The 576,716-nt window shown below is 46.7% G+C and overlaps 1 protein-coding gene and 1 pseudogene across 1 annotated transcript; one reads left to right on the top strand and one right to left on the bottom strand.

The window, feature by feature from the left end:
* Positions 1-241,806: 241,806 nt before the first annotated feature.
* LOC138566647 (zinc finger protein 684-like) lies at positions 241,807-501,891 on the top strand. The gene is made up of 7 exons (XM_069644196.1): positions 241,807-242,106; positions 292,878-292,998; positions 422,486-422,596; positions 423,870-423,986; positions 424,471-424,563; positions 425,214-425,309; positions 500,310-501,891. Exons 1-7 carry the CDS (start codon positions 242,083-242,085, stop codon positions 501,080-501,082), a joined length of 1,335 nt encoding a protein of 444 aa, XP_069500297.1. The 5' UTR covers positions 241,807-242,082; the 3' UTR covers positions 501,083-501,891.
* On the bottom strand, positions 449,681-451,945 carry LOC138566092 (dnaJ homolog subfamily C member 27-A-like; annotated as a pseudogene).
* Positions 501,892-576,716: the final 74,825 nt, after the last annotated feature.

The following is a 576,716-nucleotide window of genomic DNA, read 5'->3' as shown; positions in this document are numbered from 1 at the left end:
GGCTGTGGAGTCTTCCTGTGGACGGCTGCCTTTGGTGGCGTGCCGTCGGTCGTGGGACGTGGTGTATCAGGTGGCCAGTGGTAGCGTGGTGATTATTTAGGGTGGCGCACAGTGTCCCTTGCTGCTCTGCGTGGTCGTTGGTCCGTGGCACCTCTGTACTGGCTGGTGCAGTTGGCCACACGTGTCAAGTGTCCTGCTTGCCTTTGACGCTGGGGTGCGTGGACATTTCTTGGTTCGTATTTTATCAGTAAGAAAAAAAATGTTTTTTTGTACTCAGGCTTCTTGCGCTTGGGAGCACCTCACTGTGTCCCCTGGCCTGGGTTAGTCTTTGGCCCGTATGAGCGTTCGCTTGTGGCAGTGAGCGTTGGTGTTTGTGCCGTTGCTACTTGTGGCAGCACTTTTTATAGTGGGTCGACCACATCTACCAACTCGAGCCCCCAAAAAGCCACTTAGCAACGACTGCATCAATACCTCTACTCTTTGACAATTTGCTCATGGAACACCCGAGGTCACCTTCATTTGCACCAATCGATGAGACCTGAACTAACACATTCTGAGATTATATGTGTGCAAGAAACATGGCTACATAAAAAACAAGTATGTGACGGGTACACTGCCTACATGAACCCGGCGATTTGCCAGCAAAAAGGACGCCCCTCCGCCGGTTTCCTAATGTTTATCAAAATGGGAACTCACTTAAATGTAATAGAAGTACAAGACATCACCCCGTGGATCCAGAGACTCATTATACAACAAGATCGGATTCTTCAGAAGAATCCCATGCAAGATCCTCTGATACCCACCACACCCAATACAAGGGTCTTTTCAATCTACATTGGAATCCCAACAAAATACCTGACAACCTCTTCTTAGACTCCTTTTTTACAACAATGGACGAAGACACCTTGAAATATCCTGGAATTACATTTATCACATGCGGCAACTTGAACATACACCTTTTTTCCTCCAATGGTGAAGAGCTTGCAGATCATCTGCTCGAACCCCGTGCCCGGCGATGGTCTAAAGAAATGACAGATAGAAACATGATGCGGCTTGATGCCCTTAATGCAACCTCCAACCCCCCTACACCAGCATGGTCACGTGGAACTAGTATTGGGATTATTGACTATATATACCGTTCAGGGAACATTAAAGATCCCATACGCCGGATGGAAAATATTGCCACATAGGATAACGATCATACATCTTGATCAGATCATGGTCCAACAGCAGAGAACCACCACTGCGACTACAACTACCAGAGTTGGAAGCCAATTCTAGGGCAACAAGATTGAAATGATCACAACCTGAAACAAAGTCCCTGCCAGATCTATTCAAGAACACAACGCTGATAGATGAATCCAAACTAAACTATGAATGGATACTACAAAATTTTCACCAACGTCCAACTGCCGGACACACACAGAGAAACAAACACCACCACGCCTACAGCCGCATGATAGTTCTAAGGAAAAAAGCTCTAAGAACTCAGATCAAGCAATTAATGAAACAACCTAATCCATCTAAGTATAAACGGATCAAACAGCTCAAACAAAGACATAAGAACTGGCTGAAAAACGCTAAGATGACCCTCAAACAAAACGACGCAGAGACCATGCTATGAGCCATGGGGACGAGAAATTCATGAGATCTCTGGAAACTGCTGAATGAAACAACAAATACATCTGACCATATGTCAAGCTGATTGGCCCGAGAGGACCGCGTACCTGTAGTCTTGGTGGTTGGTCTCGCAGAGGTCGCCAGTCTGGAGTCCGGGAACTGATGAAATAGCGGCACTAGGAATCAGCCTCTCCACCACCCAAAAGAGAAACTGGGTGAAGGATGGACCAACTCCCAATGTCACGAAAGGCACTCTCCAGATATGCGTGACAAGAGGATTGTAGGCTCAGATGGATGGAACCATAGTCCAGGTGGAGCTTGTTGTCAAGACCATGAATCTTCCAAGAACCTCAGTGCAGCGACAGTTGGTAGATAGACCAGTGTAGCAGAAAAGGTATTCGCAGTAGGCAAAAGGAGCTTGGCTGGTGCTGATGGTTCCAATGGTACACAGGATAAAGTTCGGAGTCAGGCAAGACAGGAAAGAGTGAGGTCAGTTGGAGCTTGCTGTCTGGCCAAATAAAGAACTGTATAAACGTGTCCAGGATGGAACAGGAGGATGCAGGCTAGCATAGGGTATGACCCATATACACAATAGGTGGTAGATGACTCAGGACAGGACTCAGGAAGTAGCTGGAGGCTGGCTGGCCCAGAACAGGACCCAAGTAAGGACTGGAGGCAGACAGGCCCAGGACAGGACCCAGGTAAAGACTGGAGGCAGGCTGGCCCAGGGCAGGCCACAGGTAAGGACTGGAGGCAGGCTGGCCCAGGACAGGACCCAGGTAAGGACTGGAGGCAGGCTGGCCAGGGCAGGACCCTGGTAAGGACTGGAGGCAGGCAGACCCAGGACAGGCCACAGGTAAGGACTGGAGGCAGGCTGGTCAGGGCAGGACCCTGGTAAGGACTGGAGGCAGGCAGACCCAGGACAGGCCACAGGTAAGGACTGGAGGCAGGCTGGCCAGGGCAGGCCACAGGTAAGTATAGAGGCAGGAACAACGAGGCGAGCGAAGCGAACCGCGTTGAGACGCGACCCGCTTTGACTCGCGGCCTCTTTTATGGGCCGCTGGCGCCCGAGAGGCCTGGAACGCAAGCCGTTCCATTTCCGGGCGCCGGCGAACCCACAACGAGGCTTGGCAGGCAAGCCCCTCCACGGAGGCGAGCCCAGTCCACGGCGCATGCGCGGAACCGAGAGAGAGGTCCTCCGCGCATGCGCCGAAGGCCGCAGGCCCCGTAACCCGTCGCTCCCCTCCCGGCGAGTCCCCAGACGCGAACGCGCGGGTAGACTCACCAGGAGGAAATGGGAGCGGCAGACCCCAGTCTCCCGCGTGACATGACACCATATGATTTCCGAGGTCCCTGAAACAAGCTGGATAACTCATCACCACCATCTATATCAAAAACGACTACCTGTCGACAGCGATGAACCAACAACACCGCAACCAAACTAGTCGTTTGAGTGGGATCTTGCGGACATAAATGATGCAATACGCCAACTAAATGTATCTCGGCTCCTGGTCCGGATGGCCTACCAAATGCCATTATAAAAAATAACCCTGACACATGAGCAGCATTTTGTAGCCATTTATTTGACTTGATAAATCGCACTAAACATATTCCTGCCTCATGGCAAAGAACGATAATAATCCCTATTTACAAGCAAGGACCAACTGAAAATCCATCTAATTACAGGCCTATTGCGCTATTGGACCCATTGGGAAAAGTTTTTGCAAACATACTTCTCCTGAAACTGAACCAATGGGCCACCACAGCGAACAGACATGCCCTCCGTCAAACTGGCTTTGTAAAAAACGTTGGGACCAACAACAATTTACTCATCTTAGACCTGCTTAAACACGAAACCATCAGATCCAGCACTCCGACATATGCGGCCTTCATTGACCTGCACCTCGCCTTTGACAAAATCAACAGAAACATCTTATGGGAGAAATTGTCAAAATGGGGCTGCCCAAATAACATACTGGAACCAATAAAGTTGCTATATTCAAATACACAAGTGCAGATACGTTTAAGCAAGAGTGGCCTAGTCACGCAACCAATAAAAACATGGCATGGGCTTAAACAAGGCTGCCCACTGGCTGCAGCCCTGTACAACCTGTTTACCTCAGACTTTGAAAAGACTATAGTTATCCCTCAAATGAACCCACCAAAATTAAACTCAACAGCAATTCCAATGATTCTCTATGATGATGATATTGCAATCTTTGCCAAAACACCATGAGGCCTGCAGACCGCCCAGAATATTATTCAAGAATACATGGACAAAAATCAGCTGGAAATAAACACCAGAACGACTAAGATCATGACATTATCTAGTCTAAAGGGCCCTACTCAGAAAATACCATCATTCTTTCTACCGAAGGAAAACATTGCGCAAGTTCAAACAATTAAATATTTAGGGGTTTGGCTCAATAAATCCTCTGTCGTGCAACCATGGATTGATCATATGAAAGGCAAAGCACACTCTCTAGCGCGTCAAGGCCTAGTACTTCATTTAAAATTTGGGAAATATTCCACAAAACCAATCGTAATTTTCTACAAACAAAAAGTTGTACCTATCTTGACATACGGCGGAGAGTCAACGATAAACTTACCAACAATCATATGGGATCAACTAGAGCGAATCTTTTGGAAAAAGGTCTTAGCAATTCCAAAATCCATTCCTTCATCAAGAATTGGATTTGAACTTGGTCTGCAATCACTGCAATCAATCATACGGTGGAAACAACTTGATCTTCTCAGAAAAATAAATAATAACGAGAAGATTCCCGCCCTGAACATTCTTCGTCCAATTGCTGGAAACATCAACGCAATGGCACTGAATAAATGGAAGGACTTCCTCAATCAAGAAAGGATAAGATATGACATATCAATCGAAACATTAGTTTGCAGACCCCAAAGAGCCAAAATCCAAATTGAAAAATTCGACTAGATATCAACAATAAAAGAAAAAGATGTATACAAACTTACGTTAAACTGTATCACCGAAGTTAGAGCCTTAAATGTGATCCCTCGTTATCTCAACCTCTTTCCTGACCGCTTTATCCGAGACACCTTCATGCGGTGTCGCCTTAATGCTCTTCCAACACAGCGAATTCTTGGGATACGAGCACAAAAAACTCTTCGAAATAAGACATGCAGGTACTGCAGGGAAGAAGACACTATTGAAAGTCTGTATCATCTATTAATGCAATGTCCGGCCTTAGCAGATGAACGCATTGCAGTTGCTAGGCTCTACATGAAATCCAAAAAATCCATGGACCCTGAGGAACGATGGGCACATATCTTATCTGGCAACAACAAATCAATGACGACTGAGGGTATTCGTTTCTGGAAAGCAATCCAGACACAATTAATGCCAGGTCATGGTCAATTATCTCTCCTTGGATAATTCATGTAAAAATTTCAAAATATTTCTGTACAAACTTATGTAATGAGACTAAGACAAATGTAAGGTTTAAAGCTATAAACCATAGGCATTAAAAAAAGAAAAAAAAAGAAATGGGTCGCGGCATTGACAATCAGTTGGTTTCACTTGTATGGGGATGGCAGTGAGTTCGGGTTATTCTCCCCCACCGCGGCATGCGCTGCATTGGCTGGCAGAGCATGTCGACACTCATGTCCTTTGTAGGCTGGGGGTGGGTGGGCAGGTCCTCCTAGGCCTTACCTCCTTGCCGTGAGTGTCCTTGGCCTGTGCATAGTCACAGCCTTCCGGGCTGTGCGCAGGAGCTGCTCCTCTACATCGGTTCGTACTCCGTCTGCTCTTTCTACCGGGTCGGTCCTCTTCCTCCTCACCGGACCTCGCTGCAGCTAGGCATGGGGCACGGTTGTGGCTCGTGCTGCTGGGCTCCTCACACCCGCCTCTCTGTACTTTGCGGGCCACTCCTCTGTTGTGGCTCATGCTGCTGGGCTCCTCATGCCCGCTTCTCCCCCTGTGGGTGCCTCTCTTCCGTCACGCTGCAGTTGTGCTGCAGGGTAGTCCTCCTCTTCTGTGCTGCAGGCCCAGCGAGGCCGTCACTTCCACACAATGCTGGGCTCCTTTCACCCTCCTCATAGCTGGGCACGCTTGCTCGTCGTTCTGCCAGGCTCTCCTTGCCCACCCTCTTCACGGCCCGCCACGTATCGGTCTCCTCGTCGCCAGTTTAACACCCTTAGCTGGGCCTCCACATGTGCCCCGTACAAACAACGCAGGAGCCGTATATCTGCATGACCTTCTCTTTATTCCTCTGTACACGTACTACCTACCGTTCCTCCCTGTCCCTCCCCTTCCTCCTGCTTCCCGTTCCCTCCCCTAGGCCCGGGTCCTTCCTTCTTAAAGGGGCTCATCCTGTTTCCCTGGTAACAGCACCAATTGGTGGCATAGCACTTTGATCTCCTGTGTGTGCTGGTAGCACTGCACAACACTGTTCCTTGTTATGAGCCAGTCGTATAGGTAGTGGCAGATGCATATGTCCATCTGGTGCAAATGCACACTGACTATGGCTGTCAACTGAATACATGTGGTGCTGACATTATCCCAAAAGGAAGAACCTTGAACTCATAATGGCCATCCAGGACCTTGAAACTTAGATATTTGCAGCGTTGGTGGAACATAGAAATGTGAAAGTATGCATCTTTCATGTTCAGAGTTGGCATGTAATCTCCATTGTCTAGCAATCAAATTACCTTGTGCAAAATTGTCATTCGAGATTTTCTCTGCTTTGACAAACAAGGACTGGCTATATTGTAAGGTCTTTTTAGGGAATAGGAAGTAGACTGAGAATATCCCTGTGTTCCATTCATGTGGAGGGATTTCTGTGGTAGCTCCGTTTTCAAAAAGAGTCACCACTTCAGCTTCTAAAAGCAGGTGTTGTACAAGTGAGGTTGTTGCCCTTCTTGGTGGGCGTTGTGTGGAATTCGACACAATATCCATTTTTGGGAGCAACATGATATCTTTGAGGCAACCTTATGTGGAGAGCCATGGCTTGGGTGCTGCTCAGCCCCCTCTGGGGCACCTCTGGAACGACTGTGCCCTTTGGGAGGTTCAGCCTTGTCTGTAATGTCCTTCATAGGTTCAACCCTGTTGATAATGTTGGGACTGGGCCCGGGATCACTGGATGAATTGAAAGCCCTGGTGAGGTTGTAACCCCTGTAACTGCAATGTTCTATAAGCACTCCTGGAAGTGTTGATTCCACTTTGTGGGTATCCAGTTCCGGAGAATTGCTGCAATTCTATAAGTGTGCATTTTTCTTTTTTCGCTTTCTTTAGGGTTTCCTCCAGTTTTTTGCAAAAGTAGAGTTCCCTGCCAATAGGCTTATTGATAAGAGGAGCCTGTGCGCGACATCTGAAATCTGTGAACTGGAGCCAGGAATACTGCTTTAGTGTGGCAACGTGGGTGGTCTAGCGACCTACAGGCTCATTCCAAACTGATTGTTTCCAATTGATCGTATGGTAAATCTGGCCAAAAAGCAGACCCTGCAGCGTCAGATCGACCCTTGTAGGAGGGATGGATCTGCCGCTGCAGGGTCAGAAGATGAGCAGATTCAAAAAAGGTAAGTAGGGTTAGTGTATGGGGGGTTATGAGGGTTTAGGTTTTGGCCAGATTTGGCTGCAGCAAAATTGTCATTGCAGCCGAATTGACCACGGTCAATTCGGCCGCGAACAATTGTGCACGGCCAAATCGTATACATCCGACTCATTCCTTCTTGGGCGTTCTTGATGCCTGCATTAGACGCTAGTTGGCATTCTTTGATGGTCTGAGCTTTTGCCCGACTCCTTCGTGCATGTCTTTGAGCAGATTACATAGCACCCCAATAGTATTGATCATACCTGCTTATTGGAGCTATTGCATTTGAGATCCGCAAATTGTAGGCTGCATAAGTCACCATTCTTTTGCATATGTGAAAGAACCTTTTAATCTTCTTGTCTGGAGGAATGTCCATGGTTGAGCCATGACAAACTAACCTCGAATGAGAGTGGCGGCACTAGGTAACAGCTTGTATTTCTTTTCAATCTGCATGTTTACAGATTAACAGATAGCTGGTGCACCATGGGATCTGTAAAGGTGTGCAGAAGGAGGAGACTGACCCACAGGTGGCATAGTGCTTGCTATAGACCTTTATTCACCAAGAAAATAAAGGGAAACCTAGCTTTCCCTCCTATTTGGGGTTTCCCTGCCTCAACTAAAATGCTAATGGCTTTGTCAGAATGTCCTTGTAAACTAAAGAGTCCACCATCCTCTGACAATCACTCTCTGTCCCTTACACTTACAACAAAACTAGAAGGTTGCATCAATGTTCTTGGTCCAAGAGAATGTCTCCCTTCCCCTGAACTGGCTAGCGCAGTTCTGGTTGCAATTTTGCTCCCACTACTTCGCAAACAAAGGACTGTAACACTCTGTATCAGAAAGCTCTCAGTTTCCTCACTCCTGGGGAAATTACTCCCTTCCCATGGATCTCAATGTTCTGTGGTTTGATCCTTTTTGCAAATACCAGGAGAATGACTTCTGTAAGGAACTCATGGTGGCAACAGTAAAGACAGATACAAGTGATCACAATTCAAGGGTGTTAAACAATATGCAGGTTGGAAAAATGTAAAATCTAACATAAATCTAAGATGGGAGCCAACTTTGACCCTCAACTGACAAATTAAGCAGTGCTTGTGGCGTCTGGTCATAGTAAAAGGTCCTATGCTAAAAATAACTATTGACAGTCCTTACAACTATTATAGAAAGAGTGTGGGATGGAAGAAGTGTTCTCAAATTATAAGTCAGGATGGGCATTAGCCAAGGGTCTCCCCTCCCCACGTTTTGAGCACGGGATAAGGTGGCAGTCCTGTGCACAGCACACGCTCGAGCTTTCCCAGCATGAGCTGACAGTTCCTTGGCAAGTATTAGGTTCTTCCTTGGGCTAGTCTCTTTTCTATAAAAAGTCTCTTGCCTCCAGGGACCACATGAGTTTCAAAATAACAAAACAAAAGTTAATCTTTAATGTTCGGTGGGTGATACCTTCACCCCTGGGTCCCCCTCTTCCAAGCGCAAACCCCCAACAAGTTTCTAACAGTGTCAGGACCTTCGAGGTTTACGTACTTGTGGTTCAGACGGTCTGATACAACAAAACAAAATATCCTTGGGTCCCCCTCTTCTGGGCTTAGACCCGTCTTGGAAGTCAGCCTCCTTCCGCCGGGTTGACTCTGGCTTGTATTCCAAGATAGCTCTGTAACCAATCTTCTCCATTACATTCACGATTTTAAATGGCCTTTTAACCAGTCCATGGTCAGCCTCCCTTTCTTGAGTTCACCTTTGTCAGCACTACTGTTCATTGAGGCATCAGACTCTGCCCCTTTTATACACAATTTTAGGGTGTGGTTCTTCACCCTTGTGTCCCCCTCTTCCGGGCGCAGACCTCTCTCGAATCTCAGCCTCCCTCCGCTGGGTTCACTATGGCTCTTCACACAATTTTAGGGTGGTTGTTCTTCACCCCTGGGTCCCCCTCTTGATGGCATCCCTGTGCCGGGTTCACTTTTGGCAATCTTCTCTCTCGCCATGCAGGATTTGTTTCTTTTATCTTTCATTTACTTGCCGGTCAAAGACTTTCGACTGTACAGTGGATGTTGTTCATCCTCTGTAGGACCACCTTGACATTCTTCTTGCAGCTCTCACACAGCCTTCTGGTTCTTGTAGTTTCAATGCAAAACAAAGGGGGATCAGCCAGAGTCTTTCACACGAGCATTCATGTGGCGCCGGAACACTCTGCAGCTGGTCTTGGAGATTTTATTTGCGTCTTGTAGTTTCACCACTGGGTCTCCCTCTGCCAGGCTCAGACCCTGCATCCCAAAAGTCACAATTTTGACAAAAAAGGTTTTTGGGGCTACTAGTCCCAGAATGCATTGGGCCGATTTTGCTCCCACTTTGTTGCTCCCCGAAATTGCACTGTCTGTCTCTGGGAGCTGTAGGAGCCAAAAGGGGATGTTGTAGGTTGTCAGGGTCCCTCCCTCTGCCCCTCAGAGACTTGGGTTTGCCTGCCTTGCTCAGGGAAGGAGTATAACTGTCGGTATCGCCAGTAAACCCCAGCTGCCCCTTGCCTTCTGGAGGGACAATTTCCTCCTCCACCCTGCAATCTCCTCTCTTGTAGCAGGGCCAGTGTTTGTACAGTTTTCTTCACCTCCTCTAGGTCTCCCAGGCTCTCTCCTTCTCTCTGGTACCTTTCAGCATCCCTGACTCGCTCACCATGCTGTTCCTGGCTACTGCTTTTATACTCCCAGCTAGAGTTAATTGGAATGAGGTGTGAATAGTTGCCACTCCCTGCCTGACTCTGCTTGACCTCGTTTTCGGGACAACATAGAGACTGCCCATAGGAATCTATTGCCCATTGATTCCTATGGGTAATCCTCAAGACTCCTATCTGCCTATTCCTCGTCCCAGTCCTTGTCTATTTCAATAGGGGAATGGGATTATGGGAGTTATAGGGTTGTGGAGAGGTAAAATTCGTATTGGTTTTTATAGATAAGTTTGAGTTCCTCTGCTTTCTCCGTCTTTTCCATAAGGAAAAGTGATGGGGGTGGGATTTTGGTGACAACATCCCATAAAGACTGCTGGTATATCGGGTAGGGCTGCATTGTAAAAAATGGGATACTGCATTTCGCCCAAAGATGCTACTCTCGCAGTCTCCAAGGACCCCCTGCCCAGGTGATCCTCCCCCGTTCGTCCACCACCAGGGTTGGGATCCAAGAGCGATGGCCCTCCCCTGGCCACCTGAAGAAAGGATCCCCGGGAATAAGCTAGGAGAAACACCTCAGGTTTCAGACACTCCCTTCTCCTGGTCTCTGGCTTCACTGTTTCTCCCACAACCAGGGCAAATGACTCCCTTCCCCTGGCCTCTTGGCTAGATTGTCCCTTTTCCTGTAGATATATCACTACCAGGAGAATTACTTCCTTCTCCTGGAATCTTGATTTCACAGTCACTTTACACTCAGCGATACTCCGGGGGGAGGGGAATGACTCCCTTCCCCTGATGATCCTTGTTTCATTGTTTTCCTTCTTTCTCAATAGTTCATGTACAAGTATGGTTCTTGACCAAGGTTTCCCCAGTATATCCCACTGGGAATCCTGGTTTGCCAAGCACAGCCACAAGGGAGAGGGTCACTTTCTCTGGTCTTTTCAGATCGTGGGTTCCAGGGCCAGGCTTCCTCGTCTCTGGAATTGGGCAGACTTGGTTCACTCTCCTGCCATGTACTGCCACGAGGAAGATGGCTTATTCTTCTCTTCTCTTGTTGGTGCAGGTCCCTGACCTGTATCTCTCTACTGCTTGGCTCTAGCAGACCTCTCCTGCCAGGTACTGCCACGAAGAAAAATACTTACACTTCTCCCTTCTTGTGGGTGTAGGTCCCAGACCCGTATTTCTCCTGATAGTTATTTAAGGTTCTTCTTTATGCCAGGGGTTTCCTTCTTGCTCCTACTCTGTGGGTCTTGCTCTAGTAACGTCTTTGGAGGCTTCCCTGATTCCGTTGTGCCCACACCAACTATCCCGGCAGCCCAAGTACCTTTAGGGGTTTCTGCTGGCATTCTCTGGTCGGTCCTGGGCTCTTGCTTCTCTATTCTAGTGGCTTCCTTTCGTCTTCTGATGTACTGCGGCAGCTCTGCAGTTTCTGGTCCCTCGCAGACTGTGTGTCTGTACCTAACTGCACGGTCCAGCTTCTATGTGGGTCTGAACCTCTGCTTCACCAGCTTCCAGTTAGGCTCTTCAATGCTGGATGTGTGGGGATGTCTCTGCTTTCTTCTTGCCAGCGTCCTGGTCAGCAACTTGCTTCCAAGCCAAACCACTTCCTCGCATGTGGCTCCTCAAGGGGGGGCTTGACAAACTCCCTAATCCATCTTCTATTTTTATGTTGGTGTTGGTAGTGGTGTTTCTCCACTAATGGAGAAATAGAATGCTGTGAGACAGGCATGGTATCAAGAGATGACCCAGACAACACAGTGTGAATTCAACAATGGAATCTTTATTAAGTATCCGGATGGGTGTAATGCCTAACTTGCCCTATAGCCATGGTGGAGATTGCCCCACCTAAAGAAACTAAGGAAAGTCTATATCTATAAGTCCAGATCAAACGTCTGTCTGTTAAAACCTATGCTTGCCCTCACTTCCACGTCTAATACCAAAATGTAGTGTAGGGTTATTCTAACTCAAATAGTGTTCAAAAGAAAGTGTTTAGCCGCCTCTAGTTCCTTTCACAGGTTCAGGATACAGTTTCAACAAGTTTGGGTTTCAAATGTTCCTTCAGGACTTTGGGTTCCCTTCCCCAAGCTTCAAGCACAGATTCAGAAAATCAATGTTCCAAAAGAGTTCAGGGTTCCCCTCCCCAAGCTTCAAGCACTGGTTCACAATAACAAATCCACACTCTTCAGCTTTATCTTACTTAGGGTGGTTTTCACACTTCTCTTAGATTTGTTGGGGCTTCCTGGTCTAGGAGCAGATCACTGGCTGCACAGCCCACCCATCACAGGTCATGCAATCAGTTGCCCTTGTCCAGCTTTCTGCCACCTTTGTGGTTTACAAAGACTCACAAGTTGATAGATTGATGATGTGCCTTCTTGCTACTTCTTTAGCTCTCTTTTCCAAAAATGTACTTTGTTTGCTTTTATTTGCAGCCTTCACTTTTGTTCAGCTTATTTTTGACCATTTGGTATTTTGCCCACACTTCACTGGCTCCCCTCAGCTGCTCATCCATATATTTAATTCACTTATTCACAGTATTCCACTTCGTGTTACTTTCCCAATGTTCTTGGTTAATCAGAGACTTTTAAACACATATCACTCCAACGTGTCCATGCTGATATCGGGCCTCATTACGAGTCCGGTGGTAGCCGTGCCGGAAAAACCAGCAGGCTGCCGCTGGACCCAAAATACCATTCTGCCTCTGTGATTCCCGGAATCACTGGGGCATTACAACCCTGGTGACCCGGTAATTCTGGAGGCGGAATTCCGTAAATCCCCATTCCCATGGAGTCCAAGAGGACTCCATGGGGATGGGGACAATGGAAACACTGGTACCGTCTATGACGGAGCCAGTGTTTCCATTTCTGCATGCAGGCGGGTGGCGTTACTCCCTCCAGGTCAGACCTGGCGGGAGTGACACCTCCCGCCTGCAGAACTCGGAATCAGTAGGTCCTGAAACAACGGCGGCGGTGGATTTACCGCCGCTGTTGTTTCCGGACCGGCAGGGTCATAATGAAACCCATTGGCCCTCATTACGACCCTGGCGGAAAGCAACTGACCTGACCGCCATAGCGTAAATAGCGTTTCCGCCATTGCACGACGGAGTAAAGTGCGGCTAATTCTGACCCATCGGGCACGAGCACTACGCCATGGCGGAAGTGCAAAGTCCGCGATGGCGGAAATGTCCCCAAAACGCCCCTCACCGCCGTCGTACGGCGACCTAGGTGCAATTCCGCCACCGATCATAGCGGTCACCGTAATGAGCGGCAATCGGAAAATACGGTGACCGTAAATATACGGAAACGGAAGCAAAAACATGGTCCCGGAACGGGAAACAGCACGCCGTACACCTATAAAATCAGAATTTCCACACAACCATTAAAAATACTACCCTGAGACACATCCCAACCCGTCATCCACCCTAGTGAAACCAAAAACAATGGGAAAAGTAGCGAAAAAAGCGTGCGACCGCAAGCGGCAGGTCCACTTCTCCCGTGAGGAACTCACGGTGCTCACAGAGACCCTCCAGGAGAATGCTGCCGTCGTCTTCTCGACGCAAATGACCAGGACGGCACTTGCGAACAAGAAGGCCATATGGGCCCTGGTGGCACAGCGGGTAAGTGCGGTGGGGACCGCACCCCGCAACCCACAGCAATGCCGAAAGTGATGGGACGACTTGCGGATACGCATACGGAGCATACTATCCGCCAACCGTAACATTGCCACAGCTACCGGGGGACGATCGGAATCACCCATCAAGTTGACCCCCTGGGAAGAAATCTGTGCCTCCACCATTGGAATGGAGACCATAGAGGGAGTCGGAGGGATGGAGAAAGGAGTGCAGACATCCGAAGAATCAGGTAGGTGTCCCAAATAAAACAATGCTAAAACCACAATGTCCAATCATGTGAAGTACCATGTGTCCACATAGTGCAACAGAAACACATGTCCAGGAGAACGTCCACATACATTGGCCTGATAGTGCACATTAAAAGTCACATTAAATAAATAAATAATTAAAATTCCTAAAAACACCCTCTACACGTGCAGCAGGCACCCCCTAACTGCAGGCTGCAAAACAACTGCATCCTCAATCCACACAAAAATGTAAACACCTCCAAGGCCCTGACCCAAATCACCCTCAGGTACCACCCCAATGCATGTGATACATTGCCATTCCAATTTCCACAGACCCATTAATAACGCTCGCCCTCCTTTACTCCACCACAGGGTCCGATTCAAACGACGAGCTCCAGGACACCCCTACCAGCACACCTGCAAAGAGGGCCAAGACCAACGGCCAAAGACCCTCCACCTCAGATGCACGGATCAAGACACTGCAGCAGCACAAATCAAGTGGCAGCACACAGGAGGGGACTTCAACAGGCACCCCAGCAGCCAGCATGGCCACAACAGCACCACCACAGGCCCCCCCAATGGATGCCACAGAAGGCACTGCTTCTGGTGGCAGCAGCACCATAGGTGACACTGCATTAATGGCAGCATGCTCCGACACAGAAAACAGTGATGTCGATGTAGGATCCATCCATGACCTGTCTCAATCCCCCTGTTTGTTTCATCCCGTACACCATGAGGATACCACGCAGGGGCACCCACAAGACGACGACTGGCCATCCCCCACAAGCCCTGTGTCAAGGCAACATGAGGTGATCAGCCCCTCTGTGACACCACCGCAAATGTCCATGGCCCAGCAGAGGCAACAGTCCCTCGACCAGGTGATCGTGCAACAGCAGCAACTGGCCACGCTCCTCAAGGACCATTTGATGAATGTGGGGGTACTAAGGCAGCCATAGAAACATGTACAGAGACACTAAGGGCACAAATGGAGAGAAGCACCGAGAGCCTGAGAGTACAAATGGAGAGAAGCACCGAGAGCCTGAGAGTACAAATGGAGAGAAGCACCGAGAGCCTGAGGGGGGAACTGCATGCGACGTCCAAAGACGTATGTGCTGAACTTGCCGCTGTGCGCCGTGTGCTCACTGAGCTCTCACAAACCCTTAGGGACATGCATGGACGTGAGCAGGCAGAGACATCATCCGTTGCAAGTTCCGTCCAGGGCAGCCCCCAACGTAGATCTGGGAGGAACCTGCGCTCCACAGGCAGGGGTGCCCCTGATACCCAGAGAGGGGGCTTGCAATAGCGTCTGCCCACTGACAATGAGCATCTTTGGACACTGGTGTTCGGGGGGGAGGTAGGAGGGTGGAGGGGGTGTGTTGGGCTTACTTGGGTGGCGGGCCGATGGGGTGTGTAACATAATTTCACATATGCGATAAACATTTCACTATCATCCAATGAGATGTGTGGACATTGATCTTTGTGTACGAGGCCATTATAGGCGTACAGTCCATATTGTGCATGTTCCAGACACACACAGTGCCACAAGTCCCGTGTCCATGTATCAGCCACCAGGCGTGAGTGCTAGAAGCATGAATCTATGATAATCTGACGAATTTCACGGCCCTCCTGTGCCTCGCGGACTCCTTGAGGTGCTGCCACATCCCCACCCTCATCATGACCATATTCAGGTGCTTGCAGTTCTGCGTCAGGTGGCATGGGCACATTTCTACGTACGCACATGTTGTGTAGCATGACACATGCCATGACCATCTTTGCAACCTTCTCATGGCGGTACAGGAGTGCCCCGCCAGACCTGCTGAGGCAGCGGAAACGACCCTTCAGTAGGCCGAATGCCTGTTCTATGACTACACGGGTACATGAGTGGGCATGGTTGTAGTCCTCCTCATGCTGGTTCTGTGGGTTCCGGAGTGGTGTAAGGAGCCATCTCTTCAGTGGATACCCGGCATCACCTGTATGTGGACAATAAAGGATGTTTGAGGAATGCCATTGCTACGTAAGAACCCCCCCCCTTCCTGCCAGGTCATTGCCGCATCACATACCCCACATTATCATGCATGAAATGAGACTCACCGAGTAGCCAGGATCTGTTCCCTGCGTGTCGCTCCATGTAGCGTGGTATTGTAGAGTTCCGTAAGACCATGGAATCATGGGTTGATCCAGGAAATCGGGCACAACAATGTGTAATGATCCTGTTGGAGTCACACACCATTTGTACATTAAGAGAATGATATTGTTTTCGGTTGCGGTACTGGGCCTCCATGGCATGTGGGACAACCAATTCCACATGGGTGCAGTCGATGGCACCAATGCAACCCGGTATGCCGCCAAGTGCATGGAATCCCACTTTTGTGTTTGTAATCTCCTGCTCCGAGCGTGGTAAAGAGATGTAGTCGTCTGCGTGCTTCAGGAGGGCATCGAGCACTTGCAATAGTGTCCGTGACAACAGTGGCTGTGAAATGCCATGCAACTGTCCGACTGTGTGCTGGTAGGTGCCTGTGGCCAGGAAGTGGAGTACAGACACCACCTTCAGTAGGGGTGGGATGGCGGTTGGGCTATCTATCATGCTGACAAGGTCAGCGTGTGTCATGTCCACAATGGCGGTTATGGTGTCCCGGTCCAAACGGTAGAGGGTGTGGATCTGCTCATCAGTGAGGTTGAACGGATGTGCTCGGAGGCGTGGGATTGCGGGCTGCCTGCGTGGTGGTAGTGGCTGTGCTGGTGGGCCTTGCTGGCCCTGCCTTGCCCTCCTCCTCCTCCTGCGTCTCCTCTGTGCGGCCGGTTGTTGTAGTAGTTGGTGTTCGTCTTCTTCTTGAAGTTGGAGTACTTGCAGTGCTATCAGGTCCCCCAGGGCCAACATCGCTAGTCCTGCCGGTAGCATTTTGGAGTGGGTGTGGTTGTGGGAGGGGGTTGGGTGTGCAATTTATGTGCTTTCAAGCTGTATAGCCTCCACCTGTGGTGATTCATTCCACCTGTGCAAGCTGCAATCCCCTTTGGCCGAGCACGTCCCGCACACAACGCTGCAATTCGACGCATGGCATCTTGCTATTACAATCATGTATTTCATCCCGATGGAAGTGAGATATTGGTTCATATGTTCATTATGCTATGGTCCCATTGTTTCACATACTATTTTTGCAGTCGCGAACAAACTTGTGAAGGGTCAGTGGAATGTAGTACTCGATTAACGGTGGACCCTCATGCAGCACTGTACCGCGGTTCACCGACGGGCGGGGCGTCCCATTTGTGAGTGAAGCCAGTTGCCATTTTCACACACTGCCGCACTACATGGATGAATTTGTGATTTCATGCGGTCACAGATGCATTTTCGACGTGATGTTGCAAATGAGGAATTCGAAGGACAGCGCTTTCGGTTTCCAGCTAGCGGCGAGGAGACGCCCACAGGTTTGACTGCAGATATAAAGTTCTATTGTTTAATGTCCTTGGGACAGGGGCCATGGCGAGAATGCAATGATTGATATGAATAGTATGGGATGCGCAATAGCGTAGTGGAGGATAAGGCAGGACGTTCCCAAATACATGTTACTTCACAACACTAGAATTCCGGCCTGGAGCACAGAGGATTTTGCAGACTGCATTACGCACAGACTCAATGGAAGTTTCACATGTTATGTGAGTAAATAATCAGGCGTTTTCATACAGGGATGAGGGAATGATGTATGGATGCATGGACAGATGATTTAATAGAGAGTCTGCCATGTACATGGCTTTTTGGAATCTATCCACTTCCCCTGCGCTATGTGATGCAGGGCTGCCATAGTGGGACCATCGTCTATCTGCCCTTGTTGAACCCTCCCTGTCTCGACGCGCCTTCGGACACTTGTGTCTATGCACGTTACTAATCCCATCTAATGGATTCTGTTTTAACAGACGCATGCACACAAACACTCGTTTGTAATAGTGTTTTCACCTCGATTTATATAGTTATGATTTGCAAGTGATTTTTGGGTGCGATTGATCCTTTTGAGTGGGCTAGCATGCATATGGCTGTGGATTTAGTGTGATCATTGAAGTGAGTAATTCAAATGGAGTTCTGATGCCCATACTATTCTTTTTCATTTCATTTGGGTGACAGGTATCTCCTCCCCTTTTGCCGCTGCCATCTGTATGCCACTCCTGCAGATGGCTTTTACTCCCGACACCTGCTGCTTCGTGTTAATCAGTGGAGCACCATTACGATCTTGTGGGACGATCGCCAATGGCCCACATGCCCTTACGCCACACATGCCAGTACTAGTGGCTAGGAGCAACATTTCGACCTTTCAGCTGGACTAGTGCCTACCTAATGGGACGGCCCTGCGGTTCTAGGCGCTTCCATGTTGCCTTTTTGAACGTGAATGTAGCCCCTGTGTACCATGAAGGAACAGGGCGTCACACAAGAAGAAGCTGGTCATTTATTGCGGATGCAGCCCACAATAATGAAATATATTTTGGAGTTCATGACCTAATGGCTGTATGGGCCTGGTGATTTTGTTGTGCATTACATTTTGATTGTGATATTGACCGTGTAGCGTTATTCTTTGCAAGTAATGTAGCATATTCCTATTTGTGGAGCGATGTATTGTGAGAAGATCTGCTTTGGGTTCCGGCTTCTGAGTATAGTTGCGTGGTACTGTACTGGGCGCGTTTGCCTACGAAGCCCAGTGAGGTCAGGGATAGGGCCTGCCATTATGACTATTTTAATGATGTCATGCTCATGGGAGGGGGATTAGCTTTTGTGTAACAGATGCCGGTCAGCCAGGTGGATTGGTGGAATGATGTGATTATCAGAAAATGGCTGGTCACAGGTGCCTGTGTTTGCGTGCGTTTCTTGGAGGGAGACTGAGGTCATGTCCATTGGAATAGCTTCTGTATTCGTGCCATCTGTGCCCTGCAGCTCCCATTGGCCCCTCTTGAGATGAGCCTGGCTGCTCAGTCACTCTGCCAACTTGTGTGGTACATGCTTATGCTGATGGTTGGTTTGTTTACTGGCAAGAGTACAGGGCTGGTGCAGTCTCACTCAGGATACTGCTTTGAATGTTGCCTTACACTGGTGTCAAGCGATGGGGGGCCTGTTTTTGTTTGTCTCAGTTTTCAGTTCATGTTGCTGTACTTGAAGCTTCACATGCCTGTGCTGCATCAGTACGGCAATGGTGCCATGGCTAATATGGATGGCCACTCACATGGCACTTGGAGCCCCTACATTCATTTGTTCGTTGGCATGCATGGGTGACTTGTACATTTCACTGGTTGCATTGTGTGACTTCATTAAACCTACGAGGAGTTGTGCAATGTGGCCAGGGAGTGGTGTACAAGCACTCTGTAGGGCCTTTTACGGTTGGTTCACGATGCCGTACTTCTCACCATGGCGGAATGGTACTTTCCGCCATGCTTGATGGCGTTAGGTACATGTCCGCTAGGGTCAGAATTCCCGTACCGTTGCGCCATGGTGGTAATTACGGTTTCGCTTGGCGCGCGTGCGCGTACTTGGTGCAGTTAGCGTTGGCGTTCACTACGGTGTCGCTAATGGCATCGTACTTTACGGTGACGGGTCATAATCGCACCGAGCGCTATTCGATGGCGGTATTGCACTTCCGCCATCGTTTTTCGATTTCCGCCAGGGTCGTAATGAGGGCCATTGTGTTTCTACAAAAAACCCTTTCAAACATTTCATCCTTTTCATTTCGTTCATCTGCTTCGATCGGAGGCTTTCGAGAATGTGCCGACTGCATGCGACCACTCCGGTACAGTGCAATTCAGTCTTTCTCATACGTGCACCAGGTTTCTCGCATTCTTTTGAAACTCACTGGTCGCAGAATTCTCCTCTGTTTCCTCGTTACGATGATTTCTGGGGCTTGATGTCAGGGTTGCACCTCCTGCCCTTTGGACACCTGTATTGAACACTTGGTGACAACAGTAAAGACAGACACAAGTGATCACAGTTCAAGGGTGTTTATTGAACTATAAATGCAGGATGGAAAAACACCTAAACTAAACCTAAATCTAAGATGGGAGCAAGCGTTGATCATCAAATGAAAATAAAGCAGTCCTAGTCAAAATAAAGGGCCTATACCAAGAAAAACCTATTGCCAATTCCTTACACTAAATACTAAAGAGTGTGGGATAGTTTTTAATAAAGAAATGAAGTGTTCACAAAAATAATATGTCAGGATGTGATTGCCTCGAGGTCTTCCCTTCCCCACGTTTCGGCACGTGACAAGGTGGGACTTTGGAGCACAGCACACACTTGAGCCTTTTCAGCACGAGTTGACAGTTCTGTTTCAGCCAACAGGTCCTCAAGGGTCAAGTCTCTTTACTCTCAAAAGTCTCTTGCCTTCCAGGGCAGGATGTCTCAGTAACACAAAATAAAGGTTTGTTCCAAAATATACATTGGGTGATGGCTTCACCCATGGGTCCCCCTCTTCCCGGTGCAGACCCCTCGCAAGTCGAGTTCAACAACTTTATCGAAAAACATTCTTTCTCAATGAGCTTTGGGTGGTAACTTTCCACCCCCGTATCCCTCTTGGTCGGGCTCGGTGCAATACTTCTTGCTTGCATAAATCTTCATCAACAGTTCCTCATGTGACTTTTAGACTTTGCCCCTTTTCATTAGCATCCTTTGGCCGGGTTCTCTCTTGCTAATCTACATGAAACACAGTTCATGTGCTATTCTTTTAACATGCAGGATTAACTTCCCTTAGCTTTCACTACAGTTCTTAGGTCAAAGGATTTCGACTGTATGGGGATTCTGCTTGACCTCCTGTATGACCACTTTGACCTATCTTGGCGGCTCTCCTATGACCTTCTGGTAGTTTTACTCAATATGGGATTGACCAGAGTCTCTCGAGTTAACATCCACGTGGTGCCGGTTCCCTCTGCAGTTGGCTTTCCCCTTTACAATTTACAGTTCTTTGAACTTTCTTCAGATGACCATTTTGCGACTTTCATTCAACACAGATTGGTTCTTATCAGCTTTCCCTTCGACTCACCGGCTGTGGTGAACCGCTCGGCTTTCCTGATATCTAGAGTCAAGGCCGGTACCACTGTAGCAGGAGTTTTCTTTGCTCCGGTTTATCAGCGTAAGCACGCTCAGTCTACCGTCGGCATCTGCTGCAACACACTTGGGCTATTGTCCTCGGTCTCCCCTCTGCGGAGGTTTCGCAGGTCTGCGTCGAAAAGGGCATGGTCGTGTCTCTCCTTGTTAGCCTCTCGATATTCTCTACGTTTTTTCCTCCTCTTGAACTGCCGGGCCTGTATAGCTATCTCGTTGTGCGGTCTGCCTTGCTCATACTGTGCTCTGTTGGTCCACTTTTCCTCCCTGTGGGGAAAGGAAAGGGCCGTCCAGTGTGTGTGATTTTGGTCAATTACCTGACTTTGCCTGATCCTGGTATTGGGACACATCGGGTAGACGGCTCTGGTGTTAGTCCGTTGTCTTTCGTGTTGTGCAAAAGTGTTTGTGTAAGAAACGGGGGAGGAGGGTCAGTGGTTTTGAATGTCCTACAGAAGAGGATGGGGAAAAGGTGTGCAAAGAAGGGGATACCGCATCTGACCTGTCGGTGTCCCACTCCCACTCCCCAAGGACCACCCATCCAGGTGATCCTCCTGCACTGGTACATCCCATGAACTGGATCCAAAAGCAATGGACGTGCCCTGGCCACCTGGATGACAGATCCCTGGGGACTAGACATAAAGAAACCCATTCAGGTTTCTCACACACCCCTTATTGATACTTCAATTCAGGGGAACAAACGTTTCTTGCACATAGCAAGGGATCGCCACTTTCCACGGCTCCCTTCTCCCGCCTTCTGGGGCTCCCCAGAGACACGGCTTCCTCGCCACACAATGACATTCTTATAGGATCTGCAGTCCTTCAGCTCCTCGGCATCCCATTCTCCTCTGGCTTCCCACAGGCTGGGCTGGTCTTCCTGCTGCTCTCTTCCACTCTGCTCGTCACCTTTTTATAATCCTGTAACCCATCAATGGTGTTCAGGTGTGCTTCTCTTACCGGTTTTGCCTGACTCCAATTAAGCCAATTACTGTGACATGCCTGACCTTCAGCTCTTTAGTCTTCATACCAGTACTATAGGTCTGTTTCAAATAGAAAGTGTGCATTCCTCTTAGTTGTCTCTACTTCGTCTCAGTACTTGAAGTAAGATTACAGGGAAAAGCTGGAAAGGACTGACAGTATCCCATAAAGACTGAGGGAGGGTCTTATACGTCAGTGTTAGTGAAGGGGGGATACCATGTCTCGCCTTCTGGGACCCTCTCTCCAATCCCCAAGGACCTTCCACCCAGGTGATCCTCCCTCGCTAGTCTACCACCAGGGTCAGGATCCAAAGCGATGGCCCTTCTCTGGCCACCTGAACAGAAGATCCCTGTGGAGTAGATGTGAGTACTTTCATGTTTCTCACAATGCTCACACCTACTTCTGGTAGTGCTATTCATAGTTCTGCACCTCCTCCTCGTCCCAGTCTTTGTGATGTAAGTCATACTTGGGTAGTCTGGGCTCTTCTTCGTCTCAGTGGATTTTATGTCTCTGGCCCTACACAGGTACATGAGGTGGTTGTGTACATCACCTGGGTGTACCATAGGTGCAGGGGGACTATCGGGTAGTGGTCTCACCTCTCTGGCCTCATGGGAAGGGCCCCCCTTTGGGGGAAAAGTGATGACATCTAGAGATTCATCACATATACTTCCCCTAATTCTGCCGGCTTCACCATCTGAATCACTATGTTGTTGACCACCTTGGATGGTATTGGTTCATTGCCAAGTGGGCTCTACCACCTTAAATCCTTCCTCCTCCCAGGTGTCAAAAGGGGAATGCCTAATGGGAGTACAATTGATTTCTTTTTTTTTCTTTTTTTGTAACTAATTTATTCAGAATAATTACATATGACAAAGGTAAACAAAAAGAACAATATGTATATACAAAATCCACAACCTGAAAGATTAAACAGCAGTTTTGAAATTAAACCCCCAACCAATAAGAACAACATACTAAGTATTTTAGTGATGGGTTAGTTGGAAAAAAAAAGAAAAAAAAAGAGGGTGGGAAAAACAAAACCAGAGTTCAAGATACACGAAAATCAACAGTCACAAATCATATGAATCAATGTAGCAATATCATTTATCTTTGGTATTGTTGATTTCATTTAACAATGTGGTTAAGTTGGTGCCTATAATTGTCTTTTCTGGTTGCCCCGGTATAACGGCCGTGTTGATGATGGTATCCTTCCCCCTAATGTTAAAAGTGACTGAAGTCCTGGGGTAGACTTCTTGCTCCCCATGCACACATGTAATTTTGATGGGTCTGCTGCTGTTTGTTTACCACTAAGCCTAATAGATTTGTGCATTTGAAAGGGATTAGACACAGAGATAGTTACCTACTTCTTCCACATCTGTTTCTTCAGGTTGTATTAGCTCTTCCCAATCTTCTCTTCCCATCCAGCCTATCCCCATGGGTTCTTCCTTTTGATTCTGGGGGCATTGCCTAGCCATATGCCTTCTAGCTCCAGAAGAAAAGCAGGTGGGGGACAGGGTTATTGGACCTTTCCCTACTTCTGTCTTCAAGAAACTTTTCTCTCGAAGGGGGAAAGGCTTCTTTTCTTCCTTTTTTTCTAGTTTTCGGGTCCCCATTTTGTTGGTTTTAATGATGGGGTTTCTTTTTATATCTCTTTTTGCATCCTCCATTTTATGCATGGATCGTAATTGTTTGGCGGCCTCGGCATGGGCTTGGGCAGTTTCAATGGCCATATTTAAGGTAGATTTTGTTAACTGCAAGATTGTTCATTGTAAGGAGCCAAACTATTAATTAGTTGTTCCAGGACTAGGGCTTCCATTACCCAGCCATTAGGATACAGTATTCTGAATTCGGGCTCCCATATCGGGGTGTTTCGTTCGGGCTTAATTTAATTTCCCCACAATCTGTCTATAGAAGCTTTCAGCCTGGCCCACCCTATGCAGTAACCCCTGTATAATCTCATTGAATGGGGTAGTTCTAAGTGGATTCAAACTTTGGTATAACGACGCTTGAAGCTCCCCTTTTAACAAAAGAGCAAGATAACAGGTCTTAATCTCCTCACTCCATTGAAACTGTTTGGCTAATCTTTCAAAAAGTAGAAAAAAAATCCTAAATCATCTCCGTCGTTGTAGGGCTGTACAATTCGATGGGATAGGATGCGGCAGCATTGACTTGCAGATATACGATCCAGCCCCTCCTGGAATCTTGTATCAGCCTGGATTTGGTGGGTCACCAGGCGATCTAACAGTGTCTCTATAGCTGTCATTTTATATATTGGAGGAAGAGCGCCTGGTTTATCCTAACTTTTCTCTTCCTGATCTGACTTTGACTCACGGGAGGATTCAGAGGTTACTCCCTCTTAGTCTTAAGATTCCCCGTCTTCTGGGTCTTTGGTAGGCTCGCCTTATGGATTGTTAGGGATTCTAGGGCACTGGCAGGGGGATTTCAACCTGATTACTCCTTTCTCACCCTCCTCTTTGTCCCAGAGTATCTATCTCATGGGTATGGAGTTCGGGAAAGAATCTAGACACTGATGTAGGTTGCCTCCACTTCCTGAACAGTCCGATAGGCAAGAGAAGAAAGAGGTCTTAACAGTTGAGCAGGTAAAGGTCTCTTAAGACTGTGTTTTATACCTAATGACCCCATCATAGGTAATTCTCTCCTTGCCAAATACTTTGTGGGGATGCTCCACTATTCATCTGGTAGATCAGCATTCCACGCCTGAAAACATATGTTAGGGTGCAGGAGGAGGAGACTGACACATAGGTGGCATAGTGGTTGCTATAGATTTTTATTCACTATGCAAATAAAGGGAAATCCTAACTTTCCCTAATTCTATGAGGGGTTTCACGGCCTCAACTAAAAGGCTAATGAGTTTGTCAGAATGTCCTTGTAAACTAAAGAGCCCACCATCATGTGACAAAACTCTAACTCTGTCCCTTACACTTACAACTAAACTAGAAGGTAGCATTAATGTGCTTGAGCCAGGAGAATGACTCCCTTCTCCTGGACTGGGTAGCACAGTTCTTGGTCCTCCTCTCCTCCCGCCTCCCTGCCCGCCCACCCCCCCCTCTGATTGGCTGCCTGACTGTCCCCTTCTGGCCTACTCGACGGCCGTTCCCCCCCGCCCGCTTTCTTAGCTCCACGGTGCGTGGGAGAGCGGTCGCCGGTGGCCCGGAGGGAACAGCAGGCTAGGTAGCCCTGCCTGGGCCCTGTGAGTTGATTTGCTGAAATTTTTTTTTATTGTTGGTTTGATTTCGCGCTCCGAGCGCGTTGTGTGCCTGCTCCTGCTGCCCCCCCTCCCACTTCCTGGTCCTCCTCTCCTCCCGCCTCCCTGCCCGCCCACCCCCCCCTCTGATTGGCTGCCTGACTGTCCCCTTCTGGCCTACTCGACGGCCGTTCCCCCCCGCCCGCTTTCTTAGCTCTGCGGTGCGTGGGAGAGCGGTCGCCGGTGGCCCGGAGGGAACAGCAGGCTAGGTAGCCCTGCCTGGGCCCTGTGAGTTGATTTGCTGAAATTTTTTTATTGTTGGTTTGATTTCGCGCTCCGAGCGCATTGTGTGCCTGCTCCTGCTGCCCCCCTCCCACTTCCTGGTCCTCCTCTCCTCCCGCCTCCCTGCCCGCCCACCCCCCCCTCTGATTGGCTGCCTGACTGTCCCCTTCTGGCCTACTCGACGGCCGTTCCCCCCGCCCGCTTTCTTAGCTCTGCGGTGCGTGGGAGAGCGGTCGCCGGTGGCCCGGAGGGAACAGCAGGCTAGGTAGCCCTGCCTGGGCCCTGTGAGTTGATTTGCTGAAATTTTTTTTATTGTTGGTTTGATTTTGCGCTCCGAGCGCGTTGTGTGCCTGCTCCTGCTGCCCCCCCTCCCACTTCCTGGTCCTCCTCTCCTCCCGCCTCCCTGCCCGCCCACACCCCCCCCTCCCCTTCCTCTCCCTCTGCCTATAACCTCCCCCCTCCTGGGCAGCCCTCTGCCCGGCAGCCCCCTGCGGCTAAGGGCCCTAGGCCAAGGGCGACTCCTCAGCTGCAGCTCCCTGTGTTTCTGCAGGTGTCCGCAGGGGACGCCAGGCGCCAGCTCCTCTGCTCTCCGGCCCACCCCTCCTCACCTTGCTCACCGCATCCGCATGATGCCCCCCCCTTTCCAATTTACTGTTAAACTAGGGTGCTTTTTTCTCCCCTCGCAGGATTCTCAAACTTAGGTGGCCCTGACCTACTACGCATTACTGTTTGCTCTGCATTGTGTTATACTAGGGTGCTTTTTCTCCCCTCGCAGGATTCTCAAACTTAGGTGGCCCTGACCTATCACGCATTACTGTTTGCTCTGTATCGTGTTAAACTAGTGCCCTCCACTCAATTCCTGTCTGCATACTCGTGTCGTCCGCCTCCCCTCCTACTCCATGGTGCTCTCTATTTCGCCTATCTACTCTAACTGCTTCTCTATTGACTATCCTGCTCTCCTCACTAAATCTGGTAGGAAAAAGTTTAAAAAGGACATCCTGGTCTCCAACCCAGGCCTCCCTATTGCTGACACCTACACGAGCGCCTGCTCCAAGGAAACTCTCACTGACATTCTCTTTTTCGTGCCTTCACCTGACCTATGGACCCTTCACATGCTCTCTGTGCTCTCTCCTTTCTCCTCCTCTCCCATTAATGGTGGCACCCGCTGGGATGTCCTCTTGGCCCCTTTCCACTCCTCTAAGGCCATCATTAATGTCTATGCTAACGGGACCGTCTTGGTCCAAGGCCCTCAGGCCAACCTTCACCTCTTTGATAGACGCCTCCCACGCCTCATCAACTTCCTCTCCTCTCCCACTGTCCCCCTTCTTCTGTCCTCGGCTACCTTGCCTCTCCCCTCCCTCCCTGCCCCTTCTCTTGCTCCCTCTTCAACTCCTTCTCTAACACCTCCGCAGGACATACCTCTGATCTGCACCCCTCCCCGGAAGTTTTTCAAAGGTGGCAACCTTCTCCACATTGCCACTCTAAATGCTCGCTCTGCCATCAAGCACTCCTCTGATATCTGTCGCCTTCTTGAGGAACTGGACCTGGACGTCCTCGGTCTCACTGAGACATGGTTCACAGCCAGCTCTGCCACCAGCTTCGACACACTCCTACCTGACGGTTATAAGATCCTCTCCGTGCCCAGGCCCAACCGTTCAGGGGGTGGTGTTGCCCTTATCTTCCCTGAGTGGATTCCTGCCACTGTCATTCCCACGCAGACCTACTCCTCTTTTGAATGCCTTGTCTGCCGACTCTCTCTCTCTCCTAGCCATTCCCTTACCGTGGCTACCATCTATCGGCCACCTGGTCAAATTTCCTCCTTCCTCTCTGAATGGGCTGACCTCTCCTCCTCACTCCTGTCCTCAACCACCCAACTCCTCTTTCTCGGTGACTTCAACATCCACCTCGATGCCTCCTGTCCCCCCACTGGTCTCTTTCGCGAACTCTGTAACTCTCTCTCACTCTCTATTCTCCCGTCTGGGCCTACTCACTCTGCAGGGCACACTCTTGATGCTCTGATCTCTTCTGACCTTCCCCTCTCCCTTCCTCTCTCCACTCCTCTCTCCTGGAGTGATCACTTTCTCCTATCCTCCCACCTCTCCCTCCCTACCCCACAGGCAAAGCCACCCTCTTCACTGCCACCCACCTTCTCGGTCATCCGACCCATGAAGCGCGTGTCAGTTGAGGCTTTCGCTGCTACCTTCTCGCCCCCTCCTCCCCCCTCGGCTGACTCCCACCCTGACACAGCCCTCTCCGTGCTCTATTCCTCTATATCTGATACTCTCGATATCCTTGCCCCTGTCATGAGAATCCGCCTGAAGCCCAAAGCCAAATGTAACTCCTGGTATGACTCGGATCTCGTCACCCTAAAACGCAAGTGTAGGGTGGCAGAGAGGAAATGGCGTGCTTCATGTTCATCCTCTGACAAACTGGCCTGTCGCCTGCTCCGAAGGCAATACCGGCTCTCCGTTCTCACCAAGAAGAGAGCCCTTATCCAAGCCCGCATCTCTGAGGCATCAAACAACTCGGCCGAACTCTTTAAAATCTGCAAGGAGCTGGCCAACCCTGCTGCAGTCTCTACCTCTCCTGTCCCCTCCCAGGCCCTCTGCACTGCACTGGCCTCGCACTTCATCTCAAAAACTCAGGACATCCTGTCCTCGCTCTCCTCCTCTCTCCTCCCTCCCTCTCTTCCCGGCTCTTCCTCTTGCTCTCTTGCAGCCGCCCCTCCACCCTCCTTCTCTGCTTTTCCACCTTTTTCTGCTGATGAGGTTTCCAGACAAGTCCGATCTATGAAAGCCTCGTCTAAACAGGTTCACCCCTGTTCCTCCAAAACCATCAAGGACCACATCGACTCCCTGGCTCCTGTCCTGGCTGACTTCTGCAACCACTCATTCGCCTCTGGAGTCTTCCCATCCCCCCTCAAGCACTCCCTTGTGCACCCCCTCCTCAAGAAACCCTCTGCCGACCCCTCCTGCCCGGCCAATTATCGCCCTATCTCCATTACTCCCTTCCTGGGTAAGCTCCTGGAGAAACTGGCCATCTCCCAGCTTAACCTCCATGCTGACTCTGTTGGTAATCTTCATGACCATCAATCCGGCTTCAGAGCGGCCAGAAGCACGGAAACTGCTCTCCTGAACATCCGTGAGGACCTGCTCCTGAACCTCGATTCCAACACTCCCTGTGTTCTCATTCTGCTCGATCTCTCCTCTGCCTTTGACACTGTCAACCACGCCATCCTGCTCAACTGTCTCCGTGATAACCTGGGTATCACTGGTCAGGCTCTGGCCTGGCTGACTTCTTTCCTCTCCGATCGACCCTCCCAGGTCCAAATGGGCTCCTTCCTCTCTGACATCTTTTTCTCCACCTGTGGTGTCCCCCAGGGATCCAACCTCTCCCCCTGGCTTTTCAACCAGTATCTGGCACTCCTTGCCCACCGCATCGCCGCTCTCTGCCCCTACTTCCAGTGCTATGCAGACGATACCCAGCTCATTTTCAGGCTACCCTCAGCCTCCTCCTCTCCTTCCCTCATCTCCGACTGTCTGTCTGCTATCCAGGAATGGTGTGCTGCCAATGACCTCTGCCTCAACGCCAGTAAGACTGAGATTCTACTCATCGGCACACCCACTCCCTCCTTCCCTGCAGCTCTCTGGCCGGCCTCCCTTGGCCCCCTTCCTGCCCCTACCTGCAAGGCTAAAAACCTCGGGGTCATCTTCGACTCCACACTCTCCTTCTCTCCTCATATATCTGACGTCTCTAAGAAGTCACACTACCAGCTGCACCTCCTCAGAGGTATTCTTCCCTTCCTCTCCTTCCCCCAGAAGCTCACTGTCTCTCGAGCCCTGGTTCTCTCAAGGCTGGACTACTGTAACAGCCTCTATCTTAATCTGCCTGCCTCCACTCTCCGCCCTCTGCAACTTATCCAGAACAGAACTGCGAGACTTGTCCTTGGCCTCAAGCCCAGGGACCGTATCTCTCCAGGACTGAAATCTCTTCACTGGCTCCCAGTGGCTGCGAGGATTAAGTTCAAAACCCTCTGCATTGTCCACAAGGCCTTCTGGGGCCTGGGACCTAAATACCTCCAACTCTCTCTTCCTAAATATCTTCCTTCACGAGCCCTTCGCTCATCCGTCTCCAACTCCCTCATGGTCAGCCGCTTCTCGAAGCAACGAGCTGGGGGTAGATCTCTCTCCGCAGCAGGGGCCTCCCTCTGGAACAGCCTTCCTGCCTCCCTGAAACTTGAGGAGAACCATCTCCGGTTCCGGAAGCACCTCAAAACCTTCCTCTTCGCTTCTGCCTTCTCTCTCCCTCTCCCCTGCTAATCCTGCTTAACTCCCCACTGAATTCAGCACTAAACCTGCATCTGGGCCACTCTCAGCAACCTCGGTCCAGGGCCCAGCCACTCTCCACTTGCACTGCCTCCCTGGCTCCCCCTGCACTGTGGGACTGTCACTGTATCCCTACAGCCCCTTTCCCAGCACTTGCTCTGCACTTACCTCGCACTTGCCACCAGCTGGCCCTTTTTATTTATTATTTATTATTTTTTACGCTACTTACCTTGTACTGCACTTCCCCCCCACCTCCTCCCCCCTGCACTTCCTCCTTTTCCCCTTACCTCTGCACTTGCGCGATCTGAATGACACCTGGCCTAGTAGGATCGTTTGTCTGTTTTCCCCTTGTTTCCCTCCCTCCCTGCCTCGTCGCGCCTTGAAACACTTGTGTATAGGCGCGTTACAAATACCATATCATATCATATCATATCAAGTTCTTAACCAGGGGGAATGGCTTAACCAATGGAGATTGGGGGGGTGGTCTCCCTGATAATTGTTACCCTTTTCCTTTCCTCATGATCCCACCTAACAGTATTTGTTGGGGCCTTTTGTCCCCTGTGTGGGGCTTTTGATAGAGCTTGCTTCTCTGGATCTGATTAGGGGGGGGTGGATCCTGACCTTCCCCCGCGTGGCTTCGTGGTGCCGTGCTGCTTATTGCTTAGGTTTTTGTTGTTGCTGTTGCCTCCTTCACAAGTTTCTGGGGGTTATGGGTTTGGGCGTGTTTGGCTTTCTTTTCTTATATCCCTGGGGGTTTTTTCAATTGCCCCAGTGTCTGATGATGCGCGGGGGGGGCTCCTTGTGAGTCCCTGGGGTGCAGGCTGTGTTTGTACGGCTCCTCCTCACCTCTCCTGTCCCTCGTGGTGGGCTCTGTGTGCCAATGGGCGGGCGCTCACTCCCTCCAATGCCACCTTGGAGGAATTGACTGCCGGGCTGCTCCCGGTTCCCTGCCAGCGTCTGCTCCAGGCTGCTCCGATGTAGCTGGAGGGGCGTCGGGGGAGAGGGTCCTGCGATGGCGCTGCCCGGGTTCTCTCACCCTCCTGGACCCTCCTCCGCCTCGTCTGGTGTGCGGTAGGTGAAGCAATCTCCTTTTCTCCTGTGGCCGTTTGGGGTTTCTGTTGGGCTCTCTGCTTGCCGGGTAGCCGCGCCTTCTCTGAGCCTTTGGGTGTTGGAGCTCCCGGCCGGATCGTTGGGCGACTCTCCCTCTGCGCTGTTTCTCGTTTTGCCTAGTCCGGCGTTGGGGGGGGGGGTCAGCTCCTGTGCAATGCATTCGTAATGCGAGGGGAGAGATCCGTCCTTTTCCCGCCTCTCTGTCCGGGCGCAGTGTTGCTTGCTGGTGCTTGCTCCGGCTGACTATGGGCGCGGGTTGGGAGTGTGTTTGATGTCTGGTCGACTTATCTTCTTCGGTTGTGGCCACCAGAATCCGTTCTCCATTGTAGGGCCGCAGCATGCATTATTGTCTATCTTGATGTCGCGGCCCGAGCTGGCAGATGGAGCTCTACTCACGCACGTCTGTTCAGCTCGGCCGCCATCTTGGAATCCCAGTCATTCACTTTTTAAAACCTGTTTCAGCATCAATGTTTTTAACATAGGATGGTCAGCACTATCTTTAGGCGGGTGTTTTTTGGCACCGTATTTGGGTTCTATTTGGTGGATGTCTTTTCTGCGTAATGTTGAGGTCTTTTGGTGCAAACCTATTTATGGTTTTTGGTAACTGTTTGTGTGCCTGGTTGGCCATGACCATAGGCCCTTCCCCTTCTGCAGGTGAGTCTGGCAGCAACGTAGTACCCTTTGTTTTGGGGCCGAAGTTGACCTTTTAATACTCACAGTCTTGTGGACACCATGTTGAGGCTCATGACAGTGCCTTGCGGCAGACTCTGAGGGGAGATGGATGCCGGTTGATTTGGAACTCTTTGGTCCGCCTCCAGTCTGGAAGCCTGAGATGACTCATCTCCACGGTGTTGGAAGCGACACCCTCCCTAGGCAATTCCACCTTGATAATGTCTTCCTGTGCCACAGCTGTGCTTGCCTTTGCAGATTCTATGGCATCTGTTGCCCATTTCTTCCTACCCTTGAGTGTTTTGGGCTTAATCTTTTTACATGAGGCACACTAACCTTTGGCTTGGCGTTTAGGGAAGCATTGAGTACAAACCCTGTGGGGATTGACCATGGGGAATCCAGAGTTGCCCTCCAGACATGAAGGCTATTGGCAGTATAGATCTTGGGGTTATCACTCAGAGAAATGTCCCCCTCCTCCTCACTTTTACGCTCACCTGGTATCCACGAGGGTGCCACACAATACTGGATGGAGCTATCCCGGACCCCTCTCTGCTTGGTTATGTGCCAGACGTTGGGTAGCGCCTTTAACAGGAGAGTGGAGGGTTAAGATACTGGTTCTGTGATGGGTGGACTCCCACCTCCCTCTGGTCCAAATCCTCTCCCTGGGGTTATTGCCCACTTTAGGTTTTCGTGCGTTGAACTCTCCGTCCTGTGTCATGTGCAGGGGCGCGTGGTGGGGCGGGTGTTCCATGGACCTAGTTGCTTCACTGGTCTGTGTGCTCTTATGTCGGGTCCAGAACAGCTGTGACTCTGACTCTGCTTGCTGTCTTCCAGGTGAGTTATAATGTCTTTTCTGTCTTTACTCAGTCTCTTTCTTTCCCTCCGTTTTCTCTGTCTTCTCTACGTCTTGCTCCACTATGCTGTTCCCTAACAATGGGCCTCATTACGAGTCCGGCGGTAACCGTGCCTGAAATTCCGGCAGGTTACCACTGGACTCGTATTACCATTCCGCCTCTGTGATTCCCAGAATTACCGAGGCATTACGACCCCGGTGACCCAGGAATTCCGGAGGCGGATTTCGGTAAATCCCCATTCCCATTAAGTCCCATAGGACTCAATGGGAATGGGGAAGTGGAAACACTGGCACCATCTCGTGATGGTGCTGGTGTTTCCACGTCTGCCTGCAGGTAGGTGGTTTTAAACCCGCCAGGTCAGACCTGGCGGGAATGACACCTCTGCCTGCAGGACCCGAGATCACCCAGTACGGAAACAACGGTGGCGGCGGGTTTACCGCCACCGTTACTTCCATACCGGGTGATTCGTAATGAGGCCCAAATGTCTCTTTTGTTTTCACAGGGATGGTTGTGATCTCGGAGTTGCCGCGCCGATGACGAAGACCACGGTGAGTTATTGATGCGCAGACTGCTGCGCTATTTATTGGTGTTAATTGCTAACATGTGTTCTCTTCTATTCTTTGTACAGGTTGCAGTGATGTTCCAGAGTGATGAGCGATTGAAGCGCTGCTTGCCCAGGTAAGTGCTTTTTTAATGCTGACATAGTTCCTTCTCCCTTGCAGGTTGCGGCGAAACCCGGAGATGGGCGAGGTAAGAGAAGCGCAGGGTGCTGCCAGGACTCGCTGCTTGCCCATGAAAGAATTGTTATTAATGCTGTCCTTGTTTATTTACCTTTGCAGGTTGTGGCGGACTCCGGAGATGGGCGAGGTAAGCGAAGCGCAGGATGGATTCAAGACCAGTTACTTCACAGGTAAGTGTTCTTGCTTGCTAATGCTGTTCTTGTTCTTCCAGGTTATTAATGGAATTCGGATCTAGGGCTTCGGGATCGGGCTGCCGGAGAAGCAGATGAGCAGGAGCTGGACACGGCGAGCGTTACGCTGCAAGAGTGCAGAATAATCCAAACCGTGTTCTGCTGTTTGGGTGTGGTTTAAATAGCCCAGGTAGAGTAGTTCCAGGCCAAGTAGTTCCAGGCCCAGCCACACCCAAAACACTAGACCGCATGGCTTGGCTCTAAAGAACTGAGCTGTGTAATAGGCCTCCATGTTGGATTAAGGGCCAAAACTGGTATTGCTTTATTCCCGAAAATGAGCCTGGCGCCAAAGGCGCCAGGACTGACTCCATGCATGTTTCTGATGGAGTTTTAAGGCCCTTGGGGCCAGTGTGAAGGGCTTTAGCCCCACTGCTGCCAGGGGGCTGTTATACCTGAGGAGGTCAGGGGCATGGATCGTGACACTCGCCTGTTTCCTTAAATGAAATCTCTGGTCCTTTACCCTTCCTCTTTCGATCCTTGTGCTTATTTTCGTAGAGATAGGGTCTCCCTCGAGAAGAAGCCACTCTGCAGCCTTTCTGGTGAAGGTGAGCAAAGGACCTCCTTTCGAGAGAGCCCAAGAGAGGAAAAAGCAGAATGTGGAAAAAACCTCTTGTAGAATCTGGCAGTTTGATGGCAGTAAACTGTAATCAGGAATCTTCGAATGGAGCTCCCCAAAATCCACTGGACCAGGAAGGTTAATCACAGCAGAGCGAAATAGTAAGGTACCTCCGTTGTCAAGAAGACGGTCTGAGGGCAACAACTGTAGCATAGGAAGAGCACAAGCAAGAGAAATAATAAAAGTGGACAGAAAGAAAAGTAGAGAGTTCCCCGAAAGGAATAGACAGAAAAGAAAGACTAAGGACAAAAATAGTTAACGAAGTATAACCGAACACCGGTTGGGAAGCAGGAAACAAAAGCAAGCGGACATACCAAACAGTACGCCGGACTAGAGGGAATATCCCGGAAGGAAGGTACGTTTTTGGGAGATAGAAAAAGACCGAACGGGGCCGGCTAAGAAAATAGGAATAAGTCGGAACCGGTACGGTAAAGAGGTTCGTACCAGCAGAAAGGAAGAAAAGCAGGATAACAGAGGGAAAGAGAGAATAATAGGGAGAAACTGCAGAAGGAGGAGAGAGAGAAAACGCAGCTAGCAAGCAAGGATACAAACAGCGTCCAAGCACAGTAGCGGAGCACACGCAAAAGGGGTTGCAATGCAAAGCAGAGAAAGAGAGGTGGAGCTATAAAGGGGAAGTAAACAAAGGGACAGAAAGACTAGACCTGTGCTCCCGGAAGTACGGGAGCGTGGTGGAACATATCAATGGCGGATGAGTCGCCAAGGAGACCATAAGCGCCACAGGGTATGGCGCGTGACAGTATACCCCCTTCCCAGGCGTGAACCACCCGGTTTGCCGGGGTGGCACCGGTGGGATCTTTTGACCATATCTTGGGCATGTAGATGAGAGGATGGTTCCCAAGAGTCCTCTGAGTGTGAATAGCCTTTCCAATGTACGAGGTAGTCAAACCCGCCACCTTGTATTCTTCGGGTGTTTCTCTTGCAGGAATAGATGTCTTCGGAACTGGAGGGGAATAAGCATCTGTCAGATGTTCTTTGAGCAAGGATGAATGAAACACAGGATGAATGTGTTTCATATGAAAAGGTAGTTTCAATCTATAAGCCACTGGGTTGATGCGTTCTAATAATGGGTATGACCCAAATACCTAGAAGACAGCTTGGACTGACGTAACCATTGAGGAAGGAACTTAGTAGAAGGTCAGACCTTGGTTCCTCTTTGCCATTCGGGAGTGGAACGGCGATGAGGATTCACCTGGGCATCATACTGCCTGCAAGCCTCCTGACGGCTTTTGGAGGCTCTTTTATGTGCTTCTGAGAGGTCGGCCAAGAGAGCATCCACTGAAGGTATGGTAGTGGCTTGGAGGTCTCCGGATACAAAGGTCCGAGGGTGAAACCCATAGGTACAAAAAAAAGGGCTAAGACCGGTAGCACTATGTTTAGAATTGTTATAGGAATACTCTGCGGTGGATAATAGAGACACCCAATTGTCCTGCTGATTGTTAACAAAGCACCTGAGGTACTGTTCCAATGAGGCATTTAACCTCTGTCATGAAAAGCCTCTAGGTGCTTGCAGTAACCTGTACTTGCAGTAACCTACTGGGCTATCTTGCGTGTATTTAGAGCTTATTTGAAGCGTGGAGGAAAATGCTGAACCAGCCAGGCCTCTCGAAATGGGTGAGCCTGCATGCTTGTAAGGGGTTAACTGCAAAGGCCCTTCTTGAAGACAAAAACATCTAGTTTGCAAGAGGCACTGCACAGCCTTTAGAAGCCAGGCACAGCCTTGCTCTTCTTCGCTCTGCGAGTCAGGTGCACTGATAACACAGTAATGTAAGTCCTTCCCAAAACAATGTACACGGAGCCTGGGAGCCAAGACTGGCTGTTCCTAGTTGTAACTTTCCAGGCGAAAACATGTTGTGCTGCATAAAGGTTCGGGCCCAGAAGATTCATGAATTCAGTGATTGGCATGCAGCCCCTAATAAGAGAACCTTACCTGGGCCAGCTAGGGAGGGACTCTTCCTGGGCTCTTCATGAGACACGCGCACAGAGAGAAAACAGCACTTGGACTACCAGCCGTGCACTAGAGGGCCGAGACTCCTAGCATCACACCCCCGCTCTGGTGCAGGCCTTTGGGGGCTAGGTCAGTTCCCCCCCTTCCGAGGGGTTGCAGGCACACTGAGTGGCGTTGGTCCTGGGTGTGATTCAATCATATCTTCATCCACAATTTCTAGGAGCGTAAGATATTATTACATATTCATCTGTGACTGATAATTGGTATTATTCAGCTTGCACTTTCATTCCCATATTATTGTAAAATGCTGCTTAATTCTCATTAGACACTGTAGTAATAAATGCAAGCATCAAAGTTTCTGTGTGATTGGCTTTCTTCCAGACTGAGTTCACTGTGCTTCGCATAGATTCTTACTTGTGTGGGAAGGTGATTAGGAGTGATTTTATTGCACTAAGGGCTTGCCCCAGGGAAGTGCGGGTTCCCCTTTTCACTACATTTGGCGCTGTGAGCAGACTTTGCGAGCACAATGCCATTCTGGAAGAAACAGGCGATGGATGAATGCAATGAGGGGGATAGTGCACTCTGTCACATTCCAGGATGGCCGGCAACAAATGCCTGGTCGGGTGTGGCAGACATTTTGCATCGGTATTCGGCACCGAGGGCATGGGACAATGATGTTTCCCTGGCGGTAATTAGTGAGTGTTTGGAGAGTTTGCCGCTTGGGAAATGCAGACAGGAGCAAAAAGCAGCAGGAAATGTGGGCTGGTTATTCCTTCAGGCGCTCAGGAGGTTGCATGAGAATTAATCGCTTAGAGACGCGCAGATTTGCAAACTGAACAATGAGATTTCCCTGCTCCAGGAGCAACAAATCATTATGAGAGAGACCCTTGAATCGTCCGTTAAGCAGGCCGATCAGATGGAGGACAGGTGTGCCTCTTTAGCTGTGCGTGTAGCCACGCACAAGTGCAGACAGCGGCGGGGCAATCTGTCAAAGATAAGGATTTGTGCATTAATTAGGAAAGATAATTGGGACCCAAATTTATGGTCTGGTGAGGTTAGTGATAGGGAGACCGAACAAACATTTGACTGGAATGAATCCGTTGAAGTCAGACTTGCGGAGCTAGACAGCTCTGAGGAAGAGGAGCTGGAATGTACTCCAAAGAAATGTGTTTATCCAGCGCGGCCATTAATCACTAACAAGTCAAAAGGCCAAGCTGGTGGTAGAAACATTCAGAATACTAGGATTGTCCGCGATTATACACAGACAGAGCTTTTAGACATTGCCAAGTTGTTTAGAAGGCGAGCAGGTGAAGCACTTTTGAAGTGGTATCTTAGATTGTGGGATACAGGTGCCGATGGGATCTTCTTAACCCCGGTAGAATTGTTAAAAATGGGTTCAATCACTACTAATGTAATGTTGGGGCAGATGGTACGCGGTGCGCTGGGGCAGCAAGGCTTGCATTCCTTGTTTAATTGGCTTCAGACTGCCCTAATAAATCTGTATGCAAGTCCAATGGACATGGAAGAAGCTTGGGGTCCCTGGGGGTCACTAACTGAAGCGACAGATCAGCTTAGAGAGATGGGTTTACAGTGCGCAATGTACAGGGCTAATTTTGCAGGGCCTGACATGGAGATGTTTACAGCTGGAATGCGTGTGCGCTTGTTGAAGAATGCCCCAGGCCATATGAAGGGAGCATTGCTTTCATTGCTGGGTCCAGCGCAAGGTAAAGCCATTGGTGAGGTTGCACTGCTGCTAGGGCGATTAGAAGGGCTGGATGTGCGCAAAGCAGCGCGCCTAGTGACGGCGAGTAATGATTCAGAGAAAAAGCTTGGCAAGAATGCAAAGTCTAAAGTGAAAACTGACACAATTGAAATCACGCACAGGCAAATGTGGGTGGACATGCTAAAAGCGGGAATTCCAAAGGAAGAGATAGACGGTAAACCTACATCTGTGCTGCTTGAGAAATGGAAAAAATTGCAGAAACAGAGGTCAGGCAAAACCAGGCCTTCTGCACCCTCTGAAGAAGAGGTGCTGAAGCCCAAAGAGCGAGCAAAAGGTTACCCTGATTTGGCAAAGGACAAGTGGGAGGTCCCAGACCCCATTTTTGATTCAAGGGCTGGTTCTGTCTTTGAGGTACAGTTAATAAAGAGAACCAGTCCCAGAGACAGACGCACTTTTGTGCCACTGACATTGTATTTGGATGAGAAAGTAAAACACGTATTAGCTCTATTAGACACGGGAGCTGAGGTAACCATTTTGAATGGCAATCCCAGTAAATTATCTGGTCCCAGAGTTTTGGTCAATGGGTATGGGGGAGCAGAAACTGTTGCAAAAGCCTTTAATGTAAAGATGTCAATTGGCAAGGGATTGCCTTTCACAACAAATGTCTTGATTGCAGACATACCGGAGTATATAGTGGGCATGGATGTGTTGTTGGGCAAAAGTGTGACTACAGATATAGGTGAATTTGTTTTTGGCAATCGGAAAATCCATGTGAGAGTTGTTAACCTTGTGGTGGTTGGGCATGCAAAATGGTCCCCCTTGCATTTACCTCCTCCTGCTGAGCCAGTGTGCGTGCAACAGTACAGGTTGCCAGGAGATTGGTGAAACTATTGAGTCATTAGTGAAAGCTGGCATAATGCGGCCGGCAGTCAGTCCATTCAACTCGCTGATCTGGCCTGTTTGCCACCCAGATGGGGCATAGAGTCTGACAATTGATTTTCGCGCTTTGAACAAGAAGGTGCCACCCTTAGCTGTGGCGGTGCCAGACATCATTACTCTGATTGAAAACCTTCCGAAAGAAGTGGGTGAATGGTATGTGGTCCTTGATTTGGCCAATGCATTTTTCTCCATTGATATTGACACTGAATCACAAGACCAATTTGCTATCACTTGGGAAGACAGACAATTTACCTTTACTAAATTGCCCCAGGGGTATTTGCATAGTCCTACTCTGTGTCATGGATTGATTGCCAGAGACTTGAAGATGGTACAGTTGGATGATGTGTATGTTGCTCACTATATTAATGACATCATGCTGACCAGTGCTGAGAAAGAACATGTAGAAAAAGCTGCTGAAAAGTTGATTACACACATGCAAAACCGGGGGTGGGCCATAAATCCTAAAAATGTACAGGGGCCCACTCAAGAGGTGACATTTTTAAGTGCAATCTGGTCTGGGTCAGTTAAGAAAATTACTGACCCTGTAATTGACATGGTTCATCAGATGACTCCACCAGCAAATAAAAAAGAGGCACAAAGGTTCATTGGGTTAATGGGTTTTTGGAGAAATCACATACTTCATTTAAACCTGATACTGAAACCCATCTACAAAGTCACCAGAAAAAAACATGATTTTATATGGGGCCAAGAGCAACAGTCTGTCTTTCAGCAGGCTAAGGACACTTTGCAGAATTACATCACTCTGGGCCCCATGACGAAAACTGATCTGTTTGAACTGGAAATTCGTGTCTACAATGATGTTGCTGTGTGGAGCTTGTGGCAAAAGCAAGGACAGAAAAGAGTGCTGCAAGGTTTCTGGTCTAGAAAACTCACAGATCCTATAACAAGATACACTCTGTTTAAGAAACAAGTCGCTGTAGTGTACTGGGCTCTAGTTGAGACTGAAAGAATCACAGGCGAGCAACCAGTGACAATTTGCACAGAAATTCCGATCACGGGCTGGGTGCGCGATACTGCTGCAAGCGGAAAAAGTGGCAGAGTGCAAGACGCTACTCATGTCAAATGGAAATGGCATTTACAGCAACGTGTGAAAGCTGGCCGCACAGGGGTTTCCAGACTGCAAGAACAAATGCTGGAGACAGTGGACATGGAAGTGATGCCTGAACCGAGCACCCCCGTGGCGTTGCCAGAATCTCCCTTCAAAGTCGCACCCGCCTATGATATATTGACAGAGGAAGAGCAAAAGTTATGCCTGAACCGAGCACCCCCGTGGCGTTGCCAAAATCTCCCTTCAAAGTTGCACGCGCCTATGATATATTGACAGAGGAAGAGCAAAAGTTTGCATGGTTCATAGACGGCATAGCAAAGTATGATAAAGGGCAAAGACACTGGCAAGCTGTTGCATTCCAGCCCCACCGAGAAACACTGCTGATGAGAGAAGATGTGGGAGGATCCAGTCAATATGCTGAACTGCAGGCGGTGGCCTCCATGATTGAACAGGTGAAAGAGACAGAGACTGCATACATATACACCGACAGTTGGGCCACATATCAAGGCCTGACGCGTTGGGCACTGGCATGGAGAAGAGACGGCTGGCAGATCAAGAACACTCAGATCTGGGGAGGGCCGGACATCTGGGAAGAGATGTGGTGCAAAGGCGAGAGGTGCAAAATCTGCATTTGGCATGTCGATGCACACATACCCCCTGACACCTCACTGGCTGCCCTGTTCAACAATGAAGTGGATCAAATGGCAAAGATTTGCCCAGTGACAACACCCGAAGAAGCTGAGGTATTGCAAGGCATGGCGGACTGGGCACACCAAACCTCAGGGCATCTAGGGCAAACAGGAAACTATGAATGGGCTAAGAGGAGACAATTGCCCATTACCATGGATCATGCCAAACAAGCTGCCTCCCAATGTTCCGTGTGCTGCGACGTGAAGCACTACCCGCTAGAGAGGAAGCCTCAAGGCCCTTTGAGAAGGGGTGAAAGAGCTGCTAGCGTATGGCAAGTTGACTACATTGGCCCTTTACTGCCCAAGAATGGAAAGCATTATGTGTTGACCATGGTAGACACATATTCTGGACTGCTGTTAGCCTATCCAGTTTCCCATGCAGATGAACGGGCTACCTTGCAAGGTATGGAATACCTCATCAGGCACTATGGCATTCCGGATCAAATCCAATCAGATCAAGGCAGCCATTTTGCTGGACATAACGTGCAGAACTGGGCACTAGAACAAGGCATCAAATGGACACTGCACATCAGTCGATACCCAGAATCCTCTGCTCTGGTGGAGTGCAGCAATGGGCTGCTCAATCAACAAATAAAGAAACTGACTAAGACTCACACTCTCAAGGGGTGGTCCAAACACCTGGCACAAGCACTGTTTGAACTGAACAATCATCCATTGGGAAACTGGCAGACACCCTTTGTGTGACTGACAAGTGAGAAAGTGGAGATTGGTTATATGATAGGAAAAGATTGGGAGGAAAATGAATTACCTGAAGTAGATGTGGAGACCACCAGCAATTACTTTTGTGCAATTGCTCCGTTCCAAACTCATAATTCTACTATAGTAAATTAGTCCTGGTTTAGGCCCTAATTGATTCTGGGAGTAAACAGACATCAATAATATCTAATACCAGAGACCTTAGAAGGTGAACACCAATAAAGGCCACCTGTGTTCATGGAGACAAAGATATTTACCATGGGACCCCTGTTACCATCCGAGTTCGAGGAGAATCCACTGAGATGGATGCTGCAGTTATTCCAGGGTTACCGGAAGAAACAATTATTGCCACAGACTTTCCTAACTTTGAAATAATCCCAAAAAATGGCAATATAACACCTTATTCTTATTACCGATTGGGAACCCCAGACTACGGGTCCTCTTCCTCACATAAAGGAGGTTGCTGATTATTATCCAAGTAGTAGCCCTAGAGTGGGAAGCCAGGTGTTTAGGGGAAGGGTATGTGATGAATCCAGTGGAGTCATCACAGATTCTCTGGCAGTGACCTCCTCCCATGTGGCCAGTGGATGGCAGCTGCATCCTGGTTCTGACCCTATTGCTGGATATCTGAGGGAGGATCACATGGGAGGAGACAATTACCAAGGGTATTTCATGACTTCACTGGACGAGACACAGTACCCCCCCTCTTGCCATGAGGAAGACTCTCATATGCCCAAAACCTTGATGGCCTATTGTCAACTGTTAGTTCCCCCTTGTAGAGGAAGTAAAGAAACCTCTTCCCCATATTCTTTAGGTCAAAAATGCATTTATGACCTAAACAAACACAGCTCCAACAAAACCCTTTTCGCTTCTGATATGCCTTTAGGTGAAAGTGCTCTCTCATGTAAAAACACTCAAAGAAATGACCAAAAAGCTATATGTCCAATGACATTTATGGACTCCAACGCCCATAATCACTGCAGTACTGAGACAAGGAAGATGGAGTTGGTCCAAGATAATAGGTGCTCAATGTTTAAGGTGCAGACTAGTTGTTTTTCCAAATCACCTGTGTGGAGGACATTTAAAATTGGCAACCGCACTACTGAGTGTGGCAGTGCAGGAAAAGACATTGGCTCCCATGCAGAGGCTCCTGAGCACAAGAGACACATACCGGTGTGGCGGATAAGAGTCAGTTGAGGCAGAAGGAGAAACAGTGCGCAAGCAGGAAGAGCCATGGAGACACCAGGATCAGCGAGAGAGTTTGTGGGCACGCGGCAGCTCAAAGAGGCAGCGTTCTCCAGACCGGGTCCTGAAGGGAAGCAGGTGTGTGACCGCAGAGTCGCAAAGGAGGGCAGAAGGACGTCTGCATGATCCAGAGTGGGAAGCGAGCGGCAGAGCCACCCTGCTGAAGTGCAAGCAGGCCCGGACACACTGGAGAGAACCGGTGTGTCAACCAGAAGATAGTGAGGCCCGGTGCATTCCAGCAACCACGCCAACGACAATTTAAATGTAATGAGATTGATCATACAGAAAATACAAGAAGTTTGTTTGAATGCAGAAAAGGCAAAGTACAGATTCAAACCCCAATGAGATATGGATGCATGAGATGCATGTCTGGGGCAAAGGTTGAACAAACATCACTGCAGAAAGATATACCAAGCCATAAGCGGCAGTTTTGGTGATACAGAGGAACTGTGAAATGCATGAAAAGTCCTGGCAAAGGAAAGATGCCAGGCAATTGAAACACATAAGAAGACCTGGCAGGGGAGTTTACCAGGCAACGGAAACCACAAGAGAAGTTCTGGCAGGAGAGTACACCAGGCAATTGGAGTTGCACAAAGAGTCTTGCTAGGGGAGTATGCCAGGAGAGTTGCAAAGCAACAAGAAATACTAAAATAAGGACATTGTTTGCTAGACAAGTGATACATGTGTGTTAAAGACTGTTGCAGAGCTTGTTGCCTAACAGGAACATTGTGAATCCAGGGCAAGGGAATCACCCTCTGGGTCCAAGGGCTTTCACCTTGAAGAGCATTTTTGTTGGAGTTATTCTAATCTTCAGTTGTGAAAACCTTTGTGCCAATATCAGGTTGAAGACATTTGCTTGCACACTTCATTGTTTTGTTTTTAGTGTGAGGGTCTTATTAGGACGTTTTGGACACAAGGACGGCTTTTCAGTTATTGACATCCTGACACAGACAGATCCTTAGTTTTGGGATTTTAGTTAGGGAAACTCCTCTTTAGCATAGGCTAAGAGGAATATTCCCAACCCATTTTCCTTTATATAAGTCTTTAACCAAAAACATGACAACTTTGTGTCTGACTTTCATTTCTACCCCTCACACTTGACACTCCTATTTTTACTGTTGCAGGTAGTCAGAATTTGGATGTCTATTACTTTTTACTTTTTGACACCTTGCCCAACTCTACCCATGAGACTTTCGACAATGCTGAGGCATATCGATCATAACATTCCTGACACACACAAGCCCGTTTTACAGGAGATAAATCAGATCCTATGCTCCTTGCTCTTTTTATATGAGAGCATTAAAACAGAAATGAAAATGCACTCTGTCATGTTGGAACCCATCTCTTCTAAACTGGATACATCGGTGGTGTATCTGAAGTTGAAGGAGTTTTTTCAGGGGCCTCTGAATTGTGATGCAAAGAGGGGGATAGTTTTGAGCCTAAGGGGTTATGATTGAGCTGGCTCATAATGGGGTTGGTTTGGTTCCACCACCAGCCTCACTTTCTTGTAATCCATCGATATCCCTGAGAGATGGTCACATTTGTTCCCCAGTTGCCTTAGCTGTGATAGCAGATGATCTGAGGTCAGAGGAATTGGTGACTAAGTGCACAGTCCTGGGTGGGATGGCGGATAAAGCAAAGTCTTTGAGATCCAAAAAGAGCCCCACGGTCCAGGAAACAAAATCAAAAAACAAGAAATCCAAAAGGGGGAATCGCAAATCTTCTAGGAAGTGTTTGAGGTCTCTAAATATGCATGACTGTTTGGATACTATTAAGAGGGTATCATCTGAACAAGGTGCAGATAAGCTGTCATCTGCTAACCATGTACAGGATGTGGGCACTTCTATGGGTGAGGTAGCAATAATCCCCCCCTCAGTTTCTTAAAGCTGCGACTCTGAGGAAAGTGTTTGCTTTGAGTTCTATGCAAACAGACCTTCATCCTTTTATTTCACATCCTAGACTTTTATTGGACGCAGATCGTCCTTTAAATTCTGTTGCCCGCCAAGGGCCTATCGTGGTGGGTGATAGGGACACAAGGGTCTGTCTGCAACTGGCTTGATGGTTTATAGATCCTTCTGCTATCCCCCAGTTGTCTTAAAGTTGGATCCTTGTGGCAGTAGAGGAGTGAATGGCAGGAGAGCATCTACACAGGGAAATACTGTTTATATAGTGTACTAAAAGGAACTTCTGGATCTATAGGCCAGTTTTTATCTCAGGACAGGCAATTCCCCAAAGGGTCTTTACCAGGGTCCAGTCAACACCCGGGGTTTTATCCGGGTATGAGTAATAAGCTTCCTGCTTTTGCCATGAAGAACAAGTTGTTGGTCGAGAGCCTCCTTCTGAAAATAGTTGCTTCGTGTTGAATAGGTCTTGCATTTTGGCACTCATGGCCGAAGTACATAACCTTGAGCTATTTCCATGAAGGATATTGATAGGGTCTGTGACGAATTGTCACTGCTCCCATAGGGGGAGCACCTTCCCATGAGGCCAGGGAGGTGAGGTCGCTACCTGATAGTCCCCCTAGGGGTGGTACTCAGCAGGTGGATCTCATGGAGAGGGAAACCCTCCATAGGACTGGTGATGATAGCCTTGGGACAACACAGTATTCACCCCCTCCATAATTGTCCACAGTCTGCTTTTATCCCACTCAGTCCCCTCTGGTCCCCCACACCTCTATGTATTTCAGTAGAGGAGAGGACTTCAGTAATCATACTGGGACAAGGAAGAGTGAGGCTTACTCAGGTAGAATACAAATCATCACTGACACAAAGAAAATTAGGCCAGGAGGCAAAGGCCTACTGCGGCACAGCTTACTAGAACCAGCCTCAATGATAAAAACCAAGAAAGAACTGCATACACTGTCAAGCCAGCCCTGGAGGAGCGAGGAACTGTATGCCGGTTCCATGGCGAGGGAACCAAAGGAAAGAAGCTGAGATGCTGTCAAGAAAGGACGAGTCTCTCCTGGAGGTCCATGTAACAGGGACCAGGCCAGTGGCAGAGAAAAGGGAAATTCGACCAGTGAAAGCGAAGCGAGAAGGAGAACGCTCGCAGCCGAGGATGTAAGGGAGAGCCTAATGCTGCGGAGCCTCTAAGGACAGAATTCTGAATGCGGCAGCAACACAGAAGCCCTGCTCTGTGCCCAGGACAGACTGGAGACTGCACACAAACTTCCAAAAGGTAGGGAAAGGGTTGAGCCGGCTACTGGGACATGGAGGGAGCTAAGTGAATTAAAAAGCCCCATTTAATACGTCGCCAGAAGTGAAAAGGGATAACAGAAAGGTTATACAGTTTCAGACAAACTTTGTGAATAAACCTATGTGGAATAGTACCTGGCAGGACAGTATACCAGGTCTGTTAAATTGGGCATTAGGTGACACAGGGACAGAGGTCCCACAGCAAGAGAATACCAGAGTCTGGGACCCATATGAAAACTGGGAAGCCAGCCAGTGCACATCAGGTTCTGGGATCAATATGGAAGCGGGCAAAGCCCGCAAGAGAAGTCTACAGTGGTCAAGGATGCACACAAGCATGAGAAGTACATACCCAATGGGCTGGGGCCCAATCTAAGTCAGGGAGACGTTGAGAGAATATAGAAGGGTCTGGAACCCAGAGAAACAAGCGGCAGAACAAATCAGGGAGACCCCGAAACAGCCTAGTGGGATCTGAGGCCAAAGCAAGCACAAGAAAGTACACAACCAATGGGTTGGGGCCCAAACTAAGTCAGGGAGACCCAGAGAGAATAAAGAGGGGTCCGAAACCCAGAGAAAAGAGAAACAAGCAACAATCGGTCACGTCCAATTGTGGCTAAAGCCCAACAGGGACCAAAGACCCCGGCCCCCATAACAGGATTGGACCCTATATAAAAGGAACTTTAACAAACCAACAAGGATTACAAATGCCACAATTCTATGAAGAAAAAATAGCCCTGATTTGAGAAAGGCTTTCAATAGCCGAAACATGTGTCATCATTAAGGGCATAGCATTAAAACCCAAGTTTATGGAGTATAAAAAACTGAAGCAACAGAACAAATCATGGAGATCCTGAAACAACCCAGAGGGATCTGGAGTCAAAGCAGAAGAGGAAAAGAGGTGTAAGAAAACAGAATAAGGGGTTGGGGACCCTTTGCCAAAGAGAGAGAGACACTTTTTGGAATTCTAAAATATACAATCAAGTCTAGCAGGATAGTGCACCAGCACTGATACCACATTGGTGACCTGGAGATATCTAAAAATGGTGTTCTGTGAATAGAAAGACCAGTCATGTCTGGCGGAATAGTGAACCAGGCTTGATGTTAAATTGGTGACCTGCAGGTATCTGTCAAAATCCCATTCCTGATCCTCACCTGAGTCGTCAGAAGAGGTGTGCTCAGAAGAGTCTGTCGGAATTGCTTTCCTTGTACAGGTATGGCCGGCCACGAGGAGTAGCCACTATGCCTGCCTGACAACTGCTCCCCGGAACACTCAAACAAGGGGAAAAAGCGCAAGGCGCAAAAAATACCTGAAGATTCTTCCCTGATGGTAAGGCAAATAGTTTGGGGAGCTCAGACAAGTCCAAAAGGAAGGTTGCACAGGTAACCTTAGTAAGTAATTCAAACCTATATGGGTTATAGGCATAGACCTGAGAGTATGACCAAAAGGAGGGTAATGAGTAGTCAGATAAGCAGGTAGTTAGGCAAAGCATGTGAAGAAAACAAGGCAAGCAAGAGGTTGCAGAGTCCTGATAGAAGCGGAAGAAAGGAAGGAGGAGTCTGAGGCCAGCGAGGTGCCAATGCAAGGATCTTGGAGGAGGCTGAAGGAAAAAGCCAGCAACAGACAAAAAGAAAATGCAAAGCAAAAATGCAAAGCAAGCTCGAGAGCGTGGCAACGGGGGAGCGTCTTACCCAGATAGGTAGAAAGCGGGTTGCAACGCACCACCGAAGAAACAAAACACCAACTTATACTCTAGCACCAGCCATAATGGAAAAGACTAGTGCGATCCATGCATTCTTGGAACAAACGTGATGGCACAACAATGGCGGCCAGTTCCGACTCCTCCATCTCCGCAGTGACAGTATCTGAAAATTGTGTTTTGTGAACAAGAAGCCCACAGTTAAGTGTGGCAGGATAGTGAACCAGACTTGATGCTACATTGGTGACCTGGGGATATTTTGGACATTGGCCCTCATTACAACACCGACGCTAAACCATGGCGCTATTAGCACCATGGTTGGTGCCGGTGTTGTAACTGGTCCGCCATGGTTCAATGGGGAATTACCACCCCATTCCAAGGTTGGCGGGGCGGTAATTCCCCATTGAACCATGGCCCTTCCCCATTCCCATTTTCGCCCCATAGGGCTCTATGGGAATGGGGAAGGGGCTAAGTACGGTACCGCAAATTGCGGTACCGTACTTAGCACCAAGGTACCTTTGCGGGTCCCTACTTTAACGGCTGGTGTAGACCAGCCGTTAAGGTCGGGTCCCGCAAAGGGACCTCGTAATCAGGCGCTAATGGGTTAACGGCGCTGCAGCCTTTTAAGGCGCCGTTAATCCATTAGCGCCAGGGTCGTAATGAGGCCCATTGTGTTTTGTGAACAGAAAGTCTTCATTCAGTTCTATCAGGATAGTGAACTAGACCTGATACTACGCTTATGAGTTGAAGAAAAGACAGTGGACGAGGTTTCCCCTGATGTCTGGAAACTGTTTTGTATATGATTGAAGGAACATTTAAGATAGAACTTTTAAGTTAAAGATTCATTCACAAGATTTCCTCATCAAGAATTGAACCTTTAAGCATGTTTCCAGAACGAGGGACCTCCTTCTGGATCAAGAAGACACCCAGCTTTTCTTAGTTAGTCTAGAGTGTAAGGGACGGAAATGGGTTTGCACACAGGACGGTGGACATTTTACTTTACTGGACATTCCTGACAGAGTGCTTAGTAATTTTGTGAGGTAGGGCAACCCCTCATAGAAATAGGGCAAGATATGTTTTTCCTTTTATTTTACTTTTGTAAATAAAAGTCTTTGCCCACAAACATACTACCACTATGTCTGCGCCCTTACAGGTAGATTTTATTGAATCTGTTAGAATTGATTGAGCTGTTATGGACATAAGTTGTAAAATCGTCTCATAAAATTCTCAGGGAGGCCTTGCCTCTTAGGCAATTGGAATATGATATATTGCCCGCTGCACAAGCAGCAAATCCTAGGAATTTGCTTCGTAATTGTGTCCAGGTAATTAATGAGTTAAAAGATATTGTGATCTCATTAAAGGGTGGGAATCACAGTTCTAGGGATGTACACATGGTCCAGAGTGGGTCCATCCTTAATGTTGATCACTTCGATTGGTCCTGGGTAGCGGGGGCTTTGAAATCTAATGTATGGAACAGGTCCAGGGCTTTACACCCTTGTCTTTAGTAGTTTGGAATCCTTGAGTCTGATGTCATGGAATTCTTGTGGCAATTCTCAATTTTTTAGCAATCCTGACGCATGGTTGATATTGAGAGGTCATAAGGTCATTCTTCTGCAAGAAACATGGCTGACCTCTTGTCCTGCCTTAGATGGTTCCGCTTCCGCTTTTCAAATGGCTTCAAAGGGCAAAGGTGGTCGGCCAGCAGGTAGCCTCATATTTCTTACCCAATCATGTTTGGGACTTGAGTTAGTCAAGGTTTTTAATATTGTAAACGGGGTGTTAGCTGTGAAAATCAACTTGGATTACCTCGTGTGGAACTAGAAGTATGCTGATTATTAATTTATACTGTCATAAAGGTGTCTGCCATTTGGAATGTTTGTTGGATACTCTTACTATTTTCATCACTGAGTCGATGGATAAGACTGAGGGTGGTTTTCTGTTGGTTGCAGGGGACCTTAATGCCACATGTGTTAATGTGAATAACTCAGGCACTGACTCATGTGTTGATGTCAATAACTCAGGCACTGACTCTGCAATCCTTCCTTCTTTTAGGATCATGAATAACAAATGTTATTATGACATAAGCTGGTCGGTTTGTTTCTCTGGTCAAGCCTGCAGATGCTAAATGGTGCTGTTGATGGGGATATCCCCAGCCAATTTACATGGCATAGCGGTCAATCTGAATCAGTTCTTGATTATATTTAGGTTGATGACTTTTTTTTCATTGTTGCAAATTCTTGAGGATCTCTCATTCCCCTTGGAGCAACCACCATATGTTATCAAGTTTGGGGTTGATATTGGTTCAGGACTAGCCTATGGCTTCAGGAAGTTGCATGTTACTCCCGGAAGGAACAGGATATCTTGAGATATCAACACGGTAGCGCACGATAACATGAACCTTGCCCAAACTGAGTGTTTCTTCCCTAGATTGGAAATGTAATACTTTTAATTTAGATAATTATGAACATTTTGTGGAGTCAAGGTTTTTGGAAGTTCATTGTAAAGTGAAAACCAGTATTGGTCTTCAGAGACTCCCTACAAAACATCTTCATGCCAATGATTCAGTCATAGCTGGGAAAAAAAGGGACTTAAAATCTAGGATTAAAGTAATTAAGAGGCAGGTTGGGGTTGATTTAGTCTCCCATATAGCTTTAATTAAAAATGCCAAACAAAGGTGCAAGAATTGGGTAAGACTTCAACGTGCCCGCATGGTTCAAAGAGATTCTGAATTTGTGTTGCAAATCCTTAGTACGTATGCCACATGTTTCTGGAGAGTCATTAATGAGTTAGGGTCATGTCAAGTGGAGAAGCAAATTACTGCTGTTCCCGAGAAACCGTGGGTTGATCAGTTGGTAGCTTTGTATTCATCTGAAACTTCTGTTGACCAGCTCGTTTCCGGTAACTTGTCTTCCTTGGGGCATTCTTGGTCATTGGAGTTCGACCAGGAATGCATTCATGAAATTATCACTAATCTTAGCAACTCTAAGGTTCAGGGACCTAATAAACTATGTAACGTTTGTTTAAGGGAGATCCGGCAGCTAGGCCAACCACTCTGACAATCTTATTTAAACAGATAGTTGCTTCTGAAAACTTTCCTATCTTACGGAGGACTTTTCATATAGGCCGTATTTATAAAGGAGGATCTAGATCGGACCCCAAAAACGATCGTCCCATTTCCATTCTGGATGGTGATAGCAAGGTATTCTCCTCACTGCTTTTGGATTCATTTAGAACACTGGACTGATGATGTGGGCAGAATAAAAAAATGGCAAACAGGATTTAGGATACATCATGCTACAAATTTAAATGACTTTGCCCTCAGATTTTTGCAAGAGATGGCGCTATCTAAAAATGATGCTTCTGTCTGTGGCCTCAATTGATTTATCCACTGCTTTTGATGCGGTAAATAGGAAACATTTCTGGGCAAAACTTGCTAAGTGGGGGATCCCAGACGGCCTACTTAGGTTACTTATCAGCCTACATAAGCATTCTTCTATTCAGAAAACAAATGAAGGTGCATAACTATGTTAATATTTCTACTTAAAAGTCTCCAAAGTTCGATATTTAAACAATACTTCAGGTACAACTGGGTCAAATCCTAAGCCTATAGGATAAGAACATCATAACAAAACATGTCACCTGTTAGTCTAACTGGTAACCCGGATGCACTCCTCTGGAGAATCCTCCCTCTTACCTGGTCAATGTGTCACCACTCTTCCATACCAGGTTTAGCAAATACTCACACAAAATACAATTCCGAAAAATGTAGTAAAAATAAAATTTCGTTCAAAGAAATTTAAATTATGATTTAAAAGTACATAAACAATCATTCACTAGAAATTGCTAGTATGTTGCAATGTTGTTTCCTTGACTAGAAGTTCAAATTGAACATAGACAAATATTCCATAAAGGTAAACAGTTTATATTTTAACAGAAAATCTATTCTTAATATGATTCCCCATCTTCTCGAAGCGTTTCGTATAACACAAAATATCCTTCTTCGGGGGCTTTAAAGCCATCACGTTCAAAATGCAATTCTTATTTAATGAAAACCTACAAGAGAAGAAATTGTTTTTCTTATAGCTACTCCTATTTTAACAAATGTACAATAACCTTGCTTGCTAACCTCAAACACAATTCTAAACCATGTACAAGTATCTACAACAAAGACGACATTGCTCGTCCACACTTGCTATCTCCTGACTGTTTAATGTTCTTAAAACATCAAAGCACACATGCTTAGCACATACCACTGATGTGACCCCCAGCTGGTTGATTACACCATAAGGTAACGAACAACAATACTCAATTGAGATGCAAACTTCATAAACAGGGATCCCTACCCGGCCTGTAGAAATCACTCTTATGTGCAGTTATGAAAACTGTTATTTTGGAAGGCCATATAAAGATATATAAAAGAGTCCTTGCTTACCCCACTGCCACGAGGTAAACCCAAACACAACACTTCGATCATTTCGCCAACAGGCTGTAACCTGCATAAACAACAGGGACCCCTATCAGGCCAAGACACACTCTCACATTTACAGTTGTAAATACTTGTGTTTTGTAAAGATACATAAAAGGGTCCTTGCTTAAAGCTCTTGCTTATCAGCGAAATAGACTTAATGAAATGTTGGTGTTTTACTTTGTGATAGTGGGATATGTCACCTACACTTGCAACAACATTCCTGTCCGAACAAACAAAACAAGTGATGTTCACATAACTCCTAAGACACATCCACTATGATTGGACTCACTGTGACTGGGGTTCAGACAGACACCAAGGCACAAGACTGGAAGGGACCAGTTGAGTGCCCCGAGCCTGTTATCATTCAGCAAGGCGTCTCGTGATACCAACGGGACGCCATGCTGTGTTTGACAGAAGCCGGACACAGCGGCCATTTTAAAATCACAGCGGCCATTTTAAAATGAAAGATTCCTTCTCAATAAATAGCTCTCAAGTATTTAAAGTGCAAAATTGCTCACAATGTTCCAGCATTGTAAACAATGCTTCCCATAAGACCTGGCTCCTTGTAGAAGCGATCGTCGTCCCCGCTCACAATCTACAATGATATAAAAAAACATTCATGATGCATTGGTAATATTATTCCCATTGAGCTCTCAACACTGCGTCATACTCAGTACTCATTGCACATTTCACAAACTAAATCCCTTATTATATTGGTGATCAAATATACCACCGGACCGGTAGAACTCAAGCCGACATATTGGAATGTAAATTAAATTAGGAATTATAAATATCAGTCGCTTCACCTGTCTGGTGATATCACCTTGCATTTGCCAAAAAACAATAACCTAATGATCCACTCAGGGGGCGTGTTACACTGGCCATGTGAGAGGCTGGAAGTTCCTGGAGCTCCCACAGATCCGTCCAAAAACTGATCATGCCCGCCAGCAAAACGCACCTCAAATACTCTAAAAAGCAGGTCCAGGGATGAGAAAGCAAGCGGCACCTGGCACACCGAGCCCGCTTTAAAATCGGACACTCAAGGCTGCAATATCCGTAAATAAGAGCCGCGGATCCCTCGCGGACAGTAATCCAAAATGGCCACCTGATACAACAAAGGACACGGTGGACCGAAGTCCTGACGTGCGGAGAAACAAAAGGACAAAATCTGGAGGCTACCGAAATCGGGAAGAGGGCGCCCGTAATGAGGATCGGAAGCACCTGCGAGAGGAAGATACGCCAATGATGCACAGAAATACACGGGACACCAACTGACTGCGCAATAAGGACCCAAAGGCAGCTGACGTACCCACGCCACAAGGCAAGTTAAAGACACCCCCAAACTAGCACAAAACACTACCGCCACAGTGCACGAAGCACAACGGTAGGCGCTCAAGGTGACACTCTGGCCTGCGCCTGCGTTGCAGAGAGCACTTGAAACACTCCCCAACACCCCGAGAGAGCAGGGGCACATAAAACGGGAACTCAAACCCTAGAGACTGGGGTGGACCGCACTGAAAGGCCCGGAGATGGCATCCAAGACCCTCAAATCGAAAGGGAAACAACCTACAATGGAGGAATACACCAGAACACCTCAACTAAGGGATGGAGCCAGGAACAAAGAAAGGAGCTTACAGACAGACACGGCCGCAGGGACCAGTGAACAACAGATCCTGGAGGCGATAGCAGATCTAAAGGCGACCTGCGAAACTAAATTGGAAGCGGCCATGGCAAACCTCAAAACGTCCCTAGAATTCAAGATTGACGTGGTACAAGTGGATGTTAATTTATTGCGACAAGATGTCAGAGCTATCGCAGAGCGCACCGGTGAGCTGGAGAAAGAAGTTCAATCAAACACTGCTATCTGCGCAGCTAACGCCTCCCAGATCCATACACTGCGTCAACAAGTAGAAAACCCGGAAAAAAGGGCCGAGGAGGCCGAAGGAAGGGCCTGGAGGAATAACATATGTATAATAGGCCTCCCGGAGGGGGAAGAGGGACAGAACCCCACAGATTATATCGAAAACATGTTACTGCAAGAAATTGAAGGAGGAACACTCTCTCAAGGATTTGCAGTGGAGAGGGCTCACAGGGCACTGACACGGAGACCAGCACCTGGAGCCCCCCCAAGACCAATTAGCGCCAAGATAGTAAACTACGGAGACCGGGAGAAGATCTTGGAACACTTCCGCAAAGGGCGCACGATACAGAGAGGATCAGCGGAGATAATGGCATACCCGGACTACACCCTGCAGTTACAAAGACACCGACTGAACTTTGGGGCAATCAAAAGGAGGCTACGACGAAAGACCAACAAGAGGGCGGAAACGACAAGTGATGCAGTGACTAAAGAAACCGAGGTGCCGTATAAACTATGACGTTGGAACTGGAATATAAACTTGCATAGAGTAGCGAGTATAAAAGATATGAATACGGCGGGCAGAATGAAAAGTAGACCTAAAGTGGGAAACACTGAGAACCCAACTCGCACCCCATCAGATAGATCAACTCAGTTGCCAGTAGACCGGCAACCCCTCCGCGGAGTTCCTAGTACTGGAGAAACCAGGGCAGGACTAGATGCGGGATAGCCTGAGATCCAGGGTTGGAGCTGGGCAACAGTTGGGGTGGGGCAGGGTGGGGGGAGGACTGGAAGATGGGAAGTTTGTAGAGGGAAGGGGGGAGTTATATTTAGTAGTATGCGGGGAGGGAGGGAGGCAAGTTGGGGGATTTGTAGAGGTTTTTGTTGGGAAACGAGCTTACACACAGGTGCGCTGGAGCTTGAAGCAGCAGGAAAAGAAGGAAAATGGGAGACCTTAGAATAGTGACTTGGAATGTCAGAGGACTCAATAGTTATTTGAAGAGGAACAAGGTAATGGTGTACCTTAGACGGCAAAATGTTGACATAGCCTTATTGCAAGAAACCCACCTCACCAAAGAGAAACAAGAGGTAGTGAAGAAAAAGTGGAGCGGGACCACCATTGGAGCAACGTACTTAGTAATCACTTGGGCGGCGCCACACGTGCCCTTTAAGATGCTACAGGCCACAGTGGAACCCGATGGGGGGATGGTAGCGATTCAGGGGATGCTAGAGAATAGAGAACTGTGTATATGTATGTCCCAACCCAAAATATAGTGGCCTACCTTAAGTCACTATACAGCAAAGTTAGCCCCCACATAGGAGGCGCAGTAACATGGGGCAGGGACTTCAACTGTACACCAAACCCCAAAATGGATAGGTCAGACACCAAACTCGATAAACCCGGCCCCGCAGCGAAAACCCTACAAGTCCTGCTAAGAGACTTTGGGCTGGAGGACATATGGAGAAAACAGCACCCGGTAGATAGACACTACCCACACTACGCCGCCCCACATAACCTGTACACAAGACTTGATTATATGTTTGTCACACCAGAATTGGTTGGGGAAATAACGGGCTCAGAATATAAGGCAAGAATATTATCGGACCACTCCCCGCTGATCCTAACGTGGCGACACCAGCCCCTTAGAGCTAGGATCCCAATATGGAGGCTCAGAGCCGAGGCACTGAAGGATACCGCATTAAGAGAGGACCTAAGGGATGAGATAATTGGGTACTTTGAAAATAACACAGGAAGTGTAGAGTCAGAGGGTACCCTTTGGGAGGCCTTTAAGGTGGTAGTGGAGGCCTTTAAGGAGGTAGTAAGGGGGCGGCCATATCCAAATCTAGAGGGCTCCAGGGGGGCATAGAGAGAGAGTTACAAGAGACAGAATGGAAACTGGAAGCAATAATGAAAAGAGGGGGCACTTTGCAGGAAGAAGTCAAACGGGTGGGCCAATTACAACAGGTTTGTGGGGGTCTCTTGGACAATAGGTTTCTTTCCTCCTGGCCTTCTCCCTTGTCCTCTTTGTGGGGTCCCCCGATTGATCTGGGCAGGAAAGGGTTCCGGAAAACGCAGTTCTGGTCGGTCCAAGGGTTGGAGAGGGCGGCGCAATTGTTCAGGGATGGGTCCTTTTTGGAATATGATCAGCTGTTGGAAGGGTTCGAGGCCAAGCCACCTACAGTGTTTGAGTATTTGAGGCTAAAGGGAATCCTAACACAAGCGCGCTGGGGGGCTGACCTGTCAGAATGAGGCCCATAGTGTGCAAAACAGACAAATCTCTAAAGAAAAAAACTCTTCACAATATTGTATGTTCCTCTCAAGATTGCTTAATGCCGCTCACATCCCAATACCATAAATTAATCCACATACACTTATACATTCCAAAATGCATCACACCCAATGTGTACATCCACTCTTAAGGACACCACTTCATTTTTCAAAACACAACTCCTGCTGATAATGAGTCCCTAATCATAAATAACTGGAGAGAGATCCCACCCACTAACCATACCTCTGGGTGACATGGAATCCAGTGTTTCAATCCACACAACTTCCTCTGTAAATCACACCCTCTCTTGGGAGTTGTTACCTGTTCCAAAACCACACACTGTAACTGAGCTGCATTTTGTCTAGCTTCAGCAAAATGTGAAGTGACTGGGGATTTCAAGTTCTTCAACCGAATATTAGACTTGTGCTCCGTCCACCTTGTTTTAGCTTTGCGCGTCGTAATCCCAACGTAAAAGTAACCACATGGGCCCTTCAAGCCATACACTACATTGACTGAGTCACACGTACATGAGTGTTTCCGTGCAATCTTCTTGCCTGAGTATGGATGTGTAATTATCTTGCCCTTAATAATATTGCTGCAATGTTGGCAATTGTTGCAAGGCGTTGTCTCTGTATAGGAAATGACAGGTTGTACCTTCGAATCAAACTCAGCAATTACCAGAGAGTTCCTCAGTGCTCTTCCTGTAGGCAAACACAGGAGGAACACAGAATAAACTTTCAAGGGTAGGGTCAAGGTGCTTCACCTGCCAATTCTTCTTCAGTATTTGTTTGATTTTTGGACTTTGTAGTGAATATGTGGTAACATATACTAATGGCGGATTAGCCTTCATCAATTTAGGTGCCAATAATGAGTCACGTGAAGTCTGCTCATCCCTTTGAGTCACTCTTTCAATCGATTCTAGCACCTATTGCGTTTCCAAAAATTAATTCTTTAGCCTACCAGCCTTAACTTTATACTCATCTGTACTTGAAATATTACGCCAATATCTCAGAAAATAGACTAAGAAGCACACTTTTGATTGTATGTCTCAGGGAGAACTGGTAGCTAAAGTTAGATTGTTACGGTCAGTATGTTTTGTAAAGATAGTTGTTTTCAATTCTCACAGTATACCTCCACATCTAAAAAGTAAAAACTGGTGTAACTAAAAATAGTAGTGAATTTGATACGTGGCTGTACATGGTTCATGCATTCGAAGAAATGTTCAAATTCACGGAGGGGACCTCTCCATATCCTGAAAATGTCATCAAAGTAACGTGCATACATAGATAGATGTTGCATCCATCTAACAGAGTTGAAAACATGTTCAGTGTCTAGATAACGCAGAAATGTGTTAGTATAACTTGGGGCCATTGCGGTGCCCATAGATGTCACTGAGACCTGTAAAAAGAATCGATCACCACATCTAAAAAAAATGTTATGCAATACAATCTGCTGGAGTGTTAAAACAAAAACTTTATCAGTCTTACGAGTTTACGTGGTTAACAAAAGCCGCTACAACGCTTTCAATCCTGCATCACGGACAATATTTGTATAAAGGCTTGTGACATCCATCATAAAGAGGATGTCACGGCCCTGTACAAAGCCAACCTCTCTAAGTCTACTTAAGAAGTGACTTGCATCTTTAATGTAAATACGGACTGTCCTGGATTAATGGTTGTATTGCCTTGCCCAAGTATTGAGCCAGAGGTTCTAAAATGCTCCCCATGGCTGCAATTATGGGTCTCTTTGGGGTATCAGATAGGCTCTTATGTACTTTAGGTAGTATATACATAACCGGCATAACCAGATGTGCAAAAAAGCGTTTGTATTGTGTGAAAAAACACCATAACCTTCTGCTTCTCTATATGGTAGAGGAGAGGCATGGAGGACCCCAGCCAAGATTCTCTATTACGGTGCGAAGGGACAAGCAATCAAGGCCTCGCTTCTCAGGAGGTGATGCGGGCGGTTTCTTAAGTACAGTGTAGTCCCCAAGCACCAACAAAGGAATGTCTGCATACTGTATTAGTTAAAACACAGTCTTTATATAATTTATAGTCAAGGTTATGTACAATATCACGATAACTCACTTTGTACTCGGTTATTTATAATGGCAAATCTATACAGTTCTACGTGGTACCACAATTACTATTCGATCTCTTTAAAGTGCATCAACTGTACGGTTAAATGTCACACAAATCAGTTTGTGAAGGAAACCAACAATAGATAGAAGAGCAAAGCAGTTGGTTAGAACAATTGGCAGAATACTGGCCCTGTTACCTAGACACAGTTCTGTGTGGAGATCCCCTCACCTGGGCAACCTGTAGAATAAAGATCTATCACAAGCCCAGTCCATATATTGTTCACAAGAGTCTTTCCAATAGTTCAGCAACCCCAAAGTACTTGGCGTTGTAGCGTTCCTCGTCGGGGAATCAACGGCCCTTCTTGAGTGCCCTCCCTTTAAGGCAGGAGCCACGGGTCGTCGAACGTCCAGCAAAGAACAGGGTGAACTACGGCGGTGAAGTGGCAGCTTCTTTCCTAGCGGTGCTCGTCGATGGGGAAGCATAAACGTCCCGCAAGGAAGAGGCGGGCAGGGCACCTCTGTAACGCTTACCTCAGAAACTCTGCGGGAGCACTTCTCTGGAAATCTGTTTGGTGCTATTCTTTGTGTGCGTAGTTAATCTATGCAGTCTGGTGATCTACAAGAAACATTCAGTAATCCTTAGTATACTAGTCTAATGCACCCGTTCAGGAATTATCTCTCATACCCTTCGGAAGGCGTTACCTGTAGTTTGTTTTTTGGGAGCTCTCCATCCTGCTTCTACGCAGGGGCGCTTGTTCTGAAGAAGGGAAATGAAATGCGATTTTCTGAGGGAAGGAAGGATGGCAGGTGTGCGTGACATGAAAAGAATGGGGTGATAGGAATAGATAAGGAGTTAGATACTATTGATAAGCTGTTCCATTATATTGACGTGCATGAACACCTAGTCTCATCCAACCCAACTATTAGGAGCAACTAATATGCGTGTGAACAATTGGCCAAAAAAAGGTTAACTGCAGAGATAAAGTATAATTCTTTTTCACATTAAACGTGTGGTGTATGCTAACTCGTGAAGAAGACTTTCCACAACCAATAACATGACTCTAGTAGTTTTACTGACTGGAAGCAACTGTAACATTCCCCAGAATTGACGACTCACAACCTTGTCACCGAATTGTAATACTACCTAGCATGTGTGGAAGGGCTGACTGACAGGGGAACAACGTATTACTGTTGTTAAAAAAACCATGAAACTCCGCTGACTGAAAAGGCACGCTAAAAACAAGGGCGCAACAACATAAACAGCCAATACTTGCGGTAACTGCCGCTTGACGAAGCAACAGGCTTCAAACTGCTGAGGGAAATTGCAAATGTTCCGCTGACAGGAATGAGCGTGGCAATTGTATTGAGGTAACCGTGAAGGCAACTTGCGAGAATGCTGCCTAAAATCAGACACCAGGGAAATACTGTGGAAGTGACGGGAAATGTACACTAACTACAGAGGGAAAAAACTATGGAACCATGACAGGATATCATAAGAGTGGGCTGAGGAAAACTGTGACGAGAACTGGAGCCGCGGTAAGCGTACACTGCAAAGCAGACGACGCGAAGCGCGGAGCAGGTGAGAGGAGGGGCTTATATATGCTGTGAGTGTGAAGCACTAGACCATGACGGTTACTTTCCATAGAACCCCTTAAGCCGCCATCTTAGGTGATGAGGAATTGTCTTTCCCCCCGTAGCCTAAACATGGTTCTTTCCGTGTTACGGACCAAGCATGATAAGCCATGGTCCACAAATTCTTAGAGGCTAATCTAGGGGCATGACCCAAGCTCATGACAGTACTCCCCCCCAAAACCCATCCTAAGCCAGCATTCCCCTTGGTGGGCTTGCACAGGTTATTTCTATGAAAGGCTCTCAACAATCTAGGCGCATGTAGATTCTCTTGGGGTTCCCATGTTCTATCCTGAGGACCATACCCCTTCCTGTCCACCAAATAGAACAACTTCTTGCGCACCACCTTGGAATCCAGAATAGCCTTGACTTCATACTCTGGCTGGTCAGTCTCAACTTCCATTGGGGCTGGAACTTCATGAATTCTGGTATTCGGGCTGACTGGCTTCAATAGGGAAACATGAAACACTGGATGGATTTTCAAGTTTTTGGGAAGGGTCAACTTCAAGGCCACAGGATTAATCACTTTTTCGATTGCAAATGGTCCCAGAAATCTTGGAAGGAATTTTCGTGACCCCTTCAATGTTAAGTTTTTGGTAGACAACCACACTAAATCTCCAACCTTGTAATCGGGAGGGTCTTTTCTTTTGAGATCAGCAAATTTCTTCTGGGCCTCTTTGGCAACTAACAAATGCTCTCGTGCCTTGACCAGTGCGGTGGCAATTTTTTCATGCAGAGTTTTCACAGCTGGCATTTCTAAGGCTTCAGGAGGATCATAGGCAGATGTCCGAGGGTGCCGGCCATGTAAGGTAAAAAATGGACTTAAACCTGTAGAGGCGTGCACAGAGTTGTTGTAAGCGTATTCAGCTACCCACAAGATATTAAACCAGGTGTCTTCAGACTGATGCAACATACATCGGAGGTATTGTTCCAAGGTTTGATTAGTTCTCTCGGTTTGTCCGTCCGTTTGGGGATGATGACTGGTGGACAAGCGAATCTCCACCTTGGCCAGTTTGCAGCATTTTTTCCAGAATTTAGAAACAAACTGGCTTCCTCGATCAGACACTACTATTGACGGAAAACCATGGAGTCTTACTACATTCTCCAAGAAGGTTTTAGCCAGAACCGATGCTGTAGGTAACCCTTTCAAGGCTACAAAATGTGCCATTTTTGAAAAAAGGTCTACCACCACCAAAATGGTATCATACCCCTCGCACATGGGTAGATCTGTGATGAAGTCCATAGAGATAGTATGCCAGGGAGCAGGTGGCACACTCAGCGGTTGAAGAAGACCAGCAGGTTTACTCTTTTGATTCTTGTTTTGAGCACAATTTCCGCAAGTGTTCAAGAATTGAACTACATCTTTTCGCCATGTGGGCCACCAATAAGATCTTTTCACTTTCTCCAGGGTTTTGGCAATTCCAGGATGACCCTCCAGCAAGGCTCCATGATAATCGGAAATTACTTGAACTTGCAGCCTGTGCGTGGGCAAATACAGGCGATTCCGATAGAATGGCAAACCATCCAGAACACTGAAATTTTCACCCTTTGCCTCCCATTTCTGCAGTTCGTCACTGTTCATGCTGATTTTGATTTCCTCTCTCAGTTTCTCCCAAGACAAATCTGTTGTACCCACAACTCCAAGCACCTTTTCCCCAGGAATAATTTCCACAGGAGTGGGAGGCACATAAGCTTCTTCACCTTTTCCAATACGAGATAGGGCATCCGCCTTTCCATTTCGTACCCCCGGCCTGAATGTGATGACGAAGTCGTATTGGGCAAAAAAGAGGGCCCAACGTAGTTGACGGGAGGATTGTGCCTTAGCCGAACGGAGGTACTGCAGGTTGCGGTGATCCGTAAAAATGGTAACGGTATGTCTTGCCCCAAGTAGGTGATGTCTCCATTCCTTAAGGGCACACTTGATGGCCAACAATTCCTTATCAGTAATTGTATAGTTGAGCTCTGTAGAGGAGAATTTTTTAGACCAAAAGGCCACAGGATGCAATTCGTGGGAGTCCGGATTTCGCTGTGATAACACTGCTCCCATGGCCACATTTGAAGCGTCTGTTTCCACGACAAACGGAAGGTCCGGCCGTGGATGCTGGAGAAAAGGGGCTGCGGTAAATCTTTCCTTTAATTTTTTAAAGGCCTCATCTGCCTCTGTAGTCCAATCAAATTTTTTGTTCTTCTTGAGTAAGGACGTAATGGGATGAACCAATCGTGAGAAATCGGACACAAACCGTCGATAAACATTTGCAAACCCTAGAAAACTTTGAATTCCTTTAACTGACGTGGGTGCAGGCCAGATGAGAATTGCATCAACTTTTCGGTTGTCCATCTTGACTCCTAGCGCCGACAAAATGAACCCCAAGAACTCAACTTCTGGAACGTGGAAGTGACATTTTTCCAGTTTAACATATAGAGAGTTCTCCTTGAGTCGTTGGAGAACAGCAATCACATGCTTGACATGTTCAAGAGGTTCATCAGAAAAAATTAGAATGTCGTCCACATAAACCACCACAAAAATATCCAACATATCTCTGTAAATGTCATTCATAAAGGATTTAAAGGCTGCTGGAGCGTTGCACAGCCCGAAAGGCATCACCATGTATTCAAAAAGCCCGTATCTGGTTCGAAAAGCAGTTTTCCACTCATCTCCCTCCTTTATGCGATTAGATGATATGCCCCTCGGAGGTCTAGCTTGGTGAAGATTCGTGCCTGTTTTACTCGGTCCAACAATGTAGAAATGAGTGGAAGAGGGTAGCGATTCTTTACAGTGATTTGATTTAGAGCTCGGTAGTCTATACACGTTCTCAATTCTCCTTCTTTTTTGGGGACAAAAAATAGGGGCGATGCTGCCGGGGACTTAGATGGTCTGATAAATCCATTAGCCAGATATTGATCCAAATAGGTTTTCAAATGGGCATTTTCCTTTTCTGTCAAAGCATAAATTCGACTGCACGGAAGCTGGGATCCTGGAATTAAATCAATTTGACAGTCGCAAGGTCTGTGAGGGGGCAATACTTCGGCTTGTTTTTCCTCTTGGAATACATCTTGAAATTTCCGGTATTCATGGGGCAAGGAGCCTATAAGACCTAAGGTAATTTCTGTGGATCCCTCCTGTGGCATCATCTTCACTGAACTTTCCATGGAATTGCAAGAGTTTTGGCAGTCAAGAGCAAAGGTCAAGGTTCGTGTTCGCCAATTGATCAATGGGTTATGCTTTTCTAACCACGGCATTCCCAAGATAATCTGGAACTGGGGAGCTCGAATCAGGTCAAAAGAGATCCTCTCTCTGTGTTCCCCCTGGCAGAGCATAATAAGATTGTTAATGCATTGTGTAACCAGACCTGACACTAAGGGAGTGCCGTCGACCCCGGATACATTTTCTGCCTTTAACTTATCCGTTAAGGGAAATCCCAATTTGCTAGCCAGGTGAAGATCCATATAATTGCCCACAGCTCCACAGTCAATATATGCAGTCAACTCATGTCTGATTGTGGGAAACTCAGGACTGAATAGGATGATTGGAAACACAAAGTGGGAGGTCATTGAAACCTTATTCACGCTCGACAAGCTGACCTCTAAACTTGCCGGGCACTGGAGTTTTCCGAATTCTGGTCCTTCTGATCTTGCCCCACACCTCCCAAAGGTTTTCGTGCCGGTTTTACTGGGCAGTCCTTTAAAAAGTGACCCGCCTTACCACAATATAGACATAACTTCTGTTGACGTCTTCTCTCTCTCTCCGTCTGGGAAATTGGGCCTCGAATTCTCCCCAACTGCATGGGTTCGGAGTGAGTTTCTGGGCCTGATCTTGCAATTGATTCTCTAGGGCGAACCACATACGCTCGACTGTCTAGGCGAGCGCGATCAGTTCTACGATCTTGTAGCCTGTGGTCTAACTGAATAGTCAGATCAATGAAGTCATTGACATCCTCTGGAGGGTTCACCACTTGTGCCAAAATGTCCTTTAATTCACTGCGCAGACCTCGATAAAATAAAGTTGTTCTTTTTTCCGTAGGCCAATTGGTTTCTGCCACTAACCTATTAAATGTGGCCACATAGGCCAGCAATTCTTGATTGCCTTGCTTCAATGACAACAACTCACCATCCAATGCATGCCCTTGAGTGTGTCGAGCAAAAAGTCTTTCCAATTCTTTCTGAAAATCCTGGAAGTTTTGCAACACCGGATCATCCCTATTCACCAGGGGTATGGACCAGTCGGCCGCATAGCCGCCCAAATAAGATAACACGAAGGCCACCTTTGATTGGTGTGTGGGGAACACACCCGGTCTGCACAAAAAATGTAGTCTGCATTGATTTAAGAACACAGCAAATTTCTTTGGATCTCTGGTGAAGCGCTCAGGAGGAGCTAACGGAACATTTCCAGGAATGACCACTTGGACTGGAGCCTGGGGCACCGTAGATGCAGAAGCCTGGGAATTATTTAATGGTAGCGGTACCTGACCTGCTTGAGTCTGTAACAGCTGACGAGCCAATTCTTCTATTCGATCCTTGTTCACCACCAGCTCTCTTCTCAGGGCATTGGTTTCTGACCGAGCTGCGTGGACTTCAGCTCGTAATTCCCCCAGAAGTTGAGTTAACTGATCCATTTCTGTATTTTCCATGAATGCTCAGACAGAGTATAATTTCAGCACGGCTTCGCGTTCTGTAACGCTTACCTCAGAAACTCTGCGGGAGCGCTTCTCTGGAAATCTGTTTGGTGCTATTCTTTGTGTGCATAGTTAATCTATGCAGTCTGGTGATCTACAAGAAACATTCAGTAATCCTTAGTATACTAGTCTAATGCACCCGTTCAGGAATTATCTCTCATACCCTTCGGAAGGCGTTACCTGTAGTTTGTTTTTTGGGAGCTCTCCATCCTGCTTCTACGCAGGGGCGCTTGTTCTGAAGAAGGGAAATGAAATGCGATTTTCTGAGGGAAGGAAGGATGGCAGGTGTGCGTGACATGAAAAGAATGGGGTGATAGGAATAGATAAGGAGTTAGATACTATTGATAAGCTGTTCCATTATATTGACGTGCATGAACACCTAGTCTCATCCAACCCAACTATGAGGAGCAACTCAATATGCGTGTGAACAATTGGCCAAAAAAAAAGGTTAACTGCAGAGATAAAGTATAATTCTTTTTCACATTAAACGTGTGGTGTATGCTAACTCGTGAAGAAGACTTTCCACAACCAATAACATGACTCTAGTAGTTTTACTGACTGGAAGCAACTGTAACATTCCCCAGAATTGACGACTCACAACCTTGTCACCGAATTGTAATACTACCTAGCATGTGTGGAAGGGCTGACTGACAGGGGAACAACATATTACTGTTGTTACAAAAACCATGAAACTCCACTGACTGAAAAGGCACGCTAAAAACAAGGGCGCAACAACATAAACAGCCAATACTTGCAGTAACTGCCGCTTGACAAAGCAACAGGCTTCAAACTGCTGAGGGAAAATGCAAATGTTCCGCTGACAGGAATGAGCGCGGCAATTGTATTGAGGTAACCGTGAAGGCAACTTGCGAGAATGCTGCCTAAAATCAGACACCAGGGAAATACTGTGGAAGTGACGGGAAATGTACACTAACTACAGAGGGAAAAAACTATGGAACCATGACAGGATATCATAAGAGTGGGCTGAGGAAAACTGTGACGAGAACTGGAGCCGCGGTAAGCGTACACTGCAAAGCAGACGACGCGAAGCGCGGAGCAGGTGAGAGGAGGGGCTTATTTATGCTGTGAGTGTGAAGCACTAGACCATGACGGTTACTTTCCATAGAACCCCTTAAACCGCCATCTTAGGTGATGAGGAAGTGTCTTTCCCCCCGTAGCCTAAACATGGTTCTTTCCGTATTACGGACCAAGCATGATAAGCCATGGTCCACGAATTCTTAGAGGCTAATCGAGGGGCATGACCCAAGCTCATGACAACCTCCTTGTTGATAGTTCTGGACCGCAAAGAGTTTGAAGAACTGTGGCCCAGCAAGGGCATCGAGTCGTCGGCGTCTCGGTGGTCTTTGGGTGGCGGGAAACCTACCGGCAGATGCTCCTTGGCACTTCGATGGCCTGGTCTTCCCTGGCGTGATAAGGCTGGTGGCGGTGCGAACGAGCGCGTCCGTGAATCAAAGGTTCTTAGGTAACTGGAGCACGGCGACTCCGGTCGGCCACGGCGGTCGTCGCCGGTGGCGGACAACAGTCCGGTGCTTCTCTTTGGGATTCTGCGGCAGTCCCCGTCTCCGGTCGGCAGCCTTTCGTAGGTCTGTCTACCAGGGAGCTTTGGCAAAGATCAGCTGGTGCACGATGGTCCCTCGTAGCTTGGGAAGAGGGCGTCTTACCAGGTCCTTTCCGGGTCAGTCCTAGGAGACACAGCTGCTTTCAGATTGGTGAAGAAGAGCAACATCAATTCTTCTCTTCCAGCAGGGCTTCAAGGTCAAGCTTCAGTTTCACTCCAGTTACTCTTTGTAGTTTGGACTTCAGCTTCTGAACATGATTCATAGCAGTGAGAGGTCCCCAGATATACTGTTGATCTCCCATTCATTCTGCTGGGTCACACTCAGGCAGCCAATCACTTTGAAGGGCATTCAGCAGTCAGTCAGCCAATCAGGCACATGGTGCATTCAGGCCATTCTTCTCCATCCAGACACTCAAAACACAGAATGTTTCATACCACGCCACTCAACACTACACACTGCATTCATTCCAGTTTCGGGCAGGGCTGTCTCAGTCATTGTGTCAAGCACCAGATACCAGACATCCACAACAAGAAGTGTAGATTTGTCACACACTCCATTCACCCAGGTCCCACCCAGAGGTGTACCCACAACATACGGTCGTTGAGAAGGCTATCTTGTCTTCATCAGGAATCTACTGATTCCAATGACAGGGCCTGGGCATCCCAAAATGGAGGACGCTCAGGGCACTAGTCAATTCAGCACAGAGCTGCCACCAGCCCGTTCCCTGCTCTGTGGGTGTTGCAATATGTATCTGATCCGTCCGACCCACATACCTCCTCCGACTCCTCACCTGTGGAACTGGAATCCGTGGCATATCTTGTGGCCTCCCGGTATTGATAAGTGGTAGATGCTGTGATCCCTCCTCGGTGTGAAGCCACAGCGGCCACCTGTATGCGGCCCCATCACCGAAGACAGGCAAACAGGGGAAGAAGCCACTGGCATAAAAAAAACCTCTGCGCAGATTAAGGCTTGCTTGTGGAGGCATCTGTGGACTCCGGGATGCGATGTAGCACTTGACAAAATACTCAGAGTCTCTGGAACCCCCAGCAAAGGATGTAGACTTGCTGGTTGATGCGTTGGTGTTGTCCAGGATGATCTAGAAACCCAGCGGAGGATCCAGGTACAGGTAAGCAGGGAAACCAGAGAGAAAGGTTAGAAGAGAAGGAAAAAGAGGAAACTGGACGCCTGGGGGGAGACTGCTGAGAGCAACAGGATACCATTGGACGTCACGGGGAAGGTACAAAAAACCCACAATGAGAATGGTCAAAGCCGCCGAATGGAGGAGAGAAGGAGGACACGAGAGAGAGAGAGAGAGAGAGAGAGGAAACACAACCGAAGGAAGGGAATAACCAGCGTTGAGGCAACAAGGTAAGCAAAAGCAGTAGTTTAGACATTGCAACGCACCGATAGCCGGGAAAGACCGGAAGTAAATACTTTCCGGCTATCCGCAATGCCGCAACGTAGAAAATGTAAAGAAAAGACTAGATCGTCACCCGTGCAAGAGTAAGGAAGCGTGCTGGAACTCTAATGGCTGCTCCATCGAAACCGCTGCCACATCCTCCATGCGCCCGCGCGCATGACAGTATGCCCCCGTCTGAAGACTACCCTCCCGGTTTACCAGGATGGAAGGTATGAAACCTTCTGAGTAACTTGGGGGTGTGAACAGGAGTCCTCCGATCTGGGATACCCTTTACATCCAATCAGATACTCCAGTCTCCCTTTGTGGTATCTGTAATCGTAAATTTGGGAAACCTTGTATTCTTCTTCCTCAGTGTTTGCTCTAAGATGTGCATGGTTCGAAGTGGAGCGTCCATGGGATTGAAAGAATGGTTTGAGTAAGGAAGCATGAAACACCGGATGAATGCGTTTAAGATTAGGAGGAAGATGGAGTTTATACGATACAGGGTTGATCTTAGCAAGAATAGGAAAAGGGCCTAAGTATCGGGGAGATAGTTTGGACGGATGGACCCACCGAGGAAGGTATTTGGTGGATAACCATACCTTTGATCCCGACTTCCAATGAGGGCATTGTTGATGGTGTGAATCAGCCTGCCTTTTGTTGTAATGGGCCGTATCTTTGAGACTGGAAGAAGCATTTGAATGGGCCTCTTTAATTGCAGTAAGAATAGTTTTGATGGCTGGTATTTGAGATTGACTCACGGATACTGGATGGATGCTCTTTGGGTGAAGTCGTAAGTGCAGTAGAATGGGGACATCTTGATGGCAGAGTGTCTGGCATTATTATAAGCAAATTCTGCTGTAGGAAGAAGCGTCACCCAATTTTCCTGTTGCAGATTACAGAAGCAATGGAGGTATTGTTCTAAGGTGGCGTTCACTCTCTCCGTCTGACCGTTGGTCTAGGGGTGGAATCCGGAAGAGAGTGCCCTTTCAATGCCTAGATGCTGACACATTGCTTTCCAAAACTTTGAAGTGTATTGTGTCCCTCAATCCGAGATAATCTTTTTTTTTTTTGAAAATTTGGTTTTATTAAGTTTTTATAATCATGTCATGAATACATTATTTGAAAAAAAAAAAAAGATTCATGTTCACAACTTTTCATCCCCCTCCCATCATTCCCACCCCCCACCCTCTCCCACACCATGATACATTAAATAGCGATATCAGCAGGGTTCAGCACGTCATTTCACGAAGTTCAAACTCTCAAGTACAAGGTGGCCCCCCCCTTGGGGGTGGGGGGAGGCTCAAGCCGCCATGGCCAGGCTGAAGGAGGAATGTCCCACATTTTAACAGGGCCCTATTGGGCATAGCGGAGGTGTCGAGAGGACAGTGTCCAGATCTAAAAGACTGTCCAGGGCTCGTTATAGTCTATCAGGCCGTTCTCCCATATCTGTCGAAGAATGGAAGCCACAGGCCTTTGATATTGGACTTGGATTCGTCTATCAAGTGGGTCAAGAATTCCATATCATAAATCACCCGTACTTTAGAAATCCATTCCCCCTCCCCCGGAGCTCGAGGTGACTTCCATTTTTGGGCCCAACAACATCTAGCCGCCACTAGCATGTCGTGTAGCATGTGGTCATGTTTCACCTTGGACCCCCCTCAACTTCAATGCCGAACAGTATTAGCCTGGGGGATAGGGTCCTATCCATTCCATCTACCTCTTTTATCCAAGAGAGGACTTCTCTCCAATAGGTTTGTGCAGCGTGACATTTCCACCACATGTGTACATAGTCCCCCATTTCTGTGTGGCATTTCCAACAATGAGGATCATAACCCACTCTCATTCTGGCTATTCTTTGCGGGGGGTAGTGCCATCTATGGATCAGCTTTAGAGCCTGGTGACCGTATTTGGGGGCGGCTGTGGAGAGGCTGGCCTGTCTACATATCTTGGTCCATCTTTTCTCCGTTATGGGAGTGCCTAGATCCTTCTCCCACTGTGTCTGGGAGGATGGGGGGTCTCGCGGGGTGGAGAACAGCAAAAAGCCGTAGAGCTGTTATATAACCCCCTACATCCCCGTGTGTGTAATAATAAATTTCTCAAAGTCTGTTAGCTCCCTCCTGAGAGTGTCTCCCCATCTACCTTCGGTAAGGGCACCCTTTAGTTGTACGTATCGAAAGGGGGAGAGATTGGGAAGGCTGAGGGCATCCTTCAGATCCCCCAAGGATATGAACACCCCATCCGTCCAGAGCTGACCGGCTCTACAAAGACCTGCCTCGTACCACTGCTGGAAGGCCAGTGGCTCATTGATACCCTCCCAGAGTGGGGGAGCCCAGATGCAACTCAGGGGTGAAGGCCACGTTGTGAGCCACCTAAGATAGCCCCCTTCCTTCCATATAGTCCATATCACCCCTAGGACTTGGTGTCTCAAAACCCTTTTTGGAATCCTAACTTTCGGGACCCAGAGCCATTCATCTAGCGTGACCGAGGAAAGGAGCAGATTGTCCAGCTCTACTCACTGTTTCTTAGGGCCAGTTGTCAAGTGATCTACTAGGACCCGCAACTGGGAGGCTTTATAGTACGTGTCCAGGTCGGGGAAGTTAACTCCGCCCTCGTCTTTGGGCCTTATCAGAGTGTCGTATGCAATTCTGTGGGATTTTCCCGCCCAAAGGTAGCGGAGGAGAGTACGCTTGATCTCTAGGAGGAACGGCTTTGGTATCTGAGTCGGCAGCATTTGGAATAAGTATACAAATTTGGGGAGGATGACCATCTTCATGGAGTTAAGGCGCGCCATCCACGAGAGGCCAGATTTCGTCCAGCGTTCCAGATCTCGCTTAACCGCCAACCAGAGGGGAGGGTAGTTTGCATTAAAAAGGTTGGTCAGGTCCGAGGGTATTTGGATCCCCAGGTGGCAGAATCCCTCAGGTTGCCAACAGAACGGAAGGCCCTCAATATATTGTTTCTCTTCGTCGTTAAGTTGGCCCACTGGAAACGCCACTGATTTATCTAGGTTTATCTTGTAACCTGCGAGGGTCCCATATTGTTCTAAGCTATTTAGTACCTCGGGAATTGATTGGGAGGGGTTGGAGAGATAGAGCAGGACATCGTCCGCGAAGAGGGTTATTTTACAGTTGGCTTTACCCATATTAACGCCCTGGATTTTGTCGTTTCCCCTGATAGGTATGGCTCAAGGCTCCATTACTAGGGGGTATATAAGGGGGGAGAGTGGACACCCCGTCTTGTGCCCCTTTCCAATGGGATGGCTTCGGATTCACATCCATTCACTGTGATTTTTGCTGAGGGGTGCGAGTAAAGGGCTCTCATCCATCCTAGCCATTTGGGTCCCATTCCCAGAGATGATAGGGCATTTTCCATGAAGGTCCAGCTTACCCTATCGAACGCCTTTTCTGCGTCTAGTGAGAGAAGAAGTGCGCCCTTCACCCTAACTTCCTTTGAGCTTAATATGTGTAGGGTTTTGCGCATGCTATCGGCCCCCTGTCTATGCATCACAAAACCGACTTGATTTGGGTGGATCAATCGAGGAAGATATTTTTCTAAGCGGGTTGCAAGGATCCTAGTGAAGATCTTTGCGTCCGTATTTAGTAGCGAGATGGGCCTATATGAGCCGCACTCAGCTGGGTCCTTACCGGGCTTAGGGATCACCGTGATTATGGCCTGTAGGAATGTCGGCGGGATAGTGTCTGAAGATTTAATGTGGTTAAAGAGTTTGGTAAGCGGCTGTATCAACACTGATTGGTACTGTTTATAGAAATTGGCCGTGTAGCCATCACCCCCTGGGGTTTTGCCTACCTTCAGTTTCTTAATGGCCTCTTCCACCTCTTCCCCGGTTATCTCTTTTTCCAGTGTTTCCCGCTCTAGATCCGTGAGTCTTGGGAGGGGGTGGTCCTTTAGGTAGCTTGTTATACTATCCAAAGATTTGCCTTCCTGTTTGGTGTAGAGAGCCTTATAGAAGTTCGCGAAGGCTTCGGCTATAGGCCCTGTTTTTGTTTGGGTATTACCAGTGTCGTCTCTAATCTTCTCTATTCTCCTACCCGCTCTGTTTCCCCTCAACCTGTGCGCCAAGAGGGTACCGACCCTATCCCCATTTTCGTAGTATCTCTATTTCGTGTATCTATTTTTTTTTACCACCTCCCCAATTAGGATCGTATGCAGGGCTTGCCTCTTGTCCCTCATTTCACTCAGAAGGTTTTCGCGGTCTGTGCTACCTTTCGTGAGCTGGGCCCTCAGGGCCTGCAGGTCATCACTGAGTTTGGACTCTATTAGTGCTCTCTCTCGTTTTTTGGCTGAACCCTCAGCAATTAGGAGGCCCCTGAAGGTGGCCTTTGCCGCCTCCCAGACGGTGGCCATTTGGATTTCCCCGGTGTCATTTATCATGAAGTAGTTTTCCATCTCTTTCCTTAGGAACTCTTTAAAGACCTGATCTCTCATGAGGGTATCGTTACAGCACCATCTATATGTTTTCGAGGTGTACTGTAGTCGCCACTCCATGACAAGGAGTTCATGATCCGACCAGGTCACCAATTCGACCATAGAGTTTCCAACCTCCCCCCCTCCTTCTTCTGAGATCAATATTAAGTCAATTCTGGTGTATGTTTGATGGGGAGGGGAGAAGAATGTGTAACCCCCCGGGGCAGGATTACATTTCTGCCAAACATCAACCCAGTAATATTCCTGGAAGAGGTCCCTCAATGCTAGATTGTCCCTGGTGGGGGCTTTTGGCACGGCCCCTCTGACCGACCACCAATCAAGGTGTGGGTCTGAAATAAGGTTGAAGTCCCCCCCAGGATCATGGCTCCCTCTGCCCAATTATCCATGACTTCAAGGATTTTGTGGAGAAATTTGATTTGGCCAGTATTTTGTGCGTACAAGGTGGCTAACGTAACCCTCATGCCCTGGGACAGGCCCTTAATCCCCAGGAATCTACCCCCAAAGCCCCTTTTCGTCTCTACATCGGTGAGATGGAATGATTTACCCAAGAGAATACCCACCCCCTCCTTCTTAGAAGACTTGTGTGAGGCCCAGAAGTTCCTACCAATATCCTTCCCCCTTATCTCCGATTCAGCCCCCCTCCTATAGTGTGTTTCCTGCAAGAAGAGGACCAGCAGCTTCTGTTTACGAAACATTTTATTTGTAAGAGACCTCTTGTTTTGTGAGTTTAGCCCCTTGACGTTGAGCGTACCAATCCTTCCCTCAGCCATGATAGTCGCTGTCTTTGCCCTGTGGAGCTTCAGTGAGTTCCCCCCGCTTCATCAATTGGATTGAGTCCCCTTGCCATGGTGTGGTGTCCTTGTATCCTATATCCCTCCCCAACCCCTTCCCTTCTACCCCATCCCCCTTACCCACTGTGTAAGGCGTTCGTCTCCCTTGCCCGACAAGCATCAGGGTTGGTTAACGAACCACCAGGGCTGCTACCCAGACCCCGGGAGATTAGATGATACGGAACACGCCCTTCAACTTTTGTATTAAGAATATCCTTCCTGAACTTGGTCGGGATTATGATCCCCTTGTGGTGACCCACTCAGCTATCCCCGCCCCTGTGTCGCTCACAGGGTGTCACCTGTGTCTCGCTTTGACTCAGAGCGGGTGCCGGGGAGCGGACACCAACATCAGAGGCCCCTGACCTGCCACCCCCACGGAAGGACGGTGAGCTGTCGACTCTCACATAGAGGTGCCTCCAATGTTCAAATACATCAGTTAAACATAAACCTTGCCAACAGTGGCATTAACCAAAAGACAACACTCGGCATTTGCCGGCACCGGAGGACCATCGAGAAGACCCTGCGTGCTCAGGGATCCCCCACATCTCTTCTCTCCCCCGGATTTCCCCCCCCCCAAACCGAGCCCAGACAACAAGATATGTGAATGAAGCAGACATTCCGCCAACCGTGGCGACTTCAACAGATAGTGTGTGGTTCCCTCGGAACTGAGGAGACCCCCATCGACCGTGTTAGCCAATGCATTTATGCAGACAACCCTGTGACCCTCCTGGTGGGATCAAACAGGGTCCCCGTAATCGGCCGGCGGGTGCCTCGTTTTCTGGAACTTCCGTGTGCCCTTCACCTTATGTTTCCCCTGCTTTGAGGAGGGACCCCGGGGAGCCCGGGCAGAGTCTCTGTCTGTCTCATCCCTCTCCCCAGAGGGGCCAGGAGAGTCTCCCATCAGTTCATCTGCGGCTCTCTGGATATCCTCCTTGGTGATGAGGCGGTGTCGCTCCCCTTGCCATTCAAATTCCAGGTAGAACGGGTGGCCCCAGCGATATCGGACCCCCTTCTCCTGTAGCCACCTGGTGATTGCTGAGCATTTTTTCCTCATCTGCAAAGTGAGGGCAGACAAGTCCTGGTAAATCGCCACCCTGGAATTGTCGTATTGTATGTCTCTCAAGGTCCTTGCCCTCTCGAGTATCCGCGCTTTGTCCCTGTAGCAGTGAAATTTGGCGAGGACCGAGCGTGGACCCCTTCCGCCTCCTCCAGCTCGGTGGACTCTGTCAATTAGGACGGACTCTCCCGAATCGGAACCCAGGACGATCCTAATGATGTCTTGAACCTTTGCCTCTAGGCCCAGCGGGGTCTCTCCCTCGGGCTCTGCTAGACCGAAAATCCTGAGATTAGTCCTCCGTTCCCGATTTTCCATGTCGTCCACCTTGCAACGGAGTTCCTCCTCCCGTTGCTGTAGTTCCTTAAATCTTACGTCCATTTGTGTTTCCAAGATGGCGGTGGATACCTGATTGTTCTCAACCCCCTCTATTCTGTCCTCAAGGGTAGAGACTTTAGAAGTGAGGTCTGCCAGTTTAGCCCCCATGTCAGTTCTCATTCCTCTAATTTCCTCGAGGATTGTTTGGATGTTGTTTTGCATAACGTTCATGTCAGGGGCTTGGGCGGAGGGGGGTCCGGCCTCCATCGCTGGGCTCGCCGCTGAGAATTGATATTTCACCAAGGTTTCCCTCCAGCTCATGGCTTGCTTCCCCCTTTTAACGTCCCCGTGATCGTTCGGTGGCCTCAGTGGTCTTACTCCTGATCAAGAGTTCACCTCCAGTCTCACTCCCGCCAGACTTGAAGTCTGATCCGGCCTGCAGGAACCTAAACTTGTTAGGACTTATTGGAGGATCGATCTGTCCCTTGGAGCGGGCTCCGCCACCCCTGCACTGGTTTACTCCTCGGTGCCCTAGGAGCAGGTTCCCAGGTGGTGTTCCGGTACTGGCAGTTGGGCTATGCAGGGGCTTTCCCATGGTCCACTGAACTCTCCCCCAGGATTGGAGCTCCGGGGCTCCCCCTGTCTCTGTAGTATCCCAGCTGCAGTCCCCTGGCCAACCCCGAGAGGATCGGCTGCCCTATGGGGGGGAATGCGTCTCGCCCGCGCTGAGGGCAAGCTGTGGGCCCACCAGGGTCTTCTCCCACACACTGGAGTTGTCTCGGGGGTGTTGGGGCACCGCTGGGCTTAGACACTCACCCCTGCCTTGTTGGCTCCTGCTGGTGGGTCAGAGGGGTCCCCGGGCGCGCTCCCGCGTCGGCCCAAGCCTTGAAGGGCGCAGGTGACAGTAGTGGTTGTGAGGTCCAGGAGACGGCATGCTCCGCGGTGCTCCGCCGGCGCACATCGTGTCCCTGGGTCTGCGGTGCTTCACTGTGAGGAGGAGCCAGGCGCGCTCCCACGACGGCCCGGAATCTCCAGCCTCTCCGGTAGTACAGGTGCGGATGGGGCCGGAGCGTGTCACGCAGCCCGATGTCTTGGAGTGGGGGGTGCCGCGACTCCCCCCACTGGGCACTCGCGACGGAAGAGGGACAGCTGGCCGGAATGGGCGCCAAGCCGCGTAGGTCACTTCTCTCACGCCGAGGGCAGTGCGGCGAGAGGGCCTCCTCCCGCGTATGCCTCGGGACCTGATGGGGGAGGGGAGGGTGCGAAAGTACTCCAATGAAGAACTCGGCGACGGGGGCAGCATCAGTCTTCAGGAAGGTGTCTCCAGGATCACAGCAGTCTCATACAGCGGTTTTTCCACTTTAGTGCTGCGGGCGTTTTGTTATTTCTTCAGTCTCCGCGAGTTTCCCAGGGCCATCAAGGGAGCTCACGAATCAGGCAGCCATCTTGCCTGCGCCCCCTGGTGGCCTCGATCCGAGATAATCTTATCCGGAATTCCATGCAAACGAAAAATGTCGCAAAGAAAAATCTGTGACATTTCCTCAGCTGATGGTATCTTTGGTAACGGGAGAAGTGCGCCATCTTGGAGAAAGTGTCTATTGTTACCATGATACAAGTGCAAGAACCGGTAGAAGGTAAATCCACTATGAAGTCTGTGGTAACTGTAACCCAGGGACGAGTTGGAAGGGTCGACTGCTCTATTAAACCTATGGGTTTGCCGGAGTAGTACTTGGCTTTAGCACATACTGAACACCTCCGAACATATTTGTTCACATCTTTGCGCATCTGAGACCAGAAGTACGAATGCTGGACAAAATCCAGGGTTCCAGCTACTCCCCGATGGCCAGCAGTGAGATTGTCATGACATAAATGGATCATCCTAAGTTCTTCAGTTCGTAGGTAGAGCTGCTGATCCCTGAACCAGAGTCCGTCCTTTTTGGTGAGACCGATAGACGGGAGTGGTTGTTCTTGTTCCGTGGCTTGTTTGACTTGCTGTGGAATATATTTACTGCTGCAATGTGTAGGTGATTGGGAAACATTTGTTCTGGACCAGGGGAAGGAGTATTTCCGAGATTCTTCCTGGATAGAGCATCTGCCAGTACGTTTTGACTTCCAGGGTGGTAAGTAATGTGGAAGTCATACTGGGCAAAGAAGTGGGCCCAACGGGCTTGACGCGAGTTGACACATTCCATAGATTCTAGGACCTTAAGGTTTTTGTGATCTGTCCGAATCGTAAAAGGTTGAGCCCCGCCCTGGAGTAAATGTCTCCATGTCTCGCATGCCTGTTTCATTGCCAGTAATTCTCTCTCCAACCGAATCATTGTTTTGACTAGGTGTTAATGTCTTCGAGAGATAGGCAATGGGATGTTCTATCCCCTCAAACGATTGGAGTAGCACCAAGGGTGGCCGCCGAGGCATCTGTCTCGATGATAAAGGGCAGAGATTGATCAGGATGGCGGAGTATCGGAGTAGAGCAAAAGAGAGTTTTGAGATGTTGAAAGCTCTTTTCGGCCTCGCTGGTCCATTGAAATGGAAGCAGACTCTTCTGTAAGAGAGAAGTGATGGGAAGGACTTCATTCGAGAAATTTTGAATGAACCAGCGCTAGTAATTTGCTAGACCCAAGAATCTTTGAATCTCCTTTACAGAGTTGGGAGAAAGCCAATCCAAAATAGCCGTTACCTTCCTTTCATCCATGGATACACCTTCTGGGGATAAAATGAATCCTAAATAGGGTATTGAGGTTACCCCAAAGATACATTTTTCAAGTTAGGCGAGAAGATGATTGTCTTAGAGTCGATTAAGTACTTCAGTACATGAAGAATATGTTGCCTTGGATCTTTGGAAAATATCAATATGTCATCTAAATAGATGATGACGGAGACAAACATCAGATCTGATAACAGGCGGTCCATAAATCTTTGGAATACTGCTGGAGCATTCACCAACCCAAAGTGCTTTACCCGGTATTCATAGAGACCAAAAGGGGTGCGAAAAGCTGTTTTCCATTCCTCCCCTTAGCGAATACGGAGGAGATGATAGGCGCTGCACAGGTCGAGTTTAGTGAATATCCTGGCCCCTTGTACTGCTTCCAGAATGTCCGATATAAGTGGCATTGGGTATCTGTCTCTAATGGCAACCTTGTTCAACCCCCAGAAATCAATACAGGGTCTCAGTTCGGTTGAGTCCCTCTTGGGAATGAAGAAGAGAGGAGCCCCTGTGGGGGACTTAGAAGGCTGTACCAGGCCGTTTTGTAGGTTATTATCCAAATAGGACCGGAGAGCCTGTTTCTCGGCTTGTGATAGCGAGAACATGCACCCAAACGGCACCAAAGCTCAAGGAACCAGTTCTATGGTGCAATCTTCAGGTCTGTGAGGGGGTAATTCCAATGTAGCCTGGTCAGTGAATACTTGTTTAAATTGGACATACTCTGCCGGTAAGGAATGGATACCTATGGAAAGACCTGATGTCGAGTTGGTAGACTGGATCTGGACTGAACAAGGCTGCAGACTACAATGCTTTTTGCAATATTTAGATTCGAAGGCCAACTGATTTTGGGTCCAATCGATACAGGGATTATGCCGATGGAGCCAGGAGATCCCAAGGATGATAGGGAAATGAGCGGCTCTTATAATTTCGAAAGATATTGGGCCTCATTACACGGACGGCGGTGGACCAAGGTGCTATTAGCACCTTGGTCCATGCCGGTAAAATACCGGCACCGCCTTGGAGGAAAGGGGAATTACCGCCCTATTCCAAGGTTGGTGGGGCGGTAATTCCCTCTTCCCCCATTGCTCTTCCCCATTCCCATTTTTGCCCCATAGGGCATAATGGGAATGGGGAAGGTGCTAATTACGGCACCGCAAATTGCGGTACCGTAATTAGCTCCCTGGTCCCTTTGCGGGTTGGTTTTTAATGCCTGCAAAAAGCAGGCGTAAAGTCTCCAACCCGCAATGGGACCTCGTAGTAAGGCGGTAAGGGTTAACGGTCACTGGTACCATTAACGGTGACCGTTAACCCTTACCGCCGTCCATGTAATGAGGCCCATTGTCTCCGAGTGTTGGAAAATCTTGAGATGGAGTTCTTCAGTCGAATGCGTGATCGGCCCCTACTAATTCTTGGATTTGTTCCGGGGTAGCCATGGATGGTAGGCGTTGGAAACTGTTGCAATATGTATCTGATCCGTCCGACCCGCTTCCCTCCTCTGACTCCTCACCTGTGGAACTGGAATCCGTGGCGTATCTTGCGGTCTCCCGGTATTGATAAGCGGTAGATGCTGTGATCCCTTCTCAGTGTGAAGCCACAGCGGCCACCTGTATGCTGTGGTCACTGCGGCCCCATCACCGAAGACAGGCAAACAGGGGTAAAAGCCACTAGCGTAAAAAAAAACTCTGTGCAGATGAAGGCTTGCTTGTGGAGGCATCTGTGGACTCCGGGATGCGATGTAGCCCTTGACAAAATACTTGGAGGCTCTGGAACCCCCAGCAAAGGATGTAGACTTGCTGGTGGATGCGTCGATTGAGTCCGGGATGATGTAGAAACCCAGCGAAGGATCCAGATACAGGCAAGCAGGGAAACCAGAGAGAAAGGTTAGAAGAGAAGGAAAAAGAGGAAACTGGATGCCTGGGGGGAGACTGCTGAGAGCAACAGGATACCGTTGGACGTCACAGGGAAGGTACGAAAAACCCACAATGAGAATGGTCAAAGCCGCCGAATGGCGGAGAGAAGGCACACACGAGAGAGAGAGAGAGGAAACACAGCCAAAGGAAGGGAATAACCAGCGCTGAGGCAACAAGGTAAGCAAAAGCAGTAGCTTAGACGTTGCAACGCACCGATAGCCGGGAAAGACCAGAAGTAAATACTTTCTGGCTATCCGCGACGCTGCAACGTAGAAAACGTTAAAAAAAAAGAATAAACCGTCAACCGTGCAAGAGTAAGGAAACGTGCTGGAACTCTGATGGCCGTTCCATCGAAACCGCTGCCACATCCTCCATGCGCCCACGCGCATGACAGTCGGCCAGGAGTCCCACATGAACTCCTACGCAGAAAACATGACAGAACACACGATAAAAAGCAGTAAAGGACAAGGATATGGAGGCCATGTCCCTCCGATGCATTTCCAGCATCACAGACAACCCCACCCGAGCCCCCATCACCCATGCCCCCACCCTGCAGGCAGCCCTCTCCACATGGCACACAGCCACCCCAGGCCCCACCACCGTGCTTTTGAGTCCAAATTTGCATATTTGAGTCTACTGGTTGCTTTTGCCATGGGGCAGGATTTGCCTACACACATACATGTGTGTTGGCAATGTGTGCAGTGTTTACATGGTCAGGGACATGGGATGTAGTGGCAAGTCTGCATACGGCATGATCTGTGGACTTTTTGTAAACAGTGTGTGTATTCAACTAATGGCATGGTAACATGCATGGCAATGTGTTGCAGGACAGCATTGTGATGACAATTAATGTAGTAGATGCAAATAACATGGATCTTTATGTGTCCATGTGTGTAACGCTCACCTGATTCCCACGGAGGCGCGGGTCTTGGCAGGAAGGTGCCTGTGACTCGAAAAGTGATGTGCAGGACTCGATTGGCTTCTGGGTTCGAACCTCTTCGCACTGTGTGTCGAACTCGAAGGGTGAGGTTTCTGCAGGTGAAAGAATATGGGATTAAAGGTCTGGGTTGTTGAATGTCCCTATCTCTCTCTCTCTCTCTCTCTTCCCAGCTTGTATGTAGAGCCCCCCTCCCAGGTCAACGTGCTCACCTTAGATAGGTAAATGCTGGGCTCTCCATCTGCGTCTAGTGCAGGGTGCCGTTGCCAGTTCCTTCACTGGTGAAACATTGGCCTCTTGACTTCAGAGGATGGTTAACGTTGTTGTCTACACGACCGGTAAGTTTCTGGACACCTTTTGTCTTTATAGTCTTTTAATGCGTGGCAGTGAAGCGCCTGGAAATTCGTAAGTATGGCAAGCGCTCTAACTGTCTCTTTCCTTGCAGATTAGTTTGTGTTTAAGAGACGCCAGAGTATTCGCAGGCGTTTGATTGCGACGAGCGTGATGGGCGTGAGTAGTACCTGCTTAATGTCTTTTTCTTTGTCTTTACAGGCGACGATGCAGAATGAAGAAATCCGGAATTCGCCGCGTGCCGGTAAGTGTAACAATGCTGTTGTCTTTGCAGGTGAAGATGCAGCGTGAAGAATCCGGAATGCACAGCGTTCGGGTAAGTATAACAATGCTGTTGGTCTTTGCAGGCGAAGGTGCAGCGTGAGACACGGCAGCTGCCGATGGATCAGGTGAGTAAGCACTGCGTGTAAAGTTCGTCTTGCTAACCTGTTGTTTCTGGTCTTTTGCAGGTGCTGATGTTGATCGGGTACAGGAATGGTAAGTATAATTCTTGCAGGTTCAGGATCAAAAGAAGAAAGGCTGGAACAGACTCGGTGAGCGTTCTGCTGCAGATGCAGAATAACGCGAAGCACGTTTCATCAATCGGGTGTGGTTTAAATAGCCTTGGAGTAATGAGGCGTCTTCTTCCATGGCCCCGCCTAGGTAAGAAAAGAGTTCCCGCTTCCAGAAGAGTTCCAGTGCTGTATCCAGGGAGTGGAGCTGCCCCACCCAGGTAAGAAAGTAGTCCCTGTTCACAGAGGGTTTCTAAGAGGCTGGTAAGTAAGCAGCATGGTCTGCCGCAGGTAAGTCCACCCAAGCACTTTCACACCAATTATGAGCCCGGCGCTTCTAGTGCCGGGACCGATGATTCTGATGAGCCTGGTGCCACCGGCGCCAGGACAAGGTCCAAAAGGCCCCTGTGGGGACCGGCTGGTGCCTAGGATTAGGGTTAGGGGCCTGCTTCCAAGGACGTTGGGCTGGTCCTGGCTCCTTGGAAGCAGTGATCATGACAGTACCCCCCTCAAGGCCCCTCCTAAGCGTGTCTTCTCCGGGGGCTTTGGCTTGTCGGGGTGATTCAGATGGAATCTCTTGACCAGACGAGGTGCGTGGACATGTTCTGAGGGTTCCCAAGACCTTTCCTGGGGACCGTATCCTTTCCAATCAACCAGATAGTATAATTTAGATCTGGAGATTTTGGAGTCTAAGATGTTCTTTACTTCGAATTTTAGTTCTCCGTCTACCAAAACGGGTTCTGGGAGTTCAGTCAATCGGGTTTCTGGTTGTTCTGGTTTTAATAAGGAGACATGGAATACTGGATGTATTTTCATATGCGTAGGTAATTCCAATTTGACAGCCACCGGATTAATTATGGCAGATATGAGGTAGGGTCCAAGGTATCTCGGGATGAAGGTGCGGGGTCCTCTTAAAGGCAGGTGCTTAGTGGATAACCAGACCTGATCTCCTACAGCGTAGTGAGGGGCCTCTTTACAGTGCCGATCGGCTGCCTTTTTGAATTGAGCTTTAGCTCTTTGCAGATGGGCAGTGGCTTCCTTAAAAGCACAGGTGATTTCTGAATGCAAGTGATCCACAGCAGGTGCTTCAATTTCTTGGGGAGGATCCAGGTTGGAGGTTCTAGGATGGTGTCCGTATGATTGGAAAAAAGGAGTCTTCCCGGTTCCAGAATGAGTCGAATTGTTGTAAGCGTATTCAGCGATCCAAAGAATGTCCTTCCAGGGGTTTTCTGTTTGTTGGAGCATGCAAGGTAGATATTGTTCTAGTGTCTGATTTGTCCTTTCGGTTTGTCCGTCAGTTTGGGGATGGTGACTGGTCGAAAGTCTTACATCAACTTGGGCTAGACGACAGCAACTGCGCCAGAAGTGGGAGATGAATTGACTTCCCCTATCGGAGACTAAAACCGAAGGAAAACCGTGTAAGCGAACGATGTTTGCCAAGAATTCTCGGGCCAATACTGAGGCTGAAGGTAGACCCTTCAGGGGTATGAAGTGAGCCATCTTGGAGAATAGATCCACGACTACTAAGATGGTAGTATACCCCAAGCATAGAGGTAAGTCCGTGATAAAATCCATGGACAGGGTATGCCATGGACAGGGAGGGATGTCAAGTGGCTGTAATAGGCCGGCTGGTTTCTGCTTTTGACTTTTATTCTGGGCACACACACCGCAGGAGATTACAAAGTCTCTAATATCCTTTTTCCACAATGGCCACCAGAAATGTCTTTTAATCTTTTCCAAGATTTTGGTAATGCCAGGGTGCCCCTCCATTAGAGAATCGTGATAACAGGAGATTACTTGTTTTTGTAGTTTCTCACAGGGCAAGTGCAATCGTCCTCGGAAATATGGTAGGTCTTGATCTACTGAGAATTCTTTTCCCTTTAATTGCCAGTCCTGCAAATCGGCCGGAGTTAGGAGTGATTTAACCGTGGTCCTGATGTCTTCGAAAGATTGAGTGCTGACCAAACCCAAAATCCTTTGTTCTGGGATTATGGGTATTGGATCTGGATTGATAAAATGTTCATCTACTCCCATCTGGGAGAGGGCATCCGCTTTTCCGTTCTTACTGCCTGGTCGATAAGTAATTATAAAGTCAAATTGTGCTAGAAACAGAGCCCAGCGAAGCTGTCTGGAAGACTGAGCTTTGGCTGTCTTTAGATATTGTAAATTGCGGTGGTCAGTCATTACGGTGACTGTGTGTCTGGCTCCTAGAAGATAATGCCGCCAGGCTTTAAAGGCCGATCTGATGGCCAAAAGTTCCTTGTCTGTAATTGAATAGTTGATCTTGGGAGGCGAAAACTTGCGGGACCAAAAGGCAACAGGATGTATTTGGTGTGTGACCGGATCTCTTTGTGATAACACTGCCCCCATAGCAAGACTAGAAGCATCCGTTTCCATGATGTAAGGAAGTTCTGGGCGAGGATGTTTTAAAACAGGTGCAGAAATGAATTTAGCTTTTAAGTCCTGAAAAGCTTGTTCTGCTTCAGAAGACCACTCAAAACGTTTGTTCTTTTTCAACAGAGCGGTGATGGGCTGGACTATCCGAGAAAATTCAGGAATGAATTTGCGGTAAAAGTTAGCGAATCCTAACATGCTTTGAACTCCTTTTACAGAGGTTGGTGATGGCCACTTGATAATTGCATCAACTTTCTTTGAATCCATATGGACTCCGTTAGGTGACAATATGAATCCCAGGAACTCGACTTCTGTTACGTTGAAAACGCATTTCTCAAGCTTAGCAAAAAGATTATGTTGACGCAATCTCTCGAGAACCTTTTTAACGTGTCTCTGATGTTCTTCTTCAGATGATGAATAGACGAGGATGTTGTCAATGTAGACAACAACACACACGTCTATGAGTTCTCTAAGTACATTGTTCATAAAATATTGGAAAGCAGCAGGAGCATTACACAGTCCAAAGGGCATCACTTGATATTCGAATAGCCCGTACTTGGTACGGAAGGCCGTTTTCCATTCATCGCACTCTTTTATCCGTACCAAGTGGTAGGCTCCTCTGAGATCCAGCTTTGTGTATATACATGCATCTTTGACTTGGTCCAGGAGTTCAGGGATCAAAGGTAACGGGTATCTGTTTTTAACAGTGATCTGATTCAGGGCGCGGTAATCTATGCAAGTCCTAAGGTCTCCTTCCTTTTTCGGAACGAAGAACAAAGCCGATGAAACTGGAGATTTTGAAGGACGGATAAACCCGTTAGCTAAGTATTGGTCCAGGTACTGTCTGAGGTGAAGGTTCTCTGGCTCAGTGAGGGCATAGAGCCTGCTGCAAGGAGGAGTTGTTCCGGGTATCAGATCTATTTGACAGTCGTAAGACCTATGAGGAGGCAGGGTGTTAGCTTGATCCTTCCGGAAGACGTCTTGGAATTCCTGGTATTCGGGAGGTAATTTGGGAACCTCCTCAGAAGAGATCGCCGCCAGTGAAACATCAGGCCGAGGATAACAAGTGGTAAAACACTCTGGAAACTGAACCGTCTTTGCTCGCCAATCGATCTGAGGATTGTGCTTCTCTAACCAAGGGATTCCCAGAATGATCTGGAACTGAGGGGCCTTGATTACATCGAACACGATTCTCTCCCGGTTTCCATCTTGACTCACTAGCGTCACTTCTTGGGTGGCATGCGTTACCGGTCCGGAGGCTATCTCCGTGCCATCCACAGTAGTGATGACGTCTTTTACTGCCTTAGGGACAAGGGGTAGATTCATCCTTGATACCATTTCACAGTCCACATAGTTACCGATTGCTCCGCTGTCAATGTAAGCTTCAATTGCATGCAAACGATCCGGACGTTCAGGACTAATGAGGACCATGGGTATCATGAAATGCGAGGTCATGGGACAGATCTTAACGCTCGGCAAGAGGACCTCTACTCTTGTCGGGCGAGGTCGTTTCCCTGCTCAGAATTTGTGGTACAGTTATCCGCGGCTCCTACAGTCTTCTTAGCTGGTTTCACTGGACAGTCCCGAAGAAAGTGTCCTGAGTTTCCGCAATAGAGGCATAATTGCAGCTGCTTTCTTCTTTCCCGCTCTTTCTGGGTTAAAGGTCCTTTCATGCCCCCTATTTGCATGGGTTCTGGGGTGGAACCTCTTCGCACTGTGTGTCGAACTCGAAGGGCGAGGTTTCTGCAGGTGAAAGAATATGGGGATTAAAGGTCTGGGTTGTTGAATGTCCCTATCTCTCTTTCTCTCTCTCTCTTCCCAGCTTGTCTGTAGAGCCCCCCTCCCAGGTCAACGTGCTCACCTTAGATAGGTGAATGCTGGGCTCTCCATCTGCGTCTAGTGCAGGGTGCCGTTGCCAGTTCCTTCACTGGTGAAACATTGGCCTCTTGACTTCAGAGGATGGTTACCGTCGTTGTCTACACGACCGGTAAATTTCTGGACACCTTTTGTCTTTATAGTCTTTTAATGCGTGGCAGTGAAGCGCCTGGAAATTCGTAAGTATGGCAAGCGCTCTAACTGTCTCTTTCCTTGCAGATTAGTTCATGTTTAAGAGACGCCGGAGTATTCGCAGGCGTTTGATTGCGACGAGCGTGATGGGCGTGAGTAGTACCTGCTTAATGTCTTTTTCTTTGTCTTTACAGGCGACGATGCAGAATGAAGAAATCCGGAATTCGCCGCGTGCCGGTAAGTGTAACAATGCTGTTGTCTTTGCAGGTGAAGATGCAGCGTCAAGAATCCGGAATGCACAGCGTGCCGGTAAGTATAACAATGCTGTTGGTCTTTGCAGGCGAAGGTGCAGCGTGAGACACGGCAGCTGCCGATGGATCAGGTGAGTAAGCACTGCGTGTAAAGTTCGTCTTGCTAACCTGTTGTTTCTGGTCTTTTGCAGGTGCTGATGTTGATCGGGTACAGGAATGGTAAGTATAATTCTTGCAGGTTCAGGATCAAAAGAAGAAAGGCTGGAACAGACTCGGTGAGCGTTCTGCTGCAGATGCAGAATAACGCGAAGCACGTTTCATCAATCGGGTGTGGTTTAAATAGCCTTGGAGTGATGAGGCATCTTCTTCCACGGCCCCGCCTAGGTAAGAAAAGAGTTCCCGCTTCCAGAAGAGTTCCAGTGCTGTATCCAGGGAGTGGAGCTGCCCCACCCAGGTAAGAAAGTAGTCCCTGTTCACAGAGGGTTTCTAAGAGGCTGGTAAGTAAGCAGCATGGTCTGCCGCAGGTAAGTCCACCCAAGCACTTTCACACCAATGATGAGCCCGGCGCTTCCAGTGCCGGGACCGATGATTCTGATGAGCCTGGTGCCACCGGCGCCAGGACAAGGTCCAACAGGCCCCTGTGGGGACCGGCTGGTGCCTAGGATTAGGGGCCTGCTTCCAAGGACGTTGGGCTGGTCCTGGCTCCTTGGAAGCAGTGATCATGACAATGTGCAGGTGATGAGCCACCAGATTCAGGGGAGGAGGTAGAGGAGGAACGGGAGCCTGAGCAGGAACATAGCACCAGTGGAGGACGTGTTGTGGCAGCCCATGAGAATCCACTGGTGCAACAGTCTATCCAGGGCATGACTCAGTATGAGTCAGACTCCAATGATACCAGTAGCTCTGGTGGTGAACTGGATGTCCATTCCTCTATGCTGTCGGAGGTGAGTGCATCAAGTGTTGGATCTGTTGTAACCTGTGCGTCTGCAGGGCGTCATGTCCCCTCACAGGGCCAGTCAGTGTTGCCACTTCTGTCTGTGGTGGTTACGGCGGCAAGGCCACACTCCACTGTATTGGCTTCCGGTCCTGGGACGGATGACCACGGAGGGATGTAGTCCTGAAGCCACAGACAGCGGCTTTACATCAAGCGTCATGCTCCCTTGGGTCTGTCAGGCGTGGGGCATGCACACGTGGTGGACATGTCACGGCTGAGGAGACAGTGTGGGAGCAGTCAATGTTGCGTGTTGCACAGCAACAGGGTGCTTCCTATGAGATGTTGGCTCAGGGCATGGATTGGGTGGCCAATTCCACATTCCCCCGACAAACACAGGTAGTGCACCAGCTTCAGGCATTGCAGTCCACATGCCTCTCACACAGGCTGCACATGGAGGCCAGCAACAGGAGCCAATGGGCCGAACTGAGGTCTCTGCAGCCATCTCTGTGCAGCCCTGAGGCAAGAGTTTCTGGCCTTCAGAGCTTCAATGAAAGTGTGAGAGGCAGCCCGCAGTACACAGTTCCAACAGCAGATGCAACTATTGAGTCATACCATCTCGGAGGAACTCTGTGCATCCCGTGAGGAGTTGTATGCGGACCTCCGATGCTTCATGTTGCAGATGCATTCATCTGGGTCCCACCTGGCCACTGCCATGGAGGACCAGGCCAGGGCTCAGCGTGGTCAACCTCCCTTACCACTACCACCTTCACATTCTACACAGGAAGGTGGCGACATCAGCGACAGCCCTCCCTATCCATGATAGCTGTGCGGTCCATGAACCCATGGAGGGAATGTTTTTTTTTCAGCATCCACACATGTGGGTGTTGGCCTGTACCCTGCTCCTCCCCCCGCCTGGGTAGATCCCTCCACCCCCGGTCCCGATGGACATTTCTTTATTTCTTTATCACCCCCCCGGCCAGATGCTGGCATGTCATATTTTGTTTTGCCCTTTCCTGGTTGTGGTTTTTGTTATTTTTTGTATTGATTGCCCTTGAGGTGTGCCATTAACTCCTAAGAGACTCAAGGAATAAATTTGTTTTCAAAAATTGATTAGCAGAGTTTGCTAATTAAATGTTTCTTGATTAGCAAACAAACCCATTTGATTAGCAATTTTGAAGATACTTGTACCCAAGATATAAAATGAGCAACAGTACAGCAGTTTTTTATACCGCTGAAGTAAGACATTAGTGAGGTAAGTCGTGCCTTGCAAATTCTTTCTGTAAAATGGTGCATGTCACTACAAACCCATTTTAGTTTGGCACGCTGGTGTCACCCAAAGGGCAGCCATGTACAGTGAAACTTCTATTTGACATTTACTTCAAACAAAGTAAAGGTTAAATAAAGGTTTCCAACATCCCCTGCAAATGGTACTGGCCCTTCTTAAAATCTACTTGACTATGCGAGTGGGCGAAAATGCTTTGCAAGCCCTGAATGAGTGTCTGTAAAAAGGTTAGCTGCATGAATGGACACAAATAAATAGATATCATAAAAAAAGGCTCTTAAAACAGCTTGGCAAGCTCTCTCTACTGCAGGTGCTAATATATAGTGCAATCATAATCATAGAGCAAAGTGAGCTCTTTAGGCCAACGACAGTGTAGAGTTTTGCAGTAGTTCTGTAGATGTACTGACTGGATCAAATTATTGATCGCTACTTTAAGTACATATTAAGTTAACTTTCTGTATTCATTATGTAAAAGAATCAGCAGAGTGGATGACATAGCAGGCAGAGAACTGGGCAAACTACACAGAATAGTGTAGTTTGCAGCTATCTCACTTTCAGGGTAGCAGGCAGAAACCAACACAGTAAGAAAGAATGTCAAGGCATATGGGATTAGCTCATGGGTTGAGCACCAGTTGCAAGCTGTATCTAACCAGCAGGTCACAGGACTAGGTTTGCCATCAAAGCATTTGGCCGCATTGTCATGTACATTTTCAAAAGTATCCACTTGTCAACATGATGCACCTTCCCCAACAAAATTTCATCTAGTTGACACTGAGATTTAGATACATTTCACTGTAAAGCATAGTACAATGCAGTGTTTTACAGTAGCAATACTGTAACTATGCATAACCGATTACATTTTTTGAAAAGGAATTTAAAGCCTTTTAAAAAAAAATAACTAAAACATACTGGTCTTTGGCAGACGGGATACAGTTAGCTTATTAACATTATTATCCTGATTATTTCTGGTTTGCAATTATTTGAAAAATAAAAATAAAATGTGCGTAGCACTCCCACACAGACCTTTTGGCCCATGAGTGAAGGGGGTGATTACTGTTGTACTCTCTCTCCAGTAGCCACTTTGAACTTGCAGTGAACCGAGATAAGAGGGTGGAAAAAGTTCTGAATGCAAGAGAGGAATGCAGGGTGAGCTATGCTTTCATTGAACAGGGTAACTTAAATAGCTAACTTTGCTACACAATACCAATCTAATTAGCAAACTTACAGAATTGCATAGCAAATTGCTCCGCGACACTGCTTATTTTATGCCTTGGGGACTATACATGTGCAGTGTTGTACGTGCAGGCATGCCTAGTGAAGTTATCTAGCATGTTTGCATGGGGTGCACAGGATGGCATGTGCAGGTAATCATAGCTTTGTTTTTCCATGGCACGTGTGTGCTGTGTCAATTATACTGCACAATGTGTGTTTTAATATGTTGACCCATGTTGTTCCAGTAATCCGTGATGTGGCGGTGACTGCTGTCCCGGGTATGACATCCTGCACTATACGAAGTCCACACTCGTCGTGCCCTCCACCAGACAATGTCCTCCTTTAACAAATTAGGAAACACACTTACTGGTGAAGGTCATGTAGGATTTACAACATACATACACAGTTATTTGGTAAGCATTTGCACTGTCTTGCATGTTGGGCATGCTTCATTGTTGGTCATCTTTGCTGCATGTGTCGGTTCTCTTATATGACCTTTGCATGCTTACATGGCGTTGTGGTGATTTGATTATAGCTCATGTCACTGTATAAGATACCTATGTGGATACCTCAATGGGAGCACCGACTGTGCTGTGCAGCATGTCATTGTACATCGGTAACCCAGGCCATGGACTCCTTGATCTGTCAATTCCTTGTTATTCACTCTCTGTGCCACTCTTTCTCTCCCTCTCTCTGGTGTGTTACACTGTACTCCTGTACAAATGTCAATGGACATTCACCCTGTGTTGCTCATTCACTCTGTGTTGTATGTATATTTTCTTTCTGGTGTGAACTGTGATCATGTATGTGCATGTATTTTGTGCTGTTACTATGCATTACATTCCATGTAGGTAGAGCGTCTCCCGATGGTGTACATCATATGCAAGGCAGGTGAGTTAAACAGACAGGTGAATGCATGGCATTTGCTGACAAATCAGTGGTGTTTGCATGGGAGCGGGGCACTGTGTGTGTTCACTCTGGCTTTACTAACCTTTAGCTCTGTCACTATTGCTTGAGGGTTGTATTACTCACCCAGAGGTGATGCCAATGATGGTTATGGTTTTGTTAATCTGATGGATTGCTGGGGACACTGTTTACTAATAAATGTGCTTTCTGTGTGTCCGGCTTTCATGGTTGGTTGTGAGTGTGTAGCATGGTCAGCTGTTTGTGGACTGTGGCAGGGGCAGATGTTTGAATGGAGGCATGCCTCATTCAACATTTATCAGGTCTAATGAGTGGCACATCTGATCCCTGTCAGGGTTTGTGGGATTAGGAATGTTTCTCAGATTTTCTGGGTCGAATTTATGTTACAACTATTAGTGTGTGCTTACTCCCTATCTGCTAATGTTCATTCCTCAATACTATTCCTCCAGAGCCATTTCATCATTTTACTCTGACCTTCTTCAGGTGAGCCGGGTATTGATGGAGATTTTTTGCAGGGGATCTTTATCATCAGCAGGGGCCAACCCCTGGGATACACATCCTGCAGCCCTCGGTTTGGGGACTCATTTCGTAGCTTTCCATGGCCTATCCATGTGTTTCATCTTCTACTCTTTCTTCTCTCTCCCTCTTCCCTGCTAAGCAATCCCTCTGCTCTCTCACTCTCTCCATTCCTTTTGTCCTGGCTGCTTGATGACTGTCTGCTTGATGTGCCTCAAAGTCTCACACGCCCCTGTCAACCCCAGCAATTTGTGGGGCAGTTGCCTCTGTGACATGGACTAGTGTCATCATCACTGCACTTGGGGAATGACCCGAGAGAGTTGCATCTCTCTGCACTTACCCAAGCATCCACTGACTGGTTGCACTTGAACCACCCCTGAACTTGTTACCACCCTCCAAATACCACACCTCTCTGAACATCTGTGCACTTGCTCCTTCTGATTCCACCAAACAGGTCCAGTGTCTGTCTGTTCCACCCTGTCCTTGGTCTCTGCATGATGACATATTCATGCACTTGTGAAAATATGATGAATCACTGTCGGACAGATTCACTGTTACATGCACTGTTGATAGTGTAGTATAGTTTAGTATGCAATTACTGTTACTGTCCAGAATATCATGGATCTCTATGAGGGGGTGTTATTTTTGTACTTGTTCCATACATCTTTGAAAGCATTGAGACACCTGTATGATGTACTGGCCATTTATCTGTCTCCTTTGACATTACATACCATAAATAGTCTGGTGATAATTTTACATGAGATATGGGCCGCGAGGTAGGCCCTCCGGACCTGGCCTCTTCCTACATTTTACCGCTTTTGTGTACCCTGATGGTCCTCCTGCTGCCTCGTTGCCTGGAGGCCCTGGAATCCCCCCCACCCACCACCCGCAAAGAAGGTAAGCCCTCTGGGCTGTTTCATTGGGGATACGACGATGTGTGGAAACGCTGTCCAGTATTGGGTGCACTCACACAGCATTATGAATGAATGCACTATTTCTTACTTTTGCCACAGCGACCTGCAGCACCAGACTTCCATGGTGCTAACCACCACGCTGTTGGGCCCACGCCGGCCTGGCTGCCTCTGATTGGTGCTTGCCTGTTTCTTTTGCACCAATCGGGTGAGCAGTCAGGCGAATACCGGCCCGTCTCTAAGGCCCGCAAGGTAGGCCCCTGTCTGCCTCTCTGTCCGCTGTGATGTCCGTTGTTGAACCTCCCCATGGTCGCCTCTGATGTTGTGTGTGCCTCCCCATGGTTGCCTGTGATGGTGCGTGTGCCCCCCACCCCGCCATTGTCACCTGTGATGTTGTTTATGCCCGCCACCCCAACCCCATGGTTGCCTGTGATGATGTGTGTGCCCCCCCACACCCTCCATTTTTGCCTGTGATGTTGTGGTTGCCCCCTGGTTGCCTGTGATGTTGTGTGTGCCCCCCACACCCCCCATGGTCACCTGTGATGTTGTGTGTGCCCCCAGCCCCCCCCATGGTCACCAATGATGTTTTGTGTGCCCCCCACACTGCCCCCATGGTTGCCTGTGATGTTGTGTATGCCCCCCACCCCCCCTGGTCGCCTGTGATGTTGTATGTGCCCCCACCCCCTATGGTCACCTGTGATGTTGTGTGTGCCCACCACAGCCCCCCTTGGTCGCCTGTGATGTTTTGTGTGCTCCCCACGCCCCCATGGTCGCATGTAATGTTGTGTATGCCCCCCCATGGTCACATGTGATGTTGTGTGTGCCCCCACCCCCTCATGGTCACTTGTGATGTTGTGTATGCCCCCCGGTCACCTGTGATGTTGTGTGTGACCCCCCATGGTCGCCTATGATGTTGTCTATGCCCCCATGGTCGCCTGTGATGTTGTGTGCGCCCCTCATGGTTGCCTGTGATGTTGTGTGTGCCCCTCACCGCCCCCATGGTCGCCTGTGATGATGTGTGTGCCCCCCCGGGTCATCTGTGATGTTGTGTATGCCCCCCCGCTCCCTCGTGCTCACCTGTGATGTTGTGTGTGCCCCCCACCCCCACGGTTGCTAGGCAATAAAGACAGCATATGGAAACTAAGGCACAATAACCATATACTAAAGTGACACGTCAGACGCGAGGTTCGTTTTCCAAACAAGTCTGGTTTCTTTCAAAGAATTCTCAGTCGGCCAACTGGGTCTCACCGCCTCACGACGTGTATTCCCAAACACTGTGAGATGCGAGAGAGAGTGTCATTCAGGCTAGGGTTCAGTGATTGACAATTATGACACGTTATGACAAGTCTTCATTCAGCCTAAACATAGTTGTTTTAGCAAGGGCAGCAGAGACAGCTTTCTGTTATGGAGACCATGGAGCTTCTGGCTCAGCAAGGATATTGTGTTCTTAGCAGGGAAACATTCCTTACTACGTTATCTGTGTGTCTTGGTTCATGAGCTAAGGGGCAGATAGTCCTAAAGCAGAAAATACCATTCTCCACGAAGGAGCACCGCTAGAAGAATATAATTCATGTTTTACTGCCTTTTACAACAGCGTTTGCAAGACAAACCGGCTCCTGGTCTGCTGATTAGATGTGGCTTCTGCTCGACTTCAAGGACTTAGTGAGAGAGAAAAACAATGTATTTCTGCACAGTTTGACATTCCTGTCTGTGTTAGTGTTTCAGCGTTCAAGCCGTGGCCTCGCACGATGTGCGAGTCTAAAGCATAGAATACATTTTACAAAGCGTTTTGACAGAAAGGAAAAAAGCAAATGGCCGACATTTCACAAAATGGACGACCTTTGGTTACATTGACGATTCTCTGATCGCGATGTTTGTCACATGATGCGATTGGTTTCAGGCCACCATATTATACATATCATTCGTACTAGGGTTACGTTTCTGGTCTAACAAACCCTCCTTTTAGCTGTAAGCCAATAGCATCATCCATACATTGCGTCTTCATCAGACCACATGTCCGATTCCGAACTACCCATGCTGCTATAATCATCATCAGAAATATTAATTCCCATGAATTCTTTAATTATTTCATTTTCGTGTTGTGCACCTTCACTTAACCTGCAAGGATGTTTCGTTCTAATTGCATGTACACACTCATTTGTAATTTGGGAGCAGAGGACTGGCAGGTATGAATTTCAGAACTTAGGACATGCAATTTTTTAATTGCTTCGAATATCGTGGGGGTGGCGTCACTTACGAATACATAGCACGCTGACCCCACCAATTTGCATACTCCTCCACGATCAGCCAACATTATATCAAGAACCATTCTATTTTGAAGTGCAATTAATCTGATTGCTTTTTGTTCCAATGTCATATTATAGAGTATATCTGTTGTCCCATTTATCGTATTTTCTAACACCCAGGACAGTTTTCTTATATTCCATGAATTTATAGCTTGTCCCCAAAATGGTATAAATGATTTCGCTATATCCCCTACGATTTGTCCTGCAGTATTATCTCGTTGTGGCCGAGATCTAGATAATTTTGCTATCTCAGAAGTTTTGGACAGAAATACACCAGGTAAAAGTATACCTAAATAACAGGTCCCTCCCGAAGATCTAGGTAACCATGGGTAGGCTTGATCTCCACATATAAAATAGACAGAACCTCCTATATAGAAAGGTTTTTCTTCTTGTTCAAGCACAGCAATGTTCATGCATCTAGTAAATGTTCCCACTAGGTGGGAACCCTTTTTCCGTTAGCAGAATGGGACAGAACGTGGACTATGGTTAATAGTATAAGAGGGAGGCAGAGCATTGTTATTTCCTACCGGAGCCATTTTAAAAGTGATTAGGGATTTGTAAGGCCTAGATAGTCTATCTACTGGACTCCTTGTTACCGGGTTTACTTTGCTTCTGCTTGTAAAAACGGAACAACCTAGCGGTTCTAACACCAATCTTTCAAATTCATTTGTTTGTTCCATCAAACTGATCAGTGAGACTATCATTCCATTTACGAAAAATAGCGCTCTTAATGATGCATAACAGGCGGTGTTAAGTGGCAAAGGATGAACATACCTACCCATTCCTCTTTCCCCGTGCTGGAGCAAATGGGAACAGACCCAACAATTGGACCTATTCAAGATAGCATGGGTCATATTCATAATCAATAGCAATGTATTATTGTCATACCCTTTTCTAAGTTTCACTTCTTGTGGGGGGAGAGTATAAGAGAGCATATGTACTGGGCTGCTCATAGTAGGAGCAGTGGTAGCAGTCAAGAGAGAGTTCAAAGGATGCACAGTTTCTAGATACCAGAATATTGGGACTGGTGTAATCAAAATGCAAAGCGGTATCATAATCGTAAGCATATTATTCTTTCTGAACCAAGTCTTTCTTGCAGTACAAGGCATAAATTAGTCTTGCAAAATGTATTAGTCGAGACTGCTAAATAAAAATATTTTGATTAGCAATTCAAAGTATATGATTAGCAAATTTGTATGTCTTTACTTTCAATCAGGGCCAACTCAAGACATGTTTCACCTGTACGGCAGCAGAGGGCCTAGGGACCTTGCAGGCTTGTTTCACCACTGTTGCTATAATTAGGATGCCTCCAAACTACAGTCACGTTTACTGAATAAAACTATTACACTGTGCTTATCCCAATGTCTGTACATTTCTGAGTAACTAGTCATGCAACAGTGCCTTGATGCTCTTTGGCTTAGTGCGCTATACAAATGTAAAAATAAATAAACAAACAGATATCTGTCGGCAGAGTCTTTAAATGGCACGCTTCTTATTAGTGGTGGTTCATTGATGTTCACTTTCCCATCACATGATATGCAGTAGCAAGCTTGATTCTGTCAAACAATGACTACAAGAAGGTGACCTTATCATACAATACCTTTTATGTGTGTCTAAGTCTTAAACTCATATGATGTTTTTTTAGCTTAAAATTACTATGCCTTCTTGTAATTTCCCATTCAAGATTTAGTAACTAAAGCTACGACCATAGTGTTTGTTCTCAACATGGATTTATATATTTTTCAGCTTGGATGATGATTTTGTTGTAAGTTTCAAAGCATCTCTACAAAACAGAGTGTACTATTTCTACCAACTAAAGCTGGGAAGATATTTGGTTAAGGGCCTTATGTTGCAGACTGGTCTCAAATCATGGCTTCACAATTAACTAACGTGTGTGATCCTTGGCAAATCATTAGATCTCACAGAAGGGCCCACAAGCCATTCAGTTGATGTGTATGCTACACAAAAAGCTCACTCAAGGTACTGCTTCATATATAATAATAATGCTACTTAATCTGCACCTTAAAAAACGTTTTGTAATGCATTTTACCATCATCACATTTAGTATCCAATGCTATATATGTGCTCATTTTCTGTGGTATCGCTTCCGTCGATGTCAATACATATGCAAATATGGGGAGGTTTCATGTATTGCACAGCCACTTAAATTATAAACCTGGCAACTTTCAATGGAAAGTTCATGTTTATCATGAGTTTAATGCCAGCATGCATATCAAGTTCCCATCACATGGCATCTGCATTAATTAAAAAAAGACTAGTCTACGCTTTGCATGCTTGGTTCGGACAATAGAACCTGGTAATGGATGGGTTAACCATAATCTTAGCTTTTGGTGCAGTCATTGAATTAAGGTGGTGTCCAAATGGTAGCATGTACAATACACACTGCAACACATAACATGGCACTGCAACTTCGCACGAGCAATGCAGACTTTCACATGCACACAGACCTCAGCCTTACGTGTGCACACCTAGCCTTTCATATGCAGCATAGCTTTTCAGGAACAAACAACTGTAGCCTTTCACATGCATGCACGTGAAAAATGCGCAAGTGCCCACTCAGCCATTCACATCAGATGCATGACAAAATAGCCTTTTGCATTCGCACATGAATGCCTATCATGTTTAAGGCCATTGCAGTCTGAGTGGAATATAGAGCTCAGCAAAGGTGGACAGCAAAGAGAAGGGAATTAAACAATTGATTTAGGCAGCAAGAGGTGTGAGAAAGAAATAGATGAAAGAAGAGCCTCTCAGAAGTGATGACGGGAGATGAGCAAGAGAGAAAGTTATAGGGTCGGTGGATACATGAGAGCAAAGTGAACATAAAGAAAATGGGTAGACCCTTTAAGGGTGCAAAAGTGAGCAAACAAATTATGAAATAGAAAAATGCTGGGGTACAGAGGTGGAAGCAATGACAGATATCCTGGTCCCTCCCAATATTTACAGTGGAAGACAGACAAGCTTCCACACAGTCACCCTTATCTGCAGTTTCCATCAGGCAAAGTGCTCATTAAAAATGGACTTTGGGGTCAGCCTGCAGCCTGGATCTCTGCTTTTCTTTATATAGGCCCTGTACTGTCCTGGAGCTTGGTACAAAGAATAATAAACATGTTCACCTTCTCTGAAATTACATCGCAGTTATTGCAACATGATTCATAAAGTCAAAAGCAATTAATCATTCTTGTCTAGTGAATTTCGATGCGATACCGGTTATTTTATGCCTTGCAGTAGGCTTAATCTCTATCTCTATATCATCAACATCATCGGTGCAGGAGGGAATATAGGCATTGTCTGTAATGTCTAGCTCAGGAAAGGTTTTCAGTGTCCGTCGGGGAAAGTTCTCCACAGCAACACACGTTAGCAACAAACATTCAGGCCAGTCCAGGCTAGTCTGCTTATTGATGACAGCAAGCTGATGTAAATTTGCAGAGAGCTCCAAAAAGGCAGGAGCAAGTATCAATTTGATTGTGTCGGTATCATATACCACTGTTTGTCCATGCCAGGTTGTAATGGTCCTTCAATTTTTAATGGTAGCACCGGGAAACCGCTTGCCAGAGCTTTCAATTTGATCCAGCTTGATACAGCTCATACGCTCCTTTTCCCTAGGCCTCCGTTCCCAAACTCATCCTTGAGCTAGGACCAAAGGCGAAACAAAAGCTAATGATTTCCGATTTTGTGAACGTATATTGTACCTCACAGCTCCAGGTACAGTATGATAGATGAACAATGCACTCTCATTTCCAGATGCAGGATCAGTGCCAGTTGGAGATGCACTACGTGATGATGATGAGGCAGGAGTTGGACAAAGTTGAGGCACCTTTGGCCTTTCGATCTTCGTTGCAATCTCCCCAGGCCCTTTCTCGGGCTTAGGAAGCACTTCTGACAGAGGACTGGCGATGCGATGATATCTTTGTGATCAAGTGCAGCTGTCTTTCTTTCGATGTCAGGATCATCAAGCTCCTATGTGGCAAAGGAAACGGAACTCTTTTTGTGTGTGTTGCGTGGATCCAATGCTTGCGTCCATTGACTCGGACTGCAGTCTGCGTAGCCAGCAGCACCTGGAAGGGTCTCGTCCAGCGTGGAGCAAGTGAAGATTTCCTTTTAAAATGTTTGATAAGCGTCCAGTCCCCAGGCTGTAGACAATGTCCTGGGCTGGTATTCCTGACGGGAAGAGCCTCCTGCTCCTGCTGATGAATCAAACGTAAGTTTTGAGTTAATTGTTTACAGTAATCAATAAGTAATGGGTACTCTATATCCCTCAGCCTTTTCGGCTGAGGCGCATTCCATACATTTGCTGGTCTCCCCATCATGATTTGGTAAGGGGAGAGAGCAGTCCTTGCCTGTACAGTTGTGCGCATACAGAGCAAAGCTAGCGGTAGTGCATCGGGCCATTTCAAATTGCTCCCTGCACATAATTTGCTCAACTTGTTTTTCAAAATACCGTCTGGCGTTCTACTAAACCGGCACTCATCGGGTGTCTGGCTGAATGAAATTGCTTATCAATTTGGAGACCTGCGTAAATTTGTAATATCACAGCCGCAATAACGTGCGGGCCGTTATCTGACCATATCACACAGGGCAGGCCAAAACGGGGAAAGTATTCCTTTAGCATGGCTTTAAGCTGTGGACATAGCTGTACAATCCTTCAGGGGATAGGCCTCTATTCATTTGCTAAATGCACAGACCACCACGAGAACATACTTATAGTTTTGGCATCTCTCCATTCCTATGAAATCAAAATGGATGACTTCAAATGGTATAGACGGTGGGCCAAAACTTCCTACTGGCTTCACGGTTCCTTTTCCAATGTTATGTTGTAAACATGTAATTTTGGACCAATCTTTCAGCAGTTTTTCTAATGTGTGGATTCTGCCATACAGAATCCAGGTTTTGTATCATTTTTCTAGCACATATATGTGTCGGACTCTGGGCCATAGTGACCATCGCCATCACATAGCCATTTGGTTACATCCAACGTTTATTCTCCTTGCCCACACAACAACCCTCAGAATCTAATTCTGCTCGGCCCTCAGACCAGTTTTTTATTTAATCTACAGTAGCTTCTGCTTGCATTTCTTTAACTGTTGCAATTCCATTTTCTATCATGCAGGGTACTTCCTCCATTTTCTCAACATACATTTTTGTGTGTAAATCAGTGGCAGTTTGTTTCGCAATTTTGTCTGCAAATGCGTTTCCCTTTCCAACATTACATGTTACTTTTTTATGTGCTTCACATTTCATTATCGCTAATCGCTTGGGAAGCGCAAGTGCTGACAACAGTTTCACTATCAAAGTGCCATGTTGGATTTTGATTCCGTGTGATGTCAGGAAACCCCCTTCAGCCCATACTCTACCAAAGTTGTGTACCACCCCAAAGGCGTACTGACAGTCAGTATATATGTTTACATTGAGATTTTCAGAGATTTCACATGCTCTTGTCAACGCTATTATTTCTGCAACTTGTGCTGAGTTATATGGGATTCTTTTGCTTTCTATAATACTTTTCAGTGTAGTGATGGCATAAGCAGCAGTTGATGTGCCATCTGGTAATTTAAAACAACAATCGTCACAAAACAGTTCTCCATCTGGCTCTTTCTGTGGTGTGTCAGTTAGGTCAATTCTTCCTTTTGTCTCTTGTTCAGTAACCATTAAGCAATCATGGGGGAATTGTTTTTCACCCCCTTTCTCATTTGGGGGGGGCATTAACTCAGCCGGATTTAAAGCGCAACACCTTTTAATTTGGACATGCGGTGCAAATAGAACTATTTCATACCTTGTTAATCTGGCTGATGTAAGGTATTGCGTCTGTGTTCTATTTAAAAGAACGTCCACTGATTGAGGTACCATTATGGTTAAAACGTGACCTAAAACCATTGCCTCGGTTTGTTTCACTGACGCATCAGCTGCAGCAACAGTTCGCAAGCAACACGGCAAAGCACATGCAACAGGATCCAACGTGGAGGAGAAGTAACTGCATGGTCTATTTCTTCCCCCGTGGGTCAAAACAGCCAAAGCACATCCATTGTTTTCATGCACAAATAACTTAAAACTCTTGTCGTAATTTGGCATGCCCAAAACTAGAGCTGAACATAATGCAGCTTTGAGCAGGTCAAATGCTTCTTGACATTCCATGTTCAAAGGCAGAGGTAAGGTAACATCCTTCCTTGTCAATGCCACTATTGGTTTCACAATCATCGAAAAATTAGCGATCCACTGCCTACAATATGAAGCCATGCCAATGAAAGCCCTGACTTCTTTCTGTGTATTTGGAATAGGCGTATCAGAGATGCTTTCTATTCTTTCTGGTGTCAATCTCCTTCCATCCTTCGAAAGGAAGTAGCCCAAGAAGGCCACTTCCTTTCGACAATACTGGAATTTTTTAAGCAAAGCTTTGTGTCCATGTGCTGCTAAATGGGTCAATAATGCAACTGTACTTTCTTTACAAATATCTTCTGCGTGTGCTGCTATCAACAGATCGTCTATGTAATCAAAAAATATGCAGCCTGCCGGTAATTCAAGCATATCTAGTTGTTTCTTCAATGCTCTACTGTAAATACTTGGACTCTCAGTGTAGCCATGTGGAATTTGTGTGAATGTAAATGAACGTCCTTCTAAAGTAAAAGCAAACAAATATCTGCTATCTGGATATACTGGGATACTAAAAAAGGCATTCAATTATAAAACGGTAAGGTGATTCTAGAACTGTCAACTCCAGGGATGGCAGCTTAACTGCTGTGCTCCTGTGCCTATGCTGTATCCTTGATTTTATATAAAAATATATTCTGAAAATGTCAACTCAGAATACCCCAGATGCTAAAAGACAGAAAGGAGGGGAGAAATGGAGAGAGCAGAGAGGACAAACTCTTTGATATGCTGAGTAAAATGATGTTAGATATTGTAGAAATTAAGGCAGCTCTTTTGAAATCAGAAGAAAAGTTTACCACAGTTGTCAAAAGGGTGGATTCTGTTGAGGAACATCTAAATGTGGTGGATGAAAAGACTTTAAAGCTGATGGACCAGATCAGAGAACTGAAGATGGTTAATGAGAAGATGTCCCTGAGGTTATCAGAACAAGAACATTTTTCACAGAGAAATAATCTTCACTTTGTTGGTTTTCCAGAAAATGCTGAGAAAGCTAATGCCATTGACTTTCTAAACAAGAACTTGCCAAAAATATTGAATCTAGATGCGGCTATTTCATTGGAAATAGAGAGAGCACATCAGTCACTTGGACCTAAACCAGCCCTGGGTGAGAGGCCAAGACATTTTATTGTTAAATTCCTGAGATTTCCTGTAAAGGAGTTGGTGTTGAGGAAGGCTTGGGAGTTGAAAGATCTTGCCTGGGGGGGGGGCAATAAAATAATGGTGTTTGTGGACTTGAGTAAGGATATAATGGACAAGAGGAAGGCTTTTGTTGGGGCAAAAATAAAAGCTCGAGAAAAAACCCTAAAGTACTACATGATATACCCTGGAATTTTTAAGGATAGTGGTGGACTTTCGCTTACACTCCTTCACTGACAGTAAAATGGCAGAGGCTTTTCTGTCAGATCTGGATCTGGACCCAATGGAAGGAACATCATCATCAGGTTTGGAGTCTAATACTAGACTGAGGAGTAAGAAAGGAAGACCTGACTCATATTAGACTGTGATCCTGTAAAGTTATCCTTTCTACAAATGTTTTTTTTTTGTTGGGATTCATTCGACGTTTATTTTACATTAGTGTTGTTGCGTGAAAGAAAATGGCCACCGCCTGTACACCGTTAATGTCAACGGAATTGGAAGGTTTTTCATCCTCGTAGATATATGAGGATGGTCTTGGACTTGCTGTTTGTAAATCGAAAAGAAAAGCACCTTTGAAGTTAGTCACGTTACGTGGTGCGTAACGGGGAAGATACAGCCTTCTTGTTTACTTCCTTGTAGTAAGCCACGCCCCTTGTCAGCCGTGATCGAAACCGAAGACTCTTATACTGGGATTCATCTAAGCCCGGATGTTCCGTGTGTCTGTGCGCCCTCATTGGCGGTAATTGTGTGCCCGGCTCGGCTCTTGCGACATTGCCATTAAAGCAGCTCTGTCGCTCTGCAGTGGCTGCTGCTTCATCTATTCGTGCAGCACAAGCTGCTCACGGCTTCTCCTCCAGCGTTCCTGTTCCTGGATACAGGTGAGCTTGATGTAGCCAGGGGACACTACTTCGAGTCACGTTACACTCAGGGCTTTACTCCTCATGCTTGCACTCCACGTTGCTGTCCATTGCAGCTCATTTATTGCCGTTTGTGACCTCCGTAGCTCCAGACCCTTGTTCATTGTTTAGCTTGACCGCATGTTGCTGGAAACACTGCCTCATCCTAATCCAGATGTCTTTCCTTGTGGATTGTACCGGGGTCCGTTGCATGACTGGCAACTAGCTGCTTCTGTGTATAGGGGCAAGAACACGTGTTAGAGGCTGGGGGTTTACTCTTATGGAGCTGAAATAGTAATGGGGCTGGAGATGCGCGCTAAAGTGGTCAAAAGGCAGTCATGAACTTAGAAATCACGACCACGCTCATCAAAGTCTCTTGCCGTGACTTGGTCACACAACTTGTGGTGCCAACTCCCTCTCAATGGTATCACCTGACACTACATGTGCCCCTTTATTCCACTCATAAAGACATATCTGCAGAATACCGCATTAACTTGGATCGGGTGAATATGGAAGACTCTGCAGCATACTTGATTTAGTGACAGTTCGTGGGACCATTGAAATGTCAAGTGACATGTGTAGTAGCAATGGGTTCATAAAGGAGTTCATACACAAAGAACATAGACGGAACATTAATTGATTAGTCCTGACAGCCGCAGCAAATTTCAATGTGGAATGTCCTCACATTACATATAGGGGTGACTCCTGTTCTTGTCTGGAAGAGAAATATTTGCAGGCAGATCTTGAGCACATGAGTCTGCAATACAACACAAGCCCCATTGTCTCTGCTACCATGGGGGACAGCTCCTACGTGCCACCTGGTGTTCTTCATTGGGCTCCCCCCTTTTTTTTAACTTCTGCTTTCTACAATATGGTTAAAATGGCAGAAATATGGGAAAACTTGGCATCACAATTTCAGACTCTGATGCTGCAGTGGGACATGGATCACCTCTTCCTCATGTGCCTGGCAATGGAATCGTTGCTGCGGTTTCGGACAGCTTTGCAAGGGTGATGGAGTTATACACTGCCAGTTCATTATCTTGATTTCTCTTTCACTTTTGTTGGGTTTATACTTGCCATCGTGAAGGTCATGTGTTGGAATACATATTGTGAAGTGCTAGCTAATTTAGTGAAGCCGTTTTTCTGCCTTCATAGTTCTCACGAAATCTTATTCATGCATTGCTGGCGTTCATTAGATTAATAATTTGACCTCAACATTTAACATTTTTGTATACATTTGACTCATTATGTCACTTTATGTTGTATTTCAAAGGTATATTAGTCAAAAGCATGACCACTTTTATTTATGTATCTGAGACATTGTCTGTCAATACGTTTGGTATATCAGGAGATTCTTTTCATGATTGGCTGATAGGAGAAGACATGTTTTTCCTGTTTAAAATGGAATGTGTTGGTTTAACATGAGTTGGCTTATGGTTCCTATTTCCCTAGGGGGGGTGGTTGTAACAAACATGAAAAGGAGGCACTTAATCAGTCCTGTACCTGGTACCTGTAATAAAAATGTCTTTAGGGGTTATAAGCCTGGCATGGCCAAGGGTATTATAGAATGTTTCAACACACTCAAGATGGAGCTCTGAAATTTGTAATATGTTGTGGCAATAATCTGAACATGTATGTGAATAACGATGATCATTTTCTAATAGGGTAATTTGTAGGTTAATGAAAAGATGAGCTGTTGCGTATAAGCGAGTGGTAAAGTTTAAGGTACATGAGGAGGGGGGAAAGGATAAGGGGGTTAGTATTGTAGATAGTTAATTTATTCTGGGGTTTGGTGTTGGGTCGCTTGGTGGTTGCTATGCTGATCAGAAGCTGTTATTATTTATATGAGATGTTTACTTGTAGGAATTTGTCAAGAACTGTCCCTTAGATGCTTGTGACAGCTTGCTTTACTGAGAATATGGGCTGTCTTATGTAAAATGGATTAGTATATATTGGTGACTGTAGTGGTGGATGCATTGGATATAGATGATTGTAGAGATTTGTTTGTATATGTTGAAAATGGGAGGGAAGAGGGTATCTGGATAGATAGTAGAGACGTCAATATCCACTTTTTATAAATGTTAGACACTTTCAGGGTAGTTAGAGGTGAGAGTATAGAGTTTGTGATTAGTGAGATGCATTGCAATAGATGAGCAATACAATGAGTATTTATTTATTGGGCATTGGCGTATAGGGCTGGAAATAATAAAGGAGTTAACATGGTCTTTGATGTAATAGGGAAAATATTCACTGTCATATTCATATTAGTTCGGCATAGACCTTTGTTTCTGGTGGGTATAGTTCGGAATAGTGTATTTGATGTACATACTTATGCTTATTCTATGTCTGATGTTTATCGGACTGGAAATGTTCTGCAAAGCTTCTTCTTTATGTTTGTTTGTCCATATATGTATCTTTTGTCGTTGTGTCTACCCTTTCCTTACTTGTTATTTTTAATTTGTCGAACCCTACCTTTTGAGATGAGTGGATACTGCATAACTATACTTAAATGGAGTAGAGAGACATGGTTCCATTGACTTTTGTGTCATGGAATGTTAAAAGGATTGGTAATGCTGTGAAAAGACGTAAGGTCTTGGCAAGATTATGGAGGAGTAGAGCTGATGTGATTTTCCTTCAGGAAACTCCCTTAGATGAGCAGAGTGAAAGGTATTTGTCCAATTCCAAATACTCAAGGGTAGTTTCGAATTGTTAGGATTCTAGGTCTAGAGGGGTGAGTATATTGTTTAGGAAAGGCCTACAGATTAAGGTTGAAAAGACGGTTGCAGATGAGGAGGGCAGAATTTTATTGCTTGACATACTTAATGATGGCAGGAAAATGACAATTGGAACTGTATATGCGCCATGCTCACCGGCAGTGTCCTTTAGTCAATTGGGTTTCTTGCTGGATGGTATGGAGGGTGAATCATTAGTGTAGGGTGGTGATTTTAATATAGTGATAAATAGTAAGATGGATCGGAAGACAGACTGCAGATATTACAATGAGAAGATTAGTGAAGAATTGAGGGTGTTTATATTTAAATATGGACTCATAGATGTTTGGAGAGAACTTCACCATGGTGAAGAGGAATACTCATTTTATTCACCTGTTCATGATTCGTACTAAGAATTGATTACTTCTTTATTAGTAATACCTTAAGTAGCCAGACTGTGACCACAAATATACTGGAAAGGGGCATCTCTGAATATACTTTATCGATTTGCAGTTACTTTTGAATAATGTAGGTGACAAAACAAAAAGATGGAGAATGCAGGCCAGCACACTAAAGGATAGTTTGGTTACAGAGGGCTTAGATGAACTTATTGAACGTTACTTTGAAGAGAATATGGATTTGGCTGTTATTAAATCTGTTTGGGATTGTTTTAAGGCAGTATTACGGGGGGAACTGATAAGTAGGACTGCTTATGCAAAGAAGAAGAACCAGGAAATAATTAGGAATCTCGAGGTGGAAGTCAAAGAATTACAAAGCGTTTGTGCTAGTGATGACTTAGGTCAAAACAAAATGAAGTTAAAAAAATTGGAGGCAGAGTTGATGACTCGTTTACAAAACGTTGCGAGTAAAAGTATGTTTTATTCTAAACAGCGGTTTTGGGAATTTGGTGATAGGAATGGCAAATTATTGGCTAATAAGCTTAGGGTACTGGTAACTGATACCTGTGTTTCTTCTATTCAAACTGATGAGGGTAATACTTTACATAAAAATAGTGATATCTGCGAATATGTGCAGATTTTTTTTTATGAAAGGCTGTATACGGAGGAACTTGATCCTACTACTAATAGCTTGGGAGCATTCTTTGAAAACATTTCTCTCTCCAAACTGGCTTTAGAAAAACAAGCTTTACTTGATTCTGTGATTGAAATTGCAGAAGTTCGTACTGCCATATCACAAATTAAAGATGGGAAATCACCAGGTCTTGATGGTATAGTTTCGGAATTTTATAGGAAATATGATGTTCAATTGGCACCAATTTTGTGTGAGCTTTATAATGAATTTATAGCATCAGGAGTAATGTGTGAATCAATGAAAGAGGCATTGATTATTGTGATCCCGAAACCTAATAAGGATCACAAAAAGTGTGGAAACTACAAGCCTATTTCTTTGCTGAATGTGGATCTGAAAATTTTCACAACAATTTGGGCCAATAGGTTAAAGTTATGTATGGGAGATCTGATTGATGAGTCTCAGGTGGGTTTCATTCCATGGCGGTATGGTTATGACAATATTAGAACTGTGTTAAATGTGATTGGTTAACATTTTGGCAAGGACTCGAATAAGGTTATTGTTTTTTTTTATGCTGAAAAAGTCTTCGATAGGGTTAATTGGAAATGTATGGAGTACACATTGATGAAAATGGGATCTGGCCCAATATTTATGAAGATGGTGGAGTGTAGTCACATGGATGTTATGGCTCAAGTATTGGTTAATGGAGTAATTTCGAAATCATTTCCATTGTTGAGGGGCACACGACAAAGCTGTCCGTTATCACCTTTTTTGTTTGATTTGGCGTTAGAGCCACCTGCTACATACATTAGACAATGTGAGAAGATAAAGGGAATTGTGGTTTGGAAAGTTGAAGTTAAAATGTTATCATATGCCGATGAAATGCTTCTATTGTTGTGAAATCCTGAAGTATGTGGGATGTTTCAGGAAGTGGGTGAACTATCGGGGCATAAAGTGAATTGGGAAAAAACTGAGATCTTTCCATTGTCTAGTCAATGTGAAAGTAATATTTTGTACTCGTGGAATTGTAAATGGTCACCAGGGGGCATCAAGTATTCGGGAATACATGTTATTGGAGAATTGGGTAAAATATTACAATATAATTTGGACTTGGTAACCGCGAATATATCGTTACTGATTAAGAGGTGGGAAAGATTGACATTGAATTTATGGGCAAAAATTTATGCGATTAAAATGGTCCTCTTGCCTAAACTCTTGTTTTTCAATCCATCCGTTTATTGTTATATAAAAAACAACTAATCAAAGTTGAAAACTCTTTCAATCTTTTTTGTGGGGGCCTGGGAAAAGGCCTCGTGTTCCAAAATACATACTGATGCAAAAGGTTGAGGATGGGGGATTTGGATACCCTGATTTAATAAAGTGATTTAAGTGTAAAAAGCCTTTACACTTAAAAAAGGTTCATATTACTTTAGAGAAAGGAATGCAAAAGAACCGATTTGGTTGCGTATGGAAAGAGAAGTTTGTGCACCATTTGACTTAGGGAATCTCTATAGTATGGATAAATTACCAAATAAACGATTGAAACTAATCCCGGTGGTGGCAACTAGACAGGTGATGGGGGCATGGTTTAGAGAAAATGGGCAGGGCTATGGCTTCATCCCTGATGCTTCTCTATGGCATAATGAAACATTGCAGATAGATAATAAATGTTTGAGTTGTATAAGTTGGATAAATAAGGGAATTCTGAGGCTAGCAGATGTGTTGGATGGAGTCCGGCTATTGAGTTTTGTGGAATTACAGTGTAATTACGGTTTGCGGTGGAATGAAAAGAATAGATACTTGGCTTTAGCTTCTATGATCAATATGAGAATAGATATGGCTGATGGTTTTATTGGAAAAAAAACAGAGATTAGTAAATTATTAGAAGGTCAAGAATATAGTGTACGTACTTACATACAATTCATGCCTTTCGATGTGAAACTCCAGTTAGCGTGGTCTAGATTGAGAGACACTTGGTCAAATGATGTTCAAGAAGTTATTTCTGAGGTGGATTGGAGAGATATTCTGAAGGTTAATTTGAATCTGGGAGCAGATATGGGTTTGCGTTTATTTGACAGAAGGTTTTTGGGAGATTGTATTGGACACCAGTCAAGATGTTTAAATTGGGGCTCCGATTGAATGATTTATGCTGGTGTTGTGATGTTGTTAGGGGTACTATATTGCATTTACTGTGGGAATGCCCGAGAGTGCAGGCGTTTTGGAAGGAGGTAATTGATAGGATTGATTTGATTTTTGGTATACTTTTGAAAAGATCCTCAGCAAATATAAATTTACTCTCCCATAAAGATAGATGTGGGCGTGCTAGAAAACATACTTGCTGGATTGACAGGGCCATAATGATAGCAATTAAGCTAATACTCAGGATCTGGAAAACGAAGAAGAAGCCTAAGGTTGAGGAATGGTTGACGGAGTTGCATATTTTGGCACAATATGATAAGGTTTTTTTGCAAAATAAGGATAAGGAAGAGGACTATATGAAGCTGTGGGGTCCGTTTGTGATTCTTTATGATTGATGTGATGGTTGGGTTGTTTCAATGGAAATTGCATTCATGGTAGTGGTTGGAGTACGGTGGATGGAGGATCCCCCTCCTTTTTTTTTTCTCTCCCGTTTGTGTTGTCTTTTGTGTATTCCTGTCAGTATGTTTACTGTGTTTCACGGGGTGTGGCCATTTTGTTGGTATGACCTATTTATGATGCTTATATTCTGTAAATTTGGTTCTATCTGATTAATGTGAGACATTGTTGCTTTTACTGATGTTATCTATGTTTATTACAAAATTAATAAAATGTTTTTTTTTTAAAACGGTAAGGTATATCATTACCTCTTTTCTTGTAAACCGGAAGTTTCAGACTATTGCAAGTACTACCAGAAATTTCTTCAATTACGTGTCTTTTAATCAAATTTGATACAATGAATTTCAACACTTTTTCTCCTTTGGCAGAAATTTTTTACTGCGGAAAATGCGTCAATGTAATACCTTCTTTCAGAACAATTTTCACTGTCTCTACTTTCAAACAACCAACATCATTGTCGGTCACTGCCCATATACAAGCCGGTACTTTACTCAATTAAGTCGGTAGTGGTTTGGATACAAATTGTGATACAGGAGTCTTTTGTGACAAATACACTCCATCAGGGGAACAATAAATGACCGCATTCAATTTCTTCAATAAATTTAATCCCAAAAAATTTTCGCCGCAATTTTTCGTCAAAAGAAATGGGCAAGACTCTGTGAATGGACATAATGTTATAAGTACTGGTTGTGATACTGGACTGATTACTGGCGTACCTGAGAACCCTACTGAGACATTCTTATGCTCTGACAGTGGTATTTATGGAACCCGCTAATGGTGAATTGAACATTTTTGTGCACCTGGGTTCACTAAAAAATGTGCTCCCTATTCCCAACCTTCATTTCTACGTAGGGCCCTTTCTGGTCTACGGGAATAGATACTGGTTCCAACCCCTGTCTCAGGCTGTCCTAGTAGAACAGTACATCGTTAGATGTAAAGTCGCCAGAGTAATATGCATTGATCTGATTGTCAAAAACTTTCCCACCATTTGTATTGTTTCGTTGTTGATTCTGATTCTGATTCTGGGTCTGATTCCCCTGATTTTCCTGAAATTGTGGCGCTCTTTGGTTTCTATTCTGTCCTTGTATTCCCGGTCGACCTCTATTCTGTCTTCTCGGAAAAGTCCCATTTCTACTCTGTACATGCGGGCACTGTGTTCACCAATGGCCTTCTTGTCTACAATAGGCACATTGATTAATCCCTACTGGACCCCCTTGCATATTGGACGTTAATGCAAATTGGACTCGAGACGGTGCGTTCCCACCACCTCTATTATTGTTCGCTATTTGCTGTAACAGTACTCTTGTTTTCAAATTCCCTTTGTCCCTTAGTTCCTTATCCTTTTCTGAATTTACTCTGTTCTCATACAACTGGGCCATATGTAGTACTTTCCTGTGTGTTTTTGCTTGCCATGCACTTTCAGATGTCATTATAAAACTTTGAATTTTCGGCAATAACCCTCGCACAAACTTATCAACAAACAATCTATTCCCGGGTTCAGTACTTAGATCTTGACCACTAAAATCTGCAAATACTTCTTCAAATTGATTAAAATAATCCGTCGCTCCTTCCTGTTTGCCCTGTAAAGTCAATTTATCCCAAACTATTCTCTTCTCAGGCACCAAAGTTTTAAATTGTTCTACTATTTGCGATGGTAAAGCCAACATTACCTGCGGTGGCTTCTCTCCAGCCTTTCTCTCACTATCAATTCTAGTCAAATTCTCCCATGCATCGCCTAACATCGGCGTGTCACTTATGTTTCTAACCTGTTTCCATATTTCTACAGGAAGAATCAAGGGAAACAATAAAACAATGTCACTCAATGTAAAAACAGATGAATTCAAAACAGATTCTATTTCCTTATAGAATCCTGACAGGTTTTTCCTAATATCAGGAATCGTCTGCTTTATAATATTTACCTATTGCCTAGAAAAAGGGACATGTACAAACTGTGCAATATAATGAGCTTCTATCGTTTGCGCTGGAGCTGCTCCATCGGCAGCAACCTCTACTTTCGGGACAAGCGTGGGAGGCACCTCCCTCATGGGTAATTGCAAACTAGGCGATTCTACATTTGTCTATTAAGCAACAAAGCTAAATCAAGTGAAAAAACAGCCATTCCAGTTTCAGGCGAAAATGCTCTTTTATAAATTGTCATTAAATCAGCAGGACAACATATCTTATTCTTCATACATTCATCTTGTAGGTACTCTACCATAACCTGTAATACCTTTCTCTGCATTTCTGGTGTATACTGACTAAACGTATCATGCACTTCAATTGGGGAAATGGCGGCATCTGTAATCCATCTAAGCGCGTCTCTCGTACAAATGCGCATTTCTTCACTCACAGGTTTCAACAGTGGCAAAAACCGTTGCTGGACATACGACATATGCGGTTTATCTTTTTTCAATAGCTCTTTATGCAATCGATCAAGTTCTCGCCTTACACAAATATTCGGCTTACGTGGTCTCGTACTTTCGTCGCATTATCTTGTAAATTTGAAAGGACAACCAAATCGCGCAACTATTGCGGTACCACTGGATCGCTCAAATCACCCCATATTTTCACAAGATAATTCCCCATGCATTCTAACAATACCTGCTGTTCACGAAGGCCTCTATGATCAGATATGGAACTCTGTACAGCCACTTCATTGTCATCATTCATATACGTTTCGGCCCACTCTTTCAGTTCTTCTTTCCTTCCTTTGCTAATCGTGCTACAAGTCTGTCTAATGCTTCCTTGCACAGGCCCCATCTCTGTAAAACTGCCTGCTAAAGTGGCTAACTCATGCTCTGGCGGCGGTGGAGGGAATGGTGTCACAGGCATAGGGGGAGAGGAACTGCTTACTACAGGTGCAGATGGAATAACGGGAATGGGAGGTACATAAGGAGGAGGTGCAACTGGGTCAGTATTTTGATGTTCATTTCTTCGCTCATTTAATATTTTGTTTATTAGTTCATCTGATGTTCGCAAATCTTGCTGAGGATACATTTCCTGTACATTTAATTGGAAGGCCCTGTCCATGTTCGTAATGGCTTCTGTCTGCTGATGTTGGTCATGCTCAAGCGCTTTCTCTACTTTCGTTTTATGTCTGCGCGTGTGTTTCTCCCTACTTCTCAAACAGAGATTAGCTTCCTTCCTCCAGTCTCTTACAACGTTGAACGCTGCTGGTCGGGCCTTTTTGCATAGCAATACTGATACTAGGTGTTCTATACATGCTAATTAAAAGCTTCCATTATTAGGCACTGAAGGTCTGATACACGTCTGGTCTGCCTATGCCAAATCGCATTAAACACTATTGCCCCTATACCGTATTTGATATACATTTCGTGTGCCAGCGACCCTTCAGGTGGCGTGACCTGGCCAGTTTCCAAAGATTGTCTACCGCAGAGAAAAAAACTCACTAAACAGGAAGACAATTTCCCAGGCATGGTTAATTCTCACCCTTTTCATACCCTGGGCGTTTGATCTTACAAGAGCAACACTCAACCAATATCAGGACGTTGAAGAATCGGGGCACGACTCACCTGATCGACCAATTTGTCACTCAGGACTCAATCTGCCTCGTTCTAGGACCCTCGTCTTGATGCTCTCTGGGCGCTGCTCGTCGATCAGGGATCGGCTGTGTACAGATCTGCAGAGGAGTCTCTCAACACTTCTACAGGGGCGCCCCGAACACCTTAAAATCGTGGCTCGACGGCTTTCGTCCTCAACTGGTTTTTGCCTTCTTCAACTTCAACATATACAATGGAGCATTAGTGGGAGGGTCCCTATTTGGGCACCATATTTGCTAGGCCATAAAGACCACATATGGAAACTAAGGCACAATAACCATATACTAAAGCGACACGTCAGACACGAGGTTCGTTTTCCAAACAAGTCTGGTTTATTTCAAAGTATTCTCAGTCAGCCGACTGGGTCTCACCGCCTCACGACGTGTGTTCCCTAACACCGTGAGATGCGAGAGAGAGCGAACAGCGCTCAAGCAGCAATATATATACATTATACATAATCTTTGAAGGCAATTCGATCCGCCCACATACATGTCATTCAGGCTAGGGTTCAGTGATTGACAATTAGGACACGTTATGACAAGTCTTCATTCAGCCTAAACATAGTTATTTTAGCAAGGGCAGCAGAGACAGCTTTCTGTTATGGGGAACATGGAGCTTCTGGCTCACCAAGGATATCGTGTTCTTAGCAGGGAAACATTCCTTACTACGTTATCTGTTATCTGTGTGTCTTGGTTCATGAGCTAAGGGTCAGATAGTCCTGAAGCAGAAAATACCATTCTCCGCGAAGGAGCACGGTTAGAGGAATATAATTCATGTTTTACTGCCTTTTACAACAGCGTTTGCAAGACAAACCGGCACCTGGTCTGCTGATTAGATGCGGCTTCTGCTCGACTTCAAGGACTTAGTGAGAGAGAAAAACAATGTATTTCTGCACATTTTGAGATTCCTGTCTGTTAGTCTTTCAGCGTTCAAGCCGTGGCCTCGCACGATGTGCGAGTCTAAAGCATAGAATACATTTTGCAAAGCATTTTGACAGAAAGGAAAAAAGCAAATGGCCAACATTTCACAAAATGGATGCCCTGTGGTTACATTGACGATTCTCTGATTGCGATGTTTGTCAAATGATCCGATTGGTTTCAGGCCAACATATTATACATATCATTTGACTATAGGGTTATGTTTCTGGTCTAACACGGTCACCTGTGATGTTGTGTGTGCGTCCCACCCCACATGGTCGCCTGTGATCTTGTGTATGCCCCACACCCCCCCTCTCCTTGTCCTCCCCTGTTCCCTCTCCTCCTAGCCACACCTGCCTAAACTGACTTTCTGCATTTGTATGCTGCTGCCACCCTGCAACATGGGGTTGGGCAACATGTATGTTTTTACAAGCACTCATGTAACTAAGTAAGCCTTCTGTAACAGCGCTGTGATGCCCAAGGGCTGTTGTGCGCTTTATAAATGCAAATAAATAAAATAGATAATATGCGACGGTTTATGTGACACACAGGCGATTGGATGTCTAGTTTGACATGGTGGTAGTGCCATATTCCCTCTTCTATGTGTTTCTTTTGGAAACCCAAAATGAAATTAGTTTTAGTTCTAAGGGATGCACCCAATGTTGCACTTCCAAGGACACATTATCAGGGTGGTTTGGTGGGCACAGATGATCGTCCCTTTGTCATCATTGAATGGCACCTGGAATGTGTATGGGCTGTGTGCACTCCACAGGGGTTGGATTTTAGGTGAAAAATGTAGCCACAAGCTAAGTACAGGCAGCCTCCCCACGTGGCCTTTGACCTGCCTTGCGCAAGCGGCGTGCATGTGGTTATGGGGGCACCACCATGTCCACCGGTACGCAATGCCATATTGCAACATTGTGCATGACACATGCTGCCGCAATGATCCTCCACACCAGTGGTTGTGCATATAGCAACTCACCACCAGAGTGGTCAAGGGAGCGGAAACGTGACTTGAGCACTCCGAATGTGCACTCCACTATGCCCCAAGTTGCAATATGGGCAGTGTTGTATCTTAACTGGGGTGGTGTGGCAGGGTTCCGCATTGGCGTCATCATGTAGGTGCTCAGAAGGTAGACACTGCCCCCTTTAGAGGCAAAAATGATTGTCATTGGTGTGTATTTGTGTGTGTGTGACATGCATGCATGCGCATGGGCATTTATACTCACCAATGAGCCATGTGTTGCCATGCCTCCCAGCTTCCAGGGCCCGGTGTAGGGGTGACATTCTGAATATGAAACTATCATGGGTGGACCCTGGATAGTTTGCATATACAGAAGTAATAATACCCTTGGCATCACATTCAACCTGCACGTTGATGGAATGCCAGTGCTTGGGATATATGTGCTCTGTCGCCCTAGGAGGACGTAGAGCCACATGTGTGCAATCGATGGCACCAGCACTCCAGGGAAGTGCGCCACCCAATAAAAATCCTGGACCACGGCCTGCCTTTCTGCAGGTGTTCCTGGCATGTAGATGTGCCTGCCGACTGAGGGGCGTGCAGTCATTATTGCCAACACCTGGTGAAATGCCCCCAACTACAGCAGTTGCCTGCTGAAATGACCCAGTGGCCAATAAATGCAGCACATTGAGCACCTTTTCCAAGGGGCTCAGTGCTTGGTAGCACAGGGTCGGTGATGTAAGGTCATCCTCCCACTGCGTGACCAGGTCTAATATGATATGAGGTGGAAACCTATACCTGCCATAGACCTGGTCATCAGGCATCCCAAAAAGGCTCGTCCTAGGTAGACAAATCCAGGCCCTGGCCATCCTCCTCATCCTGCCGTGTCCCAACATCACTGCTGCGACAAATGGTACATTCATCGTAGCTGTATACGTGCGTTTGTTGATTATGCAGGCTTGGTATGCATTCATTTTTGTGCGCTTTGACGTATCCACCAGCTATCGCGTGGGGTACGTGTTTCAGGATTTGCACGTATTTTACAGCGCAGTGGCGAGTCCTGTTCAATTCCATGAATACAGGTTTTTAGCGTGTATATGTGCGTTGCAAGGATTTTACTTTGGTACATCCCTCGTTACGCCCATATTTGCGCTTGTTCCCCATTCCACGCGTTCCGTCCCCTTTTTAGGTGACTGCGCAGAACCCAATGCCCCTTCGCTACGACTCTCGTGCAAGGTGTTCGTGGTGTCGCAGCGACGTGTTGGACCGGCGCGGATTCCTCGCAAGTCCCTCGTAAGCCCCGCGCATTGTGTTCCATGAATACACAAACTGGCACTTGCGCATGATTTCGCGGGAAAGCCCCCCATTTTCCACGCAAATCATTCCATGAATTGGGGCCTAATATAGAATGTTGTACTGGTGGGTAGGAAGTACTTTTAGGTTTTATTTCAAAATACTCTAGCTCCTCTGCTTCACCTATATCCTCAACTTGGGTCCTTCCTTTCATCCATCTTCCTCTCTACCTGTGGTGTTCCCCACGGGTCTAACCTCTCGCCCTGGCTTTTCAACCAATACCTGGCAACTCTCGCCCACTGCATAGCCATTTTCTGCTCACATTTCCAGTGCTACGCTGACGACACTCAACTCATTTTCAGGCTGCCCTCTGCCACCTCCTCTCCCTCTCTCATCTCTGATTGCCGAACTGCCATTCAAGATTGGTGTGCCGCCAATGATCTTTGTCTGAATGCCAGCAAGACGGAGATCCTCACCATCCTTTCCCCGCACTCTCTGGCCGGCCTCCCTTGGCCCTCTTCCTACCCTCACCTGCGATGCTAAGAACCTCAGGGTCACCTTTGACTCCACCCTTTCCTTCTCCGCCCACATCTCTGAGGTCTCTAAAAAGTCAAATTTCCGACTGCACCTCCTCAGAGGTACTCTGCCTTTCCTCTCCTTCCCCCAGAAGCTCATGGTATCTCAAGCTCTGGTTCTCTCTAGCTTGGACTATTGTAACAGCCTCTATCTAAATCTACCTGCCTCTACTCTCCGCCCTCTGCAACTAATCCAGAACAGGACTGTGAGACTTGTCCTTGGCCTCAAGCCCTGTGATCGTATCTCTCCAGCTCTGAAATCTCTCCACTGGCTCCCAGTGGATGCAAGGATTACATTCAAAACCCTCTGCATTGTCCACAAGGCTTTCTAGGGACTGGGTCCAAAATACCTTCAGCTATCCCTCCGCAAATACCTCCCCTCTTGAGCTCTTCGCTCCTCTACCTCCAACTCACTCAGGGTCAGTCGTTTTTCTAAGAAACGAGCTGGGGTAGATCTCTGTCTTCGGCTGGGGCCTCCCTCTGGAACAGCCTCCCTGCCACTCTAAAACTTGAGGAGAACCATCACCAGTTCCAGAACCACCTCAAGACCTTCCTCTTTTCTTCTGCCTTCGCTCCCCCTCTCCCCTGCTGATCTGTTCTCTCTTGGCCCCGTGCACCTGGCCACCCTCTGTCTTTTGGGCCCAGGTACCTGCTCATCCTGCCACCCTCCCGCACTGCCTCCGGGCCACCCCTTGCACTGGGGTCTGTATCTGTACCCATACAGCCCCCCCTTTTTATTCCTGCACTTATCAGACCTACCCTGTCTGCTGCCTTAAACCTAGCAGTTGCAAATTGCTGGCTGCATTACCACTGTTTGTTGCTTTTATTATTTGTTATTTATCTGTTTCTCCTCTGCTTCGCACTTTCCACCTCTCCCCTCTTCCATGCACTTTTCCCCTCCCCCCTCTCCCATGCACTTGCGCTTTCTCAATGTCACTGGGCCTAGTAAGATCGCTGTTTTGTTCTCCCCTGCTTCCCTCCCTTGCCTTGTCGCGCTCTGAAACACTTGTGTACGAGCGCGCTAGAAATAAAATATCAATCAATATCAATCAAAAACAGAGTCAAAAAAACACTTGAGTTTCCTCATCAGTCTATAACAATCTATCTTTTCTTATAACAGAGTACTTGTATATTGGGCTACAAAAGATAAGCCCTTTTGCAGTACTCCTTGTTCAAATTTATATAGCTAATAGCTATCACTAGTTCTTCAAAGATGGGGTTTTTCTTGGAGGGTTTTTTCTTTTTACTTTGTCGCACTTGCTTTGCTCTAAAAAAGAAAGCGGTCTTGTTGATGTTGAAGCCATTCCACTCAATTCCATTCTTTCATCAAGTAATATGTAAGTATCAGACTGGACCCTCATCTGATTCGGCACTAGATACTTCAGAAGACACAATATCAGATGTATTGTCTCACCTCTTACTAAAATGTTCTGTTTTGACCCTGAATCTTTCTGTCTCTAATAGTCCTGCCAACTGTAAACAATATCCAGCTCATAATGGAGTCTATCAATTCGCAAATTTTAGAGTAAACTCCCTCAATACACAGGCTTAACGTTACAATTAGTAAACAAATCGGGGTGCATAACTATGTTAATGCTTCCACTTAACTCTCCAAAGTACGACATTTAAACAATACTTCCTGGTCAAATCATAAGGAGCAGAGTTTTCATAACTGCATACAAGAGTTGTAGGGATCTTTATTGTTTATTAAGTTCACATCTCAATTGAGTATTGTTATTCGTTACATCATGGTGTAATTAAACAAGAGTTAGCAAGTGTAGACGAGCAATGTCCTCTTTGTTGTAGATACTTGTACATGGTTTAGACTAATGTGTGAGGTTAGAAAGCAAGGTTATTGTACATTTGTTAACATATGACTAGTTATAAGCAAAACTATTTCTTATCTCTTGTAGGTTTTCATTAAATAAGAATTGTATTTTGAACGTGACCGCTTTAAAGCCCCTAAAGAAGGATATTTTGTGTTATCCGAAACACGTGTGGAACATGGAGATTTTCTGTTAGAATATAAGCTGTTAACCTTTATGGACTATTTGTCTATGTTCAATTTGACCTTCTGGTCAAGGAAACAGCATTGTAATATACTAGCAAATGTCTAGTGAATGATTGTGTATGTACTTTTGAATTAAATATATTTTGTAACTACATTTTTCTAAATTGAATTGTGTGTGTGTTTTCTAAACATGGTGTGAAAGAGTGGTGACACACTCACCAGGTAAGAGGCAGTATTCCCCACAGGGGTGCATCCGGGTTTCCCATTAGACTAACGGGTCACATGTTTGCTTTATTTAATTCCAATATTCAGGTCAGGTTAGATAAGGAGGGCACTATTTCACGTATTATTCCAACACATACAGGAGTGAGACAGGGCTGTATTTTGGCGCCCTGCCTCTTTAATATTTACGTTTCTAATTTAGAATAGTTTGTTCACCAAGCTGCCTCTGCCTCTCTGAAATTGGATGTTTTAAAATGTGTCTGGCTTGCATACGCAGATTTTTTAATTGTTCGGCTGCACCCTACCCGGTTGCAGCGATTGATAAATGCACATGCTGAGTTGGCCAAAGCACATTTTCTAAGAATTAATTCTGAGAAAACAAAAAGAATTCAATGTTTGGCAAAGACTAACATGACACATTTTATATGGTGGAATGGGTCAGACAAACTGGAGAGGGGTCATCATTTTTATGTACCTAGGCTTTCCTATAGTGTGTAAATCATATGAGTCTCAAATTAAGGATTACTTGAGGTCTAGGGAAGAGGCTCCTACAAACCAATTATATATAATTGATGCTAGATAGGGGACATTTTATGTTATAACTCTTTTAATGTTTTATGAGGGCAACATTGTTCCAGTTATTATACAGAATCGAAAATCTGCACCCTTGGGTTGCAGATTTTCTTTCTAAATTGGAAGTATTGATCTGACGAAGGGTGCTTCGGACTCCTAATTCTATGCCCTTGGCTGCTATCAGATTTGAACTGATGGTTAGGGCAAAGTGGACACTTTTGTCGTTTTATTTGAAAATGTATGCGGACGTGAATACTATCTTATTAGAGAAAAGAGAAAGCTGTATGAAGGCTTTTCCGAGTGCTGTAATAACATTTTTTTTGTTTATAGTTAAAATTCACATAATTCTTTCACAACATTGGTACCCAATTATTAAGCCTTAAATACACAATAAATACACACATAATTTCATTTATATAAGTCCATACAGTTAGCCACTATGCTCTAAAAAACATTTAAAACCGCAAGATCATCCTCTTTTGAATGTCAAAGCCCAATGTTTGAAAGTAGCAGCTTATCCATATTGGTACACAATTCTGGATTTCATTTGCCTTCAAACCTTTTTCCACTCGTTTGCAAACCCAGTAAAGTGCCAAGTGCATTTCATTGGATTATGAGTTAATGTAATACATCCAGAAGTCCTCATTTTTAAGTGCTTTGTAATTGTTAACTCTGTCCCCCATCAAGCACATGTAAACAGACCGAAGGCCACGACACTCTGTCATAACGTGTTGCGCTTTTTCTAGACGGCCAGGGGATTGACACAATCGACAATCCCTTGAGTCCCTCAGGATCCCCCATTGCGTGCCTCTGATAGTCAACAGCGGTAGCTCGTTAGTCCTAAGTCTCAACATAAAATAACCAACGGCAGGATTGAGACAGAGCATTAAATACATTTGGGGCTTCATGAACCTTTGCGTGACCCTGGATACCACCACAAAGTTATTCAATGTTGATAAGTGAGAATAGTTTTTGGCCCAATCCCATACGTCCACCTCATAGAAAAGGGAGGTCCTTATCACCTCAAAATTGTGCCAGGAATGTTGCTGTGGGGACCAATCAATATCCTGGAAGAAGTTCAAGTTAAGTGTTTCAAAGCTCTTCGGCCACCCGCTCATATTCATAGTTGTCCCCCAGTTTCTTTAAAAGAGGGCATTGATGATTTGTTTTGGACTTTATGTATAACGCTACCCTTTTTTCCGTAGTTGGTTACTCAATGAGACAATCCCAATTTCGAGCCTCAAATATTCCATGGATACTGAGGATGCCAAGTTTAATGCAGTGCACCAAAAGTGACTCTCCAAACGGTCGAGCCAGGCAAGTTCCTTAATAGTCAATGCCTCCAGACCGTATAATAGCATCGGGCTGAAACACTGCTTGTAAAATATTAGGGTTAATGGTATAGCCTGCTGTTGTCTTAATGAACTTATGTAGGAGCAAAGTCAGTTGTCCCGCCTTTCTTGTCTTGGTCTCAATTATGTCAGTATAGCCATTCTTAATGTTCATCTCAAGACCATGGTAGACATAGCTCTCCACATAATCAAGCGTGCCCATTTGCTTCGCCATGGCTACCTTATTTACCGTTTTCCCCACCACGAGCACACATTTGGTTTTAGTGATATTAATTACTATACTCATTCAGTTCGTTTAGCATGTTTCTCATGCCTCTTTGTGTATGGTCGAATATCACAAGATCGTCAGCATATAACATGCTACCCATGTGGTCTGTGCCAACTTTTGGCAGGCAATTTGACTCAGCAGACAGGCAGGTAGATCAGTCAGGTAGGGATAAAATATCAGGGGAACCAGCACACACCCTTGCTTGACTCCCCTGCTAGTGCCAATCAATCCTGACATTCTCCTATGGTTATCCAATCATACTCTAACTTGGGTGTTTGTGTGGATTATCTGAATTGCATAGACCAGCCAGGCTGGGCAACCCATTTTTTGTGACTTGTGCCACAGACTGACATGATCAACATAATCAAAGGCAGCTTTGAAATCCACATAAGCGATATATAGTGGAGGCTGGTTTTTTCCCTCTAGCCTTCCTAACCAGCATGTCCAACATTCTTATGTTATGAGTAGTTGCAGATCCTGGCCGAAAGACAGACTGGTGAACTGGGTTCTTCCAGCACTTTAAGATGAGTAGCAATACGCTGGAGATGTATGGCTGCAAAGACTGGTAGGGGGTGTCTGTACTTCCGCTCTCTATATGGTAGAGGAGAGGCACAGAAGACTCCAGCAAAGATTCTCTATTACGGTCGCAATGGACGAGCAAGGCCTAGCTTCTCAGGAGGTGATGAAGGCTAGTTCTTAAGTACAGTGTAGTCCCCGAACCCCCACAAAGGAGTGTCCACACACTGTATTACTGAAAACACAGTCTTTATATAATTAATATTCAAAGGTATGTACACGATCACAATAACGCACTTTGTGCTCGGAAGTCAACAATGATAAATATATACAATTCTAAAGTGGTACCACCAATGTTATCGAATCTTATTAAAGTGCATCAACTGTACGGTTAAAATGTCACACCGATCAATAACGAGGAAACCAGCAATAGAGATAGGCAGGAACATAAGATGGTTGAAATGGTAGTCTTATTTCCTCCTATTAAGGTTTCACCCCCCCAATGTACCTGGTGGAGTAGAGTTCTCTGAAGATGTGTCGACCGATCCCTCTTGAGTGACTCCCTTTAATGCAGGAGCCACGGATCGTCGAGAGGCGTCGAGGAACTCGGCGTTCGGTGTCGGGGAGTCGACGGCCCTTCTTGAGTGCCCTCCCTTTAAGGCAGGAGTCACGGGTCATCGAATGTCTGACGGAGAACAGGTTGAACTACGCCAGTGAAGTGGCCGCTTCGTTCCTAGCGGTGCTCGTCAACGACAGAGCGTTGGAGCCCTGCAAGGAAGAGGGGTGCGGGGCACCTCGGTGACAATAGTTCTGGTCCGCAAAGAGATGATGAAGAACTGTGGCCCAGCAAGGGCGTCGAGTCGTCGGCGTCTCTGTGGTCTTTAGGTGGCGGGAAACCCACCGGCGGATGCTCCTCGGTGAGTCGACGGTCGGGCCTTCTTCAGCGGGATAAAAGCAGGCGACGATGCAGACGAGAGCGTCCGATGATCAATTGAAGTTCTTAGGCAAACGGGAGCACGGCAGCTCCGGTCGGCGAAGGCGGTCGTCGACAGTGGCGGACAACAGTCCAAGTGCTTCTCTTTGAGATTCTGCGGCAGTCCCCGTCTCGGGTCGGCAGCCTGTCGAAGGTCTGTCTACCAGGGAGCTTTGGCAAAGATCAGCTGTGCACGATGGTCCCTCGTAGCTCGGGAAGAGGGCGCCTTACCAAGTCCTCTCTGGGTCAGTCCTTGGAGGCACAGCAGCTTTCAGATTGGGAAGGAGAGCAACATCACTTCTTCTCGTCCAGCGGGGCTTCAAGGTCTAGCCTCAGATACGCCAGTTACTCGTCGTAGTGGACTTCAGCTTCTGAACACGATTCCTAGCAGTGAGAGGTCCCCAGATATACTGTTGATCTCCCATTCATTCCGCTGGGTCACACTGAAGCATCCAATCACGACTAAGGGCATTCATGCAGGCAGGCAGCCAATCAGGCACACGAGGTATTCAGGCCATTAACTTCTCTCCAGACACTCACAACAAGTTATGTGTATTGGGACAAGTACCGAGCCATTCAACACTCCAAGCTGCATTCATAGCGATTTCGTGCAGGGCTGTCTCAGTCATTGTGTCAACCACCAGATACTAGACATCCACAACACAGAATGCATATTCGTCACACACTCTATTCACCCAGTTCCACCCACAGGAGGTACCCACAACATACATCACCGTAGTACCGAGCCATTCAACACTCCAAGCTGCATTCATACCGGTTTCGGGCAGGGCTGTCTCAGTCATTGTGTCAACCACCAGATACTAGACATCCACAACACAGAATGCATATTCGTCACACACTCTATTCACCCAGTTCCACCCACAGGAGGTACCCACAACATACATCACCGGGAAGGCTCCAGCTAGTCTGGCCGGGCCTTCACAACAACACCATATATGGCATTTCCACCCAACAGCCAGTCAGGGGGAAGGGACAGAGTCAGGGCTTCCCAGGACTTTGGGAAAACAAGGTAATGGGTAATAGAAAGCAAGAGGCCACAGGGGCCATCTTGTTTTCCATCAGGTATCAACTGATCCCAATGGCAGGGCCGGGGTATCCCAAAATGGAGGATACTCCGCGCACATGTCAATTTCAGCATGAAGCTGCCACCAGCCCATACCCTGCTCTGTGGGCCAACCACAGGTGCCCAAAAACATACACTAGGGGCACAGGGTTGTACCCCCACCCATGGGTGCCATAAGGGTATCCCACGGGTCCGTTCACCAAACCAAAAGAGAGAGAGCTGCACCGCCAGGAGTCCGACATGAACTCCTGCGCGGAAAACACGACAGAACACACAATAAAAAGCAGTAAAGGACAAGGATACGGAGGCCCTGTCCCTCTGATGCATTTCCAGCATCACAGTCGCCACCCCCCCAGACTGAGGTGGAGGTTGCCTAATCTCCCACGGGATAGACACCCTCATCCAGACAGTCAACATACCTTCTGGAAAAGCCATCTGCATTATCGTGACTCTTCCCTGGTCTGTGCTCTATGGTGAAGTCTAGCCCTTGCAGGCTAATGGACCACCTGAGCAGTTTCGGGTTCTCACCCTTCATCTGCATAAGCCACTTCAGGGGCTTATGATCTGGTTGGACCTTGAAGGTAGACCCCGTAAGGTAGGGCCTAAAACGCCTAAGGCTCCAAACTATACTAAAACACTCCTTTTCAACAGTAGCCCACCTAAGTTCTCTACCCTTGAGTTGTCTACTGATGAATATGACAGGATGTTCTCTCCCTTTGTCATCTAACTAGGACAAGACTGCTCCAATTCCGGTGTCGCAGGCATCCGTCTGGACGATAAAGGGTCAGCTGTAGTCAGGCGCACACAACACGGGTGCCCTACACAGACTTTCTTTCAAGCCATCAAAGGCCCTCTGACAGTCTTCAGTCCAATTAACCTTCCTAGGCTGCTTGGGTGAAGTCAGAGCTGTCAGTGGTGCAACTATGGTTCCATAGTCCATCATGAAATTGCGATAATACCCGGTGAGGCCCAAAAAGGCACTCACCTGGGTTTGAGTAGTGGGAGTCTCCCAGTCTGTACATCCTGTACCTTACGGGGGAGAGGTTGGATTTGACCCCCTCCTACCTCATGACCAAGATACGTGACTTTCCCCTGAGCTCTCTGGCACTTAGTGGCCTTGATAGTGAGGTTAGCCCTTTTTAAGGCCTGCAACACTCTACCCAGATGTGTCAAGTGCTCTTCCCAAGTGAAACTGTAGAAGGCAATGTCGTCTAAATAAGCCACACAAAAGGCTTCCAGCCCACTGAGAGCATGATTGACCAATCTCTGGAAGGTGGCAGGGGCATTCTTCAACCCAAAAGGCATGACTCTAAACTAGTAGAGTCCCTCTGGTGTTGAGAGCGCCGTCTTTTCCTTGGCATGGTCCGTCAGAGCTATTTGCCAATAGCCTGAGGTGAGGTCAAAGGTGCTAGCAAATTTGCCAGCAACTATGGTGTCCACAAGCTCATCAGCCCTGGGCAATGGGTACCGTCAGTTTTGGTGACGGCATTGACTCCTCGGTAGTCCACACAGAACCTCCAATCCTTGGTACCTGCCTGGGAACTTGCCTTGGGGACAAGGACCACGGGACTGGACCAGGGCTGGTTGAGGGTTCAATAACACCCAGATCCAACATCTTGGCAACCTCAGCCTGGATGTGGTTCTTAACTGTATCTGACATTCGGTAGCTCCTGCTTTTGACTGCACGCTGTCACCAGTGTCAATCTCGTGCTTACACCACGGTGTAAGGCCTGGCGTCAGCGAAAACAGAGAGGCATACTGCTGGAGCAAAGTCCTGCAGGCCCTCTGCTACTCGGTTGTCAAATCTGGAGAGAGCTGCACTCCCTCCACTGAGCCATCCTGAGGGTTGCTACGCAGCAAATCAGGAAGGGGCTCACTCTCATCCTCTTCTCGCTCTGAAGCCAGCAAGAGACATGAGACTTCGGCTCGCCTGTGGAAAGGCTTTAGCCTATTGACATGGAATACCTGAGGGGCTACCTCTGGGATTCCCATGTCAACCAGATAGTTGACCTCGCCCATCTTGGAGATTATCCGGAAGGGTCCAGTCCATTTATCTGCCAATGCCCGAGGCTTGGTAGGCTCCATCACGAGGACCTCCTGTCCCGGAGTCCAATTCACTTGCGATGCTTTAAGGTCATGCCAGTATTTGTTCAATTCCTGGCTGGCCTTGAGATTCGCTGTTGCCTGACCCATCATCTGTGTCATCCTCTGTCTGAGGCCTAACACATAGTCCCCCACTTGCTTGGCCGGACCGGGAGGGGTGGCTTCCAAACCTTCTCTGATCAAGGCAAGGGGCCCCCTCAAGGGATGTCCAAAGAGTAACTCAAAGGGGCTGAAACCAACACCCTCTTGAGGTACTTCTCTGTAAGCAAACAGCAGGCATGGCAGGAGGAGATCCCATTTCCTCCTTAGGGGCTCTTCCAAAGCACCTAGCATGCCCTTGAGAGTTTTATTAAATCTCTAAACCAGACCATTGGTCTGGGGGTGGTAAGAGGTGGAGAACTTGTAGGTTACCCCGCACTCTTTCCACATGGTTTTCATGTAACTAGACATGAAGTGGGATCCTCTGTCAGAGACAACCTCCTTGGGGAATCCAACACGGGTGAAAATGCCCAGGAGAGCCCTGGCAACCATCTTGGCAGTAACAGTCCGAAGGGGTATAGCCTCAGGGTACCTGGTGGCATGATCTACCAAAACCAGGATGAACCGATGTCCACCTGACGTGGGAGGGTCAAGGGGACCGACAATGTCGATGCCCACCCTCTCAAATGGTGTGCCAATCACTGGCAATGGCTGCAGTGGGGCAATGACACTGCCTCCAGTCTTGCCAGACAACTGACAAGTTGGGCAGGTCCTGCAGTGGGACTCCACTTCTACTCCCATCCGAGGCCAGTAGAAATGGGCAGAGAGCCTCTGCTTAGTCTTCTTGGTACCAAGATGACCAGCCAAGGGCACCTCATGCGCCAACTGCAGTAGGAAGGGCCTGTAAAACTGGGGTACCACCAACCTCTTGAGGGCACCAGGTTCAGGCTTAGTGGGCTCACTAACAAGCAGCTCACCCTCCCAATAAATCCGGAATGTCCTAGGCACTTCTCCTTGTGCCTGGGACAGGGCCTGTTTCCTCAGACCCTCGAGAGAGGGACACTCTGTCTGTCCTTTACAGAAGTCTGCACGGGAGGGTCCCCCTTCAGCTAATAAGCATTGAAGATCGGGATGATCCTCCGGGTTGAGAACCTCTCCCACAGGAGAGTCTTCTTGCTCTTCTCCCACAGGAGTTGAGACGGGGTTTACCACTGGACCCAGCCCGTCCGGAGCATAGATCCCAATGGGTGCTGTAAGAACAGCAGGAAGTTAAGGAGCTCCCTCCACAGAAGTGGCCTTCTTGCTCTTCCTTCGTCTTGCCTTAGGCCGTGCCTTCGGCTCGGGTACCTGACTCACAGCCAGACCCGGTGTCACCTGTGATCTAGTGACCGCAGCAGCAGTCATGGGAAGATCATCCGCGATCAATCCCAACTCTACTAGATCGTTACCTAACAGAATGTTAGCAGGGACATTGTCCTGAACCAGGACAGGAAGCTTTGCTGTCTTGTCTCCAATTACGAGTGTGACTCGGGCTAAAGGCGATAATTTGGGAGGACCACCAGCTAACCTGGTGGTTCTCAGAGGAGCACCTACATAGTGCTCTGGCTTGAGCAGGGTCCTGTCCACCACTGTCATGCTTGCCCCGGTGTCTCTCAAACCGGTAGAAGGCTGGCCATTCAGGAGGACACTTCTCAAAAATCTACGGGTGTTCTGTGGGATAGTCGCCAGTACTTCTGCGTACCGGTCCCAGGCCCCAAGGGACACTAAGGAAATCTCTACAGGAGCACCAAATGTGATCCCTGTAGAGGAGGGGAGGACAGTGGCCTCCACCTCAGACATGGGGTAAGGGTAGGTCAGGCTGACAGCATGTACTCCGAGTGCCTTACCCTTACACTTGGAGTCACCCCTTTTGTGATCCAGAGCCCCACAGTCCCAACAAGTGCCGGGAGTGCGGGGTACGGTACTGGAACGACCGGGAGCCTGCTTTGCAGCAGGTGGACCACTACTCTTATTCCCACCCACAGATGACTTATCCCCACGAGATGTTTGGGTCTTAGGAGAGGAGGGTTTAGGTTTATTCGACTGTGACTACTTTTGGGACTCCTGAGCTTTCTGAGAGGCCCCCTTTTCTTTGTCTTTGTCCTTCCCACTGGAGTCCTTAGGGGACACCCGGTGGGAGACCCACTTGTCAGCCAACCTAGCCAGCTTAAAGGGATCCAAAATGTTCTGGTGAGCAACATACTGATGCAGCTCAGGTGAACAGGCTTCAGAAAAATGCTCAAAAAACAACAGGTGGGACAATTCCACAAAAGTTTTCACCTTGTAACCATCAATCCACCCCATCATATTCATGTGCGCAGCACTCACCCAGTCAACCCAAGACACATTCTCTCTTTTCTTAAAATCCCTGAACCTTTTAAGGTATTGGGTAGGTGTCTTGCCAAAGTTGGCAATAAAAGCAGATTTCATACACTCATACTGACACCTTTCTTCCACACTCAGCTTCAGAATACAGTCATATCCAGTTTGAGGCACTCTGCTAAGCAAACACTTAGCCCAATCTCTTTTGTCAACATCATGAATTGCACAAGTCATTTCAAACGCCTCAATCCATTGGAGGATATCAGAACCCTCCACAAACACACCAACCAAATCCTTCATAAATTTAGCTGCTGGTAACCTGACACTCTCACTGGGTTTCGCTGAAGTCTCCACTCAAGCTTTCTCTAGCTGGATTCTCTGACATTCAGTGTCCTTGTCTTTGAGTTCAAGATCCCTATTCTTGAGTTCAACTTGTTGAGCCAGCTCCTCCTTCTTAAGCTCAGCATCTATTTCCAACTTGCGATATTCAAAGGCCAATTTCATCCTTAATAACTCAAGCTCCAAGGAATTGCTGGGGTTCGGAACAGAGGCAGCAGGAATGGCGGCATTCCCAAAAACAGATTCAGTAGAAACCCCAGGGGCAGAGTCTTCATTGGTTGCATTCCCCCCCTCATCAAGAGTTTCACCATCGGTCTGGTAGTCCACCAGGGCAGCTATCAGCTCAGCCCTAGACCTATCCACAAAGTCCAACTCCCTGGCTTCACAAGCACTCTGGAGAGCCTCTAAGCTCATCCGAGTCAATTTACCATTCGCAATAGACTCTATTGCTTGTAATGCAGTTATTTTGTACACACCCAAACCTTAATCTAATAAAGTGCAGATATTTTGTAAGTGGCACAGTTATACACTGATTCTTAAAACCATAAGCATCCCACCGCTGCCACCAGTGTAAAGACTGGTACGTGGTGTCTGTACTTCCGCTCTCTATATGGTAGAGGAGAGGCACAGAAGACCCCAGCCAAGATTCTCTATTACGGTAGCAATGGACGAGCAATCAAGGCCTAGCTTCTCAGGAGGTGATGCAGGCTGGTTCTTAAGTACAGTGTAGTCCCCAAAACCCCACAAAGGAATGTCCACACAATGTATTACTGAAAACACAGTCTTTATATAATTAATATTCAAAGGTATGTACACAATCACAATAACGCACTTTGTACTCGGAAGTCAACAATGATAAATATATACAATTCTAAAGTGGTACCACCAATGTTATCGAATCTCATTAAAGCGCATCAACTGTATGGTTAAAATGTCACACAGATCAATAACGAGGAAACCAGCAATAGAGATAGGCAGGAACGTAAGATGGTTGAAATGGTAGTCTTATTTCCTCCTATTAAGGTTTTACCCCCCCCCAATGTACCTGGTGGAGTAGAGTTCTCCGAAGATGCGTCGACCGATCCCTCTTGAGTGACTCCCTTTAAGGTAGGAGCCACGGATCGTCGAGAGGCGTCGAGGAACTCGGCGTTCGGTGTCGGGGAATCGACGGCCCTTCTTGAGTGCCCTCCCTTCAAGGCAGGAGTCACGGGTCGTCGAACGTCCGACGGAGAACAGGTTGAACTACGGCAGTGAAGTGGCTGCTTCGTTCCTAGCAGTGCTCGTCAACGACAGAGCGTTGGCGTCCTGCAAGGAAGAGGCGTGCGGGCACCTCGGCGACGATAGTTCTGGACCGCAAAGAGATGATGAAGAACTGTGGCCCAGCAAGGGCGTCGAGTCGTCGGCGTCTCTGTGGTCTTTAGCTGGCGGGAAACCCACTGGCGGATGCTCCTCGGTGAGTCGACGGTCGGGCCTTCTCCAGCAGGAGAAAAGCGGGCAACGATGCAGACGAGAGCGTCCGATGATCAATTGAATTACTTAGGCAAACGGGAGCACGGCGGGTCCGGTTGGCGACAGCGGTCGTCGACAGTGGCGGTCAACAGTCTGAGTGCTTCTCTTTGAGATTCCGCGGCAGTCCCCGTCTCGGGTCGGCAGCCTGTCGAAGGTCTGTCTACCAGGGAGCTTTGGCAAAGATCAGCTGTGCACGATGGTCCCTCGTAGCTCGGGAAGAGGGCGCCTTACCAAGTCCTCTCTGGGACAGTCCTTGGAGGCACAGCAGCTTTCAGATTGGGAAGGAGAGCAACAGCACTTCTTCTCGTCCAGCGGGGCTTCAAGGTCAAGCTTCAGTTACTCCAGTTACTCGTCGTAGTGGACTTCAGCTTCTGAACACGATTCCTAGCAGTGAGAGGTCCCCAGATATACTGTTGATCTCCCATTCATTCCTCTGGGTCACTCTCAAGCATCCAATCACGACTAAGGGCATTCATGCAGGCAGGCAGCCAATCAGGCACACGAGGTATTCAGGCCATTCACTTCTCTCCAGACACTCACAACAAGTTATGTGTACTGGGACAAGTACCGAGCCATTCAACACTCCAAGCTGCATTCATACCGTTTTCGGGCAGGGCTGTCTCAGTCATTGTGTCAACCACCAGATACTAAATATCCACAACACAGAATGCATATTCGCCACACACTCTATTCACCCAGATCCCACCCACAGGAGGTACCCACAGCATTCATCACCGGGAAGGCTCCAGCTAGTCTGGCCGGGCCTTCACAACAACACCATATATGGCATTTCCACCCAACAGCCAGTCAGGGGGAAGGTACAGAGTCTGGGCTTCCCAGGACTTTGGGAAAACAAGGTAATGGGTAATAGAAAGCAAGAGGCCACAGGGGCCATCTTGTTTTCCATCAGGACTCAACTGATCCCAATGGTAGGGCCGGGGTATCCCAGAATGGAGGATACTCTGCGCACCTGTCAATTTCAGCATGGAGCTGCCACCAGCCCATACCCTGCTCTGTGGGCCACCCACAGGTGCCCAAAAACATACACTAGGGGTACAGGGTTGTACTCCCACCCATGGGTGCCATAAGGGTATCCCACGGGTCCGTTCACCAAACCAAAAGAGAGAGAGCTGCACCGCCAGGAGTCCCACATGAACTCCTGCGCAGAAAACACGACAACACACGATAAAAAGCAGTAAAGGACAAGGATACGGAGGCCCTGTCCCTCCGATGCATTTCCAGCATCGCAATGGGGATGCAGATTTTTATTCATACATCAATACTCAAAATGACTCAGGTAGTTTGGCAAAAGAGGAGTCCGTTTTAATAACAAATATATAAACCAGGGAGTACAACGAACATCAGCAGTCGTTCGATCCTCTTACTCAATGCAGCCTAGTAGAAACTGAGGTTATATTGCATAAAATCGTCATCATTGACGTTGACCTGCGTCACTACCTATGTGTCAAACTACAAAAACCATCAGAGGGAGTGATTGGTTCTAAGTGAATGTCTAATATGAAGAAAAGTGATAGGGTGTTTAACATCAGGTGGGGCAACAAAGCCCTTCCTAAAACATGGCCAATATGAACGTCACTAAATACATGATGTTGTTACAACCTACTATAAACGTTGGTCTTTGTGGCATCGCGGTAGGATTTGTGAATCCCCCCAGCATGGTGGCGTATCTTTCTTGCTAATCTTTGAGTGCCGGTCTAGTTGTTTCACATACTTCTCAGACGTCGCCAGCAGGTCATGTGACCGGATATAAGGAACCAATTGCTTTGCCTCTGCGCGTCGCTACTCCTTTAGCCCAGACACTTCATAAGTGATCGCCTTCTAGGGATCTTTACTCTCTGACTTGTGTTCGAATGCTAACTCTTTCCCTCTTGTGTGCTTTAGCATTGAATCTTCCAGAATTCAGAGATTCTTTGATTCCACCTGCCGAGACCCCCTGCAGTGTATCTCCGGACCTCCATCCGAATCTAGTACAAGCGCTTTCATTCTATGGTACTTACTTTAAGGTCCTTTCCTCTTCTCTCTTCCTAGCCCCGCCATTCTGCTACTATTCTACTAACCATCCTCCTCTTCCATACCTTCCAGGAGTGTTCCTTCCATCCCTTCAGCCTTCCGAGTTCCTTGATACACGGAGTGCAATTTGTCTGCATTAGAACATCCAAGGCAGATATAGGTAGGCGCAGGGTTTCTGTGGGACTGTCCTCTTCCGACCTTTACCTCTCTCATCAGCTCTTTCTCATTTCTACAGAACTCTTCCCAACCGAACTCGTACTTCAGCACCACAGTTCCCGCAAGATTCCAGGACATTGAATCCAGCCCAGAACCAGTGTCTTCAGTGCCGCGCAGGTTTTTTTTCCCATAGAGGGTTTCCCTGGGGGCACAGTCCTCCCTTCTCCTGGTTGTTCAATCGGGTGGGGAGTGATTGGGCTTATAGGGAAGCCTTCGCAGTCGTCAGTACATTTGCCCTTCCTGGTTACCGCTGGATGTGCAGGTTAGTGCGTTCTTCTTTATATCTCTAACTGAGCTAATCGCTATTCAGATAACAGATGTTCCAGTAGTTACACAAACTATAGGACCCTTGATTACACGGTCCACTACAATTGGTTGGCTTCTAACCCCCATCAGTACTTTTCCACCTATGTTTAGCAGCACACAGACTGAATATCCAGGTGTTAGTGGGCTCATATAGAAACTAACTTCCCACCAATTATTATATCAAACCATCATCGCCTCAATGGTACAGTGTCAATTAGTGCTTTGAAGTTTGGCCTCGAGTTTGTACTGCGCTCTGAGAATTTTGAAGAGTGTAGGCAGCCTGCCCTTATGCGTAGGTGTGACCACCTCGTCCTTCCAATTTCTTCCTTCCGCGTGACTGGACACCATGAAATCGAGCTTTTCGTGTATTTAATATTCTTTTTAATAGTCCTCGGACGTATTTTGCTTTGCTCAAGCTTCCTGACCAGGAGCCTCTTGTTCCTTCACACAATTTGTATCCAATGTCAGCCAAGTTCTCTTTGATAAGGCTTTTGGCTTCCTGGCTTGTCCTATCTCTGTCTGCTGAGATTCATTTTTGTAATTAAAACTTGCTTTTAACTGTAACACACTGAAGTGAGGCCTTCTTATTCATGTTCAGCATTGCTTTATAACGTACAATGGAAACATCCATCTTTTTCTTGTTCATATGCATCTGTAGAGGTATATATATATATATATATATATATATATATTGGCGCTTGCCGCGGGCTATCGTATTATAAGCTTAGAGCTAGCTTCACAATCATTTTGCTGCTTGCGTTTCAATTGCATCTGTACACGTGTAAACTGTCTTTATATCTTCATCTGTCTCTGCAGCAGAAGCTTATTCACCCTGAGCCGAAGATGTCACTTATCCTTGTTGCTTTCTTGATGCCTTATAGAATATCTGCATTCTCTGATCTCTGCATCTCTTCTGTGTTTGTCATCTCTTTCTGTGTTATGTCACCATTCATCTGCTCTGCTTCTTCTGAATCTCATTCAGATGCCCATTATATTGTCTTGAATGCAGGTACGGTTCCCTCAATGGGTACCTTGCCTCCCAGATTGCCTTAGGCACTGGGACTCTAATGGGTAATTCACAGAGTCCACGCTCTGCTCTTTGCTGATTCAATTGTTCCGCATACGTCACATACTTTGGTTCCCATTCTAGAGGTAACATAGGTGGGGCAGTTGGACGGGGAGTACTTGGCTCCTCCTCTACACTGGTATTTGTACAGGACTCCAGATTCCTCTCCCCAGTTCTGCAGCTTCTTCAGCAGGAAAGTTCCAACCAGTTTACTGGTTACGCCCAACAGGGACAGCAGCCTGTAGGTGCCCAGAACAGTTCTGTCCCCTTTCTTATACACTGGTAACAACACAGACTGCTGCCATGAGGACGGTATTTGGTGTCCCACACAGATCGTGTTGTACAACAACAGCAGGATGGAGGCCCAGGCATCCTTGGAGTTTTTTAACACCAAGTTAGACAACCCATTTGGACCAGGTGCTCGTGAGGTTTGCTATTAAATCAATCATACAATTTAGCATAATATTCAACGACAATGCCTGCATAGGGGTCGGGTCTGTTGGGTACACTAGGGGCTTGGGCATTCCCCCAGTTTTTATGTTTTTCCCAAGTTTCCTTTTTAATTGGGTTGAGGATCATTTTGGTGTTACTACTCTTAGCTTGCGTTAGGATCTGCCATATGGAGTGAGAGTTTCTAGATATAAGGGCCCCCAGTATTTGCTGCCACTGAGCATTCCTAGTGGAGTTTTTCCAGTATCTAAGCCAATTTCGCTAACCGTTTTTCTCCTTTTTGACTACTACTGTTAGTTCCTGTTGATTCAAATTGGCCCTTTTGATAGCTCTTAGATCTCTGCATAGTTTTCGCTTAGCATCCCGAATAGCAATCTCAAACGTTTTAAAAGATTTGCCATTTACAGTTGCCAAGCGACTACCTTTAATCGCACCCGCTCCTTCTGCAACTCCCTTTGGCCAGTCCTCAAATTCATCTGAGGTTAGGCCTACAAGCGCCTCAATTTCACTAATGGAAACCGTGATAGCTATTTGGGAAGCCTTCTGCAAGTTAGCAACTGTCCAGTGGATGCAACTTCCAGCATGATTACAGTCTAACCCTCCATTTGTCACCAACAGGTCTACATCCCCCTGGAGTTCTATTGACAATGAGAGTATGGCATGGTCATTGTTTACCCCAGTGATCACCAAGTTTAAATACTCTCCATGAGAATGTTACTACCAAAAAGATAATCAAGCGCGGCTTTAGTTTTTCCATTATCTCAAGTAAATTGACCAGGAACATCTGCCCTCACTTTGCCATTTATGAGTGTGAGTTCCCAGTCTTCTAGTCTTCCAGGAAGGCAACCACCTTTTCCCATTTGCATTACCCTTGTCCTGCAACATTTCACTTTTCAGGAAGACATTCTTATATACCGGTCCTTCTGAGGTATCCCGGCCTCTGGCGTTAAAGTCCCCACCCACTAAAATGGTCCTTTGGCTTTGGATGCGGTCTCAGTGTGCTAGGGCTTCTTCTAGTGCTTCACAAATTAATTCCCCATTCCCTTGTCCCGGCGGGTAGTACACATTAATGATCAGTATTTCATCAATGGCAGTTTCCTTCAGACATTTTACCTCTACTGCCATTACATTTCCAGTTTCCATAGACACAGGGTACCTCTTAGAGCTGAAAACATTTGGAACACCTATTTTGCTGACTCCTCATAAACCTGGAACCCATCAACCAACGTCTCAAAAGTCAGCAAAGTTTCGTGGAGCATGTCATATTTCATTAGTGCTTCCAGGGAGCATGACTGGTTGAATAAATGTGTGTGGCCCCTTGTGTTCCAACTTGAAATCTTTAGTTAATTTAGTTTCTATACCTTGCATGCATAGTAAACCCTCGAGCCAAGACCACCCATTTTCGTTATCATTTACGGATGAAGAGGCCTCTTTCCCCTTTTGTTCCCCCGGCTTATCCATCACAATCTGGGCCTGGCATTTATCAAAGCAACCATTCCATGCCATTGTGTCAATTTCTTTATCCAATTCATAACCCAAGCTGAGTAATGTACTCTTATGGGTATGAATAAGTTCTGCTATTTCAGACAGCCCACAGTGTATACGAGCTACATTCCCCCTTTTGTTCATTAACGGTTCGACCAAGTTAAAGCCAGACAATTTCAACATTTGTAAGTAAGGAATTCTACGCAGAATGCTTATAGGTTCACCACAATTGATTCTCTTGTCTCTTCCATCATGCTGTACTTTGTTGATCGTGAATGTTTTTGGGTCAAGGGTTGGTGAAATCATCACAGGAGAGATCAGTGACTCCCCTGTCTTACTAGTGGGATTAAACTTTTGTATATGTCCATTCACCCTGGCCTCTGCTACTGTGGCACCAAAAGGCTTACTCACCACGCTCAGCGAGGGGTCAGTAAGGTTACAAGTTTCGTCAGACGCTATCTCCTCGATAAAATCTGTTCTTTTGTCACACATCCTCCAGCTGGTCAGCGTTTATGCAAACTACACTGGCTTCCTATCCAGGCAAGGAAACTATTCAATACTGCATGTATCATGTGCAAAGCAGTCATGAGTGACACGCTAGTGCACTTAGTGGATAAGCTCCACATATCTGGTAACACGCGCTCCTCACACAGCACATCACCCACCTGCTCGAATCACAACTCGGCCATAAAGAGAGGAACTGTAAACAATCCTTCTTTTCTCAGGCACCCACCCTCTGGAACTCGATCCCTATATCAGCTCAGAAAGCGCCCACATTTCTCCAATTACGCAAGGCTGCCAAAACGGGGCAGTTTCAATAATACTGCAGCAAGGACTAATCCCAATTGAAGCAGAATTACACTACTTTTAAAATGCACCAGCCCAAACGCTGGCTACCCACACCCTGTACAGCGCTTCACTGCTCTCAAGGTAGTGTGATGACTCCAATTGAGTTATCAAGGATTCCCTGGTGGGGACCTCCTCCCATGTGGCCAGGGAATGACAGCTGCTACCTGATCCTGACCCTAGGGGCGGTTACATGAAGGAGGATCACACGGGAGAAGACCGCTACCGGGGAGATGTTATGGCGCCATTGCAGGAGTCACACTGTGCCCCCCCTTTCCCATGAGAAAGACCCCCTAAACCGCAAGACCTTAATGGCCTATTGTCAGATAATGATTCCCCCTGTAGAGGAATTCAAGAAACCTTTCCTTTACATCATTCTAGTCAGGCCCACACTTTCCAACCCAACGCCCACAACTTACACATAACACTGTTTGTTCTTGATGTGCCTTTATGTAAAGTACAGGAGAAAAACTATTTAAGGGTTAAGAGTCCAAAGGTAACTATGACCTCTAATCTTGATGTGCCTTTTTGTGGAAACCATGAGTAAAATCATGCAGGAATTAAACGCCCAAAGAAAGTTATCAACTTCAACTCCCATAACCACTTAGGTACTGTTAGGGAGAATTCTCATCTTATGGCTAATTTCCCTTACCTATAGAGTCCTCCAGCAGCTTTGCTGGATTTGAAGGGTTTGTTTGTTTCTCCTGCTAAGAGTGAGACTCTTTTTCCCACTCTTAAGTATTTTTTGCTATGTGTGTTCTAGGCTATTGTTGTGTTTCATGCCTATGGAGATTCTCTCCCCTCCATAGGAACCATCTTTATTCACATGTGTTACACAGCACCCTCCGTGCAGTGACACAGGGGTGTTGTAGCGACCCCCAAACATAGACCCCATACCCTGGGACTGACTACTGTCTCCCAGGGCATGTAAAGTCCCCATTGACTTTACTAGTCAATTTTTGCGAACTAAACCAGTACAACCCATCTTACTATGGAGGTACTGGGAAGGGTTAATAGTTTTTCCCTTATGTTCATTTTCGAGAGGGTACCATACAGTCTCCCTCTCAAAGGTTTCTGGCTCATGGCAGTGGTTACTATCGTAAATATTCGACCGCAAATATTTTCCTATGGGATTTTCCCATTGTTCGAGGCTACCACATGTGACAGCCTCTAACATTCCGCCGGTGTATTTTAATATTAACTTTACCCCGGTAGGTTTTATTTGCCAGAACTTTAATATAACTTCTTTCTCGTGTCTTTCTCTAAATTCCTAACCCAGGTCGGGGATCCTTTGTTCGTCCTTTTGGCGGGCTTCTGCCGAGAAGCCCTCCTTTTGGCGCCACTGAGTCTGGGGTGGGTCCATTGTGTGGGAGAGGGAGTAGGACCCCTGGACAGGGTTGCCTCAGCAACCCATGTCGCACTCTATCCTGATAGGCTGAGGGTCTCCCGCCAAGATGACCACTCCACTGTGGGAGTGACAGCTAGGCTGTATGAATGGGGATCTTTTTGCATAAAAGCAGGGTCATGAGGACTGGAAGAGCAAGACGTTGCCACTGGAACTAAGAAGCCGAAGAGGAGAGAAGCCAAAGATATCTGCAACGACTGAACCACCTGTGAAGCCCTGCTGCAGTGTCTCACCACTTTTCTCCACACGACGAGAGAAGATATTCACCTGCAAGAGCCTTCTTCCCTTGAGCTGGTGGGGCCAACCAGTTTGCCAATCACCTTCCCGGACCTGCCTTGGTCTAATCGCCAGTACCCTGTACTTGGAGACCAGATAGCCAGACACCCGTACACCCGGACCGCGATTTAAAGGAGCGTACCTTTTATTCGTCGGGCAGCACCGCGGCTGGTTTCATCCCTGGGTAGTGCAGTAACTCAAACCTTCCTCCACGATGAGAGCCTCTCTTCCTCTGCTGGATCCCCTGAACTGCAGGAACTACCAGGAACAACCGCCACCGCAGGAGCCACTTCTTCATTTTAAAGGTACATTGTTCCGCCAGGCCGCCCTTTCTGCGTGGTAGTGCTAAAGGTGTTTTAAATCCTTTACCTAACTGTTGGGTTGGCCGCCCCTCTCTCTTAACATTGTCTTTCAACTTCTGCATCCACCTTTTCAAATCGTTAACCAAAGACTTGATAGCAGCTACAAGAACATTTTGCTCCTGGGCCCTTGCCCTGTAACACTGACTCTGGCACAGGCCTACTGAATCTGGCTAAATTTGTTAGAACTGCCTTCTCTAGATTGCTTCTCAACTAAAAATGTGTTGGTGCACCTACTTCTTATAACCACCCTTTCCTTCCCACTTTTAAACCTTGTGAAATGCCATTTTGCTCAGTTTAAGTATTTTCCATGCGGATGCACTGCCTTGCTTAATCTAGTTCACAAACGTATGAAAAGTGTTGCTAGGGTGTGTAAGAAGATATTTCGGTATAACTTGTGCTTTCCCTCCCTTGTGAGAAATTGCTAGTGTGCCATTTGTGTTTGGTTTACCCTGTGCTGTTTTGCTCAGTTTTCACTCTTGCTCAAACTTGTCTACAATTTAACTAGGGAGTTGTGTATACTTTCTTTGACTGAATTTAACTTGCTTTAAGAACTATGATAGATGTGTTTAACTAGAAGTGTATAAAATAAATATATATCTACTTTTTAATACAAAGCTTTGGTCAGTGTTTCCTTGTGCCATAGTACTGTAGGCTTATTGTGTAAACCCTGAATACTGCTCATCTCCCTCTTGAGATAAGTCTGACTGCTCAGCCACAGATACCAACTAAATCTTTGTGGTACAGACTGATACCAAAGGGGATTTATTGCTCTCACCTGTAGTCCTAATCTTGTGTAGTGCTCCCTAAGGGAACTGCACAGGATTCTGCCTAACAGGTACTGAGGCCAGGAGGAGGACAAGCATGTTGGTGCAGAGAGACTGGAGCTCAAAGAACAACATGCACATTAGTTGTTTTTCCAAACATGCAACGAGCGGGACATTTAAAAATGGCAACTATACTATGGAGAAGTGAGGTGCAGTGAGCAGTGTAGCAGAGGAGGACGTTGCCATTCACACTGGGCTCCTGAACGCAAAGCAAACTGACGGAGCCAGCAGAGCAGAAGAGGCCATTGGGAAAGGAAGAGGAATGCAGCGTGGAAGCAATAAGGGCCATGGAGATGCCAGGAGCAGGAAGTAAAGTCTTTAGGGGAAGGGTATGTGATGAATCCAATGGAGTCATCACAGATTCCCCAGTGGGGACCTCCTCCCATGTGGCCAGGGGCGGCAGCCACTACCTAATCCTGACCCTGGGGCGGTTACACGAGGAAGGTTCAGATGGGAGGAGACAGCTACCGGGCAGATGTTATCACTTCATAGGAGGATTCACAGTGTCCCCCCCTTCCCATGAGAAAGACCCCTAAACTCCAAGCCCCTAATGGTCTATTGCCAGATAACGATTACTCCGTGTAGAGGAAGTCAAGAAACCCTTTCTCTATCCGGCAAATTTGGGACAGATGGGAAGTGGAGTATTCGGGGTGTAAGAAACCTGAGGGCGCCCTCACATTTTCTCCCCTCAGTTCCTTTGCTCAGGTGGCCAGGGAAGGGCCATCGCTGTTGAATCCTGACACTGGGGGTGGACAAGCGAGGGAGAATCACCTGAGTAGGGGGTCCTTGGGGAGCGGGAAGGGAATGCCTGAGGATGATACACGGTATCCCCCCTTTCCCAATTATCCATCACCCCACTCTCCCTCAGCCTTTATGGGCTATTATAAGTCCTATTATGTTCCCCCAACCCCAATTCCAACACATACTGAGACAAGCAAGAGGAGTCCGAGAGTAAGAAAGATTACCTATGGGAAAGGTCCCTACAGTACTGTGAGGAGGAAGATGAATGAGAGGCCCACCACACCACACTACCAACATGTCCCTCCAACAAGGTCAGGCAGAGTCAGGCAATTGACAACAGCTAAACACAACTGCCCTCTGTTACCTACCACTCTAGTACTAGGATGAAGAAAAAGAAACCTAAGAGTCAGGCATGTCCCATTAATTGGCCTAAATGGAGTCAGGTAATGGAGGCCAAGGACTCGCACCTGAAACCCCTTGACAGGGCTCAGGTTTATAAAAGGTGGAGCACTCAGCAGATAAGAGAGCAACAGTTAGGGGAGCAGAAGGGAGGCTGTGTGGCTGAATCCAGCAGGGAATCCCTTCTTGTTCCTAAACCACTTTTTACCAGAGAAATAGAGCGAGTTGTGAATGCTGAGTGAGCCGTGGAAGCCAAAAAACAGGAAGCTGCAGCTGGACACCCCCGAAAATATCAGAAGAACTGGGCGCCGAGACGCTGACCCGGTACTGTGTGAGGGTTGTAGTGTGGCAAGGGAGCTGTGTCTCCAAGGAGCTGGATTTTGACGTGCAGAGTCCTGTGGACCATGGCCAAGCAGATGCTTCCCCTGGGAGGATTTCAGGTCCCAGGGGTATCTGAGGGGCATGTGGTGAGACCCAGACCTCAGCGCCGAAGCCGGCGAGCCTTCCCGACAGCATCACGTCAACCGGTGAGTTTTTGAATGCCAGAAAACCTGGTGCGCGTGTGAGGCTAAAAGGCAAATTTAATTTAAAACCATGCAAATGGCCCGAAAGAAAAGGAGAGAAACTGAAACGTGCGAGCGGCACAAATGGAAGGAAAGAGAAGATACTGAAGTATCAGAGTGGTTGCACATAGGGGAAAGCAAAGCTGTGCATTCTCGAAAGTCTCCCATACTAACCCAGTGTTAAAAGGAAGATACAAACAACACTACTTGAGAGAAGTTGAAAAAAGGGGGAGCTACATTGAAAGTGAATTGGGAGCAAAATCCCCAAAATATTGTGAAAGGCTGTTTGAACTAAAGAGGAAAAAATGTGTTTTGAAAGTGAATTTTGAGAAGCAGACCTTTTGTTGTTTTGTGATCTTTGTGGTGAATCTTGAAACCAGAGGGGCCTAAGCTTGGGGAAGGGAATCCTGAAAGACCTAAAGGAAACTGTTTCATGAAGCTTGGGGAAGGGAGCCCAAGCGAGCATAGGAACTTGTGTGAACTAAATTGATTTGAAGTTACAGTATCCTTTCCTTGATGACTCCAAGGGCATTTCTAAGTTGAACTATTTTTGTACTGGCAACACTAAACCTGACGATAAGGCGACCTGAATCCAGCCTTAGTTTATACTTCTTTTTGGAACACCATTTTTCTGTTAAGAAGACCTAGCACACCATTTGTTTTTAAGAGTGAGGACAAGCATAGGTTTGACATAGAAAGATTTTGTTTTGGGACTTACAGACCTCGACTACCCTTAGAGACATCACTTAAGGGAATACTCAAAGAGAGATAAGGCAAGATAGGCATTAGGCTTTCAAACTGCTATCTTTTGTGTCTGTCTCTCTTGTCACCATGCCTACCTCACAGGGGGGAATTGTGAATTGTTTTGGTTTATATTCTGGCCCCTTATATCAGTGCAATATCACCCACAGAGAACCTTTGTTATACATTTATCATGTCAACAGCTTGGATATTATCTTGTGGCAATTGTTATGGTTTACTTTTTTTTTCAAAACGAATAAAAGGTTATGATTAAAAAAGAAACCTTTTCTCTACATCATTCTAGTCAGGCCCCCACTTTCCACGCAAACACCCACAACTCACACATAACACCTTTTGTTCTTGATGTGCGTTTATGTCCAGGAAAAAATCTATTCAAGGGATAAGAGTCCAAAGGTAAACAGGAGTTCTAATCTTCATGTGCCTTTTTGTGGAAACCATGAGAAAAATCATCCAGGAGTTAAAAGCCCCAACAAAGTAATGCACTTCAACACCCATAACCACTCAGGTACTGAGACGAGGAAGAAGACAAAGGAGTTTGTGCAGAGTGGCAGGAGTTCAAAATGCAGCAAGAGGACTAGTTGTTTTTCCAAACCTGCAATGAGCGGTACATTTAAAAATTGCAGCCACACTGGAGAAGAGAGGTGCAGCGAGCAGTGCAGCAGAGGAGGACGTTGCCATTCACGGAGGCGCTCTTAAATGCAAAGCACACCGACGGAGCCAGCTGAGCAGAGGAGGCCGTTGGGAAAGGAAGAGGAACGCTGTGTGCGAGCAAGAAGGGTTATGGAGATGCCAGGAGCAGTTCAGAAGCTCCTGGAGATGTGGTCGCTCTGTGAGGCAGCAGACTTCACCCTGGGCCGAGAAGGAGAGCTGATGTGTAACTAAGGAGTCGCACCAGGTGCTGGAAAAGCGCCCACACACTCCAACCTGAAAGGCAGAGGAAGAGGCCATAACGCAGAGGCACGAGCAACGTTGGGAATGCTGGGGAAGACCGGTGAGTCAGCCCAAAGCAGCTGGGGATGCCAGGACATTCCGACAACCACACCAACAAGTGATTGAACGGTACAAGATTGCTAATGCAGATAATATACAAAGGCAAACTTTGTTTGAATGCGGTCAAGGCAAAGTACAGATTCAACACCCAATAAGAAGAATGTTTGATGCAGAAAATAAACAAAGGCAACATTTGTTTGAATGCGACCAAGGCAAAGTACAAAGGCAAAGCTTGTTTGAATACGGCCAAGGCAAAGTACAATGGCAAGGTGCCATAAGAAGTATGTTTATGCAGACAAGACAGAGTATAAAGGAAAACCCCAATCAAATACTGAAGTATGAGATGCCAATGTGGGGGAGAAGTTTCAGCAAGTACATTTGAGCAAAATATTACCACAAATAGATATATCAAGCAGCAGACAGTACATGCTATTGTGGTGCATCTAAGAACTGTGGGAACACATAGGCAGTCATGCAGGCGAGTACACCAGGCAGTTGAGATTCTACAAAAGATTCCTGGCAGGAGAGTACACCAGAAGATTTGAGGATCCTAAAGAGAAGTCCTGGCAGGTGAATACATCAGACAGTTGGACATTGTATAAAGATTCCAGTCAGGGGTGTATACCAGGTAACCTACAAAGATACAAGAACTTTTACAGAAAGGTTGTTACAGAACCTTTTGCTTGAACAGAACATTTTGGTTAAACAAGAGTCCAGTAATCCAGGGGAAGGGGACCATCCTCTGGATCCAAGGGTCTTTGCCTGTGGGAGTATTTTTGTTAGAGTCATTCTTACACTTTTTGTTTTGAACACTTTTTCTAACATCAAGTTAAAGACATTTCTTTGCACCTTTTGTTGTTTGTTTATGAGTGCGAGGGCCAGGATAGGTTGTTTTGGACACAAGGACGGCTTTTCAGTTACTGACATCCTGACACAGACAGAGCCTTAGTTTTAGTTTCCAGGTAGGGAAGCTCCTCTTTAGAATAGGGCTAGAGAGGCGTTTTTCCAACCCTTTTTATTTAATAAAACATTTCTATACTTTAGAATACAACACCCTCGTGTCTGTCTCTCATTTCGGATCCCTTACAGTAGGTCAACGTTTTAAGCAATAACATAAATATAATGTATTTGTTCTATGTTAAGAGGACAGAGTTAGTCTGGCACTTCTTAGCTACATGGACATAAAATAATCTGGCACTGTTATGCTAACTATATGCGATGGAACATTGGCACTGCTCTGTTAACTACCCAAATATTTAAAAATACTTTACCCTAGAAATGGATGGCAATGGTGCAAATACTTGATGGCAATTATTGGCAATGTGGTGAGTCCTCAGGATTTTCCCACCAAAATATAGAAAATGACTTAATATCTGAGACTTTGATGGCATTACCTTGCATACAATAGCAATATCTGGCAAACGAATAAAAGACGAAATTATGTCACTACCTGACAAATGATGGCACTTCTGGGCACATGTTGGCAAAAGCAAGGAAATGGAGTGTGGGCATACATACATGATACCAATGCCTCTATAGTGCCCATATCTACTGGCTGTGTCAATGCTTTTTAGTTTGGGCTATTAGGTGGAGCTGAAATCAATGCCTATAAACCAAAACTATTTTCATATGAAGTGTACAAAAGAGATGATATGTAAAAAGGGACACTGAACCTTTAGGTGTTGTTTGGTTATTTACCCACCCATTCATCCCACCCCTTGCCCTCCACATGGCTATGCTAGCCCTTATGGCCATACCCACCTACTACCTGCCATCCCTTAGCCAAAACAGACCATGTGGGATTATCTGGACTCTAGCTATGTGGTTTCTGAGCAGCCTTTTGAGCAATCTTCATTACTCCAAGTTCAGGTCTTCATACGTTTACAATTGTGAAAAAATGCTGATCAATTCAAACATCTTTGAAAAATGTTTGCTGGCTAATACCATGTAGTTAAATGTTTGGAATTTATGCTGAAAAAAACGTCACCCCTTATAATCGCTTGGATCGTGAATTGCATAGGAACAAGTGAAGTTCTCTTGATTGGGAGAAAATTAGTTAAAAAGCCACTTCTGAGAGATTGAACCATTCTTCATTTGGGAAAATAGGTTTCTTTTCTTTACTTTACCATTTAGACTGCAACCTTCATAATGGGGCGTAGTCCCCTCTATCTGCCTGTGTCAAATACCCCCACCCACTCCTCTGACCTGAGTCTGATGAGTCAGACCCTCTTCAGGAAGTCTTGGGTCTTTCCTTCTTAGTCTTTGCCTTGTCGCAAAGCGGTTCTTGGTACAGATAGGGCCCATCATTACCCGCCGCCGCTATGACCTTCTGTAGGTGACAAAATGTAGGGCAGAGTGGCAGACTGATAGGATTTGTCCAGGAGCTTGAGGGAAAAGCCCAAAGGCATAAACACCCTAAGCTAGTTGGTAGCAGAAGAAGGAATCACTTGAACAGTAAATCCAATATAGTTGGCAGTGAATAGACCTCTCAGAGAGTTAAAGCAAGTTTGTGGCAGAGAGTAGGAAAACATTCTCTGAATGGAAGCCAGGGAACTCAGGAAGGAAGTAGATGAATGTCTGGAGTACCAGAAAAATAGAGCTGCATTACCGAGTAAGGACAGTAACAGTGGCTGCAAGCCAGGGGCAAGTGGGAGGGGGATCTAGGGAAAGCACAAGGCAGAGAAGCAAATATCAACAGGAGGACCCGAGCGGAGCAAAGATGGACAGAGGGACTAACGAGTCAAGAAAGGAAAACACAGCGTCTTACATTACAGCAGAAGCCAACAGGGTTGCAATGCAATGTGCGTTGTATGTCTGCCGGTATAAGACGAAGAAACGCGATGCGAGTAGCCATCTTTGAAATGAACTAGACCGCTGAAGCTGCTCGTAATACAGCGTGATGGCACCAGTGCTGCCCTTGGTCGTAACACAGCGTGATTAACTGTTTATGTACCTTTACACCATCGGTGCCGCAGTGACCAACGGGTTGCTGTGACACCTCCTTCTGGAAACGACAATGGATTTTTTGGCATTTTTCAACATATTTTCTGAGACAGTGTTTTATTTACTGATTATATTACTGGTGACTCTGTGTCTCTGCATCTGTTGCTGACAAACCAGTGGCAACGCCAACAGTTTGACTCTTGTATGAGCATTAGAGGAGTATTTACGCCATAATATGTACAGGTACTACAAACATTTCCCAGCTTTTGACATCTTAGGGCTAGGTAGTCTGTTATGGCAGTGCCTGGAAAATGTGGATTTGATGCTATTTTTATCGCTGTGGAAAAATACTTTAATGAACACCAGTTCTTTCTTTACAAAAAATGTCACACAACAGTTTTCGCCGGTCCACGAACAGTAGTCCAAATGACTTCTGTGTGTGTTAAGTTACAGGCAAGTTACAGGCTAGGAAATATCTTGAAGTCAAAATAGCACGCACAAATGCCAGCAGGTGTTGATCTTTCCCCCGGGCTTAGGCTCAGGATAGAGAAAAACACATGTCAAGACTTCCCCTGCATGGCTATTTGTATTTCTCTATATTTACTCACCAAACACTCTGTTCACCCTGTCAGTGAAGTTACCTTTCAAGGACCCTGTGTTTTTTTCGTGATGTGCTAGCACAGCTGAATAATAGTATTTAAGTATAGCCCATTGTAAGTAAAAGCAGAGAGAGCCCTAGCAACACATGTCACCTCTCTCTCAAATTGTGTGTTTGGTTTTGATGCCAATAAATATTTGCATGACTGTCATTTTGTGAAGGCGTCTCAATTTGTGTTTATCTTTCAGGTGAGAGAACTCATGGGAGGGGTTCACAACCATATTCATAAGTGAACCTTTTTACAGATGTCCTTGCAAAATTTCCTGATTCAATGATTTACTCGACCGAGGTCCTTGCCCGGAAATAGCATTTTTGCTTTAGAGACACTGGTGCAGACTGGATTGAGCGGAAGGACGAAAGAATCACCAATGAGATTGGTGCTGATTGAAAACATTGCATGAGTACATATTTTTCTTTAGTATTGCAATATTTGGGGACCACTGTTTTAAGTGAACCTAGGCATATTGCAACCCTGTGATCACAGGCAAATTGATGCTCTTGAAATATGGGGAATGCGAGCACCAAATGTTGTGGGTGCTTAAATAAACTTGAACAGCATGTTCCGACTCCCCTAGAAGGGTCCCCTGGATGGGAATTAATGGTAAAAAGAGGAAGAGCACTTGGGTGGTATTATTTTTGAAGGAAAGGCACTGATATAATGCTGACAATCCCAATTTAGAAATCCCAAAGCATGGGAACTTTGATTTAGATAAATTAGGGTACCTTAGGGACAGGTTGTCAGCAAAGGAACCAACAGAAATTAGATCACTTCAGTGGGAAACATACAATAAACGGGAAGATTAAGCTAGGCAGAAAAAATGAGGGAAGCACAGCAACAAAAAAAAGGAAGCCATAGTCAGAAAAAGTTATGGCTAGGGTATATGATCAAAAGTTAAGGCTAGTGTATATGATCAACAGAAGTTAAAAAAGGATTGGGAACAGGATGACAGAGAAATACTCATGCAAGAGAAAAAAGCTTATGTTTTTCATAGGCCTCAGACAGAGGCTTCTGCACCCTCTGAGTATTCGAGGCAGACCCCTCGTTGGAACATTTATTGACTAAACAATCTCTTCCGTCTCCGTACAATATGGATGATAAAATAGACACAATTGGCGAAGATGGCAAGGGAGCCTCTATTCCGGGTTCCATACTCCCAGAAACTCAGGCACGCATTAAATCATGGTTGGAAGAATGGATTAAGGCAGGAATGAAGGGTCCAGCCCTCGCCTCTAAAGATATAAAAACTCAGTACCTATAGGCAAATAATATCATTGTGCATAAGCTATCTGGACAAGTGTTTGAAAAATATAAAGAACATAATGGCAGTCAGAAGGGGTCTCTTGAGGAGTGGCCTTTGCCTGACCAGTATGATGATATAGACTGTAAGAGCTTTAACTTAAATGAATTGGTGTGTGAACAGGGAATTCAAATCTTACTTGAGTGGCTTACAAAAACCCCCGTCTCTACACATCAGGCGCCTATGAGAGTAGTTCTGGGGTTTAGCCAAGACCATCCAACTCACCATGTACATGTACCATGGAATAGGATGGAGTTGTTGTCCTTTACCAAAGATTTTCCTGACATCAGGCAGAACCCTGAACAGTGGTATAATCATACTAACAGAATTATACGCACAGGCCCATTAACATTAGAGGATATTGACCAACTTTTTTCATACATATTACCTCCGGACATATGGGGGACAGTATAGGAAACAGAATGGTGAGAACCAATCAATCAAGTGGGAGGCTTTGGAGAAAAAGGAAGTAGTGAATTTTAGAGCGGAAGCAGGGCAATTGCATGAGGACATATTGGCCCTATACGGGGACATTATCAAAAGAATTGAACAAACAGTGCCCGTAAACCAATGAACTGGGATAAATTAACAACCTGTAGACAGGACGAAGATGAGTCAGTAGAAAAATGTCACAATCCCATTACGGAGCCAGCATGGTCGGGCCCAAGGGAGAAGAGTATTCCCCCGTGATAGAGTAGGGAGATGGTGGACAAGTATGGTGGCTGGCTGGCATACGCGGGTAGAATGGAGCAAGGCCACAATCTGCACCAGCGCACCTACCAAAAGAGAGAGAACGCCCGCCACGTGCAAAGGAGCGCCAAGCACGTGCAAAGAACCAACGCCCCTGGCAGTCTAACGCTGAAAGGGCGTGACCCTAGGCTATTAAACCACGCCCCGGACCGCACCCTGTGCTTAGCGTTTTTTCTGCTCTTTGCAAGAACAGTGGCTCGCTTACCGCTCCTGCTTTCAGTGCATCTATTGACAACTTTACATGGATGGGAAGCAGTGGAAACTCACCTGAGAAAACTCACCTGAAACGAGGATCCACGTGCTTGCGTAAAGCCTTCGTATCTGTGTTCATTTTTGTTTCTTCTGAACAGCACCTGGAGTCTACCGGTGGGGCTGCTCATCTTGGACATTGGTTCTTCATCTCCTGCTCATTTTGGACATTGGTGCTTCATCGCCGCTCATCTTGGTTCTTCCTCGTTTTCCGACTAGGGTCTTCCCGCAGCATCCAAGGACCTGGAAGGCAAAGCAATAGCCTGAGAGATCCAATTCCGTTCTTCGACCACCGCCCGTCCCAGTGCCTAGTGTGCTCACATACGCATTGAGTCCAGCTCTGTTCCGCAGTGTCGGGCTTCAGTCGCTCAGCTCCTGTGAAGAAGAAAGACAAAGAGATTGTGAAAGAAAGCTCAGACCAAGTTTGCAAGCACAGTAAGTTGGACACTCATGTTTAAAGAAATAGTGCGCTAAAAAATATTATTGTCCCGAGGGTTCGGGCATGTGTTTTTAAGCATACGTTGATCGGTCGTACATATTTCCTATGCACCTTACCGTAGTTTTCCTCTTTTTTACACATGCGAAATCAGGCAGCAGGGTGCGGCCATCTTGTGATAATCTTATCCGTTGCTGCATCGCCCAAGGTGGACTGCCGGGCGGCACTAATTCATATGCCCCGCCCCTGAGGCTGACATCACTAGACGCGTACCACCGATTTCACAACGCCAATGCACGTCTCGTGTCAACATTCTCTGTGCTTCAGCTAATTACGTGTCTCCATGGAAATGGCAGGACGCCTCTTTTCTCAATACGTACAAACAGACCGCTTCTCTTCTGATTCGCTTTTCCAATCGTTTCACTGTATTTTTTTTAGTTTTCTGTGCCTCATTTCGGTGCTCGGGTCAGCTACCTTCGTTGCTCGTAGCCCGTGCGAACAGATACTATTACTATCATTATTATCGATTTTTATTTTGCCCCATAATGGCAACAATACAGCCCTACCCGTACAAGCCGGAGTGTTCTGAGGCGGAATTACTCGAAAGAGAAAGATGCGGAAATGATGGGGCTTCGGACAACAGTTGGGAGGACGATTTAACAGATCAAGAGCCCGAGCCTAGTTGCATGGACAGCGTTTCCACCTGGTGTACCTGCAATCGGTGCGCGCTAATGCCAACCAAGGAGGAGAACTGCTGCTGCTGAGAAAACTGGATGCTTGTCCTACATATTGGAAGGGGAGACACGGCCGCAATGCGTTACCGAGCTGCCAGACTTCAGGGCAGCATGCCTCACACAGTCCATGTTGAGGATTATGATGGTGCTTATGCACGAACTTCGAGCAACAGTTTTCCCTCGCAATCCAAGTAACGAGTAAATGTACTCTAGTTGTGATGTCACTTACGCCACTACCATCTCATGGTTGTCTCCTATATTGTCGTAACTTTGATCTATCAATGACAAACAAATGGAGTCTTGCAATTCTATACATCACTCGCAATTTGTGGAAATCATAGTGGTCTCCTTATGTTTATTTCATGTACACCATTAAGCAAGATTTCTTTGTGTCCCAAATGTAATGGAATGCATAGTGGTTCAATATTGTACAGTGTCGAAGTAACATTTGTACTTGCAACAATACCATTGGATACAATATTTATCATTGTCAACTAAGGTTTAATACACTTATCCTGTTCATTTAAAAACAGTTTGTATCTTTCTCTTTCACAGGTGGTACAGGCTGGTGGCCTATCGTTCGTTTACATGGTGGCTTCATGGGAGGCTTGGACACCGTGTTCGACGAGTAATACCGCCTGTGTCGTTGGTGCCATTAGAGAAACTTTCCCCAGTGACAGCGGTCAGTACAGGGGATTTTCCCACACTGTGCTGCAACCAGAAGTTTATAATGTGTAGTATATTTGTGCCATCAAAATAAAGCAACAAAATAAAACACAACAGAACTTTTATCAATGGTTGTTTCAATGTTTCAGTGAATCAAGTGTGTTTCCATTCAGCAGTGTTCCGGCCTTGTCTGCACGCCTCATGCCCATCCATACCCCCTCCATTATCAAAGGCAGTTGGCACCAGTGGATGTGCGCTGCGAAAGGGGGCTGGCAGGTGTTGGAACGGCCAAGGTGCCAAACACCATGTACACTTCAAAGGTATCTTACGCGCAGGGGTCATTGTTCACATGCCCTCCTCAGACCCTGTGTCTCCAGCCAGGCTCCCCTTGAAGCAGGCCGCGCCCCTGCTATCCACATAAGACCACGCCACATACACATCATTCATTCACATACACACCCACTTTTCTAATTCTTTTCTAATTCTTTATAAACCACTTGATATTTATCATGAGAACATCTTTGAGCACTGCAAGTCAACTCATGAACGTACTACCTGAGAACTTCTGTGACCACTGCGAGTCAGCTCGTCATCGTACTACCTGTGAACATCTCCCTGTTCTCCTGCTACTAACTACCCTGCTTGCTGAATCTAACTGTTTGTTGGTCAAGGTAAGGGCAGGTCACCTAATCAGATCTCCTTATCTTTAAATTTCTATCTATTTTGAACGAACGTACCCAGTAGTGTAATGTTCATTCATCTCATTGCCATTTTAATTTGTTATGTTATCAATATATAGCAATTGTCATTAGTGTCAATTGGGATCGAATTGCATCCTTCGCGGACCGTGTCTATAATCATGTTTACTTTTGATGCACGATAGTACATACAAGGGACGAGTAACATGTTACGATTTGAGTCATATCAATGAATTGTGTAGGAAAGTTATCCTATAATACAGCCGGCCACGCTACACAGGTTTTGTTTCGGTGACCAAAACATAGATTGCATAAAAAAATGTATGATATAATTCCATCTTTCACACGTTTTTATGCAAAGTAATTTTCTAATAATGTTGCCCTTTTTTTGTACAGAATTTTCAACAATGCCTGCATGTACGGTTTACGGTTGCCGCTCTAAGACCCATAACAGACCTAAAGGCAGTACAATGCATGTATTCCAGAGGAATATAGATCTAATAAGAGAATGGGTCAGATATTGCGGATTTGCGCCGGAAGAGCTTGAAAGTAGAGCCCATGAAGTCTTGGGGGACTCGAGGGGTAATCAATTCTGCATCTGCAGCCTGCACTTCGCCACGAATATATTTGTTTGTTTGTTTTATTATTTATAATGCGCAATTATACCCACGGGTATCAGGGCGCAGCAGTTACAAGAATATGCAAAGCTTAGTTACAGGTATAGAGGTACACATTGACAGTAAGGTTATATACAAAGTGGTATGGAGGGCAAACAATGCAAGCAGTAACAACATAATTACAAGGGTGGGCACACATGTTACACGGTGTGCGGAAGGCTTGAAAGAAGCCATAGCATTAGATATCTGAGTGGTCATTCAGTTTCAACCATGATGTTACCTTTGCGCGGAGGTGCAAATAAGGCATGTCTATTCTCAGGTTAGGAGGCAGGGAGTTCCATAGTTTCGCTGCTTTTACCATGAAGCTGTTGCCTCCTATAGTGGCAAGTTTGAAATGTGGGATGGAAAGGCAGTCTTTGTACGCAGTTCTGAGGGGCCTCGAGGAGGCTTGTCTATGGAATCTGTTGATCAGGTAGATCGGAGCAGCATTGTTGAGAGATTTATAGGTAAGTGATGCCGTTTTTAGGGGTATTTTGTTTCTAGTTGATAGCCAGTTGTTCTGTTGGCTGAGTCCTGAAATGTGTTCTCTTCTAGGGATGCCTAGGGCTGCTCTCAGGGCATTGTTTTGAAGGGTTTGTAACTTGTTGGTAGTAGCCTTGGAGGTTCCCAGGTAAAGGGCGTTACAGTAGTCAAGGCGGGAGAGTATAAAGGCTCTGGCGAGTGTGACGCAGCTAGTGTCTGAAAGGAATGGTTTAGCTGAACGGATAAATTTGCATGTGTATGCCGATGATGATGCCAGGGAACTCAGTTGTCTTTTGAAGGAAAGGTTGGAATCTAAGTAGAATCCCAGAGTTTTGACCTCCTGTCCAACTTTGATATTGTTCCCATCTATCATGAAGGAGATGTAGGCCGGGCTAAGTTTCTTTAGGCTAGACGTGGTACCCAAGATGATAAGCTCCGTTTTCTCATAATTCAGGCATAGTCCATGAGTGGCCATCCATGCCTGGATGATGGTGTACACCCTATTTAGCAAGGCCAAATCCTTTTCATAATCTCCTGAAAGCGGAAGGAGGATCTGGGTATCATCTGCGTAGTTTGTGTAGGTGATACCGAGATGATCCAAATCATCCAAAAGGGGCTTGGTAAATATGTTGTAAAGTGTCGGGGAGACACAAGAGCCCTGTGGGACACCGTAGGTAATGGGTATCGGGTCTGCTGCTGCAGTGGGAGAGAAGACCCTCATAGTTCTTCCGTTAAGAAAAGAGGTAATCCATGTGATGGCCTCGGAGAAGTGTGCTGCTGTATGGAGGTGTGAGCATAGGACAGAGTGGTCAACCAGGTCGAAAGCTGCAGATAGGTCGAGGAGGAGGAGTAGGGCAACTTGCCCTTTGTCCCTGAGTGAATCTATTTGAGCTTTCAAATCAATAAGTGCAGTTTCAGTCCCCTGTTGCGGGCAGAACCCTGATTGTCTGGATCCTAAAAGGTGGTGTTCTTCCAAGTGCTTCTGTATTTGTACATAAGCAACCTTGTCTAGGATTTTTAGTGAGAAAGGAACGGTCGTTATAGGTCGGTAATTTGTAGGTGTGGCTGGATCAAGGGTAGGTTTTTGTAATAAAGGCAGTACCCAGGATTGTTTTAGATTTGTGGGGATGGAGCCGGTGGTAAAGGAAGCATTGATTAGTTTAGTGATGAAAGGTGACAGATCACGGGCGGCATCTTTGATAAGTTGAGCTGGGCACAGATCTCCCTGGCAGTTGGAAGGTTTCAGAGACAGGATGATTTTTTCCACTTCAAGAGTGTTGACTTTAGAGAACTTGAAGCAGGAGGGATCTATGGTCGTGTTCTTATCTGGACTTTTCGATGGGAGCATGTCTTTTAGGGCCGCTTTTTTACTGGAAATTTTATTTTGAAGGGTCTTGATCTTATTGGCCAAGGCGTTTTGAATTTCTGAACACCAATTTTTATCTTTAGTGCAGGTATCAGGGGGTAGTATAGGTGTTTCGACTTCTTTAAGAATAGAGAAGAGTTCTTTCATGTTGGATTTAGCTAAGGATATGCGGGTGTCAAAGGAGGTTCGTTTGGTCATGTAGATTTCTTTTTTATAGAGTGCGTCTATTTTGGATAGTTTGAGTTTATTTTCAGCAGAGGGAGATTTTTTCCAGGTAGCTTTGCAGTTTCTCTTTTGTTGCCTTTAGTTTTTGAGGAATGGTGTGTACCATTTGTTGAGGTGCGTTTTCGGTTTACTCGGTCTAATTTTGAGTGGGGCGATGAGGTCCAATGCTGTGGCCATAGCCTTGTTATATTCTTCAACTAGGATCTCTGGATCCAGGTTGTCTGAGAGTGTGTCGAGTTTGGGGAGTAAATTCGGGATGAGTCTTTCTAGTGTAATGTTCTTCTTGTTTCTGGTAAGAGTAGGGGGGGGCATTGAGATGGGCTGAGGTGTGGGTCTGTCGATGGATAACCAGAACGAAACTAGGTGATGGTCAGTCCAGATTAGAGGTGAGATATTGGTGATGTTCGCTAGGCAATTGTGGTCGGCCACCCAATCAAGTATTCTGCTCTTTGAGTAGGTGGTACCATGCTTCTTTGTGCAAAGCCTAGTTCGGCAAGAGTGGTGACAATGGTACTAGCTGTTGGGTTGAAGGGTCGTTATATCCTATGTTAAAGTCTCACAAGGTGAGGATTTGAGACGAGCTTTTGAGATTGCTGGCTAGAATGGCGTTAAGGTCTGCATCGAAGGTGCCGATGGGGCCTGGCAAGCGGTAGATCAGGTGAATAGTAAGGGTTTGGGTATTGGTGAGTGGGACTTTGGCTGACAGAATTTCACAGGATCGGACATTGGCGGGAGTTACTAATCTCATGGATAGACTACATTTGTGTATAATGGCGACACCCCCTCCTCTGGAGTTGGGGCGATCTTGCCTCAGGATAGAGTAGTTGTCTGGGACTGCTAGCATGAGCATGGGGCCTGCTGCAGGGTGTAGCCAAGTCTCAGTAATAGCGAGGAAGTCAAGATCGTCTTTGAGGATCAAGTCTGCAATTTCTATGGCATGCGCTACTAAGGATCTGTCATTGATCAGGGCTCCCTTGATTTTAGGGCTAGCTGTGTTTTTGATGGTAGTTGTGTTTTTAGTGGAGGTTGTGTGACGTTTATCTTGAGTTAGATCAAGAATGCTCTGACTGGGGAGTTTGTGCAAGGGTCTGGAGGTGATGTTGTAGGGTAGATTAGAGGTTTTAGTGGTAGGGCTTAGTTGAGGCGACAACTCTATGGACTTCTGTGGAGTGGACAATGAGCGGGCGAGAGGCTCGTAGATTTTAGCTAGTCTAGCTCTGAGTCCTAGGTTCCTATCTGAGGTGGTACGAGGAAGACTGGGTAATAACTGTAGGTTGACTGTGTCTGGGTAGGAAGGTGCCTGGTTGTTAAGCAGGGTAGGAGGAGGCATGTTGGGTAAATGTGGTGCCATCTTAAAATGAATGGCAGTGTTCAGGAAGGAGAGGACAAAGGCAAATACACAGGTAGTAGATAGACACATTCTAAGTGGAGGTGAGAGTATAGGTAATGTGAATAGAAGCACTGGGTTGCTATCTCAATTTAGACAAGGCAGCAGACCAAATGCATCTAAATTTGAAACAAGGCAGCAAGGCTAAATGCATCTAAATTTGATACAAGGCAGCAGGCCAAATGCATCTACATTTGAAACAAGGCAGCAAGGCTAAATGCATTTAAATTTGAAACAAAGCAGCAAGGCTAAATGCAACTAAATTTGAAACAAGACAGCAAGGCTAAATGCATCTAAATTTGATACAAGGCAGCAGGCCAAGTGCATCAAATTTGAAACAAGGCAGCAAGGCTAAATGCAACTAAATTTGAAACAAGGCAGCAAGGCTAAATGTATCTAAATCTGAAACAAGGCAGGAAGGCTAAATGCAACTAAATTTGAAACAAGACAGCAAGGCTAAATGCATCTAAATTTGAAACAAGGTAGCAAGGCTAAATGCATCTAAATTTAATACAAGGCAGCAGGGTTAAACAGGGCTAAATGCATCTAGAATTTGAAAAAGACAGAAAGGCTAAATGCATAGTGCGACAATTAGTTTAAATGTGGCAAGAAAATACGGCTAGGGAGCATAGTGCGCCTCTAATGCAGAGTAGTAGTCAGGATTAGATACAACCCAGCCGGCAAGTCTTAGTCTAGAGAGCATGTGAAACACGTGAGATAGGCTGAGTAAATAATATACAAAGGTTCAAAGCGTGCTTAGGCAGGGTCTTAGTGTTCATAGACAATAATGGTCGCCAGGGGTGTGGGAGTAGCGTTAGTGATCAAAGTTACCTTATTGGTACTGGAGCGTGGCACTAACAGGCTCGTAGGCAGGAAGGCAGAGGTGCCCGTAACAAACGAGGTGAGCTCCTAGTCTGCTCCATGGTGCGAACAGGGGGCAAACAGGGGCCTTTGTATGGGCCCTCGTGAGCGGCCGCCGGTGTTTCCGCCTGCCGGCGGATATGGCCACTGCTGAATGCCGCTAGTAACTTAGCAACGAGGCACCAGCCTCGTTATGGTGCCGCGCAGCGCCTGACATCAGGCAAAGAAGGTCAGGCGGGACGATTTCGACGATGCCTGCTCTGTGGGGAGTGCAGGATCAGGTGCCTTTGTGTGGGCCGAAGTGGATGAGGGCAATATATGTACGACCAATCGCAGTACACAAAGAAGCATCAACTCAGAACGTCTCGTAAATTGCTTCCAAATGCAATTCCGACTCTATTCATGCACACGCTGCCTCAGGTAAGTCACAGTTCCTGATTTAGCTGTAGGCCTTGGGGTACTGAACAGGTAACTACATGGACATATTGGTGTTTTCGGTGTAAATGTCCTCTATAATAATTTTCATATTTACGAGATTGTATTGCTTTATAAATGAACACCATTTTTCTAAACGTCTGTCCTTGGTTTTAGGAGCCTCATAGAAAACGATTTGTGGGCACAGATAACTATGCAATAGTGCCCTTGGAAATAAGCATAACCTTTTCGTAATGTCAATTTTTTTAGGTTATCATTTCTAAATCAAATCTAATTTTCCCTTTACAACTCCATCACAATGCACTGAATGTGAAGGAGCAAGGTTCTTCATCCATGTCTTCCCTGGAGTCAACAACAACTTCGAGCGTGCATCAGGTAGTTTTATTTAGCTATTCAGTTCCGGAAATGTTTTATGCATGGAATTTGAGATAATATGATCAAATGTACGTATCCTGTCGTTTGTTTACATAATGTTTCATTTATGGGTTTCTATTGATTTGTACCATTGTCTGCATCACAATGTGTGTTTTCAATTTCACTTGTTTCATCCATACTAAAACAAGTACTGTGTTACAGGGTGATTCTGGTACTTTGACTACAATTACATCATCCTTCGGAGCTGATACAGAGCCATAGGTATGCGTACTGACAGTTCCCTCCAATGAAAAAAAGAAGGTCCTAGATCTGATACCATTAGACAGTGACATTATTATAAACAAGCATCTTTTCCAAATTGCTTCAGTGCAACATTTCAATCAGTGGGTTACGCACAGTCATCTTTGATCGAGTAAACTAGCCATCAATCAGGTAAAATTCGAAATGCATATTTTGACTAAGTGACGTACACAGTGTACAAGGGTATCTGTGTAAGCCATGTGTGCGATGGAATAATTTGATTTAAAATAAGAATGACTTATTTTTAATGAATACTCTTTTCTAGGGATATATACAAGATCGGGATATAGAAGAGGAGCCACGTGGTGCAGTCGTTACAGTGAAGAAGAAGGTTTCACAGAAAACCAGGAATACAAAAGGTAACTAACAAACAATTTCATTTCCAAACAGTGTTTTGTGCTGTTACCTTCATAACATGCTTTTAAAAAAAGCTAAAGTGCCACATACTGTATGTTGGATTTACATTGAACATGTTTTTCCAACCTGTCTTCTAGTTGCCCGATGGTGTATGAACTATGCAGACACAGACAGCTACAGAAATCAGAGATGCTGCTTGCCAAACTGATTTCACCATGGAGCAACTATTATTTGAGGCGCAGCGTGTTCAAATCAATAAGCGGACTCGAGATGCTTTTGCCTAATGGCCAGAAAATGAATTGAATGTGAGTGGCGAAGACAGCAAAGTATTGTTGGACCATTGCTATAATGCGAGTACTCCACCAGAGGTTAAGGAATTCAATGAAGATGATTTTGAATTAGTCGCAGACCACTTGACACAATCGACACCTGCCAAAAAAGGGCCAATCGACATTGATGTTTTCTCAGATTTGTGTTCAAGAAACAGAAGCTAAAATAACAGAGACTGAAGCATCAACACAATTGACAGAGGAACTAGCCAAAGATCTCGACTACAGTTTGTCCATTTGGGCTGATTTGTCAACCACAGTTGAGTCAGAAACAACATTCATGCAGGATGATAGTCTGATAAAGGAGCCCAAATACATTGTATTCGACAGCTGCTTGATGGAGATTATAATGATGCTGAAATGTGTGCATCCAGTGATAGGGGAAGTATGTGCGAAACCATTGGTGAATGTGACTCGTGTATCACAATCTCAAAATACAAGCCACCTGTGAAATGCTCCATGCAAATTTTTCATTGTCCGCTCAACCGATCCTGGGGAAACTGCCAGCTGAAAATCCACTGAGTGCAGCTGCTTTACTTTACAGTGGCTCTAGTTTCAGTAAGTTGTCCAGTTTCTGTCAATTTGTGGGACTCCAGTTTCTGTCTAAAACACAGTACTACAAATATCAATGTCAAGATCTATTCCCTGATATTAGTGAAGCTTAGAAAATTTAACAAATGTCGATTCAAAGTAAATTCTCTGAAAAACGGTTCAGGCTAGCTGGCGATGGACAGTATGACGACCCCGGATTTTCTGCAAAGTACTGCACATACCACTTTCAGGACATGGAAACTAATACAATTGTGAATTCGGTGGTCGTGCAGGTGTCCAAATGTAAATCCTCAGTGGCCATGGAGAAACTTGGTTTTATAAAATCCCTGGAAGATCTCCAATGGAGGGGAATGCAAATCGACCTCATAGCCACGGACAGACACGTTTCAATAGCCAAGACAATGAGAGAGCAGTTTCCAAATATTCGCCATGTTGCCAAATCTATCAATAAAAATATCTCAGCTGCAGGAAAAAAAAGGTTCTGGAAATATTTTACAGTGGTCCCAGTCTTTCACAACCATCTTTGGTGGAGCGCCAAAACTTGTGATGGGTCTGTGGAAATTCTACTAGAGAAATGGCAGTCACTAATGCACCACTGTTCCAACATTCACTCTTGGACAGAAAACCAACTTTTCCACCAATGTGCAGATGGTCCTTTGTTGCCGGAGCAGGAACGGAAGAAGAAGTGGTTGATTCCATCTTCACCTCCACACAAAGCTCTTGAGAAGATTGTGTTTGATAAAACTCTATCAAGAGATCTGAAGGGACTCACAGAATTCTGTCACACAGGAGATTTAGAGGTGTTCCACAATATGTGCCTAAAGTACAGGCCAAAGAGATTGCATTTCGGCAATAGACGGGATGCAATATAGTACATTACTAGAGGTATTAGCGCATAATGAGAATGTAGGGCGTGAACAATCGAGGACTGTGGGAAACTTTGGGATGCTTCGCTACACAATGGCCTTGTCATGATGCCTACCCCCAGTCATCCAGACCAAGCCCATCAAGCCCATCAGCCCCGGGAGCAGGCATCTAGACATTTAGTAAAACCTCAGCAGCTCAGGCTAGGGGCTATCTGGGTTCAGTACTGGCGCCTTAGGCGCCAGGCTCATAGTAGAAATCAGTCCTGGCGCCTAAGGCGCCAGGCTCATAGTCATTACTTACATCAGGCAGACCATGCTGCAAATGACTCCAATCCAACATGAAGCATGAAAGGGACTATTTTTTACTCGGGTGTGGTTCTAGGGACTTCTTACCTGGGACTACTTTTGAGGCTATTTAAACCACGCCCGACCAGCAACACACGCTTCGCGTTATTCTGCATCCAGCAGCGTAACGCTCACCGTGCCTGCAGCCTACATCCAGTCTTTTGCCACGACCGCCTCGAATCCGGAGCTCCTAAAACAAAGAGGAAAGAAAGGGACAAGGTTAGAAAACAAACTTATTTCTATTCCACACCTGATTCTGGATCCATCTCGTCTCCGGACCTGTAAAGAACATCATTTCTGCATGCGACCGCACCTCCAGCTGCAGCGCCGCGCCATACTCACCAGTCTTCACAGCATCCTTCGGGTCGGCGCTGCCTCCATCATTTTTTCACCGAACTTCGGCACCTAGGAGACAAAAGAAAACCACAAGGTGAGCCGAGGGAACCAACAAATATAATTCTTACCACCATAGACTTACCTGATTTACCACCAGAAGCATACTTTTGTGACTCTCCATATTTTCACGTGCTGCATCTGTAAAGAGAGACAAACACGTTTTTCACGTGCAACATTTACCGGACAGCGCCGGGTAATACAGACTCTTACCTGAGTGCCACCAGCTGCCACAAGAGCATCTTTTCACGAGCCAGCTGCAAGACAAGAAATGAAGGGGGGAACAAGAGTGAACATCGGACATATTGAACTCTATGAACTTAATACTTACTAGTCCTCACCAGGAAACTCAGAGTCAATAATCTCCGGAACTCTCCCGAGCCTTCAAACCAGTGAAGTAACTGGAATCGACGCGCCCCTGCAAATCCACGCAGGATGGAGAGCTCATCTTTCAGGAATATAAGGTGAGATAGCTGTGAGGGCATTTCGGAGGTGATTAGTTGGGGAGGACTGTGGGGGTGCCATCACTTGAATCCACAAGTGGCTAAATCCATCTCTCCACTTGCAGGAGAATATTTCTAGGGGTTAAGCAGACAAGATTAGGAGGGCAGATCCAGTCAGTCATCGCTGCACTACACATCACGTGGGTGGAGACCGCAGCTGTCCCGGTCCGACCGACGCCCCTGTGGGAGCCCGGTGAGCGTAACAGGCCTTTACGAAAAGAAGCAAAACGTGGGTGGTCAAGCCAATATACGAGGAAATGGAATTCGATTTTATGAAAGATCTTATTATGACTGTCTTGGACATACATACTCACGGTATCGCGCGCGATTTTGTTCCGAGGACACATACATTGCCACAAAACATTGCAAACGTGCCCTGTCCACCTAAAGCAGAGCTCGTGGCACAGTTCTCTTCCAGTTTTAAATGATTACCATCTATTTCTTTGTTCAACAATGTTTATATAAAGTGTCCAAATAAAGCATCCAATTTGTCTTTTGAAATCTATCCACTTTGTCAATTTGTTTTACAACAAGTACCATTTTTACGAATGCCATACAATATAACGTTGAGCTTTCACACTTCCCAGTTTCGTCGAGCTACTGTGAAACTTTCACTGATCATGGGAGGGCCAGTTGGATTAATAGCTGAATAACTATTTGTCCCACAAAAGGAATGTGACCTAGGCTAGATAAGATACTCGGCACACAAGAACTACTGACTGTGATCAAAGCAGCGCATCAAAGTGGGTTGTTGGTGAGAAATAGCTGCACTCTGATCAATGTATTCATGGGGGCATGTTTTGGGGGTCGATGCTAATGTAAGGAAGGAGTGGGTCGGTTCAGCACCCAGACCCCATACCTTATACGCAAAAGTGATACCCTGCTCTTGAACTTGTGGGGGCCGCCTCCTTTGCCCTTCTGCAGCCATGGGGAAGAAGGCCCGGACATAAGCAGAGGTGGGGCTATTGCTAGACACACTTGGACTCCATTTTGTGTACCTTCGACTCCAACTTTGGACTAGGCCGCATTCTGTGATTGGGTCTCTGACTCTGTCATTCTGTCAAACTAAGAATGTATTAATTTAAATCTTCCTCTGAGATCACTGTCCTGTGGGTGTCAGGGCCAAACCATGACTTTTAGTTGTTCAACCATCTCAACAAATGTTCCCCGCTGCTGGAAAATTACTGCTTGTTCAACCTTGTGCCCCTCCAAAGCTATTCTCTTCATGTACCAGAAGTGTGACCCTTCCTTGCTGACCACCCCAGAGTGCCTCCCAATAAAACAAGACCCCAGTCACAATATATTCTGTCCTAAACTAACATGTGTCACTCCACCCCCTTTCTAGATCTGATGTGCCAGACCTGTCAGCTATCAATCCCGACCCCCGCCGGTTGCCTAAAGGGCAAGACCCCCACACCATTCACCTCGCTAGTGACCCAAAGTGGGATAGTACAAACACACATGTGCAATTTATAGGCCTCTAATATATAACTGCAGTCATGGGTTCAGGGGACCATGGCTTGGGAGGAGGGGGTTGCAGCAGGGCTTGCTCGGACATTCTCGTACAAGCACATTTTGTCAGGGCTCGAGACTTGCTCCTTGCGAAAAATGTTTACATGATTTGCCGTGTGAACAGGAGACGGGCTGAGCTTACAGGTGGTGTGGGCTGGCTGTGGGAGTTGCTGGGAGAGTGCGACGTTCTCAAGAGGAACAAAGTAAATCACTAGAAATTTTGCGTGCCATTGGTGGATGGCAGCAAACAATTTATATGTTTTTCAAAAATATTTCTAATGCCACTATGGTCTGAAGGGCTATTGGCTCCCATTCTGAGTGAAGGTCAGCGGCTTTGAATTTTTGCTTGTGAGCTGAGCAAACCCACGCATCGTACACAGTATAAGGTTCAATTGTTTTTCGACCTTGAAAGAAAGGGAGGATTCCGAAAGGAATGAATGAAGGGAGGGGTGTAAAACCGTCAAATATGATAAGGGTCACCATTCCAAAACTGGACAAAGGAACATGTAATTTCATTTTAGGAAAATGCGTTCACCTGAACGGAGTCCCTGCGTTACGCCGAGAGAAGGAAAATGCTGAATATTATGTAAGTTTTACTTTCGACGATTTTATAGACCAACGAGTTAACTTATCATTAGCCGACCGTTATTGCTGGCTTACATTGTACTGTGCTGTTCTTTGTGGCATATTGCAACGACACGCAAATACAAGTGTGTGTACTTGTCTTTGTCCCGGGCACATGGGCAGTCCAGCATGGAGATGCATGTAGTCCACCACTGGGTTCCCCCAGGATTCACAAAAGCCTAATTCAACGCTAATATTTAATTAAAATGCTATCTATGTGTTCTGCGAATTGTAGCGTCAGCTTCCGCATCCCATTTCAAGCTGAACATACTCAATAGCACTTAACTCTGAAGCAAATTGTAGACTACTTTCCACGTTGTTTTCTCTGTGTTCCCATTGTTTCATGTCTGTGTTCATCATTAGTTTTAACACAGGGCCGCATTAATGGGTAAAATGATAAATTGTAATAAAGATCGGCTACTCAGACACATTTCTGTTATGTTTTTCAAACAGCTACAACCTGCCTTTTTGTAATTGTCATCGATTCCAGATACCAACTGACAGGTTTTTTAACCGGCAGCTGCAGATACACTTGAATGGCTGGATCACAATGATGCTTTTTGGGACGATCGACACAGGCCGATATGCCCTTACGTGGTACCAGCGATAAGGAGCAACTTGACATCGTTTACGGTGGCCTAGCACCAAGCTGATGCCTAAGCCTTGCGATTCACGGTGTGTCCACTGTGCTTCTTATACCCAAAAGGAACACAGCGTGACTCACGATAAACATTTGTGGATCGAGAACAAAGAAAAAAATTACCCATTTGTTTGATTATGGTAATCGCCGGATGTTCTCAAAGCGTTTATTGTGAAATAAAAGTACTTTACAAATTGTACAGTTTTGCTATTTCCTTTAAAAGTATAGTTTTATATTCAAAATTGGGACGTGCTGTATTATGAGATGATGTGTGTTGATATTCCGGGTTCTGCGTCAACTAATGTTAACACTTAGGTGATGACTGGGCGCGTTTGGCTATACTGCCCAGTAACGTCATGGAGATAGGCAGAGAATAACACTAGGTTTGTTGATGTCAGCCTCAGGGGCGGGACATATGAATTAGTGCCGCCAGGGCAGTTCACCTTGGGCGATCCAGTAACGGATAAGATTATCACAAGATGGCCGCTCCCTGCTGCCTGATTTTGCATGTGTATAAAAGAGGAAAACTACTGTAAGGTGCATAGCAAATGTTTGTACGATCGATCAATGTATGCTTAAAAACACTTCCAATAATAATATATAATATAATAATATTTTTGAGCGCACTATTCCTTTAACCAAGACTTACCTGTTCCCACGTTTAAATCAAGACTTACCTGTTCACCTTCGTACCCTGTGTGTCACAGCCGGCCCGGACCCCGTGCCTTTAGAGAAGTAACTGGAGGATGATACGGACCTGAGGACTGTGACCGTAGTCGCAAACAATGCAGTGAGCAGCGCTCGCTTCGTGCCAGCCAGCCAACCCAGGGTCTGGAGGGGAGGGGGTAGATGGGAAGGTACTGCGCTTATACTTACCCTGTACTTACTTTTAGGTCACCCTGACCCCCAGAACGATACAGACCCATAGTCCCGAAACCACCCAGGTCCCTCCCAACCTCACGGTCCCCTGGGAGTTAATCCCCAGTCGACCAGTGGTGGAAGGAGTGGCTGGGGTGAGCGTCAGGGTGAAGGCAGCCAGCGAGGGGGCTACGCATTGGTACAGAATAGACCAGGCACTGGTTTTCTCCTCTTACAGGGGTTTGATTTAGGTACCTTAGAAGGGCAAAAAGCCTTTTGTTCACACTTTGTGGAAGGACTGCTTCCACATTAGAAAAATGATATGTGAGGCCGCCAGAGGGCGTGGGCAATATGGCTGCTTAGGTGCAGAGCTCCGTCCTCTGCCCTGGAGACTTGTGGAGTTTTGGTGGAGCAGTGGCCCTCAGGACCCAGAGAAAGAGGTTCCCTGAGCGTCTGATGCGGCGCTGCAGATCCGGGAAAGAGGTGAAGTGTTGATATCCCCACCAACGGGAAAGCCATGCATCCTATGGCTGTGGCCAGCATCGCAAGGGCTACTAGAGATCTGGCGGGAGGAGAGGAAGAGCTGCTGTTTGCCGGTTGCGGGTCGTGGCGGCAGTGGCAGCCTAGCACAGGAAGCTAGGGGGAGACCCCCCCAACTGAAACAAAGCCTGTTATAGCAGAGGATGAGTGAGTAGTGAGAGCAGAATCCCCCCGGCGCAGTATCCGATGACCGGGGGCTGGTGGCTCAGGCCGTGAGGAGGAGAGCCAACAGTGACAGTGAGGTGGTGGTCAGAGCCCGCCTGGGGGTAGAATGCATGGTGAAGGAGGTGTTTCCACAAGGAGGGCTCCAGGAATACCCTGGGGTGCTGTGCAGAGTCCGGCCCGCTAAATTGCTTAAAAGTGGGACACCGGGCTAAACAAAAGTTGAGCCCGGGGTGAGCAGAGCCGTTCCTGCACGGACGGATGAAGCAACATCAATGAGGGGGCTCCTGCAAGTGACTGGAAGCAGCAACATCCAAGGAAGGTGGCCGGACCTAGAGGGTGCCGCTGGCCCCTGAGCACATGATGGAGGAGGCCAGAGGCATGGCAGCACATGGGACGCAGCAAGTGGTTTAAGCCTATACGAGGAGCTGCATGTGAGGCAGTTGCAGGAGCGGCAGTGTGAGGAGCAGCGCCCCATTGACAGGCCTGAAGGCAATAGGGCCCAATTGTCAGCGTTCAAGCGGTGGTGCACACCCCCTGCGGGCCAAGAAGGGGAGATAATGAGTCTGCAGGCTTCCGGGATTGGTGAATGACCCCCTTAAAACAGAATATCTCCTTGAGACTGGTGGTCATCGTAGCAGATGCTAAGTGGCCCAATAGACGCGCTCCAGGTAGTGAAGAAAGATCTGCGGGACTGCTGGGGGGATGGCCACGGGTGCTGACAGGAGATGGAAGTGGCAGAAGGGTGTAGAGCCGTGGAGCCCCAATGGTGCAGAGAGCGGAGCGAGGCCCCAGGACCAGTGGTAGAGGCAGGGGTAGTGTAGGGGGACCAGACTTTGGAGGAAGTCAGGAAGAGGGACTGACTTTGAAGGCCCCACTGAGCGATTTTCTCAACAGAGGCGTGCCGGTGAGAAGGCGGTCTTCCTGGGCCAACGCCCCATGCTGGGTACGCAGAGACAGTGAGGTTGGAAGAGGGCTATGAAGACAGCTACTTGGCCTGAGTGGGTTTCAAATCTGCGCGTGAACAAGAGAGGGCACAAGTGGATGAGCTGGAGTGTTGCCCTTGCACAGTACCATCCTGCTCAAATGTCTCTGTGATAACCTGGGTATCACCGGTCAGGCCCTGACGTGGTTGACTTCTTTCCTCTCTGACTGACCCTTCCAGGTCCAACATGGGTCCTTCCTCAGCGCTATCTTTTTCTCTACCTGTGGTGTCCCCCAGGGGCTAACCTCTCTCCCTGGCTAATCAACCAATACCTGCCACTTCTTGGCCACCGCAGCGCCGCTCTCCGCCCAAATTTTCAGTGCTACGCGGATGACACTCAGCTCATTTACAGGCTAACTTTGGCCAACTCTTCTCCGTCTCTCATCACTGACTATCTATCTGCTATCCAAGAGTGGTGTGCCGCCAATGACCTCTGCCTTAATGCCAGTAAGACTGAGATTCCTCTCATCGGCACACCCACTCCCTCCTTTCCTGTCTCTCTCTGGCCAGCCTCTCTTGGCCCTCTTCCTGCTCCCACCTGCGAGGCTAAAAACCTCAGGGTCATCTTCGACTCCACACTCTCCTTCTCTCCTCACATCTCTGATGTCTCTAAGAAGTCACACTACTAGCTGCACCTCCTAAGAGGTATTTTTCCTTTCCTCTCCTTCCCCCAGAAGCTCACTGTCTCCAGAGCTCTGGTTCTCTCTAGGCTGGACTACTGCAACAGCCTCTTTCTAAATCTGCCTGCCTCTACTCTCCGCCCTCTGCAACTTATCCAGAACGGGACTGCGAGACTTGTCCTTGGCCTCAATCCCAGGGATCGTATACCTCTTGGTTTGAAATCTCTGCATTGGCTCCCAGTGGCTGCGAGGATTAAGTTCAAAACCCTCTGCATTGTCCACAAGGCCTTCTCGGGCTTGGGCCCTCCAATACCTTAACTATCTCTTCCTAAATATTTCCCTTCTCGAGCTCTGCGCTCATCTACCTCCAACTCCCTCAAGGTCAGTCGCTTCTCCAACCAACAAGTTGGTGGTAGATCTCTTTCCTCGGCCCGGGCCTCCCTCTGGAACAACCTCCCTGCCTCCCTGAAACTTGAGGAGAACCATCTCCTGATCCGGAAGCACCTCAAAACCTTTCTCTTTGCTTCTGCCTTTTTTCCTCCTCTCCCCTGCTGACCTCCTAGCTGAAACTGCACTGGTTATCTGACCACCCTCTGATCTTGAGCCCAGGTCCCTCCCCCGTCAGTCACACACCTGCACTGCCTTCCTGGCAACCCCGCACTTGGGACTGTCTCTGCATCCCTACAGTCCCACCACCAGCACTTGACACCTGATTTCTGCACTTACTTTTGCACTTGCCACCTGCTGCTGTTACTTTTGTGATTACTTCATTCCCTTGTACTGCTCTACCCTGCACTATCCCTTCCCCCATCCCATGCGCTTGCGCGATCTGAATGACACCTGGCCTAGTAGGATTGTTGTCTGTCCTCCCTTTGTCCCCCCTCCCTTGCCTCGTCGCACCTTGAAACACTTGTGTAAAGGCGCGTTATAAATGCCATATCATAGCATACCATTACCAGGACGGTGAGGTGATGGCGAAGGCCAATGGAGAAGGAGGACCACATCCCTGTTCTGTGGAGATCGGTACAATTTATTGTGATATCCAGGCCATCCTGGAGGAGATAAGGGGGATGCAGACAGACATAGGAGCGAAGGTGGCAGATCTCTGGAAGATAGAGTGGAGGGGATGGGGGCTAACCAGGCCTTGATGGGGTTCTCAGAAGTGCAAAAAGAGGCATGCTTTTTGGAAGTAGAGACCGGAGGAGGAACTACACCTTAAGGTAGATGACATCGAAAACCTTTGACATACAAAATAACCTCTGATTTTTTGGGCTGCAGGAGGCGGAATGGTAATCCCGTGGGCCTGGAACGCAAGATACAGGATATAATAGGAATGCTATTGGGCTCCAAGGCGGGGGAGACGGTAACCCTGGATAGAGTGCATCATGCTGGAGGAGGGAGCAGAGGACCACACTCTGTTCTGGCGCGGTTGCACTATTACGGTGATAAGGCGAAAAGGTGAGACGCATGGGTGAAGTCGAGTATGGAGACTCCAGTGTGGCTGTCTTTCAAGATTTGACAGCTCACACACTATTGCGGCGTAGGAAATGTGGAACCTTTACCAAGTGGCTCCAGGAGCAGGGGGTGAGATACAGATGGGGCTACCCCTTTACGCCGGTGTTCGAGTGGGAGGGGGAGAGATACCACTTGGTCATGAAGAGGCCAAGTGTACCACGAAGGAACTGGTGGGACCCTGGAATGGAACTCCCCAAGAGGGAGGCGGGAGCCGAATAGACCCCTGCCATGAGCCTCGGAGCCCAAAGTCGGCATTTGGAAGGCGCAAAGTATAGGGGGCCAGAAGCTTAACACCCCATCGCCCTGGAGAGATGATACATGAACATATGAAAGGGGCTAAGAGGACTGCTCTGTGAGTGGGGTGTACTGTTTTGCAGTGCTGGGTTTAAATATCGTCTACCTAGGTTGAATTGGGGAATGTGGGGGGAAGGGGGCCAAAGGGAGTTTGAGTTGGGAATTGGGTGTTAAGGGGAGGGACCAAGGTGTTGTGGGGTTCTGTGGGAACGTTGACTGGATGGTGTTACGGGTGGCACTGTGGGAATTAGGGAGACTGTGGGAGGCGGCGGGGGAGCTGAGTAGTGCGACCAGAGCAGGGGTTGCTTCCCTGGTGGTTCGGCTGGTGTGACCAGAATGGTAGGGACGCACAGGCGAATGCCTCAGTGGGGGACATGGAGGGGGAGGGAATGGAGGAGGTAGTGAGGGAGGGGGGCAAGGGGAGGAAGGGGGATCTCATGCAGAGGTGCACACAGAAGAGGAAGATAAGATTTCTATTAAAGGAAGAGGAGGGTAAGGGGAGGAAGGGGGATCTCATGCAGAGGTGCTCACAGAAGGGGAAGATAAGATTTCTATTGAAGGAAGAGGAGGGTAAGAGGAGGGAGGGGGAAAAAGGTTATGGCTGAGGAGAGGATAGCCACATCAAATGTTAAGGGGCTCAACTCACAAAATAAGAGATTGCTAACTAGCAATATGTTTTGCAAGCAGCGACTGGTGGTTCTCTTCTTGCAGGGGGATCTCATGCAGAGGTGCAGAATCCACAATAAAGGGTAAGGATATTGGTTTGACAAACTGGGCCTCCCACAGGGATCGTAAGAAGGAGAGAGTAGATATCTTGCTAGGGAAAACATTTAGGATGAGATGACGGAAGTCCAGATCAAGATGGGATTCGGGTGGTGGTTTCCCGGCATAAAGGGTTTCCATGAGGGAGTGCTGATCACATTGGCCACGTTGTATGCGCCCAATTCGGGGCAAGTGAGATTTTTGCGCCAGGTATTTGGAGGGTTGGAAAGCTTGGCAGAAGGAGCCACGATCCTGGGGGTCGGGGGGACTTCAAGCTGGTGGCTGACCCGGCACTACACTGGTGGTCAGCAAAGGGCGGAGGGCTGAGGATGGCGGGTAAGGAGAACACTGAATTCCAGACCCTTCTGCAAGATCATTATTGGGTCGACATCTGGGAGGTCCACTTTCCGGGACTGCTGGGTTACACATTCTTCTCTCCCCCACATCAGACATATACCAGGTTAGACCTGTTGTTAGTTGCAGGGGAACAGGAGGTGGATGTAAGGGGGCCTAAAGTTGAGCCGAGGCGATAACCTGGCCAGACCATGAACTGGTGATGGCTGAGTGGACAGTGATGAAGCCGCCCCAGCGCCAGAGGCACTTCCGCTGGACGTGCAATGATAACCTGGCGAGGGATCGGCATTTAGGGAATTCTTAGGGAACGAGGTAAGGGCATATTTTGAGACCAATGATGATGGAGAGACACACATGGTAGCAGTGTTGGAGGCAGCTAAGGCCACGTTCATGGGATTGCTTATCGCAGAGGGTTCGTGAAAGAAGAGTAGAGTGGGTTGGTCGAGGCCAGGCTCTGGGAGGAAATGAATGCTTTGAGGACCCAACTGGTCCAGAAGGGTGCAGATAGGGAGAGACTCCTGGGTGAAATGAGAGATAAGAGGCAAGAGCTTCACACGGTATCAATAGGGGAAGTGGTAAAGAGGTTGAGGTTCACACAACAAAAATACTATGAGCGAGGTGACGCAGTAGGATCGTTTTAGCGAATAGAGTGAAGGGGTGCAGGGTGTGGAGAGGAGAGTAAGCAGGGTACAGAGGGCTGATGGGAGTATGGTGGATAGAGGGTAGGATATCTTCTCTCAGTTGTGTCTTACTACCGGGAGCTTTAAACCAGACTGTTAGAGGTGGGGGAGAAGGAGATGAGTGACTTTCTTGTCGGCCTACAGATCCCCATGCTCACAGAGGTGGAGTGTGCAGAGCTAAATGAGGAGATAACCCGGGATGAGGTGTTACGGGCAATTCAAAGACTGAACGCTGTTATAGGCCCCGGGAGAAGACGGGTTCACCGAATATTATAAACAGTTCCTGTCCTTATTGGTGGCACGCTTGGCCAAGTAGTTTAACTCTATAGTGGGGGGGGTGGCACAATGCCACCAATGTTTCTTTGATAGCAGTTAGTCCGAAACCAGGGAAAGACCTGGCCATCTGTGCCTTGTACTGTCCCATCGCCCAACTAAATGTAGACACAAACATGTTTACCAGGGTGCTAGCATCTCGTTTGGAGTTCTGCCTTTTCGGTTGATCCATGCAGTTCAAGCAGGCTTCATAATGCATAGACCGGGGGCAGACAATATGCGTAAGACTCTTCACATTCTCAACACGCCGGTGGTGGCAGGAGAGGGGCGCTGCTGTTGGCTTTAGATGCTGAGAAGGCCTTCGACCGAGTGAGCTATGCCTTCATGTGGGAGGGCCTGTCGACCATAGGGATGGGCTCGAGATGGAAGGGATGGATTGCGGCTCTATACTCCAATCCGACAGCCAGGGAGGTAGTAAATGGGAGCGAGTCACAGGGCTTCTCATTACAGTGGGGTACGAGACAGGGTACGAGACAGGGATGTCTACTCTCACCGCTGCTCTATCCATTGGTTATGGAACTGTGAGCCATTGAGTGAGGAAAGACGAGGGAATAAGAGGGGTTCTGGTGGGAGGATTAACATGCAGAGTCAGCCTCTTCTCAGGCGATGCCTTGCTTTACATCACTAAGCCGACACAGTCGATGCCACCCTTGCTGGAGTGTCTAGCGTGATACAGGGAATTATCTGGCTTCAAAGTGAATCTGGAGAAATCGGTGGCCTACATGTTATGGGGATCAGTGTGGAAAGAAGGAGTACGGTAGACAGTCTTTTCACCGAAATAATTTATTCAGGAGCTTATAGACATTTTCGATTAATTTCTTGATGAAACAGGCTTTCAGTAAATATTTGCAGATGAAAAAGCTATCAAATGTTTGGGGGGTTTTAAGGGCATAAAACATGGATTTTGGGGGGTCCCAATAAAAAAATAAAACAAAAATCATCTGGAGCTGCCCAGTGTTGAACTTGATTGATGACTGTATGCAAGTCATCGGACGCTGTCCAGTTCTGAAATTACTCGCTGACACTGACTTGTCTAGTGTCAGCGAGTAATTTCAGAAATGGACAGCGCCCGGTATGCAAGTCATCAGATAGAGATTTTTCAGGATTCCAATACATGCGGACAGCCAGTACCTTTTTTCCTTTAGCATCGACGATTGCTCTTGCACATTTTGTAGAGCACCGCAAGGATACACAGAGAGCTCAATTATTTGCAGCCAGGCATTAAAAACACAATTGGACTCTTTATCCCCATCTCCTGGGGAAATTACCTACTTATAACGGCAGATAGGAAGGAAGGTCGTGTGGACTGCATGTAACGCTCACCTGATTCCCGTAGAGGCGCTGGTCTTGACTGGGCGTATACCGTATCTTCAAAGATGATGTGTAACACACGGCTGGCTCTTTGGGCTGGACCTCTGTGCACTGTATGTTTGACTCGAAGGGTAAGATGTCTGCAGATAGAAAATATGGGATTAAGGAACTGGTTTATTGAATGTCTCTCTCTTCTTCCCTTTCTCTTCTCATGTAGAACCCCAAAGGTTAACGCTCTCACCTTAGGTAAGTGAACGCCGTGCTCTCCATCTGCATCGGGGCAGGGTGCTGTAACCAGTTTCTTCACTGGATAAGGGGAGCAGGCCTCTTGACTTCAGAGGACTGCTGTCCGTCGTTTACTGCACGAACGGTAAGTTTCGAGTAATTCTAATGTCTTTAAAGTCTTTAGTAATGATGTTTCTTGTTTTGCAGGGTTCCGGCGATGTAGGATGACGGGCTGAAGTGAGTTGAAGATGGAGCCCGTGTGATGAATAGAAGCGCCTGGAAGCACGTAAGTAAGCGCTAGTTGCCTGCTTCACGATGTGCTCTAACTGTCTTTTTATTTTGCAGGTACAAGTTTGGAGCGGCTGCAGGGTGCCGGAATACCCACTGGGTTAGATGTGGAAAGGAGTAATGGCACGTGAGTATTAAAGTTCCCCAATGTCTTTAAACGCACCTTGTTTTGTCTTTCAGATGTGGGATGCAGCGCCGAAGGCCTCCGGAGCGTGCGAAGAGTTGGTAAGCTTTTGTCTTTCAGATGCCGGAATGCAGCGCGAGGCGTTGGTGACAGCCGATGGACCAGGTAAGTGAAGAGCTGTCACTGAAGACCGTAATGCTAACCTGTTCTTTCTTGTCTTTATAGGTGTTGCTGAAGACTGGATTCAGGATGGTAAGCCTTTTTCCTTAGGCCCGGGATCAGATGCAGAAGACACGATGAGCGTTCTGCTGCAGAGGATGCAGAATAAAGCAAAGCAAGATTCATCCATCTGGTGTGGTTTAAATAGCCTCCTGTAGTGCTTAGGTGTCTCCTTCCGTAGCCACGCCTAGGTAAGAAAAGAGTTCCTGCTTTCCAGAAGAGTTCCAGTGTTCTGAATCTAGGGAGTGGCTCCTGCCCCACCCAACAGGAAAAGTAGTTCCAAACAGAAGAGGATCAGAGGCTCAACTGGCAGGCAAGTAAGCAGCATGGTCTGCTGCAGGTAAGTCCACCCAAGCATTATGAGCCCGGCGCTTCCAGCGCTGGGACTGGGCATATTTATGAGCCTGGTACCACTGGCGCCAGGACTGGGTCCAAAAGGTCCCAATTGGAACTGGTTGGCACTCGGAACCTGGGTTATGGATCTGCTTCCAAGGGAGTTGGGAAAACCCTGACCTTTTGGAAGCAGAGATCATGACAGTACCCCCCCTCAAGGCCCCTCCCAAACCAGGCTTCTCCAGGGGTTTTGGCTTGTCAGGAAATGTTCGGTGAAATCTTTTGATTAGGCGAGGAGCGTGGACATATTCAGCAGGTTCCCAGGATCTCTCTTGGGGGCCGTAGACTTTCCAGTCAATTAGGTAAAATAGTTTAGATTTAGAGATCTTGGAGTCCAGAATGATTTTGACTTCAAACTCGAGTTCTCCATCAACTAGGATAGGTTGTGGAGATTTAGTTAGTCGGGTTTGAGGTTGCACGGGTTTTAATAGAGAGACGTGGAAGACCGGATGTATCTTCATGTGCGGGGGCAAGTCCAACTTGACCGCTACTGGGTTTACTATGTGTCGTGACTTGCCGCGTAGTGAAGAGTAATGGACCTCTGTCCACAAATCACCCACAGGGATGAGTGAATAAACTCCCTGTGCGAGCTTTGAGGCCACAGGTGGTTTGTTGGTTCGCCGGATCTGATGACGCCCAGGACCCCGGAGGCTGTTAAAGGGAAGGTAAGGTTAGCACAGGCAAACACAGTACTGTGAGATGAAGGAGTGTGTAAGTATCTCTTACCTAAACCCAACAGGGATGATACTGGGGTGTCGGGGATCTGGTGCGAGGGAGCGCCGTAGATCCGGACAACCGTGTCAGCCGTGTCCCAGATGGTAGTAGCCGGTTGTACCTGTAGCCTGACGGTAACGTAATGGGCACTTGAGTTAACCACGTAGCGCCAGTGGCCGAAATTCGTAGAGTCAAGAAAGGGCAATCCGAAAACAATCCGTTAAGCAAAGCCGAGTGTCCAATGTGCCAATATCCGAGCGACAAGATCCGAGGAGTAAGCAAAGCCAGTCCGTGATTCGTAAGCCAAGGTCCAAAATCTGAAGTATCAAGGTAACGTGAATGCTGCAATTGCCGAACAGAGTAGTGAAACAGCTGTGAAGCGGTGAGTAAACTCGAACTTCCCGGTTTTATGTGCGCCGGCTCCCGATCACGTGAGCGGAACTCTGGGCACGTGATCGGGAGAGCACCGCGGAACCAGGAAGTGACCGCAATCGGGTGTTCCAACCCGAACGCAGTCTCCATGGGAGTTGCCAATGGAAACGAGGCAACAGACCGGGTCGGACTTTCCGCACTGACCGCCCTGGTTGACGATGGCGACTCCCTCGCACCCTAGGTAAGGAGATGTCTCGGGAGGTGGGCTGCAACCCGGGGACAGTAACCGTGTGTGCTGGTGTATCTGAAAAGGTGCATGGTGGCGGGACTGGTCTGTTGTGTATGACAGAGCCCCCCCTCAATGGCCCACGACCACGTGGGTAGGAAGGGTGATCCCGGTGGAAACGTGAAACAAGTCTCGGGGCATGGACGTCCCCAGCAGGGACCCAACAACGCTCCTCGGGGCCAAAACCCACCCAGTCAACAAGGTACTGGAGCCCACCTCTGATAAAGCGAGAACCCAAGATAGCAGAAACCTCATATTCCACGGAGTCACCCACCGCCACAGGGCCAGGCGTAGACCGGAGACGAGTAGGGGACGGACAAGGTTTCAACAAAGAGGTGTGGAATACGGGGTGTATGCGCCAGGAAGCAGGGACTGAGAGGCGATAGGCTACAGGGTTGATCACAGCAGTGATTCCATACGGGCCCACAAAACGGGGCAAAAGCTTGCGACAACCAGGTAGCCTGAGGTGACGAGAAGAGAGCCAAACCTTGTCCCCCACAACATAGGAAGGTGCCACTGCCCTCTTTCGGTCCGCTGCGGCTTTCATGGATTCCCGGGCCTCCTGAAGATGAGTAAGGGTCCGAGCCTGAACAGCCGTCAAGTCGCGGGCACAGGCGACAGCAGCTGGGTTGTCAGAGGGTGCCAGGTCCGGGATAGGTAAGGTGCGGGGATGCTGACCATATAAAACATAAAAGGGAGAAGAGCCAGTGGAGGAATGTGTGGAGTTATTGTACGAAAACTCAGCAAGATGCAGCAAGCCCAGCCAGGACTGCTGTTGTTGCAAAATCAAACAACGTAAGTATTGTTCCATGGCCTGGTTCACCCTCTCAGTCTGGCCGTCCGTCTCCGGGTGGTAAGCGGAGGAAAAGCGTGAATCTATACCCAGGAGAGCCGTGAGAGCACGCCAGAACCGAGATGTGAATTGGGGCCCCCTATCCGAAACAATAATTGTGGGCAACCCAAAGAAACAAAAGACTGATTTAAAGAAGAGATCGGCCAAAGCCGGGGCAGAAGGGATGCCAGAACAAGGTATGAAGCGAGCCATTTTGGAAAACGAATCGACCACCACCCATATGGTGTCGAATCCCTTGGTCCGGGGTAGGTCAGTTACAAAATCCATGGAAACCGTGTGCCAGGGTCTGGGGGGTACAGGTAACGGAAGCAGGAGCCCCACCGGACGCCCCCTACGGTGTTTACACTGGGCACATATAGCACAGGTGTTAACATACCCTTCTACGTCGCGTTTCATGGAGGGCCACCAACACCAACGTCTGAGAATGTCCAATGTGCGTTTCTGTCCCGGATGGCCATTGATGGCGCTATCGTGGGACCATTCCAGAGCAAGATTGCGAGTGTCGGTCGAAGGTAACCACAACCTGTTTTGGATATAGGGCAACCCTTCATGAAACACCGGATCCCACTCGGTGACCTGATCGGGATGTAGCGAAACCCATATGCGAATTGAGTCTAACAAAGACAAAGGAGGGGTGCAAAGGCAAATAACATGTTGGTTTAACAGGTTTTCTGGGAACACAGGTAAGGATACCCCACCCGGAGAGCGAGATAAAGCGTCCGCCTTCCCGTGGGACAAACCGGAACGATGTTTGATCAGGAAATCAAAAGCCGCAAAAAATAAATGCCACCGCACCTGCCGACTGTTAATGCATTTGAGCGAGGCCAGATCCTGGAGGTTGCGGTGGTCGGTGAACACCGTGACCGTGTGCCTTGCCCCCAACAGATGATGCCGCCAGACTAAGAAAGCATCTTTGATGGCGAGCAGTTCTTTCTCCGTGACGGTGTAATGTATTTCTGTAACAGAGAATTTCCGGGAGTGAAACGCCACTGGATGCAACTGACCTGAATGAGGGCAACGTTGGGACAAGACCGCCCCGAGAGCGAAAGAGGACGCATCGGCCTCCACAATAAACGGGAGTTCTGGGTCGGGATGTTTCAGGACAGGAGCAGTAGTGAATACAGACTTCAGGGCGTCAAAAGCCGCCTGGTGTTCTTCCAACCAGACAAAAGGCGATTTGGGGCTGGTTAGAGCGGTAAGGGGAGCTACCAGAGATGAGAAGTCCTGGATGAAGCGCCTATAGAAATTCGAGAACCCAAGGAATGATTGCAAGGACTTGAGATTGTTGGGTTTTGGCCAGTCCAAAACCGCACGGACCTTGGACTGGTTCATGGCCAAACATCCAGGTGTAATGTGGAATCCCAGGAAATCAACGCTTTCGGTGTGAAACTGGCACTTCTCGGGTTTGGCGTAGAGTGAGTGATGGCGGAGGCGGGACAGTACTTTGCGGACGTGCACTATATGTTCTTTTATATCCTGCGAGTATATGAGGATGTCGTCAAGGTATACTGCCACGCATACGTCCAACAAATCATGAAATACTTCGTTCATGAAACGTTGGAAGGTAGCAGGGGCATTACAAAGCCCGAAGGGCATGACCACGTATTCGAATAATCCGTAACGTGTACAGAAAGCCGTCTTCCACTCGTCTCCGGAGCGGATTCTGACCAGGTTATAGGCCCCGCGGAGATCGAGTTTTGTGAAAACGGTAGCATGGCTTAACCTGTCTAGTAAGGGGGTGATCAATGGTATTGGGTATCGATTCTTGATGGTGATGGAATTAAGTCGGCGGTAGTCCACACAAGGACGCAGATCGCCCTCCTTTTTCGGGACAAAGAATATGGGGCTAGCAGCCGGAGAGGTGGAGGGACGTATGTGACCGACTTTTAATGCTACCTGGATATAATCCTTTAATGCCTGTTCTTCTGATGGAGATAAGGAGTAGATGCGGCCCGAGGGAATCACGGAATCAGGGATTAGGTCAATGGGGCAATCATAGGATCGGTGTGGTGGGAGCACCTCCGAGGAACCCTTGTCAAATACCTCATGGAAATCACTGTAATCAGTAGGAACACCAACGGCAACAGCCCCCACTACATGAGGCTCGAGAGCCATAGGGATATCCTCGTGCAGTGTGAGCTGCGCTATGCCCCCTAGGGCCCGTGGGGGTGATTCTGCATCGTCAGGTGCGGTGAGACAAAAATTCTGGCATGTCTCAGATTCGAAATGGACCTGCCCTGACTTCCAGTCAATCAAGGGGTTATGTAGATGTAACCAAGGAAGACCCAGGATGATTCCGAACTGTGGCATCGTAATCAGGTCGAATGTGATGATCTCTTGATGCGTGTTCTGTATAGTGAGGGTGATGGGGGCGGTTTGCTGCTTGATAGGGCCTGATATCAGTGCTGTACCATCTACTGCTTGTACTGGCTCAGGATGTTGCTTGGTGATCAGAGGTAGGTTTAAGGATCTGGCCAAAGTGATATCGATATAGTTGCCTGTGGCGCCTGAATCGATGTAAATCGAGACGACATGGGACATGTCGGGTGTAGGGTTAAGCGTGGCCTGTACCAACACTGGCCTGATCCTGCCGAAAGCGGGGTTCCTCTCCGGGGAAATGGTAGTATTGCTCGATCCAGTCCCCGGATCTAGGGTCGAGCATTCGGAAAAACCGGATTCTTGAGCTTAGGGCGTCTGGGACATGATTTTACAAAATGATCATTTAGACCACAGTAAAAACAGGCATGGTCAGTTCTTCTGCGTTCCCTTTCTGATTGCGTGATGGGGCTGCGAATGCCACCTATTTGCATGGGTTCGATGCCTGTACCAGAGGAAGAGGAGGATGAAGTGGCAATTGGGATTCCTGTTTCAAACCGACGTTCGGAACGTCTTGCGTCGATTTGTAATGCGAGGTCCACTAACTCAGTGTGGGTCGTGGGCAAAGACGGAACCACAGCCATAGCATCCTTCATGGTGTTATTAAGCCCCCTATAGAAAACGACCGCCCTCTTTGGTTCAGGCCAGGATGTCTCAGCGGCTAGCTGATTAAAACGAGCAATGTATTCAAGGAGAGTACTCTTCCCTTGAGTCAGATCTAACAGCTCGAGGTCCCGAGATTGGGCTTTGTGACGCGTGTCGAACACACGGGACAATTCTGTGACCAGTAGATCAAAGTCGTACAGGACGGGGTTGTTGTTCTCTAATAAAGGGTTAGCCCATTCCGCCGCGGTGCCGGCCAGGTGGGACAAGGTAAACGCCGCTTTAGTGGTGGCGTCAGGAAAAGCCTGAGGTCTACAGAGGAAATGCAGTTTACACTGATTTACAAATGTGCGAAACTTTCTAGGGTCACCGTGGAACCTTTCCGGAGCAGCCAATGGAAAAGGCGTGGGCATGAGTATTGGAACCTGAGGTGCTGCAGGGGCAGGAGGAGGCTGGGGTATAATCGGCTGAGCAGTTGGGAGTTGCGCTGCGGCAGCAGCCTCCCCGAACTCAGCGTCAGCGGGCAAGGGATGTTGTGTGCTCTGAATCAAGTCTAACCTCTGGTGTATAGTAGCAGTAGCGGCAGCCATGTCTGCTCTTAGCAATGTGAGTGCCTGTACCAAGGCAGCCACGGGGTCCTCAGGTTCCATACTCTCCACGACGCAACGGCTTCACAGTCTGTCGTGACTTGCCGCGTAGTGAAGAGTAATGGACCTCTGTCCACAAATCACCCACAGGGATGAGTGAATAAACTCCCTGTGCGAGCTTTGAGGCCACAGGTGGTTTGTTGGTTCGCCGGATCTGATGACGCCCAGGACCCCGGAGGCTGTTAAAGGGAAGGTAAGGTTAGCACAGGCAAACACAGTACTGTGAGATGAAGGAGTGTGCAAGTATCTCTTACCTAAACCCAACAGGGATGATACTGGGGTGTCGGGGATCTGGTGCGAGGGAGCGCCGTAGATCCGGACAACCGTGTCAGCCGTGTCCCAGATGGTAGTAGCCGGTTGTACCTGTAGCCTGACGGTAACGTAATGGGCACTTGAGTTAACCACGTAGCGCCAGTGGCCGAAATTCGTAGAGTCGAGAAAGGGCAATCCGAAAACAATCCGTTAAGCAAAGCCGAGTGTCCAATGTGCCAATATCCGAGCGACAAGATCCGAGGAGTAAGCAAAGCCAGTCCGTGATTCGTAAGCCAAGGTCCAAAATCCGAAGTATCAAGGTAACGTGAATGCTGCAATTGCCGAACAGAGTAGTGAAACAGCTGTGAAGCGTTGAGTAAACTCGAACTTCCCGGTTTTATGTGCGCCGGCTCCCGATCACGTGAGCGGAACTCTGGGCACGTGATCGGGAGAGCACCGCGGAACCAGGAAGTGACCGCAATCGGGTGTTCCAACCCGAACGCAGTCTCCATGGGAGTTGCCAATGGAAACGAGGCAACAGACCGGGTCGGACTTTCCGCACTGACCGCCCTGGTTGACGATGGCGACTCCCTCGCACCCTAGGTAAGGAGATGTCTCGGGAGGTGGGCTGCAACCCGGGGACAGTAACCGTGTGTGCTGGTGTATCTGAAAAGGTGCATGGTGGCGGGACTGGTCTGTTGTGTATGACACTATGGTAGTGATGGAATAGGGACCAAGGTATCTTGGGTTGAATGTGCGTGGCCCTTTTAGAGGTAGATATTTGGTGGATAACCAGACTTGATCCCCTACTTGATATTGAGGGGCTTCCTTCCGATGTTGATCTGCTCCTTTCTTGTATTGTTCTTTAGCCCTTTGAAGGTGAGAAACAGCTTCCTTAAAGGCTTGGGTGATTGTAGAATGCAGGTAGTCTACTGCTGGTGTTTCAAGATCTTGGAGGGGATCCAACTCCGAGGTTCGAGGGTGACTGCCGTACAAAAGAAAAAACGGGGTTTTCCCAGTTCCCGAATGGACAGAGTTATTGTAGGCATATTCAGCTATCCAAAGGATGTCTTTCCAAGTTTTTTCAGTTTGTTGCAGCATGCAGCGTAAATACTGTTCCAGAGTTTGATTGGTCCTCTCGGTTTGTCCGTCGGTCTGAGGGTGGTGACTGGTCGATAGTCTCACATCAATTTGAGTCGATCGACAGCAACTTCATCAAAAATGAGAATTAAATTGACTACCTCGATCCGAAATTAGAACCGAAGGAAAACCGTGCAGTCGGTCGATGTTTTCGAGAAATTCTCGGGCCAGAGTTGCTGCTGTTGGCAAGCCTTTGAGCGGAATGAAATGCGCCATCTTGGAGAATAAGTCCACGATTACTAGAATCGTATTGTATCCGGAGCATGGAGGTAGATCGGTGATGAAGTCCATAGAAAGCGTATGCCAAGGGCGAGGTGGGATGTCAATAGGGCGTAAGAGGCCTGCTGGTTTTTCCTTTTGACTCTTGTTTTGGACATTATAAAGTCTCTGATATCTTTTTTCCAAGACGGCCACCAGAAGTAACGCTTGATCTTTTCTGAGGTCTTGGCCATAGCGGGATGTCCTTCCATTAAAGAATCGTGATAACAAGAGATTCCTTTTTTCTGTAAATCTGTGCTGGGTAGGTATAATCGTTCTTGGAAATACAATAAGTTGTCCTTTACTGCAAAGTCCTTTCCCTGCAGATGCCAATTCTGTATGTCTGCTGAAGTTACAAGTTGCCTGGCTTTATCCTTAACTTCCTCTATGGATTCTGTGGTGTTTTCACAAAGAATTCTATGTTCGGGAATGATTGGTACAGGTGTAGGGTTGATCAAGTGTTCTTCCACTCCCATCCGAGAAAGGGCATCAGCTTTACCGTTCTTTGTACCAGGTCGATAGGTAATTATGAAGTCAAACTCGGCAAAGAATAATGCCCAACGGAGTTGTCTAGAGGATTGGGCTTTTGCGGTTTTCAAATATTGCAGGTTTCGGTGATCCGTAATCACAGTAACGGTTTGTCGGGCCCCCATCAGATAATGCCGCCAAGCCTTAAAGGCAGACTTGATAGCCAGAAGTTTCTTGTCAGTAATCGTGTAATTGATTTCAGGAGGCGAGAATTTGCGGGACCAAAATGCCACGGGATGCAACTGATTGGTTACCGGGTCCTTTTGTGATAGAACTGCCCCCATGGCAAGGCTTGAAGCATCAGTTTCCACGATGTAGGGGAGTTCGGGGCGAGGGTGTTTTAAGATTGGTGCAGAGATAAATTTAGTCTTCAAATCCTGGAAAGCTTGTTCCGCCTCGGTAGACCATTCAAAACGTTTGTTTTTCTTTAACAAGGCAGTGATGGGCTGGACTATTCGAGAGAATTCGGGGATAAACCTGCGGTAAAAGTTAGCGAAGCCTAACATGCTTTGCACACCTTTTACGGAGGATGGTGATGGCCATTTGAGAACTGCATCGACCTTCTTTGAATCCATACGCACTCCGCCAGGTGATAATATGAATCCCAAGAATTCAACTTCAGTCACGTTGAAAACACATTTTTCCAAGTTAGCGAAAAGTTTGTGTTGACGCAATCTTTCGAGGACCATTTTCACGTGTTTCCGATGTTCAGATTCCGATGAAGAATGAACGAGGATGTCGTCAATGTAAACAACAACACACACATCTATGAGCTCTCTGAGGACATCGTTCATAAAATATTGAAAGGCGGCCGGGGCATTGCAAAGTCCGAAGGGCATGACCTGATATTCAAATAGCCCATACTTAGTGCGGAAGGCCGTCTTCCATTCATCGCCCTCTTTTACTCGTACCAAGTGGTAAGCTCCTCTAAGATCCAGCTTTGTATATATGCATGCTTTTCTGACTTGGTCCAGGAGTTCAGGGATCAAAGGTAACGGATATCTATTCTTAACGGTGATCTGGTTCAGGGAGCGATAATCTATACAAGTTCTAAGGTCTCCTTCCTTTTTTGAACGAAGAACAAAGCTGAAGAAGCAGGGGACTTGGAAGGACGAATAAACCCATTTGGCAGGTATTGATCCAGGTATTGTCGAAGGTGAAGGTTCTCAGGCTCGGTGAGGGCATAAATTCTACTACAAGGAGGAGTAGATCCAGGTATCAGGTCTATCTGGCAGTCATAAGACCTATGAGGAGGTAGAGAGTTAGCCTGATCCTTCCGGAAAACATCTTGGTATTCTAGGTATTCGGGAGGTAACTGGGGAGTCTCTGAAGAAATTGCTGCCAGTGCAACACCAGGTGGAGGGTGACAAGTAGAGACACATTCTGGAAACTGGACCGTTCTTGCTCGCCAATCGATCAGAGGATTGTGTTTCTCTAATCAAGGTATTCATAGAATAATCTGAAACTGAGGGCCATTGATCACATCGAACACGATCTTCTCATGGTGTCCATCTTGACTTACTAGCGTCACCTCTTGAGTGGTATGCGTTACTGGCCCGGAGGCTATCTCCGTACCATCCACCGTAGTAATGACGTCCTTTACAGCCTTGGGACAAAGAGTTAGATTCATCCTCAAAACCATTTCATGATCCACATAATTGCCGATGGCACCGCTGTCGACGTAAGCTTCAATTGCATGTAATCGATCTGGATTATCAGGGCTAATGAGGACCATAGGTATCACGAAATGCGAGGTCACGGAACTGGTTTTCACGCTCGGCACGAGGACCTCTATTCTTGTCGGGCGAGGTCGTTTCCCTGCTCAGAGTTTGTAACTTTGGTAACTGCAGCTCCTACTGCCTTCTTGGCAGGTTTCACCGGACAGTCTCGAAGAAAGTGCCCTGAGTTTCCGCAATAGAGGCATAATTGCAACTGTTTTCTCCTTTCCCGCTCCTTTTGTGTTAGAGGACCTTTCAGACCCCCTATTTGCATGGGTTCCCCGGAGTCTACTCCTTTGGAAGGAGTTGGCAGTTTGGAAAATACTCGAGCATCAAACTTGGAATGATCGGCCTTCCTGTTCTGCAGTCTGTGATCTATTTGAACGATTAAGTCTATATAGTCCGAACAATCTTGTGGGGGATTCACTACTTGGGCTAACACATCTTTGAGCTCTCCACGTAGACCTCTATAAAACAGCGTAATCCTTTTGTCCTCAGGCCATTCAGTTTCCACTATCAGTCTGTTGAAAGACGCAATATAAGCCAAAAGGTCTTGATTACCTTGTCGCAACGAAAGAAGCTCATTGTCCAAGGCCTGCCCCTGTGAATGTCTTGCGAACAGTTTTTCCATACTGAGCTGAAAAGCTTGAAAATCATGGAGGACCGGATCATCTTGATTTACTAGAGGGATCGACCAGTCTACCGCATTGCCACTAAGGTACGAAAGCACGAAAGCTACTTTAGCTTGATCAGTTGGAAAGGCTGCTGGCCGGCATAAGAAATGCAACCGGCACTGATTGATAAATACTGCAAACCTCTTTGGGTCACCAGAAAATCGTTCGGGTGGAGCCAGAGGTACATTCCCAGGTAGGTTGATCTGCACTGGATTCATAGAGGATGTAGAAGGAAGATTTCCCCCAGATGCGGGTAACGGGGTCTGTCCGGCTTGTGACTGTAGCAATTGTCTAGCGAGATCATCTGTTCGCTCCTTGGAAATAATCAGTTCCCTTCTTAGAGCGTTCGTTTCCTGATGGGCTGCATGCACTTCTGCCCTTAGTTCCCCAAGTAACTGGGCTAGCTGGTCGGTATCCGAGGTTTCCATAGCGCCTGGACGGGAGTTTTGTGGTAGGCTTTGCGTTCTGTAACGCTCACCTGATTCCCGTAGAGGCGCCGGTCTTGACTGGGCGTATACCGTATCTTCAAAGGTATGTGTAACACACGGCTGGCTCTTTGGGCTGGACCTCTGTGCACTGTATGTTTGACTCGAAGGGTAAGATGTCTGCAGATAGAAAATATGGGATTAAGGAACTGGGTTATTGAATGTCTCTCTCTTCTTCCCTTTCTCTTCTCCTGTAGAACCCCAAAGGTTAACGCTCTCACCTTAGGTAAGTGAACGCCGTGCTCTCCATCTGCCTCGGGGCAGGGTGCTGTAACCAGTTTCTTCACTGGATAAGGGGAGCAGGCCTCTTGACTTCAGAGGACTGCTGTCCGTCGTTTACTGCACGAACGGTAAGTTTCGAGTAATTCTAATGTCTTTAAAGTCTTTAGTAATGATGTTTCTTGTTTTGCAGGGTTCCGGCGATGGCGGATGACGGACTGAAGTGAGTTGAAGATGGAGCCCGTGTGATGAATAGAAGCTGGAAGCACGTAAGTAAGCGCTAGTAAGCGCTAGTTGCCTGCTTCACGATGCTTCACGATGCGCTCTAACTGTCTTTTTATTTTGCAGGTACAAGTTCGGAGCGGCTGCAGGGTGCCGGAATACCCACTGGGTTAGATGTGGAAAGGAGTAATGGCACGTGAGTATTAAAGTTCCCCAATGTCTTTAAACGCACCTTGTTTTGTCTTTCAGATGTGGGATGCAGCGCCGAAGGCCTCCGGAAGGCCTCCGGAGCGTGCGAAGAGTAGGTAAGCCTTTGTCTTTCAGATGCCGGAATGCAGCGCGAGGCGTTGGTGGCAGCCGATGGACCAGGTAAGTGAAGAGCTGTCAGTGAAGACCGTAATGCTAACCTGTTCTTTCTTGTCTTTATAGGTGTTGCTGAAGACTGGATTCAGGATGGTAAGCCTTTTTCCTTAGGCCCAGGATCAGATGCAGAAGACACGATGAGCGTTCTGCTGCAGAGGATGCAGAATAACGCAAAGCAAGATTCATCCATCGGGTGTGGTTTAAATAGCCTCCTGTAGTGCTTAGGTGTCTCCTTCCACAGCCACGCCTAGGTAAGAAAAGAGTTCCTGCTTTCCAGAAGAGTTCCAGTGTTCTGAATCTAGGGAGTGGCTCCTGCCCCACCCAACAGGAAAAGTAGTTCCAAACAGAAGAGGATCAGAGGCTCAACTGGCAGGCAAGTAAGCAGCATGGTCTGCTGCAGGTAAGTCCACCCAAGCATTATGAGCCCGGCGCTTCCAGCGCTGGGACTGGGTCCAAAAGGTCCCAATTGGGACTGGTTGGCACTCGGAACCTGGGTTATGGATCTGCTTCCAAGGGAGTTGGGAAAACCCTGACCTTTTGGAAGCAGAGATCATGACACTGCACCACACGCCTGCTACAGTTTTTAGCTCCCTTAGGACATAAGAGTTACCCAAATAAGCTACAATTTTGTCAGCAGCTGGACAATTATCTAGGTCATTTAGTTAATAAAGGAGAGAAAAGATTGCATTTGCAAAGAATAAAAATGATACTTAACATGCCAGTATCGCGCACACAGCAAGAGGTTAAGGATTTGTGGGGATTTCATTTTATAGTCAATGGATTCCAAAGTTTTCCTTGTTAGCTAAGCCCTTACTGGAACTTACTACTAACACTACTCCTGTACCTCTCCCCTGGACTCTGTCTCATCAGGAAAGCGTTGAGGCACTCAAGTCGGCGGTATTTAACTCTCCTGCATTGGGAACACCAGATTATACTAAACCCTTTTTTCTAAATGGGTGTGCTTTGTCGGTCCTAACTCAACTAGAAGTGGAGAAAAATAGGCCATGCACCTATTTTTTCAACAACCATAGACCCAGTAGCTGAAGGGTTGCCAAATTGCTTAAAGGGGGTAGCGGATGCTGCCCTTTCTGTGAAACAAGCAGAAACCATAGTATTGGGTCATTCTTTAACTGTTATTGTCAACCGCCCCCTTTCATCCACTTTCCCCTTCCAATCTCCCCATCTCTACTCATGCTTGCAATCTAGGTCTCCAATTTCTCCTCCCTCTCCTTTTCCCACCATATTTATCTCACCTCTCGTCCCTGTCGCCACCATCTCTTAAATATTCATAAGATCTGCTCCTCCCTTACCTTCCATGCCTCTAAACTCTTACAGGCCGATTCATGGAATTAATGTGTGCTGAAAAATCCCGCACAAGCGTGCAAAACTGTGCGAATCGCAGTGCAAGTGCGAAAATCGCAGAAAAACCCGCGCACATCGATTCATGGAAGTCCGTGAGCGAGTAAAATCTGGGATGCGCGCTGAAAATCTGCGTGGTGCACAGGTCATCTAACGGCGTGCGCTACGGCCACAGCGAAAGGGCATATAGCGCGGCGCACATAACAAAAGTAGGCGTAACACGGGGCGTGACACGCAGAATGGGGAACAACGTGTGAAAATGTGGGCGTCACAGGGGAAGTACAGGAGGCAAGTGCACGGAACGCCCACAAGCTCGCCTACAACACGCATTCATGGAATTGAATAGGGCAAACCAGCGCACGGGAGAAGACGCGCACAGGCCTAAACACGTACGCCACACGAAGGCAGGCGGTAGCGTCCCTGCGCATGAAAAAAATGTGCACCAAAATGTGCGCTAACAAAAAGCATGCATATACAGCTCTGATGATTGTCCCATACTGTGGCCCTCTAGGACAAATGACGTGCAAAGAGGTACGCGACAAACACAAACACCCGCTGTGTCAAAAATAACGTGTGCATGTATTTCGGGGGTGCGCGGGAAGTTTCACACGTGATTGGCCCTGTGCGAGTGGGGTGCATGTATTCCTGGGGTTCGCGTGAAGTTTCACACGCGATTGGCATGGGTACGTGTAAATCTGGGGTGCGCGGGAAGTTTCACACGCGATTGGCCTTGGGCGAGCGGGGTACGTGTATTTCGGGGGTTCGTGTCTAGTTGGCCCGACTCGTGATCAGGAGGCCTGGTAGAAGAACTCGAAGTGTAGCCGTTGAGTTTTTCCTACCAATGTGTCCCTTTGTATTTCTAAATAAAATTACAAAGGAACCAATTAGTCGAAAGATGGTTCTACTGTTGTAGCTGGAGATGGAGACAGACGCCGTGGAGTGTAGAAAAGCAGCTGATCAAGGAACACTGTAATGATGGCTGATGTACACTGAGAATAGAGGCTGTAGGGGTTAAACCATATATCAGAAGACTCAGCGTATAGAGCGGAAAACAAACAATTTCAGGAAAGGACAAAAATAATAATCAGGAAACAGGTAATGGGCAGTGAAACTTACCAATGGTAGACATGGGAAGGACACTACTGAGCAAACTCTGCAACCCAACCTATCCTAACTCACGACGAAACGAGGACGCCTAGATGGAGTTTGGCAGTCTCATCCACAGACTATCCCGACGAAACGAGGACGCCTAACGACCTGAGCACCAGGAATCAGTCTCTAGTTCGTTGCGCTATTCTTTCGGGCATGCAGATTTGCTCAGGTAAATGATGATAGTGCCACAGTGTAAACAGTTGTTGTTCCTTAATCCGACGTGTTGAGTCCGAAATGTTGAAAAGGACTTTGCTGGAAAGCCGGTGCGAACAGTAGAGGTAGAGCAGGTCCAATAACGTTCCGGGGTTTGGCAGCGTGCGGACAATATGGCAGAACAGAATCAGCAGGCAAGGCAGGTTAAATTGCGTTCCGGGGTTCGGCAGCGTGCGTACAGAGATGCAGATCAGAATCAGCAGGCAAGGCAGGTCAAATAGTGTTCCGGGGTCTGGCAACGTGAAAGCAGTTCAGTAAGTAACAAACAAACAGTAAACAGACAAGGAAGCAAGAGTTCAAGAAACACAGACTGCGGTCCAATAAAAAGGCCAGGAAAAGATAAGCGCAGTCAAAGGGAACAAGACGTGGGTTCGGGAGCTTTCAGCGATTTTGACAAAAATCAGAAGCAGCGAGTGCAGCTACCCGGAAGCGTTACAAAGGGTAGCCGCGAACTTGATTGGCCCCTCCTCTTCCTTGCAGCGTGATAGTTTGTTTGTGGAGAGGATGCCATAGTCGCCATGGCAACATGGCAGCACGGGTTCGGAAAGGGTGTTTTGGCTTTTTATCAAAGGAACAGACTTTCTTTGAAACGGGCAAGGGCGGTCGTCGAACACTTTGGGTTGGATGTTTTGCGGTGATCTTGACAGTGCGCGGGATGTTTCACACGCGACAGGCCCTGTGCGAGTGGGGTACGTGTATATCTGGGGTGCAGGGGAGTCCTACACGTGAATTGGCAGTGTGGGTCCTCCCAGGTGTTCCCTCTAAACCCTCCACGGCCCCTGTAGGCAGCCCACACCACAGGGGACTACCCTGCACCCCTGGTCATGTCCCGCAAGCAGCCCATCCACCATGGGTATGCCTCCAGCCAAGCCACATGTCAGCTTGCACTACTGATCACCAACGCATGACCCCCTCCACCCCCACGCCCCCACTCATGTCCCACTCATGCCCCCTTGCACCTCCACCCCCCAGCAGTGCAGGGCACCTGCCAGCAGGCCCCCACTCATGTCCCCTTGCACCCCCACCCCCCAGGAGTGCAGGGCACCTGCCAGCAGGCCCCCACTCATGTCCCCTTGCACCCCCACCCCCCAGCAGTGCAGGGCATCTGCCAGCAGGCCCCCCACACATGTCCCCTTGCACCCCCAGCAGTGCAGGGCTCCTTCTAGCAAGCCCCCACTAATGTCCCCTTGCACACCCCCCCCCAGCACTGAGGGGCACCTGCCAACAGGCCCGACTCATGTCCCACTCATGTCCCCTTGCACCCCCACCCCCCAGCAGTGCAGGGCACCTGCCAGCAGCCCCCCACTCATGTCCCCTTGCACCCCCACCCCCCAGCAGTGCAGGGCACCTGCCAGCAGGCCCCCACACATATCACACTCATGCCCCCTTGCACCCCCACCCCCCAGCAGTGCAGGGCACCTGCCAGCAGGCCCCCACTCATGTCCCCTTGCACACCCACCCCCCAGCAGTGCAGGGCATCTGCCAGCAGGCCCCCATACATGTCCCACTCATGTCCCCTTGCACCCTCACCCCCCAGCAGTGCAGGGCACCTGCCAGCAGGCCCTCACTCATGTCCCCTTGCACCCTCACCCCCCAGCAGTGCAGGGCACCTGCCAGCAGGCCCCCACTCATGTCCCCTTGCACCCCCACCCCCCAGCAGTGCAGGGCATCTGCCAGCAGGCCGCCACTCATGTCCCCTTGCACCCCCACCCCCCAGCAGTGCAGGGCATCTGCCAGCAGGCCCCCACACATGTCCCACACATGTCCACTTGCACCCCCACCCCACAGCAGTGCAGGGCACCTGCCAGCAGGCCCCCACTCATGTCCCCTTGCACCCCCACCCCCCAGCAGTGCAGGGCATCTGCCAGCAGGCCCCCACACATGTCCCACTCATTTCCCCTTGCACCCCACACCCCAGCACTGAGGGGCACCTGCCAACAGGCCCCCACTCATGTCCCACTCATGTCCCCTTGCACCCCCACCCTCAGCAGTCAGGGGCACCTGCCAGCAGGCCCCCACACATGTCCCCTTGCACCCCCACACCCCAGCCCTGGGGGGCATCTGCCAGCAGGCCCCCACTCATATCCCATTCATGTCCCCTTGCACCCCCACCCCCCAGCAGTGCAGGGCACCTGCCAGCAGGCCCCCACCCATGTCCCCTTGCACCCCACCCCCCAGCAGTGCAGGGCACCTGCCAGCAGGCCCCCACACATGTCCCCCAGCACCCCCACCCCCAGCAGTCAGGGGCACCTGCCAGCAGGCCCCCACACATGTCCCCTTGCACCCCCACCCCCCAGCAGTGCAGGGCACCTGCCAGCAGGCCCCCACTCATGTCCCCTTGCACCCCCAACCCCCATCAGCGCAGGGCACCTGCCAGCAGGCCCCCACTCATGTCCCCCTTATGTCCCCTTGTACCCCACCCTCCAGCAGTGCAGGGCACCTGCCAGGAGGCCCCCACTCATGTCCCACTCATGTCCCCTTGCTCCCCCAACCCCCTGCAGTGCAGGAAACCTGCCAGCAGGCCCCCACTCATGTCCTCTTGCACCCCCACCCCCCAGCACTGAGGGGCTCCTGCCAACAGGCCCCCACTCATGTCCCCTTGCACCCCCCAGCAGTCAGGGGCACCTACCAGCAGGCCCCCACACATGTCCCCTTGCACTCCCACCCCCAGCAGTGCAGGGCATCTGGCAGCAGGCCCCCACTCATGTCCCCTTGCGCCCCCCACCCCCAGCAGTCAGGGTCACCTGCCAGCAGGCCCCCACTCATATCCCCTTGCACCCCCACCCCCCAGCAGTGCAGGGCACCTGCCAGCAGGCCCCCACTCATGTCCCACTCATGTCCCCTTGCAAACCCCACTCCCCAGCAGTCAGGGGCATCTGCCAGCAGGCCCCCACTCATGTCCCCTTGCACCCCCACCCCCCAGCAGTGCAGGGCACCTGCCAGCAGGCCCCCACTCATGTCCCACTCATGTCCCCTTGCACCCCCACCCTCCAGCAGTCCAGGGCACCTGCCAGCAGGCCCCCACTCATGTCCCCTTACACCCCCACCCCCAGCAGTGCAGGGCACCTGCCAGCAGGCCCCCACTCATGTCCCCTTGCACACCCACCCCCCAGCAGTGCAGGGCACCTGCCAGCAGGCCCCCACACATGTCCCACTCATGTCCCCTTGCACCCCCACCCCCCCAGCAGTGCAGGGCACCTGCCAGCAGGCCCCCACTCATGTCCCCTTGCACCCCCACCCCCCAGCAGTGCAGGGCATCTGCCAGCAGGCCCCCACACATGTCCCACTCATGTCCCCTTGCACCCCCACCCCCCCAGCAGTGCTGGGCATCTGCCAGCAGGCCCCCACACATGTCCCAATCATGTCCCCTTGCACCCCCACCCCCCAGCACTGAGGGGCACCTGCCAACAGGCCCCCACTCATGTCCCACTCATGTCCTCTTGCACCCCCACCCCCAGCAGTGCATGGCACCTGCCAGCAGGCCCCCACTCATGTCCCCTTGCACCCCACCCCCCAGAAGTGCAGGGCACCTGACAGCAGGCCCCCACTTATGTCCCCTTGCACCCCCACCCCCCAGCAGTGCAGGACACCTGCCAACAGGCCCCCACTCATGTCCCACTCATGTCCCCTTGCACCCCCACCCCCCAGCAGTGTGGGCACCTGCCAGCAGGCCCCCACACATGTCCCCCAGCACCCCCACCCCCAGCAGTGCAGGGCATCTGCCAGCAGACTCCCACTCATGTCCCCTTGCACCCCCACCATCAGCAGTGCAGGGCACCTGCCAACAGGCCCCCACTCATGTCCCCTTGCACCCCCACCCCCAGCAGTGCAGGGCACCTGCCAGCAGGCCCCCACACATGTCCCCCAGCACCCCCACCCCCCAGCAGTTAGGGGCACCTGCCAGCAGGTCCCCACACATGTCCCCTTGCACCCCCACCCCCCAGCAGTGCAGGGCACCTGCCAGCAGGCCCCCACTCATGTCCTCTTTCACCCCCACCCCCCAGCAGTGCAGGGCATCTGCCAGCAGGCCCCCACACATGTCCCACTCATGTCCCCTTGCACCCCCACCCCCAGCAGTCAGGGGCTCCTGCCAGTAGGCCCCCACACATGTCCCCTTGCACCCCCACCCCCCAGCAGTGCAGGGCATCTGCCAGCGGCCCCCACTCATGTCCCCTTGCACCCCCACCCCCAGGCAGTGCAGGGCACCTACCAGCAGGCCTCCATTCATGTCCCACTCATGTCCCCTTGCACCCCCACCCCCCAGCAGTCAGGGGCACCTGCCAGCAGGCCCCCACTCATGTCCCCTTGCACCACCACCCCCCACCAGTGCAGGGCACCTGCCAGCAGGCCCCCACTCATGTCCCCTTGCACCCCCACCCCCCAGCACTGAGGGGCACCTGCAAACAGGCCCCGACTCATGCCCCACTCATGTCCCCTTGCACCCCCACCCCCCAGCATTGAGGGGCACCTGCCAACAGGCCCCCACTCATGTCCCACTCATGTCCCCTTGCACCCCCACCCCCCAGCAGCCAGGGGCACCTGCCAGCAGGCCCCCACTCATGTCCCCTTGCACCCCCACCCCCCAGCAGTGCAGGGCACCTGCCAGCAGGCCCCCACACATGGCCCACTAATGTCCCCTTGCACACCCACCCCCCAGCAGTGAAATGGCGATCTCATGACACAAACCAAAAGTCAACTATGTACATCAACACATGTCCGCCACACGAAGGCAGGCAGTAGCGTCCCTGCGCTAACAATAAGTCTGTATATACAGCTCTGATGAATGTCCCATACTGTGGCCCTCTAGGACAAATTACGTGTTAAGGGGTACTTGACAAACACGGACACCCGCTGTGTCAAAAATAGCATGTATTTCGGGGGTGCGTGGGAAGTTTCACACGCGATTGTGCCTGGGCGAGCGGGGTACGTGTACTTCAGGGGCTCGCGGGAAGTTTTACACGCGATTGTGCCTGGGTGAGCGGGGTACGTGTACTTCAGGGGCTCGCGGGAAGTTTTACACGCGATTGGGCCTGGGCAAGCGGGGTACGTGTACTTCAGGGGCTCGCGGGAAGTTTTACACGCGATCGGGCCTGGGCGAGCAGGGTACGTGTATTACTGGGGTGCGCGGGGAAGTACAGGAGTCAAAAGCGCGGAACGCCCACACGCACCCGCCTAAAAAGACGCGCTAATCCGGAAACACGTACACCAGCAGGAAGCAGGCGTCCGTGGACCCGCGCAGCATAAAAGTGCGCGCAAACACCAAGCAAGCTCAGACGCCAGGATGAACATACCGTTCCTAGCAGCAGTGGTCGTGGGATACCGCAGGAGGAGGAGGAGGAGGATAGTCAGGCCCAGAATTTTCACACCCAGAACCAGCCTTTTTGGCATGCCTGATGACCAGGTGTATGGGAGGTACAGGTTTCCACCTCACATAATACTCGACCTGGTCAGTGAGTGGGAGGATGACCTCACATCACCCACCCTCTTCTCCCAAGCCCTCAGCCCCCTGGAGAAGGTCCTCAATGTACTGCACTTTTTGGCCACCGGATCATTTCAGCGGACAAGTGCCATAGTGGGGGGGGGGTGTCACAGGCCACACAGTCACGCTGCCTACACCAGGTCTTGGCCATCATGACTGCACGCCCATCAGTCTGCAGGCACATATACCTGCCCAGAACACCTGCAGAAAGGAAGGCTGCCGTCCAGGATGTCTACGGGGTGGCACAATTCCCCAAAGTCCTAGGTGCCATTGATTGTACCCATGTGGCTCTACGTCCCCCCAGGGCATCAGAGCACATCTATAGAAACCGCAAGCACTGGCATTCCATCAACATCCAGGTAGTATGTGATGCCAAGGGAATCATCACCTCAGTATATGCCAACTATCCAGGGTCCACCCACGACAGTTTCATTTACAGAATGTCAACCCTAAACCGGGTCCTAGAAGCTGGGCGGCATGGCGATACATGGCTGCTCGGTGAGTATAAATGCCACAGCATATGCATGCATGCCAGATACTGAGTAATGTCACAACCCTACTAATGATACCCATCACCACCTCCCCATGGGACAGTGCCTAACCTCTAAGCACCCACATGATGACGCCAATTCGGAACCCCACCATGCCACCCGAGGTAAGATACAACACAGCCTATATTGCAACCCGGGGCATAGTGGAGCGCACATTCGGAGTGCTCAAGTCACGCTTTCGCTCCCTTGACCGTTCTGGCGGGCAGTTGTTATACGCTCCCCCAGTAGTGTGCAGGATCATAGTGGCAGCATGTGTCCTGCACAACGTTGTAACACGTCGGGGCCTGCCGGTGGACATGGTGGTGCGCCCACATCCCCAACCACATGCACGCCCGCTGCGCATGGGAGGGGAAAGGGCACGGGGTGAGGCAGCCCGAACGCAGCTGGTGGCTAATTACTTCACTTAGAATCACACCCCTGTGGAGTGCACACAGCCCTGCCACATACCAGCTGACAATCGATGATGACACAAGGGACAGTGAACTGTCACAACCATACCAGTCTGAGATTGGTCACCTGGAAGTGTCACAATGTGTGCATCCCTACCTACAGAAACACCACCAATGCTGTGTCATCAAAAGACACATATGCTGCTAAATGCATTACCCCATTGCAAAATACAACATGAGAACAGTGCCATGTCACCCAACCCCTCCCCAGCACCACCACCCAACACACCATGGCATGTCATGCTATGTGAGAGCAAACAAAGCAATCCCGAAAACCTGACACAAGTGTCACAAAGTACAGTGTCCCTAATGGAAACAGGCCACACAAAATATGCTCCCAGTAATGTTGAACTAACAACACACATGACCAAATACTTACCAACAATACAATGCAGCTACACAAGCTCAAACATAACTAAAACATGACAGTACTAAGTTGAAGTAGTTGTAGTCTTACAACCTGAATATGCCACCACATCGCCCCCATCCAACTGTAGTCTTGCAGGCTTGAAAACTTGTCTGTGTACTGCATACAACATGAACTCCATCTCCAAAGTAGACGGCCTTGTGAAGACATGAGGAATGAACCTGCAAATTCAGAGGGAGACATAGAAGCAGAAGCATACATAATTCCAACATGCAGTGTACAATATAACAACAATATACACAAGGAATGTCTACACAGTATTGACTACAGACTGCCCACACTGCTCATGGGAGCCCAACATCACTGTGTACATCACTGTCACTTGGTCACACCCTTTGCAAGCCCATGGAAACGGGAAGCAGGAGGGGTGTGTGTCTCACGAACCCAAGCATCTAACCCAAACTCAGGACAAGCCTGCATGTGCCCAGCTGGAATACAGTGGATGCCCATGGGAGCCATACAAGGCAACACACTGTTAACAAATAATCAAAAATCCAAAAATCAAAAATGGCCATGTGGGGGCCGGGGGGATGGGGGGGCACCCTGGAGGTCCGAGGACAGGGTGCGCACCAACAGCCACCTGTGTGGATGTTGGGGAAAAAAAACACCTCCATGGGCTCATGGCCTGCACGGCTATGCCAATGTGGGAGAACTGCTGCTGTCGCTCTCATTAACCTCTGCTGCTGCCACAGGGGGTGGTGGTGCGTTGGGAGGCAGCCCACGCAAAGCCCTGGTATGGTCCTCCATGGCAGCAAGCATGCAGGTGTGGAAGGTCTCGTTCTGGAGGATTATAGTGCAGAGATCCCCATGCAGCACCTGACGTGATGCCCGGATCTCTTCCCGAGTTGCCTGCATCTCAGCTGAGAGCGAACGTGTGAGCCGCTCCAGCTGCTGTTCTGTCCTCAAGTTAGTGGAAGTCTCAAGGTCAACAAGAGTCTCCCTGAGGTGATGGAGTTCTACCCTCAGGACTTCCCTGTGGCCCTGGGACTCTATTGATATCGATTGGCGTAGAGTCTCCAGTACCGCCCGCCTGTCCCTGTTGGACGCCAATATGTCCTCCCTGTGTGATTGGCAAATGGAGTCTGTTGCCTGCTGTGGTAGCTCCATCTGCCTTTCAGGGGGGACAATGGAAGTGGCCACCCTCTCCATTGCTTGAGCCATCATCTCAACTAATGCTGCATGTTGGGTTGCCATACCGTAAATGGATTGTTCCCATCCGGTATTGCCTGGTGGCGTACAGCCACCGCGTCGGTGGGCACCACACCTGTTTGGGGCAAGGCGATCTGCGCCTTGCTGTGCCGGCACTGTCTGAGGCTGCAGGACTGCATTCCCCCTCTGATCTGCTGGCCCAGGAACAAGATCAGATGTTATGGAGTGTGACCCTGCACCCGTAACCGCCAAAGGCTGACTAACCAACACTGACATCCCCATAGAGGGTTCTACCCCTGGTGCAGGTGGGTTGGACAGAACAGAACCCCTTCCAGAAACACTTACCTGCGACGCCACATAGGTCTCATCATCCGAATCAACACCTGAATAGAGGTCTGGGGAGGTGCACCCAGAGACAGCCCTGGACAGAATCGTCTGCAGCAAGAGTGGGTTCTCACCCACCACCACACCACGTCCCCCACTGGTGGCCGGTTGTGCCTCAGGTTCCTCCTGGGTCTGCACCATCTCCTCAACCTCAACAGCATCAAGTGCGTCATCCCCTGCAAAAACGTGAAAGACAAAAAATGGAAACAGGCATTAGCACCATAGCACACAAATAGGCCTGACAAGCTACAGAACCAGTACATGGTTTACACATGTCCCACAAGAATATAACCCTCCCATGCATGCACTGTCACAGAGTTGGAAGGGGAGGCAAAAGTCAGACACTGATGACACCAAGATGGAAGAGCAACACATTTGCTGGTACATTCCACAAGTACATCCATATGTCAGTGAATGAGTACTGTCACCCATCCATGTGAGATGGACATGAAGAGATGAAAAATGACACATAGTGTGAAAATATACGCCATGTGCCACACACTGCAACACATCCAGTGTACAAAAATACAGTGATTGCAGGGCCATGTACACATCAATGGTTGTGCACTTCAACATGACAGGAAACAACTAGCATGTTCCACATTCAAACAGGCCCAAAAACATCATGTGATCAGGACAATACTCATTCAGCCTGAATGGTCAAATCATTCAATGTGGGCCAATGTGGGGTTCTTCAATGACAGACGCATGTCACATATGTCACAATAGGGCTGAGGAATGTGTTGCAAAAGTGGAAGAATTGAAACAATCAGCCTGAAAGAACAATGAAAAATACAAACAATGGTGTTGCATGATGCCACCTCAAGGGCAACTGCCGTAATGTTGCGCTAAATTACTACTGTGGCCAGAAGGGATAGTGTCACACCCAACTTCAAGGCCGCAGAATGTTTTGGATGAAGCACATGGGTGACACATACTACTCAGTCACACACACCCTCACCTGGCACTCAATCAGAACCCGTCACCCAAACAACATACACATGCATTACACACACACGCATAGGCACTCACCGGACAATGTGTCATAATCGGGTAGTTCTCCCACACCTCGGATCTGTTCCTCTGTGACGAAGGTCCCAACAACAGACTCATGTTCAGTGAGTTTGTTGTCCTCTTGTGGAGACCCACAGCCAGTCACCAGAGTAGCGGCATGACTTGAGGCCAGCTTGTCCTTTGCTCTGCGTTTCAGGTCGTTCCACCGCTTGTAGTAATCAAAAGCTGAGCGCCTCACAAATCCAAGGGCACTTATGTGGTTGGCGATGGTCTGCCAGTGTGCCTTACGTTGACCAGGTGTGCTCTTGGACCCTGCAGTCACCACCGTTTCGTGGCTATGTTGCAACACATAGCTCACAAGTGCATTAAGCTCTGCGTCATTAAAGCAAGGCTTCCTTGACGTGCCGGAGTGTGTAGCCGTGCCTGGGGTCTCAGCCTGTCGTGCCAGAGCACCCTTCTTCCTCTTTTTAGAAGGTGGAGTGGAGCCAGAGTGGCTAACGCCGCTCTGGTCAGTAGGGGCAGAATCACTGGTGGACTGGATTGTTGGAGTGTGCAAATGCACATTGACCATAGGTGTTGGTGCAGGCATTGGTTGCAAGGTGTTGTTGGCAGGGGGAACGTCAGTTTGATGGACCAGGACCGACACTGTCCTGGCTGGGAGAGTCAGAGCTGGGGCGGATGGAGCTGCAGCTGCCCCTGCAGCCTCACCACCCTGCATACTTGGGGCAGCAGATGACATAGCTGCCCCAGATCCACGTGCCTTGGTGACAACTTGCACCGCCACACGTGGCCTAGACTTGCTGACCTGGAAATCAGCCAGGGAGTCATCCAGTGCCAGGTCAGGTCCCACAATGGGCTGGTCCAACAGGGGCTGAGCTGGGATGGTCTCAGCCACGTTTCCCTCAACCATGAGGGGGGGCATGGGTGTCCCTGATTGGTTCTCCACACATGGGGGTTTAGGGGCACCCTGCAAATCCTAGCCACGTCCCCTACCGCGCCCACCTCCACCTTTTGAAGGTCGGCCACCTTTGCCTACCTTACCGCTTGGTCGCCTCCCAACCATGGCACTGATGTTGTTGTGCGTATGGGAGGAGCAGTAAACTATTGTCCTGGGCAATTGAGGGTCAAAGGGGTAGGGTACTAGATGGAATTCGTACCCTACAGCTCTAACAAGGCTGTCTGTGACCCCTGGGGGAAGATGACGGGTCACACAACGCACAGGCAGCCCAAAAACAAAAATAAACGTGCACGCAACCCCTTGTAGACCACGTGCATGGAAAAATGAACCCGCACTACGCTGTGGCACCCAGAAACACAAAAATAAGCGAACGCGTGATACACACAGCCTACAATGACCTCTGAAGGGGTACACGACACACGGGGCAAGCACAGTTGCTAAGTACGTGCAGAACTCACTGTCTTCCTAGAAAAAGAACGTGAAAAATATGCGCATGTGCGCGTTGGCAACACCCCCGCCAAAAGAAGAAGTGTACGCTGTCTGAGGAGACAGGACAAAAGGAGAAGTGAACACTGTTTGAGGAAACAGGCCCAAAAAAAAGTACAAAAATGAAAGCTGTCAGAGGTAACAGGGAGTACGAACTTGAAACGCTGTGAAATAATCGCATGTGAACTGACAAGAAGTACAGAATCCACCCACAAAAAGCACGTACAAGGAAATGGCGTCCTACACGTACCTTTTAAACCGGCAAACACGTACACATCAGTTACGCGTGTACGCACCCGTTCCTCCAATTACACACGCTGACACTCGGACGTGCAGCTTTTCCACGTGTGCTCTGTCATCAGGTGCTATGAGGGAAACACCCGCGCGCGTCACGGCACAGATGCACGTACACGCTAAGGGCCTTTGGTCCAATGAAATCGCGTACGTGCGCTGACGCGCTTACGTGCTAAGGGCCTTTCCTCGAATTACACGCTGACGTGCAAGATTTTCAGGTGCCAAATCACTCCGTATCAAGCTGGCCACATGCGAGTCCTTTCATGTGTGAGACACATGGATGGTGTATTTGTGGGTAAGCATGCAGGCCAAATGCAGATGTGTGAGCACACATGTTTGAATGACTGTGTATGTCAGTTGTCAAGGTTGTGGTGTCACACATGGATGTTGGTTCCAGCTGCATGTATCTGCACTCTGTACATGTGCATGTATGTGTATCTGACAAGTGTGCAACTGTCATGCAACATGGATGCATGTGAGACTGATATGTAGAAGACTGATTGCCAGATGTGACATGGATGCCAATCTCATCACTGCGACACTTGGTGGAGGTGTACACATGCATTTAAGTGTGGTGGCGTGTGTGCATGTCTAGTGCACTCCCTGTGTCTCATGTGATGTCTGGCTCACCTTTGCCTGCTCATGCTGTTGTATGTGTATGGATGGTGCTGGCTGTTGCGATATGGCTGTGGAATAGCTCATGTGTGTGATTTGAAATGACATGTTTGTTGGGGATTGTGATGCCATGTCAGAAGTTTGACAATGACACTTGTGTGCAACTGTCATGTGTGTATGAGTCCATTGTACAGTGCCCTGATGCCTGTGTCATATCTCTCCCTGTCTGCAGCATTGACTGATGAAGAGGGCGGAGAGGGTGCTGTGGAGCACAGCGGCAGGGATTGCACCGCCAGCCGGAGACGCAAGGCCCAGCTCCCCTCCCAGGTTGTCATCTCGTCGGGGAGTGAGGAGTCCGGTGCTGTGTCCCAGGTCGCAGCTGCCGAGGGGAGGTCCAAGAGGCTGAGGTCAGAGTTGGAATCCTCGGCAGCCGAAGGGGCAGCTGAGACCTCACAGGGCCCGACAGAGGAAGATGGCACGGAGTCATCCAGGTTGGTGGGGGGTTTGGTGGAGGAGGCCGTGCAAGGGACAGAGACGGGGTCTGGAGGTGGAGATTCCACTGGTACTAGTGGTGCAGTGGAGGGACAGGAGGCAGCACAAGCCGCCGCGGAGGTGCCTGTGTGTAATCCTGTCCCCGATCCTGTGACTGCATCATCTTGCACCAGCAGGGATACCTACGTCCAGACCCCTTTTCAGGCAGGGGATGAGCTTACGACAACTGGCCTTCCTCTGCCTGCGGACGTGGCTATCCGGGAACGGGTTGAGCCTGTCCTGGGTGGTGTGCGTTGCGTCAACGGGCCATGCGAGGCGAAATGCAGTCTTTTCAAGGGGAGACTGCATGTCGTCTCGAATGGCTCGTCGACCACGTCGACCTACTGGGACAGGTCACCAGGGCAGGATTCCTCCGTTTGCTGGGCCTTGTTCTGACCCCCTCCTCAAATGAACCCCCTATGCGCCAGTCGTACTCCGTGCCATCTTCCCACCCATGTGTCACCTCGGTGCCCTGTGGAGCTGCCTCTGACCCTGCGGCCAGGCCGGTGGAGGACACATCCCTGCCACAGCCGGGAGTCGGACGTCCAGCAGGGGTGGCCACCTCAACAACTGCAATCCAGCCGGAGGTGGATGTGCAGGCAGCAAGAGCCAGGGCACAGGCAGAGGCATAGCAGCAGCAGCAACAAGGTGGGAGCCATGATGGCTTGGGGCCTTCCTCATCGGAGGGGCAGGCATCGGCCAGAGGGCAGGAGGACCCAGGACGGGAAGTGTCTTCCGTGTGGCAGCGGTTAGGCCATGCCATAGATGTAGAGCGGCAGCGGGCAGAAGAGGCACAGCTCACAATGGTCAGGGCATGGAGGGCCCTGAGGCGGGCCGAGTGCCTCGAGGCAATTCGCAGGGAGTTGGAGGAGAACATGTCGTCGTCCCTGCGAACCCTTGGGGCCATGGAAGAGGACCACCTCCAGGACATTGAGCAGGAGTTTGATGATGCCCTGGCCCGGGACATCCAAAAGTGAGCCGTCGGACTAGCGCGCTGCCCTTGTAAATTGTTAGATAGTGTTAGGTTTCCTTTGGTTTTTTGTTTATTTTGGTTGCGCTTGGACAATGCACCACGTTTCTGTATATAGTTTTTCATTAGGTAGTATTTTTGATAGGTTTCATTTCTTCAGTTGGGATCATGGACCCTGGATTGTTCATCTGTATGTAGTTCACTATTGGATTAATCTCTTTTTTTTTGGATTTCCCCATGCAGCAATTGTTTTCACTTTTGTTTTTCCCTTGGATTTGCTTTGTTGGACTGTGACTTTGGACACCTTTCCTTTGGATTATGATTTCTTGTTTTTCATTATTTTACGGACATGCAGCTTTTCTTTTTTTATTCCCATTGTTGTTTGTTTGATTTAAATTCCATTCATGTTGCTTTTAATACATTTTTTTCTTCGTACTTCGATGTGTGGCATTATCTCATTGGTTTCATGCATGTCATGATATGGGTTTTCACATTCACTTGCAACCATTGTGTGTGTGTGACGGACATGTGTTCATTTACATACTTGCCATTGGGGTTGTATCATGTAATTGCCTTTTCTATGTGGGTGGATGCAATACTTGGTTGGGTCTTTGGGCTGGGGAGGCTGGCCATAAGGGCCATGATTGAGGATCGTCATGACCTGGGGGCAGGGGGACATGTGTGGCGGCCTGCTTGCAGGTGCCCTGCACTGCGGGGGGTGGGGGTGCAAGGGGACATGAGTGGGGGCCTGCTGGCAGGTGCCCTGCACTGCTGGGGGGTGGGGGTGCAAGTGGACATGAGTGGGGGCCTGCTGGCACGTGCCATGCACTGCTGGGGGGTGGGGGTGCAAGGGGACATGAGTGGGACATGAGTGGGGGCCTGCTAGCAGGTGCCCTGCACTGCTGGGGTGTGGGGGTGCAAGGGGACATGAGTGGGACATGAGTGGGGGCCTGCTGGCAGGTGCCCTGAACTGCTGGGGGGTGGGGGTGCAAGGGGACATGAGTGGGATATGAGTGGGGGCCTGCTGGCAGGTGCCCTGCACTGCTGGGGGGATGGGGGTGCAAGGGGACATGAATGAGACATGAGTGGGGGCCTGCTGGCAGGTGCCCTGCACTGCTGGGGGGTGGGGATGCAAGGGGGTAATGCGTTGGTGATCACTAGTGCAAGGTGACATGTGGCTTGGCTGGGGGGCATGCCCATGGTGGATGGGCTGCCTGCGGGACATGACCAGGGGTGCAGGGTAGTCCCCTGTGGTGTGGGCTGCCTGCAGGGGCCGTGGAGGGTGTAGAAGGAACACCTGGGAGGACCCACATTGCCAATTCACGTGTAGGACTCCCCTGCAACCCCGAAATACACGTACCGCACTCGCACAGGGCCTATCACGTGTGAAACTTCCCGCGAACCCCAGAAATACACGTACCCTGCTGGAATCGTGTGTGAAACTTCCCCCGCACCCCAGAAATACACGTACCCCACTCGCACAGGGCCTATCGCGTGTGAAACTTCCCACGAAGCCCAGAAATATTGGCCCTGTGCGAGCAAGCGGGGTACGTGTAGTTCTGGGGTACAGCGTGAAGTTTTACACGTGAAAGGGCCCTGTTGAGCGGAGTACGTGTATTCCTGGGGGTCGCGGGAAGTTTCACCCACGATTTCAGCAGGGTACGTGTATTACGGGTTTTGTGTGAAGTTTCACACGGGAAAGGGCCCTGTTCGAGCGGAGTACGTGTATTTCAGAGGTGCGTGGCAAGTTTTACATGCGAAAGGGCAACACCCATGCACAATACGTCACAGACGCGCCTACGCGCTAAGGGTCTTTAGTCCAATGATATCGCGTACGTGTGCTGACGCACTTACGTGCTAAGGGCCTTTCCTCGAATTGCACGCTGACATGCAAGATTTTCAAGTGCCAAAACACTCCGTATCAAGCTGGCCACGCGTACACACACGTAAGACCACGCTCCTGCCCTGAAGGCCATTTTCATGCCCCCAAGAGCCCCGAGCACGCTCCCACCAGCCATCTGCTGCTGCCTGCCTGCCTGCTGCCCACGTGCCCTGCTATTTGGTGCCTGCACGTCAGCCATCTGCAGGGGTGCAGTTGCTGTGTCCACCCCTGCTGGAACAGAAGACTACCGACTGGGATTCCATCGCTCCACAGCCCAGCCCCAGGACCCAGTTGCCCACCCACTCCTGCCTCTGGAGTTGCCATGTCGGGCACATCTCCATCTGGCACCACTGGCAACCCCCAGCCAGAGAGGCAGAGGGCCACCAGCTTCACTGCCACCGAAGTTGGTGTCCTGGTGGAGCATGTCCTGGGGCATTATGATGCCCTCTTCGGAAGGTCGCGCGCCGACAAGGAAGGACGGACCAGGATCTGGACGGACATCGTGGCTGCCATCAACGCGGAGGGAGTGGCAGTCCGCGAATTCCATCATGTCAAGAAGCGCTGGGAGGACTTCAGGTCCAGGACCCTCGTAAAGGCCCAGCACCTCGTGGAGGGGGACCGGGGCAGCATGAGTACCATCCAGATGAGGGTCCTGGAACGCGTAGGCCCAGCGCTCCATGCCCAGATCCTTCGGAGGCAGACCCGTCTGGAGTTGAGCGGTAAGTGGCCAAGCATTGCTGTGTGAGACAGGGCATGTTGCAGGGTGCTGGTTGTCTGATACTTGCCTGTATGTGTGACATAGGCCATGTACGTATGTGTGTGTGCAGGGATATCATGGTCATGCATGTGAGACCAGTAATGTGTGAACTACATGGTTGATGCATGTGTTACAATGCAACATGCGGAGCAGCATGGGGAATGCACACATTAATGCATGGCTGTCTCTGTTATTGGACATGGATGGGGTGTGAGAGATGGGTGCTGCTGTCATGGACATGTATGGTGTCCATGTCTGTGTGTCTGACTTGCATGTCTGTGACTTGGAAATGCCATGGATGCATGACACATGTCTGTGACAATGTTCAGATTCACTGATGCAGCCTACTCATCCTTGTATCCACTGTGTCCGGGGTGCACGAGGCCAGATGGATGAAACTAGGGTGAAGTGTGTGCATGTGATGGGCATGACCCATGATGCATGTGAGTTTCAAACCAGCATTGTATGTTTGAAGAGTCCCTTGGACATGTATGCTAATGTTCATAGCATGCGCCATGCCTGTTACTGCATGTGTTTTGCCTGCACTGACCCATGTGTTGTGGAGGGACATGATGGAAGTGATGTTTGACAGTGACACTCATCTGCTATTGCTTCCTGTCTAGGGGACCATTCTACAGTACCCTGATGCTTGTGTTCTATGTCTCCCTCTACACAACGGCAAGTGATGAAGTGGGCGGAGCCGGCGCTGTGGAGCAAAGCGGCGGGGATGCCCCCACCAGCTGGCGACGCAAGGCCCAGTCACCCTCCCAGAATTTACCATCGTCCGGGAGTGAGGGGACTGGTGCTGCGTCTGCCACTACGGCTGCAGCGGAAGGGGTGGGTGAGCCCCCACAGGGGCTTGCAACGGCGGAAGACGGTGTGGAGCCATCCAGGTTGGTGGTTTCCACAGAGGAGGAGGAGGCCGCTATTGAGCCGTACATGGGGCCTGGTGGGGGTGGTACCACTGGTGCAAGTGGTGCAGTCCAGGGCCAGGGGCAGAAGGCAGCACAGGTCACCGCGGAGGGGCCTGTGCATGTCGCTGTCCCTGACCCTGTGCCTGCACCACCATGCACCAGCAGGGATGCCCCATCCCAGGCCCGTCCGCAGGTAGGGGGGGATGTCCATGTCATCTGACACTCCTCTACCTGCGGACGAGGGGACCCCTGGCCGTATGGAGAAGGTCCTGATTGGTGTTGCGTTGTGCACACGTGACATTCGTGATGACGTGCATGCTTCCCGGGGGGAGCACGCACGTCATCACGAAGAGCAGTGTGCCAACGTGGCCCAGTTGGGAGAGTCCATGGTCGGGGGTTTTGTACATGTGTCGGCCACTCTGGCGGCCCTCTCCTCCTCTGTGGAGACTATGCGCCAGTCGTTCTCCATGCCGTCTTCCGGCTCAGATGCCACCAGGACCCCCAGTGGACCTGCCCTGACCAACGCAGCCAGCTCGGTGGGGATCCCATCCCTGCCACAGTCGGGAGTCGGAGGTCCAGCAGGGGTGGACACCACAGCAACTGGACCCCAGCAGATGGAGGATGTGCCGGCATCATCTAGCAGGGCACGTGCACGACAGCGTCGGTGGATTCCATCAGCCTGGATGCCGTCGTGCTGGCAGAGGCAGTTGAGTCAGAGGCAGCGGCAGGCACAACGTGGGAGGCATCATGGCTCGGGGCAATCTGCATTCAAGGGGCAGACATCGGCCGGAGGGCAGGAGGACCCTGGAATGGGAGTGTCTTCCGTGTGGCAGCGGTTGGGCCAGCAGATAGGTGCGGAGCAGCGGCGGGCGGAGGAGGCACGGCTCATGATGGTCAGGGCGGAGAACTCCATGCGCAGGGCGCTGAGGCGGGCTGAGTGCCTCGAGGGAATTCGCAGGGAGTTGGAGGTGGACATGGCGTTATCCCTGCGAGGCCTCAGGGCCAGAGAACAGGCCCGCCTCCAAGACATTGAACAGGAGTTCGATGATGCCCTGGCCCATGACATCAACAAGTGAGCCGTTGGACTTGCCCGCCGCCATTGTATATAGTTCATTAGTGTTAAGTTTCATTTATTTTTTTCTTTCATTTGGGGCGCATGGACTATGCCCCACATTTTTGTATATAGTTAGTAATTTGGTAGGTTTCATTGTAGGTTTCATTTATGTCGGGCTCATGGACCCTGGATTTGCGATTTGTACATAGTTTTACAGTGGATTTTTCTCCTTCATCTTTATTTTTCTTCACCATGGAGCAATGGATATTACGCTTTTCTTTCCCTTTGGATTTGCTTTGTTGGACGGTGACTTTGGACACATTTTCATTTGGATTAATTTGGATTCTTTTTTTTTTATTTATCATTTTTTGGGACATGCTGCATTTTCATTGTTATTGGCATTATTGTGTGTTTTTATTTAATTCCCTTCATTTTGACTTGATTACATTTTTGTTTCTTACTTCAATGTGTGGTCTTCTCTCATTGGTTTCATGCATGTCACAATGTGGGTTTTCTCAGTCATGTGTTGCCATTGTGTGGGTCGGACAGACTTGTACTCATGCGCATACTGCTTATTTGTGATCTAACATGTAATGGGGATTTCTATTTGGAGTGGATGTAAAGCTTGGTTGGTTGTTTGGACTGGGGTGCTGTGGTGAGGGATTTGTATGGCCATAAGAGCCAGGGATCTGGATTGTGATGACGTGTTGGCTGGGGGACATGTGTCAAGGCCTGCTGGCATGTGCCTGTCAATCGTGGGGGGGTGGGGGTGCAGGGGGACATGTGTGGGACATGTTTGGGGGCATGCTGGCAGGTGCCCCTGACTGCTGGGGGGTGGGGGTGCTGGGGGACATGTGTGGGGGCCTGCTGGCAGGTGCTCCTGCATTGCTGGGGGGTGGGGGTGCAAGGGGACATGAGTGGGGGCCTGCTGGCAGGTGCCCTCCACTGCGGGGGGGTGGGGGTGCAAGGGGACATGAGTGGGGGCCTGCTGGCAGGTGCCCTGCACTGCTGGGGGGTGGGGTGCAAGGGGACATGGGTGGGGGCCTGCTGGCAGGTGCCCTGCACTGCTGGGGGGTCGGGGTGCAAGGGGACATGAGTGGGACATGGGTGGGGGCCTGCTGGCAGGTGCCCTGCACTGCTGGGGGGTGGGGGTGCAAGGGGACATAAGTGGGGGCCTGCTGGCAGGTGCCCTGCACTGCTGGGGGGTCGGTGTGCAAGGGGACATGAGTGGGGGCCTGCTGGCAGGTGCCCTGCACTGCTGGGGAGTGGGGGTGCAAGGGGACATGAGTGGGACATGAGTGGGGGCCTGCTGGTAGGTGCCCTGCTCTGCTCGGGGGTGGGGGTGCAAGGGGACATGAGTGGGACATGAGTGGGGGCCTGCTGGCAGGTGCCCTGCACTGCTGGGGGGTGGGGGTGCAAGGGGACATGAGTGGGATATGAGTGGGGGCCTGCTGGCAGGTGCCCTGCACTGCTGGGGGATGGGGGTGCAAGGGGACATGAGTGGGACATGTGTGGGGGGCCTGCTGGCAGGTGCCCTGCACTGCTGGGGGGTGGGGGTGGAAGGGCACATGAGTGGGACATGTGTGGGGGCCTGCTGGCAGGTGCCCTGCACTGCTGGGGGGTGGGGGTGCAAGGGGACATGAGTGGGACATGAGTGGGGGCCTGCTGGCAGGTGCCCTGCACTGCTGGGGGGTGGGGGTGCAAGGGGACATGAGTGGGACATGAGTGGGGGCCTGCTGGCAGGTGCCCTGCACTGCTGGGTGGTGGGGGGTGCAAGGGGACATGAGTGGGACATGAGTGGGACATGAGTGGGGCCCTGCTGGCAGGTGCCCTGCACTGCTGGGGGGTGAGGGTGCAAGGGGGTAATGCGTTGGTGATCACTAGTGCAAGGTGACATGTGGCTTGGCTGGGGGGCATGCCCATGGTGGATGGGCTGCCTGCGGGACATGACCAGGGGTGCAGGGTAGTCCCCTGTGGTGTGGGCTGCCTGCAGGGGCTGTGGAGGGGGTAGTGGGGACACCTGAGAGGACCCACACTGCCAATTCACGTGTAGGACTCCCCGCACACCCCCGAAATACGCGTTCCCTGCTCTGACAGCAAAATCGCGTGTGAAACTTCATGCGCAGCCCGGTAATACACGTACCCTACTCCAATCGCGTGTGAAACTTCCCGCGCACCCCTGAAATACACGTACCCAGGCCAATCGCGTGTGAAACTTCCTGCGTACCTGTGAAATACACGTACCCAGGCCAATCGCATGTGAAACTTCCCGCGCACCCCTGAAATACACGTACCCTACTCCAATCGCGTGTGAAACTTCCCGCGCACCCCCAAAATACACATACCCAAGCAAATAGCGTATGAAACTTCCCGCGCACCCCTTAAATACACGTACCCAGGCCAATCGCGTGTGAAACTTCCTGCGCACCCCTGAAATACATATACCCAGCCCAATCGCATGTGAAACTTCCCGCGCACCCCTGAAATACACGTAACCAGGCCAATCGCGTGTGAAACTTCCCACACACCCCTGAAATACACGTACCAAGCCCAATCGCGTGTGAAACTTACTGCGCACCCCTGAAATACACGTACACAGGCCAATCGCGTGTGAAACATCCCGCACACCCCTGAAATACACGTACCCAGGCCATTCACGTGTGAAACTTCCCGCGCACCCCTGCTATACACGTACCCAGCCCAATCGCATGTGAAACTTCCCGCGCACCCCCGTAATACACGTACCCTGCTGAAATCGCATGTGAAACTTCACGCGCACCCCAGTAATACACATTCCGTTCCCCGCTTGGCGTTTGCTGTTTGGCAGCCCCGTAAACTGGTCCATGGTTAGCGCAGCCCTTTGCGCTGAATTGGGAATCTTGATGGCTTTTCCTTGCGCGAGGGCGTTCTTGTGGGGCGTAACTGCCGCTGCTGCAGGGTCGCTGCGCCACTCTGCACCACGGCTGGTTTTGGAGGCTAAAATCCATGAATACGCTGTGCGCGGAAATCGATTTTAGCGCACGCGGCTGGCGCAGACATTCGCACGCACACACTGTGCGCCAGCCGCATGCGCCACTTTTGTGCGAAATTCTATGAATTACCCTGTTAATCTCCTCCCTCATCTTCTCTCGTCTCTTCTATTGCGCTTCTCTTCTTTTTGGACTCCCTGCCTATCACCTTGCCCCCCTCAAATCCCTCTACCACTCCTCTATCCATACCCGTTGTCTCCTTGCTCCTCGCAACTCAATTTCCTCCTCGCTCTCTTACCTTGGCTGGCTTCGCTTTCACTCCCAACCTAAATTCCAATTCCTCTGTCTGGTTTTCAAATCTCTCCATGACCTCGCCCCCACTATCTTTCTTCTCTCCTCTCATTTTATATTCCCTCCTGTTCTCTCCACTCTGCTGATCTTTTCTTACTCACCGCGCCCCCACCCCCATGCGCCTCTTCATGCTTCCGTTCCTTTCAGCTCTTGGCCCCTCTACATTGGAACTCTTTACCCCTCTGTATCCGCTTCATCCCCACCTACTGCTCCTTCCGCACCTCCCTGAAATCTCTTCTTCTCCACTCCCCACTGACATTCTTCCTTACCTTCACTCCTCTCCTACTTCCCTAGTCTCACTCCTACCCACCTTTCTACCCTCCCCTACCCTTTTCCTCCTCCTATCACCCTTGAAATTTTAAATTTCAACTTTTCCCTTGACATCCTCCTCTTCTCCCTTCCCCCTTACCCTTCCCCTCACCTTCTTCCATCTAGGTAAAGTGTTCTACATATTGTTTCATGTTAGTAAATATGCTTCTTTCATTATTCTTATATCTTGTTATCTTGTAAAGCGCTTTGGCTTAAAGCGCTATATAAACCTAATAAACATAAACATAAACCATGCAATAGATATTCTCTTGAAAAAAAAACGAATGCAACATTTAACTAATGCTCGACTCACTAGGTATGAATTGGCCCTGTTTGCACCCAACATTACTTAGCAATGATTTAATAATACCTTGAACCCTGCCACCTTGCTGCCCCTCCCTTCTGATGGCCACGATGTCATGCATGACTGTATACTACTAACAGACAAGGAGACTAAGGGACGGGGTGATTTGACTGATGTTCCATTAGAAAAGACTGATGGCATTTTATATGTTGATGGCTCTTGTTCCAAGCTACCCGATGGCTGGGTCTACTGCAGCTTATGACGTAACTACATTATAAACAGTTGTGGAAACCTGTAAAATACCTCAGCATTCCCCACAAGTGGCTCAAATTATAGCGCGAACCGGAGCATGTGAGTTCAGCGCTGGATTTGCAGTAAACATTTACACTGATAGCCAGTTTGCATTTGGGGTTGCCCATAATTTTGGGAGCCTCTGGATGGAACGTAGCTTTCTTGCCTCCCATGGGACCAAAATTCAACATGATGAACACATTCAGAAATTGCTAGATTCAGTGGCCTTGCCAAGCCGTCTGGCCATTATTAAATGCAGCCCACATAAGAAAATCACTGACCACGTGGGAAAAGGCAATGCGTTTGTGGACGCAATTGCATAGAAAACTGCCCAAGCCCCTTCCTCTCTCACTTATGTTTCCTGTCCATGCTCAACAGACCATCCCCCTTTAGAGAATACACTTGACATGGTTGTCAGTATTCAAGCATATGCTACCTATCAGGAATTCAAACAATGGGAGATTGATGCAGTTTTTGAGGATGGGTGTTGGGTGGACAGGGGAGACAAGGGCAGATGGATGTTGCCAAACAAATATGTACCAATTATGATATCAGTCGCACATGGAGCAGCTCACATAGGGGTGGATGGCATGGTTAATCTATTACATACACTTTGGAATAACCCAAACATTCGCAAAGCAGCAATAGCGTTTTGTTAATAGCATATTATATGTGCCACACATAATGTTGGCAAAGCAGAAGGCACGCCAATGAGTCATTTTGGCCCTCCAGATTTCACTTTTGAAGTCCTACAAATGGATTTATAGAGTTGCCTCCCTGTCAGAAATACAAATATGTTTTGGTAATTGTATGTTCAGTAAATGGGTAGATGCATTTTTCTTGAGTGATAACACTGTGCCGAGTACAGCCAAAACCCTTGTTAAGGAATATTATCTGAGGCATGGTCTGCCCCGGTCAACAGGGAGCAATAATGGGGTTAATTTAGTCAGTAAAATCACGCAGCAAGATAATGCATGTATAAGGTACTAAGTAATTTTTTGGATGCCTAGTTTAAAACAAACAAGTCTCATGCAGCAGTGTAAACTAATATGGACTGGAAACAAATTGATAATATTTTTCTCAGTTCCCATTTAACATACGAGCAAGTCCTTGTGGTACCAGAATTTTTGACTAATCCGTGAATAAGTGTGATTTAAAAATAAATCAGGGAAAGCACTATACTATGTCTGGAAAGAAATAATGAATTACAGAAACATTGTTCTGAAGTTCATATAAATGAAAATAGATAAATAAAACAATGTGCATCCAAGTAGAATGATGTTGGGAGAACTTGTGAACGAACAGAGTGTTTTTTCGATAAATAATGGTTGGTCGATTTTAACATTACTGTGTTGACACAGCTTTTATGTTTGTTTGTGGATACATGAGTGCAGCATTTTCGAATCAAGAATCCATATAGAACATCATTCCTCTCTAACGAGGGACCTTGTGTCCTGAAGAAAGCCTTGCATCATTGCCTATATTTGAATTTGTACAAAAAGGCTAATTTTGTCTAATCACAAGGCTGGAAACAGATCCATACTGTCCCGACCTTCTCCATCTTTTGACATATGCTTATGAAGATGGTATATCACTCTGTCTGTTATCTGTTGGTCCCCAACTGTTGATGCAACATTGAAGGGTAGCCTTTTGGAGTTTGTGTTTTTTGTTGATGCATGTATGTCCGCTCCCAAATAGGCCCCCTTTCATTAAAAAAAAGAGGACCCCGTTTTGTGCTCTCTGAGTAGATACATACATACATTATGTAGTGGGTGTGTCCCCCTATGAGGTTGTTATGGGCCACCCAGTTAATGTGTGGGGCTTGCCTCACCCAAGATAACTTTCAGATGTACCTTATCTTATGCTGATTGACTATTGCAAGAAGCTTACTAAAGCATTGGCTATTATTCATAAACAGGTCAAAGACTGTCTACCCAAGTACTTGGAGGGGCCGGGACACTCTATCCTGTCTGGGTCCTGGGTAGTGACAAAAAACATTCAACGTACCTCTGGTCTGCAACCCAGGTGGAAAGGGCCGGTGCAGATGCTCCTGGCAACACAAACAGCAGTAAAGTGTGACGGGCATAGAAACTGGGTTCATGACGAAGAAAGCATCTCTACCCCTTCTGCCATACGAACAGCCTGAGGACAGCCCTGTTGCTGCACCACTCATTACCGAACTTGGATTGTTTTCTCCAACTACAGTGTACCTGGGGGTGAGGTATTTTCAACACTGCAAAACAAATATACATATTTGCCGCCGCCACATATACACTGAGCATGCCTCTCCATTGTTCTCCTTGTGGCAACAGACTATTACCCTACAAAAATGTTATATTATGCACTGACAGAAAATGGCATAACCCGAGATTGTGCTATCTTCTTTTATGTTTTTGGATCCTGCTTCTACTACTTGGTGCTTTTGTATTATGTGATATGTATAGGCCCCTTTCGATAAAATCAACATCTGTACCCTTTAGTAATGTTACTATGGCAACTCTACCCCTGATCAGCATTATCATTGTGAATTAATAAGTAGAAATTAGTTTGTTACCCTTACACATCATAGACACAAGATGGTTCAATGCAGAAAATGCTATGTATGTTTACAGTTTCCCGCTTTCGTAGAGGAAGGGCTCCCACTGCAACAGTTGCCCCTCCCGTTCTTTGCGTCATGTTATGCTTTACAAGTTGCTATATTACGTATAGAATCTATAACAATATTTAAAGGAATAGCTCAGGGAATAGCTAATATCCGCTATGCCTCCTGTTCCCCCTCCTCCTCCCTATATGTTCAGTTACAACTGCAGGTGCTGCACAAAGGAGCTTGTGAATTTGTTATCCTCCCAAATGCTACTTTACCTTTGTCAGGTGCGTTTACTCCTTTTTCCTCCTGGTCTGCCCTGCTGACTGTGGCAGCCCCGATTCTACTTACTACACATCTACTGGATAATAACCCTCATTCATCTTCCATCCCTTCCATGCATCTCTGGGCCTCCAACATAACAGGGGCTGTTTTTATTGAGAACAATGGTTCTAGGTTCCTAGGATATAGCACTGACTGCAACATGACATTCACCATTCATTTCCCTTTAATGTTGGCAACTCAGTATATTTCATTTGTGGGCTTAACGCCTACACTTGGCTACCTCCACATTGGAGTGGCCGTTGTCATTTAGGATTTGTATTTCCAGCCATATCTATTGTTAGGAAAGATTTCCATTTATTTGTAGGTTTCCCTCCGGCGTTTGCTGTTGTCTGGCCATCCTAGCCTGACTTTAGCCAGTGGAGCACAGCTTTCTGCTGCACTCCACTGGATTTTCGCTCACTTTGTTATGGAGAAACTGACATGCCCTTAAAGACAGTCAGTAATGGGAGACTCTGTACTTTAGAGTATAGTGTGCTGGGGTCTTCCTTTAATTTCTAAAGGCCTTAGACACCCTCAAAGGATTTTTCAGCAGAAGTACAGATGTGCCTTGGACAGAGCTGGTGGCAGCTGTCATTTTTCTCATATTTTAACCCTTTTTTTCAGTCCATATCGCATTTATCGCGTTTGGCCCGGGACAGTGGCCTGGCCCCAAAATGGCCATTCCAAGAGGTCTTTTTTTCTGTCCTTTGGCCATCCTGTCCCTTTGCCTTCCCCAGGGTCAGTCCTTATTTGGTTGTGCATTCTCCCGCGAAACACCAAGCTTTCACGGGTTTCTACATGCCTTGCGTGTGTGCCTCCAGGATGTGGGCTGGCATGTCTAGTACCAATACATATCCTGGGTGCCAGAGAGTCTGGTGTGCTGGGAATGACTGGGACCATGGCTGGCATGGCTATATGTGAGCAGGTCTCGCATTGGGTCCTCTCCGTTTTGATGCAAAGGAGATTCTGTATAAGTGAAGGGCCCAAACACCTATACCAGGTCATCTCTGGAGTTCTCACTAAACCTAGGATAGGATCCAAGCATCCTGAAACTAAGAAGCCGAGTCCAGGAACCGCTGGTGACCAGCTGGATAGTTTGGCACCCTGAGCCCGCTGTTGTCCCGCAGGACCCCCTGCTTCTGATTGAACTAGAAGGTCTGCAAAGATGATTTGCCCCATTTGAATAGTGGGAACAACTTTTCACAGCACCTCCACCTTAACCTGCAAGTGAGCCTTTTCGGAAGTGTTCCTGGGCCAACTAGTGAACTGACTAGCTTGTGCAGGACCTTTGCTCGGGAACCGCTGCCGTCTTGGGTTAATTCTTAAGACTTTGGAGATCGTAAGTACAGGGTCTAAGGCACTCTCCCACCAAGTTTTGTACACCTAGGCACCCTAGGTCTAGAATTAGGAGAGTACGCCTGAACTGGAGTACACACAGTCACTGTATCGCCCAGCCGTGTTGACGAACTTCGTGAGTGCGCTGCTGCTGTGCCCCCCTCTGCCCTGAGTCAAGCTGCAGTGAAATCGAGTTGCTCCCTTCACCAGGAGAGGATAAATCGCCACGGAATCATCTCTGGAACTCAGCCGCGAAAAGCCGCGCTTTTGCCGCATTGGAACCCGCAACCGAAGTGGACTCGACTGCCAAAGTTTGGTCCGGAGTGCACCTTGGGTCGGTGAGTACTTGCAACCCTCACCGGTGGCCCCTAGCTCATCCATCCATTTTTACACACGAGTATCCCCTGAGGGCTACTTACCTTCATCGAGGTAGCCTGTGCTACCAAGCTATTCCCAATTCTTGGAGTCTGTTCTGCCCTCTTGGGGAGACCCTCCTCGAATAGTGGGAACTTATTTTTCACTGCTTCACCTGCCTTCCTGAGCTGCCACAGCCCCTGCAAGAGACCCCGTTTTTGCCCAACCGCACAATCGCGTGTATCTGCATCCAAAAGTATATTTGAGCATAATGCTCCACTCTTCTTAGGGACAGGATTGCTTTTGAGTTAGGGTTGATAAAGTGAAGGACTGCCTAAAGTATATTCAAACTGTTTGCTCCTTTCCCTTACAGGTTGTGAACCCATACTGTGTGCCATTCCTTTAGGCCATTGGTTCTGTACATATGCTTTATAGTAGTGTTGTGTTGGTTTAAGTATTATTGCTGATCTTTGCTTGCGTTTGATTTAAAAGGCCTTTTGTATTTTTGATATACACCTGACTGAGAGTAATTTGTAATGTCCTTCACTGTATGTGCGTATTGTTGGCTTTTGATCACCTCACCCCTCCTGAGACCTAGTCCTAACCGCCGATAATGCTATCTTGATTGGTCTGGCTTGTCCAGAAGGTTACCCTGTTCCAAGAAACAATGCTGGCCTTCTGAACCTTTGCCCACCAGGTCAGAGTTCAGAAATCCATCTTAACATCTATTAGACCCCCTTTTGTTGACAACCCTACCACACATCGCAGAACTGTTATTCAGGACGATACAGGTGCACAGGTACTTGGCAATCTCATTAAAGCAATCATGCACTGGTATGGTCCTGCCATAAACTCTAGGGATACACGTCGCCTGGCTAGATTGTTGGAAGTAACCATTAATGACACCTCTGAAATATTGAGTAATATCACTGTGGAATTACAGGTGATACACCTTATGGCCTTGCAAAATAAGTTGGTTTGAGATATGATACTTGCAGAAAAGGATGGGGTATGCAAAATCATAGGGGTAAATTGCTGTGTCTATGTGCCCGATACCTCCACTTCTGTTCGCAAAGCAATAAAAGAAACTGACAAGCCCATGTGCCCACTGGAACATGGGACCGTACCAGCTCCTTTTGGTCCATCATCAACTCTTTTGGCTGGAAAATCGGTGCTTTCCTAATGATAGTTTTATTATAGTTCTTAGGGGCCTATCTTCTTCTACATTGTCTACCTGTTTGCTGCCAGGTACTTGCCCGGTTGCTCAAACCTCTTGTTTCATCTGTGTCAGTTAGTAATGCATTGATAATGCAAGATGTAGCAATACAAGAAACAATGGCTGTTGACATTATTACTGAGTCTCCTTCCCAACCTGTATATCATTAACAACATTAAGTAGACATGATATTCAAAGCCGTTTGTGGAAATATACTTTAAATGAACACTAGTTCTTTATCTACAAAAAATGTCAAACAAGAGTTTTGTTGTGGTCCACGAACATTAGTCCAAATTACTTCAGTGGGCCTCATTACGACCCAGGCGGTAAGGGGTTAACGGTGCCGTAAAAGGTGGCAGCGCCGTTAACCCTTACCGCCTAATTACGAGGTCCCTTTGCGGGTCCCTACCTTAACTGCTGGTCTTACCAGCCGTTAAGGAATGGGCCCGCAAAGTGACCTTGCCGCCAATTACGGTACCGCAATTTGTGGTACCGTAATTACCGCCTTCCCCATTCCCATTGAGCCCTATGGGGCAAAAATGGGAATGGGGAAGGGCCAATGGTGAATGGGGAATTACCGCCCCGCCAACCTTGTGATGGGGGCGGTAATTCCGCCATTCACCATGGCGGATTCCGGCGTCAACCATGGCGCTAACAGCGCCATGGTTAACGCCTGGGTCGTAATGACCCCCTGTGTGTGTTAAGTTACAGACACTGTTTTCTAAGCTAGGAAAGGGCTTCAAAATAGCATGCAGAAATGCCAGCAGGTGTTGATCTTTTCCCCCCTGGGATTAGGTTCAGGATAGAGAAAAACACATGTCAAGCCTCCCCTGCATGTCTATTTGTATGTCTCTATAATTACTCACCGAAACGTTCTGTACTCTGTCAGTGAAGTTACCTTTCAAGGACCCGGTGTTATTTTCATGCTGTGCTTAGTAAACCTTTTAACATTGCCAACACCATTGCTACATAGAAGAGCGAGAGTAAAATTATGCCACAAAGATGACTTTGTGGTTGGTATGACAACTGAAAATGCTGTGGCATAAACAGCCAACACCCTAAATGTTATTTCTTGTTCCATTATGATGATGTAATCCAGAAGTGGCTTGTTTAACTACTTATCTCCCAATCAGGAGTTCTGTGCCATGTCATGTGACTGTGTCACTTTCAAATCTGAGATTGCTTAGTGATCTTTTATTTCACAGCCAGAGGTATTTTGCAGCCAGAGGGAGTTGGGCTATATTCATACTTTCCTGGCACCGTTGGGAAACTTGTAAGTTTCCCTTTCTGGATACTGTTACCATACAAGCAATTATTTTTAGAGAGTTTCAGTACCACTGAAAACATACAGATGCTCTCATGTATGGTGTCAGTGGTACTGCACCACTCCAATAAAATTAATTGTTAGGACATCTGCAGGTTGTAGTTCATTGGCTAGGTGCAGTACCACTAACAACATACAGATGTCCTCATGTATGTTGTCAGTGTTACTGCACCTCTCCAATTTCAATGTGATTTCTTAAGACGATTGTTGGGGGGATCAGGAAGGGTCCCCATCATTATGAGAGGTTCATGTTGCGCCTGCCATATCTTTACTGGGGGTACGGTGAACTGAGCACGATTTCGCAATTTTGTATGTGTCGAGTGTAGTTAATTGTGGATGGGATATGTTCATTTTCGTGTTTACTTTTTGTTCAGAACTGATACATATTAGCTTGCATGTGTGCAGAAAGATAAAGTATTAAATCCACCAAATGTAAAAACATACATGTACAATAATATAAATACATGGGGAATTCATGAATCTCAATATAAGTGGCCTTTTCACAATGAATCTGTCATGATCTCTGCTTCCAAAAGATCAGGACTTGCCCGACTCCCTTGGAAGCAGACCCATAACACCGGTTCCGAGTGCCAGCCAGTCCCAATTGGGACCTTTTGGACCCTGTCCTGGCGCCAGTGGCACCAGGCTCATAAAGATGCCCAGTCCCAGCGCTGGAAGCGCCGGGCTCATAATGCTTGGGTGGACTTACCTGCAGCAGACCATGCTGCTTACTTACCTGCCAATTGAACCCCTGATCCTCTTCTGTTTGGGACTACTTTTCCTGTTGGGTGGGGCAGGAGCCACTCCCTAGGTTCAGAACACTGGAACTCTTCTGGAAAGCAGGAACTCTTTTCTTACCTAGGCGTGGCTGTGGAAGGAGACACCTAAGCACTACAGGAGGCTATTTAAACCACACCCGATGGATGAATCTTGCTTTGCATTATTCTGCATTCTCTGCAGCAGAACGCTCATCGTGTCTTCTGCTTCTGATCCTGGGCCTAAGGGAACAAAGGCTTACCATCCTGGAATCCAGTCTTCAGCAGCACCTGTAAAGACAAAGAAAGAACAGGTTAGCACTACGGTCTTCAGTGGCAGCGCATCTCTTACCTGGTCCATCGGCTGTCACCAACGCCTCGCGCTGCATTCCGGCATCTGAAAGACAAAGGCTTACCTACTCTTCGCATGCTCCGGAGGTCTTCGCACTGCATTCCGGCATCTGAAAGACAAAAGCTTACCAGCTCTTCGCACGCTCCGGAGGCCTTCGGCGCTGCATCCCACATCTGAAAGAAAAAAGAAGGTGCGTTTAAAGACATTGGGCAACTTTATTACTCACGTGCCATTACTCCTTCCCACGCCGAATCCAGTGAGTATTCCAGCACCCTTCAGCTTCTCTAAAGCTCCGAACTTGTACCTGCAAGATAAAAGGGACAGTTAGTGCGCATCGTGAGCAGGCTACAAGCGCTTACTTACGTGCTTCCAGGCGCTTCTATTCCTCACGCGGGTTCGATCCTCAACTCTCATCAGCCCGCCATCCGCCATCGCCGGAACCCTGCAAAACAAGAGATATCATTACAAAAGACTTTTAAGACATTTGAAGTGCCCGGAACTTACCGTTCGTGCAGTTAATGACGGACAGCAGTCCTCTGAGGCCAAGAGGCCTGCACCCTTATCCAGTGACGAAACTGGTTATGGCACCCTGCCCCGAGGCAGATGGAGAGCTCTGCGTTCACTTACCTAAGGTGAGGGTGTTAACCTTTGGGGTTCTACAGGAGAAGAGAAAGGGAAGAGGAGAGAGGCACCCAATAACCCCAGTTCATTAATCCCATATTTTCTATCTGCAGACATCTTACTCTTCGAGTCAGACATACAGTGCACAGAGGTCCAGCCCAAAGAGCCAACCGTGTGTTACACATCACCTTTGAAGATACGGCATTCACCCAGTCAAGACCGGCGCCTCTGCGGGAATCAGGTGAGCGTTACAGAACGCAAAGCCTATCGCAAAACTCCCACCCAGGCGCTATGGAAACCTCGGATACCGACCAGCTAGCCCAGTTACTTGGGGAACTAAGAGCAGAAGTGCATGCAGCCCGTCAGGAAACGAATGCTCTAAGAAGGGAACTGATTATTTCCAAGGAGCGAACAGACGATCTCGCTAGACAATTGCTACAGTCACAAGCCGGACAAACTCCGTTACCCGCATCAGGGGCAAATCTTCCTTCAACATCCTCTACGAACCCAGTGCAGATCAACCTACCTGGGAATGTACCTCTGGCTCCGCCCGAACGATTTTCTGGTGACCCAAAGAGGTTTGCAGTATTTATTAATCAGTGCCGGTTGCACTTCTTATGCCGGCCAGCAGCCTTTCCAACTGATCAAGCTAAGGTAGCTTTCGTGCTTTCGTACCTTAGTGGCAATGCAGCAGACTGGTCGATCCCTCTAGTTAATCAAGATGATCCGGTTCTCCAAGATTTTCAAGCTTTTCAGCTCAGTATGGAAAAACTGTTTGCAAGACATTCACAGGGGCAGGCCTTGGACAATGAGCTCCGTTCATTGCGACAGGGTAATCAAGACCTTTTGGCTTATATTGCGTCTTTCAACAGACTGATAGTGGAAACTCGATGGCCTGAGGACAAAAGGATTACGCTGTTTTATAGAGGTCTACGTGGAGAGCTCAAAGATGTGTTAGCCCAAGTAGTGAATCCCCCGCAAGACTGTTCGGACTATATTGACTTAGTCGTTCAAATTGACCACAGACTGCAGAACAGGAAGGCCGATCGTTCCAAGTTTGATGCTCGAGTATTTTCCAAACCGCCAACTCCTTCCAAAGGAGTAGACTTCGGGGAACCCATGCAAATAGGGGGCCTGAAAGGACCACTAACACAAAAGGAGCGGGAAAGGAGAAAACAGCTGCAATTTTGCCTCTATTGCGGAAACTCGGGGCACTTTCTTCGAGATTGTCCGGTGAAACCAGCCAAGAAGGCAGTAGGAGCTGCAGTTACCAGGGTCACAAACTCTGAGCAGGGAAACGATCTCGCCCGACAAGAATAGAGGTCCTCTTGCCGAGCGCTAAAACCAGTTCTGTGACCTCGCATTTGGTGATACCTATGGTCCTCATTAGCCCTGAACATCCGGATCGATTACATGCGATTGAAGCTTACGTCGACAGCGGTGCCATCGGCAATTATGTGGATCATGAAATGGTTTTGAGGATGAATCTGACTCTTTGTCCAAAGGCTGTAAAGGACGTCATTACTACGGTGGATGGTACGGAGATAGCCTCCGGACCAGTAACGCATACCACCCAAGAAGTGACGCTAGTAAGTCAAGATGGACAGCATGAGAAGATCGTGTTCGATGTGATCAAGGCCCCTCAGTTCCAGATTATTCTAGGAATTCCTTGGTTAGAGAAGCACAATCCTCAGATCGATTGTCGAGCAAGAACGGTTCAGTTTCCAGAGTGTGTCTCTACTTGTCACCCTCGACCTGGTGTTGCACTGGCAGCAATTTCCTCGGAGGCTCCTCAGTTACCTCCTGAATACCTAGAATTCCAAGATGTTTTCCGGAAGGATCAGGCTAACTCTCTACCTCCTCATAGGTCTTATGACTGCCAGATAGACCTGATACCTGGATCTACTCCTCCTTGTAGTAGAATTTATGCCCTCACCGAGCCTGAGAATCTTCACCTCCGACAATACCTGGATCAATACCTAGCGAATGGGTTTATTCGCCCTTCCAAGTCCCCTGCTTCCTCAGCTTTGTTCTTCGTTCCAAAAAAAGAAGGGGACCTTAGAACTTGTATAGATTATCGCGCCCTGAACCAGATCACCGTTAAGAATAGATATCCGTTACCTTTGATCCCTGACCTCCTGGACCAAGTCAGAAAAGCATGCATATATACAAAGCTGGATCTTAGAGGAGCCTACCACTTGGTACGAGTAAAAGAGGGCGATGAATGGAAGACGGCCTTCCGCACCAAGTATGGGCTATTTGAATATCAGGTCATGCCCTTCGGACTTTGCAATGCCCCGGCCGCCTTTCAATATTTTATGAACGATGTCCTCAGAGAGCTCATAGATGTGTGTGTTGTTGTTTACATTGACGACATCCTCGTTTATTCTTTGTTAGGGAGAATTCTCTGTTTAGGCTGAATTTCCCTCCCTAGTGAGTCCCCCAGCAGCTTTGCTGGATTTCTGGGGTTTAATTTTTTCTCCTGCCAAGAGTGAGACTCTTTTACCCTCACTCTTGGACATGTTGAACTGTGTTATCTTGGACAAACCTTGTGTTGAATGGGCTATGGGGTCTTTTTTTCTCCATAGGGCCCCATGTATTTTTGTGATGTGGGTTACACAGCACCCTCTGTGCCGTGACCCAGGGGTGTCCTAGGGACTCCCCAACATAGACTCCATACCCTGGGACTGACTACTGTCTCCCAGGGCATGTAAAGTCACCAAAGACTTTGCTTGTCTTGAATCCTGAACAGAACCAGTACAAACCATCCTATTGTGGACGTACTGGCTGGGGCAATTCGATTGCCCCAGGGTCTGTTAGTCGAGGGGGCACGTCTCCGTCCCCCCTGATCGAGTTTTGGCTGGTGGCAGTGGAAACTACGTTTTATATTCAACCGCGAATATTTTCCTATGGGATTTCCCATTGTTTTAGGCTAACACATTTAATTATTTATTTACGGTAGCCTTAAACATACCACCGGTTTATATATTTATTTTTATAACTCCGGTTGGGACTTTTTGCCAAAACTTGATTCTAAAATGGCGTTGGTGTTCGCCTCTGTAACTCTGACCCAAAGTGGAGCCCTTTGTTCCACTTTTGGCGGGCTTCTCCACAGAAGCCCTCCAAAGTGGTGCCACTCTGTCTGGGGTACTTAGGAGGGGTGGAGGGGGGGTTTAGGCACCCTGGACTGAGTTACCTAGGTAACTCAAGTCGCACTCCGTCCTGATTGGCCCAAGTGGTGAGCCGGCCGGCTCACCACTTAGCATGTTTGAGTGACAGCTAGGCTGGGTGAATGGGGGTTTGCTGCATAAAAGCAGGGCTTTGGGGACTGGGACTTCAGAAGTCGCCACAGGACCAAGAATCCGACGAGGGAAGAGCTGAGCCGACCTGCTTCGCCGACACCACCCGGTGGAGCCCTGCTGAACCGTCTCACCACTTTTCCCGACGACCGAGGAGAACTCTTAACGGAGTGGCTCCTTCCCTTGACTGGTGGGGACAACCAGTTTTCGCCTTCTTTTCGCTTCTCGAGGTATCTCGTGGCCGCCTTGCCAGTGCCAAGCACCCCGGCAACCGGAACCCCACCACTTTTACCCCAAACCACGAAAGTCGGTACAACCCTTCAACCGGAGGACCCCCGCGGCTGGTTTCTTCCCGGGCAGTGCAACGACCCTCTTCTTCTGCTCTTCAGCGAGAACTTCTTCTCCCCTGACCGACGTCGAGCCCTGCTGCCACTGCCTGGAACAACTGCCACCGCTGGAGGATCCTTTCCGCTTAAGGTACCGTGTTCCGCCTGGCTTCCCTTGCCACCGACTGTACGGGGTAGATTTAGCCCCCGGCTTTCGAACCTGGGAGTGCCTGGAATACCCTGGCTAAACTTTCTAAGCCACTCTACACTCTTTCTAACTCTTTGCAAGACTTTGAATCCCTAATAACAGTGTGATCTTGGGCACATTTTCGCTCCGGCTACTCTAAGAGTGGGCCCTGCCTAGTGACTTTTGCTCACCTGTGACTTTGTGCTTCTTTGAGCCTATTGCAAGTGTTCTGGATCTTAGAGTGGTGTGTTTAACCCATTTCTGTTTCTTTTTACCCCTTTCCTTAACCTACTAGAGTGTCATCTAACGTTAAGCGCTCACCTCTGTTTTAATTATGTGGTGTTAACTTAGAGTTGTCTAGATAGGAGTAAGGGGTGGAACTGCTTGCATTATAACTGTGTTTGAAGTGTTTTTACTATATTTTGCTAGAGTGTTTTTATCTTATGTGTATTTTAAAATAAATAACTATATACTTTTGAAACCAAGCTCTGGTCAGTGTTTGCTTGTGCTATTGTGTCTGAGTACATATTGTGTATACTTTGCATACTGCCTAACTCTTCTTGAGAGAAGTCTGACTGCTCAGCCACAGCTACCAGGTAAATCTGGGTGGTACAGACTGCTACCAAAGGGGTTTACTGCTCCACCTGTAGTCTTAAATCTTTTGCAGTGTTCCCCAAGGGAACTGCACAGGTTTCTGCCTAACACTGGTGTACAGCGGTGGGATTTGTATTGAGTATACATTTTATTGTGCTTTAGATACCTTAGTGCAACTAACCACAAAGCTTAGCACTGAAAAAGTAAAACCTCTAACATGTCAGTTATAGAAAGCTATAGTCAAGAGTCCCTTGCAGCCAAAACTGCTGATTGTTTAAGAGTGCTCTGTAAACATAAGGATCTCCTGACTAAGGGCAAGAAAATGGAGCTGATTGAAAGATTGTTAGCTAACCAAAGTCTGGGTGATGGTTCAGAGGAACCTACCACTCCAGCCACTGTAGATGACAGTATTGAAGTTAACATGGAGCAAAATGTTGATGATTCTGAGGAAGAGTCAGAAGAGGAGGGTGAGGCTGTTGTAACTGTCCCCCCTAGGCCTCTGCCTGCTCTACCTGCTGTACCTACTGGACCTTTACCAGGTCCCACATTTAGTCCTCAGTACTTTGAACTGGAGAAAATGAAACTAGAATTGGAGTATAAGAAACTTAATGCTCAAACTGACAAAGAACTAAGGCTAAGGGAAATGGAGCTCAAGTATGACTTAGAAATGAAGAAATTATCTGTTGAGAATGTTTCTCTCTCTGGCTCCTCTAGAAGTTCCAGTCCTAAAAGACCCCGGATGCCCAAAGAATTGGTTGGTATGTATGAGCCTAAGTTGGATGTGTTGGATTGGTTGTCTCTGTTTGAATATAATCATGGGCTCCAGAACATCACAGGAAATGACTTACTCACCTGGTTGTTCTCTAGGCTTCCCCCTGTTGCAACTGATGTGGTAATGGAGATGGGGGAGGAGGATAGGAAGGACTATGAATGTGTGAAACTAGCTTTGATAGCTAGGTTTGGGAAGACCCCTTCCCAGTATCTTAAGAGGTTTAGGAGCCTCAAAAAGCATGATGGTACCCCTTGGGCTACCTGGGTGAGTGAATGTTTGAAAAACTTAGAGGGATGGATTAAGGGTTACAAGGTGAACACTTATGAAGGTATGAAGAATTTGTTTATGTTGGAGACTATTTATGATGCCTCCTCTCCTGAGCTCAGACAACACTTGGCTGATTCCAAGGAATTAGATTCCCGGAAACTAGCTAAGGCTGCTGACTTGTGGGTTGCCAACAGGGCCACTCACAAGGATTCTGGGGTCACTCAGAAGAAGGATGGGGAGAAACAGCCAAAAAAAGACTCCAAGGAGAATTCTAATAATTCCTATCCCAAAGAGGGCCCCAAACCACAAAATAACCAGGGTAAGCCACATGGGAAACCTAGTCAGGCTACTGTACCTTCTGGCCACAAGCCAGAAGGAGGTCAGAACAAGCCACCCTTCCAGAGAGCATTTGGACAATGCTATGTCTGTCAGGGTACTGACCATATCAAAGGAGATCCCAAGTGCAAGGGTAAACCTGCAGGGATCAGCACAGTCTCCTTAGCCTTCACTCCTGAGGATGAAGTACAGATGGCTAGTGCCCACTTTGAACTCTTTGCTGAAGAACCCTTGGGTCTTCAAGCAACTGTAAACTTAGAGCCTATGGGTCTGGTTAGTCCCCAGAATAGGGTTGTGTATAACTCCCTACCTGTTAACTCTAAGGTGTATTATGTGGACAGTGTTCTTGTCAATGGCCAGGATACTCCTGCCAGGAGAGACACTGGGGCCAGCAGAACAGTAGTGGATGAAAGCTTCTTTCAACCTGAGGATGTGGCCAAAGCACCCAAAGGTCCCACTAAGATGTCTGGAGGCCCTGTCCAAATGGTTCCTATTCTACCAGCCCTCATTCAGTGTAACAACATGACAGTGAGGATCCCTGTCAGTGTTCAGACTGAGGTACCTGGGAAGGTCCTGTTGGGGAATGACCTAAGAACTCTAGGAGTAGTGTCACATACCCCCAGGCCTCCCAGTATGGAGAAGCAGAACTTAACCAAATTGGCTAGAAAGGCTACCTTGAAGGACCCTTCTAAGCCTGTGGGACCCTCTACTGAGAACCCCACTACAAGCCTTGGGTTTAGTAAGTTGACCTCTGACCCAGGCACCTTTCAGGATAGTATGCTAGGAACATGGGAGCCCCAACCAAGCTCCATCCTTGTTCCCCTAGTCTCAGAGTCTCTGACTCACCCTACTTCTGAGGAAGAGGTGGATAGACCAACTAGGCCCCTATCTGGACCTGAGAGAACTGGTAATTCTCAGTGCTGGTGGAAAACCAGAAAAGAAAAGTCTAAGGCCAAAAACCTTCAGACTGTTGGACCTTCTACTGAAGACCCCAACTCAAATCCTAATATTAGGGGGGAAACTCCTAAAATAGGTAAGGGTAGATCTAAGAGGAAGGGGAAGCAGGTACATTGCCTAACCCCAACCCCTCCAACCAAGAGGCCTAAGACCCAACCTGCTCCCACAAGAGAGGTGGTGAGGAACCTTGGAGGCCCCTCTAGATCTAAGGGAATCCTTTATAAGGACCCCTTCAAAAAGCCTAACATAGGTTCAGAAGTTGTACCAACTTCTGAGGGACTGGTCAACCCGATCCCCTATAACAAAAAGACTGATGTTCCTCAAAGGGTTTGTAGGTCCTTTAGCTTGCAAAAGAAAACCTTTGAGTTCTCCCTTAAGCAAAGGTCAAGGTGTCACCATCAAAATGCTGATGGACTCTCTAGGATGTATATCATCGACTAGAGGTATGAGGTTCATCCAGGAGTGGATTAAATCCTCCTGTCCCTTAGTCTGGGGGGGGCGAGTGTTAGGGAGAATTCTCTGTTTAGGCTGAATTTCCCTCCCTAGTGAGTCCCCCAGCAGCTTTGCTGGATTTCTGGGGTTTAATTTTTTCTCCTGCCAAGAGTGAGACTCTTTTACCCTCACTCTTGGACATGTTGAACTGTGTTATCTTGGACAAACCTTGTGTTGAATGGGCTATGGGGTCTTTTTTTCTCCATAGGGCCCCATGTATTTTTGTGATGTGGGTTACACAGCACCCTCTGTGCCGTGACCCAGGGGTGTCCTAGGGACTCCCCAACATAGACTCCATACCCTGGGACTGACTACTGTCTCCCAGGGCATGTAAAGTCACCAAAGACTTTGCTAGTCTTGAATCCTGAACAGAACCAGTACAAACCATCCTATTGTGGACGTACGGGCTGGGGCAATTCGATTGCCCCAGGGTCTGTTAGTCGAGGGGGCACGTCTCCGTCCCCCCTGATCGAGTTTTGGCTGGTGGCAGTGGAAACTACGTTTTATATTCAACCGCGAATATTTTCCTATGGGATTTCCCATTGTTTTAGGCTAACACATTTAATTATTTATTTACGGTAGCCTTAAACATACCACCGGTTTATATATTTATTTTTATAACTCCGGTTGGGACTTTTTGCCAAAACTTGATTCTAAAATGGCGTTGGTGTTCGCCTCTGTAACTCTGACCCAAAGTGGAGCCCTTTGTTCCACTTTTGGCGGGCTTCTCCACAGAAGCCCTCCAAAGTGGTGCCACTCTGTCTGGGGTACTTAGGAGGGGTGGAGGGGGGTTTAGGCACCCTGGACTGAGTTACCTAGGTAACTCAAGTCGCACTCCGTCCTGATTGGCCCAAGTGGTGAGCCGGCCGGCTCACCACTTAGCATGTTTGAGTGACAGCTAGGCTGGGTGAATGGGGGTTTGCTGCATAAAAGCAGGGCTTTGGGGACTGGGACTTCAGAAGTCGCCACAGGACCAAGAATCCGACGAGGGAAGAGCTGAGCCGACCTGCTTCGACGACACCACCCGGTGGAGCCCTGCTGAACCGTCTCACCACTTTTCCCGACGACCGAGGAGAACTCTTAACGGAGTGGCTCCTTCCCTTGACTGGTGGGGACAACCAGTTTTCGCCTTCTTTTCGCTTCTCGAGGTATCTCGTGGCCGCCTTGCCAGTGCCAAGCACCCCGGCAACCGGAACCCCACCACTTTTACCCCAAACCACGAAAGTCGGTACAACCCTTCAACCGGAGGACCCCCGCGGCTGGTTTCTTCCCGGGCAGTGCAACGACCCTCTTCTTCTGCTCTTCAGCGAGAACTTCTTCTCCCCTGACCGACGTCGAGCCCTGCTGCCACTGCCTGGAACAACTGCCACCGCTGGAGGATCCTTTCCGCTTAAGGTACCGTGTTCCGCCTGGCTTCCCTTGCCACCGACTGTACGGGGTAGATTTAGCCCCCGGCTTTCGAACCTGGGAGTGCCTGGAATACCCTGGCTAAACTTTCTAAGCCACTCTACACTCTTTCTAACTCTTTGCAAGACTTTGAATCCCTAATAACAGTGTGATCTTGGGCACATTTTCGCTCCGGCTACTCTAAGAGTGGGCCCTGCCTAGTGACTTTTGCTCACCTGTGACTTTGTGCTTCTTTGAGCCTATTGCAAGTGTTCTGGATCTTAGAGTGGTGTGTTTAACCCATTTCTGTTTCTTTTTACCCCTTTCCTTAACCTACTAGAGTGTCATCTAACGTTAAGCGCTCACCTCTGTTTTAATTATGTGGTGTTAACTTAGAGTTGTCTAGATAGGAGTAAGGGGTGGAACTGCTTGCATTATAACTGTGTTTGAAGTGTTTTTACTATATTTTGCTAGAGTGTTTTTATCTTATGTGTATTTTAAAATAAATAACTATATACTTTTGAAACCAAGCTCTGGTCAGTGTTTGCTTGTGCTATTGTGTCTGAGTACATATTGTGTATACTTTGCATACTGCCTAACTCTTCTTGAGAGAAGTCTGACTGCTCAGCCACAGCTACCAGGTAAATCTGGGTGGTACAGACTGCTACCAAAGGGGTTTACTGCTCCACCTGTAGTCTTAAATCTTTTGCAGTGTTCCCCAAGGGAACTGCACAGGTTTCTGCCTAACATTCTTCATCGGAAACTGAACATCGGAAACACGTGAAAATGGTCCTAGAGAGATTGCGTCAACACAAACTTTTCGCTAAGTTGGAAAAATGTGTTTTCAACGTGACTGAAGTTGAATTCTTGGGATTCATATTATCACCTAGCGGAGTGCATATGGATTCAAAGAAGGTCGATGCAATTCTCAAATGGCCATCGCCATCCTCCGTAAAAGGTGTTCAAAGCATGTTAGGCTTCGCTAACTTTTACCGCAGGTTTATCCCCGAATTCTCTCGAATAGTCCAGCCCATCACCGCCTTGTTAAAGAAAAACAAACGTTTTGAATGGTCTACCGAGGCGGAACAAGCTTTCCAGAATTTGAAGACTAGATTTATCTCTGCACCGATCTTAAAACATCCTCACCCAGAACTCCCCTACATCGTTGAAACTGATGCTTCGAGCCTTGCCATGGGGGCAGTTCTATCACAAAAGGACCCAGTAACCAATCAGTTGCATCCCGTGGCATTTTGGTCCCGCAAATTCTCGCCTCCTGAAATCAATTACACTATTACTGATAAGAAACTTCTAGCTATCAAGTCCGCCTTTAAGGCTTGGCGGCATTATCTTCTGGGGGCCCGACACACCGTTACTGTGATTACAGATCACCGAAACCTGCAATATTTGAAAACCGCAAAAGCTCAATCCTCTAGGCAACTCCGTTGGGCACTATTCTTTGCCGAGTTTGACTTCATAATTACCTATTGACCTGGTACAAAAAACGGTAAAGCTGATGCCCTTTCTCGGATGGGAGTGGAAGAACATTTGATCAATCCTAAACCTGTTCCTATCATTCCCGAACAAAGAATTCTAGGTGTAATCGCCACACAATCCATAGAGGAAGTTAAGGATAAAGCCAGGCTACTGGTAACTCCAGCAGACATACAGAATTGGCATCTGCAGGGAAAGGACTTTACGGTGAAGGACAACCTATTATATTTCCAAGAACGGTTATACCTGCCCAGCACAGATTTACAGAAAAAGGTAATCTCTTGTTATCACGATTCTTTAATGGAAGGACATCCCGGTATGACCAAGACCTCGGAAAAGATCAAGCGCTACTTCTGGTGGCTGTCTTGGAAAAAAGATATCAGAGACTTTATAATGTCCTGTGGAGTATGCGCCCAAAACAAGAGTCAAAAGGAAAAACCAGCCGGCCTCTTACGCCCTATTGACATCCCGCCTCGCCCTTGGCATACGCTTTCTATGGACTTCATCACCGATCTACCTCCATGCTCCGGATACAATACGATCCTAGTAATCGTGGACCTATTCTCCAAGATGGCGCATTTCATTCCACTCAAAGGCTTACCAACAGCAGCAACTCTGGCCCGAGAATTTCTCGAAAACATCGTCCGACTGCACGGTTTTCGTTCAGTTCTAATTTCGGATCGAGGTAGTCAATTTATTTCTCATTTTTGGCGAAGTTGCTGTCGGTTGGCTCAAATTGATGTGAGACTTTCGACCAGCCACCACCCTCAAACCGACGGACAAACCGAGAGGACCAATCAAACTCTGGAACAGTATTTGCGCTGAATGCTACAACAAACTGAAAAAACTTGGAAAGATATCCTTTGGATAGCCGAATATGCCTACAATAACTCTGTCCACTCGGGAACTGGGAAGACCCCGTTTTTTCTTTTATACGGTAGTCACCCTCGAACCTCGGAGTTGGATCCACTCCAAGATCTTGGAACACTAGCAGTAGACCACCTGCATTCTACAATCACCCAAGCCTTTAAGGAAGCCGTTTCTCACCTTCAAAGGGCTAAAGAACAATACAAGAAAGGAGCAGACCAACATCGGAAGGAAGCCCCCCAATATCAGGTAGGAGATCAAGTCTGGTTATCCACCAAATATCTACCTCTAAAAGGACCACGCACATTCAACCCAAGATACCTTGGTCCCTATTCCATCACTACCATAGTAAATCCAGTAGCGGTCAAGTTGGACTTGCCCCCTCACATGAAGATACATCCGGTCTTCCACGTCTCTCTATTAAAACCCGTGCAACCTCAAACCCGACTAACTACATCTCCAAAACCTATTCTAGTTGATGGAGAACTCGAGTTTGAAGTCAAAAGCATCCTGGATTCCAAGATCTCCAAATCTAAACTATTTTACCTGATTGACTGGAAAGGCTACGGTCCCCAAGAAAGATCCTGGGAACCTGCAGAATATGTCCACGTGCCTCGTCTAATCAAAAGATTTCATCGAACATTTCCTAACAAGCCCAAACCCCCGGAGAAGCCCGGTTTGGGAGGGGCCTTGAGGGGGGGTGCTGTCATGATCTCTGCTTCCAAAAGATCAGGACTTGCCCGACTCCCTTGGAAGCAGACCCATAACCCCGGTTCCGAGTGCCAGCCAGTCCCAATTGTCGACCTTTTGGACCCTGTCCTGGCGCCAGTGGCATCAGGCTCATAAAGATGCCCAGTCCCAGCGCTGGAAGCGCCGGGCTCATAATGCTTGGGTGGACTTACCTGCAGCAGACCATGCTGCTTACTTACCTGCCAGTTGAACCCCTGATCCTCTTCTGTTTGGGACTACTTTTCCTGTTGGGTGGGGCAGGAGCCACTCCCTAGGTTCAGAACACTGGAACTCTTCTGGAAAGCAGGAACTCTTTTCTTACCTAGGCGTGGCTGTGGAAGGAGACACCTAAGCACTACAGGAGGCTATTTAAACCACACCCGATGGATGAATCTTGCTTTGCGTTATTCTGCATTCTCTGCAGCAGAACGCTCATCGTGTCTTCTGCTTCTGATCCTGGGCCTAAGGGAACAAAGGCTTACCATCCTGGAATCCAGTCTTCAGCAGCACCTGTAAAGACAAAGAAAGAACAGGTTAGCACTACGGTCTTCAGTGGCAGCGCATCTCTTACCTGGTCCATCGGCTGTCACCAACGCCTCGCGCTGCATTCCGGCATCCGAAAGTCAAAGGCTTACCTACTCTTCGCATGCTCCGGAGGTCTTCGCACTGCATTCCGGCATCTGAAAGACAAAAGCTTACCAGCTCTTCGCACGCTCCGGAGGCCTTCGGCGCTGCATCCCGCATCTGAAAGATAAAAGAAGGTGCGTTTAAAGACATTGGGCAACTTTATTACTCACGTGCCATTACTCCTTCCCACGCCGAATCCAGTGGGTATTCCAGCACCCTTCAGCTTCTCTAAAGCTCCGAACTTGTACCTGCAAGATAAAAGGGACAGTTAGTGCGCATCGTGAAGCAGGCTACAAGCGCTTACTTACGTGCTTCCAGGCGCTTCTATTCCTCACGCGGGTTCGATCCTCAACTCTCATCAGCCCACCATCCGCCATCGCCGGAACCCTGCAAAACAAGAGATATCATTACAAAAGACTTTTAAGACATTTGAAGTGCCCAGAACTTACCGTTCGTGCAGTTAACGACGGACAGCAGTCCTCTGAGGCCAAGAGGCCTGCACCCTTATCCAGTGAAGAAACTGGTTACGGCACCCTGCCCCGAGGCAGATGGAGAGCTCGGCGTTCACTTACCTAAGGTGAGGGTGTTAACCTTTGGGGTTCTACAGGAGAAGAGAAAGGGAAGAGGAGAGAGGCACCCAATAACCCCAGTTCATTAATCCCATATTTTCTATCTGCAGACATCTTACTCTTCGAGTCAGACATACAGTGCACAGAGGTCCAGCCCAAAGAGCCAACCGTGTGTTACACATCACCTTTGAAGATACGGCATTCACCCAGTCAAGACCGGCGCCTCTGCGGGAATCAGGTGAGCGTTACAGAATCAGAACACAATGGTTAGGGCTCTCTTGCAAAAAGCACTTTGACCTCTAAACAAGTTTTCAGAAGGCAGAAAGCAGGTGAATGAGTAACTTCAACCTTTGCGGTCAGCAGCTGCAGAAATAGCCTTGAGTTTTTATGGTCTGATAAGTCTTGTAGATAGTAGAAATAATCTCCTGCTGTTTGAGAGTGTGAACAAAGGAGTTTGATTTTTTATTTTGGTCAGTAGAGTGAGAAACCAAACAGTGTCTCACCAGCTAGTCCTCAGGGACTCGTCATCCAGGTGGCCAGGACACGGCCATCACTTTTGGATTAAGTTCCTAGGGGTGGACCAGTTCAGGAGGATGACCTGGGTGAGCGGTCTTCAGAGAGTGGGGGTAAGGCAGCCGATGGTGAGATGTGATATTCCCTCTTTTTTTGTTCATCTACCCCATCCTATTTTGTAGGATATCCTGAGGTCCCAACCTCCCCTTTATACACAAACACTGGGCCAAGGAAGAGGGTGACTGAGAGTAACAAGACTCACTCTCATACATCGTACTGGACATGTCACGTTAATTGGGTCAGTCGAAGTCAGGCCCTACACTTACACCTGATACTAATTAGCTCTCACATGGATAAAAGACAACACCTAACGACACTGAGCAGGGCAGAACCCGAGTACGAGTAGGACTTTCAGGACTTCCGGTGGAGGCAAGGCTACTGGAGCAGATAGACGTACAAACGGACGAGGCTGCATGTTGAAAACCCCAAGAGTTCCCTACTGGAGGTCGTTGTCTCCGACAGGCCGTGAAAGACACGTGGAGAAGGCCAGATCCCTCAAATGAAGACTGCATTATGTTGCAAAGATGCCAGCGACCCTCCCGGGTGAATGGGAGAGTTGGGGAGGTGAGACCAAGCCTGTGGTACTAACTTTGACTTGTGAATGGGAAATCGTAAAACCAAGAGAGAAACGCACACAGCCAGTGAGTTGGCAAGTGACCTGAAAGACCAGTGTGTTAAAGAAAGTTTGAAGTTGCAAGGTTGTATCACAAGTGAAGGCTGACATTGTATGGATGAGACACGAAGAAAGGCAGACCTGTGAATGATTTCTGAAGTAAAAGACAGCTGGGAAATCAGCAATACTGAGTAGCGGAGTGGTCCGGCAAAGGGAAGTAGCCCACTCGAAAGTCTCTGTGAAAGGTATATTGTTTGTAACTGCAAAAGTGAAATAAGGAAAATTAACCCTGAGAGACGGGAAGAGTAAAAAGCTGAAAAGTGAACTTTGAGTCAAAGTAGTCCTGCTGAGGTCTGTAAAGAAAGCCAGGCATATTTAAATGTCTTCGAAATCCAAAAGCGGTCTGAGCCTGATTGAGGGAGATCCAAAGTGTAAAAAGTGTGGGGAAGGGAGCCCCTTTGCCAGTATTGTTGAACTTTGTTGTGAAAGGTCTGATCCCAACAGAGGGGGACCAGTGTAAGGTCTGAGCCCGACATAGGGGGACCGACGTGAACTGTGAAGGGGTCTGAGCCTAACAAAGGGGGACCCATCTGAACATTGTTTTGAAGAGGTCTGAGCCCGACCGAGGGGGACCTACATGATAGGGCAGACAGTAGAGGTTTGGTTAGCATTTGCCATTTTGATTTGACAGACTCTACTATGACTGTTGTGTTTATTGTTTGATGGTTGAGATTACTCCCATTTTAGTTCTAGGGCAGAATAGGAATTTTTCAACCCCTTTTAAGTTGAATAAAAGTTGTAAACTTCGCATCTCTTGTGTCAGTGTGCCCTTCATTCCTTCCCATGCTGTCATTTCTCCCTCTCTGTGCTGCCATGCCTCATTCCCTCCATGCTAAATGTAAATTTAATAAACAACCACAAACACCAAACAGTTGGCTTTGCCAATGCTTGTTTTAATAACAGCCTTGCGTTTGAATGCATCTCTTTGCTTTCCTGCCCTCCTTTTGCTGTATTTTCTAAGTGGCCTGTTGGTTTCTCTTACACACATTTTGATCTCACAGGGGGGAGATTTTAAAATTGGAAGCTTGGAACTTTCCACCCACTAGCATTGAGGAGAGGGGATGTTAGGAGCGAGAAAGCAAACATTTATGAAAAACCGAGTTACTTCCTATTAAATAAAGAGGGTTGGCATGTATGCGTTTAGGCTGTCTGTCGATTTACAGGAAAGTTTGTGAGGTCGATTATGATGGAATCCTGCATTCCTGAAACTGTATGTTACACAGTTCCATTTGCTCCACAAGATTTGCTTTTATATAGTCCCTCTTGCAGCAGCGTGCATGTGCAGGGGCTTAGCCTGGTTGCTATTCACTGCCCAAATTTCACATGCATCTATTAAAACCGGGCAGGTGGACAGGGGTCAGAGCCAGTCTCAATATTTTGGGTGGCTGGATGGCAGTTATGAAAACTGTTAGTGAGACGGGACATTAAACCTATTGAGCTACTGATTACCCTCCCCCTGCCTCCCCAAACCCTTCTACTACCGCCCCCTCACCAAGTCCAGGAGGCTGAGTAGATATTACGCTTTCCTTTGGACCATTAGATCCATCTTTCATTCCAACTCACCAGAGGCATAGCCATGATTCTGTAACAAGTGGGGCCTGGAGCGAATGCAGTAGGGCCCAGACTAAGAAGAGCCTGCAGAAGGAAGGGCACTTGTTATGCCCCCAGTCAAATGCACAGGAGTGACAGAGAGTAGTGAGGGAAGCTGAACCAATCAAGGGGGGGTCCCATTGTAACGCTCACCTGATTCCCACGGAGGCGCTGGTCCCGGCTGAACTGTTATAGTCTCTTCAATTGAGAAGCATAGAGCTCGGATGACTCTCTGGACTGGGCTTCCTCTTATTGACCGTCTGGCTTGCAGGGTAAGGTTTCTGCAGGCGGAAGAAAAAAGGGTTAATGACCGTTTGGCTGGACTTCCTCCTCACTAATCGCCAACTCTCCGAAAGTCCAATGTCCTGGTGAGCTCTCACCTTAGGCGTATAAATGCTGGGCTCTCCATCCTGCGACTTATGCAGGGGTGCGTGGGTTCCAGTTCCGTCATTAGAGATCCTCAAAGTCTTTTGTGGCCTTAGAAGTGGCTCAGGTGCTGAGATGCCAAAAGGTGATGCCGCCGTTACTGCACGAGCGGATGCCAGTAGGTATAAAGAGTTTATAGTCTTGAAGAGATGGGCACCTTTAACGAAGTCTTTGCATTGTCTTTTTCAGGTGCCTGGATGCTGAGGGCATGGTCACTGAGAGCACGACACGTGCGGTTGTACGTAGGTATGGGAATTTCAATGACACCTCAATAATGTCCCTGGTTTTCTGTTTTCAGGTCTTGAGATGTTGCTGGCGTTTTCCCAGTCGCGGATGCACGTGGGGAAACACGTAAGTGTTAGGCTTTCTTGCAGTCTTTAATGGCACTTAAATAATGTCTTTTCTTGTTTTCAGGTGCCGGGCTGCTGCGGTTGAAGAGATCGTAATACGCGCACAAAAGCAGGTAAGAAAAGTAAATGCGGTCGCCTTCACCCGATTCCTACTTAACAATGTTCTTTGTCTTTACAGGTGCCGTTAGGCTGCTGAAGAGAAGGCCGCAAAGAATCCGTGAAAGCACAGATGGATCAGGTAAGCGAGCGCGGCTGCGAACGTGTTGCAACTTGCTAACCTTATTTTTCTTTTGCGTGCAGGTTCGGCCGGTGTCTGGATTCCTGGATGGTAAGTATAGTTCTCGCGTCTTTCTTCCACAGGTTGCTGAGCTGAAGCTGGAGATGTCACTGGAATGCTGGAGCTGACTCGGTGAGCGTCCTGCTGCAGATGCAGAATAACGCGAAGCACGTTTTCCCAATCGGGTGTGGTTTAAATAGTGTTGGAGTGATTGGGTGTCTTCTTCCTCAGCCTCGCCCAGGTAAAAGAGTTCCTGTGTTCCAGAGCTAAGGAGTGGCACCAGCCCCACCCAGGTAAGAAAGTAGTCCTAGTTCAGGGAATAGTTCCTCCCAGCAGAAGGCTGGGGACTTCATCCTGCCAGCATTTGCAAAGGTGAGTATACAGCATGGTCTGCTACAGGTAGGTCCACCCAAGCACCTTTGCAAGAAATATGAGCCCGGCGCCCCTGGCGCCGGGACTGCGGTTCCTTATGAGCCTGGCGCCAGAGGCGCCAGGACATGGTCCAAAGGGCCCCAATAGGGGTTTGCTGGAGCCGGGGACGAGGGTCGTGAGCCTGCTTCCGGGGATGCTGGGCTTGACTTGGCTTCTCGGGAACAGTGCTCATGACAGCACCCCCCCTCAAGGCCCCTCCCAAACTTGTCTTCCCCAGAGGTTTTGGCCTATTGGGAAAAGTTCGGTGGAATTTTCTGACTAGACGAGGAGCATGGACGTGGTCAGAGGGTTCCCATGATCGTTCTTGAGGTCCGTAACCCTTCCAGTTGATCAGATAGTATAATTTTGACTTGATGATCTTGGAGTCCAGGATGTTTTTAACCTCAAATTCAGGTTCTCCATTTACTTGAATAGGGTCTGGAGGTTTATTCAGTCTGGTTCTAGGTTGCATAGGTTTTAGTAGAGATACGTGAAACACCGGATGTATTTTCATGTGGGATGGTAAACCCAATTTGACAGCCACTGGGTTTACTATGGCTGTAATTGGATATGGTCCCAGATATTTTGGGTTGAAGGTGTGAGGTCCTTTAAGTGATAAATGTTTGGTGGATAACCAAACTTGATCTCCAACCTGGTATTGAGGGGCGTCTCTTCGGTGTTGGTCTGCTCCCCTTTTGTACCGTTCTTCAGCCTGTTGTAGGTGGATTGTCGCTTTTTGAAAGCTTGAGTGATAGCATTGTGAAGTTGATCCACGGCAGGCGTTCCAAGATCTTGGGGCGGGTCGAGATTGGAGGTTCGAGGATGAATCCCATATAAAATGTAAAAGGGACTTTTTCCAGTTCCTGAATGGATCGAGTTGTTGTAAGCATATTCGGCTATCCAAAGGATATCTTTCCAATTACTTTCCGACTGCTGTAGCATACAACGTAAATATTGTTCCAGAGTTTGGTTTGTCCTCTCAGTTTGTCCGTCGGTCTGGGGATGATGGCTGGTTGAAAGTCTCACATCGATTTGAGCTAAACGCAGCAACTTCGCCAAAAGTGAGAGATAAACTGGCTCCCCCTATCTGAGATCAAAACTGAAGGGAAGCCGTGCAATCTTACAATATTTTCAAGGAATTCCCGTGCTAGAACTAAAGCTGAAGGTAAGCCCTTTAGTGGAACGAAGTGGGCCATTTTAGAAAACAAATCTACAATTATTAGAATAGTGTTGTATCCGGAACAGGAGGGTAAATCGGTGATGAAGTCCATGGAGAGGGTATGCCAGGGATGTGGCGGGATGTCTAGCGGATGCAGGAGACCCGCTGGTCTTTCCTTCTGACCTTTGTTTGGGGCACACACACCACAGGACATCACAAACTCCTTTATGTCTTTTCTCCATGACGGCCACCAGAAGTGTCTCTTGACTTTTTCCGAGGTTTTGGCAATGCCTGGGTGGCCCTCCATCAAGGAATCATGGTAGCAAGAGATTACCTGTTTTTGTAAATCGGCATGTGGTAGGAATAGTCGTCCCTGAAAATAAGGCAGGTCTTTTTTTATGATGAAGTCCTTTCCCTTCAGTTGCCAGTTTTGTAAGTCCAAAGGGGTCACAAGTTGTTTAACTTTTGCTTCGATATCTTCGATGGATTGTGAAGAAATCAGGCCCAGGATTCTCTGTTCTGGAATTATTGGCACAGGTTCAGGATTGAAAATATTATCTCCCATTCCAATCCGGGAAAGGGCATCCGCTTTGCCATTTTTGTTGCCGGGGCGATAAGTAATTACAAAGTCAAATTCGGCAAAGAAAAGTGCCCAGCGAAGCTGTCTGGAGGACTGAGCTTTGGCGGTTTTCAGGTATTGTAGGTTTCGATGATCGGTGATTACCGTGACAGTGTGTTTGGCTCCAAGGAGATAGTGCCGCCAGGCCTTGAAAGCGGACTTAATTGCTAAAAGCTCTTTATCTGTGATGGTATAGTTAATTTCAGGCGCGAGAACTTGCGAGACCAGAATGCCACGGGGTGCAATTGGTTAGTTTTCGGATCTCTCTGTGATAGAACCGCCCCCATTGCTAGGCTGGAGGCGTCGGTCTCAACGATGTAAGGGAGGTCTGGGCGTGGGTGTTTCAGTATGGGTGCTGAGGTGAACTTGGCTTTTAGCTCTTGAAAGGCATGTTCTGCTTTTGTTGACCACTCGAAACGTTTGTTTTTTCTTAAGAGGGCGGTGATGGGCTGCACCACTCGTGAAAACTCTGGAATAAACCTGCGGTAAAAGTTGGCGAAACCTAATATGCTTTGGACACCTTTCACGGAAGTAGGTGATGGCCACTTGATGATAGCGTCCACCTTTCTCAAGTCCATGTGGACTCCTTTGGGTGTCAGAATAAAGCCTAGAAATTCGACCTCCGTGACGTGAAAAACACATTTTTCGAGCTTTGCAAAAAGCTTATGTTGGCGGAGTTTTTCAAGGACGGCTCTAACATGTTTCCGATGATCTGCTTCTGAAGATGAGTACACAAGGATGTCATCTATGTAGACGACTATGCAAACATCTATGAGTTCTCTGAGGACATCATTCATAAAATACTGAAACGCGGCTGGTGCATTGCATAGTCCGAAGGGCATCACTTGGTATTCAAATAGTCCATACATGGTGCGAAATGCTGTCTTCCATTCATCGCCTTCTTTAATCCGTACCAATTGGTAGGCTCCCCGGAGATCTAGCTTTGTATAAATGCAGGCGTTCTTAACTTGGTCAAGGAGTTCCGGAATCAGAGGTAGGGGGTATCTGTTCTTTACCGTTATCTGATTCAGGGCACGATAATCAATACAGGTTCTAAGGTCACCTTCTTTTTTAGGTACGAAGAACAGAGCCGAGGATGCAGGAGACTTTGATGGGCGGATAAATCCATTGGCCAGGTACTGGTCCAGATACTGTCGCAAATGAAGATTTTCAGGCTCGGTAAGGGCGTAAATTCTACTACAAGGTGGAGTGGCTCCAGGTATCAGGTCTATTTGACAGTCGTAAGATCTGTGGGGAGGCAGGGTATTAGCCTGTTCCTTCTGAAAGACATCTTGGAATTCTTGATACTCTGGAGGTAATTGCGGTCCTTCGGATGTTGCTACCGCTAGGCCAAAACTGGGTCGAGGATAACAAGTAGGTGCACACTCTGGGAACTGTATCGTCTTTGCTCGCCAATCAATTTGAGGATTGTGTTTCTCCAACCAAGGGATCCCCAGAATTATTTGGAACTGATGGACCTTGATCACATCGAACACGATTACCTCCCGATGTCCGTACCATCCACTGTGGTAATGACGTCTTTAATTACCTTAGGACAAAGGGGTAGGTTCATCCTGGAAGCCATCTCGCGGTCTACATAATTTCCAATCGCTCCGCTATCAATGTATGCTTTAATGGCATGCAAACGATCCGGTCGTTCTGGATTTATGAGGACCATTGACATTATGAAGTGCGAGGTCAAAGAACTGGTTTTTACGCTCGGCAAGCGGACCTCTACACTTGTCGGGCGAGGTTGTTTCCCGGCTCAGGCTTTTCTGAATTCTTATCAGAAGCTCCCACTGTCTTCTTCGGAGGTTTCACCGGGCAATCTCGGAGGAAATGTCCTGAATTTCCACAATAGAGACATAGCTGCAATTGTCGTCTCCTGTCGCGTTCTTTCTGGGTTAGGGGACCCTTTAGGACCCCTATTTGCATAGGTTCTACGGCTTCAACTCCTTTGGTGTGAGTTAGTGGCTTAGAGAATACTCGAGTTTCGAACCTGGAGCGGTCTGCCTTTCTGTTTTGTAGTCTGTGATCCAATTGGACCACTAAATCAATGTACTCTGAACAATCTTGAGGGGGATTCACGACCTGGGCTAGGACGTCTTTGAGTTTGCCACGCAAACCCCTGTGGAAAAGCGTGATCCTCTTGTCCTCGGGCCATCTGGTTTCTACGATTAGTCTGTTAAATGACGCAAAATAAGCCAGAAGATCCTGATTACCCTGCCGTAGGGAAAGGAGTTCGTTGTCCAGGGCCTGCCCCTGGGAATGTCTTGCGAAAAGTCTTTCCATATTGGCCTGGAAGGCCTGGAAATTGCGAAGAATCGGGTCATCCTGTGTAACCAGAGGGATCGACCAATCAGCGGCGCTGCCGCTAAAATACGAAAGCACAAAGGCTACTTTAGTCTGATCAGTCGGAAAAGCAGCTGGTCTACAAAGAAAGTGCAATCGGCACTGATTTATGAACACCGCAAACCTCTTAGGGTCACCAGAGAAGCGTTCGGGCGGAGCCAAAGGCACATTTCCGGGCAGATTGATTTGAACAGGATTGGCTGAAGCCGCCGGGGTATAGGTCCCTCCTGAATTAGGTAGAGGGGTTTGCCCTGCTTGTGTTTGTAATAACTGTCTGGCGAGGTCATCAGTTCGTTCTTTGGACATAATCAATTCCCTCCTCAGGGCATTCGTTTCCTGGCGGGCAGCATGTACTTCAGCTCTTAATTCCCCTAGTAACTGGGCCAGTTGATCAGTGTCGGAAGTTTCCATAGCGCCTGGGTAGGAGGTTATTGGAGGGCTTCGCGTTCTGTAACGCTCACCTGATTCCCACGGAGGCGCTGGTCCCGGCTGAACTGTTATAGTCTCTTCAATTGAGAAGCGTAGAGCTCGGATGACTCTCTGGACTGGGCTTCCTCTTATTGACCGTCTGGCTTGCAGGGTAAGGTTTCTGCAGGCGGAAGAAAAAAGGTTTAATGACCGTTTGGCTGGACTTCCTCCTCACTAATCGCCAACTCTCCGAAAGTCCAATGTCCTGGTGAGCTCTCACCTTAGGCGTATAAATGCTGGGCTCTCCATCCTGCGACTTATGGAGGGGTCCGTGGGTTCCAGTTACGTCACTGGAGATCCTCAAAGTATTTTGTGGCCTTAGAAGTGGCACAGGTGCTGAGATGCCAAAAGGTGATGCCGCCGTTACTCCACGAGTGGATGCCAGTAGGTATAAAGAGTTTATAGTCTTGAAGAGATGGGCACCTTTAATGAAGTCTTTGCATTGTCTTTTTCAGGTGCCTGGATGCTGAGGGCGTGGTCACTGAGAGCGCGACACGTGCGGTTGTACGTAGGTATGGGAATTTCAATGACACCTCAATAATGTCCCTGGTTTTCTGTTTTCAGGTCTTGAGATGTTGCGGGCGTTTTCCCAGTCGCGGATGCACGTGGGGAAACACGTAAGTGTTAGGCTTTCTTGCAGTCTTTAATGGCACTTAAATGATGTCTTTTCTTGTTTTCAGGTGCCGGGCTGCTGCGGTTGAAGAGATCGTAATACGCGCACAAAAGCATGTAAGAAAAGTAAATGCGGCCGCCTTCACCCGATTCCTACTTAACAATGTTCTTTGTCTTTACAGGTGCCGTTAGGCTGCTGAAGAGAAGGCCGCGAAGAATCCGTGAAAGCACAGATGGATCAGGTAAGCGAGCGCGGCTGCGAACGTGTTGCAACTTGCTAACATTATGTTTCTTTTGCTTGCAGGTTCTGCCGGTGTCTGGATTCCTGGATGGTAAGTATAGTTCTCGTGTCTTTCTTCCACAGGTTGCTGAGCTGAAGCTGGAGATATCACTGGAATGCTGGAGCTGACTCAGTGAGCGTCCTGCTGCAGATGCAGAATAACGCGAAGCACGTTTTCCCAATCGGGTGTGGTTTAAATAGTGTTGGAGTGATTGGGTGTCTTCTTCTTCAGCCTCGCCCAGGTAAAAGAGTTCCTGTGTTCCAGAGCTAAGGAGTGGCACCAGCCCCACCCAGGTAAGAAAGTAGTCCCAGTTCAGGGAATAGTTCCTCCCAGCAGAAGGCTGGGGACTTCATCCTGCCAGCATTTGCAAAGGTGAGTATGCAGCATGGTCTGCTACAGGTAGGTCCACCCAAGCACCTTTGCAAGAATTATGAGCCCGGCGCCCCTGGCGCCGGGACTGAGGTTCCTTATGAGCCTGGCACCAGAGGCGCCAGGACATGGTCCAAAGGGCCCCAATAGGGGTTTGCTGGAGCCGGGGACGAGGGTCGTGAGCCTGCTTCCGGGGATGCTGGGCTTGACTTGGCTTCTCGGGAGCAGTGCTCATGACACCCATTGAGAAAAGTTTTTTCAAAATGTGTTAAAATAGTGCATTTTTCAGTGCACTTTCTGTGATAAATTAGGTAAAAAGCCACACAGTTTACAATCGGTTTTGCAGGGTAAGATATAAAAAGTCGATTAGACACTAAGCCACCAACAATGCACAGGAGCATTTTCAAACACATTTTCATAATGCCTTTGCCCACTCTATGCTAGTACTCTGCAAGTGTGAGAAAGCATTTTCACATCGATTGTGTTCACACATGTCCATTCTGGTGCACCTATATATGCCACTATTCTCACATAGGAAATTACTCATGTTTGCTTTTTCCATAATGCCAGTAAGTATTCTATAACAAAGCATGTTCATGCTGGCTCTGCCAATACAGCCAGTATCCCCATGTAAGAACAAACTCCTGTTGACTTTGGCTTAATGCCAGTGAATAACAGCCATGCCACAATAAGGAAACATATTGTGGCTGGCTGCACAAATGCCGCCACCCCAATGTAAGAATACTTATGTTACCTTTGGCCTTAACACCAGTAATAAACTGCAATGTCACAGTAAGAAAACATGCTCTTGTTAGCTAGCTGGTAAGATAGCTCAGCTGGCTGAGAGCATGCTGTTGTAATCGGAGTGTGATTCACAAGTTCAAATCCTGGCAAGGCCAATTTAGACTTTCATACTTCAAAGTAACCTCCCTGATCTCTACCCACCTTGTACTATTATGTTGTTTTTGCACCTTGTTACCTCTCTCTTACTCTGTACTGTACAGTGTTTTCCCTGCTCACCAAGTTGTACCAGCGCTGTGATACTTACGGGTTTGGACGCAGTCTATAAATGCAATAAATAAATACACAAATAAAGCTCATTAAATGAGTGCAAACCGGTTGGGTGATACATTTTATGTAAATATGTTCTCTGTACAGCGCTTTGGCAAAAGTGCTATATAAATAACATATTATCATTACACAAATACCCACATATAAGAACACTTATGTTGCACTCATCATGTTATATTCCCCCAAGTAAGAATATTTATGTTGCCTTTGACCTTAACATCAGTAAAATAAAAAGCCAAGTCAAAATATGGAACCATGCCCTCCCCATGTAGGAACACTCATGTTGGCTTTGCCCTTAATCTGAGTACAACATTCCATGCCACAGTAAGACCCAGCCAGGCCAGCCCCACTGTAGTATTTCCTCCAACCCCCCCCTCCAACTCCGCCATCACATAAAAACACTCAAATTGGCTTTCCTTTGCCCAAAAACAGCAGTAAAACACGCCATGCACATGCTCCAATGCCCCTCACCAGGTCCCAGCGTGAATACACTCAGATACACACCTGATCACGAGTTGTGCGGTAGCCCTTAAATGTGGCGGTAATGGGGTTACCTCTACATTTAAGGGTCTGCCCAATTAGAGCTGGTGGTAAACACACCAGAAAAATGCCAAATGTCTCCATTGGGTCAGGGGAAAGGGGTCTAACAGTGCTCAACCCGTGATCTGGCGATAATACCGCTGTAGGTGGGCACTAACGATTATAAAATTGGGTGGTATCCCAGCCAGGATACCGCCCAACGCGTGATCAGGGACTGTGTGCTCATTAACATGCGCAGTGTGCACCATTCTCACTGCATTCATTCATAGGTGTGCACTTGCAGACACATCCTAGAATACAACCACTTACACACTCCCTCGCATGCATGCATGCATGCATACATACAATCCCTGCATGCACACAAATATACTATGGAAAGCATTGGCTATTCAAAAGCGGAGCCAGCAGTTAAGCCTGATATCCCCATGGCAGGCTTTTGTCCTCTGCCTCTACACTTCAATGCCTGTTTTCTCATCTCGGGGAGCAGTTTATTTGCTTAAGTAAATCCACTGCTCTCCGAGGTAAGAAATGTGACAGCTTCTATGGTCTGAGCCTCGGGCTGGGTGTAACAGTAGAGTGATGGCTGCTAAGTCAAAGTGGGGCGGGGGGCCTTTAGCCAAGCCCATGCCTGGCGCCGCCCCTGCGAGGTGGCGAATAACATTCGTAAGTATGTTTAACCTGCCAAGGTTTAAGACATCTACGCAGAAACGTTTTAGAGAACAATAATACTTTTTGCGAGAAAGTGAAATTACTTGACGTATGAAGCACGTTATTACAATTGAGTCTCTCACCGCAACCGCCATTCACTTAGTAAACATCTGCACATGCTCAGTGAGTCTCGTCGAATGTCTCCCAATCACGCATGCTCTATACAGTCGGTGGATCTCGGCCCTCTTTGCTGGTCCCGAGATTAGTTATTACTCTTCTGGGCATACGTACTAGAATAATATTCCGCACATTGTCTCTCCGGAGGAACCCGGCTGTTCGTCCCGTGGTTCTTCACAGCAGTAACCTGCCTCTCATCTGGGGATTTTGCGGGATCTTGAGGTTTTACTGTTCCGTTATTTGACACGAACACCAGGAGAGAAATGCCCCGACCGAATTCGGAGGAGGTGAGGCTGAGCAGTAGAGTAGAACCTTGTGTGACTAGGAACATCGTGCCTCCTCGTTCAACTGATTGTTCACGGGGTCTCGGGACTGTTTTATTATCTACTGTCTTAATCATTTCAAATTAAATACCTATAGGGAACTTAATTAAGTGATACTCAGATCACTTACCGGCAATCTTCATTACATCTAGTCCTACTCGTCACAGTTCATATCCTTAGCAGCAGTTTGCCTTGTCCTAGTTTTTCTTTTCCCATCTTTTCCATCCTTTTTTTGTACGGTCTTTCAAATCCACAAGGGAAAGTTTTTCAAAGTGGGGACACCGCAGGGCTCTGAGTACCAAGGGCATTTTCCAGGGGTGTGGGAGGGGAGGGGTTGGGGGGGGGGGGGGGATCAGGCATTTGTTCTTGGTGCTGGCATTGGAAAAGTTTTGCAGAACCTGGAGATGGCATTATCTGCTGGATTTAACTCAATTCGGCGATTTGAAAGATTAGGTAGCTGCCCACTGGGCCATGTCAAATAGCGTGCAAGACTGATGTCAAAACCCTCTTGGAGAAACTGGGCTCCAACCAGGGACTGCATTGTAAACGCAGGAGACAGTTCCTAACACACAGTGTACAGACGTCTTCACAATGTCAGGTATAGGCACGTAGAGTGGAGGATCTCCTGGAGCACTTAATTGTTAGCAGCAATGGGCCTGTGAGGTCCTGTCACAGGAGGCCTTCTTTTTCATTGTCTGTTCTACTCCATGCCAATTGTTATGGTCACCCTGTAGTCCCCTGGGACAGAACTGGAAGTAGGCATAAAGGGAAGGGCAGTCGCTAACAGCAGTAGAATAGGGAACCAATATCTTGATCTGGTCCAGTATGGAGAGGTTAGTAGTAAGTCTGTGTAATATTTATAGCGCTAACCACCAGAATAGTAATCACTGCTAACTAGCCAATATGTGGATAGGAGGTGACTGCTGTAATTACTGAAATAAGAACGTTTTCAGTTTCGCACGAAAGGCCAGAACAGTGCAGTCTCTCATTCTGCTCATTACCCTCGTGATCAGCGGATGTGGGAAGGCAAATTTGCACATTCTGGCCATGGGATGGAAGGAGCAGCGGTTCCCCATGTTCTTGCCACTTAACACCTTTAAGAGTGGGAGCTTGGTTTGGAAGTCGAAGCAAATTCATCTCCGGGATCCAAATCATCACTGAATGGAGTTGTTATTTTCTTGAAGACTGCTGACCTGATCCCCGTAAATCCAATGAACTCGGGATCTGGTGATGGTTAAGCGGTCCATCTTTGGTGAAAGCTTTCTGAGGGGGTGACAAAAATAGCAGCTGCAATAGGACCTGATATCCTCAACCATTGCTGTGCAATGGTCCTCATCTTGCGACAGATATTGGAGAATTCCCAGGCAATGCACTTGCTCCATGCCTCTAGAAGGAGTACCTATCAAAGGTTGAAATTAAATAGATTGAAGATCGTGGGCCTGGGTTGGCTGTGACTATTTGATATTCAGATAAACCTGTGACAGTTAAGCAGTTGTGAATCCTGGATATGCCATATTTGATGCTTGTTTATGATGGACCATGGATCCCCACAGATCATCCAAGTAATGGTAGATGACAACTCCCTTCCATGTACATTCTCCCCATCAAAGGTGCAAAATCTTGGTGGACACTCCTGAGGCTGATTTCAGGCAGAAGAGGAGGATGCTAAACTGAAAATGCTAACCTCTAATCTCAAACCTCAGGTACCTTGCAATTGGAGTATCTGATGGGGACATGCAAGTAAGCATCCATGAGGTCCAGTGATGCAAGCCGGTGTCCAGTTAAAGTACCGAATACAAAAGGATCGAATGCCAAAGGGTCGACTCAATTTGACCTAAAACAAAAGGGTCGAATTTTTTAAAAAAATATATATTTTCTTGGGTTTCCGTTTTGGACCGCCCAAAAAAAAAAAAAATTCGACCCGTTGGTTTTCGGTCCTTTTGATTCGACCCTTTGGTCATTCGATCCTATGCATTCGAAACTTTGACCTATAACCATGCAAGCTAGTCTCTGGTCGCTGTGATGGTAATTAACTGTTTGAGAGTCTCCACTTCGAACATGCTGCTAGAGATGTGATAAATCACCCTGTTTAGTTCCACAACGAACCTATAACTCTAGAGGTCTTGGAGACCAGGAATACCGTGGAGTAACAACATAGGAATCTGCAATCTGATGAACTGGACAGCTGTTCCTCTCCTGGCACAGAGACATGAAATCTACTGCTAAATGGTTGCTTTATTTGCACTATCTCCCAACTCTGTACCGAAGTGCCTGTGGTGGAGTGGGACCATTCCAGTGAAATGTAGTGGACACAACCACAGTAAATTATGGGTATCTTTCAGTCAAAAATCAAAGATGATATTTGGTGCATGCAGAAACCACACCGCACAGTGTAGATAATCCATACTAAATCAGAGGTATTGCATTGTTTCATCCCCAGGAGTTTTTTAGATGAAATTACATTGAAAAATCTCATCGAAATATAGAGGGGGAGGGTAAGTGGTTAAAAGCGGTGGGGTAGGGTTATTAATATAGGGAAGGGGGGGGCTTGGGATGGATCCCCCCCAAATATAAGTTGTTTTTAAAAAATAATTTAGTCGAAAAAAAAACTCTCGTCTGTAAAACAACATAAAAATAAATCAGACTAAAGAGAACACCTCCAGGACTGACTCCAACGTGGCTGTAAAATTATAGTGAGAATATATGACAACACGTCTTAATGGTATAGCAATATGTTTTAATGTGACTTCATCATCAGCAGTTGAAAGGAAGACACTATTGGGCAATGCATTATCGATCTTGCTGGTCCTTCATCAGGACAATGTCTAGAAATAACTAGTGTGTTTGTGATAATGATCCCATATACAAATTCCGAACATACAATCATTCAATTGAGGCAAAGATCAGAGCATATCTGAAGTGAAGACCTACCAAAAAAAGAGCCTGGGAAAATATATAAACATCAGAAAATGACATCAAAGGAAGGGAGCAAGTCACCAACGGTGTGATAAATCATCAACAAAAATCAGGTATGCAGGATAAAAATAGCTTGCTGATTGAACATTACCATATAACAAAAACATTATTAAGAGATATTAGAAGAGTACTTGATTGCGGGTTGCAGTGGTCGCAGAAAGCTGAACATGCCACAAAAAAAGAAATATGAAAACAATAAAACTATATGAATAACTGTTTACGGAGGAACTGTCCATGTTCCTCCTAGGAATGGCATGTTTTTAGAATCAGCTAAGCATGATAGTGTCACAGATCAGCATGTGACAGTAACTTTGAGACCAGATGGAGAGGTAACAAGTAACAATGTGCTGAAAGTGTGAAAAAAAGGTATAAACCGCATCGCATGCACATAAAAAGCATGATGACTTCAACGTATACAAGTGTGCAGTAATATCAACGTTACATGGAACCTAGATGTGTGTAAATACAGAATATATATGTAGAAGAAAGAACCAGCAGTGCAAGCAAATGCAAAGATATATTTCATCATGAAAGATAATGTGGTAGCAACAATGCAGAAAATAATATAACATGATTACTTAATGTATTCACATCGAGTCTGACTGGGATATCCTAATTTTTCATGTATTCCTAGTTATATCAACAAATACATTGACGAAAATACAATACAAATACTACATATGGATCACTTAATGTATATCCATTAGGCATAACATCATATTCATAATTCCATGAACAGATGCTCTAAAAATGAATTAAGTAGTAGAAATACACTTATTAATGGACACAGTAATGTACAATGAACCAAATTAGGGTGTTCTCATACCACACATGTAAAATAACCGATAATTAGCCATCAAGTAGGAGTTATGTGAAATAAATTTCAATAATACTAAAATGAATTCCTTAGCTGCTCCAATGTGCTTCTCTTGAAGTAATATCCATTCTACTACTTCAAGAGCAGCACTTTAGAGCAGCAAAGGAATTCATTTTAGTAATATTGAAATGTATCTCGCATGACTCCTACTTCAAGTTTAAGAAACAGTATTATCTATACTCTACATCAACAGGTAAAATGTCTTGTTCCTCCAATGTAACAAATTCGAGTATTTCTAAAAAGTGTAAAGCATTTGATGTCTTTCATGTATGTTTTAATTTTCTGTATTACAGTTTGCAGAAAGTAATATATGTCCCTAAAGGTTGTACAATGCCATTAATCGCTGCCAGTATCGGTCTCCGTGGTGGCTTAGTGGGGCGCTTTATCTGCTGGGTGGATGGTAATGTATTCATCCGTATGCAAAGATTTATTGGGAGACGTTTCTCCCTTGTTTAAGTTACACTGCCTCGGTTTCTTGTATGATTATTTTGTAAGCTCTCCTAGGACGGTCTCATGAAATATATCAATGGAGGGAGTCATAATCGGACCTTAAATGTGCTTTTTAGTTTGAATTCAAGATATTCGTCTTATGCTAATTCGCCCAATTCCTTGTTGATTTGTCTCCAAATTAGCAAAACCACTTTAAGTTTAAGCTTACAGATAAATTAAATTAGGTCAATCTTAGTTTCGAGGAGGGTTGAACTAGATGTAGATATGAAATTCAGACTTTTTGTAATATACTGAGCTCTTTATCACTCAGTTTACTATTAGATCATGTCTTTTGGACCGGAAGCTTCTTTAGACTTTTGGGTTGCAAGTGGTTTCTCTCCTCCATATGTGTTATTTTCCTCTAGTTTCCTTTTCTAACAAAGATGAGGGCAAAACAGAATGATTCTTGGATGTTCAGTGAATGGCTTCTGAATTGGTACTGTGCACTACCATGTGGCTGCCCCGTTTATGTTGCGCGATCAGACTCTAAATTGGATAGGGTAGAGTACCTGTTTTGTTTAGATATATTAACAGTTATTTTGAATTAACATCCATGTACACACCTAGGCCCCGATTCATGGAAGAAAATAGTGCAGAAAAACGGGCACTTGTGTGCAAAACGCGCGCAAGTGCCTGTTTGTTGATTCATGGAACACATTGCGCGTGGCTTACCCGAGACTTGCGCTGAATCTACACGGGTCCAACATGTCACTGCGACACCACGAATGACTTGCACGAGACGCACAGAGAAAACACGCATTCCGCGTAGCGCAGTCCCCTAAAAAGGGGGTCGAGCACGTGGAATGGGGAACAACAAGCGTAAATGTGTGCATTACATGGGAAGTACCACAGTAAAATACTTGCAACGCCCACACGTGCGCTAACACATATTCATGGAATTGAACAGGGCTCTCCAGTGCGCGGAAAAAGACGTGCTAATCCGGAAACACGTCCGCCACGCGAAAGCTGGCGTAGGGGTCACCGCGCACTAAAAACAATGCATAAAAAGTGCATGCAGAAGCCAACGCGTGTATACAGTTACAATGAATGTACAATTTTTCCCAGCTGTGATCGTGGGCAACTGCAAGTGGAGGAGGAGGATAGCCAGGGCACACATTTATTTTTACTCAGGACCAGCCTTTTTGGGATGCCTGATGACCAGGTATATGGCAGGTATAGATTTCCACCTCATATCATATTAGACATGGTCACGGATTGGGAAAATGACCTCGCAGCACCCACCCTGTGCTCCCAAGCACTGAGCCCCTTGGAAAAGGTGCTTAATGTACTGCATTTTTTTTGGCCACTGGGTCATTTCATGGGACACTGCCATAGTCGGGGGCGTTTCACAGGCCACGCAGTCACGCTGCCTACACCAGGTGTTGCCAATCATGACTGCACGCCCCTCAGTCCGCAGGCAAATATACATGCCCAGAACACCCGCAGAAAGGCAGGCCGTGGTTCAGGACTTTTACGGGGTGGCACACTTCCCTAAAGTGCTTGGGCCATCGATTGCACCCATGTGGCCCCACCTAGGGCCACAGAGCACATCTAACGCTATCGCAAGCACTGGCATTTCATCAACGTGCAGGTTGTATGTGATGCCAAGGGAATCATTACCTCTGTATATACCAACAATCCAGGGTCCACCCATGATAGTTTCATACTTAGAATGTCACCCCTACACCGGGCCCTGGAAGCTGGGAGGCATGGCAACACATGGATCATTGGTGAGTACAAATTGCCCTACAAATGCACACATGTCTCCCACAGACAGAACCACATCACTGACAACCCATCTCACCTCCACAGGGGACAGTGCCTACCCTCTGAGCACCTACATGATGACGCCAATACGGAACCCCACCACAACACCCCAGGTAAGATACAACGCAGCCCATATTGCAACTAGGGGCATAGTGGAGCGCACATTCAGAGTGCTAAAGTCACGCTTCCGCTCCCTTGACCTGTCCTGCACAAGGTTCCAACACAACGTGGCGTACTCTGGACATGGTGGTGCCCCAACATCCCCAACAATGCACCGCGGCTGCGAATGGGAAGGGAAAGGGCGAGGCTGCCTGTACCCAGCTTGTGGCACAATATTTCACCTAAAATCCAACCCCTGTGGAGTGCACACACATGGACCTCATTTTGACCTTTTTTTTGGGCGGACACTGGTTTCTTTATTTGGAGAACATTACTTTTGGTCTATTTTAATCCACAATGTATTTATTTCATTGAGATGAGTATGATTTCAATACTGGTTTTTAATATATTTTCAGAACTCTTATCCAAGTGGTGTTTGTTTGTCCATGTTTGGAAACGTTTGAGGCTTCATTACTCTGTTCTGTGTCCATTATGGTGACCTATGTTGTTCATGTGTGTGCACACATGCTGGGATGTGTCATGTTTGCATTCATTTGCATGGTGCATGGTCTGGTGTGCATGAGCAGTGTATGGGTGTTTGGGTGTAGTTCGAGTGTGCAACGTTTGTTGACATTTGATTTCACATGTGCAGCATGAATGTGTATTGGACCTCTGTGTGTTTGTGAGGGTGGTGGGTTGGGTGAGTGATGTGAGTGTGATATGTTTACTATTTTGGCACCAAATTCGGTTGATGTAGTGTAAGCACGTATCGTGCTTTGAGCTTCACTAGCATGTGAAATCACTCGTGTGTTTAGAGGGTTATTGGTTCAGGTGATGTGTGCTCATTGATGCTCATGCCATGGCACACCATTGCAATGTCTGTTTCTGTGACACATATCTAGGGTGCTTTGTGTTCTGTCACAGTGTGAGTACTTGTACATGTGCATTCTTGACATTACTTTGTCACATAGCATGCTGGGCGTCACTTTGCCATACACTTTTGTGATGTGAATGTTGGGATATGGTTGTAGTATGCAATTGCGTGTGATCAGCTGGGACACGTGTGGGGTGTGGTCATGGGTGATGGGAGGCCCCATGTGGTGTGGGCTGCCTGCGGGGTGTGGTCATGGGTGCTCCCATGTGGTGTGGGCTACCTGCAGGTGTGGTCACGGGTGATGGGGTGGGGTTCCATGTGGTGTGGGCTGCCTGCTGGGTGTGGTCACAGGTGATGGGGGTTGGAGGGGTCCCATGTGGTGTGGGCTGCCTGCGGGGTGTGGTCACAGGTAGGTCCCATGTGGTGTGGGCTGCCTGCGGGGTGTGGTCACCGGTGATGTAGGCTGGGGAGTGACTGTCCCGTCAGGAGGGGTCAGCTTCCAGTGGATTTGTGTGTGTATTGTGGGGTACGCGCATGGGGGAGTTTCCATGCGATTTGGCTGCGGTGCATCCGGGGTATGCACTGAGTTTTCACGCGAATACGCTGGGGTGGGGACGGGGTACACGCGGGGGTTTCCACGGGATTTGGCTGTGGTGCATCCGGGGTACGCGCTGAGTTTTCACGCGATTACGCTGGGGTGCGGACGGGGTACACGCGGGGGTTTCCATGGGATTTGGCTGTGGTGCTTCTGGGGTACACGCTGAGTTTTCACACGATTAGGCTGGGGTGCGGATGGGGTACGCGCGGGGGGTTCCATGCGATTTGGCTGGGTTGCGGACAGAGTAATTGCGTGAGAAGTTAGCGCGTAACCCGGACGCATCCCAGCTAAATCGCGTGGAAGCTCAGCGCATGTACCCCGTCCGCACCCCACCCAAATCGCGTGGAAGCTCAGTGCGTACCCCGGACGCACCTCAGCCAAATCGTGCGGACACACCGAGTTTTCACATGATTTCGCTGGGAGGGGGTGGTGTATGCTGGACCAGGTAAGGCACGGGGCTTGCGCCGTGTTAGGCATTTCGTTAGCTTTTTACAGCGCGTCGGGCCTGTTGGGGGCGTTGTTGGTGCTGCTTGATGTTCTTTGTGCCACGGCTAGTGATGCCTTGGGAAATCCATGAATACGCGTGCCGCACAATTGTTTCTTTGCACCTTGGCAGGCACACACGTGGCGCACACTCCTTCTCGACGTGCGGTGCATGTGCCTTTTCTTAGCTGGATTCCATGAATCAGGGCCTTCATTTTTGAGATAATTGTAACTATCTCCCCAGATCATCTTCTGTACTAGCTTGTTGCGATGTAGTTATAGCTTTTTATTGGTATCCACTGTCTTATAATGTCCGTTTTTTACACAGTAGTGTTGTTAACTCAGTCTTTATTTCGCTGATCTTTTTATTCAGTGAAATTTTTATTCAGTGAAGGTATCTGTGTGGCTGGTTCTTGCATAGTTAATAATATAAAATCAAGGTAACACTTATTTAGAATTAGTTCCTATTTCTTTATAAATTATTCATTATTATGTATGGTTGGTCTCAATGGCATGCAGAGACCTCTTAGGATTCTCTGTGCTCTATAATAACGGCCTTGTGTTTCTGGGTGAAGCTTACAGATGAGATATTTATGTTGTTTGATTTTTATTGTACTATGCGAAATCTTATTCTGTGTCTTTAAATGGGGTCTGCCTTTTGGCCTGAAAAATCCAAAGTATCTGCTCTTTCCTCTGTGATGTGCTTGATTACTTCAAAAACATAATGGGTGTGCTATCACTCAGTGTGGAAAAACTATGATATACAGTGAAAAGGAGTGGGCACAATTACAGCAAATTATAGGTGAATTTCAGTCAAAAGTCAAAGATGATGTTTGGTGCATGCCTAAACCACACTGCACAGTGTAGATAATCAAACTAAATCAGACTGACGGGAACACGTCCAGTACTGACTACACCCTCTTAGCAAATACTACAACGCATTAAATGTATTCATACAATGTATGCCATTTAAACCTTTGTATTGGTATAACATTATTTATTTAACGTGGCTTCACCATCTTAAGCACTTGAAAGGGGGACAATATTGGTCAATGCATTTCTGACCTTGTTGGTCTCTCATCAGGGCAGTGTCTAGAAGTAACATAAAAGTTTGTTTCTGATTATGATCCCATAACAAAATTCATAACATACAGTGAATCAATAGAGATCAAGACCAGGGCATACCTGAAGTAATGAAGTGCCAAAAAGAGAGCCTTGGAAAATCTGTATACATCAGAAAATGGCATTAAAGGATGGAATAAAGAATAAAACAATAGCTTGCTGATTGAACAATACCATAAAACATAAGCGACTTATGGCGTCCTAAAGCTTTTAGGGGCATATATTGATTATTTTCTGCAACCTTTAATATAAAAAACTAAAACATACATCAAAGACACCACACATTCTTTACAGATACTTGAATTAATTCCATCGTTAGAAGAAACATTCTTTTGACTGTTGATGTGAAGAGCTTCTATGCTTCCATGCCTTATGCCTTGGTTCTTGAAATAGTAGAATGGATATTACTTCATGAGAACCACATTGGAGCAGCGTAGGAATTAATTCTGGTATTATTGGAATTTATTTAGCATAACTCATACTTCAAGTTTAATAACCAGTATTCTCTACTCTACAGACATCTGATACATCAATGGGTGCCACTCTGGCCCCTACGTATGCCAACTCTTTTGAATCTGACCATATTATAAACATCCCATGTGGCATAAATATCTGAAATACTGGGGGAGTTACATTTATGACGTGTTCACCCTTTGGCAGGGCGGTTGGGAACATTACATGACATCCTAGAGTTTCTTAATACATTTGTTGATCATATCCAGTTCAGTGCTAACAAGGGAGATCCCAGTGTCAATATTCTCGATGTCAAAGTTGTAAACAATTGAAGCTAGTAACTAATACATTTCACAAACCAACTCACAGAAATAATCCTGTGCACAGTTTGTGCTTCCATACCCCTAGTACACTAAGAAGCTTACCATATCGCCAACCGCTTACTGCTCTGGTTAAAAGAATTGTGAGCAATGCCAAAGTGAATTTACGAAGATGCTTGAGAAATTCTCAGAATGGGGTTATCCGCAAGAAGAATTGGACATCACACAAGCAAAGGTAACAAACATGACTAAAGTAACACTTTAACAAAGTTAAGACAGATCGAAGTAAACAATCTATGATATATGTGTCAAATGCAGAACACAGAGCAATAGAATCAAGAAAAGTGTCCCTAGACATTGGGATATTACAAAATGTGCGACAAGACGTGATTTATTTTGTACACCTCCTGTGTTTGCCTTTATCAGATGTAAAAACCTAAGAGACTTACTACTAGTAAGCGCTGACTACAGAAAGCGCACAATATTCATAAGTAGGAGAATGGGGACCTACCTGCAATTGCAACACTTTTACAAAGGCAACATAGTATTTCATCCTACCACAGGAGAAATAAATCCAGTTGACACACAATGCTACATGTGGCACTAACAATGTTGTTTTTGCCATTCGATGCCGATGTGGCGTTTAGTATGTTTGTCAAACTTCTAGAAAAGCTAAAACATGATGGAATGAACAGAGATATAATTTTAGAATGACCAATTTCAACTCATTTTTTCCTGGGCATTATCCACAACATGCATACTAAGTCATACAAATGCGTTTTCCTTTCTTGTGATTGATAAAAAAATGTAACGTTCAATGTTCCCAAGAGGGTTGAGCAAAGGGAGGCTAATTGGAGAGACAGGTTTAATACTGAGAACACGAAGGGATGATTGAAGAATTACATTTACGTTGCTATCTCTGAAAAAGGCTTTTGTGCCTAAAATTCTGACACTTTTGGTGTTTTCTCGATGTGCAAATACCTCAAATGGGCTTGTAGGTTGCGAATGAAGAAGCTTGACGATCTCAAGTAAATGATTCACATTGTAGAATGAATCTGTCTTATTTTAAACTTGTTATTCATGGATTGTACAATTTTCTTGCATTTCTTGCTTTTTTGGATTGTATTTATTTGCGTCACAGACTTCTGGGACTAGGGGAGAGGCAGAAGGAGTGGCTTTTGGTGTTCATATTTTTTCAAATGACTGTATGAATAATTAATGTTATATGGAAGGAGCCCAGTTTGCTCATGGATGGTATTACATGTGTTGTGTTGCATTTGTGACATATTGTCGAAATAAAGGTCTAAACGACCATGGATCTTGAGTGTGAGGTTTTGTACCTGTGCAATTTGGGTTTTGTTATACTATAAATGTTAGCAGAGTACCCTTAACATGTTGTTGGCAATTAATCAGATATATCAGGGGTACAACTTTGAAGTTGCAGGCTACTAGCCAGTCATAAAAGGTCATGCGCCACCTCAATTCTACACATTAACACAGCACACCATTTCTTATTCACCAAGGTCAATTATCAATAGCCATTGGTGAGTGCGAAGTCTGTTCCCTGATAATATAATGAATAATTATATGATATGAGAACATCCTGATGTGGTTCGTTGTGCATTAGTGTGCCCTCATGCTCCATTAATATGTGTAACTCTATTACTTCATAAAGCATCTGTTGATGGAGCTATGTAGAGATGTACTATGATGATATCCCTGTCATGCCTGATAGATATACATTACGTGATTCATATTTACTATTTGTATTGTTACTGCATTTATTTATGTGTATTTGGTGATGTAACTATGACTACATGGAACATTAGGACATCCCAGTCAGACTCAATGTTCGTGCATTAAGTGATCATGTTTGATTTTCTGAATTATTTTCTGCATTATTACTACATCATATGTGATAATAAAATACATCTTTTCATTTGTTTGCACTTATGTACGTTACTTCTACGTATCTTTTATGTATTTACACACATCTAGGTTCTGTGTAACGTGATCCTATCACTGCACACTCGATGCATTGACATCATTTTTTTTGGTAAGCTGATTTTAAGATATGCCCTCCCTATGAGGAACATGAACTGTCATTTAGTGTTCATTCTATTATTGTAGCATTTTCAGTTTTCTGCTACAACTTAATCAGGTAGTCAAGAAAGATTCTTGTTTTATATGGCAATGTTCAATCTGTAAGCTCTTTTTTATTTTTTATCTCTGATTTTTGGTGAGGATTTCATGCACGATTGGTGACTTGCTTCCTTTGATGTCCTTTTCTGATGTATATCGATTTTCTAAGGCTTTTTACATGTGAACTTAATCTTTATATCGATTGATTGCATGTTATGAATTTGAATTTGGGATTGTTATCACAACAACACTTCTATGTTATTTCTAGACATTTCCCTGATGAAGTACAAGCAAAGTCCAAAATGCATTGTCCAATACTTTGCTTATTTCAAGTGCCGAAGGAGATGAAACACATTAAAACATATTGTTATAACATTACAAAAAATTAAGTGTCCTATATTTTAGCACTATAATTAATGTGTTGTAGTATTTACTATCAGGCTGCAGTAAGTACTGGAGGTGTTCGCTTCAGTCTGATTTAGTTACCATTTATTATTAGGGCACCGGTCAAATTAGGAATAGGATGACTGAGGGAGGAGTAGATGCTTTGGTCTTCTGGAAGGGAATCCTTGATTTAATTTGAACCATGGATAACCCACCGATCAAGAGGACTGGGGAAACGGGAGTGGACAGGACAGGTCTTAATTTTATCAGACCTTTGTTTTTGGTGCAGTGTACGTGAGTGCTTCTCCCCTTTGTGCACCCGGTGGACTTTTTCCTTCAGTCGTACCCTGAATAGCTTCATCCCTTGGAATGAAAGAAGGGGGGGAAACTGTCTTCTGGGATGCGTCAGTTTGCCATTCTCTTATGTGCAGATGAGTTCTTGCCAGGAACAAAGGTGTCCATGGTGGGTACCGCTGCCTGAACCCCACCAAATGCCAAGTCCCAAAGGAACTCGGATTGACAGTGCTTGGCATCCAGTGGTGCTGTACAGGCTGAACCCACCTCTTGTCCGTATTGACAGTTTTTAGGATCGCCCAATAACACCTGAGTTGTGTAGCAGGTGTATGTCGAGGAATTAATGCAGCCCTACTGATAAGGGGTGTATCAGCCAGTTTTACTCCCTAAAAATAGGCATATGCTCCCGAACAATAAAGTTAGGGAGTAAAAATAATCCCAACAAAAGATAGGAAATGGACACATAGGACCATGTGCCCCTGCTTGCACACAGCAGCTTCATGGATATGTTTGGACCAGTAGTTCATGCAGTACCACAGGAAGAACATATTATTATATCTGCCTGATCAGAAGAAGTACACATGTATATTTTAGTGTGCATGAATAACTAGGTTTGAAGAAATAATTATTGCATACATAATTACAAAAATATTTCAGTTTTCCAGTTATTTTTACTTGCTTATAAGATACTCTCATTGGGAATTCAAATTACATTTGTATTTCTTAAAGACATCATTTTACTCCCACCTTTTAAAAAATAGGGAGTAAAACACTATCTGGAGCACTGAATGAATGGAAAGACAGACCCATGTAGTTTTACCTGATGGGTTCATCCACTTCCTTATCTACCGGATTGTGTACTGCCGCCTGTGCAGATGACATAGAAGGCCAAAGGAGGTAGTCTACTTCCAGGGTGGAAGGATGGGAACACTCCTCCCCTCTTAAATTCTTGGCGTTAGGATCAGAGGTGCCATCTTTAGTAAACTCAATGCTTTCTGCTACTTGATAGAGGACTTTTCCCTCAAATTATTTCCCTCTTGGCTTTTCTTTTGAATCTTCATCCAGTGGAGAAAGTGGAGGATGAGGGAGAAAAGAGAGAATTCCTTGAACTAAAACCTCTGGGTTTGCTCCTTGGCAGTTCTCCTTTGCCCCTGTAAGGCCTCTTCTGATGAGGGACTTAAAATGTTGGGTATGGCCACTTTGTGTGTACCTTTTTTGTAGCCTCATGGCTACTAATATACACAATGGTACATGAAACTTTATAAACTATAACTTTATATCCAACTATCTGGAAGCCCGCACTGTGCAGCATCAAAAAAAGTGTTGATGCTTGTTACACGCGCAGGAGGTCCTAGTCTGACTGCACATGCACGTTAATAGCATATTTGCACTGTGCTCTCATCAACTGTCTTTGCTCTCGGTTTCATCAGCACAGGGACGCAGCGGCTAAGGGTCAGGGTAAGGTAATGTGGCACCATCCACAGCGTTCTGCTGGAGTATTGATGCTATTATTAGCTTACATGGTGGCCCACTGCAAGGATGTGGAGGGCACACGCCTCGCAGGTCCTCCCCCAGTTGTGCAGACTAAAGGGCAGCAAACAAAACAGGAGGATTGTAGGTACGTTGATCAGCTTATACCCTGGGGTAGTAAAAAAGGAAAAGATTTTAGAAGAAAGTCTGAGGGAGGGCAGTCTGTCTTCCGGCATTTGGCCTGGGACGAGGAAAAGTGGATGTGAGGGTAATGTTGCTGGCCATGTATCGGGTGTAGCACCCAATAAATTGCCTCATTCCACTCAAATCATAAGTGCCAGGGTTCAAAATTGCAGTGAGCTATTTAGCAAAAACAAGGGGGGGGGGGTTCTGGGAGTTTCTCTACTACTGGCCTATATCCCGGGTTAGAGTCTCAACCAGAGTCTTTAGCTCACCATCCTTTCACAGAAAACAATTTTCCACTACATATCAGTCTTTGTCCTCCCCAGGGGCAGTACAGCACCGAAATGCATGGCAATTCTCTTCTGAACAAGATTACCAATAGCAACTCCAGACACGTGTTTGGGCCTGGTTGGACCTCGTCAGTGAGGTGCAGCTGAGCCCCCCTAAGAATAGTGAGCAAGGGTTCCACAATCTGGATTACCCTTGTAATTTAGGGTGAAAATCCAAAGCTATAAGAGAACTTTGTACTCGCATAAGAGAACATTTATCTGCAATTGGTAGCCAAAACTCCATGTTGCCACTTGCCAACCATTGGCAAAAATAACATCAGATGGATCAGAAACAAGGCACTAAGTTTATTGGACTACAAAAAGTTAACCTTGGAAAAAAGAGGTGGCAACTGAGAAACTACACTTCAACAAACAGAGGCAAGACTAATTTGTAAATTCAAGACTCTTGAGCATGGACTCAACAAAGACAATGAGATGTACTCCTTCTTGTGAGCCCTTAACATATTGACACACAGCAAGGGTAGACCAAACCGTGTTATAGATATAAAATAACAGTGTAATTGGAGTAATATGTATCTATGAAATGTTCAACAATATACAAGCCATGTTAGTTAATCTTCCAATGGATGGGAATTGGGGGAATAGGATTTATACCTAAATATAAAGTAGAAACATACTTGCTAATGTGATGAACATCAAGAATCAAATATTGTTTCACTCACAACTACATTGTTTTTAAATATGAGGCAGCATAGGTCACCTTTAAGCACGTATCTGGAATAGGCAATTAAGCTGCATTAGTATCAAGATTCACATCAAGAATTTAGATCTATTGGTACATAAATCACATTCTTTAGGTTTTGTCATGAGCACTATTTTTAAAAGATAAGCTTCTCTCCTGAGAACAGGAGGCATCTATCCACAAATAATAATGGGGTCCCAGCGTGTAACCATGGTAATGCTTATCAACAATACTAACGTCACATGTAGGACAGCCAAAAATGAAAGAGAGGATGGCCTCGCCACATAACCATGGCTATTAGCAAGATATTTTTGCGCTCAAACAGGAATTGACCCATAGTCTGTTATTCACGTTTAAGTTTGATCAGTTAAATTAGATCCTAAAACGGGACATCTATAACCCCCAAGCATACATTGACCGGTTAGTCTTTCCCAAAATATGGCGGCTGAAGGCCGATCAAATGAGAAAGCGAAGAGGGGTTCGCCACCTAACAATGGCAACCTCTGTTAACATTTGCGGCGGGACGTGGCACTCCGTTCCTATTATTGACAAGTAGACAAATAAGTAAAAATTAACTTAACTGTAGACATTTAATTGAGCAAGCGAACGTACGCGGATGAATGTTTACTGGTATTTACATTTGTTTTTTAACAAACAAGAAAGTGAAGAGGGGTTCACCACGTAACTATGGCAACATTTGCAGTGGGAGGTGGCCCTCCTACTGTATCCTGGAGAGCCAACGCTGCGTGGGGACAAATTGACAAACAAGTAAGCATTCATCTAACTATAGACAATTAAGTCAGCTAGCAAAGGTACGCACATGAATGTTTACTGGCATTATATATTTGTATTTGCTCCAGAATTAAACGTACTTGCTTTTCTTCCAACACTGCACGATTTTAACATGTAAAAGGGAATTATAAGGGAGCCAACAGACGCGGCTTGCCAATACGTGTGGACGTCTATATTCTTAATATCTTACTTGTCAATATCAGCAACCTGCAAGCGCGCAGTTGCTGTTCAACTATGCACACCTCAAAGGTGGCCAGCTTTACGGAATTGTAATCCCATTATTTTTATATAATTATTTTCCCCCTTAATCGTACATAAACGTACTATCAAATATTCAAGCTAGACTAAACATCACAAGTCTTTTAATATCAGTAAGTCATATTCTATTACAGGTGGGATTTAACCCGTAATAGTCTTTATCCAAACTACATGAGAAGGCCAACCATGCACATGTGGGAAGACATGCAACAATTCATTTTCCACTTTGAATACAACAGTTTGAATATATAGTGTTGACTGTAATTTAAGAAGCAATTTATGAACTAAGAAGGACACAGGAAATGTATTGATCTATCTCATGGAACCCAATATGGCTCATAACCGTGTAATTATATGTGATTGGGAAGTGGTGCGTAAGTGATGTTTCTTGGCTTACCTGGCGTTCCACTTGGCGTTTCATTGAACTTGGCTGGTTGGAAATATACACCGGCCCTTTAACGTGAGGAGGAGCTGGCTGTCTGCATCACCACTAAAAAGCACCCCTCCCGAGGTAGCGGAGCGTAAGTGGTGTTTCCTGGTGTTCCCGGGGGTTCGCGGTTGATCGTGCACCGGAGGAGTTGCACAACGCTGAAGATGGGGATAATCGATCTAAACCCGCCCGGGGAGAGTTGGCGAAGGAGACTGCGGGGACCAGAACTCGAAACCAGGTAAGGCAAATATTATATTCAATGCCGACCATGGTCCCAGCGCCCGCCCTGTATTCCCTGCTTGTTTAAAACAGCTCAAGCAGTCACGACTGTTGTTCCCAACCCACGATCATTCTAGTGCGGGTGAGCTGAAATTTCGGAAGCCGCAGGGGATGAGCTGAAATTTCGGAAGCCGCAGGACTTGTTGCCCTTGGGGGCTCAAGCTGGTAAAGCGAGGGTTGAAAGAAACATAGAGCTGCTAAGTAGGGAGGCGGTGGGCTTATCGGACGACTCAGTATTTATTATGCCAGATCCTGATTACACCGAGTCGGCGAACGCTGCAGCGATAATAATGACAATAACACCAGTGACTGTTAATGAAGTTTGGTACGCTTCTGCCCTGGGGAATATTGAAGCAAATTCATCAGAAGCTCTGTCCTCCCGCAGAGCAAGTGGTGCTCTCTTCCTGGGTTATTGATCGTTCCTGATGGGCAGGTTCAGAAGAGACTATAAAGTACCAAAGTAAACAAATCAACTGCTGCCGCAAAACCCATTGACTGCTCACACTGCAAAGTGCACAGCGACGGATACACAAACAGAAAATGGAAATGAACAAGTGCAACCAATACAGAAGGCTATATCACCTATATTTCCCCTTCTGCGTCTCCCCCTGAACAGAAAATCCTCGAGCTGGAAGAGGGAGATCTGGAAGTTCCATGGCTGGACTCGGCTACTACAAACAAAAGAAGGGTACCCTAACGAGAGCCGACAGTAAATCAACCGTCCGTGGAAGGAACAGTCCAGACTGATATCCGGGTCTGCCCAAATGGGACAACCTGTCCTGGGTTGTACATCAGGGACTTGGAATAGCTGTGAGACAGGATGTCTGTCTTGGGATGATCTAAATGAAACAGGAATGGGGTTAGTTGACGAAGCCCAGACTCAAAACGGTCTGGCTCTCCTCTCAGATTCAGAAGCTACCTGTGCAAAGGTCAAGAGAGCCTGTGAAGCACACTTTCAAAATGACATGTTATTCGATATGGAGGAGCAGGGTGGAAATGACCAAAAGAAAGACTTCAACATATCTGAAACCCAGTTGACTAATAAAAAGCTGGGTAGGATACCAAATTCAACATTGGTGGAAAAACTAATGCAAGGTATAACTGCCCTAAATGGGAGAATAGTCAGAGAAAAGCGACAGAGTATATCATTTATCACGGAAATAATTGCGGCATTAGATGGTCATATAATGACATCCTCCCCCGTGAGAGTCGAGACAAGATGTGGCGGGAAGTTACAAGTTGACCCCTAGGTTGTTAACCCCAGGGGGCACAATAGCAGGAAAAAAGCTCTATATCAGCAAGTCAGCCATAACTCAAGGGAGGGCTTTCAATAGTCCTGAGGAAAACAACAATAAAGATCAAGTTCCCAGAGGTGAAGACACATCAAATAAGAACCTAAACAGCAATCTGGCACATGTGCAAAGTACAATGATGGCAGCATTAGCAATATATGTGGCCCCATTCCTAAAACTCTGAGAGTATAAATTTGTCACTTCAGGCCCTCCAATCGGGGAATCAAATGGCTGCAGCAAAACTATAAGGTGTTGAAAGTTTCATGAAAATCTTGGAGCAACGCTTAGATAAAGAAGCAGAACTGATAAACACATGGCGAAATCGGCTATGTGATTTGGCCAGGAGTGAATGGAATGACAAGACCACTCTAATTGAGGCAGTCCAAGAAGACTCTAAGTGGATGAGACACCACCTCCAAAAAAGCTGACCTAAGTCATCGGCAGACTAATCAGTTAGAGAAGATCGCTGCAGGACACCCTCAGCCAGAAATTGATCTAACAAAGGAAAAGGAGACACTCCATGCCTCTCCTACAGCGCTGGAAATATCTAAATTGCCAAGAGGGCATCCTGAAATACTGGGCACAGACCCGTCAATTCAAAAAGAGAAGGCCTGCCCAATGCCATCTAGCTTTTCAATCTTCCAAGGTGCTGGAAAGACTGAGCTACCAAACCAAAATACCAAAGACCATGGTCAGGTTGGCCTGCCCAAATTAAAAGACCTGAAAAAATCTAAAAACATGAAAAAAACCGGCTAAAAGGAAATTAAATGGCTCAAGGGCCTTTTTAAGGACCATCCAAAGAACCTATACAGTGTACAAATAAAGCTTGTACTGAATTGACTATGCCAAAGGAAAGGGACGATCTTGGTGAACGTACAAGGAAAAACATGTCAAAACATACGATGAAAGGCGCTCTGAAGTGGTCGACTCTGCAGCCGATCTGAGTGACTCAATACAGCTGATAGAAGACAATAAAGCTGAAGAATACTGAAGTAACTTGAGTGACTCAGAATGGGAGAAAATAGAAGAAAAAGTCCACAATATGATGATTAAAGGACAGACGTCCGACCTCAAAGCAAAGAATAAAAGAAAGCAAAACTGCAAAGCTCATGACTCTGACAAAGAGAAGGATACAATAAAGGCATTAAAAAAGAGGCCTGACAGGGTGGGCCAGTTTACAACTTTGGAAGAAAAAAGGAAAACCTCCAGAAAGAGTCCTGAACGTACCCAAGAACACAGATGAAAACATAGGACACAAGCAAAGAACGGGGCCTGTCCGGGAAACGGGCAGCAGAGTACCCAAAAGGAATCCCGACCCCACTTGAAAAGGAAAGGTCTGTGGAGAAGAAAGGAGGGAACTAGATTTAGGATAAACTTGGAAAGAACAGTGTGAGAACCTAAAAGTCTAATCTTGAACAGAGAACAGGTAATCAAAATCTTCCAACAAATCCCTGCAACTAGGTTTATACTATCAGAAGACATAAAGATAGTTGAATTTGTAACAGAGGACAGAATGGACTGGGTCATGTTGCATTTGCAATCACAGGTGATTAAAAAGACATTGATGGAAGCGCGAGGGAAAATAGCCTTATTAGGCTATACCCTGAGAGACGAAAATAGTAGGCAAAAACCCAGAGAAATCAGAAAAAGAGCTGCAGTAAATATGGGAGAGACTGACCTTAGAAGGTCTAATGCCGATTGTGACACTGCAGTTGAAAAGGAAAGGAAAAATGGCTAAATCCTGAAAAAACACTGAAGGAAAGGATAAAAGAACTTAAATCCACTGGTAAAGCAGGAAGCAGTGACTCCCAAAAGAAAAAACAACTGGAAGATAAAGCTCACAAGACAGAGGGTAGAGACCTTCATTTCATAATCGATAATTCAAGAAAGCAGTTCAAACCACTGAAAACTAAACAGCAGACTAGAGAGAAGCAGGATGATTGGTCCTGGATGGCTGGTAGGAGACAAACAATAGACTGTGCTGATTGAAGATGGGGAGACACTGTCCTGTGCATCCTGGAATACTTGCGGTTTTGCACATCGGTTTTCAGGGGAGGATAACTCCCTCGCCCAATATGATATTCTCTGCCTCCAGGAAACATGGGTAAGGAAAAAGCCCATTTGTGAGAACTACAAGGTCTTCTTTAATCCAGCAAGAAAAGGGAGCAAAGGTAGACCATATGGCGACCTGCTTACTTTAATCAAATCAAATAGTGACCTGAAAGTAATGGACTGCCACAATCCAAATGCAGACGTGCAGCTACTAGAAATAGCTAAATCATTAGAAGGCCAGATCCTGAAGCTGCTATTAATTAAAACCTACTGAAGTGAGAAGACCCCTCTATCGGAATCTTACCTGAAAAATATAACAAATTAAATAGATTGATTCATGCAAAAGGAACAAAGTCAATTCCTCCTAATTTGTGGGGATTTGAACTTCAGACTGCTTTGAAAAGGGCAGTAAATTGAAGAAACCATGTTAAATAGTCGAGCATAACGTTGGGTAAAGGAAATGGCAGTGAGGGTCATGAAATTGCTCAATGGCCAAATAATTGGTGATCTACACGGCTGCGATACATGGGGCAGGGGGAAAAAGCCGGGCCTGCCTTGACTGCTGCTATGTTTCGGATCAAATGCTGAAATGGGTGGAAAGCCTTACAATAGTAAAGCAAACTGTAAGCGACCATGATCTTTTTAAAATGTAAACGTCCATTTCACTGTCTAGGAAGATCAGGCGTAAAATGGGACAAGTAGACTAAAAGCAGATGAAATCCCAAAGGTGACCAAGCGGTTTGCCACCCATATTAAGGCAAACCATGGAGCAGTGGAATATAGGTGGCTTCTGAAAGACTACAAACTTGGTGTAAAATCGGCATCAAATATGAATGCGACCAAGACCAATGCTTACGACAAAGAGGTGGTAGCTAGAAGGAGAAAATATAGATCCGAAATCAGAGGTTACATAAGGATGGTGGGACACACAATCAAGATAAAATTAGGAAATGCAAACAAGCATACAAAAACTGGCTAAAGGCGACCAGGGGCAATCGTTCACAAGGGGATGCGGTAAAGATGCTGGCGGCAATATCTGCTAGTAATATGCAAAATCTCTGGGATATAATCAACAAAGGTACTGATTTTCAAGAGGCCTTCACTATAAATCAGGTATCTGAAGCAAACTGGGTTGACCATTATGCAGACTTATTTAAAAAGATTGAGAACCCAGACCTCTTAGACAGCAATAAAAGATGTACCTTGGAACATAGAGATTGACCGCCTTGACAGAGATGATGATTGAAAAACTCAGCACATCAAGAGCGGCTGGGCCAGACGGTATATCCAATATGGAACTTAAAACAAATAAGGAAAAATGGGGAGAAATTATTTTTCAGCTTTTTACGCAAGTATTGAGAACAAAATCAATCCCTCAGTCATGGAAGGAAGGGATTATAATTCCAATTTACAAAAAGGGCAATCGGGGTGATCCTCGTAATTACCGACCGATCGCCCTTTTGGATTCTATTGGTAAACTATTTGCCTCAATACTGCTGAGAGACCTAAAGCGTTGGGCAAGCTCAGCTGGTATATTAGATCCAAGGCAAACAGCCTTTCTCCCGGGAGTGGGCACAGCCCTGAATATTTTCATATTGAATCTGCTGAAACAGAGGTCAATTGATGCTAAATCGCAAACCCATTTAGGCTTTATTAACCTCGAGCAGGCTTTTGATGCCGTCTGCCGAAATCGTCTATGGAGGAAATTGGAAGTATGGGTTTGCCCAAAAACATTAATTGAAGCAATACAAGCTCTGTACACAGACACTTCAATTCAGATCCACTTAACAAGGGAAGGTATCCTTTCAAGCAAGATCTCTACAAATCGGGGCATTAAGCAGGGCTGTGCGCTACCCCCCCTCCTGTTTGTCCTGTATATGATAGACATGGGTGAGTCCCAAAAACAAACACAAGCTTTTCCACCAAAAATAAACGAAAGAACTGTCCCGTGGATATTATACAAGGACGATGTGGTCTTTATTGATCAGACATCGATTGGCTTACAAAGACGTCTGAACACATTCCAACGATTTCTGGAAGAAAATCATATGAAGGTGAATGTTAAGAAATCAAAACTATTGATCATGGAGTCAGCGCGCGTCACTAAGAAGAAGGCCGATACGAACCCATGGTTTCTGAATAACCAGAAACTGGAAGTAGTCAACTCAATCATCTACCTCGGAGTGAAAATAAATAAAATGTAAATGAGTTGGGCCATTACCAGCTAATGAAAGACAAGCTGGTTAAACTTGCAAACCAGGGAAGAGCAATACATAACCGATACAGGACCTACTCTATGATCCCCATCCTAACGTTCTATAGACAAAAGGTGGTGGCAGTCCTTGCTGATGGAGCTGAGGGTCTTTTGAATCTGTCCCAAAAGGTGTGGGGTGTTTGCGAAGGGTATTTCTGGAGAAAGGTCTTGAGGCTGCCAAACTCTCTCCCGGGATGTATGATTAGATTCGAACTGAGACTGTATTCTCTGCTATCTTCAGTGATGTGGAAACCTATTTCCTTATATCGGAAATGTATAATAGACTGCCCTCCCGATACCATTTGCTATCCTTAACAATACATCCACGGGCCATGACAAATATCTAAACTGCTGGAAAGAGCGATGTAATACTTTCTTGACGGAAACATGTATTGAAGAGGAGACGTTGAAGACAAATCCCCTTAAAGTGAAGAGGCTACTGCAGGAAATTGATTGGCAGGATACCATGGATCTAAGAAATAAGTACCAACTGTGTAGTAACTTAATCTGGGAAAATAAAGAAACCAAATGTACTGTTAAACTAGCAACAAAAAGAAATTCCATTGGCCTATTTTTGAGACTTACTGATAAGAACTAGACTCAATATCCTCCCCACTGGAGAGGTTAGACTGATGAGAAGAAAAATTGATGGGCAAGAAGCCAGATGCCGACACTGTGGGTGTATCGATAGTGTGGAGACGATTAAGCATCTATTGATCTCATGCCCAGCTCTGAGATGTACGGAGGAGGCTTTTGGGTGCTTATTATCAACACTATTTCCCAATATCAGATGAGATGTGGTGGGAGGGGATAATGGCAACCGAGAACTTTGGTGTAACAATTGCGGCCATGAAATTATTGAGAGGTGCAATTCTGGTACATCAGTAGAGAACTGCAATACTCTGGGCTTTGAGTGTATACTAGTGAAGTGTACTTTTTAGTACTTGATATAATATGTTAAAGGTTTATTGTATTAACCAATAAAACATTTAAATAATAAAAAAATAATATATGATTGCAGGGACAGTGCCTAAATATGAAGATATAGGATGTGCATCTGTGGTAATCACAACAATATAGACATATGGGTATCAGGAGACTTGAATATGATATTTAGTATTCGTAATGACTGTAACAAAGATGACACAGAACCCATGATAGACACAAGACTATCAAACTGTGGTCTATTGTTTGTTTCTATTTTTTCTTTTCTGTTTTGGTTGGTTCAGGAATGGTTGTGTTTTAAAATAAGTGTAGCAAGAAGTTGAAACTTGCACTTTCAGTGCACTGCACCGAACATTCCCTTAAACAGCAGGTGCATGCGTTTGGGGGTTTGGATCGCACATGGGAGGGGGCGTGGCAATGAGGTTTGAGGGGAGCAGGAGCAGGCCATTAGGGAACACGGTTCTTCTACTACTTTTCGTACACTTCGACCACTGGATACCCTCATATATGTCCTGGATCCGGAGATAAATTTAGGGCCTATGCTGGATATAGTGCTTGAGTTCTCTTGATACTTTGGCTATATGGTGAAATGGTCTAAACCCGAATTATTTCCGCTGACTGGGTCCACTGTTAAGCAGGCTGAGATGGTGGGGTTCAGGTGGGTCCCCTTGAAGTTCAGGTATCTGGGTATTATGGTCTCTAGATCGCAGAAATTGTTGTACACCGACAGTTATGCAGGCTACTTGCAACAGCTCAGTGCTAAGCTGCAGTTGTGGGCTGGTATCCCTATCTCCTTGTATGGACGTCTTTCCTCTTTAAAAATGATTTTACTCCCCAAATTATTGTACTATTTCTGCAATGTCCCCATATGGCCGGCGAGGGAGTTTTTTTCACAACTGCGGTCATTGGAAGGTGGTCTTTTTATGGGGGACTCCAGCTGCTAGAATCAGCTGGGAACAGTTTACAGAACCATATGAGCAGGGTAGACTGGTGGCGCCTGACTTCCAGCTCTACTTCTTTGCAGCGCAGGCGCACTTTGCAAGGTATTGGTACTCATCAGGGGCAAAGGTGGTACATTTGGCCCTAGAGAAGTATAGAGCGGCTCCTACTGACATTAAATCTGCCTTGTTCAGTGAAAAGTATGTTGATTCCTGCTGCTTCGGCACGGTCCACATCACAGTGAATGCATGGGCTAAGATTTTCCGCAGACTGGCGATCACGGCACCTTACAACAAAGTGATTTCCGTATGGAATTTTCCTGACCTCCCTCCCAAATACGATGGTGACATCCATAGGGCATGTGGAAGTGATGTGCAGCTGGAGCTGGTGCTGGGGGATTTATACACTGAGGGTAGGTTTGTGGCTTTAGAGGAGTGCAAGGCCAAAATGGGGAGCAATTTCACGAAGACTCTACAGTACTGCCATCTTAGAGCTGCCGCCCGATGGTTTTGGCGCTCCTTCCCAATCTAACCTGAAACGCGTGAGTGCATCACCACTATATTAGATGGAGGGGATGGTGGGAGGAAGTTGTCAAAATTGTATAGTGTAATCCAGGCTAACCAAGATACTAAAAACAGGGCGCGTATGAAGTATGAGCGTGATTTGAATTGTGAATTCTCTGATGTGCAGTGGAGAAGGTGTTGTCTCCTCACCAAGGAAGTGTCAATGAATGCAGGATATCGATAATTCAGTTTAAAGTACTCAATCTGTTAGACTATATCCTTGCCAAGATTGCTAAATCCTCTGTGAGGTCTGTCTAAATGTATACCTCAAATGGGGGGCTACACCGGCTAATTTCCTCAATATGTTTTGGGAATGTCCAGCCATCGCCCAATATTGGCAGGCAATTGCTGAGACGTTAGATGCTATTGTGGAAGTTCCTTCCAGTATGTCCCCCCTAAAATACTTGTTAGGAGATATTAGTAAAGTGTCTATAGTCACCAGAAGATTTTTCAATCTGGCTTGCGTGATTGCTAAAAAAAAGTAGTCTTCGGCACTGGAAATCTAAACTGACTCCGACACATGGAGATTAGTTGTGGGACTTGGTGTATTCCAATGAGCGGGACAAGACCTTTTTTGCCACAATAACTTCAACCTGTAGGCTCAAGAACATCTGGGCCATGCTGCATCTGTATCTAGCTCAAACTGGGAATTCGGCCACCACCCAGTGACTGTGTGTATAAAGGTTGGCTATGGTACCCCCTGATGCAAGGGCAGACTTTGATTATTGATGGTTATCGACATGTGGGCTCAGACCCTGACCCTTTTTGTTGTGGCATGTTATGTCCTGTGTTGCATATTGAATTCAACGTCATAGTTATGTAGTCTGTCCATGTGTTGTTAAATAACATATATTGTTTTAACTCACCAGAGATTTAGTTTCTGTATGGTAGTATAAATGTCTATATCGTGCCAGAAAAATGTGCATTCAGTCTGTAACTCAAGTTCTCAAATGATGCTGATACATAGGTGTTCACATCTATTCTCAATAATTAGCAATTCCTATGGAAGGAGAATGGAGGGTTGAGATACTGGTTCTGTGATGGGTGGACTCCCACCTCCCTCTGGTCCAAATCCCCTCCCTTGGGATTATTGCTCACCTTAGGTTTTTGTGCGTTGAACTCTCCGTCCTGTGTCTCTGTGCAGGGGCGTGTGGTTGGTGCGGGCGTTGTGGACCTAGTTGCTTCACTGGTCCGTGTGCCCTTATGTCGGGTCCAGACCGGCTGTGACTCCGACTCTGCTTGCTGTCTTCCAGGTGAGTTATAATGTCTTTTCCGTCTTTATTCTGTCTTTTTCTTTCCCTCCATTTTCTCTGTCTTCTCGGCGTCTTGATCCACTACGCTGTTCCCGAACAATGTCTCTTTTGTTTTCACTGGGATGGTTGCGATCTCAGAGTTGCCGTGCCCATGGCGAAGACCACGGTGAGTTATTGATATGTGGAGCACTGCGCTGTTTATTGGTGTTAATTGCTAACCTGTGTTCTCTTCTCTTTGTACAGCTTGTGGTGATGTTACGGAGTGATGAGCGATCAAAGCGCTGCTGGCACAGGTAAGTGGTTAATGCTGACCTTGTTCCTTCTCCCTTGCAGGTTTCGGTTAAACCCGGAAATGGGCGAGGTAAGAGAAGCGCAGGCTGCTGCCAGGACTCGCTGCTTGCCCAGGTAAGAATTGTTATTAATGCTGTCCTTGTTTCTTTACCTTTGCAGGTTGTGGCGAACTCCGGAGATGGGCGAGGTAAGCGAAGCGCAGGGTGGATTCAAGGCCGGTTACTTCACAGGTAAGTGTTCTTGATCGTTAATGCTGTTTTTCTTCTTCCAGGTTATTAATGGAATCCGGATCTAGGGCTTCAGGATCGGGCCGCTGGAGAAGCAGATGAGCAGGAGCTGGTCACGTTGAACGTTACGCTGCACAAGTGCAGAATAACGCGAAGCGTGTTCTGCTGTTTGGGTGTGGTTTAAATAGCCCAGGTAAAGTAGTTCCAGGCCAAGTAGTTCCAGGCCCAACCACACACAAAACACTAGACCGCATGGCTTGGTTCTAAAATACTGAGCTGTGTAATAGGCCTCTATGTTGGATTAATGTCCAAAACTGGTATTACTTTATTTCTGATAATGAGCCTGGTGCCAAAGGCACCAGGACGGACTCATGTATGTTTCTGATGGTGTTCTAATGCCCTTGGGGCCAGTGTGAAAGTCCTTAGCCCCACTGTTGCCAGGAGGCTGTTATACCTGAAGGGGTCAGGGGCATGGATCGTGACATACATAGACCTGACGGTGCAACTCGATCATAGGTTGCAGAATCGTTAATGGATCGTGCTAGATCAGAGGGCCGGTTCGTTTATGCATGACCTCATGAGAATCAGACTAAACCACATGAACAGTCTGAGCCAATGCATATTGGTGGATTACGAAGTCCACTTACCAAAGCAGAAAGAGACAAAAGAAGACAACAGCAGCTTTGCTTATATTGTGGACAGGCAGGTCACTTCCTCCGTGACTGCCTGGTTAAAACCACCCAAGAAAACGGTTGGGGCAACAGACAAAACGGATGAAGAAGAAGAACAGAACTCGGGGAAACGCCAATGCCCGGCAAGTGTAGGGGTCTGCTTGTCAAGCATGAAAAAGGAATCCTTACAGACCTCCCATCTAGTCCTTCCAGTGCTTTTGGTGAATCACAAGCTACCATCACAAATACATGCTTTGGAGGCATATATTGATTGTGGAGCTGTGGGTAACTACATTGACCAAAATTTGGCTCTCCAAATAGGCCTTCCTCTCCGACAGAAGCAGAAATCGGAAAACGTCACTGCTGTGGATGGTTCTCAGCTATCATCCGGCCCAGTGACACAATACACTGAGAAAGTCAAGCTTCTGTGTCAGGACGGGCATCGATCTCATCGGTGCTCCACCGTTCCAGATGATATTGGGAATGCCCTGGCTGGAGACCCACAATCCTAGGATCGACTGGCAAAAACGAGTTCTGACATTCCTCATGATTGTGCCGACACATGTTACGAAAATAATGACACCAATCTGAACCCGAAGAAAGGAATCGTGTTGGGCCTCATCAGCTCCTTACCACTTTAATACCAAGATTAACAGGATGTCTTCAAAAAAGAGCAAGCCAACGTTTTGCCCCTGCACAGACCCTACCATTGTCAAATAGATCTTGTACCCGGAGCCCAGATCCCTTGCAGCCGAATTTACGCTCTGACAGAACAGGAAAATCAGCATCTTAGAACTTACCTGGATCAGTACCTGGCGAACGGTGTCATTCGCCCGTCCAAGTATCCTGCCTCCTCGCCCTTATTCTTCGTGTCTAAAAGGGAGGGGGACTTAAGAACTTGCTACTACGACTCTAGAGCCATCAGTCAGATCACAGTAAAAAATCGATATACTTTACCACTTATACCAGAGCTCCTGGTCCAAGTGAAACATGCTCAAATCTACACAAAACTGGATTTAAGAGGAGCATACCATCTTTAAGAGTAAAAGAGGGAGACAAGTGGAAAACGGCCTTCCACACGAAGTATGGCCTCTTTGAATACCAGGTCATGCCCTTCGGGCTATGCAATGCTCCTGCAGCGTTCCAATTCTTCTTACCTGTACATCTCTTCGGCGAACCAAGTATTCATCTTTACACTTTCCATAACGCCAAAATCATCATCTTGGCACCGCAGCACGACCCGCTCCATCGTCGACAGCAGCGCCTGCAAGGAAAAACAGAAGACAAGGTTAGACATAGAAAAAACAGTCAGTTTAAGGTTGCGCTTCGCCATACTTCGCGCTTTTCCTTAAACCATCATTGCGGTAGCATCCATCTTCCATCCGGCCACGTCTCGCGTCTCACAGCTGCATTGAGGCCGCATTTCCATCTAAGGGAACAAAACAGAAGTGAGACATTATTGCAGGCATAAATAGGAGCAACATATAAAGACATTAAACAGAACGAACAGCATCACAAGAGCTCAAAAAAGACTTACCAATCATAAGGCGTAGCATAGTCGCAGATGGACTGGACTAATCCTTATCAGGGATCAGTGATGGAACTAGATCCCATTCGACGCACCCCTGCCAGAAGTAGCAGGACGGAGAGTTTATTTTCCATAATTCACAGGAGCAGTATCACCACGTACCACTGCTCACAGCTTTTCTACTGGGGGAAAGGCCTGAAGGGGGTGATTCAAGTTCAGGGAGGGCTGCAACCGTGCCCCAACGCGTCCGCAGAGACCAGGTGAGCGTAACAGCTACATCATGTCAATGCAATAAAACGTCAACACAGTTTTACAAGCTTGCAATACATGCTTGGGTGAGCAGAGCTAGGTCCTGCATAAATTTGGTAGGTCTGACCTTTGGATATGTGGGTCACTAGAAAAGGCAGAAAATCCCCTCAAAGGTCAAGCAATTAAATCCATCAGGGTTTCGGAGCAAAGACTAAGGGACTTGGATAACGAAACTCCTTCTGTTGCGCGATAGGTCCAATACAAGGATGACAGGTGGTGAATATGATGGTTGTGTCTAGGTTTTGATTTTTACTATTATTTCTTCCTACCTGGGCTCTTGATGTATGAGGATTACCAGACAGCTCAAGGAAGAGCAATTAGCCACCCCCCCAACTCAAATCCCTCCCTAAATGATTTGCAAAAGTCACATCTTTGCTCAACTATTTGCCTCCCCATCACGTTAGTGATATTAACGCTATTTTCAACAATGCACTAAATTATCAAAATGTGGCTGACCTATAGAGAGATTATCATCACACTAATTCTGACTATACCAATTTAAAGGTGAATCTGCAAAACTATTGTACTGTAGCTCCAAAGAGACACTTAAGTGTTATTTTGACACATAAAGTGTGTCTCTTTATCAGCCAATCCTATCCGCCGGCAGCCCACGAAGAAGGCCTAGAAAAAGGCCGTTTGCCCCTGTTCGGCGCGCCGAGTGACGGCCATAATCTACCCAGTTGAGCACACTCTCCCCTCTTTATCCATTATAAGTCTCCTTGTTCCCACTTTTGTTTGGGCCTGGCCGATTAAGCTGTGGCCCTCAACGGTGAGTACCAGCCTTTCCGACTCGAATACAGAGCCCACTGTGCCGAACACTCTACTACCCCATTGACTTTTTAGTGATCCTTCTGTTTCTACAGTGCCTTTTTGATTCACATCTAGCCCATTGTGTTGCTTAGTGATCCATATGTTTCGACAGTGCCATTTTGATTCACATCTAGCCCATTGTGTTGGTTAGTGATCCATATGTTTCTACAGTGCCCTTGTGACTCACATCTAGCCCGTTGTGAATTTTAGTGATCCATACTCCAATACTTAGCCCTTGGAGTTTTCAGCATCCTTGAGTCTTTAACCCTGGGAAACCTAACGCGTTCCCCTACTAGGTTATTATCTATGACCTGCACAGACTCACCCTGATGTTTTTAACTATGTATGCCACTTCCACTACCATTAGTGCTATACTTCAGATCAGCCTACACACCATTCTCCTACCAGGTGCCATAGCCAGCCAATCTAAATCCCAGCTTTCACGTGCCAAGACACCAAGCCTAACACATAGAATTCCGGTCACTATGCCTTCCCTTGCAAACAAGGCAAACTGTATTAAGCCCACCCTGTTTCTGCCACCCTTGTTCCTCTCACACCGGATCAAGCCCGCCATATTCCTTCCACCTTTGAAACCTTTGGCCATCATAACCACATCGCCTCCATCAGATCACATCACCCCTGACTACCTGAATAACCCTCTTGTTAATCCACTAGGCGATACTACCAGTAGACTGGACCATACCCCAATGGCTCAGGAAGTCTCCCCCAAACCGGTACTGAACTGCCCTTGCCCCACAGCTATCAGGAACATTAGACTTGGCACTAGACTAGGCAAATCGTACACAATACCACCTGACCTACCCCCCACTAGTAGCCTACCACAGGGACAAAAACAAAAACCTACCTAAAAGCCACAAAGTCTGAACGAAAGCCAGACTGACAATCTCTACCCAACCATCAGTAGTGCACTAATCAATGCCAGATCCTTGGTTGCAAATGCAGCAGACATTGCTGACCTAATTATTGATAAGAAATTGGACTTCCTAGCAATAACTGAGACCTGGCTGCATGCTGCTGCAGGCCCCTCTCTCCTTATTGCTACTCCAGACAACTACACGATTCTAAGATCCGACAGAGAATCTTCTAAAGGAGGTGGAATTGCCTTTATCGCCAAATCGAATTTGGGACTAAGAATAATCCCACACTTATGTGAACTGTTGTCAGTTAAACTTCCCATCTCTAACTCACACACTATAACAATAAACCTGATTTACAGACCCCCTGCAACCACAAGCTCCTTTGAAGAAGATATCATCACTCTACTCTCCACTAATGCCAAACCCTCCTCACAAATCCTAATATTGGGTGATTTCAATTTAGGTCTCAATGACCCCAACGACCAATCTGCCACGACTCTGGCAAACTCCTTGACTGAGCTAGGCCTCACAGAAACTGTTCTTCACCCCACGCATGAAAAAGGAAAAAAGGAAGAACCATAGACTTGGTTGATGTCCTTAATTGTGTAACCTCCATTACTGCCATTGAACCATACCCTTGGACTGACCATTCCCTACTTACCTTTACTATCCTAGACAAGTACACCTCAGAATAAACAAAACCTTATTGCTCCACCCATCCAGACCCGAAATAAAAGAAACATCACAGTGGACAATCTCAAACCTCTTCTCCAACCACTACTTAATCCCTTACCTGCCTCCTCCGATCCGACAGAACTTGTGGTACTCTACAATAATACTATCACTTCAGCTCAAAATTGCGCCTCTTAAACTGCGGAAAGACAAACCTAAAGCACACTTGAATACCTGGTTTACACCCAAACTCAAATCCATACGAATTGAACAAAGGAAATGGGAAACTATATGGAAAAATAACCCCATCCCAGCCAACAAAGATAAACTACTCAAAATCACAGCCAACTACAAAACAGAAATTCTTGGAGCTAAACGTGACGCCTACAACGACAGGATTGAGAAAGCCAGTTAAAGTACCAGAGCACTCTTTACCATATTAAGAGAACTGGGGTCTCCCATCCCTCCAACAGATAACTGCATCAAAGACAAAACCTGATGCACCAAAATACAAGATGCATTAGCTAACGGGATTGCTTTCCTCCAAAATAAGAAAGCTGCCAAAAACCAACCTTCCAACTAAAGAAACTCAAAAAACCACCTCGAAATCCTGTCCTAACCTTCCTAAACACCCTCAACAATAAGTTTACCCAGGTATCCACCCTAGAAGTGGAAAACATCATAGCTTCACTAAAACCCTCTAATTGCCAAGGAGCCCTGCATCAACTATTAAAGACGCTGCCAGTGAACTTGCCCCCTTTAGCGCCACACTGATCAATTCATCCTTTTGCACATGCATTGTGCCCACCAATCTAAAACACTAATGGGAACTCCCGCTTCTAAAGAAACCTTCTTTAGACCTGAGTATCCCTACCAACTTTAGACCCATATAAACAATCCCCTTTCTATTAAAGATCATCGATAAAGCAGCCTATATCCAGATTTAATCTTACTTAGAATCTAATAATCTATTAGGACTTCGACAATCTGGTTTCAGACCCCAACGTGGCACTGAAAAGCCTTGATTGACCTGAAGATCCAGATTGATGACCTGAAAGACAAAGGAAAACCTGCCCTCTTGCTTCTGCTGGATTTGTTAGCCGCTTTTGACTTAGTCGATCACAAGGTGCTCTGCAAACACCCGTCATCAGCGGCCCATTTCTCAGAAGAAGCAACAGCATGGATCCAATCTTTCCTAAGCAACAGATCGATGAGTGTTTTCATCTTCGGCAGCAGATGATCCCATCCCCATAACTTGCGGAGACCCGCAAGGATCATGTGTTTTGCCCCCACCATGTATAATGTGTTCACCAAACCGTTGTTTGATGACCTAGACTATCTGGGTGTCACCTACACTAACTATGCAGATAACACCCAGATCCTCATACCTCTAACTGGCGACTATGAGAAAGATCTAGCTCTGGTTAACAAAATCTATCTCATCATTCAGGCTTGGATGGCCACACATGGTCTGTGTCTGAACCATGAGAAGACTGAGCTGCTACTCCCAGCCACTCCCTCCAACCAGAAGAAACTGGGCAATCAGTACCTCTCTTTCAACATTGATGGCAATGACATCAAGGTGGCTAAAAACCCTGGGTTTCTATTTAGACTCCTCCCTGAGCCTGCGTAAACAAGTTAGTGCCACGGCTTCAGCAACAGCTTACACCTGTAAGCTTATCCACGTCTGTAAAACGTTTCTCTCTACAGAAAGCTGCATTATGCTGGCTAGAGCTCTAATTCTCTCTAAAATCGACTATTGTAATGCACTCTACATTGGAGCCAACAAATACATCATCAACAAACTCCAGATTCTTCAAAACAATGCACTTAGTACAGCCCTAGGCATCTCTAGAAGACCACACATTTCAGTGTTCAGATGGGAGAAACATTGGTTATCCATCAAAGACAGAATTCAACTCAAAACAGCCCCCCTAACACACAAATGCCTCAATAATGCAGCCTCCCAGTACCTTACCAAAATATTCATCTGAAAAAATCCCTCCCGACTTACTAGATCTTCTAACTTGGGTTGCATTAGAGTCCCCAGGTTCAAACTGAAGAAAGCAGGTGGCTGTAGCTTTCCTGTCATGGCTGCCCAACTTTGGAACTTCCTACCCACTTCCTTAACAATCGACCAATCCTTCCACAAATTTAGGAAAAACCTCAAACTTTGGCTCACCTCCAAAGACCTCCCACCCTGTTAGTTGTCCACAACCAGAAATTAGATCCAGTGCCTTCTCCGTATCTTAGTATATTATTGTATTTTTACCATCAACATTCATTTGTTTTTGCCATATATTTTAGTGTACTGTATTATAATCCTGTATACCTTTGTATTGTACTGAGGCAATAAGCCCTGAGACGGCGGGCCAATACCGCCCAAGGTAATGCCCCGGTGCCCATAGTTACAGAACAGAGCGTAGCGAGGGCCTTAACGAAGGCAGGGGGTATTACTGCAGGCGGTATTAGGCTGCCGTCGAGGGTCTTATTGCCATTAGTATTCCAGGGTCTGCAGGCTTGGGATACTAGTTTTCTGGAGTTTGCAGCCCTGGAATACTAATGGCTGACAAAACCTTTTCAAGCGGCATTTCTTCTGCCGTTTGAACATGTTTTGTGGCAGTACGCGTTAGTTCTAGAAACACTAGAACGCGCATACTGCTTCATTAGTACGAAGCAACAGGACGCCATTTTGGGCCAACTTGCTCCGTACTAATGAATGGGAGAAAAATTAAAAAATTAAAAGGCCACTTTGGAAAAGGGAGAAAGGGCTATGTGTGGTCCCTTCTCCCTTTCAAATGTTGCCTTGAAAAAAAGAAATGTGTACCTGGCACGCGAACGACGTTCGTGCGTCCACAGGATTACACTGTGGTATGGCTCGGAAATGAGCCAATCCACGTTTAGTGTATCCCACACAATGCTGGGTACTAATGTATTGTATTATATCCTGGAATCCCTTTGTATTGCAACTAAGAAACCGCATATTCTTGTAATGTGCCCAGAAAACTACGGGTGAGGAGCGGTTTATAAATAAATAAACAAATAAACAAACAAAGTTGATTTCACCTGCAAGCTGTGAAGCCAAATGGACAGTTTTTTTTACATAACCATGCACAATATACTGTGTTTTCCTAGAAACACTTCTATGATGTAGAGAGCGGCCCATGCTTTAAGTTGCGATGGGTGTCTGTCTAGGATACTTTTGCAGTGCTCCTGTCAATTACTGTGCTTACGCTCTCCCTTACAACACAACACATTTTTTCTTTATATCCCCACCCCCTCAGACGTTTTGCTAAATAAGGGGTAAGTTGCCCTCTTTTTTATTGAGGGGGGCCTCGGTCATGAGGGGGTGTAACAATTTTGAGAAAAGGGACTGAGGCTACCCCACCTTGTGGACACTGGCCGTGAAAGGATCCAGCACACTAATGACAGATGAATCCAATTAGTCTGCGTTCTAGAGAACACCCAGGCTACATGTAGCACATATACACATTTTATTCATATCTTTAAAACAACGAACAGTTTAGTTTAACAACAACACAGCTAACATTCACATAAACATTTGCTTGTCCTTTGCGTCTTTTGTATAGATTTAATTCCGACATTTTGTACATTCAATTGCTTTGTAATGTGGGTTAGTACAGATTGATGACTGAGAATGCGGTCAGAGTGACCCAACATCTATCTCGTCGACACTTATTCGTGTTTCTGGCACTGAAAGGGTTGCTGGTGATGTGGTGCCGTCTTCAGGACAGTTCTAGTGGACTTGATCGTGTCGCCGGTAATTCAATGTAGTGGGACATTTAAAGACAAAGTACGGGTGATTAAAAACATGGGGTGTCTCTACAGGGACTTGTGGTGCCTGATAAGGTGCTGGATAATGTCCTACCTGAGCCATTGATTAGCAGTGTCTCAGGTCTGGCGAGACGGTAGTGAGCCTCTCGCTGTGAGCGCCTTCTGTGCGCTTGGTATGATTTAGTCTAGACTTGGTTAGATCTGGAATCTAGATGATTGACTGTGAAACAGATTGTAAATATCTGATTAGGTCCCCAGTTACTTAACTGTGGGGAACGATCATAATTATCTAATTGGTGAAGGGCAGGTACATTGGCTGTCGTGCCTCTACCTCCCTCTCTGATTGTAGTATTCCTCTATCTGCCGAAGCATGCTGTTGGGTAGGTGAACATGATCTATACTCAGTTAGAGAGTGCTCTCTGTGGTGATCGAAAAAAACTACTCATTTCGTCCTGTGATGCGTGACTAGATCGTGACTCCCGTGGGATGCTTGATCATAGCTGCCGTGCTTTCTATTAGTGATGGAGCGCAACGTGCTGTCCAGGGGGAGGGCGTGGGGGATATTGGTCAACTGCTGTGCTCTCTATTAGTGAAGAAGAGCAACGTGCTGTGCAGGGGGACCACATAGGGTCAGCATACTGCTTACCTGTTAGTGCGCGTAGCTGCAGAACGCGGTCGGAATGGCGGTATCTGTAGCTACACGCGTGCGTACTAGTATATTACTGCTTGTCAGACGCGTGAATGCGTGCCCTAACTACAGGGCCGCATGCGCATGAGAGCAGTGTCTCATTGCTGTGTCTACAAGATAGTGTCTCGGTCGGGAGCGTGTGCATGCTAGGGACACTGTGTATCTCCTGTCTCTGGCCCGTAACAAGAGTGTGATTGGACCTCTTCCCTATTTGTTAATGTTCTCCTATGAGGCTTGCAGTTTGTCAGTGTTCCGTTATATATACGGTCGCTTCCGTAATGTATGAATGGTGTCTCCTTTATTTTGGTGCCAGGGATACAACCACGCTGAGGGCATGGCATTGATATTGTAAGTCTCTAACTAGTATGGATGAAATCATCCATGTTTTTGTTACAAGGTAGCATACTCGTAGTCTACTGTGGTTACATTATTATACGGGCTGCTGACCATGGGGGTTAGCACAAGGTATAATTACCACAGTTAACAAGCCCTCCTTATACTATAGCGCACATTGCTATTATGGCTAGGGCTACGATGGCACATGGGTGGAGAAACATCCATCACAGAATTAGGCATGTGGGTTGAATGCATTTACCAACATTTTTCAACATTTTATATCCGTAGGTATCTTTTGATTAAAGAGTCTTATATTCATAGATAGTCATTGACACATATGGAATAATTCACACGGAGAATTAGAAACAATTGGGAAACTAGAAAAACAGATTCCACTCTATTGCCACATTTAACCCGTTTTTTACAGTGTCTAAACAGTGTATCCATTTTTGCTCTAATTTTCTTAGTGCTAGATCTCTGTCTCCCCCTCTCGCTTTGGCTTCTATGGTTTGGATCACGCACCATCTTAGTTCTGTGTGTTTGTGTTGTTTCTTCTCAAAATGGGCCACCATTGGTTTATCCTCTACTTTGTTTTTCAGGCAGGACCTATGTTCACATATCCTTTGCCTCACTTCGCGCTTGCTCTTTCCTATGTACAACAAATCGCATGGGCATCGGATCATATATATGCTCCATTTGGTCAAACAGTTTGAAAAAGTCTTGTATTTCCATATAGTGCCATTTAGGGATACCTCTTTTTGATCTTGTGTGAGGTGGCAGACCGAGCACTTGCCACAGCGTAAGTGGCCTACCACAGGTGGAAGATGCCACAGTGTGGTTTGAGCAGGTATTTGTGGTTGTTCTGTGGGGTAGGTGTGTACCAGATGGTCCTTGATATTTTTGCTCCTTTTGAAAGCAAATCTCGGTGTTGTTGGTGTAAAAGTCTCTGTTTGCAGTAAGTGCCAGTTTGACAGGATTGTGTTTCGAAGTGCGTTGCTCACTGGTCGCATTTCACTTGTCCTGCTGCTCTGTTTGCTTTCGTTTTGTCAAACAATCTATTCTGCTGCAATTTCGTGCCGTTTTCCGTGCTTTCCTGATGATTGCCCCTGGATACCCTCTGTTTCTTAGACGGTCCTCCAGTTCTTTGCCATGGGAGTCAAATTCGGGCATGGAGGAACAATTCCTTCTTATTCTTAAAAACTGTCCGGATGGTAAATTCTCTTTGAGGGCTTGCGGGTGAAAACTCGAGAATTGTAGGTGTGTGTTCTTATCTGTTGGTTTACGATATAGCGTTCTCGTTATTGTTCCATCTGGTGCTCTGAGGATGTTGAGGTCAAGGAAGGCCAAGTTGTTGTTGTTGTAGTGCATTGTAAATTTGATGCACGGGTCCACCGTATTGAGCCATGTGTGAAATTGTTGTAGTTCGGCCAAGTTGCCTTTCCATAGAGTGAAAATATCATCTATGTACCTCACCTATTCGATTAGTTTGTTCTTGTACTGGTTTACATTGTTATAAATGAATGAATTTTCTAGTTTGTCCATATATAAATTTGCGATGTCCGGTGCAAAGGTTGAGCCCATGCTCGTGCCTCTTATCTGCAGGAAAAATTGTCCTTTATATAGAAAGTAGTTTTCCGTCACGGCCAGGCGAATGCACTCTTGAATGAATGAGGTAGGTGTAGAGAGGTCTGTACGTTTGTCTAGGTATTCTTTTAGGATGTCGATGCATTCCCTTTGTGGTATGTTGGTGTATAAAGCTTTGACGTCAAAAGTGACCAGTATATCTTGTTGCGAAGTTGAGGTGAAGAATCATGGCTGTAGTATCTTGGATGAAAGATTTCATTTCTCTTACACATGGTCGCAGAAAAACATCCGTGTATATGGACAGGAGTTCTAGAATGGACCCTATGGCCGAGACAATGGGTCTCCCTGGTGGTCTGGTGGTGTTTTTGCGGATCTTTGGAATACAGTAGAAGGCCGGTATTACTGGGTGTTCCTTAGTGAGGAAAGCCTTCTCATCCTCATCGATCCATTCTTGCGTTGTGGCATATAGCATAAGGCTCTTGATTTCTTCCGCTAAATGGGATGTGGGGTTATTGTCTAGTTTCTTATAAAAACGGATATCACTGAGTTGTTTGGATTTCTTCCTCATAGAGTTGTTTGCCCCAGAGGACTATACCGCCTCCCTTGTCTGCCGGTTTCACCAAAAATAGGTCGTTCATTTCCAGGTTCTTTAAGGCTTTTCTTTCTGTGCTTGTGAGATTGTCTCTATAGTGGTTTTTTGTTTTGAAAATGTTGTCAACTTCTCTTAAGATTCTGTTTTCAAAGGCTTGGATTTCTGGACATATCATTGATGTAAGAGGTGTGAATGTAGATTTCGGTTTGAGGCCTGTCGTGGTCGAGTCTATCTCTTTATCTTTTGTTGAGTCTCGGAAGAAATACCGTAATTGGATGATGCAGAAGAATTTCCTGATTTCTACTTCAGTGGTGAAGCGGTCCGCTTTGCTTTTCGGGACAAAACTTAGTCCTTTGCTGAGGACTTTGGTGTCTTCTGGTGTCAAAGAGTACTCGCTTAAATTGAAAATGGGAATCACCAGGTCTGCTGAGGTGGGGGAGCCCACTGTCGTGTGTGCATCCCGTGGTAGCCTTGTTGTCTCGGTCTGCCCTGTTTGCCTCGTCCTTGAAAAAATTGCTGTTGTCCTCGTGGTTTAGATCTAGTTGCGCCTCTCGTTGGTGATCCTGACCCACTGCTGTTTGACGAATTTGAGAAGGATACGAATTTTCTCGGCTGTCTACCACCTGATCGGTTGTTGTTACCACTATTTTGTTGTTGGTAGAAACCCGGGACCAAGTAGGGGTATGTGCGTTCCTCTCTGTAGTTTTGTGTATCTTTCTTGAGTTTCAAATTTTTTTTGTCCAGTGTGAACTCTTTGAATTTTTTAATTTCTTCCTCTATTTGTTCCCGCTGTTTTTTAATGTCCGGAATCACTGAATCTGTTTTGATCTTGTCTTCAAGTCTCTTGAGGTCCTCTGTTTGTTGCTTGCTTTCTTCCTCCGCTGTTTCTATTATTAGGAGGACCCAATCTCTTGAGCATTTATTGCCAACTCCGCTAAATTTTGCTTGGAATCTGGGGTTGTCGATAAATACCCTTGGTATGTTTTTTACCTGTAGGCCTTCTGGGATGACCCCTGCCTTTAGGTACTCTAACATCAGGAGCCCATGTGACTCCGTACGAACCAGTTTCTTTCTCTTTTGCAATAATGTATCTAAATCTGATGAGGAGGTGTTGGTTGCTTCGGCTGCCGTGTGCGGTGTTTGTCCCAGCAGCAATGGTATATCTAGGTATAGACGATATTGATCGTCGGAAAATGACACCACGTTGACATTCTCCATAGGTTAATTGTTTGCGTTGGTGGAACCCACCAACCGTACGGTTGTCCTAAGACGTTTTGCTAAATAAGGGGTATATGTGCTACATGTAGCCTGGGTGTTCTCTAGAACGCAGACTAATGGGATTAATATGTCATTAGTGTGCTGGATCCTTTCACGGCCAGTGTCCACAAGGTGGGGTAGCCTCAGTCCCTTTTCTCAAAATGGTTACACCCACCCCCTCAGAGCCAGGGAATAAAGCACCTGATCTGCCTCACAATCCTGTCCATACCAAATGAATGGAGGTGCTCTTAGCACCTAGGAGGGAAGAGGTAAGCATCAGTATCGAAGGAAGAGTAAGATTAGGAGTAATTAAGTTTACCATGAGTAATCGGATCATTGTCTCCATCTTTTTCTTCCTCGTCACAGTACTTATTCATGAAGTATACCAAAAATCAAAGATCGGACCGCCATAAACTTGGACCTGAATCAAATGACACCCCTGTGCAGCAGCTGCTGTCGCAACACCATTGGGAGATGCAAACAATCCCCCAACGAGAATAAAGGAAATGTGGAGGACATTGCGGGAGTGGCAAAAACCTGACGCTATGGATAGGCCTGTTTCCAGGCCGCTCAACAATACTACTCCAGGTAAGCCATGGGTTATTGGCCTGGACATTCCAACCCCCAAGGATGGCTAGATATTCTCAGAAATCCAAGGCAATGACAAGGGAAGTAGGCATCCAGAGGAGAATGAGAAACTAAAGAAAACCCCAACTTCTAGCTCGAAGAACCCCAAGGAACAACCCAAGCAAGACTGGGGCCCAGCACATCCTATACCATTAAAGGGCATCAACCGCAGCTCTAGTCCCAGAGTCAAATCATCTGGAAAAGACCTCCATTAAAGACTGCTCATCCAAGAGTACCACTAGCAACTACTAAGTAGTCCAAGTGTGGTTCCCTCTAACCATCGGAAAAGGAAATTCAAATGGGCTTCAAAAAGACTGCTAGGATTCTGCGGTGCTTTACGAGCACAAGGACAGATGCCTCAAAGAGGGTAAAAAATGAGATATCGACCCCACAAAAGGAACCAAGATCATAAGAGATAGTAACCCCCATGTGCAAGGAGGTTGCACCAAAGAACTCCTGCCCAGAGCCAGGGCCTCAGAAATAACCAACAAGCAATCCTGCACTCGATCCTGCAACCCCTAGAGCCGCATCTCGGGTGGACTGAAGAACCAGTTGCCTAAAGCAGGGAGAACCAAGTTAAAAAGGTTCCCAGCGTCAGACCCAGCATCCCGAATCTGAGGTTTGGAGAAACTTTGGAGGTTGTAGGCTAATTCAGAACAGGAACCCTGAATTCACCCATGCAAAGCAGGGCAAACCCATCCTGCATAAAATCATAACATAAGATGGTAAGGGACCCAGACGGGTATTGCATCTTTTAACAAGGTCTTCCCACAGTTGAGATGAGCAACTGAAAACTGGGCACTTGCAAGTGCACAAGCGAAGACAGCGTTCCTAGAATACCTTAACACGAGGAGCTTGGCAGATGGCTCAGAGCACAAAAATATAAAGCATGCCAACAGGACTATTGAAACCAGAATGCAACGCATGGTAAATCAACAGACTGGGAGAAAAAATACCCACACGACCAGTGTGGGAGAGGCCTCATCACCACAAGTAACAGAATAGTTACTCTCACCCATAGCAATTTTCCAAGCATGACACACCACAGCATTGCCAAGAATAAGCACCAAGTCAGTCCTGTGAACAATACCTCCCCCCACCAAGGCGGGGGTCAGACAATAACCTGCTGAGCTGCACTTTACTCCAGTGACTTGTATTAACACCATGACAGTTGGACATTCCCCAGGAAAGTTGAGCCGGTGTGGCCCCACTCCAGCACTGCTATCTGAGGACTGTGTCTTTTTGTGATCTGTAAAATGGAGAAGCTTGTAGACTGTACCATATTTGGTAGTAGAGAAACTGCCGAGCACAGGACTACCTGGTGGCATGAGCCCTTCTTCCCAGCAGGGAGTCCGGAGAATGCAGGCCCCTGGCAAATGGGCAGCAGAAATATAGTTGGCGGTGCATCATTATTATAGTAATACTATTATCTTATGTTAGCAGAATTTATATAGAGCACGTTCACCCTAAGGTATCATGGTGCTCACCAAAAGAACATAAAAAGACAAGAGGAGAAATTCAGAACAGGAAAGTTTTTAAGGTGCGATGAAAGGGAAGATGATCAGAAGTGGCGTGCAGGGAATGGGGAAGAGAGTTCCAGGCCCGGGCCGCAGCAACTGAAAAGGCACAACCACCCATACGAACGAGTCTGACCCAAGAAATTTGGATCAGAAGAGCAGATTGTGAACAGAGTGGTCGCAGAGGAACATATGGGGAACATTTAGTCTGCAAATATTCTGCGCCTTTTTTCATAAAAGGCTCTGTGTACAATGCAGAGCGACTTAAAAAAACACACTTCGCGACAGAGAGCCAGTGAAGCTGATGAAGCAGGGGGGACATATGGACACCAAACGGGGGTGGGGGCGACGGACAAACCTGGCTGCAGCATTCTGAAGAAGCTGGGGGCGATGCACAAGATAGGCAGGCTGATCCAGATATAGCACACTACAGTAGTCAATGATGCTAAGAACAAGAGCAGCCACGACGGGTTCCTGAAATTGAACTGGAATGAAAGGGATAACTTTCCGGGAGATTTTAAGTTTAAAGTTACCAGATTTGCAGACTGAAGCAACCTGATCACACATAAACAAGGAGGAGGAGATTTTTACACCCACATCTTTAACAGAGGAGATGGGCAGGGGGAATGGTCCCAGAGAGGTTGGCCAAAAATCTCTCGTCCAGAAAGACAGAGGGCTGGAGGTGCCAACAACAAGAACCTGTCTTTTCACCATTTAATTTCAGCCAGTTTTCAGCTATCCAAGAACCCAAGTCTTCAAGGCAGCCCCTAAACCGTGCAGCAGTATCCGGCCGATTAAGATCGAGACGGACCAAGATTTTTTGTCATCGGCATAGGAATAATACCAGAAGACATGGGACTGGATAAGGCAGAGAAGTGGCCTGATGTAAATGTTGAATAGAGTAGGAGAAAGAGCAGAACCCTGCAGAACTCCGCAGGCTAGAGGAACAGACTTAGAGCAGAAAAGAGAAAGAAAAACAGACTGAGAGCGGTCTGCCAAGAAGGCAGAGAACCAAGTCGGAACCTTACCCGACAGGGCCACAGCCGATATCTGAGAGATCAGAGAGGGGTGGTCAACGGTATCGAAGGCAGCAGATGGATCTAACAGAATCAGTGCCCCGACACCCCCCCGACCAACCAGGCGAACAAGATCGTCAATCACAGAAGTGAGAACTGACTCGGTACCTCTCCCGGGGCGGAAACCAGGCTGAAAAGGGTCAAAGTAGCAAGAAGATTCAAGAAAAGAGGAAAGCAAAGGAGAAACCAGAGACTCGAGCAGCTTTATAAGAAAAGGGAGAAGTGAAATAGGACGAAGGTTTTAGAGCACAGAAGGATCGAGAGAGGGCTTCTTGAGCAAGGGAATAACTAGTGCATGCTTCAGAGCACTAGCGATATATCCAGAAAGAAAGGAAGTATTGACCGATGATGTAATCAATGGAACAATATCCCCTGAAATCTCTTTAAGAAGAGCAAGAGGGATAGGAGCAAGAGGCGAAGCAGATTTAAGCTTGTTAATTGCAGTAAGAACGGGTTTGTACTCTTTTACCGAATCTAATGGTTTGCATGAACCATTAGATCTAAAAATGCTACCACCAAAGGTTCGAACACCAAAAGTTCGATCCTTTGGTGGTAGCATTGTAAAAAAAAAAAAAAAACAGGGGCTGCGGGTGAGTCCCCCGCAACCCCCGCTCACTATACTTTACAGTATAGTGAGCGGGGGTTGCGGGGGAAACCCCTGCAGCCTTTCGTAAAAGAAAAGAAAAGAAAAGGACCATGCGGCGCCGGTTCCCGATCACGGAAGTGAAATGGAACTGGCACCTCAGGGACCCAGCGTGAAGAAGAAGGCAAGTGGGGTTTGTTTATGTTGGGGGGGGTGTGGGTGGAAGTGTGTTGAGGGTGTGGGGTGTGTCATGGGTGTGTTTTGGGGGTGTGGGTATGTACGTGTATTCGCATGAGAAAGGTGCAAACATTTGGTAGTTTGCACCTTTCTCATGCAAACTTTCTGGCCGCGGCAAAATCGGCCGCAGGTTGGATCACGTAGATCCGTAAGAAGATCATGATCAGAAAAAGTGGGAAAAGTAGACAAAGTAAAATTAGATGTAACAGAAGAAAGAGAAAAGAGTGGGGTTGCAGACTGCTCCACAGTATTGCTAATGTTCTGACTTATGGTATCAATCTTGTTAAGAAAGAAATAAGAAGGAGAATCGGAGATCCTCAGAAGGTACCACCTGAGATCCTGCCTTGGCGAGGTAAGAGAGAGAGTGACCCAGATCAAACAGTGCTTTAGGCTGATTGATGGCTGCCTCCACTTTCATACTGAAGAGATAATAGCCTTCTGTTAAGTTGCTGTAGTAAGACGAAAAGAGGTTTTATCAGCCAGTGAATAACTGTCTCTCCACTTCCTCTCTGACGGCCTGCAAAGAGGTTTATGGGTCCTGAGTTAATCAGAGAACAGGGCTCAGACGGACGATGTTTCATTTTGCAGAGCCTAAGGGGAGCCAAAGAGTCAGCTACCGCACAGAAGGTTGCATCCAAAGTTAGCAAAGAGCAGACGTATCTCGAACCGATTGACAAGTGAGGGTGGCTACAAGGTCAGAATCAGAGACAATGCCAGCTGCGCTTGGGGACAGCTTGTTTAATCATGTTCAGGGTAATGCCCAGTAAAGGAATGGAAAAAGGCACCACAAAGTGGTCAGTCCTTAATACTGGGAAAGGAGGGAAGAATAGTGATAGAAGCCTCCAGGGCAAAGACAAAATCAAGAACATTGCCCAGCTGATGAGTAGGGTCAGTGACCAGCTGAGGGAAGCCAAGATCAGACATTAGAGCCAAACAATAAGAGACCTGCTGGGCACTAGTTATGTTGAGTGTGAGGTTAAAGTCTACCACAATCAATAAATTGGGATATTTAAGTTGGAGCTCAGACTCAAAGGCGGTAAACTCTGCACAGAAGATACTATCCAGGCCCGGGGGTCTATAGACCACAAGAATAGACAGCGTAGAAGTGGGAGATTCCAAAATCTGGGCAAGAAGACACTTCATCTTCAAGGAGTGATCAGGCATAATGCAAGTCGTTTTTATAATATCCTTATGCATTAAGGCAACTCCTCCACCTGGATGATTGGAGGGGCGATGAACATGGACAAGCTCCTACTTGGGGGTGGGTGTGGAGGTAGTGCTTGAATTATGGATGGGCCTGACGTATAACAAAGCGAGGTGTCCATCAGGGTTAGAAGGTCAGGCTGAGACGTATTAACCAAGCCATAACAGTCCAAGGCATGACCCACCCATGAATAAGTATTTAATTGGCAACAATAGAGAACCCCGACCCTAGGTGCACATTTAGAGTGTTTTGGGAAACCAGCCGGCCATATATTTTCAATAGGGGCTAGGGATAGCAAAACATTACGAACCAAATCAACATCAGCTTTATGGTGAGGAGCAATACCCGTAAAATGCAGCCCATGCACAGCCTGTGCACGGACGAGCACAGACGGGCTAGACTTTGGCGCTCTGAGTCCTCGCCCACTGCACTCGTCTGCTGCACTTCCAGGGCAAGTCCTTTAAGTGTATGCACATATCGCACCAGGTAGGTCCCTCCCACTAAGGGAGAGAAGATAAAAGAAAGACCGCCAAGCGTGTCTGTAATGGGGAAGCCAGACACCTTCCTCCCATGATGGAGCGTCTGTACAAGTAAAGCGAGCAAAACGAAGGCTGTAGTGACAGCAACAATAATAAAACACAACAGGTGTCCAGTCACCCACCCACACGCAAATACGTGTTAAAAGGAAATTAAATCAGGAAATCGGTAAAAATATGCAGGCTGTACCTGCCGGTGTGAGCTGCAGTGAATCCAGTGCTCGACTAAGAGCTCAAAGATGGTCGGTCCCTCCCATTCAGGGAGAGAACATAAAAGAAAGACTGCCAAGCGTGTCTGTAATGGGGAAGCAGGCACCTTCCTGCCGCAATAGGGTGGCTGTAGAAGGAAAGCAAGTAAAACGAAGGTTGTAATGAGAGCAACAATAATACAACACAATGGGTGTCCAGTCACCCACCCGCACTGTGTTCTTTGGGTAGAAGGTAGGAACTTAATGAGGGGCGGCAGCCCCTTTTCATAACCACAGAAAGGCAAGACCCTCAGGAGTGCCCAAAACTGTGTCCTCAACTAATACAGTAGTCGATTCCAACATAGCCTACACCTTACTGAGGTCACAACTGGCTGCCCACACTAAATGCCCGCACCTGTAGCCACTCAATCTATCATCTGAGGTGAAGCATGGATTTGACCAAACGATCCAGGCCATCTCTGCACATGTCACATTGGCAGCTGGGTCCCCCTCTTAGAAAAGCATGGCTATAAATATACAGAAATTGCCCCTTCCATGGCCCACAAGCAGACCCGTCATAACCTGTTCAGGTCTGACAATGTCATGACACAGGTGGAAATGCCTTAACTCTCAGGTATCTCCAGAAACTCAGAGTATCATAGCCCAACCCAAAGGATGCAGATGAACACAAGAAGACCATGACCATAGATTTTACTAGTTACCAGTACCTGCTAGGACCAATCAACTGCTGGTAGGACTATGTCCAGAAGGTCACCAAACTCGCACACCACCAGAATTACTTCACGTGCAACCATGAGACCCACAATTCGGTCCAGGCAAGAGGCAGTTCATATCAGTCAAACCTGTCAACACCTAAACTGGGGAGGGAAGGTACCATGTTCCCCATGTGTCACCAAAGACCCTGGTTGGCAACTGATGAATGGCAGGCGGCGGAACCTAGAGAGCACTCAAGCCCACCCCAAATACCTTGCTGCAATTCACAGTGATGCTAGTGGATCCACACTTCTTCGAATGCCGTGACTAACTGAGTAGGGGCATCTTTTGGATAGCGTATAATCTGAAAAAGTCACCCTGGCAACATACAGCAGGCTCTGAAAGCTGGGAATAGCTGAAATAAAAAGAAAGTGGGGGAAATACAGCCCCAACACTGTGTGTGCAAGTATCCTGTAGCATGCCTCCAACCCCACACACCATGGGCGGTTGGACAAAGGACTACATCTAGCGCTAATGGGGTCCTCCAAATCAAAATCTCAGCTCTGACCCCACAGGAAGCTTGTGATAACAACAGACATATTAGTGTGGGGAATTGGGGAATCTAGAGCCACGCTCCTGGACATTTGGGTGAACGCAGAACCAGTCTGCAAGCCCTGTGACTCTAGAGGAGCAAGATAGAGTGGCAAAAAAGGGGTTTGTTTCCTGCCAAACCTTTCTGGCCCTGTGCCACCAGTTAGACAGATTTCCTGTAATCTCCCTTACCCCTGCCTTCCCAAGGAAATCTCACTGCCTCTTAGCTGAGGCAGACAAGTTCCACCACACAATCGGAGGGACTGCATCCTTTGTAGCAATATCGTACCGGCATTCCTCACATGACAGGCAGAGACTAAACACTGTGCCCCCTGCCATAACTTCTAAAGAAACCCTTACTCCACCTGGACTTCGAGTACACCCCTACTTCATAGTCATTGCGCCTACACCGGTACCCACACAAAGAAATCGCAAAGCCCAGCAGAATATGCAAGAGGCCTTGCCGATTGCAAACCCAAGAACAAGGGACCACCAGACCCTCATACACAGAAGAGTGGCAACTTAAATGAGACATGGAGAATAACACAGGGACAGCAGTCATTCTCCCCTACTCACTGTGACCTCACGGCTCCCTGGACGGACATTTGCAATCCAGACATCCTCACACAGCAGTCCCTTCTTAAGCCATGGTCAAAGCGTAGGCCCCAAAGACCTATGGCACAGTTGACTCCTTCCATTCAAACCCTGCGTCTCACCCTTTGCTGGCCAAGCGAGAGCCATACGTGGTCAGCCTAGCAGGAACTCCATGGAGGCCCCATACTCACCAGGCCCGCCCAGGGCTGAGTTTAAATGAACAGTATTCTCAAACCTGCAAAGCTCAGCAGCAGGGTCAACATTTTGGGAAAACAAGAGACCGGTCCAGCAAGCCTCTCCAGGACTCATTGTTCGGAAGGACAGAAAGCAAAACGGGAGGATTGTGTGACAGGGGGTGTGGGTGCTTTACACCCTAGTTGTGAGAGGGATGGGGTAAACAAAAAATAAGAAAAACAGCATTTTTAAGAAAAGGTTCTGCTGGAAAGTGGATCGCCTTAGTGAGTAAATATTGTAACGAGGAAGGATGGGACATGGGGGGGTTATGATCGGACCCAGGACCGAACATTTCATTTGATGTGAGAAAACAGACTGCAGCAGTATCTTGATGCCTGCAACCACATGCATATTGCTATAACAAGCATTGGCAATGTGTGGTATCCTGGATGTTATGTTGATTGCATGTGTGAGTGCAGAGGCTTGTGGAATGTTCTGTGGAGCTTAGAGTGTTGGGGCACCTGGGAGTTCCACATCTTACAGTTGGGGACTTGGAGCTGGGCAGGGAACCAGGGTGGAGGCCTATGACTATCTCTCCTACTTTACTACCTGTACTATGGAACATAAGAAGAAATAAACATGTTTCCTTTTCCACTTACCTGGGTCAGCCTGGTTCCTGTTCCTTGTGATTACTGGCCCAGGGCAGAACCTGCAGGAGGCAGGATACATCACAATGCCAACATTTTGGCACTGGAAAGACACTTGCCTGGCACTGCCGTAGTGGTATTACTTGGCCATTGATGGTAGCAAGTACAAAATGGTGCAAGTACCTCAGCATCTAATAGCCCTGCATGCAAATGCATAACTGTTGATTTTGCCAATGCTTTTTTTAAGAGGACTTTAGTGAAGGACATGCACAGTGCTTATCAATCGAGTGACTGGAGGAAGACCTGGTTAAGACCTTTTTATTACATCAGTAGCTTGTTTACAAATCCAATTAAGTCCCGAACAAAAGACTGCTTTGTAAAAACATTGGCAGGCACTTCGAACCTAAAATATGATGGTAAGGCTTGATTAAAGTGAGCTCAAAGAGTTTCCAATCCATGGGGAGGTGTTTTAGGCAGGAAAGGGCTGGAACTAAGTGGAACTGGCCTTTGGAATGGACATAGGCAGTCAATGGGGGGCAAATAACCAAACAGCAACTGCAGGCTTTCTGCCCTTCCTCTTATGTCATTTCTCCCGTCTGTACTCTGACGTAATAGTTTCTGATCCACCTAATAGCCAGTGGTCTAAGTGGGCAGGGACAGTGCTCCTCTAATTTTTGTAGTCATGTTTTACTGTTCCTATACTTTTATTTTAAAAAGAAACCATTCCGGAATGATTTTGTTTTAAAATAAAAGTGTACGAAGAAGTTGAAACTTGCACCTCAGTGCACCACACTGAACATTTCCTTAAACAGTAGGCGCATGTGTTTGGAGTTTTGTATTGTGCATGTGTTCGTTGTCTGTTACTGACTGTAAATCATGAATGATGCATTTGCGAGCAGCAAAGGCCAATCACCGATATGGTCCAACGGGTGAAAAAAACCCTTTGGTCACGAATATTGACTGTTTCAGAATATCCCTTTGTCGCTCCCCACTTGGGGTGTGGCCCCATTGTGACCTTGTTCTCCCGCTAACCCCCGTCCCCTCCCAACTTAACACCGTAGACTACTGTCATTTTGTATCCTCTGCGCACGGAGTTTGGTTGCCCTGGGAACATGGTTTACGTCCGCGCCTACGTAAGTGCCTTGCAGATATCCATCCAGCTCTGACACATTCTCTCAGCAGAAGCAAAGATCAAATGTAAACATATGTGAAAGCCATTTAACAGTGTTTCAACGTGACACTCTACGTACCTTTTGTGCTCAACTACTTCACAGCACGGAATATGTATGATTTCCAAAATAATGTTAATTGCTTAGTTTCATATAAAAGCACAGGGGGGCAGTAGAGGATTTTCTCTGATAAGACCACGCGTGCAGTGGAAAAAAATACATTGAGGGAGATTTTCTATCTATTATTATCGCAGAAACCTCAGAAAGCGTGGCTGATTCAGTAACAGTTCAGGTTACCATATATTCAGTCATCATTTTTCACGGTAACTGCGCATACTGACGTCAGCTTGGAGGCACGTATTTTGGGGTTGTGGCAACTCTGCATCTAATCAAGCAATTCCTCAAATAATGTACAATCTGCAAATTTATTCGTGCGTGTCTTATTTCGGATTCTTTAAAATCCACAGTTCACTGTTTTTCCATTATTGCCAAACGTAGATCGTAAGAATGTGAAAATGATTAATCCCCCTGCCACCCTTAGATCAATATTTCTACCTCCATATTAGGTTTCACTGACTGGTTGGTGTTAAGGGATGTGATCTTTTTTGGTCGATTTACAGGTTGTGTTCCATGATGTTTCGGCCTGTTTTTCTGAAGAGGAGTGGAAGCTTTTACATGAATGGCAGAAGGAACTGTACAGGAATGTGATGAAAGAAATCCACCAAGCCTTAACCTCACTGGGTATGTGCACACTATATGTGTCCCAATATGTGAATTTAATTATTCTTTTATCAAAACGTGTGTCTGTCTATTCTTGGATTCTAGGATTGCATTTTCAGGTATATGAAGCTTTGTCGAGCCTCTGGTGCCCCCTGGTTTAATAGATCCCTTTTCTGAAGCTTCTTTATTGTTTAGATCAGGCTTTAGATCCCGTCCAGGCCCGATGCAAAGACTTTTGTTTCCCAGGACGAGTTGAGCCTCCCCTCCCCCCACCCACCCGCTCCTTCCATGGCAATTTTGCCACATTTGCTGATTTAAGGATCAATAGGTTGTCTTTAGGCATCTTCTTATAATATACTTGCCCTAAAAGCAGCCCTGCCAACATCTGGTCAACATTTCATGGGAGAAAACGTGACACTCGCTAGGAATCGCCCTCACCCAGTGCTCATGATCTTCAAGTGTGGGGGGGCAGGCGTGGGATGGAGTCTGTTGTCAATTGTCTAATGTAGCAATAATTATATCACATTGTTATACCATGCCGAATTCAGATTACTCTGAAGCACTGTAGTTATAGGGATTATTACTCAATTCAATGGCAAATGTGGCTTTGGGTGGGATGCTCCTTTCTCTGTTTCCTCTCCTCTGTGTTTCACTTAAAGCATTCTCAAAGCCCCGCCTCCAGAGGCGTAGCCAGGATTGTTTAACAACTGGGGCCTGGTGATAATATAGTAGGGCCCACATTAATGGGAGCCCACATAGGGAAGGGGGCTTGTTCTGCCCCTAAGCGAATGTGCAGGATCGACCAGTGTAGTGAGGGAGCGCAAACCAATCAAGGGAAGTTCGGGGGTTGACCCCAGAGAAAACGTTTTCCCACGTAAGTAAATACTCATTTTTGCTTTGTCATAATGCCAGTAATGATACTAAAACAAAACATGTTCATGCTGGCTCTTCCAGTATATGTCAGTATCGCCATGTAAGAACATACTCCTGTTGGCTTTGCCTTCAAAAAATAAAAGCAGTGCCATAGGAAAAAAGCATGCCCTTGCCAGGTAAACAAATCTCCCCCTCGCCATATAAGAACAGTCATGTTGTATTTGCCCCAACGCCAGTAAAACAAATGTCATGCGACAGTAAGAAAATACTGCCTTGCGGGCTGCACCAATGCACCCCATGTAAAAACAATTATGTTGCCTTTGACCTTAACACCAGTAAAACAATGCCATGCCACTGTAAGGAAATATGCCATCCCTCCCCATGTAAGAACACTCATCATGTAGACTTTTCCCTTAATGCAAGTACAAAATTTCCATGCCACAGTAGTAGTACTCCACCAATCCCATTGTAGTACTCTTCCCCCATCGCAAACCCTCTTTCACATAACACAACAAGCCAACATAAATTGGCTTTGCCCAAAAGTTCCTGCAAAACAGGCCATGTGCCGGTCAAACATTTTTTCTGCTCCAATGCCCATCCCCAGGCTTGCGTGCACACTCACACACACACTCACTCTTCACGTCAGAGATACTTCATCTTGTACATTTGGACCTTTTGAGTGCACGTCCCTTGTTGCCTCACCATGTTATGTTATAGAATCTTGTAGAGTGCACGTTCACCAGTAGGCCTCTTGGTACTGGGTCCATCTAACAGAGAGCGGGGAAAGACTACAAAGCACAGAAGACGAGATGGGTTTTGAGATGGTGGCAGAAGGACAGATGGTGAGAAAGAGAACAAAGATGGGATGGAATTTATTGTATTCATGGGCAGCAAGAACAGAAAGAGATTGTCTGCCAGTCCAAGAGTGGTGGTATTTTTTTTAAAAAGGGATGCCACAAAAACTGAGCTGTTGAGCTATACCAAGAGTCTTAAAAAGCCAGTGGAGGGAGCAAATAATTGGTGTGAGGTAATGTGTATTGGTATTGGTGATCAATCAGACTTCAGCATTCTGGATTCATTTTAGATGATGGATTGTGTGAAAAGGAGAGATCAAGCTAAAAGAGTTGCAGTAACCTAACCCTGATTGCTCAAGTGAAGTGACAGCAGTTGTATATCGTAAGTGAAGGAGTGGACAGAGGAAGCAAATGGAGAAAATCAGACCGCCTGAACACGGTCTGAAAGAAAAGAATGAAGCCAGCAAAGGGATGAGCAATTGATGCCTCTGGGATGGAGACAGTTAACTAGTATTTTGATGAACCTGTCAATGCTGTAGAGAGGTCTTATTGCTGGCGCATCAGCGAGGATGCCTGTTCCACACTCATCTCTCCATAGGGGCATTTGATCTGAATGTGTGTGCCCAAAATCGTGTGCCTCGACTGGCCCTTTGCCCAACCGTCCACTTTTGCCCACTGCTGGGGCTTGCTTCTGCTCTGGCCTTCCAGCCCCAAGATGGCTGCCACCATTGCAGCACCTACAGTGCCTCTTCCACGTCTTTGGGGGTGACTCCTCTGATTGGCTTACGTCCCCATCACTAGCCAATAGCGTAGCTGGCAGGCGGAAAGTCAGCCCACCACACAAGGCCCTCACTAAAGGCTCTTGTCTGAGTCTGTCCGAGCGTGTTGGAGCAGGGTGCAGCTCCCCAGCAACCCTTCTACGATTCATCCTGGCCCCCACAGGTCTCTGCGGATTCCTCCACTGCTCCAGTAAGACACCTTCAGGAACACTCTCTCCTCCATGCTGTCTCAACCCCCGCTACCCTTGCAGACTTTTTGGTGTGCCCCACTTTCACAAGACCCCACTATTATTCCTATGCACTGCCAACCATGCTGTCTCTCATAACCCTATCAAGCCTAACTAGCTGTATAACGCTTGCTAGAGTGCATACTATCGATATCTAATCTTCTTGCTATCATGTAAATACAGTGCCTCTCAGTAGAATTGATATCTATGCTCCCATTTTTGTTTTTCTCGTTTTATGTGTCATATTGCTCATCAGTAGATCTCGAATTTGAGTGTCCTCAAATCTATGCTCCCATTTTCGTTTTATGTGTCACATTGGTCATCAGTAGATTTCGAATTTGGGTGTCCTCAAATCTATGCCCCCATTTTCGTTTTATGTGTCACATTGGTCATCAGTAGATTTCGAATGTAGGTGTCCTCAAATCTATGCCACCATCTTTCGCTTTATGCACTGCCTAGGCACTACACCACTACAAAATGTGAACCTATTAGACAGCAGTTGTTCTCTAAATCTTCTTATGCAAATGGAATGTAGTCCCCTTCAATCCTGCCTCTAATCCCAATTTAGCCAGTAACTGCACTTGTTATAGGTACCTAGACACTCCAGATACCACCGGCATCACACTAAAGTCTCACTATGTCAATGCTCGCTGCACACCAGCATACTAAGCCTACCTTCACTGAGCCCACCTCTGCCAGGCCTGACAAGCCAACTTAGCCTTTTCACTTGAAATCGCACGTGAGCCAGCAGCCAATGATGGCCCCCACCTAAGGCCTATACATAAAGCCTGGTTTTACAATTGTCTGGCCTTGACAAATAACTGGCAGACGGGAACAATCAGACTGTTCTACCTGCCAGGTACCACATTTAAACACACAATCACCCTAAAAATGTCACACACACAATGCCTGACTCGCACAACATCACACCGACACTCTTCCGGCCCAAGGCATGGCCACTCCACACCATCTCCAACTCACAGGCCACTGTTCATAAGCCTACCTGGAGCCTCCGCAAACCATTCTCTGCTAACATTCGGAACAGGCGACTAGCATCTCGCCTAGCTACATATCGGCAGCACGTGCAAACAACCACCCATCCGATCACATAGGGGAATGCACACTTAAGATCTAGAGTTAAAGCCCACCTCACTACCAGAGCTGAAGAACATGCTCCCCTAACCTCTTGCCGCAAACATAACCCCAAAACAACAGACCCACGACTTAACCTACCTAATCGGGTAGGTTCCCACGGGGTGGATAGGAGCAGCGCCTACAATATGCAACCCCTGCTGACCTCTCTGAATCCACAGCCGTTGAATCTGTTGCAGCCCTATGCATGCAAAATCATATGGCTGGCCCTGGTAATGGGCCAAAATATCGCCCTCACAATTACGACGGTCGAAAATGGCAATTTGTTTTAGACCCCCCCTTACACCACATATATATGTTGGGGGTATATGATATAATATTAATATGGGAGGGCTGCAGGGGGTCTCCCCCCGCATATATATGTGGTGTAAAGGGGATTAAAAAAAATATATAAACAAAAAAAAGTGCATTTTTGGCCATCATAATTATGACGGCCGCAGTGATCACATAGATCCGCTGGCCCCAGAAGCCGGATGCCTACTGCCACCAACAGCAACACCATCTGCAAAGGCAATATACCACCCATCACCGCCATGCCAGCACACATATCCAATAAGCCTACCCCCATTGTCAGCACAATAGTGGAGGCCACATCACATCTCAATGATGCACTCGTAAACGCCAGATCCCTCCCTGCCCTTGCCCTCAATATATCTGACCTCATCACCGGCAACAACCTTGATCTCCTCCCATCACGGAAACATGGCTGCATCCAGATTCTGGCCTGTCTCTTTCTCTGGCCATCCCAGACAGATACACTATTCTCAGCAAAAACAGATAGGCAGCCAAAGGAGGTGGATTAGCCTTTATTGCCAAAAATCTCCTACTCATTAGAGAAATTCCCAACTAAACCATCTGCTCAGGCGAGTTGCTCTTGGTCAAAATATCTTCATCAGCTACAGCCACCCCTACGATCCACTTAATTTACAGACCTCCAGGCCCCCTACTCTCCTTTGTGGAAGACATTGTGCAACTCCTCTCAACCAACACCAAACCCTCCTCTAAAATCATTCATTTGGGAGATGTCGACCTTGGTCTCAATGACCCATCCAATTCCCATGCACCCCCCTAGCCAACTCAATCGAAGCCCTAGGCTTCACCCATCGCATCTTAAGTCCTACGCACGACAAAGGTCGCACATTAGACTGGTTAGCAGATCTCAACTGCAACACCAACATACTAGGCAGCACCCGCTGCCCCTGATCTGACCACAATGTTATCACATTCACTACTACCAAGATAGTCAATCGGACATCTTGGTCCAACCAGCACCGGCTTCCCTCTCGAGAAACTCACGTAACATCACTTCAGCCAACCTGCTCCCCTTGCTACTACCACTAACAGCCTACTCACATGCTGATACTGACCCCACCTCCATGGTCGAGATCTACAACCAAACCTGAGCACCTGTAAACCCAAACCAAGGGCACACTTTCTCCATTAACCACATGCAATACATGTAACATATACAAAAACAGTAAATCCCATAATATAGGATTTCCCTTTTAACAGCATACAAAGCATAAAAATAAATCAAGTAATCGATCCTCGTATAGAGGAAAGTACGACGCACAATCACAACATGGGGTTCATGCATATAAGATAAAATAGTAGTGTCAAGCAGATAAAATTAAAGAGGCTGACTTCTAGCTAGAAATTCCCAATGAAGGAACATACTTAACTGTATTCAAAATAAAATTCACATCGCTATAATTCATTATTAGGGACACTGCTTCTTGGTAGGATCTAAATTAGCCATTGTGAAGTGTGGTTTTGGCCACTTCTTCCGTAAAGCACTGTATTTCTTGCATATTAATAGAAAATGACCAAGATCTTCATCAACTCCAATTTTACGATTACATTTTGCAGATGAAGACTCCCTTTTTCCAATGACCGTAGTAATTTAGTGGCAGCATGTTGAGCCTAATCATCAACATACTTCTCCTACAATCATGTGATTTAATCCTGCATTTCCCTCCATATCCAAATACAGCTAGGTGGATTTATATAACTTAAGTGAAGCGAAAGCACTCACCTTTTCTCTATACATTTTGTGGGATATATTGTCCCATTCAACAGCATTTCCTCACATCACCAAGCTGCATTTGCACAGAAACAGCAAAATGGCTGCGCTGGCTCCTGTGAGCGTGATGGCTCAAAACTGCATTTTGCAACAACAACCAAAAATGGCTGCATCGTCTTGCCAAAGCACACATCGGGCAGGATGGAACAAGGGGGCCCATTGAAGGAGATTGCCATTGGGGTTCGATATAAACAAAAGGAAGAAAGTGGAAAAAGCAGCGTTGCTTTGCTGAAAAAGCCAAAATCTCCATTGAAAATAAACCCTTTTTCACCTTTAAAAAAATGCTGCTGTGACGCTAATTCCCTCTGTTCCTTAAAGCCACTGTGATTAATAAGCCCTACCAAGCCCTGTGTGTCGCACTGTGCCTCAGCAAAACCAGGCATGATTCTGAAATGACAAGTCATGTCACACCCACTCCAAAAAAAAATAATCAACCAGTAACTTTACTTTTCCTTACATGGGAAACTCGTTAATTTTCTTTGCAAAAGTATCCAAAACTCAGCGGTTCAGATAGAGACTCTAACTAGCTGAGCCATGAATTTAAGAAGGAAGGCCTGCTGCACCACGTGTAAAAAAAGAAATAAAAATGGGCCTTTGCAAACTAAAGAAAAACAAATGCCTGTGTGTTGGAACAGTACACTGGTGAATGAAAGCCTGCCAGTATTTAGCAATATTAAGAGGTTTGTTGCTGGTGAGACTATATAACATGGGTTATTTTGTGCAACAGGCCTGTTTTAATTCTGGATCTAAGATCAGAAAATAAAGGTTAAAACTGTGGTGGCTGGAGTTGCAAGTTGAAAAACGGGTTTTCTGCTTGGAGGGGTGGCACCAAAAGGAGGGCTCTCTCTCAGCAGATACTAACAGCCCGCTGATAATTACGGGGTTGAACAGACATTCGTCTCTGCTGGGACCCTGACAGTGACGCTCCCAGGGAAGGGAGTCTGAAGTGTGAAGGGGCAATAAAGCCTCAATCAAAAAGAAACCCCCACCATGCTCTGAAGGAAATGACGGTTGGCAGCAGTTGAAGGAAAGAAAAAAATGACCCTGGGACAAAGGGATTGCCATTTGTTCCCAAATACTATTTCAGGAATAAACTTTAAAGACTTCTATCTCTGCAGCAAGACTTTGAAAAATTGTAAAAATTTGGCAGTTTAAAAGTTATATTGTTGTGCTTTCTTTTGAGATGTGATAGAAGTCACTGACACCTTGGGGACAGAAAGGGCAAAGTATTGAGGATAAATAGAAAAGAATCAATGTTGCAAACATTAATTTTTGTACATACATCCCTTGGGATAATTCGCATCTGTGTATAAAGTTTTGGAATTTTAGGACGAATCTTTCATGCTCAAAATTACCAAAGTATATCAGAAGGGTGGAACAAGGTCCCACAGACTGGAGGATTGGACTGATATGTGCTGCACAAAATATGTAACCAGTGTATATAATTTGCTAAGAGATTGAAATTGTATAAATGTATGTTTTTGGCAAAATCGGATTTTAAGTAATGTGGGAGTTTTTGGACATTGTAAAACTCCCATCATAAATCTGACATCATTCCCTTGGAAATCCAACCAGTTGAGTGTGAGGCGGAGACTAGCACCCCTGATCAATTCAAGTAGTTTAGAGGCGTGCTTAGTTAATCCTGCCCCGCCTATACTTTGATGTCATTATGCATTATAAATAAGGGTCCCTGACAAGACTCTAGACACACACTCTTCCTGATTTCCTGCGCTGCGTTCCTGTTCCGTCATCTTCCAGATCCAGACTCAAACTACAAGGCCAAAGCATTTCTGATCCTACTCCAGAGCCCAATGCAAACCCCAAGCAGTGCTGGTCCCATTCCCAGCAAAGCCTCAAATCTAAAACACCCACTAAATATCCCATTCACAAAGGGGAAGGTGTGGTACCTTTGGCATCCTGATCCAGCCTGGCTTGCTGCCACTCACTGCATGCTGCTGCAATCCTGCTACCCTGATGACCTTTAGTATCCAGTGACCAGAATTGCCCGTCCAGTTCTTGCCAGCCGGTGACCAGAACCGCACAGCTGTTTGCCAGGTGCCCTGCCGTGTAGTGACCAGACCCGGTTGACTGTCCAAAAAGCCCAAAACATAAAGGTGGATTGTGAGTATTTCGTCACCCCATAGAAATCCATAGTATACCTTGTCTCGCCTTGTCCGTATCCCACTCTATAAGTCATTCTATCCCTAACCTGATAACTTGCCCCACTGTCCAAATTCTCTGTGCATTTTGGCATTAATCTCCAAGCATTAGCGCTACTTTTCTTTTCATTTCTCTCTTACATAGACCATACGTCCTTAGCGATATTTGGATTAAATAAAGTAATTTTCCTTAAAGAAAAGGGGTACACTGCGTGAAGGGTTACAACTGCAGCATAACTTAGAGAATTCACAGGTGGCGTTCCTCTTTTCTTAGCCATGAAATCTAGTTTATAGTAAAACTGTTCTTCTCACAAACTGATTTCCTTTCCAATTTCACCCTTCATTTTACTCAAAGTGCGCCTTTTTCTATCTTGCATACCACTTTCAATTTACCAGCTAAAGACTTATCTTCAATTCCATTTGGTACCTGTGATATATATCTATCCCTCAACAAAAAAAACGCACTCCAAATCGGTGTATTTCACCTGTTTTTATTAAAAACCGTTTGGGTAATTTTAGGTGGGAGTTGCAAAAGTGTACATTTTAAACATGCTATTTGACTGCAAGGTGTTTTAAACTTTCCACTCATTTCTGAACTGTATGCTTTTGGTAATACATTCTTTGTCAATGTTAGGATCTTTGCATTGTTGCTTAAGTAAGGAATTGTATTCGCTTCAAGGTTTTTAACAGCCATTCATTATTGACTTATCCATTTCCGAGTGTCATTTCACAACGTTGCAAGGGGTTTAAAATCAGTTTTTCTCTTATTTGGGGAGGGAAGGTCAGATTTAGATTCTGTTTTCAGATTCTTATTCCTGAGTATGTGCTGCTTCTTTGTATCCACTCCGAAATGATTGGTGGGTTGGCGGAACATTGCAGGGGGAAAGTCTAACTTGGGTGCTATCTGTCCTAAATCAAAAAGTGCTCCTATGCTGCTGTGCTGTGTATGCTCCACTAAAAAGTCAAACCCAGTGCATTGCTCACATTCTCATTGAAACATCACCCCATTGGTGATAGCTGCCCCATATTAAAAAGTGTGCGATTTCTTTTGAATTTCAAATAAATAAATAAATAAATATTGCATTTGACCAACCTGCCTGGTTCATGGTGCATTGTGACTCAGGGTATTTGAAAAGGGGGTGTGATATGAGTGGTGTATCATCCCAAAATTGAATCCACATAAATAAGGAGAAAAGCACCTCAGTTAGGCGCTACATACTAGGCCGAGACCAAGGTGTTTGTGTCGCCTGTTTGAAATCTTTAGCAAACCCCCTGTTGTGACGAAGAGCTTTCTAAAATAACTTCTTTCTAAAATCAGGTAGGAGTAAATCCTTCAATATGTGTAAACACCACCTAGTTAAAAGGCCACACCCCTCATTGTACCATGTATATTTCCTTTTTGCTTCTGGGTTAACTATCTCAGCCAGTGCATTTTGAATATTTGGCGTTTTTAATTCTAGAGCATCCATCTTCAGAAAGAACTTACCCAGGTTCAGGTTTGCCAATGTGACTATATTTGGCACCCCAAATTCTAAACTAAATGCACTATTATGTGTGCCAGATGGTTGGCCCGTTCATATTTTCAACATTTTATTCTGTGCCTATGCCAGTTGCAGTACCTCCAAATCTCCCTCCCGTACAATAACATTGACCCCCACTTGAACTCTGTAAACCTCCAGACATTTCTCTAAAATGCAGGCACCAAATTTATAATCAAACCTCAATAATCCTCCCATCCGACTGTTGCTCTCTCAGCATTGGATTTAATATGAGTGCCCCAATTTCCAGTCCTATGAAAGGTAAGACCCAGATAACAAAAACAACTTGCCTCCTCTATTTTTGTACCCTTCCAGGCATGGTAATGTTTCCCCTTCCTAAAGACCAAAAGTTTAATTTCTTTCATATTCAAGTTAATACATGTATGCGAAAATAACATTCTACACACTCGAGACTCTTTTAAAGCCTCCCACTGTTAAATCTAGGAGGGCTGAATCATCTACGAACAAAAGTGATCTATAGGACACTGTAGGGTAGGGGAAGCATTTTTGTACCCACATGATTTAGGACTAAAATCTGATAAGAATAGAATAAATAGGAGGAGCCAGTGACCATCCTTGTTTGACACACTTGTTAGTTGATAAATGTGGAGTGAAAGCTCCCCCCAAGGGGAAGCAAACGGCTGAATAAGTATTCGAGTAGCAGGCTTGTATTAAATGTAAGACCTTCAATATTTCTATCTATGAAGTCAAACGCCTTTTCCAAATCAAAGAAAGTGACATACACTTTCCTCCCTCTGATCTTGCAATACTTTTCCACTAAATCATTCAATATAAAGCAGTTTTTGAGTGTTGGAAATCCCTTTCTTAACACCGCTTGAGAAGCATTGAGAATGTTACTAGATTCAGGCTGTTGTTCGAGCCTATGCATTTTGCTAAAAAGCACATTTGTCGAGTCCAGCAGGGAAATCAGGCAGTACCAATTACTGCTCTGAATGGAGCCTTTTTTTAAAATTGTAATGAAAAGGCTTCCACTCCCATGATTTCATTGTAATCCCGCTAGACTAATATCATTAAACAGACAAGTAAGTAGGGTTGTCCACCAATCTGGGTACCATGTATAAACATCAGATCGAAATCTGTCAGGGCCTGATGATTTTCCAACGGCTATAGATTTAATGGAAAGTGAAACTTCATCCCTGGAATAGACTATACCACTTCCCTTAAAGGAATTCCGCAATTCGGGAGTATCAGCCCTGCGTTAAAGAAGATTTTTTTAAAATGATTCATCAATTTATCCAAGGTTATAGTACCTTTCATAACCCTGCCCGGGCCATCAAAACCATTTGCCACTAATTTCCAGAATGTTTTAACATCTTGCTTTGACACAGCCTTCTCCATGATATCCCAAAGACTGATTATTTACAATACAATTTTCTTTTTTCTCTCAAGAGTATTTTATAATCTTTTTTGAGTTTAGGCAGGTTCCCCCGTATGCCCCCCACTTCTTACGGCCATATTTAACTGGCTTTTCCTTGTCCTGCATTCAGAGTCATACCAGGGGGATCCCTAAACCCTCCCAATTGTGAGTGCCTCTTGTGTGGTGGATAGGGTAACACTTTTCCCTTAAGGCTTTCATAAAGGATTCAAATTCTTTAAGCACCAGTTTTTCCTGGTAATTGTGCCTCTGGATTGTTTCCGAAATAATCCTAATTTCAGGGAGGTTGAATAAAGACTCAAATAGGGATTTCCCTACTTTTTGGAGGTTGAACGCAACTGGAGTGGCAGAAACCGGGCATCCAAGATCGCCATTGATGGGAAATCTACTGAAAATGTAAGAGAGTAATGATCACTGTCTGTGTGCCTTACCACTGGAAAATCTTCTGCCTTCGAAAAAAGGTAGCAATCCACTATAGAGTAGTCTATAATGGAAGCACTATCCCCATGCTTAAAAGTACATCTAGGTAGTTTGTTCCCTTCACAGTGGCCGTTGAGCTCCACTAGGTCATGAATATCCATAAAACAGTCAAGCTCGATACCCTCTAGATCTTGTAGTTAAAAAAAAATCCTTTCCAGAATTCTGCAAACCTCCTCTATTAATCTCCTATCATCATTAATATTCCTTAAAAGCCTAATTTGGCATTGACATCCCCATGATTATTATATGAGGGTTTCTCTTATATTTAGTTATAGTGAAGGCTGGCACCTTATCATGCACGTGTCCCAAGAGACAGAATAATGGACACATCCCACTAGGAAATGAAACGAGGAGAGTAATTGCAAGGAAAACACAATTTATATAAGTAAAATAATGCAAGCAAAGAACTCTGCTGCCCGAGAGAGCTCTGCCAAAATATACACGGGCAGCACATTTTAAGGAGAAAATATGTCACTCGTGACGAGGGGCTATAGATACACAAATCAGGATGATAATTGGAGATACAAAATGACACAGTTGATTCCAAACAGGATGACCACATAGGAATGGCTTCTTCTCTGGTGTCTCACCTGAAGCATGTGGGTCGACTGGGCTCATCTCTTCAGTGAAGGTCAAGGCATAACATGATACACATCTATCTAACTAAACTAAACTACAGGAACTGACAACATGAGAATCATAGTGCACATACAACCTTGTAAGAATTGGGGGTGCTTAGGTCACTTGGACTAATTTATTGACATTCCAACCCTTTCCCTCTGCAATGCATTTGATGGCTCCATGCCCCACACCCAGGTTACCCACCCAGCAGTTTGATTTGCCATCTGTTTTTCTCGCAGCAGGAGATATATGTTAGTTCGGGAAAATATAAAGCCACACAGGATTCGGGTTCTGGTATGGTCGGGGTGAGGCCATATTAAGGATATGGCGGGTGAACTTAAGGTGGTCCTGGGGGAGAGACTGGAGACCAGATGCGTTCAAAGGCAATAGGGGGCACGGGTCCAATGAACCGCAGCTTAGCAAGGAGGGGGTGGAGAGGGCATGAGTCGGCCAACGGATGGGGAACTGGGGCTGGAGCAGACCTTGGTCTCATGATTGAGGATGAGCGCATCTTGTCAGTACTTGATCCTTGCTAGAGGCAACCAATGAATGGTTTTGTTTCCGTGAGAACAGGAGTCGCACTGAGCTGACAGAGGGTGGAGGTGGTAGGGGTTAGTTGTGCGTGGCACTGGGAGAGGGAGAGCGGACATTTCAGCAGAGGGGCGGAGGGTCCAGAATAAAATGGTGTTTGGAAAGACACAAAATGGAGCACAGACTACAGGCCTTAACATGGCCTTTATGAACTTCGGTAAAAATGTGAGCTGCAAATAAGTACAGGAGGGGTGGAGATGTCTCCCACCTTAGTTCGTACACCATCTACCTGGTGCGGGAATGGTGTAGGGGCGGAATATACTGCCCCCCCAACTTTCCCCCTCTCGTTACTTCAAATGTAACAAATACTTAGTTCCATCCCTTCTACGTTCCTCTGTCACTCTTTCTGCTTCCTCCCAGTCCGGGGTACCTTTTATTGGTATCCAGGCTCGGCAGACATACCTTAGCCATTCTCCCCTTTGGGCATATTCTTCTGGAGTACAGGACATATATATACAGTCTCCATGCCCAGCTAAATCCACCCACACCTCCCTATGGTTTTCCAAATCTTGTGGTTCTTTCGTGGTTGTATGATACAAGTTATCAATTATGTCCCATTTATTATATATGGCCAACATACGAAATTTGGGCTCATTGCTCTCCCCAGTTTGTACCTGTGCATCCTGCATAACACACAAGCCTTTATCAGTCCCTTTCTGGCTGCCAATTGTCACGATCATCACTGCACTATTAGGAATCGTTTTGGCACAACATCAGATACCTAATTGGCACACACAAAAGATCAACAGGAGGAAAACTATGATTGGGTTCAGCATATTCATCGCAGTCCCAAGCCACGATGTTACCCATTTGAATGCAGAGTGGAACCAGTCTGTTGGTTGCACACCACCTTCTTTTTTCATCTGTACACCTAGGTGATGCACCGCTTTTATGACATGTGAGAGTGTCCCATTTTCAGCATCTGACAAACACCTCCTTCCATAGCTGTGAGCAGGTCGAGCACGTACCAGTTCTGCATTGTCATAAGTCTCAGTGCTCTCAGGTCCACCTTGATGATATTGAACCCTTCTTCAGTGTCATTTGCCAGTTGTATGAGCTCCCAGCGTACTATTTGAAGCCATTTGGCATTTGCGTTGGCCTGGATACTGGGAATCAGTGATGCAAAGAATGTCTTAGCTGAATTGAACAATTTGTATTCTGCAGGAATCTGGGATAGGAGCTCGGAAGAGTCTTTAGAGATGTATTTGGATGATCTCTTTTTTCGTGACACGCTTTCTTGCAACTTGCTTTCCATTATCACAATCACAAGCAGGGATATTTCCTCCTTCTGGTGGGGTACTTGTGATAGTTCATGTTGTATTGTGTCCCCTACTATATGCAGTGCAGAGTGTAGAGTTGCCAGAGCAAAGTCACCACTCCCTGCATGTGGGAGGTGTAGGTATGCTTGTTTGCTGCACACCCAGTATTGATCCATTAGCGCTGCTGTTCCTTTTTTCAGATCGGCAATGACAAGGGTCCTGTTGCAATGTGTGTTAGACCCCATAGGTACATCTCCTTCTGCATGGGAGCAAAGTTCATATTTTTGCTCATGGTTTATCTGTATTGGTTTTTCCAGCGCGGTGACCCAAGTTAGTTTAGAGACATGTTCAGTCCATACTTATGCATACGTGTCATACATCCACTTAAGTCTACTGTCGGATAGGCCATGTGGCCCTTCTCCTTTGCACATGAATGTTGACTGCTGCCATTTATTTTCTGCAAATCTTGTTCCTTCTATGGCCAAAAAAGGTTCCTTGAAGCATTTTGCAAGTGGCATTCCTTTTTTTACAAACTCTGAAGTCAGGTGGGAGATGCTTCATACGTATTGTGTGTGCCTGGAAAGGGCTTTTTATCCTGCATAATGCAAGGTGGAGGAGACATTGTGCTTCCATAATGGGAGTTTCTTGAGGTACTAAAACCTTGGGTGTTCCTGATGCATGAAGAATCAGGGAGCAAATGTAACAGCTACCATTCATCGCCTGGCGCCCTGTGGCACTCATATGAGAGTACCATTTGTTCGATTGCCCTGGATGGCGAATGTCTTCCATTTTACCCAGACCTAACCCATTGTATGCATCATATTTATATTGCCTCGTTTGCCTTTTGTTTCTACTAATATGTTTTCAGGTGTTTTTCCACCCTAAAGACCTTTTGCACACTTTGTTAGAGGTACACAATGTTTTCTTTGCATTGAACACCATAGGGTGGTAGAAGGAGAATAATTCTGATTTGACCAGTCCACTAAGGTCAGTTATTTGTTGCCACTAAGGAGTATTTGACAGTTCATGAAATTAAGCTGTAGGGAATATATATTACATTTTGGCCAACCATGGAGTAGTTGCAGATAGGCTGTGGTGTCATAACTGGTTGTTCCAGGGCATCATCTTCATAAAACATAGTCATACTGGCATTTAACATATTATTTTCAGTTTTTGAGGTTATTTTGGTTATAGTCTTAGCAACATGGGGGAACATTGTATTGTTCCACATTAACTGGAAACTGTCCCATAACAAGTGTCCCCTTATTTAATTAAGTTTCCCCCTCCCCCTTCGCTTTTATCATTCATAATAAAAGACGCCCCAGAAAATCATTAAATCTAACATCACTATACTAAACATGATTGCTAAGAAATAGAGCCTGCATTCATAATTGTAGGCCCATGTTGCACTTATTCTACTCCTACTGCTATCTATCTGGTGTGTTGCAGTAATTAGGGGTGTCGTTTCCACCATTGTATCGCCTGCAGAAATAAAACAAAAACACCACTGGGGTCGTGGATTAATGAACCGACAAAAAATTGAAAAAGGCGTGGAAAAATGCACATTCACAAAGAAAAAACAATTTCACATCATGCTGTCATTCTTTATTTACATACATATTTGTACTATTGTCTCTTTTTATTGTACACTGTCTCTTTTATATCTTGCTATTTTATTGCATTGCCACATCTTTTTCATTGTCCTGCGGTATCTCTGCTGCTACGCTTTGTGTGCTTTCCTGATACCTGACAGGTGCATCCAATACTTAAGCCCTTTTTACTTTGACTGCTAAAGGAGTACAGTATATTACTTTATACGGTCCATGGAACCATGGTGAGTTCCATCTCCTTACAAAACTGTAAACATACACTAGTTCACCAGGCAAGAGTGGTTTTGTGGGGCTATCAGAGGCTGTGGTTGTTGTCAGTTTCATTTTCCCTTGTGAAGGCTGGTGCTATTTGTTTCGCAATACGTTGTTCTGCCTTTGTTAATTGAGTGAGGTATTCTTTGAATTCCTCTCCCAGAACACTTGCTGTTCGATGTGCATCTGAAATGCGTCTTACTGGTGACGGGGGAGTTTGCATCCTTCTACCTGTTACAATCTCATGGGGGGACAGGTGGTGGTCCTTGCTGGGTTGCATGCGCAGCTGCAAGAGGGCCAAAGGCAATCAGTAGACCCAATTATTATTCATTGTATGACAGTTTGACAATTTGGCTGTTTATTTTTTTGACCATTCTGTTAGCTTGCAGGTGACAAATCGAACCCATTTTGTGTTTAATCCCTAGTAGTGTTTTTACTTCTTTAAAAAGATCATTTACAAAATGTGTTCTGTTGTCGGATCTTATGACATTGCATATTCCCCAACGCGGGAACACTTCCTTCACCAGGAATTTTGCTGCGCATTTCGCATTTGGGTGGGCGCATTGTCCTGCTTCCACTCAGCGCAAAAAAGGACACAACACCAGAAGTATCTTGCTCCATTACATCTTTCTCCCATGTCTGCATAACCAATGTGCAGCTCGCGGAAAAGCCCTACGGGGCGAGGCAACGTGCCAGGTATTGTTCTCAATGTCATCCCTGAATTAAATGTTTGGCAGGTTGTGCATTCGATCGACATTTTAGTAAGATGTTTCTGGAGGTTTGGTACAAACCAATCTTCCTGGATATCTGCAGCGATATGTTGCTTTGAGGTGTGGGCAGGGAAGTTCAATTGTTGAAATGCTTTCATTAGTAATTCTACAGGCATTACTACCTTTCCTATGCTATTTTGTCTCCATCGGAGATCAGAGGGCGATTGGGTAAACCCTCTTTTTGTCCATAGTTCCTGTTCTTGTGGCAGTGCTCTTTTTTGTAACTCAATTAGTTGTGCAATTGGCAAGGCATTATATCCTTCCTCTGTTGGTTGTTGTTCCTTCTCTTTTAATACACACTCTGTTTGTTTGTGAAATATGCTACCTGTCTGGCTGCGGCATCCGCCGATGCGTTCCCAAGCGATATTTCGTCATTGTTATTGGTATGTGCTTGGCACTTCACCAATGCTACTATGGAAGGCTCATTTTTGTACAAGTATTTCGTATTCCCCATCCTCCAATCGTACTACTGCGACCCTGACATGCTTTTCACCTGTCTCTGGGCATATCGAAGCTGAGCCATCCACGAAGTAAACTTCTCCCTCCTCCAGTGCATTTTCTCTTGCTTTAGGGATGTCATCCCCTTCCCTTTCATATGTAGTGCAATCATGTCCCTGCATATCTTGTACTGTGCTTGGTTCTGTAATAAATGTTGCCGGGTTTACAGTCTTAACAACGTACCACGTGGACATTTGGGCTGGAGTTATTGATCTCATATGCTGATGCTCTTTGGGTGGTGAGGGTGGACCTTGATCGTTCAAGAATGGCAAACAAAGAGTGCTCAATGTACAATGTGACTGAGCAACCCATTACAATCGTGTCACTTTCCTCTAGCGCGAACAATGCTGCTGCGAGAGATTGTTCGCACGGGAAATGCCCTCGCATTACTGAATCAAGTGTACTACTGTAATATGCTAGGGGGTTGTGCCCTAACAATGTTTTCTGTGTCAATAACGCAGTCATAATTGTCCCATTGGAGTGCGAGAATAAGTACAATTCCTGCTCGTAATCAAGGGTGGTTAGGATGTGGGCGGTGCTAATGAGCTCTTTTAGGGCTGTGAAGGCTGTGTGCATTTCAGGTGTCCACTTTATTGGGGTCTTTTCCTTTTGTGCTTCTTTCAAGCCATTCAATAACGGCCTTGTGTATGCCGCATAATCCAAAATCCATGCACAGCAATAGTTACAAATGCCAAGAAACATTTGCATGTCTTTTACAGAATGCAGTGTCCCTGTGGTACACACTGTTGATGCTCTGTCCGGTAGTATTCTCTTCCCATCTTTTGAAATCAATTGGCCTAGATAGACCACTTCAGCTAGGCAGTATTGTCATTTACTTTTATCTACCTTGTACCCCTTGTGGGCCAAAAGGGTTAGTAGAATGATGGAAACTTTTCTGCACTGTTCTTCTCCTGTACTAGACACTAGGAGATCATCTATGTACTGAATGATTGTGCTCTGTACTGTAATGTTACCAAGATCATCATGGAGAATTCTTTAAAAAATACTTGGGCTCTCACAGTATCCTTGGGGCAATATGCAGTGTTCGTATCTCCCCCCACCCCCTATTGTGAAGGTAGTTAGATATTGCGACTCTTGGTCGAGAGGTACAGAGAAAAAGGATTTTTTTTTAAATCCACTACTGTGAAATGGGTGGCATCTTTTGGTATGCTAGTCAAAATGGATGCCGGATTTGGTACAAGAGGGAACTCCTTTTGGACAATATCATTAAGAGGTCTAAGGTCCTGGATCATACGCCACGCCCCACCCATCGCTTTTTTGATCGGATAAATCGCAGTATTACATGGGGATTTAGAAGGGACGATGATACCCTGTTGTAATAAGGCATGTATAGTAGCTCGTATCCCTTTCTCTGCTTCTCGTGATAAGGGATATTTTACTCTTGGGAGTACTGCGCCTGGTTTTAGTTTTATTCTCACTGGTGTCACTTCTCTTAATAACCCTATGTCATGGGGATTTGTGGTCCACAAGTATGGTGGCACATGTTCCAAGTCTGTGTCACAATAAGATGGCGGCGCACTGACAGCAGCCATGAGGGGTTTCGGCATTGGTCTGTTCTGTATCATAATATCACACGGCATACATATTTCCAGTATGATCTCCCCATCAGTGTCGCCGTCAGTGAACAGCTCTTTGTCAGTTAATTTTCTCAGTGGAATACTGGGATCTACGCACAGCACTGTTCTCCACTCACACCTGTGGGTATCTAATCCTATTGCCACAGTGTGTCTGGCTGATACTTGCACTCCCTGCATATCGAGGGAGATCACTGTTCCTGGCACTATTTCAGGTGTAGCTACCAGGCGAAAGACAAAATCAGAAGGTATTTTCCATTCTTTTCGTGTTATCTCAGGTACTGCCTGAGCTAACACTTGTATTCCGTAGATGAACATGTCGGCATTTGTGCGAATTCCTCGCACTGTTATATCGTTTGCTAATGTCTGTATCACTAACATTGCTCGGAGTTTGCACATCCCCGGGATGGAACATACTGTGCCTCTCTCAGTAAAGGCAATGGTCATATTTAACTTGATTAGCAAGTCTGGACCTAGCAAGTTTATGGGAGCACACGAAGCGTAGCAGCAGAGATAGCGCAGGACAATGAAAAAGATGTGGCAGTGCAATAAAATAGCAAGGCAGTGTACAATAAAAAGAGACAATAGTACAAATATGTATGTAAATAAAGAATGACAGCATGATGTGAAATTGTTTTTTCTTTGTGAATGTGTATTTTTTCCACGCCTTTTTCAATTTTTTGTCGGTTCATTAATCCACGACCCCATTGGTGTTTTTGTTTTATTTCTGCAGGCGATACAATGGTGGAAACGACACCCCTAATTACTGCAACACACCAGATAGATAGCAGTAGGAGTAGAATAAGTGCAACATGGGCCTACAATTATGAATGCAGGCTCTATTTCTTAGCAATCATGTTTAGTATAGTGATGTTAGATTTAATGATTTTCTGGGGCGGGTTTTATTATGAATGATAAAAGCGAAGGGGGAGGGGGTAACTTAATTAAAGAAGGGGACACTTGTTATGGGACGGTTTCCATTTAATGTGGAACAATACAATGTTCCCCCATGTTGCTAAGAATATAAGATATAATAGGGGTGATCGCACCGTTTTACCCCCTATCCTGACATCCAATTCTTTTGTGTATGGAACCGTGACCACTGCCCCAGAAAAACCTTGCGTGTCGAAATTGTTTACCAGAAAACGGGAAATTGCCTTCACGTAAACATGATTTTTCCGCCCCCCCTGAGTCCACCATAAAGATGAACTGTTTATTCCCTATCCCTGGCCCCACCAGCGGTTCCTCATCTGGTCATAAGGTAGTTGATAGTACGGGACACGCAAGTGCTCTCTGTGGGCTGTCGTAGTTGGGGTAGGTGTTTGTCCCGGGGCATGTGAAAATATCACTGAGCACACATGTTCCCTGTAATGGGGATGGTGCTCCATTAGCACAAGTGGCAAATCTGTTTACATGCGTGTGTGGGGTTTGGTTCTGTTGGGTTGGGCGGCTTTGCAGACAGTGTGGAGGATGTCTGAACGTACTATACCCGGGTGGGGGCCTGCTTTCTACTTGGCCGTCACTTTCATTATTTTCCATGGGCAGACCATGAGGATTGCCTGGGTGGGGTTGTCCATACTGTTGGTCCTTTCCATACCTTCCATTGTTCTGGTAATTACCTTGGTTCTATCACAACATTCTCTCACTAAATGCCCCCACCTCCCACAAGACCAATTCTGTCGCGGGGCACCCCCTTTGTCCTGGCCCGCCATCTCCTCCCTGCTGTCCTCTGTGCCCACCTCTTCCTCTACCGGGTCTTCCGTGCCACTGCGGTCCCGTTGTTGCATTCCTCTATGCCCACTGTTCCTGTCCATTACCCGCCCATGCTGCAGCCATCCTAGCTTGTAGTGCTACAGAAACCTCCCTTTCCTCTCCCAGCTGTTCCGGGGGCGGCGTTGCCGTAACTGCCGTGACCTTCTCCAACTTACTCTGTACTAACTTTGCCTCCTCGGCCAGTCTCTGCTGTGCCGTTTCTTTTTCCCTCTCTTCAGATCCTCCTACAATGGTGTACTATGATGCTTTGTATTTCTGGCCAACCCTTGCCTTCTAGCCCAGCTATTTTATCAAGTGCCTTCTGTACTTCCTTAGGGAGGCTTCTTTTGATAATAAAGTAAAATAGGGAGGTGGATTGATTACAAGCTGCGTCCGTGTCCGCCCACCACATCTCCTGCACCTGAAGAATATACTGCGCAGCATCTTCCTCGTCCCCCATAGTGCATTGCATTATTGAGTGTAAATCGGGGGTATCAGGGAAGGATCTCCACAATGCATGGGTGGAAAAACGAACCATAGAGTTCTTTTTCAGTAAAATTTGAACTGTGTATCATGTGACGCGTGAGTAACAGTTGGGAGAAGCACATGACATGGCCTAGGAGTTAATATAAACACAAGGACACACTAGTTGGGAACAACTACAAGCCTGAGGAAGCTCGCGAGTCGAGCGGAACGCGTGGCGTTTTTCCACCCGTTGGGGTGAGTGGTGCTTTATGCCTGGTCTGACCAGGTATTGCTATGTATGCTTTTTATGATGTTTTGCACAACTTTTGATAAAATAAAGGAAAATCATTTTTAAATGGTCGTGAGTGCTTGGGCAAGTTTTGGTTAAAGTTGGAGGTGTTGTCCATCTACCTACCTGTACCTTTTTCCTGACACCCTTTTTGGCAATTTGTAGAGCCCAGCCCGCTCTAGCCCAACAGCACCAGCTCAATAATGAGGCAGAGCGCAGTCTAGGGGCTGACACATGTTTTCCCATAGGGCAATTTTGGAGAGGAGTTTTAGCTCTGCCAAGCTGTGTGTCTATTGTCGCAATAAGACATGAACTAGGCCTTGATCCCTTAGACGGCCTGATTCTTTGGAAGTCCATTGTTTTGTTACGAAAAATGAACCTAAAAATAGTCGCTCCAGCCTATGAGATCTTAAAACAAAAAGAAGATAAACAATATTCAGGGATGATACATATTTGGGCTACGAAAATTAGGAAATCTCTAGCGGTCATGGATATCTCTTGGGAGTCTGTATATAACACACCACAGATTGCAAAAAGAAAACTGAGATCCTGGTACTGGATAAAAAACGAAGAACGTCGAATGGCAATGTCATCTTCGCTTAATTTAGGCTTGACATGTAATACTCTTGACAAGCTGCCCAAATACTTAACAAGATTTCCGTCAAGATACCATCGCAACAAATTTTTAAGATTTCGGCTAAATTTATATGAAACTAAAGAGATAATGTACCTGAGACACTACAAAGAGATAGATGATAATAAATGTAGGCTCTGTAAAAACGAAGTAGAATCACTTAAACATCTAGTCTCTGATTGTGACCAGGTGGCGACTCAGCGTGCATTTTTCTTTAAACATCTAACAACTGTCCAACCAACGGACCATTTGTGGTGCATGCTGGTAGCTGGAAATAATGTTAAATCAATTTGTGCAGTGGTAGATTTTCTCGATAACATCTTGGAGAAAGCCTTGTGCTGAAAACAAACTTTTCATCTGAAAGAGCCGGAAGAAAACAATGAACCTATAAGAGAGCTAATTGATGACAAAGAAAGATGATGAAATTTTGTATGAATTTTTGTAATTGAAGTTGTGTAAATAACTAATTGTTACAAGTAAAATAAAAAAAAAAAAAAAAAAAAAAATATATATATATTAAAAAAATGGCCATACAAAAAAAAAATTCTCTCATCCTCATCCCACCACTCACTCACACTTCACCCAGGCGTGTTCCTTTCCCCTTATAATTCGACCTCCCAATTATATATCCTTATTTGTTCTCCCCTTGCAATTAGTGCTCATGTGCCGGTGTTCTCCCAAGAGCCTCCGTTCGTGGTGTATCCGAGAGGGCCTCCCCATGGTGGGCCCCGCCCAGCTCCGGCAGACAGTTGGGTTTTCCCAAAGCAGAGACCAACAGAACCACATCAGGAGCGTACGCTTTTGTAGAACGTCTGCCAAACGTAAGTAGTAATGGCCCTCCACGGGAAGCCCCGGATCTCGCCGCAGTTATGGAAGTGCCTCAAGGACTATCACGTCGGGGTCACGAAATGAAGGCTGGCACCTTATCCTGCTCGTGTCCCAAGAAACAGAATAATGGACACATCCCACTAGGGAATGAAACAAGGAGAGTAATTGCAAGGGAAACAAAGTTTATATAAGTAAAATAATGCAAGCAAAGAACTCTGCTGCACGAGAGCGCTCTGCCAAAAGATACATGAGCAGCACATTTTAAGGAGAAAATACATCACTTGTGACAAGGGGCTATAGGTACACACATCAGGATGATAATTGGAGGTACAAAATGACACAGTTGATTCTATACGGGATGACCACATCGGATTGGCTGCTTCTCTGGTGTCGCTCCTGTAGCACGAGGGTTGACTGGGCTCATCCCCGCGATGAAGGTTAGGGCATAACATGACACAGATCTATCTAACTAAACTACAGGAACTGACAAAATGAGAATCATGGTTCACATAAAACCTTGTAAGAATTGGGGGTGCTTAGGTCACCTGAACTAATTTATTGACATTCCAACCCTTTCTCTCCACAATGCTTTTGATGACTCCATGCCCCACACCCAGGTACCCACCCAGCAGTTTGATTTGCCATCTGTTTTTCTCACAGCAGGAGATATGTTAGTTCGGGAAAATATATTGCCACACAGGATTAGGGTTCTGGTATGGTCTGGGTGAGGCCAGGTCCCATGGGTATCTTATATGAAAGAAGTCAACGGGGTGCGAGTCAGGGGGCTGTGGTCCGACGGGGTGGGGGTTGTGGTGCCCAGGCAGTGTAGTGGAGATGGATGGGCTCAGCCACAGAGGCCTGCTGTGATCTCGAGCTTTAGGGTGTTTATGCTACCAGAATATATAAGCACTCTGGATTAAGGATATGGCAGGTTAATTTAAGGGGGTTCTGGGGAAAAGACTGGTGACCAGATGCGTTCAAAGGCAGTAGGGGGCACGGATCCAATGAACTGCGGCTTGGCAAGGAGGGGGTGGAGAAGGCATGAGTCGGACAACAGAGACGGATGGGGAACTGGGGCTGGAGCAGGCCTTGGTCTCACGCTCGAGGATGAGCGCATCTTGTCAGTACTTGATACTTGCTAGTGGCAACAAATTAATGGTTTCGTTTACATGAGAACAGGAGTCGCAATGAGCTGAGGGTGGAAGTGGTGGGGGCTAGTTGTGTGTGGCGCTGGGAGAGGGAGAGTGACATTTCAGCAGAGGGCCCAGAATAAGATGGCGTTTGGAAAGACGCAAAAAGGAGCGCAGACTACAGGCCTTAACATGTCCTTTATGAACTTCTGTAAAAATGGGAGATGCAAATAAGTAGCAGAGGGGTGTAGATGTCTCCCTCCTTAGTTCGTACACCATCTACCTGGTGCAGGAATGGTGTGGGGGGCAGAATATACTGCCCCCCCCCAACAATAGCATCAGCCATTTTCTTTAGAACCTCTTTAAGGGATTTGCCCTTATTAGGTACAAGGTAATCAGTCACAATTAGAAACATTTGTGTATCCTTTAGCGCAACCCTCAGGGCATCTGTATTTTCGAGGGTTGGTCTCTCTATTTTAAATGGAAGAGAGCTCCATATTAATATTGTAATGCCCCCGCTAGGTCTTCCCCTGGGGCCTTTCTGTGCATTGTAACATAAACTACCCCCTAAGGGTGAACCCAAGCTGTGACCAAGTCTCTTGTAGGCATATAATATCATAATTCTCTAGGAACGTTAACCATTAATTATCCTCCACTTTCTCTTTCATGCCTGCAACATTCCAAGATAGCATTTTCAGGGGAAGGCATAGTTCCTTATTACCCTGGTTTAGAGATGCACTGTCAGAGTATGGGCCATGCACCCTTATACTGTTTCTTGGGCAAAACTGATAATTTCGATATGGACCTTCTCTCCTGTTTATCCTGGATTGGCTCACATACTAGCTTAGCCAGTATCAGGGTTTTAGGTCTTTCCTCCCCACTGCCCTCCTAGTAAAAACGGCAGCAATCCATATGCGCGAGAGTAAAGGATCATACCATAGACTGTAAAGGTGGCATATTTGAGCGTTTCCCTTTAGGTAGACCTCGATACCCGTAGTCGCCAATGTGTCCCTGTATTGAATGAAGCAAATGTTTAAAAGAAATTTCAGTAACCCCTCGTATGTTACATAATGCATTTGAAAGAATTCTCTTGTACATGTTTTTATTCACATGTGAGAAACCTTTAAAAGTGCTAATTAAATTCAAGCAGGGAGAGTAGCGTCTGCTCGGCGGCCATGTTCTAGAGGGAGAGTAGCGTCCTTTGCGTGTAGGTGCGGCTTGACACTGTGTTCGCTCCATGCTCCAGACCCATCTCTTGGTGCCTTCCTCTAGTGCACGCCCCCACTGCTGTACTGTTGCTGTGGAGCGTGCATTGAGACTACGGAATACGTAACATAGCAATACAATGATATTGCATTTCTTTACATGCCTGTTGTTTAACCCTGTGCAGCTCTGTATTTGAAGTGCACCTTTGCTTGGGCTTCTGGACCAGCTGGCAAGGTTGCCAGCGTCGGAGCTAGTACGAAACGCCTGGCGAGACCCCTGGTGGGATTGCGCTGGATGCAGTTGTGGGAAGCCCCTGGTAAACAGGGGAGCGTGGGTGCAGTAACTTTAGTTTCCACCTAATATTTTCACTTTATTGCCCACGGAGTGCGTATGTTCTGCGGAAGCCCGGCTGGAGTTTTGGAAGTCATGGCTGCTGCATTGTTTTGGTGGAAAGAGTAGCGTTTCTTGTGGACGCTGTCTCCATGAAGAGGCCTACGTTGCCCTGCTGCTTGGTGTTTGCGAAGGAGACCTGACCCAAACTTTGCCTTTTTTGCTGTGTGACGTTATTTGGGGTCACTTGTATATCTTCTGTCGCCTGCGCCTCACACCACCCTGCTCCTGGTTGAAATGAAGAACAGGAGCACCATGGTCGCCCCGTAATGTCTGGTGGAGTCGGTGGGATGAAGGGGCTGTATTGAAAGCAACGCACCTCTACCTTTGATAGTTTTGTGTGACTGTTAATAATGAAAACTTCAAATTGTTTCTCTTTGGGAAATTGGCTGACTCCTGAAGTGTAAAATTGCATTTTATAGCCAGTGTGTACATGGAATTTGTGACTTTTCAATGCCTGTATATATTTATCTAGGCTGGGCGAACAGTGGAATACTCGAGCTCTGATCTCATCGATATTCTATGATACTGAGTGTTTATTAGGTTCCCGCTTGGACAGCAGACGAGAACACTTCGGTAGTTTATGCTCTGGGCAGCTTTATTGTTGCTATGACATTAACTGTCTTCTGAAGTTTGAAACATTATGTAACAGTCAAGTACTCGCATTCAATCGGTGATTTTGTCAAAATCTGTACTTATGCATTCAAACCGGGTGAACAGTGGAACATTAGAGCTCTGATTTCATCTATATTTTATGCTACTGCATGTTTTTGGATTCCAGTTTGCGTAGCAGACGGGAAGCTTTTGGCAGCTTATGTTTCTGATCTTTTGAACTGAATGAACCGGAATATCACGGTGTGGTGTTCCCTGTAAAAGCTCAAAGTAGTCCCGCTGTAACTTAAAGTGCCGCACAGCGGAAAGTGGTAAAATTGATCTTGCCCGGGTATAGGGCAGCATGTATGCAGATGTCAGTTACCACATAATAAGGGGTGACTGCGGGCCTTGGTGCCTTTGAACCCCAGGTGGCCACATCTTATAGTGTTGTGTGGCCAGTCCTCCGTTCTATTTCTGCTGAGAATTTGGGGTGACTGTGGGCCCAGGTGCCTTTGAATCCAAGGTGGCAACATCATACAGTGTTGTGGCTAGTCCTCCAGTCTTCTACTTTGCTGAGAGGAACTGAATGAACGGAGACACCATAGTGTGGTGAGCATTCCAAAGCCTAAAACAGTACTGTTATAACTTAAGGTATTATTAAAGAGGGCGCTAGAGGGCCGACCAAGATGGCCGCTGCCCTATAAACTCCCGGCTACCTCCCCCATGAATCCTGTTTAATCGTGGCAATCCTATGGCGAAACCACTAAATCTGCAAGAAATACTCTATCCTAGCGCAGCACGTCATCCCTGCCGAAAATCCGGAGAGAATCGGACTCGACTTCCGCGAGAAATCCGCTGCGTAGTGCGGCCCGCACAATCACGAACTGCGTGGGGCCTGGAAACTCCGACCCGCCTGGCCAAAATCCTTCGTAGACGGACAGGAGCCGCCCGCGGGACCTGCCGTGGCCACCATCAGTAGAAAGCGACACGGAGGGAATCGCTTGGAACCGGGGCGCGGCCTCGCCGGCCCTGAGGAACGGCTTCATGGCTCACAGCCAGCAGTAGGACAGTGGCGAAGCGAACTCCCCGCAGGTGTGGGGCGGGAGGCGCACGGAGGCTCACAGGTGCACGCAAAACAAGCGGGACGGCGAGACTACGCTACGCCAACAAATTGGGGTCGCTCTGCGGCGCCCCCGCCATTTTGGCCCATAGCGACTCCCTGCACGGCTGGGCCTTGGCCCCTCGCGCGGCACAAAGCGGCTAAATCTGAACCCTCACCACAGGCCTCATCCGCGCACACCTCAACCGCTCCTTTGCTACACCTGAAAATCAGACGCTCCGACACCGCAGCCAAGTTCAAAAAGCCGGACAAGTCCCAGAAAAGACTCAATTTTGATGCAGGCCCAGCACCTAAACACCCAGGCCAGAACACCGCCCAGAATCCCCCAATAATCGATCGGAGGTAGAGCTGCAGCAACAAACGGACATTAGGGAAATCCTGATGGAACTAAAAGCTGGGATAGGCGGCCTGGACAGCAAGGTGGACTCGCTCTCGTCCAAGGTGGACCTGTTGCAGCACCGGCTCGACAAACACAACGACAGGCTCGACTCCGTCGAACAGAGAGTGTCAGATCTGGACGACAGCAAATCAGCACTCGCTTCCCGTGTCTCCACGCTTGAAGGCCAAATGAAAACAGTACTCGCCAAAAACGAGGACTTGGAAGGCCGCTCCAGACGAAATAACATTAGGATAGTCGGAGTCAGAGAAAGACAACTACCAGTCAGAATGGAAGAACACATCGAAAAACTATGCACAGAGCTATTCGGTCCCGCAGTCCTGTCGCAAATATTCGTAGTGGAAACAGCTCACAGAATCCCTGCAACAAGACCTGCTCTGGGAGCCCCTGCCCGCCTGATCATTGCCAAGCTCTTATGCTACAAGGACAGGGACGCCATCCTCAGACTGGCAAGAGAAAAGGGCAAACTACACTTCGACGGGGACGACATCCAGTTTTACCCAGACTTTTCGCCGTCAGTCCAAGCCCAAAGGAGATCGTTCACCCATGTGAAACACAGACTGCGCGGCAACCAAATTACGTACTCGATGCTCTTCCTGGCGAGGCTTTGCATTCAACTGGAGGGAAATACCCACTTCTTCAACTCCCCAGATGAAGCCACATTGTACCTCGACCGGCAGGGATGTAATCCGCAAACCAAATGCCCGGAGCCACAAACAGAGAAAGAGCGGGGTGAGTCCCGCCGTGATAAACACCCGCGACATCGATCCAAAGCACGAAGGTATCAAGCCATCAGGACAATCTTCGCAAATGGGAGGATGGGGACTAAGCCTTGGAAGGCCACCTGCGCCCCGTGCACAGCACGCCTTGTGTTCTAGTTAGGGGGGTTCCAAATGGACGAGTTGGGGGTTGTCCGTGTAAGGAAAATTGTTTTATTGTTATCGCTCGAAACGCGCACCATGTGCCATCGCCTAACCGCAGGCCTCATCCAGAGCCCCGCTGCCGCCCCTCACAAGCCCTCCCGCATGACGCAGCTCCCATGCAATCCAGCCGTCCCAAGTGTCGGGACACCGCCTCCGGTCTGTCTGCTAACGGGTACCATATAAAACATCACCGGTACATTCAAAGTAGCAACCTGGAACATTAGAGGGGGCAACATCCCGGCCAAGACACGCAAGATCCTGCAATTACTCAGACGCCACAAGATCGAGGTGGCAATGATTCAGGAAACCCACCTTTTACCGCAAAACGAGCACCTGTGGGCCCGCAGCTGAGGATGCCATCGCTACTTCTCTTCATATTCATCCTACGCCAGGGGAGTCGCAATTCTTCTTCACACTTCGCTGGGGTTTCGCTTGATCCAAACAGAAAGAGATAACGAGGGAAGGGCTCTTCTGGTTCGGGGCATGGTGTAGGGAGAGGAGGTGGTTTTCGTCAACTGCTACGCCCCCAACACAGACGGTGCAAACAACTTTGACTGGGTGCTGTCCCGCCTCACGCAAGTGCGAAACGCTGCCATAATCTGGGGAGGCGACTTGAATACTCATCTCGACCCACAGAAAGATAAATCACAGCTAACAACCGTTCACCCGTCCAAAGCCAGCCTACAAGTGCAGGAGATCTGCAAAGCGTTTGACCTATCGGACATATGGAGGATCCAGAATTGGGAAGCCAGAGACTACACATACCACTCAAGTGATCATAATACGAACTCCCGCATCAATTATCTGGTAGTTTCACCTCACAGCAACTGGCAATGGGGCACATGCCAAATACTCCCGAAAACCTTCTCAGACCATGCCACGGTAATATTCGAATGCCGCTTGCCGACTACCAGACCACGACCTCCCCAATGGCGTTTCAAACCCAGATCTCTCGCTGATCCAATATTCGCCACTGAGCTAAGCGAGGAAATCACCACCTTTCTTGACATTAACCAAGGCACCGTCAACTCCGCCGGAGTGCTATGGGAATCTCTCAAATGCTATGTAAGAGGCGTCTACCAAGCCAAAGAAAACGGAATCCTGAAACTTATCAGACGCGAGCTAGGGACCAGCGAAACACACCTGAAGGAATTGGAAAAGCAGCAAGCCGCTCACAACTCAGACCACATCCAGGCGATGTTGAAAGAAGAACTTCTGAACTTTAGAAACCTGGCTGAACGGGAGATTAAATTTCTGGGCCACAATCACAGAATTGGACAATACGGCGAAGGCCAGAAGCCTGGAGCCCTTCTTGATCGTCTTATAGCGGCAGACAGGAGGCCAACAAGGGTGGACAGCATCTGGACACCGCAGGGAAATATGGTGCACAAAGAAGAAGACATAGTCGAAGTATTCAGGGCATTCTACCAAGATCTATACAGCGCCGGGAGCCTGGCGGATTCCGATGCGATCCGGAACTACCTCAACGACACAGAACTGAACTGGGCGGAAAGGGAACTCTGTGAGCCGCTGAACAAGCCCATAACGCAAGAAGAGATCCAAGAAGCCATTAAAAGTCTACCGCCATCCAAAGCCCCGGGGCCCGACGGGATAACTGGTGAGTTTTATAAACCCTTCGCCCCTCTCATTGCCCCTCTTCTGCTAAATGTCTTCGAAGAAGCGATCGAATCTGGCATTCTCCCACAGACATTAAGAGAAGCCAACATAATGCTACTACACAAAAAAGACAAGCCACCCGAAGATTGTAAGTCCTACCGCCCCATATCACTAACTAATCTGGACAACAAAATCCTGGCCAAGATCCTCGCTAATAGACTTCTCCCGCTAATGCATGCACTGGTACTCTCTGACCAGGCGGGATTCGTACCTGGCCGAAACACCACATTTGGGATGCGTAGAATGTTCGGGGTTCTGGCAGCACTCGACCCCGAACAGCAGGCAGTGGCGGTGCTGCTGGATGCCGAAAAGGCGTTCGACTCCGTTGAGTGGCCCTTTTTGTTCGCCGTGTTGCAGCAGCTCGAACTTGGGAAACAGTTTATCAAGCTGGTCTCGCTCCTCTATAATCGGCCCCTATTAGCAATCATTCTCGGGTCGACTCGCTCGGCATATATAACCTCCAGCGCGGCACTAGGCAGGGATGCCCACTATCCGCCATGATATTCGCCCTTGGGATGGAGCCCTTAGCAGCGGGCCTAAGGGAACGCCAAATCCAGAGAGGGCTTAAAATAGGACCACACCATCTAATAATATCCCTCTATGCCGACGATGTTAGGCAGAAACCTGTGCAGTTCCCTTGGGGAACACTGCAAAAGATTTAAGACTACAGGTAGAGCAGTAAACCCCTTTGGTAGCAGTCTGTACCACCCAGATTTACCTGGTAGCTGTGGCTGAGCAGTCAGACTTCTCTCAAGAAGAGTTAGGCAGTATGTAAAGTATACACAATATGTACCAAAACACAATAGCACAAGCAAACACTGACCAGAGCTGGGTTTCAAAAGTATATAGTTATTTATTTAAAATACACATAAGTTAAAAACACTCTAGCAAAAATATAGTAAAAGCACTTCAACACAGTTATAATGAAAGTAGATTCAATCCCTTCTCCTATCTAGACAACTCTAGGTAAACACCACTTAATTAAAACAGAGGTGAGTGCTTAACGTTAGATGACACTCTAGTAGTTTCCAAGAAAGGGAGAGAAAAAGCAGAAATAGGTTAGACACACCACTCTAAGGTCCAGAACACTTGCAATAGGCTTAAAGAAGAATAAAGTGACAGGTGAGCAAAAGTCACTAGGCAGGGCCCACTCTTAGAGTAGCCGGAGCGAAAATGTGCCCAAGATCACACTGTTAGTTAGAGATTCAAAGTCTTGCAAAGAGTCAAAAAGAGTTTAGAGTGGCTCAGAAAGTTTAGCCAAAGTGTCCCAGGCACTCCCAGGTTCGAAAGCCGGGGACTAAATCTACCCCGTACAGTCGGTAGCAAGGGAAGCCAGGCGGAACACAGTACCTTAAGCGGAAAGGATCCTCCAGCGGTGGCAGTTGTTCCAGGCAGTGGCAGCAGGGCTCGACGTCGGTCAGGGGAGAAGAAGTTCTCGCTGAAGAGCAGAAGAAGAGGGTCGTTGCACTGCCCGGGAAGAAACCAGCCGCGGAGTCCTCCGGTTAAAGGGTTGGTACCGACTTTCGCGGTATGGGGGTAAAGTGTGGTATTCCGGTTGCCGGGGTGCTTGGCACAGGCAAGGCGGCCACGAGATACCTCAAAGAACGGAAAGAAGGCGAAAACTGGTTGTCCCCACCAGTCAAGGGAAGGAGCCACTCCGTTAAGAGTTCTCCTCGGTCGTCGGGAAAAAGTGGTGAGACGGTTCAGCAGGGCTCCACCGGGTGGTGTCGTCGAAGCAGGTCGGCTCAGCTCTTCCCTCGTCGGATTCTTGGTCCTGTGGCGACTTCTGAAGTCCCAGTCCCCAAAGCCCTGCTTTTATGCAGCAAACCCCCATTCACCCAGCCTAGCTGTCACTCAAACATGCTAAGTGGTGAGCCGGGCGGCTCACCACTTGGGCCAATCAGGACGGAGTGCGACTTGAGTTACCAAGGTAACTCAGTCCAGGGTGCCTAAATCCCCCTCCACCCCTCCTAAGTACCCCAGACAGAGTGGCACCACTTTGGAGGGCTTCTGGGGAGAAGCCCGCCAAAAGTGGAACAAAGGGCTCCACTTTGGGTCAGAGTTACAGAGGCGAACACCAACGCCATTTTAGAATCAAGTTTTGGCAAAAAATCCCAACCGGAGTTATAAAAATAAATATATAAACCGGCGGTATGTTTAAGGCTACCGTAAATAAATAATTAAATGTGTTAGCCTAAAACAATGGGAAATCCCATAGGGAAATATTCGCGGTCGAATATAAAAAGTAGTTTCCACTGCCACCAGCCAAAACTCGATCAGGGGGGACGGAGACGTGCCCCCTCGACTAACAGACCCTGGGGCAATCGAATTGCCCCAGCCAGTACGTCCACAATATGATGGTTTGTACTGGTTCTGTTCAGGATTCAAGACTAGCAAAGTCTTTGGTGACTTTACATGCCCTGGGAGACAGTAGTCAGTCCCAGGGTATGGAGTCTATGTTGGGGAGTCCCTAGGACACCCCTGGGTCACGGCACAGAGGGTGCTGTGTGACCCACATCACAAAAATACATGAGGCCCTATGGAGTAAAAGACCCCATAGCCCATTCAACACACGGATTAACCAAGAAAACACACTTCAACATGTCCAAGAGCGAGGGTAAAAGAGTCTCACTCTTGGCAGGAGAAAAAAATTAAACCCCAGAAATCCAGCAAAGCTGCTGGGGGACTCACTAGGTAGGGAAATTCAGCCTAAACAGAGAATTCTCCCTAACACTCGCCCCCCCCAGACTAAGGGACAGGAGGATTTAATCCACTCCTGGATGAACCTCATACCTCTAGTCGATGATATACATCCTAGAGAGTCCATCAGCATTTTGATGGTGACACCCTGACCTATGTTCAATGGAGAACTCAAAGGTTTTCTTCTGCAAGCTAACGGACCTACAGACCCTTTGAGGAACATCAGTCTTTTTGTTATAGGGGATCTGGTTGACCAGTCCCTCAGAAGTTGGTACAACTTCTGAACCTAGGTTAGGCTTTTTGAAGGGGTCCTTATAAAGGATTCCCTTAGATCTAGAGGGGCCTCTAAGGTTCCTCACCACCTCTCTTGTGGGAGCAGGTTGGGTCTTAGGCCTCTTGGTTGGAGGGGTTGGGGTTAGGCAATGCACCTGCTTCCCCTTCCTCTTAGATCTACCCTTACCTATTTTAGGAGTTTCCCCCCTAATATTAGGATTTGAATTGGGGTCTTCAGTAGAAGGTCCAACAGTCTGAAGGTTTTTGGCCTTAGACTTTGCTTTTCTGGTTTTCCACCAGCACTGAGAATTACCAGTTCTCTCAGGTCCAGATAGGGGCCTAGTTGGTCTATCCACCTCTTCCTCAGAAGCAGGGGGGGTCAGAGACTCTGAAACTAGGGGAACAAGGGTGGAGCTTGGTTGGGGCTCCCATGTTCCTAGCATACTATCCTGAACTGTGCCTGGGTTAGAGGTCAACTTACTAAAACCAGGGCTTGTAGTGGGGTTCTCAGTAGAGGGTCCCACAGGCTTAGAAGGGTCCTTCAAGGTAGCCTTTCTAGCCAATTTGGTTAAGTTCTGCTTCTCCATACTGGGAGGCCTGGGGGTATGGGACACTACTCCTAGAGTTCTTAGGTCATTCCCCAACAGGACCTTCCCAGGTACCTCAGTCTGAACACTGACAGGGATCCTCACTGTCATGTTGTTACACTGAATGAGGGCTGGTAGAATAGGAACCATTTGGACAGGGCCTCCAGACATCTTAGTGGGACCTTTGGGTGCTTTGGCCACATCCTCAGGTTGAAAGAAGCTTTCATCCACTACTGTTCTGCTGGCCCCAGTGTCTCTCCTGGCAGGAGTATCCTGGCCATTGACAAGAACACTGTCCACATAATACACCTTAGAGTTAACAGGTAGGGAGTTATACACAACCCTATTCTGGGGACTAACCAGACCCATAGGCTCTAAGTTTACAGTTGCTTGAAGACCCAAGGGTTCTTCAGCAAAGAGTTCAAAGTGGGCACTAGCCATCTGTACTTCATCCTCAGGAGTGAAGGCTAAGGAGACTGTGCTGATCCCTGCAGGTTTACCCTTGCACTTGGGATCTCCTTTGATATGGTCAGTACCCTGACAGACATAGCATTGTCCAAATGCTCTCTGGAAGGGTGGCTTGTTCTGACCTCCTTCTGGCTTGTGGCCAGAAGGTACAGTAGCCTGACTAGGTTTCCCATGTGGCTTACCCTGGTTATTTTGTGGTTTGGGGCCCTCTTTGGGATAGGAATTATTAGAATTCTCTTTGGAGTCCTTTTTAGACTGTTTCTCCCCATCCTTCTTCTGAGTTACCCCAGAATCCTTGTGAGTGGCCCTGTTGGCAACCCACAAGTCAGCAGCCTTAGCTAGTTTCCGGGAATCCAATTCCCTGGAATCAGCCAAGTGTTGTCTGAGCTCAGGAGAGCAGGCATCATAAATAGTCTCCAACATAAACAAATTCTTCATACCTTCATAAGTGTTCACCTTGTAACCCTTAATCCATCCCTCTAAGTTTTTCAAACATTCACTCACCCAGGTAGCCCAAGGGGTACCATCATGCTTTTTGAGGTTCCTAAACCTCTTAAGATACTGGGAAGGGGTCTTCCCAAACCTAGCTATCAAAGCTAGTTTCACACATTCATAGTCCTTCCTATCCTCCTCCCCCATCTCCATTACCACATCAGTTGCAACAGGGGGAAGCCTAGAGAACAACCAGGTGAGTAGGTCATTTCCTGTGATGTTCTGGAGCCCATGATTATATTCAAACAGAGACAACCAATCCAACACATCCAACTTAGGCTCATACATACCAATCAATTCTTTAGGCATCCGGGGTCTTTTAGGACTGGAACTTCTAGAGGAGCCAGAGAGAGAAACATTCTCAACAGATAATTTCTTCATTTCTAAGTCATACTTGAGCTCCATTTCCCTTAGCCTTAGTTCTTTGTCAGTTTGAGCATTAAGTTTCTTATACTCCAATTCTAGCTTCATTTTCTCCAGTTCAAAGTACTGAGGACTAAATGTGGGACCTGGTAAAGGTCCAGTAGGTACAGCAGGTAGAGCAGGCAGAGGCCTAGGGGGGACAGTTACAACAGCCTCACCCTCCTCTTCTGACTCTTCCTCAGAATCATCAACATTTTGCTCCATGTTAACTTCAATACTGTCATCTACAGTTGCTGGAGTGGTAGGTTCCTCTGAACCATCACCCAGACTTTGGTTAGCCAACAATCTTTCAATCAGCTCCATTTTCTTGCCCTTAGTCAGGAGATCCTTATGTTTACAGAGCACTCTTAAACAATCAGCAGTTTTGGCTGCAAGGGACTCTTGACTATAGCTTTCTATAACTGACATGTTAGAGGTTTTACTTTTTCAGTGCTAAGCTTTGTGGTTAGTTGCACTAAGGTATCTAAAGCACAATAAAATGTATACTCAATACAAATCCCACCGCTGTACACCAGTGTTAGGCAGAAACCTGTGCAGTTCCCTTGGGGAACACTGCAAAAGATTTAAGACTACAGGTAGAGCAGTAAACCCCTTTGGTAGCAGTCTGTACCACCCAGATTTACCTGGTAGCTGTGGCTGAGCAGTCAGACTTCTCTCAAGAAGAGTTAGGCAGTATGTAAAGTATACACAATATGTACCAAAACACAATAGCACAAGCAAACACTGACCAGAGCTGGGTTTCAAAAGTATATAGTTATTTATTTAAAATACACATAAGTTAAAAACACTCTAGCAAAAATATAGTAAAAGCACTTCAACACAGTTATAATGAAAGTAGATTCAATCCCTTCTCCTATCTAGACAACTCTAGGTAAACACCACTTAATTAAAACAGAGGTGAGTGCTTAACGTTAGATGACACTCTAGTAGTTTCCAAGAAAGGGAGAGAAAAAGCAGAAATAGGTTAGACACACCACTCTAAGGTCCAGAACACTTGCAATAGGCTTAAAGAAGAATAAAGTGACAGGTGAGCAAAAGTCACTAGGCAGGGCCCACTCTTAGAGTAGCCGGAGCGAAAATGTGCCCAAGATCACACTGTTAGTTAGAGATTCAAAGTCTTGCAAAGAGTCAAAAAGAGTTTAGAGTGGCTCAGAAAGTTTAGCCAAAGTGTCCCAGGCACTCCCAGGTTCGAAAGCCGGGGACTAAATCTACCCCGTACAGTCGGTAGCAAGGGAAGCCAGGCGGAACACAGTACCTTAAGCGGAAAGGATCCTCCAGCGGTGGCAGTTGTTCCAGGCAGTGGCAGCAGGGCTCGACGTCGGTCAGGGGAGAAGAAGTTCTCGCTGAAGAGCAGAAGAAGAGGGTCGTTGCACTGCCCGGGAAGAAACCAGCCGCGGAGTCCTCCGGTTAAAGGGTTGGTACCGACTTTCGCGGTATGGGGGTAAAGTGTGGTATTCCGGTTGCCGGGGTGCTTGGCACAGGCAAGGCGGCCACGAGATACCTCAAAGAACGGAAAGAAGGCGAAAACTGGTTGTCCCCACCAGTCAAGGGAAGGAGCCACTCCGTTAAGAGTTCTCCTCGGTCGTCGGGAAAAAGTGGTGAGACGGTTCAGCAGGGCTCCACCGGGTGGTGTCGTCGAAGCAGGTCGGCTCAGCTCTTCCCTCGTCGGATTCTTGGTCCTGTGGCGACTTCTGAAGTCCCAGTCCCCAAAGCCCTGCTTTTATGCAGCAAACCCCCATTCACCCAGCCTAGCTGTCACTCAAACATGCTAAGTGGTGAGCCGGGCGGCTCACCACTTGGGCCAATCAGGACGGAGTGCGACTTGAGTTACCAAGGTAACTCAGTCCAGGGTGCCTAAATCCCCCTCCACCCCTCCTAAGTACCCCAGACAGAGTGGCACCACTTTGGAGGGCTTCTGGGGAGAAGCCCGCCAAAAGTGGAACAAAGGGCTCCACTTTGGGTCAGAGTTACAGAGGCGAACACCAACGCCATTTTAGAATCAAGTTTTGGCAAAAAATCCCAACCGGAGTTATAAAAATAAATATATAAACCGGCGGTATGTTTAAGGCTACCGTAAATAAATAATTAAATGTGTTAGCCTAAAACAATGGGAAATCCCATAGGGAAATATTCGCGGTCGAATATAAAAAGTAGTTTCCACTGCCACCAGCCAAAACTCGATCAGGGGGGACGGAGACGTGCCCCCTCGACTAACAGACCCTGGGGCAATCGAATTGCCCCAGCCAGTACGTCCACAATATGATGGTTTGTACTGGTTCTGTTCAGGATTCAAGACTAGCAAAGTCTTTGGTGACTTTACATGCCCTGGGAGACAGTAGTCAGTCCCAGGGTATGGAGTCTATGTTGGGGAGTCCCTAGGACACCCCTGGGTCACGGCACAGAGGGTGCTGTGTGACCCACATCACAAAAATACATGAGGCCCTATGGAGTAAAAGACCCCATAGCCCATTCAACACACGGATTAACCAAGAAAACACACTTCAACATGTCCAAGAGCGAGGGTAAAAGAGTCTCACTCTTGGCAGGAGAAAAAAATTAAACCCCAGAAATCCAGCAAAGCTGCTGGGGGACTCACTAGGTAGGGAAATTCAATTGCCCCTCTTCTGCTAAATGTCTTCGAAGAAGCGATCGAATCTGGCATTCTCCCACAGACATTAAGAGAAGCCAACATAATGCTACTACACAAAAAAGACAAGCCACCCGAAGATTGTAAGTCCTACCGCCCCATATCACTAACTAATCTGGACAACAAAATCCTGGCCAAGATCCTCGCTAATAGACTTCTCCCGCTAATGCATGCACTGGTACTCTCTGACCAGGCGGGATTCGTACCTGGCCGAAACACCACATTTGGGATGCGTAGAATGTTCGGGGTTCTGGCAGCACTCGACCCCGAACAGCAGGCAGTGGCGGTGCTGCTGGATGCCGAAAAGGCGTTCGACTCCGTTGAGTGGCCCTTTTTGTTCGCCGTGTTGCAGCAGCTCGAACTTGGGAAACAGTTTATCAAGCTGGTCTCGCTCCTCTATAATCGGCCCCTATTAGCAATCATTCTCGGGTCGACTCGCTCGGCATATATAACCTCCAGCGCGGCACTAGGCAGGGATGCCCACTATCCGCCATGATATTCGCCCTTGGGATGGAGCCCTTAGCAGCGGGCCTAAGGGAACGCCAAATCCAGAGAGGGCTTAAAATAGGACCACACCATCTAATAATATCCCTCTATGCCGACGACATAGTCCTGTTCATGCAAAACCCCAGCGAAAACCTTAACCTTTTGCGAGAAATAATTAAGTTTGGGCTGGTGTCAGGGTTGAAAATCAATCAATCTAAATCAATCGTTTTTCCCTTAAACACAAAGACCAAAATAGTTCAAGGCGATTTTAACTTCCATTGGGAGAAAGCCCACGTCCGATACTTGGGAATCGGAGTGTCCCTGAACCACCACGACATATTCAAAGACAATTACAAAAGCACACTGAAATCATTAAGAGGTAAGGTGAACAGGTGGAAATGTCTACCACTCACCCTCTGAGGACGAGCCTCACTGGTAAAAATGGTAATCCTACCCAAACTCCTTTACCTTTTCGCCAACATCCCCATCCTGTTGTCCTGGCGCTTCCTGGGTAAGCTGAGAAGCCTAGTTCTGGACCCCATGTGGTCAGGCAAACCCGGAAGGGTGGCATACTCATCCCTCGTACTTCCGTCACTAAGGGTGGCCTAGCTCTACCCGATTTAGAACGGTACTACTGGGCAGCACAAGCCCAGTTTCTTAGCCACTGGTATGAGCCCCAATTCGTAAGACTGCACGTACAGGTCGAACGGGCACTAGCCTCACCCAACCTGCTAAGGGCCGTGATTATCAGCAAACAGGCTGTGTCACACACGACACTGAACATAGTGCAATCCACTTACGCAATATGGCGGAAAAGGGCCCAAAAGTACAAGATTCAGCTTAGATACTCTCCTCTTCTACCTGCAAAATTAATTCCCGGGATCCCACTCACTGCCGAGAAAGTGTATCTGATCTGGGTGGACAAGTGCAAAATAAACACACTTGGCGACCTCTTCATACAAGACACCTTCATAACACCCCAGCAGGCGAAGGGTAGCACATCCTAACTCGATATCTTTTTGTACTTCAGAGTGTGGTACACCCTGCAGGCCCTCATCCCATCATTCCCACAACAAACTCCCACCTGGCAGCTGTCTACAAAGCCCTGCTCATGGACACTCTTCCCTCGAACCCCAAAACGAAGTCAAGATGGGAAATCACGCTTCAGACCCCCATTCTAGATGAAGACTGGATCTATATCTTACAACAGACTCAAAAAGTGGCACTCAACTCCCGCTTCAAACAAATCCACTTTAACTTTCTGCACCAAACCTATTATACCCATAAAAAGAGAAACAGACATCACCCCGGGTCAAATGCATCTTGCGACCGATGTGGGTCCCCTGATGCTGACTTCCTGCACCTCGCGTGGAGTTGCCAAACAGTGTCTAAATTCTGGTCAGTTGTGCTTGACGAGACTGACACATTAATTGGCGAGAGGGTGGGGCACTCCCCACTAGTGGCACTCCTTGGCCTAACGAGACCCCTGTCCTCACACGTTAGAAAACTGGCAAGCATGCTATTGGTTCTAGCACGTAGAAGAGTGGCCATGGCGTGGGGACGAGGCACCCCCCCCACTCTTGCGAACTGGAGGAGAGACATTACATACTGCCAAGAAACAGAATCAGAATTTATAAAGACACTTCCTCACCACGCAAGACCCCCAGATATTTGGGGCCCGTACATCTCGCACCTCCTCTCCAGCGCAGCACCAACCGAGACATCTGATCAGCCACCACAGACTGCACCTGTGTAAATTCGAATGTGATAACTGCTTGTTGTGTGATGGGACTGCCGGAGGGTGGGGGGGCAGGCGTGAGGGGGGGCGACAGCGGCATGTTAGTAGCCCACTGTTTGGGCTTGTTGGTACACATGTTTACTAAAATGCAAAAATAAAGTTTTAAAAAAAACTTAAGGTATTACATAGTAGAAAGTGGAAAGACTTAGGAGTAGGGTAGTATGTATGAAGATGTTAGCTGCCGTATGTTAAGGGGTGACTGTAGGCCTAGGTGCCTTTGAACCCTCGGCGGTAACACCATACAGTCCTGTGGCTAGCCCTTCAGTGTTCTATTTTTGTGGAGAGTTTGGGGTGACTGCAGGCTTAAGTGCCTTTGAACGCGTAGTGACAACACCTCATAGTACGGTGGTGCGTGCAACTAGTACATTCTACTTGCGCTGAATCAAGAGATTACTGCGGGCCTAGCTGCCTTTGGACCCCCTCTGAGAGCTTAAGATAGTATGGTGGCCTGTGCCATCAGTATCTCTTTTTGTTGTGAGTTAAGGGGCGATGACGGGCCTTGGGGCCTTAGAAAACCCTATGTGAACATCGTATAGTATTGTGGATTGTGATTCTATTATACTCTTTTTCTGTTCTGTGTCAGGGGATGATAGTGGGTTTTGGAGACTCTTAACCCCTTGTGCTCATGGCAACTAGACCTTTGATAGCGGTTTATTTTGGTTAAACGGGATACAAAAATCGCTTAGTACGGAATATTATTCATTCGGGTACTTTTGGATGTGACTGTATTTTGAAAGTGATATAAGGCTGGTGCTATAGCCTGGGGGTTAAAATAATATTAACCAAGCAGGGACTTGGGTATCCAGAGTATGGTCGGAACTCTACGGAGTGATAAACTACCTACCCCTTGTGCTCCACAGAAAAATCCTGCTTTAATAGCAAGCGGAAGCTTTGTATTCCCTAAAAGAAATATATCAAAGGTCTTAACTCAAACATCAAATATGAATGTGGAAAAAGAAAATGATAAATCAATGACTGCTGACCAAGCTAAATGGGACTTGAGCAGAACAGATTTCCCTCCTCTTCCAACAACCACATGGAATGTGAGGAAAAATACATCAGATTATTTGGATAATAAAGACTGCTCTAATGAGAACCTACAGGAAATGTTCCTTAGTATGCATGAAATACCAGTGCGCCCATCAGATCTCAATAGGGAAGATGCTACTCAGACCACAGCTTGATACTTCTCTGCTGGCCTCGGTGGTGTCAGCCGAATTGGATAACAGGGTTAGGCTATCCAGGGGCCCTTCAACTCCTGTAAGTACTAGGGGAGGGGGACTGGAAAACGTACATCTATATAAACCTAAAAACCCTGAGACGATATTAGGGAGTAAAAATGTATGTGGTGTTTCTATAGAATTACTTGCTGCAGAGAACATGGGGGGGGGGGAATTGAAAGAGCTACGTGGGATGGAGGCTAGGCGCGTCATTCATTCTGACCAACATAAGTGTTAAAGTCCGGCTACACCGGATACACTCCCGGGTCAGGAGCATGAAGCGTCCAACATTAATCATCTGAATGAGGGATCTAATGAAGAAGAAATTATGGCATCCTTCAAATCTTTCCCGGTCCTTACCAGAATATTAAATCTCCTGGATATGGGGCACAAAAGGACCCATGTAGAAATACAAGAACTAAGGTTTATGATTCTTAAAAGTCCCGAAAAATTGAGCAGACTCAACGGTTTTGTCCATGCATTAGAGATGTGTAAAAATGTGCTTATGACTAAAGGTAATGATGAAGCAAAAATGTTATATGCTAAGGGTACACAAACACCAAATGAATACATAGGCGATAAGGGTGCTGGTAAATGGACACATTTAGATACCATTCTGTCTAAATATCAGGCCAACGAGGATATTGCCTCCTGTGGTAAAGGATTGGAAGTTAAAACAGAAGGGGACGATGTGAAGGAACTAAAGATATTGGTTTTGACTAACCTAGAGAAAATTCAAAATGTGGAAAAATTTATGGAAAGTGTTCTAGTTAAAATGGATAGTGGTCTTGAAAATACCCCAGAAAAGGGGTCAGTGATTAACTTAGATAGTCCTTCTGTGTTATTAGATGTGAGGGAGGGAGAGGCGACATCTAATCCGGTATTGAGGGATGAGCAGGGTGGGGATCCCAATCTTGATCAAGAGGCACCATTTGAGTATTATATGTCACGCAGAGAAAAGAAAATGCGAGCCAGAGCGCTCAAAAGAAGAGCGAAGTCTGAAAATAATATCAACACAACCAATAATAAGAAACCTAAAAATATACCCTCTTTAAAAATAAAGAACAGTAATACAAACATCAAAGATATCTACAGCCTATCAGCTGAAGAAGAGGTTCTGGACTTTACTCAACTAAATGAGGAAAGCAAAAAGGCACTCGAGGTGAGAGATGTATTGAGTGCACGCGAACATCAGGCGAGGAGTACAACACAGATCTACATATAGAACAAACAAACATTGATAATTCTAAGGAATATGGAGAAGCATCTAGTTCATTGACACAAGCAATGAAACATAAAGGGAAGGAAAGTTAAAACACTTAAAGGACAAAATATTAATAAAAATGAGAACAATGTTTTAAAAAAGGAAGGGATTATACAGAACCCTATGCAACCAGAAGGAGTAAAAGAGGCTCTGGGTATCCAACAGTTTTTTAGTCATAAAAACAAAGAAAAGGAAAACAGAATATCTGGAGACGCTGGAATTGTTGAGATGAGTAATAACATGAAGCCCCAACCTCCATCTAATCTGTCTGCAAGTACTAGAACCATCCAGAGGGGGAAATACAGGGGTGGATGCGAAAGATGTGAAGGTTATTGAATCATCAAAGTCATCGGTGATCACAAGTGAGGAAACTAAAAAATGGATGATCAATTCAACTGTGATTCCAAGTGAGGATGTTAAAAGATTGGTTCAGCAAGCGTTCCTCAGCCTTGTGGAAAATTCTTCAAGTTCTGGCCCTTACTTGTCTATGTCCAACCCCAAAATGCAAATGGGAGATCGGACAAAATCTAATCCCAGCTTGTATGATGGTTTTAATTCTCTGGAGGTACCTAAAGGGGGAAAGGTAGTGTTGGATGGAAAATGTGTGAACGTTAGTGAACTGAAACATCAAAAAATTAACTTGTGTGAGGACGTCAGTAAATTGGTGGTAAATCCAACTGTGATCCCAAGTGAGGATATTAAAAACTTGATTCAACAAGCGCTTCTCAAACTTGTGGAACACTCGTCAAGCTGTGGTTCTCATCTGACTTTGCATAACCCCATTACTCAAGTGGGAGATTTAACGAAAGGCATAGTGAGCATCATTGAAAGTATACCAGTAAAACATATGGACCAGGGACTGAATGAACATGAAACATCAGAAAAAAACACTACATCAGTAACGATATTAAGGCATGGGGGATGTACAATTAACCCTCAGGTACATTTCTCTAATAACGCAGAGGTATGTAATGGAGAAGGGCCTATAATAAATTTACCGCGAAATGAGGTTAAGGCAGGGGGAGAAGAGATGAGAGAGAAGTATGAAACATGGAATATAGAAAGGGAGCAGGAACAGAACGGGAATGATGCACAAAAGGTTGAGGGGGGGACGGAACATATGTCGGCGGCTATAAGGAGAGAGGTAGAAGAAGCTATTCTGCTGCCGAGGACCAAGGAAAATTGTATACAAACACATGGATGGGGGAGAAAACCGATTGGAGACAATCTAAATTTGTGGATGATCCAAGTGTTGCATTCATTTTTTTGTTGACAATAGGGGGGCCTCTGTCCTTAAATCGATGGAGGATCCTATCCCTATTTAATGAGATGCCTCGCTTATCATTAATATCCTCTAGTGATATTAAGCTGGTAGACTACATACACCCACATAGATATGACTATGTAAGAATAGTATTCTATTCTAGATCAATATACAAACTGGTCCTCTCTGATGCAACATCACTGCAAAGAGTTGGGTATGACCTAGAAAACTACAGCCAGAGCTCTCCAAAAACACAGGAAGGAAAAAGGGCATTTAATAGAAGAGAATCTAATATGAACAAAGATGTTTATGGGGATGGAAGATCCAACACACAGTTCTCGAGTAATGAGTCGGATCTTAGATGGCTTGCTCTGACACTCAGAGAATCTATTTCTGCGATTCAGGGCATGAGCGATATCCCCTAGAGTTCAAGTAATACTACCTTTTTATCGTGGAATTCTAGGGATGGCGATCCTTACTACAGTCATCATCTATTTGCTCAATGTTTATTGGGTTTTCGTTCTTGTGTATTCAAGAAACTTGGGCCCTGTCAAAGATCTCATTGGATGAGTTTACGGTATATCATCAACTCGCAATAAAAGAAAACAGAGGGAGGCCGTCTGGTGGTCTGCTCATCGCAATTAAGAATAATATTCAGTTCAAAACCATAAAAGGTTTCGATGTAAACAAAGGATGTAAAGCTGTTTTTCTGAAATTAGGACAATTGTAGCCCATGACACATCTTCTAATTATCAATATATATTGGTGTCCGGACATGGATTTGAACTAAAATATTGAGATGTTAGACCTAGTCATACAGGAATGTCAAGATGTGTGTAAAGAGCTGAATGTTATTATCTGTGGTGATTTTAACTCCAATATTTGTTTAGAAAATGACAGCAGGGCCCTTCTTCTATCTGAGGTTAAGAGTATTTTACAGAAAAGTTATTAAGGTAATCTTTGGGCACACTTCCTGCTGGGATGGGGGTTGTATTGTGCATGATCTAACGGAGGATATTTTTGAAAAATCAACCTGGTCAAATGGAAAGTGGTACTCCACCATAGACTATATTTTTGTCAGTATAAGAATATTTAACATTATAGAAGAATTCTTGCCACTACCTACACAGGAGAGTGACCACAAAATATTGAAAATGACACTGCAGGTAGAGTTCAATAAGAGTGAGGAGGGACGTTATCATCCAGTGTTATCGATCAATAAACCCCTAAATAGAATCTCTTGGCACTCAGCAAACATAGGTAAAATAAATAATCTTTTTCAGTTAGTCTACGAAAAGACTGAATTTGACTATAAACAAAAGATCTACTCATCAGATGCTTTTGAGAACTATATAGAGTCAGTAATTAGAGGTCCGTCAGGGATAAGGAAAACCAGCACAGGAGACCCAGGCATAAACACTTATTTTGTGAAGAAATGCAAAAAAAGGAGGATAGGAATAGAGAAATTAGAACTTTCTATAAACATTATCCTAGAGAGGCAGAACTTGGTAAAATCAGTAAAATAAGAAATAAATAGAAATATAAAGCAAGATATCTGCGAGCGAAACTCTATCAGCTGGATGCAGGGGATATGCTTTATTCTCTCCTCAATGCAAATACACGTAAGTTCTGGGCATTGATCAACAAAGATGGGCCGGCTCAGATGAAAATACAAACAATATGTATTCGTTCGGAGACATGGAAAGGACACTTTGGTAAATTATATAGTCCTTCAGATGAGAAGTGGATCCCGCCAACAAGAATCAACAATGTACTTTGGGATATTCGATTAGTGTAAATGACATCAAAGGAATCATTACGCGAAGCTCTCCCTCTAGAGCACCAGGTCCGAATATGCTTGGTAATATGGTCTTGAAGGGGAACCCAAATTTATTGGCTAAAATCCTGTTTTTTTACTTCAAAATATCCTTTATTACTAAATCTATCCCGATAAATTGGCGACTGTCCTATGTGATCCCAATTTATAAAAAGGGCTACAGGTCAATGCCAACTAGTTATAGACCGATAGCCCTTCTGAATGTTGACTCAAAAGTTTTTGCAGGCTTAATTCTTGAGCATATTCAGAACTGGATGGAAAAATCTGATATTCTGTCACCACTCCAATTTGGATTCAGGAAAAACGTGGGAACAGATGTGGGTGGATCGTTGGTGAACATCACGCAAAAGTATGCCTGGACCCCTGGGAATGTACCTATCTATATGGCTTCGATCGATTTGAAATCTGCATTCGATCTGGTAGATAGAACAATCCTGCGGACCAAATTGGCTAAATTAGGAATGCCTTCATCTTTATTGTCTATTACTTATAATATGCATGAAGACTCTAGAATAAGAGTGCATCTGTTCGGAGGGGATATTATCCCAAGAAATAATGGTAAAAAACAGCCTGAGACAAGGATGCATATATGCACCTACTATCTTCAACCTATATTTCACTGATGTTGGTAGTCACTTAAAAAATCTAGTGGTAAATTCACCGAAAGTGGAAGGTATCAAGGTGCATTGGACAGCATATGCAGACAATGTAACATTATACGATCATACTCCGATAGGACTGCAGGATCTTTTGTCTGCCTTCAAAGAATATATCAGTATAAATGCTTAAAAAATCAACTATAGCAAAACAGTGATCCTATGTCTGTCTAATAAGAAAAATCCTAAAAAACATGCTTGGTTTTTAAATCATGAGAAACTACCTACGAGCACTGCAATAAGATATTTGGGATATCCTGTATTTGGTAATAGCAAAAAGATAAACTATCAGGCATATTTGGATGGTAAAATCAATCCTATGATCGCACAGCTCTGTAAAATCGAGCTAAAATTTAGCAAATTCTCCTTAATACCGAGTATACGCCTATATAAAAACAAAATAGCTCTACAATTGTGTTATGGTTTGGAATTAGCTCCTTTATGGTGCAGGGGCGAGGTAGCAAAGTATGAATCTAGACTGGTAAAATCAATGGTGAGATGTTTACCTGAATGTGTACTTTTAGCAGCCATTCGTTATGAACTGGGATTGTTCTCAATCAGAAGTATAATAGAATGGCAGAGATTATCACTTTACAGGAAACGGATTACCTACAAAGAAACAACCCTATATGAAATCATGGGTAAAGGTATCAGGAATGGCTCTCTGGCCTCAAAATATCTTAGAGATGGTTGAGGAATCGAATGCAGTGCTTGACAAATTGGGGGTTCCTCGTGAGTTGCTTATCCCGAATCCGATGAAGGTAAAGAAATTACTGCTGTATTCTCATTGATTTTAAAATCTAAATTGTACATGCATTTAATATCACACTGTAAAAAGATGGGGCAGCCAGAACCCTATTTGAGCAAATTTCCGGATAGAGTGTGGAGACAACAATATATGAGAGTCCGTTTTAATGTGCTCAAAACAGGGGAAATAATGGACATAAGAACTGGTGACATTGTAAATCCTTTCCTGTGTAGATTTTGTAAAAAAAAAATGAAATTTGTGAAACACTAGTACACATCCTGACAGAGTGTGATGGGCTAAGGAAGGAACGAATTGACAGCTTTAGCCAATATGTGCCAAATACGGAACGGGTTGATTTAGATCTTTTATGGATAGATATGTTACACGGCAAAAGAGTGAAATTACAACTGGCTGTATTAAGATTCCTGAAGAATTTCTGTAGAATAGAAAAATAAGGTACATGTGTTAGTATGTATATGTATATGTTTTGTCTCTTGAACTATTGGTAGAAAGTATATCAACTTGATTCTCTTATAAGAAATGTGTGTATGAGATAGCTGCTTCTTTCTTTTATTATGTATGTATGTAACTTTTTTAGTTGTATGACCTTTTTATGGAAATATTTTTGTAACGATTACAATGTAATCATATACAAATAAAAAAAGAAAATTCAACTTTCTCTAATCCTGTAGCAGATTTCTTAGTACATTAGTGGTACATTAGAGTGTAAGGAAGGGCCATGCCCTTGAGTAGACTATCTATGACCAAACTTAGTCTTTTAGAACTTGATGTGAACTCTGTTGATTTCTAGTTTGCTGTCTGTTTTTCCCCATAGTTGGTTCTCCAAGACTAAAAGTGTCAATTAAAGGGGTCTCTTTGCCTTGAACCGTAGTGCGTCTGGATGGTGGTGGGTGGCTGGAGGGTGCATTTCCTGGTTCCTTGTTGTATTATCAGGGCTCCCTCTGGGCTTGTCGTTGTCAGCCTCTCTTTATCCTTAGGCACAACTTTCCTAGTGCCAGCACCAGTTTCAGCTTTCCTTCCCTGTGGGAAGGAAGAAATCTGCATAGGGAATTTACCTCCAGGCTTAGCCATACGGCCGTTATTAAGCTCTACAGTCGTCGGCCTAAGATATTATTCCAAGATAGAAGACATTCTATCTAAAATTCCTATAGTGGCATCATGCAGATTTTGAACTTGGCAATATCCCCCTTGTCTACTGAGCTTGGATTTTCCCCCAGGTACAGAGAGAGCAGAGACTTGTCACATGCGATAGCAATGGTTTCCACCTGTGATGTCCAATCAGAGGCAACTATTAGCACACGTTTGGTCCCAACTACCAACGTACATTTCATTACCTCTTTGACTGACCTGGTTCGAACTTGCTTAGTGAGTCCGTTACAATTCCTGGGATTTCAGGGATAGTTGTAAAACCAATATCCTGAGGCCCCTTGCTCAGGTGCGCTCCTCAGGGATATCTCTTCCTTTCCTCCAAAATGACTGTCGCTTCCCATTTCTAACTCCACATTTTTATCAGTGCTTCCTCGAGAGAGACTCTTACCGACATACTCTTTGTCGTTCCCTCTCCAGGCCTTTGAACTCCCCAAATGGTCTCTGTTCTCTGTCCTTTTTCCTCTTCCCCCATTAATGGTGGCACCCGGTGGGAGTCCCTCCTGGCCCCCTTCCATTCCTCTAAGACCATCATTAATGTCTACCACAAATGGCACCGTCTTGGTCCAGGGCCCTCAGGCCAATCTCCTCCTCTTTGATAGATGCTTCCTGTGCCTTATTAACTTCCTTTCCTCTCCTGCTATCCCTTCTTACCCCTCTCTGGCTCCTTTGCCGCCTCCTTCCTCTGCCACCTCTACGGCACCCCCCTGCTGCTTCTCTGGCCACCATGTTGCCTCTCTCCTCTGCCAACTCCCTGCCTTCTCTTCCTTCCTCCTCTGCCCATCCTCAGGCACCTCCAACGTTGCTGCTCTGGCCTGTTCCCCTCCCCGGGAGTCCTTCAAATGTGGCAACCTGCTCCACATCGCTACTCTCAACTCTCGTTCAGTTATCAAACACTCTTCTGACATCTGCCGTCTCTTGAAGAGCTTGATTTGTATGTACTCGGTATCACAGAGACTTTGGTCATGGCCAGCTCTGTCTCTTTCACTGTGCCCACTATATACAGGCTGCCTGGCCAGGTCGCCCTCTTCCTCTCTGAGTGGGCTGACCTCTTCTCCTTGCTCTTTGCCTCTGCCTCTCAACTTCTCCTCTGATACTTGAACATCCACCTGGATGCTACCAGCCCTTCTTCAGGACTCTTTCGCAAACCTGCTGCAGTCTCTACCTCTCCTGTTCCCTCCCAGGCCCTCTGCACAGCCTTGTCCTCTCATTTTAACCACTAAAACTCAGGACATCCTGTCCACCCTCTCTTCCTCTTCCTCTACCAGTCCTGGCCCGTCTGAGGCCATCTCTCCTTCTCCTGTTCACCCCTGGCAATGCTTCTAGACAAGTTTGATCTATGAAAGTTTCATCAAAGCAGGTTCTCCCCATCTCACCCAGAAACATCACGGACCACATTAACACCCTTTCTCCAGCTTCGGCCGTTTTCTGCAATCACTCCTTTGCTACTCGAACTCCCCCACCCCCTGCCTCGCCATAAGCACTCCCTTGTGCACCCCCTTTTAAAGAAGCCCTCGGTCGATCCTTCCTCTCTGGCTAACTATCGCCCGGTTTCGATTGCACCTTTTCTGGGTAAACTCCTGGAAAAGCTGACCATCTCCCAGCTTAATATACATACTGAATCTGTTGGTTGCCTCCATGACCACCAATCTGGCTTCAGAGCTGCTAGAAGCACGGAAATTGCTCTCCCGAACATGCGTGAAGTCTTGCTCTTAAATCTTGACTCTAATCTCCCTTCTGTCATCATTCTCCGTTGATCTATACTCTGCTTTTTATACGGTCAACCATGCCATCCTGCTCAATCGCCTCAGCGACAACCTTGGTATTACTGATCAGGCCCTGGCCTGGTTGACCTCATTTTTCCACCGACCGACCCTCTCAGGTCCAACTGGAGTCTTTCCTCTCTCTCTCTCACTCTCTCTCTCTACTTGTGGTGTTCCCCAGGGGGTCTAACCTCTCTCTCAGGCTCTGCAACCACTACCTGGCACCTCTGCCCACTGCACCGCTACTTTCTGCTCCAATTTTCAATGTTATGCGGATGACACACAGCTCTCTTTCAGGCTCCCCTCAGCCACCTCTGCTTCTTCTCTCATACCAGACTGTCTGACCGCATGTTAGGCAGAATCTTGTGCAGTTCCCTTAGGGAGCACTACAGAAGATTAAGACTATAGGTGAGAGCAATAAATCCCCTTTGGTATCAGTCCGTACCACAAAGATTTAGTTGGTAGCTGTGGCTGAGCAGTCAGACTTAACTCAAGAGGGAGATGAGCAGTATTCAGGGTTTACACAATAGGCCTACAGTACTATGGTGCAAGGAAACATTGACCAAAGCTTTGTATTTAAAAAGTAGTTCTATTTATTTTATACACTTCTAATAACACACGTATCACAGTCATCAAGCAAGTTAAATTAAGTCAAAGGAAAAATATACACACTCCCAAGTTAAATTGTAGACCAAGTGAACCAGAGTGAAAACTGAGCAAAATCGCACAGTGAAAACCACACACAAGGGATACTCTATCAATTGCTTACAAGGGAGGGAAAGCACAAGTTATATAGAAATAGTGTCCTACACACCCTAGCAACACTTCCCATAGGTTTGTGGACCAGTTTAAGCAAGACAGTGCATCAGTATAGGCAAAACTTAAATGAAAACTGAGCAAAATGGCATTTCACAAGGTTTAGAAATGGGAATCAAAGGGTAGTTGTAAGAAATAGGTGCTCTACACAGTTCTAGATGAAAATCAATCTAAAGAAGGCAGGTCTAACAAATGTAGCGAGTCAGAAGGCCTGTGCCAGAATCAGTGGTACAGGGCAAGGGCCCAGGAGCAAAATGTTCTTGTAGCTGCAGTCAAGTCTTTGGTTAACGAATTTGAAAAGGTGGATGCAGAAGTTGAAAAGACAATGTTAAGAGACAGGGGCGGCCAACCCAACAGGTAGGTAAAGGATTTAAAACACCTTTAGTGCTACCGCGAAGAAAGGGCGGCCTGGCGGAACAATGTACCTTTAAATAAGAAGTGGCTCCTGCAGTTCGGGTGTTCCAGCAGAGGAAGAGGGACTCTCCTCGTGGAGGAAGGTTCGAGTTACTGCACTACCCAGGGATGAAACCAGCCGCGGTGCTACCCGACGAATAGAAGGTACGCTCCTTTAAATCATGGTCCGGGTCGACTGGTGCCTGGCTATCCGGCCTCCGGGTACTGGGTACGGGAGATTTGACCAAGGGACAGGTCGGGAAGGCGATTGGCAAACTGGTTGGCCCCACCAGCTCAAGGGAAGAAGGCTCTTGCAGATGAAGATCTTCTCTCGTCGTGTGGCGAAAAGTGGTGAGATGCTGCAGTAGGGCTTCACCGATGGTTCAGTCATTGCAGATGTCTTTGGCTTCGCTCCTCTTCAGCTTCTTAGTTCCAGTGGCGACATCTTGCTCTTCCAGTCCTCAGGACCCTGCTTTTATGCAAAAAGATCCCCACTCATACAGCCTAGCTGTCATTACACAGTGGCGTGGTCGTATTGGCGGGAGACCCTCCAGCCTATCAGGATAGAGTGCGACATGGGTTGCTGAGGCAACCCTGTCCAGGGTCCTACTCCCCCTGCCACACAATGGACCTACCCCAGACTCAGTGGTGCCGAAAGGAGGCTTCTCAGTAGATGCCCGCCAAAAGGACGGACAAAGGATCCCTGACCTGGGTTAGGAGTTTCGAGAAAGACACGAGAAAGAAGTTATATTACATTTTTGGCAAATAAAACCTACCGGAGTCAGGTTAATATTAAAATGCACCGGCGGTATGTTAGAGGCTGTCGGAAAAAGTGGTAGCCTCGAACAATGGGAAAATCCCATAGGGAAATATTCATGGTCGAATATTTACGGTAGTAACCACTGCCACCAGCCAGAACCTTTCGAGAGAGGGACTGTACGGTACCCTCTCGAAAATGAACATAAGAGAAAAACTATTAACCCTATCCAGTACCTCCATAGTAAGATGGTTTGTACTGGTTTAGTTCATAAAAATTGACTAGTAAAGTCAATTGGGACTTTATATGCCCTGGGAGACAGTAGTCAGTCCCAGGGTATGGGGTCTATGTTTGGGGGTCGCTACGACACCCCTGTGTCACTGCACTGAGGTTGCTGTGTAACACATGTGAGTTAAGATGGTTTCTATGGGGGTGAGAAAATCCCATAGACATTAAACACAAAAATAGCCTAGAACACACATAGCAAAAATGCCTAAGAGTGGGAAAAAGAGTCTCACTCTTAGCAGGAAAAAGAAACAAACCCTTAAAATCCAGCAACGCTACTGGGGGACTCTATAGGTAAGGGAAATTAGTTATAGAATGAGAATTCTCCCTAACACCGCAATTTGGGAATGGTGTGCCACCAGTGATCTCTGCCTTAATGCCAATAAGATTGAGATCCTCCTCATTGGGACACCGGATCGTTCATTTCCTCTTTCTCTCTCTCTCTCTCTCTCTCTGGCTGCCCATTTTGGGCCCTCTTCCTGCTCCTTCCTGTGAGGCCAAGAACCTTGGTGTCATCTACGACTCCACCCTTCTCTCCTCAAATCTATGACGTTTCTAAGAAGTCAAACTATCAGCTGCACCTCCTCGTAGGTATTCTTCCTTTTCTCCCTTTACCCCAGAAGCCCACTCTCTCCAGAGCTCTGGTGCTCTCTAGGCTGGAATATTGCAACAGCTTCTTTCTAAATCTTCCTGCCGCTACTCTTTGACTTTTACAACTTATCCAGAACAGGACTGCAAGACTTGTCCTTAACCTCAAGCCCAGGGATCTCATCTCTCCAGCTCTGAAATCTCTTCACTGTCTCCCCATGGGGGCAAGGATCAAGTTCAAGACCCTCTGCATCGTCCACAAAGCTTTCTGGGGCTGGACTGCTCTACCTCCAACTTTCTCTTCCAAAATATCTTACTTCTCGAGCTCTACGCTCATCCACCTCCAACTCTCTGAGGATCAGGAGCTTCTCCAAGCAGACAGATGGGGGCAGATATATCTTCTCGGATGGGGCCTCCCTCTGGAACAGCCTCCCTGCCTCTCTCAAACTTGAGCAGAACCACCTCCGGTTCCGGAAGCAACTCAAGACCTTCCTTTTCGAGTCCGCTTTCTCTCTTCCTCTCCCCTGCTGATGCACCTGACTGCTTAAAGCTCTGGTCACCTGGTCACTCTCTGAACTCGTTCCCAGGCTCCTGAATGTCCAGTTGCCCGTGCAGTGCCTCCGGGCTCCCCAGCACTTGAGGGTCTCTATCTGCAACCCTGCAGTCCCTTCTCTCTGCACCTATGAGCCACCCACTGGCTGCACTTGTGAGTTAACTGCACTTCCATCTCCCACTCCCCCTAGCACTTCTCCCCTTTTCTCTTCCCCGCACTTGCGCGATCTGAGGAGGGGAAATGTAGACACAATCACCAGGCAGCATTTATCATAAAATCTGTCTATATATAGCTCGAGTGCTTCCAATAATGATCCATCTGATGGTTCAGCTGCTGGTTCAGATAGTTCGATAGGGTTATGTACTTGCAGCTCATTAGGAATCATCTCATTTAGCCCAGACTGAGGATAACAACAATTGAGGGCACTTGATCGAGGAGTCCTAGATGGCAATCTGGTGGCCCATTCTATGGGCTCTTCCTGACTTACCCCCTTAGTAGGGATACCATTGGAGTATTTGTCTTGTAAAATAGAGAGCAGTTGAAAATTCGGCAGAGAAATTGCCAGTGTTCCTACAGGTGCCCCATGCTCCAGGGAGGGAGGAGCTGTGCTTCTGTTATCCCCTGCAGTGGTGTTTGGCTCTGTAAAGCCCATTTAATGCAGGCCTGCCGTAGTCTGTGGCCCCCTGTTGCCATCTCAGGCTTTGGTTTTGCTACTTTCCTTCGTCTTCTGGCAGCTTTATTTTCTGCTGCCATATTAATTAGTGTCCTTACCACCACATTGAACCACAAAACCTAAAACGATCCGATATTATCCAATATTAGGTAGTCTTTTAGAAGCTAGAACCACCCCAGTCACTACTACTGGGGTGCTAGGAAGCACGAAGCTGTAAAGCACTGGCACTATTTTCCTTCCGCTGAGCTATAGGCTATGGGCCCGGCCCCCGGCAAGCACAACACAACACAAACCTCAGCAGCCTCGAAATACTAAGATGTCATGTAACAGCTGTAGTACGCCGTGGGTCAACGATGCAAAATCATCTTGGGTTCTCCTTGGATTCGAGTGACCCTGTTAAGTGTGTACAGCACAATGCTCCCCAATGCTACCTCGCCCCCGGCCTCTCTCTCGGCAGCAGTGGTCTAGAGGAAAGGACCCTGTTGCGTATCACTGCCAAGGTTCACCAGCACCTGGCCGCTTCCGATTAGCAAATCAGAAGGAATCAATAGGTCTCTGAGGCAAGGGGGCAGACAGTAGATGGCCATAACAGACTCTCCATCCACTCGGGAGGGAGCATCTGTGAACAGAGAAGATTTTACCCCTTGCAAAGATCAACACTGCAGAATACCTCCAACTGCCCATTCGTTTTGAGGCAGATTTCTTAAAGTATCACAAAAGGCTGAAAGTTGTGCTAATTCCCCAAAACATATGGTCAGAACTCTAGCTGATCATCGGCCAGTGGCTGGCTCTTGGACTCTTTCGCTACTTAAACACCCGCCCCCAGCTTCCCACCACAAAACCTCTTTGAAACCGAAAGGCAGCATACGCTTTATTTAAAACTTGAAAAATAAATAAATGCAAGTGTGTATCTTGGTATCCCCTTTATATGAATATATACCCAAGTCTAGTGAGAAACAGCCCCACCAGTTATTCTTAGGGATTCCGTGGGTAATAATGGCTGAATCTTGTGTCAGAAATCTAAGTTTCAGAAAATTCAGATAAAGAATTAGAACTCTACAAACTTGAGGATTCCAACGTGTGTTTGGGAAGAGAGAGAAACATTTGGACTGGCGTTGTTACCCCGGACTCTCGATGTGACATAACTATTCCCAGTCCTTTGCGAAGGCTTTGGTTCCTGTCCCTCGCCTCTCTCGGTGTCAGGCACTGCGCTGCCTTTGTGTACTCTGTGCATTGCAACACTGTTGTCTTCCATCTGTAGCTGAAGGTCATATGTACATTGAGTCCATTGTTTTGGCAGCACTGGCAGAAATGTGAGAGGAAACGCAATGAAAGACTCGTTCTATTTCAATTACAGGCATTGGATTACCAATGCAGTTATTTTTATCCGGTTTTGATGGGTTTTTTTTACCGGAATAGACGGGTTGTTTACTTTCGACACAGCATTCTGATCTAAAGCTGGGATTGCGAGGGCAGTTGAATATACAGCTCAGAATACGTATTCGATCTCAGAGGTTGGGCAAGACTTCATACTAGAGTTAGACAAGTAAGCCCACTTGAAATTGTGAACACATGAATTAAAACGCGTCTGATAACGTAGTCTCGTGAGGCAAAAGCAGCTGTTGAGTATTCCCACCAGTGACACCACTACATGACACGTAACTTCCAGCACTGTCTCTTCTGATAGTAGCTGGGCGTTTTGACGTATGTTCTTTAGAGTTCAGAAAGGTGTAATAATTTCATTTATTTTTGTTTTATTCATTGGTGACACTACTTCATAGTGCTGGGGGGTTTGGAGTGGGGTGAACCAAGTAAGGATGTGGCAAAGGAGATGCCTGTATTTGCAGGGAGCCCTGTGGCTGTATCCCAGAAGTCCAAACTTCCAGAGGTAGTTTATTACCCCGTCTCTCACACGGCATGTTAGCTCCATTGCCTCCTCTGTGGCCTACTACCAAACTAATCAACGCATCCAGACCCTTCCTCTCCCCGGAAAGTTGCCTCACAATTGCAAGAGCCACAATGGGATCCAGGCTTCACTATTGCGATTCCCTTTTTGCAGGTGCCACAGACTACTACAACATTCAAAAGATGCAGATCATTCAAAATAACGCTCTCAGAGCAGCTCTGAACATCCCCAAAGTTGAACACATCACTGCAGCTAAAAAATCACACTGGCTCCTCCTCTTCAAAACACTGTCCATCACGCATAGGTGCCTGTCCAAGGATGCTCTGCCCTACTTAGCTCAACAAATCACAAAAGCCACCTCCAGATTTACCAGAGCAGCCATGCCCACCGCTTTGTTGAGCCCAAATTTAAATGAGCCAAAGCTGGAGGCTCTAGTTTCCCGACAATTGCAACCAAACACTGGAACCTTCTCCCACCTATCTTGTGAGCTGAGCACTCCTATTGGACTTTTCGAAAAGCGCTAAAACACTGATGTTCACTTAATCTGCTCTGATAAGTGCAATATGAAACTCAATTAATCACGGATCGTTGTTCACCTTTGTTTTCTAAAAAAGTGTGTCTATTCTTCATTTGAGTAACTGGTCACATTGGTTTGGTTTTGTAACTGGTCATGTAACAGCACCTTGATGCACCAGAGCTTAGTGTGTTATACAACAATAAATAATAAATATGTGTAAGATGTGGGTCATTCTGAAATTCCGTTTCTGGTGCTAAAACCCCTCTCTATAATCTGTGACCGAAAATGCAAGGGATGTAAAACATTTTAACATTCCTGTGTCTCGTAAGGTAAACCAGTGTCCTGTTTTGTTGAGAGGTATCATGATTAATAAAGTAAGTGTTGTGTTTCAGTGGTAGACCCTGTGCTAAGTGGAGGTTCAGGTCTTTAGATTAAATCCCCATGACAACGGCATGGTGGTAAAAAATGAGATTCAGAGCCAAGGTGATTGTTCAGTGTTCTTCACGTAGGACCAAGTCGTTCAGGAAGGCATGCAAAAAGACGAGGGAATACAAGTTCTTACTTCCTTTCTTGTTGTAAAACGCCTGATAGTACAAAACAAGCATTGACAACGCCAAGAGGGTTGGTTTTTCTGTAGGTCTGGGACAGACATTAGTCAGTAGATGTGTGCCGAAATCCGGGGGGATACACTTTCGAACTGGCAAAAGGTACTCCCTAAAAAGGTCTTGTGTGTTTGGTGCTTGAAGCCAGACATCCTTGATAGAGAGGTAAATATCAACAGTGGTCTATTTGTTATTCCTAGTGTCTCATACTCTGGTGAAGCTGAAGTTACCACCGTGGAAGATGAGACACTGATATATTGTTACTATAGTCCATGGGGTAATCACAACAAGCATATCTTAATATATTCCCATCCTAGGAATCACCCTTGGCCCTTTGCAGTGATACAAGATTGTAAACCTATGCCTAAGCCACTTCGATGACCTGCGTGCGCATTTCAATACTATAATGAAGAAACCAATAACTCTGGCTACTAAAGGCCATACAATAGTGCAAGTGTGTTTCAAGGCCTGGATCCCTTGTGCTGGCACTGACATTCTAGCTCTGACTGAGCAAATATTAGTGTCCTATTCGGAATATATATATAATTAATTAATTGGTTCTTTATTATGATACTGGTTAACACTAGTCCACCTTACACAAAATATTAAAACACACACGGTTAAAAATCACAAATCCAAAACACCCAAAAATATTCTAAAATTTAAAAAATCACATTTCATATATATAGTGCTCCCAGCTGAAGTACAGGGATCTGGTGTGACCCAGAATGATATATTCAGCCTCCAGTTCCTGCAGCTGGCAATTTAGCCACTGCATCACAGCTCCCCATGGACTGGAGACGCAGCATTGCAGGCTTGCTGCAAGGAGGTTTCAGGAAACTGATGTACGTTCAAAATGGAACCATTGTTCGGCCGATTTGTTAATGGCATACTCTGTTCAGAAAAACACTATGCTATTGTGGTTGTACAGTGACTGAAATGACACATGTTTTCTTGAATGCGTGGCAAATGACATACATGAGCTAGATTTATGTTGTGGAATAGGTTAAGACGTTACGGCAAACACTTTCGCTTTTAAAACAAATAGTAGACCGCCCACTTCTGATCTACATGGCACTCTACTGTAAACTTGCTTTCTTATTCTGCAATTCTATAACAGTACATCACGACAATATTGATGGTGTTTGGTAAACATTACCCAATGCTGCAATCACAATGATGTTTTCCACCTATAGTTAAAGTGAATCCTAAAATCCATTGACTTTGTGAAAATTCTGTTGCTGATAACCTTTGACTCTCTTGACACATCTGTATGAATTTTTCCTTACTAAAGTTCTCCATTATCCATGCCTCCATCATTTCTGTCAGTCTCCCTTTGTCCCCATCCCTCACATGCATCTTCGTCACAGTCCTCATGTGACATCCATGTCGCAGTCCGTTGATCGCATCCGCCATCAGTCCCTTGTGCACATCCATCATGAGCCCTTTGTTTGCACCCATCATCGGTCCCTTGCTTGCATCCCTGTCAGTCCCTTGTGCGTCCCCTGTCAGTGCCAAAGCGTACCTCCCCCATCCTTTCAGTCCCTTGCGTGCATCCCTCATCAGTCCCTTGAGTGCATCCCATGTTAGTCCATTACGCATTTCCATTGTCAGACCCTAACAAACATCCCCACCAGCACCTCACGTGCCTCTGTGTCACAGTCCCTCGCATGCCTCCGTGTCACAGTCACAGTCCCTTGCAAACCTCCCCGTCACAGGTCACATTCCCTTGCGTGCCTCCACGTCACAGTCCCTTGCATGCATCCTGTGTCACAATATTTGTATTTTTGTATTTTATTTTCATTTATATAGTGCCTAACGTCTAAGCGCTGTACAAAGAAACAATGACAATACTATAACATTTGGTGAATCGGGGTGCATGAAATTTAAAGAGAAGAAAAAGAACAGAAATGGAATGAAGCACAGGAAGGGTGAGGGACAGATAATCGAAAAATAAATTGTTCGCAGAAAGATTAAGAGGCGTGTGTCGAAGGAGATGAGTGGAAAGATAGGGAGGAGTAAGACCATGTAGAGATTTCAAGACAATACAGAGGAAATTAAAGCACACAAGTCTCAAAAGAAAGCCAATGAAGATGTTGAAGAGAAAGGGTAATTGCGTCATGAGCGGAAAGGACGAACAGAACATGCGTAGAGGCATGATAAATAGAGTGGAGAGAAAATAGGTGCGAAGCGGAAAGACCTATGTGAGGGTCCAGAAATGCGAGGCATGGAGGTAGATTGTTTTTCCACAAGTAGTCATTTTATTAAATAAAAGTGTATGATAAACACCTCGTTTTCTCTAAACTATCGAGGATTGCCCTACCTGTTAAACTAAGACTAAAGGAAAACACTCTAACATCACACTTACACATGCAACAAAATCATACAGGTTTCATATGGCTGTTCAAACTCAACAAAATAACAATTATTCTCCAGCATTGGATCTTTCATGGATTCACATGCTTTGAATATTCCCCGTCGTCAGGCTGGGAATCCCCGGTACATTATATAGACCCTTTCCCGTAGGAAAACTTTTTCGACGCTTATGCGTCCTATCCACCTCGTTTTGTATCATGCGTGCCCGTGCCGTCAGGACGTCATGATATAAATACAGGCCCCGCCCCCGCGCTCCCTCAGATTTCAACCGTCTTTCAAAGCAGTGGGATCTTCGTGTTACTACTAGTGATAACTAGATTGTTTTTTTGTCTGTTTCGCGTAAGCGAAGTTCAAATCTGGAGAATTATGTCTGGAAAGGCGTTATTTCGCCCATGTGCAACCTGTGGCCTCAAAAAGGTTTATGAAGGAGACGGCCACATGGACTGTATCTACTGTCTCCACCCGCACCACACGGCGGATACATGTGAGATATGCCAGGGTTTCTCCCAAAAAACCCTTAAGGACCGTAAAAGAAGGCTGGTCGACTGGCTTAATGACGGAGCGGGTGCCTACCCGGCTTCGGAAGTTGGCTCCACGGCCTCCAGGAGCAAGTCGGAGCCTCCATCGAAGAAGGTGCGGCCAGCAGAAATTCGCCCTGAGGACAAGCATAAGGGGAAACATGCTGGATCCTCCTCATCTCATAAAAAGCCCTCCTCCTCCTCATCATCTAAGACGGAGAGGCTGGCGCTGTCTAAATCCTCCTCAGGGGACCGTCCCAGGTCTTCCGTGAGTCGAGAAGCTTCAGCCGGGAAGTCGGCATCAAAATCGACAACGAAGTCTAAAGGCTCGACGACGATGACTTCCTCGTCGACCTCGGTGTCATTGACGATGCCTATTACCGTTCAAGCAGCAGCGGTTGGGATTCCTTCGTCGACGGAAACTCAGTCTATGGCTTGGCTGCCTGAGGTCTATGACCCGATCCCCCCTGAGGTCTTACTGCAGCCAGACACGGCCTGCTCGGCGGAAGGGGAAGGTGACATGGTTCTGCAGCCATTGGATTTAGGCTTACGGCCTTCCACGTCGACGACGACGGCGACGAGTGCGAGCGGGGGTATGGTACCTATATCATCCACGTTGCTGAACCCCCAGACAGTTTTGTCTCTGGATGTGCTTAATACTCTTCAGAAGCTACTACAGCGGCTGGATACCCAGTTCCCTCAACCTGGGACGTCATCGTCACTTCTGTCTGTACCTTCCGTCGACGAGCAAACTTGTACGGCTCGCTCGTCGACGAATCACCCATCGGCTCCCCAGGCGGTAAAAGATCGTCCTCGAGCTCAGGAGGAGGGTGAGTTGTCGGAGTCCGACTCTATACATGATGACTCTGGGTCAGACATCTCCCTGTCACCGTCGAGGGACCCGACATGGAATTCGGATGTAGAATTGGAGTCTACGAGGAGCCAGACACAGCCATCTCCCCCTGATGATGTGGGAGCCTTCCATGCAATGATGGGGAAAGCGTGTTCCGAATTCGGCTTGATTCCTGAGGAGCAGAGGAAAGACTGTTTCCTTTTTGACCATATGGGTCAAAGGAGAAAATCGGTATTTGCCATCCCAATCCTTGACCATGTGTGGCAAGAAGGTCTCAAAACGATGCGCCATCCGTTCTCGGAACCAGCCATAAAGGGACGGATCGAGAAAAAGTTTAAAGCTCCGGAGTCCACTCCAAAATGTCTAACATCACAGCCTTTGTCTGACTCGGTGGTGTCGGCGGCAGCAGCTAGGAAGGCCAGGGTCCAGCAAAAATGTTCAACGCCACCGGAAAGCGAGGCTAGGAGGCAGGACGCATTTGGAAAGAAGGTGCTCTCGGTCGGAGCGACGACAGTAAGAGCAGCCAATTCCTTAGCGATCGTGTCACGATATGATAGGGAAATGTGGCACAAATTAGCCCCTATCCTAGAACACCTGCCAGACGAACACCGAAAAGCAGCTATGTTACTGGTGCGGGACGGCGAGGAGGCCTCGAACCACGCTATTAATATCGCAGTGGACCTAGCAGAGTCTGGTTTCAAACAAATCAACCATGGAGTAGTGCTTCGTCGACAAGCGTGGCTCAAATGTACTACTTTCCGTCCTGAAGTACAGTACAAAGTCCTGGACATGCCATGCGAAGGGGAGCACCTGTTTGGAGAAAAGGTTGATGAAGCGCTGAAAGGGATGAAAGAAGACACGGATACTGCTAGGTCCCTCGGCGCCCTTCAAACGGGTAGAAATTTTCGCTCTTTTCGCCCTTTCAGAGGTGCTTCTGGAAACTCCCGCTTTGGAGCCTCGAGGGACCGTGGATTTAACAGGCCCTCGTACTCTTCACAAGGGTTCAGACGAGCGTCCCAGTCGGCACGTGGAAGCAGGGACTATCAAGCCTCCAGGCGGCGAGGCTCAGGTCCGTCGTCAACGAAGAACAAGCAAACCAGCAACCAATGACGGCCTTCGGAACGTCCTGGGGGGTCGAGTCTCTCATCACTTCGACCGATGGAAATGCATCACCAAAGATCGATGGGTCCTAGACACGATTCGCATGGGTCATGCGCTGCAATTCAAAGACAAGCCTCCGCGTCTTCCTCCTTTATTCTCGACACAGCCCCACCTCCAAATCCTACGACAAGAGGCGGAGCTTATGTTGCGAAAAGGGGCGGTAGAGAGAGTTCCTGTGGCACAGGAAGGCCAAGGAGTTTATTCCAGGTTCTTTGTTGTCAAAAAGCCAAACGGCAAATGGAGGCCCATTCTCGACCTGAGGGTACTCAACAAGTGGCTAAAGAGCCAAAAATTCAAAATGCTAAAACTCCAAGAGGTTATCAGATCGGTGCAACCCATGGACTATCTCTCTTCACTAGACCTTCAGGATGCTTATTTTCACATCCCAATACGCCCACGACACAGGAGATATTTAAGATTCGTCGTCGGGAGAAAGCATTTTCAGTTCAAGGTCCTCCCGTTCGGGCTCAAGTCCTCCCCCAGGACGTTCACCAAGTGCTTGGCCCCTATAGCGGCCCATTTAAGGAAGGATGGTCATCATGTCTATCCATATCTAGACGACTGGCTAATCAGAGGGTCATCCAAGGAACAAACACGAGACAGTCTACGAGCCACAATGTCCATCTTACAGGAACTGGGCTTCGCAATAAACTTCAACAAGTCCTCAGTAGAGCCTTCGAGGACCTTGGTCTTTCTAGGAGCGGAGTTTCATACGCACACAAGCCTGGTGAAACCATCCAGCGAAAGAATTCAGAAACTTCAAAACAAGGCGTCGGAATGGAGCGGCGGTACCAGAGTCTCTGTGCGCAAGTACATGTCCCTGCTAGGGACCATGTCGTCCTGCATTCCGTTAATAAACAACTGCCGTCTGTTTATGAGGCCTTGCCAGGAATTTCTAGCGGACCGTTGGGCACAGAGCAGAGGTCGCTGGTCCGACAGACTGGTCGTCGACGAACAACTAGTTCAAGCACTCGGCTGGTGGAAAGTGTCTACTCACCTAACGAGAGGGATGCCTCTACTGGAACCAGAGTTCCAAAAGACGGTGGTGACGGATGCATCGCTGAGCGGATGGGGAGCTCATCTGGATATGTTACAGGTACAAGGCCAGTGGTCTTTGCAGGAGTCCTCCCTGCATATCAACCTGCTAGAACTGAGAGCAGTGCGATGGGCTCTGAAGTCTTTTCTTCCGCAACTGAGGGACTCGGTGGTGCGTGTCATGACGGACAACACCACTACGATGTTCTACTTGAGGAAACAAGGAGGGACACGTTCCAGGTCCCTATCGACAGAGGCACAGAAAATCTGGCATTGGGCCCTTCAACACAACATACAAATCTTAGCATTTCACCTACCAGGAGTGAAAAACGTGGAAGCCGATGCCCTCAGCAGAGAAATGAACGAAGTTCACGAATGGGTGCTGAACGACCAACAACTTCAACAAGTATTCAAGGAATGGGGACACCCTTCCATAGACCTGTTTGCAACGAAGAACAACAAGAAATGCCATCAGTACGCAAGCAGATGGCCTCAGCAGGGCTCACTGGGGGATGCGTTCTCATTCCCATGGACGAACAAATTCCTGTACGCATTTCCTCCTTTTCCCCTTGTCAGGAGGACGTTGCAATGGATCCTCAGGTACCCATGTCGGGTAATTCTGGTGGCCCCATACTGGGCCAGACAAGTGTGGTTTTCAGACCTACTACACTTAGCGGCGGCGGAACCGATGAGATTCCAGAAGACCCCCGACCTTCTGTCTCGACAGGAGGGTGTCGTTTGGCATCACGACCCGGACAGCCTCAAGTTGACGGCCTGGCTCCTGACTTCGCCGAATTTGGTCGGCTAACGATTCCGGAGGACTGTCGACGTATCCTGCAAGCGGCAAGAGCACCTTCCACAAACGCCTCATACGCGTACAAATGGAAAAGGTTCTGTCAATGGTGTGAGGATCAACCAGGTTTGGCCCCGCAATCGATTAGGCCGGAACAGCTCCTTCCATACTTGCTGTTATTAGCTCAAATGGGCCTGTCGGTGTCGTCAATAAAAGTACACCTAGCAGCCATTTCCAGGTTTACTCGTCGACGGCACTCGGCACCATTGTTCAGCGACCGCCTGATTAAGCACTTCCTTAAAGGCCTCTTTCGGAGTTTCCCTCCAGAGAAGAAATTTCCACCGGAGTGGAGCCTCAATCTGATCTTAACGTCTCTTATGAAACCTCCGTTTGAGCCAATGTCATCATCGTCTCTGAAGTTTCTGTCGTGGAAATTGGCCTTCCTGGTGGCCATCACTTCAGCCCGACGTATCTCAGAAGTTCAGGCTCTAATGGTGGACCCACCATACTTACGATTTTTCAAGACCAAGGTAGTCCTAGCCACTAACCCACAGTTCATACCAAAAGCTCCTTCGGTGTTTCATAAACACTCTTCTATCGTGTTGCCTACGTTTTTTCCGGAGCCATGCTCGGGAGCGGAGCGCATGCTACACACATTGGATGTAAAAAGGGCTCTCAAGTTTTATCTTCATCGTACGCAACCGTTCAGAGAAACGAGACAGCTGTTTGTGGCCTATGGGTTGGGTGCTAGAGGAAAAGCCATTTCAAAGCAAGGACTTTCAAGATGGGTGTCATCTACCATCTCGTACTGCCATTCCAAGGCAGGGAAGCCTCTTCTACGACGGCCAAGAGCTCATTCAACTAGAGCAGCGGCATCGTCGACGGCACTGTGGGCCGGAGTCCCTCTAGGGGACATCTGCATGGCGGCTACCTGGGCGACTACACACACCTTTACCCGCCATTACTGCCTGTCGCAGCAACATGCCGAAGACACCCGGATGGGACAGGCGGTGCTTCGACACCTATTCCAGTAAGGTAAGCCCCGGCTGCGGGGTGGCATCCTGTGGAATTTATGACTGTATGTGGTCCGTTTTTTCCCTATGTAAACTATTACTGATGTATACATAATCTTAGGGAACGGCCTTTTGCGAAGAATGTATAGGGGTTTGCATGCACACCTCCTCTTGGGGGTAGTACTGCTATGTAATCTATTCAAAGCATGTGAATCCATGAAAGATCCAATGCTGGAGAAGGGAATAGTTTCTTACCTGTAACTCCATTTCTCCAGCATTGGTATCTTTCATGGATTCACATGCGCCCACCTGCCTCCCCTGATCATGCAAACCGGTTCCCCCACTACTTTGGGGGCCGAAATCTGAGGGAGCGCGGGGGCGGGGCCTGTATTTATATCATGACGTCCTGACGGCACGGGCACGCATGATACAAAACGAGGTGGATAGGACGCATAAGCGTCGAAAAAGTTTTCCTACGGGAAAGGGTCTATATAATGTACCGGGGATTCCCAGCCTGACGACGGGGAATATTCAAAGCATGTGAATCCATGAAAGATACCAATGCTGGAGAAATGGAGTTACAGGTAAGAAACTATTCCCTATTCAAACATAAGCTTGATAACCGTGCATCATTCTAACCAGGGTTGGATCCCCTTCCCCGGGATTAATGCAGGATTTTCTAAATTAAAGTTCCAAACAAGAAAGTTTCTTTCAATAGTCAAGTTCTGATTTAGATGCCACATGAAGTTTCTTTCACTCCATAAGTCTTTCTCTTGTCATTTGGATTGTCCCACTACCGAACAAGATTTCTCACTCTTCAAAAATGATTTTACAAAGTTTCCACAAGCTCTTGCTTGATAAACCAAATATTTTTCACAGTTCCAGTCAATATTTCAATATTCTCCAGCAAGGGGTCTGGCATGGATTCACACGCTCCTGAATATTCCCCGTCGTCAGGGTGGGAATCCTCGGTAAAATAAAAAACAGTTTCACTTTAGCTTTAAAACTGTATTCCTCCTCTAAACCAATCTCTGTCCTTTGGGTCATACTGCCACCATCAAATGACAGTACTCTCCCTAAGCTCTACCCGTTGTGGCCATCTTCCGATTTTTACTGCACGCTTCAGTGCTTTGATTCGTCTTGTTGCTCTTCGAGCTATTTTCATATTTGAAATTTTTGAGTACATTTTGACCGTTTTTTGTCTCGTCTTTCGACCGTAGGTCGACTACCGACAGCGGCGACTCTATCTGCGAAGATCATACTACATCGCAGATCTTTCATTGGATTGAGGAATGTGTATGTCGAGGATCGACACCATAAGTGCCTGTATTGCCTGCATCCGAACCATGATTAGGAGGGATGCGAGGTCTGCCAGGGATTTTCGAAAAAGATGAACAAAGGCCGCTACAGCAAGCTGGCTGCTTGTTTGAAGTCATGTAAGGCCTTCGACTCTGCTTCAGGGCATGGTGATGCTTCACCCAGGACCGGCAGGTCCCAAGAACGAACTCCATTAGTAAAGAGGTTGAGGTCCTTTGAGAACGCCCCGCTCCTGGGGGTCCAAGAGAAGGCCCGGCTGCATGATGTTGCCCCCACTGGGTTCGCCACGGTTGCAGCTCCCAGCGTGAGAAAGACAAGGTCGCCATCACCAACTACTTCTACGGCGAGCCTACCGGTGAGGGGTACTCCCTCTAAGAGAAAGTTCTTGACTCCGTCAAAACTCTGCTTACAGTTGGCGGATAAGATGTTGAAGGAGAGATCGAAAGGCGGCCCTTCTCTACCCCTGTCGGCGACGCCATCATCATCGGCTGCTCAGCCAGCCAGAACAACTTCATCAGCAGACCCCACGGCCTCGTTGACGAAGGCTCTAACCACCGCGTCAACGATCTCGTCGACGCCCATCACTTCCTCGACGTAGAGGTGGCTGGCCAAGATGGTGGTGTCCACGGTCACAACGACAGCTACTATTAGAGTGTCACTGCCACCAAAGTGTGAGGCAGCTGCTGCGGCGCCTGCGTAGGACCCTGGAATGGGGACAGCTCCCCTGGCCGCTCCATCCCAAAAGTCTCCAGAGAGGGGGAATGGGTAAGGCTCCTGCCAACCCTAAGAAGGGTACAGGCCTGCAGACTGCCCCAGAGAAGGCGGTGCAGATTTATACCACCTCGGACGAGGGCAGGGATGGACTGCCCAAAGATGATTATTCAGACCACAAAGGGGGTCAGGGACCCGTCTCAGTGGGGGTCCCCAGAAAGGGAGGCAGGTTCACCGCCTTGCCGAAGAAGATGCATCAGTCCTGAACCTCCACCACTCATTCCTTTCAAGGCTCAACCGAGGGATATGTCCTTGGACATACTGACAACGCTGCACACGCTGATCTTGGAAATCCACCAGAGACTGCCTCCCACATAGGGCCCTGCATCGTCTAGGAGCCGTCCAATACTGCAGCCCGGGAGTCCACACTGGCACAAGGCAAAGAACACACCGGGCCCAAGGCATCAACTGACATCTCTGCCTCCACCCTCACCTTGTGGTTTGACTCTGACTGGGGACACGGCAACACACACGGGCACAGATACAGCAGCTATGGCCATGAACAACAATGAGGCAGATGACTTCGTACCAGTAGACTGGGAACCATTGGGCATGGATGAACCCCACAGGGACTCTCCATCGGATGAGGATGGCTCATTCCACGCTATTCCAATTCATCCGGGGTCCCTTCTCCTCTCCTAGTTCCATCTCCACCTATGGTGTCCCCAAAGGTTCTATATTCTCACACTGGCTCTTTAACATCTACCTTGCTCTCCTTGCATGCCTCATCTCCTCTTTCTCCCAGTGCTACGCAGATGGCACATAGCTCTTCTTCAAACTCCCTGCTGACCCTCTTTCACCCTCCATCATCCCTGAATGCCTATCTGCCAACCAGTTTTGTTGCACCTCGAATGATATCGGCCTCAACGCCTGTACAACTGAGATCCTTCCCGTTGGGACCCCTGCTCCCTCCTTCTCCCCTTCACTCTAGCCTTCCTCTTTGGGCTCTCCCCCTGCACCTTCAACTGAAGCCAAGAATCTTGAAGTCATCTTCGACTCCTCTCTTTCCTTCCTCCCTCACACTCAGGACATTGTCAAGAAGTCCAACTATCAGCTCTTCATTCTCAAAGGAATTCTATTTTTTCTCACTTTCCCTCAGTCGCTCAATGTGACTCAAGCCCTCGTTATCTCTAGACTTGAGTACTGTGACAGCCTTCTCCTGAATCTTCCTTCTTCCACTCTGCGACCCCTGCAGCTTATCCAGAATACAGCAGCGAGACTTATCCTTGGCCTTAAGCCAAGGGACTGCATCTCTCCTTCGCTAAAAAGTCTTCACTGGCTCCCGCAGATTAAATTCAAATCCCTTTGCATCATCCACAAGGCTGTCTAGGCCCGGGGACCACACTATCTTCAACTCTATCTCACTGAACACTCTACCTGTAGACCACTTTGCTCCTCTGGAACCAACTCTTTGGCCCTCATTACGACCCTTGCGGAAATGGGAAAACGATGGCGGAAATGCAATACCGCCATCGAATTGCGCTCGGTGCGACTATGACCCGTCACCGCAAAGTACAAAGCCATTAGCGACACCGTAGTGAACGCCAACGCTAACTGCACCAAGTACGCGCGCGCGCGCCATGCCAAACCGTAAATACCACCATGGCGCAAGGGTACGCGAATTCCGACCCTAGCGGACATGTACCTAACGCCATCAAGCATGGCGGAAAGTACCATTCCGCCATGGTGAGAAGTACGGCATCGCGAATCAACCGTAAACGGCCCCACTGAGTGCCTGTACACCGCTCCCTGCCCACAAAGTACAACTCCCCGTAGGTGCAATGAAGTCACAATGCAACCAGTGAAAAGTACAAGTCACCCATGCATGCCAACGAACAAAAGAATCACAAGAGGGGCCAATGGGAGCTGCAGGGCACAGATGGCACGAATACAGAAGCCATTCCAATGGACATGACCACAGTCCCCCCCCCAGAAACGCACGCAAACACAGGCACCTGTGACCAGCAATATTCCGAAAATCACAACATTCCACCAGTCCACCTGGCTGACCGGCATCTGTTACACAAAACCCAATCCCCCGCCCCTGAGCATGACAACATTCAAACAGACATATTGGCAGCCCCCATCCCTGACCTCACTGGGCTCCGTAGGCAAACGCGCCCAGCACAGTACCACGCAACTAAACTCCGAAGCTGGAACCCAATGCAGATCTCCTCACAATACATCGCTCCCCAAATAGGAATATGCCACATCACTCGCAAAGAAGAACGCTACACGGCCCACATCAGAATAGAAATTTAATGCACAACAAAATCACCAAGCCCATACAGCCATAAGTCCATGAACTCCAAAACACATATCACCATTGTGGGATGCATCCGCAAGGAATGACCAGCTAATACTTGTGTGACGCCCTGTTCCATCATGGTACACAGAGCCACATTCACGTACGAAAAGGCAACATGGAAGCGCACAGAACCGCAGGGCCGTCCCAATGGGGAGGCACTAGTCCAGCTGAAAGGCCGAAATGTTGCTCCGAGCCACTAGTACTGCGTAAGGGCATGTGGCCCATTGGCAATCGTCCCACAAGATCGTAATGCTGCTCCACTGATTAACACGAAGCAGCAGGTGTCGGGAGTAAAAGCCATCTGCAGGAGTGGCATACATATGGCAGTGGCAAAAGGGGAGGAGATACCTGTCAACCAAAAGAAAAGAAAAAGAACAGAATGGCCATCAGAACTACATTCGAACAACTCACTTCAATGATCACACTAAATCCACAGCCATATGCATGCTAGCCCACTCCAAAGGATCATCACCACCCCAAAACCACTTGCGACTCATAACCATCTATATCGAGGTGTAAACACCATCACAAACGAGTGTACCTGTGCATGCGTCTGTCAAAACAGATTCCATCAGATGGGAAAGTTAACGTGCATGGACACAAGTGTCTGAAGGCGCGTCGAGACAGGGAGGGCTCAACAAGGCCATATAGACGATGGTCCCACTATGGCTGCCCTGCATCACATAGCGCAGGGGAGGCGGATAGATTCCAACAAGCCCTGTACATGGCAAACCCTGTATCAAATCACCTATCCATGCATCCATTCATCATTCCCTCATCCCGGTATAAAAACGCCTGAATATTTACTCACATAACATTAGAAATTTCCATTGAGTCTGTGCGCTATGCAGCCTGCAAAATCCACAGTGCCCCAGCCCGTAATTCCAGTGTTGTGAATTAACATGTATTTGGGAACGTCCGGCCTCATCGCCCACGTCGCTATTGCGCATCCCAAACTATTCATATCAATCATTGCTTCCTCGCCATGGCCCCTGTCTCAAGGACATTGAACAATAGAACGTTATATTTGCAGTCAGACCTGTGGGCATCTCCTCGCCGCTAGCTGAAAACCGAAAGCGCCGCCCTTCGAATTCCTCATTTGCAACATCACGTCGAAAAGGCATCTGTGGCCGTTTGAAATCACAAATTAATCCATCTAGTGCGGCTGTGTGTGAAAATGGCAACTGCCTTCACCCACTAATGGGACGCCCCGCCCGTCGTTGCAACTCGGTACAGTGATGCATGAGGGCCCACCGTTACTCGAGTACTACGTTCCACTGACCCATCACAAGTCTGTTCGCGACTGCAAAGATTGTATGTGAAACAATGGGACCATAGCCGAATGTACATATCAACAAATGTTACACGGCCATCGGGTACAAATACATGATTGCAATTGCAAGATGCCATTCCTCGAATTGCAGCGTTGTGTGCGGGACGTGCTCGCCCAAAGGGGAGAGCAGCTTGCACAGGTGGAATGAATCACCACAGGTGGAGGCCATACAGCCTGCAAACACATAAATTGCACACCCAGTCACCTCCCACAACCACACCCACTCCGAAATGCTACCGGCAGGACTCGCGATGTTGGCCCTGGGGGACCTGATAGCACTGCAAGTACTCCAACTCCAAGAAGAAGACGAACACCAACTACAACCGGCCGCACGGAGGAGACGCAGGAGGAGGAGGAGGCCAAGGCAGGGCCAGCAAGGGCCGCCAGCACAGCCACTACCACCACGCAGGCAGCCCGCAATCCCACGCCTCCGAGCACATCCGTTCAACCTCACTGATGAGCAGATCCACACCCTCTACCGTTTGGACCGGGACACCATAGCCGCCATTGTGGACATGACACAGGCTGACCTTGTCAGCATGATAGATAGCCCAACCGCCATCCCACCCCTACTGAAGGTGGTGTCTGTACTCCACTTCCTGGCCACAGGCACCTACCAGCACACAGTCGGACAGTTGCATGGCATTTCTCAGCCACTGTTCTCACGGACACTATTGCAAGTGCTCGATGCCCTCCTGCAGCACGCAGACGACTACATCTCTCTACCACGCTCGGAGCAGGAAATTACCAACACAAAAGTGGGATTCCATGCACTTGCCGGCATACCGGGTTGCATTGGTGCCATCGACTGCACCCATGTGGAATTGGTCGTCCCACATGCCATGGAGGCCCAGTACCGCAACCGAAAACAATTCCATTCCCTGAATGTACAAATGGTGTGTGACTCCAACAGGATCATTACACATTGTTGTGCCAGATTCCCTGGATCAACCCATGATTCTATGGTCTTGAGGAACTCTACTATACCACGCTACATGGAGCGACACGCAGGGAACAGATCCTGGCTACTCGGTGAGTCTCATTTCATGCATGATGATGTGGGGTATGTGATGCCGCAATGACCTGGCAGGAAGGGGGTGGGGGGTGCGTACGTAGCAATGGCATTCCACATCATACGTTTAACGTCCACATACAGGTGATGCTGGGTATCCACTGAAGAGATGGCTCCTCACACCAGTCCGGAACCCACGGGACCAGCATGAGGAGGACTACAACCATGCCCACTCACGTACCCGTGTAGTTTCCGCTGCCTCAGCAGGTCTGGCGGGGCACTCCTGTACCGCCATGAGAAGGTTGCAAAGATGGTCATGGCATGTGTCATGCTCCACAACATGTGCGTACGTAGAAATGTGCCCATGCCCCCTGACGCAGAACTGCAAGCACCTGATGATGGTCATGATGAGGGTGGGGATGTGGCAGCACCTCAAGGAGTCTGCAAGGCACCGGAGGCCCGTGACATTCGTCAGCATCTCATTGATGCATGCTTCTAGCACTCACGCCTGGTGGCTGATACATGGACACGGGACTCGTGGCACTGTGTGTGTCTGGTACATGCACAATATGGACAGTACGCCTATGATGGCCTAGTACACAAAGATCATTGTCCACACATCTCATTGGTTGATCGTGCACTGTTTATGGCATATGTGATATCATGTTGAACACCCTATCGACCCGCCACCCAAGTGAGCCCAACACACCCCCTCCACCCTCCTACCTCCCCCCCGAACACCAGTGTCCAAAGATGCTCATTGACAGTGGGCTGTCGCTATTGCAAGCCCCCTCTGCGGGTATCAGGGGCACCCCTGCCTGTGGAGCGCAGGTTCCTCCCAGATCTACGTTGGGGGCTGCCCTGGACGGAACTTGCAACGGATGATGTCTCTGCCTGCTCACGTCCATGCATGTCCCTAAGGGTTTGTGAGAGCTCAGTGAGCACACGGCGCACTGCGGCAAGTTCGCCACATACGTCTTTGGACGTCGCATGCAGTTCCCCCCTCAGGCTCTCGGTGCTTCTCTCCATTTGGACTCTCAGGCTCTCGGTGCTACTCTCCATTTGGACTCTCAGGCTCTCGGTGCTACTCTCCATTTGGACTCTCAGGCTCTCGGTGCCACTCTCCATTTGTGCCCTTAGTGTCTCTGTACTTCTCTCCATTTCTGCCCTGAGTGTCTCAGTTGATGTTTCTATGTCTGCCTTAGTGCGCCCACATTCATCGGCATGGTCCTTGAGGAGCGTGGCCAGTTGCTGCTGTTGCACGATTAACTGGTCGAGGGACTGTTGCCTCTGCTGGGCCATGGCCATTTGCGGGGGTGTCACAGAGGGGCTGTTGACCTCATGTTGCCTTGCCACAGGGCTTGTGGGGGATGGCCAGTCGTCGTCTTGTGGGTGCCCCTGCGTGGTATCCTCATGTTGTACGGGATGGGACAGACAGGGGGAATGGGACAGGTCATGGATGGATCTGACTTCGACATCCCCGTCTTCTGTGTCGGAGCATGCTGCCATCAATGGGGTGTCACCTATGGTGCTGCTGCCACCAGAGGCAGTGCCTTCTGTGGCATCCGTTGGGGGCACCTGTGGTGGTGGTGGTGTGGGCATGCTGGCTGCTGGGGTGCCTGTTGATGTTCCCTCCTCTGTGCTGCCACCTGATGTGTGCTGCTGCCGTGTCTTGATGCGTGCAGCTGAGGTGGAGGGTCTTTGGCCGTTGGTCTTGGCCCTCTTTGCAGGTGTGCTGGTAGGGGTGTCCTGATGCTCGTCGTTTGGATCGGACCCTGTGGTGGAGTAAAGGAGGGCGAGGGTTATTAATGGGTCTGTGGGTATTGGAATGGCATTGTATCACATGCATTGGGGTGGTACCTGAGGGTGATTTGGGTCGGGGCCTTGGAGGTGCTTTCATTTGTGTGTGGAGTGAGGGTGCAGTTGTTTGGCAGCCTGCAGTTAGGGTGTGCCTGCTGCACGTGTAGTGGGTGTTTTAGGGGTTTTTAATTATTTATGTATTTATTGTGAGTTTTAGAGTGCGCTATCAGGCCGATGTGTGTGGACGTTCTCCTGGACATGTGTTTCTGTTGCACTATATGGACACATGGTACTTCACATGATTGGACATTGTGGATTTAGCATTGTTTTATCAGGCCCACCTACCTGAATCTTCGGATGTCTGCACTCCTTTCTCCATCCCTCCGACTCCCTCTATACTCTCCATTCCGATGGTGGAGGCACAGATTTCTTCCCAGGGGGTCAACTTGATGGGTGATTCAGGACCTCCCCCGGTGGCTGTGGCAATGTTGCGGTTGGCAGAGAGTATGCTGCGGACGCGTATCCGCAGGTCGTCCCATCGCTTTCTACATTGCTGTGGGTTGCGGGGTGCGGTCCCCACCGCGCTTACCTGCTGTGCCACCAGAGCCCATATGGCCTTCTTGTTCGCAAGTGCCGTCCTGGTCATTTGCGTGGAGAAGACGACGGCAGCATTCTCCTGGAGGGTCTCTGTTAGCACGGTGAGTTCCTCACGGGAGAAGTGGACCTGCCGCTTGCGGTCGCACGCTTTCTTCGCTACTTTTCCCATTTTTCTTGGTTTCGCTAGGGTGGATGACGGGTTGGGGTGTGTCTCGGGGTAGTGTTTTTAGTGGTTGTGTGTTTTTTGTGGTTTTATAGGTGTACGGCGGGATGTTTCCCGTTCCGGGACCATGTTTTTACTTCCGTTTCCGTATATTTCCGGTCACCGTACTTTCCGGTAGGCGCACACTGCGGTGTCCGCTGTGATGGGTGGCGGTATTGCACCTAGGGCGCCGTACGGCGGCGGTGTGGGCCGTTTTGGGGTCATTTCCGCCATCGCGGACTTTGCACTTCCGCCATGCCGTGGTGCTCGTGCCCGATGGGTCGGAATGGGCCGCACTTTGCTCCTTCGTGCAATGGCGGAAACGCTATTTACGCTGTGGCGGTCCGGTCAGTCACTTTCCGCCAGGGTCGTAATGAGGGCCTTTGTGTTTGAAGCGTTTTGCTAAACAGAGGGCAGGGGGTCTCTCACTTTCCTCTGCGGGCTCCCTCCTTTGGAATAGCCTCCCTCTACCCCTGCATCTTGAGCAGGATCTTCTCAAATTCTGGAAGCTCCTTAAGACTTTCCTCTTTTCCATCTCCTTCCCTCCTTCTCTCCTGCTAATCCCACAATTGCTGAATCGGTGTCTTTAGCCCTTATGCATCTTCGGGGCCTTGACCTCCCACACCAATTCTTTCCAGCTCCTGTCTTTCCACAGCACTTTGCATCTGCACACCCTACATTCTGGAGACTCGCACTTACACCTCCTGTGTCCCAGACCGTGTAGCAATCTACATTCTTAGCACTTTGTCTGTGGCTCACCCACAGGATTGGACTCTCCTGCACTTACCCCCTCTTCCCTCTACCTTTCTGCACTTGCACATTCTGAATACTCACAAGACATAGTAGGTTCGTTCCCCCTCTTATCTTCTCTTAAATATTGAATTATAATGTTGTAATGTATTTCCCACTCTCCCTCCCTCCCTGCCCTGTGGACACTTTGAAACAGTATATTCTTATTGTATAAGTACCTAACAAGCAAATAATAAATAAACAAATAAATGTGATGTCCAGTGCCTCAGAGCTGTTTTATCTGTTATCTGAGAAGACTAAAAACAAAGGATTCTTTTACCAAAGACCATCCTGTCCAACCCCCTGCTGGACGATATCTGGTAGGAGGGCTTGGCCCTGATAAAGACCTTGAGCACCGCTCCACCCAAGTGGGATAGACTCGAGAAGAAATACAGGTTCCCAGACATGGCCCCCAAGTGCCCGAGGCCCCAGCCTTCACCCAACTTTGTGTTCTCAGCCACGGACAGAAAACAATCAGCGAACCCGTCGTCTTCGTCCATGCTTCCCCCGGACCAGGAGGAGAAGAAGCTGGACGCGATGGGGAAAAGGATCATATACACTGCTGCCACCATTAAAGCTGCTAACGCCATGGCCATTTTGTCCCGCTATGACCAATAACTATGGTATAAACTGAGCCCTATTCTGGGATTTTTACCTGAAGAAAAGGGGAAGTGGCCACAGACCACGCCTTTACATTGGCAGTAGACATCGCAGACACAGGTTTCAGGGCAAATGGGCAACAGAGTGTCTCTTTGGCAGCAGGAATGGCTCAAAGCCACCAACATCGGACCGGATGTTCAGTCCAAAGTGTTGGACATATCATTTGATGGGGAGAACATTTTTTGCACGACCGTTGACTCCCCCCTGCAAGTGATCAAGACGGACACATAGATGGCATGTTCACTGGGTACCCTGCAGCAACGTCGGTCGTCATCCTTTTGTTCCTCAAGAGGAAAGTCTGGCAGGTCCTCCAAGGGATACAACACCCCTTAATGACAACCATCCCGCAAGAGGCATACAGAGGTCACTCACAGGCATATGTTAGCGGACAAAGGTTTCAGCCCCGACCCCGAAACAGGCCTGAACCAGCCGTGGACTCGGGCCTCCACTTATGCACCCCAGTGGGTGGCTGGCTGGCGAGGTTCGTCAGCATGTCGAAGACCACTGACAAATGGGTGCTGGATTCTCTCGGACAGGAGCACACCTTGGAGTTCCAACGCAGGGGTACTTGTATTCCCCGTGTGGCTCGATAAGAACAGCATGTGGCGCAGCTGCTGCAGGAGGTCTACGCCATGTTAAAGAATGAGGTGATAGAGCCCATCCCCCAGTGCCTCTGGGGCTCTGGAAAGTACACCAGATACTTTCTGATCCCAAAGAAGACAGGAGGGTGGAGGCTGATCCTGCACCTGAGACACCTCAACAAGTACTTGAAGTCCCAGAAGTTCAGAATGTCAAGTTGCAGCACATGCTCGTCCAGCTGGAGCAAGGCGACTTCCTGGTGTAGCTGGATCTGGAGGACGCCTAATTCCATGTCCCCATCCACAGGAAACACTGCAAATTCCTGCGGTTTGTGGTACAGGGACACCATTTTCAGGTCAAGGCGCGGCACTTCCCTTCGGCCTGATGTCGGCCCCAAGGGTCTTTACAAAGTGCCTGGTCCGGTGGCAGCACACCTTCATCTCAAGGTCATTTATTTATTTATTGTTCACTTGTTAGACGCTTACACAGGAAGTAAATACTGTTTCCACATCTACCCTTATCTGGCCAATTGGCTCATTCGATCCCGCTCCCACGCATTGGCGAGCGACCATCCGTCTGCTGACGGATCTGGGATTTTCCATGAATTATCCGAAGTCCTGCTTGAGCCATCGCAGAACACTCTATTTCTAGGTGCATGAGACTACACAGTAACGTGTCTGGCATCGCCCTCGTAATAGAAGGCGGTTGCCAGCCGTCAAGTCACTGCTGGGCCTGATTCCCTCCTGCATCAACCTTGTCCGCCTTTGAAAACTGCAGACAAGACCTCTCCAGGAGTTTCTGGATGCAAGGTGGCTGCAGGTCTCAGGATCCTGGACGGATGAGATCACCCCCAATGAAGAGTTCTGTCGGGCGATACAGTGATGGGGCGGGGGGCCCACAACTCCCAGAAAGGGCCCGGTTCCATGTCCCGCTTTACCAGGAGACAGTCAACAAGGATACTTCCCTGGAAGGTTGTGAAGCCCACACCGGACAGTTGTACGCCATGGGCGTCAGGCTGCCAGAAGAAAAGGCTCTTCACATCAACGTTGTGGCGCTTCAGCCTGTCTTCTGGGCCCTCGAGTCCTTATTCTTGCCGTCAGTATGGGGCCGCGCTGTCCGGCTCTCTGCAAGGAGGCCCGGGAGTTGTGGTGTTGGGTCTTTTATTAGGAGATGTTTCTCATCCTTTTCCACTTGGCGGACTCCCAGAACACCATTGCAGACTCGCTCAGCAGGGAGCTATGTTCTTGCCATGAGTGGGAGCTTAACCAGGACCAAGTGGATATTCTATTCCGCGAATGGGGTCAGCCCCAGATCGACATCTTCGCGATGGCAACACACTCCAAGTGGCAGAGGTTCGCCAGCAGGTTCCTGCAGCCAAAAAGCATGGGGGCTACTTTCTTGTTCCCGTGGAAGTAACTCTTCCTTTACGCCTTCCCTCTGTTCCCACTCCTGCTACGAGTCATCAACACACTCAGACAGTGTCACTGCAGGATATTTGTCGCTCCGGCGTGGCTGAGACAGAGATGCCTGTCAAAGATGCCACCCATCAGGCTGCCGCTACTTCCCGATCTTGTTTCCAGAGAAAGGGTAGCGATTCTACACCACGACCCAGTGTCGCTGAACACCAGGGCCTTCTCCTGTAGCCCTAGAATTTTGACATTATTCTTTGTATTACAGAGAATTCTCTGTATAGGTTAATGTCCCAAACCTAGTGAGTCCCCCAGCAGCTTTGTTGGATTTTTGGGGTTTATTTTTTTCTCCTGCTAAGAGTGAGACTCTTTTTCTCCCACTCTTAGGCATGATTTGAGAATGTCCTTTGACTTTGTAATGTGTTTTATGGGCTATGGGGTCTTTTACTCCATAGGGTTTCATGTGTCTTTGGTAAGTGTGTTACAAGGCACCCTCCGTGCAGTAACACAGGGGTGTCATAGTGACCCCCAAACATAGACGCCATACCCTGGGACTGACTACTGTCTCCCAGGGCATGTAAAGTCACCATTGACTTTACTAGTCTTAAATTGTGAACAGAACCAGTACAAACCATCATATTGTGGAAGTACTGGTAGGGGTAATTAGATTGCCCCTGGGTCTGTTTTTCGAGGGGGCACTGTGCAGTCCCCCCTCGTCGAGTTTCTGGCTGGTGGCAGTGGTTACCACGCAAAATATTCCACCGGAATATTTCCTATGGGATTTTCCCATTCATTTTAAACGATACCGCCGGGTTATTTATTTAATATTTATTTCCCGGTTGGGTCTTTTTGCGAGGACTCGGTTTTAAAATGGCGTTTGTGTTCGCCTCTGTAACTCGAACCCAAGTCGAGCCCTTTGTTCCACTTTTGGCGGGCTTCTGCACAGAAGCCTCCAAAAGTGGTGCCACTCTGTCTGGGTCTACAGGATGTGTGGGAGGGGGGGTTTAGGTGCCCTGGACTGAGCTGCCTCGGCAACTCAAGTCGCACTCTTGTATGATTGGCCCAGTCTTAGCATGTTTGAGTGACAGCTAGGACTGATGAATGGGGGTTTTCTGCATAAAAGCAGGGCTTTGGGGACTGGAACTTGAGAAGTCACCACAGGACCTAAAGAATCCGAAGAGGGAGAAGCTGAGCCGACCTGCAACGACGACACCACCGGTGGAGCCCTGCTGAACCGCCTCACCACTTCCCGACGACAGAGAAGATCTTCATCCTGGAGAGTCTTCTTCCTTTGAACTGGTGGGGTTAATTAGTTCGCCCTTTTTTCACCTTCCTGGATCGTCTCGTGGTTGAATCCAGCGGCCGGATAGCCACGCTTCAACACTACCGCAAATAAAAGGGTAGTACCTTTTAACCGAGAAACTTCGTGGCTGGTTTCTTCCCTGGCAGTGCAACGACCTCCAGCTTTCCTCCACGTCGAGATCTTCTCTTCCCCTGGATGAAACACTGACTTGCACCCGCTGCCAGGAACAACTGCCCCCGCTGGAGCTTTCTCACCATTTCAGGTACTGTGTCCCGCCTGGTCTCCCTTGCAACAGACCTGTTCAAGGTGTCCCGTAAATCCTTGACTCTCTATCCTGGTGTGACCTGGGGCCTGTAAACTAACTTTTCTGAATTGGTCCAACTCTTTCTGAACTATCTGCAAAGACTTTTAAAGTATAACTCAACTGTGTGATCTTGGGCACATTCCGCCTTGCTCTCTCCAAGAGTGGGCCTGGCCTATGAACTTTCTTGCTCTACAGTAGACTCTGCCTTTCTTGACTTTCTGTGGTCCTTTTAAAAGTGTTGGTATTGTGCGCTTTTCTAATTCTGCCTTTTTTCCCTCCCTTTTTAAATAATTATTGGAGTGCCATCTTGGTTAAGTGCTCAGCTCGGAATTTGATAATCAAGTGGTGTTGTTTTCCTAAGACTTGTCGAATAATTAATCAGGGAGGTGTATATATTTCTAATGACTGTGTTTGAACTTGCTTGACATATTAGTGCCAGTGTATTTTTTACAAGTGTGTTTTTAAATAAATAATTATATACTTTTATACCAAAGCTCTGGTCAGTGTTTGCTTGTGCTACTGTATTTTTGTACCTAATGTGTATACTCTATATACTGCCTAACTCTTCTTGAGAGAAGTCTGACTGCTCAGCCACAGCTACCAGGTAAATCCGGGTGGTACAGACTGCTACCAATTGGGTTTACTGCCAACACCTGTAGTCCTAAGCCCTTTGCAGTGGTCCCTAAGGGAACTGCACAGGTTTCTGCCTAAACAACAATGTTTTGTCGGGATGGTTGTACCACATTTCATCATGAACACATTAGTGAACTTGCCACTTTCTTTCCACCACAATGCAGTACTTCAATATCTTCTTCCTGGTGCGCTATCCTGCCAGAACTACCACTAATAATCCCTTTCCTGGTATACTTGACTGCCAGGATAAAAACTCCTACCACTACTACAAGTACTCTGTGGTGAGGCTTGCTTCCAACTTTAGAAAAGTATTTGCCTTTCCACAACATTGAGATTCACAATTTCTTTCATCAGGATACAATACACATTGATGTTGTTTGCTCCACTCATTTGTTTGCCACATGCAATGCCGGTTATGTTCCTCTCCACCTTGATACTCTCTACATGGAGGGCTTCTTTCACCTTTGAGTTACTGCTATCACACCAGTTAACTGCTGGTAATGTCTCTTGTTCCAGTTTATCTCATTAGGAAAACTGTTTCCCTTCTTATTTGTAAGTGCCCGTCTTTGGTATAGGTAATGCTGGTTATCATCTTCCCTTTCAAGTGGTCTCCTTCCTTGTACACTATTAGGTAAATGGTATCCTCTTCTAATTCTAATTGCCTTTCGTTGGCTTAGACAATGCTGGTTCTTATCTTGCCCAAATATTGCCACCTCTTTACTTAGTCACTGATGTTTACAATGTAATGTAACCGAATTTGTAGAGTGCTGACTAAGTCTCCGAGGCATCTAGGCGCTAGGAGAATGAGTGAAATAAAACCAGCACTAAAGCAGTGGAAATCGACACATTCTACTAAAAAAGGGATGTTTTCAAAGCTTTCCGGAAGCTAAGATGATCACTTATATCCCGTAGCTGCGCTGGACGAGTTCCACATAGTAGGTGCCAAAGTCGAGAAAGCTCAACCACCTTCCCTTGCAAGACAAAAGCATGGAACTATCAGAAGATTATAGGAGGCTGACCCAAGATTCCTTGTGGGGACATAAGGAATCAATTTGTCTTGGAGATATTCTGCTCCAGCATGATGGTATGCCCGGTGAGCAGTGCAGACGATCTTAAATTTGATGCGACTGCTAACAAGCAGCTAGTGCAGCTGCCGTAGAACGTCCTGGGCAAACATTTTAATCAATTCAGGCAAATAAAACATTTAAAAAATAATACATAATTAATTGTTTTGCAATAGCTGCAGCCTCTAGATTAGAAAGGTAGGTTGGCCAAGATAGATGCCATTGCAATAGTCTATTGATCTTAGTATGGATGCTGCTACAACCATGGCTTGAGTATCTGGTCGAAGAAAAGGTAGTGTTTTTTTTCTTCAGGATTTTTAACTTTAGAATCACAGAATTACAAACCGCTGAGATTTGAAGCTCTCGGGAGCCAGAAAGTAGAATTCTGACACCCAAGATTTTTACTGATTTAATGGGTAGAGGGCAGTGCCTGTTACCAGGATCTCCGTTTTTCTCCATTACATTTTAACCAATTTCTGGCCATCCACTCCCCTACAGCCTCCAAACAGGTACAGAGCTTACAGGGGGAGTCAGGTGTAGGGCAGTCCAAACGAAAAAGCAACTCAGTATCATCCACATATGTGTAAAACCGTATCCTGTGTTCCTGGATAAGATCCGCGAGAGGATGCAGATAACATTTAAAAAGAAGAGGGGACAATGAGGAGACCTGGGAACACCACAGGTGAGGGTAGTCAAGGGGGATTTGAAAGAGAACAAAGAAACAGTTTGTATATGTTTTGGAAAAAAAAAGAAGTGACCCAGGCCAGAGCGAGGCCCGTGATTCCTGCCAGTTCCAAGCATGGAAGCAGGATGGTATGGTCGATTTATATCAAACGCCACAGAGAGGTCTCGGGGAATTAGGGGTTCAATATTGCTCCCTCTTTACTTTGGCAATGATAGTTCTAAACTTTCCCTTCTCGCTTTCTCTCAATATTAGTATCACACCAGCATTGCTTTCTTTCATTAGTTCAGTATTTAAAAAAGTTGCAAGAAGCCAATGGTCTACTGCGGAGCACCCCAGGGTCACCTAACGAATGCCAACTCACCGGTCTCGCCCTAGGCGTCTGCTCGACAAGCTGCTGCGGCACCTTCTGCTTCTTCTGTCGGGTCCTGGGCTTCTGGCAGCTCCTGTCGCACTCCTGTGGCCCACTCCTTTCAGAAAGGGAGCCTGTCTTGCTCCTCACATACTCCGGTGCTCGCTAGCCACCGGAGTAGGGCACATGATAAGAATAGTTTCTCTCTCCCATGGCACAGCCTGTAAAAACACTGCTTTTTTTCCACTGCACGACCTCTGCACTTCAGGTCTCCGACTCTGTCAGGACCATAATCCGCTGCAAACACAGCGGCGTCTCCGGGGTCTTCGTTTCTCCACCTCTGCTGCTGGCTACCCCTGCTGTTGGCCTGCACTTAAAGAGGCTTTAAGTATTTAAAATCCCCGCTCAGGTGTGGGTCATTAGAACCACTAGACTGCACACCTCAGTTCTGTGCCGCTGAGCCCCTCTTCCTCGTTCCCAGTACCTAGAGCATTATGGGACTTGAAGCCCCAAATGTTCTGGTTCCTTTTTATATCAAAGGCTTCAACTTTTACCTTATTTAATTCGCTCTGTTTATACAATACATCTTTAGGGAAGGGAGTTGGAGGAATTAATGGTTGGTTCTTGATTTCATAGCTTAAACCTACGGGCTAAATCATACCTATCAGAAGCAACTGTATTGAAGCTCTGATTCTTACATATATCATTCCCATTTTAACCATAAGGGTTTTCACTAACAATTTGGGTAATTTTGGGAAGGTAAGCCTGAGTCTGACAGCAAGTCATTAGTTATTCCAGTATTATGGAAATCTCACCCTCCGAAGAAGAGGAATACTGCATCCCTCCTAATGGAGTCATCCTTTTCCCTTGGCGGCCTTTCCTCCCAGGTGATCCACCCGGCTAATACCACCCCCAGGGTAAGGACCAGGTAGCGGCTGCCTTCCCCTGGCCACCTGGGAGGAAACATTTGGCTGGGATTCGGTGAGGACTCTGCAGTATTCATCACACCAAGAAGAAGACTGCAGTAATGGAGAAGTTGAGAAAATACAAAAGAAGAAATGAGGAGCTTAGTAGAATCAAAAGTAAGGAAACGACGGCCCTTGCGCATATTGAACAGCTAAAAGTCTTTGAGATAGAGGCAATATGAGAGGTGAAAGAGAGAGATGTCAAAGCTGACACCCAGATTGCGGGCAAAGGCAGAAATAGGAAGACAAGACATGGGGAAAGGAAATAGAAAGGGCAGAAAGTGGAGGGGGAATTGTAGAGACAGTTAAAAAGAGCACTTGTGTTTTGGAAGGGTTAAGATGATAGTGGGAGGACATGCAAGCTTGGATGGAGAGGAGAAATTTAGAAAAAGTAGAGTGAATAGTGTAAAAGAATGAGGAGAAGGATAGAAGAAGCTGCACATCGTCTGTATAGAGATGATAGGTGAGACCAAAATAAGAAATGATGGCAGCAGGAGGGGTGGAGTTTAGAGAAAAGAGTGAAGGACATAAAACAGAGCCCTGAGGCACAGGAGAGGAGTATCCAGCCCAAGAGACCAAATAGGTACGGTTAGAAAGATCAGAAAGAAACCAGTCAAGCACAGAGGAGTGGACACCAGGTTGTTTAAGAGAAGAAAGAAGAATAGCATGACCAACTGTATTGAAGGCGGCCGATAGGTCGGGGAGAACCAGAAGTGAAGAGAAGTTTGAGTATTGAGCAGAGAAGAGTGTCAGAGACAGTGAGAAGGGCGGTTTCAATGGAGTGGTGGGCCCGGAAGCCAGATTGACAGGCAGGCAGAAGAAACAAAGTTAGAGTCCTGTGAGTTGATGACATGGTCAAATAGTTTACAAAGAAAAGGAAGAAGGGGATATTAGGTGAAAGTTCAAGGGGAGTCAAAAAGGGTTTTTTTGAGGATAGGCAGGATAGATACGTGCTTAAACATAGAAGGAAAGGTGGCAGAACAGAGAGTAGAGTTAAATGGAACAGTGAGGAATGGAACGAGAGGGGTAGACAAGAGGGATGAGGAAAGAGGGGAGAGTGTTAGGGGCGATTGTAGAATGAGCAGAACGAAGGAAAAGTACGAGATCAGAGCCAGAGAGAGTGGAGAACGAGTTCATGAGTATTGGAGGATAATATGGGGCTGGAAGGGGGCTCTCGGATAGAGATGAGGAAATAGAGGAGCGAAGAAGAGAGATTTTAGAAGAAAAATTATTAGCAAAGTCAGAAGTAGATAAAATAGCTAGATGAGCAGGGTCAGACGAAGGGGAAGAATATGGTTAGGATTTAGAAAGAGTTGGCGGGGAAATGCAGAAAGGAAATAGATAATTAAAATAAGCTTGTTTAGCAAAAAGAAGCGTAGAGTTATAAAGGGAATGACGGGCAGACAGCAGGTATGTACATTGCACATTTATACATTTACATTCTTTTTCAGAATAAAATGATAAAATGTGTTGGCAGCCTGAATAGAAGCTTCAGGTGCATATCTCAAGCAATCTGAGTAGTCCATGAAGAAATTATGAACTTATCTGACTCCTCCTCTACCTCCCTCATCTCTGACTGTCTGATTGCTATCTTAGAGTGGTGTGCCGCCAGTGACCTCCGCCTTAATGCCAGTAAGCCTGAGATTCTCCTCATCGCCACACCCGCTCCCTCCTTTCCTGTAGCTCTCTGGCCGGCCTCTCTTGGCCGTCTTCCTGCCCCCACCTGCATGGCAAAAAACCTCAGGGTCATCTTCGACTCTACACTCTCCTTCTCTCCTCACATCTCTGACATCTCTAAGAAGTCACACTACCAGCTGAACCTCGTCGGAGGTATTCTTCCTTTCCTCTCCTTCCCCCAGAAGCTCACAGTCTCCAGAGCTCTGGTTCTCTCTAGGCTGGCTTATTGCAACAGCCTCTTTCTAAATCTTCCTGCTTCTACTCTCCGCCCTCTGCAACTTATCCAGAACAGGACTGCGAGACTTGTCCTTGGCCTCAAGTCCAGGGATTGTATCTCTCCAGGACTGAAATCTCTGCACTGGCTCCCAGTGGCTGCGAGGATTAAGTTCAAAACCCTCTGCATCGTCCACAAGGCCTTCTGGGGCCAGGGGGCCTCAATACCTTCAACTCTCTCTCCCTAAATATCTTCCATGTAACTCAAACTCCCCCAGGGTCAGTCGCTTCTCCAAGCAACGTGTTGGTGGTAGATCTCTTTCTTCGGCTGGGGCTTCTTTCTGGAATAGCCTCCCGGAAACTTGAGGAGAATCATCTTTGGTTCCGGAAGCACCTCAAAACCTTTCTCTTTGCTTCTGCTTTTTCTCCTCCTCCCCCTTGCTGACCTCCTGGCGGACACTGAAATTTCACTGGTATCTGGTCACCCTCTGATCTCGGGGCCCAGGTCCCCTCCCCCGCCAGTCGCACCCCTGCACTGCCTTCCTGGCAACCCCCACACTTGGGGACTGTTTTCTGTATCCCTACAGTCCCATTACCAGCACTTGACACCTGATGTCTACACTTACCCTTGCACTCGCCACCTGCTAGCTGTACTTTTACTTATTGTTTATTTTGTTTTTCTTCTTATCCCATGTACTGACTGTCATCTCCCCCTGCACCCCTGCACTTCTCCTCCCTCCCCTTCCCATGCACTTGCGCGATCTGAATAACACCTGGCATAGTAGGATCGTTGTCTGTCCCCCCTTTGTTCACCTCCCTTGCTTTGTCACGCCTTGAAACACGTGTATAGGTGCGTTATAAATGCCATATCCTATCATTTCAAACAGCTCTTTTGGTTTATTAACGTGCGTATTGTTTTTATGAAATTAAAGGATTTTGCACAATCACGTCCTATTTATACTCATAGATGGCTGATTTAACTAAAAGGAATGTGTGATACCTTTATGAGCTGCTTGAGTTGGTCAGAGAACTATAGATGGTGAGATTTGCAAGGAGCAAAGTTGTCACTATGTTCTTTAAGATTGGAGTGGCATTTGTTCCAAAAGTTGGAGCAAGAATTTCCTAGAGTAACAATAGGAAAATAATTAGTCCAAAAGAGAATTATAGTCAAAGGCATCTAGTTCTACCAAATTAGTTTTGCCTTTGAGCGACCAGTGAAAGCACACTAGCATTGCAGTACAATTAAGCACACTCTCAAGGATGTCTATCAGTTTGTTTTGATATTTGTTCTCTCATTTGAAGTGTATGAATTTGTGGTTTTGAGTGTGACATGGGTAGAATTGCCATGGAAAACAAATGTGCATGTACCAATGTCACATTGTCTAGGTAAAAGTAATAGCCTTTCGTATAGATGCAACATTTTTGAGTGATGCTTAATGAGAGTTATTGACACAGCACACATTACTGTTCATAGACACCATGACGTATAGCCTCCAGAACCTCTCTTATATAGATTCATTGCTTCACATTACATTTTCGTGTTGTTTTCTGAAGTAGTCCCTTTTTATGGTTATATATGAGGTGTTTGTTGTGTATAACCTTTGTGACCAACAAGAACAAAACCAAAAATGCCAGTACTACTTATATATTCCATGTTGGTAGGCATTTTGTTATCTATTTTGATACTGTGTCTTGAATACCACCCGGCAACATATTACCCAAACTGGAGATTGAGAAGTACCACCTTTGCTTGGCTGGGAGAGTGTGGGGATAACTACACACTTTGCTGTGATGCAACACGTTCAGTGATGAAGCTTACGTTAAGCCACAGGCACGGTGTGTGTTAGAGACAACTATAGAGAACAAAAGCATCATGGCAAACCTGCCAGTACCAGTTACAAATAGTTACAGAATTTATTCCACAATTGTGAAATTAATGGCCATGCAGTGATGATTGTAATTGAAACATCAGCCAGATAATCAAGCAATAAGCCCTTAGCCACGGGGCCATTACCGAGTCCGGTAAAGCAATGGGGCCTTCATTACAGCCCAAGCGAATGGGCCGTAGGGATTTACCTGACTCACTAATACTCCCACAGCTTATTGCTATTAGTACCCCGGCCCGCAAGAATTGTTTTTCTGTTCCGAAATGCTGCAGCGTTTCAGAACAGAAAAAAAAGGTTTTGTAAAAATGCCCCCCGGGGAAGGGAAAACAGTGTCCGTTTTCCCTTTCCATGGCAGCCATGCTAAATCAATGTAAAAAAGTAAACAAAGAAAATGGCCGCCATGGAAAGGAGAGCAGGGATGACATGTAGTCCCTTCTTCCTTCCCATGACGGCTAGTCGATGCCATCATGGAAAAAGACCAAAAAGAAGGTAAGTGGGGTTGGGAGTGCGGGAGGGGATTGTTTGGATGGATGGGAGGGAGAAAACACTTACCTGAATCCCCCGTGGGGGAGGATGGCAGCCTCCAGCCGTGTGTTGGCTCGGATCAGGGATTACCCCATTCTGAGCCTCCTCATTGGATGAGGGGCTGCCACACTCCCAGACCCCTGCCAGGGATACAAAGGATTTAAAGGAATTCTCAGTCGGGTAAAGCCCCAGCGAGTACTAATCACACAGACAGTACAGGAAAATCAAGACGACTGAGGAATTAAATGAAGTACTTTAATGTCTCCAGAATGGTAAATGAAAACATGAAACATGAAAAAATTATGACATAAAATATTTATAAATTCAAAATACAAAGAGTATAGATCCAAAGCTCCATGAATATCTTGGATGTTTCTAAAGCCGACATATTGGCCATGGCCATTCGTACTTGGGTATTGTGAGCGGATGATATGATAAATCATTTATACCACGCCTGTACACCAGTGTTTCTGCTAATATACCTTGATGCACTTTGATTCCAAGCCTTCTCTGAATCCAAATATGTCATCTGTACACCACAAGACGCCACCAATTGTTGATAGAATGTAAAATCTTCAATTGATAGACGATAGGTACAATCAATGTAAGGTGCTTGAAGCTAATATTTAAACATTATCCGCTATGGGACATATTGAGTATCTATGCCAAGCAAGCATGCCTAGGCACCACATATGGCCTGAATGCAAACCACAAGACTGAATCAGGCCATGGCAAGCAACTGTGACAGCATGAATTATTTTCGCTGAAAGGGTGACTTTTATAAAAAGTTGGTGTGGTTTGCCACTGCTTCTGACCAATGTTGATGTTGCGTTTTTTTAATTTAAATCCACATTAAACAAAACAATTATACCAAACATTTCCACAACCAACCTGAAACAGTGTCCTACAAAAAAAGGATTTGACATTGGAAAGCACGTAGACTTTTTCAGTGATTACTGATCATATTACGTTACAATAGTGAAAGCATCATGGATCCCCACACAATAATAAAAAGTAAAGTGGAGTGCAAGTAGTGTTTGCTGGTATAACTTTGCGCATTTCACTGGCCCTTTAACTTTTGAACCCTCCTCCCTGAGACTGGAAGCTCCAGAACACTCAAAACACCCTGCCTCTTTGAAAGTGGAGCCAAAGTGGAGAGCAAGTGATGTTTGCTGGTGTCATTCGGAGGATTGCACTGCTCCTTTAACTTTTGAACTTTCCTCCCTGAGACTGGAAGCTCCAGAACACTCAAAACACCATGCCTCCATGGAAACAGCATGAAAGTGGAGTGCAGGTGGTGTTGGCTAGTGTTTTTCGCTGATGGAGCGGTGCTCCCTCTCTGCCTTAATCTACTGGCTTCACTCGGTTGCAGGGAAGGCACTGGGTGGCTGGTGAAGAACAGAGTAAATTAATAACCCGCTGGGCCCACGGACCAGATTGCAGGTAAAGCGCAGCGCTATTCCAGTCTGCCGCCCTGTACGTCGTGCGGCTGGGACCCTGGCTAGCTCCATGCCTCACCCGGCGGGGGGCCCAAAAAGGCACGAGTGAGGGGAGGGAGTTTATGCTGCCTGTAACAGAGAAACCAATTCCAATGAGTGTGATAGCTATTGCTACCCGCCGTTGATCCTTATGGAAATTATGGGGGTAAATCCATCACAAGAACCGGTCGAAGTCGGCAGGCGGCCGTCCCCAACAAAGTCTCTGCATTCAGGTGACATTGCATTGTATGAGAGAGGACAGGCTGAATGGATGGATGGAAGCTAAAAATGTAAGTCTGTCTGTCCAATCAAGTGATAGTGAGGACTCAAATTCGGGAAATAGCCTGTCACTTTCCAGCTCCTCTTCTCCCTCAACAATGAGTTCCCACTCCTCACACCGAAATTGGGATCCACAGAATGGGAGTGGAATTTGTCTTGGTGAACATATGAGCCAGCTTCAAAGGATGTTGATGGCGTCCCTCACTGTCTCTTTATCCCCGTTTGTTAAACTGTATGTAAGAATCCATTCCCAGCTCTCTACAAGATCAACCACTTTAATCGCAACGATGGAGACTAAACTGCTAGGCATGGAAAACATTGTCAGCAATGTCGACGCATAATTAAATAAGGAAGCTGAAGTATCATTACAGTGGCAAAATCGATTGTGATATGGTGAGGAGGGAATCATTGGATCAGTCACTTCTTATGGATGCACTCTTAGAAGACTTGAAATGGATGAGGCTACAAAACAAACAAGTCCATTATTCATCCGAAATCCTCATGAAACAAAAATCGAATGAGCAATCCAGCCATAGTGATTTAGTGGAAGCTGTTGAAGTAGTAGCTGTAATGGAACCTGCAATCCAGGGCCCAGTGAAGCTGACATACTTTCTCTATATTTAAAGCAGGCATCAAGCAAAAAGACCTGCTGGAGCCCCTTGGCAAGGGGCAAAATGAAGGAAATATGAGGAAAAAAACCTACAAATGCTGTGCCGACGAGGAAGCGTAAATCAAATGGCTCAAGGGCCTTCCTAAAAAATGTAAGAACACCGCCGCTTTTAGGCATGATGCAGCCCCTAGAAAGGGCAAGAAGAGGACTGACCCTGGATAGGGGGGCTCCTATTATTGAGGAAGTTGCGATGACACCCTCTGTAGGGCGTCCAAATGAAGAGATGAAGGGAGAGGAGACCACCATGGAATCGTGCCTTAGTGATCTAATTGACTTAATGGACAGGGAAGAAGATGAGGTGGATTGGGCCAATCCAAGTAGCTCAAATTGGGCAACAATTGATAGGCAGACGACGCAATTGTACACATCTCAGACCAAGGCTTGCAGTGGTCCATGTAGATCAGTCGTATCTGACAATGGAGGAAAAAAGGTTACTAGGACACTGTCCAAAAGAAAGGGTGATAGGGGCAGGATGCCCTGAAGTGAGTCGTCACAAGTCTAACTTTAGTAAACCTTGCAGCCAGCCTCAACAATCTATTGGCTGCCTTAACCTACCCAAAGACCCGTATATAAAAGACCTGAAGGTATACCTTGAAAGAATAATATCGGGCTCAAATGCTCCCATCTTGAATAGAAGAAATGTCATCAAGCTGCTTCAATATTCCCAGCATTCAGACACATAACCACAGAAGATATCAGAGTGGTGAAGTTTGTAGTAGAAAGTTAGATGGACTGGATGATACTCCACATGGTCTTGGAATCAACGAAGGAGGCCTTGTTCGCCCAGAGCGACAAGCTCCTACCTTTGGGTTATGCGTTGACTGACCATCATGAAAGGACTAAGGATGTTTCCTATGGGGTGAGGTCCGAGCCCAAAAATTCTTCGGTGCACAGCTGCATCAAATCTACTGGTTTTACGAAAGATGCACTATGAAGGGCGAAACCTCAAAGGGAAGACTGCGACCCTTCAATCAAAAGGACTTACCTCCCCTAACATTCAAAACCCAAGACAAAGGACCAGCCCAAGTTCTCCTGACGACAACCATCAAGAGGCGAAGTATAGGAGCTAGGACTGGCTGCCGAGAGCTTTGGTCAATAGTTATCAGAAATAGACTAATCCAACTACAAAAAAACATAGGATTTTGATCATGGAATACAAGAGGGTTCCAAATGCTCTTCGCAAAAAACGCTTTCATGTTAGGCCACTATGACATACTTTGCCTCTAGGAAATGTGGCTTAGACTCAAACTATCATGCAAAGGATATGAATCCTATCTGAACCCTATCCTCAAAGGGATTCTCGGAAAAACCTATTCTGGCCTCCTGACATTGATAAATGCATTTGACACGGTTGATCACCCCATCCTGCTGTCACGCCTGGCCCAGATCGGGATATCCGGTCAAGTCCTTGCATGTTTCACTTCTTTTCTCTCAGACCGCACATAAACTCTTGCTATGCCCCCTTTTCTTTCTTCATCCTGCTCTCTCACCTGCGGTGTCCCACAGGGCTCCTCACTCTCCCTGATCCTGTTTAACATCTATATTTGGGCACTGGTCTGCCTCATCCGTTCCCACGACCTCAACTGTTATTCTTATGCTAACGACACTCAAATTTTGATCTGGCTAGGTCAAGATCTAGCCGAGGTGTCGTCATGCCTTCATGACTGTCTGAGGGCCGTTCGTGATTGGATGGATCAGAACTGGCTTAAACTCAACGGTGACAAAACTGAGGTATTGGTGGTGGGTTGTCCCCCGGATCCCTCACTCTGGACTTCTGCTTTTTGGCCCATTTCTCTAGGCCCCCTTCCCAGTCCAGTAAGTAAAGTGAAAAACCTGGGTGTTATTCTCTCTGCCTCTCTCTCTGTGTCTAACCAAGTGACAGCTGTGTGCCAAGTCGCCCACCATCAGATCAGGGTTTTGAAGAGGGTCTTACCCATGATACCGGAAGCCATTCGCCCTCCTGTAATGGCTGTGTTAGTTCTTTCTCGTTTGGACTACTGCAACTCTCTGTATCTGTCGCAGCCGATTTGTCTAATATAGCGCCTTCAGCGCATACAGAATCTGGCGTTCGGGCTAGCCACAGGCACTCCCTGTGGAGCTCATATCTCTCCAGTGCTCCGCCAACTTCACTGGCTCCCGGTGGGCCAGCGTGTCCACTTCAAGTCTCTGTGTATTGTCCACCGTGCTATTCACGGTCAAGGAGCTGAGTTTCTGCAGACTAAATTCTCCCGCTACCTCCCTGAACGCGATCTACGCTCCTCCACTGCTAATCTTCTTGTTGTTCCAAGATTCGATCGTGTGACGGTCGGTGGCAGGGCCTTTTCCATAGCAGCTGCTAAACTTTGGAACAATCCCCCCTCGGTATTAAGGACTGTTCCTAACCACCTTGGTTTTAGAAGAGCACTTAAGACCATTCTGTTTTAGCTCCCCACTTCTTTTTGGCTTCTCCTCCTTTCTGAGCAGCTCTCCTCTCTAGCGCCATGATGTCCCTGGGCGACCGTACAGATAACATAACAAGGTGGACACCCGAATAACTGTTACCAGCTGTGTTAATACGAATTCCTATGTCCAAATCCTAAAACTCACTAGAGGAACCAACCCAGATCCAACTAAATAGCTATTGTTGTATGTATATTGGCAAGTGAATATGGCCCAAAATGTGAAATTTGTAAAATCCCTTATGAAAATGATTGACAAAGTCATGATTGTTAGTGAACTCAGCCATGTTGTTATATGTGGGGATCTGAATTTGCGCTTGTGGTGAAGGGTGGCCCCTAACTGAAGCGCAATTGGACAATAGAGGTTGACGCTAGGTATCTGAAACAAAGGTCAGGGACTTGGCTATGCTAAATGCTCAAACGAATGGGGACTAACCAGGAGCATGCACATGGGGTAGGGGTTCACAGAGCTCATGTTTGCACTACTGCTTTGTGCCTAGAAATGTCTAACGTGTGTGGACAGGTTTAAAATCAAGTAGTTGTATAGTGATCATGATCTCTTGGCTATTTCCTTATGCGATTCTAGTCCGCTCTCTTCCATGTCCATTATGGCTCCGGTTGAGGTAACCTGGACAAAAAATAGAATCAGGATAAAAAGCTATGCAGCTGTTAAAATTGCTGAGCGATATGATAATGTCATTGAGAAAAATCAGTTGAAGGTGGAATATGTCTGCTTCTTAGCGATTTTAATGATAATAAGCACAAGAGTAGCAACAAAAGGGAGGCCCCTAAAAATGCTTATGATCATACGCTGGTGGTAGCGAGCAGACAGTTGTGAAGTCATGTAAGAAGACTCTAAAGGGATAATTGTGTGACTACTTCTGAGCTGATACGTCATCGTAAACATAAATATCGCAACTGGCTCCACACATCTAGGGCGCTAAGAATGCAAAAGGACTCTGAAAGTATGCTTAAAACCTTTTGTAAAAAAACACAAGAGACCTATGGGATCTCCTTAATAATGGAGGCTCATTTAGGTCATTGCACATAATGGGCCAAGTATGTGAGGCAAAATGGGTGTCCCATTATACACTCTTGTTTGCTAAGTCGCAGGACAAAATGCATAAACGGGAGGTAGTTACGGGAGATGGTCTTTCATGTGTGACGAGCAGGAGATTAGATTAATGATTAGCAGACTCAGTGCGCTGCGAGCAGCAGGCCCTAATGGGCTTTCTAATCAGATGCTAAAGAGGAACATCGCGGCATAGGGGGATTTGTACATTTGATCTTTAACAAATGATGCTTGCTAGACAGATCCCATCAACATGGTGGGAGGCTATTATAACCCAAAAAGGGGTGATCGTGGTGACCCGAAAAACTATCGCCCATTCGGATTCTGTGGGGAAACGGTTTGCGTCCCTGTTAGTATGAGATCTTACCATGGACAACAGCCACTGGTAGGCTGGACACCGACGCACAGGATTTGTGAAAGGAGTAGGGACATCCTTGAATTTGTTCCTGATTAACATTTTGAAGCAAAATGCGATGGAGTCAAAATCTTGTGTGTTCATGTGCTTCATGGACCTCGAGCAGGACCTCGATGGGGTAAGCAGGGAGCACTTATGGACAAAGCTGGAGAACTGGAATTGCCCCTGGGACCTGCTTGGGGCCATGATGGCCTTGTGATCTAACGCATCCGTTAAGATTAGATTGACAGCAAAGGGCCAACTCTCAAGGAAAATTGATACCCATCAAGGATTAAAGCAGGGGTGTTCCCTGGCGCCCCGGCTTTTTAGCCTCTATGTGTCTGACCTTGGTGACTCACAGAAATTGGTGCGAGCATTCCTGCCTAAGATAAATGCGACTGACCTACCATGGATGCTGTACGTCGACGATGTAGTCTTCGTGGATAAAACAACTATTGGCCTCGAAAGGCGACTTGAAGCCTTTAATGAATTTCTGAAAGCCAGTGACATGAAGATTAATGTTACGAAATCCAGGATCTTGGCTTGATCGTCTGCGCCTAAGAAACACAAATCTGGGTTTGTGTGGAAGGTGGAAAACATCGAATTGGAGTTAGTTGACTCCATCACCTAGCTTGCTGTGGTAATTAACAAGAATATAGATGAGCAGGGCCACTATATTCTATTGAGGGAGAAAATAAAAAAAACTCTCATTGCAGGGTGCGGCTCTACACAGGAAATATGGGAGATACTCCATGATTCCACTAACAGCCTTCTACCGAGAGAAAGTCGTTCACATTTTGATCTATGGTGGGGAAGCAATGTTGAACCTTTCTTGGGAAGTCTGGGTAATTCTGGAAGGGTTTTTCTGGCAAAAGATCTTGAGGCTACCATCTTCCCTTTCGATGGCCACTATCCGGTATGAATTGCGACAGCAATCATTAGTTTCGATAGTGCTATGGAAGATCTTGGCACTATATAGGAAAGTTAGGCTGGAAAACACGACGACTCTGGATGAAATCTTAAAGTGGCGAGACTGTGCCCAGGATAGCTGCTTGAGGCATTGGGAACAAGAAGTAAAAGCTACCCTTAGTGAATTGAATGTTAAGAAGGAGGATTTAATCCAGGATTTAATCCAGTAAGCATGATCAGACCGCGGCCGATTTCCTTCCCATGCAAACACACGTAAAAAACCCCTACATACCCACACCCCCACCCACACCCACAACACACTCACACAACACCCCCCACCCACAACAGCCTCAACTCAACACACCCACCGCCCCACCTCCAACATAAACAAACCCTACTTACCTTCTCTTCAAGCTGTGTTCTTGCGGTGCCAGTTCCCTTTCACTTCCGTGATCGGGAACCGGCGCCGCAGGGTCCTTTTCTTTTTTTTTTTTACGGGGGCTGCAGGGGTTTCCCCCGCAACCTCTGCTCACTATGCCTTAAAGTATAGTGAGCGGGGTGTTGTGGTGGACACCCCCGCGGCCTCCGTCTTGTTTTGGATGTGCTGCGGGGGTGTCCCCCGCAACACCCCGCTCACTATACCACACAGTATAGTGAACCGGGTGTTGCGGGGGACACCCCTGCAGCCCATGAAGTCTTTTATTTTTTATTTTTATACTTATCTACAATGCTACCACCAAAGGTCTGAACTTTTGATGTTCGAACCTTTGGAGGTAGCATTTCCTGTCTTTTTGAATGGTCAGACCTTTTTTTTCGGTCCGATCGTACAATTCCGAAAAAAAAAGCTTCTGGATATGGATTGGATAGCAACGGCAAAGGGTAGAGGAACTGATCGTCTGAGACCGATCTTGAGCAGAGAGTGGAAAGGCCTTAACCAGCTGCCTATCTATTTGCAAAAATTCCCCTTGTCCCATTATAGAGATCTGTTCCTAAGATGTAGACTGAACATCCTTGATACCTGAGAGATCCAACTATTAAGGAAGCTAATCGATCAAGCAAATTCTCATTGTAGGTACTGTGGAGTGGGGGAGAGGGCAGAAACCCTATTCCACTTAGTAACCTCTTGCAAATTGTTGGGGGAAGCACAAGAATGCTTTTTGGGGGGGCCATGCTTGCCAAGTTCAAACTATGTCAGCAGAACAGTGGTGGGAATGGGTCCTTCTGGGTGAGAGAACTAGTCTTGTATTAGCGGTCATGAAATTTGCTTAGTTTGTCTTAAAGCCTAAAGATAAAGACATGGGCCCTCATTACAACACCGGCGCTAAACCATGGCGCTATTAGCACCATGGTTGGTGTCGGTGTAGTAACGGGTCCGCCATGGTTCAATGGGGAATTACCACCCCATTCCAAGGTTGGCGGGGCGGTAATTCCCCATTTGAACCATGCCCCTTCCCCATTCCCATTTTCGCCCATAGGGCTCTATGGGAATGGGGAAGTACCGTACTTAGCACCAAGGTCCCTTTGCGTGTCCCTACTTTAACGGCTGGTGTAGACCAGCCGTTAAGGTCGGGTCCCGCAAAGGGACCTCGTAGTAAGGCGTAAGTGTTTAACGGCGCCACAGCCTTTTACGCTGCCGTTACCACTAAGCGCCTGGGTCGTAATGAGGCCCATTGACTGAAGTTGATATGTCACCTGCGGCAATTACCACTTAACTAGCACTGTACTTTCAGCCATAAATGTCAATGATTTTATTTGAAAATGTGCGTAAATTGATATTTTTGGATTCTAAGAATTAATTGGTAGTTCCTCTGTGAGAAGTGATGTGTTAAAAATGTAATGGGTTTTAGTTTGTGAAACCAATAAACATTGTATTTTAAAAAAAGAATCATTAAGAAATAGGCATGCTAAAGACAGATATATTCATGAAGCAAGGTAAGGATGAATGGTTGACTGGATAAAAAAATTTGTTTTAAGTACCATCACATACAAAAGAATGTTGGGCTGGTAAAAGTATATTAATGCTTTGTAAAAGTGACGTTTGGAGAATACTTTCAATCATTTAATGCTATACTCACTCATTAGAGGGAACTGTGACGATTTACAGGTATTCGTCCCTTCGCTGCAGAAGTGTATGAAGGAAGTCTCAGGATACTATCTGGAAAGATAGCAGAAGTTAATATTCTAAAGAGAGACATTTTGAATATTAATATCCACAGCATACAATATACAGATTGACACTGGAAGAAAGACAAGAAGAGAGATGACCAACAGAAAACAGACATTCTTTTGGCCCTTTTGTGTTATTCATGTTAGTGGTAGGGTTAGGCAATTTCATTAAAGAGAAGTAGCATGTCCTTAATGTGTCCAACTTCTTCTGACCCGCTACAGAAAACACAGTGCAACTGTGCGACAAAGTTTGTTCATCAAGGCCATCAGCCTTGGAAGAGCTGAGCGAATAAGACATGCTGCCCTAAAGTCACTTTGCTGCGTTATACACTGTGGAGAGGGATCGTCTTCGGATAGGTATGCCTTACCAGTTGGATTCTCACAACAACCAGTATTTTCTTCTAATATGGTCATCAATTTACAACAATAGCATTGACATGAAGACATCTTCCATTCGACATGGGGCAGGATCAGAAAAATCATCCCTGGTGTCACTACCTTCCTCCATTTGTTCTTGACTTTGTCTTGCTTTCATATTTTCATCTATGTATTCTGGTGCAAACATAAGCCTGTGGAGCCCTGACATTGAAATGTGCTTAGTACATAAAAGATGGGCAGAGGAAGAGGACCAAAAGAAGAGACCTGTTGCAAAAAGTGTATATAAAATATGTATTAGCAGAAAAATGATATTCAAGACCTGCATTTCTGGATCTGATTTCAGATGAAATAACAATTATAATCATTTGATTTCTTAAACTAACAATTTGCAAGAGACCTGTGGAGGAAATGCATAACACAAAACTATTTCACACTACTAAATTTAGTAAACCTCAGTGCATCACTGATGTAAAAATAAATTAGCAATGACCTATTAGGCTAAATGCAAACACAACAATGGAAAATCTTTTCATTGATGACAATTGTTGAAACAGAGGCCTATGGATGTATATATGCGCACCTCCAAAAAACAGAGTACATCGGTAGCCTAAATAATGTGAAATGCTTACTCTGAATGATGTATCAGATGTTGGAGTAAGTTGCACTTTCAACGTGATTTAGAAAGTATTCTGGCAAAGATAAAAAAAATACTTTCAAATAAAGAACTAACCAGGACACACACTCATGAATAACAAAGCAAAAACAGTGAAATACTGCGTTGATCTGTATTGCAGCCGAGCGCTTCTTCCACAAATTTTATGGCAACACCTTATTGTTTAAATGCTTTCAGAGTATGTTTAGCTCTGGTGGCCAAATACATCATATAGTGGGGGCATTTCATCTGGTTTAGTGCTGCCAGAACATTAAAAATGGACATGATTATGTTGTACTTTGTTAACATAAGATGGTCATGGCAAACTAATTTCTAATACATTGCTATGAGGAACGGATGTAAGGACGATTAATGGAGAAAGAGTACATGGTGGGAAACAATTCCTTTATGGTTTCAGAGACAGCTAGAAAAAGTGTATCCTCTGCTTTCAAATAAAACACTATGTTTTTAGCATGTTTAATACAATAAATGCACGCATCGTTAACCACATTCGAATACATTAAGGGTTTGAAAGAACTTGTTTATTCATCTTAAACCAATGTTATGAGTAAGGAGAAGGATTGGTTGAGACACCATTAATTGTGTATTGATCATTAGAGATATATAAAACTAGATAGGATTTTTAATAAACATTTGTAAAACTAAAGCAAAAAACATTTTTTAAGCCTTTTATTGACAGTTGACAATTAAGTGTGTGAATTTGTATCATAAAGATTGCATGTTTTATGCGATAGGTCAGTATAGCCCCAAACTAGGCAACATGTAATTGTATTTGCTCCAATTGTCTCTTTTAAGATAAGAGAACACCATGGTACAAAATGAATTCCTGCTTTTGAATTTATAATAATAAACTAATTCATATACATGCCTGGTATGAGGTGTAATTTGGTATTGCCTGGGTTTGTGATGAACATAAGAAACAAATATCTTTAAAACTGTACCTAATCACAGATTTGAGAACATGTCAGTATATACTACTTGCTTAACCGAACACATGCTAGTCCCTGGTGAGTATTCTCCCCTACCTCCACAGGACAGGACTGTGCAGGTTACAAGGAGAATTGTGCCATTTGGTGCCCTCTGAGAGGCTACCTGAGTTATCAATTCAAATGTAAATACTATCTCCCTCTATTTAGTAACACAAAAGAGGTACCATAGGCCTAACAAGAGAGCCAATATAGTCTCCAACCAAAAGAGACAATAAACTCTTAAAAAAAAAGTTTTTTAAATGAACCCCAGGTAGATACATTATACATCCTATACGTAATACAATACTAGACATATAACGGCTTCTCATCATACTGAAATCACTAAATCGATGAACATATTCTGGCGGTCAATAAATGGTTCCTTTCATAGGTGATCTGTAAACCCAGCCACAAACTTCACAGGTCAAATGGACTTTCCAGTGAACAGGTTTACACCTATTTAAAAACACACGGTGAACAAAAGGAATAGCAGATTTGAGACTCGGAGGAGATGTGAACCGGATCATATTTGATTCAAAAGATTTCCCAACATTAGCACTAAGCTAAGCAGAGGCTCGAGGCTGGTTCTCTGGCCACTTGAGGTTTCTAGATACATGTGCTAGGTATTTCCCATTCACCATGAAGGGTTTAACTCCCAAGTGACAAAATAAAGATCAGCCAAAGCAGACAACTTAGTCACCGGTATACTCAAATACACTCTGCCATTCTCAGACACTAATTTGATCATGTGATATTATTTGCACTAGAATTAAATGAATGCCTTAGTAATTCTGCAAATATACCCCATTCCTAATTTAACAAGAACCGGAAGGAATTTTCAATATAATGTATTAAAGGGACTCAATGGATTGCAATCCACAGAAGAAGGAGGTCCAGAGCCATGGTGGTTTTCATTTAAGATGGAGAAAAACCAGAACTCTTTGCAGAAAGTTATGCAACAAATATTAACCCATGAGACACATAAACCAGTAAAGACAAAATAACAAGCTTTGGCTTTAAAGAGATAATACAAAACAGCTATAATGCCCAGTATACAACTTCCATAATCCAGTCAGTTAGTTGACAAATGGCTACTTAGTCATGAGTGCACACAGATTAGAAAAACCAAGTGTCTAATTCTTGCAGACAGGAGACTGAAAACACCTGCTAGGGATCAGGCAGGTGAGTTTACAACTAGCAAATGGCGAGTTTAAGTATACTAGGGATCCTCGAAAGAAGCCCTTTCTAGCACAACAAAGTTAAACTGTCACTATTCTAAGATAAGGAAAGGAACAGAAGAATGTTATAAAAGCAGAATGAATATATATATGTTTCCAGACACTGGATTAAATAAGATCCATATTGTGGGAACACAAACAGAAACTTTTAAAATAATAAACGCTAGCTATAAAAAAAACAAATAGACAGTCCTACAGGAACACTATAAAAACAGTATCATGACTAAGAAACCGAGGAGAAAGGACCTATTGGACTAAGGCATTTTGAGGGATCGAACCGCCAGCCTGCGTAGTTTTCGTCTACCTTCCAGCCGCGCATCAGCTGAGAGAGACTCTAATCCACGCAGAGAACCGGAGGACCCCAGTAACCATACTCGGGACCCGACCTATAAAGGTAAGCCCCTAGACTTCACAATTACCGTCCCCTGCCACGATGGAGGTGCCATCAATCCTTGCCCTTTCCTCGGGCGACAGGTTAGAAAACAATGATGTCTTGCCCCAAAGTTGAAACCATGCTAGTGGGTCACTGTTAGGATGTGCAGTGTTTCCAATCTTTACCTGTTAAACCATGAGTGTATAATATTTCCTTCACTATGTCTATTGTCACTTAGATACTATAGAACATAGAACTGCATCTTATGTAGCAGGGTTCCAAGGAGAGCCAGTGAAGAAGCAGGGCCTTAGTGGGAAGATTGCACTCCTCCTGCTGGGGGTCGTCTTATGTCATCAACTTGCAAATAAAAGGTTCTTTACCTTTAAACTACTGGTTATGTGAAAGCCTCCCTTTGTACATAACATTTGGCGACGAGGATGGGATTGGGACCCGGAGGACGACCCCCAGCGCCTTTTCTACAGATCTAGTGTGCTGGCTGTGGAGCGGAGCCAGCCTGACTTGCCTGAGGGAGGGCCTTTTTCAGTGGATTATTGACGGCCTGACATCCAGTGTGTGGCATCCACCGGAGGGACATTGCTAGCGCCAGAGGAAAACCCCTGGAGGCTCCGTGGTCTGTGGGAGCTGGAATTGGACCCCTGCAATTTTGTTGAACTTGTGGAGACCGGGCTGGCAAAGACACGGCTTTGGCACTTTTATAATTGGATTTTGGGTTGTGTGTTTTCCGAGCGGCCATTGGACACCCTGGCCCCACACTGAGCAAGGTTGAGAAAGGAGTCGCCGCCGATGACCCTGGTGAGGCGCTCCAGGGTGAGTACATAACCAAGCAGCTATCTTTTAATTAGTGTCACCTACCTGTTTGGGTGGGAGCTCTATTGGTTAAACCAGAATTGCAAGCTTGTTATTCTATTCTGCAACTTTGAGACATGGCAAATGTGCCTGCTCCTGTGTTTTTTCTGGCAGTGCCAGGTGAACCCAGGGTTAGATGGGAAGACTGGAAGGAAGGATTCAGCAAATATGCCTTAGCAGTGTTTGGTGCCAACTACTTCAATGAGCGCAAGGAGGCATTGCTATTTCACTGTTTGGGAACTGCAGGCCAAGAGGTCTTAAAGAGATTGCCGGAGCCTTCTGACATTTTGGATGCTGGTCCATATGAAAGGACATTAGCCAAACTGGACAGGCATTTTAGAGTGGAGGAGAACATTATATTGGAAAGATATAAATTTGCCACGAGAGAGCAGAAGAATGGGGAAAGTATCGAGGATTTTGTCACGGCTTTAAGGGGCTTAGCAGTGAAATGCAAATTCACTCACGGTCAGGATGAGCACTTGAGAGACCAGCTAATGATTAAATGTTCCAATGACAGTATTAGGAAAGAACTATGGAAAGAGAGGAACCCCACTTTGGATCGAGCAATTGAGATAGCGAAAATGGTGGAACACACAGATAAGTGCATTGAAGTTATTCAATCGGATACTGTGAACAATGGTAAACCCAAGTTGGATGAGAGTCAGGGTTCAGTGCTGAAGGTGTCAAAGGTTGTTCAGAGGCAGAGTACGTGGAATCCAAGACGCGCCTCGCAGAATGCTAAAAGGAGCGAAGAGAACAGACCGGCAACTGGCAGAGGATGGCGTCAATGGGTTCCTGCAAAAGATAGCAGAGGGATTCCCAAAGACATGAATTCTTTCAAGATGGTTAGGGATTCAGGACAATCCAGAGGTTTTCCAGGGAGAAGATGCTTTAGATGTGGAAGCTTGTCGCATATAGCCTCGGATAAGGATTGCTTTGCTATTCATATCATATGCAATGAGTGTGGTGTGAGAGGGCACATTGCCCGATGTTGTAGAAATTTTAATGCTGGGTCAAATCAAGTGCATGAAATAAGTGCAAGTTATGAAGATGAGTCATATTGTGAGGATGGCAGAGAAGTGGTATTTACAGTGAATGCTGTCAATGGCAGAGTGAAAATGCAGAAACCTTATGCTGAGGTTGTAATTCGAGGTGTACCCGTACGCATGCTAATGGATAGTGGTGCTGACTACACCTTGATAAGTGTGGAAGTGTGGAGGAACAAATTCGATAGTTGTACTCTGTGGGAAAATACTGTTAAAGCAAATGCTTATGGAGATGTTCCCATAGATATTATAGGTTGCTTTGATGCTGAATTACAGTCTAAGGACAGGAAGCCCAAAGGTTGTGTGTATGTTACCAACAGAGGGGGTGAATTGTTGTCATGGAGTGATCAAGCTGAATTGAAGATAAGGCTTGAGGCAAGTCATCCCGAGCAGGTAATGTCTGTTGCGGGAGGAGAGCCCACAGAGATACAAACCATGTTATCTGGGAAATTGGGGTGTCTTAAGGGCTTTGTACATGTAATTCGCCTAAAGAAAGGAGCTGTCCCTAAGATTGCAAAACTGCGAACTATTCCTCTTGCTCTTAGAGGAGATGTAGAGGAAGAACTCAAGAGAATGGAAAGAGATGGTGTCATTGAAAAGATAGAAGCATCTGAATGGGTCAGTCCTATAGTTGTAGTCAGAAAAGGCAATGGGTCTTTGAGGCTCTGTATAGATCTTAGACATCTAAACAGCATGGTTGTGGCAGACAGGTTTCCTCTTCCCCGAATAGATGATTTGATGGTGGGAGTAGCTGGGTCAAAAGTGTTCTCCCTACTAGATCTTAAATCGGCCTACCATCAGGTTGAATTGCACCCTAATTCCAGGGATCTCACCGCCTTCATCACCCCGATTGGATTGTTCAGGTGTGTTCGCATGCCATTTGGTTTGGTCTCAGCCGCAAGTGTGTTTCAGAGTATTATGCATAAATTACTTGGGGGTGAAAAAGGGGTGATGTGTTATCAGGATGATGTTCTTGTATGTGGGAGCGATGAGAAGGAGCATGATGTTCGATTGAAAAGAGTTTTGGATATTTTGAAGGAGGCAGGCCTCACCGTTGCCTTGGAAAAATGTACTTTTAAAGCCAACAAAGTGGTGTACCTGGGTCATGAGATCACTGGGGAAGGGGTTAGACCCAAGGAGGAGGCAATTGAGGCCATAAAAAGAATGGAGGAGCCTAAGTCTAAAGGGGACATACTATCATTTTTGGGACTGCTGGAGTTTTATGGCAAATTTGTCAAGGGGTTAGCAGAAATGTCGAGGAATATGAGATTTCTCACTCGCAAGGGAGTCGTTTTTAAATGGTGTGACCGGTGCAAGAAAGAATTTTTGATGATAAAAGAGGCTATTGTCAATGCTCCCATTTTGAAAATATTTGAGGAAAGTAAACCCACATTGCTTTTTGTTGATGCCAGTGATTATGGTGTTGGGGCTGTTCTGATGCAGGAGGATCAGACAGGTTTACAGACTGTGGATTTTGCGTCCAGGTCTTTGAAGGGCCCAGAATCTAGATATTCAGTTATTGAGAAGGAGGCTCTAGCATGCGTTTGGGGTGTCGAGAAATTGAAAAGATTCTTGTGGGGGAGGAGTTTCACCATTTGCACTGACCATAAACCCTTGGTTGGAATTTTTACGAAAGGTGGTTTGGAGGGAGTGTCAAGACGCATTATGAAATGGGTCACGGCATTGCAAGGGTTACAGTATACCATGCTCCACGTAAAGGGGGAGGTTAATGTGGTTGCAGACGCCTTGTCTAGATCTGTCCAGAGGGAAATTTCTGACGATAGTGACTTTACAAGTTCAGAGGAGAGTGCAGAAATATTCCAGGTGCATGAAACATTAAAGAAAAGTGAGTGGGATGTGTCTTGCACGGAGGATGTTGTATATCAAGGAGTACTTACTCTGGTTGCAGAAGGTAAAATTAAGAGCCAAAGGGGCGAGATGAATGGTTTTGCCAAAGTGAGGGAGGAGCTATGGATTCAGGATGGTTATTTATACAAGGATCACCAGTCGGTATGAGGAAGTCTGTCTTGGAGTTGGCCCATGTTGGGCATTTAGGTCTGGCCAGGACGAAGGGACTTGTGAGGTCTGAATTTTGGTGGCCTGGTATCGACAAGGACATAGAGGAACAAGTCAAAGACTGTGTGGAATGTATTGAGGGAAACAAAGGCTTGAAAGTGCAAAAAGTTCCCATGGTAGTGAGGGAGTCCCCGCGTGTCCCTTGGGACGAAATTGCGTTGGATCTCCTCGGTCCATTTAATATTGGTGGTGGCAGAGATAGCTACCTATTAGTAGTCATGGATTTATTATCAAAATGGCCAGAGGTATGTGTACTCAAGGACATATCCAGTAGTAGTATAATCAGATTTTTGGAACAACTGTTTTGGAGAGAAGGGTTTCCAAGAAAGTGTTTGTCTGACAATGGGACCCAACTTGTTTCCAGAGAGTTTAAAGAATTCTTAGAGAATCATGGGATTGAGCAGGTGAATACTTCTTTATATCATCCCCAGAGTGATGGGTGTGTGGAACGATTTAATAGGACTCTGATGGAGGCTATTAGGATAGCGGTGGCTACTGGAGGAGATTGGGTGAGAACAGTGATGGAACACACGTTCCAGTATAGGCTAACTACCCATAGTGTCACAGGCGTGAGTCCATTTGAGATCTTGAGAGGAAGAAAACCAAATACTCATTTATGTCCAGGTTGGATGGGCAAATCAAAAATGGTGGATGTGGATCTAGAGAGTGTAAAAAGGAGAATTTTTGAAGCTGGAGTTAGATCCAAGGAGAGGTATGATCAGAAGAATTGTTGTAGGGAACTCAAGGTCAAAGAGGGTGATTGGATTAAAGTCAAGCTCCCCACCAAAGTTCGTAAAGGAGCCTCGTTGTTTTCTGAACCCAAGCAAGTTGTGAAAGACTTGGGTTCGTCAGTGTTGGTCAAAGGAGGAGCTATTTGGAATAAGGAAAGGGTGGCTTTTCCGTTTCAATGTTAATTTGTCTTCAGTTAGTTGGAGACAGGGACTTTCTTGTGACTCTACCTAATCAACCACTAGATGTCATATATCTATGCTCTTGATTTGTGCCAGGACTTGCAGCGCATCCAATGTTTTACCTGTTAAACCACGAGTGTATAATATTTATTTTACAGGTTTCAATTTCAGTTGTTCAATATGTGTTTTACAGGTTTCAATTTTAGTGGGTCCTCACCCACACAGTTACTTGTTATTTTTAAGGAGGAGAGGTGTTAGGATGTGCAGTGTTTCCAATGTTTACCTGTTAAACCATGAGTGTATAATATTTCCTTCGCTATGTCTATTGTCACTTAGATACTATAGAACATAGAACTGCATCTTATGTAGCAGGGTTCCAAGGAGAGCCAGTGAAGAAGCAGGGCGTTAGTGGGAAGATTGCACTCCTCCTGCTGGGGGTCGTCTTATGTCATCAACTTGCAAATAAAAGGTTCTTTACCTTTAAACTACTGTTTATGTGAAAGCCTCCCTTTGTACATAACAGTCACGCACAGCAGAATCCATGGAAATGGAGCGTGATGGCACTCGACCACCACCATCGGCAATATTGGGAAAATTACAGCCTGCACCATCTCCGGGAGGGTAGTTTGAGGCCTTGAACTTGTACCTGCGAGGGTGGTAGAGAGTGGAGGGAAACCCCGCTCAGCTCTAGCAAGAGCTCCCTAAACAAACTGGAAGGGTCCAGTAAGACAGCGAGGTTGTCTGACTCCCCACCAGCCGTAACGGATCATCAGCTCCAGAAAAACTATGAGCTAACTTTGGGAAATATCACCTTGGCCTCACCTAGAAGGCCACCCACTTAACCAGGCATGCAGTTCACCATTGTGGATTTCCAGGACATACTTACACCTGACATGCAACCATTGGTGCCTAATTTAAACAATTGTTAAGTGATAAGCCGCCCAATGGAAACAGCATAGTTTAACCAGACCTCCAAATCTATGTCGGCAGGCATCACTGAGTCTCAAAACTCCTCCTCTACTTCAATCATTTATGCACAGTCATTTCTAAAATGGAAATGGAGGGGTCCGCAGAGACCAAAGAAGAAGACGGATACCTTGCCACATATAAAGAACCTAAAAAATTCAAGGTATCACGCCGACCAGTTGGTGTCTCCAAGCACCTCCTTGGGGCCTTCAACAGGGAGTACTGAGACACCTGAACTTAGCCTAAGAGATGACTTGATGGATGCAGAATTACTAAAAGGCCTATGGGATGACTACTCCGACTCACTGAATCCTCTCATAGCAGACCTCCTGACTAGGGGGCGAAGTCAGATAGGCCAACTGAAGAAAGAAGTGTGTACTACCATCACACCATCGAGGAAACGTCCAAGGCACTCCTCTATCTCCCCAAATGGCTCTCCAGAATCGCAGCCTAAGCCCAGGGGACTAGATAGCATGAGAACTCAGATTTTATCAAAGCCTCTAGCCTCACCTGAGGACATAATTCTGTTACAGAAAACTCTAACACAGGAGAACTCAGATAAGGATGCGAAGACTACCATAGGCCATAAAGCGGCTGGCCCTTCCACTTCCCACGTAATTAGTGAAGGGCAATCGAGCTCCGGGACCTTAACCCCTTCCACAAACCTATGTGGAATAAGAAATGGCCTGCTGGGCCCGAACCCTCAGCCCCCTCCGGACAAAATCGACTTAGAAGATTTGAACATGCCGCACGGGCCTATTGGAAGAACAGAAGCCTTTAGAGGTAGGCCCTCCATACTCAAGTGGCCACCTGGAGTATGAGGAAAATGATAAGCGGACAGAGGAAGAGCAACCACACCCACGTCATGTACCTAAACAAATGAAATCATAAAAACAGGACCCATTCAATCAGATGTCTATTGTCTCAATAGCCATGGCCACATTCATGAAGCCTTATGAAGCCATTCACAAAACCTTTGCTGACCATACCACCTTGTTAGCAATGCTTCATACAAAAATGATATTTGTGGACGGGTACATTACGGCAAAACAGTCTACATCTAGACAGGGCGGCCTCACGCGCCACTTAGAGACATCAAGCTTACTGGCATTGAATCCTGGGCAAGTTCCAAAGCAACCCACGGACACAAAGAAGTCACAAAGAAGTTGCCCGATAAAAACCCATTAAGCCTAGTGGATTCTCCAATACGAACTATAGTGTAGCACAAATCAACTAAGGGGGATGAGGCTAAGGAAGGTGGTTAAGATTTACCCTCCACCCACATGAGGCCTTAAACCACTCTTGGTCAAACTAAAAAGCCACCTAAGGCCCAGCAGAAAGGATAGCCGGTGACGACCATCGTAACCCTTGAGACAAGTCTCAGTGATCAGATCTACCCCCTTTTTGGGAAAACCGGGAAAGGAATTCCGGCAATAAAAGAGAGACTGCAAGCAATATTCAATCAACACTACAGCTAAGTCAATGCCTAGTCTGGGATGCTGAGGAAAACCCTTATTGATGTATTTTTATGTCCAGTTCAGTACTCTGGATGACAACCCTTGTATAACACCCCCCTCTTAGAATCCCCCTGACCCCACTGAGCCAAGAAGTGGGTTTGTTTTGCAAATTAAAAGGTTTATTTGAAAATTTAAACAATATATATATATCACACTTCTATAAATAAATTGATTATGGATATTACATTTGTGAATATGAGCAGTAATCAGCAAGAGGTAACTTATGAATAGGAACAGAAGAATAAGGTGGGAAAGAATGCTTTATATGGTTCAAGGAAACGCAATGATGAATGAAATGCAGTACAGAAAATAACTTGATATGGCTTCAACAAAAGACAATGTAATCACTTTTCCTTGACAATTCACCCCCCCCCTATGCAATGTAAGAAATGGAAGGAGAGAACACAGTCTTCAAGAATCCCAACAAAATGCAATACGAAATGCAGTTCCCCCCCAGAAAGCTTAGAGGAAAACAGGTAGAGGTTTGAAACACAGGCCCAAAATGCTTTGAATGTGATGACAATGAAGTGAGAATGTGCTAAAAATGCTTTTAATTCCCTCTAGAGGTTCAGGGTGGGTGATATCTAGTTTATATTAGTTCAGGCTCACTTTAGCAATGCTCTATGTGTAACCAGCAGGTTAAAACGAATTTTAGCAAAGGAAAGCAAGAAGCTGCTGATTTTTACACATGGCTAAAATTGTGCAAAATGTCAAATCGCGGCAAATTTACTCACACGCGTCAAGCGTAATTACGGAGGCACTATAAGGAGTAGGAAGTCTAGGCTTGTTGGAAAGCTTAGAATCTTAGCTTTAAGATAAAAGTTACATTTCGCTCCTAGCACAAACGGTTCCGGAGATACGGCCGATATCGTGAAGGTAGTTTTTCGGATTTGAAATTTAAAAGCTCAGAATGACAGATGACAGTTTTCAGTTTTAAAGATGACAGAATGACACGATTCTAGGAGGCAGTTCTAATAGGCTAAAATAGTTTGGATTAGATTATTTTAAACTAAGAGATTGGTTTAGGCACAGTGAGTACTCACACTATATTTTTGAAATAAGCCGTGATGGTCTGGTCAGGTTGGACGGGACTTCCGGCGGTTCTGCTCACAGCGGTCTGGTCTCTGGTTCTGCTCTCAGCACTGCACAGTTCTGGTCTCTCTGGATCTCTGGTGTTCTGGATCTCTGGTCTCTCTGGATCTCTGGTCTCTGGAGGTTGATGGATTTGAAGTCTGGAGTCTCCCGGCAAAGCATCCCGCAAGAAAGTGGAAAGTGAATCCCCTACCTGGGTTTCAGTGGCCCTTTTTTATGTGTTTTAAAAATGGGTGTGTGCCTGGGCCTAGCTAGGCCTGCCCCTCTCACTTATCATTGGCCAAGCTTTCCTCTCTCCCTTGATTGGGGGGAAGAAATGGAGTGTCAGAGTGATGCTGTAGGTTTTATGGTCAGAGGAACCTCCCCTGGTCAATTTGCCCACAAAACTATATTTGATTCAAATACATATTTCCCAGATACACAATTTGTTGAAATTACATGTACACATTATATATTCCTTATGGTCCATGCTTGTCCGCCTCTGATCTTCCTGGGGGCTTGCATTCAAAAATGACAACATTTCGCGCTTTTTGACTGGTTTACCAATATCGGACATTTACCAAAAATTACACACATGTGCGCAAGGAGTATGGACATTAATTGATGAAGTGTCAGATTTTTAACATGCAGACATTTGGAGTAAGACCCTATTTTCCGCTAGCAACCCCCCAGAATACACCACGGGGTCCTAACACCTCTTAAAACGTGCACAGAAAAATCACAAGAATAATGATATTACTTATATAATTCTGACAAGTCCGTACTATGAATTATCCATCTTTTTAACTTATGCCCTGGTCAAAAAGGGGTGTGGCTTCCCACATCACGTGGTGGAATAACGGTTTATCCACTTCCCCCAAGCTCAGCTGGCTCTCACAGGCACTTCTCCTCAGACTTCTCCCAAAAGGAAGCCACTTTACGGGCCCCCCCCCAATATAACATTTGCCTGAGTCCAGGACAAGGCTTTGTTCAACCTCCTGCAGGTACCCCTCCCCTAATCTAATCAGAGAGGTGTCATCTCCTTTTGATGGGGAAGCAGGAGGCAGCCAGGCCTGGGAATTCAGTTTGATCAAGTTTCAACTCCTGTCGGGGGTTGTTGTCAGGCAGAATTCAGCTAAATGTCACTTTAGTTCCCAGTTTAAATCAAAACTTACAATTTTTACATATACATTAAATAATTACTTCCTTCAAGTCATTTCAGAACATAGTTTTACATTGTATCCACCTCTTAGCAAGTCTTTCCTTGGCCTGGTTTGGGTTCCTCTGTTCAGTTTTACACAAAAGTCTGGTGGTTTTAAAACGCCGGCTTTCTGATAGTGGTGAGTACCGGTATTGCATCCATTTTTGGGATCTGTCTTGAATTACTGCATTTCAATAGAGTGGTCTTTTGCTTGATAGTATAGGACCCTTGCTTAACATTGTTTTGATGGCATCCTTACAGTAGAGTGGTGATGTGGAACCCCCAACAAGAAGGTTGTATCTTTAGAGTGGTCTTGTGCCAACTGCACAGTTCTCCTGGATTCTGGCGTGAATGTGGGCGGCAACAGCTCATCCCCACATCCACCCAGTCTAAGGATTCAACATGGGTCACAACCCTTGACAAGACCCACTCTACGACAAAGGAGGAACAACTCCCAAAAATGTCTCAAAAAAACATCCTCAACTATTTAAAGATCCTTCGCTGACGAAGCCTTATAAAGTGTTCACGGTCTTAGATACCACTCATCCAGAACACTCTTACAGGAAAGGAAACAAACCAATAATACAACAGCTCGAACAGTCGAACTCTGACCTTTTGGACTCCTCTGTCTATTCGGTTGAAGACACCGAATCTGATATTCCATCTCCAAGGATGGAAGTTCGTCTAAAGCCAAGGCTGAGTGGAGAAGGGAAGCTGAGCCCATCATGTGTACCACCTTCACGTCCATCGGGAAGCGTGAAACATCGAACGCCCTCTGAAATCTCGCCATCCCTCACTCTATCTGAAAAACCTGAAAGACTGATTTCCAAATTTCAACAACAAACGTCAGAGACCCCTTATACTAACAAAACTTCACCGTCTAGGAAGCATAATAAAGATCACTTGCTTTTATCCCCAGTGAGTAACAACGCTCATCTGCATTCAGTAGCGATAAAAAACCTACCAGTGGCCCAAAAGTGTCTATTCATGGGTTTCGACATTACTGAACTAGCGGCAAAGAGCCACAATCGGGAGTATTTAACAAAGTGTGAATGCAGTGAAGACAAATCGAATCCAAAACAGGCCAGGGACCAAGGCCTGTCCCGGATCACTATAGAAAGTCGCACTAAGAACAACGTAAGACAAGTGCTCTAACCTAAGCTGAATGACAAGCGTAGCAGGACTGAAGAAAAACCTTTTAAGAGGCCTAAACCGAACATTACAGTGACGATCAACAGAGAAGCAATAAAGGATCTACCCTCAAAACGCTCAGAGTAAAATTGTGACCTTGAGACCTCTAGACTCAGAGGATCCTTGGGCTTGGCACCCTGGATCCTTAGCAGTCAAAAAGAACCAGCTAAGAATTGACAAAAATAGTGCCACTAATGCATGCACCCTTGTTTCGTGGAACACAAGAGTATCTATCCATCTAACTCAACAAGACGCCCTACCTTGGAATCACTTGGACCTAGCTCGCCTGCAAGACACATGGCTGTGTGATGAACCAAGTCTTGGCGGCTTCACAGCCCTGGTTAACCCTGCTATTAGAGGGCTAACGGGAAGATCTAGGGCGGGGCTTCTATCCTTAATTAATGTCCGGCCTGGATTTGAGATTTTAGAACATGATAATCTGTCCCCATATATACAACATACAATCTTAAGAAAATATGTTAACTTTGGTAGCAAAGCCTCACCCTTGCAGAGCCACTTATCCATACTTAACATCTATTGGAATGACTCGGATATAGAGCCTGCAGCTATGTTGGAAAAGATTGCAGACGCTATTGACGTGGGCCTTAATCATGAGAACTCCTCTACTCTCTGTGGCGATTTTAATATGATCTCTTAAGGTACGCTTATCAGTAAACAAGAGGAAAGATCGAACTCGACTGTCCTGAAGGGAAAAACTCGGCTTTGGCATGAATTTGTGAAAAGCCGCGATCTGCACATGACCAATGGACACTTTGAACGAGACAACCTTTGCCACGCAAGCTGGAAAAGGGGAGGCTTGTCCTCGATTATTGATTACATCTTTGTTTCCCGAGAGATTACTTCATTAATAACTGGCTTGGATGTTAGGTCAACAGAAAAAAGCAACCACAATTGGTTGAAACTAATCTGGACTGCCGCCTCTCCTAATCACCATGTAACAGCAAGCAGTCAAGGAAATTGCTTGCGCTTGAACGCAAAAAAAGTCAATCAAGTGGCTATGAATCTAGCTAAGGCTATGGATAAGCCCTCGAATGCTACATCCAAAGTGATGGTAGATTATACACACCTGCTGGCCTGTTACAGGATAAAGAAAAACCAAGGGCGGGCCCATGATAAGCTCACACATCAGCATATTTACGATTCTACACTTGTTCAGAAACCCAAGGAGATGAGGAAAGCTATACACGACAAGGGTCCTCCCGATTATCCTCCAGGAGTCTCAAATTAAATAAATTAAGTCATCTTACAGAGCTTTGTGCAAAAACCATAAATCTGCCCTCGTACAAAAGGATGCCAAAAGCATGTTGGCCGCAATTAATGAGAAATCTTCGGCTCAAATGTGAACGCTCCTAAGAGCACCTTCGGAAACACAACTGTACCTTCAAGCTACTGAAGTAACGGAAGCAGCCTGGTCAGAATTCAAGGACACGAATCAGGATACTGAGCAGGAATCCCAAGCTCTTGAAGAATGGACCCTATCTTACAATCTAGAGGACTTAATATTAATGATAAAAAATCTAAGCCCCTCAAGAGCTCCAAGACTGGATGGGATCTCGAATTAAGTGTTGAAAATATACCCGGAACAATGGGCAAACTGTTGGACACGATACTCCAAGAAATCCTGAAGAAAAAACAGATTCCTAGCTCGTGAGAGACCACTGACATTATTCCCATATTTAAAAACGATGCAAGAGCTGACCCTACCTACTACAGGCTCATAGCCCTCCTCTGTCATGGGGAAATTATATGCCTCCCTACTACTGAAAAGAATGACTCGATGCCTGGAACTTACGCTCTTTAGGACAAATTCCAAGCAGGATTCGTAAAGGCCATTGGTACGATTCCCCCCGGCATTCATCATCTTAATGCTGAAAGCTAAAATCCTGAAACCAACAACAAAATCCAACTGGCATTTGTGGACTTCTCCAGTGCTTAACAGAAAACTTCTTTGGCACAAACTGAGGGAGTTAAACGGTCTGGGCGATCTGCTTGATCAAATAAAAGGGCTCTACTCAAACACCTCTATTAGAGTAAGTTTTAGAACCGCGTGCCAACTAAGTGGAAACATCCAAACTCATTGAGGAGTAAAGCAGGGATGTTCTTTAGCACCAGCCCTTTATCATTTTTATATCTCAGATCTTGGCAAGCACATGGCTTCTATACGATTTTTCCACCTAATTTGGGGTCTACGACCATAACCCATATACTTTATGCTGAAAACCTTTTTCTTTTGGATGTCACAGAAATTGGCCTTCAACGCCAACTAGAGGGCCTGCAGAAATATGAAATGCAGAATCACCTTCAGATTAACACAAAAAAACGAAAATAATTACCCTTAAAAGTGGTCTGAAAGGACCAAAGAAAAACTTTAAATGGTATCTGAACAAAGAAGAGATTATAAAGGCCCAGTGATTTAGATAACTGGAAATAACAATCTCTTGTATTAGGGTGGAATCGGAAGCAGTTGAATCACTAGCCATAATGGTCAGAACCTTGACAAGTTAAGCGTTGATTATAAAAAGAAAATACTGTAAATTCTCTCTGATTCCAATAATTGAATTTTACAGAGCAAAGGTCGTCCCAACATTAACTTATGGTTCGGAAGTTCTAAACCTGCCATCAAAATGTCTGCTTTTGGAAAAAAGTTCTAGGGCTAAACCAATCAATTTCAGTTGATAAGAAAATAATTCACCGTAAAATCACTGTTAATGGCCGTACAATGGAAAAAACGGACTCTCAATGCAAAATGCTTCACAGTCGCACCATTCCCCATGATTAAAGCGATTCAACAGGAACTTCTAACGAGATCCAATCCTTTAATCACTTCCTGGGAAAAAGACTGTATCGCACTAACAGAGTCCTTGGAAGGTCAAACAGATTAACTGTTATTTCCCCGGCATCAGTGAAAATAAAATCTAATGACTGGAAAATTACCATTGATGAAGTATCCCAGCTAAACCTTCACCAAGAGCTGGTGGCAGAAAAGAGGAAAAGGGGATTTCCACATTCATACTAAACTAAGTGTCCTGACTCAGGGTTTTTGGGATCTTTGATGAGGATCCATTTCTGTCTTTGTGAAACTGGGGAAATCATTTCAGTATAGGACCCAACCTGCACAAAGAGGTTTGTTATGAGAAGGACAAGAAAGAAACATTTAAGCACCTTTTCACATCCTACTCTCATTTTTCAAGAACACGGTTTTTCGGTCACTTTCTGGCTGATCTCAGGACAATAACGCCTGATACATGGTGGAAACACATGTTAAGTAGGGTCAAAATCTCTCTAACTGTAGCCATGTTTGCTTTCTACAAGACCATCCTCGAAAAAGAGCTTGCCAGGAATGCAGCAGACAGTCATAAGCCATAATATTCGGCGCAGGGCTCGCTGACTGAGAAATGTTATGTAGGAGATGGCTGCTCTTGGTACATTTATACTGACATGACGTTGGATTTCCTTTTGCTAAAAGTCTACATGTAAACTAAACTGCAATGTTAATACCAAAAACAAAAAAAAGATTCTATGCAATGCCACTCTATCTACGGCTACCTTTCGTGCTGAACTTAAGCAAGCCTCCATTCTTTTTATTTAAAAAAAATCTTCACTCGACACTTCTTTTCCTTCTAGTTTTTTCTCTTCTTCCTTTTGTCTTTAAACTCCTTGAATACATAGTCTGTGTACAGGTACAGGTTTCTGCTCAGCGTAATAATTTTTCTCTTCTGCCTGTCTAGCAATCTTGTTTCTCGCTTTATCACTCAAGTGAGATAGCTCTACTTTATGTCACTAACACTCTTCTTTCTGCATGCACTGCCAACCCCTTTTTCTTTCTTGTTCCCCTCAATCTTTCTGCACTGACATTGTTGATCACACTGCTCTTCTTTCTAGTCTATCTCACTTTGGCTTTCAGAGCTCTGTGCTTAACTGGTTTTGGTCTTACCACTCTAACCACACCTGTTCTGTTATTTGCACTGGTAACACTTGACTGTCCCACTACAGTTTGGTGAACCCCAAAGTTCTGTTCTTGCTCTCTTTCTCTTTTCCCGACTTTACACAACTCCGATTTCTTCTATTATTGCCTCATTTGGTTTCTCGCACAACTTTTATGAGGACGATTCCCAGATTTTCTTTTTCTTCTCTGCTTTTACTGAGTCGCTTCATTCCTATCTCTCTGACTACTTGAAGTCCTATCCTGGATGTCTGTTAACCTCCTCCATCTTGATCCATCTAGGTCTGATGTACTTTTCTTCCCTTAGTCAACTATTCTCTTCTCTTCCTCCCATTTATATTTCCTTTTCTCCTTCCTCTCTTTTGTTGTTGCTCTCTGCTCATAGGCTTGGCATAACTTTTAATTCTATGCTTTACTTTTCTTTCCAAGTTTCTACTGTTGCCCGGACCTGCCATTTTCAACTGCTCAACATCCCGAAAGCATGTCCTTCTCTACTTTCACGTCTATAAACTTCTAATATCTGCTCTTCTCTTTTCTCACCCTGACTTCTGTCATGCTCTCCTTCTTGGTTTTCCTGCAAATCAAATTGCTTTGCTATGTTGTATCAAAAATTCTTCTATTTATCTTCTCTTTGGTATCACTCCCTCCAAATCCATATATACTGCTCTTTCCTCTCTTTGATGGCTAGCCATTAAATCTCATCTATTATTGCATTTATTATGGGTTGTCGTCATATTTATTTAATTTATTTGTAACACACTGGAACATCGCCGTGGGCATAGAAGCGCGGTGACGGAAAATAAAACAAAAAACACAAAGCAGAAATTGGACAAAAGAATCAGCTGACGGCAATCCATTAAAAGTTACTCAAAAAGAAGTATTCACTATGCGTTTGAAGGACGCTATAGTGCAGCATATTTAAAGATCCGGGGCAGGGCATTCTAGAACCGAGGGGCTGCTACAGAGAATCATCCATCAAGAACCTGCAATAACTTGGCCATGGGTGCTTGTAGCAAACCTGAGTTGTATGACTGTTGAGTTTGCCTAGGCGGAAGCCATGCTAACTGTTTTGACAAATACTCGGGCCTTTTCCAGTAAAGGCGTGCATGAGTATTGCATAATGTCGGCACGTGACTACTCTAGCTGCAACATTCTGGACAACTTGCAGACGGTTAAGCTCTCCCTTGCCAACGCCCTGTGGGAGGTTGGCGCATTAGTCATTGCGAGAGCCTGTTATGGCACAAGCCACTGTTGCACTATCCGCTGTGTCCAAGAAATGCCTAATTTGCACCAGTAGCTTGATGTAATTAGAGGAGCAGGACAATGCTAATATGCGTTTTCATTGCAAGTTCCTGATCAATTACCACACCCAACGTTTTTACTTTAGGTAGTGTTGTAAGCAAACACTAAGCAACCTGAAAGGCCAAATAGGCATGTCCATTTTGCAAAGCGTTTGGTGCAGTGCCGACCATCATTATTTCGGTTTTTGCATTATTGAGAACTAGAGCATTTACGATCATCCACCACTGAATTAGATTGTGGGTGTAGCTTTTAGGTGTTGTTTACAGCCAGCTAATCAAGCACATGATTGACAGTGAGAAGAATTGAGCACTGGGTGTCATCCGCATAGTTTGCGTACATAATGCCTTCTGTGTCCAGGAGTTTGAACAGAGGAAGAGTGAAGATATTGAACAGTGTTGGGGGCACACAGGATCACTGGGGTACCCCACAATCTGACACATATCCCATCACCATAACATCCTCATGAAAAGGTCTGGCCGTTCGATTAGATAGAAATGACAGAACCCAGCTAGAAGCCTCACTGGATAGTTGTTTTTAGATCCAGGAGAGTAGATTCCGTACTATGATGACTTCTGAACCCTGATTGTTTATGTCCAAAGATGTTAAGCAGTCCTAAAACGTCATGAGAACTGAACGGGGGTGGGAGGACAGTAGAATTATCAATTTTACCTAGAAGAGAGGAACCCTCTAGGAGGCACAGATTATTCACTAAGTCCCCTTAATCTTCTTCATTTTTTTGACTCATCAAATTCTGGACATTCGTATACCCGGTAATATCCTTTATGACTAATGAGGTGGGAGGGCAAGGCTCCTCAAGTTCTCTTAAGATTTTGAAGAGTTCCTTTGAACTTGATGACGGCCCTTTAATTCTTCAAATGTCTTACAGAGTCTGGTCCCTCCTTATCTTTCTGCTCTGATCTCTTTATTTTCTCTCTCTTTCTCTATGATCATAATCTCAGTTTCTTTTATCTTTCCCTCATCCTTATTCTGCTCATTCCTGTTTTCATTCTTCTATGCTTCTTGCACCTAAGCAATGGTACAAATTCTCCCTTTCTGTTAGAATACTCTCCTCTTTCCCTCTCTCATTCCTACTTAAAATACCAAATACTCTTGCTCTCCATATTGTAAACTTCCTCATGCAATTTCACTCATCATGTTACCTCCTTGCATATGTTTAAGTGCTTTAGAAAAAGCGCTATAACAAATTTAATACATGCATACATTCACAAAAGTGAATTATGTAACTCACTAGTTAAATATAAATTCATTTAAATAACATGCAGCAAATAAATACAGTGCTCGGATGCTTCTCACCTTAAAGTGTGCTGCATAATCTGTAAACTACTTGCAAATACAAAATTAAAGTGTTTCACTTCATAATTGTGTAATATATAGCCCCTTACGTTATATAAAATGAAGCTAAGGATAGAACATGGTTAGACCATTTCTGAATACAGATCAGATAACAAATAAAATAGCTCCCCCCATGGGTTAATAACACCTTGAGTGCTCCATAGATCAAAGATACAACTCACTAGTAAGCTAACAAATACATTTGCAGCTCATACTTATTCATAGTCACGTATATACACAAACAGGGTTTGAAATTGAGGGGGGCTGGGAGCTATTTAGCTCCTGCTTCTAGCATAGTAGAACCTGGTTAGCTTGAAACCAACAGCTACTGGTGCCTTCCAAATATGTAAATGTGACAGAGTATTTGAGAATTTTAATTTAAAAAAAGTAGAACACATCTAATACATATTGAAACACAATGTTTAATACAATATGCACAAAACGTTAAAGGAGCATCTCTGGTAGCTCCTGGTGCCCCTGCGGTAGCTCCTGCCTATAGGGTGATACCCTACACCCAGGAGCTGGTTTTAGCTCCTGCTCATCGAATCTCAATTTTGAACCCTGCACAAAGTAGCAGGCAGAAGCATAATTGCTGCCCCAGTGAGCTATATTCATCGGTAAATCCATGAATGCAGAATGAAGTATAAATGGTGCAAATCTGTCCCTATTACAAGCAAAACGAGTAAATCAGCAGTAAAAGGTGATATTGTTCAGGATGCTAAAAGGCTGTCCTCTGTGTATTGCTGGCGATGGCAGGCGAATGAGGGGAAAGAATAGAGAAAACATGTATTTCTATTTTTGCATTTAGAAAGCATAAAGATAGTTGCATTAATACCAAGTGCGGTGTCTGAATGAGACATGCACACAACAGTAAATTAAGCTCAATACAATAAGCCATTAAAAGTACAATTGGTTTAAAAGCTTTAAATGCAAACATGATGTGAAATAATAATTCATGATATAATTAATAATTAATGAAGCCACATTAATTTCTTAAGGGAATAAGCGAGCAACAATAATATGTGATAATCCTCAAAGGGTAAAGTGGCACATCTAAAATGATAATGCGGAATAAATACACACAGAGCAATAAAGTCATAAGGGTACACACTTTAAAATGTCAAAACAAACCTATATTTTATTATTTTTCTCTTTATTCCTTAAAAAAAATAAGGGATCAGGAACACAAGTTAAATCATTTATAATGACACAGCATCATTTTAGGAACAGAACAGTTGAGAGACCCTGAAAAAGGCAACAAATAAATGCATTAAGCACTTAAGAGTCCCAACAGGATCACACATTGAAATATTCGAATCCGTTTAGCATAGCCACGTTAAATCCTAAATAATTTTGTATGCTGATGAAATACTGCTCTATCGGGCTGATCCTAGAGTTGGGCTCAAATTAGCATTCGACCTGGTTGATCATTTGGAAAAGGCCACTCTTGGGATCAATTGGACCAAATCATAGGTTTCCCCTATAGGAGCACCAGTTACCGGTAATGTATTAAGGTGGGCCCTGGAATGCACACAGTGCATAGCTGTCCAAGTTTACCATAGTGAAATGTATAACATGCAGCACAACGTAGTGAATGTGATGGATCTTATTGAATCTAAAACAACTCGCTGGTACAAGAGATGCAGGCACCTGCTGAATAAACAAACGTACATGGGCGGGGCAGCAATTGTGAATTATTATGGATACACCCACAAGAACATTGAAAATTGTACCCTGGGTATCCCATACTTTGTATTTATACAAACATATTTTTACTTGCAATTTTTTTTATCTTAATACAGAAAAAAAAAATATCCATAAGTCACATAAACAATTAGACACAAGGAATCAGGAAAAGACCAGACAGAAGTAAGAAGGGGAAAAAACAAAAAAAAAACAAATACAGCCCAACACCCAGGTGTTTGGCGAAACACTGCCAGGTTCCGCCAAACAGAACATCACTCCAAGATAACCACCCCAAATGTATTGAAAACGATTGCCTTTCTTTTGCAGTTTCAAAGCACCCCTCACAATGTTGCAGATGGAGTACATTGCCTGCAGCCACATATCCTTTGGCAGTACGACTGCAGATCTCCAATTTCGCAAGATGATTCTGTTGGCTACCATCGAAGCCCTTAGAAGCCAAATCACCTGCTGGTACAACAGATTTTCCAGACTTGTGTCTTCTCCCATTCTTAAAAGCCACCTTCTTGGCTGCAGCACAACAGCAGCATGCTGTTCGTTGTCTGCACAAAGACAGTGTGGCCCTGCATGTGAAGATGGAAATTGCCCATCGTCCTACAGTTCTGCATCGTATTTCACTTTCTCTGTTGTGTGGAATGATAGGAACTTGAACCTGGTGTCGGATACTTTGAGGGTGATTTTGCATTATATAGGGTGAAGGTGCCTTACGGTCCACAGACTGATCTGGAGTAAATCTCATTAACGAGTGCCCCAACTATCAGTACACACACCAAGTTGCAAATGCAGGATCCAGTTAGATTTCGGGTGGAGATTTTACAAGGTGGCATGTTGCTGGATCTGCAAAATTCCAAAGTCATGATAGGCATTGTAGCATTCAGATACAAAGAGCAATAATGCAGAGCAGATATCCTAACTTGCCGATAGCCCCCGAGGTTGCAGAACTCCAGATTGCACCTTTTACTCACTGCAACAAGGTGGAAACTTCTGATCACATGCTTATTTGACAAAGGTAAGTAGGAAAGTGAGTTGGGCATCATCGTTTCAGATGAGCTCTGGTTTGATTCTTTCAAACCAGGAAAGTCTTTAAATGCAAGGTACAGACTTATTCATTGCAAAATCCTAACATGTTACTTCAGAACACCTTGACAGCTACACCGCACCTACCCAGAATACAATCCTAGATGTAGAAAATGTGGGTGCTACAAAGCTAATTTGCTATTCATGCTGTGAGAGTGCCCAGTATTCAGTTGGTCTTGATATAAAGTTACCCCAGAGATCAAACCCATTCAAGATGCAAACGTTAACCAAATAATCCACTTCATATTGAATTGACATTGTAACTGGGGTTAACGCCTGCAAGCCAGCACTTTGAACCATGGAGATACTACTCGTCTAAAATAGTCATTGCCATGGGTTGGACAAAGTCACATTTTCTGGATAAAGGACTGTGAAGACACATTGAGTGTTGTCCCATCCTTTCATGGACGTCTGGACTGAATGTAGACTTAATTTAGCAGTCCAAAGTAGTGTTCTTACATATGGCACAAAGCTTATACAGTCATAATCCGATATTGTGAAGTATACTCTAAATGTTCCCTCTGTAGTAAGGGCCTGCAGAATAAGTTAGCCTCTGCACAGCAGGAGTATCTGGTGGCGGAGGTTGGTTTTGTCAATGGAAAGCGATGCCATGTTAGAAATGCTTATTGTAGTGCCTGAAGATCCTTGTGTGTTACCATCTGGGTAAATATGCTGTTTTGAATTATATATTTGATGTACAATTGGCTGTCACAAGAGACTGGCATTGTAGAGGGGATAGAGGAACCATCTTCTCACGAAATGTATAGCTTATCTTTACTTTCCACGTGGACATTGATGCAAATTCATAATGTAATGATTATGGTAATCCTTTTAATACATTGATGCCGCCTCTCATGATGTGTACTTTAACCTGTTATGATGAATATAATGCTCATGACAATTATAGCTAGTAATTTAAAGAAAAAAGAGGTGCCAGGAAGCATGCCTTGCAAACACCTCGGGTCAGCTTGAACAGACCAGTGAATTTGCCAAACCTAATCTGAACATAATTATCTGCATGCTCTTCTTTTAATATCAGTAGGCTGGGTAGGGACATATACATTTCTGCAGGAATACGGAATTTTCTAGCCACACAGACAAAGGTTGGATCCATAAACGCATGATGAATAGAAGATCCATGTCCAGATACATATTTCTGAAATATGTAGGGATTCAAATTAAGGCCTTGTAACGCCATGCATAGTGTTTCTCTGATGCTGAATTCTTTTCACTCAATATGTCTGTTTAAAATGAGTTTACTGAAGAGGTTGGCATTTATTATGTTATGAAATGAGTCCCGACGAGGTTGAATTTGATTTATTCCATTTTTATTTATAAATGGGCACAATGTTCTAGATTTACACCTCATCAGCACTTTATTTGTAGGGGCACATAATTAAAGTTCATAGTTATAAAAAGGGCCTATAAAGAAGGTAAACATTGAAAGACTGTTCTTGTTCTTATTTTTAAAAGGTACAGTGAGCTGTGACGTGGTTTTAGACCATCCTGAGTAGCAACAATCCGAGAGAACATGCTATTTAGCTTTGTTCATTCTTAGTAGAAGGACTCCAACAATTTTGCAAAAATTTACATCGATGAAAAGGTTATCTGGAAACGCCTCAACTTTGCATGACTTGCGAAGAAATAAACGCCCCCACCTATTTCAGGGTAAACATCAATGTTTCATTGGCAGATCTCTACCACTATTAGGGCTGATTCCTCCTGTACAACCATCCCAGGAGTACAGCAGCCTAGTATCAACCATAGGATGGAGTCCCTTAAAGTATTCCTTCCAAGTCTGGGGTACAACATGCACTCGTCTTTCCCCAACAAATGACTCTTGACACAGCAAGCAACCATTTTCCAGAATCCCTAAGAATCATTGAAAACAAGCATATTCAGTATCGCTTCACATGATTTGTCTTTCAAATCACATCATCTTTTCCGGTGTCGCAAAAATTCCTCCCTGTGCTTTCTTATATCAACCAGTACAACATGTGTACTAAACAGACCTCTCTTCAAATTCTTAGATGTCATCTACCCAAGATTTATTTTTGCTCACGTCTTTAAATCTTGACCAGGCGCAAGGTTTTTAAATTTTATCATGAAATCATCACTCACATCCCTTCAATTTATGAAAGGCTAGGGCACTAAACTCTAGACATTTATAGGTTCTGACTTCTAGCCTCATCCATCTAATTATTTTTACAGATTTCAGTCACTGATTCCTGATCCAAATTTCAACACTAGCAATGAAAGCTAAGAAGCAATACCTAGAATAATTTAATATTACTCCTACGTCCCGTCTCCTCCATACTTATGGGACATCTCTCCGTCCTGTGGGACGGGACTGGAGCACTTTGTAAAAAAAGCATCCAAAATGTTTGCAAACATGTGTTCTTCTTCTCTTTATGCGCGGGGCCCGGCACGCGGCCGTAACCCCGCCCACCTTGGCTCCGCCCCACGCATCGCCCATCAGTCCTTTTCTCCGCTCGTTCGGGACTGGACGCACTTACATTCGTGGAAGATTTTCTTCCTTTTTTCCTCTCTGGCTCTCGCTAGCGATCGTGTACTAGTCTGTCTGTCGTTCAAACTAGACTTTCCAGATTGTTCATCGTGTCACCGACGCTTCGCGACGGCGGATCCCCATCCTCTTTGTTTAGAGTGTTTGGGTCCGGATCACCGTTGGGACTCCTTTTTTTTCTGTGATTCCCTTTAGGTTCCATTCTCTTCAGCGTCGGTTGGAGTGGTCGGAGGAGATGTTCCGACGAACTCCTCCTTCGCATTTTCAAGCGTTCATCGACGAAAAGAAGAGACGCCCGGTAAGTTCTTTACTTTTCAGAGCACCCCGGCCGGGAGACACCTTTCTGGGTTCCTCCCGGGCTGGGAGGGGCGTTGATCGCTCTGTCACCGGGGTTCGCCCTGAGGTGCCCATTTGGCCTAATAAGTATACCAGAGTTTTCTCCGAGGGTCTCCGTAAGGGGCCTGTGGATACCGGAGTACACTCTGAGGCCCCTCCTGTGGGGGCTGCTTGTAGACCCAGTTCTACTGAGTTGTGTCGTACTGGAGCTTGCTCTGAGGCCCCTCTGTCGGCTTCCCTCAAAAATAAGACCGGGGTTCGCCCCGAGGCTTCGGCGGGGCTTGGTGTTACTGAACGGATGTTCGAGGCCTGCGCTAGTATGGCTGTTACCGGACCTGGGTCCGAGATCCCTCGTACAGAGGCTAAAGTTACCAACATTTCTGAGAGGCCTGGCAAGGCCTTATCGGTGAAGGTTGTTTCTTCCCGCTCTTGTGGCGACGCCAGATCTGTTGAGGGGGCAAAGAAGGAAAGTTCTTCTTTTACCGGCAGTACTGAAGTCCTTCCTGGGAAGGCTAATTTGGCGTTTACTATGTCGCAGAAACATTCCAGGCCACATAGTACCGGCTCATCTGAGGTACCTTATGTTAAGGCTAAAGTTAAGATCCCTGACCCATCGACGGGCACCCCTGCCTCACTTCCTCACGTGCTGCAGTTCCCCTCAGGTGATGACAAAATGGCGGCCGTTCCCGCCATGACCACAGTGGCCATTTTGGGCGCTACCCCTACAACTATGCCATCGGCCTCAGGTGTAGGGCTTGGTTCCGTGGGTGAACATAGAGTTCCTTGTGCGCATCCCTTCGGCCAGTTTTTGACTGGAACGCTCTGATGCCACTTCCACACAATGTTTTGTTGCCTGCGGGGTCGACATCTTTGATTTATGTGGATATGTCGGTGGATGGGCTGGTGTGGCACCCTTCCCTGTTACGTCCCTGGAATTATCCTCTTCAAGAGAGGCCCCCTCTGGTTCCAAAACAGTCCCCGGAGGACACCTTTTTCGGCAAATTTCAGACGCTCATGTGTTCCGACCCCATGAGGGAATATTTCAAAGGGCTTTTTAGGTAGATATGTCCGCCTCCGGCTCCACCCGTTCCTCCGGTGGTTCCGCCGGCGCCTCCCTTGCCTACGGTGCCTTCCCCGACTCTTCCGCCTTTGCCCCCGTTACCCCCTGTGGACAAGGCAGCGCCCGACATGGCTCAGCAGGATCCTGACCTGTCGGAAGACGCGCAGGGCGATCAGTACAACGAGTACCTGCCTCGCTCAATTAGAGTTTTTCATGACCGGGTACTGGACATGATGTGCTTTTTGGATGTTCCGGTGCCCGAGGCACCCGCCCGAGGCACCCGCTCCGCAGGAGGGTGTGCTTTCGGGGGCGTTCACCCTATCTCCTTTGGAGCGTACCGGCCTGTTCTTGCAGAAGGACGTTCTGGCTGAGGTCCGCAGGGTCTGGGAAAAGCCACATTCTGGACTTTTCGTCAATAAAAAAATTGACACGCGATACAGGCTGCATTGTTCGGAAGAGGTGACCCTGTCGTTTTTCCCGCCCCTCTCCTCCACGGTGGTGGCTGTGGCCAATTTACAGTCCAGGCCTGCATCATCCTCTTCTACGACGGCTACTCAGGTTCTGGGAAAGGAGACTTTAAAGCGTGATTATCCGACGCCAGGGTCTTGGCCCAGGATCTCCTGGAGGCTGCGGCTCATCACGTAGACACCTCGGCTCGGGGCCTTATACTGGGGTTGATACCTCACGACAGGCGTGGCTGCATGCCACCAAATTATTAAAGGAAGCGCAGGACAAGGTGTTGGACCTTCCGTTTGATGGTAAAGAACTCTTTCATTCTACAACAGATGTAGAGCTGACCAAGACGAAGGATAGCACTCAGACAGCTAAGTCCTTGTCGGTCCTTGTTAAAACTCTGTTTAAAACCCAGAGGCCATTGTCGCAAAGTCAGCCCTCCTTTGGTTTTAGGGGCTTCCTAGACCGGACATCTCGCAGAGTGGATACCCCTTTGGGGAATAACTGCCGGAGGCAACAACGGACTCGGTTTTTCTCCCGCTTCTCAGCCTCCTCCTCCCGTTCAGATGGCAACACCACTGAAGAACCTACAAAATGAGGGTTCCCCGTGCTCGCACAAGACCACGGTGGGAGGACGCATTGCGTCTCATCGGGAGGCGTGACAGTCCATCACCGAAGACAGGTGGGTCTTGTCAGTCGCTCGGGCGGGCTTCCGCTTACCCCTACCCCCTTCCCCAGCCTTCAACCCTCCTTTTCAGCTGTCTGGACCTCAGAGCTGTAGAACCTGTTCCCCTCGGGGAGCGAGGGGAGGGCTCCTACTCCCGGCTGTTTACGGTGCCCAACCCCAACCAAGCTGCCCTGCGCACCATCCTAGACCTTTCGCAGTTCAATCCTACCCCAAGAGAAATTCAAGATGATCACGCCCAGCCAGATACGGGCTTCCTTGCAGATGGGTGATTGGCTCAGCGTGGTGGATCTTCAGGATGCGTACATGCATATTCTGATTTGGAATCCACACAGGAGATATCTTCGTTTCTCTTTGGGAGAGGAGCACTTCCAGTTTTGAGTGCTTCCTTTTGGCCTCAGCTCTGCGCCCTGTGTCTTCACGAAGATGATGTCAGTGATTGCGGCCTATCTTCGTCTGCAGGGTATCCATGTGTATCCGTATTTGGACGACTGGCTCTTACGCAGTCCTTGCCCGTTGAAAGCCGCGTGCAATCTTCAGTCTCTCCTTCAGCTCCTGTTCCATCTTGGGCTGTCGGTGAACTGCCGGAAATCTTCTTTGACGGTCTCGCAGGACTTGATTTTCCTGGGTTTTTGTTGGAACACGATCGACTGTAGAGTGTACCTGACCGGGGACAGAATGGCAGATCTGATGGCCACGTGTCAGATGTTTGCGCAGTCGGAGAGCATGTTGGCCTGGTGGTTCCAGAGGCTTCTGGAACGTGCGTGTTGGCTCTTCCTCTTGCTCGTCTCAAGATGAGGCGGACTCAGATGGCTCTTCGGAGTTCTTGGCATCAGGCTGTGCACCCACATTCCAAGCTGATAATGATTCTGGATTCCATAAGAGTGGACCTGGAATGGTGGTCATCTCTCAGCAACCTGTTGGTGGGTGCGGGATTCCAGGACCCAGCCCCTATGGTGACAATCACGACAGACTCCTCCCTTCTGGGGTGGGGTGCGACGTTGGATCTTTTTCAGGTCTCGGATCTCTGCTCGCCTCAGAACAAGTTCCTCCACTTAAATCATCTGGAGCTTCTCGCGATCTTCCTAGCCCTCAAGGCGTTCAGACCGATCATTGCCAACAAAGTGGTCTGCTTACGCACGGACAATGTGGTGTCGATGTATTACATCAACAAACAAGGGGGAACCAAGTCTCCCCCTCTCGTGTACCTGTCCATCCATTTGGGAGTGGGCTGTACTTCATGGTGTTTGGCTGCTTGCAGTGCACATCCCGGGCCAGCTGAATGTCACAGCGGATGCCCTGAGTTGGCGGACAGTGGTCAACTACGAGTGGGAGTGGAAGGCGGAGGTCCTCTTGTGGATTTTCCAGCGTTAGGGCACACCGGAAGTGTACCTCTTCGCTACGGCGGTAAACAAGAAGCTTCCTCAGTATGCCTCCAGAGGGGGGCTGGGAGCCTCCTCTCTGGGGGATGCTCTTGAGATTCCATGGCACAACATGAGAGTTTACGCCTTCCCACCTCTGCCTCTAGTTCACCGAGCAGTTTGCAAGTTGAAGAACTCGGCGAACTGTTCCCTTCTACTCATAGCCCCATGGTGGCCGGCCAGGTTTTGGTTCTCAGAACTTCAACACCTGACTGTGTATCCGCCGATCAGGTTACCGGTGACCCCCGATCTTCTTCATCAGGGGGAACAGAAGTTGTGGCATCCCTCCCCACAATCGCTCAACTTGGCGGCACGGTGCCTCAGTTCAAGTCTTTAGAACATCTTAACTTGTCTGTGGATAACATGCGTATTATCCAGGCAGCCAGGAAACCCTCGACTAGATCCCAGTGCAGAAGCAAATGGCTCAGGTTCTGTCATTGGTGTTTAAACAAGAAGTTGGACCCAAGGAGGGCTACAATTGACACAGTGCTGTCCTTTGTATCCTTCTTAGCAGAGTCGGTGTCCATGTTCTGTCATGCAGAACTTACCTTTCAGCGGTTTCCGCTTACCTTTCTACAGACCAATGCTCTTAATCTCTGTGTAACCCAGTGGTTAAGAGGCATTTTGCAGGCTTGACACGCCTCTATCCTCCAATTCGTAGTCTGCACCTGTCGTGGGATCTAAATGTAGTCCTGACGGCGTTGTGCCATAAGCCTTTCGAACCAATGGCCACGGTGGACCTCAAGTACCTTTCCTGGAAAGTGTCCTTTTTGGTCGCCGTTACGTCAGCAAGGCGGGTGAGTGAGCTCCAGGCCTTGTCGGTGGAGCACCCCTTTTTGGTTTTTCACAAGGATAAGGTAGTCCTAATGACAAATCCTGCTTTCCTGCCGAAGGTGGTATCTGAGTTCCATCGGAATCAGTCGATCTCCCTGACGGTCTTTTTTCCGAACCCTACCTCAGAGGCAGAAAGGGTTCTGCATTGTCTCGATGTAGTGACCACCTTACTCCTAGTCCATAGTCCCCTTTCCGCCATACGCCTGTCCGCCGTCTCCTCTAATAAGGTTCCTCTGTTATTGCTAATAGGTCTTAGACCTGGCGATAGAAAAGGACTGATGGACGATGTGCGGGGCGGAGCCAAGGTGGGTGGGGGTTACAGCCGCGTGCCGGGCCCTGCACAAGAAAGAGAGGAAGGACACATTTTTGTAAAATGTTTGGATGCTTTTTACAAAGTGCTCCGGTCCCGTCCCACAGGACAGAGAGATGTCCCATAAGTATGGAGGAAAGGGAACTATGGACTAGGATTAAGGTGGTCACTATGGTGAGTAACCTGATTATTTTATAATATGATATTTTAGTTGAGCAAATACAATTATTTAGTTTGGGCTGAATCACATCATTATGATAAACAGAATCATGCAAGCGTGCTTTGGGTTAGATTGCTACCGGTCAGTTTGAAGGAAGCAGGCCATGTTCTTGCAGCCCTGAGACAATGGCCCTACACTGCAAGTCAACATGGATTTATATAGTGTGAGGCGTGTTTGTAGGGCTGCAGGTGAAGGACCCAGAAAGGAAGATAGTGTAAGGGAACATGTAAAATAAAACAAAGGGATGTCTCCCTGTGAAAATATAATATATAAATGGTGATGGTGATACGTGTTTTGAACAGATTACTTTTCATTTTGGTGGTGCAGTGTCCGAGCAGCCTTTGACACGTTTTTTTTTTATTATGGGGGGCCCTGCAGTGTTCGAGCTGACTTTGACCCTTTTTTTATTATGGGGTCCTCCTCATATCTCCCTCTCAAGCCCATATCCCACCTACGCCTCTACTTCCTTATACCCACATACACATACCCATATAATAAACTGGTCGAAATGTGTTTGAACAAAAGTGCACAACCTAAATGAAAACATTTAAAATTAATATGGTATATAGTGTTGTATGTCATCTTAACATGTTAAATTCTCTTTAGACATTCAGAAAGTGTAGAATACAGGCTCTAAGCACCAATGAAAGCTTGCATGTCATGATTCTCCTTTATTCTTTTCACCGTTTCCAGCTTTGTAGCCAATCTGCAAGCTTGGAATGGGGGCTCTAACTGCCTGTAAAGGCTGTATTACAAAATTCCTTTTGTGATATGAACACACTGAGCTTTGGGAATGGAGACATGTACAAGCACTGTCAAATGGAGCCCCAGGTGAGGCATCCCTTTTATACCACTGCACAATTTGTTATCGTGCTAGGTGACCTTAGAGATCCTCGCCTTCGACTCAGGACCACTGACATAGGTTACAGTGGCACAATATAGCCCCTCTGGATCGGCTTCAATGCTTCAGTATGTTACTTTTGGCTCAAGATAATCTAGATGCACAATTGTGTCCCCATTTGTTAGTACTAGTAGGACTACTGTCTCTAGATCCCCATCTGAATCTTTCTGTCCATTGCTTTTTGGTGGTCTATTTTTACAGAGCATACATCTTCTTTAACTAGATCCGACCCCAACGTATGTCACAGTTGCTGTTCCACAGTGATTCGTACTCTGATGAAATGGTCTGTCATTCCATAAATTGGCATTTGGTAAATTACTCATACTAATTGTCATTTGGCAAGGGCTTGTAAACAGATTATTAATGTCTGTTTTCTTTCAATAACAGGCCCCCTTATTGCCACAACAGTTTTCAAATTGTCAGCTAAAGAAACGCAAGAGGTGGTTGTTACAGACCAAGAGCACACTCTGCAAAGACATGCAACTCATGATTCCCCAGGTATGTAAAGCATGCATTGAAGCTGACCACATTCTAAGGCTTATATGTGATAAGCATTCACACTTGCATGCACACGCATACATAAATCAGATACATGCATGCACACTATTTGCTTTTAGTAATTTGCAAGGTAAATTGGGGTTATACCCTTTGCCTTCTCTTACCCCATGATTTCAGATGGACAGTTGGTCAGATAAAGTGGAAACCTAAAATATAATTCGGTACCTCCTTCTCTGTCGATCTCTTGTGGGATATTACAAAAGAGGGTATAACTTCGAGAAAAGAGAGTGAACCGATGGGAGCAAAATTAAACGTCAAGAGAGGAGGAAAATCGAGAGTTGTGCAAGCTGGAAAAGACTCACACGTGACAGGGGTGGTGGCACTCTGGGTAGAAAGCAGGAAGGTGGGAACTATTGGAAGGGAAGAAGATTGAGATAACCATGTGAAACAGCATGGTACAACAGTGAGCGAATGCAGGTAGATAAGAGGCAGCTATGGAAGGAGACCAGGGATTTTATAATAGAGTACAAATTATATGCACGGAAGGGAGGGAGTTAATGAAAGTGAGGTAGAGAGAGACACATAAAGATCCGATGGGAAGGGAGAGGGAGGCATCTACGTTCAGAGAGAAATGGGAAATGAACCATGGAAAGGAAAGTGAGACACGTAGAAATGTATTACGAGAGAGACGCCGAAAGCAAAATGTGAAATGCAGACGAAAGAGGTAAGAGACATTGAGGTAGCGAACCAGAGCGACACACTGATGGTGGAGTACGTGTAGGTGTTGTAAGGGAGGTAAATGGGAAAAAGATAGTCACTTCTAATGACAGAATACATTTGTGAGACAGCCAGTCACTGGAGTGAGAAATCCAAGATAGAAAGTAAGAGAGCCATCAAGAGGGCTTGGGAAGACGGATATAAATGTAGGAACAGTTGTTAGTGCCCACTATTCATTCTGGTTTTATTCTGGTGGTTTTAAAGGCATGTAAAAGAGATGCATGTGTGACATGTACCATACAAATCAGTTCTACATAGGTTTTGGAAATGAATAGTTTTGCCTTTGTATCTTAGGTATGTGCCTAACTCGGTTGCTCTATTTTTCTTTTTTTTTATCTCCACAAAACATACTGGAAGAGTTAAGTCTAAGGATAGGAATGACTGGCATTCAAATTCGGGGAGAATGCAAAATGAAATCTTGGAATACAGGGAAAAAAGGAAAAGGGGCATTGGTTCATGCTATTGTGTTGAAAATGCATTTCTATGTTTACACCAGGTGATGTAATCCTTACTAGGCCAGGCATGCTGTTAAGGATACACACAGATGAAGAACTGTGTCCGAAGAGTGATCTGGCCACCCATGGGAGAGAGAAAAATCACTGCCGAATCCCAGGTAGGAAGAAGGAACAGGAAAACTCCAACACGCCCCACTGTAAACCTCTTTGTCACCCACCAGGGGTCATGACCCTGCCAAACACAGGTTAGACCCTGGCATTCCGGTAATTTGAGGGTGAGGCTCCATAGTGGAAGCAGTACCATATCCTTATCCTAACAACAGATAATAATAATAATAATTTAGCATTTATATAGCGCTACGAACCCTCGGGTATTTGAGCGCTGCTTATTATTACCCACGGTGTGCCTGCGTCAGCAAGCTCTGCACAGATGTCAAAGCGAGCGCTCTACTCGCTGTGCTATCGGACCGGCTTGAAGGGCACCTGTCCTACCAAAGACCTTCCCCTATCTACTCACCCTCCAAATACTTGGGTGAATTGTCAAAATCACAATACTTTAGCATTCATGTTTGCCATATTCACTACTCAGAATTATTAACTTCCTGTATTAGCTAAATGTTTGCAGCTTTTTCCTCCATTCAGAAATGTGTTTGAGCAAAGAAGAGGAGCCAGTTCCAATTTTCATTGACCATCTTGGTGCAGAGGTCACAGATGGCAGCGCTGACAGGGACTCGGGCAAGTTACATTACCAATGTTTTTTTTAATGAAATAATGGCGCTAATTACTTGTGTTTTGTGTTTTTATTTCTCGGGGGCATGGGTTGAGATCTACTCATAGGCTGTATGTTGGAAACAGGCCCTAGGTGTTACATTGCTGGCACTGAACCATCCTTTTTTCCATCAACGTCAACGGCAGTCCCTTTGTTTGCTCTATTGCCACTGCTACAAATTATGTGTTGCTTTGCTCAAAAAAGCAATTTGAAAAGCTCACTTTCCTTCGCAGGGTCTTGTGATAGGTTGTTCAAGGGGATCAGATCGTCTTTCTTTTCTTACCAACACTTCATTAGCCCCTTAAATTACACGTCTATTGTGTGATCAGATCTGCACGCCGGCCCTGCCGGCTCATAATGGGGTCCTTTGATAGACCTGTACTGGATGATCAAATCATCCAGGGGCTGCCAGCTCCCGATAAGATCCTTTGCCAGGCGCTAACAGCAAACCAAATTGTTCTCAGACCAGGTCAGCAGGTGAATTATTAGGACGTGTGATTTTCTTGGAACTGTAACGCCTTCCTCATGCAGAAAAAAGGGGTTGAGACAAACATTGCTTGCCGTTCATAATATATAGCTGTAGTAATGTTGTACTTGATTTCTTTTTTATGTATAGGACACGAGATTGTTTCATTCCGCATAAAAAATGAGGAAGAGACCTATTGCATGGATTATAAGGACAGCACAATCAGAAGCACAAGCATTTCCACAGGTGAGTAAATAGTACGTTGCTGCGTGGAATAAGAAGCACTCAACTGTTACATGACCAAGATTGTGCTCAATGCAGACGTATGTCCCAAGCAGTCCAATTTTGCATGTTAAGAATTACCAGCAAAAAATAAAGTGGCAGTGGGCAAAATAACAACGTGATGAGCAGGAACATAAAGCAGCTCCTAGGTATCTAACGTCACCCAGTAAGCAGGAGCAGACCTGTAGGGGACAAGGAGCTAATCCTAGTGAGTTGCAAATCAAACTTACATGGTCTAACCTTTTGTCCATATATTCGACCAAATATGCTTTAAAAGCATTCTGCATATGCCCTAATGCTCCTGTACACACATTCCCAAATACACTGAGTAAATATCAGTTAGATATGTTTGTATAGCACCAGCTTTCCTGTGGAGTCAAAAATAGCTACTAGCACCTTTTGGTGTCAAGCTAACCAGGCTCTTCTAGGCTACAACAAGGAATTAAATAGTTCCCAACTCCTGGCAATTTCAAACCCTGATTAGTGGGTGAAGCCCCTGACTAAATCTCATTTTCATAGCACAACATGATTAACTTGAGTTTGCTACTCACATTCACCATCAGGCATTGATCCGCCTTTTTCAGTGTCCTCTGCTTTTAACAGCTGCTACTCCATTTCTGTCTCATGATGGCATCTCTTCACTAACAGAGACATCCCTCCATCTTGTCTCACCAATATTGAATAACTGACTATCTTTTCTGCAAGTAAGCACAGTGCGTGCGTCCACCGGTCGTGAGGAGGTTGCCTACCAGAGGAGAGAATTGCCAGCAACAGCACCGCAGAATAGAGGGAATGTGCAAACCTCATCATAGTGACCTGGTCGAGCAGGACAAACCTTCGAGACGGGGCATGTGGCCGAGAAGCCACTTGACAGGCTGTTAGTTCCATGGCAGAAGCAGTGATGACCTATGCCCAGTGGGAAGTGTAGGGGGTTATGGTATCACAAGTATGACACTGACACAATAGTTACAATTTGTAAAAACCTTTATGGAAGTTTCTGGGGTTGGAAAAACTCCTACTTTGCCCTATAGCTAAGATGGGATTAGTCTCAACCATCAAACGATAATGAAAAAAAAAATTCTCAGTGGAGTCTGTCAAATCAAAATGGCCTATGCTAATAAAACCTAATGCCTGACCTATATCTTGTACAAAAAGTGTATAAAGTAGAAATGTATATAAAGGAAAAATCGGTGTTCAAAAGAATAAATTTGGCTGAATCAGCTCTCTTCCCCATGTTAGACCACACAGAGTAAGGCGGTCCCTGTAGGCATGATGATACACTCTGGCTTGGGTTTTCGAGGCCCACCTGGCCTTCCACGTTAGAGTCTTTATTTCCAGACTTCCAAATAATGGTCCAACAACAATTTCACATAGGTCCCCCTTTGTCAGGCTCTGACCTCTTCAAAACAAAGTTATGATATGGCTTTTATAACGCGCCTACACAAGTGTTTCAAGGCGCGATGAGGCAAGGGAGAGGAAACAGAGGGAAGACAGAGACAACGATCCTTCTAGGCCAGGTGTCATTGAGATCGCGCAAGGGCTGGGGAGAGGGTGAGGGGAGGGGACAATGCAGTACATAGTACAGGAGGATAACAGCAAGATAAATAAGGACAATAGATAAAAGTGCGGCCAGCTGGTGGCAAGTGCAGGGTAAGTGCAGACATTGGGTGATAAGTGCTGGTAGGGGCTGTAGGGAAAAGAGCAGTCCCTGAGTGCAAGGGTTTCCAGGGGGGCAGTGCAGGCGTGCAATTGGCCGGGAGAGGACCTGGGCCCGAGATCAGAGGGTAGCCAGGTAACCAGTGCAGTTTCAGATTCAGTTTCAGCCAGGAGATCAGCAGATGAGAGGAAGAGAGAAAGCAGAAGCAAAGAGGAAGGTCTTGAGGTGCTTCCGGAACCGGAGATGGTTCTTCTCAAGATTCAGAGAGGCAGGGAGGCTGTCCAGAGGGGAGGCCCCATCAGAAGAAAGAGATCTACCACCAACTTGTCCGTCTTTGAAAGCATTGAGTCACTTACACAGCCAAACGTCATCAGAATGCTTATTCAAAGCTTCGGTAAATGCCTAATCTCTACATTGGCCTTTTTTCACTCTCCATCTTCTATTTCGAGGTAACACCAAAAGGAAATTGGAATAGATTTGCCAGTAGGCCTTTTCCAAATGCTTGTTTATCTACTTCTCTCTTGTATCTTTTAAGCTTAGGACTTGCCCAAATGATATGCCGATTTTAATGCATTTCCATATATTGCCTCTACCCAAGGAAGAGCTCTTCAAATAGCACCGGACCACTCTTAACTAAAATACTCTACGTGATGGGAAAAGGGTAGTCTCAGTTTCTGTAGCAAATGCCATATTTCTGTCCTTGTGTGGCACCGTAGGCCCTAATTCTCTCTCCCACTTGGCCCAACTTCACCATCACATCCCCCAAACATCGTTTTATAGGCACTAGAGAGCAATTACTGAGCGATTGGGTACTCGTTTTGCTATCATCTGCCCTTGTCCATCACATGTTGTTTGTTGCCATTTTTTTGTTATGTAATCTAATGTTCGATAAAAGCTGTAAGCTTTCCTTTCATGTTGACTGAAAGAACCGAGTTCTATGGAAATCTTGACACAGACAAGAGATGATACTCTTGTTTGGAAAGACACATTGGTTTGAGGGTTGCTTCACATTCTAATGTTTTTTTTTGCTGTTCACTGTGTACGTTCAGGTTTCTGTTCCATGCATGTCTAGCTCTCCTGTGTTTTGGATTTCGGCTTTGCTCTTTTTGGGACTTCCCCCAGCGAAAGCCGTTGAAACAAAATATTTGTCCGCTAAGATGTGAAGATGGAAAGCAAAGTCTATTGCAAAGCCTCTAGATCTCCTACCTATTTGATTGTTAAGCAGCCCTCTGCAACCCGTCCATGGTTATGGCTCCAGGTAGCGATCCAGGCAAAATACAAAATCTTCTCTCGTTTGTTTTGCTGTCCAGTAGCTATTACTTTGATATACAATGTGCTGCTTGTCAAAGCATCAGAATGAGGGAGCTTTTGGGGTTTTATTTGTGTTGCTTATGTTTCGCTGCCTGCAGAGCTCTACGCTGCACATCTATGTTAATCACTGACCTCTTTGCTTAAACAATAAAGGTTACCTCTTTATTTTTTTACTTTTTTTTTATTTATGCATGGGTTGAAATCAACTTTATGCAACACTCGTATACAAAATGTATACAAACATACATAAATACGTAATTACAGTTAATCCAAATACTTTTACATATACATTTCCCCAACTCTTGTTTAAGACCTTTACATATATTTCCATTAAAAATAACTATGACAACCGGCAATCTCAGTGCCTATGCAGTGCAATTTAACCTAATCTGTCTCAGCATTTCTTTCCATATATAGAAGGCACTTGCCGTAAACACTGTAGAGCTAGCCCCATACATTTTACTCCACCATTGATCGGAATATACAAAATTGTCTGGATTACCCTTCAGTGCATAACCTTTATAGTAGCACCTTATAATCTCATGGCAACTGGTGAATACATGTCATACATGTTTCTTTGGAATCTATGTGATCACTGCGACCCTCACAATTGTGACGGCCGAAAATGCAGACTTTTAAAAAAAACATTATTTTTTAAACCCCTTAACACCACATATATATGCACGGGGAGACCCCCTGCGGAACCCCCATATTAATATTACATACTATACCCCCCACATATATATGTGGTGTAAGGGGGTCTAAAAATAAATACAAAGTCGGCATTTTCGGCCGTCATAATTGTGAGGGCGACATTTTTTGCCATTACCTGTTTCGTTGTTTCTATTGACCCCTTGCACATCCTGCATAACCTATCTAGAGGTGCAAACCCTCTCCATCTACCCAGATTTTCTTTAGTGGGGAGGATATCGAATCGTGGGTAGGTAATAAAGCACCTCAGATTAATATTAATGGGCTTTAGCTGGTATGAGCAAGGGAGATTAGGGGTAAAACGTTGTCCCGCATAGATTTTATACATCTTTTTCAAATGCAAGCTGGACAAACTCTTGTCAATGTCCCATATTGCGGTTTTCCTTACTAGGCGAGTCAAGCCTTGTGGATCATACAGCAGGTTATCCGTAGGCATATCTATCGCCACCAGGAGCTCCTCGACCGTACCCCAGAGTCTTACCATAAAATTGTCTGTCTCAGACGGGGGCACTTTAGCAATCAGGTAGAGGAGGGTATCTGCCCCAGCTAGCCTAATAGTGCGCCATAGTTTGCATCTGGCGATAAGACATATAGATTTGAGCAAAAGAACCCCCAGCTCCACTCTCGGGGCTTCTACCGGCACGCCATGAGGCACTTCTAATATGGATCTCAAATTGTTGCCTTAGATCACTTCCTGCCAAGAATTTTTTTCCTCATTCAGAAATACCACCCCATATAAGATTCCCAGGACGATCAAGGTACGATATACTGTAATCATCCCTTCCACACTACCCCTTCCCTTGGTGTAGATGATCTTTTTTAGCAACAGCCATTTGCTCATAATCCTTGGGCAAAAGAAATCACGATAACATTTTCTACTAGGGCTGGCTTTTATAGGCAGGCCAAGATATAGGTAGCTACTGACCACCTCGATCGGAATTGCATCAAGTCTCCATATATGGTTTCTTGAATTTGCTTAAAGATCGGACACTATTCGACATTGTATGATCTTAGTTTTCTCGATGTTAATTATCAGATCATTACACAAAGAATAGTGAAAGTGCCGTAATGGAGCGCTGCAGGCTCATGGAGGTCTGATCTAAAGGTATGGTGTCATCTGTTTAGCAGAGCCAGGGAATTCTTTCTCCACCGATAACTGGTGGAACATTTCTAACCCTCTCCAGGGCCTGTGCCATAACTGAGATATATATATATATACATTTCTGAGGCTTGTGGAATCTGCTTAGATCGCATGCTGTGCATAGGCAGACATCTAATGGAAGCTGTGGAGTATTACAGTTTGTTTTTGGAAACTCGAAAATGGGTGTCGTCACAGGGCGTGCCAGTAATACTATCCCTAGTGTGACGTCCACTGTACCCATGATCCCTCACGCGTCTAGGACCCTCAGATATTTTTTTTCTGCCATACTTGTCAGAAGCATCCCGCGGAGGTCCCTGGCTTTTAGCCATCATTTTGCAAAATATTATATATTCCCCTTTTTCTTCATTACCCACGTCGAGTCATCGGAATTCGAAGCTCGATGCCGGACCGGAGAAGAAAACTACTGTCGAGAGCTACACGACGGACTTTGGGCCTCGGAAGGCCTCTGGCCTCCGCCCTGTACAAGTAGGGAGAGTGGGGGGTGGTACATACTCTTCACTCATATATATTTACATATATATATTCCTACTAGCCCGCTGCCACAGGGTGCGTATGGAGGGTACCCCTTTCCAATGTTGCCCCAAGAGCAACCGCAAGTACCCTTGGGTTGACAGACACGCCACCTGTAACCCCTGCTTGCCGAGGGACCACCCCGAGGCAAACTGCAGAGCGTGTAGCCGGTTCAAGGCTAAGACTCTAAAGGACCGTTCGATCAAACGTTGGGCCCACCACGCCAGGCAACGAGAGGCCATGGAAGCGGAGGGCGCCTTAAGTGATGGCAGCAACGCCATACTATCGGGTGGCGAGGGCAACGTGGCGTCGAAAGACAGCTAAGCGCAAGTCCCCGACCTCGGAAGGTTGTCCTGCAGGGCAGCTATAGGGAAGACACCCGGCAACTCGAGGCTACCCACACCACTTCCACTAAACACTCGAAGTATAACCAAGACTCGACGCGCACGTATATACCGAATCGGTATCCTCTGGGCTTTCTCGATCAAGATCGCCGCACGACACCAGGCAACCATCCGCTGTTGCCAAGAGTGCCTCACTCACCAAAGTAATGGAGGTTCGATCGTCCAAAGACAAAGCCGACCTCCATCCCCATGCCGCACTTCAGGAGTCGACGTCAGCAGACCGCTCGACGCCTGCGCCCGTGTCCTGACGTCCTCACTCTAAGGAAAGGTACACAACCCCCGTATCTCAACGCCAGACGTCGAAAATCTCCAAAAGGGTGAAAACACCAGGGAAGCACTCTTCCACTCACGGGGAGGGGGGGAAAACAACAGGAGAAACCTTCTCAGCCTTCTTCTACACCACAGACACTTAAAGACAGTTCGAAGTCTTCTGTTAAACAAACCAAGACCCCTGCACAAGCCCATAGGTCCTGTCAGGATACAGCAGGGAACCCCTCCAGGAGAGGGTAATTCCCAGCTCAAGGGAATGGTCCAGTGAGGACATAGACAGAGTTATGTCTAGAATGTCTTCCCTAGCAGACTTCTATGTATACCCCTGATGGGTCTACTCCCTCAGGGTCTAGGGACCCGCAACCCCCTGGTAAGAAACCTCGAGTTGAGGCACCAACGCAAAGTCGGTCTTCTGACCCTTTCTACGTACAACCATACACTCAGTATAATGAGGATCCACTACAGGATGAGGATCCAGAATTGGCAACGTTGGACAACCAAACTGGGGTGGACTACTATGGGGATGACGAGGACCAAGAGGAGGACGAAGATAACCCAGAAGTCTACAGAGTAGACTCCCCAGTAGACAAGGAACACTGGCAGAACACTTCCGCATATATACTCAGGGAGCTCAGGAGGAGAGGGACTTTGCCGAGGAACTAGTGGGAGAAAAGAGACCCCCTCACCAGGCAGTAAACCCCAGGATCGAAAAGTTGTTCAGAGCAGCCCAGTCAGACCCGCTGTACATAAGGGGGCAGCTGAAACCTCACTCCCTGGTAGTCACTAATACCCGAAAGAGGGCGGGAACGCCCCTATCATGGTCTGAGGCTCCCCCCGACAAGGAGAGCAAAAAGATCTACGGGTTGGGAAGGAAGGTAGCCTCCACTTCCGCCTACCAGGCAAGGATTGCCAACTCCACCACTCTGCTGGCTAGTTACAACTGCCACCAGTGGGAACAGGTTGCTGCACTCATCGACTCCACGCCAGATCCTCTAAAGAGCCAGTTGGCACAGGTTGCGTCGGAGGGGAAGGCCGTGTCCGGTTGCATCCTTAAGGCAACCTTTGATGGCACGGATAAAGCCGGCAGGCTCATAGCAGAGAGCACTGTTATTAAGAGGCCTGCTTGGTTAAGGCAGTCAGGGTTTAAACCCGAGACACAAGCATCCTTAATAGACAAGCCGGTGGAGCCTGATCTACTGTTTGGCAAGGCGGTAGAGGACGCATTAAAAAATGCCAAAGATGAGTATGAGTCTCTGAAATCCCTGGGATAGTTGACCAACAAACCCCCTAATCAAAGAGGGAATGGCAATTTTCATCACCCACGCGGCCAAAATTCACAAAGAGGCTCCAACTATTCTCTGGGGCAGGGCACACCATGGGGTAACAACCAGCAGTCTACCCAGAGTTACAACAGGCGAAACAAAAGGGGTTGTGGTAAGGGTAGAGGCAGCCCCAGCAGAGGCAGCACACCTCCCGCAAAGCAGTGACGCCGAGATCAGGGTCCCTTCCCACACATCTCCAGTAGGGGGGCGCATTACCAACTTCACCCAAGCTTGGGAAGGGATCACATCAGACAGATGGGTGCTGTCCACAGTGTCCGCAGGATACTGCATAGAACTGCTCGAGCGTCCCCGAAACCACCCTCCACGACAAAAGGTACATTCCTTAGACCACCAGAAGATCCTCCTCTAGGAGATCATCAATCTTCTAGAAAAGGATGCGATCAAACTCGTCCCGGGCAAACAGGTAAACAAGGGTATATATTCAACTTACTTCCTTGTGCCAAAAAAAAATCTAACAATGCGCCCAGTCTTAGACTTACGCCCTGCAAACAAGTATGTCAAGCCCCAAAAGTTTCGCATTACTAGTCTCCAAGAGGTAATCCCCCTCCTAAAAAAGGGGGATTACATGGCAACATTGGACATGAAAGATGCCTATTTTCATATTTCCATGTTCCCAGCGCACAGAATATTCTTGCGGTTCAAGGTTGACAGTCAGCACTACCAGTTCAAGGTTCTGCCCTTCGGTATAGCCTCGGCTCCAAGGGTATTCACCAAGGTTCTGGCGGTGGTGGCGGCACACCTACGCAGGGAGGCAATCCCTGTGTACCCGTAACTGGACGACTGGCTCATCACGGGGGAGACCCCAGGAATTTGCAGTTCAAACATTCAAACAACAATCAACCTCCTCTTGGAATTGGGTTTCTCCATGAACGAGAAAAAATCAAGCCTGGTGCCAAGCACCTCCAAACAGTTCCTAGGAGCTGTCCTAAACACTCAAGAGGGGTTGGCCTTTCCATCAGAGGAAAGAATTCGGAACATACTACTGCAGATTCCTCAATATCAGTCCGGTCGCCAGATAACGGTGCGCAAAGCGATGCGTTTGCTAGGCATGATGGCGTCATGTATTTACCTGGTCCCCCACGCGCGCCTGCGCATGCGTCCCATGTAAGAATGGTTGGCGAAACAGTGGTGTCGGGCAAGTGGTCAGTAGGACGATCTAGTGGTCGTTTCGCCAACACTGGTACAAAGTCTTCACTGGTGGACAAGAGAGAACCTGTCAAAGGGAAAGGCCTTTTACGATCCAAAGATTCAGGCTGTAGTCATTACAGATGCATCCCTCTCAGGGTGGGGAGCACACCTCCTTCACTACACAGCTCAGGGTCTCTGGTCTCACACAGTGACCAAGAATCATATCAATCTGCTAGAGCTTCTGGCAGTATTCAGAGCGCTTCGAGCGTTCGAGCCCCACCTGTTTAAATCTGTCAGTGCAGATCTTAACAGACAGCACAACAGCGATGTTCTACCTAAACAAGCAGGGAGGGGCTTGTTCGCCAAATCTGTCCAAGCTTGCCCAGAAAATTTGGATATGGGCACTCAGACAGAACATTTACCTGTCATCTCAACATGTTCCAGGGGATCTCAATTCACTAGCAGACGCCTTGAGCAGAGATCCTCTCCCAAGAGAACACCAGTGGTCTCTACACAGAGAAGTCGTAGGAGACCTCTTCTCACAGTGGGGTTTCCCCACTATAGACCTATTTGCCACAAGCGAAAACAGACAATTCCCAGACTTCGCATCCAGGTTTCCCTAGCCAGGCTCCAAGGGGAACGCCCTGTGGAGGAACTAGTCAGGGATGTTTGCTTACGCTTTTCTACCAACTCCTCTAATGAGGAAGGTGGTCAACAAGATGCACAGAGAATCGATGACGCTCATCCTGGTTGCTCCTATGTGGGCGAGTCAACCGTGGTTCCCACACCTGCGCAGCTAGCAGTGTGCGAACCCATCAGACTCCCGTGCTGGTACAACCTACTATCCCAGCACCAAGGTCAAACAGTGCATCCTCAACCCAGCTTAATGAATTTGGCAGCATGACTGCTGAAGTCATAGAGTTTGGACACCTCAACTTACCACAGAGGTGCATGGACATCCTAAAGGAATCTAGGAAGCCCAACACTAGGCACTGTTATTTTGACAAATGGAAAAGATTTGTTATCTGGTGCCAGAATAAGCAAATCAACCCAGTTGATTGCACTCCTTCCACTATTGTCACCTACATGCTCCACCTGCTGGACGCAGGGTTGGTATTTAATTCACTAAAGGTACACCTGGCAGCTCTGTCAGCATACACCATCTCCCATAACAGGATATTGTGGTGGAAAGTACCAGTGGTTAAAGCCTTCATGCAAGGGGTAAAGAGTCTCCACCCTCCAATTTCTAACCCACCACCCGGATGGGACCTTAAAGTGGTCCTGGCTAAGCTCACGGGCCCCCCATTCGAGCCCATGCATAAAAGCAGTCTCAAACACCTGACATATAAAACTGCCTTCTTAGTAGCCATCACATCGATAGGAAGGGTCAGTGAAATTCAGGCTCTGCCAGTGCTGGATCATTTCTTTACTGTTCATAAAGATAAACTGGTTTAACGAACACACCCTAGGTTTTCACTTAAGTTTATTTCTAAATTCCACGTTAACCAGTCCATTGAGCTTCCGGCTTTCTTTCAAGAACCCCAAAGCTCTGCTTAGGTGAAACTACTCACTCTAGATGTGCGTAGGGCGGTCCTATACTATGTAGACAAGACCAGGCCGCTAAGGAAAACAGGCAAACTGTTTGTCTCCGTAGCTACAGGCACAGAGAAAGATCGTGTCTCTAAAGGTGCCATCTCTAAGTGGATTATAAATTGTATCCAGCTGTATTACTCCCTTTCTGAAAAAAACTCTGCCTTTCATGCCAAGAGCCCACTCTACAAGAGGCATTGGGGCCACTCTGGCTTTCCATTGCAATTGTACCCTTTGACACCATTTGCAAAGCAGCTACTTGGAGCTCTATTCACACTTTTACTCAGCACTACTGCATTGTGCATTCATTCCAAGACAGATACTCAAGTGGGACAAGCGGTTCTAAGCATTTATTTGCTCATGAGCCTTCTCACATCCCACCTCCTTCTTCTAACACTGCTCGCTAATCTATGCACAGCATGTGTATCTAAGCAGATTCCACAAGCCTCAGAAGGGATACATTACTCACCGTAATCGTATTTCTGATGCTTGTATCTGCTTAAATTCACATGCGACCCACCCTTCCCCCTCTGAGAGAAGGCGCATGGATGCTTGTAGTCTTATCTTTCTTTCTATCTATCTGCTTGGATAATCTGTACTCACGCTACTCCTCTTGCTACCTCAGAAAAAATACAATCTGAGGGTCCTAGACACGTGAGGGATCATGGGTACAGTGGACGTCACACTAGGGATAGTATTACTGGCACGCCCTGTGTCGACGTCCATTTTCGAGTTTCAAAAAACAAACTGTAATACTCTCAGCTTCCACTAGATGTCGGCGTATGCACAGCATGTGAATCTAAGCAGATACAAGCATCAGAAATACGATTACGGTGAGTAATGTATTATATATATATATATATATATATATATATATATATATATATATATATATATATATATATATATATATTCTGAGGCTTATGGAATCTACTTAGATCACATGCTGTGCATAGGCCGACATCTAGTGGAAGCTGCGGAGTATTACAGTTGTTGTTTTCAAAACTCGAAAAGGGACGTCGACAGGCCGTGCCAGTAATACTATCCCTAGTGTCATGTCCACTGTACCCATGGTGCTTCATGCGTCGAGGTCCCTCAGATTGTTTTTTTCCGCCATCATAGACGGACGCTAAAGCGTACCTCTCCTTTCAGCTCATCGCCATTTATTATTATTACCAATTACTAATAGTTTTTCTTACTATCCTTTATATTCACCGACTATCGAGACCATCCGCCGGCGGTGAAGAACAAAAGATGACCGTCGAAGACTCTCGTCGATGGATCCATTCTGGCCTTGGAAGGCCGCTCCGGGTTTCTGCCCACACATTTTAGAATGTATATGCCCCTTTTCGTACACTACATTCGCCTAGCTGCTGTGTCATTCTGTTATAGATAGGACCCCCTTTAAATTGTGCCCTAGGTGCAACAAAAAGTTCCCATGGGTCGACAAACACCTAGCGTGTAACTTGTGTCTCCCTCGGGACCACGTTGAGGGTTCCTGTCGAGTGTGTAGACTCTTCAAACCCAAGAGATTGAAGGACCACTTAACTAAACGCTGGGCCCACCACGCCAGGCTGCTCAAGGCCATGGAAGTGGAGGGTGACGGCAGCAACGCTGTGGTATCCGATGGCGAAGGTGACAGGGTTACTCCAGGTTTCCCAAGCGCAGGCCCCCAAGCCCAACAGACAGACAGGCCGGCAGCCTTGTTACGGGGACGACACCCGTCAGCAGAAGTGCTCTCCCTACCCCTTTCACCAAACACACAACCCACGGCAGAGACGCAACACACATGTCGAGCAAACGGCAACGAACATCATCTAAGGAGAGGTCAGTTAAATCTATGTCCTCTGGGCACTCCAGATCGAGATCGCCACATGACAGGCCCCGACTGTCGAAAGACAGACCAGACGATGTGGATAAAAGCATCCCCGAAGGTCGTGAGTCAGCTGACGACACTTCGGATTTGACCGTAGCCGAGATTCGACGTTCTGCGTCGATATCGGTAAAAAAAAACATACAAGCCGAACTAGGTCATTTAGTTAAAAAGCATGTCCCTGAAGGCCTTCTTAAGTCAAGGGACTCTAAGACAAGCTCTTCTAAGACCACTCATGGGTATAAATCACAGAAAGCTGACGAAATATAGTAATTGTGGATCTATTTTCCATTTCTTCAATTTAGCCCAGAGAATTCCCCGGTTAACCTTATCGAATGCCTTGGAGAAGTCAATATAACAAATATAGAGTGGCTTGCTCTTGGTGACTGCGGTAGATATGAGACTATATAGTACACTAATATTGTGGGAGGTTGAGTGTAATTTTCAAAAACCGGTTTGTTATTTATGCAGTATTTGTTTACATCCCATCCACTGGTGCAATTTTTTAAGCAAGATGGAGGCAAATATTTTGGAGCTACTGTTCAACATGGCTGCCAGCCTGCAATTAGCCGGATCTTTCTTTTACACCCTTTTTAAATAAAGCTATTAGAATGTAAGTTCTCCATCTGGCAGGGGTACAACTAAACCTCCAGATATCCACAAACATAGTGTAGAAGAGGGGTCTGCAAGCTGTGGCTCACCAGATGTTCTGGACTGCAACTCCCATGATTCCTCAACATTTGCTATGTTGGCTAGGGCTGATAGGAATTGTAGTCCAAAATATCTGATGAGCAAAAGATTGCAGACCCCTGGTGTAGAGTATCTGGGCCTAGAACTCTGGGTTAGCACGTAACACTACATTAGCCAACTCATTGGGTTCCGGTGCTCTAGAATTACTGAGAGCTTTTATAATAATTAGCACATCTAATTAGTAAAAGTCATGCTTACTCGCGATATAATTGCTTGGGGGGAATACAACAAATGACTCCATGTCAGATTTGAAATATAACTTCTCAATACATTCAACCCACTGTTGTTTGGAGACCAAAACTTCCTCCACTTTTGCACTGTTGACAAACTCCCTTTTAAGGGACCTAAAATGGTTTGCTGTCATTGGATCTGAGGAGTAATAGGTGAAACCAATTTGCACTTGCCAGAGCTCCTTTATGAATTTTAACCCAGTTTTTATATATCGTAGACAAATTACAGATGAAAGCATTTTTTTCCTTTTCTTCTAATACCCAGTTGTTCTTAATTGTAGCTCTAGCTTTTCGATAATCTCTTTTCTTTTCTTGGATTTTCACATCGTAAATCCTTCTGTGGGGCACAGCTCTCGGTCCAGCCCCCTGATAGAGCGCAAGGAGACCAGCCACTTTCTTCATGAGTAATTCAAAGTTCCAATGGGTTTTGCCAAGCCATCTCCCTACTGCATCCTCATGGATGGCAAAGAAAGAGGAAAGGTTACTAATATTACCATCCGTCCAAGAGGGGCGATTCAAGGCTATATGTTGACCTTGGGGTTAGTCCCAATGTGGGAGAAGGGTGTAAGATTTAGGTAGTGTAATAACCCATTTAAGGGTTGCATGGTCACTCAGCGGGCTGAATCCGGTAGCTACTGTCCCACAGTGGATCCCAAGCTGTCGGTCCACAATACGTAATCGATACAGGAGGAAGAAATATGGTTAGACCAGGTAGGTAGAAATCTGAATCCCCCTATATCTTTCTCATTCAACCAAATCAGATCTTTCTTTCATGCATCGGGACGAGTGTCCACACTGTGCCCCAACCTTCTTAATCAGACCCTTGATGAGATTTCCTATATCAACATATTCCTGAAGTCAGGGCGCATTATGATCCCCTGCAATCAATAGCATACCTTTCGGTCCAGCTCCTCCCAGGCTCTTATAATATAATCAATTGCCTTAACAATGGCACCATCAAAAGAAGAGCCCAGCACTGGCATATTAACATTTAAGATCAAAATGTGTTTGTTTTAAGGACCCAGGGAGGGATACAATTGGAGGTAGTATGTTTGTTATCCACATCATGAGGGAAAGGTTTAAAAGCAATGTGATTTCTCGCTCCTATTGCAATGCCACCCTGAGGTCTACCTCTTTCCGACTGGGTGGCTGTCGGGCAAATAATATGGAAGATGTCTAATTGAAGAGGTGTAGTAAGCCAGGTCTCTTGTAATAGGAAACTATCACTCTTTTTAATTAGAGCAAAGCTAGTGTTCTACTTTTTAAAAGGTACTATGTCCTTTGGTGTTCCAACATAAACAGTTTCAAATATTAGAGTTGGTAGTAGTTCAATAGTCGTCCATTTTTATTGTCTCCGTGAGCCAGCAAATCCTGGTTTCTGATGCAGTGTCCCTCATGATAGAGCAACTATCCGTTGGTCTGCAGCTATTTCGTCTTGCCTGCAGCAGTTTCGAAATGTCTTCCTGTCGGCTTATTGTTGTATAATGCTTATCCACCATCTTTCTACAAACTGTGAGGTCAAATCCCAACACGTGCAGCTCCATAGTGCAAGAGCACAGAAGAGCTACTACTGCCAGAGATACACATTCAATGAGTGCCTAATTATAATGTTCACCTACACATGGTTCATATAATTGGAGCTCAAATCCACCAGATTAGGGTTCAATGACCACAAGCACATTAGATTGGTGCAATTCAGGACGGGCTGTCCAGCTCCGGGTGTAATTCGGACAAAATCACCCACCTCCCCACAGGCAATCGTGACTTTTGATTTGCTGTAGCCTTGGTTTGGGTAGAGGGGAAAGCAACTTTTTGTGCAAAATCTGTGTACGTTTTGACTTCTGCATGGGCCCTCACTTGTCAATTTGGTGCGCCAGATTTTGGACACCCGGGTTGGCCACACCCGGGTTCCTGTAAGTCATTGTTAGCTCTAGGGGCCCGACCTTAACTTGCGCGGAAACATTCCCATGTTGGACCCATTCGTCCAATGGGATAGACTTCGTCCCACTGTGCCTGAAAGACCTGGGTGCTTTTGTTGAGCATTCCCATCCGGCAGGGCCGTTCTCGACTTTTCCCATTATTAGTGTGTTGGGGGAGTTGTTCCTTCGGATCCCCTTTAATACCATATTCTTCCTCAAAAAGTGTGGGTACTTTCTTATGCCGTACTCTCCTTCTAGGTGTGTCAGGAGCCTTGTATGTACACTTGGCTGTTTTCCCCTCCCCTTCCTAACAGGCTGAGACCCCCCTCATATGGGGAGGTGATCACAGGAGTTTCTGAGAGGGGAAACTCCTGTATGTTGTTTATCCTGACGAGGGGCTCCAATTGGGGGATAGGAAGAACCAGCCCTGGTTTTGCCAACTGGCCCTGTATAAGGTTGAGCTTGGTCGTAGTGGTCCGTTGATGCGCTACCAGAAATTGATCAGCCAGGCCAGCCTTGCAAGAATGAATTTCATAACCCTTTTTTCCTCAGTCATCTTCCTGCATAGTATAAAGAGGGTATAGAGCATAATCAGTCAACTACTGACTGTGTATCATGGGCATCACTCTTTTCCCCTTTCAAACCTAATTGCCTTATAGAGTAGTATACTCTCATCCTCACTAGATGATTCTGAGCAGTCGGATGTAGAGAGTAATCTTTCTAAGGCCGGACTCGCGCAGAGGTTTGTTTCAATAATGTTCCCAAAATCAGTATTGTTCACCTTTTGGGTGGAGTCCATCCAAATGATTCATTCTCACTGGATCCTTCGACTTACATTGAAAAGTGAATGGTTGTTGTTGATATTTCCAAATCCTGGACTTAAGTTGTCTTGCTGTAGTTGGTCCCCCACCATCTGGAGATCAATAGAGCCTGAGGTCAAAGATCTGGCAGCAACAGCCAAAGGGAGATATGCATAGATTTTGGGCTGAGAAGCCAGTGGCACACTTAGTTTATCCTTTTTAGGTTTGTAGGAGCGCGCAGTGCCAATCAAGTTGGGGCTGCGCACTAGTTTTCCTCCTTTATGTGCACCAGATCTAAGTGTGCATTTCTGCTGATTGTTCAGTTTAATTTCTAGATTTCACTCCGCGTATCTGGTCTACCCAACTCCACAAAAGTGAATTTAAATATTCACACTTACCGCGGAGGGAGTTGAGACCATTTAAAGGGGCTTTGCAGAGCTAAATGCTCGTAAACAAGTTGGCTACCCCTTCCTAGGCAGAGCCAAAGTAACTAGCACTGTCCCAACAGTCAGCACCGAAGCACCAAAAACACTTCCCGCACTTCAAACAGTGAGGGAGACTGTCTTGTACCGGGGCAGGGCAGGGGTCAGGCGGGTTGCAGTCTGCACTCACTGCCTTAATGCTGATCTATTACCCGGGCTCGCCCCTAGGAAGCCTCCACCACTCACGCTTCAACTTCGGCTCGAAGGTTGCTTTGCCAAACTATAAATTAAAGCTACCAGGTGATCATTTCTTGATTCCGTTGCTAGATATCTTTCAAATGGAGACAGAGCTCGGGTTGTCCGTTCCCTTATTGGGACCTGCATCACCCAATGTCGTATTTGGTTATATCTAAACTTTTCCCCCTCATCAAGGCTAAAGTCCTCCTTACATTGGATTAAAGTTTTTATCTCAGGACCTTCAAACATATACCAAATTTTCTGGCAAACCCCTCCCTGCCACTTCTGGACTTCCTTACCTCTTTCCCCTGGAGAAAACTGCGAGTTTCCAAAAATAGGGCTGACGGGGGACGGGAAGGTAGTAATTTGTGCCCTCTTTACTAAGTCATCCCAGGACTCCCCCACCACCTCTATTAACCGACTACAATACATGTTCTTGGGTCTATCTACTTTAAGTTTCCACAATACCTCTGCCAAACTCCCCCCACCACTGCCCTGTCCATGTCCCTCCGTACCTTGCCCCGATCCTCCCTCAACCAATCCCTGATCACCCCACCAGTGAGGCCAGAAAATATACTCAAACGTCCAGTTTCCCCAGTCCCTCTCTGCTCCTAGGCATCGTCGTCATTTGTCCCGCCAATCACGTTTTATTTTTTATTCCACAGAAAACTCTGTGTATTTCTGAAGAGTATGAAAAAACAAAGGGGGGACCTGAATTGGGAGGGCAGTAAAATAATATAATATTTGTGGGAGGGTCATCATTTTTAAGACATTAATTCTACCCATCCATGTAATAGTCAACGGACCCCAAGCCACCAGTTTGGATTTTATACTCTGTAGGAGGGGTGGATAATTGGTGGCTTATAACAAATCTATTGTTTTTGTGAGATACACCCCCAAGTATTTTGGTTCCGTGTCATTTGATTGCGGGATGTTTTTTCGCTGGGTTTTTTAACACGATTTTTTTTTTACGAAAAAACCATCACATTTTTTAAAAATTATTTTTGGGTATTTCCTCCCAACCCCCCATTTTTTAAAATTTGTATTTATTCCCAAACATCCACACCTCATATATAATTTACTAACTCCCCCTAAAAAATTTGATGGGTTTAAAAAAATAAATATTTATGGCAAAAAACCCAGTGAAAAAACATCCCGCGATGAAAGGACGTCCTACCAGTATTTTATGGTTCCCAAACCAATCTGAACCCATCTGTACGGAAGTTCCTCGCGAGTACACTTTCAGTGGCAATGGGAGTCATCAATAATACTTCCGATTTATGAGTATTTTTAGCCCAGCAACTGCACTAAATCTCTGCACTTCCCCTCCCAATGCCGGGGATTGTACTGTTAACAGCTAGCTTTTTGCTAGTTAGTCAAATCTTGCTGTTTTTGCTTTTTGCTAGAAAGTCAAATCTTGCTGTTTTTGCTTTTTGCTAGAAAGTCTCTGTATTTTGCTTGTATGCTGTTGCTTCTCTGCAACTTGCCATCCCAGTGACCACACCTCTCTCTTTTGTCCCACACCTACTTGCCTTAGCCCCCACCAGTTTATTCATCCTCTCCTCGCTTCCACCCCCATGGCACTTTCTGTTTCTCCTATCTTTTCCAACTGTTTCTCAATTGACTATCCTTCCCTTCTCACTGAGTCTGGTAGGAAGAAGTTCAAAAAGGATATCTTGGCCTCTAACCCTGGTCTACCTATAGCTGACACCTACTCCAATACTTCCTCCAAACAGACCCTCACTGACATCCTCTTTGTCGTTCCATAACCAGATCTATGGACTCTTCATATGATCTCTGTGCTCTGTCGTATCTCCTATTCTCACATTAATGTTGGCACACGCTGGGAATTTCTCATGGCTTCCTTCGACGTCTCTAAAGTCATCATTAATGTCTACCTTAATGGCACTGTCGTGGTCCAGGGCCCTCAGGCCAATCTCCTCCCCTTTGATAGGCGCTTCCCTCGCCTCATCAATTTCCTCTCATCTCCTGCTGTCCCCTCCTTCCCCCCTTGGCTACATTGCCATCTCTCTCCTCCTCCTCTGCCCCTCCTAGGGCTCTTTCTCTTCAGCAGGGCGTACCTCTGATCTGTAACCCTCCCTGGAAGGTCTTTAAGGCTGACAACCTTCTTCATATTGCCACTCTGAACTCTCACTCTGCTGTCAAACACTCCTCTGACATCTGCCACCTCCTTGAAGAACTAGACCTTGATGTCCTTGGTCTTACTGAGACATTGTTCACGGCCAGCTCTGTCACAAGCATCGACACTCTCCTCCCTGATGGCTACAAGAACCTCTCCGCACCCAGATCCTCCCGGTCCGGTAAGGGTTAGCCCTGATCTTTCCTGAGTGGATTCCTGCCTCTATCATTCCCACTCAGACCTACCCCTCTATTGAATGCCTTGTCTGTAGGCTCACTCTCTCCTACCCATTCTCTTACTGTGGCTACCATCTACCGGCCTCCTGGTCAAATCACCTAATTTCTCTCTGAGCGGGTAGAGCGCTCCTCCTTCTTCCTGGCCTCTACCACTCAACTCCTCCTCCTCTGTGACCTCAATATCCATTTAGACTCTCCTTGTTCCTCTTCTGTACTCTTCCGTGACCGCTGCGACTCCCTCTGCCTGTCCATCCTCCCCTCTGGCCCGACTCACTCTGCAGGGCACACACTCGATGTCTTCATCTCCTCTGACCTCCCCGTCTCCATCCCTCTGACCACTCCTCTTTCCTGGAGTGATCACTCCCTCCTCTCCTCTCCTCTCTCCCTCTCTTACCCCCAAGCCAAGCCTCAACACTGCCACCTACCTTCTCAGACATCTGGCCCATGAAGCGTGTGTCAGTTGAGGCTTTCGCCGCCACCTCGCCCCTCCACCTCTGACTGTCTCACATCCTGACACAGCCCTGTCTCCGCTCTACTCTTCAATTTCTGATACTCTTGATGCTCTTGCCCCTGTCATGAGGATCCGTTTGAAGTCCAAAGCCAAGGGCAATTCCTGGTATGACTCCGACCTAGCTACACTTAAACGTAAGTGTAGGGCGGCTGAGAGGAAATGGAGGCCTTCTTGTTCATCCTCTGACAAACTGGCCTGTCGCCTGCTCCAAAGGCAATACCAACTCTCTGTCCTCACCAAGAAGAGAGTCCACATTCAAGCTCTTGTCTCTGCGGCATCCAAAAACTCGGCCGAACTCTTTAAAATCTGCCAGGAGCTGGCCAACCCTGCTGCATCTCTACCCCTCCTGTTGCCTCCCAGGCTCTTTGCAATGCCTCTCACTTTATCTCAAAACCCAGGACATCCTGTCCACCATCTCCACCCCTGCCCCTCTTCTCTTCTCTACTCTCCGTCTGTGCTTGCTGACCCTCCTTCAGCCACCCCCGCCCACCCTCTTTCTCGTCATTTCCTCTTTTCTCCCCTGATGAGGTCGCTAGACAAGTCCGATCTATGAAAGTCTCGTCAAAACAGGTTCATCCCTGTTCCTCTAAAACCATCCAGGACCACATTGACACCCTTGATCGGGCCCTTGCTGATTTTTGCCCCACTCCTTTGCCTCAGGATCCTTCCCCTCCCCTCTGAAGCACTCCCTTGTTCATCCTCTTGTCAAGAAACACATAGCTGATCCTTTTTGTCCAGCTAACTATCGCCCAATTTCCATTACTCCCTTTCTGGGTAAACTCCTGGAAAAGTTGGCCATCTCTCAGTTTAACCTTCATTCCAAATCTGTTGGCTGTCTCCATGACCACCAGTTTGGCTTCAGAGCTGCCAGAAGCACGGAAACTGCTCTCCTAAACATCTGTGAAGATCTGCTCTCCAACCTTGACTCTAACATTCCCTCTGTCCTCATCGATCTCTCTTCTGCCTTCGACACGGTCAACCATACCAGCCTGCTCAACCGTCTCTGTGATAAACTGGGTATCACTGATCAGGCTCTGGCCTGGCTGACCTCTTTCCTTTCTGATCGACCCTCCCAGGTCCAACTTGGGTCCTTCCTATCATCTATCTTCCTTTCTACCTGTGGTGTTCCCCAGGGGTCTAACCTCTCGCCCTGGCTTTTCAACCAATACCTGGCAACTCTTGCCCACTGCATTGCCATTTTCTGCTCAAATTTCCAGTGCAACTCTGACGACACTCAACTCATTTACAGACTGCCCTCAGCCACCTCCTCTCCCTCTCTCATCTCCGATTGCCTAACTGCCATTCAAGATTGGTGTGCCGCCATTGATCTTTGTCTGAATCCCAGCAAGACGGAGATCCTCCTCATCGGCACACCTTCACCATCCTTTCCCGTCACTCTCTGGCCGGCCTCCCTTGGCCCTCCTACCCCCACCTTTGAGGCTAAGAACCTCTGGGTCAACTTTGACTCCACACTTCTCTTCTCCGCCCACATCTCTGATGTCTCTAAAAAGTCAAACTTCCTACTGCACCTCCTCAGAGGTACTCTGCCTTTCCTCTCCTTCCCCCAGAAGCTCATGTCTCCCAAGCTCTGGTTCTCTCTAGGTTGGACTATTGTAACAGCCTCTTTCTAAATCTACCTGCCTCTACTCTCCACCCTCTGCAACTAATCCGGAACAGGACTGCAAGACTCGTCCTTGGCCTCAAGCCCTGGTATCGTATCTCTCCAGCTCTGAAATCTCTGCATTGGCTCCCAGTGGATGCAAGGATTACATTCAAAACCCTCTGCATTGTCCACAAGGCTTTCTGGGGCCTGGGTCCAAAATACCTTTAGCTATCCCTCCGTAAATACCTCCCCTGTCGAGCTCTTCACTCCTCTACCTTTAACTCCCTCAGGGTAAGTCGTTTTTCAAAGAAATGAGCTGGGGGTAGATCTGTCTTCGGCGGGGGCCTCCCTCTGGAACAGCCTCCCTACCACTCTAAAACTTGAGGAGAACCATCTCCGGTTCTGGAAGCACCTCAAGACCTTGCTCTTTGCTTCTGCCTTCGCTCCACCTCTCCCCTGCTGATCTGTTCTCTCTTGGCACCGTGCACCTGGCCATCCTTTGTCCTCTGGGCCCAGGTACCTGCTCACCCTGCCACCCTCCCGCACTGTCTCCGGGCCACCCCTTGCACTGGGGTCTGTATCTGTACCCATACAGTCCCCCCCCTTTTTCTTCCTGCACTTATCAGACCTACCCTGTCTGATGCCTTAAACCCAGCACTTGCCAATTGCTGGCTGCACTACCACTGTTTGTTGCCTTTATTATGTATTTATTTATTATTATATATCTGTTTCCCCTTTGTACTTTTCCCCTCCCCCTCTCCCATGCACTTGCGCGTTCTGAATGTCACTGGGCCTAGTAAGATCGTTGTTTTGTCCTCCCCTGTACCCTCTCCCTTGCCGCACTCTGAAACACTTGTGTACGAACGCAATAGAAATAAAATATCAATATAATCCACATAATTGGCTATTTTATGTGCTCCACCTCCAAACGAGATCCCTTCTACTGCAGTATTTGCTCTAACTGCCTCCAGGAAGGGCTCCAAATGGATCGCGTACAGCAATGGTGAGAGGGAGAAACACTGCTTCATGCCCCTTTGAATATTAATAGGGGCTGAAACCTAGCCATTTATTGCTAAGCGTAACAGAGGGGAATGATAATTAGCTTTAGTTTTAGAAATAAATGGGGTAAACCCATCAGGCCCCGGGGACTTATTAAGAGGAAGGGAAGATATGGCCTGTTGGATTTCCTCCATGGTTATATCTTGCTCCAGTACTTTCCACTCCTCATCTGAAATAGTGGTTAAATTCACATTCTCTAAATATTTCATCTGCTCCTCTTTCGGTGCCCCTTCCGAACTATATAAACGGATGTAAAATCTGCAAAATTCCCGGGAGATATCCTCTGTATCTTCAAGATAGTTTTAGCTTTTTCCTCCCGTCTCAGCATTCTCGCTAAAAGCCTATCGGATTTATTTGCCTTAATATAATACTTCTGTTTAGGGAACAGTAGGGCACGTTCCGCCACTATTGCCTGTATCATTTCCACCTGACCCCTTAATGCCATATATTCTCTCCTTGTTTCCCCACTCACCCCAACTTATTCGGGCCATAACCTGTTTCAACCTCGCCTCAAGATCCTCCTCCACCTTGCTTAATTCGCTTTCCCTTCATGCTTTAATAGCTATTATCCTTCCCCTTATAGTTGCCTTACGGGGTACCTCCATTTCCACATTCCCAGTAGACGCGCCTTCCTTCTTATCCTCAGCATTATCGGGACATGATCTGACAACACTATAGCGCCCACCGTCATGTCCATCACCTGGCCCACGGAAACATTGGATGTCCAGACATAATCTTTTCTAAATGAGGAGCGTTGAACATGGGAGAAGAACGTATAACTCTCTCTGTCCCCTTCTCTCACCCTCCATACATCTACTACCTCCAGGCTCTCCATCTTCCCAACCAATTCCTTGGAAGGCTTTCGCTGTGTTCTTAAACTTTTCCAAATCCGGTTGTTTCCTGGGTCCCATTCGATATAAAAATCGCCTGCAAGTACCACTGGGCTCTTTGAAAAATTCTCTAACTTATACTATGATCTCTGGAGCAAGTGGTCTCGCCCAGTATTAGGAGCATGAACTGTAGTTATTGTGTACCCTTCCCCTCTCCCTTTAACATTTAAAGCTAAATACCTCATGGTGGCGTACCTTTCCATCCCTTGTTCCGTGAGAGTGATGTTATCCCTGAAAGCTACCATTACCCCCACATCCCCCTTTTTGTTCTTATCGCTGGCTTGATAGATTTGTCGGAAACCCCTCAGTTTTACTCTATCTCTATCCCGTAGTTGCACATGAGTCTCTTGTAGAGGGACTGTCAGGCCCCTCTTTCCGAAGGAATCCCTCCAGTTTTTTCCTCTTAAACAGGGAATTTAAACTGTTAATATTCATAGAAATAATCACCAACCCTGTAGAAATTCCCTTTGCCATCTAGCTGGGTTCTGCTCCTACACCTCTTTCACTGGTCATGTTTGGACATCTCCTGCCTCCTCCCATTGGCCTCAACCAGCCTCTAGCCCCCCTCAAATGGCTCCTTCAAGAATTGAGCATGTTCCCAATCCCAGCACACACCAAAGCGGGCATAGCCCTGCCCATTCCAAGAGGTGCCCCCCCCTACCCTTCACCTGGGGCTTGTCAAAATGATTTCAGATTACACCCTCCCCAGTCCTTATCTTTATCCAAACCGCCCCCCTTTTGCCACTGAGTAGTTCTCGACTCACCTCATTCTCTCAAAAGGATACATGCTTTCTTAAATTCGTCACCCTTCAGGCCTTTTCAGCTGGGGTTGGTCCTCCCCTTTTTTTACCACATTTAGATCTGTTGGTAGACCATTGCCAGCTCCGGGGCTTGCTCTGGGCCCCCGTTGACAGCTCTCCTGCACCCTGATCCTCTTCCTCAATGGCCAGTATTCTTGCTCCTTCACATGAGCCAATCCTTCTCTGCTTGCCTTGCCACTCAAAGATTAGCCCAAACGGAAATGTCCATCTATATCTTATATCTTTTTCTCAAAGGACCTTGAGGACCAGGGCCATTTGCCTTCTCTTAATAAGCATGATATTAGCCAAGTCCTGAAACAAGGAGATGTCCGCTACATTATTGGTGATTTGAGTCACTTTCCTTATTGCTAGCAAAATCCGCTCCTTTGCGGAATAATCATGAACCACCACTAGGACATCCCTTGGTCTGGTACCTGATTCTATCCTCCCGGGACCAACCCTGTGCACTCTGTCCAAGCGAATATCTTCTGGATTCTCCGGGTCCAAGATGTCTGCAAAATGTTGCCAACCGCAGCCCTAAAATTTGTATCCAATACCTCCTTTATTTTTTTTATTTGGTTAGTTGTTAGAAACAACTTTTCAAATGTTTACAACCAGCAATAAAAAGAAAAACAATACAACATTTATACAAGACATCATACCAATTGTGCAATTTTTCTCTTTAACAAAAGGAATAGAAGGAAAATCACAACAGCCACAATTTTAACATACCTCCTTTATACGAAAGTTTGATCTTCTGGACCTATTTTCTAGAACCTCTAATTGTGTGTTGTGGTTGCCAGCTGTTCCAGGAGCTTTTCCGATTTCCAAGAGTAATCTGCTAGGTCTTGTATGGCCCTCTCATTGGTGTCGACTCTCTCCTCCATTTTATTAACATCCCTCTTTATATCCTGCAAGGCTTTTGCCAAATCCTCCCTCATCTTATCCATCTGCAGCTGAAACGTATCTGCAATTTTGTCCCCAAAATCGTTGAAGTACTGTTTCAAAACTTCTGTGGTTAGACTGATCCAGTCCCTCTTGCTGCCGAGTATCTCCCTTCTCAGCTTGTCCTGAGTTGCCTTCTGCCGCTTCTGCAGAGCCCAGATCCTGGCCCCACATCTTCTGCAAACTGGTGTCCTGAGTTTTCTTAGAGGCTTTAGCAGGTGGCATTGAGTCTTTACCCCTCGTTTTGAACATTGCGCTCTTTTCAGGCGACCGCGCACCTCAGTGATAAAGCTATCCTGTATAGCAGTGCCTTGGTCCCCAAGGGAGGGTTACCAGCAGTTTCTTGCAGTGTCCCTTAAGCAGGATGTATGGAAGAGCTCAGTAGCTTTGTGGGCCAGAGAAAGTATTGCGATGTTGCTAATGGTCCTTTTTCGTGGTCTTCAAACCCTTCCCAGTAGCTTTATACAGTAGCGTTTATGGGGATTACAACAGGAGGCTAGCGCTACTTCCCACAATATCCTGCGCTCATATACATATTATAATGCAGGGCTTAAATGTGCGATTGTTGCCCTCGACTTATATAAGTAACCGGCAGGTGCCTCCAATGCTTATGTATGTCCCCCTTCTCATTGGCCGATCTGAGCCTCTGATGCAAGGATCGCTGTGAGGGCATGCCATATGTCCTTGCCTCCCTCAGCACGGCGACTCCTCTTGGGCCACCGCCACACAATCAGATCGGGATCTGAGCCACTCCTTCTGCCGTACATACTGGGTGTAGCGCAAGTCTTCGTCAATGATCCACAGCATCAGCGGGACCCATCTCCCCTCTCGGCTGCTCAGTCCACCTACTGACGATATCATCTCCGCATTCCTCCTAACCCTGCTCTGCACGTAAGTAAAACGTCTTGTACTCCTCAGTGCAGCCACAGCTTGGGCTCCTGTTTTGAGGGCGGCCAGTCCGCTCTGGCGCCCGCACTTACTTTAAACGGGTAGCGCTCTTACTAGGGTGGCACCCTCTGGGAATTACAATCATAGTCCAGGAGAAGCCGCTGTAAATGCTCTCCCCGAGTGCAATCGGGTAGAGCTGAGTAAGCCACCACCTGCTCTGAGAGTCCTTCTGCTTGTTGCTTCGCCTAGGGAGGGTGAAACCTCCCTTGAAGTGCTTCTATTTGAGCCTGGGGGTCGGTAGAGCATCCGCTCACGGTACTCTACTGATGGTGGCCTGTATTCATACTGTAACAGGTTAAAAGATCTACATGAATGTAAGGGTTAGGTGCATTATCTGAATGAAGGTGAATGATAGGTGTTTAAAAGAAATGCAGATTGGGAGATCACGCTTACATAGACATTCCATAAATATCTTCAATTTAGGCCAAGTAGATATTTATGAGCCTGTATAGATTAATAAACCAGCTAGCTGCGTTGTACCTTGTGGCTCCAGGTTTGACGCCCAACATATCCCAGCTATCTTTGCTGTTCCGGATCCGGAGAATACTATCTGCTTGTTCTTTAGTGAAACCAATAATGGCAGATACCGGCCGCTTCCCACCATTCTCACATAAATCAATAATGGCTGAATAAAACATCTGGAACATCTCATTAACCCCTTCTCCAGTATGTGCAGAGGTTTCAAAGGAAAGTAACGCCCTGCTTTCTGCTCAGAGCCATCCTTCGCTTTCATCCAAACCACAATGCTTGGAATTGTCAATCTTGTTTGCACAAAGAGAAAAGACTATATTCTCCATGTTAGCTTGTGGTCCAAGCTCTTGTTTCATCTCAGTCAGCAGGTTTCCAGAGAGTCGAACGCCTCCTTCTGTCCAACATCATACACAAGAATGTCACCCTGTGTGTCCTTATAAAACTCTTTCCGGACCTCGTAGAAATAGGGGAGTTCTGCCATATAAAAAAAATTAATTCGGTCTCTCATACATACTTTGGTGTCTCCATAGTCTATGCCAATTGTTGCCAGATATTTCGGAACAAATCTCTTCTCACAGCTTCATGATGCAGCTCTTGCCCACCTCCGCGTTGCCCATACTTCTCACTTTGATTCGCATGGGCTTCTTGATCTCCTCCTGTTTTTGTAAGTTTGTGTCCATGGTAACTATGTAAGACTAAATGCTTTTTAATGTATACTCTTAGACTTGGCTGCTGTTACAAGAACTCTGTTATCTTGATTATAAAACGCATTCCATTGCAGCTGTATCGCCTACCCGATCGGTGGCACTGAATTAGTTATCACTTATCACCTAACCTGCCTGCATACATTGGGCATTACAGTATTTGAGCGTCCTATCGGAGAGCGCTGGCAGGCGAAGCCGGCACTCCCCCAAGGCACTCACTAAGGCTCCTGACCTGAGCCTGACCAGAGCCCAGGCCCCAAATTTCTGATCAAGTGCACCGTTGCCCATGCTATGCCAAACGCTGCACTTACGACGCCTTCGATGTCCCCCGTGCCCGATGCAACCCGTCACTATGAACTGTGAGTACTATGGAAAATTCACAACACTCAAACTACTTGCGACCCTACTTCATTCAAACCTGATAGGACATCTCGAAACTCTCTGTAGTGTCCAACAGCACACCCATGATGCAGCAGCCCCTGAGTGACTGCTAGATACGTGTATCTTCACTTCCCCCTACTCCTACACCCTAGCCTCTCTGTAGGCCAGCTGTATCACAATGCCACAAAAGGCAGAAAGTACTTCCGTCCTCTTTAGGTACTACCCATCCATATAGACTAGCCATATGCACTTCCTCATCTCTAGTTGTTGCCCCACTGCACTTTAGCCCAATAAATAGGTGTTGCCCCATTGCATATATAGCCAAAAGTGTATTGCCCCATTGCATTTCAGCCATAATAATGTATTTTCAAATCTAGTTGTTGCCTCACTGCATTTTAGCCAAGAGTGTATTGCCAACTCTAGTTGTTGCCCCATTGCATTTCAGCCATAATAATGTATTTTCAAATCTAGTTGTTGCCTCACTGCATTTTAGCCTAATAATGTACTCTCAAATGCAGGTACTGCCCCACTGCATTTTATTCTAAAAGTGTATTGGACTTGCATTGTGCAACCTTGTGGCCAGACCATGCTCACCTGGTTCACTCTCAGCATGTTCCCCTTTTGTGTCCTGCAGGATAATTTTACCCTGTAGCGGCAATGGCTTCAAAGCCTTCAAGGACGGCCTAGCCAACCTCGGATGTCCTAGATAAGAAACCAAAGGCCCTTAATAAGCCTGATCCCCAGCCCCTAAAAGGAGCCTTACTCAATGTGAGATCCCTGGCGGCACACCCTACAGAAGTTGCCGACACCATTTTAACTAATGATCTCGGCTTCCTCGCCTTAACGGAAACTTGGTTACATGAGGCGGCATGACCATATCTATCAATAACCATCCCTGTCAACTATTCCATCCTCAGAGCTGATAGACCAGAGCTGATAGACCTAATGGTAGGGGAGGTGGCATAGCGTTCATCTCAAATTACTACTTGGTTGCAGATTAGTCTCCTCCTTAAATCGTGTGAGCTACTCAGTCAAGTTACAAACCTCTCCCACAAGTACGATCACACTTCACTTCATATATAGACCCCCAGGCCCATCTGGAGTCTTTGAAGAAGATATCACATCGCTCACTGCCGAAAATTCCAAGCCCCTAGCACAAACTATTATCTTCGGCGACTTCAATCTTGGTTACAACGACGCTAACGACGCCCCAGCTACATCACTGGCAAATGCTCTTACCGATCACGGCTTCGCTCAACTCAGCACCTAACCCACTCACCAGAAAGGCAGAATTATCAACTGGGTAGCAACTCTCAACTGCAACACCACCTGCAAGGACCCCCAACCTCTCACATGGTCGGATCATTACCTTATCCCTCTCAAAATCAACATCAATCATGTAGCTCCTAAAAAGTGCCCAATGGCACCAGCCTGCCCGACTAGAAACAAACGTAACATTACTGCCGAAGCCCTATTACCTCTGGTCCTACCCGCCCTAAATGCACTACCGGCTAATGCTGAACTAAACCTACTGGTTGACATCTTCAACAACTCCATGGTCAATGCTATTGATACCATTGCCCCTTTGAAACTACGCAAAAGTAAACCAACAGCCCACTTGAACTCGTGGTACACCCCCGAACTTAAACTACTCAGGAAACAGAAAGCCAAATTAGAACTCATATGGAAAACTAACCCATCAGCGGAAAATAAATCCAATCTTAGGAATACATCCGCCCTATATAAAAGGGAGATAATTTGCACCAAAAAAGACGCCTATAACGTTGGGATAGATCAGGCAGGCTCCTCCACCAAAGAACTTTTCAAAATACTAAAGGAGGTAGAAAATCCCAATCCACCTTTAGACTCCTGCACGAAAGACAAACTTTGGTGCACCAGCATCCAGAATTCCCTTAACATCAAAATCACAGGACTCCAAACCAAAATTGAGGACTAAGGTCAACAGCTCTTCAGCAGCCAGTCTACCAGCCCAAGTTCATCTACACCTACCGATGCTAATGTAGGCTTTACTTTAAAAAAAGTCACAACATCAGAAGTCCAAAAAATCATCTCCTCCTTAAAACCCTCTAATTGCAAAGGGGACAGCTGTCCTGCCCAGATAATAAAAGACACAGCCAGAGACCTTTCCCCTTTATCACTAAACTTATCAACCTTTCCTTTGCTAATAACTCAGTACCCAGCAACTGTCACGTCCTTAACCCCAGACCATGGGACTCGGGCACCTTGGCCCCACCACAGTACTTTAACAAGGCCAGAAAGGCCCACTTCAGCCTGTCGCGGGTGCCTTGGACTCAATTCTAGCTCCGTTGGCATCAGGCTCACTTGGCAAGTATGGGCTCCAATGGACAATGGGAGAACATGGCTGCCCCCACAAGGATCATCGGGGAACTGCAACAAGCAGCCTAGCATCCAGGGCGGGGTCCGCCCCAAAGGCACCTGCGATACCTGCCGGGTATTTAAACCACGCCCGACCTGAGGCACGCGCTTCGCATTATTCTGCTCTTGCAGCGTGACGTTCACTGGGTCCTGTTCAGCATCCTGTCCTGCACGGGCGAGATAAGTCAAAGAACACAGCCACCCTGTTCAGCTCCTCCATCCAGTCGGAGCCTTCGTGGACTTCTTCATCGTCCTCCTGCTACATCTTAGGAAAAATAGAGGCAAGAATCACACATTAAGTAAGCTTACTTACTTAGCTTTCCTGGAAGGCCTCCGCCATTCCGAACATCTTTCTTGGTGTTTGGTCCCAATCGATCACTGCTTCCAGGAATCCTCTTGCGACCTGCAAGGAACAACAGCACAGGTCAGCCAACTTGCAAGGACGCTTTCAGCGCTGCATCTTGCGCATCCTTACCTTCTCAAACTCTGCCTTCAGCCTCGGCTCGCTCCATCAGCCCCTGCAAAACAAGAGAAGAAGGTTATTGGAGCATCCATCAATACAGACACTACTCTAAGAATTCGAAAGACTTACCTGAAAAGTGGGGTCGCAGCCGGTTTGGACTCCAGGCTCTCGCCAGTGAAGTAACTCGGCGGATCAAGCCAACAACGAAGCGCCCCTGCCCAGCACGGCAGGACGGAGAGCGCAACATTCTGAAAATCAAGGTGAGAGAAGTCCCAAGGGGAAACTGCAAGGGGAACGCAGGGAGGTGGGTCTCTCGAGGGAAGGAGAAGTCGCTAAAATCCACCTCTTGTCTTCTAGAACCGATTCCGGGGAGAACGAACCCTGGGGAAGGTGCAGTGTACCCAGAAGCATCCCAGACCAGTTGAGAGGCGTCCCTGTGGATACAAGGTGAGCGTTACAGCAACCTAAAACAATGCTGGGTTCTCCCTCTCCTAAAAAAACAATCACTCGACCCAGCCAAAACCACTAATTATAGACCCATCACTTCCTGCTAAAAATACTGGACAGAGTCGCTTCCCACCAAATCCAGGAGCATCTAGAATCCAACCAACTTCTAGGTATACGTCAGTCTGGCTTCAGACCTCAACATGGTACAGAAACCGCCCTTGTTGACCTCAAAAGTCAGATTGATGAAATCAAAGACAAAGGCAATGCTGCTATCCTACTCCTTTTGGACCTCTCTGCGGCCTTCGATTTAGCCGATCACGAAATCCTCTGCAGCCCACTTCTCCCCCTCCGCCACCTCCTGGATACAATCCTTCCTGGCGAACAGAACTATGACGGTGTTCTCAACAACAGCAACAGCGGACCCCATCCCAATCACATGCAGAGTCCCACAAGGCTCCTGTGTTTCCCCTACTTTGTTTAAAATATTTACTAAGCCGCTTTTCGACAAACCTGACCGTCTGGGTGTCACCTACACCAACGATGCAAACGACACCCAGATACTCCTCACCATCTCAGGTAACTACAACGCAGACGTCACCCGGATTAATGAAATCTTCTCTATCATTCAGGCATGGATGGCCACCCACGGCCTCTGCCTAAATGATGAGAAGACGGAGCTTCTCCTTGTTGGCTCTCCTAGCGATTTTTCTAAACTCAGTCCTGGCTACAACAACATTATTATCGATGGCAACACCATCCCTATTGTTAAAAGTGTGAAAACCCTAGGCTTTTACCTTGATACCAACACCAACCTTACCAAACAAATCAATATGACCACCTCAGCCACCGCCTGCACTGGCAAGTTGATAAGGGCTTGCAGACCTTTCCTTTCTTCCAATAGCTGCCTCACACTTGCCAGAGCACTAATACAGTCCAGACTGGACTATTGTAACAGTCTATACCTAGGCGTCAACCAATCAATAATCAACAAACTCCGGGTTCTCCAGAACAATGCACTACGTGCAGCACCCAACATCCCAAGACGAGAGCACATTTTCACAACTAGGAAAGCATGTAAATGGCTCTCCATACAACATAAAATGTACCTTAAAACCATCTGCCTTACCTACAAAGCCTTAAACCACCTAGCCCCACCGTATCTCACCAACAAATTCACCATGAAATCCGTACCCAGAATCACCAGGTCATCCAACTCCTTATGGCTGTTAGTGCCCAGATTCACACTAAAAAGAGCAGGTGGCGCTAGCTTCACAGTGCTTGCCTCACATCTTTGGAACTCCTTACCTGTCAACATGAAAACCATTGAGTCCTTCCCGATCTTTAGGAAACATGTTATTGGATGGCTACTGAACAAAGAGTAGCATTTACCTCCTCTTTAAATATCTGTGAACCTCCTACTGCTTAAATATGCATGTACATTATGTAAATTGTTGTACAATGTAAATGTGTACCTCATTCTTTGTAACTGCTTCCTTAAGCACCCTTCTACGTATGGGTCTGGAGCGCTATACAAATAAATAAAACAAACAAACACCTTTCTTATATTTTCTCTGTTCTATTCTAATACTTCTCCTTTACCTGCCTTGTCTCTGCTGCAAGCTGAGAGGCTGTTGCGTAGGGACGAATGATGAATACTGCCTTGAAACAACTTGTATTTCAAGTTGACTGTCTTGTACTAAACCTATGCTAACTGTCCCTAAACTATTCTATTTACTTTTATGGAATGAAAACTTCTATACACCCAACTTTTTCTGTAGTGTTCTTTTTTCCTATATATGGTATTTGCTACATTCAGTTGCTTGAGATTTCCACTGCGATGAAAAAGAGGGCAACACAATTGAGCTTCTTTTTTATTCTGCGCAAACACAGCTATGTCAGTTTTTCTAGCAACCATACTGCGAATTGTCCTTTTTCTGTTTCCATGCGACGCGTCGTTGCTTCTTCCCAATTCCTCCCAATTAGTATACTATGTGACCAGCCTTTCGCTATTCTCTGCTACATCAGGACTTCACTCCCGCACTCAGCCTCATGAAAGGATTTGTGTGGCCTTCTCCTGCACAGCTGTTTACACTTGCAGCTTAACTTCAAACATTTTCCGAAATTCCACCACTTTTCAGAATATTTTCAGTGAGCTTTCCGTTTCTTTCAATTAAAGTAAACTTGCTACCGTTGACGTGATTAGTCATTTAAACAAATGTCACCTTCACACATTGCGTTCATGCGCTGCTGCAGATTGTCAGTTTTCTTAGTTTCACCATCATGCCAAACACAGTATGATCTACTGCTGCATTTCGAGGGGATTGGGTCCTACGACGTATTCCATATCTATGACAGGTAATGTCCACAGCTGTGCCGCTTCGGAAGTTTTTCAGCATCTGCGTCAATGACGTCGATGCGCCGTCCCCGAGGCCCTCCTCCGACGGCCGACGTCACCCGATGTGATAAGTAGGACGCATGACGCCCGTAGCCTCAGTTCTGTTTTTTCTGCGAACGTGTTCGCTTTGTGAATCTCGGTACGCCTTGACTCTTTGGAGTTTGTTGTGTTCTTCTCGGTTTTTGTGAAAAAAGCCTGTTTGCGACAATGTCTACCTCGTCTTCCACCCCGCGTCCGGGCTTCAAGAAATGCAGGGACTGTGGGTCCAAGATGTCGGTCAGGGACTCGCACAACGCCTGCCTCTCGTGCCTCGGGGAGGCCCACGATACGAACGACTGTGTCGAATGCGGGAGTGCAAGAGGAAGTTGTCGGTAGGTCAGGTGTCTAAGCCCCGGAAGTCGAGGTTTACGGAGCTTTTGACGGATGACTCGAGAGGCGACTCTCCGCGTCATCGTCGGAAGTCCAGTGGGTCTCCTTCCAGGAGTCGGTCTCGCCACTCCTCTGCCTCTTCGAGGCATTACCGGAAGAGCAGGCATCGGTCACCTTCCCCGTCCTCTTCCGAGGACTCCGTCCGTCGGCGGGTCGCTTATCTCACCATGCAAGCGACACCGGAGGAATGGGCTTCCTTCGGGAAGAACATGTTGGCGATTCTCGAATCGCAGGGCACCGGTCTGTCCGCGCCTCCGAGTGGGGTCGGTCGGCACCGGTCGCGAGACACCGCCCATATGCCTTCGGGCTCGGGTGGTCGGCACGGCTCGCGGGAGAGGTCCCGCTCGGACAAGGGTAGCCGTTCTCGCCATGCCTGTTCCAGGTCCCGGTCCTCGATGCGCTCGAGACCGCGTGATCCTGTGCCATCTTCGAGGAAGACGCCGACCCCTGTGGCGCCGAGGTCGTCGACGATCTCTCTCCAGGCTCTGCCTCCGAGGGGGTCGTCGACGCTGTCGGCGCCTAGGTCGTCGAGAGACACGCTCGGAGCTCCGGCTTCGAGGCCTGTGTCAACGCCGTCGATGCTGGTGGCGCTGCAGCTGACGAGAACGTTGATTCACTCGACGTCGACGCCGATTCTCTCAACGCCGGCGCCGACTCGTTCGGCGCCCTCAACGCCTTTCGAGGCGGTGGTGTCGGAGGGGCCCCGTGGTACAGGGTTAGCCCATAGAAAGGCTCTGGCTAAGGTCAGACATAGCTTTGGTCCCCAGGTGTCTTCCTCTCACCGCCTGGAGTACATTTCAGAGGGTGATGAAGGCTCTGATGAAGGCTTGGTTCCGGTTGCGGTGCCAGATGAGCTTCTCTCGGGCTATAGCCAGTTTGATGACCTGAGGCAGTCACTGCATGATGCCAGTGGGACTGGACACCTCTCCGGAGGTGGAGTTTTGTAGGCCGGAGCCTGGCACTCATGCCGATTCTTCATACCGGCGCCTCATGTCTCGGGTCACCGAGTACTTGGGATGGTCGGCTCCCCCAGGGGAGTTTGTTCAGGATGATCTCATGGACATCCTTGATCTTGGTCCCCCCACTGACCCGGTACTGCCGTTTCATATGGCTCTGCAGAGAAGGGTGGCGGCGGCTTGGACTGATCCGGAGAGTCTCCCGGCAGTGGGCAAGTCTTTGTCGCGAAAATACCGTCCAGCCAGTAGCGACCCCTGCTACTTGTCCAGGCACCCCACTCCGGAGAGTTTGGTGGTGCAGGCGGCTACGGCTCCGGCTCCGGCAAAGCAGGCGTAGTATCCTACCATCCCTCCAGATAGGGACGACAAACGTTTTGACGGCTGGACGAAGAAAATGTTTTCTACAGGGGGTATGGCGCTTCAGGCGGCCAACTCCGTAATGCCTTGTCTCGTTTCACACACACTCTGTGGAACTGTGTTGCATTAGCAGCTGAACATATTCCCGAAGGGGACAAATGGGATGGTTTCCTTGCTATGGTTCAGGATGGCAAGGATGCCATGTGTGAGGCCGTTCAGTCGGGTTTGGACATGGCAGATTGTGTCAGCCGGTCCATGGCGGCGAGCACCGTAATACGCAGGTTTGCATGGTTGCGGAAGTCTGGGTTCGCTCCTGATGTGCAGTCCCGGCTCCTCAACATGCCCTTTGATGGTGAACATCTTTTTGGCAGCAAGGCTGACGAGAGCCTTGAGAGGTTGCAGACCTCCAAAGATGCAGCGAAGTCATTGGGTGCTGCAGTTCGACAACCTCCGTCTTTTCGTCCTAGGGGACAACAATGGAGGGGAGGTTCCTTTCGCTATTACTCGTCCTTCAGTAAAGCGAGAGGAGCTGTCAGTCAAAGAGGCCACCGTAAGAGTGCCAGAGGTGGAAAACAGGGTACTCGAGGTGCCAAGGCCGCTCGGGCAGTTGCCTCTTTGCCCTCAGGCAACGCCGCAGCCGCTACCACTCAGTCATGATGCCAGGTCCCATGGTTCGCTGGTTGGGGGAAGGCTGGCGCAGCATCTTGTAGAGTGGCGTGCCATTACTTCAGATGTGTGGGTTCTGGAGATCATAACCCACGGCTACGGTCTTCCTTTCCGGCAGAGGCCTCACGATATTCCACCTGGGAACCTCTCTTTGAAGAGTCCGGATCCGCTCCTTGCGCAGGAAATTCAAGCCCTGCTGGAGAAAGGCGCCATAGAACTGGTGCCTGTAGCGGAGAGGAACAAGGGATGGTATTCCCCTTATTTTTTGATTTCAAAGAAAGACGGGGGATTGAGACCCATCATGGACTTGCACGGTTTGAACAAACTCCTCAGGAAGGACAAGTTCAAGATGGTTACTCTCTCTCAAGTCCTCCAGGCCCTTCAACTTCAGGACTGGTTGGTGTCTCTCGACCTCAAGGACGCTTACTTCCATGTGCCGATCCATCCCAAGCACAAGAAGTACCTGAGGTTTGCGGTTGGCGACTTGCACTTTCAGTTTCGGGTCCTGCCGTTCGGATTGACCCCCGCCCGAGGGTTTTCACCAAGCTCATGGTGGTGGTGGCAGCGCATCTCGGGAAAGGGGGGTTTCACGTCTACCCTTACCTGGACAATTGGTTTATCATGGGGAGCTCTACCGAGCAAGTCCTGGATCATCTGTCCGTCACCTTCCACTCCCTTCAGAAGCTGGGCTTCTCCCTCAATTTAAAGAAGTCCCATTTGACCCCAACACAGCGGCTCCAGAACATCGGAGCAGTGCTTGACACATCCCTGGGGCAGTGTTTTCCTCCCCAGGTGAGAGCTCTTCACATTCAGCAGATGGTGCACAAGTTTCAACTTGCCCAGACTCTCCCAGCGTCCAAGCTCTTGAGACTGCTCGGCCTCATGGCATCCTGCATTCTTCTGGTGCCAGAGTCTCGTCTGCGGATGAGATCTTTGCAGTGGGCAGTCAAGCTCCAGTGATCAGTCCTCCGCCTGGATGTCGGACCCTGTTCAGGTGCCGCCCTCGGTCGCCCAGGACCTTCTGTGGTGGGCTGTCGAAGGCAATCTGATGAAGGGGGTCCCATTTTGGCTGCCCTGGCCGGAGGTGACGATCGTGACAGACGCATCCCTCACGGGATGGGGAGCTCATGCCAACGAGTTGACAGTCAGCGGTCGTTGGTCTCCGTCGGAGTCCAGACTCCATATCAATCTGTTGGAGCTGAGGGCCGTCAGGCTTCCCCTGAAGGCTTTTCTGCCGACTGTGCGAGGAAAGAGTGTCCTGGTTCTAACGGACAACACGGTGGCCATGCACTACCTCAACAAAAAGGGGGGGGGCAGAGTCACTTCCTCTGTGCAGGGAGGCGATGCAGCTCGAGTTCTGGGCCATCCAGCAGGAAGTTTCGATCTCGGCTGTTCATCTGGCCGGAGATGACAACGAGACGGCGGACGCTCTGAGCAGTCAGAGCACGATCTCTCACGAGTGGGAGCTGGCTCAGGAGATTCTCCTGGAGATCTTTGCCCTTTGAGGGACCCCTCAAGTGGATCTCTTTGTCTCCAGTGTCAACCGGAAGTGCGAGAGGTTCTGCTCGTGGGAATTTCCTCCAAAAGGAGCATTAGGAGACGCGTTCTGGTGGAGTGGTCATTCCCACTGCTGTATGTGTTTCCTCCAGTCCCCGTCATCCCGCAAGTACTGCGGAGGTTACGGAGGTTCGATTCCCGGATGATCCTCATTGCTCCGGCGTGGGCCCGGAGGACGTGGTACCTGGACCTTCTCGACTTGTCCATCTGCCCTCCACGTCGTCTTCCCTGCCGAGACGATCTGCTCTCACGGGAGGGGGGGGGGTCAGGTTCTCCATCCAGAGGTCAGATCCCTCAACCTTCACGCTTGGCTTCTGAAAGGTTGAGGTAAAGGATTGGGACCTCCCTGAAGACGTGATGGAGGTGTTGCTCTCGGACAGGTGGCCGGCAACAAAGTCTCTTTGCCGTTGAAGAAAGTTCTGCGACTGGTGCAGAGTTAAGAATGTGGATCCTTTTGAGTGTGACATTCCCATGGTTCTGTCTTTTTTGCTTTCCTTGGCCCACAGGGGCTTGCAAGTGGGGACCATTAAAGGTTACCTGGCGGCGCTGTCCATATTTAAGCGCTCGTCTGAAGAATGTTCCTATTTTAAGATTCCTTTAATTTCTCGGTTTTTGAAATGGCTCACTCATTTTTTAGGTGCTGCCGGGCCATATCTTTCCATCCACGTGTACACTTCGTCGTTGATGTAATCGTATGTATCACGTTTGAATTTCTTTACTTTCTTTTGTTCCAGTTCAGTTTTGTACTCATCAAGTTTGGTATTGATATTGGTAAGAATCAGATCAAACTTTTCTTTGCCCAGTGATTCTACAAGTTCTTTTTCAATTTCCACGATTTCTGTGCCAAGTGTAGATCTGTGCCCATGAAGATCTGAGTCTACGACTTAATCATAGAGAAACATTTTGGATTGAAAAACTCTGCAGTTTGGTCCCCAACGGTTTGAATGAAGAAATCAATTACCACTGTTCGATCTAAACACATGTTCTGATAATGGACGCTTGGTGCATTGCTTGTTGATCCTGTTTTTCTCCTATTACTAATGTACTGATATGCTGATTGCATCCTCTTCTACCCTGTTCCTATGTGACGAGAAAAATAACCTTGCTGTAAATCCCAGACCTTGGTCTGGGACCCAAGGTGCTGTCTTTTTGGGCGACACCACCTCCAGCGGGGTTATCTAACACAAATTCCCCTTTTGGGATTGCATGTGTCTACATACACTTGATATTCCAATTTATGTTATTCCATATGTTATTTACTACCGCACCTTAGTAATGCCACTTACATGTTTTGGTTGGATTGTTCACTCTAGTAATGCCACTAACATGCTTTATTCAGCTCTCCATCCTTCATCTTATCTATCTTTCATTTTCTTCTTGGACATGGCCTTGCTTAGGACCTGATCCTGCTCAACAATTGTTTCCTTTAGATTTGGTTCTTGAGTCTTTTTACCCTTGAGTATTTCTTCTATCTCCATGCAATTTTTCCGTAATTTTTAGTTTTTGGGCTAAATTTTATTTTAAGATAGCCGATCATACTAAGATACCCCTCAATTGTATATTTATCACATCTGTGCAGGCCTTCTTCTGCTCTGCACCTTTGTTTCGTGGACCTCGGCTGCCGAATGGCGCCGCAATCGTCACGTGTCCCTGCATCAAGCGGTTACCTAGACGACCGCCTAACATGGCATCTCGCTTTGCTGAACCGGCTTCTGCTCGCAGAAGCACTCTCGATTTCCGTGTGCACCGTGTGGAGGTAAGCGACGCGACCGCATCGGTTTACATGCTTTCTATTTCTCCACTGCCCTTAACAATACTTACCTTTTTCCATATCTTCCCATCAGATTTCCCGATCTCTTCAAATTTCAGAGCGGCTGTATACCCGCTACCACGTTGTGTCCCGCTCCCTGTGGGCTTTACAACATATGCTTTTACACATGCAACACCATTATGGTAACATTTTTTCTTACATTGCACCATGTTTTTCTGTATTTTTATTCCATTCCACTCATTTCCACTTATTTATTTCTTTTTTCATATCTCGTTTTCACCATGGGACTATCCATCGATTGGTATGTTATATTTACATTTATTGTCATTTTTATGTAATGTAATACTATTATGGTTGCATTTTGCTTTTTGATTTGTAACTATGTAGACTGGCCCTGAAGAAGGAAATCTTTCCGAAATGCATTGGCCTTAAGTCTATTGTACATATGTGTTGCGGCAACCTTCCTCTCATTAAGAAAAATATGAGTGACAGCTATGTTTGCTTTTTGGATAAACTAAAAATTTGAAAAAACCAACTGATGACTTCCTACATTTAATGGTATTTGAGCACTGAAATATCCTTGGATACAAGAAAGTCTTGGAACTTTATAATTCGACACCCAGTTGGGCCATTTTGAGAGAGGCTGTGTGACCTAGTATTTTTACTCGGTCTCTTGCTTTTTGTTGGACTTTCCGTTAAGCCACCCTTCACTGTGTTTCATAAGGACAGGGTTGTCCTTAGAGTTCGTCCTTCCTTTCTTCCGAAGGTGGTTTTGGAATTTCATTTGAGCCAGAAGGTTGTTCTTCCGGCGTTCTATCCTCCTCCACATCCTGGTAAGGAAGAGGCTCCATAGGCCTGATCCTAGGAGAGCGTTGAGCTTTTATAATTCGCGCATGTCCCGGGTCAGAGTGGACAATCAACTTTTCATTGGTTTCGCTGGAAAGCGTTTGGGACAAGCTGTGATGAAACAGACTTTGTCTCGTTGGATTATTTTAGCTATCTCCGAGTGTTACCGCTTGGCGGGTAAGGACCCTCCAGCTGGCTTGCGGGCCCATTCTACCAGGGGAGTGGCTGCGTCTACTGCCCTGGGGTGTTCCTATTCGTCACATCTGTGATGCAGCCACCTGGGCTTGGGTACATACTTTTGTACGTCACTACTCACTCGATTCCATCCGAGGGCAGGATCTGGCCTTTGGCAAGGCAGTCCTTTATTCCGCAATTTGATTGGGCATGCTAAATTTGTGTTCTAAATTCTTTTCCCACCTCCTTGCTTGGTACTGCTTTGGGAGTCTGTCATAGATATGGAATACGTCGGAGGACCCAATCCCCTCGAAGAACAAGTTACTCTCTTACCTGGTAACGTTCTTTCAATGGGATGGTCCGAAGACATATTCCATATCGCTCCCTCCCTACCTTCCCCGCTGCAGAATTTCTAATGCGATTGCAGCTTGCGTTCCGCAAGGCCTTGTGTGTCTGACTGGCAGAAAACTGGTGTCACACGTTCTGGGGGAAAAAACTACAACTGAGGCTACGGGTGTCGTGCGTCCTACTTATCACATCGGGTGACGTCGGCCGTCGGAGAAGGTCCTCGGGGACGGCGCATCGACCTCATCGACGCAGGACGCAGACGCTGAAAATATTCCGAAGCAGCACAGCTGTGGACATTACCTGTCATAGATATGGAATACGTCGTCGGACCATCCCATCGAAAGAACGTTACCAGGTAAGAGAGTAAGTTGTTCTTCTCAAACATCTTTCACTGACTGAGAGTTTAAACATTTACAATTAAGACTTCCTACGCAGCAGGGAACTTGCTTTTGTAGTTCAGAGTTCATTTAATAGAGTCTCTACAAATGCTGCGCCCCCACCTGTGGCTTCTCTTCACACTTCCAGAGCTTAACTGCTTCTGTTGTCTTCTTTCTTAAGATGAAATTCTCCAGATCTCTAGTTCTGGGCCTAAAGTTAAGGAGCTTCTAAAAAAAAATATGGCGTGGCAGTAAATTACTTGGGATAAAAAGCAATTTGAAACCTCCGGGTACATTCCAATGCATTGTTCTCTCAACCAATCAGCTGTAGTCACTGGTTCTCCATCTTGGCTTGTGCATCGTGCAATTACCTTAGTTAAGGAACATGAAGAAACAATGCACACTCACTCCCTGTAACTTCCCACCACTAATACTTAGCTCTGCCAAAGCACCTCAATTGGCCACCCTCGGCACCAGACAGGGTGGAGGCCTACGTCTGTCGCCTAAGGAGGACGGACCAGAAGTGCGAGCAAGCAGGCATATTAACCAGGAACTGCAACACCTTGTGGTATCTCTCGCAGTTGAATGCTAATGATGGGCTACTGCTATTTCTTTTTTTTAACAATGGTGGATATTGTTTTAGGTGACAGTCAGGAATAGCATGCCAGGCCTGATAAATGACCTCTCGAAATTTCATGGACAAATGCCCCACAAGGTATCAAAATTTCCGGTCTAAAAGGTGAAGTGGGTTTTGTCTGAGAATTGGTTAGTGGATAGGATACTGTGTGTTTGTCTTCCAAGCAAACAAATAACACATTTTGCTTAATCATCACCAGAAATTTAAGATCCTGATCGATCTTCATTTGTTTGGAGATAAGGAACCTGTTCGGGCTGCGATACCTTTTTTGGGTTCCAGTATGACTAACGCTCCAGAATTTTATCTGCCACATTCTGGATTGATTGTGAGGGGATACATGAGCCTGTGAGGTCCCTTGTCCTTTGAAAACACCAGTTGGTGGTGAAAGGGTAGTATTCCTTCTCTGCCTTCTCAGCCGAGGGACATTTCCTTGGACATTATATCGACTCTCCACACCTTGGTGTCAGAGATCCAGATGAGGATGCCCCCAGCACCGATCGCTGCAGCACCTCAGGTACCCAATCAACCGCCTACGAAAGAGGAAGCATCATCTGACGCCCCTATATCAACCTCCTCTGCCACGCCTGGCCTCAACTCCCCCAGCGGACCCTGATATGAGTACGGATACGGCCACGACTACGGATGAGGACGAAGATTTCGTCCCTGCAGACAATGAATCGCCACATTTCAATGCTCCTCATAGGGTTTCCCCACCAAACGAGGAGGGGTCATTCCACTCCATGATTGCCGGGGCATCCAGGCTCTTCCAACTGTCACCTGAGGAAACCAAGAAAGACGGCTTCTTGTATTAACGGCGAGAGGCAAAAAGGAAGATGATCATGGCAGTACCTTTTCTTGGTGATATATGGGAGAAGGGGCTGGCCCTCATGAAGAACACTTGCACGGCTCCAGCCAAGCAGGACAGGCTGGCGAAGAAGTGTAGGTGCCGGACTCTGCACTGAAATGCCTGAGGTAGCAGCCATCGCTGGACTCAGTGGTGTCGTCTACTGCGAGAAAACGGTCGGCTAATCTGTCTTCATTTTTGTCAATCCCTCCAGACAGCGAGGGAAAAGGGATGGACACCATGGGAAAGAAATTGTTCTGCACGGCGGCATCCTGTCATGACCCTTGCCCGTGGCCCTCACTGACAAGTCAGCCTTCCAGTTAGGGCCAGGTCAAAGGCCTTAAAACCTCATCCAAGACTCTCTTGGAGTCAGTCCTGGCGCTTTTGGCGCCAGGCTCATAACCATCATGAAGACCAACATTAGAATGGGACTATTTACTTGGGACTATTTAACTTGGGGGATGGGAGGGGTTCAGCCAACATGGAGGCACACACATAGCTCAGTTACAAGGAACTGAGCTATGCGGTCTAGTCTTTTGGGTGGGGCAGGCCTGGGACTACTTTACCTGGACTACTTTGGGTGTGGCAGGCCTGGGACTATTTTACCTGGACTACTTTACCTGAGAATATTTAAACCGCACCCAAACAGCAGAACATGGTTTGCGTTATTCTGCTGTGGGCAGCGTAACGCTCGCCGTGTCCAGTTCTTTGATGCCATCTTGCCTGAAACCAAGGACATGCAGAGAGAGAAAGAACACTACGAAACTTACCTGGGACAGTATCCTGTCTTCAGTCCATCGCTGACTTCAGTTCCACTCACCTGAATGTACAAACTCCATTATCCGGCACTGCATGCATCCTGGAATACCATAACTTGAAAACCATAACCTGAAAAGAGGAGAAAGAAAGACCGCATTAGTAAGCGTTTACTCACGTTTCCTCCCGAATGAAGAAAGCCACACAATTCTTACCTGGGTAGTCATCTCCTGGTCCGTATCATCGCTGGAACATTACGGCGCTCAGCGAGGAACATCGCAACCTGCAAGGAGAGAAAAGACACAGGTTAGCAATATAAAAGGCGAAACAGTGCCGCGCATCGCGCATTACTCACCGGACAGCATCGCGCACACCGCGCTTTCGCCTACCGGCCCATGCTCATCTTCAAACTGCAAGACAACACCAAAATACCTTTCCATACCTAAAAGGAAAGAAGCAAGACATTATTATTCGAACTAAGAGGAACATAAGAACTGCATATAAAGACTGTAAAGCACCAAACCTACAGAGTCGCAGCAGGCCTGGATTCCCACAGGGGGGCTTGCACCAGTGAAGTAACTTGGTCGCTGCTCGCCCCCCACATCTACGTGCCCCTGCCACGAGGAGCAGGACGGAGAATCCACCTTTTACAATATTAAGACTTATCTTTAAACAGAGGCCTTGCCAAGGGACCGGGAGAGGGTTCGAGAGTGCAAATCATCCAACCAGGGCTGGGTGGCGTCCCCGTGGATACCAGGTGAGCATAACATATCCACAATCAAGGCAGCCAGGTACGACAGGGAATTGTGGTACAAGCTAGGACCGATTCTGTAGTTACTCCCCGACGATAAGAAGATGGAAGCCCTCCCTGTTAAGAAAGGAAGAAGGCAATGTGCACGGAATCGCACAGTGTACAACTTTGAATCTAAATATGTGCATACAAAACCCAAGACTTGTGTATACTAAAACCCAGGAGAAACAATAATACCTATATATGAAAAGGAATGTGGGGTAAGCACTTAGAACCTCCTTATGACTGAAAGGAAAGTCGGCAAACTCCTTACCCACTATGCTATTACAGATACTGACAGCGCTAAACCCACGTAGAGGGCAAGCAAGGACAGGATCTGTGAGCTGACACTCTGGATGATACAGAATAAGGAACTTAGAAACTGTACTCACGAGGACCGGAAAGACCACTTGAATGTCAGTAAACTCACGAACCCAGTTGATCAAACAGGAACCCTGAAGGCTATAACAGCAATGGGTGGAGGAAACTAAATACATAAGACCCTAATCAAGGGGCGGGTAGAAATAGTGATATAAAATAGTGAGGAAACAAAAGGGCATTTTCACTGGGACTAGTTACAATAACACCCACACCTAATAATCCATGGGAAATGATTGCAGAAGTGAGATGGAAAACATGGAATGGATCCCAATAGAAAGTAAGGATCAGGAGCAGAGAAAATGATATCACAAAAGGAAACCTTGAGGAAGGAAGCTAAATCTATAAAGGGAAAGACTAAAGCATCAGGTTTTTCAGTAGCAAAGGACAGCAACAAAGAAACAGAAAACACAGGCGAATTGGGCAGCATCAAAGGGTAAAGCACAGAGACAGGCTGCCTGCAGACAGAGGAAGACAGAAAGGGAAATCCAGTGAGCAGAAATCAATTAAGCACAAGAATCCGAAATCCAAGGCAGAGGAACAAGAAACAGGAACTGGGCACTGGGCACAAAAGCAAGGAACAAGGAACAGGAACTAGGAACTCGGCACAAACGCTAGGAATGGAACAGGAACTAGGTACTAGGCACAAACGCTAGGAACAATGAACCGGAACTAGGTACTAGGCACAAAAGCTAGGAACAAGGAACAAGAACTAGGTACTAGGCACAAAAGCTAGGAACAAGGAACAAGGGACCAGTCACAACAGGAACACAGCAACAATTACCAGTGCTGGACTGAAGCAAACTGAGGCTTTTAAAGCTGCTTAACGAGCACACCCCTCAGGCGTGCCGCCTGCTGCACCTGCAGCCACAGGTGTTGCCTATCCTCCACCCAGCCTTGTCCTGCAAGGGAGGAGGTGAAGCAGTGAGCCAGGCATTCTGGGAAGCAAAGTCATTTGATTAAAGTAGCATGCTGGCTGCCAAAAACCTGGAATGGATCCGGAAGGGAAGTAATTTGAAAAATAAGGTTTTAGCGCTCCCAATTCATCAGGAAACTGTAGCATAAGGTTCGGAGGAAATGTCCAGTAGGGAATAAACCCCAAAACATGCCCCCAAGTGGCGGGAACGGGAACGAAGGGAGCGAGCCGTGACACTATACCCCCTCCCACGGCCGACTCCAGGCAGCCGTTACTCGCACAAAACATCTTCTTTCCATGACAGGAGCGCTTTGTCTTCAGAAGTGGCACTGACGGAAACAATGACCCACGGGCAGAAGCAGAAGGACTGGAATGAATAGAATCAGGCCGCAGTCTATAAGAGCCATAGGCAGGTTTTCGGTGATGAAGAGACTCATGGGTCGAAGAAAGGCATGAAGGACTTGCAGGACCTGAAACAGAGTTGGAAGGTCCAGGAAGCTCAGTCCCTGGGAACGAACACTCATACATCATTGAGGAGGGAGGCAGGCTGGTGCAACATGCTTTGGACAATGATTGATGCTCTGGTGGCCCCCCTGCTGAGAGCGGACACACAGGAGGCGAGAAAACAGCAGGTTTCAGGAAATGTTCATGTTCAGACAAAGAAGGTGGCGGCCGAGGTAGAGGTTCGGATCTTCTCTCATCATCCATTTGATTAAAGGCCTGTGGTTGAGGGTGACCAAGGTTCGACTGCATCTGTCCTACGCCTTGGGGGCCTGGAAGTCCAATGGGTTGTACGAGGCTGGCACTCTTGGTGTCAGTCATGTAGCCACCTTGTTGCACATGGAATACAACCGCAGGAATGTTTGGCATACCGATAGGAGTGATAGACGCAGTACTTGGTACATCAGGCACACTCGCAGCAGGAGCAATAACGGGCACATCTTGAACTGCAGCAGTCATATCCTTTCTTCGGCTACTAGCACCCGAATGGTGCAGCAGTTGGGGGGGGCGTGCCCGTCCCTTCCTTCAGGCTCATGTGGGATCCGGCAACAAAAAGGCTGTCAAGCGGCTGATCCAAACCGGCCCCCAAATGTGAACCGTCCAGCCCGTTATCCTGGTTGGCTACTTGTTCGATGTCTGGGCCATGGCGGATGGTATCCGTCTCCCTCTTGTAACACTCCAGGCAAGTCCAACGGCCTTGCATGTAAGGCCCTCCCGAGTCGTGATCCAGCTTGATGTTTCTGGCAGAAGTCTCAGACTCAGATGTAGCATATGCGGGAGGTGCTGATTCTACAGTCAAGCAGTTGGGAGAATTAACTTGTGTAAAAGGCAGGCCTTCTGGTGATCCTCCTGAAGCATAAGAAGGGCAGATTGGACGTTCATCCGTAATAAATGGTTGGGATTTAGGAGGTAGCTCTGAAGTAGATGAATCTGCAACACGATCAAACAGAGCAGACAGGTGCACCTCTGATATTGGCAGCGAGGCTGAGCAGGATACAGGTCTTTCATGAACTGAAGCCAAACTAGCAGTAGGCTCTGGGACCGAAGACAGGCACTCAGGATGTGCTACCAGAAGCTCCATGGCTGAAGGATAATCCGCTGGATGAGTCACTGTAGCTGAAAACAGGCATGCCAGAGGAAATTCAGAGGCTGAGGGCATGCAAGCTGGAGCCGTCTCGTTAGCTGATGACAAACTTGTCAAGGTCTTTGACTCTGACCACGTACATGGTGAAGGCTCTTGAGTGTTTGGCAGACATAGCAATTGTTCATTGATTGAAGACACGTTAGACAATGAAGACTGCAGAGCCGTGGACTGGATAATCGAAGAGTCAATGGTTGTAGGAGGACAAACAGAAGTCCCAGAAGTCGACAGACACATTTGTGGCTCAGGAATGGAATGCACCTTTAGGGCGGTTGACTCCTTGGCACCAGTAACCAAAGACTGAGCTGTAACCATGCCGTCCCTCTCCTTAGTGGATGACACAGAGTCTCTTCCTTTGTAAAAGTCAAAATCAACCAGAGGAATCACCATAGTAAAGTCTCTGTTAATCAGGATTTCGTCAAATGTCCATTCCTCTGACTTAGCTTCTGAAAGTGGCATATTAACAATAAACAGTTCAGGAATTGCCTGCCGGGTCTTTGGTTCAGTATACTGTGGAATGAGTCCATCAAAACATTAATTTTGTACTGTCTTTGACTGTTCATTGAGACAAAAATTGGCAGAAGAAGGAGCGAACACAGAGGTAGCATCGTTTTCCACATCAGCTTGAATGTCTACTTCAGTCTCAGCAGCTAGATCAAGGGCTGAACCTAAGCCTACAGTAGTGACTTATTCTGTGTATGCCACCATTGTGGATTGTGTTTGGGAATCAGAAGCATGTATGTGTTCAAGCTCAGAATTATGACTGACTGCTAAACAGGAAATCTTAGGTAAAGGAGTGGCTTGTAAATCTTCAGTTAACGGCAATTCCTGACAAACGGTAGAACAATTGTCAGAACCTGTGCCCTGAAAAAGTGTTGTGCTAGAAAGAGAACTTTCACTCCCAATAGAATCTTCATATTGACAAGTATCATGACCTACAAAAACCTCTGCACTCGGGGATTGAACAGTATTCACTTCATCAACGGATAAAGTTTGAGGTGTATTCAGAAAAGACCGTAAAGTCTTATTCTCCTCTAGTAAAGTAATGTATTCTTGTTTTAACTCCTCAAGTTCAGCTTTTAGCATGCCCCGCCTTAACTGTACATCCCTATCAGTAGGCACAGGGGAAGGCATGGTGGCATCAGGGCTGGATCCCGCCCCAACCATCCGGGTGTGCACTGATTGTACATTGTCATTTGCTGCTTGCAGGTTTTGTGATCTATACTCACTCTTACCGACTTGGTCTGTGTTACCCTTAAGCAGACTACTGACATCAGACCTCTTGACATTAGGGACTACAGTAAGTACTTGTGCAGAGGAGTAAGCAGTTGACTGAGGGCTGAAAACAGAAGATATACAATGAACCCCTCCATTCTTTATGTTTGAATCATGAAACTGTTCAATCTGAGGTAAAGCACAACCGGAATCATGGGGTTCAACAACAGACGTTCTCGTGTGTAATAAATCTAACAGTGTTGTTTTCCGCTGCTAAGGCTTGTGCGGACATAGAATCTGGATCAAAATTAAAGACAGAACTAGGATCAGGCAATGTACGATGGGCCATCCTGTGGGTAAAATACTCAGCACGTAAATACCCATTTGTATCAAGGAGTTCTTTTAAGTCAGGATCAATGATTTGATTGTCACAGGTAGACTTAGGGGAAACTTTCTGTACTAACTTGTTAGTGACCTTGCTGCCTTTCTTTCTTAAACTGGCCATATTCAAACAGGAATAACGGCTGGTCATTCTGTTAAGAAAGGAAGAAGGCAATGTGCACGGAATCGCACAGTGTACAACTTTGAATCTAAATATGTGCATACAAAACCCAAGACTTGTGTATACTAAAATCCAGGAGAAACAATAATACCTATATATGAAAAGGAATGTGGGGGTAAGCACTTAGAACCTCCTTATCACTGAAAGGAAAGTCGGCAAACTCCTTACCCACTATGCTATTACAGATACTGACAGCGCTAAACCCACGTAGAGGGCAAGCAAGGACAGGATCTGTGAGCTGACACTCTGGATTATACAGAATAAGGAACTTAGAAACTGTACTCACGAGGACCGGAAAGACCACTTGAATGTCAGTAAACTCACGAACCCAGTTGATCAAACAGGAACCCTGAAGGCTATAACAGCAATGGGTGGAGGAAACTAAATACATAAGACCCTAATCAAGGGGCGAGTAGAAATAGTGATATAAAATAGTGAGGAAACAAAAGGGCATTTACACTGGGACTAGTTACAATAACACCCACACCTAATAATCCATGGGAAATGAATGCAGAAGTGAGATGGAAAACATGGAATGGATCCCAATAGAAAGTAAGGATCAGGAGCAGAGAAAATGTTATCACAAAAGGAAACCTTGAGGCAGGAAGCTAAATCTATAAAGGGAAAGACTAAAGCATCAGGTTTTTCAGTAGCAAAGGACAGCAACAAAGAAACAGAAAACACAGGCAAATTGGGCAGCATCAAAGGGTAAAGAACAGAGACAGGCTGCCTGCAGACAGAGGAAGACAGAAAGGGAAATCCAGTGAGCAGAAATCAATTAAGCACAAGAATCCGAAATCCAAGGCAGGGGAACAAGAAACAAGAAACAGGAACTGGGCACTGGGCACGAAAGCAAGGAACAGGAACTAGGAACTTGGCACAAACGCTAGGAACAATGAACAGGAACTAGGTACTAGGCAAAAAAGCTAGGAACAAGGAACAAGAACTAGGTACTAGGCACAAAAGCTAGGAACAAGGAACAAGGGACCAGTCACAACAGGAACACAGCAACAATGACCAGTGCTGGACTGAAGCAAACTGAGGCTTTTAAAGCTGCTTAACGAGCACACCCCTCAGGCGTGCCGCCTGCTGCACCTGCAGCCACAGGTGTTGCCTATCCTCCACCCAGCCTTGTCCTGCAAGGGAGGAGGTGAAGCAGTGAGCCAGGCATTCTGGGAAGCATAGTCATTTGATTAAAGTAGCATGCTGGCTGCCAAAAACCTGGAATGGATCCGGAAGGGAAGTAATTTGGAAAATAAGGTTTTAGCGCTCCCAATTCATCAGGACTCTGTAGCATAAGGTTCGGAGGAAATGTCCAGTATGGAATAAACCCCAAAACATGCCCCCAAGTGGCGGGAACGGGAGCGAAGGGAGCGAGCCGTGACACTCCCCCTGTCCCAGGAAGGAGAAGTGGCATCGGACCATGCCATCACAGTAGTGGTGGACGTCACTGACACAGGGTTCTGCCAGATGGGGAACAGTGCCTGCCTTTGTCGACAGGGATGGATGAAGGTCACTAACTTCCGTCAGGAGGTCCAAGCTAAGGTACTGGGCAAGCCCTTCCATGGGGAGAATCTGTTTGGGAAGGCTGTTGACGAGTCCCTCCGGCTATCAAGACTGATACGGAGACGGCCAGTTCCCTTGACACCCTCCAGCATCACTGCTCATCTTATTTTCGCTCCTCCAAAGGAAAATCAAAAGGTTTCTCCACGTCTTAAAGACAGCCTTCCTGGTCATCAACGCAAGAAGCTTACAGAAGCCATTCCCTGGCCTACGGTAGCGAAGGACAGCGTCGCTCTCGGCCGCAGGTCGCTGGCGCCCAAGCGAACCTGAACTGGCCAAGATGTCGGGCCCCCACTCGTGCACCCCAGTGGGAGGCTGGCTGACGAGGTTCGTCAGTGAGTGGAGAAGGATCACCACTGACAGATGGGTGTTGGATGCTCTCGCCCAGGGGCACACCTTGGAGTTCCAATGCTGGTGTCCTCGTATTCCTCCCGTTCCCCGTCGTGAGCAGCACATCCCTCAAGTTCTGGAAGAGGTATGTGCCATGCTATGGAAAGGGGCGATAGAGTTAGTTCCCCAATGACTCTGGGGCTCCGGAGTCTATTCCAGATACTTTCTGGTCAGAAATAAGACGGGGGGCTACAGGCCCATTATGGACTTAGGACGTCTAAACAAATACTTAAAAGTCCCAAAAATGCCGGATGTTCATCCTGCAGCACGTGCTCGGCCAACTGGAGAAAGGAGATTTCTTGGCTCGTTGGATCTGGAGCATGCCTATTTCCACGTCCCTATTCACAAGAAACATCAAAAATGTCTACGCTTCGTAGTGCAGGGTCAGCACTACCAGTTCAAAGCCCTACCTTTCGGCTTGTTCACACAATACTCGTGAGCTGGCCGACAAACACACAAAGGCGACCATTCAACTGTTGACGGATCTGTTCTTCAGTGCCAGACTCAACACAGTTTCTTGGCCGGCATCGCCCTCGGAGGAAAGGCTAGCAGCCATTCAAGGAAAGGTGCAACGACTGTTGTTGGTGACAACGGCCACAGTGTGGGCCATCAAGTCGCTACTGGGCATGATGTCGTCCTGCATCTACCTCGTCCGCTTCTGTAGGTTGCAGATGCGACTCCTACAAGAATTCCTGGAAGCACGTTGGATACAAGTGTCCGGAAGTTTCACGGCAAGATCCCTCTCAACGAGGAGTTCCGAAGGGCGTAGAGTGGTGTGGGTCTGCTCCCACATCGCTCAAGCCACAGGATTTTAAAACCCCCTTACCAAGAGACGCCTCCATAGAAGGATGTGGAGCGCACACAGGACTGCCAGGGAAGGATCTGCATATCAACACCCTGGCGCTACCGGCTGTGTTCTGGGCTCTCAAGTCATTCCTACTGTCTCTGAGAGGGAAGGTGGAGAGGATCTTCATGGACAACACAAACACCATGTTCTATATCAGGAAGCAGGGGGGCACTCGATCTCCACTGCTCTCCAAGGAGGCCCAGGACTTGTGGCACCAAGCCATCTGACAAGGGATATTCTTCGTCGCCCTTGACCTGGCTGGAGTCAAGAACATGATTGCAGACTCCCTCAGCAGGGAACTCCGCTCCTGCCACGAGTGGGAGCTTCGTCAGGATCAGGTGGACCGCCTGTTAGTCGAATGGGGCAGACCTCAGATCGATCGGTTTGCGACAGCGGCGAACTCCAAATGCCATAAGTTTGCCAGCAGGTTCCACCAGCCGAGGCATTTTGGTGACGCATTCTGCTTCCTGTGGGAAGGACTGTTTCTGTAGGTGTTCCCTCCATTCCCTCTCCTGCTATGAGCCATCAACACACTCAGTGTGAATGCAAGATGATACTCATCGCCCTGGCATGGCTGAGGCAGATTTGGTATCCCGACCTTCTCAGTCTGTCATTGGCATCTCCAGTCTAGTTGCAGGTGGTTCCTGATCTTCTCCTCAGAGAGGGAGACACAATCCTTCATCACAACTCAAGATCGCTGAACCTGAATGCTTGGCTCCTGCAGCCTTAGAGTGTGGACTGCTGGGAGGTCCTTGCCAAGGCCAGGGTGTCGTTGACTTTATAGGGCTACGGCCATAAGTGGAAGCGTTTTGCTACGTGGTGCCGGTCGAAGAAGATTACCCCTCTCAGGGGCACTGCTCCTCAGATCCTTCCATACTTGCTATCCTTGGCTCACGCATCCATCAAGGTTCATCTGGCGGCCATCTCCCGCTACACCAGATCCCCGGGGAGATCCTTGCTGTGGTCCCACAGACTCATCACAACGTTTCTCAAAGGTCTTTTTGGATCCTTCCCGCCGGTGAAGGCTCCTGCCGCAGGGTGGGAACTCGAAGTGGTTCTGATGAGGCCCATGGGGGCTCCTTTCAGCCTAAAAATCAGGCCGGCCCAGGTTTCTCTCGTGGGAGACGGCTGTCCTTGTGCCCATCACCTCTTCCAAGCATTTAGGTGAGATCCAGGCCCTTTCCTGCAAGCAACCATACCTGACTTTCCAAGAATCAAGGGTGGTACTGCACACGCATCCCTCTTTCATGCCAATGGTTCTGTCGGAAATTCCACCTCAACGAGCCTTTGGTGTTACCCGTTCACTTCCCGAAACATTCTTTGCCAGCGGATAGAGCCTTGCATTTGCTGGACTTTGCTCATGCCATGAAGTTCTACGTGAGACGCACAAAGAGTTTTCGCAAGACTTAACAATTGTTTGTGAACTTTGGTCCTGTGAACCATGGAAAGGCCTTGTCCAAGGCTTCCATTTCAAGATGCCTCTCCGGCTGCATCATGCACTGCCATCGTTTGTCGAACCAACCACTGCCTGGCTGTCCAAGAGCCCACTCCACCAGACCATCGCTGTGACAGCAGCGTTCCTGTCTGGTGTGCCCCTGCTGGACATCTGCAGGGCTGCTACGTGTAGGTCAACGCACACGTTTACAGAGTTCTACTGTGTCGACAGGTACTCCAGAGAGGAGCCCAGAGTCGGCCAAGCAGTGCTACGCAACCTGTTCGTCTGAGGGGAGTCTGTTCCAGTGGTAAGAGTTCATTGCTTCTGTTGAGCCTTGCCACCTTCTATGGTTGTGTTATGTTGTACTGCTGTGTGTTTGTTATTCACGAGCATGTAAATCCATGCCAGACCCCATGCTGGAGAAGGTGTAAGTTACTTACCTGAAACTATTGTTCTGCAGCATGGGTCTGGGATGGATTCACACGTGAACCCTCCTGCTGGCCCCTCTGCAGCTTTTCTTGCTTATACTGCCATTTTACGTGCTTAACAAATCTGAATATGGCTGACGGAGGCAGGGCTTAGGGAGAGGACTGTCATTGGATGGTGGCAGTATGACCCAGAGGACAGTGATTGGTATAGAGGAGGAATACAGTTTTAAAGTGAAACTGTTTTTTCTGACGAGCATTTGAATCCATGCCAGACCCATGTTTGAGAACAATAGTTACAGGAAAGCAACTTAAACCAGTTCCCCTATGGACGAATCCCTTGGGCAGAGATGATTTTGTGAACTCGCAGATAGACGCAGAATGAAGATCAGATGTGTCCTTTGGTGCAAACACAGTATAAAGATTTCTTGTTTGGGCCAATTCTTCATATCTCAGATTCTCGCATATGGAAGGGGCATTTAGGAGGAGAGCACAGCAGAAATAAATGAACACCACGCACACCGTCTGGTTTCTGAATTATGCGCAAATGTTTGTTGTCCATCTGCCTTTTATTCCTCAAAACGGCAAACATAATTTGTTATGTTACATTAAAGGTTCTTGTACCGGGCACTGTTGCCACCTGTGTGGCAAACATGCAAGAACAAGCAAAGAGTGTGTATATATATCATCTTATGTTCTTTGATCATTAACAATGTCTAGACACAGCCTCAAGGTTTAAGATAAGAGTTGTTGCATGCAACTTGGTTATCTAGTGGAACGTTTGCATAGCATTACTTCTCAGGACACAAATGACCTCAGCTTGTTGACAGAGACAAGTCTCCCTCCCTTATCGCTTTCTTGACAAATATACCCCAACCACTGCTCACAGGCAACTTCGCTTGCTTACTTTTCCATGCTTGTTTTATGCAATGTGAAACTTAATTCCCAGCTGTCCTGTCTCGAAGCCTTGTAGCAAGGAAGGCTCTGTCGTAGCCTGTACCTCACTGTAACAAGGTTACCAGGCCTCCTACCGTAGGGAGACTTTCCTCCTGAGAACACAGTCCACCACAATGTGAATAACTGGTGGACTGTGGGCTCAAGCAAAAAGGCAGGAAGGGCATGGTCAGCAAGCTGCAAAAAAAGGTCAAACTTGTAAATCTGTGTGTACGTGGAAACCACAATATTACAAAATCCAGCACCTTCCCAAAATCCCAAGCCTACCTGAGAGCATATGATGAAAGCAATGGACTTGCAGGAAAAAACCTTCCACCTTGAATAGTTCCAGAAATGTTTTAATTCTGCTGTACCAGGTGCAGTCTCCAATCCAGGTGCAAATGAGTCCAGTTCAACAAGACGCGACGGCACGAGGACACACAGGAGGCACTATAGCCGGGCAGAACGAGGGCACGTCTAAAGTGTTCACTAGAGTACATGAAATCCACAAAGAGCAGGATGAGTACAAAATAATAAAGTTAACTAAACACAATTCCACCAACGAGGACAATGTTACAAACAAAGCGTAGGGAAGTACCAGCAGCAGCGAAGCGTTGCAGGACACGGGGCAACTGAAACAGTTCAGGGGATGAACAAAAATCAAAGCCTTTTCGGAAATAGCAGAGGCCGAGTAACCAGGAATTCAATATCAAAGTACTTGGCAAACAGCAGTGAAGGAGCAATCAGAGGCAGTCCGGGAAACGTTGCAATAAGGTCAAGAACAAGGAACGATAACAGAGAAAGATACCGAAGGAACTTGCTCACTGTGTTGGTTTAGGAGCAACGGGTTCATGGTTCTTATGCTGAATCGCAGAGGTGACCAACGCAGCCTGCTGTGCCTCTGTGCTGCGTGTCCCAGTCACATGTTGCAGCGCTGCTCGCAAGGGAATCCTGGGGATCGCAGAACTCTGCTGAATGCTGCATTTTGGCCGCATTCCCAGCCTCCAGTGAAGTTGCCAGTCCCGCCGCACTCCCCAAGGATGGTCTGTCGGACTTGAGGTCACAACGCCACCATAAACACTTTCCTAACATGAGCGTATTGCTCCAGCTTTGGCAACAAACTAAAACGTTCAAGACAAAATGGCACCTGACATTCTTAGGAAAGAAAGTTCTAATCAGCCAGATATCTAACTCAGGAACTATTTGTACCCCATTCTTCCTTAGGTCGGTCACCACTACATCTTTTGTAAGAACATACGATGCCAGGCACCTCCGTTTCCTCTAATCCATCTGCAAGCTTTAGGTTCCACGTGTGAACATCATATATCAAAGTATGTTCCTTGAAGATCAGTGACACATAGCCTGAAGCCAGTTTTGAGCAAGGACAGGATTTTGGCAACGTCACCAATTTTAGAGTCTTCTCTACGGCATAGTTAGAGGTCCAAGAATTAATGTAGGCTGAATTTCCACTTGGGTACTGTGAAGAAGAGGTGGTACAAATCAGGATTGTTGTGTTCTTGTGCCATCTCCTTTATAGTACTATGATCTGTGAGTGCCTCCACCTCAAGCAGCAGCTTTGCTGTGTTTGGGTGATGTTAACAGACTTATAAGAAAAGAGTATGTGAAAGGAAGAGGGCCTCTGTACCATTGTTTGACCAACAATGAGTGCACAGTGCGTAGAGTGGTCAACCTCCAAGCCTGGGGAAAGAGTGTAAAGTCTGGAATGGCCCTACTAGTCCAAATTAGGACAGTCAATTTTGTTCCCTTAGTTTTGCAATTGAGGATGAAACAAAAAAGCCATTGGAAGATATTGTGCTGCTTTCCAATAGGGGAAAAGCCAGCTTTGAAATGTTAGTTATGGACTGCTCGAAATCTATTATAGGCTTGTCACCAGTCTGAAAGAGGTAATAGAGGACTGAGGTGCCTTTTGTAAGATTTGTTGTTAATAATATACAGATGTTTTGGGCAAGAGTCTCATCTAGAGAGGTAAAGAGAACATTCCCAATTGTTACTACTTTTTCCTGTGGCAGGAATACTTGAGGGCCTGTCTGTGGACTGTAACCCTCACGGCCATACAGTAAGTGCCCTTGGAAGCAGTATCAACCTGACCACACGCTGAAGGAAATATGTAAATTGCCAATAATCTGTTGTCTCCTAGAAAATGTTTCATAAGCAAGACAACTGATGTTTAAGAAGCTTGTCTTGAAAAATCGCATTAAGTAGACACCATTTAAAGTTAGTAAGTTTTATTCCAGCTATCTTTTCACTCTAAATTTGTTTTACAATGTAATTATATTCTGTGGCCACTTCTTAATTTGTGTATTGATACAAGATCTAGAATTGCTTATTTTACTTCTAAATTATGCTTGACAGAGGTGAAGCAGTAGCCTTGATTATGTAAGTCAAAGTTCGAGATTTGCGTAAAAGCTCCATCCAACTATCTGTGATGAATTCAATGGTGTCATCATTCCTTTCCCAGTGGTGACCTCTCCCCATGTGGCCAGGGGACGGCAGCCACTACATGATCCTGACCCTGAGGGCGGCTATATGAAGGATGATCACATGGGGAGAGGCAACCCTTAAGGGAGTGACACAACATGATCGGGTGAGATGCGATATCCCCACAAGGTAAGAGACCTTGGAGTCTATTCCTACAACCCTTCACTCCCCATGGCATACTGCCAGGCTTCCAACATGTTTGTGACTCAAAAGGACTCGTGGGTAAAATAACCACCCCACGTATCGTTTGGCAATCCTACCATTCTCCAAAAAAGTACTGGGACGAAGGAGTATCCTTAAGATCACTTTCCCAGTACTGTGACGAAGAAGATCCCATAACAAGAGAGTTATAAGATCAGTACTGTATGGAAGAAAGAGGATTACACATAGATATCACATACAGCAGTCTAGTCTTTCCTCAAATCCTATTGGCCAGAGTCAGTATAAAAGGAAGGAAAGACTCAAGAAGTGTGAGAGAGGCCCTCCCTGGAGGACCTGGCTGCAGGATTTGCGTGTTATGATTGGTTATTTATAACGTGCTTAATACCCAGAGGTTTCTAAGTGCGGACCTGGGGATCAAACGTGTGTTGCTCCACGTCGTCTTGCTTCCAAGGAGAGCGCGTTGCCCCTGAGCTATCCTCCCGAGACAAAAGAAGGAATTGTGGACTGCTGTTTGGGCCAAAGAGAAGGGGAATCATTTCACCCCATCTGCTTATATGGAGTTTGGAATTGCCTGAGGAAACAAAGGGAGCAGTCTGGCCCCTCCACAAAGAAGGGGAATCCCTGGGCATCAGCAGAGTGCCACAAACTGAAAACTCCCTCACTGAGGGGGAAACCAAGGAGAGAGTTTCCCATAGAGGGAAAAAGTGCATACCTGCTGAGGGCAAAGAGAGCTTCTTCAGTGTGCAGAGAGCATTCAGCTGAGGCTGCAGCAGGAGAGCAGAGGAGAGCTGCTGGAGAAAGAGAGTTGCTTCTCTTGGTAAGAAGCGGCAGACTGAGGGGCTGCGAGGAGCTCCATGGAAGGGAAGAACAGGAAACCTGCAAAGGAAGACGTGCTACAAGAACTCCAGAAGCCAGCGCAGGGCTCCTGGGCATTTGAGGGTGTGAAGCGGTGGCATTTGCTTTACCAGAGCCTGACACAAAGCAGACGGGCCCGGCAGGAACTGTGCAACACAGTGAAACAGGAGAACGGAAACAGCGAGATGGGGCAAAAAGTCGTACGCCCACCATCGGCTTACCACAAGATGAACAAAGTACACCAACAGAACGGGTGAGTTCCCATAAGGGAAATGGGGACACTGGGATGTATTGGCAGATATGCACAAGACGAATATTTGTAAAGAAAGCAAGAGAGAAACTTTCAAGAGCGTTAGTGTATCCAATACACAGATAAGAAAAGCCCTGGCAAGATAGTGTACCAGGCAGAGACGGAATTAGACCTAAGAAGATATTACGTTTGGAAGTGGGTGCAGAACTCAACTGAAGACAATCCTGGCAAGAGAAGCATACCAGGCAGTTACAAGTGTGTTTATGAAAGGTCCTGGCAGGAGAGTATACCAGGCAGTTGCAAGAGTGTTTAAGACGAACCCTGGCAGGAGAATACAACAAGCAAGGACAGACTGAGCAGTGCATAAGAAATACATCGCCAAAAGGGGTCCTGCAAAGGAAATATCAGGACAAGTCAAAGGCTGTGTGAAATCTACGAAAGCAGTAGTAAACAACTGGCAGGGAGTACACAAGGTTTCCTAACAGGACTAAGACAAATAGTCAAGTTGATTTGTGTATCAGTAGCGTGGTGAAAGAAGATAAACTTAAGGGACTGTTATCTTTGATTATACAACAGAGGGAAGAGAAATCCAGGGGAAAGGAAACCACCCTCTGAAAAGAGGAACTATCATTCTTTTTATTTTTTCTCAATCAATCTTTTTATTTGATTTTATCAGTAAACATAACACCTCAGGTGCATTAATTCACTTATTGCTTAGTTCCTTTCGAGATGAGCATAGCAAACCAAAACATAACCAATACATAATTAGGTGTGGATAGCGGGGGGAAAGGAGGGCCACCAGGGGAGAAACAATCGGGGGTGCTGTAGTTCTTGGGGGGGGGGGGAGGGGACTGTTTTGGATAATTGTCTTTCGCAGGGAGGTTTTAGTTAGACCTTGACTGAGGCGGGGTGCTTCTTGAGGTTCGCCTTGCCCTCTGCTGCTCCTGTGCCCGAGTTAGAAGCACTCGGGGAGGTGAGTTCAGTGTGGGCCACGAGACTGGTTTTTGGATTACGTTAGTCATATTTGTCTAGCCAGCGGAGGGGTAGTGGTTTCCTTGCCATTCCAGGGAACTGTTCCGCGCAGTCTAGGAAGGGGGCTCAGGTGTCGAAAATCTTGTTTCTATTCCCCAGGTGGATGGCGTTTTTTTTTTTCCGCGACTGCGATGTCCCAACATTTGGCCCACCACAGGCTCACAGCAGGTCCCTCTGGATGTTTCCATAGTCTTGCTATAGCTATCTTTGCCGCTGAAGTTGTGTGCATAGGCTCGCCAAGTTGCTGGTCAATGGAAATTGGCCCTCCCCTGTGCTGCCCAGTAGGACTATTCCTGAGTCCCATGGAATCGTCAGGCCTGTGATCTGCTTGATTAGGTCCAGAATCTCGTTCCAGTATTTTGTGGACACTGGACATGTCCAAAGCAAGTGAAATAGCGTGCCTGTGTCTGTGCATCCTCTCCAGCATCGCAGGGAGATCGCTGGGTTTCTCTTGTTCAGGGTCTCTGGGGTTAAATACCATCTGTAGCAGGTTTTGATCACCCCTTCCTTGTTGGTGACGCATTTCGAGTTCTTCTATGTTCTGCTTGAACTTTTGTGTTGGAGTTATGCATTTCTCATTTTGAACATTTATAAACCACTTAAGGCCAAAGACATTATCCTTTTCACCTTACGAGTTTATGTTATTAGAATGGGAGGGCCAGAATAGAACATTGGACACAGGACGGTTTTGTTTTGGACATCCTGACATCGAAAGACCCTTAGTTTTGGTTTTAGGTAGGGAAACGCCTCCAGTGCAGGGACAGAGAGGCATTTCCCCATCCCTTTTTATTTTAATAAAAGTCTTTGACCAAGGCCATGAATCATTTGTGAACGAGTCTCATTCCTGGCCCCTCACCCATCTGTGCCTGCATATAGTAGATAAGTCAGTAGGTAATTGTTAGTTTGTTTAGAAAACAGGTAAAGTGTAATCCAAAGGGCAATGGTTGATCTATGTATTGGGGGTGGTTCTTCACTGTGGGAGACAATGGGCCGCATTTCGAGGTGGGCGCAGAGGGATACCGGGCACCGTTAAGGACATCAGTGCCGGTAATCCCTTTGCGCCCTATTCCGAGGTCACTTAGCGGGGTCCCGCTTTTGGCGCCTGGTTTTACAAGGGGCCAGAGAGCTAATAACGGTACCGCAGATTGCGGTACCATTATAAGCTACTTCCCCATTCCCATTGAGCCCTATGGGGGCTCAAATGGGAATGGGGAATGGATTTTTCAATGGGGACTTACCGGTCCCTCCAGGGTCGGAATGGACCGGTAAGTCCCCATTGAACCAGGTCAGACCCAGACCCGGTAGGGAGGTAGTCATGGCGCAGATAGCGCCATGATTACCTCCATACTTGGAATGAGGCCCAAAGTTTCATTGCGTAGATCATGGTCTCTCAAATCTGAGTTTTCTGAACAAAGTGGGATCGGAGGAGTGCTATTGCAGCGCGCAGACCTATGAATGTTAGGGTCACAGCACCGTCGAGTTGCCCTTTATTGTATTAAACAGAATCATGTCCATAAAATCTTTTATAAATCCTGGTATAAATGAAAAGGCAGAATGTGCTGGGGTATTAGAGATGTATCAGTATCTGCAGCACAAACCTATAAATATAATCAAATGTGTGTGTGTGTTCTGTGAGAAACCAGAAGGTGTCTCCCCCACTGGTGTTAGGGAGAATTCTCTGTTTAGGCTGAATTTCCTAACCTAGTGAGTCCCCCAGCAGCTTTGTTGGATTTCTGGAGTTTGTTTTTCTCCATCCTGCCAAGAGTGAGACTCTTTTCCTCCCACTCTTGGACATGAATGTGTTTAATTCTTTTGAATGTCAATGTGTTCTATGGGCTATGGGGTCTTTTACTCCATAGGGTCTCATATGTTTTTCTATGTGTGTTACACCGCACCCTACGTGCCGTAACACTGGGGCGTCCTAGCGGACCTCCACCATAGACTCCATACCCGGGGACTGACTACTGTCTCCCCGGGCATGTAAAGTCACCATTGGCTTTACTAGACCTAAATTTACTAACAGAACTAGTACAAACCATCTTATTGTGGACGTGCTAGTAGGGGTAATTCGATTACTCCTAGATCTGTCACTCGAGGGGGCACTTTCCCGTCCCCCCTCGTCGAGTTTTGGCTGGTGGCAGTGGAAACTACTTGTTATGCTCGACCCCGAACATAACCCTATGGGATTCGTCCCATTGTTAGAGGTTGATACTTTTCCTCGTTAATCTCTAACGTACCACCGGTCTACTTATCTTAAATAAGTTTATCGGATGGTATTTTCTGCCAGAACTCGGTTTTTAAAATGGCGTCTGTGTTCGTCTCTGTGACTCCTAAACCAAAGGTTGAGCCCCGTTGTTCCACTTTTGGCGGGCCTCTGGACAGAGACCCTCCAAAGTGGTGCCATTCTGTCTGGGTTACCACAGGGGTGTGGGAAGGGGTTTAGGCACCCTGGACCGAGTTGCCTTGCCAACTCCGGTCGCACTCTGGTGCGATTGGCCCAAGTGGTGAGGCTCCCCGCTCACCACTTAGCGTGTGTTGATTGACAGCTAGGCTGAATGAATGGGGGTTTTCTGCATAAAAGCAGGGCTTTTGGGACTGGATCTTCAGAAGTCGCCACAGGACCTAAGAATCCGACGAGGGTAACGCTGAGCCGAACTGCACGACGACACTCCCAGTGGAGCCCTGCGGAACTGACTCACCACTTCCCGATGACAGAGGAGATCTCCCTGCCGGAGAGTCTCTTCCCCTGACTGGTGGGAACAACCAGTCCCCTTTGCCTTTTTCTTCGCCTCAGGACGCAGTGGTCGAATTGCCCGTGCAGAGCACCTCGGCAACCGGATAGCCACTACCCCTGTACCGTGACCAAAAGGTGGTGCCTTGTGACGGAGCACTCCGCGGCTGGTCTCTTCCCTGGTGGTGCACCGGACTTCACTTGTCTTCGACGACGAGATCATCTCTACTGTTGGCAAAGACCCGACGTGCATCCACCACCAGGAACAACTGCCCCCGCCGGAGCTGTCTCTCCACAAACAAGGTACCGTGTCCGCCTGGCTTCCCTTTCGATCGGTTCGAGTGAGGTGTCTTAATCCTCTCCTTTCCGTTGGGTCGCCTCCAAGCTTTCTCACGTATTGTTCTGAACTGGTTCAATCTGCCGATAACAATTTGCTATAAAGACTGGAACGCATTTCCACTAAGAGACTTTTTGGGACGTATCGCATTGCCTCTCTCCGAGTGGGCCTGGCCTCTGAACTTTATAATCTATTTTGGTTCTTGCCTTCTTGCCTTGCATTTTTCCCATGAAGTATTGAACTGTGTTGATTTCGTGACCTGCTTAGTTTTCTCTCCCGTCCTAACTAATATTAGAGTGCCATCTAGGTTGAGGCATACACCTCTGTCTGTAAATAAGTGATGCTGGTAGAACCTAGACTTGTCGAAATATTGTAGGGGGATTGATCATTTCTCCTTCGTAGAGTAATTGTGATTGAAGTGTTTGCCGTGATAATGCCATAGTGTTTTTCATAGATGTTCCGTTATAAATAAATAGCTTAATATCTTTACACTAAGCCTTGTTGCGTGTTTGCTTGTCTTACTGTGAAGAATTGCCCTATATTGTATACTCCACATACTGTTTAACTCTTCTTGAGGGAAGTCTGACTGCTCAGCCACAGCTACCAAGTGAATCTGTGTGGTACAGACTGCTACCAAGTCGGTTTACTGCCAAACACCTGTAGTCCTAAATCTTTTGCAGTGGTCCCAGAGGGAACTGCACAGGTTTCCGCCTAACAACTGGTCCCCGAGGATCTGTCATCCAGGTGGCCAGGACACGGTCATCACTTTTTAATTTTTTTTAAACTGTGTATTTTTGCAACAGAGCAGAGTGAAAACATTACAGGCACTGCCCTGCCCGATCCCCCTACACCTCTTCTCCCCCGCCCCCTACGCCCCAGTCCCCTCCAGAAATCTTGCGGTGCTCCGGGGTAGGAAAGTTATGGCCGGGAACCTTCGGTTACAGTCTATAAATGGGGCCCAGGTGTACCATAAGCGGTGCAGAGTCCTGGCCCTGGCCGCGGTTATCTTTTCTGCGATTAAAATGTCCCACATCTTTCCCCACCACAGCGCTATCAGTGGTCCTTCAACAGTCATCCAAGCACGAGCCACCATAATACGCCAGGAGGCATTGAGTCAAGAGTGTGGCCTTTCTACCCGATGTTGGGTAGCATCCCGGGACTAGGGCCCCCAGGAGGATGGTTTCGGGTTCCAGTGGGATTGCTTTCTGGGTGATGTCTGCGAACGTGGTTACACATTGGGACCAATAAAGTTGCACCTTTGGGCACGACCACCACATGTGATAAAAGGAACCTGGGTGGCTGCAATGTCTCCAGCAGGCGGGGCTTAGAGCCTGATTAATGTGATGGAATCTTAGGGGGGGGGTAATACCACCGTAATAGGAGCTTGTATGCACATTCTCGGTTTGTGATGCAGGAGGACGCCAAGTGGGTTCGTGACCAGATATCCACCCAGTTCTGGTCGGTTAATGGGCGCCCTAGGTCTGCCTCCCACTGGGCCATCACTCGGGTTTTGGAGCTAAGAAAGTCTCCTGAGAAGCGTTTATATGTGTCCGAAATTTCCCCCGGGTCGGGAGATCTTGCAGCGTAAGTTCAAGTGGGGTTTGGCGTGCGTTTTGCCGCTTCCCAGGTTTGTGGATGGGAGCACCAGTGTCTTAGCTGGATATAGGTGAATCTGTCTGGTTCTTTCAATCGAAATGTCTCTTTACATTGTTCGAATGTTCGCGGGTGACCATCAAAGTAAAGTTGGCCCAGTGACTCTAAGCCTCCCCTTATTCAGTTCCTAAAGTTCTGGGGATATGTTCCGGGAGCAAATGAGGGGTTCATAAAGACCATGGAATGGGGGCTGAAGCCCTTCGGGATTTTTTGGCGCCGTCGCGCCCAGTCCCATGCTTTTAGCGTGTGTTTGGTGGAAAGTAGGAGATCTTCTCCGTTTGGTCGGAGGTGGGATGGCATGTTTGGAAGGAAGCGTAAAGGCATCGGCAGCCGGGATTGTTCTATATCTGGCCAACGGGGGCGTTCCGAGGACAATGTCCAAGCCTGAATGTGGACCAATTGGGCTGCTATTTGATAGTTTTGCAGGTCAGGGGCCTCCCAGGCAGGCGTTTCCCAGCATGGTTCTTAGGGGATCCGGGCCTTCTTGCCGTTCCAGATAAATTGGAGTAGTTTCCTCTGGAGTCCCTGTAGGGCGGCCGGCGGAATTGTCACCGGGAGGGCAGAGCATGCATAAAGAAATCTGGGAAGAAGATTTATCCTGCTCGCCGTGATGCGTCCCATCACCGAGATCTCCTGCTTCGCCCATCTCTTCAAGTCTTTTTCTAGTTCGCAGAAGAGAGGGGGAATGGTAACTTGATAAACCGCCTTGGGATCCGCCGGGATTTGGACTCCCAGGTAGGGGATGATGTTTTCACTCCATTGTGCAGGGCAAAGTGAGGAAAGGGCCTCTCGGTCGTTCGGTGACAAGCCAGACTCCAAAGCCACTGACTTACGGTAGTTTATAGAGAAGCCTGTGACTCTCCCATAATGGTCTATTTCTGTCAAGGCGTGTCGTAGATAGCAAACGGGATCCGTGAAGGTGAGCAGGCTCCATCACCACAGCAAAGAGTAATGGGGATAGCGGGCATCCCTGCCTGGTCCCGCAGCCTAGTGGTATTGGGGTAGAAAGGGCACCATTGACCCGGAGGAGGGTTGTCGGTGCTTGATAGTTCGCTAGGACCATCTTACGGAACATATGGCCAATGTGAAAGGCTTCCATGGTTTGGTTCATGAAGGACCAGTCCACCTTGTCAAACGCCTTGACCACGTCCAGGGCCACCAGGACTAGTTTCTGCGATTTCCGAGATGTCAGGTCAATCCGATTCAAGGCTCTACGAACGTTATCTCCTGTGGAGCTGTTAGTGATGAATCCTGATTTCTCTGGGTGGATTATTTCAGGCAGGATGGCTGCAAGGCAGTTGGCCAGGATTTTCAAATAGATTTTGGCATCAATGTTCATCGGGACAATTGGTCTATATGAGGCCGGGTCTTTCGGGTCTTTCCCGGGCTTGGGCAGCAGGATTGTTATGGACTCTGCCATTGAGGGAGTGACCACGTCCGAGTCCCTGAAAGAGTTAAAGAGGGCTACCATAGGAGCCACCAGTTGCAGTCGGAAGATTTTATAGAATTTTGCAGGGAAGCAGTCAGGCCCAGCGGCCCTTGCTCCAAGGGTTTTAATAACTTCCTCGTTCGTTATTGGAGCGTCGAGGTTCATTTGCGCTGCTTCCTTCAGGTGGGGTAGCGTCGCTTTTAGTAGGTACTCCCTTTGTTTGCAATGGTCACTCGGGGCGGGGGACATCAGCTGGGACAGGTGGTTCGCTGCCAGTTGTTGTTTTTCCCCTTCTGCATAGTGGACCCTACCCTGGCGTCCCGTAGTCCGGCGATGATGTTGTTCTGCCTTGCCTTGGCTAGTTTGCTCACCAACAGTTTATTTGGTTTGTTGTTCTTGGCATAGGCAAATTGCTTTGCCTTAGCCAGTAGATGGGCTGTGTGTTCGGCATAATGCGCCTCCATTTTGTTTCGGGCCATGCGGATTGCCCGTTGTGTCTTCGGGGACCATCCATTCAGCTTATGTGTTTTTTCTGCTTCTTGGAGTTCCTTCTCCAAGGAGAGGCGGGTTTGGCCTCTAGCTTTGTGGTATGCCGCTCCTTGGGTGATGAGTTCCCCCCAGACCACCGCTTTCATAGCATCCCATGTGTTCGCCAGAGAGGTGTCTTCATTTCGGTTTTCCTGGAAGAAATTGCGGATTTTGGAGGCGATTACATCTTTCAGGGGCATATAGTTGAGGATTGGGTCGAATAGAGCCCAGCGGCCTGGTGCGGGCTGGGGGGTGTAGCCTGGTGGGCTTGGGGTTACTGGTGCCTGGTCTGAGAGGGTGCGTGTTCCGATTGAGATTGCATTGGTGTAAGCCAGAATTTGTGGAGAGGTTAGAAGGAGGTCAATTCTCTTTATATGAATATTTCGTAGGGTCTGGGACTCCGGTATAGTCACCACTGATTACCTTCAGCCCCTCTGAGAAAGCTGATAGAGTTGCACCCAAGGCATCATAAAAAGCCATCTGGCCCACATTGAGAGCGTAGGCTGAGACCAGCGTGTAAAGTTGGCCCAAAAGGAGGCATTTGATTGCCACATAGCGGCCCCCCGGATACCTTTTGGTGCTTAGGATCGGTGGGTCCAGGCCCTTTCTGAAGAGGATCGCGTCCCTCCTTTTTTAGAGCCATGCGAGGCCAGGAACTGCAGTGGAAAGTCTTTACATTTGAGGCAGCCGAAGTCTCCCGGGAGCAAAGGAGTCTCCTGTAGCAAGGCCAACCCTGTAACTTCATCTAGGAGTCGCTGGATGATTGATTTACGCTTAGATGGGGAGTTCAGGCCTTTGACGTTGAGGGAGATAAATCGGAGCGTACGAGAGCTCGGGGGGTCCATTGTTGAGGAGGGAGGAAGGCTAGCCACCATTATCGAGGAGTTGTGGCTGCTGATCACTCTGTCTCTGAACTTTTAACCGGGGCCTCCAACGAGAGAGCCCCAACTTATGCAATGTGCGGGGGCCTGGAGTTTCAGGGACAGACCCCCCCTTGGCCAATGTGGCCATGGCCATGCACTCCGCCAACGTGGCGGGGTCTGGCGACTGCCAAAAAAAGTAATTTCAAGGACTCATTGATGGTTAGTGCCTTGGAAATGGGCATGAGCCGTGTGAGGCCCGCCGACAGGTATATCTTTGAATGCTGTAGAGTCGGTATATTTGAGGGGGGAAACCAGGGGTCCCCTAGGGCCCGGGGAGGGCGCAAGCCCCCCCCTACGTGTGTAGGGAGCCCGCGAGTGGTAATTTCCTTTTACCGTATCTCTGGACTCTGGACCATGGGTCCCCCTTGGATTTGCCTGAGGAGGCTGGAGCTTCGCCATTATTGTTGGTTGTTGTGCGTGCTGTGGCCCCCTCCGGGGAGCCTGCGCGAAGGATATTCTCAGCGTCTTCCAGATGGGAGATTCTACGGAGCGATCCATTGAGGGTGAACTGGAGCGCCGTCAGGAAGAGCCACCTATATCGAATCAGGCGGTTTTGAAGGACAAGGGTGAGAGGGCAGAGGGCTTTCCTTTTCTGTATGGTGAGTGGTGAGAGGTCCTGGTAGATTTGAAGCAGGGACCCCTGGAAGGAAAGTTCATCTCAGGTACGGCTTATCTCTGAAATAGCTTCCTGGGTCGTAAAGAAGTGCACTCTGGTTATCACATTTGGGGGGGGAAATCTGTTGTTACCCCCCGATCGGGGTGCAGTCTGTGAGTGCAGTCTAGTAACAATAGCGGTTTATCTAAGTGGGGGAGAAGGGCCTGGAAGAAGTTCCCCACGTAGTTGGGGAGCTCTTTGTCCGGGATAGTGGCTGGGATGCCCCGGATCCAGAGATTGTTGCGACGGGCCCTGTTTTCAAAGTCCTCCTGCTTGAACTCCAGGATTTCAAACCTATACTGCAGGGCCCGAATCGCGCCCTGGACCTCCCCCATTGTTGTTGACTGGTCCTGCGAACGATCTTCAATTTCCCCTAAACGCTGATCCACTTCAGTAACTCTTTGGTTGGTATTTTCGAGGTTTGTGGTGAGTTCTATCATACTTGATCTAAATTCTGATTTAATATCTGCCATGAAGGCCTGGATGTCTTCCTTGGTTGCTAAGGATTCTTTGTCTTCTGCCGACTTTTGAAGAGCCATTTTGAGGGGGGTATCAGCCAGTAGCATTGTGGAGATGTCTGCATTTTTGTTGGCTTTTGATTGTTTAGCCATGGTGGGTTCCTGTTGACAAAAAGAGGGGCAGGCGTGAAGAAATTTGTTTGGGAACCCAGAGAAGTCAGGCGAGTGTCGCTGGGGTTGCCCCCAGCAGCTCTTCAGGTTGGTGAGTGCCTTGTGGCTTTGTTCGTTGCTCACGCTGGGGGGGGTGCCGCTATGAAGGGGCACCCCTTTTGGCAGCGGGCGGCCCAGTGCTGCGGAGGAAGCTAGAGCCCCCCGGAGTCTGTTGGCCGGGGGGGTGGAGTGGATGGTTAGGTTGGCCAGGGCACCCCTGGAAGAAAAAGGGGGGGGTGGTGGGAACTCCTGTGCAGGACTGTGCTGCTGGTTGCGTGTCAAGGCAGGCCTGGTACTAGGGGCATTGGTGGACAAGTGGAGCTGACCTACCTTTCAGCAAGATGGTTCCATGAAGTTGGTGCAGTTCCTGTAAGTGTCATCTTAGTGGTCTTCAGGGTGACCTTTCCGGGGCAAGGAAAAGTCTGCCATGCTCTCTAGGTTGGGCAGGGTCGCCCCAGGAGTCTGGCGAGAGTGTGCAGGTTTTAGGCTGTTTCTAGACTGGGGCCCCCTGTGGGTGATCAAACTGTAGTAGGTTTGCGCCTGGGGGAGACGCTGACCACACCGATGGTCTCAGCAGGTAGGTTGGGTACTCGAGCACGGCAGCCTAGTGGCCAGGGGCTCCGGCTCCCACCCACGCAGCGTGGTCTCCCCCTCCAGGCTGCAGGGGTCTTGAGGCTGCCGCTCCACTTGTTGTCCCGGGTGGCCGTTCTGACTGGGCCAGCAGTTTTCAGCAGTCAGGCACTCGCGAGCGCTGCAGTCAGGCCTGGTCTTCTTGTTGTCCCGGGCGGCGTGCCGTCTGGCCCGGGGTCACAGCCGTCCTCCTGTTTTCCTGGCCCGGGGGATGGGGGGTCGCTACGCCAGAGTCACAATGCTTTTGGAGAGAGGTTGGATGCCAACAAATGAGCCGCACCAATGCCCCGCTGGCCCACACCTGGCAGGAGGCTCCCCTCCCCGTCTGTCTCCAAGGGGATCTTCTTGGGGGCTTGAGTCGGCTGCTCTGTCCGGGGACTGCATCAGTGCGAGTCCCCGGCCACCATCTTGGGTTTCGCGGCTCCTGACACGCGAAGCTGCAGGTAACTTGGTCCCTGAGGCCCCCGGGTCTCCCCATTGCATGGAATCACGGGAGAGGCTTTCACATGCTTCTGACAAGGAACCGTTACTTTCAAGTGCCCTCAAGCTCAGGAAGCTTAAGACCAGGAAACCAGGCTGAAGAATCCTGTATTGTGTGTCGGAAATACCTGGGGCCATCGTGTGTCCATAATCAAGTGGGGGAGAAGCAGCAGCAGCTGTGCTGCCGTCCTTGGCTCCAAGAACAAAGCATAAACAGTGAAATCAACACAGCCAGTGAGTTGCGGAGACCGATACAAGACCGGCCTGTGTTGGAGCCAAGGTTACAAGCAGCAACATTGTATAGCGACCACTGGAATTAACATTGTTAAAACATGTGTGATAAAAGATGCAAGTAAAGTTGAACCTCTTATAGTGTTTGAACTTTGAAAAGCAAAATACGATACCTTTGACAGAGAGGTCCGGCACCCCGTGGGTGCTCAATCGAAGGTCTCTGTAAGGTATCCAGCTGAGAAGTGGCAGAAGTGAAAGATAAAGTGTCGGATTAAGAAGAGAACAAAGAATTGTGAATCGAAGTGGTCCTCCAATAGGTGAAGCAAAATCCGGCGCACAGTCGAAGGTTTTCGATTTTGATACAGTTAAGAAAGTTTGGAAATTGAGATACATTTGGGGGAGAATCATTGAAGGTTTTGTGTCTAAGTGGGTCTGAGTCCGTCGGAATTGGACCTGGGGTGAACAGTGAATCACCAGAGAAGTTGTGCACATGAGAATCCCGAGGAGAAAGAACTATGAATGTTTGTCGCATCTGGCCCTCTGAAATAAGAGAGTTTAAATGGCAAAGAGACTTTGGCACAGGAGGTCGTGATACTGAGATCTTGAGCTGCATCCTTGTGCTAGAAGAGGCTGAGTATGTGCTAAGCTCAAGTGTGCCGCCTTGCCCATGCTGAAAACGTGGGGAAGGGAAGCTAACATCTCAACTATCCTAATATATAATTTCTTGAACACTTTTCTTTTGTACAACATTGTTTCCGACACCATTTGTGGTGTGTCCCACATCAGCCAGTAAACCAACCATATGCTGCCAGGCTCGGATTGGTCACTGGAGCTTTCTTTAACACCAATCCGGCGCCGGCAGGCGTAAGCTGGCCCACCTCCCCAAGGCCCAGGAACCAAGGCTGCTTCCTGTCCTCAGCCTGTCAGCAGCCTGCACGCCGACGCCGTTTGCCAGGAATACTGCCTTACAACTGTTGTCCATATCTATAAGGTAACACTATCGCAATGACTTCAAATAGCTGTTGCAGCCGCGAGCCTGAACACCTACACTGCGTGCGTAGTTTGCCGTCCATGTATAGCACACGTTACGCAATCCGCCACACATCTGCTGCTGTAAAACACCAATCTCTACGTTTTACCGACCCCCACCGTGGCTGTGACTATCTGGGACACACATTCATTTTATCCAGTCCCAGCACCTTGAATGCGCGCAATGCATTATGCCCACACGAAATACTCTCGCTCCCAACCGCTCTCTGTCCTTTGTTTCTGCCGCCCGCTGTCCATTGACCCTACTGCTGCTCATAGCTCAAGGCCAGGCAATCAGAGAACCACCTTAAACTCAATCTCCGACTCAGTTCGTGCCCGCGCATTGTGCCTCACTACACTGGAACAGGCACGAGGATTCAATCACATGTGCCTATGTCGACTGCATGTCCTTATATCTTTGCCCAATGCTCCGCACCGTTACGTGATTACACTGTTCACCAATTTCCCTTTAGAATTGCTATCATATGCTGGCAGCTATGAATGTTCACCTTGTGTAACAGGTGATCTCCTAATTCTATTGTGAGCTCTGCCTTCTTGAATGCTCAACACTGTGCATTGTTTGATTCATGCACCCAATTATGGGCCCTGCTGTTGCTTGCTAGCCCTTGTGTAGCGCCTGTTTTATGCATCTAATTGTGAGCCCTGCCATTGATCGCTAGCCCTGTGTATTACCCGACTCATGCATCCAATTGTGAGCCCTGCCATTGATTGCTAGCCCTATGTATTACTTGATTAATGCATCCAACTGTGAGCCCTGCTATTGATTGCTAGCCCTGTGTATTAACAGACTCATGGATCTAACTGTGAGCCCTGCCATTGATTGCTAGTCCTGTGTATTACCTGATTCATGCATCGAACTGTGAGCCCTGCTATTGATTGCAGCCCTTGTTTAGTACCCGACTCATGCATCCAATTGTGAGCCCTGCCATTGAATGCTAGCCCTATGTATTACCTGATTAATGCATCCAACTGTGAGCCCTGCTATTGATTGCTAGCCCTGTGTATTATCCAACTCATGCATCTAACTGTGAGCCCTGCCATTGAATGATAGCCCTGTGTATTACCTGATTTTTGCATCCAATTGTGAGCCCTGATATTGTTTGATAGCCTGTGTATTACCAGACGTATGCATATCACTGGTACACTGACCATTTGCTAGCCTCCCCTCACACAAATTATGCATATGCCAGCTACTTATACGGTCCTACTAAGGACAATCCTCCACCTACTCACTACTATAGACCTCAACATGCCTTACACGCTGCCCCTCTCAGCGTCTGTGACATCCCCTAACAATACCACTAATCTAAACGACCTGATCACCAGACCTTGCAGTCTCTCCCAAAGAAACCTCAAACTTTGCGTCAGACTCCCCAAAATTTACAAACCCCCAGCCAAATCCCTACACCCCCCTCCCAATAACTCGTCTAGAAATCTAAGAGGCCTTCAGCCTAATACCAAACCCTCATTGCATAAAACTACTAATAGCACCCACTCCAGCTCAACAGCTGACTTAATCGAGGCCCCACCACCCACTCTAGGCACCACTACAATACCCTGGCACCACTCACTGAGACCACACTGTCCGGCATAAGAGGAGCCCTAATAAATGCCTGGTCTATGGTGGCATATGCCACAGAAATAGCCGACTTAATCGCAACTGAAAAAATGGACATCATCGCTATCACGGAATCCTGGCTTCACCCAGCAGCTGGCCCAGCGATTAGGTTAGCCATTCCGGAGTACTATACCCTCCTAAGAATAGACTGCACTACCTCCCAAGGCGGTGGCTTAGCCATAATCGCCAAAACTAGCCTAGCATTGAGACACGCTACTCCACCTAATGTAGCTTCATGTGAAACCCTGATCGCCAAACTTACCATATCCAACACCCAAACTAGGGCCCTGATTCATGGATTTTTTGCGCCGAGAAAAACAGGATTTGTGCGCCATTCTGCCCGCAGATCCCTGTTCAACAAATGGGGATTTGCGGGCAGAATGGCGCACAAATCCCATTTTTTTTTTCGGCGCAAATAATCCCTGAATCCTCTGGTATATCTGTCCACCTAATTTATAGACCTTCAGGCCCCCGAGGCTCCATCGAAGAGGATCTCACTAGCATCCTATCGGATAACCTTAAAAATGCCTCACCAAGCCTTCTTTTAGGAGACTTTAATCTTGGCTACAAAGACCCTTCAGATCCCAATGCCACACAGATCAACGATTCTATCGAGGAACTAGGATTTACCCAAAAGGTAACAGTCGCTACACATACTAAAGGTATTACCCTTGACTGGATAGCAGAGCACAACTGCCAAAGTTCCATCACTGCCATAACACCATTGCCCTGGTCCCACCACCATCTGATCTCCTTCTCCCTAGAAGTCACAGCTCCCCACCATTTCATCAACTTAGCCCCAGCCATTCCCACTAGGAATATAAAGAACATTACAGCTAATAATCTCATCCCTCTAATCCTCCCTACCTTGAATTCTCTTCCTGCCTCGACAGACTCATTTACCTTGGTTGACAAGTACAACAAAGTAATGTTATCTGCCCTAGACACCATAGCACCCCTGACAATTAGAAAGAGAAAACAGGAAAAACATGTCAACACATGGTTTTCGCCCCACCTAAAAGCCATCAGACTTGAGAAACGTAAATGCGAACAAATTTGGAGACAAGACCCGTCTGATGCTAATAAAAACAACCTCACAAAACTTGCCTCTATGTACAAAACAGAAATAATCCTTGCTAAACAAGAATCCTACAACCTGCGCATTACCCCAAAGCCAATTCCAATACTAAAGAACTGTTCACAATTCTTAAAGAAATGGAAACACCTATCCAAGCCCCTGACACATGCCTTTAGGACAAAAACTAGTGCACCAGTATTCAGAGTGCCCTAGTTAATAAAATAACGACCAGTCAGGCAGAAATTACCAATAACAAAGATTCCCTCCTCCCTGCCTCCAATCCTAACAATATCACGGCTCCTTTGCCACCGACACCCCACCTCCTGGCCCCTCTGAACTGCCTACACCCCTCTTCAGCTTAAAGAAAGTATCCACTCTAGAAGTTCAAAGAATCATCCTAACTCTCAAACCATCTAATTGCCACGGTGACCCCTGCCCAGCTCAAATTATAAAGGATGCTGCACGGGACCTCTCCCCATTCATAACTAAGCTTATAAATGCCTCATTTTCTACTGGCACCATTCCCAACAACTTGAAACAGTCTTGGGTCCTCCCACTCCTAAAAAAAAAAAAACTCTTGACCCGTCCATTCCCACTAACTATCGCCCTATTACTACAGTACCGTTCCTGCTGAAGATCCTAGATAAGATGGCGTACCTCCAAATCCAACAATAGCTGGAATGCAACCACATTCTAGGAGTACGTCAGTCAGGTTTTAGACCTCAACACGGAACGCAAACTGGGCTGATCAACTTTAAAGCACAAATAGACACCCTGAGAGACAATGGTAATACAGCACTTCTACTGTTGCTCGACATCTCAGCAGCGTTTGACTTGGTTGACCACAAGACGCTCTGCCAACACCTGGACTCTGCCACCCACTTCTCACAAAAAGCCATAGGTTGGATCCAATCCTTCCTAGACAATAGAACTATGCGGGTCTTCACACCCTCAGCAGCTGCGGACCCTATACCTATTACCTGCGGTGTGTCCCAGGGCTCATGCGTTTTACCCACCCTGTACAACATCTTTATGAAGCCCCTTTTTGATGATCTAGATGGTCTGGGTATCACCTACACTAACTATGCCGATGATACACAGATCCTCATCCCGTTGACAGGATATTATAACAAGGATTTGGCCTTCGTGAATAGAGTGTACCTCATCATGTAGGCATGGATGGCATCTCATGGACTATGCCTGAATGATGACAAAACAGAACTCCTTATTGTCAGCACCACGGCAAATCTTAACAAATTGGGCCATCCCTACTCTAATTTTACAATAGACAACAATAACATAACAGTAGCCAAGGAAGTTAAAACTGTTGGTTTCTACCTAGACTCTCCTCTCACTTTAAAAAAACAAGTAAACTCCATGGCCTCGGCTCCCACTTACACTTGTAAGCTAATCAGAGCAGCTAAGCCATTCCTCACACCTAATAATTGCATTACTCTAGCAAGAGCTTTGGTATTATCTAAATTGGATTATTGCAATGCCCTTTAAGTAGGGAGCAACAAATACATTACCAATAAGAACCAGATCTTACAAAATAATGCTCTGAGAGCAGCTCTCAACATTCCGACGAAAGCCCACATATCTGACCTCAGAAGATCTAACAATTGGCTTTCCATAAAAGACAAAATCTTCCTTAAATCAGCCTCCTTGACTCATAAATGCCTACACATGGCCGCCCCACTGTACCTCACCACTAGATTCTTGAGACAATCCACTAAACGCCCTTCTAGAATAGCTACTGCCAATGTACTTCAAGTGCCTAGATTTAAACGTACAAAGACAGGCGGCAGCAGCTTCCCGGTCAAAGCTGCCCAAAATTGGAACTCACTCCCACCCTCTTTAAGGGAAAACATGCACTACCCACACTTTAGATCCATCCTTATCCACTGGATCAAGGAACATGATATCTGACTCCTCACCACTCTATGATCATACTACTGTCCGCCTTTAATGTATTATAACTGCTGTCTGATGTTTCCCTCCACTACATTTTCATCTGTATGACAACTTCAGCACTGTTTTTAATGTATTGTAATGTAACGGACAGCACTGTCACCTAAGCCGAACAATCCTCTTTTGCTTTCTGCGCCCTAATACCCTTGGGTCTGGTGCGCATTATAAATAAACAAACAAACATTTGTATTTAGAAGTAAGGTTGGCAATAGGTGTATTAGTATAGGCCCTTTTAGTTTGACAATAGACCACTAGGACTCCGTTATTATTATTTGACTGTCATAGCTTTCTCCCATCTTTAGATTTAGGATTAGATAGGCGTTTTTCAAACCCAATTGAAGTCCAATAAACACCCTTGAACTGTGGTCACTTGTGTCTGTCTTACTGATTGATACCATGCCTTCCTTACAGCTCTCTTGACTATGATGCAACACATACCCGCATCCTTTTGCAAAAAGTGCGATCAGGTCTCTCTTTGAATGTGTTTATTTATGATAGGCATTGTATATTAATTGTGACTTTCAGGAGACATTCTTTTAAAATGCAAACTCATTTTCTACTGTATAGCTTATCTGTTCTGAATAGTAGTGTGTATAGAAATATATTTAGCCTCTTTCGTGCTTGTAGAAAAATAACCACTTGACTGTCTTATTAATCCAACAGGTGATTGCGTCTTGACCAGAAAAGTTAAAAGGGGAAATTCTGTAAAAAATACTGACAAAACCACTCAATACAAGGCCTTTTCAGATGATGCCAAATTAAAGATGCCTTGTAAAAGAGATGAGGAAGGAATGTACTATCGTAGCCGTTCATGGCCGGAAATTACTCAAGAACTGGAAAGAGATGCAGCTGCTCAATGTGAAACTGATTTTAGCAATCAAGCAAATTTGCATGTTCAGCAATTAACCACCAAAGAAACCAGATCAGAAAAATATACAGACTGGGAGAGTCAGGGTAATCTTCCTAAGTGTCCGCCTGATATAGAACATTCCTGGAGGCAGTACTCATTTAAATGTGAGAAAACCATCAGTAAGAAGGATAATATTTCCAGACAAAAGATGACTCCTATTGTGTTGAAACCTTACCAATGTACTGAGTGTGAGAAGAGCTTCAGTAAGAAGGCAAATTTATTTGTACATAGGAGAACACATACAGGAGAGAGACCATACCGTTGCACTATTTGTCAAAGAAGCTTCAGTCAGAAAGGAGTGCTCAATAGGCATCATAGAACACACACTGGAGAGAAACCCTATCAATGTGCTGCCTGTGAAAAAAGCTTCAGTCAAAAGGGCGATCTTATTGCACACCAGAAAAAACATAACCGTTTATCAGATTATCAAACGACAGGTAAAGTATCAACAAGGAATATACCCGGGTCGTTCTCTGTTATTCGTACATTGTTGCCAGGCCCTAAACCCACTGAACAATATCATTAGTGAATCATTCCACAGTTCATTCTCTACTCAAAGAATGGATGGACCAACAGACATTACTGTATCCTCAACCTGAACATAGACAGAAACTGCATAACTCAGGTCATCTCGTAAATGTACAAGTGCAGCTCTAAGAGGTAATTATTTCTTCTGATGGCACCCGCACTGAGTTTATGGGCAACACATGCTCACATTTGGTACTTTACAAGGATGTAATGATGCAGACTGAACTCGCCTACTTTACAGACTAATGTAATACAAAAGAACGTGAGCAGAAAGGACTTTGGAATTACTTTGGAAGAGAGCAGCATCAGACACAAAAGATTCTTCTTAAAACTAAGACTATTTCTCGAAATCCCATTTAACAATGAATACAATAAAAGTACAAACTTAGAAGTAACATTTTTTTCATCCAGGTCCCCTTGGGAAATAGTTGACCTACAAGAAGACAGTACATGCAGTTGCAAGAAATGCGCAGACATTTTAAGGTTGCCCTTCATTGTATCAATACATGTCACTGTGAAGTGAAATTCTGTTTGCAGATTTATGTTGGGAGATTCTACTTCTCGTATCCCCAAAGTGCTGAGGGCATGTATGTAATGTCCTTGGCACTACGTTCCCATTGGTAAGGATGTGGAATGCACATCCTTCCCACATTCAATTGCGGTTAGTACTGTGGAATAATGGCTGCAGTAGTGCAAGGGTTGAAGAGCATCTACTCACTAAGATGGCTTATTTAGCTACATAAGATAAAAATGACTAGACTGTGTCCTGTCCTTTTTTGATGAAAAAATAAATGACATTGAAGCCCATTTTTCAAGCTGTTCTCATTAACTGGCAATTAACTGGCAATAAGCTTCCTGGTTGAAAACCTGCCTGATACCCTGTGAGTAAGTTTCTCCCGATCCCTAAATCAGGGATTGGAATTTATTGTACATTTTTAAAAAGCGTATGTTTGCTGTGTGTAAATGGGCCAATTTAGTGGTGAGAGAAATGCATGCAGTTTGTCAGATGGACATGCAGAAAAATATAGCAGAGGGACTGAGTCAACCATTTACTTCTGAAAAAGGGGAAAGCATGCGTATTGCTACAGGATGCGTCTAGGCAATTTTATGTACCATATGAAAATGGCATTGATAAGGGTAGGCACTTTATTCTTATGAATTGTAACAAAATATTTGAAACCTCAATCATGCATCTTAAAATTGAACATTAATTTAAGTAATGTGTGCACATGACAGTATGACTGATATATTTATTTCTTCTAGAATATGATTCTTTGTGAAATCATGGTTTGTTTCTGTAAATAGGTTTAAATTGCACCAGAACTTTCCTGCAATGACTATTCTTGTATCTGTACAATTATTATGCCCTTCACTTGACCTTAGTCCATTTGTTACCAGTCCTAACTTTGTTAAAAAGCACCCTCCATGAACCAGCTACGGTTTAGCCCCAATGCATAAAGACACCTACAGTAAGTTAATTACTGGATCACTGTGAAATGGTTGGTGAGAATCTGTCCTATTCTAATTCAGTATCTCACCCTCCCAAACATTTTATTTTTTACTATATTGACCCCTACACTCGCCCAACCAGCCAACCTGTTAATTATACTAAGAAAAAGGCTGATTTAGTTGCAAAACTAAGCTTACTCTACCACCACCTTTAGATTTTAGGATAAGAACATCTAGATGTAGCAACATATTTCCACCACACCTGATAAATGATTGAGTGCCGGCCTGCTACAGTTTAAGTCAGTTTCAGAGTTTGTAGTTTGTGGCAGGTAAACGTCCTGATTGCCAGTTTCCCACAAACAATGTTTTGCCGGCTTGATGTTCGCCACTGCATCTCTCGTCAGTGGGTTATAGACTCCTTCCCTCATTGGAATGTTTTCTGGTCTAGGTATTCCTCACATGGAAGAGAGAAAACAATGGCCAGCATAGGGTCAGGTTGGTATGCAGTGATCGTAAGTGGTACTCTTCAATTGTAACCAGGCACATGTGGAGGAGACAGAGACTGGAGCCCTCCAACTCCCTCATCCCAACCCTGGGGCAGAACTGGCTCTGGAAATCACCCTGGCAGGACCTCTGCCCCAGGTTGATGGGAGTCTCCATCACCTCTTGACACGGTCAGATCCCTGCATCCGCCACAAAAAGTCCATACATAACATACTCAATTATGCCTATTTTTCTTTTTTACTCACCCTTCTTTAATTTTCGACGGAACTTAACATAATTTGTTACAGGCATTTTGCGATAGCCAGAATTTGTGCTTATGTGACTTAAAGGCGTAAATGCATTAGAGTACGTCATCACATCGCAATTCATTTAAAAAGATTATAAAAAGAAACAAGATTAATTGAATACAGGCAAATAGCTGATTACTCCCCTCGTGTTTCATCAGTCATGCCCTTAATCCTCCCGTTTCCTTTCTATATCTAAATCTTTGAGTCCTCGCCTCAGGTTCTGTTGTCTTAGTTCAATCAAAGATATTTCAGTATCTAGGGCCTGTGGGTGTTGGTTAGTGTGTTCTGACAGTACCTATAGAATGGGTCCCAGATCATGTAGAATTTTGCAATTGCATTAGACTTAATGGCGAATATCAATGCCTATTTTGTATGCACTTCCCAGATGTTGTTTACCAATGTCAGCACAAGAGTGCCTATTAACACCAGCAACACTGTTGTCCTTGACAACTGCAACCACTCCTGTTTGCTTAGTAAGTATAGGAAGACATGTTGCCTCATTAGTGTGCCTTTGGCACACTGAAATCAATATTTTGTTACATGCATGACTATGGAGCGGTCCTGTTGAACATACCTGCTTTTTCATGTCACAAAGCACTGGCATGTCTCGTACTACACAATATTGCAGTATGCCATGGACTGTGCACTCAATCAGTTAAACAACAGTGGGCCTTAACATGAAAATACGTGCAGCATACTGATGCACGCCCATGTCAATGTCAAGATTATAAAACTAAAAACACCAGTCATGTTTGGTACCTACATTTCACTGCATGATAACCAGCAATTTGCTGAACGATCCTTGGTTATTCTACCACCTCCCTAACACCAATATCAGTTTCTGCAACATCCAGCCATCCTACCACCTCACTGTCTCTGTGGCCTCCCAGCCTATGAGTGTCTGCTCGACCCTGGTTGTGCATACAGAACATCCTGTAAGCCTGCCAGCCAATAGTATGTGTGATAATGTAGCACTTTCTCCATTGGAGGCACCAGGAGTAAGTAGCAACATTCTCTGTTGGTTTCATGACTAAACACCTACTCCCTTCACAGTCAATGAAAAATTACCCACAATGGACATATATACCGGGAATCGCCAACATATACAAATAGATCCAGTTGCATGTGCCCTGCAGCAGAACTTCCAAATAGGCAATTTACAAAGGTAACAATCTAGAAATTATAATTGACACTGCTTCAATCGCAGCACATACTGGGTGGGCATGCTAAATAAAAGATGTTCCCATGTTTATCCTTTGGAGATCGAGTGCAGTCAGTGTTTGTGCTAGTCAAGTATTAGTCATCCTTAATTTGACTGCGCCAATAGTGCCTATTTTGGCCCCACAGCATACATTGTGAAATTTCTGAAATGTTTGCACAACGTGGCTGCACACTTGCTGCTATGCCTTGGGTGGCAGGAACATATTTCTTAGCTCTATGCTCCCTGCGATGGATATCAGTATAGAAGAGGATTGAATTCAGTGCCGTATGTCTGAACCATCACTTATAATACAATCCCTTTCTTTTTGTGAGCCAAGCGTATTATTTCTCTACAAGGCTCAGGGACAACCACATTTATGCTCTTATTGCCCCGGCCCTGGAAAAGGACCCTGTCAGCTCCCTCTCCCTGGGTCCTGATCTTAACTCTTCTAAGAACCGCTGTACTGCGGTGCTGTTCCTATCTCTCCTTGCTGATCTGCAAGGTGCCTCTTACACCTCTCACTGTGGGTCAACCCCAGATCTAGTTATTTCTCCTACCCACTGCTTGGGCCTGACTGGACTCCTTGAACATTCCCTTGCTAACTTCATGCTCTGCCTGCTCTTCTCTAACCTTTTGTTCCTCTTCTACTTCCTCCTAATTTTCGCCAACCTTCTGGTTATCTCCTCCTACTACCTCCTCCTGATGTTCAGTAACTTCCTCCTTATCTTCTATTGCCATCTCGTTCTGATGTTCACCAACCTCCTCATCTTCTCCTACCATGTCCTTCTACCCCCTCGTCTCCAATGTCCTCGCCAAGCTTCTGTCACCATCTCTTTCCAATATCTCCAACTTACACCAACAGCCTGTCACAACCGCCTGAAGACACTCACAGGGACTGACAGAGGATCTTGGCTGAGATAACCCTGTAAACTCCTTGTCAGGGTCTGTATCTGTGAAGGCAAATTGCTGAGGGCTGGGATGGACTGTGGTCAATAGATTCATCTAGACTACGTAATTGGCTGGGGAGGTGGACCAAGGTCTGTGCCATGTCACCACGACATAGGACAGTGTTTGAAAAGTTTGAAATGGTTTTTGCAGAAGCCAAAAACGAGGAGACAAAAAATTGCGGCAGGCCATTATGCCGGGCAGAGAAACACTATCTTAGACACACCTCAGTGACCCTCATGAGGTGGCTCCGGGGACGATCTGTGAGAAGCAGCTGATTGGAATGGTGGATGTGGTTTACGAGGAGCATTGTATGATCATATCCAAAATGCATATAACCTCACCAGGTTTATAGAAATAAATGAAATGCCTATAGCAATAGCATTTATGCCCTGCTCCGTATTGTGACCACCTCCGCATTTATGTTTGTGTCAGGTGCAAACGTCAAGGGCACATGTATATATTATATAGAACTGCTAAAGTAATCCAAATCGAGAGAGGCCCTGGGATGCACACATTGTTGCTCTTGTATGCCATGCCACCATTGAGTAACCACAAGTCATTGTTTTGGGCATACACGAACATTAAATCCATGTAACCAACTTTGCCCATGTTCATTACAATGTATATGGAGGTTTCTCATGATTGTCAGCAAGCATGCAACAACTGCGTTGAGGTGTGCACCAACAATTAAACATGCATGATGTGAGTTTAGACAATTGCAATGTATCTTCACTTGAGATAACCACATTATTTAAGACTACCCTTAATGAGACTGGTTCAAGGGGCAGGGACGTTCATGCTAGAAGATTATGATTGTTGAATATGTATTCTGTGACAAAGTCCTCTGCATGGTTCTGGGGACTTTTAGTGGGGTCACAGGGGGTGGGGGCAGTGGTGCCATCAAGCTAGAAAGTGATGGGACCAGGAGTAGTTCAGTTGTATCTGCTATAAGTCCCAATTAACCGTGTCATAGGGCAGGGAACAGTCACAACAGAAGGCTACCGTGGCACTGGCCATTTAAGAACCATCAAAGAGGCACAGTGGCTCAAGAAAGGTCAGCAGTTCCCTAATTACCAGACGCTTTGGGGTCTTAGTGCCCAGTGTGCCCTCCTTTGCTTAAAGCACCATACTAGTGACACTGTCCCTTTAAGTTACCAGAATGCTCTGCAGTCAGAAAGCATAAACAAAACAGTGTGAGGAATCACTGTTGCATACTCGAGCCCCTAACACATGAGGGGCCCTTTGGGAATTATTGCGTGTGGCACAGAAAGATCATGGGACCTTGTCACAGAAAACATAGAGGAGTGTGGCTAGCAGAACCTGTAATGGCTGTCTAGTTTTTGGGGTCCGGCTGCCCCTACATCAAAGGTCTGTAGTCCCATCTTCTCAAAACAACCCGCAACACATTAGTGATACCAAAGCCTGTGTGAAGACCCGGCATCTGAATAATCCACAAGACCATGACATCAGCAGAGAGGTGGGCTGAATGAGCTCCTAACATGGAGCATGGTAAACAGTGCTCTGTGATGATCCGACCGATGAAATACTAAATAGAATCGCTTCATTAGCAAAACATTCCGCTGTGCCAAGGTGGAAACTGATCGACCAGCTGTGAGGGAGCTGTATGACTGATGCCCCATCTGGCACCTGAGACTGCTGGGAGCCAACATGGATCATGAGGAAAGAGGCAGCTGATGGACCATCATACATGCTAGCAGGCCCAGGAGATCTATTGTGCATGCAGACTGTGACCAGCTCTGTGATAAGACGCCCAGGTTCGGTAACAGGAGAGATGAGGACAAGAAGTGCAGGAGAAAAAAAACTGGATCAACTGAGGGCTGCTCACAGCCATTGCAGAGGAGAAGGGGTCTCAGCTAATGCCACCGCCCTGAAGGGAGATATCTTCCTCTGCAGTTCACACTGGGAATAAACCATGGCCACCATTGAGATACACAGAGATTAAAGCAATCAGCAATGCTTGCCGTAATGCATGAAAGTAAGGCAGTGTAAGTACTGGGGCGTAAACCTGACCCAAACTGTGTCCCTTTTCCTCAGTATATTTCTGTGGGAAATCAAACTCCTGTGCAGTCCAGAAAGGGAAGAACTTCTCAGCAATATCAAGGGTTTACCAGTAAAATGCACCTGTGTTGAAAGAAGTATGCAAAAGTGTGTTGTAAGGCTTGACCCAAGAATAGCGTGAGATCAGTAAAAGAGTTGTGATTAGCAACAACGTCCCTTATGCGGGCATACAGGGGAGACCTGCCCCCATCCCTAAAAAGTGTGTGTTCTCATATAGTTTTCAGCTGAAAATGATCATGGCAAGTGTGGACATTTACTTCGAATGGATTGTGTCCTCCCACGTATTCCTCATCTTTGATACTCAAGTCTGCTTGCAGCTTGCCTCCAAATTATTTGTTCAAAGTATCGGCCACCATGCAGCTTTGAGCCGTGGCCCATGACTGTCTCCATCGTGTCGTCTGCCATGATGTCGACACTGGTATAAGTAACTTGCTTGGTGACCATTGTTTCAGTTTTCCACATTCTAGTGAGCTTTGGCCTGTTTTTTGCCTCAGCAAATTATTACTATAATTACTTCAAGATAACAAGATGATATCGACACACAAGACAGGGTTCAAGTGGTGCTCTGATTGTGGGGCACAAATGTTGATAACAGACCCGCATTGAGTCTGTTTGTGGTGTGTCGGGGCGGACCACAAATTGAATGACTATGGATCCTGTCAGTCAATGATGGTGAAGGCATTGAGAGGAAGACAAAGCTTGTGGCAGGTAGGCCCCCTTCAAAATTCCCTCCTGTTACTCCCTCAAAAAGGAGGCCTTTGGATGACTCGAGGGATGTCTCCCTGATGGAAAAAGTGCTGAAAACACCAAAAGCATTTGAGGTCAAAGTCTCGACACTCATCCTCGTGCCAAAAGAAATCAAAGAAGCGATGCCACAAGTCACCATTGTCTTCTTCCCCCTGAGCTGACAGAACAGTCACTTTCCCGAGTTTGTGCCCGGCCCCCGTGACTGGGAAAGGTTTCGGTTAAAAATGCTGGATGTGTTTCAAAATGCAGCTCCGAGTGTCCCTCGCAGTGCCCATCCTAAAGAGTCTAAAAAGACTCTTCTGCCCACCGCGTCTGACGAGACCAGCAAGGTGCCTGTAGCCTGCGCTTCTCATGCACCAGAGAGCCCAGAAAGAAAGTATGTGTCAAAGGAGTCTTCCTTGAGACACAGGCAGAAGTCAGGCTCTTCCTCCTCGATGATTGATAGAGCACAGATTCCTGGGGCCTCGGAGCCCTTGTCGAAGCATTCATCAAAGCCTGCAACGCCGTCAAAGCTGCTTCTTACTTCGGTGCCCTCAGCGCCATCGATGCCTTTCAAGATTTCAAAACCTCCTGTCGAAGCATCAAAGTCGTTTAAACCTCTACCAAGGCCTGATTTGTTCAGGTCTATGGGATCTATCTTGCAGGAGGAGCAGGACCAAGTTGTAACCCTTGGGTACGAATATGGGACCCCTACTTAACCTGAGGCACTTGTTTCAGAGGAGTCCAAGATGAAAAATCGTGTGTTGAGACATTGAAAGAAGCTAGTAGTTTAGAAACTTCACCTGAAACAGACTTTGCCTATCCAGATGTATCAGGTTACTCTGACCCTTCTACATCGCTGATGAGCTAAGTTACTAAGTATCTTGGATGGGGAAACCAGGTGCCATAATAGAAAAGGATGACCTCACTGACATCCTCGACAGTGGACCCTGAGAGAAGCAGTGCTACCATGTCATACTGCATTGAAGAGCAGGGTTTTAGAGAACTGGCTTAAGTCTGACTCTACACCGGCACTGAATACAAATTTAATTAAAAAAATATAGAATTGCTTCTATTGACCCTGTATTCTTATCCAGCCACCCAGCACCAGAGAGTCTGGCGGTGCTGGTGGAAACATCTTCTTCGAAGGCTTCTGCATACTCTTCTATAGAACCAGATAGAGATGATAAAAAGATTGATATCATGGGGAAAAGGGGTTTTAGTGCTGAAAGTATGGCCCTGAAATCCATCAATGTGACTTGTGTTCAAGGGCCAAGTACACCCGTAACCTATGGGATGTTGCTGCCTTGGCAGCAGAGCACATCCTGGAAGGTGAGGAGAGGGAAGGATCCCTGAACTTTGTTCAAGATGGCAAAGAGGCCATGTGCCAGTCGCTAAAATCCAGATGAGACTCGGCGGATTATATTCGCAGAGCGATTGCAGCCAGTACAGTCTCAAGACATTTTGTGTGGCTAAGAAAATCAGGTTTTGCGCCTGATGTCCAAGAACGCTTGATGGACATGCCTTTTGATGGTTACCTGCTGTTTGGGGAAAAAGCCAATGACCGCGTGGAGAAGCAGTTTACCCAACCTCAGGGTTCTTCATATGCATGGAGAGGGCGTCCCTTTCGATTTTATTAATCTGTTTCAATGAGAAGGGACCGATTCTCCCAGAGGAGCTATAGGAGGACTCCATGTGGGTGCAGGAGTATAGGAGGAAAAACCTGCCTCTAAGCCCCAGCTGCCTTGCCCTCAGCTGCAGCTCCAACACCTTCAAAACCCCTTTGATTCCTTTGAACATAAGACTGTGGTGGGAGACCGGCTGTCTCAGCATCTGGAGAGTTAGCGGGGTATAACTTCAGATCCTCGGGCACTGCAGACAGCAGCCCAGGGCTACTGCCTCCCATTTTTGACAAAAACTCCAGATTGCCCCAAGAGGACATTCTGTGTCCGATACGGATTTACTCGCCCTACAGGAAATCTTTACCCTGTTGGAGAAAGGTGTGATAGTTAGTAAAAGCAGCAGAGAGGGGTCAGGGATGGTACTCTCCTTATTCCCTAATCCCCAAGAAGGACGGAGGAGCGCAACCTATCTTGGACTTGAGACGCTTGAACAAGTTCCTCAGAAAGGACAAGTTCAAGATGGGAACTCTTTCGCAGATCCTTCATGCCCTTCGACTCCTGGATTGGTTGGTGTCATTGGACATTCAGGATGCTTACTTTGATGTGCCTAATCATCAAAAACACAGAAAGTACCTGAGGTTCGCGCTTGGCGGTTGTCATTATCAGTTTCGGTTTCTGCCATTCGGGCTCACCTCCTCCCGAGGGTTTTCACCAAGCTCATGGCAGTGGTGTCCGCAAGTCTAAGGAAGGAGGGGATTCACATCTACCCCTGCCTATACGACTGGCTGTTCAGAGCTTGTTCTCCCGAGCAGGCACAAAATCACCTGAGTCGGACTTGCCTAGTCCTCCACGAGCTGGGCTTCTCCTTGAACTTAGACATCCCACTTGACACCTTCCCAGAAGCTTCAGTTTATTGGAGCGCTCCTGGATTCATCCTCGGGAAAAGCCTAGCCTCCTGAGTTGAGGGCTCTTCATCTTTCGCAGATGGTCCAAAAGTTTGAGTGCTCAGCATCTTCTGGCGTTCCATTTTCTAAGATTGCTCGGCCTTATGGCATCCTGCATTTTCCTGGTGCCATAAGCCCGTCTGAGACTGAGTTCACTTCAGTGGGCTCTCACATCCCAGTGGTCTCAATCATCTGGCAGAATGATGGATCGCCTTCAGGTCCGGAGCAAGTTCATCCAGGTTGTCTTGTGGTGGGCCATCCAAGAGAATATAATGAGAGGAGAACCTTTTCGGAAACCGTGGCCCTAGATGACAGTTGTGACAGACGACTCCCTCACAGGATGTGGAGCCCACATCAACAATCTTTCAGTCAGCGGTCACTGGTCTTCGTCGGAGTTAAACATTCACATGAACCTTTTAGAGCTGAGGGCACTCGGACAAGCGCTGATGGCCTTCCTGCCCTTGTTATGGGGGAGGAATGTCCTGATAATGGCAGACAATACCGTGGTCATGTACTACCTCAACAAGAGAGGGGGCGTAAGGACACTGCCTCTCCGCAGAGAAGCAATGCAGCTCTGACCACTAAAAGAAGGAATCTCTCTACTGGCAGTCAATCTAGCCGGAGAAGAAACTACAGCAGCAGACGCTCTGAGCAGGCACGATCTTTCACGAGTGGGAGTTGGCTCAGGAAGTCCTCCTGGAGATCTTTGCTTTTTGGGGAACCCCTCAGGTGGATCTGTTCGCAACCAGTGTCAACAGGAAGTGCGACCTGTTCTACTCCAGGGAATTTCAAACAGGAGCTCTAGGGGATGCGTTTATGGTGCACTGGGAATTTTCACTTCTGTACGCCTTTCTGACAGTCCCCATCATTCCTCATATCATCAGAAGGTTGAGGAAGTTTAGGAAATCCATGATCCTCATTGCTCTGTATTGGGCCAGGAGAATATGGTACTCGGACCTTCTAGAGATGGCCATCTGCCCCCCAATTCGTCTTCCCCAAAGCGTATTTGCTCTCGCAAGAGGGGGGTCTCCTTCATCCAGAAATCAGTAATCTGTATCTTCACGCCTGGTTTCTGAAAGGGTAAGATACAAAGATTGAGACCTTCCGGAAGACATGTTGGCAGTTTTGCTTTCAGCCAGAAGGCCTGCAACGATGTCCCGGTACCGCTGCCGTTGAAACAGATTTTACAGCTGGTGCAGGGAGAATAATTTTGATCCTTTCATTTGTAATGGCTCTGCAGTATTATCTGAATTGCTACATCTAGCCCATGTTGTGCTCCAAGTCTCCACGGTTAAAGGATACCTGGCAGTGCTTTCTATTTTGAAGTGTTCGTCGGATGTAGGCTCCTATTTCAAGGTTCCTATTGTAATCCAGTTTTTGAATTGGCTGCTGAATCTTATTCCCCCAGTCGCTTTTATTGTACCGGTTTGGGATTTAAATCTGGTATCAAGACATCTAATGGGGATGCCTTTCAAGCCCCTCTGCATTCTTGCCCGCTCAGAATGCTGACTCTTAAAACTGTCTTTTTGATGGCTATAATATCAACCCGGGAGGGTGAGTGAACTGCAAGCTCTTTCCGCCAACTACATTACACTACTTTCTTTAAAGATAAGGTGTTTTTTGATAGTGCGTCCCGTAGGTGATATTGGAATTCCACCTAACACAAAAAATAGTGTTACCTACCTTCTATCCACCACCTCACCCCTCTAAGGAGGAGCAGAGATTGCACTGTTTAGACAGTAGGGCTTACCGATTTTACATTTTAAGAAAGACCATAGTCAGGATAATCAACTGTTTATAGGCTACACATGCCTTAAATTAGGGTTGGCTGTCACGAAACAGACTATTTCACGATGGATAATCTTGTGCATCTGAAAATGCTTTTCTTTAGCTGGCAAGGTCCCGCTTGATGGACTCATTGCTTCGTACCATCTGCTTTGCACTGTTTGCTGCCCCATTTAAAAAACTAATTTGAGTGTCTTTAGCATTGCTTTGTACCATCTGCTTTGCACTGTTTGCTGCCCATTTAAAAACTGAATTTGGATGTATTTAGCATTGCCTTGTACCATCTGCTTTGCACTTTTTGCTGCCCCATTTAAAAACTGAATGTGGGTGTCTTTAGCATTGCCTAGTACCATCTGCTTTGTAGAGGAGAATCCAAGTACCCCTACTGGAACTCCCGCCCCGATCCTGCTTATGTGTTGGCAGCCGGAAATTGCGGCATGTGCAAGGCCAGTGATGGTACTTATACCGCGAAGAATCTTTGACTCAAAGTATCCATTGAGAAAACCCCATATGTATCTGCAGAGAAATTCCGGTCTTCTGGAGGAAGTTCTGGAAGAAGTGTGAAGTTGAATGAAAGAAAGACTGGCGACGTCACATGAAGCAGAAATGACGCACCCAGAAGAGATGCAAATGAAGAAAGAACATAGACCTTATAGAACCTGATGACGAAGTAGCGCATTAAGCAACATTTCGGGAGCAAAATGAAGATTGCACGTGTGGAGAAGCACTGATGAAAATGGCAAACCATTTTATAATTGTACAGACGCAGTAACGCAAGTAGACGAAGTAATCATGAGGCTGGCTACGTAGTGAATAGACTGCAGGCGATGCGCCAATGTATATACATAGGAATGTATAGAATCTGGATGTTCCACGACGCACTTGGACCCCGTGAATGAAGGGGCTGGAAGTGTGGTGCAGCTGTCATGATCTCTGCTTCCAAAAGATCAGGACTTGCCCGACTCCCTTGGAAGCAGACCCATAACCCCGGTTCCGAGTGCCAGCCAGTCCCAATTGGGACCTTTTGGACCCTGTCCTGGCGCCAGTGGCACCAGGCTCATAAAGATGCCCAGTCCCAGCGCTGGAAGCGCTGGGCTCATAATGCTTGGGTGGACTTACCTGCAGCAGACCATGCTGCTTACTTACCTGCCAGTTGAATCCCTGATCCTCTTCTGTTTGGGACTACTTTTCCTGTTGGGTGGGGCAGGAGCCACTCCCTAGGTTCAGAACACTGGAACTCTTCTGGAAAGCAGGAACTCTTTTCTTACCTAGGCGTGGCTGTGGAAGGAGACACCTAAGCACTACAGGAGGCTATTTAAACCACACCCGATGGATGAATCTTGCTTTGCGTTATTCTGCATTCTCTGCAGCAGAACGCTCATTGTGTCTTCTGCTTCTGATCCTGGGCCTAAGGGAACAAAGGCTTACCATCCTGGAATCCAGTCTTCAGCAGCACCTGTAAAGACAAAGAAAGAACAGGTTAGCACTACGGTCTTCAGTGGCAGCGCATCTCTTACCTGGTCCATCGGCTGTCACCAACGCCTCGCGCTGCATTCCGGCATCTGAAAGACAAAGGCTTACCTACTCTTCGCATGCTCAGGAGGTCTTCGCACTGCATCCCGCATCTGAAAGACAAAAGAAGGTGTGTTTAAAGACATTGGGCAACTTTATTACTCACGTGCCATTACTCCTTCCCACGCCGAATCCAGTGGGTATTCCAGCACCCTTCAGCTTCTCTAAAGCTCCGAACCTGTACCTGCAAGATAAAAGGGACAGTTAGTGCGCATCGTGAAGCAGGCTACAAGCGCTTACTTACGTGCTTCCAGGCGCTTCTATTCCTCACGCGGGTTCGATCCTCAACTCTCATCAGCCCGCCATCCGCCATCGCCGGAACCCTGGAAAACAAGAGATATCATTACAAAAGACTTTTAAGACATTTGAAGTGCCCAGAACTTACCGTTCGTGCAGTTAACGACGGACAGCAGTCCTCTGAGGTCAAGAGGCCTGCACCCTTATCCAGTGAAGAAACTGGTTACCGCACCCTGCCCCGAGGCAGATGGAGAGCTCGGCGTTCACTTACCTAAGGTGAGGGCGTTAACCTTTGGGGTTCTAGAGGAGAAGAGAAAGGGAAGAGGAGAGAGGCACCCAATAACCCCAGTTCATTAATCCCATATTTTCTATCTGCAGACATCTTACTCTTCGAGTCAGACATACAGTGCACAGAGGTCCAGCCCAAAGAGCCAACCGTGTGTTACACATCACCTTTGAAGATACGGCATTCACCCAGTCAAGACCGGCGCCTCTGCAGGAATCAGGTGAGCGTTACAGATCGCAAAGCCTACCGCAAAACTCCCACCCAGGCGCTATGGAAACCTCGGATACCGACCAGCTAGCCCAGTTACTTGGGGAACTAAGAGCAGAAGTGCATGCAGCCCGTCAGGAAACGAATGCTCTAAGAAGGGAACTGATTATTTCCAAGGAGCGAACAGACGATCTCGCTAGACAATTGCTACAGTCGCAAGCCGGACAAACTCCGTTACCCGCATCAGGGGCAAATCTTACTTCAACATACTCTACGAACCCAGTGCAGATCAACCTACCGGGGAATGTACCTCTGGCTCCGCCCGAACGATTTTCTGGTGACCCAAAGAGGTTTGCAGTATTTATTAATCAGTGCCGGTTGCACTTCTTATGCCGGCCAGCAGCCTTTCCAACTGATCAAGCTAAGGTAGCTTTCGTGCTTTCGTACCTTAGTGGCAATGCGGCAGACTGGTCGATCCCTCTAGTTAATCAAGATGATCCGGTTCTCCATGATTTTCAAGCTTTTCAGCTCAGTATGGAAAAACTGTTTGCAAGACATTCACAGGGGCAGGCCTTGGACAATGAGCTCCTTTCATTGCGACAGGGTAATCAAGACCTTTTGGCTTATATTGCGTCTTTCAACAGACTGATAGTGGAAACTCGATGGCCTGAGGACAAAAGGATTACACTGTTTTATAGAGGTCTATGTGGAGAGCTCAAAGATGTGTTAGCCCAAGTAGTGAATCCCCCGCAAGACTGTTCGGACTATATTGACTTAGTCGTTCAAATTGACCACAGACTGCAGAACAGGAAGGCCGATCGTTCCAAGTTTGATGCTCGAGTATTTTCCAAACCACCAACTCCTACCAAAGGAGTAGACTCCGGGGAACCCATGCAAATAGGGGGCCTGAAAGGACCACTAACACAAAAGGAGCGGGAAAGGAGAAAACAGCTGCAATTATGCCTCTATTGCGGAAACTCGGGGCACTTTCTTCGAGACTGTCTGGTGAAACCAGCCAAGAAGGCAGTAGGAGCTGCAGTTACCAGGGTCACAAACTCTGAGCAGGGAAACGACCTCGCCCGACAAGAATAGAGGTCCTCTTGCCGAGCATTAAAACCAGTTCCGTGACCTCGCATTTCGTGATACCTATGGTCCTCATTAGTCCTGAACATCCGGATCGATTACATGCGATTGAAGCTTACGTCGACAGCGGTGCCATCGGCAATTATGTGGATCATGAAATGGTTTTGAGGATGAATCTGACTCTTTGTCCAAAGGCTGTAAAGGACGTCATTACTACGGTGGATGGTACGGAGATAGCCTCCGGACCAGTAACGCATACCACCCAAGAAGTGACGCTAATAAGTCAAGATGGACACCATGAGAAGATCGTGTTCGATGTGATCAAGGCCCCTCAGTTCCAGATTATTCTAGGAATTCCTTGGTTAGAGAAGCACAATCCTCAGATTGATTGGCGAGCAAAAACGGTTCAGTTTCCAGAATGTGTCTCTACTTGTCACCCTCGACCTGGTGTTGCACTGGCAGCAATTTCCTCGGAGGCTCCCCAGTTACCTCCTGAATACCTAGAATTCCAAGATGTTTTCCGGAAGGATCAGGCTAACTCTCTACCTCCTCTTAGGTCTTATGACTGCCAGATAGACCTGATACCTGGATCTACTCCTCCTTGTAGTAGAATTTATGCCCTCACCGAGCCTGAGAATCTTCACCTCCGACAATACCTGGATCAATACCTAGCGAATGGGTTTATTCGTCCTTCCAAGTCCCCTGCTTCCTCAGCTTTGTTCTTCGTTCCAAAAAAAGAAGGGGACCTTAGAACTTGTATAGATTATCGCGCACTGAACCAGATCACCGTTAAGAATAGATATCCGTTACCTTTCATCCCTGAACTCCTGGACCAAGTCAGAAAAGCATGCATATATACAAAGCTGGATCTTAGAGGAGCCTACCACTTGGTACGAGTAAAAGAGGGCGATGAATGGAAGACGGCCTTCCGCACCAAGTATGGGCTATTTGAATATCAGGTCATGCCCTTCGGACTTTGCAATGCCCCGGCCCCCTTTCAAAATTTTATGAACGATGTCCTCAGAGAGCTCATAGATGTGTGTGTTGTTGTTTACATTGACGACATCCTCGTTTATTCTTCATCGGAAACTGAACATCGGAAACACGTGAAAATGGTCCTCGAGAGATTGTGTCAACACAAACTTTTCGCTAAGTTGGAAAAAATGTGTTTTCAACGTGACTGAAGTTGAATTCTTGGGATTCATATTATCACCTAGCGGAGTGCGTATGGATTCAAAGAAGGTCGATGCAATTCTCAAATGGCCATCGCCATCCTCCGTAAAAGGTGTTCAAAGCATGTTAGGCTTCGCTAACTTTTACCGCAGGTTTATCCCCGAATTCTCTCGAATAGTCCAGCCCATCACCGCCTTGTTAAAGAAAAATAAACGTTTTGAATGGTCTACCGAGGCGGAACAAGCTTTCCAGAATTTGAAGACTAGATTTATCTCTGCACCGATCTTAAAACATCCTCGCCCAGAACTCCCCTACATCGTTGAAACTGATGCTTCGAGCCTTGCCATGGGGGCAGTTCTATCACAAAAGGACCCAGTAACCAATCAGTTGCATCCCGTGGCATTTTGGTCCCGCAAATTCTCGCCTCCTGAAATCAATTACACTATTACTGATAAGGAACTTCTAGCTATCAAGTCCGCCTTTAAGGCTTGGCGGCATTATCTTCTGGGGGCCCGACACACCGTTACTGTGATTACAGATCACCGAAACCTGCAATATTTGAAAACCGCAAAAGCTCAATCCTCTAGGCAACTCCGTTGGGCACTATTCTTTGCCGAGTTTGACTTCATAATTACCTATCGACCTGGTACAAAAAACGGTAAAGCTGATGCCCTTTCTCGGATGGGAGTGGAAGAACATTTGATCAATCCTAAACCTGTACCTATCATTCCCGAACAAAGAATTCTAGGTGTAATTGCCACACAATCCATAGAGGAAGTTAAGGATAAAGCCAGGCTACTGGTAACTCCAGCAGGCATACAGAATTGGCATCTGCAGGGAAAGGACTTTACGGTGAAGGACAACCTATTATATTTCCAAGAACGGTTATACCTGCCCAGCACAGATTTACAGAAAAAGGTAATCTCTTGTTATCACGATTCTTTAATGGAAGGACATCCCAGTATGACCAAGACCTCGGGAAAGATCAAGCGCTACTTCTGGTGGCCGTCTTGGAAAAAAGATATCAGAGACTTTATAATGTCCTGTGGAGTATGCGCCCAAAACAAGAGTCAAAAGGAAAAACCAGCCGGCCTCTTACGCCCTATTGACATCCCGCCTCGCCGTTGGCATACGCTTTCTATGGACTTCATCACCGATCTACCTCCATGCTCCGGATACAATACGATCCTAGTAATCGTGGACCTATTCTCCAAGATGGCACATTTCATTCCACTCAAAGGCTTACCAACAGCAGCAACTCTGGCCTGAGAATTTCTCGAAAACATCGTCCGACTGCACGGTTTTCCTTCAGTTCTAATTTCGGATCGAGGTAGTCAATTTATTTCTCATTTTTGGCGAAGTTGCTGTCGGTCGGCTCAAATTGATGTGAGACTTTCGACCAGCCACCACCCTCAAACCGACGGACAAACCGAGAGGACCAATCAAACTCTGGAACAGTATTTGCGCTGCATGCTACAACAAACTGAAAAAACTTGGAAAGATATCCTTTGGATAGCTGAATATGCCTACAATAACTCTGTCCACTCGGGAACTGGGAAGACCCCGTTTTTTCTTTTATACGGTAGTCACCCTCGAACCTCGGAGTTGGATCCACTCCAAGATCTTGGAACACCAGCAGTAGACCACCTGCATTCTACAATCACCCAAGCCTTTAAGGAAGCAGTTTCTCACCTTCAAAGGGCTAAAGAACAATACAAGAAAGGAGCAGACCAACATCGGAAGGAAGCCCCCCAATATCAAGTAGGAGATCAAGACTGGTTATCCACCAAATATCTACCTCTAAAAGGACCACGCACATTCAACCCAAGATACCTTGGTCCCTATTCCATCACTACCATAGTAAATCCAGTAGCGGTCAAGTTGGACTTGCCCCCTCACATGAAGATACATCCGGTCTTCCACGTCTCTCTATTAAAACCTGTGCAACCTCAAACCCGACTAACTACATCTCCAAAACCTATTCTAGTTGATGGAGAACTCGAGTTTGAAGTCAAAAGCATCCTGGATTCCAAGATCTCCAAATCTAAACTATTTTACCTGATTGACTGGAAAGGCTACGGTCCCCAAGAAAGATCCTGGGAACCTGCAGAATATGGCCACGCGCCTCGTCTAATCAAAAGATTTCATCGAACATTTCCTAACAAGCCCAAACCCCCGGAGAAGCCCGGTTTGGGAGGGGCCTTGAGGGGGGGTGCTGTCATGATCTCTGCTTCCAAAAGATCAGGACTTGCCCGACTCCCTTGGAAGCAGACCCATAACCCCGGTTCCGAGTGCCAGCCAGTCCCAATTGGGACCTTTTGGACCCTGTCCTGGCCCCAGTGGCACCAGGCTCATAAAGATGCCCAGTCCCAGCGCTGGAAGCGCCAGGCTCATAATGCTTGGGTGGACTTACCTGCAGCAGACCATGCTGCTTACTTACCTGCCAGTTGAACCCCTGATCCTCTTCTGTTTGGGACTACTTTTCCTGTTGGGTGGGGCAGGAGCCACTCCCTAGGTTCAGAACACTGGAACTCTTCTGGAAAGCAGGAACTCTTTTCTTACCTAGGCGTGGCTGTGGAAGGAGACACCTAAGCACTACAGGAGGCTATTTAAACCACACCCGATGGATGAATCTTGCTTTGCGTTATTCTGCATTCTCTGCAGCAGAACGCTCATTGTGTCTTCTGCTTCTGATCCTGGGCCTAAGGGAACAAAGGCTTACCCTCCTGGAATCCAGTCTTCAGCAGCACCTGTAAAGACAAAGAAAGAACAGGTTAGCACTACGGTCTTCAGTGGCAGCGCATCTCTTACCTGGTCCATCGGCTGTCACCAACGCCTCGCGCTGCATTCCGGCATCTGAAAGACAAAGGCTTACCTACTCTTTGCATGCTCCGGAGGTCTTCGCACTGCATTCCGGCATCTGAAAGACAAAAGCTTACCAGCTCTTCGCACGCTCCGGAGGCCTTCGGCGCTGCATCCCGCATCTGAAAGACAAAAGAAGGTGTGTTTAAAGACATTGGGCAACTTTATTACTCACGTGCCATTACTCCTTCGCACGCCGAATCCAGTGGGTATTCCAGCACCCTTCAGCTTCTCTAAAGCTCCGAACTTGTACCTGCAAGATAAAAGGGACAGTTAGTGCGCATCGTGAAGCAGGCTACAAGCGCTTACTTACGTGCTTCCAGGCGCTTCTATTCCTCACGCGGGTTCGATCCTCAACTCTCATCAGCCCGCCATCCGCCATCGCCGGAACCCTGCAAAACAAGAGATATCATTACAAAAGACTTTTAAGACATTTGAAGTGCCCAGAACTTACCGTTCGTGCAGTTAACGACGGACAGCAGTCCTCTGAAGTCAAGAGGCCTGCACCCTTATCCAGTGAAGAAACTGGTTACGGCACCCTGCCCCGAGGCAGATGGAGAGCTCGGCGTTCACTTACCTAAGGTGAGGGCGTTAACCTTTGGGGTTCTACAGGAGAAGAGAAAGGGAAGAGGAGAGAGGCACCCAATAACCCCAGTTCATTAATCCCATATTTTCCATCTGCAGACATCTTACTCTTCGAGTCAGACATACAGTGCACAGAGGTCCAGCCCAAAAAGCCAACCGTGTGTTACACATCACCTTTGAAGATACGGCATTCACCCAGTCAAGACCGGCGCCTCTGCGGGAATCAGGTGAGCGTTACAGCAGCAGAATAGAATAGCTGACGGCGAAGGAAGATTCGAGAAGGCTTGCCAGGCCCAGTGTCAAGAGTCTGGGGCTGCCGAGAGCCTGGTTATCTACTCAAGAAGATACAGTAACGTGAGAAGGGAGCTGAGCTCCTGTTTCAGGTGTAATTGAAAAACACTAGCAGCGTCAGGTTTTCTTCATTTAATAGTATTAAAAGCAACAAAGGAGCTCAAAACATGGTCCCGAGTCACATGGTCAGATGAAAATAGACTTTGGGGCGAGCTACACCGAGACCAGAAGATAAGGCCATGCCTTCACTCCTTTTTATTCTCAGGCACAGTGAGCCTTCTCAAGGCTGAGTTCAAACATATTAATTGAATGACAGACCACAGGAGTGATGATGGATGTTGGGCTAATTGGGTGTGGAGGCTTGGTCAAGTCCAACCCTCCAGCACCTGGGGTACCAGCTTGTGTGCTGCTAGTGAGTGGAATATTGCAGAAGGGTACACGCCTGCCAACCAATTGTAGAGGGCCACGTAGCAAGGGGCCCTATAGATTGAGAAGCCAATAGAATATGGTGTATTAGTCTAATACGGAATATGACTTGCACTTTGGGCGTAGTTGTCCTCCTGACTTTAGAGACCCAATCACAACCCCATACCCCATAGAAAGTGTATGTAGATGTTCCTTTTAAGCCTATCATATCCCCTAGTAGATTTTCTTATTTTGCCACGTAGTATGTCGTCACTTATGATGAAATTTTAGTATAAAGTTGTGTTTTTTATAAAAATGTTTTCGAGAACTTGTTGAGCGAGTTGTGCGGTGTCCGTAGATACCCTTGTACTCCCTGTTTTAAATCATTGTTATTAAAACAGATCATGTTTGCCAACTTCCTGAGTCGGTCTGATTATTGATGTATAAGTAAGATCTGCATCCGCATCCATCTCACATACTGTTACCTCGTTTTAAAGGGCCCACTCAGGTTCACTTGGTAGCAGAGAGAGGATGGTTTCAAAGACCCATCAATTAGTAGGGTTTTAAAACTTCAGAAAATTGGGCGTCCTCTGCCATTTAGCAGGAGGATGGCAAGGCTTCCTGTGGCAAGCGGCTGATAAAGAACTCTTGCAAGAAGACTGATACAGGTGGGACGGGTCCCTCTTTCACAAAATCCCTCCTGGTTTCCACAGGCACTGAGCGGACTTAAGGCAATGGTGGCCGGTTGGAGGGGGAGACGATCCTGAGTGTCAGGAGCCGAAAGGCGAATGGTGAGTAGATTGAGGGGACTGGCAAAAGATGGGAATGGGGATAGTGGTAAAAGTATAAGGTAACGGGCGGTTAGTTGGTTAATATATGACAAGAAGAATCTAGATGGGGAGCGTCTATATAGGGCCCAGAATCCTAAGCTCATGGAGCTTCTAGAAGGAGTCATTTCAAAACGCAAAGTGGGTACTTAGGTGACACACGGACAAGGTCTGTGAGAGGGAATGATTCAAACTCCTATCGGGGCATTTTAGGGGCAAGAGATAGCAGCGAAGAGCGCTGAGGATATATTTGTTGAAGTCGACTAGTTTGTGTATTTTGTGTATTGAAAAAATTAAGTGTCGAAGAGCGACAAAGAAAGGCTGTGTTGAGTAGAAATCAAAAGCTAATATCTATCTTTTTGGTCATTGTCAGCGCCTACTGAAATAGGTAGATTGGAGTAAACTGAGAAGTAGAGTTTTGAGCGGTGACTGCTGGTGCGCGCTCATATTTGTTATTTTTCTGAACCGTATTTTGTGTAAGTAAATCAACGGTAAATATTGTCAGTCAATTGAGACTTGTCATAATGGGGGATGTTACTCCACTGATGCATCTTTTCAAGCAACTGCCAAAACACTCACCCAAGCTCAAACAGTCCAGTGCGGAATGGGTTAAGTGTACCACAGATGAAATATTCATGCCCTGGCCGCAAGGGGGATCGCTGTCAAAGGCGGTTTTGCAACACATGAACACATACTTGCATGCTGCGTACATAGGAAAGAAATTAGAAAAGAGGATAGCCAATTTAGAGTTCTGGAAAATGTACCAGGAGGAACGAGATGATCCACCTCCTGAAGATTGGATGCTTAATCAATGTAGAAATGAAGGTGTTGAGCCTTCTGCTCCCCTTACCACGCCTGAAGTAAATGGCGCTAGTACAAAAGATTAAGGATTGTATCCATTAAGGGAACTAAAAGCAGTGACAGGACATAGTAATCCAATACATTAACTACCAGTTTATAGCAGTGATTAGAGCCCAGAAAGGATTAAAGGGAAGGAGGAGATCTTTAAGGTCTTACAAGACAAAGAAGAGAAAAATGAACGACCGAACGTATCCTTAGAAATAGAACGAGAGATTAAGAGATGGAAAGGAGAAAAGGATAAAGCTGACAAGATTATGCTTGTACAGACGAATGGATGGGTGGACAGATATTGCTCAAACTCAATGAGAAGAGTATTGAGGAAGTAAGGCAAGGGGAAGATCCAGACGAACAAGATAGAAAAGATAGGGAATGAGGGAAGCGACTGAAAGGTGATGAACATAAAAGGAAGGATAGACAAAGGCGAGAACAAATATATCGTCGGGAAGAGCAGCTAAGAAAGGGCTGACAAGCAAAGGAAGTATGACAACAGGGAGAGAGCAATCGACGAACAAGACAGGCTAGAAAATAAGAGAAGAGGAAGAGGCTCTGAGATTACGGGATAAAAGAATGCAAAGACTAAGACGAGGAAGTGCATCGAGAAAATGAAAGAAGGGTAGAGAAAAGACGGGAGGAGGAAAGAGTTAGATGCGAAGCAAAGAAATTAAGGGAATTAAATGAAGAAATGGAGAAAAAATGACACCAAGGCCACGCGACATTGATCGCATTGAGAAAGAGCTGATCAAACCGAGTCCAGTAATATCATGGGGTGACATAGAGGAGTTTCTCCCGTCGCAAGGAGTAATGCCAGGACCGTCTTTGGTAAACCTTGATGAGAATTCTGAGATAGGAAGCATTGGAGATAGGATCGATAAAGCTTATCAGGAGATGAGGACCAAAAGGTGAATCAGGAAGCAGAGGAAAAGGAAACCAATCTCTAGTTGCCCGGTCACGAGGCAAAGAAGGAAGCCAGTTTACTCTCGAGCATAGAGCCTTGTCTTTAGACAGGCTGACTTTAAGTAAGGATGAAAAGGATGAAACCCATTTTAGTTGGGGACTAGATATGTCAGACAAAGACAGAGAAAACTTCTGTGGGGAGGAGGGAGAAAGTGCATGTGGTCCTGAGGGATGTCTGCAGACAGACAAGGAAGTGAGATGGTCAGATTTAGACCATCCTAAAGATAGGAAGCCAGACCCCATGGCGTATCCAGCGCAACCCAAAGGACGATCACATAGTGAGAGGGGGGGAATCGCCACCACATGTGAACAGGCTGAAGTAATTGCCAGGTAGAAGGCAATCAGGAATCATTGTCCCCACTATGGACAGGCAGACGATGGGAGCTGATTGCCAATTTGGGTTCATGCTGTTCCCCTTATTGGAGAAAGGAGGGGCCAGACCGCAATATGTCCCTTGACCTCAGATGGATAAGGATAATTTAAGGTGTAAACTCCCTTGTTTAATGTTGGGTGTAGGAAAATGGATTTATGAGCTAGAAAAGATGACAGGAGGAAATACTCTAGCCATAGGGGAAATTAAGGGTCTCCTAGCAGCCATTCTTGGGGAAAGGGCTGATGACATTTGGACGAGAGCAGATTATTCAAGTATCACGGCACAGAACACAGCGCATGACGGAGCACCATTTAATAATTGTAGGGCAGCTGTTTGGAAAGCGCTCAGGGTACAGTATCCTGATACGTTAGATATGGGTGCAATTATGGCACGTAAGATGCAAGATGGCGAAGATCCGCTTATTTACATTCAAAGTATTCAGGGACGGTGAACCTTGGAAACGAGGGCGCCGTGGGGGAAATCAGTGCCAGTATTTTACCACATTCTGTGTCAGGGATTGCCAGAACAAGTACAGAGACGGCTCAAGAAACTAGTGGGAATGGACGCGAAGCCATGTTGACTATTGCGCACCATTGCAGGCTGCTGCAAGAGAAAAATAAAGAAGGAGGAGGATGCTAGGAAACTTGAGGAGGCTAAGTTAGTACAGAAGAAACTGTCAAAATGTGCCATAGAAGGAGTGGTACTGACAAGCGGAGAAGAGTTGGGAACGCAGCAAGCAGTGGGTATGTCACGGGCGAATAATCAACACCAAACAGATGAAGGAGGCTGAGGAATGGGTTTCAGAGGAAGAGGGGTTTTCCAGAAAAATCGGGGTGGCTTCCAAAATAACCAAGGCAGGTTTCAGAATATGCAGAATGACAATCAAAATATGCAAGGAGAGAAAATTTAAGACTCCCTCCTGTATGTTGGACATGTGGCATGACGGGGCACATTGTGCGAACATGTGGAAGCCAAGGGTATGTACAGAATGGGCAATTCTCAAGAGGGGGGCAGCTTATCCTCCAGCATGTAGCTCACAAAATAGGGATGGGTTTGCCCAAGCACCATTGAATCCGCTGCATGGATGGTCGCAGCACGCACCCATGCTGATAGAGCAGAATGCAAACACAGGGCAGTTATTGACACCTAGAGTGTAGGGGTTGTCACCGTCGTGGGAGGAAGTCCTTTTACAGGCACATGAATAAGCATGTACCCACAACAGGACAGCTCACAGGGTGACTTGATGTGTTCAGTACTGTCAGTGATACTGAATCCTCAAGAGGAACCAAGGGTTGATGTTACCATAGGAGGCAAATCTTTTCTTTTTTAGTAGATGCGGGGGCAACTCGCTCATGTATACGAGAGGGGAAATATCCGTTATCGGGAAATGCCATGAATGCTCAGGGCTTCTCTGGAGCTACAAGCAGAGTTCCTTTTACTAATGAATTACCAGTCTCAATATGAGAGTGTAACATGTCTGTTCCATTATTGTTTTCAAGGCAGACATCGGTTAATATTCTGGGCTGAGATTTAATGACGGAGCTTAACGTGACGATTTCTTTCAATGATGAAGGCATAATGTGTTACACTCCAGGGATACATTATTTAAACGTGGGTGAATTTATCATGGCGTTTACAGGGCAAATAGCTCTGTGAGGAATGCCATTAGAGCCAGAAGTCTTTCTCTATGGGGGTATGCATTTTGTTGACATGGCTACCTGGTTTAGTGGAAAAGAATATGAGGATACCTGATGAGTTTTTGTTCAGGCCACATATACCTGTGGATGAAGAGGGGGGACAGATTATTCCCGTACAGCTGCAGGCAGCCATAGTGCAAGGGGAATTGGCCATGCTCGAAGGATTTGATGTTGAGGGCAGGCCATGGAGAACAGTGATTGCCATTGGGGAAGGGTATAGATTGACTGACATCACAGACGAAGATATGTTTAAAGATGATCCGTCAGACGATGAAGTCGTACTCGAGATGAGCATTACATATTGGATCAGAATAGAGAGAAGGGAGAACCCACAGCGAATGGCGATAGTGCGGCAACACCCACCATTTTTTTAGGAGGAAATGGAGGAAGTGCCAACCTCCTTATGGACTACAGGCCCCTATGACGTAGGCTTACAGACGGGGGTGGGAGAAGTTAAGATTAAGCTTAAACCAGGAGCAATTTTACCTCGAGTAAGGCAGTATCCAATGTCTCGAGAGGCGGATGAGGGTATTTTTAAGACTATATCAGCTATGATGGAACACGGTATCTTAGTGACATCAGAGTCACCGTATAATACTACTGTGTACCCTGTGAGAAAATCGAAAGGGGGTCGTTGAGAGAAATTCAGGACATGAGACCAATTAACTAGATTGTAGAGGCAGAGTTTCCTCTAGTTCCGAATCCTGCGACGATTTTATGTATTATCCCCACAGAGGCATGATATTTCACAATGATTGACTTAAAAAAATGCACCTTTTCTCAATCCTGTTGCATAAGGACTCTCAAGACCTTACGTCATTTACGTTTTGTCAGACTAAGCTGAGGAGTACTCGTTTGCCCCAGGGGTATTGTGAGTCCCCATCGATCTTTAACAGAGTCCTGCAGATAAACCTAAGCAATATTGATTTGCCAAGTGTTGTGCTACAGAACATAGATGACATTTTAGTTTGTAGTACGACTGAAGATGAGTGCAGACAAGATTCGATTCAATTAATGACTTTCCGTGCAGACACGGATATAAAGTAGGCAAGGAGAAATTGCAATATTGTCAGGAGGAGGTGTTGTACATAGGCCAGTTAATTTCGCATGAAGGAAAGAAAGTTACACCTGAAAGAGCCTAGGCGATTATGAAAACACCAAAACCGCACACGATAAAGCAAATGCAGCAGTTCCTGGGATTGTGCAACTATGTTAGAGCATGGGTATTTGATTATAGTTCATACACAAGACCCCTTTTTCAGGCTTTAAAGAAAGCCCAAGTGAACAAGGAAAAGATAGAATGGACTGAGGAAATGGACAAATGGTTTGAGGAATTGAAAAAAGCAATTTGTACAGCTCTAGTTTTAGGAATTCCCAATTATTCTGAGGAGTTCTTCCTGTTTTCACATACAAATGGAACAATTATGACAGTGGTACTTACACAGAGGACTACATTAGATTACAAACCTCTGGCATACTATAGTGGGATTCTAGATCCAGTTATGTGAGGACACTTACCTTGCGAACAGTCGCTGGCAGCAGCCACGTTCGCTATTGCGAAGTCCACAAGCATTGTAATGGGGTGTTCCATGACTTTATTTGTTGAGCATGCATTTTTTGCTGTTTTGGAGAAACCTTAGGGTACACTGACCTCTCAGAGGACTTCTAAATATGAGGTAGTTATATCGAATCCAGCGATTAAAATAGTGAGGTGCAGAATAGTGAACCCTGACACATTTGTAGCCAAACCTGTGACAACTGATGAGCAGGTGCATGAATGCTCCATTTACGAGGAGTTTTATGATGAGATCCCAGGGTAAAGGAGAATGCTCTAACAGGGGAGGAGGTTCTCTTTATTGACAGGTCATCAAAAATGTATCAAGCTGATGGGGAAAGGCGTTCAGGTTCAGCTGTGGTAAGGCACAAAGCTAATGGGGATTTTGAAATTGTGGCGAACATAAGGCTGCCGTCTCATTTTTCGGCATAGGCTGCAGAATTAGTGGTGCTTATTATCGCGCTTGAAATATACAAAGGGGACGAAGTGAGTGTACAGTGACTCCGCCTATGTGACGTCAACCATACATGCAGGGCTAGCACGTTGGAAAAGGATGGGCTACCTCAGAGTGGACAGCACTCCAGTGCAACACGCTGCATTATTGGACAGGCTTATTAAGGCACTACATCTCCCAGCAGCCATTGCAATAGTTAAATGCACAGCACATACTAAGAGAACTGAGTTTATCTCATGCAGGAACGAAGCCGCAGATGAAGAAGCCAAAACGGTTGCAACTTCTTCAGATATCTCGAGTTTTGATACTCCTAATATGAGAGAGGAGTTGACTATGGCTATAATAATGGAAGATGGGTTTAATCATTTACCGAAAACACAGTTAATGGAAAGTTAAGGAAGTGCTCCTCAAGAAGAGCAAGAACTATGGAAATGAAGGGGATATTCTTTATCCCCCTCTGAAGCATTGTGGTGACAGGACAGCACTAAAAAGCCAGTGATGCCTGTAGCCTTATTAAGGATAGCACTTCAATAGCTGCACTACACTGCATATGTAACTAGGGAAAGCCTTGCAGCAACTATTGGGGCGGACTGGTTCGTACCAAATTTGCTAGAACACATTGCATTTTATGTAGTAAATTGCATCGTATGTCAAGCGTTTACTGCTGGGCACACACTTTGAACAATCTGAGGAGTCATTCTTCGACCAAATGGTCCTTTTCAGCATTTACATATTGGCTTTGTCGATATGCTGCAAGTATGTAGTGGATATAGGTATAAGATAGTGGTGGTGTGCCACTTTTCGAGATGGATTGAGGCTGGTCCATGTACACACCCTGATGCCACTTGCGCTACAACGTTTTTAGGTTGTGAGGTCTTTCCTAGATGGAAGTATGTGAGGTGCTGAGATTCGACAATGGCCCCCATTTTGTTAATGAAGTATACGAACAGATTAGCCTATTGTTTAGCATAAAACATGTTTTCTTCTGCTTATCACCCACAAGCAAATGGGATATGTGAGAGACTCAACAGTCTTCTCAAAGAGAGAATTGCTAAACTTAAATTGTCTCTGAAAAAGGGGTGGCTGTACTGCCTGCCCCTTACACTGTATGCATTAAGAAATCAGCCTGGGTCAGACCACCACCTCATACCCCATGAGCTAGTAACAAGGAGGCGGATAAGAACGCCTCTGACTCCTCCATCGAGGATTAAAAGTGATGCCCAGAAGACAGCAGAATTGTTAGGAAATGAGCTATGTGCGTATTTAACATGTATGTCCGCTAGTATGTCATTTCAGATCAACTCAAGCGTAACGGGTGTCGTTCCCAGGACACAGATGAAGACCATTCAGCAACCGGACCTAAAGGACTATCTTTACCTAAATTATTTGCTGGAGAGCCCATTTTAATCTGCAACTTCACTAGGTAGTGCCACAAGTCCTGTTTCAGTGCACCATACATTGTTGAATGACACTCCCTCTGCAGTAAAAGTGCAAGAAAGGCGCACCTGGATACACTTGGGCGACGTGAAGCTGTAGGCTGGTAAGACCGATACACCCCCACCCGATTTGGAAGCAAGACACAAAGAAGCAGTTTAGCACGTGCAGACTCGATCGATTATGATGAAGAAGGACGCTAAGATTGCTGATTAAATAAATTGAAGTGTGCATTTGGACTGTGGCTTACCCTGGACACTCTTCATAGATATTTTAGCAGGAGTGTAATAACCAACGTTCTTAAGCCACAGGAATCTCTTTTATGGGACTTTAAAAAGTGCTGGTGTGCAAATAATGCCAGACCTTGACTTCATATTCGATGATTGGAAGAGGGAGCAGTTCCCTGACTCTTTCTTCACTGTGTTTATCTTTGGCTAGATTCATGGTCCTATTTGATGTCAATATTCATAGACTCCTTCTCGCTGTCTTCGTTTTTATACTCCAAGCTTACCCTGCTCTTGTTGGGCATAGCACTGACATCCATACTTTTGTGCAGGATCCTAAGAATGGCCCTGCGATTAGAAGATTGTTGACATCAATAATTGAGCGATTTGGCAGGTACCTAAGCATCTAACGAGGCTGGCTGATTAAACAGGATTTTACCTTCCTTAAAAAGTAATACAAAGGCACAATGTGCTCCATTGAGAATAATGCAGTTTCAGAAAATGAGCAGACTCAACGACGAGTGGAGAGACACCAGTGGTGGGGTCTCATGTATTGGCGCATAATATATGTGCACAGCATCTATTATTGTTTTCCTGTTTTTTGCTAATGCTGCTTACCTTATTGGCTCCAGAAAAGTAGAAGTCCCTTTGATTCTTGTAGAAGGGTTGAATACGGGGGCACACCTCAAATTAAATGGAGATAAGAATATTCTTTACAAACTGTCTGAGGTTAGTTTTCAGCGCGGGGGAGGAACTGGGGCCATGGCACAAAACCCCAACATTAGAAAACAAAAGGGCAGAGGATTCAGTCTAGGAACCCTCCCGTCCCCTGCACACTTTCAAATGTGTGGACTAAGTCCACTACTCAATTTAGATATTGATATCAGAAAAGAATGTAAACCAGACAATTCACAGATTGAGGATTTATAAAATATATAGTCAATGTTCATTCACAAAAACACAAGAAAACAATATCATGTAGAGAGGCAAACACAATTTGCATCAACAGGTCACAGTAAATTTGAAAAGGTGGTAGAATCCAATTCAAGTGGCTACGCGTTTCGAGGATATTTTCCTCTTCTTCAAAAGGCCAAAATCGAATTCTTAAAGCAAAAAGAAAGGAAGGAACATTTGTATATAATTGTAAAAGATATCTTAACATATGATGTAGTACATGAGCTGTATATTTCAGTGTGATCAATTAAACAATCTGTGTCATTTTTTAGTGTGTCACATAGTATAAAGAGAAAGAGAAAAGAACATCCATTTAGTGTGCCCTATACAGAGTGGGCATATTCAATCATTATTCATGATAAAGTGGTTCGAGTTGAATTTTGTACCGTTAACTTATTTATATCTACAAAGGGAATTCACTCTACACCGCGATTTGACAGTCAAATGACATGGCCACCCCGAGAAGATTAAGGTATTCATGTTAGTTCTAAAGACCCGTGTAGCCCACAGTAGGGATAGTAATGGATAAGAATAAACACGTTCTGTTTACCAATAGAAACGGTGTCTTCCGAAATTCAAAGTGCAAAATAATGGAGATAGCGATTTCAGGAATGTAATGCGCTTCCGTGGGTAAAATACTTCAACTTGGAGAGCAATAGATTACTGTAACAACAGGAAACATAAAGGCAAAAGATGGTGTAAAAGTAGTAAAAGACTAAAGAGTAGTAGACAGGCAACTAGAGCATGTCCAAAGAAATTACCTGAAAAGTAAATGAAGGTCGAGGATAGATCCCTAGTAACGGGAGTAGTTAGAGATGGACAATCTCCAATACAGGCATATGTGAGGCAGCAGTGCTTCCAATGAATAATTTGATCTACGTAAACTGGTCTGCAGGTACAAAAGGATAACAAAAGCATACCTTAAGAACCTTATATATATATACAATAAGGCAATCAACTTGGCTAATAACTTCTAGCAGACGGTATATGGATTACCTTGTATTTATGTCCTTAAGAGGAACTTTTTATTGTTGAAGCGCGGGTTATCAGGCTCTGTGCGCTGAGTGAAAGGATGCTCAGGCAGGCGGTCTGGTGGCTGTAGATACGCCGATCCGATTATATACACATTCTAATGTTAAGCAACTAAGTAAGAGAACTCACGATCTGTCCGTATGTACGTGTGGATCCCTGCAAGGATAAAACAGTAGGTTAACTCGACTAACGGGTTAGATCTGTAATCCATGTGTAATCCCGGGGTGGGGATAATAAAGTACTGCTAATGCTTACCTGCATCTAGGCGGACTGTTCAGAACAGCAACTGCTGTGGAGTAAGGCGTCTTTCCTTTGCAACTATGGAAACGGTGCAAGTTCTCGGGTTTCTAATGATAGATGTGACGATAAAAGATGGACTATGTGAGTAACGTCGGAGTGTGGCCATCTTGGACTGATGTATTAACATTAGAAGGCGGCCATATTGGAGTGTTAAATAACGTCCTGAGCTAATCTAATAATGAGAAGAGTGGCTATACTCAGATGGTCTAAAATAGTATTAAGCAAGATATAGGCAGACACAAATGTAATATAATGAAGAGGAACAAGTAAAGGAAGGAAAGGAAACAAGGAATGGTACTAAATATAGGTACCAAATTAGAGATTAAGTAACGTTATGTGGAGTACTCCAAAAAATGGAGTGAATGACTATACCTAAAAATGGGATAAGCCCAATATGTTTTTTTTTAAAAAAAGGTATTTATTTGTTTGACTCAATGAGTCTTTACAAAACATAACAAAACAGACCAACAAAACAGATGTATATACATTTGAATATGAAATAAGAATAAAATAAAAAATAAAAAAATTAAAAGAAAATCAATCCAGCCAAAATTGACCATTAAAATATTCCAGCCAGTAAGGTTGCTCAACAGAAGTGGCTGTCTTTCTAATTCCGCTTTGCTCCCCAATCCTTTTATTGGTACCAGATGTTCTCTAGTCAGATTGATCCAGATTTCCAATTCCACAAACAATCCCTCTAAATGTCAATTTCACAATTTATTAGCACCTGAATTGCAGCTGCAGCAAGCATAATGTTTGAGCCTGAGATGATTCTGTCCCATAGAAATTCTGAAATGATGTCATTTTCTTTTCGAACAAAATTTCTGAAAAGTGTAAGGCGGTATTTCCATGAACCTTCGCAGTCCATTAGCAGGTGCCTTAGTGTCTGTTGGCCAGATTTATACAGATCGAACATAACCTTTTGGCCCTATGACCCCGATTTCGTTTCTCCAGCACTTCCCCACAGCAGACTAGATTTAGTCTCATTCTGAGAATATTTGTGCGAAGTTTCCTGTCTGGAGATTTCATCAAATATTTTGAGAGACATTCAAGTTTTTTTTCGCCCCTTAGAAATAGGTTTGCAACTGGAACCTTTTTTACTTTTTCTATTGTCTCTATTCAGTCTAGAATTTCAAGTTCTTTTTTGACTTTGAGTGGATTTGAGACCAATGTTTCTATATCAAGTTTAGTTTTAGCAAATGCTTTAATTACAATTCCCCTTAGGGTCGAGAGGATGTCTGATTTGCAGCTTACCATATGTTTTCTCAGATCACTGTACAAGCTGGTTTCTTTTCCTATGATTATCTCTCTGTAAAGGGTCATTAGTTTTCAGTTGGCCATGCATCTTAATGACTTAAGTCCTAGTTCAAATCTCAGGCTGCTGGTGGATGTACAGTTCGTCAGACCTAGAGCTTTTTTCCATAATCGCCCCTCAAAGTGCTCCCAATTCGCAGACCATAAATTTGGTTTTGCTTCCAAACTGTATAATATTACTGGAACTACTTTGGCTAAATAGTACCTCACTAGTGGTATGATAGAAAATTGGCAAAGCTTGTAGTTTAATTTGATCATCTGTGATGCTACTTGTGTTACCTTGACCATTACCTCACCCTCTACCTTGTAAATAGCAGGATTGGCATGCACATTGTAGCCTAGATATTTTACTCTTTCTACTACTTTAACTTGCTCTCCACCTAGTTTCCAGCTGATGGATTTCACTTTTTTCTGCGGGTGTTTAAAGATGAGAATGTTTTAGCTGAGTTGATTGAGAGTCCATTGATCTTAGCATACTCATTCATTCTTGTTAGCAATCGCTGAAGTCCTATTGGTGTTCTGTCTAAAAGTAGAATGTCATCAGCATAGGCCAACCAACAGATTTACCTCCCGCTCAAAACAGGGCTAGCCAATGCTGATGATTCAATAAAGGGTCCTATATCTGATAAGAAGAGATTGAAAAAGAGCGGTGCTCCCAGACAGCGCTGTCTTACTCCTCTATTTACCTCTATGAGTTCAGACAAATGGCCTATTTCATCTAAGCGAACTCTGAGATTGGTGTTTTTGTGCAGTTCCACCAATTTGGATAACAGTGTTTCTGGTATGCCCCAACTTTGCAGTTTATGCCATAATAAAACTCTTTCAACTTGGTCAAACGCTTTTTACAGGTCAATCCATGCTCCATATAAAGGGGGAGAGTTGTCTTTTTTTTGTCTGTTCATTTAACAGGTTTAGGGTCAGACCATTTATTGTAGTCGACATTCCTTTTCTAAAACCTGTTTGATAGCGTGAGAGTATTTCATGTTCTTCTACCCACTGTAGGAAATGGTTTAAGAGGAGCTTCATGAAAATTTTGCTCTCTATGTCGAGCAGGGCTATTGATCTATAATTGGCCGCTGCTCGACGATCTCCATTTTTGAAGAGTTGTATTACCAGCGCTGTTTTCCAAGAGATTGGAACTGTTCGATTCCTCAGAATTTCTCTGAAAAGGCATGACAATAATTGTGATCATAGTTCTGGTTCATTCTTGAGTGTTTGATAAGTTAGGCTATTCAGGCCTGTTGCTTTAGAGGTTGAAGCATTGGTTATGATCTCCTGAATTTCTTTTGTCTCAAAATCTAGTTCCCAGGGTATTTCTTGGTTTAGCAGAAATTGTTGGGTGTTTTGGCTTCTAAAGGTTTCTGTCAGGTGATTCACCCAACCCTCTTCCGGAACCAGATTGCATAAAGAGTTGCCTATCCCCCCTTCTAGATGACTAATCGTTGCCCAAAAGTTTTTTGTACTGTATTCTGTTAGGGTTTTTAGGACATAGTCCCCATCTTTTTGCATTTGGGCTTCTTTCTGCAGGTATGACCAAGATTTATAGTTGGTTTTCTCTTTTTTTAGTTCTACTTTATATGACTCATCCGAAAGTCCTAAGGCTCTAATTTTTCTTATGGCTTTCCTATGTTCTCTTTTTTTCTTTTGAGTTATTTCATCTAATGCATGTAGATGTTTTTGCTTCTCTGTACCTAATAATTCACTTGGGGGTAGGGTTTCCCAGAGAAAATTAGTGAATCTCTGTGGGTTGCATTCTGCTTCCCAAATGGATTAGGAATTTTTTTTTGTTATTTATTAAGCTTTGTCCCTCCACTTTTATATGTCACAACCCTCACCTTACCTTTCATATTCTGGAGGTTCTGGTTATTTGGTACGCCACTGAGAATATTGGGAAAGGTAAGCTCCAATCTACTATGATCATTGCCCCCATCTTGCTTTATTCCAAGGACTAGAGAATATGTAAATAGTCTCTGAGAAACAAAGATGTAGCCCAAGGTGGAAGCAGAGTTTCCTCTATGCCATGTCGTAACTGGTTCTTGGTCTACACCTGTGGATCCATTAACCATTTTCAGGTCCCAGTGTTTCATAAATTCTAGCCACAATCTTCCCCTTCTTGATTTCTCAGTTGTGGGAAAGTTCAGACTATTTTCTTTTTGCTGAATGCAATTTGCATTGAAGTCTCCAGCTAGAATTATGTGACTACAGGTCGATTCTATTTTTATTCTTTCGAGAAGGAGACCTAGATTTGCTAAGAAGTTGATCAGTTTTGAGCTAGCAGGGTTCCAGTAAATATTAATAAAATTCCATATTAAGGACTTACCCTCTAGAGCAGTATGTTCTTTGCAAGCTTGAATACCTAAATGGTTTTCCCATGTTGAGACTATATTTTTGAATATGTGATTTTTTAGAGCCATGAGAAGGGCACCTGAGGGTCTTCACTGTGCCTTTTGAGATGCTGAAAGGCAGAGTACTGTATACCCTTCGATGTTGAGTGGATTAACTAACCACGTTTCTTGTAATAAGATAATATCTCCATGAGTAAATAGATGTGCACACATATTTTTGCCTTTAATATTACTGGGACCCCGCAAGTTCCAACTGATCACATTTAGGTGCTCTTTTCTAAAGTTGCTGCGAGCCTAGACCTAGTTTCTGAAATACTTGGGAGAGGATCTCTGGGAGACTGGAGAGTACACTTTCCTGTATCTTCACTTCTTGTTCTATGGTTCCCTCTTTGCTAGCTTTCAGAACATTTGAGATCTTCTCTTTCTCCTGGTTAGAAGCAGAAGTTTCCATAGAAATTACCTTCTTAATAGTGTTATTTTCAAAGTCACTAACTGAAATTTCAAGTCCATGGGTTTCTAGTTCTATTGATTCTTTGAGCACAGCTTTCATTGCATTAAATGAGCTGAAAACTAGTTCTACAAAAAAGGGATCCGGTGACATTGGAAATATTACACTGTCTATATCTTCTGATGAGAAAGAATATAGATTTCTTTGTTATATTTAGTATAACAGCGACTTAACGATTTGTACTGTTTGGTGTTTGAGCAGAGTCTGAGCCAGATTCTGGGAATTGCGTAGTCTCCATATTTTTGTAACAGAGCTGTTACTGTCAAATTCGTAATCTCTTGTTTGTCCTGATCATTTAAGGATACAAATTTTCCTTGTACATTTTGTATCGTATCTGTTTCCAATTGGCTTATTTTCTTAGGATCCATGATTGTATCCAACATGCGTATCTTATCAATAGCCGGATCTTTTAACACCCCCCCTTGCTCTTTGCTGCTAGGAAGATCGGGGCTATTTTTACCTTTAGGTCATCAAGTGTCGATAGGGGAATTAAAGATTTGTTGTTTTTATCCTTTGATTTTGGCTCTTTTTGTAAAGAATTTGGGCCCATTTAATTGCAGTTGGTGCATAATTTTTTGGGAGGGCTTTTGTAGCTCTTTTTGGGCTCTCCAAGTTGTTAAGGTTATTTGGGTCCTCCAAGATGCTCTGTTCTATATTGCTTCCTGAATCGCTTCTGCACCTTGGTTTACCATGAGTTTGTAATCCAATGCGAATTTTCTGCGGTGTGATGGTTTCTCCCGATTCCTTAATAATATCTGTGTTGCTTTTTCCACTGGTCTTTGTGTTGTTTTTTTTTTTTTGATTTTTCTTGTTTCCACTTATCACATTTCTCTTTGAGGTATTTGTTACTTCTCGGGATTCATTGGTTGCGTTTCCCATATCCTCATTTTTTTAAGCAGTTTTAGGAATCGGTTGATCTTTTAATTTTTCCATCGTGTTTTTATTATTAGCGTTTCTTTGTTCCCCTTTTTTTTCCAAGATCTTTCTTGTTCTGGAGTGCGCTTTTTTTGTCCTTTCTTTCTCCGCCTGGCGCTTTCTCAATTTTCTCCTTCCTCTAGAGGTTTGACTGTGTCAGGGTAGCCAACCAAGGGGTGAATCTTTTTGCTTTTCTATAGAGGTTTCACGATTGCTTTTGGCTATCACCTCAGGGATTTCCACTTCTTCATCCACTACATTGGCCAGTCTCCTAAATTCCTTCAATATAGAGTCTGACAGTGGCGTATCATCAAATAAAGACTCCTGGGTATTATCATTTCCTCGATTTGGTGGATCTGTCATTGGATTTCCTCTCAGAAGGTTTAAAGTATCTTCTAAAAGCTTGCTGTTCTGTTCTTCCAATTGACTTCTTTTGTTGAGGACACACTGTATAGAGGAAATGTCGAGACCTTGTTTTGTTATTTCCAATCGTAGGTCCCGAAGAGGCAGAGTCATATTGGTATTAATGGCAAACCCTAATCCCACCAGTGTTGATTCACATGAGGATACTTCTTTTGTGACCTCTAACAGTGTACCGGTTTGTATCTGTACCTCCATCTTAAGCATTTCGAAGACTGATACTAATGAGTTCAGGACGAAATTCAGTGCTTTTAGTGTATCTGTCTTTGGATCTATCTTTCGCATGGAGTCTTCACTCGCTACTGAGTTTTTTAGTTCTCTTGCATTCTCATTTGGGTTTGGAAATATTATTTCTTCCTCTGCGCCTGACAGGTTGAGACCAATCCCTGTCTTTTCAAGCAAGAGGGGGATTTCTGTGCTTGATAATGGGACTTGGGGGGGGATTGTGGATTTTCCCAGCATATGATTGAGTCTCCTTCCACATCATTATGGCTCTTGTGTCTTTTTTTTGCCAAAATGGTTCTTAATTTTTTGCTGGATCTTCTTTGTAGTTATAGTATATTCTAATCCCCGTTTCCATTTGTTTTTCAGTATGATGCAGGGATTTTTCTCTGTGTTCATGGGTGTCGTATTTCCATTTGCTTCTTCAGCATGTATTTGAGCCTGAATTCGCTCTGGAGTGTTTAGGTATACAATACTTTGAATTGGCTGATTGATGGTTACGTTGTCAACTTGGTCCTCCCCCAAGTATGACCCATCTTTCTCTCCCTCTATTCCTTCTGTGCTTCGCAGTCTCATTTCTGTCATCCAAAGGGATTACCTCTTTAAATAGACGGGGTCTAGACAGCGCTCACAAAGCAAAAACCAAGTGCAATGGTTATTTCTCCTCACAATTTCATTAACTGTTATTGGGTTCTGAAACTGTGTTCAGCTGGTGTAAAAGGGGGTTTATCATCGGTACCCGACCAGCTGAGTTTTATGTTTTGGAGCACTTGCTCTGATCTGGGTTTCTATTTCAAATAAACACCTCTTGTGTTATTGCTCCCTTGCGGTGTAACGAAAGGAGAGAAATGAAGGGGGAGGGAGGGAATAGACGTTTATCATTCGCAGGAGCAGTCACTGTGCCCATACAAGCGTTTAACAATTTCTGTGACAGTCTAATTTGTTAGTATAGTGTAGCGGGATCAAAGGAGAAACCTCCCGCAGTCTCCCACTTACACCACAATCTGATCTGGTGGAAATATGTTTAAATCCTACCTTCTCGGGCCGTGCTTATTTTTATCCAGCAATCGCAGTTCAGCATCTCAGCACGATATGACACGGCAGCTGAAAAGGGCTTTTGTGTTCCACACTTTAGCTGAGGTTTTATGGAGAGGTGGCGGGGGGTGTATAAGCGGGGCACACGTTACTCCGTTTATAATTACTGAAGTGCGGCAGCCCCACGTGCAACACAAATTTATTACACTCCTTTCCACGGAGTAGATCCGTGCGCCCCTTCTCCAACCAGAGCCAAACAGCACCTCAAACAGAGTTGAACAAAAATTGAAAAGCACCGCCCTTTACTTGCACACAGGTTTCACGCCACAAGGGTCCTGAGCTCTGTTTTTTATATCCGAGTTCGAGGTCCTGGGGGCGTGGCTGAACCCTCAGTTCACCTTAAAGCCAAAGGCACTGGCTTTGCTGGTAAATTTCTATACTGTAATGCCCAACAGTAGGCAATAGCCAGAAAACTTTGTTACACAAGGTAGCAGCAGCGCCTCAAGATGCAATTGCAGTTACACAGTATGAAAGGAGATTCTCCCAGAGCCACAGCAGCTCAAACAGCGTTGAAAAAAACCCCGAAAAGAACCGCCCTTTACTCGCACACGTCAATGCTGTCAAATCGTTGGGGCGAGGAACTACCCAATCTATGTGGGACTGATATAAATTTGTTTCAGATAACTCAAATGGATGTCTTGTTCAAAATACAGAGAATGTTCAAAGTGGACAAGTGTCCAGTACATCTAATTTAAGGCAGAATGTTCAAATAATCTTACACAATTTAACCATAAGTAAGACATATCATAAGATATCTGATAGAACAAAAATTGCAATCCAAAGCTGCTTCTTGACATAGAATTCACAATAGAATAATAAAAACATAGTTTGATAATCACAAAAACCATAGGTATAGCACTGGTAGTCTAGTGTTTCCTATTTATAGGAAGCAATTTAAAGTAAAGTCTTCATTGAGGCCCCATGGTTGTAAAGAGCCCATTTTGTCGATCGAAATAGCCTCTCTTTGAAGTAGGAGGGATTGGTAATCTCCACCCCTTGTTGGTCGTTTTACAACTTCAAGTATCTGAAATTTGATTTGTGCAATTGAATGTTTCTCAGCATTAAAGTGGCGTGCTACTGGCGAGTATTGATTATTGCATCGTATGTTTGATTTATGTTCAGTTAGTCTTAATTTTATGGGTCTTTTCGTCTGGCCGATGTAGACTTTCCCACATGGACATTTCAGCAAATATATCACTCCTGATGACAAACAGGTAGAGTAGTCTCTAAGCTTAATTTTCTGACCACTTCTTGGGTGAGTTACCACATCTCCTTTAATGACGTTGTTACAATGTGTGCATCCCAAGCAGGGGAACGTACCTAGCTTCTCAGTGGTTAAGAAGAGTTGCCTTTCCTTTGATATTCTTTCAGCCTTGACTAGTTTGTCTCGGATGTTTCTGCCCCTTTTGTAGCACATCATCGGTGGGCTCGGGAATAATTTTTGTAACGTCTGATCATTATGAAGGATATTCCAATGTTTCTTTATGCTCCTAGCAATCTGGAAACTCTGTCTTGAGAACTTCGTTATGAATAGTAGTGGAGTATCCTTTGTACTAGATTTTGTTCTTAACAAGTCTGTACGTGTGATTTCTGACGCTCTGTTTTTGGCAACTTCTAGGACCTCCGTAGGGTAACCTCTGTTCTGGAATTCTCCTTCAAGGATAGAACATGCCTTGACTAGATCTTCTGGATCTGAGATGATCCTTTTGAGTCTTAAAATCTGACTATATGGAAGGCTTTGAAGCATTGCCCTTGGGGGGAAGCTTGTGTAATGCAACAGATTATTTGCATCGGTAGGTTTGTGAAATATAGATGTTGCAATTGTGTTGTTGACGATTCTCAAATTAACATCCAAAAATGGAGATAAGGGTTGCCGATTTCCATAGTAAATTTAATTCTAGGATGCACTGAGTTGATGTATACAAAGAATTGATCTAGTTCGTCGCGTATGCCACACCAGATGCAGAAGATGTCGTCTATAAACCTTTTCCATGTTAGGATGTAGGGTGACCATATATGGTGTTCCAATACATGTTGGCTTTCAAACCGGAACATGAATGTGTTCGCATAGACAGGTGCCATTGATGAACCCATCGATGTGCCTGAGGTCTGTAAATAGTATTTATCCTGATATCTAAAGTAGCTATTGAATAAAATCAAGTTAAGTAATTCCAAGACAAATTGTGGGTTACCCTGATTGTCTGGATTGTTAAGCAGTAACCATTCAACCGATTCTAAACCTTCGCCATGGGGGATTGAAGTATACAGGCTACAGACATCAAGAATAAATAAAATACAGTCATCACTGACGACTGAAAAATCTTTGAGTCCATTCAAAAAATCTGTAGTATCCCTTAGGTAAGTTGATGTTGCTTGTGTGATGGGTTGCAGTAATTTGTCAATGTAAACAGCCAAGGGGTCAAATACACTCTCCGTTCCGGCTACAATAGGTCTAAGTGGAGGATCGTGTTTATCCTTATGAATCTTAGGAAGTCCATAGAAGACCGGAGTAACCGGATAAGAGTTGGTTAGGTATTGGTATGTTTTATCACTAATCCACTCGTTTTCCCTTGCAGTTATCAAAGTTTTGTTTATCAATGTTCTGATTTCTGGTAATGGATCTCTATCCAATACTGCATAAGTGTCCGTATCACTGAGAAGTTTAGTGCATTTCTTATTATAGAAGGATGCATCCATAATCACTATCGCGCCACCCTTGTCGGCCAGTTTGATAGTGATCACTTTTGGCTAAATCATCTATTAAGTCCAATTGACGGTTCTTAATATTGATGGGTGTTTTTCTCTTATAGTTGATTTTGCTCAGATCTTGTAGAACACTTTTCTCAAATAAATTCAAGATTGAATTTTGGGCATGTGGATCAAATGTACTCTTTGGACAAATTTCCAGCATGTCGTTGTGAGTCAATTTGGGTGTCATTTCTAGTTGTATGTCAAAAATATTTGTAACCGTAATTTCCTCAGCAGCCTATGTAAACAGATTTTCTCCTGAAATAGTGAAGTGTTACACGTGGGTACAAAAGAGAGTCCTTTGTAAAGTAGGTTAAGTCGTTCCGTTGACAAAGACTTACTGCAGATGTTCATCACCAAGTTGTTGGCCTCTATTTGTTTTTCTTTTTTGTTTGCAGCTTTCTTCCCTCTCCTGGTTTTTCTCTTAAACCTAAAAAAGCTCCAGTTGAAGAGTTGGGGTCAATTTCTTTGTTAATCGTAGAGCTTGGTACTCTTGGTATTCTAGGTCGATTGGTATCTTCAGTTAAGTCTCGTTCACTTGTTTGCTCCGATGTGGGTCTCTGTATGGGTTCACCAATGTTGCTGTCACTGCTGTTGTCAGAATTTGTTGAGCACGTATTTACTTGTTCCTCTTCATTATATTACATTTGCGTCTGCCTATATCTTGCTTAATACTATTTTAGACCATCTGAGTATAGCCACTCATCTCATTATTAGATTAGCTCAGGACGTTATTTAACACTCCAATATGGCCGCCTTCTAATGTTAATACATCAGTCCAAGATGGCCGCACGCCGACGTTACTCACATAGTCTGTCTTTTATCGTCACATCTATCATTAGAAACCCGTGAACTTGCACCGTTTCCATAGTTGCAAAGGAAAGACGCCTTACTCCACAGCAGTTGCTGTTTTGAACAGTCCGCCTAGATGAAGGTAAACATTAGCAGTACTTTATTATCCCCACCCCGGGATTACACATGGATTACAGATCTAACCCGTTAGTCGGGTTAACCTATTGTTTTATCCTTGCAGGGATCCACACGTACATACAGACAGATCGTGAGTTCTCTTACTTAGTTGCTTAACATTCGAATGTGTATATAATCGGATCGGCGTATCTACAGCGGCTAGACCGCCTGCTCGAGCATCCTTTCACTCAGCGCACGGTGCGTGATAACCCGCGCTTCAACAGTAAAAAGTTCTTCTTAAGGACGCAAATACAAGGTAATCCATATACCGTCTGCTAGAAGTTATTAACCAAGGTGATTGCCTTATTGTGTATATAAGGTTCTTAAGGTACGCTTTTGTTATCCTTTTGTACTTGCAGACCAGTTTACTTAGATCAAATTATTCATTGGAAGCACCGCTGCCTCACGTATGCCTGTATCGGAGATTGTCCATCTCTAACTGCTCCCGTTACTAGGGATCTATCCTCAACCTTCATTTACTTTTCAGGTAATTTCTTTGGACATGCTCTAGTTGCCTGTCTACTACTCTTTAGTCTTTTACTACTTTTACACCATCTTTTGTCTTTATGTTTCCTGTTGTTACAGTAATCTATTGCTCTCCAAGTGGAAGTATTTTACCTGCGGAAGCGCATTACATTCCTGAAATCGCTATCTCCATTATTTTGCACTTTGAATTTCGGAAGACACTGTTTCTATTGGTAAACAGAACCTGTTTATTCTTATCCATTACTATCCCTACTGTGGGCCATACTGGTCTTTAGAACTAACACTAATACCTTCATCTTCTCCAGTCACGGGGTGGCCATGTCATTTGACTGTCAAATCACGGTGTAGAGTGAATCCCCTTTGTAGATATAAATAATTTAACAGTTCTGTAACGCTCACCTGATTCCCACGGAGGCGACGATCTGTTCTGGACTGCTATTACCTCTTCTAAGGTGATGCGCAGGACTCGGAAGACGGACTGGACCAGACCACCAAACCTCGCCTGTCTGGCCTGTAGAAGAATCCTTCTGTAGATGGAAAAGGGGATTAACTGTCTGCTGGATAATGTGTCGATTTCCCCCTTCCCCCTCTCACACTCCTCGAACCCCCTCCGCGATTCCCTGTAGAGTCTCACCTTAGAGTCTGAAAGGACGAGCTCTCCATCCTGCTTCCGATGCAGGGGCGCATTGATTTCCAGTTACTTCACTGGATCTCGGGTTTGGTGAGTATTCAACTCCGCTTGACTTTTCCGATATGAGGCCGTAAGTAATCAGTTGCAAAAGTTCAAGCCTTAATTGTCGGTTGTCCTTTTCTCTATTTCAAATGTAGGATGAAGAATCCGCGTAGAGGAATGGATTCGCCGAAGGTATCTCTGGTGAGTCTTTTTGATGGATGGTTCCCTTAGTGATCTTGCTTTCACCCACTAATGCGTGTCTTTTTCCCCTTAGGGGCCGGGGTACGGAAGTGCCAAAGAAGAGGCGCTGACCCGAGGTGAGGAAAGCTTGTCCCAACAATAATCAGGTAAGTCTTAAGGTGGAAGAATCAGGCCTTCCTCGATCTGTTCCTTCGCTCACCTTTGTTTTGTCTCTTTTTCTCCTTAGATGCTGAAAGGCGACGGATGGTGCCAATGGTCGCTGAAGAGCCCGAGGGCGCCTCGTGAAGGTGAGTGGAATGCGGCGCTGCAGCGAGCGATGCAATGCGCTTCTAAAAATAATGTCTTTTCTCAGGATCGTCGAAGTGATGGTTCCGGACTCCGGATGGAGGTAGGTAAAGTTCAATTATTCACCTTTCTCTCCTTTCCTTCCTTTTCAGGTGTTCCAGGTTGCAGGCAGGCGTGGCTGGAGCCAGGATGCAGGAGCAGACACGGTGAGCGTCCAGCTGCTAGATGCAGAACAATGCGAAGCGTGAGCTGCTGTCTGGGCGTAGTTTAAATAGCCCCCAAAGTAGTTCCAGGTAAGTATTCTTCCTCAGCCACGCCCGAGTGGTAAAATAGTCCCTTTCAGACCTCAAGAAGGTCTGGATCCGGCAGCATGGTCTGCATCAGGTAAGTCCATCCAAGCACTCCCATAATGAGCCTGGCGCCTATGGTGCCAGGACTGATGCCTTCTATGAGCCTGGCGCCAAAGGCGCCAGGACAATGTCCAAAGAGACCCTATAAGGGGTTGCTGGGTCCCTCCCTGGGGACATGTCTGCTTTCGGGGACGCTGGCCCTGAACTGGCTTCCCGGGAGTAGGCATCATGACAGCACTCTCCCCCAAGGCCACTCCCAAGATTGTTCCCTCCGGGGGTTTTGGTTTGTTTGGGAAGATCCGGTGGAATTTCTTAATTAATCGAGGTGCATGTACATGGTCACTGGGTTCCCACGACCTCTCCTGAGGCCCGTATCCCTTCCAATCGATTGGATAGAAAAGTTTTTACCTTAACATCTTTGAATCTAAAATGTTCTTGACCTCGAATTCAGGTTCTCCATCTATTTGAATGGGTTCTGGAGGCTTGATTAGTCTGGTTCCAGGTTGCACTGGTTTCAAATGTGACACATGAAAAACAGGGTGAAGTCGCATGTTAGCTGGTAAATCAAGTTTAACGGCCGCTGGATTGATTATGGCTGTAATGGAGTAAGGCCCCAGATATTTTGGATTAAAAGTTCGAGGTCCCTTGAGCGATAAGTGCCTGGTAGCCAGCCATACTTGGTCCCCAATCTGATACTAAGGTGCTTCACTCAGATGCAGGTCAGCATTCTTCTTGTATTTTCTCTTGGCTTGTTGTAAATGTGTAGTTGCTTCTTTGAAGGCTTGGGTAATTGTAGAATGCAGATGGTCCACTGCGGGCATTCCGAGGCCTTGAGGCGAGTCGAGGTCTGAGGTTCGAGGGTGATGCCCATATAAAGTATAAAAAGGACTTTGCCCAGTTCCAGAGTGTACCGAATTATTATATGCATATTCGGCTATCCAAAGAATGTCTTTCCAGTTACTTTCAGATTGCTGCAACATACACTGTAAATATTGCTCAAGGGTCTGATTCGTCCTCTCTGTTTGACCATCGGTCTGAGGGTGGTGACCAGTCGATAATCTTACATCGATTTGTGCCAATTGACAACATCTACGCCAAAAGTGGGAAATGAATTGGCTTCCCCGGTCTGAGATTAGTACAGACGGGAATCCATGTAAACGAACAATATTTTCAAGGAATTCTGTGGCTAGAACTGAAGCTGAAGGTAAACCTTTCAATGGAATGAAGTGGGCCATTTTGGAAAATAAATCCACAATAACAAGAATAGTGTTGTATCCTGAACAAGGAGTTAAGTCCGTAATAAAATCCAATGACAGGGTGTGCCAAGTTGCTGGCGGAATGTCTAAAGGTTGAAGGAGACCGGCTGGTCTTTTCTTTTGGCCTTTATTTTGGGCGCAAACACCACAGGACATCACAAATGATTTAACATCTTTTCGCCAAGAAGGCCACCAGAATTGTCGTTTCACCTTTTTTTCCGTCTTGGCAATACCGGGGTGCCCCTCTATTAGTGTATCATGATAACGAGAAATAACGAGCTCTTGTAATTCCTTGTGTGGCAGAAATAAGCGCCCTTGGAAATAAGGTAAATCATTATTTATAGTAAAGTCAGATCCCTTTTGTACCCAATCGTGTAAGTCTGCAGGGTCCAGGAGTTGTTTAACTCTAGCTTGAATGTCTTCAAGCGTTTGTAAAGAAGTCATGCCCAAAATTCTCTGTTCGGGAATTATCGGTACAGGTTCTGACTTAGTATCAGTTTCTCCCATTCCTATTCGGGATAGAGCGTCCTCTTTGCCATTCTTACAGCCAGGACGGTAGAAGATTACAAAATTGAATTCCGCAAAAAACAAAGCTCACAGAGCTGTCGAGATGACTGAGCCTTGGCGGTCTTTAAATACTGTAAGTTCCAGTGGTCGGTGATCACCGTGATGGTATGTCTAGCGCCAAGTAGATATGCCGCCAGGCTTTAAAGGTGGATTTAATGGCTAGCAGTTCTTCGTCAGTGATTGCGTAGTTAACCTCGGGTGCCGAGAATTTTCTGGACCAAAATGCAACGGGATGCAGTTGGTTAGTTTCGGGATCTCTTTGAGACAGGACAGCTCCCATGGCTAGGCTGGATGCGTCAGTTTCGACGGCATAAGGGAGATCTGGGCGCGGGTGCTTCAATACAGGTGCGGAGGTAAATTTAGCTTTTAGTTCCTGAAAGGCCTGCTCGGCTTCTTCAGACCATTCGAAACGTTTATTTTTCCTTAAGAGCGCAGTGATGGGTTGAACCACACGAGAAGATTCCGGGATAAACCTGCGATAAAAATTGGCAAAGCCAAGCATGCTTTGAACACCTTTCACGAGCTAGGCGATGGCCATTTGAGGATAGCATCCACTTTTCGTGAGTCCATGCGGACTCCTTTAGGTGTCAGGATGAAACCAAGAAACTCGACTTCCGTGGCATGGAAAACACATTTTTCAAGTTTAGCGAATAGTTTGTGTTGGCGCAATTTCTCGAGAACTGCCCTGACATGTTTTCTATGATAAGATTCCGAAGAGGATTACACAAGAATGTCATCGATATATACGACAACACAAACGCCGATGAGTTCCCGAAAGACATCGTTCATGAAGTATTGGAAGGCAGCCGGTGCATTGCACAATCTGAAAGGCATCACCTGGTACTCGAATAGCCCATATTTGGTGCGGAAGGCAGTTTTCCATTCATCGCCTTCCTTTATTCGCACCAGATGGTAGGCCCCCCGGAGATCTAACTTGGTGTATATGCAGGCATCCTTCACCTGGTCAAGGAGTTCAGGGATCAGAGACAAAGGGTATCGGTTTTTAACAGTTATCTGGTTCAATGCGCGGTAGTCAATACAAGTTCTGAGTTCGCCTTCTTTTTTAGGCACGAAGAATAAAGCCGAGGATGCAGGAGACTTAGATGGGCGAATAAAACCATTGGCTAGGTACTGATCTAGATATTGTCCTAAATGAAGATTCTCGGGTTCGGTAAGGGCATAGATCCTGCTGCAAGGGGGTTGTACACCGGGCAATAGATCGATCTGGCAATCGTACGACCTGTGAGGCGGTAGAGTGTTGGCCTGTTCCTTTTGGAAGACATCTTGAAATTCTTGGTATTCTGGCGGTATTTGCAAAATGACAGGGGTTACTGTAGCTAGGCCAATATTTGGATTTCTTGGATAACAGGTTTGTGCACAATCTGGAAAGGTTATCCTCTTTGCTCGCCAGTCAATTCGAGGATTATGTGTTTCCAACCAAGGGATTCCTAGAATTACTTGAAATTGCGGAGCCTTGATTACATCAAACACAATTGCCTCCCGATGTCCGTCTTGACCCAACAATGTCACTTCAGTAGCGGAGTGTGTTACCGGCCCAGAGGCGATTTCGGTTCCATCCACTGTGGTGATGACATCCTTACTGGTTTTAGGGCAAAGAGGGAGGTTGATCCTGGAAGCCAATTCACGATCCACATAGTTTCCTATAGCCCCACTATCGATGTATGCCTTAATGGCATGTAACCGGCCAGGCTGCTTCGGATTTACGAGGACCATTGGCATGATGAAATGCGAGGTCAGAGTTAGTTTTTAAGCTCGGCAAGCGGACCCCTACGCTTGTCGGGCATGGTCGTTTCCCGGCTCAGATTCCATCAGGTCCTTATCAGCGACTCCTACCGCCTTCTTAGACGGTTTTATAGGGCAATCTCGTAAAAAGTGTCCAGAAGCCCCACAATAAAGGCATAATTGCATTTGCCGTCTTCGTTCACGCTCTTTTTGAGTTAAAGGTCCTTTAACCCCTCCAATTTGCATAGGTTCAGTAACATCGGCACCCTTGGGGTTAACATGGGTTTTGACCAAAACCCGGGTCTCAAACTTGGACCGATCTGCCTTTCTGTTTTGAAGCCTGTGATCTAATTGGACCACCAAGTCTATATATTCAGAGTAGTCTTGGGGTGGATTGACGACCTGGGCCAGGACATCCTTAAGTGCTCCACGTAGACCTCGATGGAATAACGTGATTCTTTTATCCTCCGGCCATCCATTCTTCAGAATTAACCTATTGAAGGTCGCGATATAGGCTAAGAGGTCCTGGTTACCCTGTCGTAGGGATAGAAGCTCGTTGTCCAGGGCCTGTCCTTGAGAATGCCGCGCAAAAAGTCTTTCCATGCTTGTCTGGAAGATTTGAAAGTTCCGAAGAATTGGGTCATCTTGAGTAACCAGTGGAACTGACTAATCCGCAGCACAGCCGCTGAGATATGATAGTACAAAAGCGACCTTGGTTTGGTCGTTAGGGAAAGCCCCAGGTCTGCAGAGGAAGTGCAATCGGCATTGATTCATGAATACGGCGAACCTTTTGGGGTCCCCGGCAAAACGTTCCGGTGGGGCCAGTGGCATATTTACAGGTAGATTAATTTGCACGGGGTTATTTGAAACCACTGGGGTGGAATTACCCCCAGAACCTGGTAAAGGAGTTTGACCAGCCTGACCTTGTAATAGCTGTCTGGCAAGATCATCAGTTCGTTCTTTAGATACAATTAACTCTCTCCTGAGGGCATTCGTCTCCTGGCGAGCGGAATGAACTTCAGCCCATAATTCCCCCAATAGCTGGGCCAGCTGGTCTGTCTCGGAAGTCTCCATTGCGCCCGGGTGGGAAATTGTAGGTTGGCTTCGCGTTCTGTAACGCTCACCTGATTCCCACGGAGGCGCCGATCTGTTCTGGACTGCTATTACCTCTTCTAAGGTGATGCGCAGGACTCGGAAGACGGACTGGACCGGACCCCCAAACCTCGCCTGTCTGGCCCGTAGAAGAATCCTTCTGTAGATGGAAAAGGGGATTAACTGTCTGCTGGATAATGTGTCGGATTCCCCACCTTCCCCCTCTCACACTCCTCGAACCCCCTCTGCGATTCCCCGTAGAGTCTCACCTTAGAGTCTGAAAGGACGAGCTCTCCATCCTGCTTCCGATGCAGGGGCGCGTTGATTTCCAGTTACTTCACTGGATCTCGGGTTTGGTGAGTATTCAACTCTGCTTGACTTTTCCGATATGAGGCCGTAAGTATTCAGTTGCAAAAGTACAAGCCTTAATTGTCCGTTGTCATTTTCTCTATTTCAGATGTAGGATGAAGAATCCGCGTAGAGGAATGGATTCGCCGAAGGTAACTCTGGTGAGTCTTTTTGATGGATGGTTCCCTTAGTGATCTTGCTTTCACCCACTAATGCGTGTGTCTTTTTCCCCTTAGGTGCCGGGGTACGGAAGTGCCAACGAAGCGGCGTCGACCCGAGGTGAGGAAAGATTGTCCCAACAATAATCAGGTAAGTCTTAAGGTGGAAGAATCGGGCCTTCCTCGATCTGTTCCTTCGCTCACCTTTGTTTTGTCTCTTTTTCCCCTTAGGGGCCGGGATACGGCAGTGCCAAAGAAGCGGCGCCGACCCGAGGTGTGGAAAGATTGTCCCAACAAAAATCAGGTAAGTCTTAAGGTGGAAGAATCAGGCCTTCCTCAATCTGTTCCTTCACTCACCTTTGTTTTGTCTCTTTTTCTCCTTAGGCGCTGAAAGGCGACGGATGGTGCCAATGGTCGCTGAAGAGCCCGAGGGCGCCTCATGAAGGTGAGTGGAACGCGGTGCTGCAGCGAGCGATGCGCTTCTAAAAATGTCTTTTCTCAGGATCGTCGGAGTGATGGTTCCGGACTCCGGATGGAGGTAGGTAAAGTTCAATTATTCACCTTTCTCTCCTTTCCTTCTTTTTCAGGTGTTCCAGGTTGCAGGCGGGCGTGGCTGGAGCCAGGATGCAGGAGCAGACACGGTGAGCGTCCAGCTGCTAGATGCAGAACAACGCGAAGCGTGAGCTGCTGTCTGGGCGTGGTTTAAATAGCCCCCAAAGTAGTTCCAGGTAAGTATTCTTCCTCAGCCACACCCGAGTGGTAAAATAGTCCCATAGGTAAAATAGTCCCTTTCAGACCTCAAGGAGGTCTGGATCCGGCAGCATGGTCTGCATCGGGTAAGTCGATCCAAGCACTCCCATAATGAGCCTGGCGTCTATGGTGCCAGGACTGATGCCTTCTATGACCCTGGCGCCAAAGGCGCCAGGACAATGTCCAAAGAGCCCCTATAAGGGGTTGCTGGGTCCCTCCCTGGGGACATGATGTCTGCTTTCGGGGACGCTGGCCCTGAACTGGCTTCCCAGGAGTAGGCATCATGACAGGTACAAAATTCAACTGGAACCACTTTATCATGAATGATTGAATATGCCAACTCAGTATAGGGCACACTAAATGGATGTTCTTCTTTCTCTTTATACTATGTGACACACTAAAAAAATACACAGATTGTTTAATTGATCACACTGAAATATACAGCTCATGTACTACATCATATGTTACGATATCTTTTACAATTATATACAAATCTTCCTTCCTTTCCTTTTGCTTTAAGAATTTGATTTCTGGCCTTTTGAAGAAGAGGAAAATATCCTTGAAACACTTGAATTGGATTCTACCACCTTTTTTCAAATTTACTGTGACCTGTTAATGCAAATTGTGTTTGCCTCTCTACTTGATATTGTTTTCTTGTGTTTTTGTGAATGAACATTGACTATATATTTTATAAATCCTCATTCTGTTGGACAGAATTGAATTGTCTGGTTTACATTCTTTTCTGATATCAATATCTAAATTGAGGTGTGGACTTAGTCCACACATTTGAAAGTGTGCAGGGCACGGGAGGGTTCCTAGACTGAATCCTCTGCCCTTTTGTTTTGGTCCCTTTGATTCTTCCCACACCAGTGACCTATGCAGAGTTAGATATTGCAAGGAAACCAAGGCCATATGTGATTCTCCCTACACCAGTAACACATGTAATGTCACCTATTTCTCTAACAAGTGTTCCTATGATTCCCCCTGTAGGAAGGATGATTATTGACATACTCCATGAGCATTATGCACGCATTCTTTTGGCAAGAAATAGACCCAAGAGAAGTGCAAAGGAAGATGACTGAGTTAAACAATTATCTAGATAGTACAGCACATTTGGGGAACAACATGTGGTATCAACACATGAAGGAGGAAAGAGAACCTCTGAGGAGGACTGCTATGTATGTGCTCTCCTACTTTATGCTGTGGGAAAGTCCAAGATATTCATAGCTATAGAAATACACGTCCAAACACCTCAATGCTTGACTCACCTTGCAATCTGCCATACAAGAGGTCAGTTCCCGGGTCGAACAGCATCCTTGGTATGGGTGATTGAATGGTCGGCCCCAGAAGAAGATGATTATGTTCAAGATTTGAAGACAAGAGAAAGAACACACACTAGAGATCATGTGATAAGATAGAACAACTTGGAATGAAAGGAACAGTAATCAGATGGGGATGAACAAGAAGGTCAATTGCCAGCGTAAGACTGATGAAGAAATACGAAGATGCAAGGAAAGAGGCCAGATTCAGATCGGGGGAACAGTACTTTCACCAGATGGCTGGGAAAAGGCATAATCATATGCAGAGCTGTGGCAGCAACAGGACATCTCAAACCTGTTATAGATTGTGTGGAAGAAGGATGCAAACATCCATGACTGAGGCTTGAAAAGTTGCTGACAAGGGTCGAAGACAAAGGAGGCCCATTGCAGATAGTGCCTCTGGCTAGTGCAAAGCTATGCTTCAGAAACAATGGCACAAGAAAAGTTAGAGAAAATCAGCAGTGCGGTTGAATCTTCGATGTACCAGGAATGAAGGATGCAACAGCAGTGATACTGGATCACTAATGGATGGAAAATATTTTCAAGTTTCTTGAAGCCCTGTTGGTGATGATCATGTTTGGATCTATGTGGTCAGAATAATAATCACACAGTGCAAGAAGGCAGCAAAGAAAGCAACAGGAATGAAGATCATGATGGATGTCGAGTCTGGGTTTGGACCCAAAGAGCTGACAGATGAAGAAATCAGAGACTATGTAAAAGCCAGTATTCATGCACCTGAGGGAACAAAGTTCCTGTATCCAAAGAACCACATGAAGTATGTGGGAAGATGGATTTACTGCAACCCGAATGGGCAATTCAGTCTTATGATCTGGAGTGTTGACGAACATGTGAAATCAGCAGAATGTCTGAAAGGAGTGATAAATATATGGATTCCAAAGAAGCACTTCTTCAGAAGAGGATGTCTAGATGTGAAGACTGATGGGAGAGTGGTCAATAAATCAACTAGAGGGGGAAGTGCAGAGGAGAAGCCAAGTACCCCTACCGGAAATCCCGCCCCCATCCTGCCTATATGTTGGCAGCCGGAAATTGCAACATGCGCAAGGCCAGTAATGGTACCTATACCGCGAAGAGTCCTTGAAACAAGGTATCCTTTGAGAAAACCCTATATGTAGCTGCAGAGAAATTACAGTCTTCTGGAGGAAGTTCCGGAAGAAGTGTGAAGATGAATGAAGGAGAAGAATGGTGACGTCACATGAAGCTGAAATGATGCACCCAGAAGAGATGCCAGTGAAGAAAGAATATAGACCTTATAGAATCTGATGACGAAGTAGCAAATTAAGCAACACTTCGGGAGCGAAATGAAGATTACACGTGTAGGGAAGCACTGAAGAAAATGCCAAACCCTTTTACAATTGTACAGACGCAGTAACGCAAGTAGACAAAGTAATCATGAGGCTGGCTACGTAGTGATTAGACTGCAGGCAATGCGCCAATGTGTGTATATATATATATATATATATGTATGAGTAAGATCTGCATCCCCAGCCATCTCAGATACTGTTACCTCGTCTTAAAGGGCCCACTTGGGTTCAGTTTGCTGCCCCATTTAAAAACTGAATTTGAGTGTCTTTAGCATTGCTTTGTACCATCTGCTTTGCACTGTTTGCTGCCGCATTTAAAAACCGAATGTGGGTGTCTTTAGAATTGCTTTGTACCATCTGCTTTGCACTGTTTGCGACCCCATTTAAAAATAGATTTTGGGTGTATTTAGCATTACTTTGTACCATCTGCTTTGCACTGTTTGCCGCCCCATTCAAAAATTGAATTTGCCTCTGTATAGTTTGCTCACCTCTCAGTACCTCTCATCAATTGTAATTCGACTGCCTCTGTAATTCTCCTTTTTTCCCCCCAACCTCATTCTACTAGGCCTCCTTGTGAGTTCAGCCGGAACTGTGCAGTACTTTCTATTCCTCCGTCATTCCTTGGCTAATCCTCTGCCTTCCTGTGGCTCTCTCCGTCTCGCCTATAGTCTCTAACCGCTACACTATCACCTATCCCCCTTCTCTCTCCAAGTCCAGCAGGAAGAAGCACAAAAAACGACATCCTGAATGCAAACCCTGGACTTTCCATTGCAGACACCTATGTCAGTGCCTCCTCTATAGAGGTTTTCACTGATATCCTTTTCTAGGTCCCTTCTCCGGATAGCTGGACCCCCCACCTCATCTCCACTCTCTCCCCCTCCTCACACTCCTCTATTAACGGTGGCACCAAGTAGGAAGTCCTCCTGGCTGGCTTCACATCCTCTTGTTTTTTCATTAACATCTATCACACTAGCACCATTCTGGTTCAGGATCCACAACCCAACCTCCTTCTTTTTGACCGCATCTTGCCTTCTCTCATTAACTTCCTCCCTTTTCCTGCACCCCCCTTGCCCCATTTCTCCCTCTGATTTGTGTGCCACGCCCCTGTCCCCCACCTCAGAAAACCTTCAAAAGTGCCGACCTCCTCCACCTGGCAGCTGTTAACGCCCGATCAGCCAACAAACACTCCTCTTACATCTGTCTCCTTCGTGAAAACATTGACCTCGACATTCTCGCTCTTACTGAGACTAGGTTCAATGCCAGCTCAATCACTGCCTTTGACTCCCTCCTCCCTGACGGCTTCAAGATAATCTCCAAGCCTGGACCTCACCGCACTGGCAGGGGGGTTGCCTTAATCTTCCCTGAGTGGGTTCCTGCATCTATTCTTACCCACGCATCTCTATGCTTCCTTTGAAAACCTGGTTTGCAAGTTGGTCCCCTCTCCCACCTCACCATCTAGCGGCCTCCAGGTGCTACCTCCCTTTTCCCCTCTTAATGGGCTGACATCTGCTCTTCCTTACTTTCCTCCACCTCTAACCTTCTCCTCCTGGGTGACTTCAACATTCACCTGGACTCCCCTGGCTCCGCATCCACTCTATACACTAACCTCTGATCCATGCTTTCCCTCTCCATTCTTCTTTCGGGGCCAACCCACACAGCTGGACACACTCTGGGTGTCTTCATACACTCTAACCTCTCCCCTCCACTAGTCTCCCCTCTCTCCTCTCATGTGGGTCCCATTGGCCCCCTGACTTCCCCCCAAAAGTCATGCCAACCTCGTTCTCTAACACCGGCCTGATGAAATGATTGACTGCGGCTGCCTTCACCTTCACCCCTCCTAAGCCCCCCACTTCTGACTCTACCTCTGACTCTGCACTGAACAACCTCCATCATTCCATCCCCAATACTCTTGACATTCTTGCCCCAGTCATGAGGATCCGTCTGAAACCGACCTCGAAGTGTAACACCTGGTACAACACCAAACTTGCAGCCCTGAAACAAAGGTGCAGTGCAGCAGAACGGAAGTGGCAAACCTCAGGCTCATCCTCTGACAAACTGGCCTGCCGCCTGCTCCAAAGGCAATACAGACTCGCCCTCCATGCAAAGAAAAGAGCCCACATTCAGGCACGAGTCTCCGGCGCATCCAATAACACTGCTGAACTTTTCCAGATCTGCAGGGAACTAGTCAACCCCTCCTCAGTCTCCTCCTCCCCATCTCCGTCCCAGGCCCTCTAGAATGCACTGGCCTCACACGTTGCCACGAAAATTCTGAGCATTCTGACCACCCTTTCTACACTCCCTCCAAACCCATCCCATTCCCCCCTCCATGCTCTCCCCCCTACTCCTTTTCTGCTTTCCCTCCTGTCACACCTCAAGAAGTTACCAGAGCTGTCTGCTCCATGAAAGTTTCTTCTAAACAGGTCCTCCCTTGCTCATCTAGGACCATAAAGGATAACATTGGCGCCCTTGACCCTGCTCTCTCTGATTTCTGAAATCACTTCTTTATCACTATATCTTTCCCCTCATCCCTTAAGCACTCCCTTGTGTGGCCACTCCTGAAACCATCCCCTGACTCTAACTGCCCTGCTAGCAATCGCTATCACCCCCTACCTGGAGAAGCTACTTGAGAAGCTGGTCTTGCCCCAGCTTAACTCTCACACTGAACTTGTTGGAGGCCTCCACAACCACCAATCTGGATTCCGAGCATCCAGAGGCACGGAAACTGCTCTTCTGAACACCTGTGAAGAACGGGCTCGCATCTCTGGACTCCAACAACCCAGCTGTCTTTATCCTTCACAATCTCGCCTCTGCATTTGACACAGTTAACCATTCCATCCTCATACAAAGGCTCCACCATACACTTGGTATCTCTGAACAGGCACTGGATTGGCTGTCCTCCTTCCTCACTAATCATCTCCACCTGTGGTGTCCCCCACGGATTTATACTCTTGCCCCTGGCACTCTAACATCTACATTGCTCTCCTTGCATGCCTCATCTCCTCTTTCTTCCACAACTTCCAGTGTTACGCAGATGACACACAGCTCTTTTTCAGACTCCCTACTGACCCTCTTGCGCCCTCCATCATCCCTGACTGCCTATCTGCCATCCAGTCTTGGTGCGCCTCCAATGATCTCTGCCTCAATGCCTGTAAAAGTGAGACTCTTCCCATTGGAACCCCTGCTTCCTCCTCCTTCCCTTCACTCTGGCCTTCCTCCTTGGGCTCTCCCCCTGCACCTTCAACTGAAGCCATAAACCTTGGAGTCATCTTCAACCCCTCTCTTTCCTTACTCCCTCACACTCAGGACATTGCCAAGGAGTCCAACTATCAGCTCTTCATTCTCAAAGGCATTCTACCTTTTCTCACTTTCCCTCAGAGGCTCAATGTGACTCAAGCTCTTGTTCTTTCTAGACTTGACTACTGTAATAGCCTCCTCCCGAACCTTCCTTCTTCCACTCTGCAACCCCTCCAGCTCATCCAGAATAGGGCAGCAAGACTTATACTTGGCCTGAAGCCCAGGGACCACATCTCTCCTGTACTGAAAAGTCTTCACTGGCTCCCGGTTGCTGCACGGATTAAATAAAAATCCCTCTGCATCATCCACAAGGCTGTCTGGGCCAGAGGACCACACTATCTTCAACTCTATCTCACCAAATACTCTCCCTCTAGACCACTTCGCTCCTCTGGCACCAACTCTGTGTGTTTAGCGTTTTGCCAAACAGAGGGCCTGGGGTCACTCACTTTCCTCTGCAGGCTCCCTCCTTTGGAATAGCCTCCCCCTGCGGCCTGGAGCAGGATCTCCTCAAATTCCGGAAGCTCCTTAAACCTTTCCTCTTTTCCTCCTCCTTCCCTCCTACTCTCCTCTGCTTATCTCAGAGTTGCTGAATCGGTGTCCTTGGCCCTTATGCATCTTTGGGCCTTTGACCTCCCATACCAATTCTTCCCAGCTCCTTTTTTTCCACAGCACTTTGCATCTGCATTCCCTCCAATCTGGAGACTTGCACTTACACCTCCCTCGGCCCAAGCCGTGTAGCACTCAACACTTATAGCCCTTCGTCCATGGCTTATCCATGGGCTCGGACTCCCCAGAACTTACCCTCTTCGCCTTTTCCTTCTGCACTTGCACGTTCTGAATACTCACAAAGCATAGTAGGTTCGCCCCCTCCCTCTTCCCCCTGCTCTTTAAATAGTTGTAATTATTGCAATGTACTTTCCACTCTCCCTTCCTCGTTGTCCTGTGGGCGCTTTGAAACAGTACATTCCTATTGTATAATCGCCTTACAAGCAAACAATAAATTAATAAATAAAATTCGACATGAAGGGTGGCTACTTCTTTTGCACCTGAAAGAGGGGTACCCATGCAGGATATCTGCAAAGCGGCTATTTGATCATCTTTACACACCTTCAGTAAATAATATTGCCTAGATTCTGTTTCAGATCAGGAGACCAAATCTGGCAAAGCTGTACTTCACAGCATCAATCAATCAATCAATAAGAATTCTTAGCACCAACCTCCTCATACTGACTGCTTTTGGAGTGTATCAAAGATGAGGAATTTGTGGGAGGTCACAATCGATGAACAAATTACTTAGCCCGGGCAATGTTCCTCATCACCCTCCCATCCTTCCCCTCTTACTTACCAAGAATGTCCATGTAGCTACACCATCCTCTCTTTCAACGTCGGATTCGTCTGTAAAATCGGCAGAGCATGCAGAGGAAAACTAGTACTGAGGCAACGGTCGATGCGCAAGCTACTTATACCAGCATCAACGTCACGGCCGAGGACAGGACGGAGGACGTTGAGGGCCACGACTGGATGCTGCATGGCACCTGATACTATGAAAAATAAATTCTGAGGCAAGCTGCAAGCTGACTTGAGTATCAAAGATGAGGAGTACGTGGGAAGAACATCCAGTTGAAAGAACATTACACGAGGTAAGTAATTTGTTTTTCTCTTCCATTTCCATCTAAACTATGCCAGGAGCTTGTTTTGACGCAGAGATGGTTTTGGCGCGATTTACGGAGTTCTCTGCCCACCATGTCGTCATCATGGCTACGCCACCACCAAACTTAGGATTGTCTTCTGCTGCTTTACAACGGCTTCTCTGTACTTGCAAACACCGTACCTCCAGCGTTTCCCACTGGCATTCTGTGCTTTCTTGAAAGTCGCAGGCTCGGAAGCTCTCCTCTGCTCCACCTCTTCCAGAGGTGATGATGTCATAGGGCTTCCCCTGCTTCCGATTCTCTGTCACTCTGCACGTCTCAGTTTAATATACGTTTCTACTTAAGGAGACAGATTATTTTTCTTTTGCAGGATAGTTTATTTCAGTATTGCCTTCAGCCAAACACCCAGCTCTTACAGTATTCTTCCTAGCATGGATGGTCTATGGAGTTCCTCACATGAACGGGAGTCCTTGTCCCCTAAAGGGCAGTCTCTCCCAGTGAGATCCCACTTGTCCAGACCCCTAGGGAGGGTTGTCAGAGCAGGCTCACCTCCCTTGCCTCAAAGGGGGAGGCTCCCCCTTTTAGACAATGGACAAATACCCTTGATTCATCACAGGTCCTAGGGAAGTAAGTAGAAGGGTGTTGCCATCTGTGTTCTGTTGGTTGTGGCTTCAACATGTCCAGGCTCACCATGACACAGGGGAAGGCTCACAAGTTTGACCACTGCTGAGTCAAAGATAGGCTTTATGTACTTAAGCACTCCGCCCACAACCACAAGCTTAGGGCTTTGGTCAAGTATATAAACAAAGAAAACCTTGTGGTAAGAATGGCATAAATGAGGAAACCAAAAAAGAGGAATTGGAAGTCATTTTGTTCGCTTTACAGGGAACGTTTGCAGATGTGTTAAATTCATATTTCTGATATACAAACCCTCCCAAATCTTGTTGGAGGCCTTGGGAAGTTAGTAGAAGGACTTGGCTGTCTGTTTTTTCTTGGTCATGGCTTCAACATGCCCACGCTCAGCATGCAGTGAGTAAATACCAGACATACCCCCTGATGCGGTGAACACACCTCCACCTATCTCTCCTTTTGCCACTCCTCCCATAGAATACAGTTGAGTCTCATGATAAATTCAGTCTAATTGACACATAGCTCCTCCACCTTTTCCTTCCATGGCCTTCCTGAGTATCTTACCACTTGTGCTCACTTGCGGTTCTGCCTCTGAGATGATGAGACGCTCCATGAGGCCGTATGCAGGTTCCCAAACCAAGGACCTATATGTTTAAGGCTCCAATTATTTGGACTTCTTCAGCTCCACTGGAAATTTGATCTATCAGTGGCTTGACAAATTTTGGATACATTGTAAACCCGAAGATGTATATTGATTATCATCTTTAGTCTCGCTTGGGTTGCGTCATCCAAATTATTACGATTTTCAGCACCATATGCGGACCAACTTAGCACCTTCTTGCACTAAGCACTTTATTTTTCTTGCAGTACTTCTTTGTGACAGCATCTCCATTATTGAATGAAATTTAACAATACGAGATGGACATGAATGACCACCATTAATAATTGGTCAAGAAATGTGTGAACTAAATTGTCGTTGTTTATGTAAACGTGTTTGACACAAGGATTGTTTGTACTAATATCGATCAAAAAAATGTTTTAACGTTGATATTTCGCTAATGTATTTTATGTAATTGTATAGTGTTCTTTGATATATATTAAAATATGAAAATATGAAGTTGTTATGACTGGGCCTCTTATCTGTTCACCTCTATTCCACGATTTGAGTACTTTTAACTAATCTAGTACTTATCCATGTGACCCCATTTCTTGGTTTTTGCTTCCTGAGTATCTTAGCTATTCCTCACCCTCATACCAACTATCTACAGGATATTACTCCTCCTTCGCACTACTGCGTGTTCTATCATATTCCTCCTTTGCCTCTCTGACAGGCAAAGCGTTTTGACACAATAACCGCTACACAATGCAAGACAACATAACATATGCAACACTCGAGCATTCAAAGGAAATCTGGAAATCTATGGAGACTGCTCTTTAAATCGTTAGACGTGTGGCATTTAAATTAGGTCATATTTGACAGGTCTTATTTGTACTGACTACCAATATTCTCCTCTGCTTAAATTGCTATCACAGGTTGCTGATGTAGGGCCCCAGATTTAGTTAGTAGTGTAAGATTTCAATATTTGCTTGGTTATGTAATGCATACAGTTCCGTGTTTCATTGTAATAGTTTGAACTGCCCATGTGGGATGTGGTCAATTCACTTGGACAGGCTACAACAGTGGTCCTTCTCCTCCTCCTCTCTCCCCGTCCTCCTGCCGCTATAACTGGATGCCTGTAGCCATCATGAATCTCTGGGGTTAGGCCATCCTTTTTCCAGTCTTCTCTTCTCACCCCTTCCTACTAGCACTTGCCCTCCGGCTCCCTTTCCTGACTAGCCCCCTCAGGCTGTTCCCGTCCCCCCTTGTACTTACCCTACCCTTTGCGTCCCCTAAAATTAGCCCTTCTGTCACCCCCTGGCACTTGGCCACTTCTCTGGGCCCCCTCCTTCCAGCACTTCTCCCATCTCCCTCGCCCTATCCCATCCCTTTGCCTGATGTGTCCCCTCCCCCTGCACTTCTTAATACTGCACTTGCTCGATCCGAGTGTCACAGGGTCTAGTAGTATTGTTATTGGTTGTTTTTCCTAGGTCACCAGCCCCTTTTTCTTTGTTTTGTGGTACCTGGAAACACTTTCTGCTATATAGGCGCCATACAAATGTCCAATAAAGAAATGCATTAAATTAATAAATACTTGGTTCCCATTTACCCAGACCAAACTCGCCCTGCTTTGACAGTTAATGTGGGGAAAGGTACTTGCCGTCTGAGCTCATCTTATTATTTTCTTTCTTGTAGGGTGAGTTTTCGTTCTGTTATGGGTTTTCTAAATCGTGTCACCAGGGTAGTTACCTGTTTGCCAAAGGTCATATTTAAAAAAAGGCCAAGACCATACCTGTTCACAATATATGCAATAGCCACTACAGTAGCATTTTATAATCCCCAAGGTTCCAGTTAATAAAGCTCAGTCACAAGCAGAGGTAATTAGTTCATAGTAAAGGGAGCTCCCTTTTCTCTCATGTTAAAATTGGACAGGTGGCCACGCCCCCTGTTTCCGGTCTTAGTCCCTCCCCCTTTTGATAGGCTTTGATAGAAATGTAATATACATTTGATATTAAAAATGATAGAAACATTATTGATTTGATATCAAATGTATATTTTTATAAGAAGTGTGTATACATTTTATATCAGTTTTGAGATAAGTGAATATAACTTTTATATAAAATATATATAAAGATGGGATCAGCAGACGGCAGTGTTGTTGGGACTGTGAATCTAGGGTTTTGGTGAGTGACACGGTGATGACGTCACAGAGGGGTTCTGCACTGAGGTCATAGAAAGTGGAAAATGATATCGAGCAATTTTGCTCTCTTTTATATATAAAACTTTATATACAAATTAATTTAAAAATTAATATTTAGTGATAGTGATATAAAAATGTATATAACAAATAATATAAAACATATTTTTGATATAAAAAGGCATATAAAAATCAATATAACAAATCATATTTTTTACATAAAATATATACAAATAATATTAAAATGTTTTATGTCAATCTGTATACAAATGAATATTAAAAATCTAATTTTCATATATAGAAATGTATATCAACTTAATATGTTTTTGATATAAAATATTCATTTTAAATGATTATAGAAACTTCCCCCAAAATGTTGGTATAACAAATGTTGATATCAATGTTATATCTTGAATATAGATGAGCTTTGATACAGAGTTTGAATAATGAAAGTTAGTTTGCTTTACAAGTCAAGTGTGCTCCCCAGAGCCCATACAAAAGTCAAACTATTGTTTTTGTGGAATCTACAGCATCTTGTCTGCGGCTTACATGTGTCCCTCTGTGGCCCACCAAAGAGCTGTGAAGCAACACTGCTGTTTTATTTTATCTATTTTTATTTATTTGCATTTTTTAAGTGCTCACACAGTCCGCGGGCATCGAGGTGCTGTTACAGGAATTGTTTTGTTTTTTGTTGCGTAATGTTTTTTTCTTTCTTAGTTGCGCGTTCATAACGCGCTTAATTACCCAGAGGTTTCTAAGCTCGGACCTGGGGATCGAACCTGTGTTGCTTCGTGTCGTCTTGCTTCCAAGGCAAACACGTTGACGTTGAGCTATCCTCCAGGGACGACCGGGCCTGTGGAATCCCAGGAATGTGGTGTCTCTCAGAGGTATTCTAGCCACATTAGCAGAAAACACAGATGGCTTTTATATTTAGCTCGCCAGAATAAAAGATGTTCTAAGTCAGCTGTGTAAATACAACCCCAGGAAAATACACATGGACAACGTTTATCAACTAAACCCAGACAACAGAGTGATGGTACTGGAAACATCTGTAGGCTGAGGATATTTCTAGATGTTTCCAGGGTCCAGGTCCACTCTCTAATTTTGCTGAGTATGCAGGAAATAGACTGCTGTGCTTTGTTGATAAGAAAAAGTGGCACGGGACCGAGGAAACAGCGTGTACCCGGAAGCAGCTAAAATTAGATGTGTTACAACCCCCCTTTCCCAAGAAAGCAAAAAATACATGAGTTCAGGAAATATGTATGTGTTTATAAGGGAACATCAATGGGAAGGGGTTGTGTTTGCACCTCTTAAAGGGGGGGTCTCTGACTCCAGCAGGGGTACTGTCAACCACAGTGTCACAGCCATGGATTGATGCGTCCCTGTGGACACTGGCTAATTGACCTGGGACACTTGATTGCAATGGCTGGATTGGATCATGTTACCGGGAGAGCCCTGCAAAGCCTTTTAATTGGAAACTGGACCTACTTTTTATTCTGAGTTTATTTCAACAACAGCAAAAAGGTTAGCACGGGTGTATTTTAAGTAATGTGCTTTAATCTATTGTTTTTGTATTTTTCTAAAAATGTACAATTTGTGTTTTTATTCAAGTTTGACAAGGCTTTTTTAAACTGTATTTATTGATAGGCCCTTTTTGAGACAGGCCGGGGGTGAGGAGGCTCTGAAAGGCACTTGGAAGGGCATTTTTAAACTAAACAGTTATGTGCTTTTAAAGACGTGTTTATAAATGTACAGTTTGCTTAGAATGCTCAGTGATTTTACATGTCGCCCAGGATAAAGCAGAGGCGCTGATAGCACTGGATTCTATTTCTGTGTGTGTGATATCACATGGGCACAGAGCTTATGTTCTAGAACTGTTTTTGAGATTTTGACTACAGTGCTTGGGAACAAGTTGAAAATGTGTAGGGGGTTTTGTAAGTGTTTATATCGCTGCTACACAATCAATCAGACACTCACACAATCATTCAGACACTTCAATACTAAAGATTGGAATGTGTGAGGTTGAGGCAGCAAAGTCAGCGGGCCTGTATTCAGAATCTGGAATTTCACAGAGTCTCTGACGGTGCAAACATTTTCATATACTGCAAAGAATGATTTCCTAGTATATTTATTTCTTTTTATGGACTCACCGTCGCCCTTATAGTCCTTCCAAACATTAAATTAAGCATTAAATAAACCCCCAGCTGCACTTCTGGTGCACATGTGTTTTTGTGATGTGATATATTTGCACGCGCACAAGGCAGTGTTTTAGTTTCACAGCACTACAAATTATTTTTTGTGTGTAAAATATTCAGCACAGAGGGATCAGTATGCGCCAAATATCACACATGTTGTGTTTAATAAAAGAACACTGGAATGCTAAGCGTTGCAAGTGTCAGTTTGCTATGCCGGACTCAAGATGCCTGGGGATGTGTAAAAGTTGGCTTCTTTCAAGTCCCAACAACTGTACCAGTGCATGTTTTAGATTGTGCTTGATTCGTTTTGTACTTCCAAGTAGGCACTGCATGCAGAGTGGCACAAAGTAAAACAAAATGTGTCCATTCTATGTCTGCAAGGGAAGAGCAGCGTGCTGGCCCGCAGCTAGGACTTTTAAAATTTGGTTCTAAGTTTTGAAGTGTTTTATACAATCTTGACACACCCCAAGATGCAGTGGATTAACATTTTAGCCAAAGATCACAACATTGATGAAGTGGTGTAGCTGAAATGTATTTTGTACAAACTGCTTTCATGACAGGTTATTTTATTAATTTTTTTGTAAACTCCTTTTATTAAATTTTACAACAGAACAATCAGAGTAAAAACAACCCTTCCGCCCTCCCTCAGATAGAACTTCTCCCCAGTCCGCCGTAAAGGACTGCACTTTGTCGTTCATGGCATAGGTCGCCCATTCCAAAGCAACAATTTTCCAAACTTTCCGCAGCCAGTCTTGACACCTAGGGACCTCAGGGCCTTTCCATTTTTGTGCTATTAACTGCATAGCCGCCAAAGTCAAAATTGCTTTTGCTTTCTCCCTTCCTCTAGCTTCCCCAGCTCCCGAGGTGTCGCGTATACCCAAGAGGATCTGCATTGGAGTTCTGTCATCACCCCGGCCAAACGCCTGTTCCTGTGCATCTCGTATTTCTCCCCAAAAGGGCTTGATCTTTGGGCAGTTCCACCAAATATGCTTCGCAGTACCTGCTAATCCACACCCTCTCCAGAAAGTCCCTGATAGTGTAGGGTAAAACCTATGGAGTCGGGCAGGAGTATAATGCCACCCTAATAGTATCTTGTACCATGTCTCTTGTAATTGGGACACCCTGGCCAGTTTCGGTATTCTCCTCCAAAGCCTTTCCCACCTACTAATCTCAAGTCCCAAGACCCGTTCCCATTCCCGCATATAGGCCCATTGCGTTCCTGCCTTTGCGGCAACTAGAATTTTATATACGTTAGAGATGAGACCTCTCGATCCGTCATTGGAGAGTAAACATTTCTCAAATTGTGTTGTGTCCCGAGTGGCTGCCAACCTGACCCCCGGCTGTAGTACCCAATGGCGTATCTGTGCGTACCAAAGCCTTTCACCCTCCTGTATAGCGAACTTCCTCTTACAGTCGTTAAAGGATAGCACTTCCCCCTCACGGAACAAGTCGCACAATTTCTCGCAGCCTCCTTCCTGCCATTTTGTGAATGCCCCCTTCTCCAGCCCCGGGGTAAAATCCCCATTACCAAAAATGGGGGCAAAGGGGGATGGGAATGTGGTGATCCCCTCAGGGCCCGCCAGCCTGTCCCATGTGTTTGCCATAAGTTTGGTAATAGCGCTCTGATACAGATGACTGGGTCTATGCGCCTTCGGGAGCCACAACACTTCGGCCAGGTTACAATGCGCCACTGCCCTATCCATCCGCACCCATAACTTGTCTTGCTTGACTTCGTCATTCAACCACTACCTGATGACTCGGAGTTGTGATGCCTCGTAATATCGCCAAAAATCCGGCAATGCTAGACCCCCCTCACCCTTAGGTGCCATCAGAAGCTTGGTCCCCACCCTGGGCCTCTTCCCTTCCCAGATAAAGTGTCTAGTCAGCACTCCCAACTCCTTGAAAAAGCTCGCCGGGACCAGCTGGGGGATCGCCTGAAAGAAGTACAGTAGCCGCGGGAGTATGACCATCTTTACTGCAGCTAACCTTCCCAGCCATGACACCCTTAAGTCTTTCCACCTCTGAATTGCCCTCTTTATTGTCCTAAGGGGCGGGGGGAAGTTTGCTGAATACCATCCATCTAGAGTAGCTGTGATCCTCACCCCCAGGTAACAAATCCCTCCCGGGCTCCACTGAAAGAGAGTGCTTCCTCCTAATCTATCCCGTTCTGCCGCTTCTAACATTAGATTCAGGAACTCTGACTTGCTAACATTGATTTTTAATCCTGAGGCCTCTCTGTACGTCTCCAGCAAGTTCACGCTGGCTCTAAGAGACTTGCTTGGCGCCGACAGCATAAGCAGCATATCGTCAGCAAAAGCTGCAACCTTATGTTGCACCCCCCCAAAGGGGACGCCCCGAATCTCAGTGGATTCCCTGATGGCTTGTAAAAGCGGTTCTAGGTAGATCGCATAAAGAAATGGGGAAAGCGGGCAGCCCTGTTTTGTCCCTGTCTGTAGATGTACCCGTCTCAAGGGTGCCCCGTTTACCGTCAATCTAAACGTGGGGTTCTGGTAGTTGGCCTTAACTATTGACATAAACTCCCCCCCCAAAGCCCTTCCTTTCCATTACCCGGAAAAGAAACGTCCACTCCATGCGGTCAAAAGCCTTTTCCGCATCCAATGCTACCAGGACCGCGGGAGTGTTCATTTTACCTACTTTTTCAACTATGTGGGCCACTCGCCTGATATTGTCAGCTGTTTGCCTTCCCCTAATGAACCCGGCTTGCTCAGGGTGTATCAATTGTGGGAGGATGGAGTCAAGTCTCTTAGCCAAGATCTTAGTGTAGATCTTAGCGTCGATATTAATCAAGGCTATAGGGCGGTAGGACGTACTCTCTTCTGGGTCTCTTATTAGGTTTAAGTATGAGGGTAACTTTAGCTTCTTCAATGGAAGGAGCAATTCTACCCGACTGGCGGAAGGAGTTGTATAGCGACGTCAATTGTGGGGCCAATTGCGAGACAAACAGCTTGTAAAAAGCTGCAGTATAGCCATCGGACCCGGGGCTTTATGTACCGGGAGATCTCTTAACTCCCCTCTTACCTCCTCCTCCGAGATTTCCTGATTAAGGAATTCCCTCATTTCCCTACTAATTTCCCCCAGGTGCACTTGTTGCAGGAATTGCTCTTGCATATTACTGCAGGGATGCTGCGAGGTATATAGGGAATCATAATACTCCGCTAGAGCCTCCTGTAAGTCCTCCTGCCTCGTAACTCGGACCCCCGCATCTACCTTCAATGCCTTGATCACATTTCTCGCCCTTTTGCCCCTCAACAGACGCGCCAGGAGTGCATTTGATTTGTTAGCCTTAGCATAATACTTTTGTCTTACTGCTAGCAGAGCTCCCTCAGCCTTTTTCGTGCGTAGAAGCTCCAGTTGCCCCACTGCTTTCCTGTAGGCTCGCATAGCTTTCCGGGAAGGGGTACCTCCCGCTGCCTGCCTAGCCGCTTCCACTTCTACCTCAAGCCGATGCCGCAATGAATTCCCCCCTAAGAGTGGCCTTAAATGCGTCCCACCTTATCCCCTCCCCCGTATCCTCCTTCCCGTTAATCTCGAAAAAGGCCTTACTTTCTCTTCAATACGCCCCCGGATTTCCGGGTCCCTCAGTATTGCCCCTGGTAGTTTCCAGCCCCAAATTCCCTTTACCCTCCGACCTGGTTCCATTACCATAGAAACTGTCTTGTGGTCTGCAATCCCTATTGGACCAGTACAAAGTTCCCGGACGTTCCCCATTAGGCCTACTGACACCCATATATAGTCAATCCTAGATTGTGATCCATGGACTCCTGACAAAAAAGTATAGCCATCCTCATCCCTCTTCAATTCCCTCCAAACATCTGGTATCCCCGTCCTGCCAATCCTCTCCTTCAACTCCTCAGACATTACCGCCCCTCCCCAATCCCCCCCCGTCTACGGGCCCTATCTTTTTCCTTGTCCCATGCTGTGTTCAGATCCCCCAATAAAACAATTTGACCCCAACTCTGCTCCTCTAATACCTTTAAAATCCGTTGCAGGGACTGCTCTTGGCCGGAGTTGGGGGCATAAGCCACGGCTATTGTATAGGGAGACTCTTGATATTTCCCCCTGACCACTATATACCTCCCTTCCTTATCTCTGATCACATCACAAACAGTGAAGCCCACCGTGTTATGAATGGCCAGGGCTACTGCCTTTGTTTTACTTTAACCTGAGGCATGGAGAATCTGATCATAACCTCTCAATTTTAGCCTGCCCTGTTCTTTCTGCAGCAAGTGTGTTTCCTGAAGCCCCATGAAGTCTGGCCTTTCCTTCAGTGTGAAGTGCTGCAACTTCTTCCTTTTAAGAGGGGTGTTTAGCCCTCTTACGTTATGCGTTAGCCACTTAAGAAGTTACCCAGCATACAAGGGTTATTACTACGCTGGAGTGCCCCTTTGCTTGCCCCCCATCCCGCTGCTAGTCGGCGTCCCCCCCTGTGCTCCCCCCTCCCTTCCCCCGAAGGCAAAAACCTTCCCGCCCTCTCCCTGTTCCCAACTCGGGCATCACCACCCTTTTGGTTCCAACATGGTTGCTCCACCTGCAACCCTTTAGCCACATCACCCTTCTAGAGGCCCACCACCCCTGTCGTTACCTTTCCATTTTAGGACTCGGTCACAGTTTCGCCTCGTGCTTCGCTGAGTTTCTTGGCCTCTCTCCTTCTTTTATCCCCAACCATCGTCCATTCCCATGGTTGAGGTCTCGGTCGACTACTCCAAGCTTTCTGACCCGCACCTGCCGGTGCATCCTCGAGATCCAGTCGCAGAAGATCAGACCCTTCCTGGGGAGAGGTAATCCGCCTCTGGGTCCCCTCCCATTCAAAAAGCAAGCCAAAAGGAAAGGTCCATTTGTATCGGATTGATTTCTCTTTGAGGGCTTTCAGCAGTGGGGCCATTTGCTTCCTTTTCAGGAGTGTGCTATTCGGCAAATCTTGAAAGAGAGCAATCTGGTGGCCCTCATACATAATTGGTTCCTTTTGTCTTGCTGCTCTGAGAACCGCTTCCTTCTGAGCGTACCTCGTAAATGCTGTGAGCATGCCTCTCGGCCTTGCTGTCTGACCTTTGGATAATCGCCCAGTTCTGTGCTCCCAATCCAGTTTTTTTTTTTTTTTATATATATTTTTATTGGCATTTCTTTAAACAATAACATCTGGGTCGACAGTGACCCCAAACTCCCATTTCCCAAGCCCCACCCTCCCCGCCGGTGATAGCGTCCATGTAGTTACTTCGGGTCCCCTGCAAGTTACTGTTCTAACTTGTAAACATGTCCAGGATGCGGATGTTGTGTGGGCACCACTTTATCATATAGTCACTTTGAAGGAACTCTATGACTGCTCCCCAATCTGCAGCAAAGCCGTGTCTGTCTCCTTGGAGGTTGTATGTGATTCTCTCCATTGCTACATAGGTCCATATTCTGTGGAGCCATTCTTGAGTAGTAGGGGGTACTTTTTTTTCCAATTCTGGGCTATAGCCAGCCATGCCGCTATTAGGAGCCCCATGAAGTTCCGCTTTTGCGTCTTGGAAAGAGTCCTATCCCCTGGGGGCCACATGCCACACATCCAGATTTCTTCAGCTAGATTCGACGTTCCCTCGAATGTTTCCTGCATGTGCGTTTTCACTGCCGCCCAGAATGGTTGTAGTTCTCCACAGTCCCACCAGATATGTCTCCAAGTGCCTGTGGTGGCACACCCTCTCCAGCAGTTTTCCTGGGCAGTGGGGAATATTTTATGGAGTCTTTCTGGGGTATAATGCCATTGCACCATCACTTTGATCCATGCCTCTCTAGTTTGGATTGCCCGGGTCCACTTGGCTATTATTTGCCACAGATATATCCACTGTTCCCTCGTGATTTGTTTGCCCAAGGTGGTTTCCCATTTTTTCATGTATAGCCACTTGATGTTTTCTTCTTGCGCGTTAATAAATTTGTAGAGGGTGGAAACAAATTTATTTTCTCCGGTTTCGGTCATTATATATGATTTGAATGGGGTGAGATCCCGTGTAATGGCCTTAGTTATTCTTGGAGTCGTGAGCCAGTGATGGATCTGTTCATACTGGTATCTGTCTTTCTCCGTTAGGCCCAGCAGCTCGCGACATTCTGTGAAGGATCTGATTCGCTGGCCCACCAGCATGTCCCCTACTTTGGAGCAGTCGGCATCTCTCCATTTCTGGAATTAACCTTTTGCCATCCCTGGGGGGAAGTCCGGGTTGTCGAGCAGTGGTATGAAGGGAGCCGGGTCTATCGTCAGGGCTTCTCTCTTCGTGGCCCGGTCCCAGATCTGCATGGAAGAGCTCATGACTTCGCTGATTTTAAGATTTTGGTGTCTGTGCTCTGGTCTCTTCCACAGGAGATGGCGTAGGTTCGATCTTGCGACCGCTCTATCCTGCGCTACCCACCATTTATCCGACGAGCCCGTGATCCATTCGTTGATCACCCATAGTTGAGCCGCTTCATAGTACTTCCGGAAGTGGGGGAGCGCCATTCCTCCATCTCATTTGTGGGCCGTGAGTACTTGTTGAGAAATCCTCGGTGTTTTGTTTTGCCACACGTATTTGGTGATAATTTTGGTGAGTGATTTGAAGAAAGAAGTCGGAATTCCTATGGGGAGTGCTTGGAAATAGTAGAGCAGTCTGGGCAAAATCGTCATCTTGATTACGGTTATTCTACCCCACCAGGAGATTGCCAGCGGGTTCCATCTGCACAGGTCTCCTTTAACGGCTTCCAAAAGATTTGTGTAATTTCCCACATACAGATTTTGTATTTTGGATGTCAGCGTCACTCCTAGGTATCTCACGCCCTCATCAGCCGTTTGTAGTTGCAGGTCTCTTGTGATTTTATATATCTCATCTTTGTTTCCTGCTAAGGCCATTACTGTTGATTTCTGCTTATTAATTTTCAGCCCCGAGATGTCCCCGAATTTGTCTATTAATTGGATCAATAGTGGGAGCGTTTTTGATGGTTCTTTGATTGTCATCAACATATCATCGGCATATGCGGCGGTTTTATGTGTATATCCTCCCATTTCTATACCCTTAATGTCCAGGGTCGCTCTGATTTTCGCCAGGAGGGGTTCCAAAAATATTGCATACAGAATTGGTGATAAGGGGCATCCTTGTTTTGTGCCTCTTCCGATGTTGATGGGATTCAAGAGTTCCCGGTTTACTGCGATCCTGGCTGTCGGTGCCTTGTAATTGGCACGGATCATGTTTATGAATTTGTTTCCCATGCCCATTTTCTTGAGGGTCGTGAATAACATCGTCCATTCGACACGATCGAACGCTTTTTCCGCGTCTAGCGATATTATTGCTGATGGGATATTCATAATCCCTTCCTTCTCTATAAGATGCCCTATCCGTCGTATATTGTCGTGGGTTTTCCTGTTGGGGATGAAGCCCGCTTGTTCTTGGTGTATCAATTTGGGTAGGAGAGGCGCCAGCCTATTTGCGAGGATCTTCGTGTAAAGTTTTGCATCTATATTGATGAGGGCTATTGGGCGGTAAGAATTTGGATTTTCTGGGTCTTTTCCCTTTTTGTGGAAGACGAGTATCTTAGCCTCGTTCATTGAGGGCGTGATGTTGTTCGAGGTCTTGAAGGTGTTGAATAGAGTAGTTAAGTGGGGTGTCAATTTGTCCACATATGTTTTGTAGAAGGCCGCTGTGAAGCCATCCGGGCCTGGGGCCCTATTCTTTGGGAGATCTCTAATTGCCCTCCCTGCCTCTTCCGGCGTAATGGGTTCGTCTAAGGCCTCTTTTTCGGTCGACGAAACGGTCGGGAGGGCTTTGTCTTTCAGGAAGGCTGCTTGATCTTGTTCCCTCGGGTGCTGCGAGGAGTACAAGTTCTGGTAAAATTTTCTAAATGTTTCTTTTATGCCTTCCGTTTGTGTTTCCTTCGTCCCTTGGTCATCTTTCAAAGCTAGAACCATTTGTTCCTGCCGTTTGCCCTTTAACTGTCTTGCTAGTAGTTTGTCGGCTTTGTTTGATTTCAACGCGTACCAGTGTTTTGTGTATAACAATTGCGTTTCTGCTCTTTTGGTCCTGATCAAATCAAGTTGGCTCTGGATGTGTCTATGGGCTCTCTTCACCTTTCTGGATGGATTCTTGGCCAATTCTTCACTTATTTCTACCAATTTTTCCCCCAGTTCGTCCTCCCATATGTGTGATTGCTTATCTTTCTGTGCTTTTAGTGCAATTAGATGGCCCCTCATTACTGCTTTAAATGCTTCCCATGTAGTGTTTATGGAGACCTCTGGGGTGTTGTTGTACTCAAAATATTCCTCTATCTTTTCTCTGATAGTTTCTTTTGAAACTGGATCTTGAATTACGTCTCTGGGGAGCGTCCGTCTCCATAGATTTGATCTTTTCGTAAAATTGGGGAGTGTGATCCACAATGGGGCATGCTCCGAGAGTGAAATTAGCCCTTTTTCTATGTCCCGTATTTCTCCTACTAGGGTTCCATATGCCCATATATAATCTATCCTGGAAATGGTGTTGTGTACGTGCGAGTGGTAGGTGTATCCTTCCGTTGACCCTTTAAGTCTGCGCCATACGTCCTCTAGGGCTTGGCTTTGCATTACTTGTTTCAGCGCCTGAGATGGGGATCCTACTTGGTTGATTTTGGGATTCGATCGGTCTTCTTTGTGGTTCCATGCTAGGTTGAAGTCTCCGGTGAGGATCACCTCTCCCTCTGTGAAGGTTTCTAGTTTGTTGACTGTGTCCTTTATAAAGCCCTCCTGTCCGGCGTTTGGAGCGTACAGGGTGGCAATTGACAGTGGGCGGTTATCTATCCTGACCTTTGTGAAGGCGTAGCGGCCATTCTTGTCGATTAGTGTCTCTTTGATTTGGGTTTGGAGATGGTTTGCGAAGGCAATTAGAACTCCTTTCTTTTTTTCCTCATCGTTGGATTGGATAATTTGATTAAAGCCCCTAATCCGGATGAGGCCTCTCCTTTTCTTTTGTATGTGTGTCTCTTGGAGCATGATTATATCATATTTTTCCCTGTGTAGGAAGTGTTCTAGTTTTTTTCGTTTTACTGGCGTATTGAGTCCTCTGATATTGTATGTTAAGATCTTCAGCCCCATTCTTCCGGGTCGGTTTCTGTTTTCTTTTTGGTTTTTCCTTGTGGGTCCCTGTGAAGAGCTAGTGCACCGGTGTTGAAGTCATTTCCCCTGTAAACAACCCCCCCCCTGTCCTCCCTCCCCCCTCCCACATTCTCCCCCCAACTTTGTCCCTGAGGAGGGCCGTGGGCCCTACGGTTGCTCCGGCGTCGCGCCTTTGCTCCATGCCCTCCAACATCTCAGGGTTAACTGTTCGCAGGGGATCCTAAACCCTGCTAGTGGTATGGATTCCTGGGCCGTCCCGCAGGTCAGCCGCGCCTTCTGGTCGGCCCCTGCCTCGTCTGAAGTTCTTTGCACTCTTTGCCCCCCCCCCCCTATTGCTTTTGCTTGTGTGTTTCCTGTTTGGGGAGTCTTAGCTTTTCTCCGGTTTGCGGGATTGGAGTCTCGTTTTTCGTTGTTCCATTTGCCATCCCCTCGGTTGTCTCCTTTGTCTTTGGGGTTCTCTGGGATTTGCTGATTCGGGATCTAGATCCTGGCACCCCAATATCGTTAGGCCTTCCTCGCAGGTGAGTATTCGATGTTGCTTTTCTTCCCAGGTGAAAAGGAGGCCAAAAGGAAATGTCCATTTGTAGCGGATTTGTTTTTCGGTAAGGAGTTTTGTTAAGTGGCTCATATCTCTTCTTTTTCTGAGCGTGGATTGAGCTAAATCTTGGTAAAGCTGGATTTCCTTTCCGTTCATTCTTATTTGTTCCATTGTTCTGGCTTTCTTTAGGATTTGTTCCTTTTGGGCGTACAGCGTCATGGCTACTAGTACGTCTCTTGGGCGTGCTCCGGGCTCCCCCGTTCTTCGAGGACCTACTCTGTGAATCCTATCTATGTGGATGTCGTCTCCTGCTCTGTCTTGTAGGATTTCTTGGAATACTTGTTGGACCGCCGTGCGCAGGTCTTTGTCAGCTACTGATTCCGGCATATTTTTAATTCTTATGTTCGATCTTCTTGACCTGTTTTCCAGGTCTTCGCATTGTATTTCCAATTCCTGCGCCAGGCGTGCGAGGCGATCTTGTGCTTCTGCGTATTGGAGAGCTTCATCATCCATATTCTGTACTGTCCTTTCCAGATTGTCTGTCCTCTCTTCGAGGTTTTCTATGTCCTTTTTCATTTCTTGGACTGCTTGTTTCAGTTCTCCCTTCATGTTGTCGAATTGTGCTTGGGTTGTTGCTATGAACTGTTCCTGGAGTCCCTTGAACCACGTTTTCATGTCTTCCCTTGAGGCCATTTCTTTGTCTTTTTCCTGCGCCGCTGGGTCTTCCCCTTTGCTTTTCTGTTTGTTTGGGTGCTTTTTTGTCTGGTTTTCGATACCCCAGATTTGGGTCAGATCTTGATCTTGCCTGGAACCGCTTCTACTTGCCGCTGTTACCTGGGTCCCACTCTTCGTTCTGGTTTTTGACATGTGTTCTTATAGTGGTCCTGGCCTCCCTCTGCGTGTTTGTCGTTGGGTCCTTGGTGCGGTGCGTTATTGCTGTTATCTCTCGCAGAGGCCTTGTAGCGCTGCGCTGTGTTTTCGGGGATTAGGCCTGTGTTTTGGGGGGCCCTCCTTGTTCCTCCTACGGGTCCGTGTTCCTGCAGTTTGAGTCCTTGCGGGGCTTTGGCTAGTGGATGGGTCTATGTTTCTTGCTGCGCGGGGGGGTGCCGGACTCTCGCGGGTTTCCAGGGTGGGGCGTCCGGGTTCTTCCCCCGGTCTTGTCCCGGGGTGGGGGGGGCACTTCTTGTCTCCTGTTCCCCCCTTTAATTATCCCCCCAGTCTGTGCTCCTTGGGGGGCCCGCCGCTCTTGTCTGTATGCGGGGGGGGGAGATGGATCTGCCCCTCCTTTCGGAATCTCGCCCCGACTCGTACCTGATTTATGGGCTCCTCCGGGATCCGGGACCCGTCGTGCTTTCCCTGCTTGCCCGAAGCTTCCTTCTCCCTCCGATTGGCATCGGAGCGATTCGTCTCTCCCGACGAGCGGGCCTCGGTCTCCTGCTGCGGGGATCCTCCGGCTCTCGTCCCCTCCCCCTCGCCGGCTCCGCGAGGTCTCCGCTGCAGGTTTTCTTCTGTGATCGCTGTTCTTTGGTTCCCGCTTGGCTCTTCTGGTCTTCGGCGGGACTACTCCGCTTGCGTCTCTCTGCTGCTGATGAGCCCCGAAGGGCGGATCTCTCCGCGGCCTCGTCTCCGGCGCGGGAGTGGTCGCGGCCGGATCTTCTGGCTCTCTACCGGCGGCAGGCTCGCTCCTTCGGGGGGAAAGGGGAGTGGCCCTCTCCCCCCCCCACCCTAAGTGGAAAGGGTGGGCACCCCTTGTAGCCCTCCCTGGGGGCAGATTTCTGCCCCCAGGCAGGAGTACATGAGGTGGCCTCCCATCCATTTGGGGGGAAGAGGGCCAGCAGGAAAGTGTGGGCAGGCCTCCCCAAAGGATGGGGTCTGCAGGTTAGGGGCCCCCTGGGGAAGATGGGTGCCCATTTGCCCCTAGGCATGGGATAAAAAAAATAAAGCAGAATAAATACATGGTTAGACCACCAGAGATTTTTTTAAATGGAAACGGGGTGTGTCCCCCCTACCCAAAATGGACCAGGGGCCATGTCATGCAGCCCTCACTGGGGGCACATATTTTCTCCTTGGAAGGGACACCTGACCCCAGGGAGGACTCCATGAGATGACCCCCCTTTATCTGCCCCCAGGGAGGGCTATATGAGATGCCCCCCTCCATTTGGGGTGGTAGGCGGAGAGGTGCACCCCCCTTTACATTACAAAATTCCCTGGCGGTTAGGGTGCCACTCAGCCCCCCCGAAAGTGCAGCTTACTATTTTCCATTTTTTTCTTTGTTTACCCAACTTCCCTTGGCGTAGATGCTTGTTTGTTTATTTGGTAATGCGCACCAAACCATTAGGTAGCTGGGCGCAACTGTTACAAGAATATTTGAAGCTTAGTTACAAGATACAGGTCATAGCATAAATTATAAAACATTTACAATAGATACAATTTGGTAGGGGATACGAATATCCGGTGGGTGCTAGATAGGGACAATAATGGTATATACATTAATCACATAGGTATGTACAAGGTGCGAATCACAAGTTCAGCAAGTTGCGTCTAAAGCTGAGGTATGGCTGTTCCACTCTGAAAACCGCAGGAAGTGCGTTCCAGGAGAGAGCAATCTTTGACTGGGAAGCTAGTTCCGCTAGCTTTGTCTAAATCTAGGAATGTCTAGGCAGAGGTGGTTGGAGGATCTGGTGTGGTGAGTAGGAGTTTTTCTAGTCAGTCTGGCCAAGAAGTAAGGAGGGGTGGCGTTGTTGAGGCATTTGAAGGTGAGGGAGGCCACTTTGAGTTGTATTCTGACACTTATTTTTAGCCAGTCCTGGTCTCTTCTGAAATTGGAAATATGCTCTCTACGTGGTATTTTCAGGCTGCTCTCAGAGCGTTGTTTTGCAGTATTTGCATTTTATTGAGTATATTGTTGTTGGAGCCTATATATAAGGTGTTACAGTAGTCTAGTTTAGACATTATTCATGCATTAGCAAGTGTAATGCCGCTGGATTTGGATAAAATGGGTCTGCAGGCCCTGATAAGTTTACAAGTATAGGCTGTAGATGAGGCCATGGAGCTAACTTGTTTTTTTAGAGATAGTGTAGAATCAAGGTAGAAACCTAGTGTTTTTACCTGGGTGACTACTTTGATTACGTTGCCATTGATGGTAAATGCAGCGTAGCTGGGACTTAATTTTTTTAGGTTGGAGTCAGAACCCAAAATCAGGATCTCAGTTTTATCGTCATTCAGGCAGAGGCCGTGTGAGGCCAACCATGCCTGAATGAGGAGGTATATCCTATTTACCAGGGCCGTATCCTCGACGAAGTTGCCCAAAAGGGGTAAAAGGATCTGAGTGTCGTCAGCATTATTGGTATATGTGACACACAGTCTATCAAGTTTGTCAAAAATTGGCTTGGTAAAAATGTTATACATTGTAGGTGAGACACATGAGCCTT

The sequence above is a fragment of the Ambystoma mexicanum genome, chromosome 2p (genome assembly GCF_040938575.1).
Source record: "Ambystoma mexicanum isolate Mex_15411 chromosome 2p, UKY_AmexF1_1, whole genome shotgun sequence".
Taxonomy (NCBI): domain Eukaryota; kingdom Metazoa; phylum Chordata; class Amphibia; order Caudata; family Ambystomatidae; genus Ambystoma; species Ambystoma mexicanum.
Note: the sequence above shows the minus strand (reverse complement) of the source record. Positions and strands in the feature narration are given on the sequence as shown.

Coding starts and splice junctions, on each gene's coding strand:
- LOC138566647 (XM_069644196.1), top strand. CDS start 242,083: ATGCCCCGACCGAATTCGGAGGAG. Junction 292,999..422,485: donor CCAAGCCTTAACCTCACTGG/GTATGTGCACAC, acceptor TTTCAATAACAG/GCCCCCTTATTGCCACAACA. Junction 423,987..424,470: donor AAATCACTGCCGAATCCCAG/GTAGGAAGAAGG, acceptor TCCTCCATTCAG/AAATGTGTTTGAGCAAAGAA.